Consider the following 510,810-nt stretch of genomic DNA (forward strand, 5'->3'; position numbering starts at 1 on the left):
TTTACCCTGCACAGAAATAAAATAACCCACCCAAATCTAACTCTCTCTGCAAATGTTATATCTGCTGCAGTGCACATGGTTTTGCCCAATTGCTATAAAAAAAATCCTGCTGCAATCAACTTGGAATTACCCCCCATGCCCAGTATTTAAATGAAGCTGGATCTTTCAAATCTTTCAAATCTTTCATGAGACATTGTTCAGTGTGTATGCACATAATCGTTCATGGGAAATCTTTCATCTATCATATCTTTAATCTTTTAAATCTTTCAAATCTACAAGTGTGTAGGGCCCATTACATGTGTTATATACAGGGTGTAGCTACCATAGGTGCAGGCAGTGCAGCTGCTATGGGGCCAGAGCTGAGAGGAGCCACCTTCCCTGTCACAGTTACATGTGTTATATACGGGGTGTAGCTACCATAGGTGCAGGCAGTGCAGCTGCTATGGGGCCAGAGCTGAGAGGAGCCACCTTCCCTGTCACAGTTACATGTGTTATATACGGGGTGTAGCTACCATAGGTGCAGGCAGTGCAGCTGCTATGGGGCCCAGAGCTGAGAGGGGTCACCTTCCCTGTCACAGTTACATGTGTTATATACAGGGTGTAGCTACCATAGGTGCAGGGAGTGCAGCTGCTATGGGGCCAGAGCTGAGAGGGGCCAACTTCCCTGTCGCAGTTACATGTGTTATATACAGGGCGTAGCTACCATAGGTGCAGGGAGTGCAGTTGCTATGGGGCCCAGAGCTGAGAGGGGTCACCTTCCCTGTCACAGTTACATGTGTAATATACAGGGTGTAGCTACCATAGGTGCAGGGAGTGCAGCTGCTATGGGGCCCAGAGCTGAGAGGGGCCACCTTCCCTGTCACAGTTACATGTGTTATATACAGGGTGTAGCTACCATAGGTGCAGGGAGTGCAGCTGCTATGGGGCCCAGAGCTGAGAGGGGCCACCTTCCCTGTCACAGTTACATGTGTTATATACAGGGTGTAGCTACCATAGGTGCAGGGAGTGCAGCTGCTATGGGGCCAGAGCTGAGAGGGGCCACCTTTCCTGTCACAGTTACATGTGTTATATACAGGGTGTAGCTACCATAGGTGCAGGGAGTGCAGCTGCTATGGGGCCAGAGCTGAGAGGAGCCACCTTTCCTGTCACAGTTACATGTGTTATATACAGGGGTGTAGCTACCATAGGTGCAGGGAGTGCAGCTGCTATGGGGCCCAGAGCTGAGAGGGACCACCTTCCCTGTCACAGTTACATGTGTTATATACAGGGTGTAGCTACCATAGGTGCAGGGAGTACAGCTGCTATGGGGGCCAGAGCTGAGAGGGGTCACCTTCCCTGTCACGGTTAGATGTGTTATATACAGGGTGTAGCTACCATAGGTGCAGGGGGTGCAGCTGCTATGGGGCCCAGAGCTGAGAGGGACCACCTTCCCTGTCACAGTTACATGTGTTATATACAGGGTGTAGCTACCATAGGTGCAGGGAGTGCAGCTGCTATGGGGCCAGAGCTGAGAGGGGCCACCTTCCCTGTCACAGTTACATGTGTTATATACAGGGTGTAGCTACCATAGGTGCAGGGAGTGCAGCTGCTATGGGGCCAGAGCTGAGAGGGGCCACCTTCCCTGTCACAGTTACATGTGTTATATACAGGGTGTAGCTACCATAGGTGCAGGGAGTGCAGCTGCTATGGTGCCAGAGCTGAGAGGGGCCACCTTCCCTGTCACAGTTACATGTGTTATATACAGGGTGTAGCTACCATAGGTGCAGGGAGTACAGCTGCTATGGGGGCCAGAGCTGAGAGGGGTCACCTTCCCTGTCACGGTTAGATGTGTTATATACAGGGTGTAGCTACCATAGGTGCAGGGGGTGCAGCTGCTATGGGGCCCAGAGCTGAGAGGGACCACCTTCCCTGTCACAGTTACATGTGTTATATACAGGGTGTAGCTACCATAGGTGCAGGGAGTGCAGCTGCTATGGGGCCAGAGCTGAGAGGGGCCACCTTCCCTGTCACAGTTACATGTGTTATATACAGGGTGTAGCTACCATAGGTGCAGGGAGTGCAGCTGCTATGGGGCCAGAGCTGAGAGGGGCCACCTTCCCTGTCACAGTTACATGTGTTATATACAGGGTGTAGCTACCATAGGTGCAGGGAGTGCAGCTGCTATGGGGCCAGAGCTGAGAGGAGCCACCTTCCCTGTCACAGTTACATGTGTTATATACAGGGTGTAGCTACCATAGGTGCAGGGAGAGCAGCTGCTATGGGGCCAGAGCTGAGAGGGGCCACCATCCCTGTCACTGTTACATGTGTTATATACAGGGTGTAGCTACCATAGGTGCAGGGAGTGCAGCTGCTATGGGGCCAGAGCTGAGAGGAGCCACCTTTCCTGTCACAGTTACATGTGTTATATACAGGGGTGTAGCTACCATAGGTGCAGGGAGTGCAGCTGCTATGGGGCCCAGAGCTGAGAGGGACCACCTTCCCTGTCACAGTTACATGTGTTATATACAGGGTGTAGCTACCATAGGTGCAGGGAGTGCAGCTGCTATGGGGCCAGAGCTGAGAGGGGCCACCTTCCCTGTCACAGTTACATGTGTTATATACAGGGTGTAGCTACCATATGTGCAGGGAGAGCAGCTGCTATGGGGCCAGAACTGAGAGGGGCCACCTTTCCTGTCACAGTTACATGTGTAATATACAGGGTGTAGCTACCATAGGTGCAGGGAGTACAGATGCTATGGGGCCAGAGCTGAGAGGGGCCACCATCCCTGTCACTGTTACATGTGTTATATACAGGGTGTAGCTACCATAGGTGCAGGGAGTGCAGCTGCTATGGGGCCCAGAGCTGAGAGGGGCCACCTTCCCTGTCACAGTTACATGTGTTATATACAGGGTGTAGCTACCATAGGTGCAGGGAGTGCAGCTGCTATGGTGCCAGAGCTGAGAGGGGCCACCATCCCTGTCACTGTTACATGTGTTATATACAGGGTGTAGCTACCATAGGTGCAGGGAGAGCAGCTGCTATGGGGCCAGAGCTGAGAGGGGCCACCATCCCTGTCACTGTTACATGTGTTATATACAGGGTGTAGCTACCATAGGTGCAGGGAGTGCAGCTGCTATGGGGCCAGAGCTGAGAGGAGCCACCTTTCCTGTCACAGTTACATGTGTTATATACAGGGGTGTAGCTACCATAGGTGCAGGGAGTGCAGCTGCTATGGGGCCCAGAGCTGAGAGGGACCACCTTCCCTGTCACAGTTACATGTGTTATATACAGGGTGTAGCTACCATAGGTGCAGGGAGTGCAGCTGCTATGGGGCCAGAGCTGAGAGGGGCCACCTTCCCTGTCACAGTTACATGTGTTATATACAGGGTGTAGCTACCATATGTGCAGGGAGAGCAGCTGCTATGGGGCCAGAACTGAGAGGGGCCACCTTTCCTGTCACAGTTACATGTGTAATATACAGGGTGTAGCTACCATAGGTGCAGGGAGTACAGATGCTATGTGGCCAGAGCTGAGAGGGGCCACCATCCCTGTCACTGTTACATGTGTTATATACAGGGTGTAGCTACCATAGGTGCAGGGAGTGCAGCTGCTATGGGGCCCAGAGCTGAGAGGGGCCACCTTCCCTGTCACAGTTACATGTGTTATATACAGGGTGTAGCTACCATAGGTGCAGGGAGTGCAGCTGCTATGGTGCCAGAGCTGAGAGGGGCCACCTTCCCTGTCACAGTTACATGTGTTATATACAGGGTGTAGCTACCATAGGTGCAGGGAGTACAGCTGCTATGGGGGCCAGAGCTGAGAGGGGCCACCTTCCCTGTCACAGTTACATGTGTTATATACAGGGTGTAGCTACCATAGGTGCAGGGAGTGCAGCTGCTATGGGGGCCAGAGCTGAGAGGGGTCACCTTCCCTGTCACGGTTAGATGTGTTATATACAGGGTGTAGCTACCATAGGTGCAGGGGGTGCAGCTGCTATGGGGCCCAGAGCTGAGAGGGACCACCTTCCCTGTCACAGTTACATGTGTTATATACAGGGTGTAGCTACCATAGGTGCAGGGAGTGCAGCTGCTATGGGGCCAGAGCTGAGAGGGGCCACCTTCCCTGTCACAGTTACATGTGTTATATACAGGGTGTAGCTACCATAGGTGCAGGGAGTGCAGCTGCTATGGGGCCAGAGCTGAGAGGGGCCACCTTCCCTGTCACAGTTACATGTGTTATATACAGGGTGTAGCTACCATAGGTGCAGGGAGTGCAGCTGCTATGGGGCCAGAGCTGAGAGGAGCCACCTTCCCTGTCACAGTTACATGTGTTATATACAGGGTGTAGCTACCATAGGTGCAGGGAGAGCAGCTGCTATGGGGCCAGAGCTGAGAGGGGCCACCATCCCTGTCACTGTTACATGTGTTATATACAGGGTGTAGCTACCATAGGTGCAGGGAGTGCAGCTGCTATGGGGCCAGAGCTGAGAGGAGCCACCTTTCCTGTCACAGTTACATGTGTTATATACAGGGGTGTAGCTACCATAGGTGCAGGGAGTGCAGCTGCTATGGGGCCCAGAGCTGAGAGGGACCACCTTCCCTGTCACAGTTACATGTGTTATATACAGGGTGTAGCTACCATAGGTGCAGGGAGTGCAGCTGCTATGGGGCCAGAGCTGAGAGGGGCCACCTTCCCTGTCACAGTTACATGTGTTATATACAGGGTGTAGCTACCATATGTGCAGGGAGAGCAGCTGCTATGGGGCCAGAACTGAGAGGGGCCACCTTTCCTGTCACAGTTACATGTGTAATATACAGGGTGTAGCTACCATAGGTGCAGGGAGTACAGATGCTATGGGGCCAGAGCTGAGAGGGGCCACCATCCCTGTCACTGTTACATGTGTTATATACAGGGTGTAGCTACCATAGGTGCAGGGAGTGCAGCTGCTATGGGGCCCAGAGCTGAGAGGGGCCACCTTCCCTGTCACAGTTACATGTGTTATATACAGGGTGTAGCTACCATAGGTGCAGGGAGTGCAGCTGCTATGGTGCCAGAGCTGAGAGGGGCCACCATCCCTGTCACTGTTACATGTGTTATATACAGGGTGTAGCTACCATAGGTGCAGGGAGAGCAGCTGCTATGGGGCCAGAGCTGAGAGGGGCCACCATCCCTGTCACTGTTACATGTGTTATATACAGGGTGTAGCTACCATAGGTGCAGGGAGTGCAGCTGCTATGGGGCCAGAGCTGAGAGGAGCCACCTTTCCTGTCACAGTTACATGTGTTATATACAGGGGTGTAGCTACCATAGGTGCAGGGAGTGCAGCTGCTATGGGGCCCAGAGCTGAGAGGGACCACCTTCCCTGTCACAGTTACATGTGTTATATACAGGGTGTAGCTACCATAGGTGCAGGGAGTGCAGCTGCTATGGGGCCAGAGCTGAGAGGGGCCACCTTCCCTGTCACAGTTACATGTGTTATATACAGGGTGTAGCTACCATAGGTGCAGGGAGTGCAGCTGCTATGGGGCCAGAGCTGAGAGGGGCCACCTTCCCTGTCACAGTTACATGTGTTATATACAGGGTGTAGCTACCATAGGTGCAGGGAGTGCAGCTGCTATGGGGCCAGAGCTGAGAGGAGCCACCTTCCCTGTCACAGTTACATGTGTTATATACAGGGTGTAGCTACCATAGGTGCAGGGAGGGCAGCTGCTATGGGTCCAGAGTTGAGAGGAGCCACCTTCCCTGTCACAGTTACATGTGTTATATACAGGGTGTAGCTACCATAGGTGCAGGGAGTGCAGCTGCTATGGGGCCCAGAGATGAGAGGGGCCACCTTCCCTGTCACAGTTACATGTGTTATATACAGGGTGTAGCTACCATAGGTGCAGGGAGTGCAGCTGCTATGGGGCCAGAGCTGAGAGGGGCCACCTTCCCTGTCACAGTTACATGTGTTATATACAGGGTGTAGCTACCATAGGTGCAGGGAGTGCAGCTGCTATGGGGCCAGAGCTGAGAGGGGCCACCTTCCCTGTCACAGTTACATGTGTTATATACAGGGTGTAGCTACCATAGGTGCAGGGAGTGCAGCTGCTATGGGGCCAGAGCTGAGAGGAGCCACCTTCCCTGTCACAGTTACATGTGTTATATACAGGGTGTAGCTACCATAGGTGCAGGGAGTGCAGCTGCTATGGGGCCCAGAGATGAGAGGGGCCACCTTCCCTGTCACAGTTACATGTGTTATATGCAGGGTGTAGCTACCATAGGTGCAGGGAGTGCAGCTGCTATGGAGTCCAAAGCTGAGAGGAGCCACCTTCCCTGTCACAGTTACATGTGTTATATACATGGTGTAGCTACCATAGGTGCAGGGAGTGCAGCTGCTATGGGGCCAGAGCTGAGAGGGGCCACCTTCCCTGTCACAGTTACATGTGTTATATGCAGGGTGTAGCTACCATAGGTGCAGGGAGTGCAGCTGCTATGGAGTCCAAAGCTGAGAGGGGCCACCTTCCCTGTCACAGTTACATGTGTTATATACAGGGTGTAGCTACCATAGGTGCAGGGAGTGCAGCTGCTATGGGGCCAGAGCTGAGAGGGGCCACCTTCCCTGTCACAGTTACATGTGTTATATACAGGGTGTAGCTACCATAGGTGCAGGGAGTGCAGCTGCTATGGGGCCAGAGCTGAGAGGAGCCACCTTCCCTGTCACAGTTACATGTGTTATATACAGGGTGTAGCTACCATAGGTGCAGGGAGGGCAGCTGCTATGGGTCCAGAGCTGAGAGGAGCCACCTTCCCTGTCACCGTTACATGTGTTATATACAGGGTGTAGCTACCATAGGTGCAGGGAGTGCAGCTGCTATGGGGCCCAGAGATGAGAGGGGCCACCTTCCCTGTCACAGGTACATGTGTTATATACAGGGTATAGCTACCATAGGTGCAGGGAGTACAGATGCTATGGGGCCAGAGCTGAGAGGGGCCACCATCCCTGTCACTGTTACATGTGTTATATACAGGGTGTAGCTACCATAGGTGCAGGGAGTGCAGCTGCTATGGGGCCCAGAGCTGAGAGGGGCCACCTTCCCTGTCACAGTTACATGTGTTATATACAGGGTGTAGCTACCATAGGTGCAGGGAGTGCAGCTGCTATGGTGCCAGAGCTGAGAGGGGCCACCATCCCTGTCACTGTTACATGTGTTATATACAGGGTGTAGCTACCATAGGTGCAGGGAGAGCAGCTGCTATGGGGCCAGAGCTGAGAGGGGCCAACATCCCTGTCACTGTTACATGTGTTATATACAGGGTGTAGCTACCATAGGTGCAGGGAGTGCAGCTGCTATGGGGCCAGAGCTGAGAGGGGCCACCTTCCCTGTCACAGTTACATGTGTTATATACAGGGTGTAGCTACCATAGGTGCAGGGAGTGCAGCTGCTATGGGGCCAGAGCTGAGAGGGGCCACCTTCCCTGTCACAGTTACATGTGTTATATACAGGGTGTAGCTACCATAGGTGCAGGGAGTGCAGCTGCTATGTGGCCCAGAGCTGAGAGGAGCCACCTTCCCTGTCACAGTTACATGTGTTATATACAGGGTGTAGCTACCATAGGTGCAGGGAGTGCAGCTGCTATGTGGCCCAGAGCTGAGAGGGGCCACCTTCCCTGTCACAGTTACATGTGTTATATACAGGGTGTAGCTACCATAGGTGCAGGGAGTGCAGCTGCTATGGGGCCAGAGCTGAGAGGGGCCACCATCCCTGTCACTGTTACATGTGTTATATACAGGGTGTAGCTACCATAGGTGCAGGGAGTGCAGCTGCTATGGGGCCAGAGCTGAGAGGGGCCACCTTCCCTGTCACAGTTACATGTGTTATATACAGGGTGTAGCTACCATAGGTGCAGGGAGTGCAGCTGCTATGGGGCCAGAGCTGAGAGGAGCCACCTTCCCTGTCACAGTTACATGTGTTATATACAGGGTGTAGCTACCATAGGTGCAGGGAGGGCAGCTGCTATGGGTCCAGAGCTGAGAGGAGCCACCTTCCCTGTCACAGTTACATGTGTTATATACAGGGTGTAGCTACCATAGGTGCAGGGAGTGCAGCTGCTATGGGGCCCAGAGCTGAGAGGAGCCACCTTCCCTGTCACAGTTACATGTGTTATATACAGGGTGTAGTTACCATAGGTGCAGGGAGTGCAGCTGCTATGGGGCCCAGAGCTGAGAGGGGCCACCTTCCCTGTCACAGTTACATGTGTTATATACAGGGTGTAGCTACCATAGGTGCAGGGAGTGCAGCTGCTATGGGGCCAGAGCTGAGAGGGGCCACCTTCCCTGTCACAGTTACATGTGTTATATACAGGGTGTAGCTACCATAGGTGCAGGGAGTGCAGCTGCTATGGGGCCTAGAGCTGAGATGGGCCACCTTCCCTGTCACAGTTACATGTGTTATATACAGGGCGTAGCTACCATAGGTGCAGGGAGTGCAGCTGCTATGGTGCCAGAGCTGAGAGGGGCCACCTTCCCTGTCACAGATACATGTGTTATAATATATACAGAGTGTAGCTACCATAGGTGCAGGGAGTGCAGCTGCTATGGGGCCAGAGCTGAGAGGGGCTACCTTTCCTGTCACAGTTACATGTGTTATATACAGGGTGTAGCTACCATAGGTGCAGGGAGTGCAGCTGCTATGGGGCCCAGAGCTGAGAGGGGCCACCTTCCCTGTCACAGTTACATGTGTTATATACAGGGTGTAGCTACCATAGGTGCAGGGAGTGCAGTTGTTATGGGGCCCAGAGCTGAGAGGGGCCACCTTCCCTGTCACAGTTACATGTGTTATATACAGGGTGTAGTTACCATAGGTGCAGGGAGTGCAGCTGCTATGGGGCCAGAGCTGAGAGGGGCCACCTTCCCTGTCACGGTTAGATGTGTTATATACAGGGTGTAGCTACCATGGGTGCAGGCAGTGCAGTTGTTATGGGGCCCAGAGCTGAGAGGGGCCACCTTCCCTGTCACAGTTACATGTTATATACAGGGTGTAGCTACCATAGGTGCAGGGAGTGCAGCTGCTATGGGGCCAGAGCTGAGAGGGGCCACCTTCCCTGTCACAGTTACATGTGTTATATACAGGGTGTAGCAACCATAGGTGCAGGGAGTGCAGCTGTTATGGGGCCAGAGCTGAGAGGGGCCACCTTCCCTGTCACAGTTACATGTTATATACAGGGTGTAGCTGCCATAGGTGCAGGGAGTACAGCTGCTATGGGACCAGAGCTGAGAGGGGCCACCTTCCCTGTCACAGTTACATGTGTTATATACAGGGTGTAGCTACCATAGGTGCAGGGAGTGCAGCTGCTATGGGGCCAGAGCTGAGAGGAGCCACCTTCCCTGTCACAGTTACATGTGTTATATACAGGGTGTAGCTACCATAGGTGCAGGGGGTGCAGCTGCTATGGGGCCCAGAGCTGAGAGGGGCCACCTTCCCTGTCACAGTTACATGTGTTATATACAGGGTGTAGCTACCATAGGTGCAGGGAGTGCAGCTGCTATGGGGCCAGAGCTGAGAGGAGCCACCTTCCCTGTCACAGTTACATGTGTTATATACAGGGTGTAGCTACCATAGGTGCAGGGAGTGCAGCTGCTATGGGGCCAGAGCTGAGAGGGGGCACCTTCCCTGTCACAGGTACATGTGTTATATACAGGGTGTAGCTACCATAGGTGCAGGGAGTGCAGCTGCTATGGGGCCAGAGCTGAGAGGGGCCACCATTCCTGTCACTGTTACATGTGTTATATACAGGGTGTAGCTACCATAGGTGCAGGGAGTGCAGCTGCTATGGGGCCCTGAGCTGAGAGGAGCCACCTTCCCTGTCACAGTTACATGTGTTATATACAGGGTGTAGCTACCATAGGTGCAGGGAGTGCAGCTGCTATGGGGCCAGAGCTGAGAGGGGCCATCTTCCCTGTCACAGTTACATGTGTTATATACAGGGTGTAGCTACCATAGGTGCAGGGAGTGCAGCTGCTATGGGGCCAGAGCTGAGAGGGGCCATCTTCCCTGTCACAGGTACATGTGTTATATACAGGGTGTAGCTACCATAGGTGCAGGGAGTGCAGCTGCTATGGGGCCAGAGCTGAGAGGGGCCACCATCCCTGTCACTGTTACATGTGTTATATACAGGGTGTAGCTACCATAGGTGCAGGGAGTGCAGCTGCTATGGGGCCAGAGATGAGAGGGGTCATCTTCCCTGTCACAGGTACATGTGTTATATACAGGGTGTAGCTACCATAGGTGCAGGGAGTGCAGCTGCTATGGGGCCCAGAGCTGAGAGGAGCCACCTTCCCTGTCACAGTTACATGTGTTATATACAGGGTGTATCTACCATAGGTGCAGGGAGTGCAGCTGCTATGGGACCAGAGCTGAGAGGAGCCACCTTTCCTGTCACAGTTACATGTGTAATATACAGGGTGTAGCTACCATAGGTGCAGGGAGTACAGATGCTATGGGGCCAGAGCTGAGAGGGGTCATCTTCCCTGTCACAGGTACATGTGTTATATACAGGGTGTAGCTACCATAGGTGCAGGGAGTGCAGCTGCTATGGGGCCAGAGATGAGAGGGGTCATCTTCCCTGTCACAGGTACATGTGTTATATACAGGGTGTAGCTACCATAGGTGTAGGGAGTGCAGCTGCTATGGGGCCAGAGATGAGAGGGGTCATCTTCCCTGTCACAGGTACATGTGTTATATACAGGGTGTAGCTACCATAGGTGCAGGGAGTGCAGCTGCTATGGGGCCCAGAGCTGAGAGGAGCCACCTTCCCTGTCACAGTTACATGTGTTATGTACAGGGTGTATCTACTATAGGTGCAGGGAGTGCAGCTGCTATGGGGCCCAGAGCTGAGAGGGGCCACCTTCCCTGTCACAGGTACATGTGTTATATACAGGGTGTAGCTACCATAGGTGCAGGGAGTGCAGCTGCTATGGGGCCAGAGATGAGAGGGGTCATCTTCCCTGTCACAGGTACATGTGTTATATACAGGGTGTAGCTACCATAGGTGCAGGGAGAGCAGCTGCTATGGGGCCAGAGATGAGAGGGGTCATCTTCCCTGTCACAGGTACATGTGTTATATACAGGGTGTAGCTACCATAGGTGCAGGGAGTGCAGCTGCTATGGGGCCAGAGATGAGAGGGGTCATCTTCCCTGTCACAGGTACATGTGTTATATACAGGGTGTAGCTACCATAGGTGCAGGGAGTGCAGCTGCTATGGGGCCCAGAGCTGAGAGGGGCCACCTTCCCTGTCACAGTTACATGTTATATACAGGGTGTAGCTACCATAGGTGCAGGGAGTGCAGCTGCTATGGGGCCAGAGCTGAGAGGGGCCACCTTCCCTGTCACAGTTACATGTGTTATATACAGGGTGTATCTACCATAGGTGCAGGGAGTGCAGCTGTTATGGGGCCAGAGCTGAGAGGGGCCACCTTCCCTGTCACAGTTACATGTGTTATATACAGGGTGTATCTACCATAGGTGCAGGGAGTGCAGCTGCTATGGGGCCAGAGCTGAGAGGGGGCACCTTCCCTGTCACAGGTACATGTGTTATATACAGGGTGTAGCTACCATAGGTGCAGGGAGTGCAGCTGCTATGGGGCCAGAGCTGAGAGGGGCCACCATTCCTGTCACTGTTACATGTGTTATATACAGGGTGTAGCTACCATAGGTGCAGGGAGTGCAGCTGCTATGGGGCCAGAGCTGAGAGGGGCCATCTTCCCTGTCACAGTTACATGTGTTATATACAGGGTGTAGCTACCATAGGTGCAGGGAGTGCAGCTGCTATGGGGCCAGAGCTGAGAGGGGCCACCTTCCCTGTCACAGTTACATGTGTTATATACAGGGTGTAGCTACCATAGGTGCAGGGAGTGCAGCTGCTATGGGGCCAGAGCTGAGAGGGGCCACCTTCCCTGTCACAGTTACATGTGTTATATACAGGGTGTAGCTACCATAGGTGCAGGGAGTGCAGCTGCTATGGGGCCAGAGCTGAGAGGAGCCACCTTCCCTGTCACAGTTACATGTGTTATATACAGGGTGTAGCTACCATAGGTGCAGGGAGTGCAGCTGCTATGGGGCCAGAGCTGAGAGGGGCCACCTTCCCTGTCACAGTTACATGTGTTATATACAGGGTGTAGCTACCATAGGTGCAGGGAGGGCAGCTGCTATGGGTCCAGAGCTGAGAGGAGCCACCTTCCCTGTCACAGTTACATGTGTTATATACAGGGTGTAGCTACCATAGGTGCAGGGAGTGCAGCTGCTATGGGGCCCAGAGCTGAGAGGGGCCACCTTCCCTGTCACAGTTACATGTGTTATATACAGGGTGTAGCTACCATAGGTGCAGGGAGTGCAGCTGCTATGGGGCCAGAGCTGAGAGGGGCCACCTTTCCTGTCACAGTTACATGTGTTATATACAGGGTGTAGCTACCATAGGTGCAGGGAGTGCAGCTGTTATGGGGCCAGAGCTGAGGGGGGCCACCTTCCCTGTCACAGTTACATGTGTTATATACAGGGTGTAGCTACCATAGGTGCAGGGAGTGCAGCTGCTATGGGGCCAGAGCTGAGAGGGGCCACCTTTCCTGTCACAGTTACATGTGTTATATACAGGGTGTAGCTACCATAGGTGCAGGGAGTGCAGCTGTTATGGGGCCAGAGCTGAGAGGGGCCACCTTCCCTGTCACAGTTACATGTGTTATATACGGGGTGTAGCTACCATAGGTGCAGGGAGTGCAGCTGCTATGGGGCCAGAGCTGAGAGGGGTCACCTTCCCTGTCACGGTTAGATGTGTTATATACAGGGTGTAGCTACCATGGGTGCAGGCAGTGCAGTTGTTATGGGGCCCAGAGCTGAGAGGGGCCACCTTCCCTGTCACAGTTACATGTTATATACAGGGTGTAGCTACCATAGGTGCAGGGAGTGCAGCTGCTATGGGGCCAGAGCTGAGAGGGGCCACCTTCCCTGTCACAGTTACATGTGTTATATACAGGGTGTAGCTACCATAGGTGCAGGGAGTGCAGCTGCTATGGGGCCAGAGCTGAGAGGGGTCACCTTCCCTGTCACGGTTAGATGTGTTATATACAGGGTGTAGCTACCATGGGTGCAGGCAGTGCAGTTGTTATGGGGCCCAGAGCTGAGAGGGGCCACCTTCCCTGTCACAGTTACATGTTATATACAGGGTGTAGCTACCATAGGTGCAGGGAGTGCAGCTGCTATGGGGCCAGAGCTGAGAGGGGCCACCTTCCCTGTCACAGTTACATGTGTTATATACAGGGTGTAGCTACCATAGGTGCAGGGAGTGCAGCTGTTATGGGGCCAGAGCTGAGAGGGGCCACCTTCCCTGTCACAGTTACATGTTATATACAGGGTGTAGCTACCATAGGTGCAGGGAGTACAGCTGCTATGGGACCAGAGCTGAGAGGGGCCACCTTCCCTGTCACAGTTACATGTGTTATATACAGGGTGTAGCTACCATAGGTGCAGGGAGTGCAGCTGCTATGGGGCCAGAGCTGAGAGGAGCCACCTTCCCTGTCACAGTTACATGTGTTATATACAGGGTGTAGCTACCATAGGTGCAGGGAGTGCAGCTGCTATGGAGTCCAAAGCTGAGAGGGGCCACCTTCCCTGTCACAGTTACATGTGTTATATACAGGGTGTAGCTACCATAGGTGCAGGGTGTGCAGCTGCTATGGGGCCAGAGCTGAGAGGGGCCACCTTCCCTGTCACAGTTACATGTGTAATATACAGGGTGTAGCTACCATAGGTGCAGGGAGTGCAGCTGCTATGGTGCCAGAGCTGAGAGGGGCCACCATCCCTGTCACTGTTACATGTGTTATATACAGGGTGTAGCTACCATAGGTGCAGGGAGTGCAGCTGCTATGGGGCCAGAGCTGAGAGGGGCCATCTTCCCTGTCACAGTTACATGTGTTATATACAGGGTGTAGCTACCATAGGTGCAGGGAGTGCAGCTGCTATGGGGCCAGAGCTGAGAGGGGCCATCTTCCCTGTCACAGTTACATGTGTTATATACAGGGCGTAGCTAACATAGGTGCAGGGTGTGCAGCTGCTATGGGGCCAGAGCTGAGAGGAGCCACCTTCCCTGTCACAGTTACATGTGTTATATACAGGGTGTAGCTACCATAGGTGCAGGGAGTGCAGCTGCTATGGGGCCAGAGCTGAGAGGAGCCACCTTCCCTGTCACAGGTACATCTTATATATTCAGGGTGTAGCTACCATAAGTGCAGGAAGTGCAGCAGCTATGGGGCCCAGAGCTTAGAGGGGCCACCTTCCCTGTCACAGTTACATGTGTTATATACAGGGGTGTAGCTACCATAGGTGCAGGGTGTGCAGCTGCTATGGGGCCAGAGCTGAGAGGGGCCACCTTCCCTGTCACTGTTACATGTGTTATATACAGGGCGTAGCTACCATAGGTGCAGGGAGTGCAGCTGCTATGGGGCCAGAGCTGAGAGGGGCCACCTTTCCTGTCACAGTTACATGTGTTATATACAGGTGTAGCTACCATAGGTGCAAGGAGTACAGCTGCTATGGGGCCAGAGCTGAGAGGGGCCACCTTCCCTGTCACAGTTACATGTGTTATATACAGGGTGTAGTTACCATAGGTGCAGGGAATGCAGCTGCTATGGGGCCAGAGCTGAGAGGGGCCACCTTCCATGTCACAGTTACATGTGTTATATACAGGGTGTAGCTACCATAGGTGCAGGGAGTGCAGCTGCTATGGGGCCAGAGCTGGGAGGGGCCATCTTCCCTGTCACAGTTACATGTGTTATATACAGGATGTAGCTACCATAGGTGCGGGGAGTGCAGCTGCTATGGGGCCAGAGCTGAGAGGGGCCACCATCCCTGTCACTGTTACATGTGTTATATACAGGGTGTAGCTACCATAGGTGCAGGGAGTGCAGCTGCTATGGGGCCAGAGCTGAGAGGAGCCACCTTCCCTGTCACAGTTACATGTGTTATATACAGGGTGTAGCTACCATAGGTGCAGGGAGTGCAGCTGCTATGGGGCCAGAGCTGAGAGGAGCCACCTTCCCTGTCACAGTTACATGTGTTATATGCAGGGTGTAGCTACCATAGGTGCAGGGAGTGCAGCTGCTATGTGGCCAGAGCTGAGAGGGGCCACCTTCCCTGTCACAGTTACATGTGTTATATACAGGGTGTAGCTACCATAGGTGCAGGGAGTGCAGCTGCTATGGGGCCCAGAGCTGAGAGAGGCCACCTTCCCTGTCACAGTTACATGTGTTATATACATAGGTGCAGGGAGTGCAGCTGCTATGGGGCCAGAGCTGAGAGGGGCCACCTTCCCTGTCACAGTTACATGTGTTATATACAGGGTGTAGCTACCATAGGTGCAGGGAGTGCAGCTGCTATGGGGCCAGAGCTGAGAGGGGCCACCATTCCTGTCACTGTTACATGTGTTATATACAGGGTGTAGCTACCATAGGTGCAGGGAGTGCAGCTGCTATGGGGCCAGAGCTGAGAGGGGCCATCTTCCCTGTCACAGTTACATGTGTTATATACAGGGTGTAGCTACCATAGGTGCAGGGAGTGCAGCTGCTATGGGGCCAGAGCTGAGAGGGGCCACCTTCCCTGTCACAGTTACATGTGTAATATACAGGGTGTAGCTACCATAGGTGCAGGGAGTGCAGCTGCTATGGGGCCAGAGCTGAGAGGGGCCATCTTCCCTGTCACAGTTACATGTGTTATATACAGGGTGTAGCTACCATAGGTGCAGGGAGTGCAGCTGCTATGGGGCCCAGAGATGAGAGGGGCCACCTTCCCTGTCACAGTTACATGTGTTATATGCAGGGTGTAGCTACCATAGGTGCAGGGAGTGCAGCTGGTATGGGGCCCAGAGCTGAGAGGGGCCACCTTCCCTGTCACAGTTACATGTGTTATATACAGTGTGTAGCTACCATAGGTGCAGGGAGTGCAGCTGCTATGGGGCCCAGAGCTGAGAGGGGCCACCTTCCCTGTCACAGTTACATGTTATATACAGGGTGTAGCTACCATAGGTGCAGGGAGCGCAGCTGCTATGGGGCCAGAGCTGAGAGGGGCCACCTTCCCTGTCACAGTTACATGTGTTATATACAGGGTGTAGCTACCATAGGTGCAGGGAGTACAGATGCTATGGGGCCAGAGCTGAGAGGGGCCACCTTTCCTGTCACAGTTACATGTGTAATATACAGGGTGTAGCTACCATAGGTGCAGGGAGTACAGATGCTATGGGGCCAGAGCTGAGAGGAGCCACCTTTCCTGTCACAGTTACATGTGTTATATACAGGGTGTAGCTACCATAGGTGCAGGGAGTGCAGCTGTTATGGGTCCAGAGCTGAGAGGAGCCACCTTCCCTGTCACAGTTACATGTGTTATATACAGGGTGTAGCTACCATAGGTGCAGGGAGTGCAGCTGCTATGGGGCCAGAGCTGAGATGGGCCCACCTTCCCTGTCACAGTTACATGTGTTATATACAGGGTGTAGCTACCATAGGTGCAGGGAGTGCAGCTGCTATGGGGCCCAGAGATGAGAGGGGCCACCTTCCCTGTCACAGTTACATGTGTTATATGCAGGGTGTAGCTACCATAGGTGCAGGGAGTGCAGCTGCTATGGAGTCCAAAGCTGAGAGGAGCCACCTTCCCTGTCACAGTTACATGTGTTATATGCAGGGTGTAGCTACCATAGGTGCAGGGAGTGCAGCTGTTATGGGTCCAGAGCTGAGAGGAGCCACCTTCCCTGTCACAGTTACATGTGTTATATACAGGGTGTAGCTACCATAGGTGCAGAGAGTGCAGCTGCTATGGGGCCCAGAGCTGAGAGGGGCCCACCTTCCCTGTCACAGTTACATGTGTTATATACAGGGTGTAGCTACCATAGGTGCAGGGAGTGCAGCTGCTTTGGGGCCCAGAGCTGAGAGGGGCCCACCTTCCCTGTCACAGTTACATGTGTTATATACAGGGTGTAGCTACCATAGGTGCAGGGAGTGCAGCTGCTATGGTGCCAGAGCTGAGAGGGGCCACCTTCCCTGTCACAGTTACATGTGTTATATACAGGGCGTAGCTACCATAGGTGCAGGGAGTGCAGCTGCTATGGTGCCAGAGCTGAGAGGGGCCACCTTCCCTGTCACAGTTACATGTGTTATATACAGGGCGTAGCTACCATAGGTGCAGGGAGTGCAGCTGCTATGGTGCCAGAGCTGAGAGGGGCCACCTTCCCTGTCACAGTTACATGTGTTATATACAGGGTGTAGCTACCATAGGTGCAGGGAGTACAGCTTCTATGGGACCAGAGCTGAGAGGGGTCACCTTCCCTGTCACAGTTAAATGTATTATATACAGGGTGTAGCTACCATAGGTGCAGGCAGTGCAGCTGCTATGGGACCCAGAGCTGAGAGGGGTCATCTTCCCTGTCACAGTTACATGTGTTATATACAGGGTGTAGCTACCATAGGTGCAGGGAGTGCAGCTACTATGGGGCCAGAGCTGAGAGGGGCCACCTTCCCTGTCACAGTTACATGTGTTATATACAGGGTGTAGCTACAATAGGTGCAGGGAGTGCAGCTGCTATGGTGCCCAGAGTTGAGAGAGGCCACCTTCCCTGTCACAGTTACATGTGTTATATACAGGGCGTAGCTACCATAGGTGCAGGGAGTGCAGCTGCTATGGGGCCAGAGCTGAGAGGGGCCACCTTCCCTTTCACAGTTACATGTGTTATATACAGGCGTAGCTACCATAGGTGCAGGGAGTGCAGCTGCTATGGGGCCAGAGCTGAGAGGGGCCACCTTCCCTGTCACAGTTACATGTGTTATATACAGGGCGTAGCTACCATAGGTGCAGGGAGTGCAGCTGCTATGGTGCCAGAGCTGAGAGGGGCCACCTTCCCTGTCACAGTTACATGTGTTATATAGGGCGAGATGTACTAAAGCAAAAATGCGGTAAAACCCCCGAAAACGGGGGTTTTACCGCATTTTCATATTTACTAAGACCCTACCGCATCGTTTTCGGCGTCCAGGGTTTCGCCATCTCTGGATGGCGAAACCCTATAGAAGCCTATGGGCTTCTTTTCGCCGACCGCCGCAACCCGCCGACACCGTCGACCCCCGCCGCAGACGCCGACCCCCCTTCCCCCTGGCTTACCTTCCTCCAGGCTGCCCTGGACCCGGAAGGTAGTGTCCTCCTCCCCCTAGCAACGCAGCCGGACGTACTTCCGGCTGCAGGGGGGAGGAGGAGGTGCCGGGGGCAGCCTGCTGCTGCTTCCCGGCATCTAGCCAGTGTCTGGACCCCAAGGAGGTGACGGAGACCCCCCGCAGACCACCTAACAGGTATCGCGGGGGGCCTCCGTCACCGCATCGCGATGTTGATCGCATATGTTAGTACATACGCGATCAACATCGCTGCGGAAGCCGGCGAGGGGCGGCGATGTATGTTAATACATCCCGCCCATACAGGGTGTAGCTACCATAGGTGCAGGGTGTGCAGCTGCTATGGGGCCAGAGCTGAGAGGGGCCACCTTTCCTGTCACAGTTACATGTGTTATATACAGGGTGTAGCTACCATAGGTGCAGGGAGTGCAGCTGCTATGGGGCCCAGAGCTGAGAGGGGCCACCTTCCCTGTCACAGTTACATGTGTTATATACAGGGGTGTAGCTACCATGGGTGCAGGCAGTGCAGTTGTTATGGGGCCCAGAGCTGAGAGGGGCCACCTTCCCTGTCACAGTTACATGTTATATACAGGGTGTAGCTACCATAGGTGCAGGGAGTGCAGCTGCTATGGGGCCAGAGCTGAGAGGGGCCACCTTCCCTGTCACAGTTACATGTGTTATATACAGGGTGTAGCTACCATAGGTGCAGGGAGTGCAGCTGCTATGGGGCCAGAGCTGAGAGGGGTCACCTTCCCTGTCACGGTTAGATGTGTTATATACAGGGTGTAGCTACCATGGGTGCAGGCAGTGCAGTTGTTATGGGGCCCAGAGCTGAGAGTGGCCACCTTCCCTGTCACAGTTACATGTTATATACAGGGTGTAGCTACCATAGGTGCAGGGAGTGCAGCTGCTATGGGGCCAGAGCTGAGAGGGGCCACCTTCCCTGTCACAGTTACATGTGTTATATACAGGGTGTAGCTACCATAGGTGCAGGGAGTGCAGCTGCTATGTGGCCCAGAGCTGAGAGGGGCCACCTTCCCTGTCACAGTTACATGTGTTATATACAGGGTGTAGCTACCATAGGTGCAGGGAGTGCAGCTGTTATGGGGCCAGAGCTGAGAGGGGCCACCTTCCCTGTCACAGTTACATGTTATATACAGGGTGTAGCTACCATAGGTGCAGGGAGTACAGCTGCTATGGGACCAGAGCTAAGAGGGGCCACCTTCCCTGTCACAGGTACATGTGTTATATACAGGGTGTAGCTACCATAGGTGCAGGGAGTGCAGCTGCTATGGGGCCAGAGCTGAGAGGAGCCACCTTCCCTGTCACAGTTACATGTGTTATATACAGGGTGTAGCTACCATAGGTGCAGGGAGTACAGCTGCTATGGGGCCAGAGCTGAGAGGGGCCACCTTCCCTGTCACAGTTACATGTGTTATATACAGGGTGTAGTTACCATAGGTGCAGGGAGTGCAGCTGCTATGGGGCCCAGAGCTGAGAGGGGCCACCTTCCCTGTCACAGTTACATGTGTTATATACAGGGTGTAGCTACCATAGGTGCAGGGAGTACAGCTGCTATGGGGCCAGAGCTGAGAGGGGCCACCTTCCCTGTCACAGTTACATGTGTTATATACAGGGTGTAGTTACCATAGGTGCAGGGAGTGCAGCTGCTATGGTGCCAGAGCTGAGAGGGGCCACCTTCCCTGTCACAGTTACATGTGTTATATACAGGGTGTAGCTACCATAGGTGCAGGGAGTACAGCTTCTATGGGACCAGAGCTGAGAGGGGTCACCTTCCCTGTCACAGTTAAATGTATTATATACAGGGTGTAGCTACCATAGGTGCAGGCAGTGCAGCTGCTATGGGACCCAGAGCTGAGAGGGGTCATCTTCCCTGTCACAGTTACATGTGTTATATACAGGGTGTAGCTACCATAGGTGCAGGGAGTGCAGCTACTATGGGGCCAGAGCTGAGAGGGGCCACCTTCCCTGTCACAGTTACATGTGTTATATACAGGGTGTAGCTACAATAGGTGCAGGGAGTGCAGCTGCTATGGTGCCCAGAGTTGAGAGAGGCCACCTTCCCTGTCACAGTTACATGTGTTATATACAGGGCGTAGCTACCATAGGTGCAGGGAGTGCAGCTGCTATGGGGCCAGAGCTGAGAGGGGCCACCTTCCCTTTCACAGTTACATGTGTTATATACAGGCGTAGCTACCATAGGTGCAGGGAGTGCAGCTGCTATGGGGCCAGAGCTGAGAGGGGCCACCTTCCCTGTCACAGTTACATGTGTTATATACAGGGCGTAGCTACCATAGGTGCAGGGAGTGCAGCTGCTATGGTGCCAGAGCTGAGAGGGGCCACCTTCCCTGTCACAGTTACATGTGTTATATAGGGCGAGATGTACTAAAGCAAAAATGCGGTAAAACCCCCGAAAACGGGGGTTTTACCGCATTTTCATATTTACTAAGACCCTACCGCATCGTTTTCGGCGTCCAGGGTTTCGCCATCTCTGGATGGCGAAACCCTATAGAAGCCTATGGGCTTCTTTTCGCCGACCGCCGCAACCCGCCGACACCGTCGACCCCCGCCGCAGACGCCGACCCCCCTTCCCCCTGGCTTACCTTCCTCCAGGCTGCCCTGGACCCGGAAGGTAGTGTCCTCCTCCCCCTAGCAACGCAGCCGGACGTACTTCCGGCTGCAGGGGGGAGGAGGAGGTGCCGGGGGCAGCCTGCTGCTGCTTCCCGGCATCTAGCCAGTGTCTGGACCCCAAGGAGGTGACGGAGACCCCCCGCAGACCACCTAACAGGTATCGCGGGGGGCCTCCGTCACCGCATCGCGATGTTGATCGCATATGTTAGTACATACGCGATCAACATCGCTGCGGAAGCCGGCGAGGGGCGGCGATGTATGTTAATACATCCCGCCCATACAGGGTGTAGCTACCATAGGTGCAGGGTGTGCAGCTGCTATGGGGCCAGAGCTGAGAGGGGCCACCTTTCCTGTCACAGTTACATGTGTTATATACAGGGTGTAGCTACCATAGGTGCAGGGAGTGCAGCTGCTATGGGGCCCAGAGCTGAGAGGGGCCACCTTCCCTGTCACAGTTACATGTGTTATATACAGGGGTGTAGCTACCATGGGTGCAGGCAGTGCAGTTGTTATGGGGCCCAGAGCTGAGAGGGGCCACCTTCCCTGTCACAGTTACATGTTATATACAGGGTGTAGCTACCATAGGTGCAGGGAGTGCAGCTGCTATGGGGCCAGAGCTGAGAGGGGCCACCTTCCCTGTCACAGTTACATGTGTTATATACAGGGTGTAGCTACCATAGGTGCAGGGAGTGCAGCTGCTATGGGGCCAGAGCTGAGAGGGGTCACCTTCCCTGTCACGGTTAGATGTGTTATATACAGGGTGTAGCTACCATGGGTGCAGGCAGTGCAGTTGTTATGGGGCCCAGAGCTGAGAGTGGCCACCTTCCCTGTCACAGTTACATGTTATATACAGGGTGTAGCTACCATAGGTGCAGGGAGTGCAGCTGCTATGGGGCCAGAGCTGAGAGGGGCCACCTTCCCTGTCACAGTTACATGTGTTATATACAGGGTGTAGCTACCATAGGTGCAGGGAGTGCAGCTGCTATGTGGCCCAGAGCTGAGAGGGGCCACCTTCCCTGTCACAGTTACATGTGTTATATACAGGGTGTAGCTACCATAGGTGCAGGGAGTGCAGCTGTTATGGGGCCAGAGCTGAGAGGGGCCACCTTCCCTGTCACAGTTACATGTTATATACAGGGTGTAGCTACCATAGGTGCAGGGAGTACAGCTGCTATGGGACCAGAGCTAAGAGGGGCCACCTTCCCTGTCACAGGTACATGTGTTATATACAGGGTGTAGCTACCATAGGTGCAGGGAGTGCAGCTGCTATGGGGCCAGAGCTGAGAGGAGCCACCTTCCCTGTCACAGTTACATGTGTTATATACAGGGTGTAGCTACCATAGGTGCAGGGAGTACAGCTGCTATGGGGCCAGAGCTGAGAGGGGCCACCTTCCCTGTCACAGTTACATGTGTTATATACAGGGTGTAGTTACCATAGGTGCAGGGAGTGCAGCTGCTATGGGGCCCAGAGCTGAGAGGAGCCACCTTCCCTGTCACAGTTACATGTGTAATATACAGGGTGTAGCTACCATAGGTGCAGGGAGTGCAGCTGCTATGGGGCCAGAACTGAGAGGGGTCATCTTCCCTGTCACAGTTACATGTGTTATATACAGGGGTGTAGCTACCATAGGTGCAGGGAGTGCAGCTGCTATGGGACCCAGAGCTGAGAGGGGCCACCTTCCCTGTCACAGTTACATGTGTTATATACAGGGTGTAGTTACCATAGGTGCAGGGAGTGCAGCTGCTATGGGGCCCAGAGCTGAGAGGAGCCACCTTCCCTGTCACAGTTACATGTGTAATATACAGGGTGTAGCTACCATAGGTGCAGGGAGTGCAGCTGCTATGGGGCCAGAACTGAGAGGGGTCATCTTCCCTGTCACAGTTACATGTGTTATATACAGGGGTGTAGCTACCATAGGTGCAGGGAGTGCAGCTGCTATGGGACCCAGAGCTGAGAGGGGCCACCTTCCCTGTCACAGTTACATGTGTTATATACAGGGTGTAGCTACCATAGGTGCAGGGAGTGCAGCTGCTATGTGGCCCAGAGCTGAGAGGGGCCACCTTCCCTGTCACAGTTACATGTGTTATATACAGAGTGTAGCTACCATAGGTGCAGGGAGTGCAGCTGCTATGGGGCCCAGAGCTGAGAGGGGCCACCTTCCCTGTCACAGTTACATGTGTAATATACAGGGTGTAGCTACCATAGGTGCAGGGAGTGCAGCTGCTATGGGGCCAGAACTGAGAGGGGTCATCTTCCCTGTCACAGTTACATGTGTTATATACAGGGGTGTAGCTACCATAGGTGCAGGGAGTGCAGCTGCTATGGGACCCAGAGCTGAGAGGGGCCACCTTCCCTGTCACAGTTACATGTGTTATATACAGGGTGTATGTAGTGATACGCTACTAGTCATCCATCCTTAAATATATGTTTCTTTATATGCATAAGTAGCTATATTATTATAGCATGTTTATTTAGGGTATCAGATATATTTATATCAGTTATGGTGTCTGTACTTATATATAGCTGTAAATAAACTTCATTATATATGTCATAGACATTGAAATAATTGCAATAACCTTGGTAATATAGGGGGTATGATGTTTTAAAATGCCTCTGTAGAAAACAAAATGGTCCTGAGGTAACCTTCAGCTCAGGTGCTGAATTGAGATGAGGACGTATCTGATTGGATGGAGAGACACCTGAGGTAACATTAAGCACATGTTCTGACAGGTGGCTCTCGAGACGTCGGCGGGAAGAGGAGATCCTCGCGACCACCGGGAGGAGGATAAATAGCAGCGCTGCAGGACCAGTGGAACTTGGATTCGAGTGCCCAGCCATAGGAGCGGTTACTCCTCCGTTGCGCCGCTGACAGGATCCGTGGTAAAAGCGGACGTCAGTGGAAGGAGTGCCGCTGCTACTGGTGGTAGGGCACTGGATAGCGCTGATTCCCCCAGCTGTCACCGGAGAGGAGGAAGCTGAGATCGGGAAAAGGTGAAGTCCAGAAGCGGACCAACATCCGGCGGGGAAGAACGGAGCACAGCGTGACCAGATTGGGGAGCGCTCAGTAACTGAAGACCGCGTCAGCATCATCATAAGAGGCGGAGATCGTGTCACGGAAGCGGCCCCAGACTGACCATCCTCCGGCGGAGAGGAGTGACGCCCAGAGTGACAGGCCGGGGGAGAGCTTGACAGCTGAGAGCAGCGGCATCCCCAGAAGCGGAGGGAGATCAGCGGCTAAAGCAGCAGGACGGAGGTGAGCTATTACCCTCCCATAGCTGAATCCACCCACCTAGAGGGGCAGAGTATACTAAAGCAACCGCAACGGGAACGATCTCTGCAAATTAACCCCACTCCAGCTGCTGTAATTACCAAGCGTAAGCACCATGCTCTAACCAGCGCATCTACAAATCAAGGAGGGGTTAAACGATACGCCGGGAAGCATCTCTGCCTGCAACTGAGTGACATACGGGTGATTGACAGCACTTTCCCTCTGCTAGCTATTGACAGGAGTCAATAGTGAAAACGTCAAAGGTCTGTGAATAAATGCCCCTCACTTGTTCCTACACCACATAGTGAGACTTTTATAGGCATTATTACTCTGTCAGGACAATATACCCACAAGAATAGGATGATGTTGCACCTGTGACTGTTAAATGAGGATCATAAAGAGTAACATTACTCCAGGGTACATTTAGGACAGCATTTAACCATTAATACCTATTGTACTCCTACTAAAGTGCTGCAGAGAGATAGATATACTTACCAACAGAAGAATATAATATCTCAGTCGGTCAGTGTGTCACATCAGTATCATAACCAATTCTTTCACGAGACTATTGATTGAATACTCTGCATAACATTATATATAAGGAGTATAGTGGCACCTGTAGGATAGTTGTGGAATAACATTAACTATATTAACCAAAGGCAGAGTTTCAATGGATACAAAGTAGTAACATTATAACTGAAGGGAATACAAGAGGATACAAGTAAGCAGCTATAACCTATCTGGTTGTTACTATTCTGCAAACACAGTACAAAGATATCCCAGGAGATTACGTTACTTCTATTAGTGACTACAGTAATAGGAAAATATATATATATATATTTAAATACTCTACAACTACTTGGATTCAGAGAGGACTTTCTTCAATACTACCACCTATATATATGCATATATATAAAAATAGACTCAAAGGGACTATTATATAGAAATAGGATGTTATATTTAATTTGTGGTGATAATTTCTAATAAGATATAGAAATTAATGTGTCCTAACATTTTAAGCATGAAATATAATACTGATAGGTTAACCATTTAATATTACTTATATTATTACTTGAAGAAGAGTATTGAAGATTATATTGTTAATTGAGTATTGATAATTAATAGGATATATATATATATATGCTTAATGAATTGAGTGTATAAGTGTATATGGAGTGGGAGGCGACTATAATAGCTCTGAACAGTAATATTGAACTAAATATATTGCATTAAAATGAGTTAACCTGTTAGATACTATTGTCATAGATTATTATTTGATATATGCATAAATGGTTAGTATAAACTTACCTGGACCGACTGAAGAGCACCGGAGACATCGCTATGAGGTATTGACTATCATCATCTGTGGATTTAGAAAAGAATAAAAAGAGAAGACATAAGGTTTCCCAAACTAATCCTTTAAAATAGGTTAATAACTTATTTCAAAGTTTGGGTGGAGGCACTAGAGTGAAACTAAAATCCTAACTATACTCAGGGTTACATATTGGAGGCACTGGATTGAGATACGAACAGATAGGACAAATGGAGATCAGTGGAGAAGATATATACAGCTGGTGTAGAAGTAAGGGAATAGATGTACAGAAAAGTGTGAGTATTTTGGGAAATTTCGTTGATATTATAGAAGACGATATTATTAGTGAAGTAAAGAAAATGTATGGAATGAAACAACCACATATTGTAGATAAGTGGAAAGATGGTAGTGAGGAGATATGTGCTGTTTTAATAAGTAATGACAATCCGTTAGATGCAGCAGTAATCCCTGCGAACATATTAATAGAAAGAATTCCGGGTAGGAGATTACAAGTAAGGTGGCCAGTAGATACATATGCTGATGGAGGAGAGAAAGTCAACAGTAAAGAAGATATTCAAGTTGAAAGTATTAGCACAGGGTGTTTTCATAATACCAGTAATACCTCAGAAGAAACAACTAGGGGTGAAGAAAAAATAGATCCACAAGTTGAGAATGTAATGGATAAAGTGGTTAGTCATTTCGAACGATGGCATTATGAAGGGGGATATAGAAGATTAAGGATATTTTCTGGGGTGATTCCTGTTCCAACTGGAGAAGAGAGCTATGATGTATGGAGAGAGGCGGCAGTGCAACATTCCGAGGAGTGGAGGTGTCCAGAGCATATAAAGAAACAGAGAATAGTGGAAAGTTTAAGAGGACCAGCAATGGGAATCATTCATGCCACCAGGAGAAGTAATTCACAGGCTACCTTGAAGGATTATTTTGATGCTCTGGACTATTCGTTTGGCACCTTAGAGGACGTGGGAGATCTGTTGACTCGTTTAAATCAAACTTATCAAGAACCTACCGAAACCCTCACCAATTATATATATCGGCTGGACAAGATAATTTACAAACTATTAGATAAAGGAGGGATTAATCCTCCAGAAATTGATGCCATGCGACTCAAGTATATATTGAGAGGAGCGATGACCACCAATCCTGTAGCTCAAAGATTAAGGTGTAATATACCCCGTGATCCTCCACCTACGTTAGGAGAATTGATAAGGGATGTTAAATTGGAAGAAGTCCAAATTGAAAACCGAGAAAAAAATATCAAACGAGTCAAAGTTGTTGTTCCCATTCCTGAAGTTCCATCCGCTAATGAACAATTGCTCAAAGCTTTGGAAGAACAAAATAAGAAGTTAGAACAGTTAATTTCTTTACAGAATTCAGCCATGTCAAATTCTAGGACATCTCTGTCGGGTAGAGGGAGAGGTTTCAGTCGTAGACAAGATAATACTAGAAATCTCACTTGTTACCGATGTGGACAATTAGGGCATCGGTCGTTCGAATGTACACAGAGGGAAAGTAACAGAACAATGGCAAATAGTACGGAGTTGAGGTCATCATCTATGACGGAAAACGGGCAAGGGACGTCGATGAACCCCGCATCGACTCCCAGATTATAGATGTCTGCAGAATGGGGAGTACTCAGTGGTCCAACCTAATTCCCAGTGGAATCATTGGAAAAGCGCCCATGGTACCTGCTTTGATAAATGGGAAATTGTGTCAAGTATTATTAGATAGTGGATCACAAGTATCAATTATATTTGAAAGTTGGTACCGGCAACATCTTTCGGATGTACCACTTATGCCTTTTGATGGACTAATCATATGGGGGCTGAGCGATCAAAAATACCCTTATTTAGGGTATGTAACAACCCAGATTGAATTCATAGATGACAACACTAAGTACCGAACCCCGTTCCCTTTTTTGGCATTAGTGTGCCCAGACTCTCCATCAGAACAGGGAGCCGTATCCATCATAGTCGGGACAAATTCCTATCTGTTTAAAATGCTAGCCAAGTGGTGTATACAACAAGACACTGTAGAATCAAGACATGACGGGTCTAACAATGGTGTAACCTGTAGTAGTGATATAATAACCACTGATATCTATACAATAACAAGTTCAGTCAATGCTGCTAGCAAGATTGAAGACTGTTTTCAAGGAAGTGACATTTCTGTCAATGACAGAGATAACTTAATTGCTAAAATATTGTTAAGGAAATCTGTTTTTTCATTTGGCGAATGGGACTTGGGTACTGTTACAGAAGTGGAACATCGAATTCGATTACGGGATGATACCCCTTTCCGAGAGAGATCTAGGAGGTTAGCTCCTGCTGATTTTGAGGACGTGAGGCAACATTTAAAACATCTGCTGGAAAATCAGGTGATTGCTGAATCAGAGAGTCCTTACGCTTCCCCCATAGTGGTAGCCCGAAAGAAAAATGGTGACATTCGATTGTGCATAGACTATCGTACTCTAAATAATCGCACAATTGAGGATCAGTATACAGTACCCAAAGTGGAAGAAGCGTTGGATTGTCTTCAAGGGAGTAGATGGTTCTCGGTTCTGGATATGCGTTGTGGTTACTACCAGATTCCTATGCATCCCGATGACAGAGCTAAAACAGCTTTCTTGTGTCCAATTGGTTTCTTTGAATTTCTAAAAATGCCACAAGGTATAAAGGGGGCGCCTGCAACATTTCAAAGGACCATGGAGAAAATCATTGGAGACATGTGCTACCGTGAAGTTCTTGTTTACCTTGATGATGTCATTGTATTTGGACGGACTTTAGAGGAGCATAATAATAGATTGTTAAAAGTACTAGATCGATTACAGAAGAGGGGCCTGAAATTGTCCATAGACAAATGCCGGTTGTGTCAAACCACTGTTCGATATTTGGGTCATATTGTCAGTAGAGAAGGGATATCCACTGATCCAGACAAAATAGCAGCAGTACAAGAATGGCCTAGACCTTTGAATCTCAAGGATCTACGCTCTTTCCTGGGATTTAGTGGATACTACCGTCGGTTTGTACCGCAGTATTCAAAGGTATCACGACCATTAACCGACTTGACTAAGGGCTATCCACCTGCTGGCAGAGGTCGTCCTCCCTCTGGAAAGTATTTCAAACCGCAAGAAGAGTTTGGTGATAGATGGACCGATCAGTGTGAAGATGCTTTTCAGAGACTCAAGTATCTATTGACCCATTCACCTATTTTAGCCTATGCCAATCCTAACTTACCATACGAACTACATATTGACGCTTCCATGGAAGGACTTGGGGGAGTGTTGTATCAACACCAAAATCAACAGTTACGCCCTATAGCTTATATCAGTAGAGGATTATCCAGCAGTGAGAAGAATTATGCCGTACATAAATTGGAGTTCTTGGCCCTAAAGTGGGCGGTAGTGGAAAAATTCCATGATTATTTATATGGAGTAAAATTTACGGTACTCACGGATAATAATCCACTGATATACATCAACTCTACGGCCAAGTTAGATGCCACAGGACATCGCTGGCTAGCAGCCCTGTCTAATTATAATTTTAGTTTAAAATACAAGCCTGGTTCCCAAAATATCGATGCTGATGCTCTGTCTCGATTGCCGCATATTCCCACTAATAGCTCAAATGATGATTGGATTGAGTTACCGGCACCTGCTTTCCAAGGTCTTTGTCATCAGATTTCTAGTTTACAGCATTCTAACACTGGAGCTATTAGTGCATTAGGAGCTTCGGGAGCTGCTCTTCCTCTCATGTACTGTTGGATATCTAAAGCTGAAATGGGTGAACTGTCTGTAGTAACTCAAGATCAAATGAAACAAGCTCAATACCATGATCCCGATTTAGGAGCTATTATGCAATATTTACAAAATCCCAACACCAGCATAAGCTATTCAAACATGTCTAAAAAAATTAGGGTACTGTTTAAACAAAGAAACAGATTATTTTTAAAACAAGGGATACTATATCGAAGAACAAAGACTCCTGCTGGTACTTTTAAACGTCAATTAGTGCTGCCAGCCGTTTTTGTCCCTATAATTTTAAAAGCCCTTCATGACAATCATGGTCATTTAGGCTATGATAAGACCCAACATTTAGTAGCTGAACGGGTATATTGGCCCTACATGAATCAGGACATTGAGAAGCATTGTCATAATTGCCCCAATTGCATCCTACGGAAAACTTTACCACAGCAAGCAGCACCTTTGGGTCATTTACAAAGCTCTGGGCCTATGGATCTTATATGTATAGATTTCCTCTCCTTTGAAGGTCCTAATGGGCAAGATAGTAACATCCTTGTCATAACTGACCATTTTACCAGATATGCACAAGCATTTGTGACTTCCGATCAAAAATCATTAACTGTAGCTAAAACCCTGTGGGAAAGATTTTTTGTGCATTATGGATTACCTTCACGTATTCACTCAGATCAAGGGCCTGACTTTGAAAGTAGACTCATTAAAGAATTGTGTAGGTGCTGTGGAATAAGAAAATCTCATACTACACCATATCATCCCCAAGGAGATCCTCAGCCAGAAAGGTTTAACCGCACCCTTCTCAATATGCTTGGCACTTTGGATAATAAACAGAAACTACATTGGAAAAAGTACATCTGTCAACTGGTACACGCTTACAATTGTACAAAGAATGAGGCCACTGGGTACTCCCCATATTTGTTGATGTTTGGAAGAGAAGCCCGATTACCTATAGATATTAGTTTTGGCACCTCCCCCACCACTATTAAAGCACCATCTCATTCCAAATATGTGGACAATCTGCGAAAAGAACTTAATGAAGCTTATGAATTGGCTAGCAAGGCCAATCAACGACAAAATATTAAGAATAAATTGGCCTATGATAAAAAAGTAACAGAACATGTACTTTCCCCTGGTGACCGGGTTCTTCTTCGACGATTAGGTGTACCTAGACGGCAGAAAATTGCTAATCGATGGAAGGAGACCCCTTATCGAGTAATAAAGAAGTTGCCTGGAATACCAGTGTATCAGATTGTGCCTGAGAATGCTATGGGACCAGTGATGACCTATCACCGACAGCATTTATTACCCATCCAACTTGACTTGGTATTGACTCCGAATGAGGATAAAGAAGCTGATCTACCTGTGGGTGCCATTCCAGATAAACAACTACATAAACCTTCTATGAAAATACCAGCTGATAATTTAGAGACTGATGCCTGGGATTCTGACATAGGGTATTTTTATGAAATGAGGACTGAAGATCTCCAACAATCGCCTCCACTCCCCTCTACTCAGCTGGCCGTCGAAGATGGTGATTTGTTAACATGTGAAGAGGAGATAGTCTGTCCAGATAATGAGTTTGCACTGGACTATAAAACGGATATTGACCATCCTCTAACTCCCCTAAGAGACTCTTCCATAAATCCTTTACCTCAGAGGGTTCGTAGGCCACCTAAAATGTTAACCTACCAACAGTTAGGATGCCCTAGTATTATAGAAAGAACTGTTCATCCTAGCATCATTTATTCATGGCCGTACTTTGGATCTGTTAAAATGAGTCATGAAAGTATCTGATCACAGGTAGCTTACCTAAACCGAATATAACCGGTATAAATTCAAAAGTGGTGATCAGATTGAGTACTAGAATACTGAATGTTAATCTGATCTCCAGGGGGAGAATGTAGTGATACGCTACTAGTCATCCATCCTTAAATATATGTTTCTTTATATGCATAAGTAGCTATATTATTATAGCATGTTTATTTAGGGTATCAGATATATTTATATCAGTTATGGTGTCTGTACTTATATATAGCTGTAAATAAACTTCATTATATATGTCATAGACATTGAAATAATTGCAATAACCTTGGTAATATAGGGGGTATGATGTTTTAAAATGCCTCTGTAGAAAACAAAATGGTCCTGAGGTAACCTTCAGCTCAGGTGCTGAATTGAGATGAGGACGTATCTGATTGGATGGAGAGACACCTGAGGTAACATTAAGCACATGTTCTGACAGGTGGCTCTCGAGACGTCGGCGGGAAGAGGAGATCCTCGCGACCACCGGGAGGAGGATAAATAGCAGCGCTGCAGGACCAGTGGAACTTGGATTCGAGTGCCCAGCCATAGGAGCGGTTACTCCTCCGTTGCGCCGCTGACAGGATCCGTGGTAAAAGCGGACGTCAGTGGAAGGAGTGCCGCTGCTACTGGTGGTAGGGCACTGGATAGCGCTGATTCCCCCAGCTGTCACCGGAGAGGAGGAAGCTGAGATCGGGAAAAGGTGAAGTCCAGAAGCGGACCAACATCCGGCGGGGAAGAACGGAGCACAGCGTGACCAGATTGGGGAGCGCTCAGTAACTGAAGACCGCGTCAGCATCATCATAAGAGGCGGAGATCGTGTCACGGAAGCGGCCCCAGACTGACCATCCTCCGGCGGAGAGGAGTGACGCCCAGAGTGACAGGCCGGGGGAGAGCTTGACAGCTGAGAGCAGCGGCATCCCCAGAAGCGGAGGGAGATCAGCGGCTAAAGCAGCAGGACGGAGGTGAGCTATTACCCTCCCATAGCTGAATCCACCCACCTAGAGGGGCAGAGTATACTAAAGCAACCGCAACGGGAACGATCTCTGCAAATTAACCCCACTCCAGCTGCTGTAATTACCAAGCGTAAGCACCATGCTCTAACCAGCGCATCTACAAATCAAGGAGGGGTTAAACGATACGCCGGGAAGCATCTCTGCCTGCAACTGAGTGACATACGGGTGATTGACAGCACTTTCCCTCTGCTAGCTATTGACAGGAGTCAATAGTGAAAACGTCAAAGGTCTGTGAATAAATGCACCTCACTTGTTCCTACACCACATAGTGAGACTTTTATAGGCATTATTACTCTGTCAGGACAATATACCCACAAGAATAGGATGATGTTGCACCTGTGACTGTTAAATGAGGATCATAAAGAGTAACATTACTCCAGGGTACATTTAGGACAGCATTTAACCATTAATACCTATTGTACTCCTACTAAAGTGCTGCAGAGAGATAGATATACTTACCAACAGAAGAATATAATATCTCAGTCGGTCAGTGTGTCACATCAGTATCATAACCAATTCTTTCACGAGACTATTGATTGAATACTCTGCATAACATTATATATAAGGAGTATAGTGGCACCTGTAGGATAGTTGTGGAATAACATTAACTATATTAACCAAAGGCAGAGTTTCAATGGATACAAAGTAGTAACATTATAACTGAAGGGAATACAAGAGGATACAAGTAAGCAGCTATAACCTATCTGGTTGTTACTATTCTGCAAACACAGTACAAAGATATCCCAGGAGATTACGTTACTTCTATTAGTGACTACAGTAATAGGAAAATATATATATATATATATTTAAATACTCTACAACTACTTGGATTCAGAGAGGACTTTCTTCAATACTACCACCTATATATATGCATATATATAAAAATAGACTCAAAGGGACTATTATATAGAAATAGGATGTTATATTTAATTTGTGGTGATAATTTCTAATAGGATATAGAAATTAATGTGTCCTAACATTTTAAGCATGAAATATAATACTGATAGGTTAACCATTTAATATTACTTATATTATTACTTGAAGAAGAGTATTGAAGATTATATTGTTAATTGAGTATTGATAATTAATAGGATATATATATATATGCTTAATGAATTGAGTGTATAAGTGTATATGGAGTGGGAGGCGACTATAATAGCTCTGAACAGTAATATTGAACTAAATATATTGCATTAAAATGAGTTAACCTGTTAGATACTATTGTCATAGATTATTATTTGATATATGCATAAATGGTTAGTATAAACTTACCTGGACCGACTGAAGAACACCGGAGACATCGCTATGAGGTATTGACTATCATCATCTGTGGATTTAGAAAAGAATAAAAAGAGAAGACATAAGGTTTCCCAAACTAATCCTTTAAAATAGGTTAATAACTTATTTCAAAGTTTGGGTGGAGGCACTAGAGTGAAACTAAAATCCTAACTATACTCAGGGTTACATGTAGCTACCATAGGTGCAGGGAGTGCAGCTGCTATGTGGCCCAGAGCTGAGAGGGGCCACCTTCCCTGTCACAGTTACATGTGTTATATACAGAGTGTAGCTACCATAGGTGCAGGGAGTGCAGCTGCTATGGGGCCCAGAGCTGAGAGGGGCCACCTTCCCTGTCACAGTTACATGTGTTATATACAGGGTGTAGTTACCATAGGTGCAGGGAGTGCAGCTGCTATGTGGCCCAGAGCTGAGAGGGGCCACCTTCCCTGTCACAGTTACATGTGTTATATACAGAGTGTAGCTACCATAGGTGCATGGAGTGCAGCTGCTATGGGGCCCAGAGCTGAGAGGGGCCACCTTCCCTGTCACAGTTACATGTGTTATATACAGGGTGTAGTTACCATAGGTGCAGGGAGTGCAGCTGCTATGGGGCCCAGAGCTGAGAGGGGCCACCTTCCCTGTCACAGTTACATGTGTTATATACAGGGTGTAGCTACCATAGGTGCAGGGAGTGCAGCTGCTATGGGGCCAGAGCTGAGAGGGGCCACCTTCCCTGTCACAGTTACATGTGTTATATACAGGGTGTAGCTACCATAGGTGCAGGGAGTGCAGCTGCTATGGGGCCCAGAGCTGAGAGGAGCCACCTTCCCTGTCACAGTTACATGTGTTATATACAGGGTGTAGCTACCATAGGTGCAGGGAGTGCAGCTGCTATGGGGCCAGAACTGAGAGGGGTCATCTTCCCTGTCACAGTTACATGTGTTATATACAGGGTGTAGCTACCATAGGTGCAGGGAGTGCAGCTGCTATGGGGCCAGAGCTGAGAGGGGCCACCTTCCCTGTCACAGTTACATGTGTTATATACAGGGTGTAGCTACCATAGGTGCAGGGAGTGCAGCTGCTATGGGGCCCAGAGCTGATAGGGGCCACCTTCCCTGTCACAGTTACATGTGTAATATACAGGGTGTAGCTACCATAGGTGCAGGGAGTGCAGCTGCTATGGGACCCAGAGCTGAGAGGGGTCATCTTCCCTGTCACAGTTACATGTGTTATATACAGGGTGTAGCTACCATAGGTGCAGGGAGTGCAGCTGCTATGGGGCCAGAGCTGAGAGGGGCCACCTTCCCTGTCACAGTTACATGTGTTATATACAGGGTGTAGTTACCATAGGTGCAGGGAGTGCAGCTGCTATGGGGCCCAGAGCTGATAGGGGCCACCTTCCCTGTCACAGTTACATGTGTAATATACAGGGTGTAGCTACCATAGGTGCAGGGAGTGCAGCTGCTATGGGGCCAGAACTGAGAGGGGTCATCTTCCCTGTCACAGTTACATGTGTTATATACAGGGTGTAGCTACCATAGGTGCAGGGAGTGCAGCTGCTATGGGACCCAGAGCTGAGAGGGGTCATCTTCCCTGTCACAGTTACATGTGTTATATACAGGGTGTAGCTACCATAGGTGCAGGGAGTGCAGCTGCTATGGGGCCAGAGCTGAGAGGGGCCACCTTCCCTGTCACAGTTACATGTGTTATATACAGGGTGTAGTTACCATAGGTGCAGGGAGTGCAGCTGCTATGTGGCCCAGAGCTGAGAGGGGCCACCTTCCCTGTCACAGTTACATGTGTTATATACAGAGTGTAGCTACCATAGGTGCAGGGAGTGCAGCTGCTATGTGGCCCAGAGCTGAGAGGGGCCACCTTCCCTGTCACAGTTACATGTGTTATATACAGAGTGTAGCTACCATAGGTGCAGGGAGTGCAGCTGCTATGGGGCCCAGAGCTGAGAGGGGCCACCTTCCCTGTCACAGTTACATGTGTTATATACAGGGTGTAGCTACCATAGGTGCAGGGAGTGCAGCTGCTATGTGGCCCAGAGCTGAGAGGGGCCACCTTCCCTGTCACAGTTACATGTGTTATATACAGAGTGTAGCTACCATAGGTGCAGGGAGTGCAGCTGCTATGGGGCCCAGAGCTGAGAGGGGCCACCTTCCCTGTCACAGTTACATGTGTTATATACAGGGTGTAGTTACCATAGGTGCAGGGAGTGCAGCTGCTATGGGGCCCAGAGCTGAGAGGGGCCACCTTCCCTGTCACAGTTACATGTGTTATATACAGGGTGTAGCTACCATAGGTGCAGGGAGTGCAGCTGCTATGGGGCCAGAGCTGAGAGGGGCCACCTTCCCTGTCACAGTTACATGTGTTATATACAGGGTGTAGTTACCATAGGTGCAGGGAGTGCAGCTGCTATGTGGCCCAGAGCTGAGAGGGGCCACCTTCCCTGTCACAGTTACATGTGTTATATACAGAGTGTAGCTACCATAGGTGCAGGGAGTGCAGCTGCTATGTGGCCCAGAGCTGAGAGGGGCCACCTTCCCTGTCACAGTTACATGTGTTATATACAGAGTGTAGCTACCATAGGTGCAGGGAGTGCAGCTGCTATGGGGCCCAGAGCTGAGAGGGGCCACCTTCCCTGTCACAGTTACATGTGTTATATACAGGGTGTAGCTACCATAGGTGCAGGGAGTGCAGCTGCTATGTGGCCCAGAGCTGAGAGGGGCCACCTTCCCTGTCACAGTTACATGTGTTATATACAGAGTGTAGCTACCATAGGTGCAGGGAGTGCAGCTGCTATGGGGCCCAGAGCTGAGAGGGGCCACCTTCCCTGTCACAGTTACATGTGTTATATACAGGGTGTAGTTACCATAGGTGCAGGGAGTGCAGCTGCTATGGGGCCCAGAGCTGAGAGGGGCCACCTTCCCTGTCACAGTTACATGTGTTATATACAGGGTGTAGCTACCATAGGTGCAGGGAGTGCAGCTGCTATGGGGCCAGAGCTGAGAGGGGCCACCTTCCCTGTCACAGTTACATGTGTTATATACAGGGTGTAGCTACCATAGGTGCAGGGAGTGCAGCTGCTATGGGGCCCAGAGCTGAGAGGAGCCACCTTCCCTGTCACAGTTACATGTGTAATATACAGGGTGTAGCTACCATAGGTGCAGGGAGTGCAGCTGCTATGGGACCCAGAGCTGAGAGGGGCCACCATCCCTGTCACTGTTACATGTGTTATATACAGGGTGTAGCTACCATAGGTGCAGGGAGTGCAGCTGCTATGGGGCCAGAACTGAGAGGGGTCATCTTCCCTGTCACAGGTACATGTGTTATATACAGGATGTAGCTACCATAGGTGCAGGGAGTGCAGCTGCTATGGGGCCCTGAGCTGAGAGGAGCCACCTTCCCTGTCACAGTTACATGTGTTATGTACAGAGTGTAGCTACCATAGGTGCAGGGAGTGCAGCTGCTATGTGGCCCAGAGCTGAGAGGGGCCACCTTCCCTGTCACAGTTACATGTGTTATATACAGAGTGTAGCTACCATAGGTGCAGGGAGTGCAGCTGCTATGGGGCCCAGAGCTGAGAGGGGCCACCTTCCCTGTCACAGTTATATGTGTTATATACAGGGTGTAGCTACCATAGGTGCAGGCAGTGCAGCTGCTATGGGGCCAGAGCTGAGAGGGGCCATCTTCCCTGTCACAGGTACATGTGTTATATACAGGGTGTAGCTACCATAGGTGCAGGGAGTGCAGCTGCTATGTGGCCCAGAGCTGAGAGGGGCCACCTTCCCTGTCACAGTTACATGTGTTATATACAGAGTGTAGCTACCATAGGTGCAGGGAGTGCAGCTGCTATGGGGCCCAGAGCTGAGAGGGGCCACCTTCCCTGTCACAGTTACATGTGTTATATACAGGGTGTAGTTACCATAGGTGCAGGGAGTGCAGCTGCTATGTGGCCCAGAGCTGAGAGGAGCCACCTTCCCTGTCACAGTTACATGTGTTATATACAGGGTGTAGCTACCATAGGTGCAGGGAGTGCAGCTGCTATGGGGCCAGAGCTGAGAGGGGTCATCTTCCCTGTCACAGTTACATGTGTTATATACAGGGTGTAGCTACCATAGGTGCAGGGAGTGCAGCTGCTATGGGGCCAGAACTGAGAGGGGTCATCTTCCCTGTCACAGGTACATGTGTTATATACAGGGTGTAGCTACCATAGGTGCAGGCAGTGCAGCTGCTATGGGGCCAGAGCTGAGAGGGGCCACCTTCCCTGTCACAGGTACATGTGTTATATACAGGGTGTAGCTACCATAGGTGCAGGGAGTGCAGCTGCTATGGGGCCAGAACTGAGAGGGGTCATCTTCCCTGTCACAGGTACATGTGTTATATACAGGGTGTAGCTACCATAAGTGCAGGGAGTGCAGCTGCTATGGGGCCAGAGCTGAGAGGGGCCATCTTCCCTGTCACAGGTACATGTGTTATATACAGGGTGTAGCTACCATAGGTGCAGGCAGTGCAGCTGCTATGGGGCCAGAGCTGAGAGGGGCCACCTTCCCTGTCACAGTTACATGTGTTATATACAGGGTGTAGCTACCATAGGTGCAGGGAGTGCAGCTGCTATGGGCCCAGAGCTGAGAGGGGCCACCTTCCCTGTCACAGTTACATGTGTTATATACAGGGTGTAGCTACCATAGGTGCAGGGAGTGCAGCTGCTATGGGGCCCAGAGCTGAGAGAGGCCACCTTCCCTGTCACAGTTACATGTGTTATATACATAGGTGCAGGGAGTGCAGCTGCTATGGGGCCAGAGCTGAGAGGGGCCACCTTCCCTGTCACAGGTACATGTGTTATATACAGGGTGTAGCTACCATAGGTGCAGGGAGTGCAGCTGCTATGGGGCCAGAACTGAGAGGGGTCATCTTCCCTGTCACAGGTACATGTGTTATATACAGGGTGTAGCTACCATAAGTGCAGGGAGTGCAGCTGCTATGGGGCCAGAGCTGAGAGGGGCCACCTTCCCTGTCACAGTTACATGTGTTATATACAGGGGTGTAGCTACCATAGGGGCAGAGAGTGCAGCTGCTATGGGGCCAGAACTGAGAGGGGTCATCTTCCCTGTCACAGGTACATGTGTTATATACAGGGTGTAGCTACCATAGGTGCAGGCAGTGCAGCTGCTATGGGGCCAGAGCTGAGAGGGGCCACCTTCCCTGTCACAGTTACATGTGTTATATACAGGGTGTAGCTACCATAGGTGCAGGGAGTGCAGCTGCTATGGGCCCAGAGCTGAGAGGGGCCACCTTCCCTGTCACAGTTACATGTGTTATATACAGAGTGTAGCTACCATAGGTGCAGGGAGTGCAGCTGCTATGGGGCCCAGAGCTGAGAGGGGCCACCTTCCCTGTCACAGTTACATGTGTTATATACAGGGCGTAGCTACCATAGGTGCAGGGAGTACAGCTGCTATGGGGCCAGAGCTGAGAGGGGCCACCTTCCCTGTCACAGGTACATGTGTTATATACAGGGTGTAGCTACCATAGGTGCAGGGAGTGCAGCTGCTATGTCAAAATTACATGTGTTGTATACATTTATTGCCATTAGGTTATACATAGGGGCCCTTACAAACTTTTGCCTTGGAGTCTACATTATTTCTAGTTATGCCTCTGGACCTGCTCTTTGAAATGTGGTTTAAAATGAACTTGAAGGGCTTATAATACATAATGTGAGCTGGGGCACTGTAATGTGGCACAATATGAAGTGGAGGCACTATAGTGTGGTATAATTTGAACTGGATACACTGTGAAGCAGGTGTATTAAGCCTGGAAAAGTGATAAAACCGTGATAAGTGGAAGGTGATAACGCACCAGCCAATCATTACAATTTGAAAAATGAAAGTTAGAAGCTGATTGGCTGGTGCGTTATCACCTTCCACTTATCACTGCTTTATCACTTCTCCAGGCTTAGTACATCTGCCCGTTGAACATGTCTTAATGTGAATTGGGGGTACTTTGTTGCATAATGTTTATTGGCCACCGTACAATATAATGTAATGTGAACTAGGGCACTGTTATGGGGCATTATGTTTAAAAAATATTCTTATTGTAAAATTTTTCTTTTTTTACTCTATCTTATAAATTGGTCCTAAATATTATATGTTCCTCATTCAGTTGTAGTAGAAGAATGATTAATTTTGTATAACCCTCTAATGTCTTTATATATGCATTGCGGGTGACCCAGATTATTGTTTTTAAGTATACAGTATATATGAAACTTGTGTGAAACTTTGTTTAAATAATCTGCCCCTTCGGGGCAGCACCGTGTGAACTATGGTCAATAATGTGTGGCATAATCATGTGAACTGTGGTCAGTAATATGTGGCATGGCTATGTAAACTGGGCGGCTGCCCTTTAAAGGAAGGGGGAGCCGGCAGGAGGTAGTGAGCACGGGTAGCGGGAAGCTATGCTCTCACTACCTGTAGTTAAAAGCACTTGTACTCGGCGGTGGTTGCGGGAGCATGCGTTCACACTGTACCGCAAATAGAAGGGGTACATCTGTAATATTGTGAAATGTATGTCATAACCATGTGAACTGGGGACATCATATATTGCTCATCCTGATACTGGAGAACAGAAGTAATAGCTTCCTGTAAATACCTTATATTTTATGCTAGAATTTGTTGAAACACTTGAACCATTATGTCAAAACGCCCAAAGCCCTCTGGTGCACAAGGAAGAAAAAAAAGAAAAGAAGAGGAAGAAAAATGGAAAAAAGACAAAGGTAATCTAATTAAATGTTATAGGCTATGCAACTATACTATTGCATGTAATGTACTTTGTTCATATATACATCTCTTCTTTTTTCAGATGCACTTCTTAAATATTTAAGTAACCCCACTTCTACAAATCGGGGACCACCTGCAGACAACTCCTGCTTATCACAGCCCAGCAGTCCAGCATCAAGCCATCCTTTACCTACCTACTCAGCACAGCCCAGCACTTCAACCTCAAGTGACCCTGTCATTGATTCCTTAGCACAGCCCAGCACTTCAACCTCAAGTGATCCTGTCATTGATTCCTCAGCACAGCCCAGCACTTCAACATCAAGGGACCCTGCCTTAGCCTCCTCAGCACAGCCCAGCACTTCAACATCAAGTGCCCCTGTCATCGCATCCACAGCACTGCCCAGCACTTCAACATCAAGTGCCCCTGTCATCGCATCCACAGCACTGCCCAGCACTTCAACATCAAGTGTCTTTGTCATTGCATCCTCAGCACTGCCCAGCACTTCAACATCAAGTGCCCTTATCATTGCCTCCTCAGCACAGCCCAGCACTTCAACATCAAGTGCCCTTGTCATCGCCTCCTCAGCACTGTCCAGCACTTCAACATCAAGTGCCCCTGTCATTGCCTCCTCAGCACTGTCCAGCACTTCAACATCAAATGACTCTGCCTTAGCCTCCTCAGCACAGCCCAGAACTTCAACATCAAGTGCCCCCATCATCGCATCCTCAGCACTGTCCAGCACTTCAACATCAAGTGACTCTGCCTTAGCCTCCTCAGCACAGCACAGCACTTCAACATCAAGTGCCCTTATCATCACCTCCTCAGCACTGTCCAGCACTTCAACATCAAGTGCTGCCATCATCGCATCCTCAGCACTGTCCAGCACTTCAACATCAAGTGCCCCCATCATCGAATCCTCAGCACTGTCCAGCACTTCAACATCAAGTGCCGCCATCATCGCATCCTCAGCACTGTCCAGCACTTCAACATCAAGTGCCCCCATCATCGAATCCACAGCACTGTCCAGCACTTCAACATCAAGTGCCCCCATCATCGTATCCTCAGCACTGCGCAGCACTTCAACATCAAGTGCCCCCATCATCGCATCCTCAGCACTGCGCAGCACTTCAAAATCTAGTGCCCCTGTTATCGCCTCCCCAGCACTACCAAGCACTGTATCAAGCACACCTACTGCATCTGCTGGGCATTCCACTTCTGTTGTACCTCTACAGGCTGTTCCAATAGACCCTGCTGATTGGCCGTCTATCTTATCTGATAACGTAAGAACAGAGTTTGTCATCAGAGGACCGTATAAGATCAAAACAACTTTTACATTTACAAAACTAAAAGATGGAAGAAGATGTCAGCATCAGTATTTCAGCAGAGTCTGGGTCAATGGAGAAAAAATTAAAAGAAGTTGGCTAATGTACTCAAAAAAGAATGATAGTCTGTACTGTTTCTGCTGCAAACTGTTTTCTCAGAAAGATTTTAAGTTGATTAAAGAAGGTTTAAGTGACTGGAAAAATGCAGGCCAGTTGCTCAAGACCCATGAGGATAGCCAGGAGCACAATACAAACATGAAAACATGGAAGGAATTGGAGGTCCGCCTTGCCAAGGGGCAAACCATCGATAAACAAGAGATGGCACTCGCTGAAGCCGAGAGAAACAGGTGGCGTCAAGTTCTTACTAGATTAGTAGCAATAATTCAGTCATTAGCTGAAAGAAACATGGCTTTAAGGGGGTCTACAGACACATTGAACAAACCAGACAATGGTAATTTCCTGAAAGAGGTGGAGCTTTTGGCCAAATTTGACCCAGTAATGAATTTTCATGTTGAAAGGGTGCAAAGTGATACTGGCCGTCACATACATTATTTGGGAAAGAGAATCCAAAATGAATTGATAGACTCAATCAGTGCCAAAATACTTGACACGATGGTTGAAGAGATCAAAACATCAAAGTATTACTCCATCATTTTGGATTGTACCCCTGACCTAAGTCATAAGGAACAGCTCTCTGTTATTATAAGAATTGTGACACTGGATGAACCACCACAAATTAAAGAACATTTCATGGGTTTCCTTGTGGCAGAGGCGTCAACAGGAGAAAGTTTGTCATCTCTAATCCTAGAAAAGCTGGAGGATCTTAACATTCCCTTTCAGGACTGCAGAGGCCAATCTTATGACAACGGTGCTAACATGAAGGGAAAGAATAAAGGTGTTCAGGCTAGGCTGCTGCAGCAAAACTCAAGAGCCTTTTTTGTCCCATGTGGTGCCCACACTTTAAATCTGGTGGTAGCTGATGCTGCTAAGACCTCAGCAGATGCAGTTGGCTACTTTGGATATTTAATGAAAATATTCACCCTTTTCTCAGCATCTACGCATAGATGGGCTATCCTCCTAAAACACGTCAACACCACCCTGAAATCATGGTCCGACACCAGGTGGGAGAGCAGGATCAAAAGCATTGAGGCAGTAAGGTACCAGGCTGGGCAAGTCAGAGAGGCTCTTCTGGAGGTGAGGGAGACTACTACAGACCCTGTCGTGAAAGTCGAAGCCCAGTCTTTGGCTGAGGAGGTGGGATCATATCGGTTTTCTATTTGCACTGTGATATGGTATGACATTCTCAACAACATCCAGCATGTGAGTAAACTGATGCAGTCAACCTCGATGCAGCTAGATCTGGCTGTCAACTTGCTGCAGAAGACAAGAGATTCCCTCACCTGCTACAGAAACACAGGATTTTCTCATGCTCAGACAATTGCAAAGGAGATGTGTGAGGAGATGAATGTGGAGCCAGTGCTTAAACAAAAGAGGCTGAAAATAACTAAAAGGCACTTTAGTTATGAGGCTCCAGATGAGCCTATTGGTGATGTGCTGAGAAAAATGGAAACCACTTTTTTTAATGTCTTAGTGGATGCAACCCTCTGTTCACTTGATGAGAGATTCCAGACCTTGGTAGCAGTTAATGATAAATTTGGAGTGCTTGTAAACTTTCCCCATTTGACAAAAACATAGTTGTTAGAGCAGTGTCAAGCATTGAGCGCTGCTTTAACTCTTGATGGACAACCAGATATTGTTGGCACGGGACTTGCTGGAGAAATGCAAAATTTCCCACATTTTCCGTCACAAAATATGTCGAGTTTGGAACTCTTGACTTTTATGCAACAGAAAAAGGTGACAGAAATTTATCCCCATTTGTTGGTAGCACTTAGAATCTCTGCCACACTTCCTGTTACAGTGGCTGCTGCTGAACGTAGCTTCTCTAAGCTCAAGCTGATTAAAAACTATCTAAGATCGAGCATGGAGCAAGAACGTCTCAGTGGACTTGCCATTATAAGTATAAATCATGTAGTCTCACAACAAATCTCATATGATGACGTGATAGATGATTTTGCTGCAAGAAAAACAAGACGAGTATGTCTGTAAAACAACGTTACATGTAATCAGCATTATTTTACTAAAGTTTTGCACTACTTTTGTTTAATGTTTTGATGTTTGCACAATTATTTTATTAATATTGTATAGTTTTTTCGGAGGTATTTATATTGCTCTGTTTGGTTCCTTTATATTTATTCTTTTTGATTGATGTTTGCACAGTTCTTTTATTTATATTTTATAGTTCATTTGGAGGTATTTATATTGCTCTGATTGGTTCCTTTATATTTATACAGTTTGGGTATATTTTGTGTATTTAACATGTGTTTAACAATAAAAAAAAAAAAGCAATAAACCAAGTTATTTTTGGTGTTTGTGTATAAACACTAAGATTGTTGGTGGGATTATCTGCTAGGGGGCACCAACAAAATTTTTGCCTAGGGCATCAAATTGGCTAGGGCCGGCTCTGGAGAGACAGGCACTTGTGAGTTGTAATATAGAGGGATAGGGACATGTGTATGTTGTAATATAGAGGGACAGGGACTTGTGTGTTCTAATATAGCGGGACAGGGACTTGCGTGTGTTGTAATATAGAAGGACAGGGACTTGCGTGTTTTAATATAGCGGGACAAGTACTTGCGTGTGCTGTAATACAGAGGGACAGGGACTTGTGTCTTGTAATATAGCGGGACAGGGACTTGCGTGAGTTGTAATGTAGAGGGACATGGACTGTTGTACTATAGAGGGACAGGTACTTGCGTGTGTTGTAATATATAGGGACATGTACTTGGGTTTGGTAATATAAAGGGATAAGGATTTGTGTGTTTTCTAACACAGAGGGACAGGGACTTGTATGTTTTGTAGTATAGAGGGAAAGGGATCTGTGTGCGGTATAATATAGTATGAGTATGTAGTATGAGAGTGTGGACAGATAAAAAATTAAGGAAACTAAAAAGAGAAATTTGGAGAAAGTAAAGGACGAAGAGTAAAGATAATGAGAATAATATTACTATGATAAAATAAAGAAGAGACTATATAATAAGTGAAGTGGAACAAGAGTAAAGTGTAGGGCATGACAGAATGTACAAAGAAGAAAGAGGATAAAAGGTACAGATGAGACAGTGCGGTTCGGTATGATTTACCATCTGTATCCCGACATCGGCATCCTGAGCGGTAGAATGCCGGCAGGGGGTCGAGCAAAACGTAGCCCCTTGCAGGCTCGGGGGAAAGCTTCAATCACATCAGGTTCTATTCTCCCTCTATGGGTGTTGTGGAGACCCATAGAAGGGGAATGATCTACTTCACTGGTATACTGGCGGCAGTATGGTACCCCCCGCCGTCGGGATCCTGGCATCGGTATTGTGACAGTCGGGATATCGACGAGTTAACTGCATACCACAGAATGTAACAAAAATGTAGTGTAGGAGCATAAGGAATATAGCAGAACTAAGGATTCAAGTTCAGAATATGGGATACCTTGGATTAGTATAACTACACTGGTCAAAACAATAAATGTACCACCGTGGGCTTGCGTCGCTTGCCATACTTCGGGGCGGGGGCGGCTCGCTCCACTTTGCTTGCCACAGGTTACTGTTCCCATTAGATGTCCACGTGAATAGTGAAACTAATAGACCAGGGTTCCCATGTTCTGAACTTGAGCCAGACTAAGCAATGACCACTGATTAGGACAGTAAAGTACTGTATATATGGGGTCATTCCGAGTTGTTTGCTCGTTATTTTTTTCTCGCAACGGAGCGATTAGCCGCTAATGCGCATGCGCAATGTCCGCACTGCGACTGCGCCAAGTAAATTTGCTATGCAGTTAGGTATTTTACTCACGTTTTTTTCTTCGTTCTGGTGATCGTAATGTGATTGACAGGAAGTGGGTGTTTCTGGGCGGAAACAGGCCGTTCTATGGGAGTGTGCAAAAAACGCTACCGTTTCCGGGAAAAACGCGGGAGTGGCTGGAGAAACGGAAGAGTGTCTGGGTGAACGCTGGGTGTGTTTGTGACATCAAACCAGGAACTAAACGGACTGAACTGATCGCAGATGCCGAGTAAGTGTGGAGCTACTCAGAAACTGCTAAGAAGTGTCTATTCGCAATATTGAGAATCGTTCGTTCGCAATTTTGATAAGCTAAGATTCACTCCCAGTAGACGGCGGCTTAGCGTGTGCAATGCTGCTAAAAGCAGCTTGCGAGCGAACAACTCGGAATGAGGGCCCTAGTGAGAATAGACAAATGCCACCATGGAAGGGTTATGTAGTAGAATTAGCATAAATGTCAGAGGCCCAACTGCAGCAAAAGATGCAAGGACGGCTGTGTCAGGCTCTATGAAAAGTATCCCACCCCTTTCAACATACCCCACCCCTTCAACCGACCCCGCCTCCATTAGGGCTGCTTCCAGAAATTTCCCGGGCTGGTTTTCCATCCCAATGCGCCCCTGGCCTGAGCTGACGGGAGGCAGCCTCAGTTGTAGGGGCTGAGATGTAACGGAACCTGGGAGATTGTATCAGACCCCTAGACATGTAAGTAACATGTAGAATAACTGCCCGAAGGCGTGACCACGACAACCAGGATAAAAGTCAATGATGTTTATTATGACAAACTCCGCAACACAGCAGCAGTAAAGGAAACATAAAAGTCAACAGAGGATAAATACAATTCCTGGGTACTACAGGGTGGCAAGGGCCACAGGCACTGGTAGTGTGAGACAGTTCTTATAATCTTCTAGTTGGAAAGTCCTTACCAGGCCTGACTGTAGCAATGGAGAGAACCCAGGATCGTACCAGCTGGTGTTCCAGGAAAGGCTGGGCTGCTGAAGATAAAATGGCTGCTGTGGATACTGGCTGGAACCAGACTGTTGTTGGTACGGAGTGGATACTGGCTGGAACCAGTTAAATAATAAACGAACTTGAGAGCGATGAAATAATAATGAAGTTTGGAGTTTGAGAGCGGTGAAATAATAATACCGGTGGAGAGTGGTAAACTGCAGAAAGGACACCGGCCCTTTAAGAGAAGCTGTACACTGCTGGAAGCTGGGCTGGAAGCAGGTGATTGATAATGAAGTTTGGAGTTTGAGAGCGGTGAAATAATAATACCGGTGGAGAGTGGTAAACTGCAGAAAGGACACCGGCCCTTTAAGAGAAGCTGTACACTGCTGGAAGCTGGGCTGGAAGCAGGTGATTGTTGTAACTGGAAACAGGTGAGTCCAGAATGGATCGGAGAGTCAGGCTACACCGCAGATGGAATGCTGGTGCGGGTCTCTATAGCAGAAGTCTGGAGACAGGAGCTGGAACCTGGAAGACAACCACAGGAGAGAGACAAACTGGAACTAGGTTAGACAACCAAAGCACTGACGCCTTCCTTGCTCAGGCACAGCTTACTTATACCTGCAGCAAGGAAGGGGTTGGCTAGGCAATTATGCAAATCAACAATACAGACAGCAGATTGGTGGAAATGCTCAGATGACAAAATCCAAGATGGCTGCGCCCATGCAGACACTTGGAGGGAAGTTTGGTTTGTAATCCATGTGAGAATTGAAACAGTAATGGCAACGCCGGCCACAGGAGACAGGAGACGCCAGACTGACAAGCGCACATTTAACCACGCGGGCACAGCGGAGGCCGCGGCTGATGAAATCACCACTCTGACATTCTGCATGTGGAAACTCAGGAACAGCGGGATCCGGTCCTGGAACGCTGAGCCAGCCTTAGGAGGCATCTGAAGGGTAAGTAATGGCGTCCAGATACCCGGATCGTGACAGAGTATGAGAATTATAAAAATTATCATCATGACATAATGTAACACTTGATATAGCCACTTAGAAATACTAGCTCCCATCCATCCAAAAAGATCCCAATCAGCCGATTGGTTCATGTGTTCCTGTAAATCTTGTAGTAATTTAAGCTTCTGTTCAATGGGATTGTAATTATCAGAGATATTAAAACACATTCCTTAAATTGTTCCCATCCGCTACCTTCTCTGAGCAGTAACTAATCGATGGCTACTTGATATTGAATCATACCTTCTCTAATGTCTCTCAGTTCTTCATTAATGAGTCCTATAGATGTGCTTGTAGCCTTTATATTTTTAGCTAGTCCATAAAAGTAAAACTTCCTAGGTCTATCACAAGTCTATATAGTAAGCCAATATCAGTAAGGGTATTTTTTATAGTAAATTAATTGTAAATCATAGTATTTTAGCTCTATAACCACGAAATATAAATAGATACTTTTGGTAAATGTGTCTCCATTGATAAGTGATATATTTCTTCTTCTGCTCAAGTACATATTCATCAGTATCTTATCAAAACATAATTTTGTACATATTCCTAGTGTCATTATATCTTCATATGCCATGGTCAGTGTGGGGAACATACTATATGTTTATGTTATTTTCCTTAAGCCATTATGGCTAATGGTGTAGGGAAAGGTAAGAAAGAGAAGATTGTCTCTGTGTTGGCGCACTAAGATAGAGAGAAAATTATTAATTTGTATAAAATATAACGTTTAATGTTAATCATCCCCAATCGTAGTATATCAACTATCTCAGGTAATACCACCTAAACAATTCTAGGTCCAACACATTACTGTGGGATAGATCACAATATTGAGCAAGTTATTCGGAACCCACAATATGTCCTAAATCCCTTACAGTATGTCTGTAATCATTGTTATATAAGCTATAGTCGTATTAATGTACTGTAAGTCCAAACCCCTTGAGTAATGATCCCACAATCCCACACTTAATATATGAATTGACACAAGTAGTACCACCTATGCAGTTCTATGTTCAATAGAATATTGTGGGATGTGTCACAATATTACATTTACTGTTATATCTCTTCCCTTAGGATTGGATTATAATATATCATTAGTCCCTTGTGGTACACCTGTGGTAATTTTTTTATATATACCAAGGGGTGACAGTCACATTCATGTATGGTGTTTTACAGTATTGAGTGATTAATCCAGCCAAGGAGTTATCTATAGTCTCCTAATATTGGGGTATATTACCATTTCTCATTATGGGGTTTGATAGAGTTGATAATTAGCCATTATATTGGGTTATAATAATCAAATGCTTTAATATATGAAAAGCTGTGTTTAGGCAAGGTTTGGACATATTTCAGACTGATATATAGAATATTGGAACTATAAGTTAGTCACGCACACCATTGTTTGAAAGGGAAGTAGCTAGCGTCCTGTTCTCTCATGAGAAACAGAAATGCATCTAAATGTAGTTCTCAGAGGAAATTGAGAACAATAGATAGGCAGATGTGAAAGGGCGTAGTGGAACTAGGAATGTATGACGTTATTATGCTATACATTTACGGGAAATTATGTATTGAATGTTACAAAATGGAAGGGACGTAGCTTACGTTGAACCAATGTTTAGACTGTAACCCCTCCTTTTGGGGAAGAGATGTGGGCTGGCCAACTATGGCTGAATGTGAAATGTATGTATAAAAAGGCTTGCAGACCAAAATAAATCAGAATACTTGTGAGACAATATCCTGAGTGGTTGTTTCATTTAAGTGTTCTCCCAACGCGTTGGTCTCTGCTAAGAAGAGGTGACTTGATACTCGAAGGTAATTTTGGAAGTGACCAGACGGAGCTAATGAGCCTAGCTCCATCAGGTTCTCAACCTAATTGGCTGTCTGAACTGTTTAAATAAACAGCTCATAAGTCATTCTTAACGTATCATTTCATTTGTGGATGACTCAAATCGTGAGATAGTTTAAACATAAATGAAGTAGTAGAAGAACATATCATGTAAAAGCCTGTTATTGAAAGGTGGATTGAAAAGAACCTCACTCTAGAACAGGGGTGTCAAAGACAAGGCCCGCGGGCCAAATCCGGCCCGCCAGACCTTGTCTGATGGCCCGCAGTGCAGCCGCCATGAAACCCCCTTCTCCCGAGTGCCCAGCTCGGGAGGGGGCGGGGTTTCGCGGAATGACGCGATTGCATCGTGACGTCACGGCGCAAACGCGTCATTCAACGAAACCCCGTCGGAGGAGGGAGAAGGGAGCCGCGCAGACGAGGAGGGAGAGGCGGCTGAAGAGCGGCGAGAACCGCTTCAAATGTAAGTCAGCCCCTCTCCCTTCCGCTCTCTCTCCCTCCTTCCACCACCTGCCGCAAAGTGTAAAATGGGGACCTGTGCCTGCCGCAATGTGTAAAATGGGGACCTGTGCCTGCCACAATGTGTAAAATGGGGACCTGTGCCTGCCACAATGTGTAAAATGGGGACCTGTGCCTGCCACAATGTGTAAAATGGGGACCTGTGCCTGCCACAATGTGTAAAATGGGGACCTGTACCTGCCGCTATGTGTAAAATGGGGACCTGTGCCTGCCACAATGTGTAAAATGGGGACCTGTGCCTGCCACAATGTGTAAAATGGGGACCTGTGCCTGCCACAATGTGTAAAATGGGGACCTGTGCCTGCCGCTATGTGTAAAATGGGGACCTGTGCCTGCCACAATGTGTAAAATGGGGACCTGTGCCTGCCACAATGTGTAAAATGGGGACCTGTGCCTGCCACAATGTGTAAAATGGGGACCTGTACCTGCCGCTATGTGTAAAATGGGGACCTGTGCCTGCCACAATGTGTAAAATGGGGACCTGTGCCTGCCACAATGTGTAAAATGGGGACCTGTACCTGCCGCTATGTGTAAAATGGGGACCTGTGCCTGCCACAATGTGTAAAATGGGGACCTGTACCTGCCGCTATGTGTAAAATGGGGACCTGTGCCTGCCACAATGTGTAAAATGGGGACCTGTACCTGCCGCTATGTGTAAAATGGGGACCTGTGCCTGCCACAATGTGTAAAATGGGGACCTGTACCTGCCGCTATGTGTAAAATGGGGACCTGTGCCTGCCGCAATGTGTAAAATGGGGACCTGTGCCTGCCGCAATGTGTAAAATGGGGACCTGTGCCTGTCGCAATGTGTAAAATGGGGACCTGTGCACTATAAAAGGGGGCACATGGCTGGGCACTTTAAAAGGGGGCACATGGCTGGGCACTTTAAAAGGGGGCAGATGGCTGGGCACATATAATGCAGGTGGAGCTGTAAATTTTGGATAGACCTACAGATACAACCGGCCCTTTGATGGGGACCAAACTGCTGATGCGGCCCCCGATGAATTTGAGTTTGACACCCCTGCTCTAGAAGATTTCTTTATACATTGTTGCTTATCCAATTGTTACATACTCTGACATTGATTGTAGCTGATACGGCTTAAATCCTTCCCTTCACAGAGGGAGAGCAGGCTGCGGTGTAACACATTTGTTACAGTGTTGCTATGCAGTTCTCCTGTTGGCAGTACTGTAATGATGGGGTATATGTAATTGCGGTCGAATTGCCACAAATGTCGAAAAACAGGGCATTTTAAATTCGACAATGCAATATAGTACTTTTCGACAAAAAAACGGACATTTCAGATTCGACTTTTTGAAATTCGACAGTTGTCAAATTCGATATGTCTGCAGTGGTAAAAATGCGGCTTTTCGACAAAAGTATATTCAATTGAAGAATGTCGATTTGACAACAGTGCTTTTCGACAGTCATTTCGTCAATTTCATTCCGCCTCACTTTGCTGGCGGAATCTAATAAAAAATTTAAAAACATGTTTTTTTGGTTTGGTTTTTATTGCTAATAGCATATCTATTTATATTAGAAGGGATTATGTACCTGGTTTGTCTATTAGGAGCCACAAGTATTATTTATATATATTTTAAAAGAATATATATTTTTTAACTGACTAAAATAGAGAGAGCATGGTTTTTCCCCATGTGATATGTGTCCTTATGGCATGCTATATCACATGTGATCTTACTTATATTTCTGACACTATATAGTCATTAAATTCCGTGATATGGAATATTAATGAAGGAGGCACTAATACATATATTGGTTAGGTCTCATGCCAATTAATATGCATATAGACCAGCTAACACAGGTATATCACCAGGGCCGGCACAAGGGTATTGTGCGCCGTGGGCAGGCGATGGGGGCGTGGCTTCATACAGGGGGCGTTGTCACTTACGCCCCCTGTACAGTAGTAGCACCGATTAAATTATGTGCGGTGCGCGATGATGGCATTGCGCACCGCACAGCAAAGGTCCTCTCCATGAAGGGAAACTAGAAGCTTCGTGTCTAGTTCCCTTCGTGGAGAGGACCATTGCTGTGCGGTGCACGATGACGTCATCGCGCACCGCACAGTAAACGTCCTCTCCACGAAGGGAAACTAGACGCTACGCAACTAGTTCCCTTCACGGCGGGAGACAGCGGCAGCGGGGGGCAGACGGCACATCAGCAGCGGATCTTGCCATGGTGCGGCGCCCTCCGGACGGCGACGGTGCCCTCCGGAAGATGGTGACGGTGCCCTCCGGAAGGCGGCGCCCCGGGCAAAAGTCCTGCTTGCCCGTGGCAAGATCCGCTACTGTATATCACGCAGAGCTGTAACTAGACTTTTTGGTGCTCTGTGCCAGAGAGAGAATTGGTGCCCCCCCCCTTACATTTTTCCAATTGGGACATAAGGCGCATGACTCGTTGGAAAGGGGCATGACAATGCTATGACATCCTTTCCACATTATATATATAATAGACAGAGAAAGCTTGTTGTTATTTAGTTACAATACCCTTTATTAATTAACACATTTCAATATACTGCCATACCCAGGATTCAAACCTATAACCTGTTGAATTTGAATAAAACACCCTACTCATTGAGCTTTTTGATCCTGCATAAAAACTATGTACACTATACGAAGCTACTGTAAGATTCTAAAAACATAATCAGCATTGCAATTGAGCAGATCTATGTAGTGTGCAGCCACACATGCAATCTCTTGCAGCCACACACTGCATAGATCTGCTCAGCCGCAATGCTGATCATTTTTTCACAAAGTACAAGGTAAGCTTCAAATAGAATTCTCTAGCTTAGAATTATCTACCTTTCTATGCAAGGGCAGATAGCTCAATGAATAAACTGTCTGACTGCAGTGCCACAGGCAGTGGGTTTGAATTCCGGGTATGTCAGAATTTTGAAATGTAATAAAGGATAGTGTGACTGAATAACAAAGAAATCTGAAGTTGAGTTTATGTTGTTTAGGTGTTAGCGACAGAAGGCGACAAGGTAGGAGACAGGTGGGCTTCAAAAAGAGGGGAAGCTGCAAGTGAAAGTAATTAAAGCAGATAATTGACAAGTGCCACCAACAGCGCCCCCTAGCCTGCAGCGCTATGTGCGGTGCCCCCTCCGCACACACCTAGCTATGGCCCTGATATCACGTATTACATTGATTCAATTACACTCATATGTGAGACTCCGTATTTCTGAGAAAGCCTATCATAGGAAATGTTCTCAAGGAGCCATTAAATCACATATACGCTGTGCTGTGCTAGTTCCACCACATGAAGTTTACTATATATCGCGGATAACCTGTGCTAACCTATCTTCAAGTATTGTCTCACTTTACATTCCATAGATCAACTAGATTGGTTGTCATTCATTTGGATATTTCTGGTCGTATTGTTACACAATTCTTTACATCATTAGATTAAATGTAAACATTTTTCACAGTGAATTAAGCAGGCATATCAATGCCGCTTTGAAACGCCAACCGACGTGCATGTTTCACACCAGCTTCGTCAGGACAAACCCGATTGCCCTACCTAGAATGACTAAAAAGGAAAGGGGAGCCAATCACGGACGGGTGTGTGAGCATGTGATCGCGCATCACATCGTCGTCTCCAAGGCTCCTATTTACTTCTGCAGCGCTGATTGTCTCACACATGTCATGTGTCTAAAACGTCCAATCCTGGTAGATGATTCTCAGATCATAATAGATCCCGGGGATCAACATGAGTTAAATAAAAGGAGAAATTAAATAACACATTCAGCAGATGAGAATCTATACGTAATCGAATCTTAGAGAATTTGTACTACATAAACAGGGGATTTTTGGGGGTATAATTACATGTATTATTGAACGCTTAATTGCATATTATGATCTCTAGGATAATATCTCTCTTCATCATAAGATAAGTTAAGAGGGAAGGGGGATCATACATTGATAGAAATCCTAGACTGGTAATTCTGGTGTTGGGATTTATTAGCTAATGCTGAGCATGAATATATTAATGGTCCTGCGGTTTAATGCTTATATTATATGTGTATGAGTGATGGTGATTTGTTTAAGAATTATGTACGTGATCGGTGCAAAACAAAATATTGGTCAATGACCTTAGAGTGTATACATTTTTACGTGTTAATTAAATTAGTTATCAACATTTTGTGGTTATAATTATTATATAAATTAATGTGAATGTGCAGATGTGAGAAAAAAATAAACAAAGCATGTGAAATGAATGAAGTAAAAGCTATATAAAATAAACGTGCAGAAACGTGAAGGTGAAAATAATATTGCATATATATATATATATATATATATATATATATTTTATATTACAGTATTTAAACAGATTGTGAGGACTCTATGATTTTCCAATAAATTCCCTACACAAATGGATGAATTTATGATAAGGTATGTGAAAAAATCTTCCCTAAATTACCACATCTGGTGAATTGTATATTGCTGTATGCTCCTTCTATATAGATCTCATCTAAAGATTTGAGTCCTTCTTTATCAATATGGTTATTAATAGTATTTGTAACATATAAGACATATAAGTAAGATTTTGACCTCTGCAAGAAAAAAATCGAATGAACGTATGTCATCTACTAGATATGTATAGAATTAGACAGATATCTGCCGACATATAGTAAATTTGGTCCCACAGTACCCTCAATTGAATCCATAAATGTGTGGGCACATCGGGTAAGTGATCAATTTCTCAAATGAAGGAATCCCATGAGAGCTATCAATTAATAAAACGTATCATGGTGTGCGTCGAGATCTTAATTCCCCATCATTGAAAGGTAAGTGGCTATTGTTATATTTTATCTCTTAAATCTCAGGGTATCATCACTTGGATTTGTGAATAAATGAGTGTAACAGGTAAGTAGTCTATTTCTCAGAAGGGAGAATTCTGGGTACACAATGGGTCACAGGATGGTATGTATCAAAATCACATTTTTACCTAATGTATGTTCAATCTTCAAAAATAAGGTGACTATTATTTTCCTTTAGCCCTTTTGGATACTGGTATCCCATTAAGGATGCCATTGACCCTCAAACCTGAGAAGATCTCCATCTGTGTCCCCACCTCGGATGTTCATCTCAAAGTGTCTACTACCCAATGCCTAATGGTCTGTGTGGACTTATTTGAATGCTAGCCTCAAATAGGTTACATACTCATGTATTCCCTGCATAGGTGAATAAATTCTATGTTAAAGTATATCCAGGGCTCTTCCCTAAAACACCACATCTAATAATGACCATGTTACTATATACTCCTCCTATATGGATCAAATCTGAAGTTAGCAATACAGGTATTGATAATATGCATAAAATGTGGGACACATGTACAGGAATCTAGCCCCTACAATGGATTTATAAGTACAAATCATCCCCTAAATATATATGAAATAGACATATGTCTATTAATATATAATAATGAATGTGATCTCAAAATACCCTCAACTGAGTCCATGTATCTATATGGACACAACAAGTAAGTAATCAATTTCTCAAGAGAGAGAATCCTAGAAAGACAAAAAAAAAACAATACGTCATATGATGGTATATATCAGAATCATAGTTCCCCAATTATAAAAAAGATAGGTAGCTGTCATTTACATTTGATCTCTCAAATCCCAGGGGATCATCACTTGAACTTTTGAGTAGGTGGACGTATCCGACAGGTAATCATTTACTCAAAAGGGAAAACTCCTGGATACACACTGGATCTCATAATGGTATACAACAGGATCATGTTTTCTCCTGATGTACGTTCAATCTCACTAAAAAGGTAAGTAACTGACTTCCGGTTCCGGCTCCCATGTGATCGGGAGCCCGGCGTGAGAGCTCCGTTGCACCCCCGGCCAGCACAGCAAGCAGAGCCGCATTTGCGGACACAAACCCGGCGGTTTCCGCAGCCTTAGCAAGGGGAAGGTCTCCTCCACCATATGGAGAAGTTCCTCACCCCCTCAATGCCGGCAAAGCAGCAAAGATCCCGCTCTGAGCGGCGCCGAGCAGAATCCAACATGGCCGCCGCCCCGGACACGCAGGAAGGCTCGCAGCTAGAGGATGGGTCCAGGCCTGTCTCCCCAGACCTAGCAGCTCCAGTATCATATGAGGACGTTGTGAAAGCCATAAAGGTAACGATGGGGCCCCTCATGGACACACACGCTGCTAAGTTAACACAGGTGGCACAGGACATTAAGTCTCAGATGAAACAGCTGTCCCAGAGAGTATTAGCCACGGAGCAGAGACTGGGGGAAGTGTTTCAAGATGTGGCAGAATTAAAAACGAACGCAGACACCATGCAAAAATCTTATTACCAGGGTATGAATAAATTAGACAACCTGGAAAATAGATCGAGAAGGAATAATCTCAGAGTTATGGGCCTGGCAGAAACTCTTCGAGGGCCAGACTTATATCGGTTTCTCCAGGAATCTCTTCCGGAATTGCTGGGCATAAAGGATACATGTGCAGACATGGTAGTGGAGAGGGCCCATCGTCTCGGACCGCCCAGGACGGGTCAGAATGCGATGCCACGGGTAGTAATTTTCCGTTGTTTAAACTTCCTACATAAAGAAGCTATTTGGTCAGCGTCCAGGAAACACAGGACTCTAGCATGGGACGGAAGGGACATACATCTTTTCCAAGATTACTCTGCCGAAGTTTCCCGAGCCCGCAAAGATTTTTCCCAGATATGCTCACGTCTGGTCCAGGAGGGCAAGAAATTTGCACTGCTATACCCTGCGAGATTGCGGCTCTTTGAAGGGGACTCTTTCCGTGACTTTTCTAATGCGGCTGATGCAGCGGGATTCCTGTCGGAGGGAAGACGGTCAGGACAGTCCTCGTCTCCTGCCTCTCCACATTCTGCATTATAGGTCCCGGGCTGGGAGAGTCGAGCATTTATCGTTGAGAGGCCTGGTAGTCTCGGATGGGATTGCTACTATACCTTGGCAGGGAAAATGCTGCTCGAGTGACACTCATCTAGTCTAACATTGCTGATTATTTTCTTTTCCTTAATCTCAGTTCAGTTTTGTTACGTTAGGCTGAGTAGAAGCTGGAAGTCTCAATTCTTTGTATTAGCGGTTGATATTGACCGGGGGGTGCTAGGGGTTAGCACGCCATGATTGGTGGTAAAAGCACTGATTTATACATGGCTGGAAGCCTCTATTCCTTGAACGATGGAGGTGAGTTGTTGCCTCCTGTTCTGCTCTGCTTTTTTGTTGTTATGTGTTGTTATCCCTTATGTGTCTTGTCCAAACTCCCCTGTATGTTTGCTCAGGTAGTGTGGTGGATAGGGAAAGGGTGGCTGGTCCGCCTCTGCATTTATGCGCTTGTCTTTCTTTTCACAGCCCTATTTAGAATGTCTGCATGTCGTCTTTAAAAATTAGCACATGGAACGTGGGAGGTATTAATTGCCCGGCTAAGAGGAAAAAAATCCTTATGTACATGAACAAGCTCCGCACAGATATAGCGTTCCTGCAGGAAACGCACCTCCTCCCTTTAGAGATGGCTAAACTTAACACGCTTAGGTGGTCAGTGATGGCTTCGGCCCCATATTCATCAAAGGCGCGGGGAGTAGCCATATTAATTAGACAGTCTCTCTCCTATGATGTTCATTCTGTAAAGGTGGACCCGCAGGGTCGGTATATTATAGCAGATGTGACAGTTGAATGCACACGCCTATTGTTATGCAACATATATGCCCCGAATTCTCGCCCCAAGGGGTTTTTTCTCGAAATGCTGAACAAACTGTATGGTCATATAGATTCTAATATTGTGTGGGGGGGGGGATTTTAATGTGGTTGCATCTCAGGTTATGGATAGAAATGTGACCTCCGGTCGAGGGCTTAGCGACCCTAAGGTGGGAATAAATTTTGTGACCCGCCGGCTGCGGGTGGTGGATGTGTGGAGGGCGTGCTATCCACTGGAACGGGATTATACTTGCCTGTCGGCTGCATATGGCACGCTCTCCCGCATTGATTACTTGCTGCTGTCGGAGCATATGTTCCCTAAGGTTATGGATGCTGGGATTGAACCTATAAGTATTTCGGATCACGCCTTATGTTGGATTAAGTTAGCGGTGCAGGTGGACAAGGGCCCAGTACGTCAGTGGCGGTTCCCGGCACATTTGGCTAATTCACTGAAATTTCGCAACATGTTAGAGGCGGCGTGGCTAGACTATAAGAGTAATAACGCAAGCCATGAGTCCGAGAAACCTTTGATGTTTTGGCAGGCATCTAAGCCAGTCATGAGAGGGGTGATTATGTCATACTGTGCACACAGGGATAGGCAATTAGATGGTTCATACCTGGAGGCCCAGGGTAACTTAACGACCTCCTTCCAGAAGTTTAAGCATTCTCCCAGTCCAATTAATAGAGCTGATTATAATAACAAAAAGGCTGTGTTTGATAACATTTTGAACCACTTAGAGGCCAAGCACACTTTTTATAGGAATGTTTCTTTTCATAGATATGGTAATAAACCGGGGAAATTAATGTCCTTCTTACTGAAGGGGCGCCATGCTTCCTCGGTAATCAAATCCCTCCAAGCTGGGGATGGTACTAGAGTCAGGTCTAATGCCAAAATAACAGAGGTGCTGAATTCTTTTTACGCCCAATTATATTCCCAGCCTCCCAGTAATTTACCTAACAAAGAGGCATTTTGGGCTGAGACGAGCCTACCTCAGATGTCTGATAGTCAGGCCTCGTCCCTTATGGCACCCATCTCGGGGGAGGAGGTGGAGAGGGTGATTAAGGCACTGAAGACGGGAAAGGCACCTGGTCCAGATGGCCTTTCTAATGATTATTATAAAATACTATTGCCCCATATTCGGAACACACTGCTGGTATGTTTTAATGAGTTACTCTCCGGCAGGGCCCTGCCTGATTTTTTCAACTCAGCTTTCCTCAGGGTGTTGCCGAAGCCTGGTAGAGACCCGGAACTTCCAGAATCTTATAGGCCTATTTCCCTGCTCAATACGGACTATAAGCTGTTCACCAAGATTTTGGCTGACAGGTTGAAACTCATATTGCCCTCCATTATCCACCCAGATCAGTCGGGATTCATTTGGGGACGCCAGGCGGTGGTTAATATAAGAAAAGTCCTAACAGTAATGCAGAGACTACAATCCTCTTCACACACGGACACTAACGTCATTCTGTCACTTGACGCCGAAAAGGCGTTTGACATGGTGACGTGGGACCATTTATTTGATACCTTACACAGATTTGGAGCCCCGCCAGCCTTTGTAGAGGTGTTGGCCCACCAGTACACTGAGCCGGCCACGCAGGTACTAGGTAATGGCTATATTTCCTCCCCCTTCTACATCCAGAGAGGCACCCGACAGGGATGTCCTCTTTCCCCTTTACTGTTCGCCCTGGCCCTGGAGCCATGGTTGTTTCCCTACGTGGCGCGTCTTCCTTTAGAGGCATCTTGGTAGGGAAGCTGGAGGTTAAGATAGCGTTGTTCGCCGATGATATGTTGCTATTCATAGCAGACCCCAGCAGGTCGATAGGACCGATAGTCTCTATCATTGACAGCTTTGGATCCTTTGCGGGTTACAAGGTTAATATCTCCAAATCGGAACTTATGCCTCTATCGGGAGACGCGTCCCTCTTCACCAAACACCAGATATTGTCCCAGTTCCCTAGGACCCAGGGGACCCTTAAGTATTTGGGGATAAGGATACCCCCATCACTGGAGAAGCTATATACAGTTAACATTACCCCGACCCTGACGGCGATCCGAGCCCTCCTAGACGGGTGGGTTAATTTGCCCTTGTCCTTGCTGGGAAGAGCCACGGTCCTTAAAAGTGTAGTGTTCCCGAAACTTTCTTATATTCTACAGATGCTGCCATTACGCCCTAACAAAAACAGATTGTAGGTTAGTGAATTCCATGTTTTCAAAAATTTTATGGGGGGGAAGGAAACCAAGAATCTCCTATGCCAAACTTCAGATGCCAAGGGCTGAGGGGGGGCTAGGGATCCCAGACTTAGATACGTTTAGCAGAGCGGTGATGTTCCGCTATATTACAGACTGGTTATGGCAGCGTTCTTGTTTCACCAACTATACATTGGAAGAGGAATTGTTTGCCCCCTTCTCTCCTAGCACCCTCCTTCACACCCCAAGGCACAAGTTGCCGGCCTCGCTCAAGGCGAATATTATCCTCGCAGATACACACGGAGCATGGCATTATTCTAATTCAAAATTACATCGAAACTCAACCTCTTCCCGATACACAACTTTGTGGGGAAATCCCTGCTTTAGCCCGGGGCTGGAAAATGCCAACTTTAAACAGTGGAGGGAGAGGGGAATTTCCTCTATCAGAGACGTATTCGATCCGGGAGGGAAACATATGCTCTCCTTCGAGGATTTGAAATCTAAGTATGGTATAGCGAACTCAAACTTCTACATGTACCTGCAAGCTCGACATTTTGTTATCACTATGGCAGCCCCTATGACCTCACCAGACAAACAGGATCCCATAGCCACCCTCCTTACTATCACAAAGGCCTCGGCTTATCGTCTATCTTATTTTTATGACCACATAAGGTTGATACAAGCTGAGAAGCTATGGAAACGTACGGTTTCCACTTGGGAAGGGGATATACCGGACTTCCCGGCGCAACCAATTCTATTGAAATCGTGTCAGTATACATTTAAATACCTACACTCAGCTCAGCTGCAGGAAGTGTACTTTAAGTTACTACATAGGGCCTACATAGCCCCGGCCCAAAGAGCACATATGATCCCGGACGGGAACAGCGAATGTTTAAAATGTCACATAGCAAGGGCCTCCTTTTTTCACTGCTTTTGGACATGCAGCAAGATAGCCACGTTCTGGAATAAAGTCATTGGGTTCATCAACAGAATTTTCTCGTTGAGGGTTGTTAAGGACCCCGTAGCCTGTCTATGTAGCTGCTTTGAGGGCTGGGCACTGGGTCCGGATAGAAAGCGGGTCACACCCATCCTCACAGTCATACTTACGGTGGCTAATAAAGTTATACTGAATCATTGGACGAAAAAGTAATCTCCTTCGATGGGGGAACTAAAAAATGTACTTCTACGGGTTCTCTATTTTGAGAGACAAGCCACCTTACCAGACATTGAGAGGGGTGTTGCTCGCTTTTACTCGAAATGGGAGCCGTACATCAATAGTCTAGACATAGACACACAGGGTCATATTGAAAAGCTTTTTGAAAATACCTCTTGGGTCCTCCTCAAACACGTAGATGCTAACTTGTAGAGCTGGCAACTTGCAATATAAGGGCTGATGAGTGCATGGATGGAAGCTGTGTAGGTATGTAAGCCACACGCCTAAGGAGTGAAATGTATTGTCTTGTCTCCTTCCCCCTCTTCCCTTTGTATCTTTTTTCTGTTTCCCCTTATTGTTTTAAGATATTAATATGTGGATGACAACAGATTAAGGGTTATTAGCATAGACTACGCGATACTAAGCGATGCATGTTGCAAAGTACAGAGATGTCTAGAATACAGTCGATGTTGCAATATATGTATGTATGTATCTATCTTGGTCATTCATATTTTTCTTCCTGTTGAATCACCACTGTATGTAAAGATTTTATATTACAAAAATGAGAAAATAAAAACAGTTTTACAAAAAAAAAAAAAAAAAAGGTAAGTAACTGTTGTTTTCATTCAGACCTCTTGGATGTTGACATCCCATTAGAAATATAATTTGGCTCTCAAACCTAAGGAGATTGCTGTCTATATCCCCACCTCGAATATTCGTCTCAAAGTGTCTCATACCAAAGGCCTGAAGGCCCTTTGGGATCCCATTGTGATGTTGCAGAAAGTGGTTGTAGGGAAGAGGATAATTGGAATTCCATTTCCTTGGAATTCTAAATTTCTTACTGGTAGTAGCCCAAACCTCTTCCATAATTTCCTTCAGCTGTTCTGACCTAGGAAACTCAGTCCTGACTGTTTTGGGACATTTAAACACAGGTGACTTGGATTTTAACACAGGCTCTGCTGATTCTTGTAAGGCTAGAATGGCTTTCATTGCCTTAATTAACTCAGCTATGTCCACTGAGCTGAGACCTCCTTCCTCATCTTCGTATGCAGAACGACAGTGTAATGAGTCTTCATTCTCCAACGAATCCTCATCTGAAGCATGTGTAGACTGTGAAGATGTTGTTTCATGTCTATGTGCTTTACTTACCACTGTCCTTTTATCCTGTTTTTGTTGAGAGGCTGCTGCTTCCAGTGCTGGATGTGATAAACCTCAGGTGGAATGCTGCATGTAAGAGTTAATAGTGTAACCTATCCCTGGTACAGAAGTTGGAATTATCCACTCAGCTATACTGGATAATGTCTGTACAAAGGTAGCCCATGGTGGTTCAACTTGCACATGTGTCGTCCTTGGATTTTTCAAGAGACTTTGATAAAAGCTAAAACAATTTTTCTGAACCAGATCCTGAGAGGTTAACCCAGCTTTGACAAACATGATGAATATTGGTGCTGCTGTGAGTATATTTTCCTCACCCTTGCCGCTCTTAGACATGATAAATAATCAGACACTTGCACAGTGTACTACACAATTTGTGACTGTAATCACTTTAAATTTTGTTAGAGTGACATAAAATCCGACCCTACCCTGCTTTGCACAAGCATTGAAGATCGGAATAGACAGAAAAAACTGACAGAATTATAGTAAATTCAGCAGTCACAGGTTATACATTAGTATAATAATCAATATGAGCACATAATCAACTACAAATACATTTCAGGTATGTAGGAGAAACCTATTACTGAGATAGAGCATAGAGTGACTGGAACCGGAAGTGACGTTGGGCACGCACACATGAGGGCGCACACAAGGACGGAACAGCAAGGTGCTAGAGCCGCAATCCGGGGCAGCCAGAAGCCGGCAGCAAGGGGGAAGCCAGCAGCCAGGAGGAAGCAGCGGCCGGAGGGAGCCAGCAGCCGGTGGGGAAGGGAGCCTGCAGCCGGGGAGAACAACTTTTGTGCACAGATCAGTGGAGTAGATAAGTATTAACTTTCCCTATTAGCTTTTTCCACTGTGTTGTATAACTGATTGTCTTCATTTGTCCATTACTGCATTTTATTGTTGAGTCCCTGTCTTTGTACTAAATGTGTCCTTATCCTTTCCATTTATTTATATATTTATTTATTGTCCCTTATTCCTTTATGTTAGTTATTGTTCCTTATATATTCCTTATATATTGATTGTCCCCCTCTTTTTGATTTTCTGAAGGTAACAGGGAGTTACCACTAATTAAAAAATGGGGTTGGCCGAGATTGGGAATCTCTCTCAATGCATGCCGTGCATGATGTCTGCGCACCTGACACAACAGTCCAAGTGCGGGTACATCTGTGCGAGATATGAGCGTACGGCCGCCCTGGAAGCCCAGGTAACTGATCTAGAGCGGACCGTTACGCGACTAAGAAGCATTCACAATCTCGAGCAAAGTTTAGATAGAATGGTGGAGGAGTTGCAGGGGGATCACTGGTAGATGAGGAAGATCAGGTAGACCGCTGGGTCACAGTTAGAAGGAAGAAGAGGTGGAGGGGAAGACAGGACATCTCCGTCTGCCAAAACTGCCAATACATTCACCTGATTGAATGAAGATTCTGAAGACGGAAGTGAGGAAATGATGGAACCGGAGGAGACAGTTTCCTCTAGCAACCAGAGGAGCGGTCCCTCCAGTGCAGATGGGAAAAAGATAGTGAGGTACCTAGTCAGATTGTGGTTGTAGGGGATTCTATTATCAGGAAGATAGGGCAATCTGCTACCGGGACCGTGATCGCTGTACAGTCTGTTGTCTTCCGGGTGCTCGGGTGTGGCACATCATGGACCGCGTAGATTGTTGGGAGGGGCTGGTAAAGACCCAGCGTTCTTGGTGCATGTTGGCACCAATGACAAAGTTAGTGGTAGGTGGGATGTCCTTCAGAGAGACTATAGGGACGTAGGCAAGAAACTTAAGGCAAGGACATCTAGGGTAATATTCTCTGAAATATTACCAGTGACATGCGCTAGCCCAGGGAGGCAGAGGGAGATTAGGGAGGTAAATGTGAGACTTAGAGACTGGTGTAAGAAGGAGGGATTTATGTTCCTGGAACACTGGGCGGACTTCTCAGTCAGGTGCCATCTTTGTCACAATGGATTGCAACTGAATGAGGAGGGAGCTGCGGTGCTGGGGGGCAGGATGGTTAGAAGTTTGGAGGAGCTTTTAAACTAGGAGCCTGGGGAGAGGGTTTAGTTAGAAGCTGTGGGTTAATCAGGAAGAGCAGTAAGGATGGGGGTAGTGAACAATTGGGCGGTGGAGAAGTAGGGAGCATAAGGTCAGATGGCAAGGGTATTTGCATGGGTATTGACACCGGAAATATTGACACAGGTATTGCCAAGATATTCCCAATTTATTACCTAATGACGAATATGGCTTAGCAACACAGTATATAGAAAATAATGTGCTTAGCATCAGGGAGGGGGGATTAGAAAGTCTTAATAGGTCAGATAGAGATAGTAGTGAGGAAGGCTGTATTAAGCACGATGGGGGTGGAAAGGGAGGGAGTAGAATAACAGTCAGTAAGGGTAAGTGTAGAAAGACACTTGTAAATATAGATAAGATACCACTAAAACAAACGGGCAATGGAGAGGCTAAGCTAAGATGTATGCTTGTGAACGCAAGAAGCCTATCGGGTAAAATGGGGGAATTGGAATGGCTTGTATCAAAGTCTCAGTATGATACTATAGGTATTACGGAAACATGGTGGGACGACTCTCACGACTGGGTTGCGAATTTGGAGGGATATTCTCTTTTCAGGAGGGATAGGGCTACCAAAAGGTGAGGAGGGGTATGTCTCTTTGTTACACCATCTCTAAAACCAAACTTAATAGAGGGTATTTTCGGGGAGGCTGGAGATAACATGGAGTTTCTATGGGGTGAGATCACAAGTGGGGGCATAGAGGCGAAGAAACTGGTCATTGGCATGTGCTACAAGTAACCAGATATTAGTGTACGCGATGAGGAACAACTCTTACACCAAATTGAAAAAGCTGCGGGAATGGGGGACATCCTAGTGTTAGGGGATTTTAACTATCCTGATATAAATTGGAGTAACGATTCATGGGTAAAAACTAGGAGTAGCAGGTTCTTAAATACATTAAAGGATCAATACTTGACTCAATTAGTCAAGGACCCAACTAGTGGTGAAACTATTCTGGACCTAGTTATTACCAATAATGTGGACATTATATCAAACACTAAAGTTGGGGAGACCTTGGGAAACAGTGACCACTATATGATCACATTCGACATCAGTTTCAAGAAACATAGCTATAAGGGAACAACTAAAACATTTAACTTTAGAAAAGCTAATTTCAATATGCTGAGACAGGCAGTAAACGAGACTGACTGGGAAGTTTTGTTTCATGGTAAAGACACAACGGTAATGTGGGATGCTTTAAAAGGGTTGCTTGACAGCAATTTCCGCAAATTCATTCCCATGAGCATATTCACAAATGTATTCCCATGAGCAGTAAACACAGGAGTACTAAATACAAACCAATGTGGCTTAATAAGGGGGTCAAAGCAGCAATGGCTAAAAAGAGGCGTGCTTTCAAAACATTTCAATCTAATGGAGGAGTCATTCCAGCATTACAAGCAATAAAAAAATGCAAAAAAGTAATAATCGCAGCAAAAATTGTAAACGAAAAGCAAATCGCTATAGAGTAAAAGCAATCCTAAAACGTTTTATAAATACATAAACAGTAAAAGGTTAAAGAAGGAGAACGTAGGCCCATTAAAAGATGAATTGGGAGCTTTGATAAACGATGATAAAATAAAAGCGGAAATACTGAACAATTTTTTTCCTCAGTATTCACTAAGGAGGATCAGTCGGAGAAAGTAGTGCATAAAGATAGTGAAGGTAATGACTCTTGGCTGGATACTTGTGTCCTTGAGAGACTAAGCAAAATTAAGATTAATAAATCACCAGGCCCAGATGGTTTTCATCCGAGGGTTATTACAGAGCTTAGGTCATAGCTAGCAAAACCCCTATTCTTGATTTTCCACAGTTCAATCAGATCAGGCAAGGTACCTAAGGATTGGCGCATAGCGGAGGTAGTGCCTTTATTTAAAAAGGGAGCTAAAAATAATCCTGGTAATTATAGACCAGTTATCTTAACCTCTATAGTGGGCAAATTATTGGAAAGTATTTTGAGGGATAGCATAGAGGATTATCTGCAGGTTAATAAGATTATTAGCAAAAGTCAGCCTGGGTTTGTAAGGCACAGATCATGTAAAACTAACTTAATTAGTTTCTACGAGGAAGTGAGTGAGAATCTTGATCAGGGAAAAGCAGTGGATGTGGTGTATTTAGATTTTGAAAAGGCCTTTGAAACAGTGCCTCACAGGAGACTGATCATCAAATTAAGGGAACTTGGTCTAGGATATACTATTTGTACATGGATAGGTAATTGTCTGGATAACATGGCACAATGAGTAGGGGTCATCAGGATGTTCTCCAGCTCGGCACTAGTAGTCAGCAGAATACCACAAGGGTCCGTACTTGGCCCACTACTGTTCAATATATTTATCAACAATCTAGGAATAGTCCTGGAAAGCACAGTGTCAATCTTTGTGGATGATACTAAGCTGTATAAGGTAATTAATTCAGATAGCGATGTGGAGTCTCTACAAAATAACTTATTTAAACTTGAAGCCTGGGCGTCTAAATGGGGAATGAGGTTCAATATAGAAAAATGCAAACTGATGCATTTTGGGACAAAAACACAATATTGTGTTCAATTTTGGGCACCATATTATAAAAAAGATAAGAGAACTAGAAAGGGTTCAAAGGCGGGCTACTAAATTGATTAAAGGGTTAGAGTCTATGGAGTATGCAGCGACTAAGAGGTGACATTAATATCTTCAAATATGTAAAGGGTCAGCACAAGGAGCTAGCAGCGGATTCGTGTATTAAAATAACTCTGTATAGGACACGTGGGCTCTCGCTGAGGCTAGAGGAGAGAAAATTTCATATACAACGTAGGAAAGGGTTCTTCACGGTAAGGGCAATAAAAATTTGGAACATCCTGCTGGAGAAGATAGTAATGGCAGACTCTGTAAATGCATTTAAAAACCGATTAGACAAATTTCTAACTGGAAAGAGTATCCAGGGTTATAGCGTTTACCACAGTGACATTAAACTGAGAGTGGTAAGAATCATTGTTGCCAATTGGTACTAAGCATTACATCAGCAGGTACATTATAATATGATCAGCTGATCACAGAATACAGGTTGAACCCGACGGGCATTTTGCCTCTTTTCAACCTCACTAATTATGTAACTATGTAACTATTACCTTATATAGGAGTTTAACCGTTTTCAGATGCATAGCAAAAGAAACAGTAATAATTATTAGACTCGTATGCATCCGGCACTTATCCAACTATTCATACTCAAAAGGTAGATAGAGACTTAGTGCTGTGTTACCCGGCTCAGTAGAGTGGGATACAGGGAGACTCACCTCGCTTCCAGGACCGATCAATACGTTAGCAAACGCTGAGTGGATCCAGATGCTAATAGTGTACACACTCGCCTCGTGAACCTACAGTGAACACAGACGCCCAAGAGAACACTGCCGCACCAGTCACACAGCCGCCTATGCTGCCACTGGGTCCTTTTAGATACACAGTGTCTCAGACGGAAGCCGGAAAACCATTCATGGCAGGAGACTCTGAGGAAACTGGTCATGAACCAGGGGAGGGGCAGCCGGGGGAGAGTCTGACTCTCCACTGCTGACATCAATCCCAGGGATCGTGGCCTCATACTACCTCTGGAGCCTATGATCCCAAAGGCCTAGTACTATGATCATAGGCCTAGCCTATGATCCTGAAGGCCTAGCTACCACCCTAGGTGGCAGCCACCTCAGTGACTGTTTGGTAGTCACCTCCAAAACAGTGCAGCTGTGTCCATGTTCCCCCTCTAAGCAGAACTGATGCCATACCTTCTCCCCATGCTTCGGCCACAGCCGGGTAACTTCTTCTGGACTTGCTAGTATATCCGACACAGACTCCCGCCAAAAAGTCACTGTACACGTGGGTAAGCATCGTCACGACTCGGCGGGGAATTGTTGGAGCGACTCTTTCTAAGGTGCGTGTAAGATGCTTTTTAGAGAGATCACTCAAGAAAAAGACTATAAAAATAAAATAAGAATGCTTATAGCTGCTAAAAACCAGAAGCCCTCTTGACCATAGTCTCGCTCCTGCCACACCAAACAAAAAACTGATTTGCCTGAGCCAGGAGGTGGAGATATATGGATGGGCCCACTGCATGCTGGGAGGCCAAAAGCGTTGACCATTTGGTGCAAATCTGCTGTCGCATCATCATATTCCAATGTTATTCTGTGGATAACCTGTGGACCCTGCAGGAGAAACAACTGTTGCAGCAGCTGGGAGTTATGTAAATGAGGAGCTGGTGCAGCTGGTTAATAAGCTGGAGGAAATCACAGGATCTATACAGCAGCTGCAGCAAATAAAGAGTCAAAAGTTATCATAATGCTGATTCCATGGACCTGTGTGAGGTTGGCCAGGATGCTGATGCAATGAGTTCCAGCTTAGATGTGGAGAGGTGGCTCTGTAGGAGAAGGTAGATCTGAGGACGGGTAACAAAGTTCCAGATGTGGCAGCTTCTAGGTACACTTTGTGGATCTGGTGGTGGCTGTGGTCTCTCAGGGTCTGGTCTAGGATTGGCCATCATCCATTGATGATCAGGAATCATTGATTGTCTATACCCGATATATAGTTTTACCATCAAAGGCAGACAGCCAGGTAGTTACCCGCCATCGATAGTAGCTGTGAAGATACTGGGTTCCAAATCACTCAGGCACAGTGGTAGATGAAAATCCAACAGTGGTTTATTGAACAGAATGGGTTATAAACAGCTCAGCACACCTCTGTAATCCAATTCCACATGACAATTCCCACCACAAACTCCTGACAGAACATTTCTTCTTAGTCAAGGAGCATAGAATCTCTTTCAGCTCTCTGGTTAGCTCTACTTGTATCCCCCAGAAGCTTGATATTACATGGGGTGTGTGTGACTTCTTTGTCTAAGGATCTTACAGCATTGGAATACAATACATATTCTAATCAAGGTGATTACATCAGCCAGAGAGCAACCATGTCTGGTCAGCTCAATGTTGGACAATAGGGAGTAAATAAAAATGGACAATGGTACCTTATATGACTCAACCTTTGAGTGTCCACTGTGGTGGTAGTAAATAATAGAAAACTAGGTCTAACATGAATACATTATCCAAAGGGTAACAGATAACATAACACAATTGCATATATTAACAATATTAAGGTTGATTTAAACACAATATTGGGTGAGCAGTAATGGACATGTTATGGAGAATGAGGAAACAAATGAATTGAATGTATAGGGATATGGGGATAAAAAGTACATATTTGACATGAGAAATGAGGCATAGCTATATTGTCACAGACCTCTCATTTCCTCACAGTAACCATGGGCCAGATGTTATTTCCCATCATTTACAGACTTCTGCCGCTGCACCGAGATGCTAGGCTGTCAGCCAGTAGCCCTGCACCGCTCCGGCTCTTACATATAGTGTGCTGTTCCGGCTGGAAATGGGATGTCCCATCCATCTAACTGACATGACAGGCTCAGCTGTCAGTCATGCAGCCCCACTACACCCACTCTCTCCGTACTCATACATACATGCCTTTCTGGGAGTGTCTCATCCTGGTTGTCAGTGAGACAGTGTCTCTGGCACAGCTGTGTAATCATGATGTGAGTGTGTGTGTTGAATAGTGAGTACTGCTAGCAGCAAGTCTTACAGCTTAACTGCAGTGTATCAGTGCGGTGGGGGTGGGGGAAGGGGGTTGCTAAACCAATGAGTCAAGGAATGGAGTAGTTGGATGGGACTCACACAGCAGGTGGTGAAAAGCTTAAAAAGGAGGAGTGGTTGGAAGGGGAAGGAACTGGTAGGTTCAGAAGGGATTAGTGAGGGTAAGGACTCTCAAGGGAAATTGGAGTGGGATCCCACAGGTACCAAACTGGGTAAAGAGCAGCTTTTAGGAAGGAAATTGGTGAGCCAGACCCTGTGGTTGACCCTTCTCTGCCTCATGTGGGGTGGATCCTTGGACTCTCCAGTTCCTCAGGAGGCTGTGGATTCTTCTTGCCCACTACCTGGTGGTTCTGTGGTCATCTCAGGCCATGAACCTCCCAGATGCCAGGCCTCCAGATAAACATGAAATGGTCATGGAGGTGGTCCTGGGCTCTGTGGAGGAGGTGGAACAAGCAAAGGAAAGTTGTGTCCCTTCTGAAGGGGCAATGGTGGACATTGTGAATGGTGAAGGGAAGGTTTTTGTGGGCGAAGAGTGAGTTATGCCATATATACCAGAAGCATGGGTCCTCAGCCTATATGATGTGCCACCAATGTTTTAAGCAGGATAAAGGATGATTGTTTTTTATTTCTGCAGTAGACTAGAATAAGACCAGACAGTCCCACTTCCATTATACCACCTGAAGGTGACGGTCAGTGACCATCGTGCCATCACTTACCTGTATTCTTACACGAAACAGAATGATGGAAAACTTACACGGTTTCTTTACATCTTCTGGGGTCCACACCGAGATTAGACATTATGGCGTAATTACTCAGACGGGAATATAAAACAGAATAAAAAATAAAAGCTATAATGCAATAATTAGATGCAGACAAAAGCTTTTATTATGAAATACAGGGAAGTATCCGCACCATATAGATGTAACATACAACAAACCACCGCAGATGGAACCCGGGTGACTCTAATGCACATGATAATGTACAGGGTATATATGGATAGGATCTTGTATCTGAAAACACTCCTTATCAAGATGAGTGTCTGCAACAAGTTAGGCAAACTAGAAGAAGTGAAAACACGTTCCAATGGCCGCCATATTGTCGTGCAGCAATACAGATTGTGGAAACTGGTATTAGACATTCACATTTACACAAAGCACAAGATACAAAATAAACAGCAGAAAAAAGACCTAAGCATTTGGGATGTATTATTTAGGAAGTAAATATACAGATGGGTCCTCCGTTATCTTGGCTGACTGAGGCGTTAGTCGCGATCAGGCATACGCAGCATACCTGGGCGCAAGGAGGCGCGCCTAGTCGTAGGAAGGCACACAGAGCGTTTGGCGTTACCTTTGAGTGTAATACCTAAGATCATCCACCAAATGTCGCTTTTTAAAATCACCAATTCACAAGCGTGTGGTCTCCATTAAAATACAATACTGAACTACAGCGTAAGAACTACTTTACTGGTGTGTCTCATTACGCTACATTATGTCATACAGTCTATAACAGTATATACAGTACAGACGCACATAGTACAGCTTATACAGATGCAAACAAACAAGTTACAGATACAGTATGGTCTGTTGATGTTTGGGATATGTGAGCGTCCAAATCCCATAGTATTAAGTATAATGGAGAGAAATAAAAGCTCCTCCCTAAGTTCCTGGATGCCAAATCACTGTCCTTAGTATCTCTGTACAGTTTTTTCTATTAGAGTACTAATTAGCACGAACAGCTTATAATGTACAACACAGATTCTCACAACACAGATTCTCTAATGCCGACGATCTACAGTACTGTGTTGCTCGAACAGTTAGTTGCGTCAGAATACACTAATTTATATTTACTGGTATGTCTATAGGTGCTCATTACCGCTGTGTATTTTAAATAGCAAATGAGTCACTCCTGCAGATTTAAACCTGTGTGCACCCTTCCGTTGAATGTCTTACAATGGATTACACAGAAAAAAATAATAATAAAGTGAATATCACGGGAACACAAAAAAAACCCTGACATTTTGGGAATCAAACCTGGGACTCTCAGTGTGGCAGACGGGAGCCTTCATCGCTAGCCCACAACACTGCATGGAAGATTCTCAAGTTCATGTGTAAAAGTACTGCAAAGAGCGATTACTTCACATTGGTGTTTGTTTATGCCATTAGGGGACTCGGATGCTTATTTTGTGCATTTTACTGTAGTCAATTTGCTACATTATTCCTTTCACACATTAGTTGCGTCTGCTTACACAAGTGTTTTAACATGTTCGTTTGCATCTGAATAAACTATTTTTCTTTTTTATTCTGTCCGTCTGACCATTGGTCACCATCTGTGTGTACACTATGCAGTACAGGACTGTATATTAACATTACAGTCGTCACTGACCATTTGCCAGAGCTTGTACTGTAGATCAATCCGCTGCTATTCAAACTAAAGTACCGGATTAGTGAAGCATTAGCCACCCAGTGGTGGAGATGTGTATTGCATGCTGAGTATCCAGTCATGCCTCAACGCGCCTGTCTGTGATTAAACTCAGGAACCTAAGCTATCGCCTAGGTGTGACTAAACCTCCGTCTAGGTGCAGAAACAGTCAAGATAACAGAGGACCCATCTGTAAGTACATTAATGAAAAGCGTAACAGTCATCAGTCTGCTTGTGAAGGTCTCTAGAGTGGAGGCCTCTTGGACTGTGCAAGGCAGTGAGTTCCATGGTCAGGGCTGCAAAACTAAAAGTTTGACCCTTATGAATTACAGGAGATTTTTGGTACTGCTGGTAACAGTCCTTTATCTGTAGAAGCAAGCAAGCAGGGCAGTAAAGAGGCAGAAGCTGCTTCTAGTACCTTGGACCATGTAATGTTGGGCTGGGAAAGTCACTTAGCCAATTATGAAACAGATTTGTCATCTTACAGGCAGCCGGTGAAGGGAGTAGAGAATGGGTGTTATGCGGCAGGAACGGGCTGGTTAGGTAACAGCTTGGCTGCTGCATTCTGTACTAGCTGCAAGCTCTGTCATTCTTTTGCTGGGTGACCCAGGTAGATGGCATTGCAGTAGTCTATGAACTTCTGAGGGAATCAAGTGCTTGATTCTGGCTATGGTCCACAGATGGAAGAATGAGGATTTGTATGTGTCGGATACCTGATGTCTGTGTCAGCCACATACCAGGACAACACAAAGATTCATCACATATTCAGTATTTTCAATTCTGAACACCAAAGCATAAATCCAGATGGTTGGTAAAGCTGTAGTCTTGTCTTTTGTTGGTGAGCTTCTATTATGTTTCACAAAGACTGAGTCACAGCCAACTGGCATTATCCACCCCTGGCGCTCAGCTAGACCATTTAGGATTGGTATTAGGTTCTCAGTACATGGAGTAAAAAGCAGGTCATCTGCATAGCAGTGGTAGACCAGGCCATGATGTCTGATTATATCACCCAGTGGTAGCATGTATAGTCAGGTCCATAAATATTGGGACATCAACACAATTCTCATATTTTGGGCTCTATACACCATCACAATGGATTTGAAATGAAACAAACAAGATGTGCTTTAACTGCAGACTTTTCGCTTTAATTTGAGGGTATTTACATCCAAATCAGGTGAACAGTATAGGAATTACAACGGTTTCTATGTGTGCCTCCCACTTTTTAAGGGACCAAAAGTAATGGGACAATCGACTCAAAAGCTATTTCAAGGACAGGAGTGGGCTATTCCCTCATTATTTCATCATCAGTTAAGCAGGTAAAAGGTCAGGAGTAGATTCCAGCTGTGACATTTGCATTTCTAATCTGATCCAAAGAGCTGCCACTATCAGTAAAGCAAGCCATCATTAGGCTAAACAATCAAAACAAACACATCAGAGAGATAGCAAAAACATTAGGTGTGGCCAAATCAACTGTTTTGAACATTCTTAAGAAAGAACACACCGGAGAGCTCAGCAACACCAAAGGGACCCGGAAGACCACGGAAAACAACTGTGGCGGATGACAGAATTATTTCCCTGGTGAAGAAAAACCCCATCACAACAGTTGCCCAGATCAAAAGCACTCTCCAGAAGATAGGTCTATGGTGGTCATTCCCAGTTGTTCGCTCGGTAATTTTTTTCGCATTGCAGCGATTTTCCGCTTATTGCGCATGCGTAATGTTCACACTGCGACTGCGCCAAGTAAATTTGCTATGCAGTTAGGTATTTTACTCACGGCATTACGAGGTTATTTCTTCGTTCTGGTGATCGTAATGTGATTGACAGGAAGTGGATGTTTCTGGGCGGAAACTGGACGTTTTATGGGTGTGTGTGAAAAAACGCTACCGTTTCTGGGAAAAACGCCGGAGTGGCTGGAGAAACGGAGGAGTGTCTGGGCGAACGCTGGGTGTGTTTGTGACGTCAAACCAGGAACGACAAGCACTGAACTGATCGCACTGGCAGAGTAAGTCTCGAGCTACTCAGAAACTGCACAGAGAAGTCTTTTTGCAATATTGTGAATCTTTCGTTCGCAATTTTAAGAAGCTAAGATTCACTCCCAGTAGGCGGCGGCTTAGTGTGTGCAATGCTGCTAAAAGCAGCTTGCGAGCGAACAACTCAGGATGAGGGCCTTTATGTGTCAAAGTCAACAATCAAGAGAAGACTTCACAAGAGTGAATATAGAGGGTTTACCACAAGATGTAAACCATTGGTGAGCCACAAAAACAGGAATACCAGATTAGAGTTTGCAAACAACATCTAAAAATAAGATTTTACTTACCGGTAAATCTATTTCTCGTAGTCCGTAGTAAGGACCATGGGGAATAGACGGGCTCCGCAAGAGACAGGGCACTCTAAGAAAGAATTAGGACTACTGGTGTGCACTGGCTCCTCCCTCTATGCCCCTCCTCCAGACCTCAGTTAAGGAAACTGTGCCCGGAAGAGCTGACTTTACAAGGAAAGGATTTTGGAATCCAGGATAAGACTCATACCAGCCACACCAATCACACCGTATAACTCGTGATAAGCTTACCCAGTTAACAGTATGAGCAAACAGAGCACCAGATAAACTTGATGCAACCATAAAATAACCCTTATATAAGCAATAACTATATACAAGTATTGCAGAAGAAGTCCGCGCTTGGGACGGGCACCCAGCATCCACTACGGACTACGAGAAATAGATTTACCGGTAAGTAAAATCTTATTTTCTCTAACGTCCTAGTGGATGCTGGGGACTCCGTAAGGACCATGGGGATTATACCAAAGCTCCCAAACAGGCGGGAGAGTGCGGATGACTCTGCAGCACCGAATGAGCAACACAAGGTCCTCCTCAGCCAGGGTAACAAACTTGTAGAACTTTGCAAAAGTGTTTGAACCCGACCAAGTAGCTGCTCGGCAAAGCTGTAATGCAGAGACCCCTCGGGCAGCCGCCCAAGAAGAGCCCACCTTCCTTGTGGAATGGGCCTTTACTGATTTTGGACGCGGCAATCCAGCCGCAGAATGAGCCTGCTGAATCGTGTTACCGATCCAGCAAGCAATAGTTTGCTTTGAAGCAGGAGCACCCAGCTTGTTGGATGCATACAGGATAAACAGCGACTCAGTTTTCCTGACTCTAGCCGTTCTGGCTACATAAACCTTCAAAGCCCTGACTACATCTAATAACTCGGAATCCTTCAAGTCACGAGTAGTCACAGGCACCACAATAGGTTGGTTCATATGAAAAGATGACACTACTTTTGGCAGCAATTTCGGACGAGTCCGCAATTCTGCCCTGTCCATATGGAAAACCAGATAGGGGCTTTTATGTGATAAAGCCGCCAATTCTGACACACGCCTAGCTGAAGCCAAGGCCAACAGCATAACCACCTTCCACGTGAGAAATTTTAACTCCACGGTTTTAAGTGGCTCAAACCAGTGTGATTTCAGGAAACTAAACACCACAAGATCCCAAGGTGCCACTGGAGGCACAAACGGGTTGAATATGCAGCACTCCCTTTACAAAAGTCTGAACTTCAGGAAGAGAAGCCAGTTCTTTCTAAAAGAAAATAGATAGGGCCGAAATCTGGACCTTTATGGACTCCAATTTTAGGCCCAAAGTCACTCACAACTGTAGAAAGTGAAGGAAACGGCCCAGCTGGAATTCCTCTGTAGGAGTATTCCTGGCCTCACACCAAGCAACATATTTTCGCCATATACAGTGATAATGTTTAGCCGTCACGTCCTTCCTAACCTTTATTAGCGTAGGAATAACCTCATCCGGAATCCCTTTTTTCTGCTAGGATCCGGCGTTCAACCGCCATGCCATCAAACGCAGCCTGGAACAGACAGGGCCCCTGTTGCAACAGATCCTGTCTGAGAGGCAGAGGCCATGGGTCCTTACCAAATCCTTCTTGGCCAATCCAGAGCAATAAGTATTGTTCTCACTCCTCTTTTCCTTACAATTCTCTGCACCTTGGGTATGAGAGGAAGAGGAGGAAACACATAAACCGACTGGAACACCCACGGTGTCACTAGTGCGTCTACAGCTATCGCCTGAGAGTCTCTTGACCTGGCACAATATCTCTGTAGCGTTTTGTTGTGGCGGGATGCCATCATGCCCACCTGTGGCAGTTCCCACTGCCTTGCAATCTGCGTGAAGACTTCTTGATGAAATCCCCACTCTCCCGGGTGGAGGTCGTGCCAGCTGAGGAAGTCTGCTTCCCAGTCGTCCACTCCCGGAATGAACACTGTGCTCTTACGTGATTCTCCGCCCAGCGAAGAATTCTGGTGGCCTCCGCCATCACCACTATGCTCCCTGTGCCACCTTGGCGGTTTACATGAGCCACTGCTGTGATGTTGTCTGACTGAATCAGCACCGTTTTTTCGCGAAGCAAGTTCTCCGCTTGACTTAGGGCATTGCATATGGCCCTTAATTCCAGGATATTTACGTTAAGGCAAGTTTCCTGACTTGACCTCCGCCCTTGGAAATTGTTTTACTTGTGTGACTGTCCCCCACCCTCAGTGGCTTGCATTCGTGGTCACCCGGACCCAGTCCTGAATGCCGAATCTGCGACCTTCGAGAAGATGAGCACTCTGCAGCCACCACAGGAGAGACACCCTGGCACTGGGGGATAGGGTAATTAACCGATGCATCTGAAGATGTGATCCAGACCACTCGTCCAGTAAGTCCCATTGGAAGGTCCTCGCATGGAACCTGCCTAAGGGAATGGCCTCGTATGATGCCACCATCCTTCCCAGGACTCGAGTGCAGTGATGCACTGACACCAGTTTTGGTTTCAATAGATTCCTGACCAGTGTCATTAGCTCCTGAGCTCTCTCTATCGGGAGATAAACCCTTTTCTGGTCTGGGTCTAGGATCATGCCTAGAAGAGGCAGATGAGCTGTAGGAACCAACTGCAACTCTGGAATACATAGAATCCAGCCGTGTTGCCGTTACACTTCCAGAGAAAGTGATACGCTATTCAGCAACTGCTCTCTCAATCTCGCTCTTATGAGGAGATCGACCAAGAATGTGATAATAGTGACACCTTGCGTCCGCAGGAGCACCATCATTTCCGCCATTACCTTGGTGAAAATTCTCGGGGCCTTGGAGAGACCAACCGGCCACGTCAGAAATTGGTAATGACAATTCCGTACCGCAATTGAGGTACGCCTGATGAGGTGGATAAATGGGGACACGAAGGTATGCATCCTTTATGTCCAGAGACACCATAAAATCCCCCCCTTCCGGGCTTGCGATGACCGCTCTGAGCGATTCCATCTTGAACTTGAACCTTTCCAGGTATATGTTCAGGGATTTTAAATTCAATATGGGTCTGACCGAACCTTCCGGTTTCGTGACTACAACATGGTCGAATAATAAACACCCTCCTTGTTGAAGGAAGGGAACCTTGACCACCACCTGTTGAAGATACTACTTGTGAATTGCAGTTAACCCTGTTTCCCTCTCGCAGGGGGAAGCCGGCAGGGCCGTCAGTGAGGGGGCATCTTCTCAATGTCCAGCTTGTATCCCGGAGACACAATATCTATTGCCCAGGGATCTAATAGGGAGTGAACCCACTTGTGGCTGAACTTACGAAAGTGTGCCCCCACCGGGCCTAGCTCCGCCTGTGGAGCTCCAGCGACATGCGGTGGATTTTTGTAGAGGCCGGGGAGGACTTCTGTTCCTGGGACCTAGCTGTGTTGTGCAGCTTCTTTCCTCTGCCCCCGCTTCTGGCAAGAAAGGATGCACCTCGGACTTTCTTGTTTCTTTTTTCGGAAGGCTGCATTTGATAATGACTTGCTTTCCTAGGCTGTGCAGGAATATAAGGCAAAACATCAGAATTACCAGCTATAGCGGTGGAGACCAGGTCCGAGAACCCTTCTCCACACAATCCTCAGCATTCTATATGCCTCTTATGTCGGCATCCTCTGTCCATTGCATATTCTACAGGACACGTCAAGTAGAAATCGACATAGCTTTGACTCTAGGACCCAGTATACACATGTCTCTTTTGGCATATTATATATATATATATATATATATATATATATATTTAAACAGAAAGTAGTCGCGCAATCCAACAAATAAAGTCTTTGAAGTATATGTCAGTCCATATGTATCACTGCAGTAATCCTCCTTCAGGAGTAAACCCGTACTCCTCAGCACATGCGGAAAAGAGAATAATGGAGGGCGTAATGGTGAGTATAAAATCACAAGTAGTTTACTGGCATCATAATCACTCACGTACATTCAAAGTATAAAATAACCAGCGCGAAGTCGATCATCAGTGTAGACTCCGGATACCCACACCGATGAACCCCGTCGCTCTCCAGATACCAACAGCTGCTAAATCCTTCTAGCCCCACGGACTCAATTCACGGACCACACGCGCCGACAATTCAAACGCTGGATCCAAGTACCTCGTCCTGCTGGCCACGTCCAACGCGTTTTGTCACAAGACTTCGTCAGGGGGTGTGGCTAACAACGGTGTCCCATACAATTTATAGCACAGCAGTATAATTGATCTTGAGCAGCACAAATAGTTAAAATACATCTGCACGTTGAAAAATTAACATATCTCTCTATATATATATATATATATATATCTCTCTCTCTCTATATATATCTATATATATATATCTCTCTCTCTATATATATCTATATATATATATCTCTCTCTCTCTATATATATCTATATATATATCTCTCTCTCTCTATATATATCTATATATATATATCTCTCTCTCTCTCTCTATATATATATATGTACATATATATATATATATATATATATATATATATATATATATATATATATATATATACATATATGTACATACTAGGGTCTCAATTAATCCACGCCGCCACAGCGATATAAACCCATGCCGACCCAACCGCCGTTCGGAGTAGTTTACCAGAATGTGTACGCTATCTGCAGGATCCCTGAGAATAGCTGTTACGTCAGGGTTACCTTTTGGGCAAACGTGACACCCTAGGGGAAGATTCCCATCATATCCTGGCCCTAGTGGGGAAAGGATACTGCCTGAGAATGCTTTGTGGGAAGCTGCAGCTTCTTGTCTGGAGATTCCCGCTCTTTTTCCTCATGAGGAGGGAAATTTACCTCAGCTTTCTTCCCCTTAAACATGTGTACCCTTGTGTCAGGGACAGATGAGTCATCAGTGATATGCAAATCATCTTTTATTATAATAATCATATATTGAATACTTTTCTGCCATTTTGGCTGTAACTTTGCATTATCGTAGTCGACACTGGAGTCACACTCAGTGTTGACATCTGTGTCTATTATTCTGGATAGTGAGCATTGTGAGACTCTGAAGGTTTCTGCTCCATAGGGACAGACATGGGTAGATTTCCTGTCTGTTCTCTAATCTTTTGTGCAATAAATTCACCTTAGCACTTAATTACACATATCCAAACAGGTGTCGGCGTTGTCGACGGAGACACCCTCTCACACACATTTGCTCCATCTCCTCCTTATGGGAGCCTTTTACCTCAGACATGTCGACACACATGTGCCGACAAACCACACACACAGGGGGTGCTCTATTTGAAGACAGTTCCCCCATAAGGCCCTTTGGAGAGACAGAGAGAGAGTATGTCAGCACACACCCCAGCGCTATATGTCCCAGGAATCACACAGTAACTTAGTGTTAACCCAGTAGCTGCTGTATACTGTTTTTGCACCAAATTTATGTGCCCCCCTCTCTTTTTACCCTCTTCTACCGTGCAGGGGAGAGCCTGGGGAGCTTCTCTCAGCGGATCTGTGGAAATAAAATGGCGCTGGTTAGTGCTGAGGAAGAAGCCCCGCCCCCTCAGCGGCGGGCTTCTGTCCTGCGATTTTGTGTAAATACTGGCGGGGGCTCATGCATATATACAGTGCCCAGCTGTATATATGCCCTATTTTGCCAGGAGGTACTCAATTGCTGCCCAGGGCGCCCCCCCCCTGCGCCCTGCACCCTACAGTGACCGGAGTCTGTGGGTGTAATGTGGGAGCAATGGCGCACAGCTGCAGCGCTGTGCGCTACCTCATGTGAAGACAGGAGTCTTCTGTCGCCTACTTTGACGTCTTCTTGCTTCACCCGCCGGCTTCTGTCTTCTGGCTCTGCGAGGGGGGCGGCGGCGTGGCTCCGGGAACGGACGACCTAGGTTAAGTTTCTGTGTTCGATCCCTCTGGAGCTAATGGTGTCCAGTACCCTAAGAAGCGCAACCTAGCCACAGTTAGTAGGTTTGCTTCACTCCCCTCAGTCCCACGTAGCAGAGAGTCTGTTGCCAGCAAAAGCTCTCTGAAAATTAAAAACCTAACAAAATACTTTCTTATTAGCAAACTCAGGAGAGCTCACTAAAATGCACCCTGCTCTGTCCGGGCACAGATTCTAACTGAGGTCTGGAGGAAGGGCACAGAGGGAGGAGCCAGTGCACACCAGTAGGCCTAATTCTTTCTTAGAGTGCCCTGTCTCCTGCGGAGCCCGTCTATTCCCCATGGTCCTTACGGAGTCCCCAGCATCCACTAGGACGTTAGAGAAAATAAGATTTTACTCACCGGTAAATCTATTTCTCGTAGTCCATAGTGGATGCTGGGACTCCGTAAGGACCATGGGGAATAGCGGCTCCGCAGGAGAATGGGCAAACCTGAAGAAAGCTTTAGGACTACCTGGTGTGCACTGGCTCCTCCCTCTATGACCCTCCTCCAGACCTCAGTTAGGATACTTTGCCCGGAAGAGCTGACACAATAAGGAAGGATTTTGAATCCCGGGTAAGACTCATACCAGCCACACCAATCACACCGTATAACTCATGATACTATACCCAGTTAACAGTATGAAATATAATAGCCTCTCAACAGATGGCTCAACAATAACCCTTTAGTTAAACAATAACTATATACAAGTATTGCAGACAATCCGCGCTTGGGATGGGCGCCCAGCATCCACTACGGACTACGAGAAATAGATTTACCGGTGAGTAAAATCTTTTTTTCTCTGACGTCCTAAGTGGATGCTGGGACTCCGTAAGGACCATGGGGATTATACCAAAGCTCCCAAACGGGCGGGAGAGTGCGGATGACTCTGCAGCACCGAATGAGCGAACTCTAGGTCCTCCTCAGCCAGGGTATCAAACTTGTAGAATTTTGCAAATGTGTTTGAACCCGACTAAGTAGCTGCTCGGCAAAGTTGTAAAGCCGAGACCCCTCGGGCAGCCGCCCAAGAAGAGCCCACCTTCCTCGTGGAATGGGCCTTCACTGATTTTGGATGCGGCAGTCCAGCCACAGAATGTGCAAGCTGAATTGTGCTACAGATCCAGCGAGCAATAGTCTGCTTTGAAGCAGGAGCACCCAGCTTGTTGGGTGCATACAGGATAAATAGCGAGTCAGTTTTCCTGACACTAGCTGTCCTGGAAACATAAATTTTCAGGGCCCTGACTACATCCAACAACTTGGAATCCTCCAAGTCCTTAGTAGCCGCAGGCACTACAATAGGTTGGTTCAAATGAAAAGCTGATACCACCTTATGGAGAAACTGGGGACGAGTCCTCAATTCTGCCCTATCCATATGGAAAATCAGATAAGGGCTTTTACATGACAAAGCCGCCAATTCTGATACACGCCTGGCCGAAGCCAAGGCCAACAGCATGACCACTTTCCACGTGAGATATTTAAAATCCACGGTTTTAAGTGGCTCAAACCAATGTGACTTTAGGAAATCCAACACCACGTTGTGATCCCAAGGTGCCACTGGAGGCACAAAAGGGGGCTGAATATGCAGCACTCCCTTAACAAACGTCTGAACTTCAGGCAGTGAAGCCAATTCTTTCTGGAAGAAAATCGACAGAGCCGATATCTGGACCTTAATGGAACCCAATTTTAGGCCCATAGTCACCCCTGACTGTAGGAAGTGCAGAAAACGGCCCAGCTGAAATTCCTCCGTTGGGGCCTTCCTGGCCTCACACCACGCAACATATGTTCGCCATATGCGGTGATAATGGTTTGCGGTCACTTCTTTCCTAGCTTTAATCAGCATAGGGATAACTTCCTCCGGAATGCCCTTTTCTTTTAGGATCCGGTGTTCAACCGCCATGCCGTCAAACGCAGCCGCGGTAAGTCTTGGAACAGACAGGGCCCCTGCTGCAGCAGGTCCTGTCTGAGCGGCAGAGGCCATGGGTCCTCTGAGATCAGTTCTTGAAGTTCCGGGTACCAAGCTCTTCTTGGCCAATCCGGAACCACGAGTATAGTTCTTACTCCTCTTTTTCTTATTATCCTCAGTACCTTGGGTATGAGAGGAAGAGGAGGGAACACATAAACCGACTAATACACCCACGGTGTCACTAGAGCATCCACAGCTATTGCCCGAGGGTCTCTCGACCTGGCGCAATATCTTTCTAGCTTTTTGTTTAGGTGGGACGCCATCATGTCCACCTGTGGCCGTTCCCAACGGTTTACAATCAGCTGGAAGACTTCTGGATGAAGTCCCCACTCTCCCGGGTGGAGGTCGTGCCTGCTGAGGAAGTCTGCTACCCAGTTGTCCACTCCCGGAATGAACACTGCTGACAGTGCTAACATGTGATTTTCCGCCCATCGGAGAATCCTTGTGGCTTCTGCCATTGCCATCCTGCTTCTTGTGCCGCCCTGTCGGTTTACATGGGCGACTGCCGTGATGTTGTCTGACTGAATCAGTACCGGCTGGTTTTGAAGCAGGGGTCTTACCTGACTTATGGCATTGTAAATGGCCCTCAGTTCCAGAATATTTATGTGTAGGGAAGTCTCCTGGCTTGACCATAGTCCCCTGGAAGTTTCTTCCCTGTGTGACTGCCCCCTAGCCTCGAAGGCTGGCATCCGTGGTCACCAGGACCCAGTCTTGTATGCCGAATCTGCGGCCCTCTTGAAGATGAGCACTCTGCAGCCACCACAGCAGAGACACCCTGGTCCTTGGAGACAGGGTTATTAGCCGATGCATCTGAAGATGCGATCCGGACCACTTGTCCAACAGGTCCCACTGAAAAGTCCTTACATGGAACCTGCCGAATGGAATTGCTTCGTAGGAAGCTACCATTTTTCCCAGGACTCGCGTGCAGTGATGCACCGACACCCGTTTTGGTTTTAGGAGGCCTCTGACTAGAGATGACAGCTCCTTGACTTTCTCCTCCGGGAGAAACACTTTTTTCTGTTCTGTGTCCAGAACCATCCCCAGGAACAGTAGACATGTCGTAGGGACCAGCTGTGACTTTGGAATATTTAGAATCCAACCGTGCTGTTGTAGCACCTCCCGAGATAGTGCTACCCCGACCTGGACCTCGCCTTTATCAGGAGATAGTCCAAGTACGGGATAATTAAAACTCCCTTTTTTCGAAGGAGTATCATAATTTCGGCCATTACCTTGGTAAATACCCTCGGTGCCGTGGACAGACCGAAGGGCAACGTCTGGAATTGGTAATGACAATCCTGTACCACAAATCTGAGGTACTCCTGGTGAGGATGGTAAATGGGGACATGCAGGTAAGCATCCTTGATGTCCAGGGATACCATGTAATCCCCCTCGTCCAGGCTTGAAATAACCGCCCTGAGCGATTCCATCTTGAACTTGAATCTTTTATAGAAGTGTTCAAGGATTTCAAATTTAAAATGGGTCTCACCGAACCATCCGGTTTCGGTACCACAAACATTGTGGAATAGTAACCCCGACCTTGTTGAAGGAGGGGCACCTTGACCATCACCTGCTAGGAATACAGCTTGTGAATTGCCTCTAGCACAGCCTCCCTGTCTGAGGGAGTTGTTGGCAAGGCAGATTTGAGGAAACTGCGAGGGGAAGACGTCTCGAATTCCAGTAAGTACCCCTGAGACACCACTTGAAGAATCCAGGGATCCACCCGTGAGCAAGCCCACTGATTGCTGAAGTTCTTGAGACGGGCCCCCACCGTACCTGGCTCCGCCTGTGGAGCCCCAGCGTCATGCGGTGGACTTAGAGGAAGCGGGGGAGGACTTTTGTTCCTTGGAACTGGCTGTATGCTGCAGCTTTTTCCCTCTACCTCTGCCTCTGGGCAGAAAGGACGCGCCTTTAACCCGCTTGCCTTTTTGGGGCCGAAAGGACTGTACCTGATAATACGGTGCTTTCTTTGGCTGTGAGGGAACATGGGGTAAAAAAGCTGACTTCCCAGCTGTCGCTGTGGAAACGAGGTCCGAGAGACCATCCCCAAACAACTCCTCACCTTTATAAGGCAAAACTTCCATGTGCCTTTTAGAATCTGCATCCCCTGTCCACTGCCGAGTCCATAACCCTCTCCTGGCAGAAATGGACATTGCACTTATTTTAGATGCCAGCCGGCAAATATCCCTATGTGCATCTCTCATGTATAAGACTGCGTCTTTTATATGCTCTATGGTTAGCAATACAGTGTCCCTGTCAAGGGTATCTATATTTTCCGACAGGGTATCTGACCACGCAGCTGCAGCACTGCACATCCATGCTGAAGCAATAGCTGGTCTCCGTATAATACCTGAGTGTGTATATACAGACTTCAGGATAGCCTCCTGCTTCCTATCAGCAGGCTCCTTTAGGGCGGCCGTATCCGGAGACGGTAGTGCCACCTTCTTTGACAGGCGTGTGAGCGCTTTATCCACCCTAGGGGATGTTTCCCAACGTGACCTATCCTCTGGCGGGAAAGGGTACGCCATTAGTAACCTTTTAGAAATTACTAGTTTCTTATCGGGGGAAGCCCACGCTTCTTCACACTCTTCATTTAATTCCTCAGAAGGGGGAAAAACCACTGGCAGTTTTTTCTCCCCAAACATAATACCCTTTTTTGTGGTACCTGGGGTAATATCAGCAATGTGCAACACATTTTTCATTGCCTCAATCGTGTAACGTGTGGCCCTATTGGAAGTTACATTAGTCTCATAGTCGTCGACACTGGATTCAGTATCCGTGTCGACATCTGTGTCTGCCATCTGAGGTAGCGGGCGTTTTAGAGCCCCTGATGGCTTTTGAGACAGCTGAGCAGGCACGAGCTGAGAAGGCGGCTGTCCCACATCTGCTATGTCGTCAAACCTTTTATGTAAGGAGTTGACACTTTCACGTACTTCCTTCCATAAGTCCATCCATTCAGGTGTCAGCCCCGCAGGGGGTGACATCACATTTATCGGCATCTGCTCCACCTCCACATAAGCCTCCTCATCAAACATGTCGACACAGCCGTACCGACACACCGCGCACACACACAGGGAATGCTCTGACTGAGGACAGGACCCCACAAAGCCCTTTGGGGAGACAGAGAGAGAGAGTATGCCAGCACACACCAGAGCGCTATATATACACAGGGATTAGCTCTGTAACAGAGATTTTCCCAATAGCTGCTTGTATACACAATATTGCGCCTAAATTTAGTGCCCCCCCTCTCTTTTTTACCCTATGTAGTCTGGAAACTGCAGGGGAGAGCCTGGGAGCGATCCTTCAAGCGGAGCGGTGAGGGAAAATTGCGCCAGTGTGCTGAGGGAAGATAGCCCCGCCCCTTTTTCTGCAGACTTCTCACGCTTTTTTGTAGGTATATCTGGCAGGGGATTTTACACATATATAGTCTCTATGACCGGATGACCGAGGCTGGGCCTGTGTTCGATCCCTCTGGAGCTAATGGTGTCCAGTAGCCTAAGAAGCCCAAGCTAGCTGCAAGCAGGTAGGTTCGCTTCTTCTCCCCTTAGTCCCTCGTAGCAGTGAGTCTGTTGCCAGCAGATCTCACTGAAAATAAGAAACCTAAAATAAACTTTCTTTTTCTAGGAGCTCAGGAGAGCCCCTAGTGTGCATCCAGCTCGGCCGGGCACAAGATTCTAACTGAGGTCTGGAGGAGGGTCATAGAGGGAGGAGCCAGTGCACACCAGGTAGTCCTAAAGCTTTCTTTAGTTGTGCCCAGTCTCCTGCGGAGCCGCCCCATGGTCCTTACGGAGTCCCAGCATTCACTTAGGACGTCAGTGTAAAAGCCTTTACAGTTCTGGAACAACATCCTATGAACAGATGAGACAAAGATCAACTTGTACCAGAGTGATGGGAAGAAAAGAGTATGGAGAAGGAAAGGAACTGCTCATGATCCAAAACATACCAGCTCATCAGTGAAGCATGGTGGTGGTAGTGTCATGGTGTGGGCATGTATGGATGCCAATGGAACTGGTTCCCTTGTATTTATTGATGTGACTGCTGATAAAAGCAGCAGGATGAATGCTGAAGTGTTTTGGGCAATTTTATCTGCTCATATTCAGTCAAATGCTTCGGAACTCACTGGAAGGCGCTTCACAGTGCCGATGGACAATGACCCGACGCATACTGCGAAAGCAACCAAAGCGTTTAAGGCAAATAAGTGGAATGTTATGCAATGGCCAAGTCAATCACCTGACCTGAATCCGATTGAGCATGCATTTTACTTGATGAAGACAAAACATAAGGGAAAATGCCCCAAGAACAAGCAGGAACTGAAGACATTTGCAGTAGAGGACTGGCAGAGCATCACCAGGGATGAAACCCAGCGTCTGGTGATGTCTATGCGTTCCAGACTTCAGGCTGTTATTGACAAAAGGATTTGCAACAAAGTATTAAAAAGTAAAAGTTTGATTTAGTCTGTACCATGACTTTTGGTCCCTTAAAAAGTGGGAGGCACATATAAAAAACATTTTAATTCATACACTGTTCACCTGATTTGTATGTAAATACCCTCAAATTAAAGCGGAAAGTCTGCAGTTAAAGCACATCTTGTTCGTTTCATTTCAAATCAATTGTGATGGTGTATAGAGCCCAAAATATGAGAATTGTGTCGATGTCTCAATATATATGGACCAGACTGTATATTGCATGAAGCATAGGAGATAGGATTGACCCTTGAGGAACATTGCATGACAGTGATAATTATACTCCAGAAGATTTCAATGGTTCCGTACTTGGGTAATGTCTAATATGTTCAACAAGGGCGGATTTATTTCTCACAGCATGAAAATGGCTTCTCACCTGTGTGACTTTTCTGATGTGTAACAAAAGCTGACTTCTGTGCAAAACATTTCCCACACTCAGAACAGGAAAACGGCTTCTCACCTGTGTGACTTCTCTGATGTCTAACAAGATTTGATTTCAATGTAAAACATTTCCCACACTCAGAACAGGAATACGGCTTCTCACCTGTGTGACTTCTCTGATGTTTAACAAGATTTGATTTCAATGTAAAACATTTCCCACACTCAGAACAGGAATACGGCTTCTCACCTGTGTGACTTCTCTGATGTGTAACAAAAGCTGACTTCTGTGCAAAACATTTCCCACACTCAGAACAGGAAAACGGCTTCTCACCTGTGTGACTTCTCTGATGTCTAACAAGATTTGATTTCAATGTAAAACATTTCCCACACTCAGAACAGGAATACGGCTTCTCACCTGTGTGACTTCTCTGATGTTTAACAAGATTTGATTTCAATGTAAAACATTTCCCACACTCAGAACAGGAATACGGCTTCTCACCTGTGTGACTTCTCTGATGTGTAACAAAAGCTGACTTCTGTGCAAAACATTTCCCACACTCAGAACAGGAATACGGCTTCTCACCTGTGTGACTTTTCTGATGTGTAACAAGATTTGATTTCGATGTAGAACATTTCCCACACTCAGAACAGGAATACGGCTTCTCACCTGTGTGACTTCTCTGATGTTTAAAAAGATCCGATTTCTGTGCAAAACATTTCCCACACTCAGAACAGGAAAACAGCTTCTCACCTGTGTGACTTCTCTGATGTGTAACAATATATGATTTCGATGTAAAACATTTCCCACACTCAGAACAGGAATACGGCTTCTCACCTGTGTGACTTCTCTGATGTCTAACAAGATGTGATTTAGATAAAAAACATTTCCCACACTCAGAACATGGAAATGGCCTCTCACCTGCCTTAGCTGACTGATGAGTAATAAGGTTTGTGTTCTGTGTAAAACATTTGGCATCTGTAGAACAGGGAAACTCTTTATCTACTCTCAGAGCTGTAATAGATGCACCAATATCAGAGTGATCAGAAGAACATTTCCCAGGATCAGGGGGATCAGCTGATAGAGCTGGATGTATAATTGGGGTAATGGAGTTATCTCCTAGAGAATCCTGTCTACTGTCATCTGTTATTTCACAATCCAGGGATAACATTAGATGTACTTCTGAGATATTCCTGCTTGTGGATCCATCTGCTGGAAATAAAATACATTAATATATAAAATGAGCAGACAAGACCCAGGATGTTACAGGATACAATATATAATTCTATAACTGCCATTTTCTTTTACCTGTAATCATTGCTTTTATGTTTATTACAGAAACAAAAAAGATAGGATGCTTAGACTGGAGCTTGATCAACACTGAAGGCTCAAGTGGGATTACTAGAGGTGACATGGACGCTCATGGGGGATTATTAGAGGTGACATGGACGCTCATTTGGGATTACTAAGGGTGACATGGACGCTCATTTGGGATTACTAGAGGTGACATGGATGCTCATGTGGGATTACTAGAGGTGACATGGGCGATCATGTGGAATTACTAGAGGTGACATGGGCGATCATGTGGAATTACTACAGGTGACATGGGCGCTCATGTGGGATTACTAGAGGTGACAAGGACGTTCAAGTGGAATTACTAGAGGTGACACGGACACTCATGTGGGATTAATAGAGGTGACACGGACACTCATGTGGGATTACTAGAGGTGACATGGATGCTCACGAGGGATTAGTAGAGGTGACATGGACGCTCATGTGGGATTACTAGAGGTGACATGGACGCTCATGTGGGATTACTAGAGGTGACATGGACGCTCATGTGGAATTACTAGAGGTGACACGGACGCCCATGTGAGATTACTAGAGGTGACATGGACGCTCATGTGGGATTACTAGAGGTGACATGGACACTGCTATAATAAATCACCAAAGAGAAAGCGCTGTCCTGTTTGCGCACCAATAAATAATATATAACCTTTATTAAGTACAGTAAAGTATGTAAGATAAATCGTTGAAATATTAAACACAAAGTTAAGTGTATAAAGAGCTGAATAAAGTAATAAAAAAACATTGGGTTTTAATTGGATGTTAATTGATACAATGCCGGTAATCTGGGGGGGGGGGGGGGGTGGGGGGGGGGAGCTGCAGGCTTAAATGCATCGGTCATTACGTGAACTAATGCTCCACTGTTTATTATTGTTAGTTAATATAGTGAGTAGAGAGCCCCCGTGATTTTATTTAAACAATGTGGTCGCATACTGTGTTGCACCCCAAATCTAGGAACGGCGAGTGCTGTGGATTAGTTTATTATGGTGTACATGCAATTGCGGTCGAATTCCGGCCGGAATTCGACCGTTTTTTAATTCAGCACAATCTGACAGTCACACACCCTCCAGCGGGGACCCGAATTCGACATATTCAATAAAAAACGGATTCGACAGTCCCGCTGTCGAAAAACGGACCAATTGACGATAATGTGCATCCTGGATTCGAATTCATGGACGGCACAAAAGTGTTTAAAAAACCCTAATAAAAAAAATCAGTGGCGTCCCCCCTCCTAAGCATAACCAGCCTCGGGCTCTTTAAGCCAGTCGTGGTTGTAAAAATACGGGGATGGGGGGGGGGAATTACAGGGGATCCCCCGTATTTTTCACACCAGCACCGGACTCCACTAGCTAGAGAGATAATGCCACAGCCGGGGGACACTTTTATACCGGTCCCTGCGGCCGTGGCATTAAATCCCCAACTAGTCACCACTGGCCGGGGTACCCTGGAGGAGTGGGGACCCCTTAAATCAAGGGGTCCCCCCCTCCAGCCACCCAAGGGCCAGGGGTGAAGCGGGTTGGAGGCTGATAGCCAAGTGTCAAAAAAAATAATATTGTTATTTGTAGCAGAACTACAAGTCCCAGCAAGCCTCACACGCAAGCTGGTACTTGGAGAACCACAAGTACCAGCATGTGGGGGAAAAGCGGGCCCGCTGGTACCTGTAGTTCTACTACAAAAAAAATACCCAAATAAAAACAGGACACACACACAAAAAAAAAAAATATTGTTTTAAAAAAATATATTAAATAAAACTTGTGGCTCCTAAATAGACAAACCAAGTAGATAATCCCTTCTAATATAAACAGACATGCTATTAGCAATAAAAAAAAAAACACAAAAAAAATAAAAATTTACTCACCGGTAATTCTATTTCTCGTAGTCCGTAGTGGATGCTGGGAACTCCGTAAGGACCATGGGGAATAGCGGGCTCCGAAGGAGGCTGGGCACTCTAGAAAGATCTTAGACTACCTGGTGTGCACTGGCTCCTCCCACTATGACCCTCCTCCAAGCCTCAGTTAGGTACTGTGCCCGGACGAGCGTACACAATAAGGAAGGATTTTGAATCCCGGGTAAGACTCATACCAGCCACACCAATCACACCGTATAACTCGTGATATTATACCCAGTTAACAGTATGAAACAACTGAGCCTCTCAACAGATGGCTCAACAATAACCCGATTTAGTTAACAATAACTATGTACAAGTATTGCAGATAAACCGCACTTGGGATGGGCGCCCAGCATCCACTACGGACTACGAGAAATAGAATTACCGGTGAGTAAATTCTTATTTTCTCTGACGTCCTAGTGGATGCTGGGAACTCCGTAAGGACCATGGGGATTATACCAAAGCTCCCAAACGGGCGGGAGAGTGCGGATGACTCTGCAGCACCGAATGAGAGAACTCCAGGTCCTCCTCAGCCAGGGTATCAAATTTATAGAATTTTGCAAACGTGTTTGCCCCTGACCAAGTAGCAGCTCGGCAAAGTTGTAAAGCCGAGACCCCTCGGGCAGCCGCCCAAGATGAGCCCACCTTCCTTGTGGAATGGGCATTGACAGATTTGGCTGTGGCAGGCCTGCCACAGAATGTGCAAGTTGAATTGTACTGCAAATCCAACGAGCAATAGTCTGCTTAGAAGCAGGAGCACCCAGCTTGTTGGGTGCATATAGGATAAACAGCGAGTCAGATTTTCTGACTCCAGCCGTCCTGGAAACATATATTTTCAGGGCCCTGACCACGTCTAACAACTTGGAGTCCTCCAAGTCTCTAGTAGCCGCAGGCACCACAATAGGTTGGTTCAGGTGAAACGCTGACACCACCTTAGGAAGAAACTGGGGACGAGTCCTCAATTCTGCCCTATCCATATGGAAAATTAGATAAGGACTTTTACAAGCCAAAGCCGCCAATTCTGATACACGCCTGGCAGAAGCCAAAGCCAATAACATGACCACCTTCCACGTGAGATATTTCAGATCCACGGTTTTTAGTGGTTCAAACCAATGTGATTTTAAGAAACTCAACACTACGTTGAGATCCCAAGGTGCCACCGGGGGCACAAACGGGGGCTGAATATGCAGCACTCCTTTTACAAATGTCTGAACTTCAGGTACTGAAGCTAGTTCTTTTTGAAAGAAAATCGACAGAGCCGAGATCTGTACCTTAATGGAGCCCAGTTTTAGGCCCATATTCACTCCTGCTTGCAGGAAATTCAGAAATCGACCTAGTTGAAATTCCTCTGTTGGGGCCTTTTCGGCCTCACACCATGCAACATATTTTCGCCATATGCGGTGATAATGATTTGCTGTAACCTCTTTCCTAGCTTTAATAAGCGTAGGAATGACTGCCTCCGGAATGCCCTTTTCCTTCAGGATCCGGCGTTCAACCGCCATGCCGTCAAACGCAGCCGCGGTAAGTCTTGGAACAGACAGGGCCCCTGCTGTAGCAGGTCTTGTCTTAGTGGTAGAGGCCACGGGTCCTCCGAGATCATCTCTTGAAGTTCCGGGTACCATGCTCTTCTTGGTCAATCCGGAACCACGAGAATTGTGTTTACCCCTCGTCTTCTTATTATTCTCAATATCTTTGGTATGAGAGGCAGCGGAGGAAACACATACACTGACTGGTACACCCACGGCGTTACCAGAGCGTCTACAGCTATCGCTTGAGGATCCCTTGACCTGGCGCAATACCTGTCTAGCTTTTTGTTTAGACGGGACGCCATCATGTCCACCTGTGGACGACCCCAGTGATGAACAATCAATTGGAAGACTTCTGGTGTCACTAGAGCATCCACAGCTATTGCCCGAGTGTCTCTCGACCTGGCGCAATATCTTTCTAGCTTTTTGTTTAGGTGGGACGCCATCATGTCCACCTGTGGCCGTTCCCAACGGTTTACAATCAGCTGGAAGACTTCTGGATGAAGTCCCCACTCTCCCGGGTGGAGGTCGTGTCTGCTGAGAAAGTCTGCTTCCCAGTTGTCCACCCCCGGAATGAACACTGCTGACAGTGCTAGTACATGATTTTCCGCCCATCGGAGAATCCTTGTGGCTTCTGCCATTGCCATCCTGCTTCTTGTGCCGCCCTGTCGATTCACATGGGCGACCGCCGTGATGTTGTCTGACTGGATCAGCACCGGCTGGTTTAGAAGCAGGAATTTTGCTTGACTTAGGGCATTGTAGATGGCCCTTAGTTCCAGAATATTTATGTGAAGGGAAGTCTCCTGACTTGACCATAGTCCTTGGAAATTTCTTCCCCGGGTGACTGCCCCCCAGCCTCAAAGGCTGGCATCCGTGGTCACCAGGACCCAGTCCTGTATGCCAAACCTGCGGCCCTCCAGGAGATGAGCACTCTGCAGCCACCACAGAAGAGAAACCCTGGTTCTGGAAGACAGGGTTATCAAGCGATGCATCTGAAGATGCGATCCGGACCACTTGTCCAACAGGTCCCATTGAAAAATTCTGGCATGGAACCTGCCGAATGGAATTGCTTCGTAAGAAGCTACCATTTTTCCCAGGACTCGCGTGCAGTGATGCACCGATACCTGTTTCGGTTTCAGGAGGTCCCTGACTAGAACAGACAACTCCCTGGCTTTCTCCTCCGGGAGAAACACTTTTTTCTGGACCGTGTCCAGAATCATCCCCAGGAACATTAGACGTGTCGTCGGCATCAGCTGCGACTTTGGGATATTCAGAATCCAGCCGTGCTGGTTTAGCACTTCCTGAGATAGTGCCACTCCCACCAACAACTGTTCCTTGGACCGTGCCTTTATTAGGAGATCGTCCAAGTACGGGATAATTAAAACTCCCTTTTTTCGAAGGAGTATCATCATTTCCGCTATAACCTTGGTAAATATCCTTAGTGCCGTGGAGAGTCCAAACGGCAGCGTCTGGAATTGGTAATGGCAATCCTGTACCACAAATCTGAGGTACTCCTGGTGAGGATGGTAGATGGGGACATGCAGGTAAGCATCCTTGATGTCCAGAGAAACCATGTAGTCCCCCTCGTCCAGGCTTGCAATAACCGCCCTGTGCGATTCCATCTTGAACTTGAATTTTTTTATGTACATGTTCAAGGATTTCAAATTTAAAATGGGTCTCACCGAACCGTCCGGTTTCGGCACCACAAAAAGTGTGGAATAGTAATCCCGGCCTTGTTGAAGTAGGGGTACCTTGATTATCACCTGCTGAGAATACAGCTTGTGAATTGCCGCTAGCACCGTCTCCCTGTCTGAGGAAGCAATCGGCAAGGCAGATTTTAGGAACCGGTGGGGTGGAGCCGTCTCGAATTCCAGCATGTATCCCTGCGATACTACTTGAAGGATCCAGGGATCCACCTGTGAGCGAGCCCACTGATCGCTAAAATTTCTGAGGCGGGCCCCCACCGTACCTGGCTCCACCTGTGGAGCCCCACCGTCATGCGGCGGACTTGGAAGAGAAAGCAGGGGAGGACTTTTGTTCCTGGGAACCTGCTGTCTGTTGCAGCCTTTTTCCCCTACCTCTGCCTCTAGACAGAAAAGACCCTCCTTTTCCACGCTTGCTTTTCTGGGTCCGAAAGGACTGAACCTGATAAAATGGCGCCTTCTTAGGCTGCGAGGGAACATGGGGTAAAAATGCTGACTTCCCAGACGTTGCTGTGGAAACTAGGTTGGAGAGACCATCCCCAAATAATTCCTCCCCTTTATAAGGCAAAACTTCCATGTGCCTCATGGAATCTGCATCTCCCGTCCACTGACGAGTCCATAAGCATCTCCTAGCAGAGATAGACAATGCACTTACTTTAGATGCCAGCCGGCAAATTTCACTCTGTGCATCTCTCATATATAAGACTGAATCTTTTATATGGTCAATTGTTAACAGAATAGTGTCTCTGTCTAGTGTGTCAATATTTTCCGACAGGGAGTCTGACCACGCAGCTGCAGCACTGCACATCCACGCTGACGCAATAGCTGGTCTCAGTATAATGCCTGAGTGTGTATATACAGACTTCAGGATTGCCTCCTGCTTTCTATCAGCAGGTTCCTTAAGGGCGGCCGTATTCTGAGACGGTAGTGCCACCTTTTTTGACAAACGTGTGAGCGCTTTATCCACCCTAGGGGGTGTTTCCCAACGTGACCTATCCTCTGGCGGGAAAGGGAACGCCATTAGTACCTTCTTAGGAATTGTCAAAGTCAGAAAAATATCTATGCACACTGCCATATTTGCACCTCATACAGGTCCGCGCTGCGCATGAGTACGCTCTCCCGTGAGTGCGCATACTCACAGTCGCGGGCACCCGCAGGCGCACGGTATGCGCATTTACGGTAGAGTTTATGTGATCGTAGCGTGCGACTCGATCGTTACATATTTTCATTAATAATGTATTTTGTAGATCATGGTCCCTTTGATAGATTCTGAGAGTTTAGTTAATATAGCATGTTCCTGGACAGAGAGATCCCTCTTTGTATTGTGCAAAGGGTCTAACAGGGGTCATACAGTGGTGTTTGGTACCCATCGGAAGAGTATTTAAATAGCAATATTCCGGTGTTGGTTTGGAGCGGATTAATCGCTCGTGCGAATAGTTATGGACATAAGAAGTTTATGTCCATTTACTATTATTTGTTCTTACTTAGTCATGCGGCGGGAAACCCAGTATCCCACCCACCTGAACAGTTGGAAGTAGCCACAGCCCACCTGTATGAATCAACCTATGACCTTTTGTTATAATGCGAAGCCGAATTCCTGTGTCCAATGAACAATGAGATTGTAGGGACCATTGAATTGTATTGTGTGTGGGGCATAAATAGGCAGGCCGACCATATCCAGTTCACTCTCTTCAACGGTTCTCATTGCTGATAATCGGGAGCTGGATATCGAGGCGCATGCGATCGTTTCCCCTTGTGCGTAAGTGTTTCTCCGCAATCATATTGATCTTCTTGTTATTGTGAGCCATTTCTCTCTCTCTCTCTCTCTTCTCCTCTTTCTCTCTTATTTTCCCTTAAATAGTAATTGTATTGTATTGTATTTCCTGTGTAGTTATCTGGTTAGTTAGTCTATGTTATATTGTAGTGTATGATTTGTATTTGTATTAATTCTTTTGCAAGTATATCATTCATAATATATATATTAGGCGTTGGACCCTGAGCACGGTATCTGTGTATTTCTTATAGTGTTAAGTATTCTCAGAGCGTCGGTGACGCTCGAACAGCTTTAAAGGTAATAAGGTTATACTGTGTTGCATTTACACTCTATCATTACACTAAGGTTTTACTGCACAATACACTGTTTATGGTTTAGATACAAAGGTTTAACATTGTGAGCGTCAGCGCCGCTGGTGATCTCCTCGTGGTCCCGAGCGTCCGCTACGCTATAGCGAATCATTACGTTAGTCGGCAGCCAATAGCGTGCCTGTCTGTGATCTCTTGGCCGTGAGCGAACGTGACGCTTGAGCGTCTCGACTACGGCTAAGCGATTGTTACGCAACGTGCGTACCCTTACGGTACTTCATACGTAGATAGCGTACAGTGTTCTGAGACCTCATAAAGGGTATTATATAAGATAAATATTTAGCTTTATCAGAATTACCAATTTTTTATCAGGGAAAAGCCACGCTTCTTCACACACCTCATTTAATTCATCTGATGGGGGAAAAACTACGGGTAGTTTTTTCTCCCCAAACATAATACGCTTTTTAGTGGTACCTGGATGTAAATCAGAAATGTTTAACACCTCTTTCATTGCCTCAATCATGCAGTGAATGGCCTTGACAGGCATTAGATTTGACTCATCGTCGTCGACACTGGTGTCAGTATTCATGTCGACATCTGCATCTGCAAACTGAGGTAGTGGGCGTTTTAGAGCCCCTGACGACCCCTGAGACACCTGGACAGGCACGAGCTGAGATCCCGGCTGTCCCACATTTGGCATGTCGTCAAATTTCTTATGTAAAGAATCTATACGTGCACTCATCTCTTTCCATAAGCTCATCCACTCGGGTGTCTGCCCCGCAGGGGGTGACATCCCTTCTAAATGCATCTGCTCCGCCTCCACCTCATTATCCTCATCAAACATGTCGACACAGCCGTACCGACACACCCCACACACACAGGGAATGCTCAAAAGAGGACAGGACCCACAAAAAGCCCTTTGGAGGGACAGAGTAAGAGTATGCCAGCACACACCAGAGCGCTATATATATATATATATACAGGGACTAACTGAGTTATGTCCCTAATAGCTGCTTTTCAATATAACATAATATATATACTGCCAAATTTAATGCCCCCCCCTCTCTTTTCCCTCTTACTGTTACTGTAGATTGCAGGGAAGAGCCAGGGAGCTTCCTTCCAGCGGAGCTGTGAGGGAAAAATGGCGCCAGTGTGCTGAGGAGATAGGCTCCGCCCCTTTTTCGCGGCCTATTCTCCCGCTTTTTATGGAATTCTGGCAGGGGTATTTACCTCATATATAGCCCCTGGGGCTATATATTGAGGTATTTTAGCCAGCCAAGGTGTTTTTATTGCTGCCTCAGGGCGCCCCCCCCAGCGCCCTGCACCCTCAGTGACCGCAGTGTGAAGTGTGTATGAGGAGCAATGGCGCACAGCTGCAGTGCTGTGCGCTACCTTGGTGAAGACTGAGTCTTCATGCCGCCGATTTTCTGGACCATCTTCTTGCTTCTGGCTCTGTAAGGGGGCTGGCGGCGCGGCTCTGGGACCGGACTCCATGGCTGGGCCTGCGGTCGATCCCTCTGGATCTAATGGTGTCCAGTAGCCTAAGAAGCCCAATCCGGCTGCAAGCAGGCGAGTTCGCTTCTTCTCCCCTTAGTCCCTCGCTGCAGTGAGCCTGTTGCCAGCAGGTCTCACTGAAAATAAAAAAATCTAAGACTATTACTTTCTAAGAGCTCAGGAGAGCCCCTAGTGTGCATCAAACCTCGGCCGGGCACGAAATCTAACTGAGGCTTGGAGGAGGGTCATAGTGGGAGGAGCCAGTGCACACCAGGTAGTCTAAGATCTTTCTAGAGTGCCCAGCCTCCTTCGGAGCCCGCTATTCCCCATGGTCCTTACGGAGTTCCCAGCATCCACTAGGACGTCAGAGAAAAAACATGTTTGATATTTGAAGATAACAAGACTTATGGTCGACTTACCAGGGTTAACTTTTTCTTTGAGAAAAAAAAGGTACTACCACCTATACGCGCTATCCAATACAATACATAAATGATAGTGAATGATGTACAAACAATGTAATATCAATGATGAATATCCCAAATGATGTGAAAAATAAGATTTTATACCTACCGGTAAATCTTTTTCTCCTAGTCCGTAGAGGATGCTGGGGACTCCGTAAGGACCATGGGGTATAGATGGGCTCCGCAGGAGACATGGGCACTATAAAGAACTTTAGAAGGGGTGTGCACTGGCTCCTCCCTCTATGCCCCTCCTCCAGCCTCAGTTAGAGAAACTGTGCCCAGAGGAGACGGACAGTACGAGGAAAGGATTTTGTTAATCCAACGGCAAGATTCATACCAGCCCACACCATCCACACCATATAACTAGGGACATATGAAACAGTTAACAGTATGAAACAACACAGCATCAGACTGAGACTGATGAAAACTGTAACATAACCCTTATGTAAGCAATAACTATATACAAGTCTTGCAGAAGTAGCCCGCACTTGGGACGGGCACCCAGCATCCTCTATGGACTAGGAGAAAAAGATTTACTGGTAGGTTTAAAATCTTATTTTCTCTTACGTCCTAGAGCAGGCATTCACAACCATGGTCCTCAAGGCACACCAACAGTGCAGGTTTTAGTGATATCCAGGCTTCAGCACAGGTGACTTAATTAGTAGCTCAGTCATTTTGATTTAACCATCTGTGCTGTAGCCTGGATATCACTAAAACCTGCACTGTTGGTGTGCCTTGAGGACCGTGGTTGGGAATGCCTGCCCTAGAGGATGCTGGGGACTCCATAAGGACCATGGGGATTATACCAAAGCTCCCAAACGGGCGGGAGAGTGCGGATGACTCTGCAACACCGAATGAGCAAACAGGAGGTCCTCCTCAGCCAGAGTATCAAACTTGTAGAACTTTGCAAAGGTGTTTGAACCCGACCAAGTAGCAGCTCGGCACAATCGCAATGCCGAGACCCCTCGGGCAGCCGCCCAAGAAGAGCCCACCTTCCTAGTGGAATGGGCCTTAATCGATTTTGGTAACGGCAATCCAGCCATTGAATGATCCTGCTGAATTATGTTACAGATCCAGCGAGCAATAGACTGCTTTGAAGCAGGAGCGCCAACCTTGTTGGCAGCATACAGGACAAACAGTGCTTCTGTTTTTCTGACCCTAGCCTTTCTGGCTATGTAAATTTTCAAAGCCCTGACCACATCAAGGGACTCTGAATCCTCCAAGTCTCGTGTAGCCACCGGCACCACAATAGGTTGGTTCATATGAAAAGATGAAACCACCTTAGGCAAGAACTGAGGACGGGTCCGCAATTCCGCTCTATCCATATGGAAAACCAGATAGGGGCTTTTATGAGACAAAGCCGCCAATTCCGACACTCGCCTAGCCGAAGCCAAGGCTAACAACATGACCACTTTCCAAGTGAGATATTTTAATTCCACTGCTTGAAGTGGTTCAAGCCAGTGCGACTTAAGGAAACTCAACACCACGTTAAGGTCCAAGGCGCCACCAGAGGTACAAAAGGAGGCTGAATATGCAGCACTCCCTTCACAAAAGTCTGTACTTCTGGGAGAGAAACTAATTCCTTCTGAAAGAAAATGGATAGTACCGAAATCTGAACCTTAATGGAGCCTAATATTAGGCCCAAATTCACTCCAGTTTGTAGGAAGTGAAGGAAACGGCCCAGATGGAATTCTTCCGTAGGAGCATTCCTGGCCTCACACCAAGAAACATACTTTCGCCATATACGGTGATAATGTTTAGCTGTCACGTCCTTCCTAGCCTTTATCAGAGTAGGAATGACCTCATCCGGAATGCCCTTTTCCGCTAGGATCCGGCGTCCAACCGGCGTGCCATAAAACGCAGCCGTGGTAAGTCTTGGAACAGACAGGGCCCCTGTTGTAACAGGTCCTGTCTTAGAGGAAGAGGCCACGGATCTTCTGTGAGCATTTCCTGCAGATCCGGATACCAGGCCCTTCGCGGCCAATCTGGAACAATGAGAACAATTCTTATTATTCTCAACTCCTTGGGGGTGAGAGGAAAAGGAGGAAACACATAGACCGACTGGAACACCCACGGTGTCAGTAGGGCGTCCACTGCCCCCGCCTGAGGGTCTGTACCTCTGTAGTTTTTTGTTTAGGCGGGACGCCATCATATCTATCTGGGGCAGGCCCCACTTACTTGCAATCTGTGCAAAGACTTCCTGATGAAGTCCCCACTCTCCTGTATGTAGATCGTGTCTGCTGAGGAAGTCTGCTTCCCAGTTGTCCACTCCCGGAATGAACACTGCTGACAGTGCGCCTACATGATTTTCCGCCCAGCGAAGAATCCTGGTGTTTTCCGCCATTGCCACTTTGCTCCTTGTGCCGCCTTGGTGGTTTACATGAGCTACTGCGGTGATGTTGTCTGACTGGATCAGAACCGGTAGGTCGCGAAGCAAAGTCTCCGCTTGACGAAGGGCATTGTAAATGGCCCTCAGTTCCAGGACGTTGACGTGAAGACCAGTTTCTTGACTTGACCAAAGACCTTGGAAGTTTCTTCCCTGTGTGACTGCTCCCCAACCTCGGAGGCTCGCGTCCATGGTCACCAGAACCCAGTCCTGAATGCCAAATCTGCGACCCTCTAGAAGGTAAGCACTCTGCAGCCACCACAGGAGAGTTACCCTGGCCCTGGGGGACAGGGTGATCAACTGATGAATCTGTAGATGTGACCCGGACCACTTGTCCAGTAGGTCCCATTGGAAGGTCCTCGCATGGAACCTGCTGAAAGGAATGGCCTCGCAAGATGCCACCATCTTTCCCAGGACTCGAGTGCAGTGATGCACTGACACGTGTTTTGGCTTCAATAGGTCCCTGACCAGAGTCATGAGTTCCTAGGCCTTCTCTATCGGAAGATAAACCCTTTTCTGGTCCGTATCCAGAATCATGCCTAAGAAGGTCAAACGAGTCGTAGGAACCAACTGTGACTTCGGGATATTGAGAATCCAGCCGTGTTGCTGTAACACTTTCAGTGAAAGTGACACGCTGTTCAACAACTACTCTCGTTATCTCACTTTTATGAGGAGATCGTCCAAGTGCGGGATAATTGTGACACCCTGCTTGCGCAGGAGCACCATCATTTCCGCCATTACCTTGGTGAAAATCCTTGGGGCCGTGGAAAGCCTGAAAGGCAACGTCTGAAATTGGTAATGACAATCTTGTACCGCAAATCTCAGGTACGCCTGATGAGGTGGATATATGGGAACATGAAGGTATGCATCCTTTATGTCCAGGGATACCATAAAATCCCCCCTTCTAGGCTGGCGATGACCGCTCTGAGCGATTCCATCTTGAACTTGAACCTTTTCAAGTATAGGTTCAGGGATTTTAAATTTAAAATGGGTCTGACCGAACTGTCCGGTTTCGGGACTACAAATAGGGTTGAGTAATACCCCCTCCCTTGTTGAAGCAGGGGAACCTTGACCACCACCTGCTGAAGACACAATTTTTTAATTGCATTTAAGACTATCTCCCTTTCTGGGGGAGAAGCTGGTAGGGCCGATTTGAAAAACCGGCGAGGAGGCGCCTCTTCGAACTCCAGCTTGTAACCCTGGGAAACAATCTCTATTGCCCAGGGATCCACCTGTGAGTGAACCCAGATGTGGCTGAAAAGTCGAAGTACTTTGCATCATTGTAGTCGACCCTGGAGTCACAATCCGTGTTGGTATTAGTGTCTACTATTTGGGATAGTGGGTGCTTTTGAGACCCCGAAGGTCCCTGCGACATAGAGGCAGGCAGGGGTTGACTCCCTGCATGTTCCCTGGCTTCAGCTTTGTCCAACCTTTTGTGCAATAAATTCACATTAACACTTAAAACATTCCACATATCCATCCAGTCTGGTGTCAGCGTTGTCGACGGAGACACCACACTCATTTGCTTCACCTCCTCCCTAGGAGAGCCTACTACCTCAGACATGCCAACACACGCGTACCGACACACCACTCAGGGAATCCTCTTATCTGAAGACAGTTCCCCCACAAGGCCCTTTGGAGAGACAGAGAGTATGCCAGCACACACCCAGCGCTAATGACCCAGGAAAAAACACACTATATGTTTACCCAGATAGCGCTGTAATATCTATTTTGCGCCAAATTATGTGCCCCCCCCCTTCTTTAAAACCCTCTTTCACCGTGATTAAGCAGGGGAGAGTCCGGGGAGCTTCCTCTCAGTGATGTGCTGTGGAGAAAATGGCGCTGGTGAGTGCTGAGGAACAAGCTCCGCCCCCTCAGCGGTGGGCTTCGGTCTCGCGTAAAAATTCAAAACATGGCGGGGGATCTCTTATATACAGTGCCCTGCCTGTATATAAGGTTATTGCCACCTTTGGAGGTCCATATTGCTGCCCAGGGCGCCCCCCCTGCGCCCTGCACCCTTACAGTGACTGCCGTGTGTGTGTGCTGTGTGGGAGCAATGGCGCACAGCGCTACCGCTGTACGTTACCTCAGTGAAGATCTGAAGTCTTCTGACGCCTTTGAAGTCTTCTTTCTTAACATACTCACCCGACTTCAATCTTCCGGCTCTGCAAGGAGGACGGCGGCGCAGCTCTGGGACGAACTGCGGGGTGAGACCTGGGTTCCGTTCCCTCTGGAGCTAATGGTGTCCAGTAGCCTAAGGAACAGAGCCTAACATTAAAGTAGGTCTGCTTCTCTCCCCTCAGTCCCTCGCTGCAGGGAGTCTGTCGCCAGCAGGCTCCCTGAAAATAAAAAACCGAACAAATACTTTATTTTTCAGGAAAACCCAGGAGAGCTCCCTGTAATGCACCCAGTCTCCTCTGGGCACAGTAATAAACTGAGGCTGGAGGAGGGGCATAGAGGGAGGAGCCAGTGCACACCCATACCTAAAGTTCTTTATTAGTGCCCATGTCTCATGCGGAGCCCGTCTATCCCCATGGTCCTTACGGTGTCCCCAGCATCCTCTAGGACGTAAGAGATATATATATATATATATATATATATATAAGGACATCTTTTTCTGAGGTCTACAGGATCAACAGTCCTCGCATTGGGGTGTAGGTGGTAGGAGTTGACTGGGCAACACACAGTTAAGCTTTTAGCTCCCATGATGCACCAGTCCTCCTCCTCATATACCCCGCCTCTGGCCTAGGGAAGCCAGTTTTGTTAACAAGCCAAAAGGCAGGAGCAGGATTTCAGGAGAAAAGGAAGACTTGAACATACAAGACATACTATCTTGCAGAGTAGAAAAAAATCAAAAAGGGGGGAAAAAATAGGATTTTAATTACCTAGCGGTAAATCCTTTTCTCGTAGTCCGTAGAGGATACTTGGGTCCACATTAGTTCCATAGGGTATAGACGGGTCCACTAGGAGCCATGGGCACTTTAAGAAATTAATAGTGTGGGCTGGCTCCTCCCTCTATCAGACTCAGCCTAGAAACTGTGCCCGAGGAGACGGACATACTTTAAGAGAAGGATTTAACTGAACAGTAGTGAGATTCGAACTAGCACACGCAACCAAGAGGAAAGCCATGCTAACCAAACTTGAAAAGGTACAGCAATGGCTGAACCAAGAATAATACTTAACCAAGTAACAGTGCAGAAAAATGAAGCACTGGGCGGGCGCCCAGTATCCTCTACGCACTTCGAGAAAAGGATTTACCGGTAGGTAATTAAAATCCTATTTTCTCTTACATCCTAGAGGATACTGGGGTCCATTTAGTACCATGGGGATGCACGAAAGCTCCCAAAACGGGTGGGAGAGTGCTGAGGTTCCTGAAGAACTGATTGATCAAACTGAAGGTCCTCAGCGGTCAAAGTATCGAACTTGTAGAACTTAGCAAACGTGTGCGACCCTGACCAAGTAGCCGCTCGTCAAAGCTGTAAAGCCGAGACACCCCGGGCAGCTGCCCAGGAAGAACCCACCAACCGAGTAGAGTGGGCCTGAACCGATTTCGGAACCGGCAAGCCTGCCATAGAATAAGCATGCTGGATAGTAAGCCTGATCCAGCCAGCAATAGACTGCTTAGAAGCAGGGCACCCAATTTTATTGGGTTCATGGAAAACAAACTGCGAAAACAAACAGCGAGTCAGTCTGTGACCAGCCGTCCGCTTCACATAAATTTTCAAAGCCCTCACAACATCTAAGGACTTTGAAGAAGCAGAAGTGTTGGTAATCACCGAAATCACAATAGGTTGGTTGATGTGAAATGCAGACACCACCTTAGGAAACAACTGCTGATGAGTTCTGAGCTCAGTGCGATCCTCATGTAAAATGAAGTAGGGGCTCTTGTGAGGCAATGCCGCCAGTTCCGACACGCGCCTGGCCAAAGCCAGGGCCAACAGTGTAACTGTCTGCCACGTATGAAACTTAACGTCCACTGCCTGTAAAGGCTCAAACCAATCCGATTGGAGGAACTGCAACACCACGTTGAGATCCGAAGGTGTCATAGGAGGCACAAAGGGCGGTTGGATGTGCAGAACACCCTTCAAAAAAGTCTGAATCTCAGGAAGAGACGCCAATTGCTTCTGAAAGAAAATGGACAAGGCCGAAATCTGGACTTTCAAGGAGCCCAAACGGAGGCCCACATCCACTCCTGCCTGCAGAAAAAGGAGAAACTGTCCCAGCTTAAATTCCGTCGCAGGAATTTTCCTGTTCTCACACCAAGATCCTTATTTCTTCCAAATACACTTGGATCAAGGTTGGAATAACCTTATCCAGAATCCCTTTCTGGGCTAGAATTTGACGCTCAACCTCCATGCTGTCAAATTTAGCCGCGGTAAGTCTTGATAGACGAACGGCCCCTGTTGCAGAAGATCCTCTCGAAGAGGAAGAGGCCACAGGTCCTCCAGGAGCAACTCCAGTAGATCCGCGTATCAGGCCCTTCTTGGCCAGTCCAGAGCAATGAGAAATGCTTGAACCTTTTCCCTTTTTATTCTTTTGAGAATCCTTGGGATTAACGGAAGTGGTGAAAACACGTAGACCATCTGGTAGAGCCACGGAGTCACCAGAGATTCCGCCTGCACTGCTTGCGGGTCTCTCGACCTGGAACAATATGGCTTGAGCTTCTTGTTGAGACGAGAGGCCCTCATGTCGATTTGGGGAAGTCCCGACGTGCCAGGGACTCAAACACCTGCGGGTGAAGGTCCCACTCTCCTGGATGGACGTCGTGTCTACCGAGGGAGTTCGCTTCCCAGTTGTCCACTCCCGGAATGAAGATTGCCAACAACGCCACCGCATGTCTTTATGCCCAGAGGAGAATCCTTTTTACCTCCAAAATTGCAGCTCTGCTTTTCGTTCCGCCTTGTCGGGTTATGTACGCTACTGCCGTCACATTGTCCGACTGAACTTGTATGGCCTGATCTTGAAGAAGATGGGATGCCTGTAGAAGGGCGTTGTATATGGCTCTGAGTTCCAGAATGTTGATCGGAAGAATAGATTCTTGACTTGACCATTTTCCTTGGAACTGTTCCCCTTGGGTGACTGCTCCCCAACTGAGGCTTGCGTCTGTGGGTAGCAGAATCCAATTTTGAATCCCGAACCTTCGGCCTTCGGTTAGGTGAGAAGTCTGAAGCCACCACAGAAGAGAAATCCTGGCTCTTGGCGACAGACGTATCCTCTGGTGCATGTGGAGATGCGACCTGGACCATTTGTCCAACAGATCCAGCTGGAAGGGCCTTGCATGAAACATTCCATATTGCAGAGATCAGTAAGAGGCCACCATTTTCCCCAAGAGGCGAATGCACAGGTGCACCAAAATTCGGGTCGGCTTTAGAACGTCCCGTACCATCAACTGGATCACCAATGCCTTTTCCATTGGGAGGAATACACTCCGCGCCTCCGTATCCAGTATCATTCCCAGGAACTAAAGCCTCCGTGTTGGTTCCAGGTGAGATTTAGGCAGGCTTAGAATCCACCCGTGATCCTGGAGTAACATCGTTGAGAGGGCAATGCTGTGTAACAACTTCTCCCTGGACGGTGCTTTGATTAGTAGGTCATCAAGGTACGGTATTATGTTCACTCCCCGCAAGCGGAGGAGCAACATCAACTCTGCTATTACCTTGGTTAACACCCGTGGCGCCGTGCAGAGTCCAAATGGCAGTGCCTGGAACTGGTAGTGGCATTCCTGTAACGCAAACCTGAGATAAGCCTGATGAGGCGGCCAAGTCGGGACATGAAGGTACACATCCTTGATGTCCAGAGACATCCGGAAATCCCCATCCTCCAGACCTGAGATCACCGCTCTTACAGACTCCATCTTCAATTTAAACACCTTTATATATGGGTTCAGAGACTTGAGGTTTAAAATAGGTCATACCAAACCGTCTGGTTTCGACACTACAAACAGTTTGGAATCATAACCCTTATTTTGTAGGTGAGGTGGAACTGGAACAATGGCCTGAGCCTGTACCAGTTGTTGAATTGCTGCCTGTAAGGTCAAGGTTGCTTCTGGAGAAGCTGGTAAACCGGATTTGAAGAATCTGGGAGGTGGGAGTTCTTGAAATTCCAGTCTTTATCCCTGTGCGATAAGATATTTCACCTAGGTATCTAGGCATGACGTTGCCCAGATGTGACTGAAATAACGTATCCGGGCTCCCACCTGCCTGTCTTCTAGGCAGTGTGGTCCACTGTGATGCTGAAGGCTTTGAGGAACCAGAACCAGAGGTCTGTTCCTGAGAACCTGCCGCTACGGCTATTCTGGGTTTACCTTTACCGCCTCTGAAGGCTGTAGAAGAATCCTTGGACTTGTTTTTAAATTTAGCTGTCCGAAAGGACTGCAAAGTCAGAGCAGAGGGTCGCTGCAGAAGGAAGGTATGTAGACTTACCCGCAGTGGCCTTAAATATCCAAGTATCTAGTTCATCTCCAAACAGAGCTTCGCCCGTGAATGGTAGGCTCTCCACGCCTTTTCTGGAATCCGCATCCGCAGTCCACTAGTGTAGCCACAAGCCCCTGCGTGCTGACACTACCATGGCAGTGGTGCATGCATTGAGTAAACCAATTTCTTTTATGGCCTCCACCATAAAGTTGGCAGCATCTTGGATGTGCTGTAGGAGTTAATGTCATCCCTGGTTAGTGAATCTAAATCTTCAATTAGATCATCAGACCATCTTGCAATTGCCCTAGTGATCCATGCACAAGCAATATTGGGTCTCTGGGCTACCCCAGCCGACAAGTATATAGATTTGAGAGTGGTCTCACTTACAGTCAGCCGCGTCCTTTAAGGACACCGCCCCGGGAACCTGTAAGACTATCTTTCACAACAACCTGGGCACAGATGCGTCCACTATCGGCGGGTTTTCCCATTTTTTTTCTATCCTCCAAAGTAAAGGGGAAGGAAGAAATTAACCTTTTTGGGATCTGAAATTTCACCCAAGCTTCTTCAAAGAGGACATTTGACTCATTTGAAGCCAGAAAAGTAGCTGAGGATTTTTTTTTTGTATTAAAGTAAGATTTCTCAATTACTTCCTCTGCCCTGACAGGAATATGTAAGACAGTTCTAACCGCCTCTATGAGGGCCTGGATACCCTGTGCCAGGACAGCACACCCCTCCACTGGCATCCATATCATCCGGATCCGGATCAGGATCAGTGTCACCCTGCATGAGTTTGGCCAGAGTACGCTTTTGTGGGCAAATGGCGAGGGATTGAGACGCAGGTATGGGAGCTGAATCTTTGTTGATCAGGTCATCCATAGACTGCCTTAAGAATTGTGCCTCCCTTTCATTATGAGATAGCTTAGTGCAAATATTAGAAATCATCCCTTTAATGGAAGCCAACCACGGGGGTTCAGCCCCACTAGCTTGAGAGGGAGCACTATCTTGGGTGCAGGGTAGTGAGTCCTCAGGGGATGAGAGACATTCTGCAGTACAAGAGACACAGTCCATGGACATGATTGTGAAAGGGACACACACACACACCAGGTGAAACACAGTATATGTAGGCAGGGTCCTCAGAAATCAGAGCCAGCCACACAGCGCCCCTTTAGCAAAGTTAAACTGAGCTGGGTCACAATAACAAGCACTTTAGTAGAGTTTTATAAATTTCCACCCCCCCCCCCCCCCCCCCCCTCTTCACTCAGACTCCCTGGTACCACTGAGGAGACCTGGAGTCCTTGTGGAGGAGCAGCGCTTCCCTGTGAATGCTTCCTGTATGAGCTGCAGAGGGAAAATGGTGCTGGAGAGCTGTAGGATCCGCTCTGGGTGAAGCCCCGCCCCCTGTAATGGCGACAGCTTCCCGCATTTTTTATACTGGCCTAAGGAACTAAATGTCTAACCAAGTGATTAAAATCCCTGTTAGCACAGTGTGGCCAGTGTGGACATTATAGGAGTCTCAGTGCGGCCCTTAAAGGGGGACCCGCCGCAGCGTGTGTCCTTCTGAGCCTCCCTGGAGCATAGCCTGCATGCAGAGCTGCACTCCTACCCTTGTGCTGCCATTCCCACCGGCGACCCACTAACCGGGACGCCCGCGCTGTACTCACCACTCTTCTGTCTTCAGGCTCTGTTAGGGGTGGCGGTGTGCTGCGGGAGGGTATGCTGTGCCGTGGTGTGGCTTGCGAATGGCTCCCTCAGGAGCTCAGTGTCCTGACAGCTGAGAAACGGGACCATTAACTCTCTAGGAATTTGGGCCGTTCTCCCCCCTAAGTGCCACGAAGAAGTCAGGCTGCTGCCTAAACAGACCTGACTGATAATAACAGACATTAAATTAAAAAAAATGGAAATCTCTTCAGGAGCTCTCCAAAGCGTGACCGGCTCCTCCAGGCACATTTTCTAAACTGAGTCTGGTAGGAGGGGCATAGAGGGAGGAGCCAGCCCACACTATTAATTTCTTAAAATGCCCATGGCTCCTAGTGGACCCATCTATACCCCCATGGTACTAATGTGGACCCCAGCATCCTCTAGGATGTAAGAGAAAAGTATTTCCCCAAGACAGGTATGTCTTGGTGGGCGCCCTCTGGATCCTATGGACCTTAAAGAAAAAGAGTTCACCATGATAAGTCTAACATAACTCTTCTTTTCTTCATCAGGATCCTTAGCGATCCACAGTCCTTACATAGGGGATGTCCTAAAGCAGTTTCCCCTAAGGGTGGGGACGCTCCTGAGTAGACAGGAGAATCCAACGTCCTAAGGAAGCTTCCTGAGAGGTAAAGGTATCAAAAGGCATAAAAACCTCAGGAACGTGTTAATAGAAGACAACGTAGCTGCCTTGCAGAGTTGATCAGCAGTAGCACCTCAGAGAGCCACCCATGAGGGACCTGCTGAACGTATCGAATGAGCAGAGACTGGAACAGGAAGATCAGCTCGAATGTAAGCCTCTGCAATAGTCATGCAAAGCCACCTGGACAGCGTTTGTTTACTAGCTGGCCAGCCTTGCTTATAGAATCCATACAGGACAGATAGAGAATCCGTTTTCCTGATCACTCTGGTACTTTCCACATAAATCCTTAGTGCACGAACCGCATCCAATAAGGCCTCACCAATAACAGGACTAAAAGGCTGGAACCAATATCTCTGTATTTAGATGAAACTTGGACACCATCTTAGGAAGGTGTCCCACCTTGGTCCGGAGAACTGCCCTATCTTGATGGAAGGTCAGAAACGAAGGAGGACAGGAAAGCACTCCTAAATCAGACCCCCTTCTCGTAGAGGCAATAGCCAGGAGATATAACACCTTTACAGCCAGCCACTTAAGGTCCACTGACTCTAAAGGCTCAAATGGGGAAGTCTTAAGAGCTTGCAGGACTAGGGATATATCCCAGGAGCCACTGGATGTACAAAGGGAGGCTGGATATGGAGTATTCCTTGAAAAAAGGCACGCCCATCTTGTAGTGGAGCGATCTGTCATTGAAACCACACTGATCGTGCAGAAACGTGTACTTTCAGGAATGCTAGGCAAAGACCAAGGTCTAACCCTGCTTGTGGAAAGGCCAGTACCCTGGAGACCCTAAAAAGGTAGGAGGGTCATAGCGCCTAGGCGCACACCACTGAAAATCAGCGTGCCAAATCTGGTAATAGATGTGGGTTGAAGACACAGATTTTCTATATCACTGCATCCGAGAACCCATTCGCTCTAAAAACTGATGACTCGAGAGCAAAGCCGTCAAAGACAGTGGAGCCAGGTTCCAATGCAGACAGGGACCCCGAGACAACAGGTCTGCTCGCTGTGGCAGTAGGAATGGCATGTCTATGGATAGATTTTGGAGATCGGCGAACCAATGGTGCCTGGGCCATACAGAGTAATCAGTATAATGGGGCCTCCTTCCTGTTTAAACTTGCGAAGAAATCTGGGTAACAGCGATACTGGAGAAAACAGGTATCTCTGAAGGAAGGTCCACCGTACTGCTAAAATGTCCACGAAAGCTGCCTGCGGATCTTTGGTCCTGGATCTATAGATTTGGACCTTGTGATTGTGACGCGAGTCCATCAGGTCTACATCCGGCAGACCCCATCTGTTTACCAGGTTCTGGAACACTTCAGGGTGCAGAGACCATTCGCCGCTGTGGACATCCTGCCGACTGAGGAAGTCTGCTCCCCAGTTGAGGATTCCTGGCAGAAACACAGCCGAGATGGCCGGAAGGCGAGTTTCGGCCCACTGGAGCATGCGCTCCACCACTGCCATAGCCAGATGGCTGTGAGTGCCCCCCTGGTGGTTTAGATAGGCAACTGCAGTGGCATTGTCGGACTAAATCTGAACAGGCCTGCCTTGGAGGAGATCCTGAGCCTGAACGAAAGCTCTGTAGACTGCCCGAAGTTCTAGGACATTGATTGGCAAGCAACTTTCGTCTGGAGACCACCGACCCGGAAAGACATGAGGACCACCCAATCCAGAATCCATAAAAGGACATCCTTTGTCCAAGTGTGACATCTCTAGCCACCAGGTGAGAGACAGATGTACCTCCAGAGATAGTACCATCTTCTCAGCCCTGATCCAACGATACGGCCTGTTCCACCTGGAAAGGATCATATGTTGTAGGGGCCTGGAGTGAAACTGAGCATACTCCACCATATCGAAGGTGGAGACCAAGGACCCCAGAACCTGCATTGCGGAATGTATGGACACCCGGAGATTGTGCAGTAAGTTGTGGACCATTGACTGCAGTTTGGTAACTTTGTCCACTGGCAGGAAGAGCCTCTGTTCCCACAAATCCAGGAGAGCCCCTAGATGCAACATCTGTTGTGAAGGGACAAGGAAGGGCTTTTGCCAATTGATCAGCCACCCGTGGGTCTGTAGAAAGGCAATGGTTATTTGAAGATAGCAGTGCAAAACTTCCTCAGATTGTGCCAGGAGCAACAAGTCGTCCAAATATGGGAGCACACTGATCCCTTGACGACGCAGCTGAGCACCAATCACCGCCATTAGCTTGGTAAATACCCATGGAGCCGTAGCCAGCCCAAAGGGTAGTGCCTGAAACTGGTAATACTGTGGCAGAACAGCAAAGCGGAGGAATCTCTGATGAGTAGGTTCTATAGGAACATGTAGGTAGGCATCCTGAGTATCCAGGGATACCATAAAGTCCCCTGGCTCTGACATCAGAGCAATAGACCGTATTGTTTAAATACAGAATCTGGGCACCCGCAAAAACTTGTTAAGAGATTTCAGACTGAGGATATGCAGATAGGTCCCATTGGGTTACTGAATCAGGAAAAGGGGGTAGTGAAAACCCTTCCTCTGTTGTTCTTGAGAAACAGGGATAATAACCCCTACGTTCAGTAAAAAATTAACAGCTCCTTGGAGCGCCATGGCTGCGCCTTGATCCAATGGAGTCGTCGTGCAAAAAAACTGCTGGGGTGGCGGTCTCACAAATGAGAGGGGATACCCGTGAGGTCACTTCTCGCACCCAGGCGTCTATAGTTGACTGGAGCTATGAGACTGCGAATCGCAGAAGTATGCCTGCCACCCTGGGGTCCCACAGGAGTAGGCCCGCCTCGTCAGGTGGAGGGCTTATCCCTCTGCTTGGGGTTCGGGGAATCTGGCCATCCAGGTTTACTTAGTCTGTGACTTAGCTGCCTTGCTGGAGACAACCTACCATGGAAAAGCCTGCCCTTTCACTTTGCCTTAAAACCGAAAATTCCAAAAGAAAGACATCCCAGCCTTGGGGTTAGATGCTGACGGCAAAAAAGCAGATTTAGAAGCGGACAGTGTAGACACAATATTATCCAATTCTGCACCAAACAGAATGTTTCCAGCGAAAGGCAGAACTTCCAACGCCCTTTTAGACTCTGAATCCGCCATCCAGGAGTGTAGCCAGAGTACACAGCGAGCTACCACTGAAGTAGTTGAGGCCCTGGAAGCCAACAGACTCGTATCCCAGGATGCCTCTTCTATATATCGGGCTGATTTCTTGAGGTTAGCAATAAGAGACAGCTGGTCTATGGAACCATCTAACTTCAGACTGTCCTCTAGTGCATCAGCACAATTAATGTGGAGGAGTGCACCAGGCGTGCCACGTGAACATCCACACGAGGGGGAATTTCCCATTTAGCACACTCTCCTTGTGGTAAAGGGTAACGAGATGCTCTTAGGCACCAGGACCTTCTTACTAGGAGCATTCCAAGCTTCCTGAAGGAGTTCAGCATGATACTCAGTGAGGGAACTCAGCCTTAACCACCTTCTGACGCTTAAAGATGATCCTCCTCACCCGACAAAGAGCCAGAGAGAGAGAGGTGTCCAACTCTTCCTCTGAGGACTCCAGAGTCTAACCACTGTGTAGACTGTAAGGATAACAGATAACAGAGAGAGAGAGAGAGAGAGAGAGAGAGAGAAAGAGAGAGGTGTCCAACTCTTCCTCTGAGGACTCCAGAGTCTGGCCACTGTGTAGACTGTAAGGATAACACAGAGAGAGAGAGAGGTGTCCAACTCTTCCTCTGAGGACTCCAGAGTCTGGCCACTGTGTAGACTGTAAGGATAACACAGAGAGAGAGAGAGGTGTCCAACTCTTCCTCTAAGGACTCCAGAGTCTGGCCACTGTGTAGACTGTAAGGATAACACAGAGAGAGAGAGAGAGGGGTGTCCAACTCTTCCTCTGAGGACTGCAGAGTCTGACCACTGTGTAGACTGTAAGGATAACAGAGAGAGAGAGGTGTCCAACTCTTCCTCTGAGGACTCCAGAGTCTGACCACTGTCTAGACTGTAAGGATAACAGAGAGCGCTTATGTGCCATACTCATCTGAGGACGGTCTGCTGCAGCAACTGCTGAGAGGTGGCCGACGTGTGGTCTGAGTAGGTCAATAAGTTCATCCATGGAGAATACCCCGGGGAATGCAATGCATGGGGCAATTGCTGCAGAAACCCCACATTAGGCAGCAAAGCAGGAGGCACCAATCGCTCCACCTGTGCAAAAGAAGCCACCCAGGGTGGTTCCTGCACAGGGCCTGTTTGGAGCAGCCGTTGTAGGTTTGGCACATAGCATTTATCACAAATGTTCCTGCAAAAGGTCCTGTGGAGATAATGCTGCCGCACAGGCCTTACATGGAACCAGCACAGGTGCATTATCCTCTTTCTTACACTTTGGAAGACCAGAAGCTAAGCACACACAATGTCCAGCTCTAGCAACTGCAGATGTGACGGCCTCCACAAATCACAAAGTCATTGTGAGGAACCACAGCCCGGAACACCTGCACTCACATGTAAGGGATAGCTACAATGCAGTCACACAGCCCGGAACACCTGCACTCACATGTAAGGGATAGATACAATGCAGTCACACAGCCCGGAACACCTGTACTCACATGTAAGGGATAGATACAAAGCAGTCACACAGCCCGGAACACCTGCACTCACATGTAAGGGACAGATACAATGCAGCCACACAGCCCGGAACACCTGCACTCACATGTAAGGGATAGATACAATGCAGTCACACAGCCCGGAACACCTGTACTCACATGTAAGGGATAGATACAATGCAGTCACACAGCCCGGAACACCTGCACTCACATGTAAGGGACAGATATAATGCAGTCACACAGCCCGGAACACCTGTACTCACATGTAAGGGATAGATACAATGCAGTCACACAGCCCGGAACACCTGTACTCACATGTAAGGGATAGATACAATGCAGTCACACAGCCCGGAACACCTGCACTCACATGTAAGGGATAGGTACAATGCAGTCACACAGCCCGGAACACCTGTACTCATATGTAAGGGATAGATACAATGCAGTCACACAGCCCGGAACACCTGCAGTCACATGTAAGGGATAGATACAATGCAGTCACACAGCTCGGAACACCCGCACTCACATGTAAGGGACAGATACAATGCAGTCACACAGCCCGGAACACCTGCACTCACATGTAAGGGATAGATACAATGCAGTCACACAGCCCGGAACACCTGCACTCACATGTAAGGGGCAGATACAATGCAGTCACACAGCCCGGAACACCTGCACTCACATGTAAGGGATAGATACAATGCAGTCACACAGCCCGGAACACCTGTACTCACATGTAAGGGACAGATACAATGCAGTCACACAGCCCGGAACACCTGTACTCACAAGTAAGGGACAGATACAATGCAGTCACACAGCCCGGAACACCTGTACTCACATGTAACGGACAGATACAATGCAGTCACACAGCCCGGAACACCTGCACTCACATGTAAGGGACAGATACAATGCAGTCACACAGCCCGGAACACCTGCACTCACATGTAAGGGATAGATACAATGCAGTCACACAGCTCGGAACACCCGCACTCACATGTAAGGGACAGATACAATGCAGTCACACAGCCCGGAACACCTGCACTCACATGTAAGGGATAGATACAATGCAGTCACACAGCCCGGAACACCTGCACTCACATGTAAGGGGCAGATACAATGCAGTCACACAGCCCGGAACACCTGCACTCACATGTAAGGGATAGATACAATGCAGTCACACAGCCCGGAACACCTGCACTCACATGTAAGGGATAGATACAATGCAGTCACACAGCCCGGAACACCTGCACTCACATGTAAGGGACAGATACAATGCAGTCACACAGCCCGGAACACCTGTACTCACATGTAAGGGATAGATACAATGCAGTCACACAGCCCGGAACACCTGCACTCACATGTAAGGGATAGATACAATGCAGTCACACAGCCCGGAACACCTGCACTCACATGTAAGGGATAGATACAATGCAGTCACACAGCCCGGAACACTGTACTCACATGTAAGGGACAGATACAATGCAGTCACACAGCCCGGAACACTGTACTCACATGTAAGGGACAGATACAATGCAGTCACACAGCCCGGAACACCTGTACTCACATGTAAGGGATAGATACAATGCAGTCACACAGCCCGGAACACCTGCACTCACATGTAAATGATAGATACAATGCAGTCACACAGCCCGGAACACCTGCACTCACATGTAAGGGACAGATACAATGCAGTCACACAGCCCGGAACACCTGCACTCACATGTAAGGGATAGATACAATGCAGTCACACAGCCCGGAACACCTGCACTCACATGTAAGGGATAGATACAATGCAGTCACACAGCCCGGAACACCTGTACTCACATGTAAGGGATAGATACAATGCAGTCACACAGCCCGGAACACCTGTACTCACATGTAAGGGACAGATCCAATGCAGTCACACAGCCCGGAACACCTGCAGTCACATATAAGGGACAGATACAATGCAGTCACACAGCCCGGAACACCTGCACTCACATGTAAGGGATAGATACAATGCAGTCACACAGCCCGGAACACTGTACTCACATGTAAGGGACAGATACAATGCAGTCACACACCTGTACTCACATGTAAGGGATAGATACAAAGCAGTCACACAGCCCGGAACACCTGCACTCACATGTAAGGGATAGACACAATGCAGTCACACAGCCCGGAACACCTGCACTCACATGTAAGGGATAGATACAATGCAGTCACACAGCCCGGAACACCTGTACTCACATGTAAGGGATAGATACAATGCAGTCACACAGCCCGGAACACCTGCACTCACATGTAAGGGATAGATACAATGCAGTCACACGGCCCGGAACACCTGCACTCACATGTAAGGGATAGATACAATGCAGTCACACAGCCCGGAACACCCGCACTCACATGTAAGGGATAGATACAATGCAGTCACACAGCCCGGAACACCTGTACTCACATGTAAGGGATAGATACAATGCAGTCACACAGCCCGGAACACCTGCACTCACATGTAAGGGACAGATACAATGCAGTCACACAGCCCGGAACACCTGTACTCACATGTAAGGGATAGATACAATGCAGTCACACAGCCCGGAACACCTGCACTCACATGTAAGGGGCAGATACAATGCAGTCACACAGCCCGGAACACCTGTACTCACATGTAAGGGATAGATACAATGCAGTCACACAGCCCGGAACACCTGCACTCACATGTAAGGGACAGATACAATGCAGTCACACAGCCCGGAACACCTGCACTCACATGTAAGGGACAGATACAATGCAGTCACACAGCCCGGAACACCTGCACTCACATGTAAGGGACAGATACAATGCAGTCACACAGCCCGGAACACCTGCACTTACATGTAAGGGACAGATACAATGCAGTCACACAGCCCGGAACACCTGTACTCACATGTAAGGGATAGATACAATGCAGTCACACAGCCCGGAACACCTGCACTCACATGTAAGGGACAGATACAATGCAGTCACACAGCCCGGAACACCTGCACTTACATGTAAGGGACAGATACAATGCAGTCACACAGCCCGGAACACCTGTACTCACATGTAAGGGATAGATACAATGCAGTCACACAGCCCGGAACACCTGCACTCACATGTAAGGGATAGATACAATGCAGTCACACAGCCCGGAACACCTGCACTCACATGTAAGGGACAGATACAATGCAGTCACACAGCCCGGAACACCTGTACTCACATGTAAGGGATAGATACAATGCAGTCACACAGCCCGGAACACCTGTACTCACATGTAAGGGATAGATACAATGCAGTCACACAGCCCGGAACACCTGCAGTCACATGTAAGGGACAGATACAATGCAGTCACACACCTGTACTCACATGTAAGGGACAGATACAATGCAGTCACACAGCCCGGAACACCTGCACTCACATGTAAGGGATAGATACAATGCAGTCACACAGCCCGGAACACCTGTACTCACATGTAAGGGGCAGATACAATGCAGTCACACAGCCCGGAACACCTGCACTCACATGTAAGGGATAGATACAATGCAGTCACACAGCCCGGAACATCTGCACTCAAATGTAAGGGGTAGATACAATGCAGTCACACAGCCCGGAACACCTGTACTCACATGTAAGGGATAGATACAATGCAGTCACACAGCCCGGAACACCTGCACTCACATGTAAGGGATAGATACAATGCAGTCACACAGCCCGGAACACCTGCACTCACATGTAAGGGGCAGATACAATGCAGTCACACAGCCCGGAACACCTGCACTCACATGTAAGGGATAGATACAATGCAGTCACACAGCCCGGAACATCTGCACTCAAATGTAAGGGGTAGATACAATGCAGTCACACAGCCCGGAACACCTGTACTCACATGTAAGGGATATATACAATGCAGTCACACAGCCCGGAACACCTGCACTCACATGTAAGGGACAGATACAATGCAGTCACACAGCCCGGAACACCTGCACTCACATGTAAGGGACAGATACAATGCAGTCACACAGCCCGGAACACCTGTACTCACATGTAAGGGATAGATACAATGCAGTCACACAGCCCGGAACACCTGCACTCACATGTAAGGGATAGATACAATGCAGTCACACAGCCCGGAACACCTGCACTCACATGTAAGGGATAGATACAATGCAGTCACACAGCCCGGAACACCTGCACTCACATGTAAGGGACAGATACAATGCAGTCACACAGCCCGGAACACCTGTACTCACATGTAAGGGATAGATACAATGCAGTCACACAGCCCGGAACACCTGCACTCACATGTAAGGGATAGATACAATGCAGTCACACAGCCCGGAACACCTGCACTCACATGTAAGGGATAGATACAATGCAGTCACACAGCCCGGAACACTGTACTCACATGTAAGGGACAGATACAATGCAGTCACACAGCCCGGAACACTGTACTCACATGTAAGGGACAGATACAATGCAGTCACACAGCCCGGAACACCTGCACTCACATGTAAGAAACAGATACATTGCAGTCACACAGCCCGGAACACCTGCACTCACATGTAAGGGATAGATACAATGCAGTCACACAGCCCGGAACACCTGTACTCACATGTAAGGGATAGATACAATACAGTCACACAGCCCGGAACACCTGTACTCACATGTAAGGGATAGATACAATGCAGTCACACAGCCCGGAACACCTGCAGTCACATATAAGGGACAGATACAATGCAGTCACACAGCCCGGAACACCTGCACTCACATGTAAGGGATAGATACAATGCAGTCACACAGCCCGGAACACTGTACTCACATGTAAGGGACAGATACAATGCAGTCACACAGCCCGGAACACCTGCACTCACATGTAAGGGACAGATACAATGCAGTCACACAGCCCGGAACACCTGTACTCACATGTAAGGGATAGATACAATGCAGTCACACACCTGTACTCACATACATGTAAGGGATAGATACAAAGCAGTCACACAGCCCGGAACACCTGCACTCACATGTAAGGGATAGACACAATGCAGTCACACAGCCCGGAACACCTGCACTCACATGTAAGGGATAGATACAATGCAGTCACACAGCCCGGAACACCTGTACTCACATGTAAGGGATAGATACAATGCAGTCACACAGCCCGGAACACCTGCACTCACATGTAAGGGATAGATACAATGCAGTCACACGGCCCGGAACACCAGCACTCACATGTAAGGGATAGATACAATGCAGTCACACGGCCCGGAACACCTGCACTCACATGTAAGGGATAGATACAATGCAGTCACACGGCCCGGAACACCCGCACTCACATGTAAGGGATAGATACAATGCAGTCACACAGCCCGGAACACCTGTACTCACATGTAAGGGATAGATACAATGCAGTCACACAGCCCGGAACACCTGCACTCACATGTAAGGGACAGATACAATGCAGTCACACAGCCCGGAACACCTGTACTCACATGTAAGGGATAGATACAATGCAGTCACACAGCCCGGAACACCTGCACTCACATGTAAGGGGCAGATACAATGCAGTCACACAGCCCGGAACACCTGCACTCACATGTAAGGGACAGATACAATGCAGTCACACAGCCCGGAACACCTGCACTCACATGTAAGGGACAGATACAATGCAGTCACACAGCCCGGAACACCTGCACTTACATGTAAGGGACAGATACAATGCAGTCACACAGCCCGGAACACCTGTACTCACATGTAAGGGATAGATACAATGCAGTCACACAGCCCGGAACACCTGCACTCACATGTAAGGGACAGATACAATGCAGTCACACAGCCCGGAACACCTGCACTTACATGTAAGGGACAGATACAATGCAGTCACACAGCCCGGAACACCTGTACTCACATGTAAGGGATAGATACAATGCAGTCACACAGCCCGGAACACCTGCACTCACATGTAAGGGACAGATACAATGCAGTCACACAGCCCGGAACACCTGTACTCACATGTAAGGGATAGATACAATGCAGTCACACAGCCCGGAACACCTGTACTCACATGTAAGGGATAGATACAATGCAGTCACACAGCCTGGAACACCTGCACTCACATGTAAGGGGCAGATACAATGCAGTCACACAGCCCGGAACACCTGTACTCACATGTAAGGGATAGATACAATGCAGTCACACAGCCCGGAACACCTGTACTCACATGTAAGGGATAGATACCATGCAGTCACACAGCCCGGAACACCTGTACACACATGTAAGGGATAGATACCATGCAGTCACACAGCCCGGAACACTGTACTCACATGTAAGGGATAGATACCATGCAGTCACACAGCCCGGAACACCTGCACTCACATGTAAGGGACAGATACAATGCAGTCACACAGCCCGGAACACCTGCACTCACATGTAAGGGATAGATACAATGCAGTCACAGAGCCCGGAACACCTGTACTCACATGTAAGGGATAGATACAATGCAGTCACACAGCCCGGAACACCTGTACTCACATGTAAGGGATAGATACCATGCAGTCACACAGCCCGGAACACCTGTACTCACATGTAAGGGATAGATACAATGCAGTCACACAGCCCGGAACACCTGCACTCACATGTAAGGGATATATACAATGCAGTCACACAGCCTGGAACACCTGTACTCACATGTAAGGGATAGATACAATGCAGTCACACAGCCCGGAACACCTGCACTCACATGTAAGGGATAGATACAATGCAGTCACACGGCCCGGAACACCTGTACTCACATGTAAGGGATAGATACAATGCAGTCACACAGCCCGGAACACCTGCACTCACATGTAAGGGATAGATACAATGCAGTCACACAGCCCGGAACACCTGCACTCACATGTAAGGGATATATACAATGCAGTCACACAGCCTGGAACACCTGTACTCACATGTAAGGGATAGATACAATGCAGTCACACAGCCCGGAACACCTGCACTCACATGTAAGGGATAGATACAATGCAGTCACACGGCCCGGAACACCTGTACTCACATGTAAGGGATAGATACAATGCAGTCACACAGCCCGGAACACCTGCACTCACATGTAAGGGATAGATACAATGCAGTCACACAGCCCGGAACACCTGCACTCACATGTAAGGGATATATACAATGCAGTCACACAGCCTGGAACACCTGTACTCACATGTAAGGGATAGATACAATGCAGTCACACAGCCCGGAACACCTGCACTCACATGTAAGGGATAGATACAATGCAGTCACACAGCCCGGAACACCTGCACTCACATGTAAGGGATAGATACAATGCAGTCACACAGCCCGGAACACCTGCACTCACATGTAAGGGACAGATACAATGCAGTCACACAGCAGAGCTAGCACCAGTCACACACAATGTAAGTACATAACAATTACAATGGGCACTGACGTCATCTCCTCGCACCACAGTGGTAGGTAGGACTAGTGCATGTATAACCTGGCCACCTCTGGAGACAGAACCCAGCATTCCCAGAGCCTGGCATCACACTCATTCCCATTGGAATGTCACTCAGAGACTCTTATAAGGGAAGCATGTGGGGGAGGGGCAGCCGAGAGGGAAACCCAGCTGTGGAATCTGGCTCTGGGAGAGGACATACCTCCCCTGGCTGACATCACCCACCAGGTACCCTGGCCTCCATTATCCTATATATATGTATTATATGCATGCCCTGGTGGTCTAGTGTAACCCGTAGCAGCAGCCAGGGATCACATCAGAGCCTGCGGAAGCACGGACTGCATGTATTGTGGGTCCCACGAGCCGGAGAATGCCTTACCTGTCCTCCGGGTGCAGTCCGGGGCACTGGACGCTGTACTAGCGCGGCGATCAGGAAGTAACCACGCCGGAATCATCAGTCTCTTAGCCTCACTGACGTTGCGGCACCAGCGGGGGATTGTTGGAGCAGCAGCGGCGGTGCTCAGAGAGACTCCCAGCGCTGCTCATTCATTCCTCTCCGCTGTGTGACCGGTGCTCCGGCTTCTACCAGCACCATCACTAAAACTGCCCACTGGCCAGGGGCGGGGTACATGGGGAGGAGGTCCAGGGCATCCTGGGAAATAAAAGCTTAACTGTGTGATGCCCGGTCGACTCCTACCACCTACACCCCGATGTAAGGACTGTGGATCACTATGGACCCTACTATGGACAATACACAGAGCTTGCACGGGACCTGTTTTTGGTTAGATCAACACAGAGGACTCGTGGACACTCGCTCAGGTTAGAGGAGAGGAGATTCCGCACAATACGGCGTAAAGGCTTTTTCACGGTAAGGACAATACGTGTTTGGAATTCCCTGCCCGAGGGAGTTGTAATGGCGGAATCTGTCAACACCTTTAAGAATGGGTTAGATAAATATTCCTACTGGATAAGGATATCCAGGGGTATGGTGCATAGTCATACATTATAGTTACTATAAAAAGGGATAAAATGCAACGGCTGACAGCAGCATCAGTCAGAAATTTTAGTCAAATCATCATGCATAGGACACCACAAATAGGTTGAACTCGATGGACAATTGTCTTTTTTCAACATCAGATACTATGTTACTATGACAGAGGAGGGTGTAGGATAAGAGATTGCTGTAGTGACTGAGCAATGAGAATATGTGACTTCTGTAATAAGCGTTTATTACTCACCTGTGCTGATATCTGTAGGGATTTCCTCCTCCTTACACTGCTGATCACCCCTCACATACGTCTCTTCTTCTCCCTCTATATCTTCTGCCTTTATATCAGTCACATATGTCTCTTCTTCTCCCTCTATATCTTCTGCCTTTATATCAGTCACATACGTCTCTTCTTCTCCCTCTGTATCTTCTGCCTTTATATCAGTCAGACAGTCATCCTAAATAGCCAACAAAACAATATACATTAATAATGTCTGATTTCTGATAGTGTAATATCAGTGTATAAAACACACAGCTTCTCTACAGATCATATAGTTACAGTCACTTTAGTATATTGGGGAGACCCTAAATCCCACCTACCTGATCCTCCTGTGGGATCCTGTGATTCTCCTCTGTACAGTCCTGGGAATACGGAGGACGGGGACATCTCTCTGGGGTATCTCTGTTACTGGGCCCATCTGTAGGAGACACACAGTGACTGAGTACAGTGTATATATGTGATTATCAGATGATGTGTGTATATAGGGGGCCCCATACCTGCTCACCCCTGTACAATACATGACAGTCTCCTCTTACCCAGTGATGTGAGGGGCCGGTGATTCTCCATCATCACGTCCTTGTACAGACCCCTGTGTTCCTCTATATACTCCCCCTCCTGCATGGAGACATAGACAGTGACATCCTGACACCTTATAGGAACCTGACACACACAATGATACAGTCATCACCCAGACACATCCCCTGGTGTTACTGTATAATGTCCCATTCCCAGCAGTCTCCTCTCCAGTCATCACCCAGACACATCCCCTGGTGTTACTGTATAATGTCCCATTCCCAGCAGTCTCCTCTCCAGTCATCACCCAGACACATCCCCCTGGTGTTACTGTATAATGCCCTATTCCCAGCAGTCACCTCTCCAGTCATCACCCAGACACATCCCCTGGTGTTACTGTATAATGCCCCATTCCCAGCAGTCACCTCTCCAGTCATCACCCAGACACATTCCCTGGTGTTACTGTATAATGTCTCATTCCCAGCAGTCACCTCTCCAGTCATCACCCAGACACGTCCCCTGGTGTTACTGTATAATGCCCCATTCCCAGCAGTCACCTCTCCAGTCATCACCCAGACACGTCCCCTGGTGTTACTGTATAAAGCCCCATTCCCAGCAGTCTCCTCTCCAGTCATCACCCAGACACATTCCCTGGTGTTACTGTATAATGACCCATTCCTGGCAGTCACCTTTCCAGTCATCACCCAGACACATTCCCTGGTGTTACTGTATAATGACCCATTCCCAGCAGTCACCTCTCCAGTCATCACCCAGACACGTTCCCTGGTGCACCTGTATAATGTCCCATTCCCGGCAGTCACCTCTCCAGTCATCACCCAGACACGTCCCCTGGTGTTACTGTATAATGCCCCATTCCCAGCAGTCACCTCTCCAGTCATCACCCAGACACATTCCCTGGTGTTACTGTATAATGACCCATTCCCAGCAGTCACCTCTCCAGTCATCACCCAGACACATTCCCTGGTGTTACTGTATAATGACCCATTCCCAGCATTCACCTCTCCAGTCATCACCGAGACACGTCCCCTGGTGTTACTGTATAATGTCCCATTCCCAGCAGTCACCTCTCTAGTCATCACCCAGACACGTCCCCTGGTGTTACTGTATAATGCCCCATTCCCAGCAGTCACCTCTCCAATCATCACCCAGACACGTCCCCTGGCATTACTGTATAATGTCCCATTCCGAGCAGTCACCTCTCCAGTCATCACCCAGACACCTTCCCCTGGTGTTACTGTATAATGTCCCATTTCCAGCAGTCACCTCTCCAGTCATCACCCAGACACGTTCCCTGGTGTTACTGTATAATGTCCCATTCCCAGCAGTCACCTCTCCAGTCATCACCCAGACACGTCCCCTGGTGCACCTGTATAATGTCCCATTCCCGGCAGTCACCTTTCCAGTCATCACCCAGACACATTCCCTGGTGTTACTGTATAATGACCCATTCCCAGCAGTCACCTCTCCAGTCATCACCCAGACACATTCCCTGGTGTTACTGTATAATTACCCATTCCCAGCATTCACCTCTCCAGTCATCACCCAGACACGTCCCCTGGTATTACTGTATAATGTCCCATTCCGAGCAGTCACCTCTCCAGTCATCACCCAGACACGTCCCCTGGTGTTACTGTATAATGTCTCAATCCCAGCAGTCACCTCTCCAGTCATCACCCAGACACATCCCCCGGTATTACTGTTTAATGCCCCATTCCCAGCAGTCACCTCTCCAGTCAGCAGCTGAATGATCTTGTTGGAGAGTTCCAGGATCTTCTGGTTATTGTACCTCATGTATCAGTGACTGAGGTGGAGGCACCGTGATGGGGCTCTGGGTCCTGCTCAGTCCTACACACAATGCGATGGCTGCTGGGTGTCTCACACTCACCGGATGTCTTCTTCACTACTTTGTTAACCTGCAAAATGGAGAAGACATCAATATCAATGTAAATGCTCCGAGATCCCTCACCTCTCCAGTCATGTCCCTGTATTATTACTATAGATATAAGTGACGTCACTGTGACACCCACAGATCCACTCACCTCCCCAGTCACGTCCCTGTATTATTACTGTAGATATTAGTGATGTCACTGTGACACTCCCAGATCCCCTCACCTCCCCAGTCATGTCCCTGTATTATTACAATGGATATAAGTGATGTCACTGTGACACTCCCAGATCCCTTCACCTTCCTAGTCATGTCCCTGTATTATTACTATAGAGATAAGCGATGTCACAGTGACATTCCCAGGAGTATGATATACATTTGCTTCATACTGCTCCAATTATCATCTGTTACACATGCCAGGGATATTATGGTCTCTGCTTTAATATAATCTAGAATTTTAGCAATATTTTCAATCCCAACAATTACATAATAAAATTAACAATAGTAATAATAATAATACCAGGACTCCACAAGCTGCTGTCCCTGTATAATAATAACCGTACAAAAAAAAAATGCCCCCCCCCCCCCCCCCCCCCTGTACAGCACTAATAACAACAACAGGACACCCCATTCTGCTCTCCTTTACAGTAATAATAAAATGACATCACAGGATGCTCCCCCTGTATAATAACAACAACAGGACACTACAGGCCGCTCCCTCTGTATAATAATAATAACAGGACACCACTGGCTGCTCTCCGTGTATAATAACAGGACACCCCATTCTGCTCTCCTTTATAGTAATAATACAAATAAGAATTTACTTACCGATAATTCTATTTCTCGTAGTCCGTAGTGGATGCTGGGGACTCCGTCAGGACCATGGGGATAGCGGCTCCGCAGGAGACAGGGCACAAAATTAAAAGTTTGACCACTAGGTGGTGTGCACTGGCTCCTCCCCCTATGACCCTCCTCCAAGCCTCAGTTAGGATACTGTGCCCGGACGAGCGTACACAATAAGGAAGGATTTTGAATCCCGGGTAAGACTCATACCAGCCACACTGTACAACTTGTGATCTGTACCCAGTTAACAGCATGATAACAGAGGAGCCGCTGAAAAGATGGCTTCCAACAATAATAACCCGATTTTTGTAACCATAACTATGTACAAGTATTGCAGACCATCCGCACTTGGGACGGGCGCCCAGCATCCACTACGGACTACGAGAAATAGAATTATTGGTAAGTAAATTCTTATTTTCTCTGACGTCCTAAGTGGATGCTGGGGACTCCGTCAGGACCATGGGGATTATACCAAAGCTCCCAAACGGGCGGGAGAGTGCGGATGACTCTGCAGCACCGAATGAGAGAACTCCAGGTCCTCCTTAGCCAGGGTGTCAAATTTGTAGAATTTTACAAACGTGTTCTCCCCTGACCACGTAGCTGCTCGGCAGAGTTGTAATGCCGAGACCCCTCGGGCAGCCGCCCAAGATGAGCCCACCTTCCTTGTGGAGAGGGCATTTACAGATTTTGGCTGTGGCAGGCCTGCCACAGAATGCGCAAGTTGAATTGTGCTACAAATCCAACGAGCAATCGCCTGCTTAGACGCAGGAGCACCCAGCTTGTTGGGTGCATACAGTATAAACAGCGAGTCAGACTTTCTGACTCCAGCCGTCCTTGAAATATATATTTTTAGGGCTCTGACAACGTCTAGCAACTTGGAGTCCTCCAAATCGCTAGAAGCCGCAAGCACCACAATAGGTTGGTTCAGGTGAAACGCTGATACCACCTTAGGGAGAAACTGAGGACGCGTCCGCAGTTCTGCCCTGTCCGAATGGAAAATCAGATATGGGCTTTTGTACGATAAAGCCGCCAACTCTGACACTCTCCTGGCCGAAGCCAGGGCCAGTAGCATGGTCACTTTCCATGTAAGATATTTCAAATCCACCGATTTGAGTGGCTCAAACCAATGGGATTTGAGGAATTCCAAAACTACATTGAGATCCCACGGTGCCACTGGAGGCACAACCGGGGGCTGTATATGTAGTACTCCTTTGACAAAAGTTTGGACTTCAGGAACTGAAGCCAATTCTTTCTGGAAGAAAATCGACAGGGCCGAAATTTGAACCTTAATGGACCCCAATTTGAGGCCCATAGACAATCCTGTTTGCAGGAAATGTAGGAATCGACCCAGTTGAAATTCCTCCGTCGGGGCCCTCCTGGCCTCACACCACGCAACATATTTTCTCCAAATGCGGTGATAATGCTGTGCGGTCACTTCCTTCCTGGCTTTAATCAGGGTAGGGATGACTTCTTCCGGAATGCCTTTTTCCTTCAGGATCCGGCGTTCAACCGCCATGCCGTCAAACGCAGCTGCGGTAAGTCTTGGAATAGACAAGGTCCCTGCTGAAGCAGGTCCCTTCTTAGAGGTAGGGGCCACGGATCTTCCGTGAGCATCTCCTGAAGTTCCGGGTACCAAGTCCTTCTTGGCCAATCCGGAGCCACGAGTATCGTTCTTACTCCCCTTTGCCGTATAATTCTCAGTACCTTGGGTATGAGAGGCAGAGGAGGGAACACATACACTGACTGGTACACCCATGGTGTTACCAGGGCGTCCACAGCTATTGCCCGAGGATCTCTTGACCTGGCGCAATACCTGTCCAGTTTTTTGTTGAGGCGGGACGCCATCATGTCCACCATTGGTTTTTCCCAACGGATCACAAGCATGTGGAAGACTTCTGGATGAAGTCCCCACTCTCCCGGGTGAAGGTCGTGTCTGCTGAGGAAGTCTGCTTCCCAGTTGTCCACTCCCGGAATGAACACTGCTGACAGTGCTATCACATGATTTTCCGCCCAGCGAAGAATCCTTGCAGCTTCTGCCATTGCCCCCCTGCTTCTTGAGCCGCCCTGTCTGTTTTACGTGGGCGACTGCCGTGATGTTGTCCGACTGGATCAACACCGGCTGACCCTGAAGCAGAGGTTTTGCCAGGCTTAGAGCATTGTAAATTGCTCTTAGCTCCAGTATATTTATGTGAAGAGACGTCTCCAGGCTTGACCACACGCCCTGGAAGTTTCTTCCCTGTGTGACTGCTCCCCAGCCTCTCAGACTGGCATCCGTGGTCACCAGGACCCAGTCCTGTATGCCGAATCTGCGGCCCTCTAACAGATGAGCACTCTGCAACCACCACAGAAGAGACACCTCTGTCCTCGGAGACAGGGTTATCCGCTGATGCATCTGCAGATGCGATCCGGACCATTTGTCCAGCAGATCCCACTGAAAAATTTGTGCGTGGAATCTGCCGAATGGAATCGCTTCGTAAGAAGCCACCATTTTTCCCAGGACTCTTGTGCATTGATGCACAGACACTTTTCCTGGTTTTAGGAGGTTCCTGACAAGTTCGGATAACTCCCTGGCTTTCTCCTCCGGAAGAAACACCTTTTTCTGAACAGTGTCCAGAATCATCCCTAGGAACAGCAGACGTGTCGTCGGGCTCAGCTGGGATTTTGGAAAATTTAGAATCCACCCGTGCTGTTGCAGCACTACTTGGGTTAGTGCTACACTGACCTCTAGCTGTTCTCTGGACCTTGCCCTTATCAGGAGATCGTCCAAGTAAGGGATAAATAAGACGCCTTTTCTTCGAAGAAGAATCATCATTTTGGCCATTACCTTGGTAAAGACCCGGGGTGCCGTGGACAATCCAAACGGCAGCGTCTGAAACTGATAATGACAGTTTTGTACCACGAACCTGAGGTACCCTTGGTGTGAAGGGCAGATTGGGACATGGAGGTAAACATCCTTGATGTCCAAGAACACCATAAAGTCCCCTTCTTCCAGATTCGCTATCACTGCTCTGAGTGACTCCATCTTGAACTTTTGTATGTACATGTTCAAAGACTTCAGATTTAGAATAGGTCTTACCGAGCCGTCTGGCTTCGGTACCACAAACAGCGTGGAATAATACCCCTTTCCTTGTTGTAGGAGGGGTACCTTGACTATCACCTGCTGAGAATACAGCTTGTGAATGGCTTCCAATACCGTCGCCCTGTCGGAAGGAGACGTTGGTAAAGCAGACTTCAGGAACCGGCGAGGGGGAGACGTCTCGAATTCCAACCTGTAACCCTGAGATACTACCTGCAGGATCCAGGGGTCCACTTGCGAGTGAGCCCACTGCGCGCTGAAATTCTTGAGGCGACCCCCCACCGCACCTGAGTCCGCTTGTAAGGCCCCAGCGTCATGCTGAGGACTTTGCAGAAGCGGGGGAGGGCTTCTGCTCCTGGGAGGGAGCTGCTTGCTGCAGTCTCTTACCCTTTCCTTTGCCTCGGGGCAGATATGAATGTCCTTTTGCCCGCTTGTTCTTATGGGAACGAAAGGACTGCGGCTGAAAAGACGGTGTCTTTTTCTGCTGGGAGGTGACCTGAGGTAAAAAGGTGGATTTTCCGGCTGTTGCCGTGGCCACCAAGTCCGATAGACCGACCCCAAATAACTCCTCCCCTTTATACGGCAATACTTCCATATGCCGCTTGGAATCCGCATCACCTGACCACTGTCGCGTCCATAAACTTCTTCTGGCAGAGATGGACAGCGCACTTACCCTTGATGCCAGAGTGCAAATATCCCTCTGTGCATCTCGCATATAAAGAAATGCATCCTATAGTCAATAAAATACTGTCCCTATCCAGGCAGTGATCGCGCTAAGCCGGAAAAAAAGTGGGTCCCAGGGACCCCTCACTTTTAAAAATTGGGGTCCTACCGGTCCTTTTCTGGGTCCCATTGAAGTGAAGGTTCATATTAATCTCATTAACGATTCAAACATGAAAACAGAGACTTGATTTGGACACTACACAAGTGTAGCAGGAGGGGGGAAGTGACAAAGCCGCTGGGCTGTGTAGCATACAGACACTGCACCAGAGCTGTAACTAGACATTTTGGCGCCCTTGTGGCAGAAAGTGAATTGGTGCTCCCGGCCCTACACTGTAAAGAACAGATAATGCGCGCCGAAGGCGCGCCGCAAAAATTTAGGGGCGTGGCCACATAATAGTGCCAATTGACAATGCCAAATACTTTTGTCGTACTTATAAACCTTTTATGAAGTCTAAGAACACTGTACGCTGTTTGCTTAAGAAGTACCGTAATGGTACGCTAGTTGCGTAGCGATCGCTCAGCCGTAGGCGAGACGCTCAAGCGTCGCTTTCGCTCACGGCCCAGAGATCACAGACTGACACGCTATTGGTTACAGACTAACGTAATGATTCGCTGTAGCGTAGCGTACGCTCGAGACCACGAGGAGGTCACCAGCGGTGCAGACGCTCACAGCACAATACCTTTATGGCTAAACCTTTTAACAATGAAATGCGCTATATACCTTAATGTGAATACAGGGTGTAAGTGCAACCTTGTGTTACCTGACTGACTACAAAGCTGTTTGAGCGTCTCCGACGCTCAAGTGAACACTTAACACTATAGAAAATACACAGCAACTGGTTTAGGGTCCAAAGCCTATTATCTGTATTATATCTAATATACTTGTAAAAGAGTAACACAGTACAAATGATACACTACAATATAACAAAGACTTCCTAACCAATTAACTAACTAAGGGATAAAATACAATACTATCCTGATCTAATACAATACAATACTAGTCTAGGGGAGATATGGGAGAAAAGAGAAAGGAGAGAGAGAGAGAGAGAGAGAGAGAGAGACACGGAGAGAGATGAGAGAAATTGGCTCACAGAAAGACAATGATTACGGAGAGAAACTTACGCACAAGGGGAAACGATCGCATGCGCCTCGATATCCAGCTCCCGATTATCAGCAAGAAAACCGTTGATGAGAGTGAAGTTGGATATGGTCGGCCTGCCTATTTATGCCCCACACACAATGCAATCTCCTAGTCCCTACAATCCTACAGTTCATTGGACACAGGAATTCGGCTTCGTACTGTAACCAAAGGTCATAGGTTGATTCATACAGGTGGGCTGTGACGATCTCAAACAGCTCAGGTGGGTGGGAAACTGGGTTTCCCGCCGCATACCTGAGTATGGGTAAATAATAGAAATGGACATAAACTTCTTATGTCCATAACTATTCGCACGAGCGATTAATACGCTCCAAACCAACACCGGAATATTGCTAATTAAATACTCTTCCGATGGGTACCAAACACTGCTGTATGACTCCTGTTAGACCCTTCGTACAATACAAAGAGGGATTCCTCCGCACAGGGACATTCTATCTAAACCAAACTTTCAGAAACTATTAAAGGGACCATGATCTATAAACTACATTAATTATGAAAATGTGTAACGAATGAGTCGCACGCTACGACTACATACTCTTTACCGTAAATACGCATACCGCGTGCAGCGAGTGCACGCAACAGCGGGTATGCGCCTTCACGGGAGAGCGCACGCATGCGCAGCGTGTACCAGAGTGAGGTGCAAATATGGCAGTGTGCATAGAGACATTTTTCTGACTTTGACACAATTCACATTACACCACACCGTAGTGCCGCTTATGCACTTTGCGCCGGGTACAGCACGTTACACACTTTGCGCCGGGTACAGCACGTTACACACTTTGCGCCGGGTACAGCACGTTACACACTTTGCGCCGAGTACAGCACGTTACACACTTTGCGCCGGGTACAGCACGTTACACACTTTGCGCCGGGTACAGCAAGTTACACACTTTGCGCCGGGTACAGCACGTTACACACTTTGCGCCGGGTACAGCACGTTACACACTTTGCGCCGGGTACAGCACGTTACACACTTTGCACCGGGTACAGCACGTTACACACTTTGCACCGGGTACAGCACGTTACACACTTTGCACCGGGTACAGCACGTTACACACTTTGCACCGGGTACAGCACGTTACACACTTTGCACCGGGTACAGCACGTTATACACTTTGCGCCGGGTACAGCAAGTTACACACTTTGCGCCGGGTACAGCACGTTACACACTTTGCGCCGGGTACAGCACGTTACACACTTTGCACCGGGTACAGCACGTTACACACTTTGCACCGGGTACAGCACTTTATACACTTTGCACCGGGTACAGCACGTTATACACTTTGCACCGGGTACAGCACGTTATACACTTTGCACCGGGTACAGCACTTTATACACTTTGCACCGGGTACAGCACTTTATACACTTTGCACCGGGTACAGCACTTTATACACTTTGCACCGGGTACAGCACTTTATACACTTTGCACCGGGTACAGCACTTTATACACTTTGCACCGGGTACAGCACGTTACACACTTTGCAGCCACCACCTCAGACCCCCCCAGACACAGCGATCATGGGTGTCAGCGAGGGAAGGTGGTATCCACAGTAATTGTGCGGAAAAGGGTGGGGGAGGGGAATTGTGCAGGAAGGGGGTGCTCAGTCATTGCAGGTGTCACTGGAGGGGGTGTCCTGCCTGTAACTCACAACACCATATTCGCTTATCCAGCCTGTAGCAATGGCCCCCAGCAGCCGCATCTTACCAGCGCCGCATCACCCTCCCTCCCTCCCTCCCTATGTAATGAGCCAGGCGAGGAGCGGACAGAGCAGCAGAGTAGCCGCTGCCCCGCTCACTGTCCCGTCTGCCAGGCTGTGTGGACATTGCCTCCCACTCGCAGCGTCGGCCCCGTATCCCGCAGCAGCGCACAGACAGGGAGGAGGACGGATCACACACTGACGGCACATTGCCGTGCAGCGCAGCGCGTCCTCACATTTAAATTCTAACCTGGAGTCCGCCCTGCAGCCGGCACAGAGAGCGCTGCTAAATCCCGTCTCAGCCCCAGCATTCGACTGCTGTCACCCGGACTCGGAGCCGCCCCAAGGAGGAGGAATCAAGCTGCAGAGCGGGAAAAGAAGTCAGGACGGAGGCTGCCGCAGTGATTGGTTGAGAGGAAACACTGCCAGCAGTGATTGGTTGGGGACTCTGCTGGCTATGACTGGTCGAAGAGACGCGACGTGAAGCTGCCTGCAGTGATTGGTAGGGGAGCCACAGCGCGTCCCGCAGGACCCCCTCATAATTCAAAACTGAGTCCCCCACTGCCTATAACGCGTAAAATCCTGGCAGGGGTAAATACATCCATATAGCCCAGGGGCTATATGTGATGTATTTTTAGCCAGTATAGGTAATCTCATTGCTGCCCAGGGTGCCCCCCCCCCCAGCGCCCTGCACCCTCAGTGACCGCGGTGTGAAGTGTGCTCAGAGCAATGACGCACAGCTGCAGTGCTGTGCGCTACCTTAAGAAGACTGGCAAGTCTTCAGCCGCCGATTTCTGGACCTCTTCTTTCTTCAGCATCTGCAAGGGGGCCGGCGGCGCGGCTTCGGTGACCCATCCAGGCTGTACCTGTGATCGTCCCTCTGGAGCTAGTGTCCAGTAGCCTAAGAAGCCAATCCATCCTGCACGCAGGTGAGTTCACTTCTTCTCCCCTAAGTCCCTCGTTGCAGTGATCCTGTTGCCAGCAGGACTCACTGAAAATAAAAAACCTAACAAACTTTTATTCTAAGCAGCTCTTTAGGAGAGCCACCTAGATTGCACCCTTCTCGGCCGGGCACAAAAACCTAACTGAGGCTTGGAGGAGGGTCATAGGGGGAGGAGCCAGTGCACACCACCTAGTGGTCAAACTTTTAATTTTGTGCCCTGTCTCCTGCGGAGCCGCTACCCCCATGGTCCAGACGGAGTCCCCAGCATCCACTTAGGACGTCAGAGAAATTACATTACAGGATGCTAACCCTGTATAATAATAACAACAACAGGACACTACAGGCAGCTCCCTCTGTATAATAATAATAATAACAGGACACCACTGGCTGCTCTCCGTGTATAATAACAGGACACCCCATTCTGCTCTCCTTTATAGTAATAATAAAATGACATCACAGGATGCTAACCCTGTATAATAATAACACCAGGACACTACAGGCCGCTCCCTCTGTATAATAATAATAATAACAGGACACCACTGGCTGCTCTCCGTGTATAATAACAGGACACCCCATTCTGCTCTCCTTTATAGTAATAATAAAATGACATTACAGGATGCTAACCCTGTATAATAATAACACCAGGACACTACAGGCCGCTCCCTCTGTATAACAATAATAATAACAGGACACCACTGCTGCTCCCCGTGTATAATAACAGGACACCACAGGCTGCTCCCCGTGTATAATAATATCAACAGAACACCACAGGCTGCTCCCCCTGTATAAAAATAATAACAACAGGACACTGCAGGCCGCTCCCCCTGTATAATAATAATAACAACAACAACAACAACAACAACAGGACACCACAGACTGTTCCTCCTATATAATAACAACAACAACAACAAGACACAACAGATAGCTCACCCTGTATAATAATAATAGTAACGGGACACCACAGGCAGCTCCATCTGTATAATATTAATAACAGTACACCACAGGCCACTATCCCTGTAAAATAATAACAACAACAGTACAGCACAGGCTGCTCCCCCTGTAAAACAATAACAGGACACCACAGACTGCTCCTCCTGTATAATAATAATAACAGGACACCACAGACCGCTCCCCTTGTAAAACAATAATAACAGGACACCACAGGCTGCTCCCCCTGTACAATATTAACAGGACACCACAGGCTGCTCCCCCTGTACAACAATAGTAACAGGACACAACAGGGTGCTACCCCTGTAAAATAATAACAACCGGACACCAGAGGCTACTCCCCGTGTATAATAATATTAACAGAACATCACAGGCTATTCCTCCTGTATAAAAATAATACCAGGACACCACAGGCTGCTCCCCTTGTATAAAAATAATACCAGGACACCACAGGCGGCTCCCCCTGTATTATAATAATAATAATAATAACAGGGCACCACATGCTGCTCCACCTGTATAATAATAATAATAATAACAGGACACCACAGGATGCTCCCCCTGTATAGTAACAGGGCACCACATGCTGCTCCACCTGTATAATAATAATAATAACAGGGCACCACATGCTGCTCCACCTGTATTATAATAATAATAATAATAATAATAACAGGACACCACAGGATGCTCCCCCTGTATAATAACAGGACACCACAGGCTGCTCCCCCTGTATAATAACAGGACACCACAGGCTGCTCCCCCTGTATCATACTTGCCTACCTGACCCTCTCCATGAGGGAGAAAATGCTCTGTTCCTGGACTTTCCTGGTAATGTATGATTGCCATCACCTGTGGTGAAACACCTTTCTTATCAATTACCCAGCTCACCACAGGTGATGGCAATCATACATTACCAGGAAAGTCCAGGAACAGAGCATTTTCTCCCTCATGGAGAGGGTCAGGTAGGCAAGTATGCCCTGTATAGTAAGACGCCATTACCTGATCTCTACGGACACTGAGGCTTCCTTTGTGTGGAATGGAATGCAGTGACCGGAAGTAAGGTGGACCGCACAGGCCGGAAGTAGGGAATGATAGGCACAGGCTGCTTCCTAGCGTCTGGCCCCTCCCATCCCACGCCCCGCCCTCAGCTCCGCCTTCTGTAAGGACTATTACCATACATGTCCACAGTGCGGGAGGCCGGCGGCCATTTTCCTGTAGACCAGTCCGGCAGCAGCAATAGGTTCCCTGGTTGTGTAGTGACGTCAGGAGCGGCGGCCATTTTCCCCTGGTCTGAGCTCCGCCTTCCTTCTATCATTCCCACAAGGCAGCAGGAGCACAGAGCAGCCATTGCTGTGTCTGGCAGCAGGTAATGATATTATTATTATTATTCTATAGGCTGAGCAGCTCTGGTGTCAGGTTCTGTACTACAGGGGGAGCAGCCTCTGGTGCCTTGTTATAGTGCAGCTGGAGCAGCCTCTGGTGCTGCATTATCCCTGTACAGGTGGCTGACACTCTAGTGTCTTATTACCGTAATACAGGTGGCGCAGAGCCCGCCGTTACCGTAATACAGGTGGCGCAGACCCCGCCGTTACCGTAATACAGGTGGCGCAGACCCCGCCGTTACCGTAATACAGGCGTCACAGACCCCGCCGTTACCGTAATACAGGTGGCGCAGACCCCGCCGTTACCGTAATACAGGTGGCGCAGACCCCGCCGTTACCGTAATACAGGTGGCGCAGACCCCGCCGTTACCGTAATACAGGTGGCGCAGACCCCGCCGTTACCGTAATACAGGTGGCGCAGACCCTGTCGTTACCGTAATACAGGTGGCGCAGACCCCGCCGTTACCGTAATACAGGCGTCACAGACCCAGCCGTTACCGTAATACAGGTGGCGCAGACCCCGCCGTTACCGTAATACAGGTGGTGCAGACCCCACCGTTTCCGTAATACAGGTGGCGCAGACCCCGCCATTACCGTAATACAGGTGGAGCAGACCCCGCCTTTACCGTAATACAAGTGGCGCAGACCCCGCCGTTACCGTAATAAAGGTGGCGCAGACCCCGCCGTTACCGTAATACAGGTGGCGCAGACCCCGCCGTTACCGTAATACAGGTGGCGCAGACCCCGCCGTTACCGTAATACAGGCGTTACAGACCCCGCCATTACCGTAATACAGGTGGCGCAGACCCAGCCGTTACCGTAGTACAGGTGGCGCAGACCCCGCCGATACCGTAATACAGGAGGGCGCAGACCCCACCGTTACCGTAATACAGGTGGCGCAGACCCCGCCGTTACCGTAACACAGGTGGCGCAGACCCCGCCGTTACCGTAATACAGGTGGCGCAGCCCCCGCCGTTACCGTAATACAGGTGGCGCAGACCCCGCCGTTACCGTAATACAGGCATCACAGACCCAGCCATTACCGTAATACATGTGGCGCAGACCCCACCGTTACTGTAGTACAGGTGGCGCAGACTCCGGCGTTACCGTAATACAGGTGGCGCAGACCCCGCCGTTACCGTAATACAGGTGGCGCAGACCCCGCCGTTACCGTAATACAGGTGGCGCAGACCCCGCCGTTACCGTAATACAGGCGTCACAGACCCCGCCGTTACCGTAATACATGTGGCGCAGACCCCACCGTTACTGTAATACAGGTGGCGCAGACCCCGCCGTTACCGTAATACAGGTGGCGCAGACCCCACCGTTACCGTAATACAGCGGTAGCATCCTGTGCTGTTATAGTATACAGGAGGAGCGGCCTGTGTTGTCATAATATACAGGGGTATCATCCTGTGCTGTCCTAGTATACAGGTGGAGCGGCCTGTGTTGTCATAATATACAGGGGTAGCATCCTGTGCTGTCATAATATACAGAGGGAGCAGCCTGTGGTGTCCTGTTATTATTATTATAATACAGAGGGAGCAGCCTGTGGTGTGCTGTTGTTATTATTATTATTATTATTATTATACAGGGAGAGCAGCCCGTGGTGTTCTGTTGTTATTATTATTATTAAACTGGGGGAGCAGCCTGTGCTGTCCAGTTATTATTATTAGTATTATTATAATACAGGAGGAGTAGCCTGTGGCATCCAGTTATTATTATTATTATTATTATTATTATACAGGAGGAGCAGCCTGTGGTGTCCTGTTGTTATTTTTATACAGGGGGAGTGGCCTGTAGTGTCATGTTATTATTATACAGATGGAGCGGCCTGTGGTGTCCTGTTATTATTATTATACAGGAGGAGCAGCCTGTGGTGTCCTGTTGTTATTATACAGAGGGAGCGGGCTGTGGTGTCCTGTTGTTATTATTATTATTATTATACAGGAGGAGCAGCCTGTGGTGTCCTGTTGTTATTATACAGAGGGAGCGGGCTGTGGTGTCCTGTTATTATTATTATACAGGGGGAGCAGCCTGTTGTATACTATTATGATTGTTTCTCTAGCATCCATAAGGGATATTGGCGTAATCTAGTACGATGGGGTATAGATGGGATCCAAAGGAGCCGGTGCACTTTAAATCTCTTCCACTGTGTGTGCTGGCTCCTCCCCTCTATGCCCCTCCCACAGGCAGTGTAGAAAATAGTGCCCTCAGGAGAGGATGCCACTCTGGGGATCCAGAGAGTTTTCTTTAGTTTCTTTTCAATCTTTGTTATTTTCTGTATACTGTATACCGGAGATGGGTAACAGTATACCTGAACCGTGGGAGTTAGGAGGGGGGGGGTGCGGTCATCGGCCTTGCGAGGTGTCAGAGCCGCTTCCCCGCTGCAGGATCACCGTCCTGAGAGGTTGTTGTACAGGAGGCACTGCGCCTTAGCGGTCACAATCGCCGCACACCCCTAATAGTAGCCTGAAGGTGACGAATGTGGTGATTACAAACCGCGGCCCCACTAGGGGGGTCCCCCGGTTCATGGTGCTGCAAACACGCAGGGGTGTCATATGGGACCCTCCTGGGGCAGACCCACTATAGCCGCCTGTGTACACTGGCAAGCAGTAGTGAAAACAGGTATTTATATTATGTTTCTCTTATGTCCTAGAGAATGCTGGGGTTCCATTTAGTACCATGGGGTATAGACGGGTCCTTTGGGAGCCATGGGCACTTTAAGAGTTTAATAGTGTGGGCTGGCCCCTCCCTCTGCCCCTCCTACCCGACTCAGTTTAGAAAATGTGCCCGGAGGAGCCGGTCACAGCTAGGGGAGCTCCTAGGAGTTTTCTTAGGTGTTTATTTTCTAGAGTTAGTTAGGTTACAGGCAGGCTGCTGGTAACAGTCTCTCTGCTTCGTGGGACTTAGGGGGGGGGGGGGGGTAGGAACCAACTTCCTGAAGAGTTAATGGTTCTCTATCTCCGCTGACAGGACACTGAGCTCCTGAGGGTGCTGATCGCAAGCCCACGAGGCGACCGCTCACTTCCACAGCACGGCCGCCACCCCCTAACAGAGCCAGAAGAAAGAAGAGTGGTGATTATAACGGAAACGGGTCGCCGCGAGAATGGCGGCACAAGGGTGGGAACGCAGCTCTGACAGGCTGTTCTCCGGAAGGCTCAGCGGACACACGGTGTTAGGCGCAGTGAGGGGCGTCCTGGGCCAGCGCAATACCCTACACTGGTCAAAATAGCTTTCAAGGTCTAATCCACTGTTTGCTGCAGAAATATCTCAGACCAGTATAATCTCTAAGTGCGGGAAGACGCGCCATTACAGGGGGCGGAGCTTCTCCTCATAGCGGATCCAGCACTCACCAGCGTCATTTTCTCCCTGCAGATGATAGGAACAGAACGCTGCCCTCCACATAAATCCAGCATACCTCTGCGGTACCAGGGTGTTATAGACAGGGAAGAGGGGGGGGGGTGATTATAGTACTGAGTACCCTATTAAGGGTAGTTAGTTAGCGCCGGGCTTTTATCATAATAACTGCCTACAGGGGCGCTGTGTGGCTGGCTCCTTATACTCTGTGACTCTCTGAAGGTACTCTGGGGGAAACTGTGTCTGACATTTTCCTGTCTCTGTGTGTAAATATGTATATCTCACATAATCATATCTAGGGACTGAGTCTTGTGCTGCAGAATGTATCTTCTACCGGGGAGTCTATACTATCCTCAAAACTGTACTGATCAGGCTTCTGGGGCAGAACCCCAGGGATGGCCTCAGCAAGGTGTACTATACCGTATTTTTATACACATATATCCCATACTGGGAAGGAGCCACAGTTTTGAGAACTCTGGGGATTCAAATCTCACAGCTGCACCTCTCACCCCAACTCTGTACCCTAGAAAGCGTAGTCTTGCCCAAATAATGCATATGAGGGGTGTAACATATGATTGAGGCTATTAGGGATGAGGAATCTTATTAAAATAAGAATTTACTCACCGGTAATTCTATTTCTCGTAGTCCATAGTGGATGCTGGGAACTCCGTAAGGACCATGGGGAATAGACGGGCTCCGCAGGAGACTGGGCACTCTAAAGAAAAGATTAGGTACTATCTGGTGTGCACTGGCTCCTCCCTCTATGCCCCTCCTCCAGACCTCAGTTAGGGAAACTGTGCCCGGAAGAGCTGACATTACTAGGAAAGGATTTGGAATCCACTGTAAGACTCATACCAGCCACAACAATCACACCGTACAACTCGTGATACTATACCCAGTTAACAGTATGAATAACAACTGAGCCTCACTGAACAGATGGCTCATAACAATAACCCTTTAGTTAAGCAATAACTATATACACGTATTGCAGAAAGTCCGCACTTGGGACGGGCGCCCAGCATCCACTACGGACTATGAAAAATAGAATTACCGGTGAGTACATTTTTATTTTCTCTGACGTCCTAGTGGATGCTGGGAACTCCGTAAGGACCATGGGGATTATACCAAAGCTCCCAAACGGGCGGGAGAGTGCGGATGACTCTGCAGCACCGAATGAGCAAACACAAGGTCCTCCTCAGCCAGTGTATCAAACTTGTAGAACTTTGCAAAGATGTTTGAACCCGACCAAGTAGCCGCTCGGCAAAGCTGTAAAGCCGAGACCCCTCAGGCAACCGCCCAAGAAGAGCCCACCTTCCTTGTGGAATGGGCTTTTACTGATTTTGAATGCGGCAATCCAGCCGCAGAATGAGCCAGCTGAATCGTGCTACAGATCCAGCGAGCAAAAGTTTGCTTTGAAGCAGGAGCACCCAGCTTGTTGGGTGCATGCAGGATAAACAGCGAGTCAGTTTTCCTGACTCCAGCTGTCCTGGCTACATAGATTTTCAAAGCCCTGACTACATCAAGTAACTTGGAGTCCTCCAAGTCCTGAGTAGCAGCAGGCACCACAATAGGTTGGTTCAAATGAAACGATGATACCACCTTTGGGAGAAATTGGGGACGAGTCCTCAATTCTGCCCTGTCCATATGGAAGATCAGTTAGGGGCTTTTACATGACAAAGCCGCCAATTCTGACACACGCCTAGCTGACGCTAAGGCCAACAGCATGACCACCTTCCACGTGAGATACTTTAGCTCCACGGTCTTAAGTGGCTCAAACCAGTGGGATTTCGGGAAATTCAACACAACGTTAAGATCCCAAGGTGCCAATGGACGCACAAAAGGGGGCTGAATGTGCAGCACTCCCTTAACAAACGTCTGAACTTCAGGCAGTGAAGCCAGTTCTTCTTGAAAGAAAATGGATAGGGCCGAAATCTGGACCTTTATGGACCTCAATTTTAGGCCCATAGTCACCCCTGACTGTAGGAAGTGCAGAAATCGACCCAGCTGAAATTCCTCCGTTGGGGCCTTCCTGGCCTCACAGCAAGCAACATATTTTCTCCATATACAGTGATAATGCTTTGCTGTCACATCCTTCCTAGCTCTTATCAGCGTAGGAATTACTTCATCCGGAATGCCTTTTTCCGTTAGGATCCGGTGTTCAACCACCATGCCGTCAAACGCAGCCGCGGTAAGTCTTGGAACAGACAGGGCCCCTGTTGCAACAGGTCCTGTCTGAGAGGCAGAGGCCATGGGTCCTCTGTGATTATCTCTTGTAGTTCTGGGTACCAAGTCCTTCTTGGCCAATCCGGAACGTTGAGTATTGTTCTTTCTCCTCTCTTTCTTACTATTCTCAGTACCTTGGGTATGCGAGGAAGAGGAGGAAACACATATACCGACTGATACACCCACGGTGTCACTAGGGCGTCCACAGCTATCGCCTGAGGGTCCCTTGACCTGGCGCAATATCTTTTTAGCTTTTTGTTAAGGCGGGACGCCATCATGTCCACCTGTGGCAGTTCCCATCGCTTTGCAATCTGTGTGAAGACTTCTTGATGAAGTCCCCACTCTCCCGGGTGGAGGTCGTGTCTGCTGAAGAAGTCTGCTTCCCAGTTGTCCACTCCCGGAATGAACACTGCTGACAGTGTTTGCACGTGATTCTCCGCCCAACGAAGAATCTTTGTGGCTTCCGCCATTGCCATCCTGCTTCTTGTGCTGCCCTGGCGGTTTACATGGGCGACCGCCATGATGTTGTCTGACTGAATCAGCACTGGTTGGTTTCGAAGCAGGGGCTCTATATTTATGTGTAGAGAAGTCTCCAGACTTGACCACAGCCCTTGGAAGTTTCTTCCCTGAGTGACTGCCCCCCATCCTCGGAGGCTTGCATCCGTGGTCACCAGGACCCAGTCCTGTATGCCGAACCTGCGGCCCTCGAGAAGGTGAGCACTCTGCAGCCACCACAGAAGAGACACCCTGGCCCTTGGGGACAGGGTGATCAGCCGATGCATCTGAAGATGTGATCCGGACCACTTGTCCAACAGATCCCACTGAAAGATCCTCGCATGGAACCTGCCGAAGGGAATGGCTTCGTATGAAGCCACCATCTTTCCCAGGACACGCGTGCAGTGATGCACCGATACCTGTTTTGGTTTCAGGAGGTCCCTGACCAGAGATGCTAATTCCTTGGCCTTCTCCACCGGGAGAAACACCTTCTTCTGTTCTGTGTCCAGAATCATGCCCAGGAAAAGCAGACGCATCGTAGGAATCAGCTGCGACTTTGGAACATTCAGAATCCAGCCGTGCTGTTGCAACACTTCCTGAGAGAGTGCTACGCTGATCAACAACTGCTCTCTGAACCTCGCCTTTATGAGGAGATCGTCCAAGTACGGGATAACTATAACTCCCTTCTTCCGAAGGAGTATCATCATTTCGGACATTACCTTGGTAAATATCCTCGGTGCCGTGGACAGGCCAAACGGCAACGTCTGGAACTGGTAATGACAGTCCTGTACCACAAACCTGAGGTACTCCTGGTGAGGTGGGTAAATGGGGACATGCAAGTAAGCATCCTTGATGTCCAGAGACACCATAAAATCCCCCTCTTCCAGGCTTGCAATAACCGCTCTGAGTGATTCCATTTTCAACTTGAATTTCTTTATATAAGTGTTCAAGGATTCAAAATTCAGAATGGGTCTCACCGAACCGTCCGGTTTCGGTACCACAAACATTGTGGAATAGTAACCCCTTCCCTGTTGAAGGAGGGGGACCCTGATTATCACTTGCTGGAGGTACAGCTTGTGAATTGTCGCCAGTACTACCTCCCTTTCCATGGGGGAAGCTGGCAAGGCTGATTTGAGGTAACGGCGGGGGGGAGTCACTTCGAATTCCAGCTTGTATCTCTGAAATACAATTTGTACAGCCCAGAGTTCCACCTCTGAGCGAATCCACTGGTTGCTGAAGTTTCGGAGATGCGCCCCCACCGCACCTGGCTCTGCCTGTGGAGCCCCAACGTCATGCGGTGGACTTAGTGGAAGCAGGGGAGGACTTTTGTTCCTGGGAACTGGCTGCATGGTGCAGCTTCTTTCCTCTACCCCTGCCTCTGGCAAGAAAGGATGCGCCTCTGACCCTCTTGCCTTTCTGAGAACGAAAGGACTGCATTTGATAATACGGTGCTTTCTTAGGCTGTGAGGAAACCTGAGGCAAGAAAGTCGACTTTCCAGCTATCGCTGTGGATACAAGGTCCGAGAGACCGTCCCCAAACAACTCCTCACCCTTATGAGGCAAAACCTCCATGTGTTTTTTAGAATCGGCATCTCCTGTCCATTGCCGAGTCCATAAGACCCTCCTGGCAGAAAAGGACATTGCATTAATTCTAGAGCCCAGCAGGCAAATGTCCCTCTGGGCATCCCGCATATATAAGACAACGTATTTTTATATGGCCCAGGGTTAGCAAAACAGTATCCCTGTCGAGGGAATCTATGTCGTCTGACAGAGTATCTGTCCATGCTGCTACAGCACTACACATCCAGGCTGAAGCAATAGCAGGTCTCAGTAGAGTACCAGAGTGCGTATACACTGACTTCAGGATAGCTTCCTGCTTTCTATCCGCAGGCTCCTTTAGGGCGGCCGTATCCTGAGACGGCAGGGCCACCTTTTTAGATAAGCGTGTCAGCGCCTTCTCCACCCTAGGGGATGTTTCCCAACGTAACCTGTCCGTTGGCGGGAAAGGGTACGCCATCAGTAACCTCTTAGAAATCACTACTTTCTTATCAGGGGAACTCCACGCTTTTTCACATAATTCATTTAATTCATCAGATGGGGGAAAAGTCACTGGCTGCTTTTTCTCCCCAAACATATAAACCCTCTTGGTAGTAACAGGGTTAACCTCAGAAATGTGTAATACATCTTTCATTGCAATAATGATGTATCGGATGGCCTTGGTCATTTTAGACTGTAAATGTGTCTCATCATCGTCTACACTGGAGTCGGACTCCGTGTCGACATCTGTGTCAACCATCTGAGATAGAGGGCGTTTATGAGCCCCTGACGGTTTCTGAGTCACCTGGGCAGGCGCGGGCTGAGACCCCGGCTGTCCCAAGGCTGCTGCGTCATCGAACCTTTTATGTAAGGAGTTGACACTGTCGGTTAAGACCTTCCACATATCCATCCAATCGGGTGTCGACCCCGACGGGTGCGACACAACACTTATCTGCCCTTGCTCCGCCTCCACGTAATCCTCCTCATCAAACATGTCGACACAGTCGTACCGACACACCGTGCACACACAGGGAATGCTCAGACTGAGGACAGGACCCCACAAAGTCCTTTGGGGAGACAGAGAGAGAGTATGCCAGCACACACCACAGAGCTATATAACACAGGGATTTTCACTTATAATAAGTGATTACCCAATAGCTGCCTTATATGTCTTATTTGCGCCTAAATTTATGTGCCCCCCTCTCTTTTTTACCCTTCTTGTACCTGGATACTGCAGGGGAGAGCCTAGGGAGCTGCTTCCAGCGGAGCTGTGAAAAGAAAATGGTGCTGGTTGCTGAGGAAGAAGGCCCCGCCCCCTCAGTGGCGGGCTTCTGTCCCGCTTTCTGTGTAAAAAAATTACGGGGGTTTTTACATATATACAGTGCCAGACTGTATATATGTATTTTTATTGGCAAAAGGTACTTCAATTGCTGCCCAGGGCGCCCCCTCCCCCCCCCAGCGCCCTGCACCCTACAGTGACCGGAGTGTGTAAGTGTGCTGGGAGCAATGGCGCACAGCTGCGGTGCTGTGTGCTACCTTAAATGAAGACAGGAGTCTTCTGCCGCCGATTTCGTCGTCTTCAAGCTTCTGTTCTTCTGACTCTGCAAGGGGGACGGCGGCGCGGCTCCGGGAACGGACGATCGAGATCAGGCCCTGTGTTCGATCCCTCTGGAGCTAATGGTGTCCAGTAGCCTAAGAAGCCCAAGCTGGCTGCAAGCAGGCAGGTTCGCTTCTTCTCCCCTTAGTCCCTCGTAGCAGTGAGCCTGTTGCCAGCAGGTCTCACTGAAAATAAAAAACCTAAACTAACTTTCTTTCTAAGAAGCTCAGGAGAGCCCCCTAGTTTGCACCCAGCTCGGCCGGGCACAAAAATCTAACTGAGGCTTGGAGGAGGGTCATAGGGGGAAGAGCCAGTGCACACCAGGTAGTCCTAAAGCTTTCTATTTGTGCCCAGTCTCCTGCAGAGCCGCTATTCCCCATGGTCCTTACGGAGTCCCCAGCATCCACTAGGACGTCAGAGAAATACTATGAAGATTGGATTTGAGTATAACATACACTGAAAGAGTGTGGGGAGGAGACTGGTCAGACCTCTGGGCTGGTAACAGTGACATGTGAGGGTAGAGCAGGAGTATAATATGGGCTGATGGCGCCTGATGTATGAGATACACCAGAGTGTGGGGAGGAGACTGGTCAAATCTCTGGGCTGGTAACACACAGTGACATGATGTGAGGGGAAGAGCAGGAGTATAATAGGGGCTGATGGCTCCTGATGTATGAGATACACCAGAGAGTGTGGGGAGGAGACTGGTCAGATCTCTGGGCTGGTAACATACAGTGACATGATGTGAGGAGGAGAGCAGGAGTGTAATAGGGGCTGATGGCTCCTGATGTATGAGATACACCAGAGAGTGTGGGGAGGAGACTGGTCAGATCTCTGGGCTGGTAACACACAGTGACATGATGTGAGGGGGGAGCAGGAGTATAATAGGGGCTGATGGCTCCTGATGTATGAGATACACCAGAGAGTGTGGGGAGGAGACTGGTCAGACCTCTGGGCTGGTAACACAGTGACATGATGTGAGGGGGGAGCAGGAGTATAATAGGGGCTGATGGCGCCTGATGTATGAGATATACCAGAGAGTGTGGGGAGGAGACTGGTCAGATCTCTGGGCTGGTAACACACAGTGACATGATGTGAGGGGAGAGCAGGAGTATAATAGGTGCTGATGGCTCCTGATGTATGAGATACACCAGAGAGAGTGGGGAGGAGACTGGTCAGATCTCTGGGCTGGTAACACACAGTGACATGATGTGAGGGGGAGAGCAGGAGTATAATAGGGGCTGATGGCTCCTGATGTATGAGATACACCAGAGTGTGGGGAGGAGACTGGTCAAATCTCTGGGCTGGTAACACACAGTGACATGATGTGAGGGGAAGAGCAGGAGTATAATAGGGGCTGATGGCTCCTGATGTATGAGATACACCAGAGAGTGTGGGGAGGAGACTGGTCAGATCTCTGGGCTGGTAACACACAGTGACATGATGTGAGGGGGAGAGCAGGAGTATAATAGGGGCTGATGGCTCCTGATGTATGAGATACACCAGAGCGTGTGGGGAGGAGACTGGTCAGATCTCTGGGCTGGTAACACACAGTGACATGATGTGAGGGGGAGAGCAGGAGTATAATAGGGGCTGATGTCTCCTGATGTATGAGATACACCAGAGAGTGTGGGGAGGAGACTGGTCAGATCTCTGGGCTGGTAACACACAGTGACATGATGTGAGGGGGAGAGCAGGAGTATAATAGGGGCTGATGGCTCCTGATGTATGAGATACACCAGAGAGAGTGTGGGGAGGAGACTGGTCAGATCTCTGGGCTGGTAACACAGTGACATGATGTGAGGAAGAGAGCAGGAGTATAATAGGGGCTGATGTCTCCTGATGTATGAGATACACCAGAGAGTGTGGGGAGGAGACTGGTCAGATCTCTGGGCTGGTAACACACAGTGACATGATGTGAGGGGAGAGCAGGAGTATAATAGGGGCTGATGTCTCCTTATGTATGAGATACACCAGAGAGTGTGGGGAGGAGACTGGTCAGATCTCTGGGCTGGTAACACACAGTGACATGATGTGAGGGGAGAGCAGGAGTATAATAGGGGCTGATGTCTCCTGATGTACGAGATACACCAGAGAGTGTTGGGAGGAGACTGGTCAGATCTCTGGGCTGGTAACACACAGTGACATGATGTGAGGTGGGGAGCAGGAGTATAATAGGGGCTGATGGCTCCTGATGTATTAGATACACCAGACAGTGTGGGGAGGACACTGGTCAGATCTCTGGGCTGGTAACACACAGTGACATGACTGGCGGGCTTCTGTCCCGCTTTCTGTGTAAAAAAATTACGGGGGTTTTTACATATATACAGTGCCAGACTGTATATATGTATTTTTATTGGCAAAAGGTACTTCAATTGCTGCCCAGGGCGCCCCCCCCCCCCCCCCCCGCGCCCTGCACCCTACAGTGACCGGAGTGTGTAAGTGTGCTGGGAGCAATGGCGCACAGCTGCGGTGCTGTGTGCTACCTTAAATGAAGACAGGAGTCTTCTGCCGCCGATTTCATCGTCTTCAAGCTTCTGTTCTTCTGGCTCTGCAAGGGGGACGGCGGCGCGGCTCCGGGAACGGACGATCGAGATCAGGCCCTGTGTTCGATCCCTCTGGAGCTAATGGTGTCCAGTAGCCTAAGAAGCACAAGCTAGCTGCAAGCAGGTAGGTTTGCTTCTCTCCCCTCAGTCCCTCGTAGCAGTGAGTCTGTTGCCATCAGAAGCTCACTGAAAATAAAAAACCTAATAAATACTTTCTTTACTAGTAAGCTCAGGAGAGCCCACTAGGAGCACCCAGCTCTGGCCGGGCACAGATTCTAACTGAGGTCTGGAGGAGGGGCATAGATGTAGGAGCCAGGGCACACCAGATAGTACCTAATCTTTTCTTTAGAGTGCCCAGTCTCCTGTGGAGCCCGTCTATTCCCCATGATGCTTACGGAGTTCCCAGCATCCACTAGGACCTCAGAGAAAAATAATTTGACTGTCGAATTGTCAAATGTCGAAACGGATCCAACGTTTTTTTGTCAAAACGTGTTGAATTGTCGAATCCAATTCGACATTGTTTTTTCGTCGAAAGAGCCCCGGTTTCGATAACACGAAGGATTCGACACCAATTGATTACACCCGTATTTCACATCCCTAAAGAGTGTCTAAATTGTCAAAGAGGGTTGTGTTACCTATCCATAAGGTACAACCTCCATAAGGGATTGGGCTGATCGCAGATTGAGACTACACTCTAATACTGTACATACAGGCGTAACTCAGTAACTTGGTCAGGCTCCTTACTTGATGATTTAGGTTCTAGGTATGACTGTGACATTTCCTTGTTTCTATGTCACATACAGGATTCTACAGACTTCTCGGCTGGTGGCCGTGACGGAGTTTGGTCTGCATGACGCAGGGTCTTCTGTCCTGGCAGCTTAGACATGCAGGGGACGGGGGCGACACCAATGGACTGCGGATACAGAGTAAGGTACGGCGAGTCTGTCCTTCACAGGTGAGACCCTGGTGGGGACGTGCTGGATACCTAACTATCCCAGCTGACTGTAGGTAAGTCGACATGTCTTCCTTCAGTACTAACCAGAATATTGTATCCTCCGCATACACTGCAATACATTCGAACCACAAGGGTTACACATAAATCCAAGGGTTCCTCCACTTCCTTTAGAGGACATTGGGGAAAATCCAGAAAACCTGCACCGCCAGGTTCCCAGGGACAGATTCGGGTTCTGCCTTCTCAAAGCCTTCGGTTTGATGGTGGACCTCGCTGCCTGGGGATCAGACAGGTGGGGGAAGTGGTTTCACTCAAACATCCCGGTGATATCATGCCTAGGCCGCTAGAATGAGTTAGGTTGCCAAGGGGGCGGACTAGAGTTTCTAGTTTTCCCGCCTCACGGATTCTTCGGCTCGGGATTACTAGCTTCTCAGGCGAAGGGTACGATACTGCTGGTAGCTATTCAAACATTTGCGTTATCCGGTTCCACCTCATATCCTATACTGGCTCAACTAGGACTCTAAACTTCAGCAAAGCCAACTTTGACATGATGAAGGAAGCATTGAGGGACATTGAATGGGAAATTCTGTTTCAAGGAAAAAATAGGATTTTAATTCCTACAGGTAAATCCTTTTCTCTTAGTCCGTAGAGGATGCTGGGGACATTCAAAGAACCATAGAACCATGGGGTATAGACGGGATCCGCAGGAGACATGGGCACTTTAAGACTTTTAAGGGGCGTGAACTGGCTCCTCCCTCTATATCCCTCCTCCAGACCTCAGTTATTGGAACTGTGCCCAGGGTGGCTGCAGACCTCTCACCTACTAGAGGGCCGCAGGTTCGGGATTCAGAATTGGATCCTCCTAACCACGGATGCAAGTCTCAGAGGTTGGTGAGCAGTCACCCAAGGGGAAAACTTCCAAGGAAAGTGGTCAAGTCTGGAATCCATCCTCCCAATAAACATTCTGGAACTAAGGGCTGTGTACAACGGTCTTCTACAAGCGGCACATCTTCTGAAAGATCAGGCCATTCAGGTTCAGTCGGACAATGTAACGACTGTGGCCTACATAAACCAACAAGGCGGAACGAAGAGCAGAGCTGCAATGTCAGAGGTAACAAGAAAAGCACGAAGTGGCGCTGTCAGCGATCTTCATCCAGGAGAGTGGGGCCTCCACCCAGAGGTGTTCGCAGAGGTGACAAGTCTTTGAGGCATACCTCAAATAGACAAAATGGCCTCCCGCCTCAATAAGAAGCTAGGGAGGTACTGTTCCGGGTCGAGAGACCCACAAGCAGTGGCAGTGGACGCCCTGGTAACTCCGTGGGTGTTCCAGTCAGTGTATGTGTTCCCTCCACTTCCACTCAACCGAAGGATTCTCAAACTAATCAAAAGAACAAGAGTTCAGGCGATCCTCATTGCTCTGGACTGGCCAAGAAGGACTTGGTACGTGGATCTTCTGGAGTTACTGCTGGAAGATCCAAGGCCTCTTCCTCTTTGAGAGGACCTTCTGCAACGGGGGCGGTTTGCTTATCAAGACTTACCGCGGCTACGTTTGACGGCATAGAAATTGAACGCCAGATCTTAGCTCGGAAGGGCATTCCGAACAAGGTTATTCCTACCCTGAAACAGGCTAGGAAAAGAGTAACGTCTAAACATTACCATCGAATTTGCAAAAAGTACATGTCTTGGTGTGAATCCAAGTAGTTTTCTACGGTGGAGTTTCAACTAGGGCGTTTTCTCCTCTTTCTGCAAGCAGGTGTGGATGTGGGCCTGCGTTTGGGCTACATTAAAGTCCAGATTTCGGCTTTGTCCATTTTCTTCCAGAAACAATTGGCTGTCCTCCCTGAAGTTCAGACTTTCTTAAAAGGGGTTCTGCTCATCCAGCCTTCCTTTGTGCCTCCTACGGCACCTTGGGATCTTAATGTGGTGTTGCAGTTCCTTCAGTCGGATTGGTTCGAACCTTTACAGGAGGTTGAAGTCAAATTTCTCACTTGGAAGGCAGTCACACTTTTGGCATTGGCATCTGCTAGACGTGTGTCGGAATTGGGGGCATTGTCCTGCAAGAGCCCCTACTTGATTTTTCAGGAAGATAGAGCTGAGCTCAGGATGCGTCAGCAATTTCTGCCGAAGGCTGTGTCGGCTTTTCATATCAACCAACCTATTGTGGTGCCAGTGTATACTGACTCCTCAATTACTTAAAAATCCTTGGATGTTGTGAGGGCTTTGAAGATTTATGTGAAGAGAACTTCTCGTCACAGAAAGTCGGACGCTCTGTTTGTCTTGTATGATCCCAACAAGATTGAGTGTTCTGCTTGTAAGCAGACGATTTCTCGCTGGATCAGGTTTACTATCCAGTATGCTTATTCTATGGCAGGCTTACAGTGTCCAAAATCTGTTAAGTCCCACTCTACTCGTAAAGTGGGTTCTTCCTGGGCGGCTGCCCGGGGTGTCTCGGCTTAACAACTTTGCAGAGCAGCTACTTGTTCTGGGTCGAACACGTTTACTAAGTTCTACAGTTTCGATACTTTGGCCTCTGGGGAACTAAAGTTTGGTCAAGCGGTTCTGGGAGCTTTGGTACATCCCCATGGTACTAATATGGACCCCAGCATCTTCTAGGACGTAAGAGAAAATAGGATTTTAATTACCTACCGATAAATCCTTTTCTCGTAGTCTGTAGAGGATCCTGTGCTTCGTATTGGTTCAGTATTGTTGGTTCAGCCGTTGCTGACTTGTTTTAAGCTGGTTAGCTTGGTTTTTCTGTTGTTATGTGTGAGCTGGTGTGAATCTCACCACTGCCACCACTATATATATTTCCTTCTCTCAAAGTATGTCCGTCTCCTCGGGCACAGTTTCTAGACTGGGTCTGGTAGGAGGGGCCTAGAGGAAGGAGCCAGCCCACACCAATCTTAAAGTGTCCATGGCTCCCAAGGGACCCATCTATAACCCATGGTACTAATGTGGACCCCAGCATCCTCTACAGACTAAGAGAAAAGGATTTACCGGTAGGTAATTAAAATCCCATTATTACTATTATTAATTTTATTATATGTAGTTGTGGGGATTGAAAATATTGCTCACATTCTAGGATATATTAAAGCAGAGACCAAAATATCCATGGCATGTGTAACAGATGATAATTGGAGCAGAATGAAGCAAATCTATATCACACTCCTGGGAGTGTCACTGTGACGTCACTTATATCTATAATAATAATATAGGGACATGACTGGGAAGGTTAGGGGATCTGGGTGTGTCACAGTGGCATCACGTATATTTATAGTCATAGTCCAGGGACATAACTGGGGAGGTGAGGGGATCTGGGAGTGTCACAGTGACATCACATATCTATAGTCATAGTACAGGGACATGACTGGGGAGGTGAGGGGATCTGGGAGTATTTCCAGTGATATTGATGTCTCCCCCATTTCGCAGGATTACACAGTAGTAAGGAAGACATCCAGTGAGTGTGAGACACCCAGCAGCCGTCCCTATGTGTCAGTAGGACTGAGAAGGACACAGAGCCCCATTACGGTGCCTCCATCTCACTCACTGATGAGAGACACAGTGACAAGAAGATCCTGGAACTCACCAACAAGATCATTCAGCTGCTGACTGGAGAGGTAACTGCTGGGAATGGGGCATTATACAATAACACCGGGGGACGTGTCCAGGTAATGACTAGAGAGGTGACTTCTGGGAATTGAGAATTATTTAGTAACACCAGGGGATGTGTCCGGGTGATGACTGGAGAGGTGACTGCCGGGAATGGGACATTATACAGTAACACCAGGTGACGTATCTGGGTGATGACCGGAGAGGTGACTGCTGGGAATGGGGCATTATACAGTAACATCGGGGATGTGTCTGGGTGATGACTAGAGAGGGGACTGCTGGGAATGGGACATTATACAGTAACACCAGGGGATGTGTCTGGGTGATGACTGGGGAGGTGACTGCTGGGAGTGGGACATTATACAGTAACACCAGGGGATGTGTCTGGGTGATGACTGGAGAGGTGACTGCTGGGAATGGGACATTATACAGTAACACCAGGGGATGTGTCTGGGTGATGACTGGAGAGGTGACTGCTGGGAATGGAGCATTATACAGTAACACCAGGGGACGTGTCTGGGTGATGACTGGAGAGGTGACTGCTGGGAATGGGGCATTATACAGTAACACCGGAGGACGTGTCTGGGTGATGACTGGAGAGGTGAGTGCTGGGAATGGGACATTATACAGTAACACCAGGGGATGTGTCTGGGTGATGACTGGAGAGGTGACTGCCGGGAATGGGGCATTATACAGTAACACCAGGGGATGTGTCTGGGTGATGACTGTATCACTGTGTGTGTCAGGTTCCTATAAGGTGCCAGGATGTCGCTGTCTATGTCTCCATGCAGGAGGGGGAGTATATAGAGGAACACAGGGGTCTGTACAACGACGTGATAATGGAGAATCACCCGCCCACATCACTGGGTAAGAGTAGACTGTCATGTAATGTACAGGGGAGAGCAGGTATGGGGGCCCCCTATATACACACATCATCTGATAATCGCATATATACACTGTACTCAGTCACTGTGTGTCTCCTACAGATGGGCCCAGTAACAGAGATACCCCAGAGAGATGTCCCCGTCCTCTGTATTCCCAGGACTGTACAGAGGAGAATCACAGGATCCCACAGGAGGATCAGGTAGGTGGGATTTAGGGTCTCCCCAATATACCAAAGTGACTGTCACTATATGATATGTAGAGAAGCTGTGTGATTATACACTGATATTATACTGTTTCACCTCAGTCTAATCTGACTGTATGCAAATGTCATTATAGTGTTTCTTGTTTTTTTTTTAAGGTACAACGTCTGTTTGATATTAAAACAGAAGATATAGAGGGAGAAGAAGAGACGTATGTGACTGATATAAAGGCAGAAGATATAGAGGGAGAAGAAGAGACGTATGTGACTGATATAAAGGCAGAAGATATAGAGGGAGAAGAAGAGACGTATGTGACTGATATAAAGGCAGAAGATATAGAGGGAGAAGAAGAGACGTATGTGACTGATATAAAGGCAGAAGATATAGAGGGAGAAGAAGAGACGTATGTGACTGATATAAAGGCAGAAGATATAGAGGGAGAAGAAGAGACATATGTGACTGATATGAAGGCAGAAGATATAGAGGGAGAAGAAGAGACGTATGTGACTGATATGAAGAAAAAAGATATAGAGGGAGAAGAAGAGACGTATGTGACTGATATGAAGGCAGAATATACAGAGGGAGAAGAACAGATGTATGTGACTGATATAAAGGCAGAAGATATAGAGGGAGAAGAAGAGACGTATGTGACTGATATAAAGGCAGAAGATATAGAGGGAGAAGAAGACACGTATGTGAGGGGTGATCAGCAGTGTAAGGAGGAGGAGATCCCTACAGATATCAGCACAGGTGAGTAATAAACACTTATTACAGAAGTCACATATTCTCCTTGCTCAGTCACTACAGCAATCTCTTATCCTACACCCTCCTCCGCCATCAGCCCTGTTCTCAGTTGGGTGTTTCTAACACAAGGCTATCCATGACAAATATCACATGTAGAGAGTTATTACACACAACACTATAATGTTATTAAAAGTAACAAGCATAAGTTTATTATTAGTGATTATATATAAATGTGTATATATGTATGTATGTATATAATATAATTAGTATTGTTTTTTGTGGAGTGCCTAATTTATATGCATTTTGTTAGATGATGCAGGTATGAAACATTTTCTGCTATACAGTAGACCTGAGATCACCAAATACAATTCGTATAAGATTCAGAAATAAAATTAAATTTGAATCTAGAACTTCAAGTAAAATAGATTAAGAGCTTATCACAAGTACATATCTGTATAATCATAAGACAAGCGTTTTGCACTTGTTGTCACCCTTGCATGGGCGGACTTGTTCTTATCCACTCCAATTCACGCAATACAAATTGCGTACACCAACGCGTTTTGTCAATAGTGACTTCTTCAGGGGTGTTTTCTGTTAAAGGCTTTATCCTCAAATATCAATTGTGTAGATTTTAAATAATTGTGTAACCTTCAGACGGTGATTGTGGACTTGTTCATGATGAACACATTCCTAATTACTTGTGAATAATAGTTCCTGCTCTGTGCAGTTCTGAGGTTATGACTTTAGGGAATGTAATGGCCAGATCCAATATTGCTCAATTTAAGGTCTCCCAGTAGCCTTACTACATACATAAATGTGTCATTACTATTTTAACTAACAATAATAAACAGTGGAGTTTTAGTTCATGTATTGCTCAGTGCATTTAAGCCTGCAGCCCCCGACAAGGGACCCCACTATACTGCAGGTCCTACTCTATGGCTCAAAATAATTACCATACAAACAGCTATCGCATTAGTGTTAGACTTTAGGTATGCTCTCAGCGGCGGAACAGTGGCTGAAAGGCTTGGATTGGTTTTCAGAGCATCAGTCTGACGTGCCTCCACATCTCACGTGGCCTTCCAATTCACCAGATCTGGGACTGCTTGGCTGGGTCCGGCATTGTACTGTTGGTGCAGGTCCTGATGCGTTTGGAACGATTGGTGGTTGCTAGGCGCCCTAAATGCCTGTGGTCCCGATTTGTCATGATCTACTTTCACGACCACTGTTCTGCCGCTGAGATTCTTGGTGTCCAGGCTTCTTCCGCTGTAGATGGATACTACTCACTGTCTACAAGGGATCACCAACAAACAAAAGCCGGTCTCGGGCAAAACCAATGGCTCCCTTTTGCCAGTTGCATCACGTGCACGACCCATGGTTCCATCTGAAAAAGACACAATGTCTCAACAATTTTGCATTGTATCAATACCTCAGACATTTACAATGATCATCCAGTAGTTTTAGTGTCACCATCTACACGCTTGTGCACGTCCCGTGTCATTAATATACCCGGTGGAACTGCCCATGTCGCCATCCGTCGCTCACTTCAGTACATCAAAGTGACGTCATCTGACACATGCTATGTACGGGGACATGGAGAGAACCTCGTCCACGTGACCTATAGTAACCAATGGGGACAAAAGTATCAAGTAACCTGCCAACAAAACAGTGTAACAACACCGATCAATTTCTATCCTCTTAGATAGATATATATGTTCCTGTGGCAGGATCCACAGGTTATCCACAGGATAACATTGGGATATGATGACGTGACAGCGGATTTGCAACAAACGGTCAAAGCTTTCGGCCTCCCAGTATGCAACGGGCCTGTCCATATATCCCCGCCTCCTGGCTCAGGCAAATCAGTTTTTCTCCGGCTGGTTCCACAGGTTATCCACAGGATAACATTGGGATATGCTGGAGCGACAGCGGAAATAGCACCAAACAGTCACAAGCTTTCCGGCCTCCCAGGATGCATCAGGGCTCTTGCATATAATCCCGCCCACTGACTCAGTCAAATCAGTTTTTTGTTTGTTGCGGCAGGAGCCGAACCATGGTCACAGGGCTGCTGTTATGTCAGCCCTAAGCTTTTATTATTTTATTTTTATAGTCTGTTTTGAGTGATCTTTCTTAACAGCGTCTTAAACGCATACTAGAAGGAGTCGCTCCAACAACTCCCCACCGGGTCGCAACAATGCTTACCTTCGCGGTACAGTGCTGTCTCGGCGGGCGTCTGTGACTGATGTTCTATCAGGTCCAGCAGATGTTACCAGGCTGTGGCCGGAGCATGGGGAGAAGGTAGGGCATCGGTTTCTTTTTATTAGGGGTTTCCAGACACAGCCGCACTGTATTAGAGGAGACTACAAATAGTGGCTGATGCGCCACCACTCTTAAGTGCAACAGCGCTACGCTTTAGGGACTATAGGCGCCAGGACTAGGTTGAGGCTGCGATCCCTAGAGTTTATGTCAACAAGGGGAGTCAGGCGCTCTCCTGGTCGCCCCTCCCCCCAGTTCATGACCAGTTTCCGTGCGTCTCCCGTCCATGAACTGATGGCCTCACTTCCATCTCAGACGCTACCACGAGGGTACTCGGTCGCAGCTTGGGCCGCTGCGGTTGTGTACACTAGAGTTTCCGCCAAGACCGGGTCACAGACAGGAGCGTCTGCATACACTTATCACTTATCGTTCACTGAGCGTCTGTGTCCGTTATTGAGCGTCTGTGTCTCTCATCAGTTACCGGAGCGGTAGTGTACACTAGCAGCATCTGAATCTACTCAGCGTCTTTCAAGCGTATTGATAGATCATGGAAGTGGGGTGAGTCTCCCTGTATCCCACTCTACTGAGTAAGGGTTATACAGTACTAAAATTCCTTTTACTTGTTAGTATGAATTGTTAATTTTGGTACATATTGCATATGAGGCCTGTACAGTACTGTTGTTTTCTACAAAAATGTCTGAAAAACTTGTTAAAACATAAATACAGTAATTGTACTCCTACTTGTAAAGTAATTGTTTGTGGTTGATTATATTCTCATATGACAATGTTTAATATATAACATGTGACTGACTTCTAGTATGATTGCTGACTTTTATATGTTGTCAGTTTTATTCTGAACCTCAATTCAGGTGCACGGTTGTGGTCAGATTGATTTCACTTCTATATGTGTGTGTGTGTGTGTGTGTTTGATTCTCAGTCACAAATTGTGTAGTTGGTAAACACTGAAAAATTGACTATGTCTGTGAGCGGCAAAAGTGACGAGGATAATTTATCAGGCACTCCTACATCCTTAACATGTTTATCTTGTAAAATGGTGATTTTAGATGGAATGGAACAGTTTATTACTTATGATGGGTTATGTACAAACTGTTATGCATATCAGCAAAGTAAAAAGCAGACTCCGGTTCAACAACCAGTAGAACCACCATGGAGTATGTTCGCGCAAACCTTGTCTGCAATATTGTACAGATTAACTTCTGCAGTTCCACCCCAGGGAATAGGTTACACTATTAACCCATACATGCAGCTCCCTCCTTATGGTTTGGTTCCAGTAGCTTCTACAAGTAGCCAGGCTGTTAGGACCAGGGTAGATACATCCATGTTACAGACTACACAAGATGATACAACAGATGAGGATACAGTGTATTCTAATACCCCATATGATGATCAGTCGGAGGGTTTTAGCTCAGAGGATATAGCTGAGCTTATTGATGCAATGAAGGCTATTCTCTCTTTGGAGGAATCAGCCAAGACAGTGTCAAAATCTATAGCACCTGTGTTTAAATGAACAAAGACAGTTAGGACTGAATTTCCAGTATCAGAAGATCTGACGGAAATGATGGAAGAATCTTGGGATACGCCTGGTAAAAAATATAAGATTCCGGAAAAATCGGATTCTTATTATCCTTTTACAGCTGCGGATTGTTCAAAAAGAGAAGTTCCTCCTAAAGTAGATGCACATGTAGTGCGACTTGTGCGTAACTCTGTTTTACCATTGCCGTCCACTTCACTGACTGATGTTACAGATAGAAGAATAGATGGTTTATTGAAAAATATTTTTTTCTCTCTCGGGGGCTGTAGTAAGGCCAGCTATGGCTTCAGCCTGGATGACGAGAGCGATGGTAGAATGGGCGGAGAAACTAGAAAAAGGCCTCTCCCCTTCCACAGGGGAGGCGGAATCTCTTATAGTCCGTATAAAACAAGCTGCGCAATATTTGGAAGAAGCAGCACTTGATATGGGTACAATTGCTTCTAAAGCATCAGCCTTGACAGTAGCTGCTCGCAGAGCAGTTTGGCTACGTACTTGGAAAGCGGATGCAGAATCCAAGAAGGTTCTGGAAGCTCTGCCTTTCGCTGGTGATATTCTGTTTGGAAAACAATTGACAGATATTCTAGAATCGGAAGCTGAATCCAAGAAGGTCAGATTTCCGGTTAGTTATAACCCTAAGACTAGGGGTTAGAAATTTCGGCCATTTCGATGGCAAGGCAGAGCAAAAGGGAAAGAGGAACCTAAGCAGCCCCAGTTCAATAAGTCAACTAGGGGTAGGAAGCAGTGGGCCAATAGACGACTGGCTTCCAAGCCAGAACAGAAGCCATCAGTCTGAGGGTACTGGCCTCCAGCTGGAGGATTCCAGGGTTGGGGGCTGACTCCTTCAATTTGCACATATATATGGCAGCAGTCGACGACAGATGCTTAGGTGCAGAAGGTGGTATCTCTCGGTTATGGTTTCCCCTTCAAGAGGCAGCCTCCTCAAAGGTTTTTTTGCACCAGTCCGTCTCGATAGATTCGAAGGCAGTGCCCTGCAGGAAGCGGTTCAGAAACTGCTTCAGTCTGGTGTAATTATCCCAGTACCCCCGACACAATGGGGACAGGGGTTTTACTCCAATCTATTTTTGATGCAGAAGCCAAATGGGTCATTCCGACCCATTCTCAATCTCAAAATGTTAAACAAATACATTTGGTTTCCAAGGTTCCACATGGAGACATTATGCTCCATAGTTTTGGCCATGGAACCGGGAGATTACATGGTATCTCTGGATATACAGGATGCTTACCTACATGTGCCTATAGCACAGTCTCATCAGTGTTACCTCCGGTTTGCCATCCTCCAGCAACATTTTCAGTTCCAGGCTTTGCCCTTCGGGCTAGCAACAGCCCCCAGGGTGTTAACCAAAATTATGGTGGTTATGGCAGCTTATCTCCTCAAGCAGGGGATAAGAATATTTCCATACCTTGACAATCTTTTAATCCTGGCACAATCTCAGGAATTACTTTTGAGCCATCTTCAACAGACAATAGTTTGTCTACAAAGACACGGGTGGCTCATAAACTGGGAAAAGTCGTCTGAGTCCGTCACAACGGATGGTTCATTTGGGGGCCATATTGGATTCAGGTCTACAGAGAATTTTGTTACCATGGAAAAAGATATCGAAGGTGCAAGTAATGACTCTGGAGTTGCTACAGTCAGACTATATCAGTCCATGCAGCAATGTGACTGATGAGTCTGATGGTGTCTACCTTCGACATGGTGGAATATGCACAATTCCACTCCAGACCTCTACAGCATCTCATTCTGACCCGATGGAACGGAAGACATCAGACAATAAAAAGACAGATGATTAATATTCCAGTAGACGTAAGAAGGTCTCTAGCTTGGTGGCTACAGACAGACCATCTAAGCAAGGGGAGACCTTTTTTGGGTAACGGATTGGCAAATCCTGACAACAGATGCCAGTCTTCAGGGCTGGGGAGCGGTGTTCGAAAGCCTCTGGTTCCAGGGAAAATGGACCATAAGGGAAAGTCGCCTGCCAATAAATCTGTTGGAAATAAGGGCCATATACATTGCTCTAGTTCAGGCAAAGGACAGTCTGCAAGGAAGACCAGTCCAGATCCGTTCAGACAATGCTACAGCAGTAGCATACCTCAATCATCAGGGAGGAACTCACAGCAAAAGATCGATGGAGGAAGTAACTCACATACTAAGGTGGGCAGAACTCCATCTCCCAGCATTGTCAGCAGTGTTTGTTCCAGGAGTGCTGAACTGGGAAGCGGATTTTCTCAGTCGACAACCATTCAGGAAACCGAATGGGCATTACACCCAGAAGTGTTTCAGACCATAGTAAACAGATGGGGGTTGCCAGAGATAGATCTCATGGCATCCCATCTGAACAACAAAGTTCCGATATACGGATCAAAAACAAAGGATTCCGGAGCAATCCTTGTAGATGCACTGTCAGTGAATTGGGAGTTTTGTCTTGCATATCTGTTTCCTCCAGTCTCCCTGTTACCCAGGGTAGTGAGGAAAATAAAGCAAGCAAAGGGAGCCATAATTGTAATAGCTTGGCCCAGAAGGCATTGGTACACAGATCTGCTAAGGATGTCCGTGGAAGCTCCAATACTGCTCCCTCAACGTCCAGATCTACTAATGCAGGGTCCTTATCACAGTCATCTGGATTGTCTGTCTTTGACGGCGTGGCTGTTGAGACCTCTATCTTAGAAGCAAGAGGATTTTCAAAACAAGTAATTCAAACTATGCTTAGAGCAAGAAAACCTTTTTCAGCTCGTATTTATCATCGAATATGGCAAGCCTATACTCATTGATGTAGCGAAAGAAGTTTGGATCCAAGATCTTTTAAAGTATCCAGGATTTTGGATGGCTTCCTTGAGAGTTCAGGTATCAGCATTAACTTTATGGTTTCAGAAAAAGATTGCTGACTTACAGGATGTGCGTACTTTTTTTCAGGGAGTGATACACATTCAACCACCTTTTGTTCCTCCTGCAATTCCCTGGGATTTGAATCTGGTTCTTAAAATCCTTCAGGGACCTCCGTTTGAACCTCTTAAGAGAGCAGATCTTAAATGGTTGACGGCTAAAGTTCTCTTTCTACTGACAATGGCATCAGCTAGAAGAGTGTCAGATTTAGGAGCACTATTGTGTAAGTCTCCTTTTCTGATTTTTTTTCCAGATAAAGCAGTTCTCAGAACTAGATCTGGTTATCTTCCGAAGGTGGTCTCAAAATTGAACCTTAACGAAGAGATTGTAGTCCCGGCTTTTCAGGTATCGGGACTTTCTGCGGGAGAAGCGTCGCTGGACGTGGTCCGTGCGTTAAGAATCTACGTGGATCGTACTAGTGCCATTAGAAAGACAGATTCTCTCTTCATTCTCTACGGATTTCACAGAAGAGGATGGCCTGCTAGTAAACAGACGCTGGCAAGATGGCTCCGAATGGTAATTTCAGAAGCTTATTCTCGTGCTGATCTCCCTGTTCCGGCTAATGTCTCTGCACACTACACATAAGGTAGGTCCTTCTTGGGCGGCACAACATGGGGCTTCAGCAGAACAGATTTGTAAGGCAACCACATGGTCTTCCATTAACACTTTCATTAGACATTACGCATTGGATACTTTTGCCTCTCATGACGCTAAATTCGGACGAAAGGTTCTCCTGTCTAATCAGGAGCGTACCCACCACTAAAAATGGCTTTGGGAATCTCAATGTTATCCTATGCATAACCTGTGGACCCAGCCGGAGAAGTAGACGTTATGGTAAGAACTTACCGTTGATAACGTGATTTCTCCTATGTCCACAGGAATCCCACCCTGACGCACCTGATTTGAGGATCTTTACAATCACTAAACCTCTTCCCTCTTGTATGGAAGGGTGTGCATGTGTGTTCTTATCGCCTGAACAGGGTTCTACATGATGTTCCTGCCTAAATTGCTGTGGAAACAACTTATTTGACTGAGTCAGTGGGCGGGATTATATGCAAGAGCCCCAATGCATCCTGGGAGGCCAGAAAGCTTGTGACTGTTTGGTGCCATTTCCGCTGTCGCTTCGGCATATCCCAATGTTATCCTGTGGATACCTGTGGACATAGGAGAAATCACTTTATCAACGGTAAGTTCTTAGCATAACGTCTATTTTGTTTGGTGCGGCAGGAGCCATAAGTTTTCTTATTTTATTTTTATAGTATTACTAATTTTTTTGAGTGATCTTTCTAAAAAAGCATCTTATACGCACCATAGAGTCGCTCCAACAACTCCCCGCCGGATGGCGACAACGCTTACCCACGTGTACAAGTGAGGCAGGCACAGGTTCTGGTAAACCTTCATGGGCTACTTTGCACAGACATTATCCAATGTAGCTATTCCCTATTAACTTATACATGCAAAATTCATTCTGAGGTTTATACACCTAGGGAATTGTCAGCCTCTCAAAACAGCAGGCTGAAAGGCTGGTGGTAAGTAAATCACATAGACATGATACAACATCTTCACAGTCTACACATGTTTTAGATGAGGATTCGTTGGAGGATGAGGACTCATTGCACTTCGGAAGGTCTGGACATACCTGACATACCTGAGCTAATTAGTTCTATGTAAGCCATTCCATCTTTAGAAAAGGCAGCGGAGCCTGTGTTAAAAACTATAAAAACTAAGACAACTGTGTTTAAACATCCCAAAACAGCTGATGGAAATTTTGGGTTACGCCCAGTAGGAAGTTAGAATTCCAAGAAATGGAATTCCAATTATCCTCGTCCAGTTGGGGACTGTTTAAAAAAAAAAAAAAAAAAGAGGTGGCTTCCAAAGTAGATTCGCAGGTCTTAGATTGGTCCGAAAATCTACATTACTTTTGTTTTCAACATCAATAAAAGATGTCACGGGGGTGTGGTCTGACTGGAAAAGCAGCAGAAAGCAGGATAAAGGAGCACCTGCTTATATAGGTCCTTTCTGCCTTTTACAGCTGTCATACGGGTTCTTCCAGGCCCTTTCTTGCCCCTCTGTGTGTTTTGACACCCCGGTGTGTAGGTTGCGGCCTACACCCGGATCCGAAGCTGCGGACTGAAGTTGTGCAGTGATCCCACCACAGACTGGACCTCAGCGAGGTAGCGCTGCTACTCACCATGGGTTGTGCGCCCTGTCCACTCTTGTGCCTAGCCGTGCTGTTGGAGCCGCGGGGAGAGGCTGACTGGGGATCAGCGGTGACCGCGGCGGGAAACACTGAGCGGAGCTGCTCTCCTGGCATCTGATGCGGCGCATACTACGGGGATTGGTGGCCGCAGCAGGGACGCGTCAGGTTAGTCAGCTCACCCGCCTGCAGCCTGCTTTCTCCTACTGTCCGGCCGTTGAAGCCCTGAGTCGTGGCAGCGGGGAATACATGGAGCGCTTGCCTGTCATCACTCCAGCAGTGTCCGGGCATCTCCCCCTCTCCTCCTAACCCATGGTGCTATGGGGGAATCTGGCGGAGCTGTGAATTATAGAGGACATACACGTGGGGTTCCTACGCAGCCAGATACTCTACCCTGTGCCACTGTATCCTAGTACCCCCTCCTCTCCTGCCTTATTACTGACCTGGTTCACCCACCCAGTTTTTTTTTATTTGGACTTCCCTGCCAGAAGTGGTCATCTTGAAAACTGGCAATATAACCACATGCCCTCCTGAAAACAACCGCTTCTCTGGGAGCTACAGACACTGCCAGCCCATGATCAGTGCCCTTCACTACAGTCTCTGTGATTTCCGGCAGGGACTTCTGCCGCTGCGGCAATACCTGGGCAGTAAGTGGTCACCTGAGCTGCTTTTATTATTATTATTGCCTGGCCCCCACTCCTGCTCTGTCGACTCCCTCTGGTGGCAGACTGTGCTGACTACATCCTCCGTACTGTTTGCTGCTGGGGGTTTTTTTCCTCCTGCTCCGCTCAATCACCGTAAGATCCAATTAGAGCTCTTGGGGCATCAGTATAGCTACGGCGTAACAGTCCATGTGTCCAGGACAGTAGCAGGCTCCAGTTGCCGGCTCCTATAAATTACTTTACCGCTCAAGGATGGCATCTTCTTGCTATTACCCATAAACAACTGACCTCACAATGTTTCTGTAACCGATGGCCACTGGGGTCTATGCTCACTGATGTCTCCCTATTTCCACACTTCAATACTTCTGCTATGTCGCTACTGGCCTCCTGATCTTGTTCTCTTATCTCCGTAATGTTATGCTGAAGAATGGGCAGAACTGGAAAATCATCTCATAAGAAAGCTAAACCTCGTCCTCAACAGGAATCCTCTCAAACTGACTTGAAACCTTTTCTTCTTCCTAATCAACTAACATTGAGCCCCAGTCCTGATCATTCAGAATCTTCTCCCATCCCGTCTTCTCCTCCAAGTCCTCCCATGATGGCTTAAATCCATTGTTTAAACTGGTTGTTTAAACCGATGGCAAGCCAGGTGGGATCTCTTCTTCTCTCGGTTCTCCTTTAAACTCTTTAACCGCCCAGGAACCTTATATCAAAGAGCAGATGAACTTTCTCGTTCTTTTCAAACGGATGATTAACTCAACTCCTCTGAGAAACCGTTTATTCTGAATCCAGCTTCATTTGCTTCAACTCGTACTGTTCCTCTACCTCTTCCAGGGAGAACTTTTGTAGCACAAAAATTTTGCAGGAAATTGCTTAAGTGGGCTCATTCTTCATTTTTATGGGTCATGCCGGTGGTCTTAAGACTCTCAAGTTCATTCAGCGATTCTACCGGTGGCCTCATCTTAAAACGGATGTCTTTGAATTTGTAGCAGCCTGTTCGAAGTGTGTTCAACATAAAAGTCCACAAGCATCTCACTCAGGTCTTCTTCATCCACTTCCAACACCTCAAAAGCCTTGGACTCACATCTCTATGGATTTCATAACCGATTTGCCAGTCTCCACAGGAAATAACACCATTTGGGTCATTGTGGAATGGTTTTCGAAAATGGCTCACTTCATACCCCTCACCAGTCTTCCCTCTGCTCCTCAGCTATCCCTCCTCAGCTATCCAAATAGTTTTTCTCATAGATTTTTCATTTGCATGGCCTTCCACAGGAAATAGTTTCTGATCAGGGTCCTCAATTCGTCGCCAAGCTCTGGAAAGCTCTCAGCTCTGTCCTAGGAATCAAGTTGAACTTCTCTTCAGCCTACCATCCCCAGACTGACAGACAGACTGAAAGAGTCGACCAAGATCTGGAAACTTTCTTACGGATGTTCATGTCCCCTGCTCAGGAAGACTGGATAGATTACCTCCCATTTGCTGAGTTTGCATACTATAACCTATATCATGCTTCTACCAATTCCACTCCTTTCTTCATTAACTATAGTTTTCATCCATGAGTTCCTTCCTTCTAATCTCTAACATCTCTTGAGGTTCCTGCTGGTGAATCCACTCTTCATCAGTTCACTAAGATTTGGAGACAAATTCATAAGGCGCTACTAAAGACTTCCCAGAAATAAAATACCTGCGCTGATCGGAAACGTAGGGCTGTTCCTAGTCTCAAAGTAGGAGATCGTGTTTGGATATCCACCAGAAACCTCAGACTCAAAGTTCCTACAAAAAGTTTGCTCCAAGATTCATCGGTCCGTATCCTATTAAGAGTGTTGAATCCTGTTTCTTACAATTAAGCAATTAAGGTGAAACTGCCTTCCTATTTGAAAATTCCCAATGCCTTTCACATTTCTCTGCTAAAGTCTCCTATACTAAATCATTTTCGGGCAGCTTTCCCTTAACCTCCTAAGGTTCAAGCTGCTCAAAATGAGGAATTCGAGGTTCATAAGTTTCTTGACTTCCGCAAGAGTTAGGGTCATCTCCAGTGTCTCATAGATTGGAGGGGATATGGTCCGGAGGAAAGATATTGGGTGGCTGCAGAGGATGGTCATGCTCCAAGACTGAGTTGTGCCTTTCATGCCAAGAATCCCACTAAGCAGCGTGGGTGTTCGGAGACCACCCTAAAAAGGGGGGTACTGTGAGCATCTGTAGTCTTACCACCGGTTCTGGTCCCTGCGGCCTTCCTCTTAGCTGGCTGGTGTCGCTGCAATGGATAGGAACTACAGCAGCAAGGTCCTCCGGTGTGGCTGCCGGGTGTCTGGTGTCCAGGGTCCGGGTCCTGGGGTGCGGAGCATGGCAGCCGGAGGTGTCTGTTTCCAAGTGTCCTGTTGCTGGAGTGCAGCGTCTGGGAGGCTGAGGCCAGAGGTAGTGGCTGTGTGCTGGTTCCACATGTGTCCTCTGTGCAGGGAGCCATCATGTTGGAGACCAATCCAAGACAATAGGTATCCTATTTCACGTCCAGCCAATCCGGTACAGGCTTCACTTATAAAAAGGGGTTGATGCTTAGCTATGTTGCCTGTGCTTCAAGTTACTTGCTGCTGTAAGGTGCCCTGAACTCTGTGCTCCCAGGTTAACCCCTGGTATCCTAGTTCTGTTGTTTCCACCTAGTGGTCAGTTCTGTTATTGCAGTCCTTTGCTCCCAGTCCACCTGCTCTTATGATTTAACCACTGGGCCCTCTATCTGGTAGAGGGTCTCCATTTGCTGATGGTGCTCACAGTGATCCTCTCTTCAGCATTGTTTAAAAATCACAAGTAATCTCCATTCCATGTTCTTCAGCATTGTTTACAAATCACAAGTCACTTCTTCATTCAGTATTCTTCAGCATTGTTTTCAAGTCATGAACCTTTCGTCTTTCATAATTCACTCAGACTCCTCTCCTAGTCGTTGTGTATGATTGAGGTCTCAAAACTGAATTCCTCTTTCTTCAGTGTATCATTCTCGGTCATTGACCTCATTGCCTACAGCTTCAATCCATGAGTAAGAACTACATTCAGCCACCTTGTTTCCTTCCTTTGCCGATAGCTGCTCCCTCAGTCAATTATCAGTCGTCAGATCCCCAACTCAAGCCAAGTGTGACATGGAAGAAGGGGAATTCCTGGTTTCTCTGGATATTAAGGATGCGTATCTTCACAACCCAATATGGCCACCTCTTCAGGCTTACCTCAGGTTTGCACTGCAGGACAGTCACTACCAGGTCCAGGCCTTGCCTTTCGGTCTCTCAACGGCATTGAGGGTGTTATCAGGGGTGATGGCAGAGATGTTGCTACAACTCCGCAAGCAGGACGTGAACATCGTTCTATACTTGGATGATCTCCTCATAATGGCTATATTCAGAGCACCGTTGATGGAAAAGATCAGCCTTCCAACACTCACGGATCATGGGTGGATTCTCAATCTGCAGAAATCCCACCTAGAACCTACGCAGAGGCTTCAGTTCCTGGTAATGATAGTGGACACGGTGTCTCAGAAGGTGTTCCTTCCTATGGACAAGGCAAAGATAATTCAGATGATGGTACGTTCCATTTTGAAGCTGGACAAAATCTCAGTACATCTTTGCATACGCTTACTGGGAAAGATTATGGCCTCCTACGATGAAATTCGGTACAGAAGATTTCATGCATAACCATTCTAGCTGGATCTGCTGAACAAATGGTCTGGATCACATCTGCACATGCGCCAGATGATATGCCTTTCACCAAATGCCAGGATTTCCCTCTTATTGTGGTTGCTGATCTTCCTCCTGGAGGGTCGACACTTCGGAATTCAGAATTGGATTCTGTTGACAATGGATGCAAGCCTCCATGGTTGGGGTGCAGTGACCCTAAGGGCTCAGTTCCAATGAAGGTGGTCTGATCAAGAGGCTTCCCTTCCGATAAAAGTTTTAGAACTCAGGGCGATTTACAATGCCCTCCTGCTGACCTCTTTATATCCTTCAGTATCAAGCCATACAGGTATGGTCGGAAAATGCACTAACTTTGGCGTACATAAACCAACAAGGAGGTCCAAACAGCAGAGCTGCAATGAGGGAGGTGTCACAGATACTCCTCTGGGTGGAGCGGAATCCCAAGGCCATTTCTGCCATATTAATTCTGGGAGTAGACAATTGGTGAGCAGACTTCCTCAGTAGACACTATCTGCACCTGGGGGAATGGGGCCTCTACCCGCAAGTGTTTCAGCAGATATTTCATCGGTGGGGCTACCCGCAAATCGACTTGTTGGTTTCTCAGCTCACCAAGAAGCTTCTGCATTACTGTTCTGGGATCCACATTTTGCAGCAGTGGACACTCTGGTGACACCGTGGATTTACTAGTTGGTGTACTTGTTCCCTCCAGTTCCTCTAATTCCAAGAGTTCTCAAAGGACTTAAAGGGACAGGGTTCAGGCAATTCTGATTGCCCCAGACTGGCCCCGCAGGGCCTGGTATGTATACATTCTAGCCTTATTACTCGTAGGCCCCTGGCCTCTGCCAATTCAGGATGATAGTCTTACGCAAGAGCCGTTCGTCTATCCAGACTTACCACGGCTACGTTTGATGCAATGGAAGTATATTGTGAGGATTTTCGCCAGGAAAGAGATTCCGAGGCAAGGTTATCTCGACTATGCTCCAAGCCGGCCAGATGGTCGCATCGAAACATTACCATCACATATGGAAGAAATGTCTCTCTTGGTGTGAGGGTCAACAGTATTCTGCTGTGGATTTTCATCTGAGACATTTCTTGCACTTCCTGCAGGCTGTTGTGGATGTGGGCCTACGTTTAGGCTCCATAAAAGTTCAATTTTCAGCATTGTCTTTTTCTTCCTGGAAACAATTGGCTGTTCTCCCAGTGGTCCAGATGTTCTTGACAGGTGTTCTTCATATTCGACCACCCTTTGTGCCTCCCACAGTGCCGTGAGTTCTCAATTTGGTTCTGGCCTTTCTCCAGTCAGTTTGCTTGAACCTTTCCACAAGGTGGACATGGAGTATTTGACATGGCAGGCTATCATGTTGTTGGCCTTGGCCTCAGTGAGGATTGTTTTGGAATTAGGGGCCTTATCATGTAAGAGTCCTTATCTGGTGTTTCATGAGGATAGAGTGGTGCTTAAAACTCGCTAGACATTCTTGCCTAAGGTGGTGTCGGCATTTCATATCAATTGGCCGATGGTGGTTCTGGTTGTCACTGACACGTCTGTTACACCAATGTCCTTAGACGTGTTTCGGGCTTTGGAGATTTATGTCAGCTCTTTTCAGAAAATCAGACTCGCTTTTTGTTCTCTATGATGCCTCAAAGATTGGTTGTCCTGCTTCAAAGCAGTCTATTGTGTGTTGGATCAGGCTTACGATCCAACAGGCTCACTCTTCGGTGGCTTTGCCGCTGCCGAGGTCTGTTCAGGCCCACTCCACACGGTCAGTGGGTTCTTCTTAGGTGGCTGCCCGGTGGTGTCTCGGCTTTGCAGTTATGCTGGACAGCTACTTGGTTGGGTTCGAACATGCTGTAAAGTTTTAAAGGTTTAATACCTTTGCTATTGAGCACCTTCAGTTTGGTCAATCAATTTTGATGGGGTCTCAGCACTCTCCCACCCGGTTTGGAGTTTTGGAACTTCCCCATGGTACGAAGACCATCCCAGTATCCTATTGGACATTAGTGAAAATAGGATTTTAATACCTACCAGTAAATCCTTTTCTCAAAGTCCATAGGGGATACTGGGCGCCCGCTTCTGTGCTTTGATATTTTACAGCAAGAGTTGTTCTTGTGTGTTGTAGTTTGGGTCTGCTTTTGCTGTCCCTATTTTCAAGTTGTGGTTAGTGTTGCTATCCTCTTGTTATGTTATGTGCTGGTTCGTTCTCACCACTTTCTTGTCTCTCTTCCTCCTTTCAAAGTATGTCCGTGTCCTCGGGTAAAGTTTTGCTAGACTGAGTCTACAGGAGGGGCATAGTGGGGAGGAGCCAGTACACGCTGAAGTTTTAAAGTGCCAGGCTCCAGTGGACCCCATCTATACCCCATGGTACTAAGACAATCCCAGTATCCCCTACGGACTACGAGAAAAGGATTTACTGTTAGGTATTAAAATACTTTTTTTTCAGAATAGCAGGGCCATCCTCGGTTGAAGGTATTGCTGCGAAGACGCTGTGTCCCATTACAATAACCTTAGTAGGAAATACCCATTTGTATTGTACATTTCCTTGGGTGGAATAGACGCCTTTTGGCCAGCGTCACTGGAGAAATATCTGGAAATATCTGCAAATTATCCAGGCACTCAGCTGTGGATGAGGAAGGCAAAGCAGCCTGTAGAATGAGTTCTTTAATATGAAAAAAGTGGACCCTTGTCAGTGTCCCTCTGTGCTTGGATAGGGGTCTGTTTGGAATTTAGGAGTCTATGGATCCTATCAATAAGAAGGTCAGCGGCAGAAGTCTTTGGTAAAAGTTTCTGAAAAGAGGACCGTGGCATTATCATAAAGCTCAGCTTCATAATATGAAAAAAGTGGACCCTTGTCAGAGTCCATCAGTGCTTGGATAGGGGCCTGTTTGGACTTTGGGAATCTATGGATCCTATCTATGGATCCTATCAATAAGAAGGTCAGCGGCAGAAGCCTTTGGTAAAAGTTTGTAACTCAATCTGGAACGCCCATTATTCTGATATTATTTCTCCAAGACCTGTCTTCTAAATCAATGACTTTATCACGAATAGAGACCATGGCCAGTATTTACTAAAAATCCGAGTTTGTCCGATTTGTGTTTGTTCCCAATCCGGGAATTCACTAAGCACAAATCTCGGCAGTGTTTGGACTATTCGTAATGGTTTGAATGACAACGTTCAGAAATACGAATGAATAGACCATCGGTCAAACGTGGCTGTTATTTCATAGAATACGGGAATTCACTATTCATTCGTATTTGGGTGTTAGTCTCTGAGGGCTCAAGTGCGTGTCTATTTTTTTCCAAATCATTAAAAAAAAGCAGCAAAAAAATAGACCTGCTTTTTCCAGTCAAATATGGGAAAGGGTGTGTTTAGTGTAAAAACAGAAAAAAAATTGCGTAGGGTCCCCCTCTTAAGCATAACCAGCCTCGGGCTCTTTGAGCCGGTCCTGGTTGACAACATATGTGGAAAAAAATGACAGGAGGGCTGATAGCCAAGTGTAAAATAAAAGAATATTGTTTTTTGCACAAGAACTACAAGTCCCTGCAAGCCTCCCCCGCAAGCTGGTACTTGGAGAACCACAAGTACCAGCATGCGGGGGTTAAACGGGCCCGCTAGTACCTATAGTTCTTCTGCAAAAAAAATACCCAAATAAAAACAGGACACACACACCTTGAAAGTACAACTTTATTACATACATTCCGACACAAACATACTTACCTATGTTCACATGCCGACTCGGCCCATGTCTCGATGGAGATTCCAGGGTACCTGAAAATAAAATTATACTCCCCTAAATCCTGTGTGTCGTGTCCTTTTGTAATAATCCAGGTACTTGGCAAAACAAAAAAACGGAAACCCGACCACGCACTGAAAGGGGTCCCATGTTTACACATGGGACCCCTTTCCCCGACTGCCAGGACCCCCCCTGATTCCTGTCAAAGAGGGTCCCTTCAGCCAATCAGGGAGCGCCACGTCGTTGCACTCTCCTGATTGGCTGTGTGCTCCTGTAGTGTCTGTGAGGCAGCACACGGCAGAGAAACAATGTAGTGCCTATGCGCTCCATTGTATCCAATGGTGGGAACTTTGCGGTCAGCGGTGAGGTTACTTTCGGTCAACCGCTGACCGCAAAGTTCCCACATAATATCTCTGCCGTGTACTGCCTCACAGACACTACAGGAGCACACAGCTAATCAGGAGACTGCCACGACACACTGTCAAAGTCGAAAAATATCATAATGCATATGTCTTGTACTAACCCCATGCACATGCCCGCTGCTCGTGCACTCAGTCCGCCGTACGTGCACATATCCGCAATTTGCGTAAGATCGCTCCGGCGCATGATATGAGTATTTACGGCGGAGTTTGTGAGCGTGTAGCTTGTTATTAGAACACAGCATATCTAACCCAAATAGGTTATTTTGTAGATATGGTTCCCCTAGACCATGTCAGCGAGTATTATTAGTTTAAACAGTTCCTGGACAGAGAGATTCACCTTTGCATGATAGGAAGGGTCAGATAAAGGTTGGAAGGTGATGTCTAGTGTCCAGCTGTGGGGTATTTTGAGGGTAACATTCCGGTGTTAGTTAGAGAAAGATCGCTTGCTCCTGTGTATAGTTATGTACAAAAGTAGATTAACTGTAATTACTGTAAATTACATATGCGGCGGGAATCCAGAGGATACCACCCACAAGAGCAGTTGGAAGAGACATCGCCTACCTTTTCAAATCCACCTATGACCTTTGCTGTAATGTGGAGACATATCTCTGTGTCCAATGAACAATGAGATTACAGTGACCATTATATTGTGTATGCATGTTGTGTATAAAAGGACCATTGTTGCCTGGCCGGTCAGAAGACTCTGAACGCTCTCTACCTGATGAGCGGAGGACCGAGTTCGGGTTGCGCTTGCGAATACTCTCACGTACGTACATTCTCTGTAGCCATTATTCTGTTTAGATTTATTTGTTAGTCTGTAGTGTATAACTTGTATTGTTTTACTTTTTTTGGAATCAATCCTCGGAGACCTTAGAACCCTGTGGTTTCAACAACAAACGGTGTTGTGTTTTCACTTTCCTGCCTGGGCTTTAAAGTAGATTAACCTGTTTAAGGTGTATCAGCATTGTTAAGGTGTACGCACTGCGTGTACTTTATACCGCCAGCGCTACTTAAGGTTTAAAGGTATTACATCGTTGCAGTACTTTGCTGCTAAGGTTTAAAGTATAAGCATATCATTACATTGTATCATTAACAAGGTTTAAAGGTTATCAATTGTGTGTGCGCTCGCTGTGTGTACTCCATACACTCAGCGCAGCGTCCGTACGCCAAGTGCGTACCACGTGCAGGACTCTGTACACAAATAGCGTACAAAGTGCGTAGCACATGCACATAGTCTAGCAGCCATAGCGGCTCAACGGTAATAGTGTACAAAGGGGTATAGCTTTGCGGTCTAAGATAATACCGGCATTATCAACACACACACACACACACATAGGAAAATGTCAGACACAGTTTCCCCCAGAGTACCTTCAGAGAGTCACAGAGTATAAGGAGCCAGCCACACAGCTCCCCTGTATGCAGTTATTATGATAAAAGCCTGGCGCTGACTAACCTTAATAGGGAGGACAGCGCTCCCCGTCAGTGTCCTAGTTCCTATGATCTGCAGGGAGAAAATGGCGCTGGTGAGTGCTGAATCCGTTCTGAGAGGAAGCCCCGCCCCTTGTAATGGCGCCCGGCTTCCCGCACTAATTGTTTATACTGGCCTGAGGATTTTAATGCTAACAGGAGCACCCTTAGGAGCTCAGTGTCCTGTCAGCGGAGTAGGGAACCATTAACTCTTCAGGAAGTTGGTTCCTATTCCCAACCCCCCCTAAGTCCCACGAGGCAGGGAGTCTGTTGCCAGCAGCCTTCCTGTAACCTAACTCTAGAAAATAAAAAAACTAAGAAAACTCCTAGGAGCTCCCCTAGCTGTGACCGGCTCCTCCGGGCACATTTTCTAAACTGAGTCTGGTAGGAGGGGCATAGAGGGACGGGCCAGCCCACACTATTAAACTCTTAAAATGCCAGTGGCTCCCAAAGGGCCTGTCTATACCCCAAATGTACCCCAGCATTCTCTAGGAAGTAAGAGAAAGTAGATTATAACCTAGCAGATGATGATGATGATTACAGGGTATTATATGGTGTATTGCATGTAAAATATCCTTGTTCCACACCTACTCTGCTGTAGCAATATACCTTATATAAGGGCGAGTAACACATGTACAGGCTTACCAGCATATGAGCACACACATAAAGGAATGCTACCTTACCAATGCTTCCAGAAGTAACGTTAGGAGACATTTCTCTGATCCATCAGCTCATATAAATGATGTTATTGTTCATCTAGAATCTCCAATTCATACGATATGTTCCCCATCCATTGTTTTACATTGGTGCTGACACAGGACTTGGCGAGTGACTTCATCTCCATTTATACTTCATGGTTAGTTACCAGTACAAGACAGAGATATATCTAAGTCGTATTATAATATTACATTTGTTATTGTGAGTGTTCTCATGAGGGTGGACACAATGATAGTCTGAGACATAATATTATAAAGCCTTCATTAGAAGTTATGTTTTATTATACACACACTTTTATAATTAAGTGTCCCAGAGAGTCGTCTTCTCCTATTGTTGACAAGATTAATATTGTTCCAGAAAATTTCACATTTCCATAATGTATTTTATTTCCAGCAGATGGACACACAAGCAGGAATATCTCAGAAGGACATCTAATGTTATCCCCGGATTGTGACATAAAAGATAATGACAGTAGACAGGATTCTCCAGGAGCTAATCCCATTACCCCAATTATACATCCAGCTCTATCAGCTGATCCCCCTGATCCTGGGGAATGTTCGCCTGATCACTCTGATATTGGTGCATCTGTTACAGCTCTGAGAGTAGATTCAGTGTTTCCCTGTTCTATAGATGCCAAATGTTTTACACAGAACACAAAGCCTATTAACCCACACACAGGTAAGGCAGGTGAGAGGCCACTGATATGTCTGGAGTGTGAGAAGTGTTTTACATACAAATCAGATCTTGTTATACATCAGAGAAGTCACACAGGTGAGAAGGCATTTCCATGTTCTGAGTGTGGGAAATGTTTTGCACGGAAATCACGTTTTGTTAGACATCAGAGAAGTCACACAGGTGAGAAGCCGTTTCCATGTTCTGAGTGTGGGAAATGTTTTGCACAGAAATCAGATCTTGTTAAACATCAGAGAAGTCACACAGGTGAGAAGCCATTTCCATGTTCTGAGTGTGGGAAATGTTTTACACGGAAATCAGATATTGTTATACATCACAGAACTCACACAGGTGAGAGGCCATTTCCATGTTCTGAGTGTGGGAAATGTTTTACACAGAAATCATATCTTGTTATACATCAGCGTACTCACACAGGTGAGAAGCCATTTCCGTGTTCTGAGTGTGGGATATGTTTTGCACACATATCAAATCTTGTTATACATGAGAGAAGTCACACACGTGAGAAGCCATTTTCTTGCTCTGAGTGCAGGAAAAGTTTTACCTGGAAATCCCTACTTGTTATACATCAGAGAAGTCACACAGGTGAAAAGCCTTTTCCATGTTCTGAGTGTGGGAAATGTTTTGCAAACAAATCAGATCTTGTTAAACATCAGAGAAGTCACACAGGTGAGAAGCCATTTCCATGTTCTGAGTGTGGGAAATGTTTTGCACAAAAATCAGATCTTGTTAAACATAACAGAAGTCACACAGGTGAGAAGCCATTTCCATGTTCTGAGTGTGGGAAATGTTTTACACGAAAATCACATCTTGTTGGACATCAGCGAAGTCACACAGGTGAGAGGCCATTTCTATACTCCAAGAAATAAATCATCTCTTTTTGCACACAATAGACATCACTCAGGTGAGGAACCATTTTAATCTTCTGGAGTATACTTATCATTGCCATGCGTTGTTCTTCAAGGTTCTTATCCTATCTCCTATGCTTTTTGCAATATACATGCTACCGCAGGGTGAAATAATCAGCTGTCATGCCCTCATCTACCACTGCTATGCAGATGACCTGTCTCTTGCTCCAGGTACTGAGAACCTAGTACCAATCCTAAATGGTTGTCTAGCTGAGCTCCAGGTGTGGGTGATGCCAGTTGGCTGTGACTCAGTCCTGGTGAAACAGGTCTTTATGGTAGAATCTCACCAACAAAGGGCAGAGCTACAGCTCAGCTTTGCAAACCAACCAGAATTACGCTTGGGGGTTCAGAGTTACAAAATGCTGATCATGGGGGTGATTCCGAGTTGTTTGCTTGCTAGCTGATTGTAGCAGCATTGCACACGCTAGGCCGCCGCCCTCTGCGAGTGTATCTTCGTTTAACAGAATTGTGAACGAAAGATTAGCAGAATAGCGAATAGAAAATTCTTAGCAGTTTCTAAATAGCTCCAGATTTACTCCTACACTGCGATCAGCTCAGGCCGTTTCGTTCCTGGTTTGATGTCACAAACACGCCCTGCGTTCGGCCAGCCACTCCCCCTTTTCTCCAGACACTCCCGCGTTTTATCCTGGCACGCCTGCGTTTTCTGCACACTTCCAGTAAACGATAATTTTTCGGCCAGAAACACCCACTTCCTGTCACTCCCACTCCGATCACTTCAACTATGGAAATTCTTCGTTCTGCCGTGAGTAAATCTACAAAGTTTTGATCTAATATACTTAGCGCTCTGCATACCATGCGCATGCGCATTTTCGCATTAATCGCTCCGTTGTGAAAATCAGCAACGAGCGAACAACACGGAAATTACCCCCCATATGCGAAATCTTGGTGTCCTGGATGGTGTTGTCACACTTAGACATTAGGTATCAGCCACAATCATTTCCTCATCTGAGGAACATAGCCAGACTCCAGCACTTATTTCCCTCAGAAGATCTACCTACCGTCATACATGTACTTGTATCATCATGCATAGACTACTGCAATGTCCTCTACCTGGGTCTCCAAGCAATAGAATTGCACCGGTTGTAGCTTGTACAGAATGCAGCAGCCAGGCTGTTACCTAACCAGCCCGTTCCTGTCACATAACACCCATTCTCTGCTCCCTTCACCGGCTGCCTGTAAGATGGTGACTCTATTACATAATCTTACTGACTCTCCCAGCCCTACATGACCAGGGTCCATGGTACCAGAAGCAGCTTCTGCCTCCTTACTGCCCTGCTTTCTTACTTCCATCTGCAGATGAAGGACTGTTACCAGCAGTACCAAGAATCCCCAAGCAGTGCTGAGATGTCAGCGGGGAGACAGGGTGGTGGCACTAGTGCTGTAGTAGGGGCTTCCAGAGGCAGTGTCTATGGGTAATATTGTCCCCAAGCAGTGCTGAGGTGTCAGAGGGTAGACGGGGTAGTTGCAGTAGTGGGGGAGGACAGGGTGGGTGGCAGTAGTGTGGGGAGACAGGGCGGGTGGCAGTAGCGGAAAGAGAGGGTGGATGGTCACAGTGCAGTATCAGGGGCTGCTGGAGGCAGTAAAGAGGTGTATGATTCCTGCACAGAACCAGTTGATAATTAGACTTATTGATGATTATGCTTCCTTATTTCTAATTAATCCCTTGTATGTGTTACTGTTATTTGCTGTGTCAGCCTTTATGTGTGTTCTGTGTAATAATCCTGAAAGTAGTGCTGCTACCGATCTCATATCATTTGTAGTAACTTGGAATAGATGAGATATGAGGTGCACTCTGGAAGCTTATAGGGGGTTAATCAGAGATGAACGCAGATGTGACATCACGCAGCCCCCGGAAAATGGTCCCGGCCCACCCGCATTCACCCCTCAGGTATGCGACCACAATGTGTCTCTGCGGCCTCTACACGTGCATTTTGTCACCACCGGCAAACTTCTGCGGGCCACTATTGCGGTTGGGTCTGAATGACACCCATAGTGTTTTGGATCTCCTGATATGCATCTGTTTTACTTACCTGCAATACTATAATGTAACTTGAATTGTTGCTGTGCTTTAAGGATATTTTATCCATGTTGTGCAGAGTAAAGTATTTTTTAAGTTTAAAATATGTGTATTAAAGACATGAAATAAAGTTGTTTAAAAACAAAAGATTTCCATTGAGTCTTTTTATGTGTCTGTGTATTATCTTATTCCCAGATAATTGTCGCTATGGTGACAGAAACAATTTCCTGTTAATGTGTCACTTGTATTGTTACTTTTGTGTCCAGCGAGTGGGCTCGGAAATATTATCCTTTTCCTCGCAGCCCCAGTTGCTGGAGAAAATAAAGGAGGAGCTGTTGGCGGGTCACGTTCCGCTTGAGCTGACAATTTTCTCACCAGCAGGTCTTTCAACCTCTGCAGACTTGTGTCCGGAAAGAGAGATACAACGTAGGCTTTAAACCTAGGATCGAGCACAGTGACCAAAATGTAGTGCTCTGATTTCAACAGATTGACCACCCTTGAATCACAGCAAAGCGAATGAGGGGCTCCATCCACAAGTATTTCCAGGGAAGACGTTAAGTCTGAGGGACTATGCACAGGCCCAAATGATAATTGTTTTATGATCCTTCTATGTATGAACCAACCGATAGAGGGAATAATCCGAAAGTGTTAATACCAAAGATTAGCTAATCTGGTTGGAGGTGCGCCATTAAGCAAATTGCAATGACTGGTTAGGTGGTTTAGAAAAAACACTAGTGGGTTTATATCTAAAGAAGCCTTAATGTGTGGTGCACTCCTTTTTCTTTATGTTTAATGAATAAATGAAAACATAACTTTAATTATTTTTATTTAAGATAGATTTTTCAGTAGGCATGACATAAGGCAATTGATTGTCAGCCTGGAATGACAAAAAATTAATGAAAGATATCAAATAATTTATATACCAGCACTACCTATGTATGGGTATATGGGTAGAGCAATAACTGATATAAGCAAGTGAAATATAAAAGGGATTTAAACACAGGTTTTATTTATCAAATTTATGAGATCCTTTCACGACGGGGTTGTGATCTCAGAAAAAAACCTGTTTTAAAGCTGCTCCCTGCAGAGCGTTACTACTGCATACAACCTAAGTGCTCCCTGCAGAGCGTTACTACTGCATACATCCTAAGTGATCCCTGCAGAGCGTTACTACTGCATAAAACCTAAGTGCTCCCTACAGAGCGTTACTACTGCATACAACCTAAGTGCTCTCTGCAGAGCGTTACTACTGCATACAACCTAAGTGCTCCCTGCAGAGTGTCACTACTGCATACAACCTAAGTGCTCCCTGCAGAGCGTTACTACTTCATACAACCTAAGTGCTCCCTGCAGAGCATTACTAATGCATGCAACCGAAGTGCTCCCTGCAGAGCGTTACTACTGCATACTACCTAAGTGCTCCCTGCAGAGCGTTACTACTACATACTACCTAAGTGCTCCCTGCAGAGCGTTACCACTGCATACTACCTAAGTGCTCCCTGCAGAGCGTTACTACTGCATACAACCTAAGTGCTCCCTGCAGAGCGTTACTACTGCATACAACTTGAGGGCTCGTTACTACTGCATACTACCTAAGTGCTCCCTGCAGAGCGTTACTACTGCATACAACCTAAGTGCTCCCTGCAGAGTGTTACTACTGCATACAACCTAAGTGCTCCCTGCAGAGCGTTACTACTGCATACAACTTAAGGGCTCGTTACTACTGCATACTACCTAAGTGCTCCTTGCAGAGCGTTACTACTGCATACAACCTAAGTGCTCCCTGCAGAGCGTTACTACAACATACACCCTAAGTGCTCCCTGCAGAGCGTTACTACTGCATACAACCTAAGTGCTCTCTGCAGAGCGTTACTACTGCTTACAATCTAAGTGCTTCCTGCAGAGCGTTACTACTGCATACAACCTAAGTGCTCCCTGCAGAGCATTACTACTGCATACAACCTAAGTCCTCCCTGCAGAGCGTTACTACTGCATACAACCTAAGTGCTCCCTGCAGAGTGTTACTACTCCGTGCAACCTAAGTGCTCCCTGCAGAGCGTTACTACTGCATAGAACCTAAGTGCTCCCTGCAGAGCGTTACCACTGCATACAACCTAAGTGCTCCCTGCAGAGCGTTACCACTGCATACAACCTAAGTGCTCCCTGCAGAGTGTTACCACTGCATACAACCTAAGTGCTCCCTGCAGAGCGTTACTACTGCATACAACCTAAGTACTCCTTGCAGAGCGTTACTACTGCATACAACCTAAGTGGCCTTTTCTGGTAACCACTATGTCTTACAATGACCAGTACAAGACACCTTACGCCCTTCAAGGTTTGTCACCAACCAATGCCTGTCGGTGACCTTTCCAGTTTCGGAGGAGCTGGATGCGCTCATAACGGCGGCTTGAAACATCCGGATGCAAAATTTCAGGTATCAGGAAAAATGTCTTCCTATCATTTTCCCGCAGATAACAGGAAGCGTTATGAGACCTCTCCGATTGTAGATCCTTCGGTGTCTCGTCTAAGAAGACGGTTCTGCCGGTTCCTGGAGCGACTTCGCTGAAGGAAGTGTTGGATAGGAAGTTGGAATCCACCTTGAAGACTATTTACTCGGCGGCGGGGGTATTACATCGCCCGGCGCAGGTAGGTTGTTGGGTCAACAAGGCAATGGAAGCTTGGGCAGAAAAATTGTCCTCTGGACTTCGTGATGATTTGCCAGTGGATCAACTTATTCTGTTGGCAGAACACATTCGCGAATCAGCCCTTTATCTTTGCGAGGCTTCCAAGGACATCTGTATTCTCGGAGCTAGGATTTCCGCTTTAGCAATTTCGGTCCGCAGAGCTCTCTGGCTGCGGCAATGGCAGGTGGATACAGAGTCCAAAAGGGCAGCAGATGCATTGCCCTTTACAGGAGAGGTCCTGTTCGGTAAGGATCTGGATGCCTGGATTTCTCAAGTCAACTTATCTTCCTTCTGCTGCTCGAGCCTCTCACGGGCCCTATAGGGGTCCCTCCTTTCAATCCTTTCGTGCCCCTTCTAGGTTTCGAGGGCAGGGGAGGAGCTTCCGTCGCCATGGCCATAGAGGTAGAGGCAGAGGTTCCACAGCCTCAACCCAGTCAGAGGTTAAGTCCTCCACCGCTACCACCGCATGACGGGCTTCCATCCCACCTGGGAGACCACAGGGTGGGAGCTCATCTGTGGGATTTCAGGGAGGCCTGGGTACAATCCTGTGCAGATGCTTGGATCAGGGATCTCATCATTTGCGGTTACAAGCTCGATTTTCAAGCCCGACCGCCTCAGCGTTTCTTCACCATGGGTTTACCAGTTTCTGATGACAGAAGAGTTGCCTTGCAGGCAACAGTCCAGAAGCTTCTATCCGCAAAGGTACTGATCCATGTTCCTTCTCATCATCGGAAATAGGGCTATCACTCAAGCCAATCCTGAACTTGAAGGATCTCAATCCATGTTTGAGGATATTCAAGTTCAAGATGGAGTCCCTCCAGTCTGTTATTGCGGGGTTGGTGTGAAACGAGTTTCTGGCATCCTTAGATATCAAGGATGCATACTTACATGTTCCCATTTGGCCTCCTCATCAGGCTTTTCTCCGGTTCGCGATACAGGATGCTCATTTCCAGTTCCAGGCCCTTCCATTCGGTCTCTCTTCTGCTCCCAGAGTATTCACAAAGGTCATGGCGGTCATAATGGCACTACTTCGGAAGCAGGGTGTGATGATTGTCCCCTATCTGGACGATCTACCTATAAAGGCACGCTCTACAGGCCTGTTACTTCAGAATAGCCGGATAACTGATGAAGAAAAATCAGGAATGAGGTAATAAGGATGTGAGTCACTTGTTGTTATAAGTTATACGTTTGGCAAAATCACATTTATGAAAGACGCTGCTACGCTGTCTATTGGAGACTCTTTTTGTGGCCACAAAAGAGCAGCCCGGGCTTTAAATTGGGAGAAATAAGATAGAGTTGTTGAAAAACGGGAAGTGACTTGTCAAATTGTAATGATGGTACCGCAGTGAATTGTATGCTTAGCATTTATGGGCGACCGTGCGTCCAGTTTATTTCAAAGTGGAGTGACATCACACAGAATGAGGCAATACCATTTCCTATTACGGGAAGATTTGTGGAAAAAAGAAATGTGTAACTGGACTGCAGATAATGTTAAGACTAACCTCTGTATTAACACATGTACTGACATTGCAAACTCACATAACAATCCTCCACCATACAATAATATCACATCATTACCAGCATCACTATACCCTGTGAAAGAATTACAGTCACTACAAAATGCACCTAATGATATTTCAACTATTGAGGATGACACAACTCTTATCCAGTTTGCTGTTTCTCAAAATACACTTTCTCACGTTCCAGAGGCGTCTCATATTCCACAGCCACCAGCTTCTGGCACTTCTCCAGCAGCACAGGGCGCGCTGAGCTCAGCCCCCCCTCCACTCACTGGCAGCACGCAGCAACCACACAGTTCACCCACTACATATAGCTATGCCCACGCAAGCCCACAACAAGAACAGCATAGGAAATCAACACAGGATGTAGACACATTACATGACAATATCCAGCAACTGGCATCTATAATATCAAGTGACTCTTCTGTTTCACATCTTTCTGCTTCTTCCCCTGATTTCTATCAGCTTCCAATACCTAAGCTTTCCATTGCTACTCCACCGGTGGCCTCTCCTGTATATATAAGTGGTAATCAGGCATGTCTTAATGTCACCAGTACACCTCAGCAAATTGTACAGTCAATTAGAACACTCAGACAGGGACCAAGGTTTAATTACAGAATACTAAATAACACAGGACAGCGGGTATTTCATCGCACAGGGAAACAAGAAGTAATTGACACTGACACTCAAGATCAGCTTGCAGCATACACCATACAGGTACCCACAGATCAGAACTTATGGAAACTAATACTGATACTATAGCATTGAACCCTATGCGTACAATAAAATTACCAGGTAGAGCAGAAGTGAAAGGTGAAAGAGATACCATTGTTAAAACACAAACAAACTATAGCAGCGCTAATAATTAATCAACACATGGGATTGAGTGAAAAGTATATATAGCAATTTAATATAATGGCAATTTCTGCCTAATAAAACAAAGGTGCACAGTTATTATACTGCAGTAGTTAAAAAGCTTGGGTCTCATTTAAGAATGCCTTTGATAAGCAGTCCGTTCCTATTACATGAACTGGATAAGCAGATAAACAATTGTGAAATAAAGACTGACTGCGCAGTCTGACCTTCCAACTTTACCCGTGCCGCTAGAGGTGAAGTCCCTTGGGAATAATTGTGGTATTTGTACATCCAAACGGGTTTCCTCAGTATGATGCGGTGTCCTCTTAATAAAGGCAGTAAGTAGCGGGATGTTGAAGAGTTATTTCTTCCGTGTATCTGCAACAGTGGATGTCCAGTTCTGGTCCGGATATAGGCAATGAAATGGCAGATGATGACTGAAGGGAATTTAACCCTATTTGTGCCTCCTCGATTTAACCATCTCTGGTACCAGTGAAAGCAGTTCTTAACCCCATACAGACAGCACACGAGTCAGTGGTTAAGAATTACTCTGCTTTATTATAAGGAACAAAGGTTTATAAAGGCAACGTACATGGGTGTAACTGACATGTTGTTACACTCTTATTGGCTCGTTAGTAGTTACCAGGCAGAATAGAAAAAGCTTGTGCATCAGGCGGTTTTCAATATATGGGTTTTCTACAAAGTCTTAAACCTCTAGTAGAGTTATTAATCACAAACAGAAATAGAGATAACAGTTTTGGCCTGGAATGCAACCCTCCCCTGAGAGGGAGTCACAGACAGGCCTTGAATTGTATGAACAGATAAAGGTACCCTGTACAAAGTGGTACGTATATCTATTCAAACCCATAACAGTTCATATAACATATTTAACCCTTCTATCCCCTCTTAGAATCATATATTTATATAACATGATTCTTTTCATAGAGCTTTTTATTTCTATATTCAGTTTGGTATTGCTTATAGGCTGCAGTGGAGTTAGGAGGGATTGTAAGGACGGCTTCATACATAAGCGATGTTTTCAATACCTTTTGTGGCGAGTTTTCTGCAGCAGGGTATAATGCAAAAGAAAACAACACAAAAAATTGCTATCACAATCAATATGTAGATTCCTAGTTGAACAAGACCCTGTTTCCAATTTTCAAACCAACCAAAGTATTGGCTCCATGGGTTATCAATACCTGAATTCCTTTTTAGCTCTATGGATAAATCATCTAGTTTTTTTATGGCTAAGGTAACTTTACCATTAGGGCCTGTATTGTCAGGTATATAGGTACAACACCCTTCTACCTTACTAATGTAAACACAAGTACCACCTTTTTTGCTAGTATCATATCAAGGGCCATTTGGTTTTGGAATGTCATCTGGGAAGTGGCTTCTAGTTGCTCAGAAAGACCCTTAAGAGCATCTTTTGTGTCATTTACAAATCTCTGCTGATTATAGTAGATACAATTAATCCATGCAACATTTTTATTAGCAGTTATTATAGGGATTAAGGATTCAAATCTTGCAGCTACTTCATCTCTAGCTTTGAATTTGTCTGGCACCCCTCTTGGGACCCCTATTGCATCAATATATACATGTGGATCAAAAACTACCTCCTGGGAGTTCCCTCTTCCTTCTATTGGGGGAAACAACAGGAGGGGATATTTGTTCATCATCTGGAAGAATGTGGAGGGGCATAATTATTTTGGCAAAGGCGCATTTCCCTTTCCATGCAGTGTCTAATTTAGTTCTTAGCTTCATATCTCCACAGATGTAATAAATGTCACCTAAAGGCTTAGTTTGATTAACTAAGACGGTAGTTCTTTTTTCTGTACAGTACCCTGGAGGAAAGATTTTTAAATCCTTCCCTGAGGTAGTGTTTGATATATAGCAGGTGTAATTACCTGGGTATATGGTTATTGTGTTACCAGGGTTGGGGTTTTTTGAGAGTAAGGGGTATTCCTTTTTCCATGTTTCACAATCACTGTCATTGGTTTTTGTATCATTGTAGAGACTAAAAAGAAAACAGCTTTCTTGAGATAGTGGGATATTTAAAGGGACCGTGCCTAAATGAGGTCTAGATTTACCACATACATAACAATTGCTCACATTATGCTTCTTTATATTATATCTCATCCATTCCAACCCAAAAATTAATATCAGAAAATCCAGTCTCAATGGCCATAGTGTCTTCAAATGTGGGGCTATCTATGGCTATTATATCCTTGAATGTAGTTATGTGAGGCATGATGGGGTTGGGCCGTGGTTTGTTAGATTTGAGCAGGGCGTACATGTCTTTTAGGTGAAATGTTTGTATTTTGACTATAATGTCCACTTCCCCATCATTAAGGACTTGTTATTTTTATCCTTCTTGCTTAAAGCCTCACTGGGTTTGTGACCCCAATCAATACCAATGTTCCATCCCACGGCTCCCCAATGATCACAGTTCTTTCCCCAATTCTTGCTGGTAACACAAACATAAACAATTTCTGTTCCTATACCTTATCTATTTGCTCTAATTTTCCACATATAGTTTGAAAGAAAATCTTTATATTCTACAGTATATGTGGCCACATGAGTGCTGGATGAATTATACCATAGGGAGGTTTGTCCATTCGTTTGTGTAATATCTACTTCAGTTCTGGATATGGGTGTCTGATAGGCAAGTATAAGTAGGGTAATCAGAGTCCATATTTGAGTAGAATTCTGGGTTTGTTTTGTCAGCAAAAGGGTCCTCTTCTCCATGTTGGAGGTCAGGGCTGTCTGCCCCCGTTAGTACCTCTCTGGAATCTCCCTCACGGTCTGGTCTGGGTACCTTCTTTACTCGGGATGGATGAATCCAGGTGGGCCCCTCTTCGGTAAGGACAGCCGTCCTGGTCACTGCCACAACTTCCGTCTCTGGACCATAGGTGAAATCTCCTGGACCTTTATTCCTCGGGAGCACTTTCACAACGACTTTGTCTCCGACTTGAAAAGGATGTGTCGGTTCCTGTGGATTAAAAGGATTTTTACAAACAACCTTGTGTTCAATTTCATCTAGTTTCGTTATAAGGGACCTAACATATTCTTCCTTTATAAGTTCTAAATCACCTTCCTGTACTATTAATGGTTTCTTAGCCCAAGGTGTAGGGAAGGGCCTACCCATAAGTATTTCAAAGGGTGAATAACCTAGGGTCTTCATTCTGATTTCTGCTAGGATAATGGGAAGGACCTGTTTCCATTTGTGGAAGGTACCTCCTGTGGCCTTCCTAAGTTTGTCCTACCCCATGGTAGTGAACAATGAACAAAGGGGCACTTGTTTGGGGTATACAAGGTTTCCCCTCTTTGCAGATTAATCCTAATTTGGGATTTTTCTGCAATACAGGATATATCCAGTCATCCAAATCCTTGTTGGAGGCTGTGGCCTGTAGTTCCGTGATAAGATATTGATTATTAATGGCAGGGGGGGGGTCATGACAGTCATATGGGACTGGGCAATGGGTTGTAGAGCTGCTTCTTTGGCAGTTCTGTCAGCAAGGGCATTTCCTTCTGATATGTCGTCCTTGCCACCAGTATGGGCCCTACAGTGCAAAATTGCAATGTCAGAGGGCAGTGTGGTGGCATGGAGGAGGTTTGTTTTGGTACATTTGGCAGGCTCTGGTAAGGGCTATGAGCTCTGCAGCCTGTGCCGATTGGTAAGGTATGGGCTTTGCTTCAAGAATGTCATTGGGCAGGCGCACAACGGCATAACCTGCTTGGTATGTGGAGTCATTTGGTCTGCTACAGGAGCCATCAACAAAGACATTATCTGAACCGGGTATTGGCACAGGGGACATGTCTAATCTCGGGGAGGTCTCTGATTCTATTGATGCTGAGCAATCATGGTCGTCAGGTATGTCATCTTGGGGACCCTTTTGTCCTAGGCGTGCATTAAGAATGGGTGCTGGGCCTGATGACGTGTTTGCATATTTGATGATGAGGGATGGGTTGCTTTGTAATAGGACTGCATACCCACTAAGGCGTTGGGCTGACATATGCTGTGTATGCAAGCCGTTAAGTATTGCTACTGCATCATGTGTTGTGTGTAGAATTGTTGTGTGACCTAAGGTGAGTGTAGTTGCCATCTCAGCCACCATTGCACAAGCTGCCAGTGCTCTGAGGCAGGCAGGCAGGCATACCTTGGACCGACACAGGAATACCACAGGGCGCAGTTTGCCTCCATGTAAGTTAGTACCCCCGCCATGGTTTACAGTTGTCCCTTGCATATAAATGAAACGGCAGTACAGTTTGGGAGGCTCAGTGCCGGACTTTTTACCAACATACATTTTAGACTTTCATATGCAGTTAACATTTCTTGTGACCATTGAATCTGTTTAGGTTTGTTATTGAGAGTGGCTTGTCTCAAGATATTGTCATATTAGGAACAATCAGATATCCACTGTCTGCAATAATTAATCATGCCCAGAAAGTTTCCTTCTGAGTAGTTGGGGTGACCAGGCCCAATACAGACTGAATGCGTTGTGGACTGATTTTCCTTTCTCCCTCTGTGAGTACAAAACCCAGATAATCAACATGCTTTTTACACCATTGCATTTTTGCTTTTGACACTTTGTGTCCACATTCACAGAGCCAGTTTAACAGTTTGACTACAGAGAAGCAGATCATCTGCATGCTGTAGCAGGACAGGACCATAGGGGGGGTGCCAGGGAGCCAATGTGGCTTGGAGTACAATGCTATACACAACAGGTGAATAAACATACCTGTGGTAATCTGCACCATGTTAACTGCTTGCCCTCAAAAGAAAAAGCAAAAAGTAACTGTGTCTGGGGGGTCCACTGGTATGCTGAAAAATGCATTTTTTTAAATTAATCACTGAAAAAAAATGCAGCATCTACAGGGATGGCTGAGAGGAGTGAGTTTACATCAGGTACAATTGGTGCAATGGGAACAATTAGCTGATTAATTGCTCTAAGATCTTGCACAAACCTTATAGTCCCATCTACTTTTGCTACAGGGTTAACTGGTGTGCAGTATGGGGATACTACATGTCTAAGAATGCCTTGCTCTAAAAATTGCTGTACCATAGGTCTAAGACCTTCTATTTTTTCTTTTAGGATTCATGGTACTGGTCCCTACACAGGACACTGGTGGTGGCTTCACTGTCCTTCCAGTGACCAGTGAGCTGCATGAAAGTCGGGACACTCTCCTCCGGGCCCCGTCAGCGGGGCTGTCCCTGTCAGTCAATTTGGAACCTTGGGGCGTCTCTGGGAGTATTGTTAGTGTGGGCAGGTTCAGGCAGCAGTGGTTGTTTAAGTATGCTAAGGGTTAAGGACAGTCCCTAGCCCAATGTCCATCCTTGCCGCAATTAAAGCAGGATGTATGTCATCTGCTCGGAGGTGCAGGGGGACCCCTATTCTATGGGATGTCCCGCTGGGGGTGAGGGTTCCTGTACTGACAGATTTCCTCATTTCAAAACAACCTGCTGCTTTTTTTTTTTTTTCATATAAATGTTTTTCAAAATCTTTAAAATTATCAGAAATCCAACTGGAAACACTCTGTTTTACAGTTAATGACACTGTTGGCAACAAGTTGTTTATAAATGTAGAAATTAGTAAGTTGTCGGTATTAACTAGGGTGAGACCTGCCTCCTCTGACCAACACTTTTAAATCACTTCCAGAATTCAGTCACATTCTCACTAGGTTTCTGTTTGCAAGCTACTGCTGCTGCTGGGACAGACGAGGGGAGGGGAGGGGGGTATGCAGTCTCTTTACTCTGGTCTGATCTCATATTATCAACAAGTAACTAACGTGTCTAAACTGAATTAATAACAATCTTTATCATAAAAAAACCAAAACATAGATTGTTCCAAACACAGTATCGTATAATGCGTGTACACCATACTTGCCCACCCACGCAATATATTTCTAAAAGAATTCACAAATAATAGGGAAGGGGAACAAGTCTATGTATGCATTCGGCTGATCTGATCATAAATCATTGGTAACATGTGGGATTACACATTCCTACATAAACTACCAGAGACAGAACAGAGAAGATTGTTATTATTATTTATATGGCGCCACAAGGGTTCCGCAGCGCCCAATTACAGAGTACATAAGCAAATAATCATCTAGGAAAACAGCAACTTACAGTTGGCTACAATATAGGACAAGTACAGGGTAAATAAACATAGCTACATCAGCAGATGACACTGGAATAAGTATCAGGTGGCAGAAAGCTGCTGGATTTGGTGCAGCTGAAGATTATTAAAGTAAGAAAGGATAAGCACATGAGGGAGGAGGGTGAGTACAAAAGATAAGGAATAACAGCACAACTTGTGATACCAAATGTACGTACACTTACTACCCGTACAATTAATATCTCTGCAATCGTGGACAATGTTATTTGTTACAAATCAACTTTCAAATGTACTTAAAATCACTGTAAACAACAATGTCCTCTGACACTCAGCGCCCGTGCACTTACCACCCGTTCACTGAGTGTCCTTAATAGAAAAAATTACAATATAAGTACTTATAAGACAAACATACAAACATTTAGGTGATCAAATCGAGGAGGCGTTGTTATTTGGACTTCTCGTCCATCTTATGGTATCCCAGATACCTTTGCTTTTTAAAGATTTCGTGGACCCCTGGTCCTGGTATCCCTGATACCTGTATATGGCGCCCGGCGCCTTTAAGAAAACAAGTTTCTTTTCTGCCAAGTCCCCGACTTGGATTGTATTTTTGGTCACGTGTTCCCGGAACACGGAATGAGTTCATATCTAGTAGTAATCGCAATCCCTGAACGGAAAAGACAGACAATAAAATTCTCTATCTTACCGGGCAGGGGACGATCACCTAGATCCCGGACCTAGCCCCCAGCCGAAGGGAATTTAACCCTTTTTGTGCCTCCTCGATTTAACCATCTCTGGTACCAGTGAAAGCAGTTCTTAACCCCATACAGACAGCACACGAGTCAGTGGTTAAGAATTACTCTGCTTTATTATAAGGAACAAAGGTTTATAAAGGCAACGTACATGGGTGTAACTGACATGTTGTTACACTCTTATTGGCTCGTTAGTAGTTACCAGGCAGAATAGAAAAAGCTTGTGCATCAGGCGGTTTTCCATATATTGGTTTTCTACAAAGTCTTAAACCTCTAGTAGAGTTATTAATCACAAACAGAAATAGAGATAACAGTTTTGGCCTGGAATGCAACCCTCCCCTGAGAGGGAGTCACAGACAGGCCTTGAATTGTATGAACAGATAAAGGTACCCTGTACAAAGTGGTACGTATATCTATTCAAACCCATAACAGTTCATATAACATATTTAACCCTTCAATGACCCAATAGAGTGGTTCTGACGCGTTTCACTGTACAACCTACAGCTTTTTCAAAGAGCAGAAGTGAAAGGTGAAAGAGATACCATTGTTAGCCTGGCTGTGCCAGCCTCCTCAGTGGAGGTCAGTTACCCATTATCAAAACCTGAGTTGTTAAGTATAAAAGCTGGATTCCCCGACCCAAGAAAGAACTCTAATGCCACTTGTAGGTACCTCTCACAGGAGTATTATGTACATAAGTTTACTTGCAGGGATCTAGAGCAGATATTATATACATGTTTACCGGAAGACTTAGCGCAATTCCTTGCTACAAGCATTGATCTTGCCACAAATGATTTCAGCGACCCAACTAAGGCCAAAATAGATGCACTAAATACTAGACTGCGGGAATTATACCCACCAGTCCCCAAATGGGACGACTTGTTTACAGTCAGACAGGCAGATAATGAAACAGTGGATGAGTATTTTGACAGATTTAAGTTAATGGTGCCCACATTTACTGCAGGTGAAGTGATAGTTAAACCAAATGAGGCTTCCACCATGCTGGTCAAATGTTTTGTTGAAGGTCTAAAACCTGCAGTAATGACAGCTCTCAAAACCACTAAATTAGCATGGAGAACCTCCCCAATAACCACTGTAGTGGGGGAAGAAAGAGCGCATGAACTTAATCTTGACAAACCCGCCCCAGTCCTTGTTGTAGATCACATTCCTCCTGCACAAATTCAGCAACAGACAAATATATCCAACCCACAGACAGTTCAAAACACTCAGGGGCAACTTACACAAAGCCATTGGGACCCCAGACAGCCAAGGCATAGCCAGCAGAATAGAAACTCATGGCAGGGATCGCAGGGAGGTAAGTACACACCTAGAAACATAGGTCCGGTATACCAGGGCCCCAGACACCCAGACCTAATGGCATGCTTTGCATGCGGTAAGTACGGCCATAGAGCTAGATATTGCAGGAGTCAGGTGATCTCACAGCACAGATTATACCCACATGGAAATGTGGGGACACCCAGCTGCCCCACACAGACTCCTTACCACCAGTATGATAACCAAGGACCCCATGTGAGCAATCAGGGCGGCACACACAATCAGGTGTCACGCTGGCAGCGGCAATCATACTGAAGCCATCCAGTGTCTTCATTATGCAGCGTGCAATGCCAACACATTGAGGAACCCACGGTTACTGTGCATGGAAATAATGAACCTGTTTCTTTTTTACTAGACACTGGAGCGGCTAAGTCACTACTTACCACTGCACTACCTTCACAGACGCTTTCAGGGCACACGGTCCCAGCGGTCGGAGTCTCAGGACAATTACAGCACTTACCAATACTAGCTGATAGTAATATACAGATAGGATCATTGAATGATACACACGCTTTCTTACTAGCATCCAACGCACCAGCAAACTTGCTGGGCTGTGACCTACTATGTAAACTCAAAGGCACCATTTACTGCACAGCGGATGGTATTTACTTAGACATTCCCAAATCACTAGAAAGCAATGCACAAGTGCTGTCAGACACACCAGTCCCACTCCTGTCATTGCACCTTGAGCAAACCAACTCCCATATGCGTGAAGACATCCTGCAAGCAGTTCCCAGCTCCTTATGGGCACAGTATAAGGATGAGGTAGGCTTACTTCAAGATGTGGACCCTATTATGGTAAAGCTGCAGCCAGGGAAGTCCCCACCATGCATCACGCAGTACCCGCTGAAACCGGGAGTGGAGGAAGGGGCATACCCATCCATCCGCTCACTTCTGGATCAGGGGGTCTTGCGCAAATGCGTCAGTGCTGCAAATTCTCCGATCTTTCCAATATGGAAACCGGGCCCCGCACAAACTTACTGTATCGTGCAGGACTTGCGCGTGCTTAATGCAGTCATACAAGAATGCCACCCTGTGGTGCCCAACCCCACTATGATACTTACACAGGTCCCACCAGATGTAGAGTTTTTCACAGTTATTGACCTATGCTCAGATTTTTTCTCCATTCCATTACTTACAGACTGTCAGTACCTGTTTGCGTTTACATTTAAGGGTCCACAGCATACCTGGACTCATATGCCCCAGGGGCTATGGGATACTCCTACTTATTTTAGCCAAGCCCTCCATGATAAATTGCAGAATTGGTCCCCAACACATAACTCAGTGCTTATTCAATATGTTGATGATTTGTTATTGTGTTCACAGACAGAGGAGGAATCGTGGGAAGACTCAGTGTCCCTGTTGACTTTCCTCACCTCCATGGGGTTGAAAGCCAGCAAAGCCAAACAGCAGCTGTCCCAGCAGAAAGTGCAGTACCTAGGTCACTGCCTCTCCCAAGGACAGCACCATCTCCTACCATCATGCATCCAGGCCATACAGAATATGCCTCTGCCACTCACCCAAAAGCAAATACGCACCTTTCTAGGGATGACCTCTTTCTGTAGACACTGGAGCGGCTAAGTCACTACTTACCACTGCACTACCTTCACAGATGCTTTCAGGGCACACGGTCCCAGCGGTCAGAGTCTCAGGACAATTACAGCACTTACCAATACTAGCTGATAGTAATATACAGATAGGACCATTGAATGATACACACACTTTCTTACTAGCATCCAATGCACCAGCAAACTTGCTGGGCTGTGACCTACTATGTAAACTCAAAGGCACCATTTACTGCACAGCGGATGGTATTTACTTAGACATTCCCAAATCACTAGAAAGCAATGCACAAGTGCTGTCAGACACACCAGTCCCACTCCTGTCATTGCACCTTGAGCAAACCAACTCCCATATGCGTGAAGACATCCTGCAAGCAGTTCCCAGCTCCTTATGGGCACAGTATAAGGATGAGGTAGGCTTACTTCAAGATGTGGACCCTATTATGGTAAAGCTGCAGCCAGGGAAGTCCCCACCATGCATCACGCAGTACCCGCTGAAACCGGGAGTGGAGGAAGGGGCATACCCATCCATCCGCTCACTTCTGGATCAGGGGGTCTTGCGCAAATGCGTCAGTGCTGCAAATTCTCCGATCTTTCCAATATGGAAACCGGGCCCCGCACAAACTTACTGTATCGTGCAGGACTTGCGCGTGCTTAATGCAGTCATACAAGAATGCCACCCTGTGGTGCCCAACCCCACTATGATACTTACACAGGTCCCACCAGATGTAGAGTTTTTCACAGTTATTGACCTATGCTCAGATTTTTTCTCCATTCCATTACTTACAGACTGTCAGTACCTGTTTGCGTTTACATTTAAGGGTCCACAGCATACCTGGACTCATATGCCCCAGGGGCTATGGGATACTCCTACTTATTTTAGCCAAGCCCTCCATGATAAATTGCAGAATTGGTCCCCAACACATAACTCAGTGCTTATTCAATATGTTGATGATTTGTTATTGTGTTCACAGACAGAGGAGGAATCGTGGGAAGACTCAGTGTCCCTGTTGACTTTCCTCACCTCCATGGGGTTGAAAGCCAGCAAAGCCAAACAGCAGCTGTCCCAGCAGAAAGTGCAGTACCTAGGTCACTGCCTCTCCCAAGGACAGCACCATCTCCTACCATCATGCATCCAGGCCATACAGAATATGCCTCTGCCACTCACCCAAAAGCAAATACGCACCTTTCTAGGGATGACCTCTTTCTGTAGACACTGGATACCAGGATATGCTGCTATAGCACTACCTCTCCAGGAACTGGTAGCCATAAAAAAGCCTGATCCTGTCATACATGATGACACCACACTACTAGTGTTTCATCAGTTGAAGGAAGCCCTCACTGCCACCCCAGCCCTAGGCTTCCCATGTTACACTAAACCATTGTTTCTCTTTTGTACAGAGCTCGACGGCTGTGCTGCTGGAGTACTAACTCAGAAAAATAGGGACTGTCACTGCCCAGTGGGATATTACAGCACACAGCTGGATACAGTAGATAGGGGTGTGGTTCCTTTTGTCGACAATGTTTAGGTCGACCACTATAGGTCAACAGTCACTAGGTTGACATGGATGGAAGGTCGACAGGGTTTCTAGGTCAACATGTGCTAGGTCGACAGGTCTAAATGTCGACATGAGGATTTAAAAAAAAATTGTGTCGTTTTCTTCGGAAAGTGACCGGGATCCCAAATTAGTGCACCGCGCCCCCTCGCATGGCTCGCTCCGCTCGCCATGCTTCTGGCATGGTGCCTTCGCTCCGCTACCGCTTCGCTCGGCACACTTTACCGTTCCAATCATAGTCCACGTGGATCATTAAGTATGAAAAAATATATATATATATAAAAAAAAAACATGTCGACCTTTATACCTGTCGACCTAGCACATGTCAAACTAGAAACCCTGTCGACCTTCCATCCATGTCGACCTAGTGACTGTTGACCTATAGTGGTCGACCTAGACACTGTGGATCTTCAGATTGGATCCCGTAGCTAGGGGGCTGCCGCAATACTTGTGCGCGGTGGCTGCAGCAGCTACACTTGTTGACAAGACAGCAGACATAGTTCTAGCACACACTCTACCTGAATGTCCCGCACGCAGTTGCAGCTTTACTAAACGGTTCCACCACAAAACACATCACAGCTTCCAGGATAACCAAATGGGAACTCGCGCTTCTTATGCCCCCTAACATAATATTGCAGCGCTGCACAACTTTGAATCCAGCAAATTTCTTCCCAGGTGTGACTGGACAGTCACAAAGTGGGGAGAAGATAGATGATCATGATTGTGAAAAGCTGACCCAGACTTTATGCCCTCCAAGACTAGATATGAGACACTGAGATACAGAATGCAGACCTGAACCTGTATGTTGATGGTAGCTGCCTCTGCCAGAATGACATGGGCATTCTGACATCTGGATACACCATAGTGGACGATACACGTCATTGAAGCACTCCCGATTCCACCACCCCACTCTGCTCCAAAAGTAGAACTCATAGCATTGGGAAGGGCATGTTACTTGGCACGAAACAGAATTGTTAACATTTATTCAGGAAGTGAGCAAGGCCGACGTACGGGCGAAAAGCGTCTTCCATCCCGCTCACCTGCCCTGCTGTCTGCCAACATGGACTGATCCTCCTGCCACCTCTTACAGCCTACTCGTCTGAGCCATCTTCTGTCCCGCTCGTCTGCCCTGCTGTCTACCGAAACGGACTGATCTTCCTGCCGTCTTCCGCAGCCGACCTGTTTGAGCCATCTTCTGTCCCGCTCACCTGCCCTACTGTCTGCCTAAACGGACTGATTCTCTTGCCGTCTTCCGCAGCCGACTCCTCCGAGCCGTTCCACAGGGTCATACTCTCCAGGGAAACAGGAATCTGCATTGCGCTACACAGCATTAGAGTGACTCCCAAACCTCTCAGTCTGTCCCCTTATGAGGTGTTATTCGGAAAACATCCCAACCTGATGATAGGCCCAGAAGAAAGCCACTCCACTCTACATGATCTAACCACAAAATATGTCCTAGACTTGCATGAACAATTCAAACAGATACACAAGGGACTAATTCTCTCTAAAGCTGCTAATCAAAGTGACTTGAAATGCCATGATGTGAAACCAGGAGAATTTGTGATGGTTAGAAATTTCTTACGCTCTGGTTCATTTGTAGACAGGTGGGAGGGCCCATACCAAGTACTGTTGACCATGCCCACGGCTATAAAGGTGGCAGAGAAATCGGCTTGGATACATGCATTGCAAGAAAGTGACTGAGGACGGAAAGAGCAAAGAGTCCCAGAAAAGCCCACCAGAGGAAGAAGCTGCAGAAACATTGAACTTGCAGGCTCTTTTTGAGGAACCCCAGTAACCAGAGACTAAGAGATAAAATGGCCTGGTTTGGTAAGATGTATGTTGAAAATGATATGGGACAATCCGTGTTGCTAAACCCCAACCAGGTGCAGAAAAGATTCAGAATGGCTACCGAAATTGGAGTATTGGTTCTAAGCCTGGGAGTAATAATATGGATGGGGGATTGTTGACTTACTACTTACTAACTAGGATGACTGAGGGTCCAAGGCAGGGGCAGTCTGATGGGGTGCATGAGGTGGCTTCCCCAGAGGGTATGTTTCTGATGACCTTTGAGGAAGTAATACATCCCTATCCTAGTCATGTACCTCTCATCACACCCCTAGACACAAGAAACAAAAGAAAAGAGGAAAAACAAGAGTACCCAAACAGATGTCAACAGCTACCCCTGATAGCCAGATGTATTTGTAAATATTACGGACGAAACCTTGAACAAAGATGGATAGATTGGTGCCACGATGATCCACTGCTTTTTGGAGGTACACGCACAGTCAGGGCCCCCATAGAACAGACCGAGTGCCACAAGATGGTAAATGTGTATAGATGTATCTGTGTACACTGTGGGAGAATCCCCCAGAATGATTGTATAGTATGGTGTTATGAAGGTGAGGAGAGGAATCAGACACAACACTCAGACACACACCATACACTCCATGATCAGGAATGGCTCCCCGTGGAAAGGGAAAATAAGAATAAAAACACAAAGACAGATGAAAGCCCCTATGAGGGCCCAGTGAGAAAAGCTAGGGTATATGAGAGGAACACCTTTGTAGAACTGGCCCCAGCGGCCGCCCATAGTAATGCTTTCTGTGTAGTACCACCCAAACATGTGGGAGAAGCTTATAAGACCTGCTTTATATGCATTCCAATAACAATAGAAGAAATGCAGAAGATAGAATTGCTACCAGGAAAAATATCACCTTTATAGACATTAACATGGAAACATTAGGGACCAACAACCCAGGAAGATAAAATCGGGCAGTATCTCACCACCAGGTATAAGCTGGAGATACAGCCTAGTATATCTGAAAAGAACTGTTGGGATATTGTTGGTAAGCCACAGTTTAAGTCTTTAGGGGTTACCCCAAAATGCACTTGGTAACAATAAGCAGCCCTGGGATTGACATATACATGCCCAGGGGCTTATTATTAGTATGTGGGGATATTGCATATTCTTATTACCCAGCAGATCACATGGGTATTTGTTATTTGGGCAGACTCACCTTTGTAGCAGCTCACACAAACATAACTACTTTGGACTCTCACAGTAAAGAAAAAAGGTCTTTAGATCCTGATTGCCGATCAGACTTACCATTACTCAGCAAGGCACAATACTCAGCATTAGCCTTTTCACTCATAGGAGTCCCAGGACTCAGCCTGTATAACACAAGGGTGATAAATAGCATAGCTTGTGGATTGGCTAAAACCATAAATGCCACCAGTACGGCTATTGCTCTTATAAATGAAGAACTCAGAGAAGTAAGAGATGGTATGATACAAATAGAGTAGCCACTGACTACCTGTTACTTAAAGCAGGAAGTGGTTGTGAACAATTTAAAGGAATGTGTTGTTTTATCATCGCAGATAATTATAATCCCATTGAACAAAAGGTTAAGTTATTGCAGGATATACAAGAACATATGGCCCAATCGGCTGATTGGGACCCCTTCGGATAGATGGGAGCCGGAATCTCAAAATGGCTTTACCACATACTACACTTCAGATGGATGGGAGCTTTACCACATACTACACTATGCTATGATAATAATACTTATAATTTGTATAAGTTATGTAACAATCAAATGCCTGCCTGTCCTTGGACGATCGTGTGGGAGAGTACTCACACGGCCTGAAAGGAAGCCAAGAACCAAGCTTATGGTAATGACTCCCATTACCTACACTGCAGTAGCCACACACAGTGAATCAGTAGTATTATCACACACAGTAATATAGTAGTATTATCACACACAGTGAATCAGTAGTATTATCACACATAGTAATATAGTAGTATTATCACACACAGTGAATCAGTAGTATTATCACACATAGTGAATCAGTAGTATTATCACACACAGTCAGATTATCAGAAATATACCCTAATAGGTGCTTACACGCTCATGCTTCATATATGTACACTTAGTAAGAAGGAGCCTCCACCTATAGCCAGGTTGAAGAAGAAAAGAACACATTCTGTCGCTACCTCTTTCATTTCTCTTATCTGTCCAAGTTTTCTGGAGGGTTGAGACTTTTCACATCGATACTCAATGGACTCGTGCCGGCGATTGCATCCAGAGAACGGGTTTTCCTTTTCCTATCTCATATCTCACACTCATTTGAAAATTAATTTTAATATAATGAATATTTGATTTACTATATGTTGTGTTTAGAGATTAAACAAAAGACAGGAATGATGGAGGAAAAATCAAATATACATCTGTATTGCCTCAGAAATTGTGCTTTCAGACTTATAGGCCCTACACACTGGCCGATTTTCACTCCCCCCGTTACTGCCCCCCTGCCGCCGGGTCGCTCGTCGGACGTATCCGCCGTCCGGCAGCTCGGCGGCGGGTCGGCCAGTGTGTAGGGCCCCTTATAGTTATATATCTGTAATTGGCACTTTAATTCCCATAATGCTCAGTCTTTCTTACAGTGGAGTTTTCTGTCATCCTTTGTCCTAGCTTGTGACTAAGACTGTACGTGTCTAAATAGAGAGCCTTGTATTTAGATAACCAGAACTTAATAACATTTTATGGGGTTTGATAAATAAATATCAGATGAACCTTCGGCTCTGAAAAGAGCACCATGACATAGGAACAGGAATAACCTCTTTGCTGACGAAGCTTATTGAGCGACTCTATTGAAGACTCATGGAACCAGTCTGCCATCTTCAGAAGATCAGCCATTTCATCTAGCCCAGCTGACCATATTTGAGATTTCCTGTTGGTGACCAACAACCAATCTATAATCCCCTTGTTATCTGATTACACGCCCCTTTGATTAATGAATGATGAATTATTGTATAATTCTGTACTATATATGTAAGCCTGAAATCCCCTGAAGGGACGGACATCATTGATGAAGTCTGTGTAGGGTCACGTCTCTCTGCGCAGAAAAATATAGGCGTGGCCTCTTCTTTGATAATAAATTCTATATGCTGAATATTATCACAATGGAGACTCCCCAATTCCTCTAAAATAATTAGGCATTAACATAGTGATTGACATTAAGTGGGTGTTTCTGGGTGTCAACTGACCGTTTTCATGGAGTGTTCAAAAAAATGCAGGCGTGCCAGGAAAAACGCAGGCGTGGCTGGCTGAACGCAGGGCGTGTTTGTGATGTCACATCAGGAACAGAACAGTCTGAAGTGATCACAAGCGCTGAGAAGGTCTGGAGCTACTCTGAAACTGCGCCAAATTATTATGCAGCCGCTCTGCGATCCTTTCGTTCGCACTTCTGCTAATCTAAAATACACTTCCAGTGGGAGGCGGCTTAGCGTTTGCACGGCTGCTTAAAACTGCTAGCGAGCGAACAACTCGGAATGACCCCCACAGTTCTCTGTACTGGACGATACTCTTTTTTTACATTTATAATTAATTTTTTTTTCTAACTTTTTTTTTTTAGCTGTTTGAAAAATAGTTGTTGCCCTTACCCTAGTCTCTTCCTCCAAGTGACCTGTATTGAGGTCATTAGTACCACAGCGTTGGTTTCTTGACCTCATTGTACCGGACTTCTGATCATTGTGATCTATGCACTTCTTATGTTCCTTATAAAAGCACTGTTCAGAAATCTGCACTTTATCTTCTCTCCCCAATGTATGGTGGCAGCGCTGATATTCTGTGGGATACGCCTGATTCCCCTACTGGTTACTGTTGGTATAGTCCTTGCTACAAAGGCTCTTGTTCTCCTGATAGAGTCACTGAATCCAGACCAGAATTGGTGATTTTCTTCTGTTTTTTATATATAAAGTTTTTTTTACTTGCATTGTGTTTTTCTTGTTTAATTAATGGTTGTTAATGCAAATGTCATTTTGTGTAACATATTTTTGAAAAAATCAGAGGGTCAGCGAGACATTGTATCATTTACTATTTGCTGCTAATGCCCCAAAAACAACCGGACCTCCCAAATGTAAGTAGAAGGAACTGAAGCAGGTATCTCCCATACCTTCATACATGGACATTTCCAGGTAAGGGTCAGGTAAGTTTTTTTTTTTTAAAACAAGAACCCTAATTCACCTACAAGTTGTCAAAGTCAAATTGCACATTTTGATATTTAGAATACACTATGGAATTTACCAATGGATGCGTCTACGATGCATGCGTCAAATACGAATGCTAATGGCTAATACGGTAGGGGGCGCGAATGCCCGTAACGGCAAGTTACTGTGCGCATTACGGTATAAGATGCATTTGTTAATAAATATACTGTAACAAAATAGCTAATATTTCTTACATACACTCAAATGTATTACAGCCAGAAATACAAATTCCTATAGTGTGTAACATACAGTATCAGATTGCTCTGTCCAAACAGCCATTGTTTCCATGGAAGATAGACCTTGGACTGTGTGAATGTGTAAATACCGTTGTTTGCCCCAATTGCTAACACGAACAATTGCGTCTTGGTCCCGTGTTGCTCTAACAAACAAGAAGCCAGATACGAAACAATAGCTAAAGATATGCAGATTCTAGATTGTGTGCTTAACACACATTCATGCACACCAGAATCCTGTGTATATATATTCAATAATATACAGACCAGATATTGATACTTGTATTAAGAGTGATATGTCATATGTATTATGTATTCTGGCTTTATGGTTTACACAGCACTGACCTGTCCCCTACACAATGAGTTATACATAGCCTTTACACAACTGGTTAACTGTGTGTATATATATATATATATATATATAGGTATTGTTCCATTGAATATTAAGGACACCGTGTATGTATACCGTGTGTGGGATGAAATTGTTCAGGGTCACATAAGTAATAATTCGGTGGTTGTGAGGATATTGTCACATATTACGGCAAAAAGTTATTAGCAATACCAGATTCATGTATATTACTGTATGATACTGTGGTCGGTTTGAACTGGTCTTTAGCTGGGAGCCCAGAAGTAAACTGTAATCACATCACAAGATTAGGTGTCGCTCAGTGTTCCAGCTGACCAATGACCCACGGTGTACTGAATATGTCCCACCCCTGGACCAATGGAAGATCTTACATTCCCCATTGTACTGTTATTGGAGCATTGTATAAAAGGACGCACCTGGGCCAGGTTTCAGTCACCTTTCTCAGAGGTCATCTTGTAAGACGACTGAGGCCTGGAATCCGGTGGCGCAGCGTATGTATGAAGGTAACTTACTATTGTATTGGTATAGTTGTATTGCTAATTGTACTCGCATTTATTTCCCGTCTGTTGTATATTATTGTACGTATTACTGTATCTTTGAATTGTATTGTGTTGCTACAGTGTAGCATTGTTATCCCTTTGTGTCCGCTAGGGACTAATATATATGGTTATTGGGTTGGACCTCTAATCCTAATTTACCCCTCTGTCTCCACTAAGTTATTTTGTTAATCTGGCGAAGCGTCAGGGACACTTCCGACAATATACTAAGGTCTAAGTGTGTGTTATATTGCTGGAGCCATATATATTCACCAAGGTGTTACAAGAGCATCACACCGCTCAAAAGGTGCGCTAAGTGGTGCTACACATATCATAACATTGAGGAAACTGCGCAACTGATTTATTGTCCATCGGTTTACTTTAAAAACAGTTTATCACAAAGTAAAAGAAAAAAACAGAATAGTTGAATAGACATAATTTATTTAAAACCAACAAATGATAAAATTAATTACACAGAGACCACCCCTTCCCCCCATAATATCATCCCACTATTCAAATGAGCTGTCAAAATCGGACACAGCCAAAATTACACCGGAAATCTTTTGTTTTTAAACAACTTTTTTTCATATCTTTAATACACATATTTTTGTCTATATTTTAAACTTAAAAAATACTTTACCCTACACAACAGCCTATGGGGGTCATTCAGACTCTTCCGCAATAGCGTCTCCGAGCAGTTTACCCGGTGCTGGCAAAATACACATGCACAGCGGCCACACAGACACACATTGTGGTTGCATCCCTGAGGGGTGAACGCGGGCGGGCCGGGACCATTTCCCTGGGGGGGTGGGGGTGGGGGGATTGGGCTGTGTGATGTCACATCTGCGATCATCTCTGATTAACCCCCTATAAGCTTCCAGGGTGCACCTCATATCTCATCTTTTCCAAGTTACTACAAATGATATGAGATCGGTGGCAGCACTACTTTACTACATAAAGGGTGACATAGCAAATAACAGTAACACATACAAGGAATTAATTAGAAATAAGCATAATAATCATTAGGTCTAATTATCAACTGATTCTGTGTGGGACACATACACCTCTTTACTGTCTCCAGCAGCCCCTGGTACTGCACTGTGACCACCCGCCCCATCTCCCCCCACTATTGCCATCCACCCCGTGTCTACCCCACTACTGCCACCCACCCTGTCTCCCTCCTCAGCCCTGCTTGGGGATGTTTACCCACATAGACATTGCCTCCAGCAGCTCCTACTACTGCCCCTGCCCTGTCTCCCTCCTCAGCCCTGCTTGGGGACAATATTACCCACTTAGACACTGCCTCCAGCAGCCCCCCGCTACTGCACTACTGCCACCCACCCTGTCTCCCCGACATCTAAACACTGCTTGGGAATTTATGGTACTGCTAACAGTCCATCAACAGATGGAAGAAACCCAGGCAGTACGGAGGCAGCAGCTGCTTCTGGTATCATGGTCATGCAAGGCTGGGACTCAGTAAGATTACTTAATAGTGGGTCTAAATTCAGTAAGGATAGCAGATGCTGCTAATTAGCAATCCTTTTCCTAGCATGCTAGAGGCCGCCCATCGCAAGGCCACCCAGCATGCTGACCACCGCCTCCCCCCTTGATGAAGCAGAAATTGCGAGTGCCTCACAATTTCTGCTTTATCGTAGAAATTAGTGAAGCCTCCTGCTGCCGCTGCTTGCGCAGGAGGCCCGCTGCATTCTTCTTGATCACGGCGGCTGCATGTGATGTCACACAGCCGTGATCATGCCCGTTTGTCCACCTCTGCCCTCCGTTCACGCCACACTGCCCCCGCACCGATCCGTCTCTTCCCTGAAAATGGAACATTGCCCGCCCACCCCCGTGACTGCCTCTGCCTGACAGGCAATCACATTTTCTGCGTCCCCTCTGCAGAAAATGCAGATGCATGCACGGGATGGGCGCAGTGGATGCATCCGCAACTTTTTCTCAATAATTCCGTTTGGATCACACATTGCGATCAAACCTGAATTAGGCCCTGAGTCACCATCTTACAGGCAGCCAGTGAAGGGAGCATAAAATGGGTGTTATGTGGCAGGAACGGGCTGGTTAGGTAACAGCCTGGCTGCTGCATTCTCTACAAGCTACAAGCTCTGTAATTCTTTTGCTGGGAGACCTAGGTAGAGGACATTGCAGTAGTCTGCGTGATGATACAAGTACATGTATGACTGTAGGTAGATCTTCTGAGGGAAATAAGTGCTGGAGTCTGGCTATGTTCCTCAGATGAGGATCTGATTGTGGCTGATACCTGATGTCTAAGTGTCACTTAACCATCCAGGACACCAAGATTCTGCAAAGGATCAGCATTTTGTAACTCTAAACCCCCAAGTGTAAGTCTGGTTGGTTTGCAAAGCTGAGCTGTAGCCCTGCCCTTTGTTGGTGAGCTTCTACCATAAGGACATGTTTCACCAGGACTGAGTCACAGCCAACTGGCATCACCCACACCTGGAGCTCAGCTAGACAACCATTTAGGATTGGTACTGGGTTCTCAGTATCTGGAGCAAAAGACAGATCATCTGCATAGCAGTGGTAGATGAAGGCATGACATCTGATTATTTCACCATGCAGTAGCATGTATATTGCAAAAAGCATAGAAGATAGGATAAGAACCTTGAAGAACAACGCATGGCAATGATGAGTATACTCCAGAAGATTAAAATGGCTTCTCACCTGTGTGTCTTCTCTGGTGTGTAACAAATTGTGATTTGTGTGTAAAACATTTCCCACACTCAGAACATGGAAATGGCTTCTCACCTGTGTGACTTCTGTGATGTATAACAAGAGCTGAGTTGTGTGCAAAACATTTCCCACACTCAGAACATGGAAATGGCTTCTCACCTGTGTGACTTCTATGATGTACACCAAGAGCTGATTTGTCTGCAAAACCTTTCCCACACTCAGAGCATGGAAATGGATTCTCACCTGTGTGACTTCTCTGGTGTGTAACAAATTGTGATTTGTGTGTAAAACATTTCCCACACTCAGAACATGGAAATGGCTTCTCACCTGTGTGACTTCTGTGATGTATAACAAGAGCTGAGTTGTGTGCAAAACATTTCCCACACTCAGAACATGGAAATGGCTTCTCACCTGTGTGATTTCTATGATGTACAACAAGAGCTGATTTGTGTGCAAAACCTTTCCCACACTCAGAGCATGGAAATTGATTCTCACCTGTGTGACTTTGCTGATGTGTAACAAGATGTGATTTCTGTCTAAAACATTTCCCACACTCAGAGCAAGAAAATGGCTTCTCACCTGTGTGACTTCTATGATGTATAACAAGAGCTGATTTGAGCGAAAAACATTTCCCACACTCAGAGCAAGAAAATGGCTTCTCACCTGTGTGACTTTTCTCATGTATAAAAAGATCTTTTTTGTGTGAAAAACATTTCCCACACTCAGGACATGGAAATGGCTTCTCACCTGTGTGACTTCTCTGATGTGTAACAAGTTCTGATTTCTGAGTATAACTTTTCGTGCACTCAGAGCAAGAAAAAGGCTTCTCACCTGTGTGATTTCTCTGATGAATAACAAGATGTGATTTGTGTGCAAAACATTTTCCACACTCAGAACATGGAAATGGCCTCGCACCTGTGTGACTTCGCTGATGTCTAACAATATCTGATTTCCGGCCAAAACATTTCCCACACTCAGAGCAAGAAAATGGCTTCTCACCTGTGTGACTTCTGTGATGTATAACAAGTTGTGATTTCCGGGCAAAACATTTCCCACACTCAGAGCAAGGAATTGGCTTCTCACCTGTGTGACTTCTGTTATGACTAACAAGATCCGATTTTTGTGCAAAACATTTACCACACTCAGGACATGGAAATGGCTTCTCACCTGTGTGACTTCTCTGATGTATAACAAGTTGTGATTTCCGGGCAAAACATTTCCCACACTCAGAGCAAGAAATTGGATTCTCACCTGTGTGACTTCTGTTATGACTAACCAGATCTGAGTTTTGTGCAAAACATTTACCACACTCAGGACATGGAAATGGCTTCTCACCTGTGTGACTTCTCTGATGTCTAGCAAGTTGTGATTTCTGTGCAAAATATTTCCCACACTCAGAACATGGAAATGGTGATGTACCTGTGTGACTTCTCTTATGTGCATCAAGAGTTGATTTGTATGTAAAACAGTTCCCACACTCAGAACAGGAATATGGTTTCTCACCTGTATGTATTCTCTTATGTATTACAAGTTGTGATTTATATGTAAAACATTTCCCACACTCAGAACATGGAAATGTATTTTCACCTGTGTGACTTCGCAGATGTGTAACAAGTTGTGATTTCCAGGTAAAACATTTCCCGCACTCAGAACATGAAAATGGCTTCTCACCTGTGTGCCTTCTCTGATGTGTAACAAGACCTGATTTGTATGTAAAACATTTTCCATACTCAGAACATGGAAATTGCTTCTCACCTGCCTTAGCAGGCTGATGGGTAATAAGCTTTGTATTCTCTGTAACACATTTGGCATCTATAGAACAGGGAAATATTGTATCTACTGTCAGAGCTGTAACAGATGCACCAATATCAGAGTGATCAGGAGAACATTTCCCAGGATCAGAGGGATCAGCTGATAGAGCTGGATGTATAATTGGGGTAATGGGAGTAGCTCCTGGAGAATCCTGTCTACTGTCATCTTTTATGTCACAATCCGGGGATAACATTAGATGTCCTTCTGAGATATTCCTGTTTGTGTGTCCATCTGCTGGAAATAAAATACATTATGGAAATGTGAAATTTTCTGTAACAATATTAATCTTGTAAACAATAGGAGAAGACGACTTTCTGGGACACTTAATAGTAAATGTGTGTATTAAAACATAACTTTTAATGAAGGCTTTATAATAATGTATCCTAACATTACTCCTGGAAGCATTGGTAAGGTAGCATTCCTTTATGTGTGTGCTCATACGCTGGTAAGCCTGTACATGTGTTACTCACCCTTATATAAGGTATATTGCTACAGCAGAGTAGGTGTGGAACAAGGTATTTTACATGCAATACACCATATAATACCCTGTAATCATCATCATCAACTAGGTTATAATCCACTGTAACACCCCCATCTGCAGTGTCTTACCTCTGTTCTCTCACTAGTAATAAGGATGATGTGTGTACGGTAAGTATGATACAGAGAATTACATATCAGGATCTATACAGCTGCCGCCATACTTCTGCTTCTCATACGTGTGCTACTGGCAGCAGTGAACATCTGAGTGAGAGTACAGGGAAGACAGCAGAGTCTGATGAGAAAGAGATTGGATCTGCCTTTGCAGGGATGTACCACACTTGTTAGTATATAAAATAATAAATAAGAGGGGCCTGAGTCCATCCAGACGTGCTTTCTGGAGTTCTCCTCACTAAGTGGCTTATCTACCCTCCTTGATAGCTCTCAGCCACCGGCTGGGACCAAGACCCAATCTATTAAGTACCCCACTCCTCCTGCCCTAAAGCCGCTCACTCTGCTCAGTCCGGCACCGTTCACTGCTGCAGCCTAGTGACACAGCTGAAGCCATGGGCTGTATTCTGGGGCTAAGTGCGCCCAGTCTTTCTTGCACGCTCCGCGCTTTTGCCTCAGGTGGGAGCACTGGCTCTTGCTACTGCAGGGGGCAGAATGGGCTGCGCACAGTCACTGGAGCCCCTTGGAAAGTGAGGTGATCAAGCACTCTTGCTCCATTGCCCTTTCTCTGAATTCCACTAGCCGATCTGCTTAGGTATCCGTGTCGCCCCCCCAGGGATGTTGGACCTTCGGCCCTGCTAGGTATGAAACATGGCTGCTGCTAGTAGAGAGGGTGGGGCTTGTGGGTCTCACCGGTTCTGTACATAGGTCCACTGGTAGGCCACCCTCTTTGATGCCAACGCCCTTAGCACTCTCTACCTCCACCAAGCTCACGAGTGCCGCCCTCATGATGCTTCTGGACGTGTTGAAAAAGGATATCCACACCCTTCTCCTGATACACGATCTCCAGATCATCCTTAGACATTCCGCTGAAGTCCGCCATCTTGTGCGTTCTCCTGCGCTGCAGTTACTCCTCTCCTAACTCGGCTTCTCCAATCAGGTGACTGAAAAGCCACCTAAGATTATCCCACCGCTATGCCAGCAATTTCTGTGACCGGACGGTTCTGTATGAAAGCCCTCGCATCTTGCCCCAGTCACGGAATGGATGTTTAGGTCACACGGGATCTGGCCACTTAGGAGATTCCCACTTACCATCAGTAACCACCTATTACTGACTCCACCCACTGCGCAGTGGGTGGGTACTACGCTGCCACCAGATTCTTTGTTGCCATGGAGTCTGGAACCATGGTACTGCTCTGTATGCGTCGACACGCTGTCTTACCACACCTGCATGGTGTTGACAAATCACTACTAGTCACTGGACTAGGCCTCCACACGGTAGCTGGTGGGAGGCGGATCTTGGAGATGCTGAGTGGACCCTAGACAGCCGTAAAACTGAACTATGTTTGGCATAGCACTGCAGGTCACAAGATGAAGCGGTCGTCTTGAGGCAGATGTTTATTCACTCAAACAGTCTTAAAAAAGACTCTTCCCTATTGCTAGGGGCAACAGCAATACAGCAAAATGTTTACAGCAGAGTGAAAATGGTATAATACCTCTGGAGGCTCACAGGCCTCCTCTTTTTTTCTTACTCCAATACACATACCACAGGGGGTAAGTCCACCGTGCTGTTCTCAACCAATCATTGTTTACCCATGTGATGTGCATGCCTTGGCCACATGCACAGCTAACATTGTCCTCTGTGGACGGTGGGGAGTAGTCACTCTCCTTTGACCGTCCCATCCCGGAGGGTTGTTATCCGCCCTGGTGACGTTCAGTCTAGGCAGGGGGAAGCTTTCTCATCTAAACTACTTCCATGAATCTGCCCGGGTTCACCATCTCCAGCCTAAACTTGGGCTCCAGAGATGGGAGGCCTAGATCCCCGGTTAGGGTTTCCTGCCCACCGAGGGTGATCCCTATGGAGCTCCAGAAAACCATTCAGCTTGTTTTAAAGCTGAGCTGCTCCTCTCTCTCCCCATGATACTTCCATGTGGGAGGCTAGAGAGGAAGGCATTCCATTTTTGGGGAAAAGTACTGGAGGAATCCATCTGCCGGCACAGTAATGGATTCCCCCCCTCCTGGGACACACAACCAAGTAAGTGCATTTCACTTTAAATACAATTCAAGTACACTATACACATTGTTGCTTAAATATACACTGAGCCAGTGCCCTGCACAGGCTCCAAATACCCAGGCACTGCAGTGCCTCACCATACTATTATATATATATATATATATACACACATACATACACACACATATATATACACATACATATATACACACATACACACACATATATATACACATACATATATACACACATACACACACATATATATACACATACATATATACACACATATATATACACATACATATATACACACACACACACACACGCACACGCGCACACATATACACACACACACACACACACACACACACACACACACACACACAGTGTTCGCAAATGTATTTTACCCAGATCAGAGGACGGGGACTCACTTTTCTAAAACGTGTGGGTCCCCGAAAGACGCGCTGCACTGCTGCCAATTCCTGGCTCTCAATTGACTGCACTTCCTGCCTGTAAAAGAGGAGGTGGAGCCTTACCACTACCAGTCCTCTGGTGGTGCCTCCCCCTCCTGGTCACATGCAGCCGCGGATTCACACGGGGGCCGGGCAGAGAGTGAAGACGACTCTACGGCTGCTCTACGCTGTGCTGCGGGCAGGAGGTGAGCGCCGGTGACAGCATAAGTGCTGTGGGGTAGGGTAAGTAGCCTAGGAGCGGGTGGCTGAACTTGGTGGTGGCTTTCATTGCATGCCTTGTGTGTCTTCTGGGAGTGTCATGGGCTTGTAGACCGACCTCAGTGGTTGTTTCAGGCGTCCACTACAGTAAGTTTCCCTGATATTCCCAGCGCCATTCACAACTAGACCAAGCTAAGGATCTATGAGTATATAACATGAATCTAATGTGCAGGCACTGCTGCTACCTGTGGTGCACCCGCTACTTCTGGGATCATCCTGTCAAGCTGCCTAAAACGTCTGCTTCGGTCAAAAGCATTTATACAAGTGATCTGAGCCAGGGCTTCATCATATAAGCCTAGAAATGAAAAACCACACCGGCATCCTAAATCGCAGCACTGCCTACGTCTAACCCTCCCACACACAGCCTAACCCTAACCTCCCCCCAGCACTGCCGACACCTAACCCCCCCCACACACAGCCTAACCCTTACCTCCCCCCAGCAGTGCCAAAACCTAACCCCCTTACCCACAGCCTAACCCTAACCTTCCCCCAGCAGTGCCTAAACCTAACCCCCCTTACCCACAGCCTAACCCTAACCTCCCCCCAGCAGTGCCTAAACCTAACCCCCCTTACCTACAGCCGAACCCTAACCTCCCCCCAGCAGTGCCTAACCCTATCCCCCCCTTACCTACAGCCTAACCCTAACCTCCCCCCAGCAGTGCCTAAACCTAACCCCCCCTTACCCACAGCCTAAACCTAACCCCCATTACCCACCACCTAACCCTAACCTCCCCCCAGCAGTGCCTAAACCTACCCCCCCTTACCCACAGCCTAAACCTAACCTACCCTCCTTAGTGCCTAACCCTAACGTCCCCCCAACAGTGCCTAACCCTAACCCCCTTTCCCACAGCCTAACCCTAACCTCCCCCCAGCATTGCCTAAACCTAACCCCCCCTTACCCACAGCTTAAACCTAACCCACCCTCCTTAGTGCCTAACCCTAACCTCCCCCCAACAGTGCCTAAACCTAACCCCCTTACCTACAGCCTAACCCTAACCTCCCCCCAGCAGTGCCTAAACCTAACCCCCTTACCTACAGCCTAACCCTAACCTCCCCCCAGCAGTGCCTAAACCTAACCCTCCTTACCCACAGCCTAACCCTAACCTCCCCCCAGCAGTGCCTAACCCTATCCCCCCCTTACCTACAGCCTAACCCTAACCTCCCCCCAGCAGTGCCTAACCCTATCCCCCCCTTACCTACAGCCTAACCCTAACCTCCCCCCAGCAGTGCCTAACCCTATCCCCCCCTTACCTACAGCCTAACCCTAACCTCCCCCCAGCAGTGCCTAAACCTAACCCCCCCTTACCCACAGCCTAAACCTAACCCCCATTACCCACCACCTAACCCCAACCTCCCCACAGCAGTGCCTAAACCTACCCCCCCTTACCCACAGCCTAAACCTAACCTACCCTCCTTAGTGCCTAACCCTAACGTCCCCCCAACAGTGCCTAACCCTAACCCCCTTTCCCACAGCCTAACCCTAACCTCCCCCCAGCATTGCCTAAACCTAACCCCCCCTTACCCACAGCCTAAACCTAACCCACCCTCCTTAGTGCCTAACCCTAACCTCCCCCCAACAGTGCCTAAACCTAACCCCCTTACCTACAGCCTAACCCTAACCTCCGCCCAGCAGTGCCTAAACCTAACCCCCTTACCCACAGCCTAACCCTAATTTCCCCCAGCAGTGCCTAAACCTAACCCCCCCTTACCCACAGCTTAACCCTAACCTTCCCCAGCAGTGCCTAAACCTAACCCCCCTTACCCACAGCCTAACCCCCCCTTACCCACAGCCTAAATCTAACCCGCCCCCTTAGTGCCTAACCCTATCCCCCCTCACTGCAGCCTAACCCTAACCTCCCCCACCCCATACCCTATACCGCCCCCCTGGGTGTGCCTAAACCTATCCCCCCTCCCGCACGCTAAACTTGTGGCGGCGGGATCCTGATCTCCTCGGGATGCCGGCATCGGTATTCTGGCGGCTGGCGGATATATATTAGCTTTGTAAGTGTGCGATCGCTTGTGCGGCGGAGCGTTGCAAAAAATTTTTGTGCAGTTTCTAAGTTTCTAAGATCATTTCTGTCTTTTTGGAGCCGGAATTGACGTCAGACACCCGCCCTGCAAACGCCTGGACACGCCTGCGTTTTCCCAAACACACCCAGAAAACGGTCAGTTGCCACCCACAAATGCCCTCTTCCTGTCAATCACCTTGCGACCAGCGTTGCGAATGGATTATTATTGTATTAATATATATATATATATATAATATAATGTATAATAATATAATATATATATATATATATATATAATGTATAATGTATTATTTACTAATGTGTTTAGAAGCATTTATTGTCCTGTTTTTTTAATCATATAAGTGCTCTACCTGCTGCAATGTGTATAACGTGCTCTACCTGCTGCAATGTGTATAACGTGCTCTACCTGCTGCAATGTGTATTACGCGCTCTACCTGGTGCAACGTGTATAACGTGCTCTACCTGGCGCAATGTGTATAACGTGCTCTACCTGCTGCAATGTGTATAACGTGCTCTACATGCTGCAATGTGTATAACGTGCTCTACATGCTGCAATGTGTATAACGCACTCTACCTGGTGCAATGTGTATAACGCGCTCTACCTGGCGCAATGTGTATTACGCGCTCTACCTGGCGCAATGTGTATTACGCACTCTACCTGCTGCAATGTGTATAACGTGCTCTACCTGCTGGAATGTGTATAACGTGCTCTACCTGCTGGAATGTGTATAACGTGCTCTAACTGCTGCAATGTGTGTAACGTGCTCTACCTGGCGCAATGTGTATAACGTGCTCTACCTGGTGCAATGTGTATAACGTGCTCTACCTGCTGCAATGTGTATAACGTGCTCTACCTGCTGCAATGTGTATAACGTGCTCTATCTGGTGCAATGTGTATAACGTGCTCTACCTGCTGCAATGTGTATAACGTGCTCTGCCTGGTGCAATGTGTATAGCGTGCTCTACCTGGTGCAATGTGTATAGCGTGCTCTACCTGCTGCAATGTGTATAACGTGCTTTACCTGCTGCAATGTGTATAACGCACTCTACCTGCTGCAATGTGTATAACGTGCTCTACCTGCTGCAATGTGTATAACGTGCTCTACCTGGTGCAATGTGTATAACGCGCTCTACCTGGTGCAATGTGTATAACGTGCTCTACCTGCTGCAATGTGTATAACGTGCTCTACCTGCTGCAATGTGTATAACGTGCTCTACCTGCTGCAATGTGTGTAACGTGCTCTACCTGCTGCAATGTGTGTAACGTGCTCTACCTGGCGCAATGTGTATAACGTGCTCTACCTGGTGCAATGTGTATAACGTGCTCTACCTGCTGCAATGTGTATGACGTGCTCTACCTGCTGCAATGTGTATAACGTGCTCTACCTGGTGCAATGTGTATAACGTGCTCTATCTGGTGCAATGTGTATAACGTGCTCTACCTGCTGCAATGTGTGTGACGTGCTCTACCTGCTGCAATGTGTATAACGTGCTCTACCTGCTGCAATGTGTATAACGTGCTCTACCTGCTGCAATGTGTATAACGTGCTCTACCTGCTGCAATGTGTATAACGTGCTCTACCTGGTGCAATGTGTATAACGCGCTCTACCTGGTGCAATGTGTATAACGTGCTCTACCTGGTGCAATGTGTATAACGTGCTCTACCTGCTGCAATGTGTATAACGTGCTCTACCTGGTGCAATGTGTATAACGTGCTCTACCTGCTGCAATGTGTATAACGTGCTCTACCTGCCGCAATGTGTATAACGCGCTCTACCTGGTGCAATGTGTATAACGTGCTCTACCTGCTGCAATGTGTATAACGTGCTCTACCTGCTGCAATGTGTATAACGTGCTCTACCTGGCGCAATGTGTATAACGTGCTCTACCTGGTGCAATGTGTATAACGTGCTCTACCTGCTGCAATGTGTATGACGTGCTCTACCTGCTGCAATGTGTATAACGTGCTCTACCTGGTGCAATGTGTATAACGTGCTCTATCTGGTGCAATGTGTATAACGTGCTCTACCTGGTGCAATGTGTATAACGTGCTCTACCTGCTGCAATGTGTATGACGTGCTCTACCTGCTGCAATGTGTATAACGTGCTCTACCTGGTGCAATGTGTATAACGTGCTCTATCTGGTGCAATGTGTATAACGTGCTCTACCTGCTGCAATGTGTGTGACGTGCTCTACCTGCTGCAATGTGTATAACGTGCTCTACCTGCTGCAATGTGTATAACGCGCTCTACCTGATGCAATGTGTATAACGTGCTCTACCTGCTGCAATGTGTATAACGTGCTCTACCTGGCGCAATGTGTATAACGTGCTCTACCTGGCGCAATGTGTATAACGTGCTCTACCTGCTGCAATGTGTATAACGCGCTCTACCCGGTGCAAGGTGTATAACGTGCTCTACCTGCTGCAATGTGTATAACGTGCTGTACCTGCTGCAATGTGTATAACGTGCTCTACCTGGTGCAATGTGTATAACGTGCTCTACCTGCTGCAATGTGTATGACGTGCTCTACCTGCTGCAATGTGTATAACGTGCTCTACCTGGTGCAATGTGTATAACGTGCTCTATCTGGTGCAATGTGTATAACGTGCTCTACCTGCTGCAATGTGTGTGACGTGCTCTACCTGCTGCAATGTGTATAACGTGCTCTACCTGCTGCAATGTGTATAACGTGCTCTACCTGGTGCAATGTGTATAACGTGCTCTACCTGCTGCAATGTGTATAACGTGCTCTACCTGCTGCAATGTGTAGAATGTGCTCTACCTGCTGCAATGTGTATAACGTGCTCTACCTGGTGCAATGTGTATAACGTGCTCTACCTGCTGCAATGTGTATTACGTGCTCTACCTGGTGCAATGTGTATAACATGCTCTACCTGCTGCAATGTGTATAACGTGCTCTACCTGCTGCAATGTGTATAACGTGCTCTACCTGCTGCAATGTGTATAACGTCCTCTACCTGCTGTAATGTGTATAACGTGCTCTACCTGCTGCAATGTGTATAACGTGCTCTACCTGCTGCAATGTGTAGAATGTGCTCTACCTGCTGCAATGTGTATTACGTGCTCTACCTGGTGCAATGTGTATAACGTGCTCTAACTGCTGCAATGTGTATAACGTGCTCTACCTGCTGCAATGTGTATAACGCACTCTACCTGGTGCAATGTGTGTAACGCGCTCTACCTGCTGCAATGTGTATAACGTGCTCTACCTGCTGCAATGTGTATAACGTGCTCTACCTGCTGCAATGTGTATAACGTGCTCTACCTGCTGCAATGTGTATAACGTGCTCTACCTGCTGCAATGTGTATAACGTGCTCTACCTGCTGCAATGTGTATAACGTGCTCTACCTGCTGCAATGTGTATAACGTGCTCTACCTGCTGCAATGTGTATAACGTGCTCTACCTGCTGCAATGTGTATAACGTGCTCTACCTGCTGCAATGTGTAGAATGTGCTCTACCTGCTGCAATGTGTATAACGTGCTCTACCTGCTGCAATGTGTATAACGTGCTCTACCTGCTGCAATGTGTGTAACGTGCTCTACCTGCTGCAATGTGTGTAACGTGCTCTACCTGCTGCAATGTGTATAACGTGCTCTACCTGCTGCAATGTGTATAACGTGCTCTACCTGCTGCAATGTGTATAACGTGCTCTACCTGCTGCAATGTGTATAACGTGCTCTACCTGCTGCAATGTGTATAACGTGCTCTACCTGCTGCAATGTGTGTAACGTGCTCTACCTGCTGCAATGTGTATAACGTGCTCTACCTGCTGCAATGTGTATAACGTGCTCTACCTGCTGCAATGTGTGTAACGTGCTCTACCTGCTGCAATGTGTGTAACGTGCTCTACCTGCTGCAATGTGTATAACGTGCTCTACCTGCTGCAATGTGTATAACGTGCTCTACCTGGTGCAATGTGTATAACGTGCTCTACCTGCTGCAATGTGTATAACGCACTCTACCTGGTGCAATGTGTGTAACGCGCTCTACCTGCTGCAATGTGTATAACGTGCTCTACCTGCTGCAATGTGTATAACGCACTCCACCTGGTGCAATGTGTATAACGTGCTCCACCTGCTGCAATGTGTATAACGTGCTCCACCTGCTGCAATGTGTATAATGTGCACTACCTGCTGCAATGTGTATAACGTGCTCTGCCTGCTGCAATGTGTATAACGTGCTCTACCTGCTGCAATGTGTATAACGTGCTCTGCCTGCTGCAATGTGTATAACGTGCTCTACCTGCTGCAATGTGTATAACGTGCTCCACCTGCTGCAATGTGTATAATGTGCACTACCTGCTGCAATGTGTATAACGTGCTCTACCTGGTGCATTGTGTATAACGTACTCTACCTGGTGCATTGTGTATAACGTGCTCTACCTGCTGCAATGTGTATAACGTGCTCTACCTGCTGCAATGTGTATAACGTGCTCTACCTGCTGCAATGTGTATAACATGCTCTACCTGGTGCAATGTGTATAACGTGCTCTACCTGCTGCAATGTGTGTAACGTGCTCTACCTGCTGCAATGTGTATAACGTGCTCTACCTGCTGCAATGTGTATAACGTGCTCTACCTGCTGCAATGTGTATAACGTGCTCTACCTGCTGCAATGTGTATAACGTGCTCTACCTGCTGCAATGTGTAGAATGTGCTCTACCTGCTGCAATGTGTATAACGTGCTCTACCTGCTGCAATGTGTATAACGTGCTCTACCTGCTGCAATGTGTGTAACGTGCTCTACCTGCTGCAATGTGTGTAACGTGCTCTACCTGCTGCAATGTGTGTAACGTGCTCTACCTGCTGCAATGTGTATAACGTGCTCTACCTGCTGCAATGTGTATAACGTGCTCTACCTGCTGCAATGTGTATAACGTGCTCTACCTGCTGCAATGTGTATAACGTGCTCTACCTGCTGCAATGTGTATAACGTGCTCTACCTGCTGCAATGTGTATAACGTGCTCTACCTGCTGCAATGTGTATAACGTGCTCTACCTGCTGCAATGTGTGTAACGTGCTCTACCTGCTGCAATGTGTGTAACGTGCTCTACCTGCTGCAATGTGTGTAACGTGCTCTACCTGCTGCAATGTGTGTAACGTGCTCTACCTGCTGCAATGTGTGTAACGCGCTCTACCTGCTGCAATGTGTATAACGTGCTCTACCTGCTGCAATGCGTATAACGTGCTCTACCTGGTGCAATGTGTATAACGTGCTCTACCTGCTGCAATGTGTATTACGTGCTCTACCTGGTGCAATGTGTATAACATGCTCTACCTGCTGCAATGTGTATAACGTGCTCTACCTGCTGCAATGTGTATAACGTGCTCTACCTGCTGCAATGTGTGTAACGTGCTCTACCTGCTGCAATGTGTGTAACGTGCTCTACCTGCTGCAATGTGTATAACGTGCTCTACCTGCTGCAATGTGTATAACGTGCTCTACCTGCTGCAATGTGTATAACGTGCTCTACCTGCTGCAATGTGTGTAACGTGCTCTACCTGCTGCAATGTGTGTAACGTGCTCTACCTGCTGCAATGCGTGTAACGTGCTCTACCTGCTGCAATGTGTATAACGTGCTCTACCTGCTGCAATGTGTATAACGTGCTCTACCTGCTGCAATGTGTATAACGTGCTCTACCTGCTGCAATGTGTATAATGTGCTCTACCTGCTGCAATGTGTATAACGTGCTCTACCTGCCGCAATGTGTATAACGTGCTCTACCTGCTGCAATGTGTATAACGTGCTCTACCTGCTGCAATGTGTATAACGTGCTCTACCTGCTGCAATGTGTATAACGTGCTCTACCTGCTGCAATGTGTATAATGTGCTCTACCTGGTGCAATGTGTATAGCGTGCTCTACCTGGTGCAATGTGTATAGCGTGCTCTACCTGCTGCAATGTGTATAACGTGCTTTACCTGCTGCAATGTGTATAATGCACTCTACCTGATGCAATGTGTATAACACGCTCTCCCTGGTGCAATGTGTATAACGTGCTCTACCTGCTGCAATGTGTATAACGTGCTCTACATGCTGCAATGTGTATAACGTGCTCTACCTGGTGCAATGTGTATAACGTGCTCTACCTGGCGCAATGTGTATAACGCGCTCTACCTGCTGCAATGTGTATAATGTGCTCTACCTGCTGCAATGTGTATAACGTGCTCTACCTGGCGCAATGTGTATAACATTCTCTACCTGGCGCAATGTGTATAATGTGCTCAACCTGGTGCAATGTGTATAATGAGCTCTACCTGATGCAATGTGTATAACGTGCTCTACCTGATGCAATGTGTATAACGTGCTCTACCTGGTGCAATGTGTATAGCGTGCTCTACCTGCTGCAATGTGTATAACGTGCTTTACCTGCTGCAATGTGTATAATGCACTCTACCTGATGCAATGTGTATAACACGCTCTCCCTGGTGCAATGTGTATAACGTGCTCTACCTGGCGCAATGTGTATAACATTCTCTACCTGGCGCAATGTGTATAATGTGCTCAACCTGGTGCAATGTGTATAATGAGCTCTACCTGATGCAATGTGTATAACGTGCTCTACCTGATGCAATGTGTATAACGTGCTCTACCTGGCGCAATATGTATAACGTGCTCTACCTGGTGCAATGTGTATAACGTGCTCTACCTGGCGCAATGTGTAGAACGCGCTCTACCTGGCGCAATGTTTATAACATGCTCTACCTGGTGCAATGTGTATAATGCACTCTACCTGGCGCTGTGTGTATAATGTGCTCTACCTGGTGCAATGTGTATAATGAGCTATACCTGGTGCAATGTGTATAATGAGCTATACCTGGTGCAATGTGTATACATACCATGCTCTACCTGGCGCAATGTGTATAATGAGCTATACCTGGTGCAATGTGTATAATGAGCTATACCTGGTGCAATGTGTATAACGTGCTCTACCTGGCGCTATGTGTATAATGTGCTCTACCTGGCGCAATGTGTATAACGTGCTCTACCTGCTGCAATGTGTATAACGTGCTCTACCTGCTGCAATGTGTATAAAGTGCTCTACCTGCTGCAATGTGTATAACGTGCTCTACCTGGCGCAATGTGTATAACGTGCTCTACCTGCTGCAATGTGTATAACGTGCTCTACCTGCTGCAATGTGTATAACGTGCTCTACCTGCTGCAATGTGTATAACGTGCTCTACCTGCTGCAATGTGTATAACGTGCTCTACCTGCTGCAATGTGTATAACGCGCTCTACCTGCTGCAATGTGTATAACGTGCTCTACCTGCTGCAATGTGTATAACGTGCTCTACCTGCTGCAATGTGTATAACGTGCTCTACCTGCTGCAATGTGTATAACGTTCTCTACCTGCTGCAATGTGTATAACGTGCTCTACCTGGTGCAATGTGTATAACGCGCTCTACCTGCTGCAGTGTGTATAACGTGCTCTACCTGCTGCAATGTGTATAACGTGCTCTACCTGCTGCAATGTGTATAAAGTGCTCTACCTGCTGCAATGTGTATAACGTGCTCTACCTGGCGCAATGTGTATAACGTGCTCTACCTGCTGCAATGTGTATAACATGCTCTACCTGGTGCAATGTGTATAACGTGCTCTACCTGCTGCAATGTGTATTACGTGCTCTACCTGGTGCAATGTGTATAACGTGCTCTACCTGCTGCAATGTGTATAACGTGCTCTACCTGCTGCAATGTGTATAACGTGCTCTACCTGCTGCAATGTGTATAACGTCCTCTACCTGCTGCAATGTGTATAACGTGCTCTACCTGCTGCAATGTGTATAACGTGCTCTACCTGCTGCAATGTGTATAACGTGCTCTACCTGCTGCAATGTGTATAATGTGCTCTACCTGCTGCAATGTGTATAACGTGGTCTACCTGCTGCAATGTGTATAACGTGCTCTACCTGCTGCAATGTGTATAACGTGCTCTACCTGCTGCAATGTGTGTAACGTGCTCTACCTGCTGCAATGTGTATAACGTGCTCTACCTGCTGCAGTGTGTATAACGTGCTCTACCTGGCGCAATGTGTATAACATGCTCTACCTGCTGGAATGTGTATAACGTGCTCTACCTGGCGCAATGTGTATAACATTCTCTACCTGGCGCAATGTGTATAATGTGCTCAACCTGGTGCAATGTGTATAATGAGCTCTACCTGATGCAATGTGTATAACGTGCTCTACCTGGCGCAATATGTATAACGTGCTCTACCTGGCGCATTGTGTATAACGTGCTCTACCTGGGGCAAAATATGTATAACGTGCTCTACCTGGCGCAATGTGTAGAACGTGCTCTACCTGGCGCAATGTTTATAACATGCTCTACCTGGCGCTGTGTGTATAATGTGCTCTACCTGGTGCAATGTGTATAATGAGCTATACCTGGTGCAATCTGTATAACGTGCTGTACCTGGCGCTATGTGTATAATGTGCTCTACCTGGCGCAATGTGTATAATGTGCTCTACCTGCTGCAATGTGTATAACGTGCTCTACCTGCTGCAATGTGTATAACGTGCTCTACCCGGTGCAATGTGTATAACGTGCTCTACCTGGTGCAATGTGTATAACGTGCTCTACCTGGTTCAATGTGTATAATGTGCTCTACCTGCTGCAATGTGTATAACGTGCTCTACCTGGTGCAATGTGTATAACGTGCTCTGCCTGCTGCAATGTGTATAATGTGCTCTACCTGGTGCAATGTGTATAACGCGCTCTACCTGCTGCAATGTGTATAACGTGCTCTACCTGCTGCAATGTGTATAACGTGCTCTACCTGGATCAATGTGTATAATGTGCTCTACCTGGCGCAATGTGTATAACGTGCTCTGCCTGGCGCAATGTGTATAAGCAGCACTACTGAGTGGTGCAATGTGAATTGGTACTATGATGTGGCCACGCCCCTTCTCAACGAAGTTATTCCCCTAAATTTTTACTGCACGCGCTCCGCGCACACTGACTTTGCTTTTCGCTATGGGAAGGGGAGCACCAATTCACTTTCTGACAAAATATTTAGTTACATGTCTGGTGCAGAGTGTCCGGTATAGCTACACAGCCCAGCAGCACTGTCACACCCCCCCTCCCCCTTGCAGCACTGTCACCCCTCCTCCCCCTTGCAGCACTTTTGTAGTGTTCAAATCAAGTCTGAGTTTTTATATTTAAATCATTAATAAGAACCTTAATTCCGTTGGAAACCAGAAAAGGACAGGTAGGACCCCAACTTTCAAAAGTGAGGGGTCAATGAGACCCACTTTTTTGGGGGCTCATCGCGATCACTCCCTGGAGCGCTGAGGTGCCCGGACCCCAGCGCCCTACTACTACCCGCCGCATAGGGAGCCGGTTAGCCTGGACCCCGTGAGCAGCGCACATCCCTGCAGCCATACGGTCAAGCTGCTCCCACAACAGCTCAGTGGGGTTGAGATCTGGTGACTGCACTGGCCACTCCATTACAGACAGAATACCAGCTGCCGGCTTCTTCCATAAATAGGTCTTGTATAATTTGGAGGTGTGCTTTGGGTCATTGTCCTCTTGTAGGAAAAAATTGGCTCCAATCAAGCGCTGTCCACAGGGTATGGCATGGCGTTGCAAAATGGAGTGATAGCCTTCCTTATTCACAATCCCTTTTACCTTGTTCAAATCTCCCACATTACCAGCACCAAAGCAGCCCCAGACCATCACATTACCTCCACCATGCTTGACCGATGGCATCAGGCACTCTTCCAGCATCTTTTCACTTGTTCTGAGTCTCACAAATGTTCTTCTGTGTGATCCAAACACCTCAAATTTTGATTCATCTGTCCATAACACTTTTTCCTCTGTCCAATGTCTGTGTTCTTTTGCCCATATTAATCTTTTCCTTTTATTGGCGTTTTCTTTGCCACTCTGCCTAGAAGGCCAGCATCCCGGAGTCACCTCTTCACTGTAGACATTGACACTAGTGTTTTGCGGGTACCATTTAATGAAGCTGCCAGCTAGGACCTGTGAGGCATCTGCTGCCAGTTAGGACCTGTGCGGCGTCTATTTATCAAACTAGAGACTCTAATGTACTTGTCTTCTTGCTCAGTTGTGCACCGGGGCCTCCCACTTCTCTTTCTACTCTGGTTAGAGCCTGTTTGTGCTGTTCCCTGAAGGGAGTACACACCGTTGTAGGAAATGTTCAGTTTCTCAGCAAGTTCTCGCATGGAATAGCCTTCATTTCTAAGAACAAGAATAGACTGTTGAGTTTCACATGAAAGGTCTCCTTTTCTTGCCACTTTCAGAGTATAATCGAACCCACAAATGTAATGCTCCAGACACTCAACTAACTCAAAGACAGCCCAGTGTTATAGCTTCTCTAACGAGCAAACCCATTTTCAGCTGTGCTAACATAACTGCACAAGGGTTTTCTAATCATCCATTAGTCTTCTACCACGATTAGCAAACACAATGTACCATTAGAACACTGGAGTGATGGTTGCTGGAAATGGGCCTCTATACAACTCTGTAGATATTCCATTAAAAACCAGACGTTTGCAGCTAGTACAATCATTTACCATATCAACAATGTATAGTGTATTTCTGATTAATTTAATGTTATCTTCATTGAAAAAAACAGTGCTTTTCCTTAAAAAATAAATGTCTAAGTGACCCCAAACTTTTGAACGGTAGTGTATGATCTGGTGCATCTGAAGATGTGAACCGGACCACTAGCTCAGGAGATCCAATGAAATGTTCTGGCATGGAACCTTCCGTACTGGATACCCTTGTATGAGGCTAACATCTTTCCCAACAATCTTATGCAAAGATGGATGGAGATCTGATTCAGTCGTATAACTGCTCGGACCATATCCTGGAGCGTCCTTGCCTTATCCTCTGGGAGGAACACTTTCTGAGCCACTGTATCCAGAAACATTCCCAGGAACAGGAGCCACTGAGTAGGCTCCTGTTCCTGGGAATGTTCCTCAGAAGTAGGGACTTCTGTAAATTGAAGATCAACCCATGATGTGACAGAAGCTGAATAGTGCGGTCTATGTTGAGCAATAGAAGCTCCCTGGATCTCACCTTTATCAAGAGCTCGTCTAGGTAAGGGACAATATTGATCCCCTGGACTCGGAGCTGGAACATCATCTCCGTCATCACCTTTGTGAAGACCCTTGGAGCTGTGGCCAGGCCGAAAGGTAGCACCTGGAACTAGTAGTGATCATTCTAGCAGGGCAAACCGTAGGTAAGCCTGGTGAGGCGGTCAAATCGAGATATGGAGATAAGCATCCTTTATATCAAACAAAACCATGAACTCCTGTTCTTCCAGACCCGCAATCATTGCTCACAAGGATTCCATTGTGAACTTGAAAACCTTTAGTGAAGGATTCAAGGATTTTAGATTCAAAATAGGCTTTAACGAAACCGTCCGGTTTTGGTACCACAAACAGGATGGAGTAGTAACCCAATCCCTGATGTTGTAGTGGCACTGGAACAATCACTTGGGACTGGGCCAACTTTAATATGGCCTGTTGCAGCGTTACTCGTGTATCCTGCAAAACTAGTAAACTTGATTAGAAAAATCGTTGGGGAGCAGCACTGCTGAACTGCAGCTTGTAGCCAAGAAATTAGGTCCTTTACCCAGGCATCCTGGCAGGAGCTTTCCCAGATGCGGCTGAAGTGACGCATGTCAGTGTCCGGAGCCTTACCTCCGGCGCGGTCTCATGGGTGTTGCGATCCCGGTGGTTGGCGCAGTTGCGGCGGCACGGAGCTGCTTGCAGTGGGTCCTTGGGCGCATGTGCGGCTTCCGGAGGTCAGGGGCCGGTGACCCGGATGCTGCGGCGGGTAGTTGCTGCAGCAGAGCCCTCTGGTGGTGAATCTGTCTCAGGAAGTCAAGGCCGGAGCTGGGTTAGCTTAAGTGCTGCAGCTGAGAATGTCCCCAGTGCTGGGGGTGGCCATGTTGGAGACCTGAGATTTACCAATGAAATCCACACTCTGTATCCAGCCAATCCAGTGTAGTCTTCCCTTATAAAAGGGAGACTGGCTCAGGGAGAGAGTGCCAGTGCTTCGAGTTACTTTCCTGTGAAAGTTGCTACAGCTCTGTGATCCCAGGCTGCTCCTGGTTCCCTGGTTCCCATCATCTGTCCATGACCTATCACTGCTGCAGTCCTGTCGCTTAACCCGGCGCCACTCGTGGAGGCGCTCACGGGGCTCCCGGTCGTAAAGGGGCTTCGGGTTCTAAACGTTGGTTCCTACGAGCGTCTCGCAAGCTCAAGCCACAGTCTTTGCTTCTTCCAGATTTGAGTTTTCAGCCTCGCTTTCCAAGCCCAAGCTACACTCTTAATTTCTTCAAAGTCAGAGTTTCTCAGCCTCATCTACCAGTCACAAGCCACAGTCTTTCAGTTCTTCAAAAACCCAGTCTCCTTCAGCCTTGTCTACCAACCACAAACCACAGTCTTTCAGTTCCGCAATACCGGTGATCTTCAGCTCCATTCCTCACCTCCGTGTCTTTCAATTCCTCAAGTATCGGTGTACAGTTGTTTCTTCATTAAAAACACAGTTATCCTTCTACAGAGTTCTCATTCTTTTTATGCCCTCCAGCCAATTCTAACACCCACTAGGCCTCCACTTCATGAGGAAGAACTACATTCAACCTACTCGTCTACTTCCTACACAGTCAGCTGTCCTCCCAGCCCAAGCTCGATTGTTGGAACCCCCAATCCCCGCCAACGCAGTCGAGATCACACCCCGAGATTCCCTCAGGGTTGGGGGGGGGGGGGGGGGGCACCATCATGCCAAGGCCCTAGTGGAAGCTGAACTGGTGCTTTGTTACCGAGAACCTGCGGCGGCTGGTTTTCTTGTTTTGCCTCTGGTGCCTCTCACTCATTTGAGGTGCCAACGGCTCTTGATCTGAACCTGGCAGTCCGAAAGGACTGGGTAAGACCTCCCGGGGTGGGAACGCCTAGCCAGTGGGGCCCCAGAGGGAGAAACGTGGATTTACCCACAGTAACCTTTGAAATCCATGTATCCAACTCAACCCCGAATAGCCACTCCCCTGAGAAAGGAAGAGACTCCACACTCTGCGCTTGGAATCTGCGTCCGCTATCCACTGACGCAGCCACAAAGTTCTGCGCGCCGACACTGCCATGGCAGTAGTCCTAGTGTTAATAGCACCTATTCCCTTGAGAGAGTCACACAGGAGGCGTGCAGTGTCCTGAATGTGCTTTATGAGAGTCACCAGGGACGTATATCTCCAGCAAGGCTTCCTTGAATTTGACTCGCCCATGTATGAATGGCATGTGTCATCCGGCAACCCGCTATCACAGGTCTTTGTGATACACCAGCTGCTGTGTAAATAGACTTTAATGTAGTCTCTATTTTCCTATCCCCAGGGTCCTTTAATGCAGAGGAGCCAGGGACTGGTAATAGCACTTTCTTTGATAGGCGAGAGACTGATAAGTCTACTGCCGGGGGCTCTCCCCAGTGTTTCCTACCATCAGGAGCAAATGGGAAAGTGTGCAGAAACCGATTTGTCACCTGGTATTTTTTATCAGGATTTTTCCAGGTTAACTTAAACATGTCATCTAGTTCCTTAGAATCGGGGAAAGTGACACTAGTTTCTTTTTCTGTGCTAAGAAAAACGACCGCTGTACGGCAGCGTCTTCCAAAGGGACTTTTATCACATCCCTGATAGCAAGTATAAGGGGCTCAATACCCTGTGCAGAAGGTAAATCCTCTTAATAGGATCCCATTCCTCCCCCTCCTCCTGTACCTCGTCCTCAGATTCTGAGAGTAAATCGTGCAGCCCACAACTATATGGACCTGAGCTAGGGGGGGGGGGGGGGGACGACGGACTGTTTATTATCGGCCTTTGCAGCTAGGTCTGCTACAGCCTGCTGATTATTAGCAGTGAGCTGGGATGACATGTCTGCCATCACGGTTTTTATGTCACTGAGCCAAGATGGCTCCTGACCCTCCCCCCAAGTCTCCTCACTAACTTGGGAGGACTGGCTGCATTGTTCACATGAGTGGGAACCAGCCGCAGAGGGAGAGAATCACAGATAAGTATATTAAATAGCAAGCCTGCCCAGACTGGTATGTGAAAAGGACACACAGAGAGAGAGGAACGGCACACCCAAAGCCTGTCAGACCCATTGAGACTGCAGGCTGTTTATCACAGTATAACACAGGAGTCTTGTCCTTTTTAGGACACTATAGTGTGTATAATAGCGGCTCTCCCCTTATTTACACCGCTGTACCAGTTTCCTGTGTATCACAAGTGTCTGGAGGGGCTGTGTGTCCTTGCTGCTGCAGCTGTAAGCAGAGGAAGGTGCCAAAACGCCGCTGCACCCGCTTTAGGTAGCTCCGCCCCCTGTAACGGCATTGGAGCTCTATAGATATTTATACTGGCAGTGTCTCCTAACAGGTGTAAAACGTAACATGAATGCCTGTTTCCACCACCGCTGCCACTGTACACAGGGGGGCTATAGCGGATCCCTCCGTAGAGCGTCCGTATGCCGCCCCTGTAATCGCGCCGCACCAAGAGCCGGGGACCCCCTTGTGGGTCCCCTGGTTTGTACTCGCCACTCTTCTGACCTCCCGCCATTGTTAGGGGTGTGCGGCGTGCTGCGATTGCATTTGGAAGAAATTTAAAGTGCATCAGCTCCTTTGGACCCCATCTATACCCCATTGCAATAAGTCCCCAGTATCCCTTATGCATGTTAGAGAAAAAATAAATAAAGAGTAGTTTAAATATAGACCGGCGTGTGCTAATAGAGACACTCTCAGGGCATGTTATACCATAGACAGAGGTACTGCTAGCGACACACAGTGACATGATGTGAGGGGGAGAGCAGGAGTATAATAGGGGCTGATGGCTCCTGATGTATGAGATACACCAGAGAGTGTGGGGAGGAGACTGGTCAGATCTCTGGGCTGGTAACACAGTGACATGATATGAGGGGGAGAGCAGGAGTATAATAGGGGCTGATGGCTCCTGATGTATGAGATACACCAGAGAGAGTGGGGAGGAGACTGGTCAGATCTCTGGGCTGGTAACACACAGTGACATGATGTGAGGGGGAGAGCAGGAGTATAATAGGGGCTGATGGCTACTGATGTATGAGATACACCAGAGAGTGTGGGGAGGAGACTGGTCAGATCTCTGGGCTGGTAACACACAGTGACATGATATGAGGGGAGAGCAGGAGTATAATAGGGGCTGATGTCTCCTGATGTATGAGATACACCAGAGAGAGTGTGGGGAGGAGACTGGTCAGATCTCTGGGCTGGTAACACACAGTGACATGATGTGAGGGGAGAGCAGGAGTATAATAGGGGCTGATGGCTCCTGATGTATGAGATACACCATAGAGTGTGGGGAGGAGACTGGTCAGATCTCTGGGCTGGTAGCCCACAGTGACATGATGTGTGGGGGAGAGCAGGAGTATAACAGGGGCAGATGTCTCCTGACTCCACCACTGGGCAGATACATTTCCCTCATTAGTCTGTACTGAGCAAGGAGAATATGTGACTCTTTTCTGTAATAAGTGTTTATTACTCACCTGTGCTAATATGTGTAGGGATCTCCTCCTCCTTACACTGCTGATCACCCCTCACATACGTATCTTCTTCTCCCTCTATATCTTCTGCCTTCATATCAGTCACATACGTCTCTTCTTCTCCCTCTGTATCTTCTACCTTTATATCAGTCACATACGTCTCTTCTTCTCTCCTTATATCTTCTGCCTTCATATCAGTCACATACGTCTCTTCTTCTCCCTCTGTATCTTCTACCTTTATATCAGTCACATACGTCTCTTCTTCTCTCCTTATATCTTCTGCCTTCATATCAGTCACATACGTCTCTTCTTCTCCCTCTGTATCGTCTGCCTTTATATCAGTCACATACGTCTCTTCTTCTCCCTCTATATCTTCTACCTTTATACGAGAAAGACGTTCTACCTAAATAACCCAAAAAATACAATGGCATTTGCATATTGTTTGATTAAATTGAGGTGAAACAGTATAATATCAGTGTATAAGACACACAGCTCCTCTACACATCAAATAGTGACAGTCACTTTGGTATATTGGATGAGACCCTAAATCCCACCTACCTGATCCTCCTGTGGGATCCTGTGATTCTCCTCTGTACAGTCCTGGGAATACAGAGGACGGGGACATCTCTCTGGGGTATCTCTGTTACTGGGCCCATCTGTAGGAGACACACAGTGACTGAGTACAGTGTATATATGTGATTATCAGATGATGTGTGTATATAGGGGTCCCCCATACCTGCTCTCCCCTGTACAATACATGACAGTCTCCTCTTACCCAGTGATGTGAGGGGCCGGTGATTCTCCATCATCACGTCCTTGTACAGACCCGTGTTCCTCTATATACTCCCCCTCCTGCATGGAGACATAGACAGTGACATCCTGACACCTTATAGGAACCTGACACACACAGTGATACAGTCATCACCCAGACACTTCCCCTGGTGTTACTGTATAATGTCCCATTCCCAGCAGTCACCTCTCCAGTCATCACACAGACACGTCCCCCGGAGTTACTGTATAATGTCCCATTCCCAGCAGTCACCTCTCCAGTCATCACACAGACACGTCCCCTGGTGTTACTGTATAATGCCCCATTCCCGGCAGTCACCTCTCCAGTCATCACTCAGACACATCCCCCGGTGTTACTGTATAATGTCCCATTCCCAGCAATCACCTCTCCAGTCATCACCCAGACACATCCCCCGGTGTTACTGTATAATGTCCCATTCCCAGTAGTCACCTCTCCAGTCATCACCCAGACACATCCCCCGGTGTTGCTGTATAATGCCCCATTCCCAGCAGTCACCTCTCCAGTCATCACCCAGACACATCCCCCGGTGTTACTGTATAATGTCCCATTCCCAGCAGTCACCTCTCCAGTCACCACCCAGACACGTCCCCTGGTGTTACTGTATAATGTCCTATTCCCAGCAGTCACCTCTCCAGTCATCACTCAGACACGTCCCCTGGTGTTACTCTATAATGCCCCATTCCCAGCAGTCACCTCTCCAGTCATCACCCAGACACATCCCCTGGTGTTACTGTATAATGTCCCATTCCCAGCAGTCACCACTCCAGTCATCACCCAGACACATCCCCTGGTGTTACTGTATAATGTCCCATTCCCAGCAGTCACCCCTCCAGTCATCACCTAGACACATCCCCTGGTGTTACTGTATAATGTCCCATTCCCAGCAGTCACCTCTCCAGTCATCACCCAGACACATCCCCTGGTGTTACTGTATAATGTCCCCTTCCCAGCAGTCACTTCTCCAGTCATCACCCAGACACGTCCCCTGGAGTTACTGTATAATGCCCCATTCCCAGCAGTCACCTCTCCAGTCATCACCCAGACACATCCCCGGTGCTACTGTACTCCCAAGTCTCCTCAGACCCCAGTCATGTCCCTGTATTATTACTATAGATAAAATTAAGATTATTGTGACGCTCCCAGATCCCCTCACCTCCCCAGTCATGTCTCTGTATTATTACTATAGATAGAAGTGACGTTATTGTGATGCTCCCAGATCCCCTCACCTCCCCAGTCATGTCCCTGCACTATTACTGTAGTACCCTAGTGATCTGAAGGCCTTTGGACACTATGAGGGGGCAAATCAATTAATGAATGTGTAGCTCTATAAGGTAATAGAGATGCTGCCAACTGATGTATACCATATATGTGATAATAACTTGGATCTTTCTAGTGATCCAATAATGTATAGTGTTTATGCATGTTATTATTCTGTGCCTGCTGAAGGTGAGGGGACTCTGGTAAGCGTGTAGTGCGCGGGGGGAGATCATGGAGAAGCTTCCAGAGGTCCCGTGTGCTGAGAGAGGTGGCTGGGCGCGTGTAGCGGCGGTTTTGTTGGTGGACTGACAAAGGGGAGAGAAAAAGGCTGGCGGCTGAGACGAGGGAGCTTACAGGAAGGCGGTTCCCTGCGAGTGAGAGAGCCCCTGTGGGGGAAAGGAATTGGATGTCTCCCGCTGCGGGTGAGAAGCGCTGTGTTAATTTCCCCTGGTGGACGCCGAGCAGGGACGTCCCGGTGGCTGGTTGTCACGGAGAGTGCTGGGGGGCGGAGCGCTGGTGGGGCAGGCTAGTACATGGGAGGAGACCGCAGTGCAGGCAGCAGATACCAGGAGTCCAGCAGTAGCAGACAGTGTCCCCCCCCAGAGGCAGAGCTGTGCCCCTCATCCCATCCAACCCGCGGGAAGAGCCCGCTTGTTGGAGGAGGCGGAGTCGGGGGGAGGTCCAGACCGGGCACACTATCATTGTAAGTGCAGGATGCCCCCATATAAATCCTGCTAATCTGCATACTCCCCTATCATCCTTTAACTATTAAAGTACCACACCAGTAGCACAGGGACCAGCAGCATCGGTGGATCTGAGGAGTATAAATAGCACCTCTAGAGACTCCATATCCATTAGATAATGACCAGGCGGGTAGCAGTCATAGAGTGCGGTGGTGTATAATGATGAAAGCAGCTAGGAGAGGGCGCAGGGTCACCTAAACTTGGAAATGGTACACTGGGGAGACTAAGCACCCCTCACCTATCAGAGACAGGTCCCAATAACCGGGACTTCTGTATGTTCTGGAGCCACCCCCATGGATCTACAGTGGGGCTATGCTTATACTGGGACAGGTAACACAGATCATCACCCCACTATATGTAACGAGTAGACCACGGGTGTCAGGGATTCCAGGGTGGAGAGCTCCACGTACTACCTTCCTGTTTCAGGTTGTCTGGGAGCGCTACAATTAGATCTTCCATGGAAACCATGATATTCATTGCCGTGAAGTAGGGATTGCTCAACAATCGTGAGGACAATTGCTCCAAGTGGATACCCATATAACCCAGAGTACTTCTTATATACAGACACGAAAGGGCCCCAACCGTGCACGATTATAGTAAGAGAACCCGGGTGGTTTTTCAAACGCAGCCCCACAACTTTCTTGTGGAGTCGTATGTTCTGTATTGTATGCATTACCTTATGTATAGGTGGGGTATATTATTATGTATAGGTGGGGTATATTATTATGTATAGGTGGGGTATATTATTATGTATAGGTGGGGTATATTATTATGTATAGGTGAGGTATATTATTATGTATAGGTGGAGTATATTATTATGTATAGGTGGGGTATATTATTATGTATAGGTGGGGTATATTATTATGTATAGGTGGGGTATATTATTATGTATAGGTGGGGTATATTATTATGTATAGGTGGGGTATATTATTATGTATAGGTGGGGTATATTAGTAGAATGGTTCATGGTTTGAGTATTATATGATATAACTGTATAAGGTGGCCTATAACTTCTTACATATAAAACTAGTATACTTACGGGTGGAACTGTCTCCGTATCTGTGGAAGAGCCTGAAATCACAAAGGAAAGGTACGATAGGTAAATGTGCATCTATCTGGTTACATCACATACTAATGTTATAGGCGACCACTACAGGGGTAGGGTATTTCTTAAGCAATTAGAGTATTGGGCTCTAAATAGCTTTGGTGGAGGCACGTTGCACATATACACTGTACCCCCAGGTAAAAGAGGGGTTACATTACTATAGATATGTGATGTCACTGTGACGCTCCCAGTTCCCCTCACCTCACCAGTCATGTCCCTGTATTATTACTATAGATATGTGATGTCACTGTGACATTCCCAGTTCCCCTCACCTCACCAGTCATGTCCCTGTATTATTACTATAGATATAAGTGACGTCACTGTGACACTCCCAGTTCCCCTCACCTCCCCAGTCATGCCCCTGTATTATTACTATAGATATAAGTGATGTCACTGTGACGCTCCCAGTTCCCCTCACCTCACCAGTCATGTCCCTGTATTATTACTATGGATATAAGTGATGTCAATGTGACACTCCCAGTTCCCTCACCTCCCCAGTCATGTCCCTGTATTATTACTATAGATATAAGTGATGTCACAGTGACACTCCCAGATTCCCTCACCTGCCCAGTCATGTCCCTGTATTATTACTATAGATATAAGTGATGTCACAGTGACACTCCCAGGAGTCTGATATACATTTGCTTCATACTGAGCAATATTTTCAATCCTCACAATTACATATAATAAAATTAATAATAATAATAATAATAATAATGACACTAAAGGCTGCACCCCAGTATAAAAATAATAACAGATGTCTTTAAAAGCAGGACACATCAGACCATTCCTCCTGTATTGTAGGACATCACCACCACTCCCAACACATAATAATAATACCAGGACACCACAAGCTGGTGTCCCTGTATAATAATAACTGTACACAAAAACCTGCTCCACCTGTATAACACTAATAATAACAGGACACCACAGGCTGCTCCTCCTGTATAACAATAATAATAATAACAGGACACCACAGGCTGCTCCTCCTGTAAAATAATAAAAACAGGACACCACATGCTGCTCCCCCTGTATAATAATAATAGGACACCACAGGCTGCTCCCCCTGTGTAATAATAATAATAATAATAATAATAATAATAATAATAACAACAACAACAGGACACCACAGGCCGCTCACTCTGTATAATAATAACAGGACACCATAGGCTGCTCCCACTGTATAATAATAACAACAACAGGACAACACAGGCTGCTCCCCCTGTATAGTATTAATAACAGAACACCACGGGCTGCTCCCCTGTATAATAATAACAGGACACCACAGGCTGCTCCCCCTGTATTATAATAATATCTGGACACCACATGCTGCTCCCCCTGTATAGTAAGACGCCATTACCTGATTTCCAAGGACACTGGGAGGCTGCAGCAGTCGATGAAAACTCACTTCCTGCATGTGGAACGCACAGTCCGGAAGTCAGGTGGAACGCACAGGCAGGAAGTAGGGCATGATTGGCAAAAGCTGCTTACAGGTTACTGGCCCCTCCCCTCGTACACCACTCCCACAGCCCCGCCCTCTGTTATTACTATTACAATACATGTCCTCAGTGCTGGAGGCCGGCGGCCATTTTCTTGTAGACCAGTCCGGCATCAGCAATAGATCTACCATCAGCAATAGGTTCCCTGTCCGTGTAGTGACGTCAGGAGCGGCGGCCATTTTCCCCTGGTCTGAGCTCCGCCTTCCTTCTATCATTCCCACAAGGCAGCAGGAGCAGAGAGCAGCCATTGCTGTGTCTGGCAGCAGGTAATGATATTATTATTATTATTCTATAGGCTGAGCAGCTCTGGTGTCAGGTTCTGTACTACAGGGGGAGCAGCCTCTGGTGCCTTGTTGTAGTGCAGCTGGAGCAGCCTCTGGTGCTGCATTATCCCTGTACAGGTGGCTGACACTCTAGTGTCCTATTACTGTAATACAGGTGGCGCAGACCCCGCCGTTACTGTAATCAGTAGCGGATCTTGCCACGGGCAAGCAGGACTTTTGCCCGGGGCGCCGCCTTCCGGAGGGCGCAGGGCGCCCTCCGGAGGGCGCCGCACCAGGGCAAGATCCGCTGCCCCCGCTGTCCCCCTGCTGCCGCTGTCCGCCGGGAAGGGAAACTAGACGCGTACGCGTCTAGTTTCCCTTCGTAGAGAGGTCCTTTACTGTGCGGTGCGCGATGACGTCATCGCGCACCGCACAGCCAAGGTCCTCTCCACGAAGGGAACTAGACGCTACGCGTCTAGTTTCCCTTCGTGGAGAGGACCTTTGATGTGCGGTGCGCGATGATGTCATCGCGCACCGCGCATCATTCCAGTCTGTGCAGGGGGCGTAAATGACCACGCCCCCTGTACGAAGCCACGCCCCCTGATGCCGCCCGGGGCGCCAGGCGACCCGGAACCGGCCCTGACTGTAATACAGGTGGAGCAGACCCCGCCGTTACTGTAATACAGGTGGGGCAGACCCCGCCGTTACCATAATACAGGTGGCGCAGACCCCACTGTTACCGTAATACAGGTGTATCAGACCCCGCCGTTACTGTAATACAGGTGGAGCAGACCCCGCCGTTACCGTAATACAGGTGTATCAGACCCCGCCGTTACCATAATACAGGTGTGTCAGACCCCGCCGTTACTGTAATACAGGTGGAGCAGACCCCGCCGCTACCGTTATTCTATACATAAAATGGCATTGTACTATACAGTGGAGCGCTATGTGTTGTACTACTCTACGGGGGGAACGACCTGTGGCATCCTCCGATACAGGGGTAGTGGATTATGACATCCTACTACACAGGGGGAGCAGCCTGTGTTGCCCTTTTATACAGGGGTAAGTGCCTGTGGTGTCTTGTTACTATTATTATATAGGGTGAGCGGCATGTAATGTCTTTCTATACAGAAGGAGTGGCATGTGTTGTCATAATATACAGGGGTAGCATCGTGAGCTGTCATAGTATACAGCGGGAGCAGCCTATGTTGTCATAGTATACAGGGGAAGCAGCCTGTGTTGTCTTAGTATACAGGTAGAGCGGCCTGTGTTGTCATAATATACAAGGGTAGGATCCTGTGCTGTCATAATATACAGGGGGAGTGGCCTGTGTTGTCATAATATACAGGGGTAGCATCCTGTGTTGCCATAGTATACAGGGGGAGCAGCCTGTGTTGTCTTAGTATACAGGTAGAGCGGCCTGTGTTGTCATAATATACAAGGGTAGGATCCTGTGCTGTCATAATATACAGGGGGAGCGGCCTGTGTTGTCATAATATACAGGGGGAGTGGCCTGTGTTGTCATAATATACAGGGGGAGTGGCCTGTGTTATCATAATATACAGGGGTAGCATCCTGTGTTGCCATAGTATACAGGGGGAGCAGCCTGTGTTGCCTTAGTATACAGGTAGAGCGGCCTGTGTTGTCATAATATACAAGGGTAGGATCCTGTGCTGTCATAATATACAGGGGGAGCGGCCTGTGTTGTCATAATATACAGGGGGAGTGGCCTGTGTTGTCATAATATACAGGGGGAGTGGCCTGTGTTGTCATAATATACAGGGGTAGCATCCTGTGTTGCCATAATATACAGGGTTAGCATCCTGTGATGTCATAGAATACAGGAGGAGCAGCCTATGTTGTCATAATATACAGGGATAGCATCCTGTGCTGTCATAGTATACAGGAGGAGTGGCCTGTGTTGTCATAATATACAGGGGTAGCATCCTGTGCTGTCATACTATACAGGAGGAGCGGCCTGTGTTGTCATAAAATACAGGGGGTAGCATCCTGTGCTGTTATAGTATACAATGGTAGCATCCTGTGCTGTCATAATATACAGGGGTAGCATCCTGTGTTGTCATAATATACAGAGGGAGTGTCCTGTGTTGTCATAATATACAGGGGTAGCATCCTGTGCTGTCATAGTATACAGGGGTAGCGGCCTGTGCTGTTATAGTATACAATGGTAGCATCCTGTGCTGTCATAATATACAGGGGTAGCATCCTGTGTTGTCATAATATACAGGGGGAGTGTCCTGTGTTGTCATAATATACAGGGGGAGCATCCTGTGCTGTCATATTATACAGGGGTAGCGGCCTGTGTTGTTATATACAGGGTTAGCATCCTGTGTTGTCATTGTATAGAGGGAGAGTGGCCTGTGTTGTCATAATATACAGGGGGAGTGGCCTGTGTTGTCATAATATACAGGGGAGTGGCCTGTGTTGTCATAATATACAGGGGTAGCATCCTGTGTTGCCATAATATACAGGGTTAGCATCCTGTGATGTCATAGTATACAGGAGGAGCGGCCCGTGTTGTCATAATATACAGGGGTAGCATCCTGTGCTGTCATACTATACAGGAGGAGCGGCCTGTGTTGTCATAAAATACAGGGGGTAGCATCCTGTGCTGTTATAGTATACAATGGTAGCATCCTGTGCTGTCATAATATACAGGGGTAGCATCCTGTGCTGTTATAGTATACAATGGTAGCATCCTGTGCTGTCATAATATACAGGGGTAGCATCCTGTGCTGTCATAGTATACAGGGGTAGCGGCCTGTGTTGTTATATACAGTGGTAGCGGCCTGTGTTGTTATCGTATTGCGGGAGAGTGGCCTGTGTTGTCATAATATACAGGGGTAGCAGATTATACTGTCATAGTATACAGGGGAGCAGCCTGTGCTGTTATAGTATACAGGGGGTAGCATCCTGTGCTGTCATAGTATACAGGGGGAGCAGCCTGTGTTGTCATAATATACAGGGGTAGCATCCTGTGCTGTCATAGTATACAGGAGGAGCGGCCTGTGTTGTCATAATATACAGGGTTAGCATCCTATGTTGTCATAGTATACAGGGGGAGCTGCCTGTGTTGTCATAATATACAGGGGGAGTGGCCTGTGTTGTCTTAGTATACAGGGGAGCAGCCTGTGTTGTCATAATATACAGGAGAAGCGGCCTGTGTTGTCATAAAATACAGGGGGTAGCATACTGTGCTGTTATAGTATACTGGAGGAGCGGCCTGTGTTGTCATAATATACAGGGGTAACATCCTGTGCTGTCATGGTATACAGGGGGAGCGACCTGTAGTGTCATAATAGACAGGGGGATTGGCCTGTATTGTCATAATATACAGGGGGAGTGGCCTGTATTGTCATAGTATACAGGGGTAGCATCCTGTGCTGTTATAGTATACAGGAGAAGCGGCCTGTGTTGGCATAATATACAGGGGTAGCATCCTGTGCTGTCATAGTATACAGGAGGAGCGGCCTGTGTTGTCATAATATACAAGGGTAGGATCCTGTGCTGTCATAATATACAGGGTGAGCGGCCTGTGTTGTCATAATATACAGGGGGAGTGGCCTGTGTTGTCATAATATACAGGGGGAGTGGCCTGTGTTGTCATAATATACAGGGGGAGTGGCCTGTGTTGTCATAATATACAGAGGTAGCATCCTGTGTTGCCATAATATACAGGGTTAGCATCCTGTGATGTCATAGTATACAGGAGGAGCAGCCTATGTTGTCATAATATACAGGGGTAGCATCCTGTGCTGTCATAGTATACAGGAGGAGCGGCCCGTGTTGTCATAATATACAGGGGTAGCATCCTATGCTGTCATAGTATACAGGAGGAGCGGCCTGTGTTGTCATAAAATACAGGGGGTAGCATCCTGTGCTGTTATAGTATACAGGAGGAGCGGCCTGTGTTGTCATAATATACATTGGTAGCATCCTGTGCTGTCATTGTATACAGGAGGAGCGGCCAGTGTTGTCATAATATACAGGGGTAGCATCCTGTGCTGTCATAGTATACAGGAGGAGCGGCCTGTGTTGTCATAAAATACAGGGGGTAGCATCCTGTGCTGTTATAGTATACAATGGTAGCATCCTGTGCTGTCATAATATACAGGGGTAGCATCCTGTGTTGTCATAATATACAGGGGGAGTGTCCTGTGTTGTCATAATATACAGGGGGAGCATCCTGTGCTGTCATAGTATACAGGGGTAGCGGCCTGTGTTGTTATATACAGGGTTAGCATCCTGTGTTGTCATTGTATAGAGGGAGAGTGGCCTGTGTTCTCATAATATACAGGGGTAGCATCCTGTGCTGTCATAGTATACAGGGGTAGCGGCCTGTGTTGTTATATACAGTGGTAGCGGCCTGTGTTGTCATCGTATTGAGGGAGAGTGGCCTGTGTTGTCATAATATACAGGGGTAGCAGATTATACTGTCATAGTATACAGGGGAGCAGCCTGTGCTGTTATAGTATACAGGGGGTAGCATCCTGTGCTGTCATAGTATACAGGGGTAGCGGCCTGTGTTGTTATATACAGTGGTAGCGGCCTGTGTTGTCATCGTATTGAGGGAGAGTGGCCTGTGTTGTCATAATATACAGGGGTAGCAGATTATACTGTCATAGTATACAGGGGAGCAGCCTGTGCTGTTATAGTATACAGGGGGTAGCATCCTGTGCTGTCATAGTATACAGGGGGAGCAGCCTGTGTTGTCATAATATAGAGGGGTAGCATCCTGTGCTGTCATAGTATACAGGAGGAGCGGCCTGTGTTGTCATAATATACAGGGGTAGCATCCTGTGCTGTCATAGTATACAGGAGGAGCGGCCTGTGTTGTCATAAAATACAGGGGGTAGCATCCTGTGCTGTTATAGTATACAATGGTAGCATCCTGTGCTGTCATAGTATACAGGAGGAGCGGCCTGTGTTGTCATAATATACAGGGGTAGCATCCTGTGCTGTTATAGTATACAGGGGAGCGGCCAGTGTTGTCATAATATACAGGGGTAGCATCCTGTGCTGTCATTGTATACAGGAGGAGCGGCCAGTGTTGTCATAATATACAGGGGTAGCATCCTGTGCTGTCATAGTATACAGGAGGAGCGGCCTGTGTTGTCATAAAATACAGGGGGTAGCATCCTGTGCTGTTATAGTATACAATGGTAGCATCCTGTGCTGTCATAATATACAGGGGTAGCATCCTGTGTTGTCATAATATACAGGGGGAGTGTCCTGTGTTGTCATAATATACAGGGGGAGCATCCTGTGCTGTCATGTGTTGTTATATACAGGGTTAGCATCCTGTGTTGTCATTGTATAGAGGGAGAGTGGCCTGTGTTGTCATAATATACAGGGGTAGCATCCTGTGCTGTCATAGTATACAGGGGGAGCGGCCTGTGTTCTCATAATATACAGGGGTAGCATCCTGTGCTGTCATAGTATACAGGGGTAGCGGCCTGTGTTGTTATATACAGTGGTAGCGGCCTGTGTTGTCATCGTATTGAGGGAGAGTGGCCTGTGTTGTCATAATATACAGGGGTAGCAGATTATACTGTCATAGTATACAGGGGAGCAGCCTGTGCTGTTATAGTATACAGGGGGTAGCATCCTGCGCTGTCATAGTATACAGGGGGAGCAGCCTGTGTTGTCATAATATAGAGGGGTAGCATCCTGTGTTGTCATAGTATACAGGGGGAGCAGCCTGTGTTGTCATAATATAGAGGGGTAGCATCCTGTGCTGTCATAGTATACAGTAGGAGCGGCCTGTGTTGGCATAATATACAGGGTTAGCATCCTATGTTGTCATAGTATACAGGGGGAGCTGCCTGTGTTGTCATAATATACAGGAGGAGCGGCCTGTGTTGTCATAAAATACAGGGGGTAGCATACTGTGCTGTTATAGTATACAGGAGGAGCGGCCTGTGTTGTCATAATATACAGGGGTAACATCCTGTGCTGTCATAGTATACAGGGGGAGCGACCTGTAGTGTCATAATATACAGGGGGATTGGCCTGTATTGTCATAATATACAGGGGGAGCGGCCTGTGTTGTCAGAATATACAGGGGTAGCATCAGTGGTCAAAGTGGAAATTTTGAAGTGGGGGTATGCAAAAGTCAAGGACTCAATCATGCGCGTGCGCTCCAGAAAAGGGGGCGTGGTCACTTAAAAGGGGGCATGTTTAGTGTAGTAGAACCCCTTATACTATCTAGTACTGGTGCCTCTTTCACATTATAGCACACTAAATAAGCGGGAAGTCGGCACCAACCCCCACAGATACATCGCCCCCGTATGTGTGTATACTGCCCCCCTATGTGTGTATACCGCCCCCCTATGTGTGTATACCGCCCCCCTATGTGTGTATACCGCCCCCCTATGTGTGTATACCACCCTCCTATGTGTGTATACCGCCCCCCTATGTGTATATACCGCCCCCTATGTGTGTATACCTCCCCCCTATGTGTGTATACCGCCCCCTATGTGTGTATACCTCCCCGTATGTGTGTATACCGCCCCCTATGTGTGTATACCGCCCCCCTATGTGTGTATACCGCCCCCTATGTGTGTATACCGCCCCCCTATGTGTATATACCGCCCCCTATGTGTGTATACCTCCCTCCTATGTGTGTATACCGCCCCCCTATGTGTGTATACCGCCCTCCTATGTGTGTATACCGCCCCCCTATGTGTGTATACCGCCCCCTATGTGTGTATACCTCCCCCTATGTGTGTATACCGCCCCACTATGTGTATATACCGCCCCCTATGTGTGTATACCTCCCCCTATGTGTGTATACCTCCCCCTATGTGTGTATACCGCCCCACTATGTGTATATACTGCCCCCTATGTGTGTATACCTCCCCCTATGTGTGTATACCTCCCCCTATGTGTGTATACCGCCCCCTATGTGTGTATACCTCCCCCTATGTGTGTATACCGCCCCCTATGTGTGTATACCGCCCCCTATGTGTGTGTACTGCCCCTATGTGTGTATACATCCCCCTATGTCTGTATACCGCCCCCTATGTGTGTATACCGCCCCCTATGTGTGTGTTCTGCCCCCATATGTGTGTATACCACCCTCCTATGTGTGTATACCGCCCCCATATGTGTGTATACCACCCTCCTATGTGTGTATACCGCCCTCCTATGTGTGTATACCGCAACTCTATGTGTATACCGCACCTCTATGTGTGTATACCGTCCCCCTATGTGTGTATACCGCACCACTATGTGTGTATACCTCCCCCTATGTGTATATACCTCCCCCTATGTGTGTATACCTCCCCCTATGTGTGTATACCGCCCCCTATGTGTGTATACCGCCCCCTATGTGTGTGTACTGCCCCTATGTGTGTATACTGCCCCCTATGTGTGTATACCGCCCCCTATGTCTGTATACCGCCCCCTATGTGTAACAACCTTGTATCACCAGTGACATCAGTGTGTGCAGTGCTGTGTGTGTATGACACTGGTAATATACTCTCCATGCACCACACACTGCAGCACATACACCCTGCCCGGCAGGAGAGGGGGCGGCGGCCATTACCTGGAGAAGGAGGCGGCAGCAGAGGAGACCGGGGGCGGAGCTCTGTGTATTGGAAGGGGCTGTTTCCGGGTCACCATCTGCATAGCGCATGGGATTATGGGTAGGGACAGCCACAGTCACTAAGCAACCAGGAGCAGCCCCGCCCAGTCTCCCGACACAGGCCGCAGATACTCATCATCCAGCCCCTCCCATTCTACCCGCCATTGATTTGAGCGTCCCGTCACTTATCATGGCGTGTTGGGAGGGAGAGGGGGCTGGACTACGAGCAATGAGCGGGAGAAAGGTGACTGAGTGACTGGACCCTGCGACCAATAGCTAGAGACAGGGGCGGTGCTGGCTGAGTGACGGGATGCTGCAGCCTATGAGAGAGTGGGCTGGGCTGGTGGCTGATCCCATGCGCTGTGCAGGAGGCAGCTGTGGGTGGGGACTGGGCTGCTACCAATAGTAGGGATAGGGGGGCGGGGACAGTGCTGCGGCGTATTGGAGGAAGAGGGGGCGGGGCTGTGACGTATGGGAGGAAGAGGGGGCGGGGCTGCGGCGTATGGGAGGGTGAGGGTAGTGATGGGAAATCTAGTTCACTCAGGAGATTAGTTCATGTAGTTCATCCTGTCACTCACTGACTCTGAGACTGAGAGGAGTGATTGGATGTAGAACTAGTCTAGACTATTACACATAGAGGAGGGATTTCTAACACTAGCTCATTGTAGGAGTAAATGATCAGATAGGTGTAATATGTCAGATTGTTTTATATGTAAGAAAAGCAATAAGTTATATAGCAACCTTATAGTGACATACGTATCTCTGCCATATTACTCCCATTGGTGGTACTCCTTTTTACTTCATAATAGGCAAGTGACCCAAATCCAGAGTAACCTCATAAGTCACTTTTTCCGCTTTTGAAATACAATAATTAAAAGAAAAAAGTCCCTTTGCCGCAATGTAACAGACCTTAGAGAGAGAGAAAGTGGAGATGTTGTAAAGTAACCAATCAGCTTCTGTCATTTATCTTCAACAGTATATAAAGTGACAGAAGCTGATTGGTTGCTAGGGGCAACTGCTCCACTTTATGTTACTTGAAGGTTCATAGTACATATCCCCCTGTGTCTTGTGTGGAGTAATCTGACCCTACAGGGACTCAGCACTGTGTCTGTAGCTGATTGGGAGTGTAGCTTGTCACCTAATATACTGGGGGAATGAATCATGGCTATATACAGCTCAGCATCAGCTCCATACAATGCATATGCCTGAGCACAGCAGTGCCACACATGGTAGCTTAGAGGTACTGCACTGACTCGTATGGCTGTATGAGTCAGAGATCTGATCAGTGATCTGTAATGAACTACTTGCAAGGAGAGTGACTCGCGAGTCATCAGGACAATGCAGCTCAGCATCAGCTCCATACAATGCATATGCCTGAGCACAGCAGTGCCACACATGGTAGCTTAGAGGTACTTCACTGACTGGTATGGCTGTATGAGTCAGAGATCTGATCAGTGATCTGTAATGAACTACTGAACTACTTGCAAGGAGAGTGACTCATAAGTCGTCAGGACAATGTAACTCAATCAGCTCCACAGAGTGAGTCCACTCCATGTCTGATCACAGCAGTGCCCCCTGTGGCAGCAGAGATGTACTGACTCATGAGTATTGCTGAGTGAGAGCTGAATAACAACAGTGCTGCTGCAGCTGCACCTACACAACACCCAGCAGAAGGTTTAGCACAGCAGTATGCACAGAAGCCAGTAGTACCAGAAGTAGCAGCAAGTGTTTGGACATCTGGACTAATAGGACAGTGATTATATCACAGAAAGGTGAGCAGCATGACCACACATGTCACTCACAGACACACATAGACTTTGGCTAGGCAATGCAGATGCTATTTGTTTAGGGTGTGGTATTGAAAGTCGACGGTGTCTAGGTCGACCACTATTGGTCGACAGTAACTAGGTCGACAGGGTGTCTAGGTCGACAGGGTCTTTAGGTCGACATGTTCTAGGTCTGCAGATCAAAAGGTCGACATGAGTTTTGAATGTTATTTTTGTGTCGTTTTGTTCCCTCGGCACAGATTACCGTTCCAATCGTAGTCCACATTGATCGTTAAGTATGAAAAGGTTAACAAAAAAAGAAAAAAATTGTGAAAACCTCATGTCGACCTAAAAACCCTGTCGACCTAGACACCCTGTCGACCTAGTCACTGTCGACCAATACTGTCGACTTTCAGCCGGATCCCATCTTTTTATTAGATCTGTATTGCTGGGCTGTGTTGTACTTTTACCTTTTACAGCATCAGATTCAGGAAGTGAAAATCCAGTGAGTGAATGAGACAGTGAGAAGCCTAATGCAGCTGCTGGCTCTATTCTGTCTGTGTCTGACTCCTCCTTCCTGATGAACTAATCTTTTCCAAAGCTGTGACCTGAACGAACTAGTTCACTTTGAAGATTAGTTCATTTTGACCTAATCATTCATGAACTACCCATCACTAGAGAGGGAGAGAGGGCGGAGCTGGGTCTAACAGTGACTGGAGCTGCGGCCTATGGGCAGCGAGTGGGCTGGGCAGCTCCTGGTTGCTGAGTTGCCGTGGTAGTCACTACCCATAATCCCATGCGCTATGCTGACGATGGCTCGGAAATACCGCCCCACCCACTTCCGGTACATCTTCCTCCATCCAGGGTGTGACCTCCTGCCCCCTCATCCTCCAGGTAATGTCCACTAATCCCACCTGTACCCTGTCCCAACCTCTCCTAATACCCCCTCTCCTGCCCCCAACCTCTCCTAATACCCCCTCTCCTGCCCTCAATCTCTCCCAATCGCCCCTCTCCTGCCCCAAGCCTCTCCTAATACCGCTTCTCCTGCCCCAACCTCTCCAAATACCCCCTCTCCTGCCCCATCCTCTCCTAATACCCCCTCTCCGGCCCCAAGCCTCTCCTAATACCCCCTCTCCTGCCTCAACCTCTCCTAATACCCCTTCTCCTGCACCCAACCTTTCCTAATACCCAATCTCCTGCACCCAACCTCTCCTAATACCCAATCTCCTGCCCCTACATTCTCCTAATACTCCCTCTCCTGCCCCCATCCTCTCCTAATACCCCCTCTCCTCTCCTAGTACCCCTCTCCAGTCCCCAACCGCTCCTAATACCCAATCTCCTGCCCCTACATTCTCCTAATACCCCCTCTCCTGTCCCCAACCTCTCCTAATACCCCCTCTCCTGCCCCCAACTTCTCCTGCCCCAATCTATCCCAATCCCCCCTCTCCTGCCCCAAGCCTCTCCTAATACCCCCTCTCCTGCCCCAACTTCACCTAATACCCCCTCTACTGCCCCAACCTCTCCTAATACCCCGTCTCCTGCACCCAACCTCTCCTAATACACCATCTCATGCCCCTATCCTCTCCTAATACCCCCTCTCCTGCCCCCATCCTCTCCTGCCCCTATCCTCTCCTAATACCCCATCTCCTGTCCCTATCCTCTCCTAATACCCCCTCTCCTGCCCCTATCCTCTCTTAATACCCCCTCTACTGTCCCCAACCTCTCCTAATACCCAATCTCCTGCCCCTACATTCTCCTAATACCCCCTCTCCTGCCCGAAACCTCACCTAATACCCCCTCACCTGCCTCCAACCTCTCCTAATACCCCCTCTCCTGCCACCAACTTCTCCTAATACCCCCTCTCCTTCCCCCAACTTCTCATAATACCCCCTCTTCTGCCCCCATCCTCTCCTAATACCCCCTCTTCTGCCCCATCCTCTCCTAATACCCCCTCTCCTGCCCCCAACCTCTCCTAATATCCCCTCTCCTGCCCCCAACCTCTCCTAATATCCCCTCTCCTGCCCCCAAGCTCTCCTTATACCCAATCTCCTGCTCCCAAACTCTCCTAATACCCAATCTCCTGCCCCTACATTCTCCTAATACCCCCTCTTCTGCTCCCAACCTTTCCTAATACCCCCTCTCCTGCCCCTACATTCTCCTAATACCTCCTCTCCTGCCCCCAACCTCTACTGCCCCAACCTCTCCTAATATCCCCCTCCTGCCCCTGACACTCTCCTAATACCCCCTCTCCTGCTCCTATCCTCTCATGATGCCCCCTTATATGCTGCCCCTTAGAATTCTCCTAATGTCACCTCACCTGCTGCCCCTGACATTCTCCTAACGCCCCCTCACCTGCTGCACCTGACATTCTCCTAATGCCCCCTCACCTGCTGCCTCTGACATTCTCCTAATGCCCCCTCACCTGCTGCTCCTCCACTTTCTACTAATGCCCCCCTCCTGCTGCCTCTGACATTCTCCTAATGCCCCCTCACCTGCTGCCCCTGACATTCTCCTGATGCTCCCTCATTTGCCACCCCCTGTCTGTCACCTGGTGCCCCTGGCATTCTCCTAATGCCCCCTCACCTGGTGCCCCTGGCATTCTCCAAATGCCCCCTCACCTGGTGCCCCTGGCATTCTCCAAATGCCTCCTCACCTGGTGCCCCTGGCATTCTCCAAATGCCCCCTCACCTGGTGCCCCTGGCATTCTCCTAATGCCCCCTCACCTGCTGCCCTCGGCATTCTCCTTATGCCCCCTCATCTGCTGTCCGTCTGTCATCTGCTGCCCCTGACATTCTCCTAATGCCATCTCGCCTGCTTGCCCTGTCTATCACCTGGTGCCCCTGACATTCTTTTAATACCCCCCCTCTGACATTCTCCTAATGTCCCCTCACCTGCTGCCCCATATCTGTCCCTGCTGCCTTTCTGACCTGCCGCTCCCTGTCATTCTCCTGTTGCCCCTTCACCTATCTCCTGCCACACCCCAGTCTTCTGCCACCAAAGCCATTTCTAGGGCTAGGCGATTTGTGCAATCGCACGGGGCGAATGCGGCTGCGGTCACTTTGAGACAGTATTCCATGTCTGGTTTCCGCATGGAATAATGTTGAAAGTGTCCCACCCAAAATGGCCACCGCCTCAGAGGAGACACTTCTGACGGTAGCTAGAGGAGATGGCAACTATTTTTGGAGGGACATTTAAAAGACTGGCAGACGCGAACAGCATCCCCACCTGTCTCTACTGCCGCTCTCATCCACTAGATAATGGCTGCCGCTTCCCTTCCCCACCTGTCTCTCCTGCCGTCACCCTCCTCCATTTCCTGCCGCTCTCATCCTCCAGGTGATGGCTGCTGTATCCCATCTCACCCTGCAACCCCCCTTACCTGTGGCCCACTGCCACCACTTTCTGCTGCCCCCTACCTGTCCCTTCCCAGTCTCCAGCCGCTCCCCACCTGTCTACTCACCTGCTCCTTTCCTCACCTGCTGACCATTGTCTCCTACCCCCCCCCCCACACACACATGCAGCCCCCTGCCTGTCATTACCCTGTCTCTAATGCAACCCCTCCTCACCTACCGGATCCCCCCATCCTACCACCTCACCTGCTGCCACCTGTCTTCTACAACCACCCTTTCCTGCTATCACCAGTCTGTTTCCCACTGACCCTACACCTGCCATCCCGTCTGCCCCTGCTGCCCCCTCACCTTCCGACAGCCTGTCCCCTGCTGCCCTCCTTCTTGAGGTGAAGGGATCTGGGAGCGTCACAGTGACATCACTTATATCTATAGTAATAATACAGGGACATGACTGGGGAGGTAAGGAGATCTAGGAGTGTATGCAATGATATTTGGTGTCTCCCGCATTTCACAGGAATACACAGTAGTGAAGAAGACGCCCAGCTATCCCCACGTGTCAGGAGGACATAGGAGGACCCAGAGCCCCATCCCGGTGCCTCCACCTCACTCACTGATACATGAGGGAGACAGAGGGAGAGAGTGGCAGGAGACTGACTAAGAAGTAATGTTCTGTCAGGAGCTCCAGGAGGGAATTGTCGTGTAGAATTGGATCACAGAAGTGTGCTGAACTGTGTTATAACCTATTCTGTTAATAAACCACTGTTGGTTTTTCATCTACCACCGTGACTGAGTGATTTTGAACCCAATATCCTCACATTTGGTGGCAGCAGTGGGATCACTCAAGACACCAGCAGAAAGGAATAAACCACAGCAGGCAATGGATTCTGCCCCGCTATGCTACCGATACAGCAAGAAGGATCAACTACAGGACCTCTGTCGAACAAGACGGATTGAGTTTAATGCATCGGACACCAGAGCAGTCTTAATGGCAAAGCTAGCTGAATGGGACCAAGAACACCCTGGGCAGGAGGATGATGAGGACTCCATCCCAGAGCAGGCCGAGGGTCAAGGAACCACTGGAACCGCTACAACAGGCCCTGCACTGGTCGTTGGAAGTACAGATCAGTTGCGGGAGTTGCTGGCAGCACTAGGGCAAGGAGCATCAGTACTGGGAGCCGCATTGGGGGCGCAGACCGGTATAACCGCCCCGGCAGTGGCGGTAAGGCAGACCTCCCGGCTGAGGTATAATGAGGTCCCACCTTTTGATGAGGTCAGTTCGGATATTGATACTCATTTGCAGATGTTTGAATCTGTTATGATAATGCATGGAATTGAGGCAACAGAGTGGCCTCGATATTTGGTACCCAGTCTGAGAGGGCGGGCACTGGAGGCATTCCATGCCCTGAGTCCAGAGCAGATCCTGGTATATGAGGAGGTACGGAGTGTGCTGCTTGCCAGATATGCGGTGACCGCTGAATCGTATCGCATAAAGTTCCGGTCTATGGCGCGGAAAGGAGATGTCTCATTTATAGAGTTCAATAACTTGCTGCGGAGGAACTGTGATAAGTGGCTGGCTGTGAAGAATGCCCTTACTGTAGCAGACATTAAAAATGCTTTTATTTTGGAGCAGCTGCTAAACAAGATGCCTCCAGAGATCAGGGAGTGGGTGGCAGACCGGAACCCTACCACTCCGGAAAAAGCAGCACACCTAGCAGATGAGTTCACAGCTAACAGGCCTCGGTGGAGAGGTGCCAATACAGAGGAGAGGACAACCCTCTGACGGCCCCAGCAGGATCGTGATCTACCATTGCTCCCCCACCGGCCGGCCCCAATAAATACCCCAGCTTCCCTAGCCAGAAATTCAAGGTCTCGGGGACCAGCGTCACCTGCAAGCCGACGCTGCTACAACTGTGACCAGGTGGGGCATTTACTTCGTGACTGTACACGGGTAAGACGGCCATTCCCAGGTACCCAATCTGCCATGTCGCGGGTGGCTGTGTGCCACGAATCATTTGGAACGGGCTAGGTGGACTACTTTCCTGATGCGCCAGAGGCGGAGGAAGTAGCATACCAAGTAGAGGTGGTAGCAGCTATTGGGAAATCCACCCCGGATAATATGAAGACCCACCTACAACCTGTAAAAGTTAATGGGAAGGAGCTGCAAGGGTTGAGAGACTCTGGAGCTTCTATCACCCTTATACGGCCAGAATTAATTCCCCCCTGCCAGATACTGAAGAAAAGGAAAGTCAAAATTTCCATGGCAGGAGGGCAGATCACTGTAATACCTATGGCAAGGGTACACCTGGACTGGGGCCTGGACTCTGGAGAGGTAAATGTGGGACTTTTGGATGGATTACCCACTCACGTCATTCTGGGCAACGATCTGAGTGCTGGATTGGCTAGTTACTTTGTGGGAGCTATCACCCGAAGCCAAGCACAGGCATTGGAGACAGTGCATGAGGACCCTCTCATGCCAGCACCAGGAGTCCCTGTGGAAGTGACAGCCACAAACCGTGAACCGTTGGCGGTAAGTAACCCTGTCCCGGACTTGCCTGACTGTGATGAGAATCTGGGGGAAGTAGATAGGATAGCCTTTAGGGAAGCCCAACGGACCGACCCCTCCCTAGCTAGCCTCCGCAGGGCAGCGGGACGAACAGATTGGGGCCTCAGGAGGATCGCATTATGTGGGAGGAGGGGAGACTGTACCGGGTGCCAGCAAAAGCAGACCCATTAGAGCCCGGGGTCCTAAGAAAACAGTTGATTGTTCCACAGCAGTACCGTGCCCGGTTGCTGGCCCTTGCCCATGACATTCCCTTAGCAGGCCACTTAGGGGTTCGGAAAACCCGTGCCCGGCTGCTGCGACATTTCTTCTGGTCTGGGGTTAACCAGCAGGTAAAACAGTATAGAGAGTCATGTGAGGTCTGCCAACGCCTCGGGGGACCCCCACGCCGGGTTCCCCTACAACCCATGCCTGTCATAAGTGAGCCATTTAAGAGAGTGGCCATGGACATTGTGGGGCCTTTTAAGAAACCGAGCCGAACAGGAAAGAGATACATACTGACTGTAGTTGATTACGCGACTAGATACCCTGAGGCAGTGGCACTGGCATCCATAGATGCTGAACATATCGCCCAGGCTCTCATGGATATTTTTAGTCGCGTAGGATTTCCCCAAGAAGTAGTTACTGATCAGGGTACGCAATTTCAAGGGGAATTGCTGCAGACAGTATGGGACAACTTTGGGGTCCATCCCTTACGCACCACCCCTTATCACCCCCAGACTAATGGTCTCTGTGAGAGATTCAATTCGACCCTAAAGCAGTTGCTGCGGGCATTTGCTGAATCGGAGGGGGGAGACTGGGAGAAGTCCTTGCAACAGCTATTATTCGCGTACCGCGAAGTGCCGCAGGATTCAACCAGATTCTCTCCTTTTGAGTTACTATATGCCCGAAGGGTAAGGGGACCACTTGACCTAGTCAGGGAAAGCTGGGAAGGGTCATTTCAGGAACCTGAGGTTCCCATCTTGGAATATGTAGTCCAAATGAAGGAGAAACTGCACAGGCTGATGCAGCTTGCGCATGACCACACCCTGGGCGCGCAGGAAAGACAGTGCCGGTACTATAACCAACGAGCGCAGGACAGGGAACTAGAGGTTGGACAGAAAGTGATGGTGCTAGTACCTGCCCGAAAGCATAAGTTACAGGCGACCTGGGCAGGGCCTTATACTGTAGTGGATCGGCAGGGACGGGTAGATTACATTATTGCCCTAGACCAAACAGGGAAGCGGGTGGGTACCTACCACATAAATAGGTTAAAGAAATATGTCACCAGGGAGATAGGGGCGGTGGCAATCTGTTGCCCACCTATGGATGACCCAGAGACTGACCCCATCCCTGATATTCTAGCAGCCACCAAGAGGGACCTAGGAGTGGAGGCAGTGCCCATAGGCTCGCAATTAACAGAAACCCAGGCCCTACAGATGAGGGAGGTATTGGAGGTAGAGAGGCCACAATTCACAAGCAGGCCAGGGCGCACTCATGTAGTGTCCCATCATGTCAACACCGGGGAGGCTCGGCCCACTAGGCAACCCGCTTATCGGGTGAACCCCAGGGTGATTGATATGATCAAAAGGGAGGTCGATGAAATGCTGGCGCTTGGTGTTATTATACCGTCCCATAGTCCCTGGGCCGCCAGCGTAGTCCTAGTGCCCAAGAAAGATGGCAGTACCCACTTCTGCGTGGACTATAGGAGGCTGAACGAGGTGACAGTGACAGACGCATACCCCATGCCCCGGGTAGATGAGCTGTTAGACAGGTTGGGAATGGCACGCTATGTATCCACTCTGGATCTTAGCAAAGGATACTGGCAGATACCCCTTACCAGGGAGGCACAGGAGAGGTCTGCATTCAGCACCCCATTTGGGCTCTTTGAATTTACTGCCATGCCCTTTGGGATGAAGAATGCCCCAGCCACCTTTCAGCGTACCATAGATCACCTACTGACAGGGTGTCAGGACTTTGCCCAGGCATACCTTGATGACATAGCCATTTTTAGTCAGACATGGGAGGAGCATCTGCAGCATGTGGCCCTGGTGTTGGCACGGATCAGCAAGGCAGGGTTAACAATCAGACCTGACAAATGTCAGATGGGGATGGCAGAGGTGTTGTACCTCGGGCATAGGGTTGGCGGAGGCCATATTCGTCCAGAGCCAGCTAAAATTGAGGCCATCCTGAAATGGCCTCGGCCCACTAACCAAAAGCAGGTGCGGGCCTTCCTTGGAACAGCAGGGTACTACCGTAAATTTGTGCCCCAGTACAGCACCATTGCCAAACCCCTGACTGACCTAACAACAAAAAAATACACCCGACAAATTGACTGGAGCCCAGAGTGTGAGCAGGCTTTTTCCCAGCTGAAGGACATTTTGTCCCAATCCCCAGTGTTAGCAGCCCCCGACTTCCGCCGGCGGTTCATTGTGCAAACAGATGCCTCGGGTTGTGGAATAGGAGCTGTGTTGAGCCAAGTAGGGGAGGATGGTTGTGAACACCCAGTTGCCTTTCTCTCCCGAAAACTTGTGGACCGTGAGATAGCCTATGCCACTATTGAAAAGGAATGCCTGGCCATAGTCTGGGCACTCAAGAAATTGCAGGCATATGTGTACGGGCATGAGTTCTCAGTGGTAACAGACCACAGTCCCCTTAGTTGGTTACAGCGCACTGCCGGAGACAATGGACGACTGCTGAGATGGAGCTTAGCCCTACAACTATACAATTTCACTATCTCTCACAAAAAGGGCAGAGATCACGGGAACGCAGATGGCTTCTCCCGTCAGCAGGAACCAGACCCAGCACCGAGCAAGCCCAGGAAATCCCTCGCTACAAATACCCAGGGTACAGGAGAATACCATTACTCTCAGCAAGCTTAAGCCACCCAGGACACCGGGCTTGGAAGTAGAGGGAGGAAATGTGACAACACAGCCGGCGCGTTGTGTCGCACAGTGGTAAAAGACACGCAGCTACTTCCCTAGCCCTGGTCTGACCCATGGACTACACTGATTGTTGATCTGTATTTGGCTATGTATTAGGCAATATTGTATTATATTGTATGGTTATTGTTACAAGGGTACAGTTATGTTTTCGATGTATATATATGAATGTATTGGTTATTGGGTTATAGTTTGTCAAATAATGTTCCCCCCATATGACTGCGCAGATAACCTGTGTGTTTGCTGTTGTGTAGATACAGCCAGTCTCAGATGTCAGGCCATACACCCCCCTCATTCTTCCCCACACAATGGATTCCAGGCCACACAATCAGATTAAGCAAGGTTACTTTAATTAACATCTATTGTGGCCTAGGGGACATGCCTGGACATGTGAAAATAGGGTTGCTCTGAAACTGTCTGGGGGTGTCGCCTTATTGTAGGAAAGACAAAGGTCTTATAATAGCAAAGAGGGGACGTGAGACAGAGGGAGAGAGTGGCAGGAGACTGACTAAGAAGTAATGTTCTGTCAGGAGCTCCAGGAGGGAATTGTCGTGTAGAATTGGATCACAGAAGTGTGCTGAACTGTGTTATAACCTATTCTGTTAATAAACCACTGTTGGTTTTTCATCTACCACCGTGACTGAGTGATTTTGAACCCAATATCCTCACAGAGACAATGACCAGAAGATCCTGGAACTCACCAACAAGATCATTCACCTGCTGACTGGAGAGGTGACTGCTGGGAATGGGACATTATACAGTAACACCAGGGGACGTGTCTGGGTGATGACTGGAGAGGTGACTGCTGGGAATGGGACATTATACAGTAACACCAGGGGATGTGTCTGGGTGATGACTGGAGAGGTGACTGCTGGGAATGGGACATTATACAGTAACACCAGGGGATGTGTCTGGGTGATGACTGGAGGGGTGACTGCTGGGAATGGGGCATTGTACAGTAACACCAGGGGACGTGTCTGGGTGATGACTGGAGAGATGACTGCTGGGTATGGGGCATTATACAGTAACACCAGGGGATGTGTCTGGTGATGACTGGAGAGGTGACTGCTGGGAATGGGGCATTATACAGTAACACCAGGGGATGTGTCTGGGTGATGACTGGAGAGGTGACTGCTGGGAATGGGACATTATACAGTAACACCAGGGGATGTGTCTGGGTGATGACTGGAGAGGTGACTGCTGGGAATGGGGCATTATACAGTAACACCAAGGGATGTGTCTGGGTGATGACTGGAGAGGTGACTGCTGGGAATGGGATATTATACAGTAACACCAAGGGACGTGTCTGGGTGATGACTGGAGAGGTGACTGCTGGGAATGGGACATTATACAGTAACACCAGGGGACGTGTCTGGGTGATGACTGGAGAGGTGACTGCTGGGAATGGGACATTATACAGTAACACCAGGGGATGTGTCTGGGTGATGACTGGAGAGATGACTGCTGGGAATGTGACATTATACAGTAACACCAGGGGATGTGTCCGGGTGATGACTGGAGAGGTTGACTGCTGGGAATGGGACATTATACAGTAACACCAGGGGATGTGTCTGGGTGATGACTGGAGAGGTGACTGCTGGGAATGGGGCATTATACAGTAACACCAGGGGATGTGTCTGGGTGATGACTGGAGAGGTGACTGCTGGGAATGGGGCATTATACAGTGGATGTGTCTGGGTGATGACTGGAGAGGTGACTGCTGGGAATGGGACATTATACAGTAACACCAGGGGATGTGTCTGGGTGATGACTGGAGAGGTGACTGCTGGGAGTAGGACATTATACAGTAACACCAGGGGATGTGTCTGTGTGATGACTGGAGAGGTGACTGCTGGGAATGGGGCATTATACAGTAACACCAGGGGATGTGTCTGGGTGATGACTGTATCACTGTGTCAGGTTCCTATAAGGTGTCAGGATGTCACTGTCTATGTCTCCATGCAGGAGGGGGAGTATATAGAGGAACACAGGGGGTCTGTACAAGGACGTGATGATGGAGAATCACCGGCCCCTCACATCACTGGGTAAGAGGAGACTGTCATGTATTGTACAGGGGAGAGCAGGTATGGGGGCCCCTATATACACACATCATCTGATAATCACATATATACACTGTACTCAGTCACTGTGTGTCTCCTACAGATGGGCCCAGTTACAGAGATACCCCAGAGAGATGTCCCCGTCCTCTGTATTCCCAGGATTGTACAGAGGAGAATCACAGGATACCACAGGAGGATCAGGTAGGTGGGATTTAGGGTCTCCCCCATATACCAAAGTGACTGTCACTATATGATCTGTAGAGGAGCTGTGTGTGTCTTATACACTGATATGATACTGTTTCACCTCAGTCTAATCTGACTGTATGCAAATGTCATTATAGTCTGTGTTTTTTTGTTTTTCTCTGACGTCCTAGTGGATGCTGGGACTTCCGTAAGGACCATGGGGAATAGCGGCTCCGCAGGAGACTGGGCACAAAGTAAAAGCTTTAGGACTAGCTGGTGTGCACTGGCTCCTCCCCCTATGACCCTCCTCCAAGCCCCAGTTAAGATTTTGTGCCCGGCCGAGAAGGGTGCAATCTAGGTGGCTCTCCTGAGCTGCTTAGAAGTAAAAGTATACTTAGGTTTTTTATTTTCAGTGAGTCCTGCTGGCAACAGGCTCACTGCAGCGCGGGACTAAGGGGAGAAGAAGTGAACTCACCTGCGTGCAGAGTGGATTGGGCTTCTTGGCTACTGGACATTAGCTCCAGAGGGACGATCACAGGTTCAGCCTGGATGGGTCCCGAAGCCGCGCCGCCGCCCCCTTATAGAGCCAGAAGAGCGAAGAGGTCCGGAGAAAGCGGCAGCAGAAGACGTTCCTGTCTTCAAATAAGGTAGCGCACAGCACCGCAGCTGTGCGCCATTGCTCTCTGCACACTTCACACTCTGGTCACTGAGGGTGCAGGGCGCTGGGGGGGGAGCGCCCTGAGACGCAATAAAACACTGAAAAAACCTTATATGGCTAAAGAAATACATCACATATAGCTCCTGGGCTATATGGATGCATTTAACCCCTGCCAGTTTTTCGGAAAAAAGCGGGAGAAAAGGCCGCCGAGAAGGGGGCGGAGCCTATCTCCTCAGCACACAAGCGCCATTTTCCCTCACAGCTCCTCTGGAAGGACGGCTCCCTGACTCTCCCCTGCAGTCCTACACTACGGTAACAGGGTAAAACGAGAGGGGGGCACTATTTGGCAAAATAATAATATAAGCAGTTATTTAAGGGAGTAACACTTATATAAGGTTATCCCTATACATATATAGCGCTCTGGTGTGTGCTGGCAAACTCTCCCTCTGTCTCCCCAAAGGGCTCGTGGGGTCCTGTCCTCTATCAGAGCATTCCCTGTGTGTGTGCTGGGTGTCGGTACGATTGTGTCGACATGTATGAGGAGGAAAATGATGTGGAAGCAGAGCAATTGCCTGTGTTAGTGATGTCACCCCCTAGGGAGTCGACACCTGACTGGATGGTCGTGTTTAAAGAATTACGTGACAGTGTCAGCACTTTGCAAAAAACTGTTGACGACATGAGACAGCCGGCAAATCAATTAGTGCCAGTCCAGGCGTCTCAGACACCGTCAGGGGCGCTAAAACGCCCACTACCTCAGGTGGTCGACACAGACCCAGACACGGATACTGAATCCAGTGTCGACGGTGAGGAGACAAACGTAATGTCCAGTAGGGCCACACGTTACATGATCACGGCAATGAAGGAGGCCTTGAACATTTCTGACACTACAAGTACCACAAAAAAGGGTATTATGTGGGGTGTGAAAAAACTGCCTGGGGTTTTTCCTGAGTCAGATGAATTAAATATTGGCACTATATCCTTTCCCGCCAGAGGTTAGGGAGCGTTGGGAAACACCCCCTAGGGTAGATAAGGCGCTCACACGCTTATCAAAACAAGTGGCGTTACCGTCTCCAGATACGGCCGCCCTCAAGGAACCAGCTGATAGAAGGCTGGAAAATATCCTAAAAGGTATATACACACATACTGGTGTTATACTGCGACCAGCGATTGCCTCAGCCTGGATGTGCAGTGCTGGGGTGGCTTGGTCAGATTCCCTGACTGAAAATATTGATACCCTGGATAGGGACAGTATATTATTAACTATAGAGCATTTGAAAGATGCATTACTATATATGCGAGATGCACAGAGGGATATTTGCACCCTGGCACCCTGGAGTAAGTGCGATGTCCATTTCTGCCAGAAGAGGGTTATGGACGCGACAGTGGTCAGGGGATGCGGATTCCAAACGACATATGGAAGTATTGCCGTATAAAGGGGAGGAGTTATTTGGGGTCGGTCTATCGGACCTGGTGGCCACGGCAACAGCTGGAAAATCCACCTTTTTACCCCAGGTCACCTCTCAGCAGAAGAAGACACCGTCTTTTCAAGCTCAGTCCTTTCGTTCCCATAAGGGCAAGCGGGCAAAAGGCCACTCTTTTTTGCCCAAGGGCAGAGGAAGAGGGAAAAGACTGCACCAGGCAGCCCCTTCCCAGGAGCAGAAGCCCTCCCCCGCTTCTGCCAAAGCTTCAGCATGACGCTGGGGCTTTACAAGCGGACTCAGGCACGGTGGGGGCCCGTCTCAAAAATTTCAACGCGCAGTGGGCTCACTCGCAAGTGGACCCCTGGATCCTGCAGGTAGTATCTCAGGGGTACAAATTGGAATTCGAGACATCTTCCCCTCGCCGGTTCCTGAAGTCTGCTCTACCAACGTCTCCCTCCGACAGGGAGGCTGTTTTGGAAGCTATTCACAAGCTGTATTCTCAGCAGGTGATAATCAAGGTACCCCTCCTACAACACGGAAAGGGGTATTATTCCACACTGTTTGTGGTACCGAAGCCGGACGGCTCGGTGAGACCAATTTTAAATCTAAAATCCTTGAACACTTACATAAAAAGGTTCAAATTCAAGATGGAGTCACTCAGAGCAGTGATAGCGAACTTGGAAGAAGGGGACTATATGGTGTCTCTGGACATCAAAGATGCTTATCTTCATGTCCCAATCTTCCCTTCTCACCAAGGGTACCTCAGGTTTGTGGTACAGAACTGTCATTATCAGTTTCAGACGCTGCCGTTTGGATTGTCCACGGCACCCCGGGTCTTTACCAAGGTAATGGCCGAAATGATGATTCTCCTTCGAAGAGAAGGCGTCTTAATTATCCCTTACTTGGACGATCTCCTGATAAGGGCAAGGTCAAGGGAACAGTTAGAGGTCGGAGTAGCACTATCTCAGGTAGTGCTACGTCAGCACGGGTGGATTCTAAATATCCCAAAATCACAGCTGATTCCAACAACACGTCTACTGTTCCTAGGGATGATTCTGGACACAGTCCAGAAAAAAATGTTTCTCTAACGTCCTAAGTGGATGCTGGGACTCCGTAAGGACCATGGGGAATAGCGGCTCCGCAGGAGACAGGGCACAAAATAAAAGCTTAAGGATCAGGTGGTGTGCACTGGCTCCTCCCCCTATGACCCTCCTCCAAGCCTCAGTTAGATTTTTGTGCCCGGCCGAGAAGGGTGCAATCTAGGTGGCTCTCCTGAGCTGCTTAGAATAAAAGTTTATTTAGGTTTTTTTTATTTTCAGTGAGTCCTGCTGGCAACAGGCTCACTGCATCGTGGGACTAAGGGGAGAAGAAGCGAACTCACCTGAGTGCAGAGTGGATTGGGCTTCTTAGGCTACTGGACATTAGCTCCAGAGGGACGATCACAGGTACAGCCTGGATGGGTCACCAGAGCCGCGCCGCCGTCCCCCTTACAGAGCCAGAAGAGACGAAGAGGTCCGGTGAAATCGGCGGCAGAAGACATCCTGTCTTCAGACTAAGGTAGCGCACAGCACCGCAGCTGTGCGCCATTGCTCTCAGCACACTTCACACTCCGGTCACTGAGGGTGCAGGGCGCTGGGGGGGGAGCGCCCTGAGACGCAATATAACAGTATTATACCTTAGGTGGCTAAAGGAATACATCACATATAGCTCCTGGGCTATATGGATGTATTTTATCCCCTGCCATTTTACACAGAAAAAGCGGGAGATAAGGACGTCGTGAAGGGGCGGAGCCTATCTCCTCAGCACACTGGCGCCATTTTCCCTCACAGCTCCGCTGGAAGGACGGCTCCCTGACTCTCCCCTGCAGTCCTGCTTCTGAATCAGGGTAAAAAAGAGAAGGGGGGGCATTTTGGCAGCAGATAACAATATAAAACAGCAGCTATAAGGGTTTAACACTTATATAAAGTTATCCCTGTATATATATAGCGCTGGGTGTGTGCTGGCAGACTCTCCCTCTGTCTCTCCAAAGGGCTAAGTGGGGTCCTGTCCTCTATCAGAGCATTCCCGGTGTGTGTGCTGTGTGTCGGTACGCGTGTGTCGACATGTATGAGGAGGAAAATGAGGTGGAGGCGGAGCAGTTGCCTGTGTTGGTGATGTCACCCCCTAGGGAGTCGACACCTGACTGGATGATTGTGTTTAAGCAATTAAGTGATAATGTCAGCAATTTGCAAAAAACTGTTGACGACATGAGAAAGCCGGCAAATCAATTAGTGCCTGTTCAGGCGTCTCAGACACCGTTAGGGGCCTTAAAACGGCCGTTACCTCAGTGGGTCGACACAGACCCTGACACAGATACTGAGTCTAGTGTCGACGGTGACGAGACAAACGTAATGTCCAGTAGGGCCACACGTTACATGATCACGGCAATGAAAGAGGCATTGAACCTTTCTGACACTACAAGTACCACAAAGACGGGTATTATGTGGGGTGTGAAAAAACTGCCAATAGTTTTTCCTGAGTCAGATGAAATAAATGAGGTGTGTGATAAAGCTTGGGTTTCCCCCGATAAAAAACAGCTAATTTCTAATAAATTATTAGCACTATACCCTTTCCCGCCAGAGGTTAGGGCGCGGTGGGAAACACCCCCTAGGGTAGATAAGGCGCTCACACGTTTATCTAAACAAGTAGCGTTGCCGTCCCCTGATACGGCCACCCTCAAAGAACCAGCTGATAGGAGGCTGGAAAATATCCTAAAAAGTATATACACACATACTGGTGTTATACTGCGACCAGCAATCGCATCAGCCTGGATGTGCAGTGCTGGAGTCGCATGGACGGATTCCCTGACGGAGAATATTGATACCCTGGATAGGGACAATATTCTGTTAACTATAGAACATTTAAAGGATGCATTGCTATATATGCGTGATGCGCAGAGGGATATTTGTACCCTGGCATCAAGAGTAAGCGCAATGTCCATCTCTGCCAGAAGAGCATTATGGACGCGACAGTGGTCAGGGGATGCAGATTCCAAACGGCACATGGAAGTATTGCCGTATAAGGGGGAGGAGTTATTTGGGGCTGGTCTATCGGACCTGGTGGCCACGGCAACGGCTGGAAAATCCACCTTTTTACCCCAGGTTACTTCACATCAGCAGAAAAAGACACAGTCTTTTCAAACTCAGTCCTTTCGTTCCCATAAGTACAAGCGAGCAAAAGGCCACTCTTTTCTGCCCAAGGGCAGAGGAAGAGGAAAAAGACTGCACCATGCAGCCGCTTCCCAGGAGCAGAAGCCCTTCCCTGCTTCTGCCAAGTCTTCAGCATGACGCTGGGGCTTTACAAGCAGACTCAGTCATGGTGGGGGCCCGTCTCAAGAATTTCAACGCGCAGTGGGCTCACTCGCAAGTGGATCCCTGGATTCTACAGGTAGTATCACAGGGGTACAAACTGGAATTCGAGGCGTTTCCTCCTCATCGGTTCCTGAAGTCTGCTTTACCAAAGTCTCCCTCCGACAGGGAGGCAGTTCTGGAAGCCATTCACAAGCTGTATTCCCAGCAGGTGATAATCAAGGTACCCCTCTTACAACAGGGAAAGGGGTACTATTCCACACTATTTGTGGTACCGAAGCCGGACGGCTCGGTGAGACCAATCTTAAATCTAAAATCTTTGAACACTTACATAAAAAGGTTCAAATTCAAGATGGAGTCACTCAGAGCAGTGATAGCGAACCTGGAAGAAGGGGACTATATGGTGTCTCTGGACATCAAGGATGCTTATCTCCACGTCCCAATATACCCTTCTCACCAAGGGTACCTCAGGTTTGTAGTACAAAACTGTCATTATCAGTTTCAGACGCTGCCGTTTGGATTGTCCACGGCGCCTCGGGTCTTTACCAAGGTAATGGCCGAAATGATGATTCTTCTACGAAGAAAAGGCATCTTAATTATCCCTTACTTGGACGATCTCCTGATAAGGGCAAGAACCAGGGAACAGTTAGAAGTCGGAGTGGCACTATCTCAGGTAGTACTACGTCAGCACGGGTGGATTCTAAATATTCCAAAATCGCAGCTGATTCCAACGACACGTCTACTGTTCCTAGGAATGATTCTGGACACAGTCCAGAAGAAGGTGTTTCTCCCGGAGGAGAAGGCCAGGGAGTTATCCGAGCTAGTCAGGAACCTCCTAAAACCAGGACAGGTCTCAGTACATCAGTGCACGAGGGTCCTGGGGAAAATGGTGGCTTCTTACGAAGCAATTCCATTCGGAAGATTCCATGCAAGAACGTTTCAATGGGATCTACTAGACAAATGGTCCGGATCGCATCTTCAGATGCATCAGCGGATAACCCTGTCGACAAGGACAAGGGTGTCTCTCCTGTGGTGGCTGCAGAGTGCTCATCTACTAGAGGGGCGCAGATTTGGCATTCAGGATTGGATCCTGGTAACCACGGATGCCAGCCTGAGAGGCTGGGAAGCAGTCACACAGGGAAGGAATTTCCAGGGCTTGTGGTCAAGCATGGAAAAGTCTCTTCATATAAACATTCTGGAACTAAGGGCCATTTACAATGCCTTAAGTCAAGCAAAACCTCTGCTTCAGGGTCAGGCGGTGTTGATCCAATCAGACAACATCACGTCAGTCGCCCACGTAAACAGACAGGGCGGCACGAGAAGCAGGAGGGCAATGGCAGAAGCTGCAAGGATTCTTCGCTGGGCGGAAAATCATGTGATAGCACTGTCAGCAGTGTTCATTCCGGGAGTGGACAACTGGGAAGCAGACTTCCTCAGCAGACACGACCTTCACCCGGGAGAGTGGGGGCTTCACCCGGAAGTCTTCCACCTGATTGTAAACCGTTGGGAAAAACCAAAGGTGGACATGATGGCGTCACGTCTAAACAAAAAACTGGACAAATATTGCGCCAGGTCAAGGGACCCTCAGGCAATAGCAGTGGACGCTCTGGTAACGCCGTGGGTGTACCAGTCAGTGTATGTGTTCCCTCCTCTGCCTCTCATACCAAAAGTATTGAGAATCATAAGGAGAGGAGTAAGAACTATACTCGTGGTTCCGGATTGGCCAAGAAGGACTTGGTACCCGGAACTTCAAGAGATGCTCACGGACGAACCGTGGCCTCTACCTCTAAGAAAGGACCTGCTACTGCAGGGGCCTTGTCTGTTCCAAGACTTACCGCGGCTGCGTTTGACGGCATGGCGGTTGAACGCCGGATCCTAAAGGAAAAGGGCATTCCAGAAGAAGTCATCCCTACCCTGGTCAAAGCCAGGAAGGAAGTAACCGCAAAACATTATCACCGTATTTGGTGAAAATATGTTGCGTGGTGTGAGGCCAAGAAGGCCCCTACAGAGGAATTTCAACTGGGTCGTTTCCTGCATTTCCTGCAAACAGGACTGTCTATGGGCCTAAAATTAGGTTCCATTAAGGTTCAAATTTCGGCCTTGTCGATTTTCTTCCAGAAAGAACTGGCTTCAGTACCTGAAGTTCAGACATTTGTGAAAGGGGTGCTGCACATACAGCCTCCTTTTGTGCCTCCAGTGGCACCTTGGGATCTCAATGTTGTGTTGAGTTTTCTAAAATCACATTGGTTTGAACCACTTTCCACGATAGACTTAAAATATCTCACGTGGAAGGTGTCGATGCTGTTAGCCTTGGCTTCAGCAAGGCGTGTGTCAGAATTGGCGGCTTTATCATGTAAAAGCCCTTACTTAATTTTTCATTCTGACAGGGCGGAATTGAGGACTCGTCCTCAATTTCTACCTAAGGTGGTTTCTGCATTTCACATGAACCAACCTATTGTGGTACCTGCGGCTACTAGGGACTTAGAGGACTCTAAGTTGCTTGACGTTGTCAGGGCCTTGAAAATATATGTTTCCAGGACGGCTGGAGTCAGAAAATCTGACTCGCTGTTTATCCTGTATGCACCCAACAAGCTGGGTGCTCCTGCTTCAAAGCAGACGATTGCTCGTCGGATTTGTAGTACAATTCAGCTTGCACATTCTGTGGCAGGATTGCCACAGCCAAAATCAGTAAAAGCCCATTCCACAAGGAAAGTGGGCTCATCTTGGGCGGCTGCCCGAGGGGTCTCGGCTTTACAACTTTGCCGAGCAGCTACTTGGTCAGGGGCAAACACGTTTGCTAAATTCTACAAATTTGATACCCTGGCTGAGGAGGACCTGGAGTTCTCTCATTCGGTGCTGCAGAGTCATCCGCACTCTCCCGCCCGTTTGGGAGCTTTGGTATAATCCCCATGGTCCTTACGGAGTCCCAGCATCCACTTAGGACGTTAGAGAAAATAAGATTTTACTTACCGATAAATCTATTTCTCATAGTCCGTAGTGGATGCTGGGCGCCCATCCCTAGTGCGGATTGTCTGCAATACTTGTATATAGTTATTGTTACAAAAAAATTCGGGTTATTATTGTTGAGCCATCTTTTCAGAGGCTCCTTTACATTTATCATACTGTTAACTGGGTTCAGATCACGAGTTGTACGGTGTGATTGGTGTGGCTGGTATGAGTCTTACCCGGGATTCAATATCCTTCCTTATTATGTACGCTCGTCCGGGCACAGTATCCTAACGGAGGCTTGGAGGAGGGTCATAGGGGGAGGAGCCAGTGCACACCACCTGATCCTTAAGCTTTTATTTTGTGCCCTGTCTCCTGCGGAGCCGCTATTCCCCATGGTCCTTACGGAGTCCCAGCATCCACTACGGACTATGAGAAATAGATTTATCGGTAAGTAAAATCTTATTTTCTCCCGGAGTAGAAGGCCAGGGAGTTATCCGAGCTAGTCCGGAACCTCCTAAAACCAGGCCAGGTGTCAGTGCATCAATGCACGAGAGTCCTGGGAAAAATGGTGGCTTCGTACGAAGCGATTCCATTCGGAAGATTCCATGCAAGAACTTTTCAGTGGGATCTGCTGGACAAATGGTCTGGATCGCATCTTCAGATGCATCAGCGGATAACCCTATCTCCAAGGACAAGGGTGTCTCTCCTGTGGTGGTTACAGAGTGCTCATCTTCTAGAGGGCCGCAGATTCGGCATTCAGGATTGGATGCTGGTGACCACGGATGCCAGCCTGAAAGGCTGGGGAGCAGTCACACAAGGAAGAAATTTCCAGGGCTTGTGGTCAAGCATGGAAACGTCTCTTCACATAAATATCCTGGAACTAAGGGCCATTTACAATGCCCTGAGTCAAGCAAGGCCTCTGCTTCAGGGTCAACCGGTATTGATCCAGTCGGACAACATCACGGCTGTCGCCCACGTAAACAGACAGGGCGGCACAAGAAGCAGGAGGGCAATGGCAGAAGCTGCAAGGATTCTCCGCTGGGCGGAAAATCATGTGATAGCACTGTCAGCAGTGTTCATTCCGGGAGTGGACAACTGGGAAGCAGACTTCCTCAGCAGACACGACCTCCACCCGGGGGAGTGGGGACTTCACCCAGAAGTCTTCCAAGTGATTGTAAACTGTTGGGAAGAACCAAAGGTAGACATGATGGCGTCCCGTCTCAACAAAAAACTGGACAGATATTGCGCCAGGTCAAGGGACCCTCAGGCAATAGCGGTGGACGCTCTGGTAACACCGTGGGTGTACCAGTCGGTGTATGTGTTCCCTCCTCTGCCTCTCATACCCAAAGTACTGAGAATCATAAGAAGGAGAGGAGTAAGAACTATACTCGTGGCTCCGGATTGGCCAAGAAGAACTTGGTACCCGGAACTGCAAGAGATGCTCACGGAGGAACCGTGGCCTCTACCTCTAAGAAAGGACCTGCTTCAGCAGGGACCTTGTCTGTTCCAAGACTTACCGCGGCTGCGTTTGACGGCATGGCGGTTGAACGCCGGATCCTGAAGGAAAAAGGCATTCCAGATGAAGTCATCCCTACCCTGATCAAAGCCAGGAAGGATGTAACTGCAAAACATTATCACCGCATTTGGCGGAAGTATGTTGCGTGGTGTGAGGCCAAGAAGGCCCCTACGGAGGAATTTCAACTGGGTCGGTTCCTACATTTCCTGCAAGCAGGACTGTCTATGGGCCTAAAATTGTGATCCATTAAGGTTCAGATTTCGGCCCTGTCGATCTTCTTCCAGAAAGAACTGGTTTCAGTGCCTGAAGTTCAGACGTTTGTCAAGGGGGTACTGCATATACAGCCTCCTTTTGTGCCTCCAGTGGCACCTTGGGATCTCAATGTAGTTTTGGGGTTCCTAAAATCACATTGGTTTGAGCCACTCACCACTGTGGACTTTAAATATCTCACATGGAAAGTGGTAATGCTGTTAGCCCTGGCTTCAGCCAGGCGTGTCTCAGAATTGGCGGCTTTATCCTATAAAAGCCCTTACCTAATTTTTAATTCAGACAGGGCAGAATTGAGGACTCGTCCTCAATTTCTCCCTAAGGTGGTTTCAGCGTTTCACATGAACCAGCCTATTGTGGTACCTGCGGCTACTAGGGACTTGGAGGACTCCAAGTTACTAGACGTAGTCAGGGCCCTGAAAATATATGTTTCCAGGACGGCTGGAGTCAGAAAATCTGACTCGCTGTTTATCCTGTATGCATCCAACAAGTTGGGTGCTCCTGCTTCGAAGCAGTCGATTGCTCGTTGGATTTGTAATACAATTCAGCTTGCACATTCTGTGGCAGGTCTGCCACAGCCGAAATCTGTTAAAGCCCATTCCACAAGGAAGGTGGGCTCATCTTGGGCGGCTGCCCGAGGGGTCTCGGCTTTACAACTTTGCCGAGCAGCTACTTGGTCAGGGGCAAACACGTTTGCAAAATTTTACAAATTCGATACCCTGGCTGAGGAGGACCTGGAGTTCTCTCATTCGGTGCTGCAGAGTCATCCGCACTCTCCCGCCCGTTTGGGAGCTTTGGTATAATCCCCATGGTCCTTACGGAAGTCCCAGCATCCACTAGGACGTCAGAGAAAATAAGAATTTACTTACCGATAATTCTATTTCTCGTAGTCCGTAGTGGATGCTGGGCGCCCATCCCAAGTGCGAATTGTCTGCAATACTTGTATATAGTTATTGTTACAAAAAATCGGGTTGTTTATTGTTGTGAGCCATCTTTTTAGAGGCTCCTAAGTTTATCATACTGTTAACTGGGTTTCATATCACAAGTTATACGGTGTGATTGGTGTGGCTGGTATGAGTCTTACCCGGGATTCAAAATCCTTCCTTATTATGTACGCTCGTCCGGGCACAGTATCCTAACTGAGGCTTGGAGGAGGGTCATAGGGGGAGGAGCCAGTGCACACCAGCTAGTCCTAAAGCTTTTACTTTGTGCCCAGTCTCCTGCGGAGCCGCTATTCCCCATGGTCCTTACGGAAGTCCCAGCATCCACTACGGACTACGAAAAATAGAATTATCGGTCAGTAAATTCTTATTTTTTTTTCTCTTGTGTCCTAGAGGATGCTTGGGTCCATATTAGTACCATGGGGTATAGACGGGTCCACCAGGAGCCATTGGCACTTTAAGAGTTTGAGAGTGTGGGCTGGCTCCCCCCTCTATGCCCCACCTACCAGACTCAGTTTAGAAAATGTGCCCGGAGGAGCCGGTCACAGCTAGGGGAGGGAGCTCTCCTGAATTCTCTTAGGAAAAGTGTATTTTCTTTATTTCAGCGTTTATTTTTTTACAGGGAGGCTGCTGGTGACAGCCTCCTTGCAGGCGAGGGACTGAGAGGGGAGGAGTAGTGTCCGCCCTGCATGGTCCTGCCCCTGCTGACTGGACGTTGAGCTCCAGCGGGGTCTGATCACGTCCCGCTGCAGGGGAGCGCTCGCTGTGTGTGGGTTGGCTCCAATCTCTGTCTCTCTGCCATTCTTGGGGGGAAACTCTGTCTTCCAGTACCCTGTGTGTATGTGGGGTGTTTGAGGGTGTGTGACAACATGTCCAGGGACACTGTTTCATATGCTGCAGAGGATTTGTCTTCCCAGGAAGATCCCATGCCATGTAATCAGGATTGCACTGTTTTAGCACAGATCCCAGCTAGAGAGCCAGAATGGTTAGCCTCTCTGAGGAGGACTATTTCCCAGATTTCTGATAGGGTTGCTAGGACTGAGCATGCCATTCAGGTCCTCCAGTCCTCTATGGTGGTGTGGTCTGATTCTGCCTCCTCGGGGTCCCCTGCGGTTCATTCTCACTAACGTGCGCTGGCAATTATGCAGGATGACACGGACACCGACTCTGACGCTGCAGACGGTGACGGGGATGTGTTGAGGAGGACGGCATCACTTGCCAAGCGGGTGCAGGTGATGATTGAGGCTGTTAGGGATGTTGTACACATTTCAGACACAGTTCCGGAACAGGTGGAGGAGGCCTCCTTCACAGATAATAAGAAGCCCCCCCTCACCTTCCCGGCATCCAAGGAATTGAATGCTATCTTTGAAAAGGCATGGAAAACTCCGGAAAAGAAATTCCAGATTCCCAAGAGGGTCTTGGTGGCTTTTCCCTTCCCAGAGGAAGATAGAAAGAGATGGGAGTCCCCACCGATGGTAGACGCCTCTGTCTCCAGGCTGTCCAAACAGGTGGTATTACCGGTCCCGGGATCTACCGCGTTAAAGGACCCGGCAGATCGCAAAGGTGGATGCTACACGAAAATCCATTTACACGGCTTCAGGGGCCATATTGCGGCCTACTATGGCCTGTGCTTGGATTGCTAAAGCTATTGCCAGGTGGTCAATCACTCTACAGGAGGAGTCATCTACCCTGGACAAAGGTGACGTTGTTTTATTTTTACGTAATATTCAGGATTCTGCAGGGTTCCTGGTGGATTCCATGAAAGACCTGAGTTCCATGGCTGCGTGGATCTCCTCCATGTCCGTCTCGGCTCGCAGGGGTCTCTGGCTGCGCAACTGGTCTGCTGACGCGGAATCCAGGAAGTGTGTGGAGAGCCTACCATACAAAGGTCAGGCTCTCTTTGGGGAGGCGCTGGATGCGTGGATTACCACGGCTACCGCGGGTAAGTCTCCTTTTCTCCCCTCAGTTGCACCGGCTACGAAGAAACCTTTCTCGTATGTCCTAGAGCAGGCATTCCCAACCACGGTCCTCAAGGCACACCAACAGTGCAGGTTTTAGTGATATCCAGGCTACAGCACAGATGGTTAAATCAAAATAACTGAGCTACTAATTAAGTCACTTGTGCTGAAGCCTGGATATCACTAAAACCTGCACTGTTGGTGTGCCTCGAGGACCGTGGTTGGGAATGCCTGTCCTAGAGGATGCTGGGGTCAGCAAAAGAACCATGGGGTGTAGACAGGATCCGCAGGAGACATGGGCACTCTAAGACTTTTAAGGGGCGTGACCTGGCTCCTCCCTCTGTATCCCTCTCCAGACTCAGTTTAGAATTGTGCCCAGTGAGACTGGATGCACTCCAGGGGAGCTCTACTGAGTTTCTCTGAAAAGACTTATGTTAGGTTTTTATGTTCAGGGAGGACTGCTGGCAACAGGCTCCCTGCTTCGTGGGACCTAGGGGAGAGAAGCAGAATCTCTTCCGTATAAGGGTGGTGTGTTTGGTGACGGCCTCACTGATTTAGACTCTACGGCTACCGCGGGTAAGTCGTCCTTTTTACCTAATGTTCCTGCGCAACAACAAAAAACACACCACTATTAAATGCAGTCCTTTCGGACCAATAAATACAGGAGAGGCCGAGTTTCCTCCTTCCTTGCTACTAGAGGTAGGGAAAGAGGTAAACGAGCACCCGCCTCATCGAGTTCCCAGGAGCAGAAGTCCTCCCTGGCTTCTGCCAAATCCACCGCATGATGCTGGGACTCCCATAAGGGAGCCCGCACCGGTGGGGGCACGTCTAAAGCTCTTCAGTCAGTTCTGGGTTCGCTCAGGCCTGGACCCGTGGGTTTTACAAATAGTGTCCCAAGGGTTCAAACTAGAGTTTCAAGACTTCCCCCTCGCCGTTTTTTTTTTTTTTCAAATCGGCCTTACCAGCTTCTCTTCTAGACAGGGAGGTGGTCTGCGGCGCGATACAAAAGTTGTATCAAAACCAGGCTGTGATCCCGGTTCCCCTGTCACAACAGGGAGAAGGCTTTTATTCAAGCCTATTCGTGGTCCTGAAGCCGGACGGTTCGGTCAGACCGATCCTAAACCTAAAATCTCAAAATTTCTACCTGAAGAAATTCAAGATGGAGTCTCTCCGAGTGGTGATCTCCAGTCTGGAGGAAGGGGATTTTATGGTGTCGTTGGACATAAAGGATGCCTACTTGCATGTTCCCATTTATCCTCCACATCAGGCTTACCTGAGGTTTGCAATTCAGGATTGTCATTACCAATTCCAGCCGTTGCCGTTTGGTCTGTCCACGGCTCCGAGGATTTTCACCAAGGTGATGGCGGAAATTATGTTTCTCCTCCGCAAGCAAGGAGTCACAATTATCCCGTACTTGGACGATCTCCTGATAAAAGCGAGATCAAGGGATCAGTTGGTACAGAACATTGCACTATCCCTGACAGTGCTTCAACAACATGGTTGAAGCACAGTTAATTTCCGACAACTTGGTTGGCGTTTTTGGGAATGATACTGGACACAGACCTGCAGAGTTTTTCTTCCAGTGGAAAAGGCTCTGGAGATTCAGGGTCTGGTCAAACTCATACTGAAACCAGCAACAGTCTCCATCCATCAATGCATTTGGTTGCTGGGGAAGATGGTTGCGGCCTACGAGGCCATTCGATTTGATAGGTTCCATGCCAGAGTTTTTCAGTGGGACCTGTTGGACAAGTGGTCCGGATCCCACTTCAACATGCACCGGAGGATAATCCTGTCTTCCAAGACCAGAATCTCACTCCTGTGGTGGCTGCACAGCTCTCACCTCCTAGAGGGGCGCAGGTTCGGGATCCAGGACTGGATCCTAGTGACCACGGATGCAAGTCTCCGAGGTTGGGGGGCAGTCACATAAGGGGAAAACTTCCAAGGAAAATGGTGAAGTCAAGAAACTTGTCTCCACATCAACGTTCTGGAGTTAAGAGCCATTTACAACGGCCTTCTACAAGCGGAACGTCTTCTTCGCACTCTGCCTGTACTGATCCAATCGGACAATGTCACAGCAGTAGCATACATAAACCGCCAGGGCAGAACAAAAAGCAGAGCGGCGATGGCAGAAGCCACAAAGATTCTCCGCTGGGCGGAAAAGCATACAAGCGCTCTATCAGCGATATTCATTCCAGGAGTGGACAGCTGGGAAGCAGACTTCCTCAGCAGACACTGTCTCCATCCAGGAGAGTGGGGCCTCCATCAAAAGGTCTTCACAGAAGTGACAAGTCTTTGGGGGGTTCCCCATATAGACATGATGGCGTCTCGTCTCAACTAGAAGCTTCAGAGGTATTGGTCCAGGGACCCTCAAGCAACAACAGTGGATGCACTGGTGACACCGTGGGTGTTTCAGTCGGTGTATGTATTCCCTCCACTTCCTCTCATTCCAAAAGTTCTAAAGATCTTGTGAAGAACAAAAGTTTGAGCAGTCCTCGTGGTCTCAGACTGGCCAAGGAGGATTTGGTACCCGGATCTTCGGGCATTACTCGTAGAAGATCCCTGGCCTCTTCCTCTCCGCGAGGACCTGTTGCAGCAAGGGCCGTGCGTGTATCATGACTTACAGCGGCTACGTTTGACGGCATGACGGTTGAACGCCTGATCCTAGCTCGCAAGGGTATTCCCAGCGAGGTTATTCCCACTCTTATTCAGGCCAGAAAAGGAGTTACGTCGAAACATTACCACCGTATTTGGAGAAAATATGTTTCTTGGTGTGAATCCAAGAAGGCTCCTCGGGGGAATTTCAGCAGGGGCGTTTTTTCCATTTTCTGCAAGCAGGTGTGGATGCGGGCCTAAAATTGGGCTCAATTTAAGGTTCAGATTTCAGCCTTATCGGTTTTCTTTCAAAAACAATTGGCCTCCCTTCCGGAAGTTCAGACTTTCGTGAAGGGTGTGTTACAAATCCAACCTCCATTTGTGGCACCATGGGACCTTAATGTGGTGTTGTAGTTCCTTCAATCACATTGGTTTGAACCCTTAGGGAAGGTGGAGTTGAAATTCCTCACTTGGAAAGTGGTCATCCTGTTGGCCTTGGCATCCGCAAGGCGGGTGTCTGAGTTAGCGGCCTTGTCTCAAAAGAGCCCTTATTTGATCTTTCATGAAGATAGAGCAGAGTTGAAAACTCGTCAACATTTTCTGCCGAAAGTGGTTTCATCTTTCCACATGAACCAACCGATTGTGGTGCCAGTGGCTACTGACTCTTTGGTTGAATCAAAGTCTCTGGATGTGGTCAGAGCTTTGAAAATGTATGTCGCCAGAACTGCTCCGATTAGGAAAACAGAGGCTCTGTTTGTCCTGTATGCTCCCAACAAGATTGGGTGTCCTACTTCCAAGCAGGCTATTGCACGCTGGATCTATAATACGATTCAGCAGGCTCATTCCACGGCAGGATTGCTGTTACCAAAATCGGTGAAGGCCCACTCTACTAGGAAGGTGGGTTCGTCCTGGGCGGCTGCCCGGGGAGTCTCGGCATTGCAACTTTGCCGAGCTGCTACTTGGTCGCCTGTCCCAGTGCGTACTGTATCTGCGGTATTCGTTGTGGTTACACACTAGTTGTGTTTCACTTCTGTTCAGCATGATGCTGAATTTTGTTCATGTCCGTTGACGTGTTCAGTTGAATGTCATGTTGTACGGCATGCTTAAGGCGTGAGCTGGTATGATGCTCACCATGGTTTAATAATTCTTTTCCTCGAAATCTCCGTCTCTCTGGGCACAGTTCCTATACTGAGTCTGGAGGAGGGATATAGAGGGAGGAGCCAGGTCACGCCCCTTAAAAGTCTTAAAGTGCCCATGTCTCCTGCGGATCCCGTCTATACCCCATGGTTCTTTTGATGACCTCAGCATCGTCTACGGACTAAGAGAAAAGGATTTACTGGTAGGTATCAAAATCCTATTTTTTCATCTACCACGTCACAGTCCTTTTGGCCTGCGAGGCCTAGAAAGAATAAGCCTTCGAACACCTTCTTCAGAGGTGGTCGTGCCAAAGGAAAGAAACCAGGTTCCCAGACCCAGAAGCCCGCTTCTGATATCCCTAGGTCCCCCGCATGACGGTGGACAGCTAGGCCTGGAGGAAGGTCAGGTGGGGGCTAGACTCTGGCCGTTCAGCCACGTCTGGGTGTCATCTGGCCTGGACCCCAGGGTCCTGGATATAGTGTCCAGGGGGTACAGACTGGAGTTTCAAGATCCCCCGCCTCACCTTTTATTCAGGTTGGGTTTGCCAGCCCTGCTGGCAGACAGGACAATTCTTTTGGAGGCCATCAGAAAATTGGTGGTGTCAGAGGTCCTTGTTCCTGTCCCACTTCAGCAGTGGAACAAGGGTTATTATTTGAACCTTTTTGTGGTACCGAAACCGGATGGTTCGGTATGGCCTATTCTAAACTTAAAATCTTTGAACCCTTATCTCAGGGAGTTCAAATTCAAGATGGCATCTGAGAGCTGTCATCTCAGGACTGTCGGAGGGGGAGTTCCTGGTGTCCCTGGACATCAAGGATGCTTACCTCCACATTCCCATTTGTACGCCGCATCGAGCATATCTCAGGTTTGCGCTGATGGACGATCATTATCAGTTCCAGGCGCTACCGTTTGGCCTCTCCACAGCACTGAGGATCTTCATCAAGGTGAGAGCGGAGATGATGGTTCTCCTCCGCAAACAGGGGGTGAACATAATTCCATATCTGGACGATCTCCTGATCAAGGCGTTGTCCAGGGTGAGGTTGTTGCGTTACATCGCGCTCAGGAGGCACGGTTGGATCCTAAACCTTCCAAAGTCTCATCTGGAGCCGACAAAGAGGCTGTCTTTCCTGGGAATGATCCTCGACACGGAAGTGCAGAGGGTATTTCTGCCGGTGGATTAAGCGTTGGTGATTCAAGCAATGATCTGGGAGGTCCTAAAGCCTACCCGGGTATCTGTTTATCAATGCATACACCTTCTGGGGAAGATGGTTGCTGCCTACGAGGCTCTGCAGTACGGCAGGTTTCATGCTCGACTCTTTCAGCTGGACCTATTGGACCAGTGGTCGGGCTCTCACCTACACATGCACAAGAGGATACGCCTGTCTCCGAAAGCCAGGATTTCACTCCTCTGGTGGCTGCAACTTCCGCACCTTCTGGAAGGGAGAAGGTTCGGAATTCAAGACTGGATCCTTTTAAGCACAGATGCAAGTCTAAGAGGTTGGGGAGCAGTCGCTCTGGGGGAAACCTTTCAGGGACGATGGTCGGATCAAGAGTCACTTCTCCCAATAAACATCCTGGAACTCAGGGCCGTTTACAACGCCCTTCTGCAAGCAGCACACCTTTTACGGGATCGGGCTGTTCAGGTGCAGTCGGACAATGTGACCACAGTGGCCTACATAAACCGACAAGGCGGAATGAAGAGCAGCGCTGCCATGTCAGAGGTGTCAAAAATCCTCATCTGGGCAAAAAGGCACGCGGTGGCGATATCGGCAATCTTTATTCCGGGCGTAGACAACTGGGAAGCAGACTTCCTCAGCAGACACGATCTCCATCCAGGGGAGTGGGGCCTCCATCCGAAGGTGTTCAAGGAGGTAACCGGTTGGTGGGGGGTTCCCCACATATACATGATGGCCTCTTGCCTCAACAAGAAGCTTCGGAGGTACTGTTCCAGGTCAAGAGACCGACGGGCAGTGGTGGTGGACGCACTGGTAACACCGTGGGTGTTTAAGTCAGTGTATGTTTTCCCTCCACTTCCTCTGATACCAAAGGTTTTTCAGTTTCGTGAGAAGAACAAAGGTTGAGGCTATCCTCATTGCTCTGGACTGGCCAAGGAGGACTTGGTACGCGGATCTGCTGGATCTTCTGCTGGCCTTTACCTCTTCGGGAGGATCTGCTTCTGCAGGGGCCGTTCGCTTATCAAGACTTACCACGGCTACGTTTGACTGCATGGCAGTTGAACGCCAGATCTTAGCTCGGAAAGGTATCCCGAGTGAGGTCATTCCTACCCTGATACAGGCCAGGAAGGGGGTAACGTCTAAACATTACCATCGCATTTGGAAGAAATATATTTCTTGGTGTGAGGCCAAGAAGTTTCCGGCGGTGGAGTTTTAACTTGGACGTTTTCTCCTTTTCCTGCAAGCAGGGGTGGATATGGGACTGAGCCTGGGCTCCATCAAGGTCCAGATCTCTGCTTTGTCCATCTTCTTCCAAAAACAATTGGCTGTTCTTCCTGAGGTTCAAACCTTTTTGAAAGGGGTTCTGCACATCCAGCATCCCTTTGTGGCCCCTACTGCTCCATGGGATCTTGATGTGGTGTGGCAGTTCCTGCAATCTGCTTGGTTTGAGCCTCTACAGGAGGCTGACCTCAAGTTTCTCACATGGAAGGCGGTCACCTTGTTGGCCTTGGCTTCTGCACAACTCGTGTCGGAATTGGGGGCTTTATCTTGTAAAAGCCCCTATCTGATCTTCCATGAAGACAGGGCGGAACTTAGGACTCATGCACAGTTCCACCAAAGGTTGTGTCGGCTTTCCACATCAACCAACCTATTGTGGTGCCAGTGGCTACTGACTCAATTACTTCAAAGGCCTTGGATGTAGGGAGGACTTTGAAGATTTACGTGAAGAGGACGGCTCGTCATAGGAAAAGTGACTCTCTGTTTGTCCTCTATGATCCCAAAAAAATTTGATTTCCTGCTGGATCAGGTTCACTATCCAGTATGCTTATTCCACGGCAGGATTGCCGTGTCCGAGATCTGTAAAGGCCCACTCTACTCGTAAAGTGGGCTCTTCCTGGGCGGCTGCCCGGGGTGTCTCGGCGGTACAACTCTGCCAAGCAGCTACTTGGTCTGGGTCGAACACGTTTTGCCAAGTTTTACAAGTCCGATACTTTGGCCTCTGATGACCTCAAGTTTGGTCAAGCAGTGTTGCAAGAGCCTCCGCTCTCCCTCCCGTACTGGGAGCTTTGGTACATCCCCATGCTACTATTATGGACCCCAGCATCCTCTAGGACGTAAGAGAAAATAGGATTTTGGTTACCTACCGGTAAATCCTTTTTTCGTAGTCCGTAGAAGATGCTGGGCATTGGTTTTATGGTTCAGTGTTACCTGGTTCCTAGGTAAATTCTGCGTTGTTTATTATTTCAGCTGTTGCTGAAGTTGTTCCGGCATGTTGTCCGGATTATCCTGTTTGTGTGAGCTGGTATAAATCTCACCACTATCTGTGTAATGCCTTCTCTCTAAGTATGTTGTCTCCTCGGGCACAGTTTCTAGACTGAGTCTGGTAGGAGGGGCATAGAGGGAGGAACCAGCCCACACTCTTAAACTCGTAAAGTGCCAATGGCTCCTGGTGGACCCATCTATACCCCTTGGTACTAATATGGACCCCAGCATCCTCTATGGACTACGAGAAAAGGATTTACCGGTAGGTAACCAAAATCCTATTTTTTTAGGTAGAACATATGTCTAATATTAAAACAGAAGATACAGAGGGAGAAGAAGAGACGTATGTGACTGTTATAAAAAAAGAAGATATAGACGGAGAAGAGGAGACATATGTGACTGATATAAAGGCAGAAGATACAGAGGGAGAAAAAGAGACAAATGTGACCGATATAAAGGCAGAAGATATAGAGGGAGAAGAAGAGACATATGTGACTGATATGAAGGAAGAAGATATAGAGGGAGAAGAAGAGACGTATGTGAGGGGTAATCAGCAGTGTAAGGAGGAGGAGATCCCTACAGATATCAGCACAGGTGAGTAATAAACACTTATTACAGAAGTCAAATATTCTCATTGCTGTCACTACAGCAATCTCTTATCCTACACCCTCCTCCGCCATCAGCCCTGTTCTCAGTTGGGTGTTTCTAACACAAGGCTATCCATGACAACTATCACATGTAGAGAGTTATTACACACAGCACTATAATGTTATTAAAAGTAACAAGCAGAAGTTTATTAGTGATTATATATAAATGTGTATATACGTATGTATATAATATAATTAGTATTGTTTTTTGTGGAGTGCCTAATTTATATGCATTTTGTTAGATGATGCAGGTATGAAATATATCCTGCTATACAGTAGACCTGAGCTCACCAAATACAATTCGTATAAGATTTAGAAATTAAATTAAATTTGAATCTAGAACTTCAAGTAAAACAGATTAAAAGCTTATCACAAGTACATATCTGTACAATCATAAGACAAGCATTTTGCACTTGTTGTCACCCTTGCATGGGCGGGCTTGTTCTTATCCACTCCAATTCACTCTAAATCCAAATTGCGTGTCACCCAATGCGTTTTGTCAATAGTGACTTCTTCAGGGGTGTTTTCTGTTAAAGGCTTTATCCTCAAATATCAATTGTGCAGACTTGAAATAATTGTGTAACCTTCAGACGGTAATTGTGGACTTGTTCATGATGAACACATTCCTAATTACTTGTGAATAATAGTTCCTGCTCTGTGCAGTTCTGAGGTTATGACTTTAGGGAATGTAATGGTCAGATCAAATATTGCTCAATCTAAGGTCTCCCGGTAGCCTTACTACATACATTAATGTGTCTTGCACTCACTATTTTAACTAATAATAATAAACAGTGGAGTTTTAGTTCATGTATTGCTCAATGCATTTAAGCCTGCAGCCCCTGACAAGGGACCCCACTATACTGCAGGTCCTACTCTATTGCTCAAAATAATTACCATAAAAACAGCTATCACATTAGTGTAAAACTTTAGGTTTGCTCTCAGCATCGGAACATTTGCCGAAAGGCTCGGATTGGTTTTCAGATCATCAGCTGACGTGCCACCATATCTCACGTGGCCCTCCAATTCACCAGATCTGGGACTGTGGGACTGTTTGGCTGGGTCCGGCATTGTACTGTTGGTGCAGTTCCTGATGCGTTTGGAACGATTGGTGGTTGCTAGACGCCCTAAATGCCTTTGGTCCCGATTTGTCATGATCTACTTTTGCCCACTGTTCCACAGCTGAGATTCTTGGTGTCCATGCTTCTTCCACTGTAGATGGATACTACTCACTGTCTACAAGGGATCACCAACAAACAAATGCCGGTCTCTGACAAAACCAATGGCTCCCTTATGCCAGTCGTATCACGTGCATGACCTATGGTCCCATCTGAAAAAGAAACAATATCTCAACAAATTTGCATTGTATCAATACCTCAGACATTCACAATGATCATCCAGTAGTTTTAGTGTCACCATCTACACACATGTGCACGTACCGTGTCGTTGTACTTATATATATTTTGGTAAAGCGGCACTCCTCAAGAAGACCTGAAGTTGATATTAAAGAATCAATAGCTGGTGCCCTCCAAACCAGGCTGCATCAGTTGGTGTAACGTAATGTGGAATCCATACAAGGAGGCACTCAGAATAAATAGACTAGGCAGTTTAGTGTACCAACGTTTCAATGCTCTATTCGCGGCATTTTCGTTAGGGTGCAGAACACAAGAGACATACAACCACTCACCTAATATACCCGGTGGAACCGTCCATGTCGCCATCCGTTGCGCGCTCCAGCACATCAAAGTGACGTCATCTGACGCACGCTACGTCCGGGGACACGGAGAGAACCTCGTCCACGTGACCAATAGTAACCAATGAGGAGAAAAGTATCAAGTAACCTGCCAACAAAACAGTGTAACAACACCGATCAAATTCTATCCTCTTAGATATATATATCTTTCTCCGGCAGGGACCACAGGTTATCCATAGGATAACATTGGGATATGATGACGTGACAGCGGATTTGCAACAAACTGTCAAAGCTTTCAGCCTCCCAGCATGCAACGGGCCTGTCCATATATCCCCGCCTCCTGGCTCAGGCAAATCGGCTTTTTGTTTGGTGCGGCAGGAGCCGGACCATGGTCAGAGGGCTGATGTTTAGCAGCCATAAGTTTTCTTATTTTATTTTTATATGAGTGATCTTTCTAAAAAACATCTTATACGCACCTCAGAGTCGCTCCAACAACTCCCCGCCGGGTCGCGACAACGCTTTCCCATGTGTACAGTGAGGCAGGCACAGGTTCTGGTAAACCTTCATGGGCTACTTTGCACAGACATTATCCAATGTAGCTGAACAGTTTATACCAGCTCCTATACCAGTGATAGGTTTCCCTATTATCCCTTACATGCAACGTTCATTCTGAGGTTTATACACCTAGGGAATTGTCAGCCTCTCAAAAAAGCAGCCTGAAAGGCTGGTGGTAAGTAAATCACATAGACATGATACAACATCTTCACAGTCTACACATGTTTTAGATGAGGATTCGTTGCAGGATGAGGACTCATTGCACTTCAGAAGGTCTCAGCTCAGTGGACATATCATCTGAGCTAATTAGTTCTATGTAAGCCATTCTATCCTTAGAAGAGGCAGCAGAGCCTGTGTTAAAAAACTAAGGCAACTGTGTTTAAACATCCCAAAACAGCTGATGGAAATTTTGGGTTTACGCCCAGTAGGAAGTTAGAATTCCAGGAAATGGAATTCCAATTATCCTCGTCCAGCTGGGGACTGATGAAAAAAAAAAAAAAGGGAGATGGCTCCCAAAGTAGATTTGCAGGTCTTAGATTGGTGCGAAAATCTACATTACTTTTGTTTTCAACATCAATAAATGATGTCACGGGGTGTGGCCTGACTGGAAAGGCAGCAGGAAGCAGGATAAAGTACTCCTGCTTATATAGGTCCTTTCTGCCTTTTACAGCTGTTCTACGGGCTCTTTCGGTCCCTTTCTTGCCGCTCTGTGTGTTTTGTAGGTTGCGGAGCCGGGGAGCCATTCATTTGGCTTTTGCAGGTTGCAACCTACCCCCGGATCCAAAGCCGCGGACTGAAGTTATGCAGTGATCCCACCGCGGACTGGAACTCAGCGAGGTAGCGCTGCTACTCACTGAGGGCTGTGCGCCCTGTACACTCTTGTGCCTAGCCGTGCTGTTGAAGCCGTGTGGAGAGGCTGACTGGGGATCAGCGGTGACCGCGGTGGGAGACACGGAGTGGAGCTGCTCTCCCGGCGTCTGATGCGGTGCATACTACGGGGATTGGTGGCCTCAGCAGGGACGCGTCAGGTTAGTCAGCTCACCTGCCCGCAGCCTGCCTTCTCCTACTGTCCGGCCGTTGAAGCCCTGAGTCGTGGCAGCGGGGAATACATGGAGCGATTGCCTGTCATCACTCCAGCAGTGCTACGGGGGAATCTGGCGGAGCTTTGAATTATAGAGAACATACACGTGGCGTTCCTATGCATCCAGATACGCTACCCTGCGCTACTGCATCCTAGTACCCTCTCCTCTCCTGCCTTATTACTGACCTGGTTCACCCGCCATAGCCGGACAGTTTCTTCTGATTTGGGCTTCCCTGCCAGAAGTGGCCATCTTGAAAACTGGAAGTATAGCCACATGCCCTCCTGAAACCAGCCGCTTCTCTGGGAGCTACAGACACTGACAGCCCATGATCAGTGCCCTTCACTACAGCCTCAGTGATTTCCGGCAGGGACTTCTGCCGCTGCGGCCCTACCTGGGCAGTAAGTGGTCGCCTGAACTGCTATTATTATTATTATTATTGCCTGACCTCCACTCCTGCTCTGTTGACTCCCTCTAGTGGCAGACTGTGCTGACTACATCCTCCATACTGTTTGACTTCTTCAATACTTCTGCTATGGCCTCCTGACCTTGTTCTCTAATCTCCGTAATGTTATGCTGATGAATGGGCAGAACTGGAAAATCATCTCATAAGAAAGCTAAACCCATTGTTTAAACCCATGGCTAGCCAGGTGGGCTCTCTTCTTCTCTCGGTTCTCCTTCAAACTCTTTAACCGCCCAGGAACCTTATATCGAAGAGCAGATGCACTATCTCGTTATTTTCAAATGAATGATTCACTCAACTCCTCTGAGAAACAATTTATTCTGAATCCGGCTTCATTTGCTCCAGCTCGTACTGTTCGGGCTGTAACACACTGGCCGGTTTCTCCCGGATGGCAAAAAGCCGGACAAACTTTGTCCGGCTTTTTGCCATCCGGGAGAAACCGGCAGAGTCTGTCACACAGGACGGCTTTGAGCCGTGTGTAATGCTGTGCACATGTGCAGCATTAGACACGGCTTGGGAAAAAGGCGTTGTGTGTGAAAGCTCCCCTTCACACACACACGGATCACTGACTGCAAAGACGGCCCGGCAGCCGGACCTTCCAGGGGATAGTTCCGGCTGCAACCCCGCAGCCAGGCCGGGGCCGTGCAGTGTGAAGGGACCCTACCCCTCACACTGTTAATTACAATGCCGGCACGGGAAAAAGCCATCCGGCTTTTTCCCGGCCGGCAAAAGCCGGCTCGTGTGTTTTAGCCCTTCCTCTACCTCCTCCGGGGAGAACTTTAGTAGCACCAAAATTTTGCAGGAAATTGCTTACGTGGGCTCATTCTTCATCTTTCATGCGTCATGCCAGTGGTCTTAAGACTCTCGGGTTCATTCAGCGATTCTACTGGTAGCCTCATCTTAAAACGGATGTCTTTGAATTTGTAGCAGCCTTTTCCAAGTGTGTTCAACATAAAAGTCCACGAACATCTACCTCGGGTCTTCTTCATCCACTTCCAATACCTCTAAAGCCTTGGACTCACATCTCTATGGATTTCATAACCGATTTGCCAGTCTCCATAGGGCACAACACCATTTGGGTCATTTGTGGAATGATTTTCGAAGATGGCTCACTTCATACCCCTCACCGGTCTTCCCTCTGCTCCTCAGCTATCCAAATTGTTTTTCTCATAGAATTTTCATTTGCATGGCCTTCCACAGGAAATAGTTTCTGATCAGGGTCCTCAATTCGTCACCAAGTTCTGGAAAGCTCTCAGCTCTGTTCTAGGAATCAAGTTGAACTTCTCTTCAGCCTACCATCCCCAGACTGACTGACAGACTGAGAGAGTCGACCAAGATCTGGAAACTTTCTTATGGATGTTCATGTCCCCTGCTCAGGAAGACTGGATGGATTACCTCCCATTTGCTGAGTTTGCATACAATAACCTATATCATTCTTCTACCAATTCCACTCCTTTCTTCATTAACTATAGTTTTCATCCACAAATTCCTTCCTTGTAATCTCTCCCACCTCTTGAGGTTCCTGCTGCTGAATCTGCTCTTCGTCGGTTCACTAAGATTTGGAGACAAATTTATAAGGCACTACTTAAGACTTCCCAGAAATAAAAGACTTATGCTGATCGGAAACGTAGGGCTGTTCCTAGTCTCAAAGTGGGAGATCGTGTTTGGATATCCACCAGAGACCTCAGACTCAATGTTCCTACCAAAAAGTTTGCTCCAAGATTCATCGGTCTGTATCCTATTAAAAGAGTGTTGAATCCTGTTTCTTACAAGGTGAAACTGCCTCCCTATTTTAAAATTCCCAATGCCTTCCACATTTCTCTGCTAAAGCCTCTTGTACTAAATCTTTTTCGGGCAGCTTTCCCTTAACCTCCCAGGGTTAAAGCTGCTCAAAATGAGGAACTCGAGGTCCATAAGTTTCTTGACTTCCGCAAGAGGTATGGTCGTGTCCAGTATCTCATAGATTGGAGAGGATATGGTCCAGAGGAAAGATATTGGGTGGCTGCAGAGGATGGTCATGCTCCAAGACTGAGTTGTGCCTTTCATTCCAAGAATCCCAGTAAGCAGCGTGGGTGTTCGGAGACCACCCTAAAATGGGGGGTACTGTCAGCATCCGGAATCTTACCACTGGTTCTGGTCCCTGCGGCCTTCCTCTTAGCTGGCTGGTGTCGCTGCGATGGATAGGCACTACAGCAGCAAGGTCCTCTGGTGCGGCTGCCGGGTGTCTGGAGGCCAGGGTCCGGGTCCTAGGGAGTGGAGCATGGCAGCCGGAGGTGTCTGTTTCCAAGTGTCCTGTTGCTGGAGTGCTGCGTCTGGGAGGCTGAGGCCAGAGGTAGTGGCTTTGTGCTGGTTTCACATGTGTCCTCTGTGCAGGGAGCCACCATGTTGGAGACCAATCCTAGTCAATAGGTATCCCAGTTCGAGTCCAGCCAATCCGGTACAGGCTTCCCTTATAAAAAGGGGTTGATGCTTAGCTATGTTGCCAGTACTTCAAGTTACTTGCTGCTGTAAGGTGCCCTGCGCTCTGGCTCCCAGGTTAACCCCTGGTATCCTGGTTCTGTTATGTCCGCCTGTTGGTCAGTTCTGTTATTGCAGTCCTTTGCTCCCAGTCCACCTACTCTTGCGATTTAACCGCTGGGTCCTCTATCTGGTAGAGGGTCTCCGTTTGCTAATGGTGCTCACAGCGATACGCTCTTCGTCAGTGTTTAAAAATCACAAGTCATCTCTTCATTCCATGTTCTTCAGCATAATTTACAAATCACAAGTCACTTCATTCAGTATTTTTCAGCGTCGGTTACAAGTCATGAACCTTTCGTCTTTCAGAATTCACTCAGACTTCTCTCCTAGTCATCGTGTATGACTGAGGTCTCATTAAAACTGAATTCCTCTTTCTTCAGTGTATCGTTCTCGGTCATTGTCCTCATTGCCTACCCCTCTACATCTTCGGGCCTAAGTGTTCAATCCATGAATAAGAACTACATTCAGCCACCTCGTTTCCTTCCTTTGCCGATAGCTGCTCCCTCAGTCAATTATCAGTCATCAGATCCCCAACTCAGGCCAAGCGTGACATGGAAGAAGGGGAATTCCTGGTTTCTCTGGATATTAAGGATGCGTATCTTCACATCCCAATATGGCTGCCTCTTCAGGCTTACCTCAGGTTTGCACTGCAGCACAGTCACTACCAGGCCTTGCCTTTTGGTCTCTCAACTGCACTGAGGGTATTATCAGGGGTGATGGCAGAGATGTTGCTACAACTCCACAAGCAGGAAGTGAACATCATTCCATACTTGGACGATCTCCTCATAATGGCTATATTCAGAGCACAGTTGATGGAAAAGATCAGCCTTCCAACACGACTACTCACAGATCATGGGTGGATTCTCAATCTGCAGAAATCCCACCTAGAACCTATGCAGAGGCTTCAGTTCCTGGTAATGATACTGGACACGATGTCTCAGAAGGTGTTCCTTCCTATGGACAAGGCAAAGATAATTCAGACGATGGTACGTTCCATTTTGAAGCTGAACAAAATCTCGGTACATCTTTGCATACGCTTACTGGGAAAGATGATGGCCTCCTACGACACAATTCAGTACGGAAGATTCCATGCATGACCATTCCAGCTGGATCTGCTGGACAAATGGTCTGGGTCACATCTACACATGCGCCAGATGATATGCCTTTCACCAAACGCCAGGATTTCCCTCTTATGGTGGTTACTGATCTCCCTCCTGGAGGGTCGACACTTCAGAATTCAGGATTGGATTCTGTTGACAACGGATGCAAGCCTCCATTGTTGGGGTACAGTGACCCTAGGGGCTCGGTTCCAATGAAGGTGGTCTGATCAAGAGGCTTCCCTTCCGATAAATGTTTTGGAACTCAGGGTGATTTACAATGCCCTTTTGCTGACCTCTATGTCCTACAGTATCAGGCCATACAGGTATTGTCAGAAAACGCACCAACTGTGATGTACATAAACCAACAAGGAGGTCCAAACAGCAGAGCTGCAATGAGGGAGGTGTCACAGATACTCCTCTGGGTGGAGCGGAATCCCAAGGCCATTTCCGCCGTATTAATTCCGTGAGTAGACAATTGGGGAGCAGACTTCCTTAGTAGACACGATCTGCACCTGGGGAAATGGGTTCTCTACCCGCAAGTGTTACAGCAGATATTTCATTGGTGGGGCTGCCTGCAAATCGACTTGTTGGTTTCTCAGCTCACCAAGAAGCTCCTGCGCTACTGTTCTGGGACGAGGGATCCACAGGCCGTAGCAGTGGATGCTCTGGCGACACCGTGGATTTACCGGTTGGTGTACTTGTTTCCTCCAGTTCCTCTAATTCCATGAGTTCTCAAAGGATTTAAAGGGGCAAGGTTCAGGCAATTCTGATTGCCCCATACTGGCCCTGCAGGGCCTGGTATGTAGACATTCTAGCCTTATTACTCGTAGGCCCCTAGCCTCTGCCACTTCAGGATGATCGTCTTACACAAGGGCCGTTCGTATATCCAGACTTACCACGTTTACGTTTGATGCAATGGAAGTATATTGGGAGGATTTTTGCCAGGAAAGAGATTCCGGGCAAGGTTATCTCGACTGTGCTCCAAGCTGGCCAGATGGTCGCATTGAAACATAACCATCGCATATGGAAGATATGTGTCTCTTGGTGTGAGGGTCAACAGTATTCTGCTGTGGATTTTCATCTGGGACATTTCTTGCACTTCCTGCAGGCTGTTGTGGATGTGGGCCTACATTTAGGCTCCATAAAAGTTCAAATCTCAGACTTATCTTTTTCTACCAGGGAACAATTGGCTGTTTTCCCAGTGGTCCAGATGTTCTTGACAGGTGTCCTTTATATTCGACCACCCTTTGTGCCTCCCACAGCGCCGTGAGTTCTCAATTTGGTTCTGGCCTTTCTCCAATTGGTTTGATTGAACCTTTCCACAAGGTGGACATGGAGTATTTGACATGGCAGGCTATCATGTTGTTGGCCTTGGCCTCGGTGAGGCGTGTTTTGGAATTAGGAGCCTTATCCTGTAAGAGTCCTTCTCTGGTGTTTCATGAGGATAGAGCTGTGCTCAAAACTCGCTAGACATTCTTGCCTAAGGTGCTGTCAGCATTTCATATTAATTGGCCGATGGTGGTTCTGGTTGTCACTGGCACGTCTGTTACACCAATGTCCTTGGACGTGGTTTGGGCTTTGGAGATTTATGTCAAGAGGCCAGCTCGTCTCAAAATCAGACTCGCTTTTTGTTCTTTATGATGCTTCAAAGATTGGTTGTCCTCCTTCGATGCAGTCTATTGCATGTTGGATCAGGCTTACGATCCAACAGGCTCACTCTTCAGCGGCTTTGCTGCTGCCTAGGTCTGTTCAGGCCCACTCCACACGGTCAGTGGGTTCTTCCTAGGTGGCTGCCCGGGATGTCTCGGCTTTGCAGTTATGCTGGGCAGCTACTTGGTTGGGTTTGAATGCTCTGTTAAGTTTTAAAGGTTCAACACCTTGGCAACTAAGGACTTTCAGTTTGGTCAATCACTTTTGATTGGGTCTCGGCACTCTCCCACCCGGTTTGGAGTTTTGGAACTTCCCCATGGTACTAAGACCAACCCAGTATCCCCTTGGACATTAGAGAAAATAGGATTTTAATACCTACTGGTAAACCCTTTTTTTCATAGTCCATAGGGGATACTGGGCACCCGCCTCTGTGCTTTGATATTTTCCAGCAAGAGTTGTTCTTGTGTGTTGTAGTTTGGGTCTGCTTTTGCTGTCCTTATGTTCAAGTTATGTTTAGTGTTGCTATCCTCTTGTTATGTTGTGTGCTGGTTCGTTCTCTCACCACTTTCTTGTCTCTTTTCCTCCTTTCAAAGTATGTCCGTCTCCTCGGGCACAGTTTTCCTAGACTGAGTCTACAGGAGGGGCTTAGAAGGGGGGAGCCAGCACACTCTCTGAAGAAGTTTTAAAGTGCCAGGCTCCAATGAACCCCATCTATACCCCATGGTACTAAGACCATCCCAGTATCCCCTACAGACTACGAGAAAAGGATTTACCGGTAGGTATTAATATCCTATGTTTTCAGTATAGCAGGGCCATCCTCGGTTGAAAGTATCACTGCGAAGGTGCCGTTTCGCATTACAATAACCTTAGTAGGAAATACCCATTTGTATTGTACATTTCCTTGGGTGGAATAGATGCCTTTTGGCCAGCGTCACAGGAGAAATATCTGGAAATATCTGCAGATTATCCAGGCACTCAGCTGTGGATGAGGAAAGCAAAGCAGCCTAGTGAATGCATTCTTTAATATGAAAAAACGAGATTTATGGTAAGAACTTACCTTTGTTAAATCTCTTTCTGCGAGGTACACTGGGCTCCACAAGGATTGGACAATGGAGTGTAGAGTAGGATCTTGATCTGAAGCACCAACAGGCTCAAAGCTTGACTGTTCCCAAGATGCACAGCGCCGCCTCCTCTATAACCCCGCCCCTCCACACAGGAGCTCAGTTTTCAGTTAACCAGCCCAATGCAGTAGCAGGATAAGAGACGACAACAGTTAGTAGCCACATACACCACACTCTCACGACAGGAGAAGTGTCAGCGGCTAATGCCATACCAACCCAAAGAAGCTAAGTGTGTCAGGGTGGGCGCCTTGTGGAGCCCAGTGTACCTCGCAGAGAGATTTAACAAAGGTAAGTTCTTACCATAAATCTCGTTTTCTGCTGCGGGGTACACTGGGATTGGACAATGGGGATGTCCTAAAGCAGTTCCTTATGGGAGGGGATGCACTGTAGCGGGCACAAGAACCCGGCATCCAAAGGAGGCATCCTGGGAAGCGGCAGTATCGAAGGCATAGAACCTTATGAACGTGTTCACCGAGGACTACGTAGCCGCCTTGCACAATTGTTCAAGGATCGCACCACGGCGGGCCGCCCAAGAGGGTCCCACAGACCGAGTAGAATGGGCAGTAATGTGAGCAGGAGCTGACAGACCAGCCTTCACATAAGCATGTGCAATCACCATTCTAATCCATCTGGGCAAAGTCTGCTTGTGAGCAGGTCAGCCACGTTTGTGAAATCCAAACAATACAAAGAATCAGATTTCCTAATGGAAGCAGTTCTCTTCACATAGATACGGAGAGCCAGTACCACATCCAAAGACCGCTCTTTGGGAGACAAGTCAGGAGAGACAAGGGCAGGAACCACAATCTCCTGATTAAGGTGAAACGAAGAAACCACCTTAGGTAAATATCCGGGACGAGTCCTAAGGACCGCCCGGTCACTGTGAAATATCAGATGAGGTGAGCTACAAGACAAAGCACCCAAATCTGACACCCTTCTAGCTGAGGCAATAGCCAGCAGAAACACCACCTTAAGGGAAAGCCACTTAAGATCAGCTGAACCAAGAGGCTCAAATGGAGGTTCTTTTGCATGCCTCCAAAACCACCAACAAGTCCCAAGGAGCCACAGGCGAGACATAGGGAGGTTGGATACGCAACACACCCTGAGTAAATCTATGAACATCAGGCAAAGTTGCAATCTTTCTCTTAAACCACACTGACAAGGCAAAAATATGAACCTTTAGGGAGGCCAGCCACAAGCCTAAGTCTAGGCCTTGCTGAAGGAAAGCAAAAAGCTTTGCTGTACTAAATTTGGAAGCGTCATGATTGTTAGATGCGCACCAAACAAAGTAAGAATGCCAGACCCTATGGTAAATCCGAGCAGAAGCCGGTTTCCGGGCCCGCAACATAGTTTTAATGACCGCATCAGAAAACCCTTTAGCCCTCAAGATGGAAGCTTCAAGAGCCACGCCGTCAAAGACAGCCGGGCCAGGTCCTGGTAGACACATGGGCCCTGAACGAGGAGGTCTGGGTGTTGTGGAAGTAGTATTGGAAGCTCTGACGAGAGGCCCTGTAGGTCTGAGAACCAATGTCGTCTGGGCCTCGCTGGAGCTATGAGAAGCAGGATTCCTGCTTGAACTTCCGAATCACTCTGGGCAGAAGTGACACTGGAGAGAACACGTACGGTAGCCAAAACTTCCATGGCACCGCCAGCGCATCCACAAATGCTGCTTGAGGATCCCTTGTCCTTGCTCCGAAGACCGGAACCTTGTGATTGTGTTGAGACGCCATCGGATCCACGTCTGGAAGGCCCCACCTTTCCACTAGGAGTTGAAACACTTCTGGATGGAGGCCCCACTCTCCGGCGTGTACGTCCTGACGACTGAGAGTCCGCTTCCCAATTCAGGACTCCCGGAATGAATATTGCCGGTAGATGGCGTTTCGCCCATTGAAGAATCCGTGATACTTCCTTCATTGCCATGTGGCTTCGAGTGCCGCCTTGATGATTTATGTATGCCACTGTGTGGTGGCGTTGTCCAACTGTATCTGAACAGGACGGTTCTGTATCAAGTGCTGGGCTAGGTTTAACGAGTTGAAGACCGCCCGCAATTCCAGAATGTTGATCGGGAGGAGAGACTTCTCCTTTGTCCACCGTCCCTGAAGGGAGTGTTGCTCCAACACCGCACCCCAACCCCTCAGACTGGCCTCCGGTTGTCAACAGTACCCAGTTGGGTATCCAGAAGGGACGGCCCCTGCCCAGTTGTTGGTCCTGGAGCCACCAGTACAGCGACAGACGGACCTCCGGAGTTGAGGAGATCATGTGAGATCTGATTCGGTGAGGCAGGCCGTCCCACTTGGCCAGAATCAGCCTCTGGAGGGGGCGAGAATGAAATTGAGCATACTCCACCATGTCGAATGCTGACACCATGAGGCCCAACACCTGCATTGCCGAATGAATCGACACTTGCGGACGAGAGAGGAAGCAACGAATCCTGTCCTGAAGTTTCAGGACCTTCTCCTGAGACAAGAACAACCGCTGGATGTGAGTGTCCAATAGCGCTCACAGATGCACTGAGCAGGGATCAGGGAGGATTTCTTCTAGTTGATGAGCCACCCGTGGGCTTGTAGAAACCGGATCGTCAAATCTAGGTGACGTAGGAGAATGTCTGGGGAATTTGCCAGGATCAACAGGTCATCTAGATACGGTAGGATCCTGACCCCTTGACGATGGAGTACCGCCGTCATGGCCGCCATAACCTTGGTGAAGACTCGTGGAGCCGTTGTTGAACCAAAGGGTAATGCCCGAAACTGGTAGTGAAGGTTGCCAACCGCAAACCTCGGGTATTGTTGATGTGACTCCAAGGCCAGAACTATAGAGCAAAGTGTTTCCATACGGAACTTGGAGACTCTCACAAACTTGTTCAGGGCCTTGAGGTTGAGAATGGGCCGGGAGGACCCATTCGGTTTCGGAACTAGGAATAGCGGAGAATAGTACCCCTGACCTCTCTGAGCAAGAGGCACCTGTACTACGACTCCTGAGTCCAGGAGGGTCTGTACCACCGAATGTAGGGTCTTTGCCTTTACTTGGTCCGAAGGGACGTCTGTCAAGCAAAATCGATGAGGGGGACGGTTTTTGAAGGCTATGGCGTAACCGTGAGTAACGACTTCCCGTACCCAGGCATCTGAAGTGGTCCTCAACCACTCCCTGGTATACCCTAGAAGCCAGCCCCCCACCCTGGTAATCCCCAGAGGGAGGCCTGCCCCGTCATGCGGCAGGCTTATCAGTCTTGGAAGCTGGCTGACGGCAGCCCAGGCTTTTTTGGGCTTTGGCTTACCGGGTTTGGAAGTGCGGGCCTGCTTGTGGTACGCCTGACCTTTTGCTTTACCTGAAGGACGGAAGGGACGATAGGAAGTACTCTTAGCCTTCGGTACAGAAAGAGCAGTATTGGGCAGACACGCAGTTTTTGGCAGTAGCCAAATCAGCCACTATCTTGTGTAAGTCCTCTCCGAATAGGATATCTCCCTTGAAAGGGAGTACCTGCAGGGTTTTTCTAGAATCCAGATCCACAGACCAGGATCTCAGCCACAAATCCGTCGCGCCAGGACAGACGTAGTAGAAATCTTGGCTGCCAGAATGCCGACATCAGAAGCCGCCTCTTTAATATACAGAGAAGCTGTGACAATATACGACAAGCATTGTCTAGCATGGTCAGAAGAGATTTCAGCTTCCAACTCCTGGGCCCACGCAATAATAGCTTCTGCAGCCCATGTTGCTGCAATAGTGGGCTGCTGTGCAGCACCCGTGAGGGTGTTAATCGCTTTTAGACAACCCTCCACACGTTTGTCTGTAGGCTCCTTAAGAGACGTGATGGTAGTGACCGGTAGAGCTGAGGAGACCACCATCCGCGTCACATGTGAGTCCACTGGAGGAGGGTTCTCCCAATTTTTAGTCCGCTCTTGAGCGAGGGAATAGCGAGCAAGAAGCTTCTTGTGAGGTACAAACTTCTTTCCTGGGTTCTCCCAGGATTCCTGACGTATATCAACCAGGTGATCAGAGTGAGGTAAAACTTGTTTAACCACCTTCTGACGCTTGAATCTATCTGGTTTCTTAGGAGGGCCAGATGGCTCGAGATCATCTGTAATCTGTAAAATTACTCTAATGGCCTCCAAGAGATCAGGAACATCCACTTGTGAGCCAGTATAACAAGCAGTATTATCAGAATCTGTGGGGTCTGTGTTAACGCCATCTTCATCAGACGAGGTGTCAGGGACAGCAGTGGATTGTGAGGGAGTAATGGCCCGCTTAGAGGACACTTTTGTCTTAGGCGGGCGAGGGACAGACTTAGTAGTCAGTGACTGGTTCAATTTCTGTAACTGCGTGGACAAGGTATCTGCCCACGGAGAATTAGCTGCAGGGACTATATATGGTTTTACCGGCATAGGACCCATAGGGGGCATTAGTTTAGTAACTAGCATAGACTGCAATGTTTAGAATGTAGCCCACGGCGGGTCATTGTGTACCACCGTTGCCATAGTACCACTTACCTATGTTCACACGAGGCTCAGTCCACTTCTCCCTGTAGAATCCTATGGGTGCCTGTGAAAAAATGTATACTCACATAATCCAGTGTAGCTTCTGTTCTTTGTATGATCCACGTACTTGGCAAAACAAAAAAACAGAAACCCAACCACGCACTGAAAGGGGTCCCATGTTTACACATGGGACCCCTTTCCCCGTCTGCCAGGACCCCCCCTGACTCCTGTCAAAGAGGGTCCCTTCAGCCAATCAGGAAGCACCACGTCGGGGCACTCTCCAGATTGGCTGTGTGCTCCTGTAGTGTCTGTGAGGCTGCACACGGCAGAGATACAATGTAGCGCCTATGCGCTCTATTGTATCCAATGCTGGGAACTTTGCGGTCAGCGGTGAGGTTACTTTCGGTCAACCACTGACCGCAAAATTCCAACCATTGGATACAATGGAGCGCATAGGCGATACATTGTATCTCTGCCGTGTGCAGCCTCACTGACACTACAACTACATGTACCACCAGCGGGAGAAAGCGGCCCAAACGGCCCGCAAGCAATTTAGCAAAGAGTTTAATGTCGCAATTGAGGAGGGAAATAGGTCGGTAGCTCGAGCACTGGGTGGGGTCCTTACCCTCTTTTGGGATTACAGTTATATGTGCTTCCAAGGTCTGCGGAGAAAAGCCTTTCTCGGCAGAGAGGGAATTGCACGCCTTCAAGAAGAGGGGCAACAGGGATTGTGTAAAGGCTTTATCCGACTGGGAAACCATCCGGGCCCGGACTCTTCCCAGTTGGTGTAGCTGCCAAGGCTGTTTCCAGCTCTTCTATGGTAAAAGGTTGTTCCAGAGCATCAAGGTCTGACTCAGGAAGTTTTTGGAAATTCAACTTCCGCCAGGTATCTCTGTATCAATACCCTCAGATCAGAGGCAGCCTGAGGGGTTTGATCCTTTCTAAGATTATAGACGGACTCCTAATAATTTTGGAAGGAATGAGCAATCTGAGGCAGTGTATATGCAGCACGTCCCCCCGGCTCATGGACAGAGCGATTCACAAAAAAATAGACCACTCAGAGACTAACACCCAGATACGAATGAATAGTGAATCCCCGTGTTGTATGAAATATCAGCCGCGTTTGACTGATGGTCTATTCATTCGTAATTCATAACTTTGCCAATCAAACAATTAAGAATAGACCAGACACTGCCGAGATTTGTGCTTAGTGAATTCCCGGATTGAGACTTTGAAGAAAAAAAAACACAAATCGGGCAAACTCGGATTATTAGTAAATACTGGCCCAGGTCTTCCTGAAGGGTGTCATGTGCTGAAATCAGGTCTTTGTGAGACGCAACAATCTCTTTCATCTCAGTCTGTACGAGTGCCAATCTCACTGATATCAGACCTCAAAGCTTGAATATTAGAGTTCAGTTCTGAGATTATTTCAGTCCTTAAATGTAGATAACATAGAATGTATAGAGCATAGAGTAACAGGACCATCTAGAGTGTCTTAAGATGTCTTCAGCCATTACAGCTGGGCTGTGCATCTGACAAGAAGTAGCAGATGATGATGTAGCAGTCTCAGAAGGACCACCTGAATTCGAGGTACCAAAGAGATGGACAGGCGGGGCCGATTTGTTACCTATTAACCTTTTTTGGAGGCATGGTAAGCCGGCTACAAAGAGACTGACCTCTCAGAGATAGGAAAATACAAACGATCTATATATAAAAGGAGCAGTAGTACGCTGTCAGGAGGTTACATCAAGATGACTCCATTCAAAATGACATTCTTAGTCGGGGTGATGGGGGTATCCGAGCTAAAATTTCAAGTAAACATGATGTAATGCAACTCAAATAACACAGTAATGACCGAGAAATTACACTAGAAATGCTTCAATTTAGGTTAGTGACCCTGGTCGGTCCAGCCGTCAGGACACTTATTTATATTAAACCTTATTGAAGGCAGAAGACAAAGCATGCGATGGCCGGGCACCGGGATCCAAAATGGCAGCCATCTCACTTCCCAATTTCACCACTTGGCTCCGGTGACTGTGGGCATCCCGTTCTGTCCCCAGCAGTATTGGGAGCTACGCACCTGTGTTATCTAGAGAGCAAGTGCTCCCGTCTGAGCCAAAAGCGCCTTCAAGTCAGGTATCCGGAGCGTGCAGGAAAGACTGAGCGCACATAGTCCCAGAATACAGCCCATGGCTTCATAGGCGTCACTAGGCTGCGGCAGTGAACAGTGCTGTGAGTGAGCGGAGCGAGCGGCTGTAGGGCAGGAGGAGTGGGGGACTTAATAAATAGGGTCTTGGTCCCAGCGGCGGCTGAGAGCTATCAGGTAGGGTAGATAAGAAGCCACTTAGTAATGAAAGCTCCAGAAAGCACGTCTGGATGGACCACACACCTCTTATTTATTATTTTATATACTAACAGGGGTGACAGGTGTGGTACATCCCTGCAAAGGCAGATCCAATCTCTTTCTCATCAGACTCTGCTGTCTTCCCTGCACTCTCACTCAGATGTTCACTGCTGCCAGTAGCACACGTATGAGAAGCAGAAGTATGGCGGCAGCTGTATAGATCCTGATATGTAATTCTCTATATCATACTTACCGTATACACATCATCCTTATTACTATTGAGAGAATAGAGGTAAGACACTGATGATGGGGATGTAATAATAGGATTTTAATTACCTACCGGTAAATCCTTTTCTCGTAGTCTGTAGAGAATGCTGGGGTCCATTTAGTATCATGGGGTATAGACGGGTCCATTGGGAGCCACTGGCACTTTAAGAGTTTAATAGTGTGGGCTAGTTTCCCTCTATGCCCCTCCTACCAGACTCAGTCTAGAAACTGTGCCCGAGGAGATGGACATACTTCGAGAGAAGGAAATACACAGATAGTGGTGAGATTCACACCAGCTCACACAAAACAAAAAGGAAAGCCAAACTAACCAACTTGGAACAATTCAGCAACGGCTAAACCAACAATGCTGAACCAAGTAACACTGCAGTAATACGAAGCACAGGGCAGGCGCCCAGCATCCTCTACGGACTACGAGAAAAGGATTTACCGGTAGGTAATTAAAATCCTATTTTCTCTTACATCCTAGAGGATGCTGGGGTCCATTTAGTACCATGGAGATGTACCAAAGCTCCCAATACAGGAGGGAGAGTGCTGAGGTACCTGCAGAACTGATTGACCAAACTTGAAGTCCTCAGAGGCCGAAGTATAGAACTTGTAAAACTTAGCAAATGTGTTTGACCCTGACCAAGTAGCTGCTCAGCAAAGCTGAATAGCCGAAACACCCTGGGCAGCTGCCCAGGAAGAACCCACTTTACGGGTAGAGTGGGCCTGAACAGATTTTGGAATTGGCAATCCTGCTATGTAATAAGCATGCTGGATAGTAAGCCTGATCCAGTGTGAAATTGTCTGCTTAGAAGCAGGACACCCAATCTTGTTGGGATGATAAAGTACAAATAGTGCGTCCGACTTCCTGTGATGAGTTCTCTTCACATAGATTTTCAAAGCCCGCACAACATCCAAGGACTTTGAGGTAATTGAGGTGTCAGTAGCCACTGGCACCACAATAGGTTGGTTGATATGAAAAGCCGAAACAGCCTTAGGGAGAAATTGCTGACGCGTTCTGAGCTCAGCTCTATCCTCATGGAAAATCAAGTAGCGGCTCTTGTGCGACAATGCCCCCAATTCTGACAAACTTCTGGCAGAAGCCGGGGCCAACAACATGACCGCCTTCCAAGTAAGAAACTTTACATCCACCTCCTGTAAATGTTCGAACCAATCTGATTGCAGGAACTGCAGCACCACATTAAGATCCCAAGGTGCCATAGGAGGCACAAAGGGTGGTTGGATGTGCAGAACTCCTTTCAAGAAAGTCTGAACCTCAGGGATAGCAGACAATTGTTTCTGGAAGAAAATAGACAATGCCGAAATCTGGACCTTGATGGAGCCCAAGCGTAGGCCAACATCCACACCTGCTTGCAGAAAGAGGAGGAAATGTCCCAGTTGAAACGCCACTGTAGGAAACTTCTTGGATTCACACCAAGACACATACTTTTTCCAAATTCGATGGTAATGCTTAGACATTACCCCCTTCCTAGCTTGGATCAGAGTAGGAATAACCTTATTTGGAATGCCGTTCCGAGCTAAGATCTGGCATTCAACCTCCATGTCATCAAACGCAGCCGCGGTAAGTCTTGATAGGCAAACGGCCCCTACAGTAGAAGGTCCTTGCGAAGAGGAAGAGGCCTCGGATCCTCCAGCAGTAATGCCAGAAGATTTGCGTACCTAGCACGCCTTGACCAGGCCAGAGCAATGAGGATCGCTGGAACTCTTGATCTTTTTATTAGTTTGAGAATCCTTGGGATGAGTGGAAGTGGAGGGAACACATACAATGACTGTAAGACACCCCGGGGTGTCAAAAGGGCGTTTACCGCCACTGCCTGTCAGTGTCGTGACCTGGAACAGTACCTCCGAAGCTTCTTGTTGAGGCGAGAGGCCATCATGTCTATCTGAGATACACCCCATCGATGTGTTACCTCTGTGAATACCTCCGGGTGGATGCCCCATTCTCCTGTATGTAGATCATGTCTGCTGAGGAAGTCCACTTCCCAGTTGTCCACTCCCGTAATGAAGATCGCCGACAGCGCCAGCACGTGTCTTTCTGACCAGAGGAGGATTCTTGTTACCTCTGACATTGCAGCCCTGCTCTTCGTTCCACCCTGCCTGTTTATGTAGGACACCGCTGTGACGTTGTCCGACTAAACCTGAATGGCTCGATATTGCAGAAGATGAGCTTCATGTAGAAGGCCATTGTATATGGCCCTTTGTTCCAGAATGTTTATTGGAAGGACAGATTCCTGGCCTGACCACTTTCCTTGGAAGTTTTCCCCCTGGGTGACTATTCCCCAACCTTTGATGCTTGCATCCATGGTTAGAAGAATCCAATTCTGAATCCCAAACCTGCGGCCCTCAAGCAGGTGAGAATTTTGCAGCCACCAGAGTACTGAAATTCTGGCTTTCGGCGACAGGCATATCCGCTGGTGCATGTGAAGATGTGATCCCGACCACTTGTCCAGGAGATCCAGCTGGAAGAACCGTGCATGGAATCTTCCGTATTGTAGAGCCTTGTAGGAGGCTACCATCTTCCCCAGAAGGCGAATGCGCTGATGAACCGTTACCCGGGGAGGTTTCAAGACATCACGGACCATTGATTGGATCACCAACGCTTTCTCCACCGGTAGAAACAACCTCTGCACTTCTGTGTCGAGTATCATCCCCAGGAAGGGCAGTCTCCTTGTCTGTTCCGAATGTGACGTTGGAAGGTTCAGGATCCACCCATGATCCCAGAGTAGTTGAGTTGAGAGCGCAATACTCTGCAACAGCTTCTCCTTGGAAGATGCCTCTATCAGCAGTTCATCCAGATATGGAATTATGTTCATTCCCTGTTTGCTTAGGAGGAGCATTATCTCTGCCATGACCATGGTGAACACCCTCGGTGCTGTGGAGAGGCCAAGTGACAACATCTGGAACTAGTAGTGACAGTCCTGTAGTGCAAACCGTAGATAGGCCTGGTGAGGTGGCCAGATCAGAATGTGAAGGTATGCATCCTTGATATCCAGGGATACTTGGAATTCCCCCTGTTCCAGACCTGAGATCACCGCTCTCAGAGACTCCATCTTGAATTGGAAAACCCTCAAGTAGGGGTTCAACGTCTTCTTCAGGTTCAATATAGGCCTTACCGAACCGTCCGGTTTTGGTACCACAAACAGGATTGAGTAATAACCCTTGGTTTTTGGGTGAGGTGGAACTGGAACAATGACATTTGTTTGTACCAATTTTTGAATGGCTTCCTGAAGGATAGCACTTTCTGTCAGCGAAGCTGGTAAGCATGATTTGAAGAATCTGTGAGGTGGGAGTTCCTGAAACTCCAGTCTGTACCCCTGGTTAACAATATCCTTCACCCAAGGGTCTAGGCATGATGACGCCCAGACGTGACTGAAATCTTTTAGTCTCGCTCCCACCTGCCTGATGTCCAGGCTGATAGGTCCATCGTCATGCTGAATATTTGGAGGAAGCAGAACCTGGTTTCTGTTCCTGGGAACCTGTTGGTGCAGGTTTTTGGGATCTTCCCTGACCTCCTCTAAAGAACGTGTGAGGGGGTTTGGATTTTTTAAATTTTGCAGTCTAAAAGGACTGCAGTGTAGGATAAGATTTCCTAGCTGGGGCTGCTGCGGAGGCAAGAAATGTCGACTTACCCGCAGTCGCCGTGGAAATCCACGCATCCAATGCATCCCCAAATAGTGCCTGACCTGTAAATGGCAGGTTCTCCACACTTTTCTTGGATTCTGCATCCGCAGTCCATTGGCATAGCCAGAGTCCTCTGCGTGCCGAGACAGCCATGGAAGTAGCAGGCCATGAAGCCTGCAGAATCCTGTATGTGACGTAAAAACAAGTCAGTGTCACTCCTATCCATAGTATCTAAGTCCTCTAGTAATGTGCCTGACCACTTTACTATGGCTTTAGAAATCCACGCACAAGCAATAGTGGGCCTTAAAGCCATGCCTGTAGCAGTGTATAGTGATTTGAGCGTAGTCTCAATCTTGCGGTCAGCCAGCTCATTTAAGGCGGTTGAACCAGGGACAGGTAAAACCACCTTTGTAGACAGCCTAGATACAGAAGCGTCTACAATAGGTGGGTTTTCCCACTTTTCTATTCTCTTCAGGGAAAGGGAAAGCAATGAGAATTTTTAGGGATCTGGAATTTTTTCTCTGGGTTTTCCCAGGATTTTTCAAACAAGGAGTTTAACTCCTTAGAAGCAGGGAAGGTAAGCGAGGGCTATTCACTGTAAAATAAGATTCCTCTACTTGTTCTGGACCTTCTCAGAAATATGCAAAACATCCCTAATGGCTTCAATCATTAGCTGCACCCCTTTAGCAATGGATGCATCCCCCACTGCATATCCCCATCACCGTCCCCTGTATCAGAGTCGGTATCAGTGTCAGCTTGCATTATCTGGGCAAGTGTACATTTTTTGGGGTATGTAGGTGGGTTTTAGATGAAGTAGTGGGAGCTGAATATTTCAAACACTCCACAGATTGTCTCAAAAACTGCGTCTCTTATTATGTGACATCCATGTTTAAATCTGGGATATCATTCCCCTTAAAGAATCCACCCATGGGGGTTCGGATTCAGAAGGCTGAGACAACACATTGCAGTCCTGAGTACATGGAATAGACTCCTCAGGAGAAGATACACACTCTGCAGCACAGGACACAGAGTCCTTAGACATGGTAATGTGGATATACACACTTACACACACCGGAAAATGTCGGACACAGTTTCCCCCAGAGTACCTTCAGAGAGTCACAGAGTATAAGGAGCCAGCCACACAGCGCCCCTGTAGGTAGTTATGATAAAAGCCCGGTGCTGACTAACCTTAATAAAGAGGGCAGCGCTCCCTGTCAGTGTCCTATTTATTATGATCTGCAGGGAGAAAATGGCGCTGGTGAGTGCTGGATCCGCTCTGAGAGGAAGCTCCGCCCCTTGTAATGTCGAGCGGCTTCCCGCACTAATTGTTTTTACTGGCCTGAGGATTTTAGTGCTAACAGGGCGAGTAGCCCCTGTTAGCTGCGTGACCAGTGTAGGGTTTATCCGTGCTGGCTCAGGACGCCCCTCAAAGCACCTACACTGTATGTTGCTGAGCCTTTCCGGAGCACAGCCTTTCAGAGCTGCGCTCCCACCCTTGTGCCGCCATACCCTGCCGCTAACCGGGATGCCGGCGCTATACTCGCCACTTTTCTTCTGGCTTTGTTAGGGGGTGGCGGCCGTGTTGCAGGAGTGAGCAGTCGCCTCATGGGCTTGTGATCCGCACCCTCAGGAGCTCAGTGTCCTGTCAGCGGAGTAGAGAACCATTGACTCTTTAGGAAGTTGGTTCCTATTCCCGACATCCCCACCCCCAAGTCCCACGAAGCAGGGAGGCTGTTGCCAGCAGCCTTCCTGTAACCTAACTCTAGAAAATAAAAATAAAAACTAGGAAACCCCCTTGGAGCTCCCCTAGCTGTGACCGACTCCTCTGGGCACATTTTCTAAACTGAGTCTGGTAGGAGGGGCATAGAGGGAAGGGCCAGCCCACACTATTAAACTCTTAAAGTGCCAGTGGCTCCCAAAGGACCCGTCTATACCCCATGGTACTAAATGGACCCCAGCATCCTCTAGGACATAAGAGAAAGTAGATTATAGCCTAGCAGATGATGATTACAGGGTATCATATGGTGTATTGCATGTAAAGTACCTTGTTTCACACCTACTCTGCTGTAGCAATATACCTTATATAAGGGTGAGTAACACTTGTACAGGCTTACCAGCGTATGAGCACACACATATAGGAATGCTACCTTACCAATGCTTCCAGGAGTAACGTTAGGAGACATTTCTCTGATCCATCAGCTCATATGACTGATGTTATTGTTCATCTAGAATCTCCAGTTCATACGATATGTTCCCCATCCATTGTTTTACATTGGTGCTGACATAGGACTTGGCGAGTGACTACATCTCCATTTATACTTCATGGTTAGTTACCAGTACAAGAGAGATGTATCTGAGTCTTATTATAATACATTTGTTATTGTGAGTGTTCTCAGGAGGGTGGATACAATGATCATCTGAGACAATATTATAAAGCCTTCATTAAAAGTTGTTTTATTATACACACCCATTTACAATTAATTGTCCCAGAGAGTTGTCTCCTATTCTTTGCAAGATTAATATTGTTACAGAAAAGTCACATTTCCATAATGTATTTTATTTCCAGCAGATGGACACACAAGCAGGAATATCTCAGAAGGATATCTAATGTTATCCCTGGATTGTGAAATAAAAGATGACAGTAGACAAGAATCTCCAGGAGATAACCCCATTACCCCAATTATACATCCAGCTCTATCAGCTGGTCCCCCTGATCCTGCAAAATGTTCTCCTGATCACTCTGATATTGGTGTATCTGGTACAGCTCTGAGAGTAGATACAGAGTTTCCATGTGCTATAGATGCCAAATGTTTTACACAGAACACAAAGCCTATTAACCCACAGACCGGTAAGGCAGGTGAGAGGCCATTTCTATGTTCTGTGTGTGGGAAATGTTTTGCATACAAATCAGTTCTTATTAGACATCAGAAAAGTCACACAGGTGAGAAGCCATTTCCATGTCCTGAGTGTGGGAAATGTTTTGCACGGAAATCAGATCTTCCTATACATCACAGAAGTCACACAGATGAGAAGCCATTTCCATGTTCTGAGTGTGGGAAATGTTTCACACAGAAATCAGTTCTTGTTACACATCAGAGAAGTCACACAGGTGAGAAGCCATTTCCATGTTCTGAGTGTGGGAAATGTTTTGCATACAAATTAGTTCTTATTAGACATCAGAGAAGTCACACAGGTGAGAAACCGTATTCCTGTTCTGAGTGTGGGAAATGTTTTTCATCGAAATCAGATCTTGTTAGTCATCAGAGAATTCACACAGGTGAGAAGCCATATTCCTGTTCTGAGTGTGGTAAATGTTTCGCACAGAAATCAGCTCTTGTTTCACATCAGAGAAGTCACACAGGTGAGAAGCCATATTCCTGTTCTGAGTGTGGGAAATGTTTTGCACAGAAATCAGCTCTTGTTACACATCAGACAAGTCACACAGGTGAGAAGCCGTATTCCTGTTCTGAGTGTGGGAAATGTTTCGCACAGAAATCAGCTCTTGTTACACATCAGACAAGTCACACAGGTGAGAAGCCGTATTCCTGTTCTGAGTGTGGGAAATGTTTTATCCAGAAATTACATCTTATTAAACATGAGAGAAGTCACACAGGCGAGAAGCCATTTTCTTGCTATGAGTGTGGGAAATGTTTTATCCAGAAATCACATCTTATTAAACATGAGAGAAGTCACACAGGCGAGAAGCCATTTTCTTGCTATGAGTGTGGGAAATGTTTTACCTGGAAATCACAATTTGTTACACATCAGCGAAGTCACACAGGTGAGAGGCCATTTCCATGTTCTGAGTGTGGGAAATGTTTTATCCAGAAATCACATCTTATTAAACATGAGAGAAGTCACACACGCGAGAAGCCATTTTCTGGCTATGAGTGTGGGAAATGTTTTATCCAGAAATCACATCTTATTAAGCATGAGAGAAGTCACACAGGCGAGAAGCCATTTTCTTGCTATGAGTGTGGGAAATGTTTTACCTGGAAATCACAACTTGTTACACATCAGCGAAGTCACACAGGTGAGAGACCATTTCCATGTTCTGAGTGTGGGAAATGTTTTGCACACAAATCAGATCTTATTAAACATGAGAGAAGTCACACAGGTGAGAAGCCATTTTCTTGCTATGAGTGTGGGAAATGTTTTACCTGGAAATCACAACTTGTTACACATGAGCGAAGTCACACAGGTGAGAAGCCATTTTCTTGCTCAGAATGTGGGAAATGTTTTACACGGAAATTAGATCTTTTTACACATCAGAGAAGTCACACAGGTGAGAAGCCATTTTTTGCTCAGAATGTGGGAAATGTTTTACACGGAAATTAGATCTTTTTACACATCAGAGAATACCAGAAAAGAAGAGGAAAATACTCTCGTTTTTTGGGGGCACTCATTGAAAAATATTGCATAAAATCTAACTTTTATTAATTACCATTAAAAGCTGTTGCCACCAACCAGGACTGGGACAAAAACATACACACACAAATACAAAAATGACAAAACAATAGAAAACAACAAAAAAATGACAAAAAAACACACACCTAGGTTTGCGTGTGGTATGAACACGCCATGGGGAGATATGTCTGACGCAGTCAGGGCCAATATGATAAATACTGACACTAGCTCCTGCAACAGTTAGCCTTAACAGTCCCCTAACAGAAGGAGACAAATAGTAAGCTGGTATAGTCGGCTAACACAGGAAACAGAAACACTGTAGATAGATTTACCATCAATACTTCAGTCTCTCGTAATAAATGCAACTGGCATAGAGTAAATAAGTAACAATGATGGTTTAGTGTGTGTTCAAACTTCATAGTAAGTGCAGTCTCCCCATAGATTGCATGTCATTGGTTCTTATAAAGAGGTAGTAGCGAAATAATCATAGTATTTATTCAGGATCTAGGATATAAATATCCATAATATAAACAAAAAATAATAATAATCTTGTAAATGTTACAGTGCAAATACTGTTAATATTCTCAGTGCAGGAAACCGGTAAGCCTTATATTAGTAAATAATTTCTTGGTATCGAGTATCCACTATAAATAACACCCTGATCTGTATCTCAGGTACAGGCAGGATATTACTAATTGAAGTTGTCTGGGCAGATGTATCTAGTATGCCTCAAAAACAAGCTGTAGCAAAAAAAAAATATATATATATATATATCACTATTGCTCTTCATATATATCCATCATTTCAATATGCAGGAATCAATGTAACCAGGGTAAATATCCAATCTATCCTCTGACACGTGTCACATTGGTGAGTTAGAGAGGTGAAGAGCAAATGAGCTGCTGCAGATTGCAGAAAAGGGGAAGAAAAAGGCACTCCTATCATAGATGTAGTGGGGTGGCTACTGTTCACTGTGTGACATGCATTAATACAGTGAATGAGCGTGTCCCATCTGCACCTAAGGGTTAGAAACAGGTAGAATGCTTCTGCTTTTGAAAATATCACCCACGGGCACCCTGATGTAACAGCGCAGGATGTCCTCTGAGTTCTCCTTGCGACAATGAGAGAGCATTGAAAAAAGGGAGATTTAAAGATACATGTTATCAGTAAGATGAAATAAAGAGCACCAATCCCCTTATGAGTGTATGCTGCTTCCTTGCATGTGTAAACACATTGATGCAAGGTGAGCGGTACCGCTTTTTTGCCTATAGTGCCTGGAAGAAAGTAGTTTGGTAACAGTGCTGGGACCCTAATGGTAGTAACGGTCCTGATGCCGCAGGGTATTGCAGGATCCGTTACCCACCATGTGGAGCCGCCGGCTGTCACTCGAATGGAAAGGTACCTAAGATTGCGAGTGGATATCAGGGTATGTGGTTCCAGCTCTGGCTGCACTGCACTGAGTCTCCTCAGACAGCTGTTTCGCTTTCTGGCTTCCTCAGTGAGACACCCTGTAACCGGGTGTTGGAGTTGTTTATAACTAGGTAATGTCCAATCAGGAGCAAAGGTGTGTGGCTATCAATTAAGCCTGTGCTGGTGCCTGATGAGACCTGGTGTGTGCATTACGTCCAGGTGTCAATATTAGTCTCCCATTCCCTATCAATTGGGAACAAAATTCTCAAAAGACATACTAATTATTCAATCCATTAGTATCCAAAAATGCCTCTTGTAAAAGTATAAATAGACAATGGCAATAACATGAAAATGGTACAATACAACAGTAAGTTATAAGGCGGTGAAAAAGTATATGTAAATATATAAGATTGGAAAAAGGAATTTTTTTAAAAAGATTTCCCTAAGAGAGTATATGAAATAATAAAATAAAAAATAAATATAAAATAGTAATAAAATACACTGCTGATGTAATAATGTTAAAAATGTGGAACACTATAAGAGAAATCAGGGATATATTTGTATATAAATAAAATATCTCGAATGGCCCTTATATAATATAAAAATAATTATACAGGCCCCGTCAGATACAGAAATGATGGGATAAAAATATATAGACCTTTTGTCAATGTGATTGTAAACTATGCATTTTATGAGCATTAATCATCCACAGCCGTGGCACCCTAACAACACAAATAAAAGTATCGAGAGAATGGATAGAAAACTTAAATATGTAAAAAGATTGTGAAAAATATGTGGTGTATATGTTGAGGCCCACTGCGCGTGAGGAAGATACTAACATGGGCAAAATATAATACCAGAGAGAGTGAGATATTGTATGTGTATTAAAACTATATAGTAAATATTTTGACCAGATTACACTATTGTTTGTGAATTAAAACTATATGGTAAAAAGTTATACAGAGTTACACACTAAATGAATGTTGGAGATTGGGAGAGATAAGTGTAGTTAGGTGTTGACAGGAAAAGAGTTGACCTAAAATGACTAAACACACATAACGTATGTCTATAAAAAGACATTATAGTTTATCATCTCGTTCAAGCCATGAGGGCTCACTGTGTTTAATCTGTACGTCCACTTGCTTTCCTTCCGGAGTAGTTCTTTACTAAAATCTCCACCATGTGTTCCATGTCTGACACGTTCCAGGTCAAAGGCCTGTAATCCTTGTGTTTGTCCCTCATGGTATCTCATGAAATGTCTAGCCACTGACGTGAGTTTTTTATGCTTGGCTAGATCCGAAGCGGCATTCCTAATGTTGCCCACATGCTCTAAGATTCTTTGTTTAAGTACGCGGGTTGTCATACCTACGTACCTTAAATTACAGCTACATTCCAGACAGTATACCACTCCCATGGTGTCACAGTTGATAAACTGTTCCAGTTTGATATTGTTGTCAAATCTATCCCTTATCTGATCCTTTCTGATGATAAGAGTACAGGCCTTACATTTACCACAAGGGTATGTACCTTTCAGTGGGGTCTTACAAGGCGGATTCCTGACAAAGTGGCTTTTTACCAGTTTGTCCTTTAAGCTACTGGCCCTTCTCCAGCTAAAGGAGGGTCTAACTCCCAGAACTTTCTGCAGGTCCTCATCCATAAGTAAGACCTTCCAATGTCTCTGGACCAGTGTCTGTAATTCTCTCCATTCCTGACAGAAATTGGTAACGTATCTCACTACCGTAGATTCAGTCTTCTTTTCATCTTGTGGGAAGATAAGGGTTTCTCTCTCAATCCGGGATGCATGATACTTTGCCGATTTGATAAGTTTGTTGCTATAGCCCCTTTCCCGGAGTCTGACTGTTAGTTCTTTACTTTTGTCCAGATATGTTTGTTTGGTAGAACAGTTTCTCCTGAGTCTAAGAAACTCACCCTTAGGTAAGTTCTTAATTGTAGGGGGAAAGTGGGCACTGCTCTTATGTAGGAGACTGTTCGTCGCTGTACTTTTCCTAAATAGCTCTTTCTGGAGATATCCCTGTAAGTTCACACTGAGATATAGATCCAGAAAGGTTGCTTCTTGTTTGCTGATAGCATGGGTAAGCTTCAGATTAAGATAATTGTTGAGTTTGTCTATGAATCTCAGTAAATCCTCTTAGATTAAAGAAGAACTTAAATCCTATGAACAAGGTATTATTGAACGTAAAAAAGAAAAATTTCCGAGGGACAAACGTGACTTTACCACCAAAAACATTTTCAAGTGGAACCGGTTAGCCCGCTCAGGAGAACGGACATTCCAGAGAGACTACAGTTCATCTGAAGTGGAATCATCTGAAACAGACGAACCTCTATCCCTACAGCCAAGACCTACAGCAGCTTTTTTAGGAGAAAGCTCGGGGAGCAGGGGAAAGTACTGGAATCAAGGAAAAGGAAGATACGGTGGGGGAGGAAAAAGAGGAAAACACACCAATTCCTGGGACTCACCCATACCTCAGAGGCAATCCTCCAGGACATGCAAACCAAAGTAATCGACTCAACTATATTACATTAATTATATTAGAGCATGTGGGCAACATTAGGAATGCCGCTTCGGATCTAGCCAAGCATAAAAAACTCACGTCAGTGGCTAGACATTTCATGAGATACCATGAGGGACAAACACAAGGATTACAGGCCTTTGGCCTGGAACGTGTCAGACATGGAACACGTGGTGGAGATTTGAGTAAAGAACTACTCCGGAAGGAAAGCAAGTGGACGTACAGATTAAACACAGTGAGCCCTCATGGCTTGAGCGAGATGATAAACTATAACGTCTTTTTATAGACATACGTTATGTGTGTTTAGTCATTTTAGGTCGACTCTTTTCCTGTCAACACCTAACTACACTTATCTCTCCCAATCTCCAACATTTAGTGTGTAACCCTGTATAACTATTTACCATATAGTTTTAATTCACAAACAATAGTGTAATCTGGTAAAAATATTTACTGTATAGTTTTAATACACATACAATATCTCACTCTCTCTGGTATTATATTTTGCCCATGTTAGTATCTTCCTCACGCGCAGTGGGCCTCAACATATACACCACATATTTTTCACAATCTTTTTACATATTATTTGAGTTTTCTATCCATTCTTTCGATACTTTTATTTGTGTTGTTAGGGTGCCACGGCTGTGGATGATTTAATGCTCATAAAATGCATAGTTTACAGTCACATTGACAAAAGGTCTATATATTTTTATCCCATCATTTCTGTATCTGACGGGGCCTGTATAATTATTTTTATATTATATAAGGGCCATTCGAGATATTTTATTTATATACAAATATATCCCTGATTTCTCTTATAGTGTTCCGCATTTTCAACATTATTACATCAGCAGTGTATTTTATTACTATTTTATATTTATTTTTTATTTTATTATTTCATATACTCTCTTAGGGAAATCTTTTTAAAAGAATTCCTTTTTCCAATCTTATATATTTACATATACTTTTTCACCGCCTTATAACTTACTGTTGTATTGTAACATTTTCATGTTATTGCCATTGTCTATTTATACTTTTACAAGAAGCATTTTTGGATACTAATGGATTGAATAATTAGTATGTCTTTTGAGAATTTTGTTCCCAATTGATAGGGAATGGGAGACTAATATTGACACCTGGACGTAATGCACACACCAGGTCTCATCAGGCACCAGCACAGGCTTAATTGATAGCCACACACCTTTGCTCCTGATTGGACATTACCTAGTTATAAACAACTCCAACACCCGGTTACAGGGTGTCTCACTGAGGAAGCCAGAAAGCGAAACAGCTGTCTGAGGAGACTCAGTGCAGTGCAGCCAGAGCTGGAACCACACACCCTGATATCCACGCGCAATCTTAGGTACCTTTCCATTCAAGTGTCAGCCGGTGGGTCCACATGGTGGGTAACGGATCCTGCAATAGCCTGCGGCATCAGGACCGTTACTACCATTATGGTCCCAGCACTGTTACCAAACTACTTTCTTCCAGGCACTATAGGCAAAAAAGCGGTACCGCTCACCTTGCATCAATGTATTTACACATGCAAGGAAGCAGCATACACTCATAAGGGGATTGGTGCTCTTTATTTCATCTTACTGATAACATGTATCTTTAAATCTCCCTTTTTTCAATGCTCTCTCATTGTCGCAAGGAGAACTCAGAGGACATCCTGCGCTGTTACATCAGGGTGCCCGTGGGTGATATTTTCAAAAGCAGAAGCATTCTACCTGTTTCTAACCCTTAGGTGCAGATGGGACACGCTCATTCACTGTATTAATGCATGTCACACAGTGAACAGTAGCCACCCCACTACATCTATGATAGGAGTGCCTTTTTCTTCCCCTTTTCTGCAATCTGCAGCAGCTCATTTGCTCTTCACCTCTCTAACTCACCAATGTGACACGTGTCAGAGGATAGATTGGATATTTACCCTGGTTACATTGATTCCTGCATATTGAAATGAGGGATATATATGAAGAACAATAGTGATATATATATATATATATTTTTTTTTTTTTGCTACAGCTTGTTTTTGAGGCATACTAGATACATCTGCCCAGACAACTTCAATTAGTAATATCCTGCCTGTACCTGAGATACAGATCAGGGTGTTATTTATAGTGGATACTCGATACCAAGAAATTATTTACTAATATAAGGCTTACCGGTTTCCTGCACTGAGAATATTAACAGTATTTGCACTGTAACATTTACAAGATTATTATTATTTTTTGTTTATATTATGGATATTTATATCCTAGATCCAGAATAAATACTATGATTATTTCGCTACTACCTCTTTATAAGAACCAATGACATGCAATCTATGGGGAGACTGCACTTACTATGAAGTTTGAACACACACTAAACCATCATTGTTACTTATTTACTCTATGCCAGTAGCATTTATTACGAGAGACTGAAGTATTGATGGTAAATCTATCTACAGTGTTTCTGTTTCCTGTGTTAGCCGACTATACCAGCTTACTATTTGTCTCCTTCTGTTAGGGGACTGTTAAGGCTAACTGTTGCAGGAGCTAGTGTCAGTATTTATCATATTGGCCCTGACTGCGTCAGACATATCTTCCCATGGCGTGTTCATACCACACGCAAACCTAGGTGTGTTTTTTTTTGTCATTTTTTTGTTGTTTTCTATTGTTTTGTCATTTTTGTATTTGTGTGTGTATGTTTTTGTCCCAGTCCTGGTTGGTGGCAACAGCTTTTAATGGCAATTAATAAAAGTTAGATTTTATGCAATATTTTTCAATGAGTGCCCCCAAAAAACGAGAGTATTTTCCTCTTCTTTTCTGGTATTCTCTGATGTGTAAAAAGATCTAATTTCCGTGTAAAACATTTCCCACATTCTGAGCAAAAAATGGCTTCTCACCTGTGTGACTTCTCTGATGTGTAAAAAGATCTAATTTCCGTGTAAAACATTTCCCACATTCTGAGCAAGAAAATGGCTTCTCACCTCTGTGACTTCGCTCATGTGTAACAAGTTGTGATTTCCAGGTAAAACATTTCCCACACTCATAGCAAGAAAATGGCTTCTCACCTGTGTGACTTCTCTCATGTTTAATAAGATCTGATTTGTGTGCAAAACATTTCCCACACTCAGAACATGGAAATGGTCTCTCACCTGTGTGACTTCGCTGATGTGTAACAAGTTGTGATTTCCAGGTAAAACATTTCCCACACTCATAGCAAGAAAATGGCTTCTCGCCTGTGTGACTTCTCTCATGCTTAATAAGATGTGATTTCTGGATAAAACATTTCCCACACTCATAGCAAGAAAATGGCTTCTCGCGTGTGTGACTTCTCTCATGTTTAATAAGATGTGATTTCTGGATAAAACATTTCCCACACTCAGAACATGGAAATGGCCTCTCACCTGTGTGACTTCGCTGATGTGTAACAAATTGTGATTTCCAGGTAAAACATTTCCCACACTCATAGCAAGAAAATGGCTTCTCGCCTGTGTGACTTCTCTCATGTTTAATAAGATGTGATTTCTGGATAAAACATTTCCCACACTCATAGCAAGAAAATGGCTTCTCGCCTGTGTGACTTCTCTCATGTTTAATAAGATGTAATTTCTGGATAAAACATTTCCCACACTCAGAACAGGAATACGGCTTCTCACCTGTGTGACTTGTCTGATGTGTAACAAGAGCTGATTTCTGTGCGAAACATTTCCCACACTCAGAACAGGAATACGGCTTCTCACCTGTGTGACTTGTCTGATGTGTAACAAGAGCTGATTTCTGTGCAAAACATTTCCCACACTCAGAACAGGAATACGGCTTCTCACCTGTGTGACTTGTCTGATGTGTAACAAGAGCTGATTTCTGTGCGAAACATTTCCCACACTCAGAACAGGAATATGGCTTCTCACCTGTGTGACTTCTCTGATGTGAAACAAGAGCTGATTTCTGTGCGAAACATTTACCACACTCAGAACAGGAATATGGCTTCTCACCTGTGTGAATTCTCTGATGACTAACAAGATCTGATTTCGATGAAAAACATTTCCCACACTCAGAACAGGAATACGGTTTCTCACCTGTGTGACTTCTCTGATGTCTAATAAGAACTAATTTGTATGCAAAACATTTCCCACACTCAGAACATGGAAATGGCTTCTCACCTGTGTGACTTCTCTGATGTGTAACAAGAACTGATTTCTGTGTGAAACATTTCCCACACTCAGAACATGGAAATGGCTTCTCATCTGTGTGACTTCTGTGATGTATAGGAAGATCTGATTTCCGTGCAAAACATTTCCCACACTCAGGACATGGAAATGGCTTCTCACCTGTGTGACTTTTCTGATGTCTAATAAGAACTGATTTGTATGCAAAACATTTCCCACACACAGAACATAGAAATGGCCTCTCACCTGCCTTACCGGTCTGTGGGTTAATAGGCTTTGTGTTCTGTGTAAAACATTTGGCATCTATAGCACATGGAAACTCTGTATCTACTCTCAGAGCTGTACCAGATACACCAATATCAGAGTGATCAGGAGAACATTTTGCAGGATCAGGGGGACCAGCTGATAGAGCTGGATGTATAATTGGGGTAATGGGGTTATCTCCTGGAGATTCTTGTCTACTGTCATCTTTTATTTCACAATCCAGGGATAACATTAGATGTCCTTCTGAGATATTCCTGCTTGTGTGTCCATCTGCTGGAAATAAAATACATTATGGAAATGTGACTTTTCTGTAACAATATTAATCTTGCAAAGAATAGGAGACAACTCTCTGGGACAATTAATTGTAAATGGGTGTGTATAATAAAACAACTTTTAATGAAGGCTTTATAATATTGTCTCAGATGATCATTGTGTCCACCCTTCTGAGAACACTCACAATAACAAATGTAATATAATAAGACTCAGATACATCTCTCTTGTACTGGTAACTAAACATGAAGTATATATGGAGATGTAGTCACTCGCCAAGTCCTATGTCAGCACCAATGTAAAACAATGGATGGGGAACATATCGTATGAATTGGAGATTCTAGATGAACAATAACATCAGTCATATGAGCTGATGGATCAGAGAAATGTCTCCTAACGTTACTCCTGGAAGCATTGGTAAGGTAGCATTCCTTTATGTGTGTGCTCATACGCTGGTAAGCCTGTACATGCGTTACTCACTCTTATATAAGCTATATTGCTACAGCATAGTAGGTGTGAAACAAGGTACTTTACATGCAATACACCATATGATACCCTGTAATCATCATCTGCTAGGCTATAATCTACTTTCTCTTATGTCCTAGAGGATGCTGGGGTCCATTTAGTACCATGGGGTATAGACGGGTCCTTTGGGAGCCACTGGCACTTTAAGAGTTTAATAGTGTGGGCTGGCCCTTCCCTCTATGCCCCTCCTACCAGACTCAGTTTAGAAAATGTGCCCAGAGGAGTCGGTCACAGCTAGGGGAGCTCCAAGGGGGTTTCCTAGTTTTTATTTTTATTTTCTAGAGTTAGGTTACAGGAAGGCTGCTGGCAACAGCCTCCCTGCTTCGTGGGACTTGGGGGTGGGGATGTCGGGAATAGGAACCAACTTCCTGAAGAGTCAATGGTTCTCTACTCCGCTGACAGGACACTGAGCTCCTGAGGGTGCGGATCACAAGCCCATGAGGCGACTGCTCACTCCTGCAACACGGCCGCCACCCCCTAACAAAGCCAGAAGAAAAGTGGCGAGTATAGCGCCAGCATCCCGGTTAGCGGCAGGGTATGGCGGCACAAGGGTGGGAGCGCAGCTCTGAAAGGCTGTGCTCCGGAAAGGCTCAGCAACATACAGTGTAGGTGCTTTGAGGGGCGTCCTGAGCCAGCACGGATAAACCCTACACTGGTCACGCAGCTAACAGGGGCTACTCGCCCTGTTAGCACTAAAATCCTTAGGCCAGTAAAAACAATTAGTGCGGGAAGCCGCTCGACATTACAAGGGGCGGGGCTTCCTCTCAGAGCGGATCCAGCACTCACCAGCGCCATTTTCTCCCTGCAGATCATAAGAAATAGGACACTGACAGGGAGCGCTGCCCTCTTTATTAAGGTTAGTCAGCACCGGGCTTTTATCATAACTACCTACAGGGGCGCTGTGTGGCTGGCTCCTTATACTCTGTGACTCTCTGAAGGTACTCTGGGGGAAACTGTGTCCGACATTTTCCGGTGTGTGTAAGTGTGTATATCCACATTACCATGTCTAAGGACTCTGTGTCCTGTGCTGCAGAGTGTGTATCTTCTCCTGAGGAGTCTATTCCATGTACTCAGGACTGCAATGTGTTGTCTCAGCCTTCTGAATCCGAACCCCCATGGGTGGATTCTTTAAGGGGAATGATATCCCAGATTTAAACATGGATGTCACATAATAAGAGACGCAGTTTTTGAGACAATCTGTGGAGTGTTTGAAATATTCAGCTCCCACTACTTCATCTAAAACCCACCTACATACCCCAAAAAATGTACACTTGCCCAGATAATGCAAGCTGACACTGATACTGACTCTGATACAGGGGACGGTGATGGGGATATGCAGTGGGGGATGCATCCATTGCTAAAGGGGTGCAGCTAATGATTGAAGCCATTAGGGATGTTTTGCATATTTCTGAGAAGGTCCAGAACAAGTAGAGGAATCTTATTTTACAGTGAATAGTCCTCGCTTACCTTCCCTGCTTCTAAGGAGTTAAACTCCTTGTTTGAAAAATCCTGGGAAAACCCAGAGAAAAAATTCCAGATCCCTAAAAATTCTCATTGCTTTCCCTTTCCCTGAAGAGAATAGAAAAGTGGGAAAACCCACCTATTGTAGACGCTTCTGTATCTAGGCTGTCTACAAAGGTGGTTTTACCTGTCCCTGGTTCAACCGCCTTAAAGGAGCCGGCTGACCGCAAGATTGAGACTACGCTCAAATCACTATACACTGCTACAGGCATGGCTTTAAGGCCCACTATTGCTTGTGCGTGTATTTCTAAAGCCATAGTAAAGTGGTCAGGCACCTTACTAGAGGACTTAGATACTATGGATAGGAGTGACACTGACTTGTTTTTACGTCACATACAGGATTCTGCAGGCTTCATGGCCTGCTACTTCCATGGCTGTCTCGGCACGCAGAGGACTCTGGCTATGCCAATGGACTGCGGATGCAGAATCCAAGAAAAGTGTGGAGAACCTGCCATTTACAGGTCATGCACTATTTGGGGATGCACTGGATGCGTGGATTTCCACGGCGACTGCGGGTAAGTCGACATTTCTTGCCTCCGCAGCAGCCCCAGCTAGGAAATCTTATCCTACACTGCAGTCCTTTTAGACTGCAAAATGTAAAAAATCCAAACCCCCTCACACGTTCTTTAGAGGAGGTCAGGGAAGATCCCAAAAATCTGCACCAACAGGTTCCCAGGAACAGAAACCAGGTTCTGCTTCCTCCAAATATTCAGCATGACGATGGACCTATCAGCCTGGACATCAGGCAGGTGGGAGCGAGACTAAAAGATTTCAGTCACGTCTGGGCGTCATCATGCCTAGACCCCTGGGTGAAGGATATTGTTAACCAGGGGTACAGACTGGAGTTTCAGGTACTCCCACCTCACAGATTCCTCAAATCATGCTTACCAGCTTCGCTGACAGAAAGTGCTATCCTTCAGGAAGCCATTCAAAAATTGGTACAAACAAATGTCATTGTTCCAGTTCCACCTCACCCAAAAACCAAGGGTGTTTGTGGTACCAAAACCGGACGGTTCGGTAAGGCCTATATTGAACCTGAAGAAGACGTTGAACCCCTACTTGAGGGTTTTCCAATTCAAGATGGAGTCTCTGAGAGCGGTGATCTCAGGTCTGGAACAGGGGGAATTCCAAGTATCCCTGGATATCAAGGATGCGTACCTTCACATTCTGATCTGGCCACCTCACCAGGCCTATCTACGGTTTGCACTACAGGACTGTCACTACTAGTTCCAGATGTTGTCACTTGGCCTCTCCACAGCACCGAGGGTGTTCACCATGGTCATGGCAGAGATAATGCTCCTCCTAAGCAAACGGAATGAACATAATTCCATATCTGGATGAACTGCTGATAGAGGCATCTTCCAAGGAGAAGCTGTTGCAGAGTATTGCGCTCTCAACTCAACTACTCTGGGATCATGGGTGGATCCTGAACCTTCCAACGTCACATTCGGAACAGACAAGGAGACTGCCCTTCCTGGGGATGATACTCGACACAGAAGTGAAGAGGTTGTTTCTACCGGTGGAGAAAGCGTTGGTGATCCAATCAATGGTCCGTGATGTCTTGAAACCTCCCCGGGTAACGGTTCATCAGCGCATTCGCCTTCTGGGGAAGATGGTAGCCTCCTACAAGGCTCTACAATACGGAAGATTCCATGCACGGTTCTTCCAGCTGGATCTCCTGGACAAGTGGTCGGGATCACATCTTCACATGCACCAGCGGATATGCCTGTCGCCGAAAGCCAGAATTTCAGTACTCTGGTGGCTGCAAACTTCTCACCTGCTTGAGGGCCGCAGGTTTGGGATTCAGAATTGGATTCTTCTAACCATGGATGCAAGCATCAAAGGTTGGGGAATAGTCACCCAGGGGGAAAACTTCCAAGGAAAGTGGTCAGGCCAGGAATCTGTCCTTCCAATAAACATTCTGGAACAAAGGGCCATATACAATGGCCTTCTACATGAAGCTCATCTTCTGCAATATCGAGCCATTCAGGTTTAGTCGGACAACGTCACAGCGGTGTCCTACATAAACAGGCAGGGTGGAACGAAGAGCAGGGCTGCAATGTCAGAGGTAACAAGAATCCTCCTCTGGTCAGAAAGACACGTGCTGGCGCTGTCGGCGATCTTCATTACGGGAGTGGACAACTGGGAAGTGGACTTCCTCAGCAGACATGATCTACATACAGGAGAATGGGGCATCCACCCGGAGGTATTCACAGAGGTAACACATCGATGGGGTGTATCTCAGATAGACATGATGGCCTCTCGCCTCAACAAGAAGCTTCGGAGGTACTGTTCCAGGTCACGACACTGACAGGCAGTGGCGGTAAACGCCCTTTTGACACCCCGGGGTGTCTTACAGTCATTGTATGTGTTCCCTCCACTTCCACTCATCCCAAGGATTCTCAAACTAATAAAAAGATCAAGAGTTCCAGCGATCCTCATTGCTCTGGCCTGGTCAAGGCGTGCTAGGTACGCAAATCTTCTGGCATTACTGCTGGAGGATCCGAGGCCTCTTCCTCTTCGCAAGGACCTTCTACTGTAGGGGCCGCTTGCCTATCAAGACTTACCGCGGCTGCGTTTGATGACATGGAGGTTGAATGCCAGATCTTAGCTCGGAACGGCATTCCAAATAAGGTTATTCCTACTCTGATCCAAGCTAGGAAGGGGGTAATGTCTAAGCATTACCATCGAATTTGGAAAAAGTATGTGTCTTGGTGTGAATCCAAGAAGTTTCCTACAGTGGCGTTTCAACTGGGACATTTCCTCCTCTTTCTGCAAGCAGGTGTGGATGTTGGCCTACGCTTGGGCTCCATCAAGGTCCAGATTTCGGCATTGTCTATTTTCTTCCAGAAACAATTGTCTGCTATCCCTGAGGTTCAGACTTTCTTGAAAGGAGTTCTGCACATCCAACCACCCTTTGTGCCTCCTATGGCACCTTGGGATCTTAATGTGGTGCTGCAGTTCCTGCAATCAGATTGGTTCGAACATTTACAGGAGGTGGATGTAAAGTTTCTTACTTGGAAGGCGGTCATGTTGTTGGCCTTGGCTTCTGCCAGAAGTTTGTCAGAATTGGGGGCATTGTCGCACAAGAGCCGCTACTTGATTTTCCATGAGGATAGAGCTGAGCTCAGAACGCGTCAGCAATTTCTCCCTAAGGCTGTTTCGGCTTTTCATATCAACCAACCTATTGTGGTGCCAGTGGCTACTGACACCTCAATTACCTCAAAGTCCTTGGATGTTGTGCGGGCTTTGAAAATCTATGTGAAGAGAACTCATCACAGGAAGTCGGACGCACTATTTGTACTTTATCATCCCAACAAGATTGGGTGTCCTGCTTCTAAGCAGACAATTTCACACTGGATCAGGCTTACTATCCAGCATGCTTATTACATAGCAGGATTGCCAATTCCAAAATCTGTTCAGGCCCACTCTACCCGTAAAGTGGGTTCTTCCTGGGCAGCTGCCCAGGGTGTTTCGGCTATTCAGCTTTGCTGAGCAGCTACTTGGTCAGGGTCAAACACATTTGCTAAGTTTTACAAGTTCTATACTTCGGCCTCTGAGGACTTCAAGTTTGGTCAATCAGTTCTGCAGGTACCTCAGCACTCTCCCTCCTGTATTGGGAGCTTTGGTACATCTCCATGGTACTAAATGGACCCCAGCATCCTCTAGGATGTAAGAGAAAATAGGATTTTAATTACCTACCGGTAAATCCTTTTCTCGTAGTCCGTAGAGGATGCTGGGCGCCTGCCCTGTGCTTCGTATTACTGCAGTGTTACTTGGTTCAGCATTGTTGGTTTAGCCGTTGCTGAATTGTTCCAAGTTGGTTAGTTTGGCTTTCCTTTTTGTTTTGTGTGAGCTGGTGTGAATCTCACCACTATCTGTGTATTTCCTTCTCTCGAAGTATGTCCATCTCCTCGGGCACAGTTTCTAGACTGAGTCTGGTAGGAGGGGCATAGAGGGAAACTAGCCCACACTATTAAACTCTTAAAGTGCCAGTGGCTCCCAAAGGACCCGTCTATACCCCATGATACTAAATGGACCCCAGCATTCTCTACAGACTACGAGAAAAGGATTTACCGGTAGGTAATTAAAATCCTATTTTTACATCCCCATCATCAGTGTCTTACCTCTATATTCTCAATAGTAATAAGGATCATGTGTGTACGGTAAGTATGATACAGAGAATTACATATCAGAATCTATACAGCTACCGCCATACTTCTGCTTCTCATACATGTGCTACTGGCAGCAGTGAACATCTGAGTGAGAGTGCAGGGAAGACAGCAGAGTCTGATGAGAAAGAGATTGGATCTGCCTTTGCAGGTATGTACCACATCTGTCACCCCTGTTATTATATAAAATAATAAATAAGAGGAGCGTGGTCCATCCAGACGTGCTTTCTGGAGCTCTCCTCACTAAGTGGCTTCTTATCTACCCTACCTAATAGCTCTCAGCCGCCGCTGGAACCAAGACCCTATTTATTAAGTCCCCCACTCCTCCTGCCCTACAGCCGCTCGCTCCGCTCACTCACAGCACTGTTCACTGCCGCAGCCTAGTGACGCCTATGAAGCCATGGGCTGTATTCTGGGACTATGTGCGCTCAGTCTTTCCTGCACGCTCCGGATACCTGACTTGAAGGCGCTTTTGGCTCAGACGGGAGAACTTGCTCTCTAGATAACACAGGTGCGTAGCTCCCAATACTGCTGGGGACAGAACGGGATGCCCACAGTCACCGGAGCCAAGTGGTGAAATTGGGAAGTGAGATGGCTGCCATTTTGGATCCTGGTGCCCGGCCATCGCATGCTTTGTCTTCTGCCTTCAATAAGGTTTAATATAAATAAGTGTCCTGACGGCTGGACCGACCAGGGTCACTAACCTAAATTGAAGCATTTCTAGTGTAATTTCTCGGTCATTACTGTGTTATTTGAGTTGCATTACATCATGTTTACTTGAAATTTTGGCTCGGATACCCCCGTCACCCCGACTAAGAATGTCATATTGAACTGAGTCATCTTGATGTAACCTCCTGACAGCGTATTACTGCTCCTTTTATTTATAGATCGTTTGTATTTTCCTATCTCTGAGAGGTCAGTCTCTTTGTAGCCGGCTTACCATGCCTCCAAAAAAGGTTAATAGGTAACAAATCGGCCCCACCTGTCCATCTCTTTGGTACCTCGAATTCAGGTGGTCCTTCTGAGACCGCTACAACATCATCTGCTTCTTCTTGTCAGACGCACAGCCCGGCTGTAATGGCTGAAGACGTCTTAAGATACTCTAGATGGTCCTGTTACTCTACGCTCTATACATTCTATGTTATCTGCATTTAAGGACTGAAATAACCTCAGAACTTAACTCTAATATTCAAGCTTTGAGGTCCAGTATCAGTGAGATTGGCACTCGTACAGACTAAGATGAAAGAGATTGTTGCATCTCACAAAGATCTGATTTCAGCACATGACACCCTTCAGGAAGACATGGGCCAGTATTTACTAATAATCCGAGTTTGCCCAATTTGTGTTTTTTTTTCTTCAAAGTCTCAATCCGGGATTCACTAAGTGTTATGAGCCACGGCTGTGGCTCATTCCTGTTTTGCATTTTGGTTCTGTATTTTATGTTATACTTCTGTTTATGTTCCCCGTGGGTGTCATGGGGTGCTCGGAGCTCACCCTTAAGGAGGGGATACTGTTATGAACCACAGGTAATGGTTCATTCCTATTTATGTTTATAAAGTTGTCTTGCATGCCAGGATTTCCCGTTGCTCTGTTTTATAATACTCTTGTCTGCTGCCGCTGGTGAGTCTATGTAATTGCAGCCTGTTCCCATGTGTTCAGCCTCACCTGGCTGCTAATTGCATCTGGTCAGGTTGGAATCATGCAACAAGGCAGCTGCATGTGATTATTAATTAGGTCTCCCTGTTATATGCTGGCTGAGGGCAGTTCGCAGATGCTGGTGATAGCTTCCTGTTTGCCTGATTCTGCTGCAGAGAGAGTTCCCAGTCCCGGTCTGTTCGTTTGTTCCTGTTCTCAGTGATCCTGTACTCGGAAGTTACCATCTGTTCCTGGAGTCTGACCGAGCACCTTTAACATCTGGTGGTGTTCGTGAGTCGCGGCGCAGCCGTGTGTTGCGGCTTGTCCGCTACAGTTTATTATTTTGTTTCTATTGTGTTCTGGAGCTTTGCGGAGGATTCCGCTTCCACAAGATCCACTCTGGTGTCCAGCGGTGCCGGATAGGAGTGTCGGATCAGTGGATCTTTGGTTGTCCTTTTCCCTGGCGGCTAGTCCGCACATACCTTTTGATTTAGTTAAGTTAGCTTGTAACCCCTGGCTTGGTTGCTTAGTCAGAGGGCCCCTTGTTATCACCCTGTCTCGGACTTCCCCTTGTCTCCCATTAAGACCTGCGGGGGCATCGGGGTTGGGCAGACATAATCCGCCCTTCGAACGCGGCTGCCATGGGCTCAAGCAACCATAGTCTCGCAGGGGATTTCTGATAACACGGGCGAGACAACGGAGTTAGGGCGCCAGGGGTTACTAGGCTCTCCAGCTCCCACAACCAGCATATTGTTCCTGTACTCAGATCCCTGCCATAAGATCTTCTCCGGTCTGGAGTACAGGAATCATAACATTATCACCAGCCCTACCACAAAAAAGAAATAAAACACTTTTTTTCTTTTTTGGCCCAGTCCGGTGTTTTGAGATCCAGTCCGGTGTTTAGAGATCCAGTCCGGTGTTTAGAGATCCAGTCCGGTGTTTAGAGATCCAGTCCGGTGTTTAGAGATCCAGTCCGGTGTTTTAAAAAAAATAAAAAAAAATTTCCAGCCTTGTCTAGTCTTGCCTTGTCTAGTCTTGCCTTGTCTAGTCTTGCCTTGTCTAGTCTTGCCTTGTCTAGTTTTAAATCCTCCTATGTCAACTATGCAAGCCCTGCAGGCATCTCTCTCAGCCCTGAACTCTGCTGTCAGTGCTCTGAAACCTGAGCGACTAGCAGTTTTGCAGCAATCTTTGAAGCAACTGCAAAACCTTCTGACTAAAATCTTGCTCCTCTTGCCAGAAGTCGTTGAGAGTACATCTATCTCTAAAGAGACTCTTGTTCACAGTATGGTGACAAGAGAATCCTCTGGTTTAATTGAAGAGAAAAGGTTTAAAAGTTTTCTGCGGCCCGAGCTCTCAGAAGAGGAGCGTCTGCGTCGCAGAAACTTAAACTTGTGCCTATATTGTGGGGGTTTAGGCCACTATCTGCAGACCTGTGAGTTGCGCAAGCCAAAGTGTGGTGACGAGTCTTGCCCTCTGGCCAAGTTGAGTCAGGATACAAGACCTACTCCTGTCCCTACTGTGGCAGAGGTACTTGTCACACAACCCACACTAAAAAACTCTCTGTCCTATAATTGGGGTCCTTGGGCAAGGGAGCCCCGGTATAGATTCCGGAATCAAAAGAGAATGTTTCTTTCCTCTCTTGAGGTTCCTGTTGAAGCAGAGTTGCAAGCTCCTGGAGTGGTGCCCGTAGCCCAGGGTCCTGGAGTGGTGCCCGTAGCCCAGGGTCCTGGAGTGGTGCCCGTAGCCCAGGGTCCTGGAGTGGTGCCCGTAGCCCAGGGTCCTGGAGTGGTGCCCGTAGCCCAGGGTCCTGGAGTGGTGCCCGTAGCCCAGGGTCCTGGAGTGGTGCCCGATGCCCAGAGTGCTGGTGCGGTACCCGATACCCAGAGTGCTGGTGCGGTACCCGATGCCCAAGCTTATAGAGGGACATCAAATATTGTAGTTCAGGTGTCCATACCAGAAGGGGTCTCAGAAGCTGTTACCCCAGGTAGGGAATTGAAAAGCGCAATCCCAGAAAGGGTATCTAAAACCATAGTTCTTGAAGGGAACTCGAGAAGCAAAACCCCAGAAGGGATCTTTGAAGTAATATCCCCAAGTGGGGTCTCGAGAGACGCAGCCCCAAAGAAGGGTCTAGAAGTCGCTTCCCCAGGAAAGAACTTAAGAAGCATAGCATTAGTGGAGGATCTGAACGTTATTGCTTCAGCAAAAGTCCCGGAAGTCATAGTCCCGGGAGAACTTTCGATAATTATCGACTCAGAGAGGGAGGCCGATGGCCCGATCCCAGTCAGGGAGGCCAACGGCCCGGTCCCAGTAAAAGAATCCGAGGTGCTGACCCCAGCGGGGTTCCCGGAGGCCACTGCCCCAGCGGGGTTCCCGGAGGCCACTGCCCCAGCGGGGTTCCCGGAGGCCACTGCCCCAGCGGGGTTCCCGGAGGCCACTGCCCCAGCGGGGTTCCCGGAGGCCACTGCCCCAGGTGGGGTTCAGGAAGTCACTGCCCCGGGTGGGGTTCAGAAAGTCACTGCCCCGGGTGGGGTTCAGAAAGTCACTGCCCCGGGTGGGGTTCAGAAAGTCACTGCCCCGGGTGGGGTTCAGAAAGTCACTACCCCGGGTGGGGTTCAGAAAGTCACTGCCCCGTGTGGGGTTCAGAAAGTCACTGCCCCGGGTGGGGTTCAGAGAGTCTCAGCCTCAAGTAAGGGCAATAGTGACCAGGTACTAGCAAAGCACTTCAGTCAGTTAGATGGGAAGGAAACAGATCCTGACTCTGATATCTCAACATCCATAATCTTTGATGGGGACTTAGCCCAATTTCTGGCGCTTTACAAACACTATTACATTATTATGTTGTCTAGACCATTTCTGGGCATCACTCCAGAGAACCTTGTGCTCTATCTTATTTATTCTTTTAAAGGAGAGCCTTTTGAGTGGGTGACCAGCCTAATGAAAGCTGAAGATCCCATTCTTCAGGATCCCCCAGCATTCAGTGATGCAATTATTAAAAGATATGGTCCCAAAGAAATTGGTTCAGGTTCCTCTAAGTCACCCGTCTTGTCTGCTGAGATTCCACCAAATACTGTAAACTCGGCACAAGAGTCCCAGCCCGTTGTTTTGACTGCAGGATGTGCTTTTCTGACTTCTTCTTCTTCTAATAATAGTACTTTGCCAGAAAGTTCAGCTCCCAAGGGTAAGAAACCTGTCTCTGATTTGAACGCAGCCTTGTTGGGTGGTACCATCAGTTCAGACAATGTTTGGGGAATTACCTTGGTCAGACCTAAAGAGCTTTGTAAAAAGAAGAAGAAGAAAAAGAAATAATTTTTGACTCTTGTCTTGATAAAAAAAAAAAATATTTTTTTTCCTTATCTTGTGTCCAGTGGCCACCGTCAGGGGGAGGGCACTGTTACAAGCCGTGGTTGCAGCTTGTTTCTGTTTTTGTGTCTGTTTGACCAATGTGTCAGGTTTTTTTTTTTGTATCCCTTGTTCTGGATAGTCTGAATTTTGGGGTCTTTTGACCCCTCCTCAAGAGGGGGGTAATGTTATGAGCCACGGCTGTGGCTCATTCCTGTTTTGCATTTTGGTTCTGTATTTTATGTTATACTTCTGTTTATGTTCCCCGTGGGTGTCATGGGGTGCTCGGAGCTCACCCTTAAGGAGGGGATACTGTTATGAACCACAGGTAGTGGTTCATTCCTATTTATGTTTATAAAGTTGTCTTGCATGCCAGGATTTCCCGTTGCTCTGTTTTATAATACTCTTGTCTGCTGCCGCTGGTGAGTCTATGTAATTGCAGCCTGTTCCCATGTGTTCAGCCTCACCTGGCTGCTTGCATCTGGTCAGGTTGGAATCATGCAACAAGGCAGCTGCATGTGATTATTAATTAGGTCTCCCTGTTATATGCTGGCTGAGGGCAGTTCGCAGATGCTGGTGATAGCTTCCTGTTTGCCTGATTCTGCTGCAGAGAGAGTTCCCAGTCCCGGTCTGTTCGTTTGTTCCTGTTCTCAGTGATCCTGTACTCGGAAGTTACCATCTGTTCCTGGAGTCTGACCGAGCACTTTTAACATCTGGTGGTGTTCGTGAGTCGCGGCGCAGCCGTGTGTTGCGGCTTGTCCGCTACAGTTTATTATTTTGTTTATATTGTGTTCTGGAGCTTTGCGGAGGATTCCGCTTCCACAAGATCCACTCTGGTGTCCAGCGGTGCCGGATAGGAGTGTCGGATCAGTGGATCTTTGGTTGTCCTTTTCCCTGGCGGCTAGTCCGCACATACCTTTTGATTTAGTTAAGTTAGCTTGTAACCCCTGGCTTGGTTGCTTAGTCAGAGGGCCCCTTGTTATCACCCTGTCTCGGACTTCCCCTTGTCTCCCATTAAGACCTGCGGGGGCATCGGGGTTGGGCAGACATAATCCGCCCTTCGAACGCGGCTGCCATGGGCTCAAGCAACCATAGTCTCGCAGGGGATTTCTGATAACACGGGCGAGACAACGGAGTTAGGGCGCCAGGGGTTACTAGGCTCTCCAGCTCCCACAACCAGCATATTGTTCCTGTACTCAGATCCCTGCCATAAGATCTTCTCCGGTCTGGAGTACAGGAATCATAACACTAAGCACAAATCTCGGCAGTGTCTGGTCTATTCGTAATTGTTTGATTGGCAAAGTTATGAATTACGAATGAATAGACCATCAGTCAAACGCGGCTGTTATTTCATACAATACGGGTATTCACTATTCATTCGTATCTGGGTGTTAGTCTCTGAGGGCTCAAGTGCGGGTCTATTTTTTTGTGAATCGCTCTGTCCATGAGCCGGGGGGACGTGCTGCATATACACTGCCTCAGATTGCTCATTCCTTCCAAAATTATTAGGAGTCCCTCTATAATCTTAGAAAGGATCAAACCCCTCAGGCTGCCTCTGATCTGAGGGTATTGGTACAGAGATACCTGGCGGAAGTTGAATTTCCAAATCTTCCTGAGTCAGACCTGGATGCTCTGGAACAACCCTTTACCATAGAAGAGCTGGAAACAGCCTTGGCGGCTACACCAACTGGGAAGAGTCCGGGCCCGGATGGTTTCCCAGTCGGATACTATAAAGCCTTTAAACAATCCCTGTTGCCCCTCTTCTTGAAGGCGTGCAATTCCATCTCTGCCGAGAAAGGCTTTTCTCCGCAGACCTTGGAAGCACATATAACTGTAATCCCAAAAGAGGGTAAGGACCCCACCCAGTGCTCGAGCTACCGACCTATTTCCCTCCTCAATTGCGACATTAAACTCTTTGCTAAATTGCTTGCGGGCCGTTTGGGCCGCTTTCTCCCGCTGGTGGTACATGTAGTTGTAGTGTCAGTGAGGCTGCACACGGCAGAGATACAATGTATCGCCTATGCGCTCCATAGGCGATACATTGTATCCACTTTCAGCTGGAAGCTGAAATCTCTTCTGACCATGCTAGACAATGCTCGTCGTATATTGTCACAGCTTCTCTGTATATTAAAGAGGCGGCTTCTGATGTCGGCATTCTGGCAGCCAAGATTTCTACTACGTCTGTCCTGGCGCGCTGGATTTGTGGCTGAGATCCTGGTCTGTGGATCTGTATTCTAGAAAAACCCTGCAGGTACTCCCTTTCAAGGGAGATATCCTATTCGGAGAGGACTTACACAAGATAGTGGCTGATTTGGCTACTGCCAAAAACTGCGTGTCTGCCTAATACTGCTCTTTCTGTACCGAAGGCTAAGAGTACTTCCTATCGTCCCTTCCGTCCTTCAGGTAAAGCAAAAGGTCAGGCCTACCACAAGCAGGCCCGCACTTCCAAACCCGGTAAGCCAAAGCCCAAAAGAGCCTGGGCTGCCCGTCAGCCAGCTTCCAAGACTGATAAGCCTGCCGCATGACGGGGCAGGCCTCCCTCTGGGGATTACCAGGGTGGGGGGCTGGCTTCTAGGGTATACCAGGACCACTTCAGATGCCTGGGTACGGGAAGTCGTTACTCACGGTTACGCCATAGCCTTCAAAAACCGTCCTCCTCATCGATTTTGCCTGACAGACGTCCCTTCGGACCAAGTAAAGGCAAAGACCCTACATTCGGTGGTACAGACCCTCCTGGACTCAGGAGTCATAGTACAGGTGCCTCTTGCTCAGAGAGGTCAGAGGTACTATTCTCCGTTATTCCTAGTTCCGAAACCGAATGGGTCCTCCCGGCCCATTCTCAACCTCAAGGCCCTGAACAAGTTTGTGAGAGTCTCCAAGTTTCGTATGGAAACACTTTGCTCTATAGTTCTGGCCTTGGAGTCACATCAACAATACCCAAGGTTTGCGGTTGGCAACCTCCAGTACCAGTTTCGGGCATTACCCTTTGGTTCAACAACGGCTCCACGAGTCTTCAGCAAGGTTATGGCGGCCATGACGGCGGTACTCCATCGTCAAGGGGTCAGGACCCTACCGTATCTAGATGACCTGTTGATCCTGGCAAATTCCCCAGACATTCTCCTACGTCACCTAGATTTGACGATCCGGTTTCTACAAGCCCACGGGTGGCTCATCAACTAGAAGAAATCCTCCCTGATCCCTGCTCAGTGCATCTGTGAGCGCTATTGGACACTCACATCCAGCGGTTGTTCTTGTCTCAGGAGAAGTTCCTGAAACTTCAGGACAGGATTTGTTGCTTCCTCTCTCGTCCGCAAGTGTCGATTCATTCGGCAATGCAGGTGTTGGGCCTCATGGTGTCAGCATTCGACATGGTGGAGTATGCTCAATTTCATTCTCGCCCCCACCAGAGGCTGATTCTGGCCAAGTGGGACGGCCTGCCTCACCGGATTAGATCTCACATGATCTCCTCAACTCCGGAGGTCCGTCTGTCGCTGTACTGGTGGCTCCAGGACCAACAACTGGGCAGGGGCCGTCCCTTCTGGATACCCAACTGGGTACTGTTGACAACGGAGGCCAGTCTGAGGGGTTGGGGCACGGTGTTGGAGCAACACTCCCTTCAGGGACGGTGGACAAAGGAGGAGTCTCTCCTCCCGATCAACATTCTGGAATTGCGGGCGGTCTTCAACTCGTTGAACCTAGCCCAGCACTTGATACAGAACCGTCCTGTTCAGATACAGTTGGACAACGCCACCACACAGTGGCATACATAAATCATCAAGGCGGCACTCGAAGCCACATGGCAATGAAGGAAGTATCACGGATTCTTCAATGGGCGAAACGCCATCTACCAGCAATATTCATTCCGGGAGTCCTGAATTGGGAAGCGGACTCTCAGTCGTCAGGACGTACACGCCGGAGAGTGGGGCCTCCATCCAGAAGTGTTTCAACTCCTAGTGGAAAGGTGGGGCCTTCCAGACGTGGATCCGATGGCGTCTCAACACAATCACAAGGTTCCGGTCTTCGGAGCAAGGACAAGGGATCCTCAAGCAGCATTTGTGGATGCGCTGGCGGTGCCATGGAAGTTTCGGCTACCGTACGTGTTCTCTCCAGTGTCACTTCTGCCCAGAGTGATTCGGAAGTTCAAGCAGGAATCCTGCTTCTCATAGCTCCAGCGTGGCCCAGACGACATTGGTTCTCAGACCTACAGGGCCTCTCGTCAGAGCTTCCAATACTACTTCCACAACACCCAGACCTCCTCGTTCAGGGCCCATGTGTCTACCAGGACCTGGCCCCGCTGTCTTTGACGGCGTGGCTCTTGAAGCTTCCATCTTGAGGGCTAAAGGGTTTTCTGATGCGGTCATTAAAACTATGTTGCGGGCCCGGAAACCGGCTTCTGCTCGGATTTACCATAGGGTCTGGCATTCTTACTTTGTTTGGTGCGCATCTAACAATCATGACGCTTCCAAATTTAGTACAGCACAGCTTTTTGCTTTCCTTCAGCAAGGCCTAGACTTAGGCTTGTGGCTGGCCTCCCTAAAGGTTCATATTTTTGCCTTGTCGGTGTGGTTTCAGAGAAAGATTGCAACTTTGCCTGATGTTCATAGATTTACTCAGGGTGTGTTGCGTATCCAACCTCCCTATGTCTCGCCTGTGGCTCCTTGGGACTTGTTGGTGGTTTTGGAGGCATGCAAAAGAACCTCCATTTGAGCCTCTTGGTTCAGCTGATCTTAAGTGGCTTTCCCTTAAGGTGGTGTTTCTGCTGGCTATTGCCTCAGCTAGAAGGGTGTCAGATTTGGGTGCTTTGTCTTGTAGCTCACCTCATCTGATATTTCACCGTGACCGGGCGGTCCTTAGGACTCATCCCGGATATTTACCTAAGGTGGTTTCTTCGTTTCACCTTAATCAGGAGATTGTGGTTCCTGCCCTTGTCTCTCCTGACTTGTCTCCCAAAGAGCGGTCTTTGGATGTGGTACGGGCTCTCCGTATCTATGTGAAGAGAACTGATTCCATTAGGAAATCTGATTCTTTGTATTGTTTGGATTTCACAAACGTGGCTGGCCTGCTCACAAGCAGACTTTGCCCAGATGGATTAGAATGGTGATTGCACATGCTTATGTGAAGGCTGGTCTATCAGCTCCTGCTCACATTACTGCCCATTCTACTCGGTCTGTGGGACCCTCTTGGGCGGCCCGCCGTGGTGCGATACTTGAACAATTGTGCAAGGCGGCTACGTAGTCCTCGTTAACACGTTCATAAGGTTCTATGCCTTCGATACTGCCGCTTCCCAGGATGCCTCCTTTGGATGTCAGGTTCTTGTGCCCGCTACAGTGCGTCCCCTCCCATAAGGAACTGCTTTAGGACATCCCCATTGTCCAATCCCAGTGTACCCCGCAGCAGAAAACGAGATTTATGGTAAGAACTTACCTTTGTTAAATCTCTCTGCGAGGTACACTGGGCTCCACAAGGCGCCCACCCTGACGCACTTAGCTTCTTTGGGTTGGTATGGCATTAGCCGCTGACACTTCTCCTGTCGTGAGAGTGTGGTGTATGTGGCTACTAACTGTTGTCATCTCTTTTCCTGCTACTGCATTGGGCTGGTTAACTGAAAACTGAGCTCCTGTGCGGAGGGGCGGGGTTATAGAGGAGGCGGCGCTGTGCATCTTGGGAACAGTCAAGCTTTGAGCCTGTTGGTGCTTCAGATCAAGATCCTACTCTACACTCCATTGTCCAATCCTTGTGGATCCCAGTGTACCTCGCAGAAAGAGATTTAACAAAGATAAGTTCTTACCATAAATCTCGTTTTTTCATATTAAAGAATGCATTCACTAGGCTGCTTTGCTTTCCTCATCCACAGCTGAGTGCCTGTATAATCTGCAGATATTTCCAGATATTTCTCCTGTGACGCTGGCCAAAAGGCGTCTATTCCACCCAAGGAAATGTACAATACAAATGGGTATTTCCTACTAAGGTTATTGTAATGCGAAACGGCGCCTTCGCAGTGATACCTTCAACCGAGGATGGCCCTGCTATACTGAAAACATAGGATTTTAATACCTACCGCTAAATCCTTTTCTCGTAGTCTGTAGGGGATACTGGCATGGTCTTAGTACCATGGGGTATAGATGGGGTTCATTGGAGCCTGGCACTTTAAAACTTCTTCAGAGAGTGTGCTGGCTCCCCCCTTCTAAGCCCCTCCTGTAGACTCAGTCTAGGAAAACTGTGCCCGAGGAGACGGACATACTTTGAAAGGAGGAAAAGAGACAAGAAAGTGGTGAGAGAACGAACCAGCACATAACATAACAAGAGGATAGCAACACTAAACACAACTTGAAAATAGGGACAGCAAAAGCAGACCAAAAATACAACACACAAGAACAACTCTTGCTGGAAAATATCAAAGCACAGAGGCGGGTGCCCAGTATCCCCTATGGACTATGAAAAAAAGGGTTTACCGGTAGGTATTAAAATCCTATTTTCTCTAATGTCCAAGGGGATACTGGGTTGGTCTTAGTACCATGAGGAAGTTCCAAAACTCCAAATCGGGTGGGAGAGTGCCGAGACCCAATCAAAACTGATTGACCAAACTGAAAGTCCTCAGTTGCCAAGGTGTTGAACCTTTAAAACTTAACAGAGCATTCAAACCCAACCAAGTAGCTGCCCAGCATAACTGCAAAGCCGAGACACCGCGGGCAGCCACCTAGGAAGAACCCATTGACCGTGTGGAGTGTGCCTGAACAGTCGCTGAAGAGTGAGCCTGTTGGATCGTAAGCCTGATCCAACATGCAATAGACTGCTTCGAAGGAGGACAACCAATCTTTGAAGCATCATAGAGAACAAAAAGCAAGTCTGATTTTGAGACAAGCTGGCCTCTTGACATAAATCTCCAAAGCCCAAACCACGTCCAAGGACATTGGTGTAACAGACGTGCCAGTGACAACCAGAACCACCATCGGCCAATTAATATGAAATGCTGACAGCACCTTAGGCAAGAATGTCTAGCGAGTTTTGAGCACAGCTCTATCCTCATGAAACACCAGAGAAGGACTCTTACAGGATAAGGCCCCTAATTCCAAAACACGCCTCACCGAGGTCAAGGCCAACAACATGATAGCCTGCCATGTCAAATACTCCATGTCCACCTTGTGGAAGGTTAAATCAAACCGATTGGAGAAAAGCCAGAACCAAATTGAGAACTCACGGCGCTGTGGGAGGCACAAAGGGTGGTCGAATATAAAGGACACCTGTCAAGAACATCTGGACCACTGGGAGAACAGCCAATTGTTCCCTGGTAGAAAAAGATAAGTCTGAGATTTGAACTTTTATGTAGCCTAAATGTAGGCCCACATCCACAACAGCCTGCAGGAAGTGCAAGAAATGTCCCAGATGAAAATCCACAGCAGAATACTGTTGACCCTCACACCAAGAGACACATTTCTTCCATATGCGATGGTTATGTTTCAATGCGACCATCTGGCCAGCTTGGAGCACAGTCGAGATAACCTTGCCCGGAATCTCTTTCCTGGCAAAAATCCTCCCAATATACTTCCATTGCATCAAACGTAGCCGTGGTAAGTCTGGATAGACTAACGGCCCTTGTGTAAGACGATCATCCTGAAGTGGCAGAGGCCAGGGGCATACGAGTAATAAGGCTAGAATGTCTACATACCAGGCCCTGCAGGGCCAGTATGGGGCAATCAGAATTGCCTGAACCCTGCCCCTTTAAATCCTTTGAGAACTCTTGGAATTAGAGGAACTGGAGGAAACAAGTACACCAACCGGTAAATCCACGGTGTCGCCAGAGCATCCACTGCTACGGCCTGTGGATCCCTCATCCCAGAACAGTAGCGCAGGAGCTTCTTGGTGAGCTGAGAAACCAACAAGTCGATTTGCAGGCAGCCCCACCAATGAAATATCTGCTGTAACACTTGCGGGTAGAGGCCCCATTTCCCCAGGTGCAGATCGTGTCTACTAAGGAAGTCTGCTCCCCAATTGTCTACTCACTGAATTAATACGGCGGAAATGGCCTTGGGATTCCGCTCCACCCAGAGGAGTATCTGTGACACCTCCCTCATTGCAGCTCTGCTGTTTGGACCTCCTTGTTGGTTTATGTACACCACGTTGGTGCGTTTTCTGACAATACCTGTATGGCCTGATACTGTAGGACATAGAGGTCAGCAAAAGGGCATTGTAAATCACCCTGAGTTCCAAAACATTTATCGGAAGGGAAGCCTCTTGATCAGACCACCTTCATTGGAACCGAGCCCCTAGGGTCACTGCACCCCAACAATGGAGGCTTGCATCCGTTGTCAACAGAATCCAATCCTGAATTCCGAAGTGTCGACCCTCCAGAGGGAGATCAGCAACCACCATAAGAGGGAAATCCTGGCCTTTGGTGAAAGGCATATCATCTGGCGCATGTGTAGATGTGACCCAGACCATTTGTCCAGCAGATCCAGCTGGAATGGTCATGCATGGAATCTTCCGTACTGAATTACGTCGTAGGAGGCCATCATCTTTCCCAGTAAGCGTATGCAAAGATGTACCGAGATTTTGTTAAGCTTCAAAATGGAACGTACCATCGTCTGAATTATCTTTGCCTTGTCCATAGGAAGGAACACCTTCTGAGAAACCGTGTCCAGTATCATTACCAGGAACTGAAGCCTCTGCATAGGTTCTAGGTGGGATTTCTGCAGATTGAGAATCCACCCATGATCCGTGAGTAGTCGTGTTGGAAGGCTGATCTTTTCCATCAACTGTACTCTGAATATAGCCATTATGAGGAGATTGTCCAAGTATCGAATGATGTTCACTTCCTGCTTGTGGAGTTGTAGCAACATCTCTGCCATCACCCCTGATAATACCCTCAGTGCAGTTGAGAGACCAAAAGGCAAGGCCTGGTAGTGACTGTGCTGCAGTGCAAACATGAGGTAAACCTGAAGAGGCAGCCATATTGGGATGTGAAGATACGCATCCTTAATATCCAAAGAAACCAGGAATTCTCCTTCTTCCATGTCACGCTTGGCCTGAGTTGGGGATCTGATGACTGATAATTGACTGAGGGAGCAGCTATTGGCAAAGGAAGGAAACGAGGTGGCTGAATGTAGTTCTTATTCATGGATTGAACACTTAGGCCCGAAGATGTAGAGGGGTAGGCAATGAGGACAATGACCGAGAACGATACACTGAAGAAAGAGGAATTCAGTTTTAATGAGACCTCAATCATACACAATGACTAGGAGAGAAGTCTGAGTGAATTCTGAAAGACGAAAGGTTCATGACTTGTAACCGACGCTGAAAAATACTGAATGAAGTGACTTGTGATTTGTAAATTATGCTGAAGAACATGGAATGAAGAGATGACTCGTGATTTTTAAACACTGACGAAGAGCGTATCGATGTGAGCACCATCAGCAAACGGAGACCCTCTACCAGATAGAGGACCCAGTGGTTAAATCGCAAGAGTAGGTGGACTGGGAGCAAAGGACTGCAATAACAGAACTGACCAACAGGCGGACACAACAGAACTAGGATACCAGGGGTTCACCTGGGAGTGCAGAGCGCAGGGCACCTTACAGCAGCAAGTAACTTGAAGTACTGGCAACATAGCTAAGCATCAACCCCTTTTTATAAGGGAAGCCTGTACCGGATTGGCTGGACGCGAACTGGGATACCTATTGACTTAGATTGGTCTCCAATGTGGTGGCTCCCTGCACAGAGGACACATGTAAAACCAGCACAAAGCCACGACCTCTGGCCTCAGCCTCCCAGATGCAGCACTCCAGCAACAGGACACTTGGAAACAGACACCTCCGGCTGCCATGCTCCGCTCCCCAGGACCCGGACCCTGGCCTCCAGACACCCGGCAGCCGCACCAGAGGACCTTGCTGCTGTAGTGCCTATCCATCGCAACGACACCAGCCAGCTAAGAGGAAGGCCGCAGGGACCAGAACCAGTGGTAAGATTCCGGATGCTGACAGTACCCCCCTTTTTAGGGTGGTCTCCGAACACCCACGCTGCTTAGTGGGATTCTTGGAATGAAAGGCACAACTCAGTCTTGGAGCATGAACATCCTCTGCAGCCACCCAAGATCTTTCCTCCGGAACATATCCTCTCCAATCTATGAGATACTGGACACGACCATACCTCTTGCGGAAGTCAAGAAACTTATGAACCTCGAATTCCTCATTTTGAGCAGCTTTAACCCTGGGAGGTTAGGGGAAAGCTGCCCGAAAAAGATTTAGTACAAGAGGCTTTAGCATAGAAATGTGGAAGGCATTGGGGATTTTAAAATAGGGAGGCAGTTTCACCTTGTAAGAAACAGGATTCAACACTCTTTTCATAGGATACGGACCGATGAATCTTGGAGCAAACTTTTTGGTAGGAACTTTGAGTCTGAGGTTTCTGGTGGATATCCAAACACGATTTCCCACTTTGAGACTAGGAACAGCCCTACGTTTCCGATCAGCATAGGTCTTTTATTTCTGGGAAGTCTTAAGTAGTGCCTTATAAATTTGTCTCCAAATCTTAGTGAACCGACGAAGAGCAGATTCAGCAGGAGGAACCTCAAGAGGTGGGAGAGATTACAAGGAAGGAACTTGTGGATGAAAACTATAATTAATGAAGAAAGGAGTGGAATTGGTAGAAGAATGATATAGGTTATTGTATGCAAACTCAGCAAATGGGAGGTAATCCATCCAGTCTTCCTGAGCAGGGGACATGAACATCCATAAGAAAGTTTCCAGATCTTGGTCGACTCTCTCAGTCTGTCAGTCAGTCTGGGGATGGTAGGCTGAAGAGAAGTTCAACTTGATTCCTAGAACAGAGCTGAGAGCTTTCCAGAACTTGGCAAGGAATTGAGGACCCCGATCAGAAACTATTTCCTGTGGAAGGCCATGCAAATGAAAAATCTATGAGAAAAACAATTTGGATAGCTGAGGAGCAGAGGGAAGACCGGTGAGGGGTATGAAGTGAGCCTTCTTCGAAAATCATTCCACAAATGACCCAAATGGTGTTGTGCCCTATGGAGACTGGCAAATCAGTTATGAAATCCATAGAGATGTGAGTCCAAGGCTTTAGAGGTATTGGAAGTGGATGAAGAAGACCCGAGGTAGATGTTCGTGGACTTTTATGTTGAACACACTTGGAAAAGGCTGCTACAAATTCAAAGACATCCGTTTTAAGATGAGGCTACCAGTAGAATCGCTGAATGAACCCGAGAGTCTTAAGACCACTGGCATGACGCATGAAAGATGAAGAATGAGCCCACGTAAGCAATTTCCTGCAAAATTTTGGTGCTACAAAAGTTCTCCCCGGAGGAGGTAGAGGAAGGGCTAAAACACACGAGCCGGCTTTTGCCGGCCGGGAAAAAGCCGGATGGCTTTTTCCTGTGCCGGCATTGTAATTAACAGTGTGAGGGGTAGGGTCCCTTCACACTGCACGGCCCCGGCCTGGCTGCTGGGTTGCAGCCGGAACTATCCACTGGAAGGTCCGGCTGCCGGGCCGTCTTTGCAGTCAGTGAACCGTGTGTGTGTGAAGGGGAGCTTTCACACACAACGCCTTTTTCCCAAGCCGTGTCTAATGCTGCACATGCGCACAGCATTACACACGGTTCAAAGCCGTCCTGTGTGACAGACTCTGCCGGTTTCTCCCGGATGGCAAAAAGCCGGACAAAGTTTGTCCGGCTATTTGCCAGCCGTGGGAAACCGGCCAGTGTGTTACAGCCCGAACAGTACGAGCTGGAGCAAATGAAGCCGGATTCAGAATAAATTGTTTCTCAGAGGAGTTGAGTGAATCATTCATTTGAAAATAACGAGATAGTGCATCTGCTCTTCGATATAAGGTTCCTGGGCGGTTAAAGAGCTTGAAGGAGAACCGAGAGAAGAAGAGAGCCCACCTGGCTAGCCATGGGTTTAAACAACGAGTTTAAACAATGGGTTTAGCTTTCTTATGAGATGATTTTCCAGTTCTGACCATTCATCAGCATAACATTATGGAGATTAGAGAACAAGGTCAGGAGGCCATAGCAGAAGTATTGAAGAAGTCAAACAGTATGGAGGATGTAGTCAGCACAGTCTGCCACTAGAGGGAGTCAACAGAGCAGGAGTGGAGGCCAGGCAATAATAATAATAATAATAATAATAATAAAAGCAGTTCAGGCGACCACTTACTGCCCAGGTAGGGCCGCAGCGGCAGAAGTTCCTGCCGGAAATCACTGAGGCTGTAGTGAAGGGCACTGATCATGGACTGTCAGTGTCTGTAGCTCCCAGAGAAGCGGCTGGTTTCAGGAGGGCATGTGGCTATACTTCCAGTTTTCAAGATGGCCACTTCTGGCAGGGAAGCCCAAATCAGAAGAAACTGGCCGGCTATGATGGGTGAACCAGGTCAGTAATAAGGCAGGAGAGGGTACTAGGATGCAGTAGCGCAGGGTAGCGTATCTGGATGCATATGAACCCCACGTGTATGTTCTCTATAATTCAAAGCTCAGCCAGATTCCCCCGTAGCACCATGGGTTAGGAGGAGAGGGGAGATGCCAGGACACTGCTGGAGTGATGACAGGCAAGCACTCCATGTATTCCCCGCTGCCACGACTCAGGGCTTCAACGGCGGACAGTAGGAGAAGGCAGGCTGCGGGCAGGTGAGCTGACTAAACTGACGCGTCCCTGCTGAGGCCACCAATCCCCGTAGTATGCACCGCATCAGATGCCGGGAGAGCAGCTCCGCTCCGTGTCTCCCACCGCGGTCACCGCTGATCCCCAGTCAGCCTCTCCACACGGCTTCAACAGCACGGCTAGGCACAAGAGTGGACAGGGCGCACAGCCCTCAGTGAGTAGCAGCGCTACCTCGCTGAGGTCCGGTCCGCGGTGGGATCACTGCATAACTTCAGTCCGCGGCTTCGGATCCGGGGGTAGGCTGCAACCTGCAAAAGCCAAATGAATGGCTCCCCGGCTCCGCAACCTACAAAACACACAGAGGGGCAAGAAAGGGCCCTAAAGAGCCCGTAGAACAGCTGTAAAAGGCAGAAAGGACCTATATAAGCAGGAGGACTTTATCCTGCTTCCTGCTGCCTTTCCAGTCAGGCCACACAACCAGTGACATCATTTATTGATGTTGAAAACAAAAGTAATGTAGATTTTCGCACCAATCTAAGACCTGCGAATCTACTTTGGGAGCCATCTCCCTTTTTTTTTTTTTTTTTTAAACAGTCCCCAGCTGGACGAGGATAATTGCAATTCCATTTCTTGGAATTCTAATTTCCTACTGGGCGTAACCCAAAATTTCCATCAGCTGTTTTGGGATGTTTAAACACAGTTGCCTTAGTTTTTTAACACAGGCTCTGCTGCCTCTTCTGAGGATAGAATGGCTTACATAGCACTAATTAGCTCAGATATGTCCACTATGCTGAGACCTTCTGAAGTGCAATGAGTCCTCATCCTCCAACGAATCCTCATCTAAAACATGTGTAGACTGTGAAGATGTTGTATCATGTCTATGTGATTTACGTACCACTAGCGTTTCAGCCTGCTTTTTTGAGAGGCTGACAATTCCCTAGGTGTATAAACCTCAGAATGAATGTTGCATGTAAGGGTTAATAGTGAAACCTATCACGGTATAGGAGCTGGTATAAACTGTTCAGCTACATTGGATAATGTCTGTGCAAAGTAGCCCATGAAGGTTTACCAGAACCTGTGCCTGCCTCACTGTACACATGGGAAAGCGTTGTCGCGACCCGGCGGGGAGTTGTTGGAGCGACTCTAAGGTGAGTATAAGATGTTTTTTAGAAAGATCACTCATATAAAAATAAAATAAGAAAACTTATGGCTGCTAAACATCAGCCCTCTGACCATGGTCCGGCTCCTGCCGCACCAAACAAAAAGCCGATTTGCCTGAGCCAGGAGGCGGGGATATATGGACAGGCCCGTTGCATGCTGGGAGGCTGAAAGCTTTGACAGTTTGTTGCAAATCCGCTGTCACGTCATCATATCCCAATGTTATCCTATGGATAACCTGTGGTCCCTGCCGGAGAAAGATATATATATCTAAGAGGATAGAATTTGATCGGTGTTGTTACACTGTTTTGTTGGCAGGTTACTTGATACTTTTCTCCTCATTGGTTACTATTGGTCACGTGGACGAGGTTCTCTCCGTGTCCCCGGACGTAGCGTGCGTCAGATGACGTCACTTTGATGTGCTGGAGCGTGCAACGGATGGCGACATGGACGGTTCCACCGGGTATATTAGGTAAGTGGTTGTATGTCTCTTGTGTTCTGCACCCTAACGAAAATGCTGCTTGGTTCAAATTTCTGGTCCATTTCTTCACTTTATCATTTTCGTAGTACTATTATTCTTTTATATGAATTTTTGTCCAATAATTGTTTTTTATAAACATATTGTTTTTTAGAAACATATATATTTTTCATCATTTTAGACTGAAGATTTTATGTACACTTTTTCATTTACCTCTGTTATGTATTCATATATATTTATATATTTATATATAATTTATTATATGATTATTATGGATCTATCATGTCTGAACACATATAACTGCATTGTTTGTCCATGTTAAATAGCAATGTGCCGGAGGGCTGTGGCGCCTTGCCACATATTAATGCTGCTGATTACAAATCTAGTCACGGCCCGCACTGTTTACATATGCTAATTAGCCACGTGTGGGGAGGCTGTGCCGTCACTACACAGACCTCTGCAGCCCTTCACATTCATTACATTCGGCGATACGTCACTTCCGGCGGAAGTGACGCCACCGCCGGAAGCCAGGCGCCGAACAGCGCTGTTTGTAAACAAGCCAGTGGGGCTTGTTTAATTGATAAGAACAGACTGAAAATACAGTCTGTTTCAAGTTGAAATGACTATTAGGCTTATATGCATTAACCTAAACAGTGCAGCACTGACTTTATAAAATATACTTGCACTTCCGGTTTCGTAGCTGACGAAAACCGGAAGTGATTTGCATAATGAACCTCTAATTGTTGTGGGTATAAAAAGGACCTCATCACAATACACTCTGATCTCCTGATGAAGCCCTGAGCTGGGCGAAACGCGTTGAGACACTGAACGACTGACCTGCCGACCAACCTTTGCCGACATCTATGTCCTTTATAAGCTAAGCAATTTATTACTTTTTTAAAAAAAAAATTTTTTTTTTAAATTTCTGTATATCAAATAAAAAAATATATATTTTTCAACAAAAAATACTGATTAGAACGTTATTATACCACCCAAAAAGGTGTCCAGATGGCCATCACCCTCTGATGAGGACGAACACCTGTATTTATATCTGATATGCCTACAACCTTCTTCTGTTTGGTACGCATATAATATTATGTGAGACATACAAATATATTGACCAAAACTGTTGAAAAATTACTACGTTATATAGCGATTTTCTGTCTCCTAAATTCTATATAGAGCCCAACGGAGGTATGGAATAGAAGACTTTGGGGACTGATAGGCACTAAGTCAAGCCGTAATCCGGTACGCAACACTATTACTTGCGTGTGACAAAAAACTAACCTAAGGATACTACACCACAATAGGTTGGTTCATGTGAAATGCAGAAACCACCTTAGGTAGAAATTGAGGACGAGTCCTCAATTCCGCCCTGTCAGAATGAAAAATTAAATAAGGGCTTTTACATGATAAAGCCGCCAATTCTGACACACGCCTGGCTGAAGCCAAGGCTAACAGCATCGACACCTTCCACGTGAGATATTTTAAGTCTACCGTGGAAAGTGGTTCAAACCAATGTGATTTTAGAAAACTCAACACAACATTGAGATCCCAAGGTGCCACTGGAGGCACAAAAGGAGGCTGTATGTGCAGCACCCCTTTCACAAATGTCTGAACTTCAGGTACTGAAGCCAGTTCTTTCTGGAAGAAAATCGACAAGGCCGAAATTTGAACCTTAATGGACCCTAATTTTAGGCCCATAGACAGTCCTGTTTGCAGGAAATGCAGGAAACGACCCAGTTGAAATTCCTCTGTAGGGGCCTTCTTGGCCTCACACCACGCAACACATTTACGCCAAATGCGGTGATAATGTTTTGCGGTTACTTCCTTTCTGGCTTTGACCAGGGTAGGGATGACTTCTTCTGGAATGCCCTTTTCCTTTAGGATCCGGCGTTCAACCGCCATGCCGTCAAACGCAGCCGCGGTAAGTCTTGGAACAGACAAGGCCCCTGCAGTAGCAGGTCCTTTCTTAGAGGTAGAGGCCACGGTTCGTCCGTGAGCATCTCTTGAAGTTCCGGGTACCAAGTCCTTCTTGGCCAATCCGGAACCACGAGTATAGTTCTTACTCCTCTCCTTCTTATGATTCTCAATACTTTTGGTATGAGAGGCAGAGGAGGGAACACATACACTGACTGGTACACCCACGGCGTTACCAGAGCGTCCACTGCTATTGCCTGAGGGTCCCTTGACCTGGCGCAATATCTGTCCAGTTTTTTGTTTAGACGTGACGCCATCATGTCCACCTTTGGTTTTTCCCAACGGTTTACAATCAGGTGGAAAACTTCCGGGTGAAGTCCCCACTCTCCCGGGTGAAGGTCGTGTCTGCTGAGGAAGTCTGCTTCCCAGTTGTCCACTCCCGGAATGAACACTGCTGACAGTGCTATCACATGATTTTCCGCCCAGCGAAGAATCCTTGCAGCTTCTGCCATTGCCCTCCTGCTTCTCGTGCCGCCCTGTCTGTTTACGTGGGCGACTGACGTGATGTTGTCCGATTGGATCAACACCGCCTGACCCTGAAGCAGAGGTTTTGCTTGACTTAAGGCATTGTAAATGGCCCTTAGTTCCAGAATGTTTATATGAAGAGATGTTTCCATGCTTGACCACAAGCCCTGGAAATTCCTTCCCTGTGTGACTGCTCCCCAGCCTCTCAGGCTGGCATCCGTGGTTACCAGGATCCAATCCTGAATGCCAAATCTGCGGCCCTCTAGTAGATGAGCACTCTGCAGCCACCACAGGAGAGACACCCTTGTCCTTGGCGACAGGGTTATCCGCTAATGCATCTGAAGATGCGATCCGGACCATTTGTCCAGTAGATCCCACTGAAACGTTCTTGCATGGAATCTTCCGAATGGAATTGCTTCGTAAGAAGCCACCATTTTTCCCAGGACCCTCGTGCACTGATGTACTGAGACCTGTCCTGGTTTTAGGAGGTTTCTGACTAGCTCGGATAACTCCCTGGCCTTCTCCTCCGGGAGAAACACCTTCTTCTGGACTGTGTCCAGAATCATTCCTAGGAACAGTAGACGTGTCGTTGGAATCAGCTGCGATTTTGGAATATTTAGAATCCACCCGTGCTGACGTAGCACTACCTGAGATAGTGCCACTCCGACTTCTAACTGTTCCCTGGTTCTTGCCCTTATCAGGAGATCGTCCGAGTAAGGGATAATTAAGATGCCTTTTCTTCGTAGAAGAATCATCATTTCGGCCATTACCTTGGTAAAGACCCGAGGCGCCGTGGACAATCCAAACGGCAGCGTCTGAAACTGATAATGACAGTTTTGTACTACAAACCTGAGGTACCCTTGGTGAGAAGGGTATATTGGGACGTGGAGATAAGCATCCTTGATGTCCAGAGACACCATATAGTCCCCTTCTTCCAGGTTCGCTATCACTGCCCTGAGTGACTCCATCTTGAATTTGAACCTTTTTATGTAAGTGTTCAAAGATTTTAGATTTAAGATTGTTCTCACCGAGCCGCCCGGCTTCGGTACCACAAACAGCGTGGAATAATACCCCTTTCCCTGTTGTAAGAGGGGTACCTTGATTATCACCTGCTGGGAATACAGCTTGTGAATGGCTTCCAGAACTGCCTCCCTGTCGGAGGGAGACTTTGGTAAAGCAGACTTCAGGAACCGACGAGGAGGAAACGCCTCGAATTCCAGTTTGTACCCCTGCGATACTACCTGTAGAATCCAGGGATCCACTTGCGAGTGAGCCCACTGCGCGTTGAAATTCTTGAGACGGGCCCCCACCATGTCTGAGTCTGCTTGTAAAGCCCCAGCGTCATGCTGAAGACTTGGCAGAAGCAGGGGAGGGCTTCTGCTCCTGGGAAGCGGCTGCATGGTGCCGTCTTTTTCCTCTTCCTCTGCCCTTGGGCAGAAAGGAGTGGCCTTTTGCTCTCTTGTACTTATGGGAACGAAAGGACTGAGTTTGAAAAGACTGTGTCTTTTTCTGCTGATGTGAAGTAACCTGGGGTAAAAAGGTGGATTTTCCAGCCGTTGCCGTGGCCACCAGGTCCGATAGACCAGCCCCAAATAACTCCTCCCCCTTCTACGGCAATACTTCCATGTGCCGTTTAGAATCTGCATCCCCTGACCACTGTCGCGTCCATAATGCTCTTCTGGCAGAGATGGACATTGCACTTACTCTTGATGCCAGGGTACAAATATCCCTCTGTGCATCACGCATATATAGCAATGCATCCTTTAAATGTTCTATAGTTAACAAAATATTGTCCCTATCCAGGGTATCAATATTCTCAGTCAGGGAATCCGCCCATGCGACTCCAGCACTGCACATCCAGGCTGATGCGATTGCTGGTCGCAGTATAACACCAGTATGTGTGTATATACTTTTTAGGATATTTTCCAGCCTCCTATCAGCTGGTTCTTTGAGGGTGGCCGTATCAGGGGACGGTAACGCTACTTGTTTAGATAAACGTGTGAGCGCCTTATCTACCCTAGGGGGTGTTTCCCACCGCGCCCTAACCTCTGGCGGGAAAGGGTATAGTGCTAATAATTTATTAGAAATTAGCTGTTTTTTATCGGGGGAAACCCACGCTTTATCACACACCTCATTTATTTCATCTGACTCAGGAAAAAATATTGGCAGTTTTTTCACACCCCACATAATACCCTTCTTTGTGGTACTTGTAGTGTCAGAAAGGTTCAATGCCTCTTTCATTGCCGTGATCATGTAACGTGTGGCCCTACTGGACATTACGTTTGTCTCGTCACCGTCGACACTAGACTCAGTATCTGTGTCTGGATCTGTGTCGACCCACTGAGGTAACGGCCGTTTTAGGGCCCCTGACGGTGTCTGAGACGCCTGAACAGGCACTAATTGATTTGCCGGCTGTCTCATGTCGTCAACAGTTTTTTGCAAATTGCTGACATTATCACTTAATTGCTTAAACACAATCATCCAGTCAGGTGTCGACTCCCTAGGGGGTGACATCACTAACACAGGCAACTGCTCCGCCTCCACCTCATTTTCCTCCTCATACATGTCGACACACGCGTACCGACACACAGCACACACACCGGGAATGCTCTGATAGAGGACAGGACCCCACTTAGCCCTTTGGAGAGACAGAGGGAGAGTCTGCCAGCACACACCCAGCGCTATATATATATATACAGGGATAACCTTATATAAGTGTTAATCCCTTATAGCTGCTGTTTTATATTGTTATCTGCTGCCAAAATGCCCCCCCTTCTCTTTTTTACCCTGATTCAGAAGCAGGACTGCAGGGGAGAGTCAGGGAGCTGTCCTTTCAGCGGAGCTGTGAGGGAAAATGGCGCCAGTGTGCTGAGGAGATAGGCTCCGCCCCTTCACGACGTCCTTATCTCCCGCTTTTTCTGTGTAAAATGGCAGGGGATAAAATACATCCATATAGCCCAGGAGCTATATGTGATGTATTCCTTTAGCCACCTAAGGTATATTTCTGTTATATTGCGTCTCAGGGCGCTCCCCCCCCAGCGCCCTGCACCCTCAGTGACCGGAGTGTGAAGTGTGCTGAGAGCAATGGTGCACAGCTGCGGTGCTGTGTGCTACCTTAGTCTGAAGACAGGATGTCTTCTGCCGCCGATTTCACCGGACCTCTTCGTCTCTTCTGGCTCTGTAAGGGGGACGGCGGCGCGGCTCCAGTGACCCATCCAGGCTGTACCTGTGATCGTCCCTCTGGAGCTAATGTCCAGTAGCCTAAGAAGCCCAATCCACTCTGCACGCAGGTGAGTTCGCTTCTTCTCCCCTTAGTCCCACGATGCAGTGAGCCTGTTGCCAGCAGGACTCACTGAAAATAAAAAAACCGAAACTAAACTTTTATTCTAAGCAGCTCAGGAGAGCCACCTAGATTGCACCCTTCTCGGCCGGGCACAAAAATCTAACTGAGGCTTGGAGGAGGGTCATAGGGGGAGGAGCCAGTGCACACCACCTGATCCTTAAGCTTTTATTTTGTGCCCTGTCTCCTGCGGAGCCGCTATTCCCCATGGTCCTTACGGAGTCCCAGCATCCACTAGGACGTCAGAGAAAAGTGTTTATTACTCACCTGTGCTGATATCTGTAGGGATCTCCTCCTCCTTACACTGCTGATTACCCCTCACATACGTGTCTTCTTCTCCCTCTGTATCTTCTTCCTTCATATCAGTCACATATGTCTCTTCTTCTCCCTCTATATCTTCTGCCTTTATATCGGTCACATTTGTCTCTTCTTCTCCCTCTATATCTTCTGTCTTTATATCAGTCACATACGTCTCCTCTTCTCCCTCTATATCTTCTGCCTTTATATCAGTCACATATGTCTCCTCTTCTCCGTCTATATCTTCTTCTTTTATAACAGTCACATACGTCTCTTCTTCTCCCTCTGTATCTTCTGTTTTAATATTAGACAGATGTTCTACCTAAAAAAATAGGATTTTGGTTACCTACCGGAAAATCCTTTTCTCGTAGTCCATAGAGGATGCTGGGGTCCACATTAGTACCAAGGGGTATAGACGGGTCCACCAGGAGCCATTGGCACTTTACGAGTTTAAGAGTGTGGGCTGGCTCCTCCCTCTATGCCCCTCCTACCAGACTCACTCTAGAAACTGTGCCCGAGGAGACAACATACTTAGAGAGAAGGCATTACACAGATAGTGGTGAGATTTATACCAGCTCACACAAACAGGATAATGCGGACAACATGCCGGAACAACTTCAGCAACAGCTGAAATAATAAACAACGCAGAATTTACCTAGGAACCAGGTAACACTGAACCATAAAACCAATGCCCAGCATCTTCTACGGACTACGAGAAAAGGATTTACCGTTAGGTAACCAAAATCCTATTTTCTCTTACGTCCTAGAGGATGCTGGGGTCCATAATAGTAGCATGGGGATGTACCAAAGCTCCCAGTACGGGAGGGAGAGCGGAGGCTCTTGCAACACTGCTTGACCAAACTTGAGGTCATCAGAGGCCAAAGTATCGGACTTGTAAAACTTGGCAAAACGTGTTCGACCCAGACCAAGTAGCTGCTTGGCAGAGTTGTACCGCCGAGACACCCCGGGCAGCCGCCCAGGAAGAGCCCACTTTACGAGTAGAGTGGGCCTTTACAGATCTCGGACACAGCAATCCTGCCGTGGGATAAGCATACTGGATAGTGAACCTGATCCAGCAGGAAATCAAATTTTTTTTGGATCATAGAGGACAAACAGAGAGTCACTTTTCCTATGACGAGCCGTCCTCTTCACGTAAATCTTCAAAGTCCTCCCTACATCCAAGGCCTTTGAAGTAATTGAGTCAGTAGCCACTGGCACCACAATAGGTTGGTTGATGTGGAAAGCCGACACAACCTTTGGTGGAACTGTGCATGAGTCCTAAGTTCCGCCCTGTCTTCATGGAAGATCAGATAGGGGCTTTTACAAGATAAAGCCCCCAATTCCGACACGAGTTGTGCAGAAGCCAAGGCCAACAAGGTGACCGCCTTCCATGTGAGAAACTTGAGGTCAGCCTCCTGTAGAGGCTCAAACCAAGCAGATTGCAGGAACTGCCACACCACATCAAGATCCCATGGAGCCGTAGGGGCCACAAAGGGATGCTGGATGTGCAGAACCCCTTTCAAAAAGGTCTGAACCTCAGGAAGAACAGCCAATTGTTTTTGGAAGAAGATGGACAAAGCAGAGATCTGGACCTTGATGGAGCCCAGGCTCAGTCCCATATCCACCCCTGCTTGCAGGAAAAGGAGAAAACGTCCAAGTCAAAACTCCACCGCTGGAAACTTCTTGGCCTCACACCAAGAAATATATTTCTTCCAAATGCGATGGTAATGTTTAGACGTTACCGCCTCCCTGGCCTGTATCAGGGTAGGAATGACCTCACTCGGGATACCTTTCTGAGCTAAGATCTGGCGTTCAACTGCCATGCAGTCAAACGTAGCCGCGGTAAGTCTTGATAAGCGAACGGCCCCTGCAGAAGCAGATCCTCCCGAAGAGGTAAAGGCCAGCAGAAGATCCAGCAGATCCGCGTACCAAGCCCTCCTTGGCCAGTCCAGAGCAATGAGGATAGCCTCAACCTTTGTTCTTCTCACGAAACTGAAGAACCTTTGGTATCAGAGGAAGTGGAGGGAAAACATACACTGACTTAAACACCCACGGTGTTACCAGTGCGTCCACCACCACTGCCTGTCGGTCTCTTGACCTGGAACAGTACCTCCAAAGCTTCTTGTTGAGGCGTGAGGCCATCATGTATATGTGGGGAACCCCCCACCAACCGGTTACCTCCTCGAACACCTTCGGATGGAGGCCCCACTCCCCTGGATGGAGATCGTGTCTGCTGAGGAAGTCTGCTTCCCAGTTGTCTACGCCCGGAATGAAGATTGCCGATATCGCCACCGCGTGCCTTTTTGCCCAGATGAGGATTTTTGACACCTCTGACATGGCAGCGCTGCTCTTCATTCCACCTTGTCGGTTTATGTAGGCCACTGTGGTCACATTGTCCGACTGCACCTGAACAGCCCGATCCCGTAAAAGGTGTGCTGCTTGCAGAAGGGCGTTGTAAACGGCCCTGAGTTCCAGGATGTTTATTGGGAGAAGTGACTCTTGATCCGACCATCGTCCCTGAAAGGTTTCCCCCAGAGCAACTGCTCCCCAACCTCTTAGACTTGCATCTGTGGTTAAAAGGATCCAGTCTTGAATTCCGAACCTTCTCCCTTCCAGAAGGTGCGGAAGTTGCAGCCACCAGAGGAGTGAAATCCTGGCTTTCGGAGACAGGCGTATCCTCTTGTGCATGTGTAGGTGAGAGCCCGACCACTGGTCCAATAGGTCCAGCTGAAAGAGTCGAGCATGAAACCTGCCGTACTGCAGAGCCTTGTAGGCAGCAACCATCTTCCCCAGAAGGTGTATGCATTGATGAACAGATACCCGGGTAGGCTTTAGGACCTCCCAGATCATTGCTTGAATCACCAACGCTTAATCCACCGGCAGAAATACCCTCTGCACTTCCGTGTCGAGGATCATTCCCAGGAAAGACAGCCTCTTTGTCGGCTCCAGATGAGACTTTGGAAGGTTTAGGATCAAACCGTGCCTCCTGAGCGCGATGTAACGCAACAACCTCACCCTGGACAACGCCTTGATCAGGAGATCGTCCAGATATGGAATTATGTTCACCCCCTGTTTGCGGAGGAGAACCATCATCTCCGCTATCACCTTGATGAAGATCCTCAGTGCTGTGGAGAGGCCAAACGGTAGCGCCTGGAACTGATAATGATCGTCCATCAGCGCAAACCTGAGATATGCTTGATGCGGCGTACAAATGGGAATGTGGAGGTAAGCATCCTTGATGTCCAGGGACACCAGGAACTCCCCCTCCGACAGTCCTGAGATGACAGCTCTCAGATGCCATCTTGAATTTGAACTCCCTGAGATAAGGGTTCAAAGATTTTAAGTTTAGAATAGGCCGTACCGAACCATCCGGTTTCGGTACCACAAAAAGGTTCAAATAATAACCCTTGTTCCACTGCTGAAGTGGGACAGGAACAAGGACCTCTGACACCACCAATTTTCTGATGGCCTCCAAAAGAATTGTCCTGTCTGCCAGCAGGGCTGGCAAACCCAACCTGAAGAAAAGGTGAGGCGGGGGATCTTGAAACTCCAGTCTGTACCCCCTGGACACTATATCCAGGACCCTGGGGTCCAGGCCAGATGATACCCAGACGTGGCTGAACTGCCAGAGTCTAGCCCCCACCTGACCTTCCTCCAGGCATAGCTGTCCACCGTCATGCGGGGACCTAGGGATATCAGAAGCGGGCTTCTGGGTCTGGGAACCTGCGGGAGCAGGTTTCTTTCCTTTGGCACGACCACCTCTGAAGAAGGTGTTCGAAGGCTTATTCTTTCTAGGCCTCGCAGGCCAAAAGGACTGTGACGTGGTAGATGAAAAAATAGGATTTTGATGCCTACCGGTAAATCCTTTTCTCTTAGTCCGTAGACGATGCTGAGGTCATCAAAAGAACCATGGGGTATAGAAGGGATCCGCAGGAGACATGGGCACTTTAAGACTTTTAAGGGGTGTGACCTGGCTCCTCCCTCTATATCCCTCCTCCAGACTCAGTATAGGAACTGTGCCCAAAGAGACGGAGATTTCGAGGAAAAGAATTATTAAACCATGGTGAGCATCATACCAGCTCACGCCTTAAGCATGCCGTACAACATGACATTCAACTGAACAGGTCAACGGACATGAACAAAATTCAGCAACATGCTGAACAGAAGTGAAACACAACTAGTGTGTAACCACAACGAATACCGCAGATACAGTACGCACTGGGACAGGCGACCAAGTAGCAGCTCGGCAAAGTTGCAATGCCGAGACTCCCCGGGCAGCCGCCCAGGACGAACCCACCTTCCTAGTAGAGTGGGCCTTCACCGATTTTGGTAACAGCAATCCTGCCGTGGAATGAGCCTGCTGAATCGTATTATAGATCCAGCGTGCAATAGCCTGCTTGGAAGTAGGACACCCAATCTTGTTGGGAGCATACAGGACAAACAGAGCCTCTGTTTTCCTAATCGGAGCAGTTCTGGCGACATACATTTTCAAAGCTCTGACCACATCCAGAGACTTTGATTCAACCAAAGAGTCAGTAGCCACTGGCACCACAATCGGTTGGTTCATGTGGAAAGATGAAACCACTTTTGGCAGAAAATGTTGACGAGTTTTCAACTCTGCTCTATCTTCATGAAAGATCAAATAAGGGCTCTTTTGAGACAAGGCCGCTAACTCAGACACCCGCCTTGTGGATGCCAAGGCCAACAGGATGACCACTTTCCAAGTGATGAATTTCAATTCCACCTTCCCCAAGGGTTCAAACCAACGTGATTGAAGGAACTGCAACACCACATTAAGGTCCCATGGTGCCACAAATGGAGGTTGGATGTGTAACACACCCTTCACGAAAGTCTGAACTTCCGGAAGGGAGGCCAATTGTTTTTGAAAGAAAACCGATAAGGCTGAAATCTGAACTTTAAATCGAGCCCAATTTTAGGCCCGCATCCACACCTGCTTGCAGAAAATGGAAAAAAACGCCCCTGCTGAAATTCCTCCGTAGGAGCCTTCTTGGATTCACACCAAGAAACATACTTTCTCCAAATACGGTGGTAATGTTTCAACGTAACTCCTTTTCTGGCCTGAATAAGAGTGGGAATAACCTCGCTGGGAATACCCTTGCGAGCTAGGATCAGGCGTTCAACCGCCATGCTGTCAAACGTAGCCGCTGTAAGTCATGATACACGCACGGCCCTTGCTGCAACAGGTCCTCGCGGAGAGGAAGAGGCCAGGGATCTTCTACGAGTAATGCCCGAAGATCCGGGTACCAAATCCTCCTTGGCCAGTCTGGGACCACGAGGACTGCTCGAACTTTTGTTCTTTAGAACTTTTGGAATGAGAGGAAGTGGAGGGAATACATACACCGACTGAAACACCCACGGTGTCACCAGTGCATCCACTGCTGTTGCTTGAGGGTCCCTGGACCAATACCTCTGAAGCTTCTAGTTGAGACGAGACGCCATCATGTCTATACGGGGAACCCCCCAAAGACTTGTCACTTCTGTGAAGACCTTTTGATGGAGGCCCCACTCTCCTGGATGGAGATAGTGTCTGCTGAGGAAGTCTGCTTCCCAGCTGTCCACTCCTGGAATGAATATCGCTGATAGAGCGCTTGTATGCTTTTCTGCCCAGCGGAGAATCTTTGTGGCTTCTGCCATCGCTGCTCTGCTTTTTGTTCTGCCCTGGCGGTTTATGTATGCTACTGCTGTGACATTGTCCGATTTGATCAGTACGGGCAGAGTGCGAAGAAGACGTTCCGCTTGTAGAAGGCCGTTGTAAATGGCTCTTAATTCCAGAACATTGATGTGGAGTCAAGTTTCCTGACTTGACCATTTTCCTTGGAAGTTTTCCCCTTATGTGACTGCCCCCCAACCTCGGAGACTTGCATCCGTGGTCACTAGGATCCAGTCCTGGATCCCAAACCTGCGCCCCTCTAGGAGGTGAGAGCTGTGCAGCCACCACAGGAGTGAGATTCTGGTCTTGGAAGACAGGATTATCCTCCGGTGCATGTGGAAGTGGGATCCGGACCACTTGTCCAACAGGTCCCACTGAAAAACTCTGGCATGGAACCTGTCAAATCGAATGGCCTCGTAGGCCGCAACCATCTTCCCCAGCAACCAAATGCATTGATGGATGGAGACTGTTGCTGGTTTCAGTATGAGTTTGACCAGACCCTGAATCTCCAGAGCCTTTTCCACTGGAAGAAAAACTCTGCAGGTCTGTGTCCAGTATCATTCCCAAAAACGCCAACCAAGTTGTCGGAAATTAACTGTGCTTCAACCATGTTGTTGAAGCACTGTCAGGGATAGTGCAATGTTCTGTACCAACTGATCCCTTGATCTCGCTTTTATCAGGAGATCGTCCAAGTACGGGATAATTGTGACTCCTTGCTTGCGGAGGAGAAACATAATTTCCGCCATCACCTTGGTGAAAATCCTCGGAGCCGTGGACAGACCAAACGGCAACGGCTGGAATTGGTAATGACAATCCTGAATTGCAAACCTCAGGTAAGCCTGATGTGGAGGATAAATGGGAACATGCAAGTAGGCATCCTTTATGTCCAACGACACCATAAAATCCCCTTCCTCCAGACTGGAGATCACCACTCGGAGAGACTCCATCTTGAATTTCTTCAGGTAGAAATTGAGAGATTTTAGGTTTAGGATCGGTCTGACCGAACCGTCCGGCTTCAGGACCACGAATAGGCTTGAATAAAAGCCTTCTCCCTGTTGTGACAGGGGAACCGGGATCACAACCTGGTTTTGATACAACTTTTGTATCGCGCCGCAGACCACCTCCCTGTCTAGAAGAGAAGCTGGTAAGGCCGATTTGAAAAAAAAAAAAACGGCGAGGGAGAAGTCTTGAAACTCTAGTTTGAACCCTTGGGACACTATTTGTAAAACCCACGGGTCCAGGCCTGAGCGAAACCAGAACTGACTGAAGAGCTTTAGACGTGCCCCCACCAGTGCGGGCTCCCTTATGGGAGTCCCAGCATCATGCGGTGGATTTGGCAGAAGCCAGGGAGGACTTCTGCTCCTGGGAACTCGATGAGGCGGGTGCTCGTTTACCTCTTTCCCTACCTCTAGTAGCAAGGAAGGAGGAACCTCGGCCTCTCCTGTATTTATTGGGCCGAAAGGACTGCATTTAATAGTGGTGTGTTTTTTTTTGTTGCGCAGGAACATTAGGTAAAAAGGACGACTTACCCGCGGTAGCCGTAGAGTCTAAATCAGTGAGGCCGTCACCAAACACACCACCCTTATACGGAAGAGATTCTGCTTCTCTCCCCTAGGTCCCACGAAGCAGGGAGCCTGTTGCCAGCAGTCCTCCCTGAACATAAAAACCTAACATAAGTCTTTTCAGAGAAACTCAGTAGAGCTCCCCTGGAGTGCATCCAGTCTCACTGGGCACAATTCTAAACTGAGTCTGGAGAGGGATACAGAGGGAGAAGCCAGGCCACGCCCCTTAAAAGTCTTAAAGTGCCCATGTCTCCTGCGGATCCCGTCTACAACCCATGGTTCTTTTGCTGACCCCAGCATCCTCTAGGACAGGCATTCCCAACCACGGTCCTCGAGGTACACCAACAGTGCAGGTTTTAGTGATATCCAGGCTTCAGCACAAGTGACTTAATTAGTAGCTCAGTTATTTTGATTTAACCATCTGTGCTGTAGCCTGGATATCACTAAAACCTGCACTGTTGGTGTGCCTTGAGGACCGTGGTTGGGAATGCCTGCTCTAGGACATACGAGAAAGGTTTCTTCGTAGCCGGTGCAACTGAGGGGAGAAAAGGAGACTTACCCCGCGGTAGCCGTGGTAATCCACGCATCCAGCGCCTCCCCAAAGAGAGCCTGACCTTTGTATGGTAGGCTCTCCACACACTTCCTGGATTCCGCGTCCGCAGACCAGTTGCGCAGCCAGAGACCCCTGCGAGCCGAGACGGACATGGAGGAGATCCACGCAGCCATGGAACTCAGGTCTTTCATGGAATCCACCAGGAACCCTGCAGAATCCTGAATATTACGTAAAAATAAAACAACGTCACCTTTGTCCAGCGTAGATGACTCCTCCTGTAGAGTGATTGACCACCTGGCAATAGCTTTAGCAATCCAAGCACAGGCCATAGTAGGCCGCAATATGGCCCCTGAAGCCGTGTAAATGGATTTTCGTGTAGCATCCACCTTTGCGATCTGCCGGGTCCTTTAACGCGGTAGATCCCGGGACCGGTAATACCACCTGTTTGGACAGCCTGGAGACAGAGGCGTCGACCATCGGTGGGGACTCCCATCTCTTTCTATCTTCCTCTGGGAAGGAAAAAGCCACCAAGACCCTCTTGGGAATCTGGAATTTCTTTTCCGGAGTTTTCCATGCCTTTTCAAAGATAGCATTCAATTCCTTGGATGCCGGGAAGGTGAGGGGGGGCTTCTTATTATCTGTGAAGAAGGCCTCCTCCACCTGTTCCGGAACTGTGTCTGAAATGTGTACAACATCCCTAACAGCCTCAATCATCACCTGCACCCGCTTGGCAAGTGATGCCGTCCCCCTCAATACATCCCCGTCACCGTCTGCAGCGTCAGAGACGGTGTCCGTGTCATCCTGCATAATTGCCAGCGCACGTTTGTGAGAATGAACCGCAGGGGACCCCGAGGAGGCAGAATCAGACCACACCACCATAGAGGACTGGAGGACCTGAATGGCATGCTCAGTCCTAGCAACCCTATCAGAAATCTGGGAAATAGTCCTCCTCAGAGAGGCTAACCATTCCGGCTCTCTAGCTGGGATCTGCGCTAAAACAGTGCAATCCTGATTACATGGCATGGGATCTTCCTGGGAAGACAAATCCTCTGCAGCATATGAGACAGTGTCCCTGGACATGTTGTCACACACCCTCAAACACCCCACATACACACAGGGTACTGGAAGACAGAGTTTCCCCCCAAGAATGGCAGAGAGACACAGAGATTGGAGCCCACCCACACACAGCGCTATTACAGGTATAAGGAGACCCCAAACCAGCGCTGACTGTGCCCCTTAATAGGAGAGACAGCCTATAATACAGCCTCCCCCCCTTCTACAGCCCCCTGGTACCGTACAGATAGCTGGAGTCATTCAGGAGAGACCTGGCATCCACTGGCAGGAAAATGGCGCTGAACGCTGCTGGGTCCGCTCTGAGGAGAAGCTCCGCCCCCTCAATGGCGCTGTCTTCCCGCTCAATGAAGATTATACTGGCCGGAGGGATTTATGCTGGCCTGGATCCACAGACCCCCGACAGGCTGCTTGTGGTCAGTGTAGGGTCCGAAGCTGGCCCAGGGCTTCACAGCAGTACCGCTGAGCCTTCCAGGAGCGCAGTTACCCTCTAGCCGCCCTCTTCACACTGACCCCCCGCTTGCAAGGGGGGACAGTGACTCACTCGTCATCTTCAGTTCCCTGAGGGTGTGGCAGCTGGCTGCCAGGGAGAGCGCTCCCCTGCAGCGGGACGTGATCAGACCCCGCTGGAGCTCAACGTCCAGTCAGCAGGGGCAGGACCATGCAGGGCGGACACTACTCCTCCCCTCTCAGTCCCTCGCCTGCAAGGAGACTGTCACCAGCAGCCTCCCTGTAAAAAAATAAACTCTGAAATAAAGAAAATACACTTTTCCTAAGAGAACTCAGGAGAGCTCCCTCCCCTAGCTGTGACCGGCTCCTCCGGGCACATTTTCTAAACTGAGTCTGGTAGGTGGGGCATAGAGGGAGGAGCCAGCCCACACTCTCAAACTCTTAAAGTGCCAATGGCTCCTGGTGGACCCGTCTATACCCCATGGTACTAATATGGACCCAAGCATCCTCTAGGACACAAGAGAAAAAAAAACAAAAAAAATAAGATTTTACTTACCGATAAATCTATTTCTCATAGTCCGTAGTGGATGCTGGGACTCCGTAAGGACCATGGGGAATAGTGGCTCCGCAGGAGACAGGGCACAAAATAAAAGCTTAAGGATCAGGTGGTGTGCACTGGCTCCTCCCCCTATGACCCTCCTCCAAGCCTCAGTTAGGATACTGTGCCCGGACGAGCGTACATAATAAGGAAGGATATTGAATCCCGGGTAAGACTCATACCAGCCACACCAATCACACCGTACAACTCGTGATCTGAACCCAGTTAACAGTATGATAAATGCAAAGGAGCCTCTGAAAAGATGGCTCAACAATAATAACCCAAATTTTTTTGTAACAATAACTATATACAAGTATTGCAGACAATCCGCACTAGGGATGGGCGCCCAGCATCCACTACGGACTATGAGAAATAGATTTATCGGTAAGTAAATTCTTATTTTCTCTAACGTCCTAAGTGGATGCTGGGACTCCGTAAGGACCATGGGGATTATACCAAAGCTCCCAAACGGGCGGGAGAGTGCGGATGACTCTGCAGCACCGAATGAGAGAACTCCAGGTCCTCCTCAGCCAGGGTATCAAATTTGTAGAATTTAGCAAACGTGTTTGCCCCTGACCAAGTAGCTGCTCGGCAAAGTTGTAAAGCCGAGACCCCTCGGGCAGCCGCCCAAGATGAGCCCACTTTCCTTGTGGAATGGGCTTTTACTGATTTTGGCTGTGGCAATCCTGCCACGGAATGTGCAAGCTGAATTGTACTACAAATCCAACAAGCAATCGTCTGCTTAGAAGCAGGAGCACCCAGCTTGTTGGGTGCATACAGGATAAACAGCGAGTCAGATTTTCTGACTCCAGTCGTCCTGGAAACATATATTTTCAAGGCCCTGACAACGTCAAGCAACTTAGAGTCCTCTAAGTCCCTAGTAGCCGCAGGTACCACAATAGGTTGGTTCATGTGAAATGCAGAAACCACCTTAGGTAGAAATTGAGGACGAGTCCTCAATTCTGCCCTGTCAGAATGAAAAATTAAGTAAGGGCTTTTACATGATAAAGCCGCCAATTCTGACACACGCCTGGCTGAAGCCAAGGCTAACAGCATCGACACCTTCCACGTGAGATATTTTAAGTCTATTGTTCAAACCAATGTGATTTTAGAAAACTCAACACAACATTGAGATCCCAAGGTGCCACTGGAGGCACAAAAGGAGGCTGTATGTGCAGCACCCCTTTCACAAATGTCTGAACTTCAGGTACTGAAGCCAGTTCTTTCTGGAAGAAAATCGACAAAGGCCGAAATTTGAACCTTAATGGAACCTAATTTTAGGCCCATAGACAGTCCTGTTTGCAGGAAATGCAGGAAACGACCCAGTTGAAATTCCTCTGTAGGGGCCTTCTTGGCCTCACACCACGCAACATATTTACGCCAAATACGGTGATAATGTTTTGCGGTTACTTCCTTCCTGGCTTTGACCAGGGTAGGGATGACTTCTTCTGGAATGCCCTTTTCCTTTAGGATCCGGCGTTCAACCGCCATGCCGTCAAACGCAGCCGCGGTAAGTCTTGGAACAGACAAGGCCCCTGCAGTAGCAGGTCCTTTCTGAGAGGTAGAGGCCACGGTTCGTCCGTGAGCATTTCTTGAAGTTCCGGGTACCAAGTCCTTCTTGGCCAATCCGGAACCACGAGTATAGTTCTTACTCCTCTCCTTCTTATGATTCTCAATACTTTTGGTATGAGAGGCAGAGGAGGGAACACATACACTGACTGGTACACCCACGGCGTTACCAGAGCGTCCACTGCTATTGCCTGAGGGTCCCTTGACCTGGCGCAATATTTGTCCAGTTTTTTGTTTAGACGTGACGCCATCATGTCCACCTTTGGTTTTTCCCAACGGTTTACAATCAGGTGGAAGACTTCCGGGTGAAGTCCCCACTCTCCCGGGTGAAGGTCGTGTCTGCTGAGGAAGTCTGCTTCCCAGTTATCCACTCCCGGAATGAACAATGCTGACAGTGCTATCACATGATTTTCCGCCCAGCGAAGAATCCTTGCAGCTTCTGCCATTGCCCTCCTGCTTCTCGTGCCGCCCTGTCTGTTTACGTGGGCGACTGACGTGATGTTGTCCGATTGGATCAACACCGCCTGACCCTGAAGCAGAGGTTTTGCTTGACTTAAGGCATTGTAAATGGCCCTTAGTTCCAGAATGTTTATATGAAGAGACGTTTCCATGCTTGACCACAAGCCCTGGAAATTCCTTCCCTGTGTGACTGCTCCCCAGCCTCTCAGGCTGGCATCCGTGGTTACCAGGATCCAATCCTGAATGCCAAATCTGCGCCCCTCTAGTAGATGAGCACTCTGCAGCCACCACAGGAGAGACACCCTTGTCCTTGTCGACAGGGTTATCCGCTGATGCATCTGAAGATGCGATCCGGACCATTTGTCTAGTAGATCCCATTGAAACGTTCTTGCATGGAATCTTCCAAATGGAATCGCTTCGTAAGAAGCCACCATTTTCCCCAGGACCCTCGTGCACTGATGTACTGAGACCTGTCCTGGTTTCAGGAGGTTCCTGACTAGCTCGGATAACTCCCTGGCCTTCTCCTCCGGGAGAAACACCTTCTTCTGGACCGTGTCCAGAACCATTCCTAGGAACAGTAGACGTGTCGTTGGAATCACCTGCGATTTTGGAATATTTAGAATCCACCCGTGCTGACGTAGTACTACCTGAGATAGTGCCACTCCGACTTCTAACTGTTCCCTGGTTCTTGCCCTTATCAGGAGATCGTCCAAGTAAGGGATAATTAAGATGCCTTTTCTTCGTAGAAGAATCATCATTTCGGCCATTACCTTGGTAAAGACCAGAGGCGCCGTGGACAATCCAAACGGCAGCGTCTGAAACTGATAATGACAGTTTTGTACTACAAACCTGAGGTACCCTTGGTGAGAAGGGTATATTGGGACGTGGAGATAAGCATCCTTGATGTCCAGAGACACCATATAGTCCCCTTCTTCCAGGTTCGCTATCACTGCTCTGAGTGACTCCATCTTGAATTTGAACCTTTTTATGTAAGTGTTCAAAGATTTTAGATTTAAGATTGGTCTCACCGAGCCGTCCGGCTTCGGTACCACAAACAGCGTAGAATAATACCCCTTTCCCTGTTGTAAGAGGGGTACCTTGATTATCACCTGCTGGGAATACAGCTTGTGAATGGCTTCCAGAACTGCCTCCCTGTCGGAGGGAGACTTTGGTAAAGCAGACTTCAGGAACCGATGAGGAGGAAACGCCTCGAATTCCAGTTTGTACCCCTGTGATACTACCTGTAGAATCCAGGGATCCACTTGCGAGTGAGCCCACTGCGCGTTGAAATTCTTGAGACGGGCCCCCACCGTGTCTGAGTCTGCTTGTAAAGCCCCAGCGTCATGCTGAAGACTTGGCAGAAGCAGGGGAGGGCTTCTGCTCCTGGGAAGCGGCTGCATGGTGCAGCCTTTTTCCTCTTCCTCTGCCCTTGGGCAGAAAAGAGTGGCCTTTTGCTCGCTTGTACTTATGGGAACGAAAGGACTGAGTTTGAAAAGACTGTGTCTTTTTCTGCTGATGTGAAGTAACCTGGGGTAAAAAGGTGGATTTTCCAGCCGTTGCCGTGGCCACCAGGTCCGTTAGACCAGCCCCAAATAACTCATCCCCCTTATACGGCAATACTTCCATGTGCCGTTTGGAATCTGCATCCCCTGACCACTGTCGCGTCCATAATGCTCTTCTGGCAGAGATGGACATTGCGCTTACTCTTGATGCCAGGGTACAAATATCCCTCTGCGCATCACGCATATATAGCAATGCATCCTTTAAATGTTCTATAGTTAACAAAATATTGTCCCTATCCAGGGTATCAATATTCTCCGTCAGGGAATCCGTCCATGCGACTCCAGCACTGCACATCCAGGCTGAGGCGATTGCTGGTCGCAGTATAACACCAGTATGTGTGTATATACTTCTTAGGATATTTTCCAGCCTCCTATCAGCTGGTTCTTTGAGGGTGGCCGTATCAGGGGACGGCAACGCTACTTGTTTAGATAAACGTGTAAGCGCCTTATCTACCCTAGGGGGTGTTTCCCACCGCGCCCTAACCTCTGGCGGGAAAGGGTATAGTGCTAATAATTTATTAGAAATTAGCTGTTTTTTATCGGGGGAAACCCACGCTTTATCACACACCTCATTTATTTCATCTGACTCAGGAAAAACTATTGGCAGTTTTTTCACACCCCACATAATACCCGTCTTTGTGGTACTTGTAGTGTCAGAAAGGTTCAATGCCTCTTTCATTGCCGTGATCATGTAACGTGTGGCCCTACTGGACATTACGTTTGTCTCGTCACCGTCGACACTAGATTCAGTATCTGTGTCTGGATCTGTGTCGACCCACTGAGGTAACGGCCGTTTTAGGGCCCCTGACGGTGTCTGAGACGCCTGAACAGGCACTAATTGATTTGCCTGCTTTCTCATGTCGTCAACAGTTTTTTGCAAATTGCTGACATTATCACTTAATTGCTTAAACACAATCATCCAGTCAGGTGTCGACTCCCTAGGGGGTGACATCACTAACACAGGCAACTGCTCCGCCTCCACCTCATTTTCCTCCTCATACATGTCGACACACGCGTACCGACACACAGCACACACACCGGGAATGCTCTGATAGAGGACAGGACCCCACTTAGCCCTTTGGAGAGACAGAGGGAGAGTCTGCCAGCACACACCCAGCGCTATATATATACAGGGATAACCTTATATAAGTGTTAAACCCTTATAGCTGCTGTTTTATATTGTTATCTGCTGCCAAAATGCCCCCCCTTCTCTTTTTTACCCTGATTCAGAAGCAGGACTGCAGGGGAGAGTCAGGGAGCCGTCCTTCCAGCGGAGCTGTGAGGGAAAATGGCGCCAGTGTGCTGAGGAGATAGGCTCCGCCCCTTCACGACGTCCTTATCTCCCGCTTTTTCTGTGTAAAATGGCAGGGGATAAAATACATCCATATAGCCCAGGAGCTATATGTGATGTATTCCTTTAGCCACCTAAGGTATATTTATGTTATATTGCGTCTCAGGGCGCTCCCCCCCCAGCGCCCTGCACCCTCAGTGACCGGAGTGTGAAGTGTGCTGAGAGCAATGGCGCACAGCTGCGGTGCTGTGCGCTACCTTAGTCTGAAGACAGGATGTCTTCTGCCGCCGATTTCACCGGACCTCTTCGTCTCTTCTGGCTCTGTAAGGGGGACGGCGGCGCGGCTCCGGTGACCCATCCAGGCTGTACCTGTGATCGTCCCTCTGGAGCTAATGTCCAGTAGCCTAAGAAGCCCAATCCACTCTGCACGCAGGTGAGTTCGCTTCTTCTCCCCTTAGTCCCACGATGCAGTGAGCCTGTTGCCAGCAGGACTCACTGAAAATAAAAAAACCTAAATAAACTTTTATTCTAAGCAGCTCAGGAGAGCCACCTAGATTGCACCCTTCTCGGCCGGGCACAAAAATCTAACTGAGGCTTGGAGGAGGGTCATAGGGGGAGGAGCCAGTGCACACCACCTGATCCTTAAGCTTTTATTTTGTGCCCTGTCTCCTGCGGAGCCGCTATTCCCCATGGTCCTTACGGAGTCCCAGCATCCACTTAGGACGTTAGAGAAACACAGACTATAATGACATTTGCATACAGTCAGATTAAACTGAGGTGAAACAGTATAATATCAGTGTATAAGACACACAGCTCCGCTACAGATCATATAGTGACAGTCACTTTGGTATATTGGGGAGACCCTAAATCCCACCTATCTGATCCTCCTGTGGGATCCTGTGATTCTCCTCTGTACAATCCTGGGAATACAGAGGACAGGGACATCTCTCTGGGGTATCTCTGTTACTGGGCCCATCTGTAGGAGACACACAGTGACTGAGTACAGTGTATATATGTGATTATCAGGTGATGTGTGTATATAGGTACCCCCATACCTGCTCTCCCCTGTACAATACATGACAGTCTCCTCTTACCCAGTGATGTGAGGGGCCGGTGATTCTCCATCATCACGTCCTTGTACAGACCCCTGTGTTCCTCTATATACTCCCCCTCCTGCATGGAGACATAGACAGTGACATCCTGACACCTTATAGGAACCTGACACACACAGTGATAGTCATCACCCAGACACGTCCCCTGGTGTTACTGTATAATGTCCCAATCCTTGCAGTCACCTCTCCAGTCATCACCCAGACACATCCCCTGGTGTTACTGTATAATGTCCCATTCCCAGCAGTCACCTCTCCAGTCATCACCCAGACACGTACCATGGTGTTACTGTATAATGCCCCATTCCCAGCAGTCACCTCTCCAGTCATCACCCAGACACATCCCCTGGTGTTACTGTATAATGTCCCATTCCCAGCAGTCACCTCTCCAGTCATCACCCAGACACATCCCCTGGTGTTACTGTATAATGCCCCATTCCCAGCAGTCACCTCTCCAGTCATCACCCAGACACATCCCCTGGTGTTACTGTATAATGTCCCATTCCCAGCAGTCACCTCTCCAGTCATCACCCAGACACATCCCCTGGTGTTACTGTATAATGTCCCATTCCCAGCAGTCACCTCTCCAGTCATCACCCAGACACATCCCCTGGTGTTACTGTATAATGTCCCAATCCCAGCAGTCACCTCTCCAGTCATCACCCAGACACATCCTCTGGTGTTACTGTATAATACCCCATTCCCAGCAGGCACCTCTCCAGTCATCACCCAGACACATCTCCTGGTGTTACTGTATAATGTCCCATTCCCAGCAGTCACCTCTCCAGTCATCACCCAGACACATCCCCTGGTGTTACTGTATAATGTCCCATTCCCAGCAGTTACCTCTCCAGTCATCACCCAGACACGTCCCCCGGTGTTACTGTATAATGTCCCATTCCCAGCAGTCACCTCTCCAGTCATCACCCAGACACGTCCCCCGGTGTTACTGTATAATGTCCCATTCCCAGCAGTCACCTCTCTAGTCATCACCCAGACACCTCCCCTGGTGTTACTGTATAATGCCCCATTCCCAGCAATCACCTCTCCAGTCATCACCCAGACACATCCCCTGGTGTTACTGTATAATGTCCCATTCCCAGCAGTCACCTCTCCAGTCATCACCCAGACACATCCCCTTGTGTTACTGTATAATGTCCCATTCCCAGCAGTCACCTCTCCAGTCATCACCCAGACACATCCCCCGGTGTTACTGTATAATGTCCCATTCCCAGCAGTCACCTCTCCAGTCATCACCCAGACACATCCCCCGGTGTTACTGTATAATGTCCCATTCCCAGCAGTCTCCTCTCCAGTCATCACCCAGACACGTCCCCTGGTGTTACTGTATAATGTCCCATTCCCAGCAGTCACCTCTCCTGTCATCACCCAGACACATCCCCTGGTGTTACTGTATAATGCCCCATTCCCAGCAGTCACCTCTCCAGTCATCACCCAGACACATCCCCTGGTGTTACTGTATAATGTCCCATTCCCAGCAGTCACCTCTCCAGTCATCACCCAGACACATCCCCTGGTGTTACTGTATAATGCCCCATTCCCAGCAGTCACCTCTCCAGTCATTACCCAGACACGTCCCCTGGTGTTACTGTATAATGTCCCATTCCCAGCAGTCACCTCTCCAGTCATCACCCAGACACGTCCCCTGGTGTTACTGTATAATGTCCCATTCCCAGCAGTCACCTCTCCAGTCATCACCCAGACACGTCCCCTGGTGTTACTGTATAATGTCCCATTCCCAGCAGTCACCTCTCCAGTCATCACCCAGACACATCCCCTTGTGTTACTGTATAATGTCCCATTCCCAGCAGTCACCTCTCCAGTCATCACCCAGACACATCCCCCGGTGTTACTGTATAATGTCCCATTCCCAGCAGTCACCTCTCCAGTCATCACCCAGACACATCCCCTTGTGTTACTGTATAATGTCCCATTCCCAGCAGTCACCTCTCCAGTCATCACCCAGACACATCCCCCGGTGTTACTGTATAATGTCCCATTCCCAGCAGTCACCTCTCCAGTCATCACCCAGACACGTCCCTTGGTGTTACTGTATAATGTCCCATTCCCAGCAGTCACCTCTCCAGTCATCACCCAGACACATCCCCTGGTGTTACTGTATAATGCCCCATTCCCAGCAGTCACCTCTCCAGTCATCACCCAGACACATCCCCTGGTGTTACTGTATAATGTCCCATTCCCAGCAGTCACCTCTCCAGTCATCACCCAGACACATCCCCTGGTGTTACTGTATAATGCCCCATTCCCAGCAGTCACCTCTCCAGTCATCACCCAGACACGTCCCCTGATGTTACTGTATAATGTCCCATTCCCAGCAGTCACCTCTCCAGTCATCACCCAGACACATCCCCTGGTGTTACTGTATAATGTCCCATTCCCAGCAGTCACCTCTCCAGTCATCACCCAGACACGTCCCATGGTGTTACTGTACAATGCCCCATTCCCAGCAGTCACCCCTCCAGTCATCACCCAGACACATCCCCTGGTGTTACTGTATAATGTCCCATTCCCAGCAGTCACCTCTCCAGTCATCACCCAGACACATCCCCTGGTGTTACTGTATAATGTCCCATTCCCAGCAGTCACCTCTCCAGTCATCACCCAGACACATCCCCTGGTGTTACTGTATAATGTCCCATTCCCAGCAGTCACCTCTCCAGTCAGCAGCTGAATGATCTTGTTGGTGAGTTCCAGGATCTTCTGGTCATTGTCTCCCTCATGTATCAGTGAGTGAGGTGAAGGCACCGGGATGGGGCTCTGGGTCCTCCTATGTCCTCCTGACACGTGGGGATAGCTGGGCGTCTTCTTCACTACTGTGTATTCCTGTGAAATGCGGGAGACACCAAATATCATTGCATACACTCCTAGATCTCCTCACCTCCCCAGTCATGTCCCTGTATTATTACTATAGATATAAGTGATGTCACTGTGACACTCCTAGATCTCCTCACCTCCCCAGTCATGTCCCTGTATTATTACTATAGATATAAGTGATGTCACTGTGACGCTCCCAGATCCCCTCACCTCAAGAAGGAGGGCAGCAGGAGACAGGCTGTCGGAAGGTGAGGGGGCAGCAGGGGCAGACGGGATGGCAGGTGTAGGGTCAGTGGGAAACAGACTGGTGATAGCAGGAAAGGGTGGTTGGAGAAGACAGGTGGCAGCAGGTGAGGTGGTAGGATGGGGGGATCCGGTAGGTGAGGAGGGGTTGCAGTAGAGATGGGGTAATGAAAGGCAGGGGGCTGCCTGTGTGTGTGGGGGGGGGGGGTAGGAGACAATGGTCAGCAGGTGAGGAAAGGAGCAGGTGAGGGGGTCAACAGTAGACAGGTGGGGAGCGGCTGGAGACTGGGAAGGGACAGGTAGGGGGCAGCAGAAAGTGGTGGCAGTGGGCCACAGGTAAGGGGGGTTGCAGGGTGAGATGGGATACGGCAGCCATCACTTGGAGGATGAGAGCGGCAGGAAATGGAGGAGAGTGACGGCAGGAGAGACAGGTGGGGAAGGGAAGCGGCAGCCATTATCTAGAGGATGAGAGCGGCAGTAGAGACAGGTGGGGATGCTGTTCGCGTCTGCCAGTCTTTTAAATGTCCCTCCAAAAATGGTTGCCATCTCCTCTAGCTACCGTCAGAAGTGTCTCCTCTGAGGCGGTGGCCATTTTGGGTGGGACACTTTCAACATTATTCCATGCGGAAACCAGACATGGAATACTGTCTCAAAGTGACCGCAGCCGCATTCGCCCCGTGCGATTGCACAAATCGCCTAGCCCTAGAAATGGCTTTGGTGGCAGAAGACTGGGGTGTGGCAGGAGATAGGTGAAGGGGCAACAGGAGAATGACAGGGAGCGGCAGGTCAGAAAGGCAGCAGGGACAGATATGGGGCAGCAGGTGAGGGGACATTAGGAGAATGTCAGAGGAAGCATGAGGGGGGGGGGGGTATTAGGAGAATGTCAGGGGCACCAGGTGATAGACAGGGCAAGCAGGCGAGATGGCATTAGGAGAATGTCAGAGGCATTAGGAGAATGTCAGGGGCAGCAGATGACAGACGGACAGCAGGTGAGGGGGCATAAGGAGAATGCCGAGGGCAGCAGGTGAGGGGGCATTAGGAGAATGCCAGGGGCACCAGGTGAGGGGGCATTTGGAGAATGCCAGGGGCACCAGGTGAGGGTGCATTAGGAGAATGCCATGGGCACCAGGTGACAGACAGGGGGTGGCAAATGAGGGAGCATCAGGAGAATGTCAGGGGCAGCAGGTGAGGGGGCATTAGGAGAATGTCAGAGGCAGCAGGAGGGGGGCATTAGTAGAAAGTGGAGGAGCAGCAGGTGAGGGGGCATTAGGAGAATGTCAGAGGCAGCAGGTGAGGGGGCATTAGGAGAATGTCAGGGGCAGCAGGTGAGGTGGCGTTAGGAGAATGTCAGGGGCAGCAGGTGAGGTGACATTAGGAGAATGTCAGAGGCATTAGGAGAATGTCAGGGGCAGCAGATGACAGACGGACAGCAGATGAGGGGGCATAAGGAGAATGCCGAGGGCAGCAGGTGAGGGGGCATTAGGAGAATGCCAGGGGCACCAGGTGACAGACAGGGGGTGGCAAATGAGAGAGCATCAGGAGAATGTCAGGGGCAGCAGGTGAGGGGGCATTAGGAGAATGTCAGAGGCAGCAGGAGGGGGGCATTAGTAGAAAGTAGAGGAGCAGCAGGTGAGGGGGCATTAGGAGAATGTCAAAGGCAGCAGGTGAGGGGGCATTAGGAGAATGTCAGGGGCAGCAGGTGAGGGGGCGTTAGGAGAATGTCAGGGACAGCAGGTGAGGTGACATTAGGAGAATTCTAAGGGGCAGCATATAAGGGGGCATCATGAGAGGATAGGAGCAGGAGAGGGGGTATTAGGAGAGTGTCAGGGGCAGGAGGGGGATATTAGGAGAGGTTGGGGCAGGAGAGGTTGGGGGCAGTAGAGGAGGTATTAGGAGAATGTAGGGGCAGGAGAGGGGGTATTAGGAAAGGTTGGGAGCAGAAGAGGGGGTATTAGGAGAATGTAGGGGCAGGAGATTGGGTATTAGGAGAGTTTGGGAGCAGGAGATTGGGTATTAGGAGAGCTTGGGGGCAGGAGAGGGGATATTAGGAGAGGTTGGGGGCAGGAGAGGGGATATTAGGAGAGGTTGGGGGCAGGAGAGGGGGTATTAGGAGAGGATGGGGGCAGAAGAGGGGGTATTATGAGAAGTTGGGGGAAGGAGAGGGGGTATTAGGAGAAGTTGGTGGCAGGAGAGGGGGTATTAGGAGAGGTTGGAGGCAGGTGAGGGGGTATTAGGTGAGGTTGGGGGCAGGAGAGGGGGTATTAGGAGAATGTAGGGGCAGGAGATTGGGTATTAGGAGAGGTTGGGGACAGTAGAGGGGGTATTAAGAGAGGATAGGGGCAGGAGAGGGGGTATTAGGAGAGAAGAGGGACAGGAGATGGGGTATTAGGAGAGGATAGGGGCAGGAGAGGATAGGGGCTGGAGAGGGGGTATTAGGAGAGGATAGGGTCATGAGATGGTGTATTAGGAGAGGTTGGGTGCAGGAGACGGGGTATTAGGAGAGGTTGGGGCAGTAGAGGGGGTATTAGGTGAAGTTGGGGCAGGAGAGGGGGTATTAGGAGAGGATGGGGCAGGAGAGGAGGTATTAGGAGAGGCTTGGGGCACGAGAGGGGGGATTGGGAGAGATTGGGGCAGGAGAAGTTGGGGGCAGGAGAGGGGGTATTAGGAGAGGTTGGGGACAGGAGAGGGGGTATTAGGAGAATGTAGGGGCAGGAGATTGGGTATTAGGAGCAGTTGGGGACTGGAGAGGGGTACTAGGAGAGGAGAGGGGGTATTAGGAGAGGATGGGGGCAGGAGAGGGAGTATTAGGAGAATGTAGGGGCAGGAGATTGGGTATTAGGAGAGGTTGGGTGCAGGAGATTGGGTATTAGGAAAGGTTGGGTGCAGGAGAAGGGGTATTAGGAGGGGTTGAGGCAGGAGAGGGGGTATTAGGAGAGGCTTGGGGCCGGAGAGGGGGTATTAGGAGAGGATGGGGCAGGAGAGGGGGTATTAGGAGAGGTTGGGGCAGGAGAAGCGGTATTAGGAGAGGCTTGGGGCAGGAGAGGGGCGATTGGGAGAGATTGGGTGCAGGAGAGGGGGTATTAGGAGAGGTTGGGTGCAGGAGAGGGGGTATTAGGAGAGGTTGGGACAGGGTACAGGTGGGATTAGTGGACATTACCTGGAGGATGAGGGGGCAGGAGGTCACACCCTGGATGGAGGAATATGTACCGGAAGTGGGTGGGGCGGTATTTCCGAGTCATCGTCAGCATAGCGCATGGGATTATGGGTAGTGACTACCACGGCAACTCAGCAACCAGGAGCTGCCCCGCCCACTTGCTGCCCATAGGCCGCAGCTCCAGTCACTGTTAGACCCAGCTCCGCCCTCTCTCCCTCTCTAGTGATGGGTAGTTCATGAATGATTAGTTCAAAATGAACTAATCTTCAAAGTGAACTAGTTTGTTCAGGTCAAAGCTTTGGCAAAGATTAGTTCATCAGGAAGGAGGAGTCAGACACAGACAGAATAGAGCCAGCAGCTGCATTAGGCTTCTCACTGTCTCATTCACTTCACTGGAATTTCACTTCCTGAATCTGAAGCTGTAAAATGAAAGATAAAAGTACAACACAGCCCAGCAATACAGATCTAATAAAAAGATGGGATCCGGACTGAAAGTCGACAGTAACTAGGTCGACAATGGCTAGGTCGACCACTATTGGTCGACAGTGACTAGGTCGACAGGGTTTTAAACAATGTACAGAATGCAGATATGCGCACCCTGGGGTATTTCAGGATATTAGTATATTCTATCCAGAACGTTAAATATTCAAATGTTCAAAACCTTCCTTTAAAGTCGAACAGAGTTGTTCCTTTTTCCTTGTATCAGGAAGCGTGTTTTTCTCACACAGATCCCTCCAGTCTTCCCAGGCAGTCTGCAGCACTGCTGTGTTGGAGCGCTGGTTTGAAAAAAAGACTTTTTGATAGGTCGACAGGGTTTTTAGGTCGACATGAGGTTTTCACAATTTTTTTCTTTTTTTGTTAACCTATTCATACTTAACGATCCATGTGGACTACGATTGGAACGGTAATCTGTGCCGAGCGAACAAAACGACGCAAAAATAACATTCAAAACTCATGTCGACCTTTTGATCTGCAGACCTAGAACATGTCGACCTAAAGACCCTGTCGACCAATAGTGGTCGACCTAGACACTGTCGACTTTCAATACCACACCCTAAACAAATAGCATCTGCGCTGCCTAGCCAAAGTCTATGTGTGTCTGTAAGTGACATGTGTGGTCATGCTGCTCACCTTTCTGTGATACAATCACTGTCCTATTAGTCCAGATATCCGAACACTTGCTGCCACTTCTGGCACTACTGGCTTCTGTGCATACTGCTGTGCTAAACCTTCTGCTGGGTGTTGTGTAGGTGCAGCTGCAGCAGCACTGTTGTTATTCAGCTCTCACTCAGCAATACTCATGAGTCAGTACATCTCTGCTGCCACAGGGGGCACTGCTGTGCTCAGACATGGAGTGGACTCACTCTGTGGAGCTGATACTGAGCTGCATTGTCCTGACGACTCCTTGCAAGTAGTTCATTACAGATCACTGATCAGATCTCTGACTCATACAGCCATACGAGTCAGTGCAGTACCTCTAAGCTACCATGTGTGGCACTGCTGTGCTCAGGCATATGCATTGTATGGAGCTGATACTGAGCTGCATATAGCCATGATTCATCCCCCCAGTATATTAGGTAACAAGCTACACTCCCAATCAGCTACAGACACAGCGCTGAGTCCCTGTAGGGTCAGATTACTCCACACAAGACACAGGGGGATATGTACTATGAACCTTCAAGTAACATAAAGTGGAGCAGTTGCCCCTAGCAACCAATCAGCTTCTGTCACTTTATATACTGTTGAAGATAAATGACAGAAGCTGATTGGTTACTTTACAACATCTCCACTTTCTCTCTCTCTAAGGTCTGTTACATTGCGGCAAAGGGACTTTTTTTCTTTTAATTATTGTATTTCAAAAGCGGAAAAAGTGACTTATGAGGTTACTCTGGATTTGGGTCACTTGCATATTATGAAGTAAAAAGGAGTACCACCAATGGGAGTAATATGGCAGAGATACGTGTGTCACTATAAGGTTGTTATATAACTTATTGCTTTTCTTACATATAAAACAATCTGACATATTACACCTATCTGATCATTTACTCCTACAATGAGCTAGTGTTAGAAATACCTCCTCTATGTGTAATAGTCTAGACTAGTTCTACATCCAATCACTCCTCTCAGTCTCAGAGTCAGTGAGTGACAGGATGAACTACATGAACTAATCTCCTGAGTGAACTAGATTTCCCATCACTGCCCTCGCCCTCCCATACGCCGCAGCCCCGCCCCCTCTTCCTCCCATACGTCACAGCCCCGCCCCCTCTTCCTCCCATACGCCGCAGCACTGTCCCCGCCCCCCTATCCCTCCTATTGGCAGCAGCCCAGTCCCCGCCCACAGCTGCCTCCTGCACAGCGCATGGGATCAGCCACCAGCCCGGCCCACTCTCTCATAGGCTGCAGCATCCCGTCACTCAGCCAGCACCGCCCCTGTCACTAGCTATTGGTCGCAGGGTCCAGTAACTCAGTCACCTTTCTCCCGCTCATTGCTCGCAGTCCAGCCCCCTCTCCCTCCCAACACGTCATGATGAGTGACGGGACGCTCAAATCAATGGCGGGTAGAATGGGAGGGGCTGGAAGATGAATATCTGCGGCCTGTGTCGGGAGACTGGGCGGGGCTGCTCCTGGTTGCTTAGTGACTGTGGCTGTCCCTACCCATAATCCCATGCGCTATGCAGATGGTGACCCGGAAACAGTGCCCCGCCCCTTCCAATACACAGAGCTCCACCCCCGGTCTCCTCCAGGTAATGGCCACCGCCCCCTCTCCTGCCGGGCAGGGTGTATGTGCTGCAGTGTGTGGTGCATGGAGAGTATATTACCCGTGTCATACACACACACAGCGCTGCACACACTGATGTCACTGGTGATACAAGGTTGTTACACATAGGGGGCGGTATACAGACATAGGGGGCGGTATACACACATAGGGGGATGTATACACACATAGGGGGCAGTATACACACATAGGAGCAGTACACACACATAGGGGGCGGTATACACACATAGGGGGCGGTATACACACATAGGGGGAGGTATACACACATAGGGGGAGGTATACACACATAGGGGGCGGTATATACACATAAGGGGCGGTATATACACATAGGGGGAGGTATACACACATAGTGGGACAGTATACACATAGAGGTGCGGTATACACACATAGGAGGGCGGTATACACACATAGGGGGGCGGTATACACACATAGGGGGGCGGTATACACACATAGGGGGGCAGTATACACACATAGGGGGGCGGTATACACACATAGGGGGGCGATGTATCTGTGGGGGTTGGTGCCGACTTCCCGCTTATTTAGTGTGCTATAATGTGAATTTCACCTTGTACTGTGTGCTATAATGTGAAAGAGGCACCAGTACTAGATAGTATAAGGGGTTCTACTACACTAAACATGCCCCCTTTTAAGTGACCACGCCCCCTTTTCTGGAGCGCACGCGCATGATTGAGTCCTTGACTTTTGCATACCCCCACTTCAAAATTTCCACTTTGACCACTGATGCTACCCCTGTATATTATGACAACACAGGCCGCTCCTCCTGTATACTATGACAGCGCAGGATGCTACCCCTGTATATTATGCCAACACAGGCCGCTTCTCCTGTATACTATAACAGCACAGGATGCTACCCCTGTACACTATAACAATATAGGCCACTCCCCCTGTATATTATGACAATACAGGCCACTCCCCCTGTATATTATGACAATACAGGCCAATCCCCCTGTATATTATGACACTACAGGTCGCTCCCCCTGTATACTATGACAGCACAGGATGTTACCCCTGTATATTATGACAACACAGGCCGCTCCTCCTGTATACTATAACAGCACAGTATGCTACCCCCTGTATTTTATGACAACACAGGCCGCTCCTCCTGTATATTATGACAACACAGGCTGCTCCCCTGTATACTAAGACAACACAGGCCACTCCCCCTGTATATTATGACAACACAGGCAGCTCCCCCTGTATACTATGACAACATAGGATGCTACCCCTGTATATTATGCCAACACAGGCCGCTCCGCCTGTATATTATGACAACACAGGCAGCTCCCCCTGTATACTATGACAGCACAGGATGCTACCCCTCTATATTATGACAACATAGGCTGCTCCCCCTGTATACTATGACAGCACAGGATGCTACCCCTGTGTACTATGACATCACAGGATGCTACCCCTGTATACTATGACAGCACAGGATGCTCCCACTGTATACTATGACAGCACAGGATGCTACCCCTGTATATTATGACAACACAGGCCACTCCCCCTGTATACTATGACAACACAGGATGCTACCCCTGTATATTATGACAACACAGGCCACTCTCCCTCAATACGATGTCAACACAGGCCGCTACGACTGTATATAACAACACAGGCCGCTACCCCTGTATACTATGACAACACAGGATGCTACCCCTGTATACTATGACAACACAGGATGCTCCCCCTGTATATTATGACAACACAGGATGCTACCCCTGTATATTATGACAACACAGGATGCTAACCCTGTATATTATGACAACACAGGCCACTCTCCCTCAATACGATGTCAACACAGGCCGCTACAACTGTATATAACAACACAGGCCGCTACCCCTGTATACTATGACAACACAGGATGCTACCCCTGTATACTATGAGAACACAGGCTGCTCCCCCTGTATATTATGACAACACAGGCCACTCTCCCTCTATACAATGACAACACAGGATGCTAACCCTGTATATAACAACACAGGCCGCTACCCCTGTATACTATGACAACACAGGATGCTCCCCCTGTATATTATGACAACACAGGACACTCCCCCTGTATATTATGACAACATAGGCTGCTCCCCCTGTATACTATGACAGCACAGGATGCTACCCCCTGTATACTATAACAGCACAGGCTGCTCCCCTGTATACTATGACAGTATAATCTGCTACCCCTGTATATTATGACAACACAGGCCACTCTCCCTCAATACGATGACAACACAGGCCGCTACCACTGTATATAACAACACAGGCCGCTACCCCTGTATACTATGACAGCACAGGATGCTACCCCTGTATATTATGAGAACACAGGACACTCCCTCTGTATATTATGACAACACAGGATGCTACCCCTGTATATTATGACAGCACAGGATGCTACCATTGTATACTATAACAGCACAGGATGCTACCCCCTGTATTTTATGACAACACAGGCCGCTCCTCCTGTATAGTATGACAGCACAGGATGCTACCCCTGTATATTATGACAACACGGGCCGCTCCTCCTGTATACTATGACAGCACAGGATGCTACCCTGTATATTATGACAACACAGGCCGCTCCTCCTGTATACTATGACAGCACAGGATGCTACCCCTGTATATTATGACAACATAGGCTGCTCCTCCTGTATACTATGACATCACAGGATGCTAACCCTGTATATTATGGCAACACAGGATGCTACCCCTGTATATTATGACAACACAGGCCACTCCCCTGTATATTATGACAACACAGGCCACTCCCCCTGTATATTATGACAACACAGGCCACTCTCCCTCTATACAATGACAACACAGGATGCTAACCCTGTATATAACAACACAGGCCGCTACCCCTGTATACTATGACAGCACAGGATGCTCCCCCTGTATATTATGACAACACAGGACACTCCCCCTGTATATTATGACAACACAGGATGCTACCCCTGTATATTATGACAACACAGGACACTCCCCCTGTATATTATGACAGCACAGGATGCTACCCCTGTATATTATGACAACACGGGCCGCTCCTCCTGTATACAATGACAGCACAGGATGCCACCAATGTATACTATAACAGCACAGGATGTTCCCCCTGTATATTATGACAACACAGGACACTCCCCCTGTATATTATGACAGCACAGGATGCAACCACTGTATATTATGACAATACAGGCCGCTCCCCCTGTATACTATGACAACACAGGATGCTACCCCCTGTATTTTATGACAACACAGGCTGCTCCCCCTGTATATTATGACAACACAGGATGCTACCCCTGTATACTATAACAGCACAGGATGCTACCCCCTGTATTTTATGAAAACACAGGCCGCTCCTCCTGTATAGTATGACAGCACAGGATGCTACCCCTGTATATTATGACAACACGGGCCGCTCCTCCTGTATACAATGACAGCACAGGATGCTACCCCCTGTATTTTATGACAACACAGGCCGCTCCTCCTGTATAGTATGACAGCACAGGATGCTACCCCTGTATATTATGACAACACGGGCCGCTCCTCCTGTATACTATGACAGCATAGGATGCTACCCTGTATATTATGACAACACGGGCCGCTCCTCCTGTATACTATGACAGCACAGGATGCTACCGCTGTATATTATGACAACATAGGCTGCTCCTCCTGTATACTATGACATCACAGGATGCTAACCCTGTATATTATGGCAACACAGGATGCTACCTCTGTATATTATGACAACACAGGCCACTCCCCCTGTATATTATGACAACACAGGCCACTCCCCCTGTATATTATGACAACACAGGCCACTCCCCCTGTATATTATGACAACACAGGCCGCTCCCCCTGTATATTAAGACAGCACAGGATCCTACCCTTGTATATTATGACAACACAGGCCGCTCCTCCTGTATACTATGACAGCACAGGATGCAACCACTGTATATTATGACAACACAGGCCGCTTCTCCTGTATACTATAACAGCACAGGATGCTACCCCTGTATACTATGACAATACAGGCCACTCCCCCTGTATATTATGACAATACAGGCCAATCCCCCTGTCTATTATGACACTACAGGTCGCTCCCCCTGTATACCATGACAGCACAGGATGTTACCCCTGTATATTATGACAACACAGGCTTCTCCCCCTGTATACTATAACAGCACAGGCTGCTCCCCTGTATACTATGACAGTATAATCTGCTACCCCTGTATATTATGACAACACAGGCCACTCTCCCTCAATACGATGACAACACAGGCCGCTACCACTGTATATAACAACACAGGCCGCTACCCCTGTATACTATGACAGCACGGGATGCTCCCCCTGTATATTATGACAACACAGGACACTCCCCCTGTATATTATGACAACACAGGATGCTACCCCTGTATATTATGACAGCACAGGATGCTACCATTGTATACTATAACAGCACAGGATGCTACCCCTGTATATTATGACAACACAGGCCACTCTCCCTCAATACGATGACAACACAGGCCGCTACCACTGTATATAACAACACAGGCCGCTACCCCTGTATACTATGACAGCACAGGATGCTACCCCTGTATATTATGAGAACACAGGACACTCCCCCTGTATACTATGACAGCACAGGATGCTACCCCTGTATATTATGACAACACAGGATGCTACCCCTGTATATTATGACAGCACAGGATGCTACCATTGTATACTATAACAGCACAGGATGCTACCCCCTGTATTTTATGACAACACAGGCCGCTCCTCCTGTATAGTATGACAGCACAGGATGCTACCCCTGTATATTATGACAACACGGGCCGCTCCTCCTGTATACTATGACAGCACAGGATGCTACCCCTGTATATTATGACAACACAGGCCGCTCCCCCTGTATACTATGACAACACAGGCCGCTACCCCTGTATATTATGACAACATAGGCTGCTCCTCCTGTATACTATGACATCACAGGATGCTAACCCTGTATATTATGGCAACACAGGATGCTACCCCTGTATATTATGACAACACAGGCCACTCCCCCTGTATATTATGACAACACAGGCCACTCCCCCTGTATATTATGACAACACAGGCCACTCCCCCTGTATATTATGACAATACAGGCCGCTCCCCCTGTATATTAAGACAGCACAGGATCCTACCCTTGTATATTATGACAACACAGGCCGCTCCTCCTGTATACTATGACAGCACAGGATGCAACCACTGTATATTATGACAACACAGGCCGCTTCTCCTGTATACTATAACAGCACAGGATGCTACCCCTGTATACTATGACAATACAGGCCACTCCCCCTGTATATTATGACAATACAGGCCAATCCCCCTGTCTATTATGACACTACAGGTCGCTCCCCCTGTATACCATGACAGCACAGGATGTTACCCCTGTATATTATGACAACACAGGCTTCTCCCCCTGTATACTATAACAGCACAGGCTGCTCCCCTGTATACTATGACAGTATAATCTGCTACCCCTGTATATTATGACAACACAGGCCACTCTCCCTCAATACGATGACAACACAGGCCGCTACCACTGTATATAACAACACAGGCCGCTATCCCTGTATACTATGACAGCACGGGATGCTCCCCCTGTATATTATGACAACACAGGACACTCCCCCTGTATATTATGACAACACAGGATGCTACCCCTGTATATTATGACAGCACAGGATGCTACCATTGTATACTATAACAGCACAGGATGCTACCCCTGTATATTATGACAACACAGGCCACTCTCCCTCATTACGATGACAACACAGGCCGCTACCACTGTATATAACAACACAGGCCGCTACCCCTGTATACTATGACAGCACAGGATGCTACCCCTGTATATTATGAGAACACAGGACACTCCCCCTGTATACTATGACAGCACAGGATGCTACCCCTGTATATTATGACAACACAGGATGCTACCCCTGTATATTATGATAGCACAGGATGCTACCATTGTATACTATAACAGCACAGGATGCTACCCCCTGTATTTTATGACAACACAGGCCGCTCCTCCTGTATAGTATGACAGCACAGGATGCTACCCCTGTATATTATGACAACACGGGCCGCTCCTCCTGTATACTATGACAGCACAGGATGCTACCCCTGTATATTATGACAACACAGGCCGCTCCCCCTGTATACTATGACAACACAGGCCGCTACCCCTGTATATTATGACAACATAGGCTGCTCCTCCTGTATACTATGACATCACAGGATGCTAACCCTGTATATTATGGCAACACAGGATGCTACCCCTGTATATTATGACAACACAGGCCACTCCCCCTGTATATTATGACAACACAGGCCACTCTCCCTCTATACAATGACAACACAGGATGCTAACCCTGTATATAACAACACAGGCCGCTACCCCTGTATAATATGACAGCACAGGATGCTCCCCCTGTATATTATGACAACACAGGACACTCCCCCTGTATATTATGACAACACAGGATGCTACCCCTGTATACTATGACAGCACAGGATGCTACCATTGTATACTATAACAGCACAGGATGCTACCCCCTGTATTTTATGACAACACAGGCCGCTCCTCCTGTATAGTATGACAGCACAGGATGCTACCCCTGTATATTATGACAACACAGGACGCTCCTCCTGTATACTATGACAGCACAGGATGCTATCCCTGTATATTATGACAACATAGGCTGCTCCTCCTGTATTCTATGACATCACAGGATGCTAACCCTGTATATTATGGCAACACAGGATGCTACCCCTGTATATTATGACAACACAAGCCACTCCCCCTGTATATTATGACAACACAGGCCACTCCCCCTGTATATTATGACAACACAGGCCGCTCCCCCTGTATATTATGACAGCACAGGATCCTACCCTTGTATATTATGACAACACAGGCCGCTCTACCTGTATACTAAGACAACACAGGCTGCTCCCCCTGTATACTATGGCAACACAGGATGCTACCCCTGTATATTATGACAACACAGGCCACTCCCCCTGTATATTATGACAACACAGGCCGCTCCCCCTGTATATTATGACAGCACAGGATCCTACCCTTGTATATTATGACAACACAGGCCGCTCTACCTGTATACTAAGATAACACAGGCTGCTCCCCCTGTATACTATGGCAACACAGGATGCTACCCCTGTATATTATGACAACACAGGCCACTCCCCCTGTATATTATGACAGCACAGGATCCTACCCTTGTATATTATGACAACACAGGACGCTCTACCTGTATACTAAGACAACACAGGCTGCTTCCCCTGTATACTATGACAACATAGGCTGCTCCCGCTGTATACTATGACAGCTCACGATGCTACCCCTGTATATTATGACAACACATGCCACTCCTTCTGTATAGAAAGACATTACATGCCGCTCACCCTATATAATAATAGTAACAAGACACCACAGGCACTTACCCCTGTATAAAAGGGCAACACAGGCTGCTCCCCCTGTGTAGTAGGATGTCATAATCCACTACCCCTGTATCGGAGGATGCCCCAGGTCGCTCCCCCTGTAGTGTAGTACAACACATAGCGCTCCACTGTATAGTACAATGCCATTATATGTATAGAATAACGGTAGCGGCGGGGTCTGCTCCACCTGTATTACAGTAACGGCGGGGTCTGATACACCTGTATTACGGTAACGGCGGGGTCTGATACACCTGTATTACGGTAACGGCGGGGTCTGCTCCACCTGTATTACAGTAACGGCGGGGTCTGCTCCACCTGTATTACAGTAACGGCGGGGTCTGCGCCACCTGTATTACGGTAATAGGACACTATAGTGTCAGCCACCTGTACAGGGATAATGCAGCACCAGAGGCTGCTCCAGCTGCACTATAACAAGGCACCAGAGGCTGCTCCCCCTGTAGTACAGAACCTGACACCAGAGCTGCTCAGCCTATAGAATAATAATAATAATATCATTACCTGCTGCCAGACACAGCAATGGCTGCTCTCTGCTCCTGCTGCCTTGTGGGAATGATAGAAGGAAGGCGGAGCTCAGACCAGTGGAAAATGGCCGCCGCTCCTGACGTCACTACACGGCCAGGGAACCTATTGCTGCTGCCGGAGTGGTCTACAAGAAAATGGCCGCCGGCCCCTGGCACTGAGGACATGTATTCTAATTGTTATTACAGAGGGCGGGGCTGTGGGAGTGGTGTACGAGGGGAGGGGCCAGTAACCTGTAAGCAGCTTTTGCCAATCATGCCCTACTTCCTGCCTGTGCGTTCCACCTGACTTCCGGACTGTGCGTTCCACATGCAGGAAGTGAGTTTTCATCGACTGCTGCAGCCTCCCAGTGTCCGTGGAAATCAGGTAATGGCGTCTTACTATACAGGAGGAGCAGCATGTGGTGTCCAGATATTATTATAATACAGGGGGAGCAGCCTGTGGTGTCCTGTTATTATTATACAGGGGAGCAGCCCGTGGTGTTCTGTTATTAATACTATACAGGGGGAGCAGCCTGTGTTGTCCTGTTGTTGTTATTATTATACAGTGGGAGCAGCCTATGGTGTCCTGTTATTATTATACAGAGTGAGCGGCCTGTGGTGTCCTGTTGTTGTTATTATTATTATTATTATTATTATTATTATTATACAGGGGGAGCAGCCTGTGGTGTCCTATTATTATTATACAGGGGGAGCAGCATGTGGTGTCCTGTTTTTATTATTTTACAGGAGGAGCAGCCTGTGGTGTCCTGTTATTATTATTATTGTTATACAGGAGGAGCAGCCTGTGGTGTCCTGTTATTATTAGTGTTATACAGGTGGAGCAGGTTTTTGTGTACAGTTATTATTATACAGGGACACCAGCTTGTGGTGTCCTGGTATTATTATTATGTGTTGGGAGTGGTGGTGATGTCCTACAATACAGGAGGAATGGTCTGAGGTGTCCTGCTTTTAAAGACATCTGTTATTATTTTTATACTGGGGTGCAGCCTTTAGTGTCATTATTATTATTATTATTAATTTTATTATATGTAATTGTGAGGATTGAAAATATTGCTCAGTATGAAGCAAATGTATATCAGACTCCTGGGAGTGTCATTGTGACATCACATATATCTATAGTAATAATACAGGGACATGACTGGGCAGGTGAGGGAATCTGGGAGTGTCACTGTGACATCACTTATATCTATAGTAATAATACAGGGTCATGACTGGGGAGGTGAGGGAACTGGGAGTGTCACATTGACATCACTTATATCTATAGTAATAATACAGGGACATGACTGGTGAGGTGAGGGGAACTGGGAGCGTCACAGTGACATCACTTATATCTATAGTAATAATACAGGGGCATGACTGGGGAGGTGAGGGGAACTGGGAATGTCACAGTGACATCACATATCTATAGTAATAATACAGGGACATGACTGGTGAGGTGAGGGGAACTGGGAATGTCACAGTGACATCACATATCTATAGTAATAATACAGGGACATGACTGGTGAGGTGAGGGGAACTGGGAGCGTCACAGTGACATCACTTATTTCTATAGTAATAATACAGGGACATGACTGGTGAGGTGAGGGGAACTGACAGTGTCACAGTGACATCACATATCTATAGTAATAATACAGGAACATGACTGGGGAGGTGAGGGGAACTGGGAGTGTCACAGTGACATCACATATCTATAGTAATGTAACCCCTCTTTTACCTGGGGGTACAGTGTATATGTGCAACGTGCCTCCACCAAAGCTATTTAGAGCCCCATACTCTAATTGCTTAAGAAATACCCTACCCCTGTAGTGGTCGCCTATAACATTAGTATGTGATGTAACCAGATAGGACTATGCACATTTACCTATCGTACCTTTCCTTTGTGATTTCAGGCTCTTCCACAGATACGGAGACAGTTCCACCGGTAAGTATACTAGTTTTATATGTAAGAAGTTATAGGCCACCCTATACAGTTATATCATATAATACTCAAACCATGAACCGTTCTAATAATATAACCCACCTATACATAATAACATACCCCACCTATACATAATAATATACCCTACCTATACATAATAATATACCCCACCTATACATAATAATATACCCCACCTATACATAATAATATACCCCACCTATACATAATAATATAACCCACCTATACATAATAACATACCCCACCTATACATAATAATATACCCCACCTATACATAATAATATACCCCACCTATACATAATAATATACCCCACCTATACATAATAATATACCCCACCTATACATAATAATATACCCCACCTATACATAATAATATACTCCACCTATACATAATAATATACCCCACCTATACATAATAATATACTCCACCTATACATAATAGTATACCCCACCTATACATAATAATATACCCCACCTATACATAATAATATACTCCACCTATACATAGTAATATACCCCACCTATACATAATAATATAACCCACCTATACATAATAACATACCCCACCTATACATAATAATATACCCCACCTATACATAATAATATACCTCACCTATACATAATAATATACCCCACCTATACATAATAATATACCCCGCCTATACATAATAATATCCCCCACCTATACATAATAATATACCTCACCTATACATAATAATATACCCCACCTATACATAATAATATACCCCACCTATACATAATAATATACCCCACCTATACATAATAATATACCCCACCTATACATAATAATATACCTCACCTATACATAATAATATACCCCACCTATACATAATAATATACCCCGCCTATACATAATAATATCCCCCACCTATACATAATAATATACCTCACCTATACATAATAATATACCCCACCTATACATAATAATATACCCCACCTATACATAATAATATACCCCACCTATACATAATAATATACCCCACCTATACATAATAATATACCCCTCCTATACATAATAATATACACCACCTATACATAATAATATACCCCACCTATACATAATAATATACCCCACCTATACATAATAATATACCCCACCTATACATAAGGTAATGCATGCAATACATAAAATACGATTCCACAAGAAAGTTGTGGGGCTGCGTTTGAAAAACCACCCGGGTTCTCTTACTATAATCGTGCACGGTTGCGGCCCTTTCGTGTCTGTGTATAAGAAGTCCTCTGGGTTGTATGGGTCTCCACTTGGAGCAATTGTCCTCACGATTGTTGAGCAATCCCTACTTCACGGCAATGAATAGCATGGTTTCCATGGAAGATCTAATTGTAGCGCTCCTAGACAACCTGAAACAGAAAGGTAGTACGTAGAGCTCTCCACCCTGGAATCCCTGACACCCGTGGTCTACTCGTTACATATAGTGGGGTGATGATCTGTGTTACCTGTCCCAGTATAAGCATAGCCCCACTGTAGATCCGTGGGGGTGGCTCCAGAACATACAGAAGTCCCTGTTATTGGGACCTGTCTCTGATAGGTGAGGGGTGCTTAGTCTCCCTAGTGTATCATTTCCAAGTTTAGGTGACCCTGCGCCCTCTCCGAGCTGCTTTCATCATTATACACCACCGCACTCTATGACTGCTACCCGGCTGGTCATTATCTAATGGATATGGAGTCTCTAGAGGTGATATTTATACTCCTCAGATCCACCGATGCTGCTGGTCCCTGTGCTACTGTGCTGGGGGCTGGTACTTTAATAGTTAAAGGATGATAGGGGAGTATGCAGATTAGCAGGATTTATATGGGGGCATCCTGCACTTACAATGATAGTGTGCCCGGTCTGGACCTCCCCCCGACTCCTCCACCAACAACCGGGCTCTCCCTGCGGGTTGGATGGGATGAGGGACTCGGCTCTGCCTCGGGGGGGAAACTGTCTGCTACTGCTGGACTCCTGGTAGCTGCTGCCCGCACTGCGGTCTCCTTCCATGTACTAGCCTGCCCCGCCAGCGCTCCGCCTCCCAGCACTCTCCATGACAACCAGGCACCGGGACGTCCCTACTCGGCGTCCACCAGGGGAAATTAACACAGCGCTTCTCACCCGCAGCGGGAGACATCCAATTCCTTTCCCCCACAGGGGCTCTCTCACTCGCAGGGAACCGCCTTCCTGTAAGCTCCCTTGTCTCAGCCGCCAGCCTTTTTCTCTCCCCTTTGTCAGTCCACCAACAAAACCGCCGCTACACGCGCCCCGCCACCCCTCTCAGCACACGGGACCTCTGGAAGCTTCTCCACGATCTCCACTGCGCGCTTACCAGAGTCCCCTCACCTTCAGCAGGCACAGAATAATAACATGCATAAACACTATACATTATTGGATCACTAGAAAGATCCAAGTTATTATCACATATATGGTATACATCAGTTGGCAGCATCTCTATTACCTTATAGATCTACACATTCATTCATTGATTTGCCCCCTCATAGTGTCCCAAGGCCTTCAGATCACTAGGGTACTACATTAATAATACAGGGACATGACTGGGGAGGTGAGGGGATCTGGGAGCGTCACAATAACGTCACTTCTATCTATAGTAATAATACAGGGACATGACTGAGGAGGTGAGGGGATCTGGGAGCGTCACAATAACGTCACTTATATCTATAGTAATAATACAGGGACATGACTGGGGAGATGAGGGGATCTGGGAGCGTCACAATAACGTCACTTATATCTATAGTAATAATACAGGGACATGACTGGGGTCTGAGGAGACTTGGGAGTACAGTAGCACCGGGGATGTGTCTGGGTGATGACTGGAGAGGTGACTGCTGGGAATGGGGCATTATACAGTAACTCCAGGGGACGTGTCTGGGTGATGACTGGAGAGGTGACTGCTGGGAAGGGGACATTATACAGTAACACATGGGGATGTGTCTGGGTGATGACTGGAGGGGTGACTGCTGGGAATGGGACATTATACAGTAACACCAGGGGATGTGTCTGGGTGATGACTGGAGTGGTGACTGCTGGGAATGGGGCATTATACAGTAACACCAGGGAACGTGTCTGGGTGATGACTGGAGAGGTGACTGCTGGGAATTGCACATTATACAGTAACACCGGGGGATGTGTCTGGGTGATGACTGGAGAGGTGACTGCTGGGAATGGGACATTATACAGTAACACCAGGGGATGTGTCTGTGTGATGACTGGAGAGGTGACCGCTGGGAATGGGGCATTATACAGTAACACCAGGGGATGTGTCTGGGTGATGACTGGAGAGGTGACTGCTAGGAATGGGACATTATAAAGTAACACCAGGGGATGTGTCTGGGTGATGACTGGAGAGGTGACTGCTGGGAATGGGACATTATACAGTAACACCAGGGGATGTGTCTAGGTGATGACTGGAGGGGTGACTGCTGGGAATGGGACATTATACAGTAACACCAGGGGATGTGTCTGGGTGATGACTGGAGTGGTGACTGCTGGGAATGGCACATTATACAGTAACACCAGGGGATGTGTCTGGGTGATGACTGGAGAGGTGACTGCTGGGAATGGGGCATTATACAGTAACACCAGGGGACGTGTCTGAGTGATGACTGGAGAGGTGACTGCTGGGAATAGGACATTATACAGTAACACCAGGGGACGTGTCTGGGTGGTGACTGGAGAGGTGACTGCTGGGAATGGGACATTATACAGTAACACCAGGGGACGTGTCTGAGTGATGACTGGAGAGGTGACTGCCGGGAATGGGGCATTATACAGTAACACCGGGGGACGTGTCTGTGTGATGACTGGAGAGGTGACTGCTGGGAATGGGGCATTATACAGTAACACCGGGGGACGTGTCTGGGTGATGACTGGAGAGGTGACTGCTGGAAATGGGACATTATACAGTAACACCTGGGGACGTGTCTGGGTTATGACTGTATCACTGTGTGTGTTAGGTTTCTATAAGGTATCAGGATGTCACTGTCTATGTCTCCATGCAGGAGGAGGAGTATATAGAGGAACACAGGGGTCTGTACAAGGACGTGATGATGGAGAATACCGGCCCCTCACATCACTGGGTAAGAGGAGACTGTCATGTATTGTACAGGGGAGAGCAGGTATGGGGGCCCCTATATACACACATCATCTGATAATCACATATATACACTGTACTCAGTCACTGTGTGTCTCCTACAGATGGGCCCAGTAACAGAGATACCGCAGAGAGATGTCCCCGTCCTCTGTATTCCCAGGATTGTACAGGGGAGAATCACAGGATCCCACAAGAGGATCAGGTAGGTGGGATTTAGGGTCTCATCCAATATACCAAAGTGACTGTCACTATTTGATGTGTAGAGGAGCTGTGTGTCTTATACACTGATATTATACTGTTTCACCTCAATTTAATCAAACAGTATGCAAATGCCATTGTATTTTTTGGGTTATTTAGGTAGAACGTCTTTCTCGTATAAAGGTAGAAGATACAGAGGGAGTAGAAGAGACGTATGTGACTGATATAAAGGCAGAAGATATACAGGGAGAAGAAGAGACGTATGTGACTGATATAAAGGCAGAAGATATAGAGGGAGAAAAAGAGACGTATGTGACTGATATAAAGGCAGAAGATATAGAGGGAGAAGAAGAGACGTATGTGACTGATATAAAGGCAGAAGATATAGAGGGAGAAGAAGAGACGTATGTGACTGATATGAAGGCAGAAGATATAGAGGGAGAAGAAGAGACGTATGTGACTGATATAAAGGCAGAAGATATAGAGGGAGAAGAAGATACGTATGTGAGGGGTGATCAGCAGTGTAAGGAGGAGGAGATCCCTACAGATATCAGCACAGGTGAGTAATAAACACTTATTACAGAAAAGAGTCACATATTCTCCTTGCTCAGTACAGACTAATGAGGGAAATGTATCTGCCCAGTGGTGGAGTCAGGAGACATCTGCCCCTATTATACTCCTGCTCTCCCCCACACATCATGTCACTGTGTGTTACCAGCCCAGAGATCTGAAAAGTCTCCTCCCCACACTCTCTGGTGTATCTCATACATCAGGAGCCATCAGCTCCTATTATACTCCTGCTCTCCCCTCACATCATGCCACTGTGTGTCACCAGCCCAGAGATCTGACCAGTCTACTCCCCACACTCTCTGGTGTATCTCATACATCAGGAGCCATCAGCCCCTATTATACTCCTGCTCTCCTCCTCACATCATGTCACTGTGTGTTACCAGCCCAAAGATCTGACCAGTCTCCTCCCCACACTCTCTGGTGTATCTCATACATCAGGAGCCATCAGCCCCTATTATACTCCTGCTCTCCCCTCACATCATGTCACTGTGTGTCACCAGCCCAGAGATCTGACCAGTCTACTCCCCACACTCTCTGGTGTATCTCATACATCAGGAGCCATCAGCCCCTATTATACTCCTGCTCTCCCCCTCACATCATGTCACTGTGTGTTACCAGCCCAGAGATCTGACCAGTCTCCTCCCCACACTCTATGGTGTATCTCATACATCAGGAGCCATCAGCCCCTATTATACTCCTGCTCTCCCCCTCACATCATGTCACTGTGTGTTACCAGCCCAGAGATCTGACCAGTCTCCTCCCCACACTCTCTGGTATATCTCATACATCAGGAGCCATCAGCCCCTATTATACTCCTGCTCTCCCCCTCACATCATGTCACTGTGTGTTACCAGCCCAGAGATCTGACCAGTCTCCTCCCCACACTCTCTGGTATATCTCATACATCAGGAGCCATCAGCCCCTATTATACTCCTGCTCTCCCCGTCACATCATGTCACTGTGTTACCAGCCCAGAGATCTGACCAGTCTCCTCCCCTCACTCTCTGGTGTATCTCATACATCAGGAGCCATCAGCCCCTATTATACTCCTGCTCTCCCCCTCACATCATGTCACTGTGTGTCGCTAGCAGTACCTCTGTCTATGGTATTACATGCCCTGAGAGTTTCTCTATTAGCACACGCCGGTCTATATTTAAACTACTCTTTATTTATTTTTTCTCTAACTTACATAAGGGATACTGGGGACTTATTACAATGGGGTATAGATGGGGTCCAAAGGAGCTGATGCACTTTAAATTTCTTCCAAATGCAATCGCAGCACGCCGCACACCCCTAACAATGGCGGGAGGTCAGAAGAGTGGCGAGTACAAACCAGGGGACCCACAAGGGGGTCCCCGGCTCTTGGTGCGGCGCGATTACAGGGGCGGCATACGGACGCTCTACGGAGGGATCCGCTATAGCCCCCCTGTGTACACTGGCAGCGGTGGTGGAAACAGGCATTCATGTTCCATTTTACACCTGTTAGGAGACATTGCCAGTATAAATATCTATAGAGCTCCAATGCCGTTACAGGGGGCGGAGCTTCCTTAGAGCGGGAGCAGCGGCGTTTTGGCGCCTTCCTCTGCTTACAGCTGCAGCAGCAAGGACACACAGCTCCTGCAGACACTTGTGATACACAGGAAACTGGTACAGCGGTGTAAATAAGGGGAGAGCCGCTATTATACACACTATAGTGTCCTAAAAAGTACAAGACTCCTGTGTTATACTGTGATAAACAGCCTGCAGTCTCACTGAGTCTGACAGGCTTTGGGTGTGCCGTTCCTCTCTCTCTGTGTGTCCTTTTCACATACCAGTCTGGGCAGGCTTGCTATTTAATATACTTATCTGTGATTCTCTCCCTCTGCGGCTGGTTCCCACTCATGTGAACAATGCAGCCAGTCCTCCCAAGTTAGTGAGGAGACTTGGGGGGAGGGTCAGGAGCCATCTTGGCTCAGTGACATAAAAACCATGATGGCAGACATGTCATCCCAGCTCACTGCTAATAATCAGCAGGCTGTAGCAGACCTAGCTGCAAAGGCCGATAATAAACAGTCCGTCCCGTCCCGTCCCCCCCCCCCAGCTCAGGTCCATATAGTTGTGGGCTGCACGATTTACTCTCAGAATCTGAGGACGAGGTACAGGAGGAGGGGGAGGAATGGGATCCTATTAAGAGGATTTACCTTCTGCACAGGGTATTGAGCCCCTTATACTTGCTATCAGGGATGTGATAAAAGTCCCTTTGGAAGACGCTGCCGTACAGCGGTCGTTTTTCTTAGCACAGAAAAAGAAACTAGTGTCACTTTCCCCGATTCTAAGGAACTAGATGACATGTTTAAGTTAACCTGGAAAAATCCTGATAAAAAATACCAGGTGACAAATCGGTTTCTGCACACTTTCCCATTTGCTCCTGATGGTAGGAAACACTGGGGAGAGCCCCCGGCAGTAGACTTATCAGTCTCTCGCCTATCAAAGAAAGTGCTATTACCAGTCCCTGGCTCCTCTGCATTAAAGGACCCTGGGGATAGGAAAATAGAGACTACATTAAAGTCTATTTACACAGCAGCTGGTGTATCACAAAGACCTGTGATAGCGGGTTGCTGGATGACACATGCCATTCATACATGGGCGAGTCACATTCAAGAAAGCCTTGTGGGAGATACGTCGCTGGTGACTCCTATAAAGCACATTCAGGACACTGCACGCCTCCTGTGTGACTCTCTCAAGGGGATAGGCGCTATTAACGCTAGGACTACTGCCATGGCAGTGTCGGCACGCAGAACTTTGTGGCTGCGTCAGTGGATAGCGGACGCAGATTCCAAGCGCAGAGTGTGGAGTCTCTTCCTTTCTCAGGGGAGTGGCTATTCGGGGTTGAGTTGGATACATAGATTTCAAAGGTTACTGTGGGTAAATCCACGTTTCTCCCCTCTGGGGCCCCACTGGCTAGGCGTTCCCACCCCGGGAGGTCTTACCCAGTCCTTTCGGACTGCCAGGTTCAGACCAAGAGCCGTTGGCACCTCAAATGAGTGAGAGGCACCAGAGGCAAAACAAGAAAACCAGCCGCCGCAGGTTCTCGGTAACAAAGCACCAGTTCAGCCTCCACTAGGGCCTTGGCATGATGGTGCCCCCCCAACCCTGAGGGGATCTCGGGGTGTGATCTCGACTGCGTTGGCGGGGATTGGGGGTTCCAACAATCGAGCTTGGGCTGGGAGGACAGCTGACTGTGTAGGAAGTAGACGAGGAGGTTGAATGTAGTTCTTCCTCATGAAGTGGAGGCCTAGTGGGTGTTAGAGTTGGCTGGGGGGCATAAAAAGAATGAGAACTCTGTAGAAGGATAACTGTGTTTTTAATGAAGAAACAACTGTACACCGATACTTGAGGAATTGAAAGACACGGAATAATGAACTGAAGTCTATGATTAAACGAGGGGAGGAATGGAGCTGAAGATCACCGGTATTGCGGAACTGAAAAACTGTGGTTTGTGGTTGGTAGACAAGGCTGAAGGAGACTGGGTTTTTGAAGAACTGAAAGACTGTGGCTTGTGACTGGTAGATGAGGCTGAGAAACTCTGACTTTGAAGAAGCAAAGACTGTGGCTTGAGCTTGCGAGACGCTCGTAGGAACCAACGTTTAGAACCCGAAGCCCCTTTACGACCGGGAGCCCCGTGAGCGCCTCCACGAGTGGCGCCGGGTTAAGCGACAGGACTGCAGCAGTGATAGGTCATGGACAGATGATGGGAACCAGGGAACCAGGAGCAGCCTGGGATCACAGAGCTGTAGCAACTTTCACAGGAAAGTAACTTGAAGCACTGGCACTCTCTCCCTGAGCCAGTCTCCCTTTTATAAGGGAAGACTACACTGGATTGGCTGGATACAGAGTGTGGATTTCATTGGCAGATCTCAGGTCTCCAACATGGCCACCCCCAGCACTGGGGACATTCTCAGCTGCAGCACTTAAGATAACCCAGCTCCGGCCTTGACTTCCTGAGACAGATTCACCACCAGAGGGCTCTGCTGCAGCAACTACCCGCCGCAGCATCCGGGTCACCGGCCCCTGACCTCCGGAAGCCGCACATGCGCCCAAGGACCCACTGCAAGCAGCTCCGTGCCGCCGCAACTGCGCCAACCACCCGGATCGCAACACCCATGAGACCGCGCCGGAGGTAAGGCTCCGGACACTGACATGCGTCACTTCAGCCGCATCTGGGAAAGCTCCTGCCAGGATGCCTGGGTAAAGGACCTAATTTCTTGGCTACAAGCTGCAGTTCAGCAGTGCTGCTCCCCAACGATTTTTCTAATCAAGTTTACTAGTTTTGCAGGATACACGAGTAACGCTGCAACAGGCCATACTAAAGTTGGCCCAGTCCCAAGTCATTGTTCCAGTGCCACTACAATATCAGGGATTGGGTTACTACTCCATCCTGTTTGTGGTACCAAAACCGGACGGTTTCGTTAAAGCCTATTTTGAATCTAAAATCCTTGAATCCTTCACTAAAGGTTTTCGAGTTCACAATGGAATCCTTGTGAGCAATGATTGCGGGTCTGGAAGAACAGGAGTTCATGGTTTTGTTTGATATAAAGGATGCTTATCTCCATATCTCGATTTGACCGCCTCACCAGGCTTACCTACGGTTTGCCCTGCTTGAATGATCACTACCCGTTCCAGGCGCTACCCTTCGGCCTGGCCACAGCTCCAAGGGTCTTCACAAACGTGATGACGGAGATGATGTTCCAGCTCCGAGTCCAGGGGATCAATATTGTCCCTTACCTAGACGAGCTCTTGATAAAGGTGAGATCCAGGGAGCTTCTATTGCTCAATATAGGCCGCACTATTCAGCTTCTGTCACATCATGGGTTGATCTTCAATTTACAGAAGTCCCTACTTCTGAGGAACATTCCCAGGAACAGGAGCCTACTCAGTGGCTCCTGTTCCTGGGAATGTTTCTGGATACAGTGGCTCAGAAAGTGTTCCTCCCAGAGGACAAGGCAAGGACGCTCCAGGATATGGTCCGAGCAGTTATACGACTGAATCAGATCTCCATCCATCTTTGCATAAGATTGTTGGGAAAGATGTTAGCCTCATACGAGGCGATCCAGTATGGAAGGTTCCATGCCAGAACATTTCAATTAGATCTCCTGAGCTAGTGGTCCGGTTCACATCTTCAGATGCACCAGATCATACACTACCGTTCAAATGTTTGGGGTCACTTAGACATTTATTTATTTTTAAGGAAAAGCACTGCTTTTTTCAATGAAGATAACATTAAATTAATCAGAAATACACTCTATACATTGTTGATATGGTAAATGACTGTACTAGCTGCAAACGTATGGTTTTTAATGGAATATCTACAGAGGTGTCTAGGGGCCCATTTCCAGCAACCATCACTCCAGTGTTCTAATGGTACATTGTGTTTGCTAATCACGGTAGAAGACTAATGGATGATTATAAAACCCTTGTGCAGTTATGTTAGCACAGCTGAAAATGGCTTTGCTCGTTAGAGAAGCTATAACACTGGGCTATCTTTGAGTTAGTTGAGTGTCTGGAGCATCACATTTGTGGGTTCGATTATACTCTGAAAGTGGCAAGAAAAGGAGACCTTTCATGTGAAACTTAACAGTCTATTCTTGTTCTTAGAAATGAAGGCTATTCCATGCGAGAACTTGCTGAGAAACTGAACATTTCCTACAACGGTGTGTACTACTCCCTTCAGAGAACAGCACAAACAGGCTCTAACCAGAGTAGAAAGAGAAGTGGGAGGCCCCGGTGCACAACTGAGCAAGAAGACAAGTACATTAGAGTCTCTAGTTTGATAAATAGATGCCTCACAGGTCCTAACTGGCAGCAGATGCCTCACAGGTCCTAGCTGGCAGCTTCATTAAATGGTACCCGCAAAACACTAGTGTCAATGTCTACAGTGAAGAGGTGACTCCGGGATGCTGGCCTTCTAGGCAGAGTGGCAAAGAAAACGCTAATAAAAGGAAAAGATTAATATGGGCAAAAGAACACAGACATTGGACAGAGGAAAAAGTGTTATGGACAGATGAATCGAAGTTTGAGGTGTTTGGATCACACAGAAGAACATTTGTGAGACGCAGAACAAGTGAAAAGATGCTGGAAGAGTGCCTGATGCCATCGGTCAAGCATGGTGGAGGTAATGTGATGGTCTGGGGCTGCTTTGGTGCTGGTAATGTGGGAGATTTGAACAAGGTAAAAGGGATTGTGAATAAGGAAGGCTATCACTCCATTTTGCAACGCCATGCCATACCCTGTGGACAGCGCTTGACTGGAGCCAATTTTTTCCTACAAGAGGACAATGACCCAAAGCACACCTCCAAATTATACAAGACCTATTTATGGAAGAAGCCGGCAGCTGGTATTCTGTCTGTAATGGAGTGGCCAGTGCAGTCACCAGATCTCAACCCCACTGAGCTGTTGTGGGAGCAGCTTGACCGTATGGCTGCAGGGATGTGCGCTGCTCACGGGGTCCAGGCTAACCGGCTCCCTATGCGGCGGGTAGTAGTAGGGCGCTGGGGTCCGGGAGCTATGCTCCCGGCACCTCAGCGCTCCAGGGAGTGATCGCGATGAGCCCCCAAAAAAGTGGGTCCCAGTGACCCCTCACTTTTAAAAGTTGGGGTCCTACCTGTCCTTTTCTGGTTTCCAACGGAATTAAGGTTCTTATTAATGATTTAAATATAAAAACTCAGACTTGATTTGAACACTACAAAAGTGCTGCAAGGGGTAGGAGGGGTGACAGTGCTGCAAGGGGGGGGGGGTGACAGTGCTGCTGGGCTGTGTAGCTATACCGGACACTCTGCACCAGACATGTAACTAAATATTTTGTCAGAAAGTGAATTGGTGCTCCCCCTCCCATTGCGAAAAGCAAAGTCAGTGTGCGCGGAGCGCGTGCAGTAAAAAATTAGGGGAATGACTTCGTTGAGAAGGGGCGTGGCCACATCATAGTACCAATTCACATTGCACCACTCAGTAGTGCTGCTTATACACATTGCGCCAGGTAGAGCACGTTATACACATTGCGCCAGGTAGAGCACATTATACACATTGCAGCAGGTAGAGCATGTTATACACATTGCAGCAGGTAGAGCACGTTATACACATTGCACCAGGTAGAGCACGTTATACACATTGCAGCAGGTAGAGCACGTTATACACATTGCAGCAGGTAGAGCACGTTATACACATTGCAGCAGGTAGAGCACGTTATACACATTGCAGCAGGTAGAGCACGTTATACACATTGCACCAGGTAGAGCACGTTATACACATTGCAGCAGGTAGAGCACGTTATACACATTGCAGCAGGTAGAGCACGTTATACACATTGCAGCAGGTAGAGCACGTTATACACATTGCAGCAGGTAGAGCACGTTATACACATTGCACCAGGTAGAGCACGTTATACACATTGCAGCAGGTAGAGCACGTTACACACATTGCAGCAGGTAGAGCACGTTATACACATTGCAGCAGGTAGAGCACGTTATACACATTGCAGCAGGTAGAGCACGTTATACACATTGCAGCAGGTAGAGCACGTTATACACATTGCAGCAGGTAGAGCTCATTATACACATTGCACCAGGTAGAGCACGTTATACACATTGCAGCAGGTAGAGCACGTTATACACATTGCAGCAGGTAGAGCACGTTATACACATTGCACCGGGTAGAGCACGTTATACACATTGCACCAGGTATAGCTCATTATACACATTGCACCAGGTAGAGCACATTATACACATTGCAGCAGGTAGAGCTCGTTATACACATTGCACCAGGTATAGCTCATTATACACATTGCACCAGGTAGAGCACGTTATACACATTGCAGCAGGTAGAGCACGTTATACACATTGCACCAGGTAGAGCACGTTATACACATTGCAGCAGGTAGAGCTCATTATACACATTGCACCAGGTATAGCTTATTATACACATTGCACCAGGTAGAGCACATTATACACATTGCAGCAGGTAGAGCACGTTATACACATTGCAGCAGGTAGAGCGCGTTATACACATTGCACCAGGTAGAGCATGTTATACACATTGCAGCAGGTAGAGCACGTTATACACATTGCAGCAGGTAGAGCACGTTATACACATTGCAGCAGGTAGAGCACGTTATACACATTGCAGCAGGTAGAGCACGTTATACACATTGCAGCAGGTAGAGCACGTTATACACATTGCAGCAGGTAGAGCACGTTATACACATTGCAGCAGGTAGAGAACGTTACACACATTGCAGCAGGTAGAGCATGTTATACACATTGCAGCAGGTAGAGCGAGTTATACACATTGCAGCAGGTAGAGCACGTTATACACATTGCAGCAGGTAGAGCACGTTATACACATTGCAGCAGGTAGAGCACGTTATACACATTGCACCAGGTAGAGCACGTTATACACATTGCACCAGGTAGAGCACATTATACACATTGCAGCAGGTAGAGCACGTTATACACATTGCAGCAGGTAGAGCACGTTATACACATTGCAGCAGGTAGAGCACATTATACACATTGAACCAGGTAGAGCACGTTATACACATTGCACCAGGTAGAGCACGTTCTACACATTGCACCGGGTAGAGCACGTTCTACACATTGCAGCAGGTAGAGCACGTTATACACATTGCAGCAGGTAGAGCACATTATACACATTGCGCCAGGTAGAGCACATTATACACAAAGCGCCAGGTACAGCACGTTATACACATTGCACCAGGTATAGCTCATTATACACATTGCACCAGGTATAGCTCATTATACACATTGCGCCAGGTAGAGCATGGTATACACATTGCACCAGGTAGAGCACATTATACACATAGCGCCAGGTACAGCACGTTATACAGATTGCACCAGGTATAGCTCATTATACACATTGCACCAGGTAGAGCACATTATACACACAGCACCAGGTAGAGTGCATTATACACATTGCACCAGGTAGAGCATGTTATAAACATTGCGCCAGGTAGAGCGCGTTCTACACATTGCGCCAGGTAGAGCACGTTATACATATTTTGCCCCAGGTAGAGCACGTTATACACAATGCGCCAGGTAGAGCACGTTATACATATTGCGCCAGGTAGAGCACGTTATACACATTGCATCAGGTAGAGCTCATTATACACATTGCACCAGGTTGAGCACATTATACACATTGTGCCAGGTAGAGAATGTTATACACATTGCGCCAGGTAGAGCACGTTATACACATTGCACCAGGGAGAGCGTGTTATACACATTGCATCAGGTAGAGCACGTTATACACATTGCACCAGGTAGAGCACGTTCTACACATTGCACCAGGTAGAGCACGTTATACACATTGCAGCAGGTAGAGCACATTATACACATTGCGCCAGGTAGAGCACATTATACACAGCGCCAGGTACAGCACGTTATACACATTGCACCAGGTATAGCTCATTATACACATTGCAGCAGGTATAGCTCATTATACACATTGCGCCAGGTAGAGCATGGTATACACATTGCACCAGGTAGAGCACATTATACACATTGCGCCAGGTAGAGCACATTATACACATAGCGCCAGGTACAGCACGTTATACAGATTGCACCAGGTATAGCTCATTATACACATTGCACCAGGTAGAGCACATTATACACACAGCGCCAGGTAGAGTGCATTATACACATTGCACCAGGTAGAGCATGTTATAAACATTGCGCCAGGTAGAGCACGTTATACATATTTTGCCCCAGGTAGAGCACGTTATACACAATGCGCCAGGTAGAGCACGTTATACATATTGCGCCAGGTAGAGCACGTTATACACATTGCATCAGGTAGAGCTCATTATACACATTGCACCAGGTTGAGCACATTATACACATTGTGCCAGGTAGAGAATGTTATACACATTGCGCCAGGTAGAGCACGTTATACACATTGCACCAGGGAGAGCGTGTTATACACATTGCATCAGGTAGAGTGCATTATACACATTGCAGCAGGTAAAGCACGTTATACACATTGCAGCAGGTAGAGCGCGTTATACACATTGCACCAGGTAGAGTACGCTATACACATTGCACCAGGTAGAGCACGTTATACACATTGCAGCAGGTAGAGCACGTTATACACATTGCAGCAGGTAAAGCACGTTATACACATTGCACCAGGTAGAGCACGTTACACACATTGCAGCAGGTAGAGCACGTTATACACATTGCAGCAGGTAGAGCACGTTATACACATTGCAGCAGGTAGAGCACGTTATACACATTGCAGCAGGTAGAGCACGTTATACACATTGCAGCAGGTAGAGCACGTTATACACATTGCAGCAGGTAGAGCACGTTATACACATTGCAGCAGGTAGAGCACGTTATACACATTGCAGCAGGTAGAGCACATTATACACATTGCAGCAGGTAGAGCACGTTATACACATTGCAGCAGGTAGAGCACGTTATACACATTGCGCCAGGTAGAGCACGTTATACACATTGCACCAGGTAGAGCGCGTAATACACATTTCAGCAGGTAGAGCACGTTATACACATTGCAGCAGGTAGAGCGCGTTATACACATTGCACCAGGTAGAGCACGTTATACACATTGCAGCAGGTAGAGCACGTTATACACATTGCAGCAGGTAGAGCACGTTATACACATTGCGCCAGGCAGAGCACGTTATACACACTGCACCAGGTAGAGCACGTTATACACATTGCAGCAGGTAGAGCACGTTATACACATTGCAGCAGGTAGAGCACGTTATACACATTGCAGCAGGTAGAGCACGTTATACACATTGCAGCAGGTAGAGCACGTTATACACATTGCACCAGGTAGAGCACGTTATACACATTGCAGCAGGTAGAGCACGTTATACACATTGCAGCAGGTAGAGCACGTTATACACATTGCAGCAGGTAGAGCACGTTATACACATTGCAGCAGGTAGAGCGCGTTATACACATTGCACCAGGTAGAGCACATTATACACATTGCAGCAGGTAGAGCACGTTATACACATTGCAGCAGGTAGAGCACGTTATACACATTGCGCCAGGTAGAGCACGTTATACACATTGCACCAGGTAGAGCGCGTAATACACATTTCAGCAGGTAGAGCACGTTATACACATTGCAGCAGGTAGAGCGCGTTATACACATTGCACCAGGTAGAGCACGTTATACACATTGCAGCAGGTAGAGCACGTTATACACATTGCGCCAGGTAGAGCACGTTATACACATTGCACCAGGTAGAGCGCGTAATACACATTTCAGCAGGTAGAGCACGTTATACACATTGCAGCAGGTAGAGCGCGTTATACACATTGCGCCAGGTAGAGCACGTTATACACATTGCACCAGGTAGAGCGCGTAATACACATTTCAGCAGGTAGAGCACGTTATACACATTGCAGCAGGTAGAGCGCGTTATACACATTGCACCAGGTAGAGCACGTTATACACAATGCAGCAGGTAGAGCACGTTATACACATTGCAGCAGGTAGAGCGCGTTATACACATTGCAGCAGGTAGAGTACGTTATACACATTGCAGCAGGTAGAGCACATTATACACATTGCGCCAGGTAGAGCACGTTATACACATTGCAGCAGGTAGAGCACGTTATACACATTGCAGCAGGTAGAGCACGTTATACACATTGCAGCAGGTAGAGCACGTTATACACATTGCAGCAGGTAGAGCACGTTATACACATTGCAGCAGGTAGAGCACGTTATACACATTGCGCCAGGTAGAACACGTTATACACATTGCAGCAGGTAGAGCACGTTATACACATTGCAGCAGGCAGAACATTTATATGATTAAAAAAACAGGAGAATAAATGATTCTAAACACATTAGTAAATAATACATTTAATATATGTAATGGGTTTATGGTGCTGCTATAATAGAAGCCCCAGACTGGATTTAGGGGTCATTCCGAGTTGATCGCTCGCTGCAGTTTTTCGCAGCACAGTGAACAGATTACTACTGCGCATGAGTATGCACCACAATGCTCAGGTGGATCGCACGGTACAAAGCGAATCGTTGCTGAGCGATGGATTTAACGAAGAATCCATTTGCAACGCTGGTCGCAAGGTGATTGACAGGAAGAGGGCATTTGTGGGTGGCAACTGACCGTTTTCTGGGTGTGTTTGGGAAAACGCAGGCGTGTCCAGGCGTTTGCAGGGCGGGTGTCTGATGTCAATTCCGGCTCCAAAAAGACAGAAATGATCTTAGAAACTTAGAAACTGCACAAAATGTTTTTGCAACGCTCCCTCGCACAAGCGATCGCACACTGCAAAGTGAATATACGCTCCCCTATAGGCGGCGACTATCTGATCGCTGCGCTGCAAAAAATAGCTAGCGAGCGATCAACTCGGAATGAGGGCCTTAGACGCTACAAAAGTGTTGCAGGGGGAGCGAGAGGGTGACAATGCTGCTGGGCTGTAATACCGACGCCAGAATCCTGACAGCCGCCAGAATACCGATGCCGGCATCCCGAGGAGATCAGGATCCCGCCGCCACAGGTTTAGCGTGCGGGAGGGGGATAGGTTTAGGCACACCCAGGGGGGCGGTATAGGGTATGGGGTGGGGGAGGTTAGGGTTAGGCTGCAGTGAGGGGGGATAGGGTTAGGCACTAAGGGGGAGGGTTAGATTTAGGCTGTGGGTAAGGGGGGTTAGGTTTAGGCACTTCTTGGGGGGTTAGTTCTGCAGAGAGGGGTGATAGGGTTAGGGTTAGGCTGTGTGTAAGGGGTTAGGCACTGCTGGGGGGATAGGGTTAGGCTGTGGGTAAGGGGGTTAGGTTTAGGCTGTGGGTAAGGGGGTTAGGTTTAGGCAGTGCTGGGGGCAGGTTAGGGTTAGGCTGTGGGTAAGGGGGGTTAGGGTTAGGCACTGCTGGGGGGAGGTTAGGGTTAGGCTGTGGGTAAGGGGGGTTAGGTTTAGGCACTGCTGGGGGGATAGGGTTAGGCTGTGGGTAAGGTGGTTAGGTTTAGGCTGTGGGTAAGGGGGGGTTAGGGTTAGGCTGTGGGTAAGGGGGGTTAGGTTTAGGCACTGCTGGGGGAAGGTTAGGGTTAGGCTGTGGGTAAGGGGGGTTAGGTTTAGGCACTGCTGGGGGGAGATTAGGGTTAGGCTGTGGGTAAGGGGAGGTTAGGTTTAGGCACTGCTGGGGGGAGGTTAGGGTTAGGATGTGGGTAAGGGGGGTTAGGTTTAGGCACTGCTGGGGGGAGGTTAGGCTGTGGGTAAGGGGGGTTAGGTTTAGGCACTGCTGGGGGGAGGTTAGGGTTAGGATGTGGGTAAGGGGGGTTAGGTTTAGGCACTGCTGGGGGGAGGTTAGGCTGTGGGTAAGGGGGGTTAGGTTTAGGCACTGCTGGGGGGAGGTTAGGGTTAGGCTGTGGGTAAGGAGGTTAGGTTTAGGCACTGCTGGGGGGAGGTTAGGGTTAGGCTGTGAGTGGGAGGGTTAGGTGTCGGCAGTGCTGCGATTGGGATGCCGGTGTGGTTTCTAATTTCTAGCCTTATATGATGTAGCCCGGGCTCAGATCACTTCTATAAATGCTTTTGACGGAAGCAGACGTTTTAGGCAGCTTGACAGGATGATCCCAGAAGTAACGGGTGTACCACAGGTACCAGCAGTGCCTGCACAGTAGATTCATGTTATATTCTCATAGATCCTTAGCTTGGTCTAGTTGTGAATGGCGCTGGGAATATCAGGGAAACTTACTGTAGTGGATGCCTGAAACAACCACTGAGGTCGGGCTACAAGCCCATGACACTCCCAGAAGACACACAAGGCATGCAATGAAAGCCACCACCCAAGTTCAGCCACCCGCTCCTAGGCTACTTACCCTACCCCACAGCACTTATGCTGTCACCGGCGCTCACCTCCTGCCCGCAGCACAGCGTAGAGCAGCCGTAGAGCCGTCTTCACTCTCTGCCCGGCCCCCGTGTGAATCCGCGGCTGCATGTGACCAGGAGGGGAGGCACCGCCAGAGGACTGGTAGTGGTAAGGCTCCACCTCCTCTTTTACAGGCAGGAAGTGCAGTCAATTGAGAGCCAGGAATTGGCAGCAGTGCAGCGCGTCTTTCGGGGACCCACACGTTTTAGAAAAGTGAGTCCCCATCCTCTGATCTGGGCAAAATACATTTGCGAACACTGTGTGTGTGTATATATGTATGTGTATATATATGTGTGTGTATATATATATATATATATATATATATAATAGTATGGTGAGGCACTGCAGTGCCTGGGTATTTGGAGCCTGTGCAGGGCACTGGCTCAGTGTATATTTAAGCAACAATGTGTATAGTTGATAAAGCTGAATTCTTTTATCGTATAAACAACCCTTTATGAGGTCTAAGAACACTGTACGCTGTTTACTTAAGAAGTACCGTAAGGGTACGCTAGTTGCGTAACGATCGCTCAGCCGTAGGCGAGACGCTCAAGCGTCACGCTCGCTCACGGCCCAGAGATCACAGGCAGGCACGCTATTGGCTGTGACTAACGTAATGATTCGCTATGGCGTAGCGGACGCTCGAGACCACGAGGAGATCACCAGCGGCGCAGACGCTCACAACGCTATACCTTTATATCTATACCTTTAACAATGAGATACACAGTATACCTTTATGTAGAGACAATGTGTAAGTGCAACCTGGTGTAACCTGATTAACTACAAAGCTGCTTGAGCGTCACCGACGCTCTGTGAACACTTAACACTATGAGAAAATACACAGATACTTGTTTAGGGTCCAAAGCCTATTATATGTATTATAACTAATATACTTGCAAAAAGGAATCACAGTACAAATGATACACTACAATATAACAGAGACTTCCTAACCAAATAACTATACAAGAAATACAATACAATACAATACTAATCAAGGGAAAATACGAGAGAAAGAGAAGAGAGGGAGAGAGAGAGATATGAGAGAAATGGCTCACAGTAAGACAATATGATTACGGAGAGAAACTTACGCACAAGGGGAAACGATCGCAAGCGCCTCTGGACATCCAGCTTCCCGATTATCAGCAATGAGAACCGTTTGAAGAGAAGTGTAAGCTGGATGCCACAGGCCCGTCTTTTATGCTCCACACACAATGCAATCTAATGGTCTCTACAATCTTATCGTCCATTGGACACAGGAATTCGGCTTCGCATTATAACAAAAGGTCATAGGTTGATTCATACAGGTGGGCTGTGACGATTTCAAACAGCTCAGGTGGGTGGGACACTGCGTTTCCCGCCGCATACCTGAGTAAGAGTAAATAATAGTAATGGACATAAACTTCTTATGTCCATAACTATTCGTACGAGCGATTAATACGCTCCAAACCAACACCGGAATATTGCTATTTAAATACTCTTCCGATGGGTACCAAACACTACTGTATGACTCCTGTTAGACCCTTCCTACTATGCAAAGAGGGATTCCTCCGTTCAGGGACATTCTATATTAACCAAACTTCCAGAATCTATCAAAGGGACCATGATCTATAAACTACGTTAATTGTGAAAATATGTAACGATTGGGTCGCACGCTACGACTACATACTCTTTACCGTAAATACGCATACTGAGTGCGAGCGGGTGCACGCAACAGCGGGTATGCACTATCACGGGAAAGCGCACGCATGCGCAGCGCGGACCAGTGTGAGGTGCAAATATGGCAGTGTGTATAGGGATATTTTTCTGACTTTGACAGTCCACCCTTTGGCAGTCAATAACTGCCACCTTCTAAAACATTTCAAAAGGAGAAAAATATATGTCAGGGGTTAATTCATTTCTATGGTTGGGTAAGGGAGGAGAGAGGAGAAGGTGTGAAGAGGGTATAACCTAGTGAGATAGCAGAAGCATGTGTGTATGAGTCCATGTTTGGGGGGTCATGTATCATCGTGCCGTACGTGTTGTAAATCAAGCTTCGAGGTATTGCGAAGTATACATTTGAATTCCTTCTTATCCCGTATCAAGGGTCTGTGGATGGGCTGTCAAACTCTACCGAGCTCATTTTGGCTTTTAGTTGTAACAAAATGGGGACGCACATTTTAGTTGATGATACATGAATGGGGGAAGTATGTGGTTGCTGATATCTGTGCCTGTATTCCCTATCGACTATGTGTGTCATTACCTGAGGGTTGTAGAGATGAAGATAAAGAACACTTATGGAAAATGCAATGATATTCTATGTCAGGTAAATGTACATCTGTCGTTGAAGTTTTGTTCGGTATCAGTTGAAAGTCGTCTTCTTTGCGCTGTTTTGCTCGTTAGGCATGAGCAATAAGCTTTGTCAATGCCATCAGATTTACAAAAAATGTTGGGCTAGCGTAAGTTTAAGAATACTAGGGAAACTGGGGATCCATGGCAAAGTTCATCAAATGTCCATTTCTCAAGTGGTCAAAACTCCTTCTTTGGTCCATCCGTTGTCTGTATAGCGTCTCGTCAACTTCCTCGTCCAAGGGGGTCTTTTTATCTTGGAGAAAAGCAGAAAAACAGGTGAAAGAAACGGACCGTATAATCGCATTTTCATCACATCATGGTTTCTATCATTGGGTCATAAATCAAATCCAGGTTAATTACGGTTTCTTCACTCCTCAAGCTCATCACTCTTGTACTTTGTTTGCACCTCATTAAAGCCTGCCCGCATCTAAATATCAATCCAATAGATATAACAACACCTAAGATACATAGGAGAAATTTCCCAACATCCATTATGACTCCTTGAGCCCAGTCTCCCAAACCGGAGAACCAATTTCGCGGGTTCAACCATGACACCCAACCAGTCAGCTCATTACCTACAGCAGCAAGAGTGAGATTGTGTTTTCGGCGAAATTCCCACTTTAATTGGAGAATATCGTCCATCTTTTGGTCTATGACCTCTACCGGATCCTCGGTGCTATTTGTGATATACGTGCAACACTTCACGCCGTACTGCGTTGCCAATGTAACGCAATATCCGCCTGTTACTGCTGTAAGATAATTAAGAACCATTCTATGCTGTACCAGTTCTGTTTTATAAGCTTGGAGTTCTCTTCCAGTGTATCTAAACGTGTCATCATACATTTCAGTGATATTATCTAACAAATTGGCGAGTGCGGAAATGTATCTATAATTCATCACTCCTCGAGCGGTACGAGTGAAATCTAATGCCACCAGAACCTGAATCCCGGTGGATTCATGGATCAGATCAGAGGCCGGATGCTCTAACCTTTCTGACAGTTGTCTTTTAACCCGGTGCTTGTAATGAGTGTGAGTATAAGGAGCTTGGGCACCACGGTGTATGTCTTTCATTTTGTCGTGTGTTACAGTCATCACTTCAGGCAATACTTTTCCAATATAACACAATCCTTCAGAGTTTGGGGCAAGCCACTTGTACGCCTTTCTCCCGCATATGAAATATGCATCATCGGGGAGAACATATGGGACGGAATATGTCATTACCATGTTACACATTTTCCATGTGAACTCTCCTAACCCTAATTCTCCCATCTGTTTAGTACACGTATCAGTTTGTACGATATGTGCACAGTATCCTGGTGATACTTCTCCAACTCTCGTAATCCTATTTCCTAAGGTATACCTATACCGGAAAGATTTTCCTCTACTGGCTATGTGGCGTACAAGCTCTGTATCTGTAGGCATTCTATCTGCTCTATGCGAAAAGGTCATGGTTTGGTTGCTCCATGACACTTCCCAATTTCCCGGCTTTCGGGGATTGGAGATGTTAAAACATAATAGGGACCTATCCACATGGTATTGGTGGAGCTTCAAACTAGGAGGGCTGGAGATATTAAACCTCCGGTCCACCAGTCTCCCACCCTTTAACTCAAGTACCTCCCCTAACGTTAAAGGAAATGGTACTAGCCCTGATTTGCTATGACCCTGAGGTACTTGAGAGCATACCCAACAATCTGTTTTATTTAACACGTTACCCACTAAGGAGTGATGGTCACTCAATGGATGCCGGTCCATATGGATATTAAAACTGGATTGGCACTTCTTTATGCATCCATCTTCAACCATTGTCACAGAGCCTACAGATACAGTTTTCTTTTTGAACTAACAATCCTTCAAAGAAAATGTTTACAGATAACATGGTTGTTCGATCGTGCCCGGTACTCGCCTTTGCTTGGTGATTGGGTTGCTATTGGAAATTTACACCTCCGTCTCAGTCATCAGGACCTTTCTGGATCCTTTCTCGACCTCACTGGTACTCTCACTGAAACAGACTGCTCTGGTCAACATCATGGTTAACAGGAAAATCCATATCACAGTCTCTTGGGGCAAGTCCATCTTACAGGAGGAGAAAAGAAGAAATTTGTAAAGGGGGTATAAGAAAACAGTTTGAGGGGGAGAGAACTTGTTACGATAATAAGTTCTCTCGTCTTGTTGTTCTTCTTGTTCTGCTGTCCTCTCAAAGGTGCTGTCTCTCAGTCTTCCAAACGAACATTCTGGTGATGCAATATTCCTTCCCAACCGATGATCTTTCTGTAAGGAGCAAAAATCTGGCATTACCATTGGTCCAACTGAGGGGTGACATAGCATCTTTAAACCATGAAAACATGAGTGGGAAGAGAGAGACAACAAAAAAAAACAAAAGAGATAGAGAACAATTCATGTGCATATATACATTACATAACTCGACAATAACCATCAATAAGAAAAGAGAAACAAAACATTTTTAAACATTGTCAACATTAAGAAAACATTGTTAGCATTAGAAAAACATTGTCAGACTTATTAGGCTGTCATATCTATGTGTCTAATGGTCTCCTTGAGCAGTCCCTCCCCACCAGCACCTGCATTACTCCACTGTCTGTATCTGGCCAGAAATACATTGTGGCGGAGGTCATGCTGGGGTTTGGTAGACTTCTGCAAGGACCAAGTGGATATGCAATGTGTGAATTCTTACCAATACTCGTCAGAGATGGGGATAGAGAGAGAGAGAAAAAAAAACATTTCACAGATACATTTACAACGTTTCACCTGGTCATTCCTGTGTCTTTCAGTGAATGACCTCCCAATTTATTAACCGTTACCTCAGGCTTACCATCAGTCCTAATGTTCACCTTTCCTGACTACATATCATGAGTGTGGACCAAAATTCTTCCTGTCGGATCTCTGATTATAATTTGGTGTGTCCTTACTTTGCTCATTTCTTGGTCTAGGGGGTCTAACTTTATGTGGGCTGTTACAGTTGCTAGCATAATGCCCTTCTCTTCTACAATGATAACAAATCCTGGGCTTCCTCCACGTGTCAATGACCTGAGGTTTTGGTTGATACGCTCGGATGCTCATCATCATCAACCGTTTCCCCTGTACTTCCCTGATTCCTTGGATTTCATGATTATGGTGTTGTCTTTCTCTTGAGCTACAATCTCTTGCAAAGTGTCCCTTTTTATGACAATTGTAACAGACTTCCATATCTGGATTTCTCGCAGGGGTGTGGGGCTTTTGTTGGGGTGGTCTTGTGGTTAGGGCCTGTATATTTGCTGCCATTAACTTATCTCTTAGTGACTCTCTGTATCTGGTGATATTCTGATCATGATTAATGACGGCCTCTCTTAGTGCGGCCACCGAGATATCTCTCCAGTTTGGGTTGGTGGTCTGTACCCTTGTTTTTAATTCATCCTTTAAACCATTCATTAATACCTTAACCGCTATTCCTTTATGTTGTGCATTTGTCTTGATGTCTGCGATCCCAGTGTTTCTAGCCATTATTTGCAGTGCTCGATTGAAATAATTAGAAACATTTTCCCTTTCGTTTTGCCTTATGGAGAAAATTTCATTCCACTTGACAGCGGCTGGGAAATATATTCCTAACTGTCGGTTAATCTGCCTAATACATTCCTGATTGTGTTCCTCCATACAAGGTACCTCCGTGTCTAATTTACAATCAGCAATGAATTTTGCAGGGTCAACACTGGAGGGCAAACATGCCCTCAGCACTGTCCGCCACTCTTTGTTGGTGGGTTCTGTGGCGTTTCCTAGTTCTTTAATAAACCTTTGACATTTGGCTAGATTTTTCCTAGGATCAGGAAATTCAGACATAATTGATCTCAATTCGGTCCGGGACCAGAGACAGCGCATTGCACTGTCCTTGACGGGAATGATTCCCTGATCGTCAGTCTTCCCATTGGGGACTGAGATCACCCTGGCCAGATCGAGCTCAACTACATCATCTTGTGTTGGTCTTACATTTTGGGGTACATCTGTTTGTGCGTGATATGAAACATTGTACGTACCTGTGGACACGACCTCACCTGACCCTCCGTTAGGGGGTTCGATTATGGCCTTTACCAATTTGGTCGCGTCCACCTGGATGTCTTGTAGGATGGCTTCCGGAAGAGGTGCCGACATTGTTCTGGCCTCACTTTCATGAGTGTATTCCTGGGGGAAGTTTGACATGGGGTGCAACTTGCATAGGTTAATAGTTGTACATTCAACAGTATTACAATAATCATTGTTACATTTATTACACTTATTCTTATAATTTATACTACAGTTGCTAAGAGCGTTTTTATTGTTCAACCTTGTGCTTTTCTCCGCAACCACAATCCTCCCTGCTGCCATGTCTCTCCCCTCAAGATAAGAGTCAGAAAAGTCAATTGAATCTCTTTGTAATTCACCTTCCTGTTGCCATAACTGCAAATAATCATAATGTTTACTTCGTCTCTTTGTTGGTTCAATGAGACATATCCTCCTCCTTAAATTTTGTAACACTTTTGGGCTAAAGCTGCCTATATTTGGGAACTTCTCCCCATCATGTACAGTCATTCTTTCCCATTCATCACATAAAACTTCTGTGTGACTTCCATGTTTCTCACACATTATGTACCTGGCCGATCCTACTGGACGGTCTTCTGAATCAACCCGAACCGAGGTTGATCGCCCCCTACCTGAACAACTGGCCCCCATAATCTGCAGGTGTTGCTTACTACTCCTTTGATCTTTATATCAAGGTCTTCAGCGAACCCTTACAGACAAACCAAGATGTCCTGGGCAGGCTGGCGGTGGCGGTTTACCAAGTGCCCCACTCACTTCTCGCCCACGTTGGCCAGTACTGCAATCACTGTATCCAGAGCTGCGGTACCCAACTCAGGGCCCCTGTGAACCTTTATTTACTGGGGCGCGTTCCCCAGCAAGTATCGGTTGTTGGATAGTTCCTGAGTGACCAGCGAACTTCCCTTCCAAAAATAAAAAATTACACAAATCACGTCAGAATGTACAAATAGCGTTTATGACCTTTGTACGAAAATGGTACCGGTCAGGTTTACTAATGCACACAATTACGTGCGGTACAATCGTTCAGTACATAAGCAACTAATCTTATGTACGGAGCGACCAACGGAAACGAAAATTTCGGCTGCGAATTCCTTCAGCCAGAGCTTGTATGGCCTATATGGGTTCTGCACCAACCCCCGGGGTTGTGCCTCTTACCTCTATAGCGGACTTCCTTGTCTATTGTACTTGTTGCCTTATGACCTCCTGGTCTGTTACCTTATGACCTCCTGGTCTGTTACCTTGTGGTCCGCTATACTCTAATGCTCAAATATTATTTTTAACCAAGGATGCCTCCCTAGCCACCGTATATGTCACTTACACGTATGTTCCTGACGAGTACCCGACTTTCCTTGTGGTTCCACCTTAAAGTTATATAAACTAATGTATAATACAAACAAAACCACTCACTCACCACATGTACACTTTTGTTTCTATTTCTATTTCTGCGCAGAAATTTTTTCTTTAGACCAGCTGTGTTACCAATTAGGAGCAGGATCTGTTAATTTAAATTTCGTATCCAAAAAATAGATTTGCGTTATTTCTCGCCTGTTGCGCTATTTACCGCGTTGCGTTACTTATCGCTTTGCGTGTCTTATCGCTCTTGCGTTAAAAATCAACTTATCGTGACTTGAGCTACGTGGGCGTAACCGGACGCTACGCTGCGTAATGTACGCTGCGTGCCTCGGCCTTTGGATTGCGTACGCAAGTCTCAGTTAGGGACACGTGTACGCAAAGCAAAGATCCACCGTAACACAATTTATACTTTTATCAATGTAGATGATCCCTGATCATCTACCGCACACCACACTGACTTCGCCTTATCTCCCAGGCAAACTGTGTGTTGGTCTATACTTTAACTATTACCTCTATTCTTAAACTATGAAATAACAGCAAATCTCTTTTAGCACTTTTCTATCAACTATAAAACTGGCAAACAGGATAGTGATATACGAAAATTTTAAATGAAAAGGAAATACAGATGTATACGTGCGTGTATACGCAAGACAGAAGAAAAATACAGTTTTAAAAGACACAAGCGTTTTGTTCTTACCTCCGGTTCCCGGATTCCTTCAGCACTCTTTATCTAAGCGAAGCAGACGCTTATCCCGTCAGCACTGCGAGACAACCTCCCGCCCTTTGCTGAGGGATAATGTCTGCTGATCTACCTAGTGCAGATATGTGAAGGACTGGACGGCCCCCAATTGATAAAGCTGAATTCTTTTATCGTATAAACAACCCTTTATGAGGTCTAAGAACACTGTACGCTGTTTACTTAAGAAGTACCGTAAGGGTACGCTAGTTGCCTAACGATCGCTCAGCCGTAGGCGAGACGCTCAAGCGTCACGTTCGCTCACGGCCCAGAGATCACAGGCAGGCACGCTATTGGCTGTGACTAACGTAATGATTCGCTATGGCGTAGCGGACGCTCGAGACCACGAGGAGATCACCAGCGGCGCAGACGCTCACAACGCTATACCTTTATATCTATACCTTTAACAATGAGATACACAGTATACCTTTATGTAGAGACAATGTGTAAGTGCAACCTGGTGTAACCTGATTAACTACAAAGCTGCTTGAGCATCACCGACGCTCTGTGAACACTTAACACTATGAGAAAATACACAGATACTTGTTTAGGGTCCAAAGCCTATTATATGTATTATAACTAATATACTTGCAAAAAGGAATCACAGTACAAATGATACACTACAATATAACAGAGACTTCCTAACCAAATAACTATACAAGAAATACAATACAATACAATACTAATCAAGGGAAAATACGAGAGAAAGAGAAGAGAGGGAGAGAGAGAGATATGAGAGAAATGGCTCACAGTAAGACAATATGATTACGGAGAGAAACTTACGCACAAGGGGAAACGATCGCAAGCGCCTCTGGACATCCAGCTTCCCGATTATCAGCAATGAGAACCGTTTGAAGAGAAGTGTAAGCTGGATGCCACAGGCCCGTCTTTTATGCTCCACACACAATGCAATCTAATGGTCTCTACAATCTTATCGTCCATTGGACACAGGAATTCGGCTTCGCATTATAACAAAAGGTCATAGGTTGATTCATACAGGTGGGCTGTGACAATTTCAAACAGCTCAGGTGGGTGGGACACTGCGTTTCCCGCCGCATACCTGAGTAAGAGTAAATAATAGTAATGGACATAAACTTCTTATGTCCATAACTATTCGTACGAGCGATTAATACGCTCCAAACCAACACCGGAATATTGCTATTTAAATACTCTTCCGATGGGTACCAAACACTACTGTATGACTCCTGTTAGACCCTTCCTACTATGCAAAGAGGGATTCCTCCGTTCAGGGACATTCTATATTAACCAAACTTCCAGAATCTATCAAAGGGACCATGATCTATAAACTACGTTAATTGTGAAAATATGTAACGATTGGGTCGCACGCTACGACTACATACTCTTTACCGTAAATACGCATACTGAGTGCGAGCGGGTGCACGCAACAGCGGGTATGCGCTATCACGGGAAAGCGCACGCATGCGCAGCGCGGACCAGTGTGAGGTGCAAATATGGCAGTGTGTATAGGGATATTTTTCTGACTTTGACATAGTGTACTTGAATTGTATTTAAAGTGAAATGCACTTACTTGGTTGTGTGTCCCAGGAGGGGGGGAATCCATTACTGTGCCGGCAGATGGATTCCTCCAGTACTTTTCCCCAAAAATGGAATGCCTTCCTCTCTAGCCTCCCACATGGAAGTATCATGGGGAGAGAGAGGAGCAGCTCAGCTTTAAAACAAGCTGAATGGTTTTCTGGAGCTCCATAGGGATCACCCTCGGTGGGCAGGAAACCCTAACCGGGGATCTAGGCCTCCCATCTCTGGAGCCCAAGTTTAGGCTGGAGATGGTGAGCTGGGAACCCGGGCAGATTCATGGAAGTAGTTTAGATGAGAAAGCTTCCCCCTGCCTAGACTGAACGTCACCAGGGCGGATAACAACCCTCCAGGATGGGACGGTCAAAGGAGAGTGACTACTCCCCACCGTCCACAGAGGACAATGTTAGCTGTGCATGTGGCCAAGGCATGCACATCACATGGGTAAACAATGATTGGTTGAGAACAGCACGGTGGACTTACCCCCTGTGGTATGTGTATTGGAGTAAGAAAAAAAGAGGAGGCCTGTGAGCCTCCAGAGGTATTATACCATTTTCACTCTGCTGTAAACATTTTGCTGTATTGTTGTTGCCCCTAGCAATAGGGAAGAGTCTTTTTTAAGACTGTTTGAGTGAATAAACATCTGCCTCAAGACGACCGCTTCATCTTGTGACCTGCAGTGCTATGCCAAACATAGTTCAGTTTTACGGCTGTCCAGGGTCCAGTCAGCATCTCCAAGATCCGCCTCCCACCAGCTACCGTGTGGAGGCCTAGTCCAGTGACTAGTAGTGCTTTGTCAACACTATGCAGGTGTGGTAAGACAGCGTGTCGACGCATACAGAGCAGTACCATGGTTCCAGACTCCATGGCAACAAAGAATCTGGTGGCAGCGTAGTACCCACCCACTGCGCAGTGGGTCGAGTCAGTAATAGGTGGTTACTGATGGTAAGTGGGAATCTCCTAAGTGGCCAGATCCCGTGTGACCTAAACATCCATTCCGTGACTGGGGCAGGATGCGAGGGCTTTCATACAGAACCGTCCGGTCACAGAAATTGCTGGCATAGCGGTGGGATAATCTTAGGTGGCTTTTCAGTCACCTGATTGGAGAAGCCGAGTTAGGAGAGGAGTAACTGCAGCGCAGGAGAACGCACAAGATGGCGGACTTCAGCGGAATGTCTAAGGATGATCTGGAGATCGTGTATCAGGAGAAGGGTGTGGATATCCTTTATCAACACGTCCAGAAGCATCATGAGGGCGGCACTCGTGAGCTTGGTGGAGGTAGAGAGTGCTAAGGGCGTTGGCATCAAAGAGGGCGGCCTACCAGTGGACCTTTGTACAGAACCGGTGAGACCCACAAGCCCCACCCTCTCTACTAGCAGCAGCCATGTTTCATACCTAGCAGGGCCGAAGGTCCAACATCCCTGGGGGGGTGACACGGATACCTAAGCAGATCGGCTAGTGGAATTCGGAGAAAGGGCAATGGAGCAAGAGTGCTTGATCATCACCTCACTTTCCAAGGGGCTCCAGTGACTGTGCGCAGCCCATTCTGCCCCCTGCAGTAGCAAGAGCCAGTGCTCCCACCTGAGGCAAAAGCGCGGAGCGTGCAAGAAAGACTGGGCGCACTTAGCCCCAGAATACAGCCCATGGCTTCAGCTGTGTCACTAGGCTGCAGCAGTGAACAGTGCCCGGACTGAGCAGAGTGAGCGGCTTTAGGGCAGGAGGAGTGGGGTACTTAATAGATTGGGTCTTGGTCCCAGCCGGTGGCTGAGAGCTATCAAGGAGGGTAGATAAGCCACTTAGTGAGGAGAACTCCAGAAAGCACGTCTGGATGGACTCAGGCCCCTCTTATTTATTTTTTTATATACTAACAAGTGTGGTACATCCCTGCAAAGGCAGATCCAATCTCTTTCTCATCAGACTCTGCTGTTTTCCCTGTACTCTCACTCAGATGTTCACTGCTGCCAGTAGCACACGTATGAGAAGCAGAAGTATGGTGACAGCTGTATAGATTCTGATATGTAATTCTCTATATCATACTTACCGTACACACATCATCCTTATTACAAGTGAGAGAATAGAGGTAAGACACTGAAGATGGGGGTGTTACAGTGGATTATAACCTAGTAGATGATGATTACAGGGTATTATATGGTATATTGCATGTAAAATACCTTGTTCCACACCTACTCTGCTGTAGCAATATACCTTATATAAGGGTGAGTAACACATGTACAGGCTTACCAGCGTATGAGCACACACATAAAGGAATGCTGCCTTACCAATGCTTCCAGGAGTAACGTTAGGAGACATTATTATAAAGCCTTCATTAAAAGTTATGTTTTAATACACACATTTACTATTAAGTGTCCCAGAAAGTCGTCTTCTCCTATTGTTTACAAGATTAATATTGTTACAGAAAATTTCACATTTCCATAATGTGTTTTATTTCCAGCAGATGGACACACAAGCAGGAATATCTCAGAAGGACATCTAATGTTATCCCCGGATTGTGACATAAAAGATAATGACAGTAGACAGGATTCTCCAGGAGATAACCCCATTACCCCAATTATACATCCAGCTCTATCAGCTGGTCCCTCTGATCCTGGGGAATGTTCTCCTGATCACTCTGATATTGGTGCATCTGTTACAGCTCTGAGAGTAGATACAGTGTTTCCCTGGTCTATAGATACCAAATGTTTTACACAGAACACAAACCTTATTACCCATCAGCCAGCTAAGGCAGGTGAGAGGCCACTGATATGTTCTGAGTGTGGGAAATGTTTTACATACAAATCAGGTCTTGTTACACATGAGAGAATACATACAGGTGAGAAACCATATTCCTGTTCTGAGTGTGGGAAATGTTTTACCCAGAAATCACAACTTATTACACATCAGCGAAGTCACACATGTGAAAGGCCATTTCCATGTCCTGAGTGTGGGAAATGTTTTGCACATAAATCAGATCTTGTTAGTCATAACAGAAATCACACAGGTGAGAAGCCATTTTCATGTTCTGAGTGTGGGAAATGTTTTACCTGGAAATCACAACTTGTTACACATCTGCGAAGTCACACAGGTGAAAATCCATTTCCATGTTCTGAGTGTGAGAAATGTTTTACATATAAATCACAACTTGTAATACATAAGAGAATACATACAGGTGAGAAACCATATTCCTGTTCTGAGTGTGGGAACTGTTTTACATACAAATCAACTCTTGATGCACATAAGAGAAGTCACACAGGTACATCACCATTTCCATGTTCTGAGTGTGGGAAATATTTTGCACAGAAATCACAACTTGCTAGACATCAGAGAAGTCACACAGGTGAGAAGCCATTTCCATGTCCTGAGTGTGGTAAATGTTTTGCACAAAATTCAGATCTTGTTAGTCATAACAGAAGTCACACAGGCGAGAATCCAATTTCTTGCTCTGAGTGTGGGAAATGTTTTGCCTGGAAATCACAACTTGTTAAACATCAGAGAAGTCACACAGGTGAGAAGCCTTTTCCATGTCCTGAGTGTGGGAAATGTTTTGCAAACAAATCAGATCTTGTTAAACATAAGAGAAGTCACACAGGTGAGAAGCCATTTCCATGTACTGAGTGTGGTAAATGTTTTGCACAAAAATCAGATCTTGTTAGTCATGACAGAAGTCACACAGGTGAGAATCCAATTTCCTGCTCTGAGTGTGGGAAATGTTTTGCCCGGAAATCACAACTTGTTATACATCACAGAAGTCACACAGGTGAGAAGCCATTTTCTTGCTCTGAGTGTGGGAAATGTTTTGCCCGGAAATCAGATATTGTTAGACATCAGCGAAGTCACACAGGTGCGAGGCCATTTCCATGTTCTGACTGTGGAAAATGTTTTGCACACAAATCACATCTTGTTATTCATCAGAGAAATCACACAGGTGAGAAGCCTTTTTCTTGCTCTGAGTGCACGAAAAGTTATACTCAGAAATCAGAACTTGTTACACATCAGAGAAGTCACACAGGTGAGAAGCCATTTCCATGTCCTGAGTGTGGGAAATGTTTTGCACACAAAAGAGATCTTTTTAAACATGAGAAAAGTCACACAGGTGAGAAGCCATTTTCTTGCTCTGAGTGTGGGAAATGTTTTGCACTCAAATCAGCTCTTGTTATACATCACAGAAGTCACACAGGTGAGAAGCCATTTTCTTGCTCTGAGTGTGGGAAATGTTTTACACAGAAATCACATCTTGTTACACATCAGCAAAGTCACACAGGTGATAATCCATTTCCATGCTCTGAGTGTGGGAAATGTTTTGCACTCAAATCAGCTCTTGTTATACATCACAGAAGTCACACAGGTGAGAAGCCATTTTCTTGCTCTGAGTGTGGGACATGTTTTACACAGAAATCACATCTTGTTAGACATCAGCAAAGTCACACAGGTGAGAATCCATTTCCATGCTCTGAGTGTGGGAAAGGTTTTGCACACAAATCAGCTCTTGTTGTACATCACAGAAGTCACACAGGTGAGAAGCCATTTCCATGTTCTGAGTGTGGGAAATGTTTTACACACAAATCACAATTTGTTACACACCAGAGAAGACACACAGGTGAGAAGCAATTTTAATCTTCTGGAGTATACTCATCATTGCCATGCGTTGTTCTTCAAGGTTCTTATCGTATCTCCTATGCTTTTTGCAATATACATGCTACTGCATGGTGAAATAATCAGATGTCATGTCCTCATCTACCACTGCTATGCAGATGATCTGTCTTTTGCTCCAGACACTGAGAACCCAGTCCCAATCCTAAATGGTTGTCTAGCTGAGCTCCAGGTGTGGGTGATGCCAGTTGGCTGTGACTCAGTCCTGGTGAAACAGGTCCATATGGTAGAAGCTCACCAACAAAGGACAGGGCTACAGCTCAGCTTTGCAAACCAACCAGACTTACACTTGGGGGTTCAGAGTTACAAAATTCTGATCCTGTGCAGAATCTTGGTGTCCTGGATTGTGGAGTGACACTTAGACATCAGGTATCAGCCACAATCAGATCCTTATCTGAGGAACATAGCCAGACTCCATCACTTATTTCCCTCAGAAGATCTACCTACAGTCATACATGTACTTGTATCATCACGCACAGACTACTGCAATGTCCTCTACCTGGGTCTCCCAGCAAAATAATTACTGAGCTTGTAGCTTGTACAGAATGCAGCAGCCAGGTTGTTACCTAACCAGCCCGTTCCTGCCACATAACACCCATTCTCTGCTCCCTTCACTGGCTGCCTGTAAGATGATGACTCGGGGCCTAATTCAGGTTTGATCGCAGTGTGTGATCCAAACGGAATTATTGAAAAATTGCGGGCGCATCCACTGCGCCCATCCCGTGCATGCACCTGCATTTTCTGCAGAGGGGACGCAGAAAATGTGATTGCCTGTCAGGCAGAGGCAGTCACGGGGGTGGGCGGGCAATGCTCCATTTCCAGGGAGGAAACGGAGCGGTGCGGGGGCAGTGTGGCGCGAACGGAGGACAGACGGGCATGATCACGGCTGTGTGACATCACATGCAGCCGCCATGATCAAGAAAAATGCAGCGGGCCTCCTGCGCAAGCAGCGGCAGCAGCGGGCCTCCTGCGCAAGCAGCGGCAGCAGGAGGCTTCACTAATTTCTACGATAAAGCAGAAATTGTGAGGCAATCGCAATTTCTGCTTCATCAAGGGGGTAGGCGGTGGTCAGCATGCTGGGTGGCCTTGCGATGGGTGGCCCCTAGCACGCTAGGAAAAGGATTGCTAATTAGCAGCATCTGCTATCCTTACTGAATTTAGACCCTCTATTAAGTAATCTTACTGAGTCCCAGCCTTGCATGACCATAATACCAGAAGCAGCTGCTGCCTCCGTACTGCCCGGGTTTCTTCCATCTGTTGATGGACTGTTAGCAGTACCATAAATTCCCAAGCAGTGCTAAGATGTCAGGGGAAACAGGGTGGGTGGCAGTAGTGCAGTAGCGGGGGCTACTGGAGGCAATGTCTATGTGGGTAATATTGTCCCCAAGCAGGGCTGAGGAGGGAGACAGGGCAGGGGGCAGAAGTAGGAGCTGCTGGAGGCAATGTCTATGAGGTTAAACGTCCCCAAGCAGGGCTGAGGAGGGAGACAGGGTGGGTGGCAGTAGTGGGAGCTGCTGGAGGCAATGTCTATGTGGGTAAATGTCCCCAAGCAGGGCTGAGGAGGGAGACAGGGCAGCGGGCAGTAGTAGGAGCTGTTGGATGCAATGTGTATGTGGGTAAACGTCCCCAAGCAGGGCTGAGGAGGGAGACAGGGTGGGTGGCAGTAGTGGGAGCTGCTGGAGGCAATGTCTATGTGGGTAAACATCTGCAAGCAGGGCTGAGGTGTCAGAGCGGGGAGACAGGGCAGGTGGCAGTAGTAGGGGAGACACGGGTGGATGGCAATAGTGGGGGGAGATGGGACGGGCGGCAGTAGTAGGGGAGACAGGGCAGGTGGCAGTAGTAGGGGAGACACGGGTGGATGTCAGTAGTGGGGGGAGACAGGGTGGGTGGCAGTAGTGGGGAGAGGACAGGGTGCGTGGCAGTAGTGGGGGAGACATGGGGTGGATGGCAATAGTGGGGGGAGATGGGGCGGGTGGTCACAGTGCAGTACCAGGGGCTGCTGGAGGCAGTAAAGAGGTGTATGTGTTCCACACAGAATCAGTTGATAATTAGACTTAATGATGATTATGCTTCCTTATTTCTAATGAATCCCTTGTATGTGTTACTGTTATTTGCTGTGTCAGCCTTTATGTGTGTTCTGTGTAATAATCCTGAAAGTAGTGCTGCTACCGATCTCATATCATTTGTAGTAACTTGGAAAAGATGAGATATGAGGTGCACTCTGGAAGCTTATAGGGGGTTAATCAGAGATGAACGCAGATGTGACATCACGCAACCCCCCCCCCCTCCTGGAAAATGGCCCCGGCCCACCCGCGTTCACCCCTCAGGGATGCGACCACAATGTGTGTGTCTGCACGGCTGCTGTGCATGTGCATTTTGCCACCACCGGGTAAACTGCTGCGGGCCACTATTGCGGATGGGTCTGAATGACCCCCATAGGCTGTTGTGCAGAGTAAAGTATTTTTTAAGTTTAAAATACAGACAAAAATATGTGTATTAAAGATATGAAATAAAGTTGTTTAAAAGCAAAATATTTCTGGTGCAATTTTGGCTATGTCCGATTTTGACAGCGCATTTGAATAGTGGGATGATATTACGGGGGGAAGGGGGGGGTCTCTGTGTAATTAAATAGTTTTATCATTTGTTGGTTTTAATTAAATTTTGTCTGTTCAACTGTTCTGGTTTTTTTTACTCTGATAAACTGTTTTTAAAGTAAACTGATGGACAATAGGTCAGTTGCGCAGTTTCCTCAATGTTACGCTGTTTACACTTTATTCCTAGCTACGGGCGTACCTATGCGTAGCGCCACTTAGCGTACCTTTTGAGCGTTGATGCACTCATAATACTTTGGTGAATATATATGGCTACAGCAATATAACACACTTAGACCTTAGTATAGTGTTGGAAGTGTCCCTGACGCTTCGCCAGATTAACAAAATAACAGACGAGACAGATGGGTAAGTTTGGAGTAAAGGTCCAATCCAATAACCATATATATTAGTCCCTAGCGGACACAAAGGGATAACTATGCTACACTGTAGCAACACAATACAATTCAAGGATACAGTAATACGTGCAATAATATACAACAGACGGGAAATAAATGCAAGTACAATTAGCAATACAACTATACCAATACAATAGGATCAGTTACCGTCATACATACGCTGCGCCACCGGATTCCAGGCCTCCGTCGCCTTACAAGATGACCTCTGAGAAAGGTGACTGAAACCTGGCCCAGGTGCGTCCTTTATACAATGTTCCACTAATAGTACAATAGGGAATGTAAGATCTTCCATTGGTCCAGGGGCGGGACATATTCAGTACACTGTGTGTCATTGGTCAGCTGGAACACTGAGCGACACCTAATCTTGTGATGTGATTACAGGTTACTTCTGGGCTCCCACCTAAAGACCAGTTCAAACCGACCACAGTATCATACAGTAATATACATGAATCCGGTATTGCTAATAACTTGTTGAGGTAATATGTGACAATATCCTCGCAACCACCGAATTATTACTTATGTGACCCTGAACAATTTCATCCCACACACGGTATCCATACACGGTGTCCTTAATATTTAATGGAACAATACATATATACATATATATACCTTGGGTCTTATATACGTGAATGTGATCGTCAGCTCAACGACACATCCACTTATAGGAGACTGACTAGGGACCCAACTCGAGAGTTTAAAAAAGAATTGGACCAGTATTTACAGGATGTTTGTGAACAGGGCCTTATTTCTTCTGAAGTTAAGAAAGCATTGTGTGTAGAATATCCGAAAGTGCCCCTTTTTTACACTGTGCCTAAGATACATAAGTCACTCGTAGACCTACCTGGCCGACCTATAGTGTCGGCCAGGGGCTCTTTATATCATTCAGTATCAATATTTTTGGATGCATTTTAAATCCATGCATCCAAGCTACACCGTCTTATTTAAAAGACACAACTACTCTCTTGATACAAATGCAAGAATTGGGTGACTTACCTGAGCACATGTTGATGTGTAGTGCTGATGTCACTAGCCTCTACACCTGCATCTACTACTAAATGAGAACCGTTTAAATACGGGCCCCGACCTAGGAGTTTTTTTTGAAGTTGTTACATTTGGTTTTGAGTCGGAATTACTTTGTCTTTAATGGAGGATTCTTTTTACAAATAGCATGCTGTGCGATGGGGTCGGCAGTGGCCCGATCGTACGCCTGCGCCTTCATGCACTATGTTGAAAAACAAATGTTTTATCTTAACACAACTGTTATGTCGCAGGTAGTTTATTACAAACGCTATATTGATGACCTGGTGTTTTGGCAAGGCTCTAGGGAAGATCTGGTCCAACTATGGGAAAAACATAAACAGAACATGTAGTGAAGTTCACCACAACATTGGATGAGTTTACAATACATTTTTTAGAAGTATCCATCACCCGTAGTGACAAAGGGGTATCTACCTCCATTTACATCAAACCCACCGATCGGAATACATTACTTAGTCATCAAATGTTTCATCCTTTGGCTCTCAAGACAGGACTCCCCTACTCGCAATTTCTGCGGGTTAGAAGAATTACCTCAGACCCGGCAGAAACCATAGTGGCATTGGATAACATGTTGAGTAAATTTGCCCAGCGTGGATATCCAATGAAAGCATTACAGGCGTCAAAGACACGGGTTCTTAATATGCCACGGGAGCAGGCTCTCACACCCAAAATTAGAAATAGGGTTTCGGGGGTTAAAAAACTAACCTGGGTCAATAAATATACGACAGCAAGTAAACGGGTGGTTAAGAAAGCAAAACAAATGTGGCCAATCATACAGACTGATCAGGCATTGTCCACATTAGCAGAAACTCGTCTCATGTCTTGCCACACACGTGGCAAAAATCTAGGGGATTATGTTATGAAACTTGATGTTTCTAACCTTACTAAGATTAGTCAGTCCTATTTTCTGTGACAAAAACAGGGATGTTTTAAATGTCTAGGGTGTGCTACCTGTAATACTCTTATTACAGGAGCAACATTTCACCACCCACATAGTGGTCAAAAAATTAAAATCCGGCACAGACTTCCCTGCACAACTACACATGTAATATACCTTTAAACTTGTCCTTGTGGTCTTGCCTATGTGGGCAAGACTATTCTTCAATTTAGGGAGAGGATGGCCCTTCATCGCAGTGCCATTAAAAAGGCCCATGAAAAGAACCAAAGTGATCAACCATTTGCAAGGCCCTGCTTAGAGGGCAAACATGGAGTTGCCTTAATTAGGGCGATTCTAATAGACCATGGCCCTCATTCCGAGTTGATCGCTCGCAAGGCGATTTTAGCAGAGTTACACACGCTAAGCCGCCGCCTACTGGGAGTGAATCTAAACTTCTTAAATGTGCGACCGATGTATGCGCAATATTGCGATCACAAACGAGTTAGCAGTTTCTGAGTAGCTTCAGACTTACTCTGCCTGTGCGATCAGTTCAGTGCTTTTCGTTCCTGGCTGACGTCATAAACACACCCAGCGTTCGCCCAGGCACTCCCACCGTTTCTCCGGCCACTCCTGCGTTTTTTCCGGAAACGGTAGCGTTTCCAGCCACACGCCCCTAAAACGCCGTGCTTCCGCCCAGTAACACCCATTTCCTGTCAATCACAATGCGAACGTCGGAGCGATGAAAATGCTGTGAGTAAACTTACTTTCTCCATAGTAAAGTTACTTGGCGCAGTCGCAGTGCGAACATTGCGCATGCGCACTAAGAGAATTCTCACTGCGATGCGATGAAAATCTCCGAGCGAACAACTCGGAATGAGGGCCCATGTACCTAAATCCCTCAGGGGCAGTAACAGGAACAGGGTGCTGTTACAAAAAGAATCCAGATGGATTTATACCCTGGGTACTATTTCCCCTAGGGGGTTAAATGAAATTTAGGGTTACAATGCTTTCTTTAGAGCCAGCTCCCTATATGATTCATTCCATACTTTAAAAATTGGAGTTTTGAGAACAATGTTAGCTAACACACATAGATTACCAAAAGACACATTAATATGAGGGAAGTTCACATATATAACTCTGGACCCATAATCACTGTTAAATGGCATTTCTTAACTTGTGTTTTTAATTCACATTAGTTAATAGATATCACTGTATGTCTGTTTCATTGTTAATAAAGCTTATTTCTCTGACATCCTAGTGGATGCTGGGGACTCTGTAAGGACCATGGGGAATAGACAGGCTCCGCAAGAGACTGGGCACTCTAAAGAAAGATTTAGGACTATCTGGTGTGCACTGGCTCCTCCCCCTATGACCCTCCTCCAAGCCTCAGTTAGATTTCTGTGCCCGGCCGAGCTGGATGCACACTAGGGGCTCTCCTGAGCTCCTAGGAAGAAAGTATATGTTAGGTTTTTTATTTTCAGTGAGACCTGCTGGCAACAAGCTCACTGCATCGAGGGACTAAGGGGAGAAGAAGCGAAGTAGCTCCAGAGGGATCGAACACAGGACCCGACCTCGTCGTCCGTTCCCGGAGCCGCGCCGTCGTCCCCCTTACAGAGCCAGAAGCAAGAAGGTCCGGAAAATCGGCGGCTGAAGACTTCTGTCTTCTCTAAGGTACTGCAGCCGTGCGCCATTGCTCCTCATGCACACCACACACTGCGGTCACTGATGGGTGCAGGGCGCTGGGGGGGGGTCACCCTGAGCAGCAATATTAACACCTTGGCTGGTGAACTGGCACCATATATAGCCCCAGGGGCTATATAGGTGTTTATTAACCCCTGACAGAACTTTTACAATAGCGGGAGAAAGCCCGCCGAAAAAGGGGCGGAGCCATCTCCCTCAGCACACTGGCGCCATTTTTCCCCTCACAGCTCCGCTGGAAGGAAGCTCCCTGGCTCTCCCCTGCGGTCCTGCACTACAGAAAAGGGTAAAAAAGAGGGGGGGCACAAATTAGGTGCAGTATAAATATATTATGCAGCTATAAGGGGAAAACACGTTTTTATAGGTAATATCCCTGTGATATATAGCGCTCTGGTGTGTGCTGGCAAAAGGGCTTTGTGGGGTCCTGTCCTCTGTAAGAGCATTCCCTGTGTGTCTGCTGTGTGTCGGTACTGCTGTGTCGACATGTATGAGGAGGAAAATGATGTGGAGGCGAAGCAAATGCCTGTGAATGTGATGTCACCCCTGCGGGGTCGACACCTGTGTGGTTGGACTTATGGAAGGAATTGCGTGAAAGTGTCAACTCCTTACACAAAAGGTTTGACGACATAGGACAGCTGGCTACACTACACAGCTTGTGCCTGTTCCAGCGTCTCAAATGTCATCAGGGGCTTTAAAACGCCCGCTACCTCAGGTGACAGATACAGACGTCGACACGGATACCGACTCCAGTGTCGACGATGATGAGACTAGTGTACCCTCCAATAGGTCCACCAGTTACATGATTGAGGCAATGAAAAATGTTTTGCACATTTCTGATAATACCCCAGGTACCACAAAAAAGGGTATTATGTTTGGTGAGAAAAAACTACCTGTAGTTTTTCCTGCATCTGAGGAATTAAATGAGGTGTGTGAGGAAGCATGGACTTCCCCCGATAAGAAATTGATCATTTCAAAACGTCACGTTGGTAAACACCCCCTAGGGTAGATAAGGCGCTGACACGCTTATCAAAGAAGGTGGCACTACCGTCTCCGGATACGGCCACCCTGAAGGAACCTGCTGATAGGAAGCTACCCTAAAAGCTATTTACACACACACAGGCATTATATTGCGACCAGCGATTGCATCAGCTTGGATGTACAGTGCTGCTGCTGCGTGGTCAGATTCCCTGTCGGATAATATTGATACCATGGATAGGGACAATATTTTGCTGACGATTGAGCATATAAAAGATGCAGTCTTATACATGCGTGATGCACAGAGGGATATTTGCCGGCTGGCATCAAAAATAAGCGCTATGTCCATTGCCGCCAGAAGGGGGTTATGGACTCGGCAATGGTCAGGTGATGCAGACTCAAAGCGGCACATGAAAGTTTTACCCTATAAAGGGGTGGAACTTTTTGGGGAGGGCCTTTCAGACCTCGTTTCCACAGCTACTGCTGGGAAATCGACCTTTTTGCCACAGGCTACCCCACAGCAAAAGTAAGCACCGTATTATCAGGTACAGTCCTTTCGGCCAAAGAAAAATAAGAGGGTTAGAGGCTCATCCTTTCTGCCAAGGGGCAGAGGTAAGGGGAAAAAGCTGCAGCACACAGCTAGTTCCCAAGAGCAGAAGTCCTCCCCTGCGTCCGGTAAGTCCACAGCATGACGCTGGGGCTGCTCAGGCGGAACCGGGAACGTTGGGGGCCCGTCTCAGGAATTTCAGCGCACAGGGGGCTCTCTCACAGGTGGATCCCTGGGTCCTTCAAGTAGTATCTCAGGGATACAGGCTGGAATTCGAGACGTCTCCCACCCCCCCGCCGTTTCCTAAAATCTGCCCTACCGGCAACTCCCTCTGCCAGGGAGGCAGTGTTGGTGGCTATTCAGAAACTATATTCACAGCAAGTGATTGTCAAAGTACCCCTCCTTCAACAAGGACAAGGTTACTATTCCACAATGTTTGTGGTACCGAAACCAGATGGTTCGGTGAGACCCATCTTAAATTTAAAATCCTTGAACACTTATCTCAGAAGGTTCAAGTTCAAGATGGAATCGCTCAGGGCGGTTATTGCGAGCCTGGAGGAGGGGGATTACATGGTCTCCCTGGACATCAAGGATGTGTACCTGCATGTCCCCATTTACCCTCCGCACCAGGAGTACCTGGTACAGGACTGTCACTATCAGTTCCAGACGCTGCCGTTTGGGTTATCCACGGCACCAAGGGTCTTTACCAAGGTAATGGCCGAAATGATGATACTCCTTCGCAAGAAGGGAGTTTTAATTATCCCGTACTTGGACGATCTCCTGATAAAGGCGAGGTCCAAAGAACAGTTGGTAGTGGGGGTAGCACTTTCTCGGGAAGTGCTACAACAGCACGGCTGGATTCTCTATATTCCAAAGTCACAGCTGGTCCCGACGACACGTCTTCTGTTCCTGGGAATGATTCTGGACACAGACCAGAAAAGAGTGTTTCTTCCAGTGGAAAAAGCAGAGGAGTTGTCATCTCTAGTCAGAGACATCCTAAAACCAGGAAAAGTGTTGGTACATCAATGCACACGAGTGTGGTAGCTTCATACGAAGCAATTCCATTCGGAAGGTTCCACGCAAGGACATTCCAGTGGGACCTGTTGGACAAATGGTCCGGGTCCCATCTCCAGATGCAACAACGGATAACCCTATCGTCAAGAACCAGGGTGTCGCTGCTGTGGTGGCTGCAGAGGGCTCATCTACTAGAGGGCCGCAGATTCGGAATACAGGACTGGGTCCTGGTGACCACGGATGCCAGCCTTCGGGGCTGGGGTGCAGTCACAAAGGGAAGAAATTTCCAAGGACTGTGGTCAGATCAGGAGAATTCTCTTCACATAAATATCCTGGAGCTAAGGGCCATTTACAATGCCCTAAGCCAGGCAAGGCCCCTGCTTCAGAACCAGCCGGTACTGATCCAGTCAGACAACATCACGGCGGTCGCCCATGTAAACAGGCAGGGCGACACAAGAAGCAGAATGGCGATGGCAGAAGCCACAAGGATTCTCTGATGGGCAGAGAATCATGTGTTAGCACTGACAGCAGTGTTCATTCCGGGAGTGGACAACTGGGAAGCAGACTTCCTCAGCAGGCACGACCTCCACCCGGGAGAATGGGGACTTCATCCAGAAGTCTTCCAAATGCTGGTAAACTGTTGGGAAAGACCACAGGTGGACATGATGGCATCCCGCCTCTACAAAAAGCTAAAAAGATATTGCGCCAGGTCAAGGGACCCTCAGGCGATAGCTGTGGACGCTCTAGTGACACCGTGGGTGTACCAGTCGGTTTATGTGTTTCCTCCTCTACCGCTCATACCCAAGGTACTGAGAATAATAAGAAGGCGAGGAGTGAAAACAATACTCGTGGTTCCGGATTGGCCAAGAAGAGCTTGGTACCCGAAACTTCAAGAGATGCTTGCAGAGGACCCTTGGCCTCTGCCGCTCAGACAAGACCTGCTGCAGCAGGGACCCTGTCTGTTCCAAGACTTACCGCGGCTACGTTTGACGGCATGGCGGTTGAACACCGGATCCTAAAGGAAAAGGGTATTCCGGAGGAAGTCATCCCTACCCTGATCAAAGCCAGGAAGGATGTCACCGCAAGACATTATCACCGCATTTGGCGGAAATATGTTGCTTGGTGTGTGGCCATGAAGGCCCCGACGGAGGAATTTCAACTGGGTCGATTCCTGCACTTCCTGCAAGCAGGAGTGATGTTGGGCCTCAAATTGGGGTCCATCAATGTCCAGATTTCGGCTCTGTCGATTTTCTTCCAGAAAGAACTGGCTTCATTGCCTGAAGTTCAGACCTTTGTCAAAGGAGTTCTGCATATTCAGCCTCCTTTTGTGCCCCCGGTGGCACCTTGGGATCTCAATGTGGTTTTGGAATTCCTGAAATCACATTGGTTCGAACCACTTAAGACTGTGGATTTAAAATATCTCACGTGGAAAGTGGTCATGCTGTTGGCCCTGGCTTCGGCCAGGCGGGTTTCAGAATTGGCGGCTTTGTCTTGTAAAAGCCCTTATCTGATTTTCCATATGGATAGGGCAGAATTGAGGACTCGTCCTCAGTTTCTCCCGAAGGTGGTCTCAGTTTTTCACTTGAACCAACCTATTGTGGTGCCTGCGGCTACTAGGGACTTCCAAGTTGCTGGACGTAGTCAGGGCCCTGAAAATGTACGTTTCCAGGATGGCTGGAGTCAGAATAACTGACTCGCTGTTTATCCTGTATGCACCCAACAAGATGGGTGCTCCTGCTTCTAAGCAGTCTATTGCGCGCTGGATTTGTAGCACTATTCAGCTGGCGCATTCTGCGGTGGGATTACTGCAGCCTAAATCAATAAAAGCCCATTCCACAAGGAAGGTGGGCTCATCTTGGGCGGCTGCCCGAGGGGTCTCGGCTTTACAACTTTGCAGAGTAGCTACTTGGTCAGGGGCAAACACGTTTGCAAAATTCTACAAATTTGATACCCTGGCTGAGGAGGACCTGGAGTTCTCTCATTCGGTGCTGCAGAGTCATCCGCACTCTCCCGCCCGTTTGGGAGCTTTGGTATAACCCCCATGGTCCTTACGGAGTCCCCAGCATCCACTAGGACGTCAGGGAAAATAAGAATTTACTCACCGGTAATTCTATTTCTCGTAGTCCGTAGTGGATGCTGGGCGCCCATCCCAAGTGCGGATTGTCTGCAATACTTGTACATAGTTATTGTTACAAAACTCGGGTTGTTATTGCGAACCATCTTTTCAGAGGCTCCATTGTTATCATACTGTTAACCGTGGTTCCGATCACGTGTTATATGGTGTGATTGGTGTGGCTGGTATGAGTCTTACTCGGGATTCAAAATCCTTCCTTATTGTGTCAGCTCTTCCGGGCACAGTTCCTAACTGAGGCTTGGAGGAGGGTCATAGGGGAGGAGCCAGTGAACACCAGATAGTCCTAAATCTTTCTTTAGAGTGCCCAGTGTCCTGCGGAGCCCGTCTATTCCCCATGGTCCTTACGGAGTCCCCAGCATCCACTACGGACTACGAGAAATAGATTTACCGGTGAGTAAAATCTTATTTTTTCTCTGATTTAGTCACCATATCTCTCCTTTATCTCTGCTGGTGCAATACATAACCACTGCTGTGGGTCAAAACAGTACCCTCTCCTGAAGGGTGGACTCCAGACTCTCCATATAAGCCAAGGGCAACAGAAACAGGAGTACAACATAAAATACATAACCACTGCCGTGGCTCATAACAGTACCCTCTCCTGAAGGGTGGACTCTGGACTCTCCATATAAGCCAAGGGGAACAGAAACAGGAGTACACCATAAAATACATAACCACTGCCGTGGGTCATAACAGTACCCTCTCCTGAAGGGTGGACTCCGAACACTCCATATAAGCCAAGGGGAACAGAAACAGGAGTACAACATAAAATACATAACCACTGCCGTGGGTCATAACAGTACCCTCTCCTGAAGGGTGGACTCCGGATACCCCATATAAGCCAAGGGGAACAGAAACAGGAGTACAACATAAAATACATAACCACTGCCGTGGCTCATAACAGTACCCTCTCCTGAAGGGTGGACTCCGGACTCTCCATATAAGCCAAGGGGAACAGAAACAGGAGTACAACATAAAATACATAACCACTGCTTGTGGGTCATAACAGTACCCTCTCCTGAAGGGTGGACTCCGGACTCTCCATATAAGCCAAGGGGAACAGAAACAGGAGTACAACATAAAATACATAACCACTGCCGTGGCTCATAACAGTACCCTCTCCTGAAGGGTGGACTCCGGACTCTCCATATAAGCCAAGGGGAACAGAAACAGGAGTATAACATAAAATACATAACCACTGCTGTGGGTCAAAACAGTACCCTCTCCTGAAGGGTGGACTCCGGACACTCCATATAAGCCAAGGGGAACAGAAACAGGAGTACAACATAAAATACATAACCACTGCCGTGGGTCATAACAGTACCCTCTCCTGAAGGGTGGACTCCGGACACTCCATATAAGCCAAGAAGAACAGAAACAGGAGCACAACATAAAATACATAACCACTGCCGTGGGTCATAACAGTACCCTCTCCTGAAGGGTGGACTCTGGACACCCCATATAAGCCAAGGGGAACAGAAACAGGAGTACAACATAAAATACATAACCACTGCCGTGGGTCATTACAGTACCCTCTCCTGAAGGGTGGACTCCGGACTCTCCATATAAGCCAAGGGGAACAGAAACAGGAGCACAACATAAAATACATAACCACTGCTGTGGGTCATAACAGTACCCTCTCCTGAAGGGTGGACTCCGGACTCTCCATATAAGCCAAGGGGAACAGAAACAGGAGTACATCATAAAATACATAACCACTGCTTGTGGGTCATAACAGTACCCTCTCCTGAAGGGTGGACTCCGGACACTCCATATAAGCCAAGGGGAACAGAAACAGGAGTACAACATAAAATACATAACCACTGCCGTGGGTCATAACAGTACCCTCTCCTGAAGGGTGGACTCTGGACACCCCATATAAGCCAAGGGGAACAGAAACAGGAGTACAACATAAAATACATAACCACTGCCGTGGGTCATAACAGTACCCTCTCCTGAAGGGTGGACTCCGGACACTCCATATAAGCCAAGGAGAACAGAAACAGGAGCACAACATAAAATACATAACCACTGCCGTGGGTCATAACAGTACCCTCTCCTGAAGGGTGGACTCTGGACACCCCATATAAGCCAAGGGGAACAGAAACAGGAGTACAACATAAAATACATAACCACTGCCGTGGCTCATAACAGTACCCTCTCCTGAAGGGTGGACTCCGGACTCTCCATATAAGCCAAGGGGAACAGAAACAGGAGCACAACATAAAATACATAACCACTGCTGTGGGTCATAACAGTACCCTCTCCTGAAGGGTGGACTCCGGACTCTCCATATAAGCCAAGGGGAACAGAAACAGGAGTACATCATAAAATACATAACCACTGCTTGTGGGTCATAACAGTACCCTCTCCTGAAGGGTGGACTCCGGACACTCCATATAAGCCAAGGGGAACAGAAACAGGAGTACAACATAAAATACATAACCACTGCCGTGGGTCATAACAGTACCCTCTCCTGAAGGGTGGACTCCGGACTCTCCATATAAGCCAAGGGGAACAGAAACAGGAGTACAACATAAAATACATAACCACTGCCGTGGGTCATAACAGTACCCTCTCCTGAAGGGTGGACTCCGGACTCTCCATATAAGCCAAGGGGAACAGAAACAGGAGTACAACATAAAATACATAACCACTGCCGTGGGTCATAACAGTACCCTCTCCTGAAGGGTGGACTCCGGACACTCCATATAAGCCAAGGGGAACAGAAACAGGAGTACAACATAAAATACATAATCACTGCCGTGGGTCATAACAGTACCCTCTCCTGAAGGGTGGACTCCGGACTCTCCATATAAGCCAAGGGGAACAGAAACAGGAGTACAACATAAAATACATAACCACTGCCGTGGGTCATAACAGTACCCTCTCCTGAAGGGTGGACTCCGGACACTCCATATAAGCCAAGGGGAACAGAAACAGGAGTACAACATAAAATACATAACCACTGCCGTGGGTCATAACAGTACCGTCTCCTGAAGGGTGGACTCCGGACACTCCATATAAGCCAAGGGGAACAGAAACAGGAGCACAACATAAAATACATAACCACTGCCGTGGGTCATAACAGTACCCTCTCCTGAAGGGTGGACTCCGGACACACCATATAAGCCAAGGGGAACAGAAACAGGAGTACAACATAAAATACATAACCACTGCTGTGGGTCATAACAGTACCCTCTCCTGAAGGGTGGACTCCGGACACTCTATATAAGCCAAGGGGAACAGAAACAGGAGTACAACATAAAATACATAACCACTGCCGGGGGTCATAACAGTACCCTCTCCTGAAGGGTGGACTCTGGACACTCCATACAAGCCAAGGGGAACAGAAACAGGAGTACAATATAAAATACATAACCACTGCTGTGGGTCATAACAGTACCCTCTCCTGAAGGGTGGACTCCGGACACTCCATATAAGCCAAGGGGAACAGAAACAGGAGTACAACATAAAATACATAACCACTGCCGTGGGTCATAACAGTACCCTCTCCTGAAGGGTGGACTCCGGACACTCTATATAAGCCAAGGGGAACAGAAACAGGAGTACAACATAAAATACATAACCACTGCCGTGGGTCATAACAGTACCCTCTCCTGAAGGGTGGACTCCGGACTCTCCATATAAGCCAAGGGGAACAGAAACAGGAGTACAACATAAAATACATAACCACTGCCGTGGGTCATAACAGTACCCTCTCCTGAAGGGTGGACTCCGGACTCTCCATATAAGCCAAGGGGAACAGAAACAGGAGTACAACATAAAATACATAACCACTGCCGTGGGTCATAACAGTACCCTCTCCTGAAGGGTGGACTCCGGACACTCCATATAAGCCAAGGAGAACAGAAACAGGAGTACAACATAAAATACATAACCACTGCTGTGGGTCATAACAGTACCCTCTCCTGAAGGGTGGACTCCGGACTCTCCATATAAGCCAAGGGGAACAGAAACAGGAGTACAACATAAAATACATAACCACTGCCGTGGGTCATAACAGTACCCTCTCCTGAAGGGTGGACTCCGAACACTCCATATAAGCCAAGGGGAACAGAAACAGGAGTACAACATAAAATACATAACCACTGCCGTGGGTCATAACAGTACCCTCTCCTGAAGGGTGGACTCCGGACTCTCCATATAAGCCAAGGGGAACAGAAACAGGAGTACAACATAAAATACATAACCACTGCTGTGGGTCATAACAGTACCCTCTCCTGAAGGGTGGACTCCGGACACTCCATATAAGCCAAGGGGAATAGAAACAGGAGTACAACATAAAATACATAACCACTGCCGTGGGTCATAACAGTACCCTCTCCTGAAGGGTGGACTCCGGACACACCATATAAGCCAAGGGGAACAGAGACAGGAGTACAACATAAAATACATAACCACTGCCGTGGGTCATAACAGTACCCTCTCCTGAAGGGTGGACTCCGGACACTCTATATAAGCCAAGGGGAACAGAAACAGGAGTACAACATAAAATACATAACCACTGCCGGGGGTCATAACAGTACCCTCTCCTGAAGGGTGGACTCCGGACACACCATATAAGCCAAGGGGAACAGAAACAGGAGTACAACATAAAATACATAACCACTGCTGTGGGTCATAACAGTACCCTCTCCTGAAGGGTGGACTCTGGACACTCCATACAAGCCAAGGGGAACAGAAACAGGAGTACAATATAAAATACATAACCACTGCTGTGGGTCATAACAGTACACTCTCCTGAAGGGTGGACTCCGGACTCTCCATATAAGCCAAGGGGAACAGAAACAGGAGTACAACATAAAATACATAACCACTGCTGTGGGTCATAACAGTACCCTCTCCTGAAGGGTGGACTCCGGACACTCCATATAAGCCAAGGGGAACAGAAACAGGAGTACAACATAAAATACATAACCACTGCCGTGGGTCATAACAGTACCCTCTCCTGAAGGGTGGACTCCGGACTCTCCATATAAGCCAAGGGGAACAGAAACAGGAGTACAACATAAAATACATAACCACTGCCGTGGGTCATAACAGTACCCTCTCCTGAAGGGTGGACTCCGGACTCTCCATATAAGCCAAGGGGAACAGAAACAGGAGTACAACATAAAATACATAACCACTGCCGTGGGTCATAACAGTACCCTCTCCTGAAGGGTGGACTCCGGACACTCCATATAAGCCAAGGAGAACAGAAACAGGAGTACAACATAAAATACATAACCACTGCTGTGGGTCATAACAGTACCCTCTCCTGAAGGGTGGACTCCGGACTCTCCATATAAGCCAAGGGGAACAGAAACAGGAGTACAACATAAAATACATAACCACTGCTGTGGGTCATAACAGTACCCTCTCCTGAAGGGTGGACTCCGGACTCTCCATATAAGCTAAGGGGAACAGAAACAGGAGTACAACATAAAATACATAACCACTGCCGTGGGTCATAACAGTACCCTCTCCTGAAGGGTGGACTCCGGACACACCATATAAGCCAAGGGGAACAGAAACAGGAGTACAACATAAAATACATAACCACTGCCGTGGGTCATAACAGTACCCTCTCCTGAATGGTGGACTCCGGACACTCTATATAAGCCAAGGGGAACAGAAACAGGAGTACAACATAAAATACATAACCACTGCCGGGGGTCATAACAGTACCCTCTCCTGAAGGGTGGACTCCGGACACACCATATAAGCCAAGGGGAACAGAAACAGGAGTACAACATAAAATACATAACCACTGCCGTGGGTCATAACAGTACCCTCTCCTGAAGGGTGGACTCCGGACACTCTATATAAGCCAAGGGGAACAGAAACAGGAGTACAACATAAAATACATAACCACTGCCGGGGGTCATAACAGTACCCTCTCCTGAAGGGTGGACTCCGGACACTCTATATAAGCCAAGGGGAACAGAAACAGGAGTACAACATAAAATACATAACCACTGCCGGGGGTCATAACAGTACCCTCTCCTGAAGGGTGGACTCTGGACACTCCATACAAGCCAAGGGGAACAGAAACAGGAGTACAATATAAAATACATAACCACTGCTGTGGGTCATAACAGTACCCTCTCCTGAAGGGTGGACTCCGGACACTCCATATAAGCCAAGGGGAACAGAAACAGGAATACATCATAAAATACATAACCACTGCTGTGGGTCATAACAGTACCCTCTCCTGAAGGGTGGACTCCGGACTCTCCATATAAGCCAAGTTGAACAGAAACAGGAGCACAACATAAAATACATAACCACTGCTGTGGGTCATAACAGTACCCTCTCCTGAAGGGTGGACTCCGGACTCTCCATATAAGCCAAGGGGAACAGAAACAGGAGTACATCATAAAATACATAACCACTGCTTGTGGGTCATAACAGTACCCTCTCCTGAAGGGTGGACTCCAGACACTCCATATAAGCCAAGGGGAACAGAAACAGGAGTACAACATAAAATACATAACCACTGCCGTGGGTCATAACAGTACCCTCTCCTGAAAGGTGGACTCCGGACTCTCCATATAAGCCAAGGGGAACAGAAACAGGAGTACAACATAAAATACATAACCACTGCCGTGGGTCATAACAGTACCCTCTCCTGAAGGGTGGACTCCGGACTCTCCATATAAGCCAAGGGGAACAGAAACAGGAGTACAACATAAAATACATAACCACTGCCGTGGGTCATAACAGTACCCTCTCCTGAAGGGTGGACTCCGGACACTCCATATAAGCCAAGGGGAACAGAAACAGGAGTACAACATAAAATACATAACCACTGCCGTGGGTCATAACAGTACCGTCTCCTGAAGGGTGGACTCCGGACACTCCATATAAGCCAAGGGGAACAGAAACAGGAGCACAACATAAAATACATAACCACTGCCGTGGGTCATAACAGTACCCTCTCCTGAAGGGTGGACTCCGGACACACCATATAAGCCAAGGGGAACAGAAACAGGAGTACAACATAAAATACATAACCACTGCTGTGGGTCATAACAGTACCCTCTCCTGAAGGGTGGACTCCGGACACTCTATATAAGCCAAGGGGAACAGAAACAGGAGTACAACATAAAATACATAACCACTGCCGGGGGTCATAACAGTACCCTCTCCTGAAGGGTGGACTCCGGACACACCATATAAGCCAAGGGGAACAGAAACAGGAGTACAACATAAAATACATAACCACTGCCGTGGGTCATAACAGTACCCTCTCCTGAAGGGTGGACTCCGGACACACCATATAAGCCAAGGGGAACAGAAACAGGAGTACAACATAAAATACATAACCACTGCCGTGGGTCATAACAGTACCCTCTCCTGAAGGGTGGACTCCGGACACACCATATAAGCCAAGGGGAACAGAAACAGGAGTACAACATAAAATACATAACCACTGCCGTGGGTCATAACAGTACCCTCTCCTGAAGGGTGGACTCCGGACACTCCATATAAGCCAAGGAGAACAGAAACAGGAGTACAACATAAAATACATAACCACTGCTGTGGGTCATAACAGTACCCTCTCCTGAAGGGTGGACTCCGGACTCTCCATATAAGCCAAGGGGAACAGAAACAGGAGTACAATATAAAATACATAACCACTGCTGTGGGTCATAACAGTACCCTCTCCTGAAGGGTGGACTCTGGACACTCCATACAAGCCAAGGGGAACAGAAACAGGAGTACAATATAAAATACATAACCACTGCTGTGGGTCATAACAGTACCCTCTCCTGAAGGGTGGACTCCGGACACTCCATATAAGCCAAGGGGAACAGAAACAGGAGTACAACATAAAATACATAACCACTGCCGTGGGTCATAACAGTACCCTCTCCTGAAGGGTGGACTCCGGACTCTCCATATAAGCCAAGGGGAACAGAAACAGGAGTACAACATAAAATACATAACCACTGCCGTGGGTCATAACAGTACCCTCTCCTGAAGGGTGGACTCCGGACTCTCCATATAAGCCAAGGGGAACAGAAACAGGAGTACAACATAAAATACATAACCACTGCCGTGGGTCATAACAGTACCCTCTCCTGAAGGGTGGACTCCGGACACTCCATATAAGCCAAGGAGAACAGAAACAGGAGTACAACATAAAATACATAACCACTGCTGTGGGTCATAACAGTACCCTCTCCTGAAGGGTGGACTCCGGACTCTCCATATAAGCCAAGGGGAACAGAAACAGGAGTACAACATAAAATACATAACCACTGCTGTGGGTCATAACAGTACCCTCTCCTGAAGGGTGGACTCCGAACACTCCATATAAGCCAAGGGGAACAGAAACAGGAGTACAACATAAAATACATAACCACTGCCGTGGGTCATAACAGTACCCTCTCCTGAAGGGTGGACTCCGGACTCTCCATATAAGCCAAGGGGAACAGAAACAGGAGTACAACATAAAATACATAACCACTGCCGGGGGTCATAACAGTACCCTCTCCTGAAGGGTGGACTCTGGACACTCCATACAAGCCAAGGGGAACAGAAACAGGAGTACAATATAAAATACATAACCACTGCTGTGGGTCATAACAGTACCCTCTCCTGAAGGGTGGACTCCGGACACTCCATATAAGCCAAGGGGAAGCGAAACAGGAGTACATCATAAAATACATAACCACTGCTGTGGGTCATAACAGTACCCTCTCCTGAAGGGTGGACTCCGGACTCTCCATATAAGCCAAGGGGAACAGAAACAGGAGTACAACATAAAATACATAACCACTGCTGTGGGTCAAAACAGTACCCTCTCCTGAAGGGTGGACTCCGGACTCTCCATATAAGCCAAGGGGAACAGAAACAGGAGTACAACATAAAATACATAACCACTGCCGTGGGTCATAACAGTACCCTCTCCTGAAGGGTGGACTCCGGACTCTCCATATAAGCCAAGGGGAACAGAAACAGGAGTACAACATAAAATACATAACCACTGCCGTGGGTCATAACAGTACCCTCTCCTGAAGGGTGGACTCCGGACTCTCCATATAAGCCATGGGGAACAGAAACAGGAGTACAACATAAAATACATAACCACTGCTGTGGGTCATAACAGTACCCTCTCCTGAAGGGTGGACTCCGGACTCTCCATATAAGCCAAGGGGAACAGAAACATGAGTACAACATAAAATACATAATCACTGCCGGGGGTCATAACAGTACCCTCTCCTGAAGGGTGGACTCTGGACACTCCATACAAGCCAAGGGGAACAGAAACAGGAGTACAATATAAAATACATAACCACTGCTGTGGGTCATAACAGTACCCTCTCCTGAACGGTGGACTCCGGACTCTCCATATAAGCCAAGGGGAACAGAAACAGGAGTACAACATAAAATACATAACCACTGCCGGGGGTCATAACAGTACCCTCTCCTGAAGGGTGGACTCTGGACACTCCATACAAGCCAAGGGGAACAGAAACAGGAGTACAATATAAAATACATAACCACTGCTGTGGGTCATAACAGTACCCTCTCCTGAAGGGTGGACTCCGGACTCTCCATATAAGCCAAGGGGAACAGAAACAGGAGTACAACATAAAATACATAACCACTGCTGTGGGTCATAACAGTACCCTCTCCTGAAGGGTGGACTCCGGACTCTCCATATAAGCCAAGGGGAACAGAAACAGGAGTACAACATAAAATACATAACCACTGCTGTGGGTCATAACAGTACCCTCTCCTGAAGGGTGGACTCCGGACTCTCCATATAAGCCAAGGGGAACAGAAACAGGAGTACAACATAAAATACATAACCACTGCTGTGGGTCATAACAGTACCCTCTCCTGAAGGGTGGACTCCGGACACTCTATATAAGCCAAGGGGAACAGAAACAGGAGTACAACATAAAATACATAACCACTGCCGTGGGTCATAACAGTACCCTCTCCTGAAGGGTGGACTCCGGACACTCCATATAAGCCAAGGAGAACAGAAACAGGAGTACAACATAAAATACATAACCACTGCTGTGGGTCATAACAGTACCCTCTCCTGAAGGGTGGACTCCGGACTCTCCATATAAGCCAAGGGGAACAGAAACAGGAGTACAATATAAAATACATAACCACTGCTGTGGGTCATAACAGTACCCTCTCCTGAAGGGTGGACTCTGGACACTCCATACAAGCCAAGGGGAACAGAAACAGGAGTACAATATAAAATACATAACCACTGCTGTGGGTCATAACAGTACCCTCTCCTGAAGGGTGGACTCCGGACACTCCATATAAGCCAAGGGGAACAGAAACAGGAGTACAACATAAAATACATAACCACTGCCGTGGGTCATAACAGTACCCTCTCCAGAAGGGTGGACTCCGGACTCTCCATATAAGCCAAGGGGAACAGAAACAGGAGTACAACATAAAATACATAACCACTGCCGTGGGTCATAACAGTACCCTCTCCTGAAGGGTGGACTCCGGACTCTCCATATAAGCCAAGGGGAACAGAAACAGGAGTACAACATAAAATACATAACCACTGCCGTGGGTCATAACAGTACCCTCTCCTGAAGGGTGGACTCCGGACACTCCATATAAGCCAAGGAGAACAGAAACAGGAGTACAACATAAAATACATAACCACTGCTGTGGGTCATAACAGTACCCTCTCCTGAAGGGTGGACTCCGGACTCTCCATATAAGCCAAGGGGAACAGAAACAGGAGTACAACATAAAATACATAACCACTGCTGTGGGTCATAACAGTACCCTCTCCTGAAGGGTGGACTCCGAACACTCCATATAAGCCAAGGGGAACAGAAACAGGAGTACAACATAAAATACATAACCACTGCCGTGGGTCATAACAGTACCCTCTCCTGAATGGTGGACTCCGGACACTCTATATAAGCCAAGGGGAACAGAAACAGGAGTACAACATAAAATACATAACCACTGCCGGGGGTCATAACAGTACCCTCTCCTGAAGGGTGGACTCCGGACACACCATATAAGCCAAGGGGAACAGAAACAGGAGTACAACATAAAATACATAACCACTGCCGTGGGTCATAACAGTACCCTCTCCTGAAGGGTGGACTCCGGACACTCTATATAAGCCAAGGGGAACAGAAACAGGAGTACAACATAAAATACATAACCACTGCCGGGGGTCATAACAGTACCCTCTCCTGAAGGGTGGACTCCGGACACTCTATATAAGCCAAGGGGAACAGAAACAGGAGTACAACATAAAATACATAACCACTGCCGGGGGTCATAACAGTACCCTCTCCTGAAGGGTGGACTCTGGACACTCCATACAAGCCAAGGGGAACAGAAACAGGAGTACAATATAAAATACATAACCACTGCTGTGGGTCATAACAGTACCCTCTCCTGAAGGGTGGACTCCGGACACTCCATATAAGCCAAGGGGAACAGAAACAGGAATACATCATAAAATACATAACCACTGCTGTGGGTCATAACAGTACCCTCTCCTGAAGGGTGGACTCCGGACTCTCCATATAAGCCAAGTTGAACAGAAACAGGAGCACAACATAAAATACATAACCACTGCTGTGGGTCATAACAGTACCCTCTCCTGAAGGGTGGACTCCGGACTCTCCATATAAGCCAAGGGGAACAGAAACAGGAGTACATCATAAAATACATAACCACTGCTTGTGGGTCATAACAGTACCCTCTCCTGAAGGGTGGACTCCAGACACTCCATATAAGCCAAGGGGAACAGAAACAGGAGTACAACATAAAATACATAACCACTGCCGTGGGTCATAACAGTACCCTCTCCTGAAAGGTGGACTCCGGACTCTCCATATAAGCCAAGGGGAACAGAAACAGGAGTACAACATAAAATACATAACCACTGCCGTGGGTCATAACAGTACCCTCTCCTGAAGGGTGGACTCCGGACTCTCCATATAAGCCAAGGGGAACAGAAACAGGAGTACAACATAAAATACATAACCACTGCCGTGGGTCATAACAGTACCCTCTCCTGAAGGGTGGACTCCGGACACTCCATATAAGCCAAGGGGAACAGAAACAGGAGTACAACATAAAATACATAACCACTGCCGTGGGTCATAACAGTACCGTCTCCTGAAGGGTGGACTCCGGACACTCCATATAAGCCAAGGGGAACAGAAACAGGAGCACAACATAAAATACATAACCACTGCCGTGGGTCATAACAGTACCCTCTCCTGAAGGGTGGACTCCGGACACACCATATAAGCCAAGGGGAACAGAAACAGGAGTACAACATAAAATACATAACCACTGCTGTGGGTCATAACAGTACCCTCTCCTGAAGGGTGGACTCCGGACACTCTATATAAGCCAAGGGGAACAGAAACAGGAGTACAACATAAAATACATAACCACTGCCGGGGGTCATAACAGTACCCTCTCCTGAAGGGTGGACTCCGGACACACCATATAAGCCAAGGGGAACAGAAACAGGAGTACAACATAAAATACATAACCACTGCCGTGGGTCATAACAGTACCCTCTCCTGAAGGGTGGACTCCGGACACACCATATAAGCCAAGGGGAACAGAAACAGGAGTACAACATAAAATACATAACCACTGCCGTGGGTCATAACAGTACCCTCTCCTGAAGGGTGGACTCCGGACACACCATATAAGCCAAGGGGAACAGAAACAGGAGTACAACATAAAATACATAACCACTGCCGTGGGTCATAACAGTACCCTCTCCTGAAGGGTGGACTCCGGACACTCCATATAAGCCAAGGAGAACAGAAACAGGAGTACAACATAAAATACATAACCACTGCTGTGGGTCATAACAGTACCCTCTCCTGAAGGGTGGACTCCGGACTCTCCATATAAGCCAAGGGGAACAGAAACAGGAGTACAATATAAAATACATAACCACTGCTGTGGGTCATAACAGTACCCTCTCCTGAAGGGTGGACTCTGGACACTCCATACAAGCCAAGGGGAACAGAAACAGGAGTACAATATAAAATACATAACCACTGCTGTGGGTCATAACAGTACCCTCTCCTGAAGGGTGGACTCCGGACACTCCATATAAGCCAAGGGGAACAGAAACAGGAGTACAACATAAAATACATAACCACTGCCGTGGGTCATAACAGTACCCTCTCCTGAAGGGTGGACTCCGGACTCTCCATATAAGCCAAGGGGAACAGAAACAGGAGTACAACATAAAATACATAACCACTGCCGTGGGTCATAACAGTACCCTCTCCTGAAGGGTGGACTCCGGACTCTCCATATAAGCCAAGGGGAACAGAAACAGGAGTACAACATAAAATACATAACCACTGCCGTGGGTCATAACAGTACCCTCTCCTGAAGGGTGGACTCCGGACACTCCATATAAGCCAAGGAGAACAGAAACAGGAGTACAACATAAAATACATAACCACTGCTGTGGGTCATAACAGTACCCTCTCCTGAAGGGTGGACTCCGGACTCTCCATATAAGCCAAGGGGAACAGAAACAGGAGTACAACATAAAATACATAACCACTGCTGTGGGTCATAACAGTACCCTCTCCTGAAGGGTGGACTCCGAACACTCCATATAAGCCAAGGGGAACAGAAACAGGAGTACAACATAAAATACATAACCACTGCCGTGGGTCATAACAGTACCCTCTCCTGAAGGGTGGACTCCGGACTCTCCATATAAGCCAAGGGGAACAGAAACAGGAGTACAACATAAAATACATAACCACTGCCGGGGGTCATAACAGTACCCTCTCCTGAAGGGTGGACTCTGGACACTCCATACAAGCCAAGGGGAACAGAAACAGGAGTACAATATAAAATACATAACCACTGCTGTGGGTCATAACAGTACCCTCTCCTGAAGGGTGGACTCCGGACACTCCATATAAGCCAAGGGGAAGCGAAACAGGAGTACATCATAAAATACATAACCACTGCTGTGGGTCATAACAGTACCCTCTCCTGAAGGGTGGACTCCGGACTCTCCATATAAGCCAAGGGGAACAGAAACAGGAGTACAACATAAAATACATAACCACTGCTGTGGGTCAAAACAGTACCCTCTCCTGAAGGGTGGACTCCGGACTCTCCATATAAGCCAAGGGGAACAGAAACAGGAGTACAACATAAAATACATAACCACTGCCGTGGGTCATAACAGTACCCTCTCCTGAAGGGTGGACTCCGGACTCTCCATATAAGCCAAGGGGAACAGAAACAGGAGTACAACATAAAATACATAACCACTGCCGTGGGTCATAACAGTACCCTCTCCTGAAGGGTGGACTCCGGACTCTCCATATAAGCCATGGGGAACAGAAACAGGAGTACAACATAAAATACATAACCACTGCTGTGGGTCATAACAGTACCCTCTCCTGAAGGGTGGACTCCGGACTCTCCATATAAGCCAAGGGGAACAGAAACATGAGTACAACATAAAATACATAATCACTGCCGGGGGTCATAACAGTACCCTCTCCTGAAGGGTGGACTCTGGACACTCCATACAAGCCAAGGGGAACAGAAACAGGAGTACAATATAAAATACATAACCACTGCTGTGGGTCATAACAGTACCCTCTCCTGAACGGTGGACTCCGGACTCTCCATATAAGCCAAGGGGAACAGAAACAGGAGTACAACATAAAATACATAACCACTGCCGGGGGTCATAACAGTACCCTCTCCTGAAGGGTGGACTCTGGACACTCCATACAAGCCAAGGGGAACAGAAACAGGAGTACAATATAAAATACATAACCACTGCTGTGGGTCATAACAGTACCCTCTCCTGAAGGGTGGACTCCGGACTCTCCATATAAGCCAAGGGGAACAGAAACAGGAGTACAACATAAAATACATAACCACTGCTGTGGGTCATAACAGTACCCTCTCCTGAAGGGTGGACTCCGGACTCTCCATATAAGCCAAGGGGAACAGAAACAGGAGTACAACATAAAATACATAACCACTGCTGTGGGTCATAACAGTACCCTCTCCTGAAGGGTGGACTCCGGACTCTCCATATAAGCCAAGGGGAACAGAAACAGGAGTACAACATAAAATACATAACCACTGCTGTGGGTCATAACAGTACCCTCTCCTGAAGGGTGGACTCCGGACACTCTATATAAGCCAAGGGGAACAGAAACAGGAGTACAACATAAAATACATAACCACTGCCGTGGGTCATAACAGTACCCTCTCCTGAAGGGTGGACTCCGGACACTCCATATAAGCCAAGGAGAACAGAAACAGGAGTACAACATAAAATACATAACCACTGCTGTGGGTCATAACAGTACCCTCTCCTGAAGGGTGGACTCCGGACTCTCCATATAAGCCAAGGGGAACAGAAACAGGAGTACAATATAAAATACATAACCACTGCTGTGGGTCATAACAGTACCCTCTCCTGAAGGGTGGACTCTGGACACTCCATACAAGCCAAGGGGAACAGAAACAGGAGTACAATATAAAATACATAACCACTGCTGTGGGTCATAACAGTACCCTCTCCTGAAGGGTGGACTCCGGACACTCCATATAAGCCAAGGGGAACAGAAACAGGAGTACAACATAAAATACATAACCACTGCCGTGGGTCATAACAGTACCCTCTCCAGAAGGGTGGACTCCGGACTCTCCATATAAGCCAAGGGGAACAGAAACAGGAGTACAACATAAAATACATAACCACTGCCGTGGGTCATAACAGTACCCTCTCCTGAAGGGTGGACTCCGGACTCTCCATATAAGCCAAGGGGAACAGAAACAGGAGTACAACATAAAATACATAACCACTGCCGTGGGTCATAACAGTACCCTCTCCTGAAGGGTGGACTCCGGACACTCCATATAAGCCAAGGAGAACAGAAACAGGAGTACAACATAAAATACATAACCACTGCTGTGGGTCATAACAGTACCCTCTCCTGAAGGGTGGACTCCGGACTCTCCATATAAGCCAAGGGGAACAGAAACAGGAGTACAACATAAAATACATAACCACTGCTGTGGGTCATAACAGTACCCTCTCCTGAAGGGTGGACTCCGAACACTCCATATAAGCCAAGGGGAACAGAAACAGGAGTACAACATAAAATACATAACCACTGCCGTGGGTCATAACAGTACCCTCTCCTGAAGGGTGGACTCCGGACTCTCCATATAAGCCAAGGGGAACAGAAACAGGAGTACAACATAAAATACATAACCACTGCCGGGGGTCATAACAGTACCCTCTCCTGAAGGGTGGACTCTGGACACTCCATACAAGCCAAGGGGAACAGAAACAGGAGTACAATATAAAATACATAACCACTGCTGTGGGTCATAACAGTACCCTCTCCTGAAGGGTGGACTCCGGACACTCCATATAAGCCAAGGGGAACAGAAACAGGAGTACATCATAAAATACATAACCACTGCTGTGGGTCATAACAGTACCCTCTCCTGAAGGGTGGACTCCGGACTCTCCATATAAGCCAAGGGGAACAGAAACAGGAGTACAACATAAAATACATAACCACTGCTGTGGGTCAAAACAGTACCCTCTCCTGAAGGGTGGACTCCGGACTCTCCATATAAGCCAAGGGGAACAGAAACAGGAGTACAACATAAAATACATAACCACTGCCGTGGGTCATAACAGTACCCTCTCCTGAAGGGTGGACTCCGGACTCTCCATATAAGCCAAGGGGAACAGAAACAGGAGTACAACATAAAATACATAACCACTGCCGTGGGTCATAACAGTACCCTCTCCTGAAGGGTGGACTCCGGACTCTCCATATAAGCCATGGGGAACAGAAACAGGAGTACAACATAAAATACATAACCACTGCTGTGGGTCATAACAGTACCCTCTCCTGAAGGGTGGACTCCGGACTCTCCATATAAGCCAAGGGGAACAGAAACATGAGTACAACATAAAATACATAATCACTGCCGGGGGTCATAACAGTACCCTCTCCTGAAGGGTGGACTCTGGACACTCCATACAAGCCAAGGGGAACAGAAACAGGAGTACAATATAAAATACATAACCACTGCTGTGGGTCATAACAGTACCCTCTCCTGAACGGTGGACTCCGGACTCTCCATATAAGCCAAGGGGAACAGAAACAGGAGTACAACATAAAATACATAACCACTGCCGGGGGTCATAACAGTACCCTCTCCTGAAGGGTGGACTCTGGACACTCCATACAAGCCAAGGGGAACAGAAACAGGAGTACAATATAAAATACATAACCACTGCTGTGGGTCATAACAGTACCCTCTCCTGAAGGGTTGACTCCGGACTCTCCATATAAGCCAAGGGGAACAGAAACAGGAGTACAACATAAAATACATAACCACTGCTGTGGGTCATAACAGTACCCTCTCCTGAAGGGTGGACTCCGGACTCTCCATATAAGCCAAGGGGAACAGAAACAGGAGTACAACATAAAATACATAACCACTGCTGTGGGTCATAACAGTACCCTCTCCTGAAGGGTGGACTCCGGACTCTCCATATAAGCCAAGGGGAACAGAAACAGGAGTACAACATAAAATACATAACCACTGCTGTGGGTCATAACAGTACCCTCTCCTGAAGGGTGGACTCCGGACACTCTATATAAGCCAAGGGGAACAGAAACAGGAGTACAACATAAAATACATAACCACTGCCGGGGGTCATAACAGTACCCTCTCCTGAAGGGTGGACTCTGGACACTCCATACAAGCCAAGGGGAACAGAAACAGGAGTACAATATAAAATACATAACCACTGCTGTGGGTCATAACAGTACCCTCTCCTGAAGGGTGGACTCCGGACACTCCATATAAGCCAAGGGGAACAGAAACAGGAGTACAACATAAAATACATAACCACTGCCGTGGGTCATAACAGTACCCTCTCCTGAAGGGTGGACTCCGGACACTCTATATAAGCCAAGGGGAACAGAAACAGGAGTACAACATAAAATACATAACCACTGCCGTGGGTCATAACAGTACCCTCTCCTGAAGGGTGGACTCCGGACTCTCCATATAAGCCAAGGGGAACAGAAACAGGAGTACAACATAAAATACATAACCACTGCCGTGGGTCATAACAGTACCCTCTCCTGAAGGGTGGACTCCGGACTCTCCATATAAGCCAAGGGGAACAGAAACAGGAGTACAACATAAAATACATAACCACTGCCGTGGGTCATAACAGTACCCTCTCCTGAAGGGTGGACTCCGGACACTCCATATAAGCCAAGGAGAACAGAAACAGGAGTACAACATAAAATACATAACCACTGCTGTGGGTCATAACAGTACCCTCTCCTGAAGGGTGGACTCCGGACTCTCCATATAAGCCAAGGGGAACAGAAACAGGAGTACAACATAAAATACATAACCACTGCCGTGGGTCATAACAGTACCCTCTCCTGAAGGGTGGACTCCGAACACTCCATATAAGCCAAGGGGAACAGAAACAGGAGTACAACATAAAATACATAACCACTGCCGTGGGTCATAACAGTACCCTCTCCTGAAGGGTGGACTCCGGACTCTCCATATAAGCCAAGGGGAACAGAAACAGGAGTACAACATAAAATACATAACCACTGCTGTGGGTCATAACAGTACCCTCTCCTGAAGGGTGGACTCCGGACACTCCATATAAGCCAAGGGGAATAGAAACAGGAGTACAACATAAAATACATAACCACTGCCGTGGGTCATAACAGTACCCTCTCCTGAAGGGTGGACTCCGGACACACCATATAAGCCAAGGGGAACAGAGACAGGAGTACAACATAAAATACATAACCACTGCCGTGGGTCATAACAGTACCCTCTCCTGAAGGGTGGACTCCGGACACTCTATATAAGCCAAGGGGAACAGAAACAGGAGTACAACATAAAATACATAACCACTGCCGGGGGTCATAACAGTACCCTCTCCTGAAGGGTGGACTCCGGACACACCATATAAGCCAAGGGGAACAGAAACAGGAGTACAACATACAATACATAACCACTGCTGTGGGTCATAACAGTACCCTCTCCTGAAGGGTGGACTCTGGACACTCCATACAAGCCAAGGGGAACAGAAACAGGAGTACAATATAAAATACATAACCACTGCTGTGGGTCATAACAGTACCCTCTCCTGAAGGGTGGACTCCGGACTCTCCATATAAGCCAAGGGGAACAGAAACAGGAGTACAACATAAAATACATAACCACTGCTGTGGGTCATAACAGTACCCTCTCCTGAAGGGTGGACTCCGGACACTCCATATAAGCCAAGGGGAACAGAAACAGGAGTACAACATAAAATACATAACCACTGCCGTGGGTCATAACAGTACCCTCTCCTGAAGGGTGGACTCCGGACTCTCCATATAAGCCAAGGGGAACAGAAACAGGAGTACAACATAAAATACATAACCACTGCCGTGGGTCATAACAGTACCCTCTCCTGAAGGGTGGACTCCGGACTCTCCATATAAGCCAAGGGGAACAGAAACAGGAGTACAACATAAAATACATAACCACTGCCGTGGGTCATAACAGTACCCTCTCCTGAAGGGTGGACTCCGGACACTCCATATAAGCCAAGGAGAACAGAAACAGGAGTACAACATAAAATACATAACCACTGCTGTGGGTCATAACAGTACCCTCTCCTGAAGGGTGGACTCCGGACTCTCCATATAAGCCAAGGGGAACAGAAACAGGAGTACAACATAAAATACATAACCACTGCTGTGGGTCATAACAGTACCCTCTCCTGAAGGGTGGACTCCGGACTCTCCATATAAGCCAAGGGGAACAGAAACAGGAGTACAACATAAAATACATAACCACTGCCGTGGGTCATAACAGTACCCTCTCCTGAAGGGTGGACTCCGGACACACCATATAAGCCAAGGGGAACAGAAACAGGAGTACAACATAAAATACATAACCACTGCCGTGGGTCATAACAGTACCCTCTCCTGAATGGTGGACTCCGGACACTCTATATAAGCCAAGGGGAACAGAAACAGGAGTACAACATAAAATACATAACCACTGCCGGGGGTCATAACAGTACCCTCTCCTGAAGGGTGGACTCCGGACACACCATATAAGCCAAGGGGAACAGAAACAGGAGTACAACATAAAATACATAACCACTGCCGTGGGTCATAACAGTACCCTCTCCTGAAGGGTGGACTCCGGACACTCTATATAAGCCAAGGGGAACAGAAACAGGAGTACAACATAAAATACATAACCACTGCCGGGGGTCATAACAGTACCCTCTCCTGAAGGGTGGACTCCGGACACTCTATATAAGCCAAGGGGAACAGAAACAGGAGTACAACATAAAATACATAACCACTGCCGGGGGTCATAACAGTACCCTCTCCTGAAGGGTGGACTCTGGACACTCCATACAAGCCAAGGGGAACAGAAACAGGAGTACAATATAAAATACATAACCACTGCTGTGGGTCATAACAGTACCCTCTCCTGAAGGGTGGACTCCGGACACTCCATATAAGCCAAGGGGAACAGAAACAGGAATACATCATAAAATACATAACCACTGCTGTGGGTCATAACAGTACCCTCTCCTGAAGGGTGGACTCCGGACTCTCCATATAAGCCAAGGGGAACAGAAACAGGAGCACAACATAAAATACATAACCACTGCTGTGGGTCATAACAGTACCCTCTCCTGAAGGGTGGACTCCGGACTCTCCATATAAGCCAAGGGGAACAGAAACAGGAGTACATCATAAAATACATAACCACTGCTTGTGGGTCATAACAGTACCCTCTCCTGAAGGGTGGACTCCGGACACTCCATATAAGCCAAGGGGAACAGAAACAGGAGTACAACATAAAATACATAACCACTGCCGTGGGTCATAACAGTACCCTCTCCTGAAGGGTGGACTCCGGACTCTCCATATAAGCCAAGGGGAACAGAAACAGGAGTACAACATAAAATACATAACCACTGCCGTGGGTCATAACAGTACCCTCTCCTGAAGGGTGGACTCCGGACTCTCCATATAAGCCAAGGGGAACAGAAACAGGAGTACAACATAAAATACATAACCACTGCCGTGGGTCATAACAGTACCCTCTCCTGAAGGGTGGACTCCGGACACTCCATATAAGCCAAGGGGAACAGAAACAGGAGTACAACATAAAATACATAACCACTGCCGTGGGTCATAACAGTACCGTCTCCTGAAGGGTGGACTCCGGACACTCCATATAAGCCAAGGGGAACAGAAACAGGAGCACAACATAAAATACATAACCACTGCCGTGGGTCATAACAGTACCCTCTCCTGAAGGGTGGACTCCGGACACACCATATAAGCCAAGGGGAACAGAAACAGGAGTACAACATAAAATACATAACCACTGCTGTGGGTCATAACAGTACCCTCTCCTGAAGGGTGGACTCCGGACACTCTATATAAGCCAAGGGGAACAGAAACAGGAGTACAACATAAAATACATAACCACTGCCGGGGGTCATAACAGTACCCTCTCCTGAAGGGTGGACTCCGGACACACCATATAAGCCAAGGGGAACAGAAACAGGAGTACAACATAAAATACATAACCACTGCCGTGGGTCATAACAGTACCCTCTCCTGAAGGGTGGACTCCGGACACACCATATAAGCCAAGGGGAACAGAAACAGGAGTACAACATAAAATACATAACCACTGCCGTGGGTCATAACAGTACCCTCTCCTGAAGGGTGGACTCCGGACACACCATATAAGCCAAGGGGAACAGAAACAGGAGTACAACATAAAATACATAACCACTGCCGTGGGTCATAACAGTACCCTCTCCTGAAGGGTGGACTCCGGACACTCCATATAAGCCAAGGAGAACAGAAACAGGAGTACAACATAAAATACATAACCACTGCTGTGGGTCATAACAGTACCCTCTCCTGAAGGGTGGACTCCGGACTCTCCATATAAGCCAAGGGGAACAGAAACAGGAGTACAATATAAAATACATAACCACTGCTGTGGGTCATAACAGTACCCTCTCCTGAAGGGTGGACTCTGGACACTCCATACAAGCCAAGGGGAACAGAAACAGGAGTACAATATAAAATACATAACCACTGCTGTGGGTCATAACAGTACCCTCTCCTGAAGGGTGGACTCCGGACACTCCATATAAGCCAAGGGGAACAGAAACAGGAGTACAACATAAAATACATAACCACTGCCGTGGGTCATAACAGTACCCTCTCCTGAAGGGTGGACTCCGGACTCTCCATATAAGCCAAGGGGAACAGAAACAGGAGTACAACATAAAATACATAACCACTGCCGTGGGTCATAACAGTACCCTCTCCTGAAGGGTGGACTCCGGACTCTCCATATAAGCCAAGGGGAACAGAAACAGGAGTACAACATAAAATACATAACCACTGCCGTGGGTCATAACAGTACCCTTTCCTGAAGGGTGGACTCCGGACTCTCCATATAAGCCAAGGGGAACAGAAACAGGAGTACAACATAAAATACATAACCACTGCTGTGGGTCATAACAGTACCCTCTCCTGAAGGGTGGACTCCGAACACTCCATATAAGCCAAGGGGAACAGAAACAGGAGTACAACATAAAATACATAACCACTGCCGTGGGTCATAACAGTACCCTCTCCTGAAGGGTGGACTCCGGACTCTCCATATAAGCCAAGGGGAACAGAAACAGGAGTACAACATAAAATACATAACCACTGCCGTGGGTCATAACAGTACCCTCTCCTGAAGGGTGGACTCCGGACACACCATATAAGCCAAGGGGAACAGAAACAGGAGTACAACATAAAATACATAACCACTGCCGTGGGTCATAACAGTACCCTCTCCTGAAGGGTGGACTCCGGACACTCTATATAAGCCAAGGGGAACAGAAACAGGAGTACAACATAAAATACATAACCACTGCCGGGGGTCATAACAGTACCCTCTCCTGAAGGGTGGACTCCGGACACACCATATAAGCCAAGGGGAACAGAAACAGGAGTACAACATAAAATACATAACCACTGCTGTGGGTCATAACAGTACCCTCTCCTGAAGGGTGGACTCTGGACACTCCATACAAGCCAAGGGGAACAGAAACAGGAGTACAACATAAAATACATAACCACTGCTGTGGGTCATAACAGTACCCTCTCCTGAAGGGTGGACTCCGGACACTCCATATAAGCCAAGGGGAACAGAAACAGGAGTACAACATAAAATACATAACCACTGCCGTGGGTCATAACAGTACCCTCTCCTGAAGGGTGGACTCCGGACTCTCCATATAAGCCAAGGGGAACAGAAACAGGAGTACAACATAAAATACATAACCACTGCCGTGGGTCATAACAGTACCCTCTCCTGAAGGGTGGACTCCGGACTCTCCATATAAGCCAAGGGGAACAGAAACAGGAGTACAACATAAAATACATAACCACTGCCGTGGGTCATAACAGTACCCTCTCCTGAAGGGTGGACTCCGGACACTCCATATAAGCCAAGGAGAACAGAAACAGGAGTACAACATAAAATACATAACCACTGCTTGTAGGTCATAACAGTACCCTCTCCTGAAGGGTGGACTCCGGACTCTCCATATAAGCCAAGGGGAACAGAAACAGGAGTACAACATAAAATACATAACCACTGCTGTGGGTCATAACAGTACCCTCTCCTGAAGGGTGGACTCCGGACTCTCCATATAAGCCAAGGGGAACAGAAACAGGAGTACAACATAAAATACATAACCACTGCCGTGGGTCATAACAGTACCCTCTCCTGAAGGGTGGACTCCGGACACACCATATAAGCCAAGGGGAACAGAAACAGGAGTACAATATAAAATACATAACCACTGCCGTGGGTCATAACAGTACCCTTTCCTGAAGGGTGGACTCCGGACACTCTATATAAGCCAAGGGGAACAGAAACAGGAGTACAACATAAAATACATAACCACTGCCGGGGGTCATAACAGTACCCTCTCCTGAAGGGTGGACTCCGGACACACCATATAAGCCAAGGGGAACAGAAACAGGAGTACAACATAAAATACATAACCACTGCCGTGGGTCATAACAGTACCCTCTCCTGAAGGGTGGACTCCGGACTCTCCATATAAGCCAAGGGGAACAGAAACAGGAGTACAACATAAAATACATAACCACTGCCGTGGGTCATAACAGTACCCTCTCCTGAAGGGTGGACTCCGGACACTCCATATAAGCCAAGGAGAACAGAAACAGGAGTACAACATAAAATACATAACCACTGCTGTGGGTCATAACAGTACCCTCTCCTGAAGGGTGGACTCCGGACTCTCCATATAAGCCAAGGGGAACAGAAACAGGAGTACAACATAAAATACATAACCACTGCTGTGGGTCATAACAGTACCCTCTCCTGAAGGGTGGACTCCGAACACTCCATATAAGCCAAGGGGAACAGAAACAGGAGTACAACATAAAATACATAACCACTGCCGTGGGTCATAACAGTACCCTCTCCTGAAGGGTGGACTCCGGACTCTCCATATAAGCCAAGGGGAACAGAAACAGGAGTACAACATAAAATACATAACCACTGCCGTGGGTCATAACAGTACCCTCTCCTGAAGGGTGGACTCCGGACACACCATATAAGCCAAGGGGAACAGAAACAGGAGTACAACATAAAATACATAACCACTGCCGTGGGTCATAACAGTACCCTCTCCTGAAGGGTGGACTCCGGACACTCTATATAAGCCAAGGGGAACAGAAACAGGAGTACAACATAAAATACATAACCACTGCCGGGGGTCATAACAGTACCCTCTCCTGAAGGGTGGACTCCGGACACACCATATAAGCCAAGGGGAACAGAAACAGGAGTACAACATAAAATACATAACCACTGCTGTGGGTCATAACAGTACCCTCTCCTGAAGGGTGGACTCCGGACTCTCCATATAAGCCAAGGGGAACAGAAACAGGAGTACAACATAAAATACATAACCACTGCCGGGGGTCATAACAGTACCCTCTCCTGAAGGGTGGACTCCGGACACTCTATATAAGCCAAGGGGAACAGAAACAGGAGTACAACATAAAATACATAACCACTGCCGGGGGTCATAACAGTACCCTCTCCTGAAGGGTGGACTCCGGACACTCTATATAAGCCAAGGGGAACAGAAACAGGAGTACAACATAAAATACATAACCACTGCCGGGGGTCATAACAGTACCCTCTCCTGAAGGGTGGACTCTGGACACTCCATACAAGCCAAGGGGAACAGAAACAGGAGTACAATATAAAATACATAACCACTGCTGTGGGTCATAACAGTACCCTCTCCTGAAGGGTGGACTCCGGACACTCCATATAAGCCAAGGGGAACAGAAACAGGAGTACATCATAAAATACATAACCACTGCTGTGGGTCATAACAGTACCCTCTCCTGAAGGGTGGACTCCGGACTCTCCATATAAGCCAAGGGGAACAGAAACAGGAGTACAACATAAAATACATAACCACTGCTGTGGGTCAAAACAGTACCCTCTTCTGAAGGGTGGACTCCGGACTCTCCATATAAGCCAAGGGGAACAGAAACAGGAGTACAACATAAAATACATAACCACTGCCGTGGGTCATAACAGTACCCTCTCCTGAAGGGTGGACTCCGGACTCTCCATATAAGCCAAGGGGAACAGAAACAGGAGTACAACATAAAATACATAACCACTGCCGTGGGTCATAACAGTACCCTCTCCTGAAGGGTGGACTCCGGACTCTCCATATAAGCCATGGGGAACAGAAACAGGAGTACAACATAAAATACATAACCACTGCTGTGGGTCATAACAGTACCCTCTCCTGAAGGGTGGACTCCGGACTCTCCATATAAGCCAAGGGGAACAGAAACATGAGTACAACATAAAATACATAATCACTGCCGGGGGTCATAACAGTACCCTCTCCTGAAGGGTGGACTCTGGACACTCCATACAAGCCAAGGGGAACAGAAACAGGAGTACAATATAAAATACATAACCACTGCTGTGGGTCATAACAGTACCCTCTCCTGAACGGTGGACTCCGGACTCTCCATATAAGCCAAGGGGAACAGAAACAGGAGTACAACATAAAATACATAACCACTGCCGGGGGTCATAACAGTACCCTCTCCTGAAGGGTGGACTCTGGACACTCCATACAAGCCAAGGGGAACAGAAACAGGAGTACAATATAAAATACATAACCACTGCTGTGGGTCATAACAGTACCCTCTCCTGAAGGGTGGACTCCGGACTCTCCATATAAGCCAAGGGGAACAGAAACAGGAGTACAACATAAAATACATAACCACTGCTGTGGGTCATAACAGTACCCTCTCCTGAAGGGTGGACTCCGGACTCTCCATATAAGCCAAGGGGAACAGAAACAGGAGTACAACATAAAATACATAACCACTGCTGTGGGTCATAACAGTACCCTCTCCTGAAGGGTGGACTCCGGACTCTCCATATAAGCCAAGGGGAACAGAAACAGGAGTACAACATAAAATACATAACCACTGCTGTGGGTCATAACTGTACCCTCTCCTGAAGGGTGGACTCCGGACACTCCATATAAGCCAAGGGGAACAGAAACATGAGTACAACATAAAATACATAACCACTGCCGGGGGTCATAACAGTACCCTCTCCTGAAGGGTGGACTCTGGACACTCCATACAAGCCAAGGGGAACAGAAACAGGAGTACAATATAAAATACATAACCACTGCTGTGGGTCATAACAGAACCCTCTCCTGAAGGGTGGACTCCGGACTCTCCATATAAGCCAAGGGGAACAGAAACAGGAGTACAACATAAAATACATAACCACTGCCGGGGGTCATAACAGTACCCTCTCCTGAAGGGTGGACTCTGGACACTCCATACAAGCCAAGGGGAACAGAAACAGGAGTACAATATAAAATACATAACCACTGCTGTGGGTCAAAACAGTACCCTCTCCTGAAGGGTGGACTCCGGACTCTCCATATAAGCCAAGGGGAACAGAAACAGGAGTACAACATAAAATACATAACCACTGCCGTGGGTCATAACAGTACCCTCTCCTGAAGGGTGGACTCCGGACTCTCCATATAAGCCAAGGGGAACAGAAACAGGAGTACAACATAAAATACATAACCACTGCTGTGGGTCATAACAGTACCCTCTCCTGAAGGGTGGACTCCGGACTCTCCATATAAGCCAAGGGGAACAGAAACATGAGTACAACATAAAATACATAACCACTGCCGGGGGTCATAACAGTACCCTCTCCTGAAGGGTGGACTCCGGACACTCCATACAAGCCAAGGGGAACAGAAACAGGAGTACAATATAAAATACATAACCACTGCTGTGGGTCATAACAGTACCCTCTCCTGAACGGTGGACTCCGGACTCTCCATATAAGCCAAGGGGAACAGAAACAGGAGTACAACATAAAATACATAACCACTGCCGGGGGTCATAACAGTACCCTCTCCTGAAGGGTGGACTCTGGACACTCCATACAAGCCAAGGGGAACAGAAACAGGAGTACAATATAAAATACATACCAACTGCTGTGGGTCATAACAGTACCCTCTCCTGAAGGGTGGACTCCGGACTCTCCATATAAGCCAAGGGGAACAGAAACAGGAGTACAACATAAAATACATAACCACTGCTGTGGGTCATAACAGTACCCTCTCCTGAAGGGTGGACTCCGGACTCTCCATATAAGCCAAGGGGAACAGAAACAGGAGTACAACATAAAATACATAACCACTGCTGTGGGTCATAACAGTACCCTCTCCTGAAGGGTGGACTCCGGACTCTCCATATAAGCCAAGGGGAACAGAAACAGGAGTACAACATAAAATACATAACCACTGCTGTGGGTCATAACAGTACCCTCTCCTGAAGGGTGGACTCCGGACACTCCATATAAGCCAAGGGGAACAGAAACATGAGTACAACATAAAATACATAACCACTGCCGGGGGTCATAACAGTACCCTCTCCTGAAGGGTGGACTCTGGACACTCCATACAAGCCAAGGGGAACAGAAACAGGAGTACAATATAAAATACATAACCACTGCTGTGGGTCATAACAGTACCCTCTCCTGAAGGGTGGACTCCGGACTCTCCATATAAGCCAAGGGGAACAGAAACAGGAGTACAACATAAAATACATAACCACTGCCGGGGGTCATAACAGTACCCTCTCCTGAAGGGTGGACTCTGGACACTCCATACAAGCCAAGGGGAACAGAAACAGGAGTACAATATAAAATACATAACCACTGCTGTGGGTCATAACAGTACCCTCTCCTGAAGGGTGGACTCCGGACACTCCATATAAGCCAAGGGGAACAGAAACAGGAGTACAACATAAAATACATAACCACTGCCGGGGGTTATAACAGTACCCTCTCCTGAAGGGTGGACTCTGGACACTCCATACAAGCCAAGGGGAACAGAAACAGGAGTACAACATAAAATACATAACCACTGCTGTGGGTCATAACAGTACCCTCTCCTGAAGGGTGGACTCCGGACTCTCCATATAAGCCAAGGGGAACAGAAACAGGAGTACAACATAAAATACATAACCACTGCCGGGGGTCATAACAGTACCCTCTCCTGAAGGGTGGACTCTGGACACTCCATACAAGCCAAGGGGAACAGAAACAGGAGTACAATATAAAATACATAACCACTGCTGTGGGTCAAAACAGTACCCTCTCCTGAAGGGTGGACTCCGGACTCTCCATATAAGCCAAGGGGAACAGAAACAGGAGTACAACATAAAATACATAACCACTGCCGTGGGTCATAACAGTACCCTCTCCTGAAGGGTGGACTCCGGACTCTCCATATAAGCCAAGGGGAACAGAAACAGGAGTACAACATAAAATACATAACCACTGCCGTGGGTCATAACAGTACCCTCTCCTGAAGGGTGGACTCCGGACTCTCCATATAAGCCAAGGGGAACAGAAACAGGAGTACAACATAAAATACATAACCACTGCTGTGGGTCATAACAGTACCCTCTCCTGAAGGGTGGACTCCGGACTCTCCATATAAGCCAAGGGGAACAGAAACATGAGTACAACATAAAATACATAACCACTGCCGGGGGTCATAACAGTACCCTCTCCTGAAGGGTGGACTCTGGACACTCCATACAAGCCAAGGGGAACAGAAACAGGAGTACAATATAAAATACATAACCACTGCTGTGGGTCATAACAGTACCCTCTCCTGAACGGTGGACTCCGGACTCTCCATATAAGCCAAGGGGAACAGAAACAGGAGTACAACATAAAATACATAACCACTGCCGGGGGTCATAACAGTACCCTCTCCTGAAGGGTGGACTCTGGACACTCCATACAAGCCAAGGGGAACAGAAACAGGAGTACAATATAAAATACATACCAACTGCTGTGGGTCATAACAGTACCCTCTCCTGAAGGGTGGACTCCGGACTCTCCATATAAGCCAAGGGGAACAGAAACAGGAGTACAACATAAAATACATAACCACTGCTGTGGGTCATAACAGTACCCTCTCCTGAAGGGTGGACTCCGGACTCTCCATATAAGCCAAGGGGAACAGAAACAGGAGTACAACATAAAATACATAACCACTGCTGTGGGTCATAACAGTACCCTCTCCTGAAGGGTGGACTCCGGACTCTCCATATAAGCCAAGGGGAACAGAAACAGGAGTACAACATAAAATACATAACCACTGCTGTGGGTCATAACAGTACCCTCTCCTGAAGGGTGGACTCCGGACACTCCATATAAGCCAAGGGGAACAGAAACATGAGTACAACATAAAATACATAACCACTGCCGGGGGTCATAACAGTACCCTCTCCTGAAGGGTGGACTCTGGACACTCCATACAAGCCAAGGGGAACAGAAACAGGAGTACAATATAAAATACATAACCACTGCTGTGGGTCATAACAGTACCCTCTCCTGAAGGGTGGACTCCGGACTCTCCATATAAGCCAAGGGGAACAGAAACAGGAGTACAACATAAAATACATAACCACTGCCGGGGGTCATAACAGTACCCTCTCCTGAAGGGTGGACTCTGGACACTCCATACAAGCCAAGGGGAACAGAAACAGGAGTACAATATAAAATACATAACCACTGCTGTGGGTCATAACAGTACCCTCTCCTGAAGGGTGGACTCCGGACACTCCATATAAGCCAAGGGGAACAGAAACAGGAGTACAACATAAAATACATAACCACTGCTGTGGGTCAAACAGTACCCTCTCCTGAAGGGTGGACTCCGGACTCTCCATATAAGCCAAGGGGAACAGAAACAGGATTACAACATAAAATACATAACCACTGCTGTGGGTCATAACAGTACCCTCTCCTGAAGGGTGGACTCCGGACACTCCATATAAGCCAAGGGGAACAGAAACAGGAGTACAACATAAAATACATAACCACTGCCGTGGGTCATAACAGTTTGATTGTGAACAAAATGTCCCATTATGGGACTGGTGGGTATAGGTCACGCAGCTTAGCATTAAGTGCATCTATCTTTCCTTTAGTTGGGTCACCATAATCATTTGCAGAGAGATTAATACTGGTTGTGAGGGATTCTGCTAAATCCTCAGGTAAACAAGTATACAATATCTGTTCTAGATCCCTGCAAGTAAACTTATGTACATAATACTCCTGTGGGAGGCACCTTCAAGTGGCATTTGAATCTTTCCTCGGGTCTGGGAATCCAACTTTTACACTTAACAGATCAGTTTTTGATAGTGTGTAACTGACCTCAACTGAGGAAGCTGGAACAGCCGGGATTACAACGGTATCTCCTTCACCTTTCACTTCTGGCCTCCCTGGAAATTTCATTGTGCGCATAGTATTCAGTGCTCTGGTCTCACTGTCAGTATCTATGATGGCTTGGTCTGTAGGCACTTGTATGGTGTACGCTGCAAGCTGATCTTGTCTGCCTCAATGATTTCTCTTGTCCCTATGCGATGGAATACACGCTGTCCTGTTATTTAGTATTCTGTAATTAAACCTGGGTCCATCTCTAAGTGTTCTTATGGACTGTGCAATATGTCCTGTATACTGGTGACATTGAGACATGCTTGATTACCACTTATATATACAGGAGAGGTCACTGGTGGAGTAGCAAAGGAAAGCTTAGGTAGCAGAAGCTGATAGAAATCAGGGGAGTTAGCAGATGGATGGGAGACAGGAGAAGCAGAAGAGTCATCAGAGATTATAGACAAGGTGTAAGATTTTCCTGTAATATGTCAATGTCATGTTCTGTGTCACCATCTTGTTCTCGGTGTGGGCTTCTTTGGTCAGAGCCATGTGCCGTAGGTGGACTATGTGTTGTGTACTTGTGGATATTACAGGAGGGCAGAGCCCTGGGCGTCCTGTGCTGGTGGTGGTATGTACGAAGGCTGTACAGCAGGAGGAACTGCACTGTGATAAGCTGGAAACTGGATGAATGCTGCGTCATCCTCTAGGCTGGATATGTCATTAGGTGTATTCTGTAGTGACTAATTCTCTTACTGGATATAGAGATGCTGGTGATGCTGTGATATTGTTGTATGGTGGAGGATTACTGTGAGGGTTTGGTGTCAGTACATGTGTCAATACAGAGGTTAATCTTAATGTTATCTGCAGTCCAGTTACACATTTCCTTTTTCCATAAATCTAAAACCTGCAAATGTTTAATGCGCTCATTAGGTTTTATAACTGACTTTACCCGTTTCTCAAGGCATTGAAGCACTACGGGGTCAAAACTGCCCGTGTTAGGAAATGGTACAGTCTCATCCTGTGTGATGTCATTCCACTTAGACACACACTGGACACACGGTTCTCCATAAAGGCTGAACATACAAGTAACAGCAGTACTGTCCTTACTCTCTGAAGAGTCACTTCCCATTTTTCAACAACACAGTATATTATTCCTCCCAATTTGTCGCCTGGACTGCTCTCTGTGGCCACAAAGAGTCTCAAATAGACAGCGTGTGAGCGTCTTTCAGAAATTTGTGATGCCAAACTATACGTTATATCAACAAGTGACTCACTTCTCTATTCCCTTATTCCTTCACAGGGAATACTAATCCGTAACTAAAACAACATCAAAATCCAAAACTAAACTCACTTTTCTATTCAAGCCGGCATAAATACTACAATATCTTATCTATGTACTTTAGACTATGAAATAACATAATAATACAGCGGCATCAGTTAGGATGAGGCAATTTCCCTTTATCTCAATGGTATACGCATACTATGCAGTACTATCAGTGCCTTGATAAACAGTGCAGAGAGATGAAAGAAAAAATAAGATTTTACTCACCGGTAAATCTATTTCTCGTAGTCCGTAGTGGATGCTGTTGACTCCGTAAGGACCATGGGGAATAGCGGCTCCGCAGGAGACTGGGCACATCTAAGAAAGCTTTAGGACTACCTGGTGTGCACTGGCTCCTCCCCCTATGACCCTCCTCCAAGCCTCAGTTAGGATACTGTGCCCGGAAGAGCTGACACAATAGGGAAGGATTTTGAATCCCGGGTAAGACTCATACCAGCCCCACCAATCACACCGTACAACTCGTGATACTATACCCAGTCAACAGTATGAACATAACAGAGCCTCTCAACAGATGGCTCAACAATAACCCTTTTAGATAACAATAACTATATACAAGTATTGCAGACAATCCGCACTTGGGATGGGCGCCCAGCATCCACTACGGACTACGAGAAATAGATTTACCGGTGAGTAAAATCTTATTTTCTCTGACGTCCTAAGTGGATGCTGGGGAATCCGTAAGGACCATGGGGATTATACCAAAGCTCCCAAACGGGGGGGGGGGGGGGGGGAGAGTGCGGATGACCCTGCAGCACCGAATGAGAGAACTCCAGGTCCTCCTCAGCCAGGGTATCAAATTTGTAGAATTTTGCAAACGTGTTTACCCCTGACCAAGTAGCAGCTCGGCAAAGTTGCAAAGCCGAGACCCCTCGGGCAGCCACCCAAGATGAGCCCACCTTCCGTGTGGAATGGGCCTTTACAGATTTAGGATGCGGCAGTCCCGCCGCGGAATGCGCCAGCTGAATTGTGCTACAAATCCAACGAGCAATAGTCTGCTTAGAAGCAGGAGCACCCATCTTGTTGGGTGCATAAAGGATAAATAGCGAGTCAGTTTTCCTGACTCCAGCTGTCCTGGAAACATAAACCTTCAGGGCCCTGACTACGTCCAGTAACTTGGAATCCTCCAAGTCCCTAGTAGCCGCAGGCACCACAATAGGTTAGCTCAAGTAAAAAGCTGACACCACCTTAGGGAGAAACTGAGGACGAGTCCTCAATTCTGCCCTATCAATATGGAAAATCAAATAAGGGCTTTTACATGACAAAGCCGCCAATTCTGATACACGCCTGGCCGAAGCCAAGGCCAATAACATGACCACTTTCCACGTGAGATATTTTAGATCCACGGTTTTCAGTGGTTCAAACAAATGTGATTTTAGGAAACTCAACACCACGTTGAGATCACAAGGTGCCACTGGAGGCACAAAGGGGGCCTGAATATGCAGCACTCCTTTTACAAATGTCTGAACTTCAGGTAGTGAAGCTAGTTCCTTCTGGAAGAAAATCGACAGAGCCGAGATCTGTACCTTAATGGAGCCTAATTTTAGGCCCATAGTCACTCCTGCCTGTAGGAAGTGTAGAAATCGACCCAGTTGAAATTCCTCTGTTGGGGCCTTTCTGGCCTCACACCAAGCCACATATTTTCGCCATATGCGGTGATAATGCTTAGCAGTTACATCTTTCCTGGCTTTAATCAGCGTAGGGATGACTTCTTCCGGAATGCCCTTTTCCTTTAGGATCCGGCGTTCAACCACCATGTCGTCGAACGCAGCCGCGGTAAGTCTTGGAACAGACAGGGCCCCTGCTGCAGCAGGTCCTGTCTGAGCGGCAGAGGCCATGTGTCCTCTGAAATTAACTCCTGAAGTTCCGGGTACCAAGACCTTCTTGGCCAATCCGGAACAACGAGTATCGTTCTTACTCCTCTTTTCCTTATTATCCTCAGCACCTTGGGTATGAGAGGAAGAGGAGGGAACACATAAACCGACCGGTACACCCACGGAGTCACTAGAGCGTCCACCGCTATCGCCTGAGGGTCCCTTGACCTGGCGCAATATTTTTCTAGTTTTTTGTTGAGGCGGGACGCCATCATGTCCACCTGTGGTCTGGTCTTTCCCAACGGTTTACCAGCATTTGGAAGACTTCTGGATGAAGTCCCCACTCTCCCGGGTGGAGGTCGTGCCTGCTGAGGAAGTCTGCTTCCCAGTTGTCCACTCCTGGAATGAACACTGCTGTCAGTGCTAACACGTGATTTTCCGCCCATCAGAGAATCCTTGTGGCTTCTGCCATCGCCGCCCTGTCGGTTTACATGGGCGACCGCCGTGATGTTGTCTGACTGGATCAGAACCGGTTGGTTTTGAAGCAGGGCCTTTGCCTGACTCAGGGCATTGTAAATGGCCCTCAATTCCAGAACATTTATGTGTAGGGAAGTCTCGTGACTTGTCCAAAGTCCTTGGAAGTTTCTTCCCAATGTGACTGCCCCCCAGCCTCGAAGGCTGGCATCCGTGGTCACCAGGACCCAGTTCTGTATGCCGAATCTGCGGCCCTCCACGAGATGAGCACTCTGCAGCCACCACAAGAGAGACACCCTGGTCCTTGGGGACAGGGTTATCAGTCGATGCATTTGAAGATGCGATCTGGACCATTGGTCCAAGAGGTCCCACTGAAAAATTCTGGCATGGAACCTGCCGAATGGGATCGCTTCGTAGGAAGCTACCATCTTTCCCAGGATGGTCCAAGAGGTCCCACTGAAAAATTCTGGCATGGAACCTGCCGAATGGGATCGCTTCGTAGGAAGCTACCATCTTTCCCAGGACTCGTGTGCAGTGATGTACCGACACCTGTTTCGGTTTTAGGAGGCCTTTGACCAGAGATGACAGCTCCTTGGCTTTTTCCTCTGGGAGAAACACTTTTTTCTGGACTGTGTCCAGAATCAGTCCCAGGAACAGTAGGTGTGTCGCAGGAACCAGCTGTGACTTTGGAATATTCAGAATCCAACCATGCTGGTGTAGCACCTCCTGAGATAGTGCTACGCCCACTAACAACTGCTCTCTGGATCTCGCTTTTATCAGGAGATCATCCAAGTATGGGATAATTGAAACTCCCTTTTTTCGAAGAAGTATCATCATTTCGGCCATTACCTTGGTAAATATCCTCGGTGCTGTGGACAGGCCGAACGGCGTCTGGAATTGGTAATGACAATCCTGTACCACAAATCTGAGGTACTCCTGGTGAGGATGGTAAATGGGGACATGTAGGTAAGCATCCTTGATGTCCAGAGATACCATGTAGGGTGGTCTTCTGTATACCGGCGGTCGGGCTCCCGGCGCTCAGTATACCGGCGCCGGGAGCCCGACCGCCGGCATACCGACACTTATTTTCCCTCGTGGGGGTCCACGACCCCCATAGAGGGAGAATAAAATAGTGTGGCGCGCGCCACCGTGCCCGTAGCGTGGCAAGCGCAGCGAGCCCGCAAGGGGCTCATTTGTGCTCGCCACACTGTCGGTCAGCCGGAGGTCGGGCTCCCGGCGCCGGTATGCTGGTCGCCGGGAGCCCGACCGCCGGCCAGCCGTAGTGAACCCACCATGTAATCTCCCTCTTCCAGGCTTGCAATCACCGCCCTGAGCGATTCCATCTTGAACCTGAATTTTTTTAGATATGTGTTCAAGGATTTTAAATTTAAAATGGGTCTCACCGAACCATCCGGTTTTGGTACCACAAACATTGTGGAATAGTAACCCCGTCCTTGTTGAAGGAGGGGCACTTTGACTATCACCTGCTGGAAATACAGCTTGTGAATTGCCTCTAGCACTGCCTCCCTGTCTGCGGGAGTCATTGGTAAGGCAGATTTGAGGAAACAGCGGGGGAATAATGTCTCGAATTCCAGCTTGTACCCCTGAGATACCACTTGAAGAATCCAGGGATCTACTTGTGAGCGAGCCCACTGATTGCTGAAATGTTTGAGACGGGCCCCCACCGTACCTGTCACCGCCTGTTGAGCCCCAGCGTCATGCGGTGGACTTAGCTGATGAAGCGGGGGAGGACTTGTGTTCCTGGGAACTGGCTGTATGCTGCAGCTTTTTCCCTCTACCTCTGCCTCTGGGCAGAAAGGACGCGCCTCTACCTCGCCTGTTCTTTTGGGGACGAAAGGACTGCACTTGATAATACGGTGATTTCTTTGGTTGTGAGGGGACATGTGGTAAGAAAACTGACTTCCCAGCCATTGCTGTGGACACTAGGTCCGAAAGACCATCCCCAAACAACTCCTCACCCTTATAAGGCAAAACTTCCATGTGCCTTTTAGAATCTGCATCTCCTGTCCACTGCCTGGTCCATAACCCTCTTCTGGCAGAAATGGACAGCGCACTGATTTGAGATGCCAGCCGGCAAATATCCCTCTGTGCATCTCTTATGTAAAAGACCGCGTCTTTAATATGCTCTATGTTAAGCAATATAGGGGGTAATTCCAAGTTGATTGCAGCAAGAAATTTTTTAGCAGTTGGGAAAAACCATGTGTACTGCAGGGGAGGCAGATATAACATGTGCAGAAAGAGTTAGATTTGGGTGGGTTATTTTATTTCTGTGCGGGGTAAATACTGGCTGCTTTATTTTTACACTGCAAATTAGATTGCAGATTGAACACACCACACCCAAATCTAACTCTCTCTGCACATATTATATCTGCCTCCACTGCAGTGCACATGGTTTTGCCCAGTTGCTATCAAAAATCCTGCTGCGATCAACTTGGAATTACCCCCATAGTGTCCCTGTCTAGGGTGTCAATGTTTCCGACCACGCCGCTGCAGCACTGCACATCCAGGCTGAAGCAATAGCCGGTCTCAGTATAACACCAGTGTGTGTATATATAGCCTTCAGGAGAGCCTCCTGCTTTCTATCAGCAGGTTCCTTTAGGGCGGCCGTATCCGGAGACGGTAGTGCCACCTTTTTTGACAAACGTGTGAGCGCTTTATCCACCCTAGGGGGTGTCTCCCAATGTGACCTATCCTCTGGCGGGAAAAGGTACGCCATTAGTAATCTTTTCGAAATCATCAATTTTCTATCGAGGGAAGCCCATGCTACCTCACACACATCATTTAATTCTTCAGAAGGGGGAAAAACTACTAGAAGTTTTTTCTCCCCAAACATAATACCCTTTTTTGTGGTACCTGGGGTTACATCAGAAATGTGTAAAACATGTTTCATTGCCTCAATCATATAACGAGTGGCCCTAGTGGACATTACATTTGCGTCATCGTCATCGACACTGGTATCAGTATCCGTGTCGACATCTGTGTCTGCCATCTGAGGTAATGGGCGCTTTAAAGCCCCGGATGGCCTTTGAGACGCCTGGGCAGGCACGAGCTGACAAGCCGGCTGTCCCACATTTGGCATGTCATCACATTTTTTATGTAAGGAGTCGACTCTTTCGCGTAATTCCTTCCACTAGTCCATCCACTCAGGTGTCTGCCCCGCAGGGGGTGACAACACATTTATAGGCACCTGCTCCTCCTCCACATCAGCCTCCTCATCAAACATGTCGACACAGCCGTACCGACACACCGCACACACACAGGGAATGCTCTGATAGAAGACATGACCCTACAAAGCCCTTTGGGGAGACAGAGGGAGAGTATGCCAGCACACACCAGAGCGCTATATAATACAGGGATTAACTAAATTATATCCCCTTATAGCTGCTGTACACTTATATTGTGCCTAAATTTGTGCCCCCCCTCTCTTTTTACCCTTTCTGTAGTGTAGTCTGCAGGGGAGAGCCAGGGAGCTTCCTTCCAGCGGAGCTGTGAGGGAGAAATGGCGCCAGTGTGCTGAGGGAGATAGCTCCGCCCCCTTTTCGGCTGACTTTTCTCCCGCTATTTTCTGTATTCTGGCAGGGGTATTTATCACATATATAGCCTCTGGGGCTATATATTGTGATATTTTTGCCAGCCAAGGTGTATTTATTGCTGCTCAGGGCCCCCCCCCCCCTAGCGCCCTGCACCCTCAGTGACCGCAGTGTGAAATGTGTAATGAGTAGCAATGGCGCACAGCTGCAGTGCTGTGCGCTACCTTGGAGAAGACTGATGTCTTCAGCCGCCGATTTCCCGGACTCTTCTTGCTTCTGGCTCTGTAAGGGGGCCGGCGGCGCGGCTCCGGGACCGAACATCAATGGACGGTTCCATGCGGTCGATCACTCTGGAGCTAATGGTGTCCAGTAGCCTAAGAAGCCCAAACTACCCACAGTTAGGTAGGTTCGCTTCTTCTCCCCTTAGTCCCTCGGTGCAGTGAGCCTGTTGCCAGAAGGTCTCACTGTAAAATAAAAAACCTAAACTATTACTTTCTTTCTAGGAGCTCAGGAGAGCCCCTAGTGTGCATCCAGCTCGAGCCGGGCACAGGATTCTAACTGAGGTCTGGAGGAGGGTCATAGGGGGAGGAGCCAGTGCACACCAGGTAGTCCTAAAGCTTTCTTAGATGTGCCCAGTCTCCTGCGGAGCCGCTATTCCCCATGGTCCTTACGGAGTCCCCAGCATCCACTTAGGACGTCAGAGAAAAATCATTTAAAAGACATAACAGTACCGTAATGTGTTACTTAGTTATGTATGAATATGGGCCCTCATTCCGAGTCGTTCGCTCGGTAAATTTTTTTGCATCGCAGTGAATTTCCGCTTAGTGCGCATGCGCAATATCCGCACAGCGACTGCGCCAAGTAAATTTGCTATGAAGATAGTATTTTTACGCACGGCTTTTTCTTCGCTCCGGCGATCGTAGTGTGATTGACAGGAAATGGGTGTTACTGGGCGGAAACAGGCCGTTTTAAGGGCGTGTGGGAAAAAACGCTACAGTTTCCGGAAAAAACGCAGGAGTGGCTGGAGAAACGGGGGAGTGTCTGGGCGAACGCTGGGAGTGTTTGTGACGTCAGACCAGGAACGACAAGCACTGAACTGATCGCAGATGCCGAGTAAGTCTGAAGCAACTCTGAAACTGCTAAGAAGTTTGTAATCGCAATATTGTGAATCTTTCGTTCGCAATTTTAAGAAGCTAAGATTCACTCCCAGTAGGCGGCGACTTAGTGTGAGCAAAGCTGCTGAATGCAGCTTGCTAGCGAACAACTCGGAATGAGGGCCATGGATCGCAAGAACTCACAAACTGTTCCGAGTTCAGTATAACCAGCGTCCCAGTAGCCACAGAATATTCTGACCAGAGGCAGCAGAGCAAGGGTACAGGTATTATATATAAAAAAAAAGACTTGACCACAGACCTTGGAAATTTCTTCCCTGTATGACTGCACCCCAACCTCAGAGGCTTGCGTCCGTGGTCACCAGGACCCAGTCCTGAATCCCAAATCTGCGGCCCTTGAGAAGGTGAGCGCTCTGTAGCCACCACAGGAATGACACCCTGGCCCTGGGGGATAGGGTGATTAACCAATGCATCTGAAGATGTGATCCGGACCACTTGTCCAGTAAGTCCCATTGAAAAGTCCTTACGTGGAACCTGCTAAAGGGAATGGCCTCGTATGATGCCACCATCATTCCCAGGACTCGAGTGCAGTGATGCACTGACACCTGTTTTGGTTTTAATAGGTTCCTGACCGGTGTCATGAGTTCCTGAGCTTTCTCCATCGGGATAAACCCTTTTCTGGTCTGTGTCCAGAATCATGCCCAGGAAAGGCAGACAAGTCGTAGGAACCAACTGCGACTTTGGAATATTTAGAATCCAGCCGTGTTGCCGTAACACTTCCACTTTCATGTGTCCATTTCTTTACTGTAAGCAGAATCCTGAGGTTATGAAATGTTTTGTTATTGGAAACTTATGATTATGTGGCTGTATATTTTTATTGTTTTTAGAATAGTATGGATACTACTATTTTGAATGGTGGAGGGTAGTAATGGCCGCTGAATGCATTTTTTACAGCTTCATGTAGTCATCCATCCGTATTTGGGAAAGGGTTACCATGCTGCCCACACTTAAAATGGTGCCCAAACACTTTCCGGAGGGAGAAAGAGATGGTGTTACACTCTCACTAATCCCCGGCTATCCGCAACGTCACTTCCCGCGGAACCGGAAGTGACGTCGCGTACCCCCACAGGTGAAACGGACTGGCCGCTACCTCACTTCCGGCGGAACCGGAAGTCACGCCATGCATTCCAGGAGTTGGAACGCATGGCGTTTTATATCTTTCTGAGTTATGTTTAGCCTTGGAAACCAACACCAGGTTAACTATTATTAGTGAGGAGAATAATCCTTTCATTATATGTAGGAACATTGATCCACTGTTTGTTTTATGAAATTCGCTTGTAAACCCCGCCCATTGTAAACAGGAAATGGGTGTGGTTTAGGTTATCTTTAAATACCTGGTTCTCCATACACTCTATACACCTTGATAAAGACCATACCGGTTGAAACGCGTTGGTGTTTCCTGCGGCCCAGAACTCCGTGAAGGTAAAAGCTTAATAGGGGAAGCTTCTTTATCATCCCTATATGCCTATTACTATGCCTTCCACCGAAGGTTACTTATACCCCTTTCACACTGCAGCTTGTACCCGGTATTTTGCCGTTTTAACTGGCTTCCTAAACGGGTCAAGCTGCGATGTGAAAGGGTCCCCATCAATTTACCGTTTTCAAAATACAGGTATTTTGAAACTGTAAAAAAGAAGGGTCCTACCCGTTTCAGTCCCATTTCACTGTGCAGTGTGAAAGGGTCTGAAACAGTATTTGCAAGCCCCAGCAGGTCATAGGCTGTCTCCATGTGTGATGTCAGCAGCCACAACCAGGAAACAGCTTGGAAAACACAGGAGACACATGTGAGAGTGGCTTTATAAACTTTTAGACTGCAAAGCCATTATAAAATTTCTAATTGGAGGGATGAAGAGGTGAGGGAGCTGCTTTAGGATCAGAGGGGATGAGGAAATCTGCTGCCAAATTACTGGGACAGTCAAGGATACCCTCATATATAAAAACATAGCAAAAATGCTTCAAGCTGCTGGGTTCCATCGTACGACTATCCAAATTATTAATAATTAATTAATTAATAATTATTAATAATGTGTGGGCCAGAAAAGTCCATTTATAATGACAACCACTGTTTTCTATGGGTGAAACGGGTTCAGTGTGAAAGGTACCAAAACGGTAATGAAATGGTAATTTACTGGTTACAACATGAGATGTGAAGGGGGTTTAACTGCTCAGACCCATTTTAAGAACCGTTTCAAATACCATTTCAAAAGCAGGTTTTGCGATGTGAAAGCAGCATTAGGGTACGCTTGCTAAGTCTTTTAATTGTAAACGTGTTCAAATAAACTTTTATAAGTCTGCACTATGCCTCCCCATCATTTGTCTTTCATGTACCATTGCTTGAGGACAGAGACAAAGAATTGAAAAACGGTGGGGCTGACTGAATTCAAGTTTTATCACGTTTACTTTTTGGTTGGAGGACCCAGGACGAGACCAGATAAGAGAATTTACATTTGACTGTTAAAATTCATTTTATTGGGACATTGCTTCAAACTATCGGCCTGATCTTCTATATTCAAAGGAAATCAGTAAAAGGACTGACTGTAGTATCTTTGAACATTAACTGTCTCTGAAATTGACCTACTGAGACTTTCTTTCGGATCCATTTTGAACGCTAAACCTAGATGGGTTTTTTCATTCACTGACATCTAACAGAGGCCCTCATTCCGAGTTGTTCGCTCGGTATTTTTCATCGCATCGCAGTGAAATTCCGCTTAGTGCGCATGCGCAATTTTCACACTGCGCCAAGTATCTTTGCTATGAAGGTAGTATTTTTACTCACGGCTTTTTCATCGCTCCGGCGATCGTAATGTGATTGACAGGAAATGGGTGTTACTGGGCGGAAACACAGCGTTTTATGGGCGTGTGGATGAAAACGCTACCGTTTCCGGAAAAAACGCAGGAGTGGCCGGAGAAACGGTGGGAGTGGTTGGGCGAACGCTGGGTGTGTTTGTGACGTCAAACCAGGAACGACAAGCACTGAACTGATCGCAGATGCCGAGTAAGTGTGGAGCTACTCTAAAACTGCTAAGAAGTTTGTGATCGCAATATTGCGAATACTTCGGTCGCAATTTTAAGAAGCTAAGATTCACTCCCAGTAGGCGTCGGCTTAGCGTGTGTAACTCTGCTAAAATCGCCTTGCGACCGATCAACTCGGAATGAGGGCCAGAGTGTCTTATACCCTTGATCAGTGCGCAGGAATTTTGTTTTTTGTGTTTATATTGTGTTTTAGTGATTGGTGTGAGTCACGTTTAATTTCTGCAGCCAGACTTTAAGCAAGGAGCGCAGGTGATTATTTATTCAATGTTACTTATACATTTCCCCTTCTGTATATGTAATGTATGGTGTAACTAGATCTGACTCCTGTCATTCTCACCGGTAATAATGATACTTATACATTTCCCCTTCTGTATATGTAACGTATGGTGTAACTAGATCTGACTCCTGTCATTCTCACCAGTAATAATGTTACTTATACATTTCCCCTTCTGTATATGGAACATATGGTGTAACTAGATCTGACTCCTGTCACTCTCACCAGTAATAATGTTACTTATACATTTCCCCTTCTGTATATGTAATGTATGGTGTAACTAGATCTGACTCCTGTCATTCTCACCAGTAATAATGTTACTTATACATTTCCCCTTCTGTATATGTAACGTATGGTGTAACTAGATCTGACTCCTGTCATTCTCACCAGTAATAATGTTACTTATACATTTCCCCTTCTGTATATGTAGCGTATGGTGTAACTAGATCTGACTTCTGTCATTGTCACCAGTAATAATGTTACTTATACATTTCCCCTTCTGTATATGGAACGTATGGTGTAACTAGATCTGACTCCTGTCATTCTCACCAGTAATAATGTTACTTATACATTTCCCCTTCTGTATATGTAACGTATGGTGTAACTAGATCTGACTCCTGTCATTATCACCAGTAATAATGTTACTTATACATTTCCCCTCTGTATATGTAACGTATGGTGTAACTAGATCTGACTCCTGTCATTCTCACCAGTAATAATGTTACTTATACATTTCCCCTTCTGTATATGTAACGTATGGTGTAACTAGATCTGACTCCTGTCATTATCACCAGTAATAATGTTACTTATACATTTCCCCTTCTGTATATGTAACGTATGGTGTAACTAGATATGACTCCTGTCATTCTCACCAGTAATAATGTTACTTATACATTTCCCCTTCTTTATGTGGAACGTATGGTGTAACTAGATCTGACTCCTGTCATTCTCACCAGTAATAATGTTACTTATACATTTCCCCTTCTGTATATGTAACGCATGGTGTAACTAGATCTGACTTCTGTCATTCTCACCAGTAATAATGTTACTTATACATTTCCCCTTCTGTATATGTAACGTATGGTGTAAATAGATCTGACTCTTGTCATTCTTACTGGTAATAATGTTACTTATACATTTCCCCTTCTGTATATGTAACGTATGGTGTAATTAGATCTGACTCCCGTCATTCTCACCAGTAATAATGTTACTTATACATTTCCCCTTCTGTATATGTAACGTATGGTGTAACTAGATCTGACTCCTGTCATTCTCACCAGTAGTAATGTTACTTATACATTTCCCCTTCTATATATGTAACATATGGTGTAACTAGATCTGACTCCTGTCATTCTCACCAGTAATAATGTTACTTTATTCATTTCCCCTTCTGTATATGTAACGTATGGTGTGACTAGATCTGACTCGTCATTCTCACCAGTAATAATGTTACTTATACATTTCCCCTTCTGTATATGGAATGTATGGTGTAACTAGATCTGACTCCTGTCATTCTCACCAGTAATAATGTTATTTATACATTTCCCCTTCTGTATATGTAACGTATGGTGTAACTAGATCTGACTCCTGTCATTCTCACCAGTAATAATGTTACTTATACATTTCCCCTTCTGTATATGTAACGTATGGTGTAACTAGATCTGACTCCTGTCATTCTCACCAGTAATAATGTTTCTTATACATTTCCCCTTCTGTATATAGAACGTATGGTGTAACTAGATCTGACTACTGTCATTCTCACCAGTAATAATGTTACTTATACATTTCCCCTTCTGTATATGTAATGTATGGTGTAACTAGATCTGACTCCTGTCATTCTCACCAGTAATAATGTTACTTATACATTTCCCCTTCTGTATATGTAACGTATGGTGTAACTAGATCTGACTCCTGTCATTCTCACCAGTAATAATGTTACTTATACATTTCCCCTTCTGTATATGTAACGTATGGTGTAACTAGATCTGACTCCTGTCATTCTCACCAGTAATAATGTTACTTATACATTTCCCCTTCTGTATATGGAACGTATGGTGTAACTAGATCTGACTCCTGTCATTCTCACCAGTAATAATGTTACTTATACATTTTCCCTTCTGTATATATAAAGTATGGTGTAACTAGATCTGACTCCTGTCACTCTCACCAGTAATAATGTTACTTATACATTTCCCCTTCTGTATATGTAACGTATGGTGTAACAAGATCTGACTTCTATCATTCCCACCAGTAATAATGTTACTTATACATTTCCTCTTCTGTATATGGAACTTAAGGTGTAACTAGATCTGACTCCTGTCATTCTCACCTGTAATAATGTTACTTATATAATTCCCCTTCTGTATATGGAACGTATGGTGTAACTAGATCTGACTCCTGTCATTCTCACCTGTAATAATGTTACTTATACATTTCCCCTTCTGTATATGGAACGTATGGTGTAACTAGATCTGACTCCTGTCATTCTCACCAGTAATAATGTTACTTATACATTTCCCCTTCTGTATATGTAACGTATGGTGTAACTAGATCTGACTCCTGTCATTCTCACCAGTAATAATGTTACTTATACATTTCCCCTTCTGTATATGTAACGTATGGTGTAACTAGATCTGACTCCTGTCATTCACACCAGTAATAATGTTACTTATACATTTCCTTTTCTGTATATGTAATGTATGGTGTAACTAGATCTGACTTCTGTCATTCTCACCAGTAATAATGTTACTTATACATTTCCTTTTCTGTATATGTAATGTATGGTGTAACTAGATCTGACTTCTGTCATTCTCACAGGTAATAATGTTACTTATACATTTCCTCTTCTGTATATGTAACGTATGGTGTAACTAGATCTGACTTCTGTCATTCTCACCGGTAATAATCTTACTTATACATTTCCCCTTCTGTATATGTAACGTATGGTGTAACTGGATCTGACTCCTGTCATTCTCACCGGTAATAATGTTACTTATACATTTCCTTTTCTGTATATGTAATGTATGGTGTAACTAGATCTGACTTCTGTCATTCTCACAGGTAATAATGTTACTTATACATTTCCTCTTCTGGATATGTAACGTATGGTGTAACTAGATCTGACTTCTGTCATTCTCATCGGTAATAATCTTACTTATACATTTCCCCTTCTGTATATGTAACGTATGGTGTAACTGGATCTGACTCCCGTCATTGTCACCGGTAATAATGTTACTTATATATTTCCCCTTCTGTATATGGAACGTATGGTGTAAGTAGATCTGACTCGTCATTCTCACCAGTAATAATGTTACTTATACATTGCCCCTTCTGTATATGGAAAGTATGGTGTAACTAGATCTGACTCCTGGCATTCTCACCAGTAATAATGTAATTTATACATTTTCCCTTCTGTATATGTAACGTATGGTGTAACTAGATCTGACTCCTGTCATTCTCACCAGTAATAATGTTACTTATACATTTCCCCTTCTGTATATGGAACGTATGGTGTAACTAGATCTGACTCCTGTCATTCTCACTAGTAATAATGTTACTTATACATTTCCCTTTTTGTATATGGAACGTATGGTGTAACTAGATATGACTCCTGTCATTCTCCTCAGTAATAATGTTACTTATACAGCACTTTCCTACAAATAGCACTCACAGAACTTTATATTCACATTTACACAGAGCACAAGATACACAATAAGTAGAACAGAATAAAGACCTCAGCATGTGGGATGTATTATTTTAGAAATTAAGGAACATTAATGAAACGCGTGAGTCACAATCATCAGTCTGCTTGTGGTCTCCAGAGTGGAGGTCTCTTGGACTGTGCGAGGCAGCAAGTTCCATGGTCAGGGCTACAATGCTAAAAGATCATCCTCAAGTGAATTAATGGAGATTCTTGGTGCTGCTGGTTAGGTCCTTTATCTGTAGCTGGAAGTAACCAGGGCAGTAAGGAGGCAGAAGTTGCTTCTGGTACCATGGACCCTGGTCATGTAGGGCTGGGAGAGTCAGTAAGATTATGTAATACAGTCCCCATGTTACAGGCAGCCGGTGGAAGGAGCAGAGAAAGGGTGTTATGTGGCGGAACGGGATGGTTAGGTACAAGCTACAAGCGGTGCAATTCTTTTGCTGGGAGACCCAGGTAGAGGGTATGGCAGTAGTCTATGCGTGATGATACAAGTGCATGTATGACTTCAGGTAGATCTTCGAATAGAATCAGGTATTTGATTTTGGATATGGTCCACTGATGAAAGAGCGAGGATTCGAATATGGCTGATACCTGTTGTTTGTGTCAGACACAATCCAAGACAATGCCAAGACTCCGCCCATGACCAGCATTTTGTAACTGAACCCCAAAAGCGTAACTTCAGTTGGTTGGTGAAGTTGTAGTCTTGACCTTTGTTTGTGAGCTTCTACCATAAAGACCTCTGTTACTCAAGGACTGAGTCACAGGGGCAGATGTATTAAGCCTGGAGAAGTGATAAACCAGTGATAAAAGTAATGTGATAACACACCAGCCAATCAGCTCCAAAATTTAAATTTACGGTTAGGAGCTGATTGGCTGGTGCGTTATCACCTTGCATTTATCACTTCTCCAGGCTTAATACATCTGCCCCACAGACAACTACCATCACCCAAACCTGTAGCTCAGCTAAACAGACACTTAGGATTAGTACTGGGTTTCCGAGTACACAGAGAAAAAGACAGGTCATCTGCACAGCAGTGGTAGACAAGAGCATGACGTCTTATTGTTTCACCCAGTGGCAGCAAAAAGCATAGGACATAGAATAAGAACCTTGAGGAACATTGCATGGCAATGGTGATGAGAATAAACAGGATCCTCACCTGTGTGATGTCTATTGTGTGAAACAGAGCTGATTTACTTCTCAAACTCAGAGCATGGATATGACCTCTCACTTGTGTGACTTCTCTGATGTGTAACAAGATTTGATTTCAGTGTAAAACATTTTCCACACTCAGAACATGGAAATGGTTTCTCACCTGTGTGACTTCTCTGATGTGTAATCAGATTTGATTGCTGTGTAAACCATTTCCGACACTCAGAACATGAAAATGGTTTCTCACCTGTGTGACTTCTCTGATGTGTAACAAGTTTTGATTTATGTGCAAAACATTTCCCACACTCAGAACATGGAAATGGTTTCTCACCTGTGTGACTTCTCTGATGTGTAACATGTTCTGATTTCAGTGTAAAACATTTCCCACATTCAGAACATGAAAATGGTTTCTCACTTGTGTGACTTTTCTGATGTATAACAAGATTTGATTGCTGTGTAAAACATTTTCCACAATCAGAACATGAAAATGGTTTCTCACCTGTGTGACTTCTCTGATGTGTAACAAGATGTGATTTATGTGCAAAACATTTCCCACATTCAGAACATGAAAATGGCTTCTCACCTGTGTGACTTCTCCGATGTGCAACAAGATCTGATTTATGTGCATAACATTTCGCACACTCAGAACATGAAAATGGTTTTTCACCTGTGTGACTTCTCCGATGTGTAACAAGATCTGATTTATGTGCATAACATTTTGCACACTCAGAACATGAAAATGGTTTTTCACCTGTGTGACTTCTCCGATGTGTAACAAGATCTGATTTATGTGCAAAACATTTTGCACACTCAGAACATGGAAATGGTTTCTCACCTGTGTGACATCTCTGATGTTTAACAAGATGTGATTTCAGTGTAAAACATTTCCCACACTCAGAACATGGAAATGGTTTCTCACCTGAGTGACTTATCCGATGTGTAACAAGATCTGATTTATGTGCAAAACATTTCCCACACTCAGAACATGGAAATGGCCTCTCACCTTTGTGACTTCGCTGATGTATAACAAGAACTGATTTGTATGTAAAACATTTCCCACACTCAGAACATGGAAATGGTTTCTCACCTGTGTGACTTCTCTGATGTGTAACAAGACTTGATTTGTGTGCAAAACATTTCCCACACTCAGAACATGGAAATAGATTCTCACCTGTGTGACTTCTTTGATGTATAACAAGATGTGATTTCTGGATAAAACATTTCTCGCACTCAGAGCAAGAAAATGGCCTCTCACCTGTGTGACATCTCTGATGTTTAACAAGATGTGATTTCAGTGTAAAACATTTCCCACACTCAGAACATGGAAATGGTTTCTCACCTGTGTGACTTCTCTGATGTGTAACAAGACTTGATTTGTGTGCAAAACATTTCCCACACTCAGAACATGGAAATAGATTCTCACCTGTGTGACTTCTTTGATGTATAACAAGATGTGATTTCTGGATAAAACATTTCTCGCACTCAGAGCAAGAAAATGGCCTCTCACCTGTGTGACTTCTCAACATTTTGCACACTCAGAACATGGAAATGGTTTCTCACCTGTGTGACATCTCTGATGTTTAACAAGATGTGATTTCAGTGTAAAACATTTCCCACACTCAGAACATGGAAATGGTTTCTCACCTGAGTGACTTATCCGATGTGTAACAAGATCTGATTTATGTGCAAAACATTTCCCACACTCAGAACATGGAAATGGCCTCTCACCTTTGTGACTTCGCTGATGTATAACAAGAGCTGATTTGTATGTAAAACATTTCCCACACTCAGAACATGGAAATGGTTTCTCACCTGTGTGACTTCTCTGATGTGTAACAAGACTTGATTTGTGTGCAAAACATTTCCCACACTCAGAACATGGAAATAGATTCTCACCTGTGTGACTTCTTTGATGTATAACAAGATGTGATTTCTGGATAAAACATTTCTCGCACTCAGAGCAAGAAAATGGCCTCTCACCTGTGTGACATCTCTGATGTTTAACAAGATGTGATTTCAGTGTAAAACATTTCCCACACTCAGAACATGGAAATGGTTTCTCACCTGTGTGACTTCTCTGATGTGTAACAAGACTTGATTTGTGTGCAAAACATTTCCCACACTCAGAACATGGAAATAGATTCTCACCTGTGTGACTTCTTTGATGTATAACAAGATGTGATTTCTGGATAAAACATTTCTCGCACTCAGAGCAAGAAAATGGCCTCTCACCTGTGTGACGTCTCTGATGTATAACAAGAGCTGATTTGTATGTAAAACATTTCCCACACTCAGAACATGAAAATGGTTTCTCACCTGTGTGACATCTCTGATGTGTAACAAGATCTGATTTATGTGCAAAACATTTCCCACACTCAGAACATGGAAATGGCCTCTCACCTGTGTGGCTGCTCTGATGTCTAAGAAGATACGATTTGTATGTAAAACATTTCCCACACTCGGAACATAGAAATGGACTCTCACCTGCCTTACCTGTCTGTGGGTTAAGAGCCTTTGTGTTCTGTGTAAAACATTTGGCATCTATAGAACAGGGAAACGCTGTGTCTACTGTCAGAGCTGTAACAGATGCACCAATATCAGAGTGATCAGGAGAACATTTCCCAGGATCAGGGGGATCAGCTGATAGAGCTGGATGTATAATTAGGATAATGGGGTTAGTTCCTGGAGAATCCTGTCTACTGTCATTATCTTTTATTTCACAATCCGGGGATAACATTAGATGTCCTTCTGAGATGTTCCTGCTTGTGTGTCCATCTGCTGGAAGTAAAATACATTATGCACAAATAAACTTGAATTAAACAAATTAAATATTGTAGTTTATGTTCAAAAATGGCAAATTACTATAAATGAGTAGAGAAGACCCAGGATATTACATGGTACATTATATAATTCTGTAACTGACATTAACTAGTACTATAGTTCTGGCATTGCTTTTATGTTTAATTAAAAATACTAGGAAGCTTGGACTGGAGTATAATAAACACTCAAAGACTGTGGGGAGGAGACTGGTCAAATTTCTGGGCGGGTGACACACAGTGACATGATGTGAGGGGGAGAGCAGGAGTATAATAGGGGCTGATGGCTCCTGGTGTATGAGATACACCAGAGAGTGTGGGGAGGAGACTGGTCAGATCTCTGGGCTGGTAACACACAGTGACATGATGTGAGGGGGAGAGCAGGAGTATAATAGGGGCTGATGGCTCCTGATGTATGAGATACACCAGAGAGTGTGGGGAGGAGACTGGTCAGATCTCTGGGCTGGTAACACACAGTGACATGATGTGAGGGGGAGAGCAGGAGTATAATAGGGGCTGATGGCTACTGATGTATGAGATACACCAGAGAGTGTGGGGAGGAGACTGGTCAGATCTCTGGGCTGGTAACACACAGTGACATGATGTGAGGGGGAGACCAGGAGTATAATAGGGGCTGATGGCTCCTGGTGTATGAGATACACCAGAGAGTGTGGGGAGGAGACTGGTCAGATCTCTGGGCTGGTAACACGCAGTGACATGATGTGAGGAGAAGAGCAGGAGTATAATAGGGGCTGATGGTTACTGATGTATGAGATACACCAGAGAGTGTGGGGAGGAGACTGGTCAGATATCTGGGCTGGTAACACACAGTGACATGATGTGAGGGGGAGAGCAGGAGTATAATAGGGGCTGATGGCTCCGGATGTATGAGATACACCAGAGAGTGTGGGGAGGAGACTGGTCAGATATCTGGGCGGGTGACATACAGTGACATGATGTGAGGAGGAGAGCAGGAGTATAATAGGGGCTGATGGCTCCTGATGTATGAGATACACCAGAGAGAGTGGGGAGGAGATTGGTCAGATCTCTGGGCTGGTAACACACAGTGTCATGATGAGGGTAGAGCAGGAGTATAATGGGGGCTGATGGATCCTGATGTATGAGATACACCATAGAGTGTGGGGAGGAGACTGGTCAGATCTCTGGGCTGGTAACACAGTGATATGATGTGAGGGGGAGAGGAGTATAATAGGGGCTGATGGGCAGATACATTTTCCTCATTAGTATGTACTGACAGAGGAGGGTGTAGGATAAGAGATTGCTGTAGTGACTGAGAAAGGAGACTATGTGACTCTTTTCTGTAATAAGTGTTTATTACTCACCTGTGCTGATATCTGTAGGGATTTCCTCCTCCTTACACTGCTGATCACCCCTCACATACGTCTCTTCTTCTCCCTCTTTATCTTCTGCCTTCATATCAGTCACATACGTCTCTTCTTCTCCCTCAATATCTTCTGTCTTTATATCAGTCACATACGTCTCTTCTTCTCCCTCTATATCTTCTGCCTTTATATCAGTCACATACGTCTCTTCTTCTTTCTCTATATCTTCTGCCTTTATATCAGTCACATACGTCTCTTCTTCTCCCTCTGTATCTTCTGCCTTTATATCAGTCACATACGTCTCTTCTTCTCCCTCTGTATCTTCTGCCTTTATATCAGTCACATACGTCTCTTCTTCTCTCCTTTTATCTTCTGCCTTTATATCAGTCACATACATCTCTTCTTCTCCCTCTATATCTTCTGCCTTCATATCAGTCACATATGTCTCTTCTTCTCTCTTTATATCTTCTGTCTTTATATCAGTCACATACGTCTCTTCTTCTTCCTCTATATCTTCTGCCTTTATATCAGTCACATACATTTCTTCTTCTCCCTCTATATCTTCTGCCTTCATATATGACAGATCTTCTACCTATATAACCCCAAAAAACAATATATAATGACACTTACATAGAGTCAAATGAAGCGGAGGTGAAATAGTATAACACACACATAGCTTTTTTACAGATCTTATAGCAGGGATGGGAAACCTTTTGCCCTTCAGCTGTTAATGAACTACACATACCATCATGCCCTGCATCAGTTTTGCAATTTGGTTATGCTAAATGTTATGATTCCCGTACTCCAGACCAGAGGAGATCTTATGGCAGAGGTCTGAGTACTGGGAAGATATGCTGGTTGTGGGAGCAGGTGAGCCTAGTAACCCCTGGCGCCCTAACTCCGTTATCTCGCCCGTGTTATCAGAAATCCCTTGCGAGACTATGGTTGCTTGAGCCCATGGCAGCCGCGTTCGAAGGGCGGATTATGTCTGCCCAACCCCGATGCCCCCGCAGGTCTTAATGGGAGACAAAGGGAAATCCGAGACAGGGTGATAACAAGGGGCCCTCTGACTAAGCAACCAGGCCAGGGGTTACAAGCTAACTAACTTAAACCAAAGGTATGTGCGGACTAGCCGCCAGGGAAAAGGACAACCAAAGATCCCCTGATCCGTTACTCCTATCCAACACCGCTGGATACCAGAGTGGATCTGTGGGAGCGGAATCCTCCGCAAAAGCTCCAGAACACAAATAAACTAAATAATAAACAGTAGCGGACAAGCCGCAACACACGGCTGAGCCGCGACTCACGAACACCACAGGATGTTAAAGGTGCTCGGTCAGACTCCAGGAATAGATGACAAACTTCCGAGTACAGGATCTCTGAGGACAGGAACAACCGGATTGAGCAGGACTGGAAACTCTCTGTAGCAGACACAGGCAAACAGGAAGCTATCACCGGCGTCTGTAGGAAGTCCTGAGGGTGCCTTTATTCAGGAACCCTCCAATCAAGATCCAGACAGGGTAATCTATTTGACATGCCGTGCAGCTTGTATGCTGCACGGCCAGCACATAATCAGGTAATCAAAACAGACCCAGCAACGGGGAACGCGGCTGAACGTGGCGTCCCCGTTGCTAAGGTCAGGGCGGCTCAGTGCGCCCGGCGTCTAGCGTTGCTAGGGAGCCGGCGGCTGAACGCGCACGGCGTCCCTGGTTGCTAGGCGCCGGGCCGCACCGCCGAGCGGACCCCGGCGCCTAACACTAAAACTGTTGCAGAGCATGCTGGGATGTTCTCCATCCCTGTCATACAGAGACAGTCACTTTGGTATATAGGTGAGACCCTAAATCCCACCTACCTGATCCTCCTGTGGGGCCCTGTGAGTCTCCTCTGTACAATACTGGGAATACAGAGGACGGGGACATCTCTCTGGGGTATCTCTGTTACTGGGTCCATCTGTAGGAGACACACAGTGACTGAGTACAGTGTATATATGTGATTATCAGCTGATGTGTGTATATAGGGGCCCCCCATACCTGCTCTCCCCTGTACAATATATGACAGTCTCCTCTTACCCAGTGATGTGAGGGGCCGGTGATTCTCCATCATCACGTCCTTGTACAGACCACTGTGTTCCTCTATATACTCCCCCCTCCTGCATGGAGACATAGACAGTGACATCCTGACACCTTATAGGAACCAGACACACACAGTGATACAGTCATCACCCAGTCACATCCCCTGGTATTACTGTATAATGTCCCATACCCAGCAGTCACCTCTCCAGTCATCACTCAGACACATCCCCCGGAGTTACTGTATAATGTCCCATTCCCAGCAGTCACCTTTCCAGTCGTCACTCAGACACATCCCCTGATGTTACTGTATAATGGCACATTCCCGGCAGTCACCTCTCCAGTCATCACCCAGACACGTCCCCCGGGGTTACTGTATAATGTCCCATTCCCGGCATCCACCTCTCCAGTCATCACCCAGACACGTCCCCCGGTGTTACTGTATAATGTCCCATTCCCGGCAGCCACCTCTCCAGTCATCACCCAGACACATCCCCTGGTGTTACTGTATAATGTCCCATTCCCAGCAGTCACCTCTCCAGTCATCACCCAGACACATTCCCTGGTGTTACTGTATAATGCCCCATTCTCACCAGTCACCTTTCCAGTCATCACCCAGACACATCCCCTGGTGTTACTGTATAATGTCCCATTCCCAGCAGTCACCTCTCCAGTCATCACCCAGACACGTCCCCTGGTGTTACTGTATAATGTCCCATTCCCAGCAGTCACCTCTCCAGTCATCACCCAGACACATTCCTGGTGTTACTGTATAATGTCCCATTCCTGGCAGTCACCTCTCCAGTCACCACCCAGACACGTCCCCTGGTGTTACTGTATAATGTCCCATTCCCAGCAGTCACCTCTCCAGTCATCACACAGACACATCCCCTGGTGTTACTGTATAATACCCCATTCCCAGCAGTCACCTCTCCAGTCATCACCCAGACACGTCCCCTGGTGTTACTGTATAACGCCCCATTCCCAGCAGTCACCTCTCCAGTCATCACCCAGACACATCCCTGATGTTACTGTATAATTTCCCATTCCCAGCAGTCACCTCTCCAGTCATCACCGACACATCCCCTGGTGTTACTGTATAATGTCCCATTCCCAGCAGTCACCTCTCCAGTCATCTCCCAGACACGTCCCCTGGTGTTATTGTATAATACCCCATTCCCAGCAGTCACCTCTCCAGTCATCACCCAGACACGTCCCCTGGTGTTACTGTATAATGCCCCATTCCCAGCAGTCACCTCTCCAGTCATCACACAGACACGTCCGCTGGTGTTATTGTATAATACCCCATTCCCAGCAGTCACCTCTCCAGTCAGCAGCTGAATGATCTTGTTGGTGATTTCCAGGATCTTCTGGTCATTGTGTCTCTCATGCATCTGCGAGTAAGGAGGAGGCACTGTGATGGGGCTCTGAGTCCTGCTCAGTCCTCCTGACACAAGTGGACAGCTGATGGATGTCTTACACTCACTGGATGTCTTCACTACTGTGTAATCCTGTGTAATGAGGGAAACATCAAATACCAATGTATATACTCCCAGATCCCCCTCACCTCCCCAGTCATGTCCCAGTATTATTACTATAGATATAAGTGACATCACTGTTACACTCCCAGACCCCGTCACCTCCACAGTCATGTCCTTGTATTATTTCTAAATATATATGTGACATCACTGTGCCGCTCTCAGATCCCCTCAGCTCCCCAGTCATGTCCCTGTGTTATTACTATAGATATAAGTGGTCACTGTTACACTCCCAGACCCCCTCACCTCCCCAGTCATGTCCCAGTATTATTACTATAGATATAAGTGATGGATGTCACTGTGACGCTCCCAGATCCCCTCACCTCCCAGTCATGTCCCTCTATTATTACTATAGATATAAGTGGTCACTGTTACACTCCCAGATCCCCTCACCTCCCCAGTCATGTCCCAGTATTATTACTATAGATATAAGTGATGTCACTGTGACGCTCGCAGATCCCCTTACCTCTCCAGTCATGTCCCGGTATTATTACTATAGATATAAGTGATGTCACTTTGACGCTCCCAGATCCCCTTACCTCTCCAGTCATGTCCCTGTATTATTACTATAGATATGTGACGTTACTATCACACTCCGAGATCCCCTCACTTCCTCAGTCATTTCCCTGTATAATTCAAAAAAAGGGAAAATGACCCGAGGGTAACTGTCTCCAGGCGCTGATTGGGTAGGTTCACCACAGCAGCTAAACCAAAGAGATGGTAAGTATCTGTTTGTCTCTCTCTATCTATCTATTCTGTCTGTTGCAATGTGTAAAAAGGGGACGCTGTCTGCTATAATGTGTAAAAAGGGGACGCTGTCTGCTGTAATGTGTAAAAAGGGGGACGCTGTCGGCTGTAATGTGTAAAAAGAGGTACGCTGTCTGCTGTAATGTGTAAAAAGAGGGACACTGTCTGCCGTAATGTGTAAAAAGGGCTCTACATGGTGTAGTGGCGCTAATGTGCAGCGTAATTTGAATAATGGAGACTACTGTGCACCGTAGTATGAATTGGTATTATTTTGTGGCCATGCCCCTTCCCCATGAAGCCACGCCTGTATATATTTTCCCCCCGCACCTACTGTGCGTACTGCCCCTATCTTGTATTGGGGGGAGGGGGGCGCCAGTGCTCTTTCTTGTACTCAGTACTAAAAGGCCTAGTTACGGCACTGTGAAGAGGGAGCATACAAAGTAACGGTACAGTACTTTTTATTCCAGTTATGCAACGTATACAAATAGAAGAAAAAAACATATTGGAAATGATGTGGTAAAATCACACACAAAACTAAAAATAACAACACAAATTGCAGTTAATGTTATTTCATTTTTAGAGGGCAACACTACAAAACAACACTAACTAGAGGAGTCACCTTAAAGTGTTCTATACACACACTAACTGCATTCTATATAACAGACACATACTGTAGCTACAGGTCCCACCTAGGCCACTCCCACTAATCACACACAGTAGAAATGTGCAGAGTATGCTACATGCAGTACTGTACACACCAGATGACAGTCAGTGCAGCTCCTGATGTGCCAGTGGCTATTCGAGGGCATTGATTTATCACTTTGTCCAACACTTATTTACAGTAATCCATTTAATTTATCAAAACAACAAGTATGATATGCCTATGGGAGGGCCACACACAATTGCAGATTAGTAGTGTGCAGCATTAATAGACCTAGAGCAGCAGGAATGGTGTACTGCAGTGCAGAGCCAAACTCCTGCGGTTTCCCTGTGCAGAGTTCCCAGCCAGCAGTATCACACAGAGACTGCTGCATGCTGTGCACAGGGGTGTGCTGCCAGTGCCGATGAGCCTTGTCCTCTGCACCAGTGTAGGGCGGCAGGCAGGCTCAGGTTACCCATGAGAGAAGGGTAGATCAGCTGTGTGATAACAGTGCAGATCATACTCACTGTATACAGTATAGAGTATATAGAGCTGAGGCACAGAAAAGGGATGTTACAGGACCTTACCGAGCCAGAGCACTGGAGGATTAGGAGCATGAAGGCAGCGGCAGTGCTGAGTGCTCTGTCAGAAGTGAGCTGTCTGTACTTCCTGGTCAGGTCCTGGATAGGTCAGCTGATCATCATTGAGGCAGATGTAGTAGCCGTCTCCCGCGGTCTGTTTTCTCTGTGAGATTATTGGCCACGGCAGAGCCCCGCCCCCCTGCACTAGGCAGTCCTTACTATCACAGGGAAGGCTGATGCTGTGTCTTCCTGGAGCACCGCAACACACGTGAGTCTAGATTATAAAAATGATTTGACGAATACAAAGATTATACCTACAAGTTAGAAATATTTACTTTGTACTGTCCAGATGATTTTTATAATAAAAACTTTGTATCTGTTGTATGACAGAAGAGGCACTGCCTCCCCTGACAGCACGTCCCTGGAACTTGGATGTGCAGAACACCTTTCAAGAACATCTGGACTTCAAGGAGAGAAGCCAATTGTTTCTGAAAGAAAATAGACATGGCCCAAATCTGGACTCTTATGGAGCCTAGGCGTAGGCCCACATCCACTTCCAATTGCAGAAAAAGCAGGAAATGTCCCAGATGAAATTCCCCCGTAGAATATTGTCTGCTCTCCTCCAGAAACGTTGGTAATGTTTACCCCTTTCTAGCTTGGATCATAGTCGGAATAACCTTGTCAGGAATCCCTCTCCTGGCTAGAATCAGCCGTTCAACTTCCATGCCCTTAAATGTAGCCGTGGTAAGTCTTGATAGACGAACGGGCCCTGTTGTAGAAGATCCTCGCGAAGAGGTAAAGGCCACGGATCTTCGAGGAGCATCTCGAGATGATCCACATACCAGGCCCTTCATGGACAGTCAGGAGCAATGAGGATTGCTTGAACCTTTTCCCTTTTTATTCTGTTTAGAATGGTTGGGATCAGAGGAAGTGGAGGAAACACGTACACTAGATGGTAGACCCACGGAGTTCCCAGAGCGTCTACCGCCACTGCTTGTGGATCTCTCAACCTGGAACAATTCCGCTTGAGTTTATTGTTGAGTCGAGTTATCGGTGAATATCCCCACCGACGTGTCAACCACTGGAACAACTCCAGGCGAAGGCCCCATTCCCCCGGGTCCATATCGTATCTGCTGAGGAAGTCTGTTTCCCAGTTGTCCACTCCCAGGATAAAGACCGCCGACAATACCATTGCATGTTTTTCCGCCCAGAGGAGAATTATTGACACCTCTGACATTGCGGCTCTGCCCTGTTGGTTTATGTACGTCAATGCCGTCACATTGTCCGACTGGACCTGAATAGCCTGATTCTGAAAAAGAAATACAGCGTTGTATATATCCCTGAGTTCCAGGATGTTTATTGGAAGGATGACTTCCTGACTTGACCACCTTCCCTGAAACTGTACCTCCTGGGTGACTGCGCCCCAACCTTTAAGGCTTGCTTTTGTGGTTAGCAGTATCCAATTCTGAATCCCAAACCTGCGGCTCTCAACAAGGTGAGCAGTCTGTAGCCACCACAGGAGGGAGATCCTGGCTTTTGGGGACAGAAGAATCCCCTGGTGCATGTGAAGATGTGATCCGAACCATTTGTCCAACAAATCCAGCTGGAAGGGTCTCACATGAAACCTCCCATACTGAATTGCTTCGTAAGAAGCCAGCATTTTCCCCAGAAGGCGTATGCAGAGATGCACTGCGATTCAAGTCAGCTTCAAGACAGCCCGAACCATCGACTGGATTACAATTGCCTTTTCCAAGGGGAGGAATACTTTCTGAGATTCTGTGTCCAGTATCATTCTAGGAACTGAAGCCTCTGCATTGGTTCTAGGTGAGATTTTGGAAAATTCAGAATCCACCCATTAGCCAGAAGTAGTCTGGTCGAGAGGGCAATGCTCTCCAACAGTTGTTCCCTGGACACTGCCTTTATCAGAAGATCGTCCAGGTACGGAATTATGTTCCCTCCTTGTTTGCGGAGTAGTAACATCATCTATGCAATCACTTTGGTGAACACCCTTGGTGCCGTGGAGAGAACTGATAGTGACAGTCCTGCAGTGCAAATCGAAGATAAAGTCTGGTGAATCGGCCAGATCGGAATGTGAAAGTACGCATCCTTGATATCCAGAGCCACTAGGAATTCCCCCTCCTCCAGACCTGAGATCACCGATCTCAGAGACTCCATCTTGAATTTGAGCACCCATAAGTATGGGTTCAATGACTTGAGATTCAGAATCAGTGTTACTGAACTGTCCGGCTTCGAAACTACAAACAAGCTGGAATAGTAACCCTTGTTTTGTAGATGAGGTAGAACTGGAACAATGACTTGGGTCTGTAACAGTTTTTGAATGGCGTCCTGTAAGGTTATTCTTGCACCTTGTGAATCTGGTAAACCTGATTTGAAGAATCTGTGAAGTGGGAGCTCCTGGAACTCCAGTCTGTAGCCCTGGGATATAAGGTCTAAGACCCAGGGATCCTGGCACTATCTTGTCCTGATGTGGCTGAAAAATTTTAGCCATGCTCCCACCAGACAGACTTCCAGGCATTGCGGTTCACGGTCATGCGGAAGGTTTTGAGGAAGCAGAGCCTGAACTCTGTTCCTGCGACCCTGAAGTAGCAAGTTTCCGTGGTTTACCTCTAGCACGTCTGGCGGCGGCAGAAGAACCTCTGGCCTTGCCCCTATACTTGGCCGTCCGAAAGGACTGTAGGTTGGGTGTAGGGTGGCCAATCCCGGGATCGGCATCGGCGGGATCCCGGGATTTGAGGCCAAAAATGCTGGGATTTGAATCCCGGGATTGGAGCCTTCATTCCCGGGATTCACTTGCGCATGCGCACTACTAATTCCTGACCGGGCAGCGCCGCTGAGCACTAGCGCTCGGCTCAGCCTCAGCCTCACTTTACATCACTTTATTCCCTGAAGCAGAGTGCCAGGCTGTATGTACCATAAGATATATATATATATATATATATATATATTTATTATACATACACAGTACAATCCCGGGATCCCGGGAATCCCGGGATTGAGCATTTTTCAATCCCGATCCCCGGGATTGGAAAAACGGCCCGGGATTGGCCTCCCTAGTTGGGTGCTGAAGAGGTCTTCCTAGCTGGGGGAGCTGCAGAAGGAAGGTATGTGTACTTACCCACAGTAGCTTTGGAGATCCATTTCATCTCCAAATAAGGACTTGCCTGTGAAAGGTAGGCCTTCCACGCCTTTCCTGGAGTCCACTGGCGTAGCCATAAACCCCTGTGTACCGACACTGCCATAGCTGTAGTGCATGCATTAAGCAGGTCTATCTCTTTTATAGCTTCCACCATAAAGTTTGCAGAGTCCTGTATATGTTGCAGGAGCAAAATAATCTCCCCTTGAGGCAAGGTATCTAACCCATCAATTATGTTACCTGACCATTTAGCAATGGCTTGCGTAATCCACCCACATGCTATAGTGGGTCTCTGGGCCACCACTGCAGCTGTATACAAAGATTTAAGTGTAGTCTCAAATTTGCAATCAGACGTTTCTTAGGGAGGCTGCACCCAGGACAGGCAATACAATTTTTCACGAGAGCTTGGAGACCGATGCATCTACTATTGGTGGATTTTCCCATATTTTCCTATCCTCAGGAGGAAAAGGAAAAGATGATAACAACCGTTTAGGGATTTACCCATGGTTCTTCAAACAGGGTATTTGACACAGGAAAAGTGGCTGAGGATTTCTTCTTTATATTAAAATGAGATTCCTCAATCTCATCCGTCACCTTATCAGGGATATTCAGAACTTCTCTGATAGCTTCTATGAGAGCCTCTATTCCCTGCGACAGAGTACCCTCCCCCATCTCTGAGTCCACCTCACCCTCCTCCATGTCCGATCCCTCATCATCAGAGGCAGACTGCAGGATATGGACCAAAGTACGTTTTTGCGGAAAATGGCAGGGGACTGAGACGCTGATTTGAGTACTGAGTCTCTTTTCAGAAACTCAGACATGGATTGTCTTAATTGTAACATTTGATTGTCTTAAGTATTGTGTCTCTTTCTCGTTCCGAGCGGGTGATTCAGACCTGATCGTAGATGTGCTAAATTTTTAGCACAACTACGACCAGCTTCTCTGACATGCGAGGGAATGCACAGCACAGGGCTAGTCCGCCCAGCATGTCAGGCCCTACCCCGTTGTACAAGCAGAAAAGCATCGCACAGCGGCCATGCTTTTGTACTGTAAAAGTAGCTCTCAGCCAGCGCAGTTCTCGCGCACTGGCTGGGAGTTACTCATCGCTGCTTGGGTCGCAGCGGTTGCGTGTGACATCACACAGCTGACACTGCCCGCCCACGGCACGATCCGGGCACGCCTGCGTTGCACGGACCGCACCCCCTAAATGGCGGCTAAATGCCTCTGGCCCGCACAGCGACCGCCTCTGCCTGTCAGTCGCTGGGCAGTTCAGGCCTGATCGCTGCTGTGTCAACATGCACATCACCGATCAGGTCTGAATTAGCCCCCGAGATAACTTAGTATAAATGGAAGAAATCATTCCCCTAATGGAGTCCAGCCATGCGGGTTCAGCCCCACTAGCCTGGGAAGGGATACTACACTGAGTGCACACTAGTGACCCCCTGGGGAAGAGGAACGCTGTTCCTTACATGAAACACACTCTTTGCCTGACATACTGTATAGTGACAGCATACACACACACACACACACACACACACACACACACACACACACACACACACACACACACAAACAGGAAAAGGTTAAATGCACAATTAACCCACAAAGAGCCCTTCCAGGGAGACACAGAGATTATGGAACCAGCACACGGCGCCCTTATCTCTGATGTCAAGCTTAGCCGGGTCGCAGACTAATAACCTAGATTAAGGACTTCGTACACTAATAATCGCTCTCCCCTGCTATGACCCCCGGGTACCGCTGAAGTAATCTGGAGTCTCTCCAGAGGAGCTGCGCTTCTCTGTCAGTCAGCGTCTGTATAGCTGCAGTAGGGAAAATGGTGCCTGTGAGCTGCTGGATCCGCTCATGCTGAAGCCCCACCCCTTCAATGGCACGCGGTCTTCCTGTTCTTCTTTATACTGGCTGTATGTCTTATGTGCATAAAATGGATACCAACTCCTTTTATGTCTTTGTTGCCAGTCTAGGTACTGTGTCCGCTGCTCAGCCATAATGGCCGGCGAACCACTAACTAGGACGCAGGCTTAGTACTCACCACTCTTCATTCTTCTGGCTCTGTTAGGGGTGGCGTCATGCAGCGGGAATGTACGCTCATCGTGGTGGGGCTTGCAAATAGTTCCCTCAGGAGCTAGTGTCCTGTCAGCGGGGAACGGGACCATTAACCCTGAGAGAGGTTGGGCCATTAACCCCCCTAAATCCCACGAAGCAGGCAGGCTGGTGCCAACCAGTCCTGCCTGAAAATAAACTCAGAAACTAAATGTAGAAAACTCTTCAGGAGCTTCCAGAGATGTGACCGTCTCCTTCGGGCACATTTTCTAAACTGAGTCTGGTAGGAGGAGCATAGAGGGAGGAGCCAGCGCACACTATCATTTTCTTAAAGTGCCCAAGGCTCCTAGTGAACCCGTCTATACCCCATGGTACTAATGTGGATCCCACTATCCTCTAGGACGTGAGAGAAATCAGTTCCGCTATTACGTCTGTGAAGACCCTCGGGACTGTCGAGAGGTCAAAGGGCAGTGCCTGGATCCGACACTGAGAGTTCTTTGGGACAAACCGTAGGAGTACCTGATGTGTAGGTCAGATTGGGAAGTGGAGCTATGCGTTCTTAAAATCAAATGACACCAAGAACTAAGACTCTTCCAAGGCCGCGATTACCACCGTTAGTGAATCCTCTTGAATCCGTAGACTATTAGGTATGGATTCAGGGAATTCAGTTGCAGGATGTGACTGACCGAGTTGTCCGTCATTAGGGACCACCAATAAATTTGAGAAGAACAGTTCCTTTGATGTGTTGGAACTGGAACAATGACTTCTGCTTCCAGGAGCCTGTGAATAGCCGCTTGCAGAGTTACCTGTTTTTCTGGGGAAGCTGCCAACCTGAGTGGAAAATTCTGAGAGGAGGAGTATCGAGCTCTAGTTTGTAACCCCCCCCCAGATCAGGTCCCTGACCGAGGCATCTCAGCAGGTGCCTTCCCAGATGTGACTGAAAATTCTGGGACACGCTCCCACCTTGGGATCCCTGAGAATAGGGGAGGGAGTCCTGCTGCAGGTTCTGATGGGTAGTAGTGGCTCCCCGACATCTATGACCTCTGGCACCTCTGCGTTTGAGGCTCCCCTGGCTCTACCTCTAAACCCTGTAAGCTGAAAAGGACCAGTGTATGTGCTCTTGGAGGTGGGACTGCAGAAGGGAGATAAGCAGACTTACCTACCATGACCTGTGATAGCCACTTATTCAATTTTGATCCAAACAGGGCATCTCCTGTGTATGGAAAGCCTGCTCCACCTCGCTTTGACTCTGCATCCGCTGTCCATTGATAGTCACAAAATCCTATGCACCGAAAATGCTTTCGAGGATCACCTGGAGTGAGCAGTCCTACATTCCTGGAAGCCTCAGAGATAGACTGCTGATTTTTATGTATAAGCATTTCTTTAAGGAAGAGAGTTCCTGGGATCAAAAGTACGATCGGCTTTGATAACTGGGTAACCGAAGGATCCACTGTTAGTGGATTTTTCCCTAGTTCCCTACTGTCAAAAGGAAAAGGAAAAGAAAGTAGAATTGTCCTAGGGATTTGAACTTCTTATCCGACTTTGAACTGTGGCTATCTAGTTCCAGTGATACCAGAAAGGTCACACAGGGACTCTCTTGTCTACCAAATAGGAAGGCTGCTGCAGCTCACCTTTCTTCTTGGGTAATTGTGAGACTCCCATCACAGTCTCTAGTAGAGATTCAAGCCCTTGTGAGGAAGATTCAATCTGTTTTCTCCTCAGCTTCCACAAATGTGCCTCTCTCTAGAGGTGGCATATCACCACGATTTTAGTACTGCAGGGAGTGACCGTTCTTTTGTTACCCTGTCCATGACTAAAAACCAAAACTCTTTGCCGCATTCTGCTCCCAGATAGGCTCAGGGGTGTGTAATGTGTGCGAATGAAGGATTTCCCTATCTCTCCTGGCAGCTGCCAATTCTGAGGATAGGTCAGCCATAAATCCTGTTAAAGCCGACACCCAAATCGGTATGGTCTCCTGAGTTGTGATGGCTGGCTGTGAAGCAGACTGCTGCCGACACTGCTCAGTCTGATGATATATCTGCATTGGCTGGCTGTGAAGCAGACTGCTGCCGACACTGCTCAATTTGATGATATATCTGCAGTGACTGTGAAGCAGACTGCTGCCGACACTGCTCAGACTGATGATATATCTGCAGTGGCTGGCTGTGAAACCGACTCCTGCCGACACTGCTCAGTCTGATGATATATCTGCAGTGACTGTGAAGCAGACTGCCGCCGACACTGCTCAGTCGGTTGATATATCTGCAGTGGCTGACTGTGAAGCAGATTGCTGCCGACACTGCTCAGTCGGTTGATATATCTGCAGTGGCTGACTGTGAAGCAGATTGCTGACAACACTGCTCAGTCTGGATTCCACAGGGAATAACATTGGGGTGCAGGTAAAAGAGATGACAACAGTTAGTAGCCACAGACACCACATTCTCACGACAGGAGAAAGTACCAGCAGCTAATGCCATACAAACCCAAAGAAGCTAAGTGCGTCAGGGTGGGTGCCTTGTGGAATCCAGTGTACCTCGCAGAAAGAGATTAAACAAAGGTAAGTTCTTACTATAAACATCCTTTTCTGCAGCGGGGTACACTGAATAACACAGGGAATAACATTGGGGATGTCCTAAAGCAGTTCCTCATGGGAGGGGATGCACTGTAGTGAGCACAAGAACCCGGCGTCCAAAGGAAGCATCCTGGGAGGCAGAATATAAAAGGCATAGAACCTAATGAACATGTTCACTGAGGACCACGTAGGCGCTTTGCACAATTGTTCGAGGGACGTTCCACGGCGGGCCGTCCAAGAAGGTCCAACAGACCGAGTAGAATGGGCCTTGATAGTAGAAGGAGCTGGAAGTCCAATCTGTAAATAAGCTTGTGCAATCACCATACTAATCAATCTGGCCAAGGTCTGCTTATTCGCAGGCCAGCCATGTTTGTGAAAACCAAAAAGAACAAAGAGAGAATCAGATCTCCAAAGGTAGCGGTTCTCTTCACATAGATACGGAGAACCCATACCACATCCAAAGACCGCTTTTTGGAGGACAAATCAGGAGAGATAAAGGCCGGAACCACAATATCTTGGTTAAAGTGGAAAGATGACACCACCTTAGGTAGATAACCAGGGCGTGTTCTTAGAACCGCACGGTCACGGTGAAAAATCAGGAAGGGAGACCTACAGGATAAGGCACCCAAGTCTGAAACCCATCTAGCAGAGGCAATAGCCAGCAAAAACAAGACCTTAAGTGTAAGCCATTTAAGGTCCACAGGCTCAAGAGGTTCAAACGGAGACTCTTGTAGGGCATCCAGAACAACCAACAAATCCCAAGGAACCACAGGAGGAACATAGGGAGGTTGAATCCGTAAAACACCCTGAGTGAAGGTATGAACGTCAGGCACAGTCGCAATTTTTTCTCTGAAACCACACCGACAAGGCTGAGACATGAACCTTGAGGGAGGCCAGACAAAGGCCTGATTCCAGGCCCTGTTGCAGAAATGCCAAAAGGTTGGCAGTACTGAACTTGTATGCATCAAAATTCTTAGCCGCGCACAGGGTGAAGAATTCCAGACTCTATAATAAATCCAAGCCGAAGCCGGTTTACAGGCTTTCAACATCATTTGAATGACCGCCTCAGAAAAACCTTTGGCCCTCAGAACTGAAGCTTCAAGAGCCACGCCGTCAAAGCCAGTCGGGCCAAATTCTGGTAGAGACAGGGGCCCTGAATGAGGTGGTCTGGGCGTTGCGGAAGCAGAAGAGGATGCTCTATCGAGAGACCCTGTAGGTCTAAGAACCAATGCCGTCTGGGCCACGCTGGAGCGATCAGAAGTAGTATTCCTTCTTCTTGCTTGAACTTCCTTATCACCCTGGGCAGAAGTGACACCGGAGGGAACACGTACGGCAGCCGAAAGTTCCATGGAATTGCCAGTGCATCCATGAACGCTGCTTGAAGATCCCTTGTTCTTGCACCGAAAACCGGAACCTTGTGATTGTGTCGAGACACCATCAGGTCTACATATGGTAGGCCCCACTTGTACACTAGGAGTTGAAATACTTCTGACTGAAGGGCTCCACTCTCCGGTGTGTACATCCTGACGACTGAGGACGTCCGCTTCCCAGTTGAGGACCCAGGAATGAACACTGCCAATATGGCTGGCAGATGGCGTTCCACCCATTGAAGAATCTTTGACACTTCCATCATTGCCATGTGGCTTCGCATGCTGCCTTGATGATTTATGTAAACCACTGTGGTGGCATTGTCCGACCTTACTTGAACAGGCCTGTTCTGTAACAGAGGCAGGGCCAGTATCAAAGCATCTCTAGAATATTTATGTGAAGAAGAGATTCCTCCCTGTTCCACCGACCCTGAAGAGAGTGTTGCTATAACACCGCGCCCCAACCCCGCAGACTGGCATTCATCTTTAGAAGGACCCAGTTGGAGATCCAGAAGGGATGACCCCTGCTCAATTGTTGGTCCTGTAGCCACCAGCTCAGTGGCAGATAAAGTTCCGGAATCAAGGAGATCGTGTTAGATCTGATCCGGTGAGGCAGGCCATCCCACTTGACCAGGATTAGCTTCTGCAGAGGACGAGAGTGAAATTGAGCGTACTCTACCATGTCGAAAGCCAACTCCACGATGCCAAGTACTTGCATCGCCGAGTGTACCAACACTCACGGACAAGAAAGGAAGTATCTTATCTTGTCCTGAAGCTGCAGGACCTTCTCTTGGGACAAGAACAACCGTTGGTTGTGTGTGTCCAACAATGCCCCCAGGTGCACCATGCTCTGAGCAGGCACCAGGGAGGATTTCTTCCAGTTGATGAGCCACCCATGTTCTTGTAGGAATTGGACCGTCAGTTCCAGATGATGGAGGAGAACCTCTGGGGAGTTTGCCAGGATCAACAAGTCGTCCAGATACGGCAGGATCCCGATACCCTGACAGCGGAGCAGAGCCGTCATAACCGCCATGACCATGGTGAAGATTCGCGGAGCCGTGGTCAGTCCAGAAGGTAAGGCCTGGAATTGATAATGTAGGTTGCCAATAGAAAACCGCAGGTATTGCTGATGTGACATGGCAATAGGTATATGTAGGTAAGCATCCTGTATGTCCAGGGATACCATATAGTCCATGGGCTCCAAGGCCAGAACAATAGAGCGAAGAGTTTCCATACGGAACTTAGATACCTAAATTTGTTCAAAGACTTGAGGTTGAGAATGGGCTGGGAGGAACCATTCTGTTTCGGAACTAGGAACAATGTTGAATAATACCCCCTGCCTCTCTGAGCCAGAGGCACGGGCACTATCACTCCTGTGTCCAGGAGGGATTGTACCACCAAATGGAGAGTTTTTGCTTTCACCGGATCCGAAGGTATATTTGTCTAGGAAAACTGGCGAGGGGACGTTTCTTGAAAGAGATGGCGTATCCATGAGCGATGACTTCCCTTACCCAGGAGTCCTAAGTGGTCTGTAACCATACCTGGGCAAACCATAGTAGTCGGCCTCCCACCCTGGGATCCCCCAAGGGGAGGCCCGCCCCGTCATGCAGCAGGCTTATCTGGTTTGGAAGCAGGCTGATGGGAAGCCCAGGAACGTTTAGGTTTGGGCTTAGAGGTTTTGGAAGTGCGTGCCTGTTTCGGGTACGCCTGACCCTTTTCTTTACTTGGAGGTCGAAAGGAAAGAAAGATGGTACTTTTAGCCTTCGGAACCAAAGGATTAGTACGACGCAGACAAGCAGTTTTAGCAGACGCTAAGTCAGCAACAATCTTGTTCAGATCTTCCCCAAAAAGGATGTCTCCTTTAAAAGGGATAACCTCCAAGGTATTTTTAGAGTCCAGATCCACAGACCAGGACCACAACCACAGAATCTGGCGAGCCATAATGACCGTAGTAGATGTTTTGGCTGCCAGGACACCGGCATCAGAGGCCACCTCCTGAATATAATGAGAGGCTGTGATAATATATGAAAGACACTGTCTGACAATATCAGAAAAATTAGAAGGTAGCTCCACTTCAACTTCTTGAATCCAGGCTTTAATAGCCTTCGCAGCCCAAGAAGCCGCTACAGTAGGTCTATGCACAGCACCCACAAGAGTGCAAATAGACTTTAAGCAACCCTCCATGCACTTATCCGTCGGTTCCTTCAGAGAGGTGACAGAAGTGACAGGCAGAATAGATAACACCACCAGACGCGCCACTTGTGAATCCACCGGCGGCGGTGTTTCCCAATTTTTACTTAACTCTGCAGCTGTCACGATCCGGGTTATTAGCCCCCATTATTTACCTGCTAAGTGCCTTCTGAGACTGGCCCGGCGTTCCAGGCCCGGATTCCACCTGCACTGTCTGCGGGCAGCGCGCTGCATATCTGTATCTCAAGGTGCTCCTCGGGTGATCGCAGCAGCTCTGACATGGCAACATTACACAAAACATCCATCTGTTTAAAGTATGGCGTCTCCTGCCCTCTGCGGCCTCCGCCGCCATTACTGCCGATTCTCACACATTAAATACAAACAGACTTTCCCTCCAGTTTCAGACATTGGGCGCAGCCATGTTTGTTTTGCATCACATGTTGTTTTCAGCCTATCCACTGCAGTCTGGGCTCTGTGTAATTATCCAGCCAATCCCTGCTCACCAGCTGGTATAAATATCCTGCTCCAGGGCTGGATACTCGTCAGTGCTTTGGTTGTCAATCCTGCATACATGCCTGTCCTGTTTGGTGAATTCTCAGCTTGACTTTCCAGGGATTCCAGCTCCTGTGATTCAGCTTCTCCAAGAGACCGGCACCAATCACCATCCTGCGGTGCAGCCTGACTCCTGCAGTGTTCCAGCTCTGATTCCTGGCTTTCTACTGCGGTCCTGACATTGGCTTCCAGCGTTGGTTCTATTCTGCCTCCAGCTTCCAGCGGTGTCCTGGTATCATTATGGCTGCCATTATCTACAGCATCGCTCACTAGCTTCTGTGGTAAAGTGTCACTGGCTTCCAGCTTCCAGCGCGTCACTCACATCACCCTCAGCTTCCAGCACTGATTGGTGTTACCATCTGAATCCAGCGGTGCTTCACGTCATCTCCAGCGGTATTCATATATCACTCTGCATATTATTCCACACAACATCGAACCACAGTATCCATCGATGCTCACCATCGAACTGTTGCTCCAGTGGTGAGTTCAGCACATCTTTCCTCACACCTGGTCCGTCCGGTAGTCTCTGGCAATCCTATCTACATCTCTTCAGCCTCAGTGTATCAGCGCCTGTCCCAGTCTCCTGTCTACCACCTACTGGGCGGTACTTGTCGTTCCTCATTACAGCGGTTAGCTGTGGCCACAGACTTTCTAACTCCGGATTTTGGCAAGGACTTTACCATCTTGTTCTGCATAGCCACAGTCGCAAATACCAGCTGCACTCCCAGGAACTGTACTGCATTTCATTCTGCACTCACTGTTGAAGATATCTCATTGCCAGGAGTTATACTGTGTCCAATAAACTGACTGTTATAATTTTACTCCGTTGTTGTGGTCACGCCTTCGGGTTCATGGTGTTCTAATCATCCTGTATGTCTAGGAACCTAATCTCACCTCCACGGTTCACCTACATGCCAGCCCTTACATCTGAGGGTTCATGGTGTTCTAATCATCCAGTATGTCTAGGAACCTAATCTCACCTCCACGGTTCACCTATATGCCAACCCCTACATCTGAGGCTCCCCTCAGTCAGCCTCATCCCTCAGTTGTGACAGCAGCGAGGGGATAATGAGTATTTTCTTAGACAGGGAGAATTTCTTTCCTGGAGACTCCCAGGATTCCTGACGTATGTCAACTAAATGGTCAGAATGGGGCAAAACTAATTTAGTGGCCTTCTGACATTTGAACTTATCGGGTTTCTTAGACGTATGCGGAGATTCAGATTCATCATCAATCTGAAGAATCAGTTTGATAGCCTCCAAGAGGTCAGGAACATCCACCTGTGTAATAGATTCCACATAAGAAGAACCTGCATCAGTGTCTGAGGGGTCAGTGTATACGGATGAAGTACCCGAAACATGCGTGGATTGTGTGGAAGTAATGGCCCGTTTAGATGACCCTTTGGTCCTAGGAGGGTGAGGGTTAGGTTTTTATTTAACCAAAGACTGATTTAATTGCTGTAACTGAGTTGACAGAGTATCTGCCCATGGCGGACTAACTGCAGGGACAATATGTGGCTGCAATAGCACAGGAGGTCCCACAGGGGGCTTAAGTCTCGTTACTAGCGTAATCAGTAATTAGAAAAAGCAGACCAGGGTGGGTCTCCGTGTGCCCCCAGTGCTGCAGGATGACTGGGGGGTATAGAACCCCCAATACCTGAACCCTCAGCTGCAACGTTTTCCTCCTAGCAATCCGTAGCATCAGCTTAAGGACATCCCACCTACCACTAACTTTGTCGTTGGTGCCAACGTGCACCAAGACCGCTGGGTCGTTCCCGACCCCTCCCAACAATCTTTCTACCCGGTCTGCAATGTGCCATACCCGAGCACCCAGGAGAGAACAGACTGTACGAGGGTCCCGGTCCCGGTAGCAGATTGCCCTATCCTGTGAAACACTGACGCACTTAGCCCCCCTCAGGGTACAGAATATAGTGATAGCAATATGTGTGAGATACACAGAATAGGAACCACACAGCAGCTATAGGCACACACAGTCACATGTACAATGCAGGAATTATTACAAACAATAATAAAACTGCACTGGACTAGCAATACTAAGTAAAGCTACAAATATTGTATTAAATGACCTTCAGGCTGTGTGTGTATAAGGTGTATATGAAACATACATGCATTCTGTGCTTAGACTTAGCTCCCATCACCATAATATCTCGTTATGGTATGCAATTATTCCAAAATACGGAAAAATCCCATATCCAAAATACCTCTGGTCCCAAGCAGTTTGGATAAGGGATACTCAACCTGTATAACAATGCACAGTAACCACTGGGTGTATATCACAGGATACTTGTATTAAATATCCCTGAATGTATGCACTGTCTAAAGGACATGTAGAATACTTAGTGTCCAGTAAATGGACAGCGCTGATGAGACAGGCGGCTTTACAGAGGTGACATCGCCCAGCAGTCCCAGAATCAGCGCAGCTCTGTGTAATGGCGCCCAAACGCTGACAGGGAGTGGGGGAGAGAGAGAGAGATGCAGCTCCGGGGCGGGAACATTTACTGTTAATTGCACCTGGGGAAGGGGCTACAGGTCAGAGCCTTATCCCCTTGCTGGACTTCACCACCGGGTACTGCGGGGCCTATACTAAACGGATTTAGTAAATCTGACCTGTGCCTCTTGCCCTGGTGGATATAGTGGGGTCCCTGCACGGCCACAGTGTCCACACCAGCAGCGCGGACTGTCTCCGGAGACTGCGCTGGATCGTGATTTCGGCGGGTCCAGCCTCAGGGACCCTCTTACCTCCTCCCGATGATGCGGCCACGCGATCCAGGAGAGCAACGGCGGTATGTGTACCTGATGGGACCGGAGCACCTCCGCTGTAAGTACCCGGCAACCAGGGCACAGGAGTATACAGCGCCGCTGGGGGAGGTGAGGGAGCCGCAGCACGGAAGGTCAGCATGACATATAGCACCAAGTGCCTGTGCTGCGGCCCTTGAAGTCTTCTTTCTTCTTAGAAAGCTCTTTTCAGGGCTGCCTAGCGCAGCCCCCCCTGTTACCTGCCTGCACTGCAGGCACCAACTTACAGACTGTGCTCCAGTGCCTGGAGGCGGGGTTATAGAGGAGGCAGCGCTATGCATCCTGGGAACAGTCAAAGCTTTAGCCTGTTGGTGCCTCAGATCAAGATCCAACTCTACACCCCAATGTTATTCCCTGTGGAATACCAGTGTACCCCGCTGCAGAAAGGGAAGATCTTTAATAGCCTCGCTCATAAAATTTGCAGCATCCTGTATATGTTGGAGCAGAGTAATGACCAGAGAGTATAAACTCAATAACCATATCAGACCACTTGACTACCGCCCTGGAAATCCACCCCTGGGGTGTTGTGCTGCACCTGCTGCTGTATAAATTGCATTGAGCATGGTCTCATTGTTATGGTCAGCCGGCTCGTTCAGGTATATAGCCCCTGGATACCGACTGACGGGAGGAGGGGGGGGGGGGGGTGTTCCATAACTTCTTGTCCTCAGCTGGGAGGGGAAACGTAGTTAAAAACCTCTGAGGAATTTTACATTTCTTAGTGAAACCACTAGAGGGGGCCGAGAAGCCTTCTTGGTATCTGTCTCTCTCTTTTAGCTATCGAAAAAATCTCGCCGTGTGTACACACCATTAGCCCCATGAAGCAGGTGGTCTGTCTGCCAACCAGAGCTACCTGATAATAACAAAGTACAATAAAAATAAAGGAAACTCTCTGGAGCTCCAGAGAAAATAACCTGGTTCCTTGGGCACATTTTTCTAAACTGAATCTGGTGGGAGGGGCAAAGAGGGGAGGAGCCAGCACACACATACACACTAAAAGTTTTTAAGTGCCAGGCTAGAGTGCACAGGTTCTCAAACTCGGTCCTCAGGACCCCACACAGTGCATGTCTCCTCACAGAATCACAAGTGACATACTTAACTCCACCTGTGGACCTTTTAAAATGTGTCAGTGATTAATTAATACACCTGTGCACCTGCTGGGTTACCTGCAAAACATGCACTGCGTGGGGTCCTGAGGACCGAGTTTGAGAACCACTGCTATAGTGGAACCGATCTATACCCCATGGTACTAAAGTAATAGACCCCAGTATCCACTAGGATGTAAGAGAAAAGCTTTTCAGGGCTGCCCAGTGCTGTCCTCCTGTTCGGTGACCTGCTACTGCAGGCACCAACTCGAAACTGAGATGATCCCCCTGTATACTATGACAGCACAAGCCACTCCACCTGTATATAATGACAACACAGACCGCTCCCCCTGTATATTATAACAAAACAGTCCGCTCCTCCTGTATACTGTGACAGCACAGGATGCTACCCCTGTATATTATACTGTATATTATGACACACAGGCCACTCCCCCCTGTATATTATAACACTGGCCACTCCCTCTGTATATTATGACAACACAGGCCACTCCATCTGTATATAATGACAACACAGGTCGCTCCCCCTGTATATTATAACAAAACAGTACACTCCCCCTGTATACTGTGACAACACAGGATGCTACCCCTGTATATTATAACAAAACAGTACACTCCCCCTGTATACTGTGACAGCACAGGATGCTACCTGTGTATATTATACTGTATATTATGACACACAGGCCACTCCCCCCTGTATATTATAACACTGGCCACTCCCTCTGTATATTATGACAACACAGGCCACTCCATCTGTATATAATGACAACACAGGTCGCTCCCCCTGTATATTATAACAAAACAGTACACTCCCCCTGTATACTGTGACAACACAGGATGCTACCCCTGTATATTATATTATACTGTATGTAACACTTGGTTATAACTATAAGTTAGAAATTATAAAGTGTATGTATATAGGTGTTTATAAACTGTGTATATCATAATAAATGTTTAATATATCCCTCCCCTAAAGTGATAGTAGACTGTGTGGCTAGAGAGAGTTAGTAGCAGCCCTGAATTGGTTAAATACAGCACTGACTGAGTTAAATGCTGCTTTGAACTTTCTAGAGTGTCCACGAGCTGCAGGAGAGTTTTTTTCTAAAAGAGTTCACGAGCAAGGAGCGGGATACATCCGGGAACTGTGTGAATCTCTATAAATAGCTTGACCTTTTGCTCTGAGGGGAGAGGAGTGAGAGACTGTCAGTGTGAGCAGCGTCTGCAGCAGGACTTTACCTCAGGTCTGCACAGACTATGCCTCTGTCTGCTCCATGTCCCTGCTGCAGGGGGATGGAAGGAGTGTAGCCCGACTGCCAGGATCCTGTTCTCTGATCCACCCCTCTGATGTCACTGCTGACAGAGGGGAGCCCCAGCATTACTGAGCTTCTTACTAATAAGAAGGGGCCTGTTCATGAGGAGAGGAAGGGGCCGCCCAGTGTGACCATATAAGGGTATGTGCCTGATCAGCTGTATCTCCCTGAGAGAGCCTGCCAGAGACAGAGGGACCATAGAGGTAATACAAAAGCACTTCTAATGTACAGCAGAACAGTGACCTGTCATAGGTACTAGCAAACAGCAAAGTATTGATTAAAAGCAGTTTATTAGCACATGCTATTGTGCTTGGATAACATCATAAACAGTCTCCTCAGCATGTCATTAATGCAGATCTATTGCTGTTTCTCACACTAAAGCCATCCTTGTAAGATCTACTATAATCTGCTGGGAGACAGGGAGACACTGCCAGGGACCAGCTCTCCTCCAGCTGCACCTAGTAACACTGCCAGGGACCAGCTCACCTCCAGCTGCACCTAGTAACACTGCCAGGGACCAGCTCTCCTCCAGCTGCACCTAGTAACACTGCCAGGGACCAGCTCTCCTCCAGCTGCACCTAGTAACACTGCCAGGGACCAGCTCACCTCCAGCTGCACCTAGTAACACTGCCAGGGACCAGCTCACCTCCAGCTGCACCTAGTAACACTGCCAGGGACCAGCTCACCTCCAGCTGCACCTAGTAACACTGCCAGGGACCAGCTCACCTCCAGCTGCACCTAGTAACACTGCCAGGTACCAGCTCACCTCCAGCTGCACCTAGTAACACTGCCAGGGACCAGCTCACCTCCAGCTGCACCTAGTAACACTGCCAGGGACCAGCTCACCTCCAGCTGCACCTAGTAACACTGCCAGGGACCAGCTCACCTCCAGCTGCACCTAGTAACACTGCCAGGGACCAGCTCTCCTCCAGCTGCACCTAGTAACACTGCCAGGGACCAGCTCTCCTCCAGCTGCACCTAGTAACACTGCCAGGGACCAGCTCACCTCCAGCTGCACCTAGTAACACTGCCAGGGACCAGCTCACCTCCAGCTGCACCCAGTAACACTGCCAGGGACCAGCTCTCCTCCAGCTGCACCTAGTAACACTGCCAGGGACCAGCTCTCCTCCAGCTGCACCTAGTAACACTGCCAGGGACCAGCTCACCTCCAGCTACACATAGTAACACTGCCAGGGAACAACTCTCCTCCAGCTGCACCTAGTAACACTGCCAGGGACCAGCTCTCCTCCAGCTGCACCCAGTAACACTGCCAGGGACCAGCTCTCCTCCAGCTGCACCTAGTAACACTGCCAGGGACCAGCTCACCTCCAGCTGCACCTAGTAACACTGCCAGGGACCAGCTCTCCTCCAGCTGCACCTAGTAACACTGCCAGGGACCAGCTCTCCTCCAGCTGCACCTAGTAACACTGCCAGGGACCAGCTCACCTCCAGCTGCACCTAGTAACACTGACAGGGACCAGCTCACCTCCAGCTGCACCTAGTAACACTGACAGGGACCAGCTCACCTCCAGCTGCACCTAGTAACACTGCCAGGGACCAGCTCACCTCCAGCTGCACCTAGTAACACTGCCAGGGACCAGCTCACCTCCAGCTGCACCTAGTAACACTGCCAGGGACCAGCTCTCCTCCAGCTGCACCTAGTAACACTGCCAGGGACCAGCTCACCTCCAGCTGCACCCAGTAACACTGCCAGGGACCAGCTCACCTCCAGCTGCACCCAGTAACACTGCCAGGGACCAGCTCACCTCCAGCTGCACCTAGTAACACTGCCAGGGACCAGCTCACCTCCAGCTGCACCCAGTAACACTGCCAGGGACCAGCTCACCTCCAGCTGCACCTAGTAACACTGCCAGGGACCAGCTCACCTCCAGCTGCACCTAGTAACACTGCCAGGGACCAGCTCACCTCCAGCTGCACCTAGTAACACTGCCAGGGACCAGCTCTCCTCCAGCTGCACCTAGTAACACTGCCAGGGACCAGCTCTCCTCCAGCTGCACCCAGTAACACTGCCAGGGACCAGCTCTCCTCCAGCTGCACCCAGTAACACTGCCAGGGACCAGCTCTCCTCCAGCTGCACCCAGTAACACTGCCAGGGACCAGCTCACCTCCAGCTGCACCTAGTAACACTGCCAGGGACCAGCTCTCCTCCAGCTGCACCCAGTAACACTGCCAGGGACCAGCTCACCTCCAGCTGCACCTAGTAACACTGCCAGGGACCAGCTCTACTCCAGCTTCACCTAGTAACACTGCCAGGGACCAGCTCTCCTCCAGCTGCACCTAGTAACACTGCCAGGGACCAGCTCTCCTCCAGCTGCACCTAGTAACACTGCCAGGGACCAGCTCACCTCCAGCTGCACCTAGTAACACTGCCAGGGACCAGCTCTCCTCCAGCTGCACCTAGTAACACTGCCAGGGACCAGCTCTCCTCCAGCTGCACCTAGTAACACTGCCAGGGACCAGCTCTCCTCCAGCTGCACCCAGTAACACTGCCAGGGACCAGCTCTCCTCCAGCTGCACCTAGTAACACTGCCAGGGACCAGCTCACCTCCAGCTGCACCTAGTAACACTGCCAGGGACCAGCTCTCCTCCAGCTGCACCTAGTAACACTGCCAGGGACCAGCTCTCCTCCAGCTGCACCCAGTAACACTGCCAGGGACCAGCTCACCTCCAGCTGCACCTAGTAACACTGCCAGGGACCAGCTCTCCTCCAGCTGCACCTAGTAACACTGCCAGGGACCAGCTCTCCTCCAGCTGCACCCAGTAACACTGCCAGGGACCAGCTCACCTCCAGCTGCACCTAGTAACACTGCCAGGGACCAGCTCTCCTCCAGCTGCACCCAGTAACACTGCCAGGGACCAGCTCACCTCCAGCTGCACCTAGTAACACTGCCAGGGACCAGCTCTACTCCAGCTTCACCTAGTAACACTGCCAGGGACCAGCTCTCCTCCAGCTGCACCTAGTAACACTGCCAGGGACCAGCTCTCCTCCAGCTGCACCTAGTAACACTGCCAGGGACCAGCTCACCTCCAGCTGCACCTAGTAACACTGCCAGGGACCAGCTCTCCTCCAGCTGCACCTAGTAACACTGCCAGGGACCAGCTCTCCTCCAGCTGCACCTAGTAACACTGCCAGGGACCAGCTCTCCTCCAGCTGCACCCAGTAACACTGCCAGGGACCAGCTCTCCTCCAGCTGCACCTAGTAACACTGCCAGGGACCAGCTCACCTCCAGCTGCACCTAGTAACACTGCCAGGGACCAGCTCTCCTCCAGCTGCACCTAGTAACACTGCCAGGGACCAGCTCTCCTCCAGCTGCACCTAGTAACACTGCCAGGGACCAGCTCACCTCCAGCTGCACCTAGTAACACTGCCAGGGACCAGCTCTCCTCCAGCTGCACCCAGTAACACTGCCAGGGACCAGCTCACCTCCAGCTGCACCTAGTAACACTGCCAGGGACCAGCTCACCTCCAGCTGCACCTAGTAACACTGCCAGGGACCAGCTCTCCTCCAGCTGCACCCAGTAACACTGCCAGGGACCAGCTCACCTCCAGCTGCACCTAGTAACACTGCCAGGGACCAGCTCACCTCCAGCTGCACCTAGTAACACTGCCAGGGACCAGCTCTCCTCCAGCTGCACCTAGTAACACTGCCAGGGACCAGCTCTCCTCCAGCTGCACCTAGTAACACTGCCAGGGACCAGCTCTCCTCCAGCTGCACCCAGTAACACTGCCAGGGACCAGCTCTCCTCCAGCTGCATCTAGTAACACTGCCAGGGACCAGCTCACCTCCAGCTGCACCTAGTAACACTGCCAGGGACCAGCTCTCCTCCAGCTGCACCTAGTAACACTGCCAGGGACCAGCTCTCCTCCAGCTGCACCTAGTAACACTGCCAGGGACCAGCTCACCTCCAGCTGCACCCAGTAACACTGCCAGGGACCAGCTCTCCTCCAGCTGCACCCAGTAACACTGCCAGGGACCAGCTCACCTCCAGCTGCACCCAGTAACACTGCCAGGGACCAGCTCACCTCCAGCTGCACCTAGTAACACTGCCAGGGACCAGCTCTCCTCCAGCTGCACCCAGTAACACTGCCAGGGACCAGCTCACCTCCAGCTGCACCTAGTAACACTGCCAGGGACCAGCTCACCTCCAGCTGCACCTAGTAACACTGCCAGGGACCAGCTCACCTCCAGCTGCACCTAGTAACACTGCCAGGGACCAGCTCACCTCCAGCTGCACCTAGTAACACTGCCAGGGACCAGCTCACCTCCAGCTGCACCTAGTAACACTGCCAGGGACCAGCTCTCCTCCAGCTGCACCCAGTAACACTGCCAGGGACCAGCTCACCTCCAGCTGCACCCAGTAACACTGCCAGGGACCAGCTCTCCTCCAGCTGCACCTAGTAACACTGCCAGGGACCAGCTCTCCTCCAGCTGCACCTAGTAACACTGCCAGGGACCAGCTCACCTCCAGCTGCACCTAGTAACACTGCCAGGGACCAGCTCACCTCCAGCTGCACCTAGTAACACTGCCAGGGACCAGCTCACCTCCAGCTGCACCTAGTAACACTGCCAAGGACCAGCTCACCTCCAGCTGCACCTAGTAACACTGCCAGGGACCAGCTCTCCTCCAGCTGCACCTAGTAACACTGCCAGGGACCAGCTCTCCTCCAGCTGCACCTAGTAACACTGCCAGGGACCAGCTCACCTCCAGCTGTACCTAGTAACACTGCCAGGGACCAGCTCTCCTCCAGCTGCACCTAGTAACACTGCCAGGGACCAGCTCACCTCCAGCTGCACCTAGTAACACTGCCAGGGACCAGCTCACCTCCAGCTGCACCTAGTAACACTGCCAGGGACCAGCTCACCTCCAGCTGCACCTAGTAACACTGCCAGGGACCAGCTCACCTCCAGCTGCACCTAGTAACACTGCCAGGGACCAGCTCACCTCCAGCTGCACCTAGTAACACTGCCAGGGACCAGCTCACCTCCAGCTGCACCTAGTAACACTGCCAGGGACCAGCTCACCTCCAGCTGCACCTAGTAACACTGCCAGGGACCAGCTCACCTCCAGCTGCACCTAGTAACACTGCCAGGGACCAGCTCACCTCCAGCTGCACCTAGTAACACTGCCAGGGACCAGCTCTCCTCCAGCTGCACCTAGTAACACTGCCAGGGACCAGCTCTCCTCCAGCTGCACCTAGTAACACTGCCAGGGACCAGCTCACCTCCAGCTGCACCTAGTAACACTGCCAGGGACCAGCTCACCTCCAGCTGCACCTAGTAACACTGCCAGGGACCAGCTCACCTCCAGCTGCACCTAGTAACACTGCCAGGGACCAGCTCTCCTCCAGCTGCACCTAGTAACACTGCCAGGGACCAGCTCTCCTCCAGCTGCACCTAGTAACACTGCCAGGGACCAGCTCACCTCCAGCTACACATAGTAACACTGCCAGGGAACAACTCTCCTCCAGCTGCACCTAGTAACACTGCCAGGGACCAGCTCTCCTCCAGCTGGCTGCACCTAGTAACACTGCCAGGGACCAGCTCACCTCCAGCTGCACCTAGTAACACTGCCAGGGACCAGCTCACCTCCAGCTGCACCTAGTAACACTGCCAGGGACCAGCTCACCTCCAGCTGCACCTAGTAACACTGCCAGGGACCAGCTCACCTCCAGCTGCACCTAGTAACACTGCCAGGGACCAGCTCACCTCCAGCTGCACCTAGTAACACTGCCAGGGACCAGCTCACCTCCAGCTGCACCTAGTAACACTGCCAGGGACCAGCTCTCCTCCAGCTGCACCTAGTAACACTGCCAGGGACCAGCTCACCTCCAGCTGCACCCAGTAACACTGCCAGGGACCAGCTCACCTCCAGCTGCACCCAGTAACACTGCCAGGGACCAGCTCTCCTCCAGCTGCACCTAGTAACACTGCCAGGGACCAGCTCACCTCCAGCTGCACCTAGTAACACTGCCAGGGACCAGCTCTCCTCCAGCTGCACCTAGTAACACTGCCAGGGACCAGCTCTCCTCCAGCTGCACCTAGTAACACTGCCAGGGACCAGCTCACCTCCAGCTGCACCCAGTAACACTGCCAGGGACCAGCTCTCCTCCAGCTGCACCTAGTAACACTGCCAGGGACCAGCTCACCTCCAGCTGCACCCAGTAACACTGCCAGGGACCAGCTCTCCTCCAGCTGCACCTAGTAACACTGCCAGGGACCAGCTCTCCTCCAGCTGCACCTAGTAACACTGCCAGGGACCAGCTCACCTCCAGCTGCACCTAGTAACACTGCCAGGGACCAGCTCTCCTCCAGCTGCACCTAGTAACACTGCCAGGGACCAGCTCTCCTCCAGCTGCACCTAGTAACACTGCCAGGGACCAGCTCTCCTCCAGCTGCACCTAGTAACACTGCCAGGGACCAGCTCTCCTCCAGCTGCACCTAGTAACACTGCCAGGGACCAGCTCACCTCCAGCTGCACCTAGTAACACTGCCAGGGACCAGCTCACCTCCAGCTGCACCTAGTAACACTGCCAGGGACCAGCTCTCCTCCAGCTGCACCTAGTAACACTGCCAGGGACCAGCTCACCTCCAGCTGCACCTAGTAACACTGCCAGGGACCAGCTCTCCTCCAGCTGCACCTAGTAACACTGCCAGGGACCAGCTCTCCTCCAGCTGCACCTAGTAACACTGCCAGGGACCAGCTCACCTCCAGCTGCACCTAGTAACACTGCCAGGGACCAGCTCTCCTCCAGCTGCACCTAGTAACACTGCCAGGGACCAGCTCACCTCCAGCTGCACCTAGTAACACTGCCAGGGACCAGCTCTCCTCCAGCTGCACCCAGTAACACTGCCAGGGACCAGCTCACCTCCAGCTGCACCTAGTAACACTGCCAGGGACCAGCTCACCTCCAGCTGCACCTAGTAACACTGCCAGGGACCAGCTCACCTCCAGCTGCACCTAGTAACACTGCCAGGGACCAGCTCTCCTCCAGCTTCACCTAGTAACACTGCCAGGGACCAGCTCTCCTCCAGCTGCACCTAGTAACACTGCCAGGGACCAGCTCTCCTCCAGCTGCACCCAGTAACACTGCCAGGGACCAGCTCACCTCCAGCTGCACCCAGTAACACTGCCAGGGACCAGCTCTCCTCCAGCTGCACCTAGTAACACTGCCAGGGACCAGCTCACCTCCAGCTGTACCTAGTAACACTGCCAGGGACCAGCTCTCCTCCAGCTGCACCTAGTAACACTGCCAGGGACCAGCTCACCTCCAGCTGTACCTAGTAACACTGCCAGGGACCAGCTCTCCTCCAGCTGCACCTAGTAACACTGCCAGGGACCAGCTCTCCTCCAGCTGCACCTAGTAACACTGCCAGGGACCAGCTCACCTCCAGCAGCACCTAGTAACACTGCCAGGGACCAGCTCACCTCCAGCTGCACCTAGTAACACTGCCAGGGACCAGCTCACCTCCAGCTGCACCTAGTAACACTGCCAGGGACCAGCTCACCTCCAGCTGCACCTAGTAACACTGCCAGGGACCAGCTCTCCTCCAGCTGCACCTAGTAACACTGCCAGGGACCAGCTCTCCTCCAGCTGCACCTAGTAACACTGCCAGGGACCAGCTCACCTCCAGCTGTACCTAGTAACACTGCCAGGGACCAGCTCTCCTCCAGCTGCACCTAGTAACACTGCCAGGGACCAGCTCACCTCCAGCTGCACCTAGTAACACTGCCAGGGACCAGCTCTCCTCCAGCTGCACCCAGTAACACTGCCAGGGACCAGCTCACCTCCAGCTGTACCTAGTAACACTGCCAGGGACCAGCTCACCTCCAGCTGCACCTAGTAACACTGCCAGGGACCAGCTCACCTCCAGCTGCACCTAGTAACACTGCCAGGGACCAGCTCACCTCCAGCTGCACCTAGTAACACTGCCAGGGACCAGCTCACCTCCAGCTGCACCTAGTAACACTGCCAGGGACCAGCTCACCTCCAGCTGCACCTAGTAACACTGCCAGGGACCAGCTCACCTCCAGCTGCACCTAGTAACACTGCCAGGGACCAGCTCACCTCCAGCTGCACCTAGTAACACTGCCAGGGACCAGCTCACCTCCAGCTGCACCTAGTGACACTGCCAGGGACCAGCTCACCTCCAGCTGCACCTAGTAACACTGCCAGGGACCAGCTCTCCTCCAGCTGCACCTAGTGACACTGCCAGGGACCAGCTCACCTCCAGCTGCACCCAGTAACACTGCCAGGGACCAGCTCACCTCCAGCTGCACCCAGTAACACTGCCAGGGACCAGCTCTCCTCCAGCTGCACCCAGTAACACTGCCAGGGACCAGCTCACCTCCAGCTGCACCCAGTAACACTGCCAGGGACCAGCTCTCCTCCAGCTGCACCTAGTAACACTGCCAGGGACCAGCTCTCCTCCAGCTGCACCTAGTAACACTGCCAGGGACCAGCTCACCTCCAGCTGCACCCAGTAACACTGCCAGGGACCAGCTCTCCTCCAGCTGCACCTAGTAACACTGCCAGGGACCAGCTCACCTCCAGCTGCACCTAGTAACACTGCCAGGGACCAGCTCTCCTCCAGCTGCACCTAGTAACACTGCCAGGGACCAGCTCTCCTCCAGCTGCACCTAGTAACACTGCCAGGGACCAGCTCTCCTCCAGCTGCACCTAGTAACACTGCCAGGGACCAGCTCACCTCCAGCTGCACCTAGTAACACTGCCAGGGACCAGCTCTCCTCCAGCTGCACCTAGTAACACTGCCAGGGACCAGCTCTCCTCCAGCTGCACCTAGTAACACTGCCAGGGACCAGCTCACCCTCCAGCTGCACCTAGTAACACTGCCAGGGACCAGCTCTCCTCCAGCTGCACCTAGTAACACTGCCAGGGACCAGCTCACCTCCAGCTGCACCCAGTAACACTGCCAGGGACCAGCTCACCTCCAGCTGTACCTAGTAACACTGCCAGGGACCAGCTCTCCTCCAGCTACACCTAGTAACACTGCCAGGGACCAGCTCTCCTCCAGCTGCACCCAGTAACACTGCCAGGGACCAGCTCTCCTCCAGCTGCACCCAGTAACACTGCCAGGGACCAGCTCTCCTCCAGCTGCACCCAGTAACACTGCCAGGGACCAGCTCACCTCCAGCTGCACCTAGTAACACTGCCAGGGACCAGCTCTCCTCCAGTTGCACCTAGTAACACTGCCAGGGACCAGCTCTCCTCCAGCTGCACCTAGTAACACTGCCAGGTACCAGCTCTCCTCCAGCTGCACCTAGTAACACTGCCAGGGACCAGCTCACCTCCAGCTGCCACCTAGTAACACTGCCAGGGACCAGCTCTCCTCCAGCTGCACCTAGTAACACTGCCAGGGACCAGCTCTCCTCCAGCTGCACCTAGTAACACTGCCAGGGACCAGCTCTCCTCCAGCTGCACCTAGTAACACTGCCAGGGACCAGCTCACCTCCAGCTGCACCTAGTAACACTGCCAGGGACCAGCTCTCCTCCAGCTGCACCTAGTAACACTGACAGGGACCAGCTCTCCTCCAGCTGCACCTAGTAACACTTGCCAGGGACCAGCTCACCTCCAGCTGTACCTAGTAACACTGCCAGGGGACCAGCTCACCTCCAGCTGCACCCAGTAACACTGCCAGGGACCAGCTCACCTCCAGCTGCACCTAGTAACACTGCCAGGGACCAGCTCTCCTCCAGCTGCACCTAGTAACACTGACAGGGACCAGCTCTCCTCCAGCTGCACCTAGTAACACTTGCCAGGGACCAGCTCACCTCCAGCTGTACCTAGTAACACTGCCAGGGACCAGCTCACCTCCAGCTGCACCCAGTAACACTGCCAGGGACCAGCTCACCTCCAGCTGCACCTAGTAACACTGCCAGGGACCAGCTCACCTCCAGCTGCACCTAGTAACACTGCCAGGGACCAGCTCTCCTCCAGCTGCACCTAGTAACACTGCCAGGGACCAGCTCACCTCCAGCTGTACCTAGTAACACTGACAGGGACCAGCTCTCCTCCAGCTGCACCTAGTAACACTGCCAGGGACCAGCTCTCCTCCAGCTGCACCCAGTAACACTGCCAGGGACCAGCTCACCTCCAGCTGCACCCAGTAACACTGCCAGGGACCAGCTCTCCTCCAGCTGCACCTAGTAACACTGCCAGGGACCAGCTCTCCTCCAGCTGCACCTAGTAACACTGCCAGGGACCAGCTCTCCTCCAGCTGCACCCAGTAACACTGCCAGGGACCAGCTCACCTCCAGCTGCACCCAGTAACACTGCCAGGGACCAGCTCTCCTCCAGCTGCACCTAGTAACACTGCCAGGGACCAGCTCACCTCCAGCTGCACCTAGTAACACTGCCAGGGACCAGCTCACCTCCAGCTGCACCTAGTAACACTGCCAGGGACCAGCTCTCCTCCAGCTGCACCTAGTAACACTGCCAGGGACCAGCTCACCTCCAGCTGCACCCAGTAACACTGCCAGGGACCAGCTCACCTCCAGCTGCACCTAGTAACACTGCCAGGGACCAGCTCACCTCCAGCTGCACCTAGTAACACTGCCAGGGACCAGCTCACCTCCAGCTGCACCCAGTAACACTGCCAGGGACCAGCTCACCTCCAGCTGTACCTAGTAACACTGCCAGGGACCAGCTCACCTCCAGCTGCACCTAGTAACACTGCCAGGGACCAGCTCACCTCCAGCTGCACCCAGTAACACTGCCAGGGACCAGCTCACCTCCAGCTGCACCTAGTAACACTGCCAGGGACCAGCTCTCCTCCAGCTGCACCTAGTAACACTGCCAGGGACCAGCTCTCCTCCAGCTGCACCTAGTAACACTGCCAGGGACCAGCTCACCTCCAGCTGCACCTAGTAACACTGCCAGGGACCAGCTCTCCTCCAGCTGCACCTAGTAACACTGCCAGGGACCAGCTCACCTCCAGCTGCACCTAGTAACACTGCCAGGGACCAGCTCTCCTCCAGCTGCACCTAGTAACACTGCCAGGTACCAGCTCTCCTCCAGCTGCACCTAGTAACACTGCCAGGGACCAGCTCTCCTCCAGCTGCACCTAGTAACACTGCCAGGGACCAGCTCACCTCCAGCTGCACCTAGTAACACTGCCAGGGACCAGCTCACCTCCAGCTGCACCCAGTAACACTGCCAGGGACCAGCTCACCTCCAGCTGTACCTAGTAACACTGACAGGGACCAGCTCTCCTTCAGCTGCACCTAGTAACACTGCCAGGGACCAGCTCACCTCCAGCTGCACCTAGTAACACTGCCAGGGACCAGCTCACCTCCAGCTGCACCTAGTAACACTGCCAGGGACCAGCTCTCCTCCAGCTGCACCTAGTAACACTGCCAGGGACCAGCTCACCTCCAGCTGTACCTAGTAACACTGACAGGGACCAGCTCTCCTCCAGCTGCACCTAGTAACACTGCCAGGGACCAGCTCACCTCCAGCTGCACCTAGTAACACTGACAGGGACCAGCTCTCCTCCAGCTGCACCTAGTAACACTGCCAGGGACCAGCTCTCCTCCAGCTGCACCTAGTAACACTGCCAGGGACCAGCTCACCTCCAGCTGTACCTAGTAACACTGACAGGGACCAGCTCTCCTCCAGCTGCACCTAGTAACACTGCCAGGGACCAGCTCACCTCCAGCTGCACCTAGTAACACTGCCAGGGACCAGCTCACCTCCAGCTGCACCTAGTAACACTGCCAGGGACCAGCTCTCCTCCAGCTGCACCTAGTAACACTGCCAGGGACCAGCTCTCCTCCAGCTGCACCTAGTAACACTGCCAGGGACCAGCTCACCTCCAGCTGCACCTAGTAACACTGCCAGGGACCAGCTCACCTCCAGCTGCACCTAGTAACACTGCCAGGGACCAGCTCACCTCCAGCTGCACCCAGTAACACTGCCAGGGACCAGCTCACCTCCAGCTGCACCCAGTAACACTGCCAGGGACCAGCTCTCCTCCAGCTGCACCTAGTAACACTGCCAGGGACCAGCTCTCCTCCAGCTGCACCCAGTAACACTACCAGGGACCAGCTCACCTCCAGCTGCACCCAGTAACACTGCCAGGGACCAGCTCACCTCCAGCTGCACCTAGTAACACTGCCAGGGACCAGCTCTCCTCCAGCTTCACCTAGTAACACTGCCAGGGACCAGCTCTCCTCCAGCTGCACCTAGTAACACTGCCAGGGACCAGCTCTCCTCCAGCTGCACCCAGTAACACTGCCAGGGACCAGCTCACCTCCAGCTGCACCCAGTAACACTGCCAGGGACCAGCTCTCCTCCAGCTGCACCTAGTAACACTGCCAGGGACCAGCTCTCCTCCAGCTGCACCTAGTAACACTGCCAGGGACCAGCTCTCCTCCAGCTGCACCTAGTAACACTGCCAGGGACCAGCTCTCCTCCAGCTGCACCCAGTAACACTGCCAGGGACCAGCTCACCTCCAGCTGCACCCAGTAACACTGCCAGGGACCAGCTCTCCTCCAGCTGCACCTAGTAACACTGCCAGGGACCAGCTCTCCTCCAGCTGCACCTAGTAACACTGCCAGGGACCAGCTCTCCTCCAGCTGCACCCAGTAACACTGCCAGGGACCAGCTCACCTCCAGCTGCACCCAGTAACACTGCCAGGGACCAGCTCTCCTCCAGCTGCACCTAGTAACACTGCCAGGGACCAGCTCACCTCCAGCTGCACCTAGTAACACTGCCAGGGACCAGCTCACCTCCAGCTGCACCTAGTAACACTGCCAGGGACCAGCTCTCCTCCAGCTGCACCTAGTAACACTGCCAGGGACCAGCTCACCTCCAGCTGCACCCAGTAACACTGCCAGGGACCAGCTCACCTCCAGCTGTACCTAGTAACACTGCCAGGGACCAGCTCACCTCCAGCTGCACCTAGTAACACTGCCAGGGACCAGCTCTCCTCCAGCTGTACCTAGTAACACTGCCAGGGACCAGCTCTCCTCCAGCTGCACCTAGTAACACTGCCAGGGACCAGCTCACCTCCAGCTGCACCTAGTAACACTGCCAGGGACCAGCTCACCTCCAGCTGCACCCAGTAACACTGCCAGGGACCAGCTCACCTCCAGCTGTACCTAGTAACACTGCCAGGGACCAGCTCACCTCCAGCTGCACCTAGTAACACTGCCAGGGACCAGCTCACCTCCAGCTGCACCCAGTAACACTGCCAGGGACCAGCTCACCTCCAGCTGCACCTAGTAACACTGCCAGGGACCAGCTCTCCTCCAGCTGCACCTAGTAACACTGCCAGGGACCAGCTCTCCTCCAGCTGCACCTAGTAACACTGCCAGGGACCAGCTCACCTCCAGCTGCACCTAGTAACACTGCCAGGGACCAGCTCTCCTCCAGCTGCACCCAGTAACACTGCCAGGGACCAGCTCACCTCCAGCTGCACCTAGTAACACTGCCAGGGACCAGCTCTCCTCCAGCTGCACCTAGTAACACTGCCAGGTACCAGCTCTCCTCCAGCTGCACCTAGTAACACTGCCAGGGACCAGCTCTCCTCCAGCTGCACCTAGTAACACTGCCAGGGACCAGCTCTCCTCCAGCTGCACCTAGTAACACTGCCAGGGACCAGCTCTCCTCCAGCTGCACCTAGTAACACTGCCAGGGACCAGCTCTCCTCCAGCTGCACCTAGTAACACTGCCAGGGACCAGCTCTCCTCCAGCTGCACCTAGTAACACTGCAGACTGCATGACAGGAGGGATGAGCACATAACATATAGTATTCCAAGCAGCTGCAAAATAGAGAAGTAATACTGAGCAGACGTCTTCTTATTTACTATTGTAAAGCAGAGCGGCAGAGTTTCCAGCAGGAAGTCCAGTGAATTACTATATACAGTATCTAGTTGCATTTGCAGCCTCTCTGGATGTTATATTCCATGGGATCATATGAACTCTACTGTGCAGTACGTCAAAGCATAACCATATTGCAGTAATACGCTAACTATACAATATCTGCACAAAAACTGTTCAGTCATAAGTCTCAATAAAGAAGCTATACGTACGCAATTGCATCAGTCACGGTAAAAGTAAACTAGAGGAGGATTACAGCTTATGTGCACCACCATTCTTGAAGCAACTTTGTGACACTAAAAGCATATGCAAATTTCAAGGGGCTTATACTGCAGTATAAGAAGTTACTCAGTAGTTTGTAATCAAAACGCTGAATGTCATTATTCTATACGCAGAATGTCTTTTTAAGAAATGGAGAGTTAGAGCATGTTATAATTTGCTAGGATAAAATTTGCTTGCAAAAGTAGATTAAAAGGAAATATACATAAGGTATAGATGTGTGTAACTTCATAAATCTTCTAAGGATTTATATTTAGCCTACAGAGACCCTGACATAATTAGTGTGCGCACTGGGGGGAGGAAAGTTATATTGTGTGTTGATAACCTATTGCTTATCACCTTATCGGAAAATCATCCTGTGAAGAGTTCCTGCAAAATAAAGAACTGTTATCTTATTTCCGAAATGTTTTCATTAATTAATAGATATCTTAATGATGATAATATTTGCATATTTTGGTTGTAATGATCCATTTAGTTTGGGATTAACTGTTAATGCATAGGGCTTACCCAAGCAAGCCCCATGAGATACCTCTAACAACGTAGCTTGGGTGGAGGCACAAATTATTTCACTTAACCTACCTAGACGAGACCTAAGGTAGGTTACATGTATATTATGACACACAGGCCACTCCCCCCTGTATATTATAACACTGGCCACTCCCTCTGTATATTATGACAACACAGGCCACTCCACCTGTATATAATGACAACACAGGTCGCTCCCCCTGTATATTATAACAAAACAGTCCGCTCCCCCTGTATACTGTGACAGCACAGGATGCTACCCATGTATATTATGACAGCACAGGAAGCTACCCCTGTATATCATGAAAACACAGGCCACTCCTCCTGTATATTATGACAGCACTGGCCACTCCCCCTGTATATTATAACACTGGCCGCTCCATCTGTATATTATACTATATATCATGAAAACACAGGCCACTCCTCCTGTATATTATGACAGCACAGGCCACTCCCCTTGTATATTATAACACTGGCCGCTCCCTCTGTTTATTATGACAACTCAGGCCACTCTACCTGTATATTATGACAACACAGGCCACTCTCCCTGTATATTATGACAACACAGGCTGATCCCCCTGTATACTATGACAGCCCAGGATGCTATCCCTGTATATTATGACAACTCAGACCACTCTCCCTGTATATTATGACAACACAGGCCGCTCCCAATTATTATGACAACACAGGCCGCTCCTCCTGTATATTATGACAACAGAGGATGTTACCCCTGTATATTATAACAACTCAGACCACTCCTCCTGTATACTATGACAGCACAGGATGCTACCCCTGTATATTATGACAACACAGGCCGCTCCCCCTGTATACTATGACAGCACAGGCCCCTCCACCTGTATATTATGACAGCACAGGTCGCTCCCCCTGTATATTATAACAAAACAGTCCGCTCCCCATGTATATTATAACAAAACAGTCCGCTCCCCCTGTATACTGTGACAGCACAGGATGCTACCCATGTATATTATGACAGCACAGGAAGCTACCCCTGTATATCATGAAAACACAGGCCACTCCTCCTGTATATTATGACAGCACAGGCCACTCCCCCCTGTATATTATAACACTGGCCACTCCCTCTGTATATTATGACAACACAGGCCACTCCATCTGTATATAATGACAACACAGGTCGCTCCCCCCTGTATATTATAACAAAACAGTACACTCCCCCTGTATACTGTGACAACACAGGATGCTACCCCTGTATATTATAACAAAACAGTACACTCCCCCTGTATACTGTGACAGCACAGGATGCTACCTGTGTATATTATACTGTATATTATGACACACAGGCCACTCCCCCCTGTATATTATAACACTGGCCACTCCCTCTGTATATTATGACAACACAGGCCACTCCATCTGTATATAATGACAACACAGGTCGCTCCCCCTGTATATTATAACAAAACAGTACACTCCCCCTGTATACTGTGACAACACAGGATGCTACCCCTGTATATTATATTATACTGTATGTAACACTTGGTTATAACTATAAGTTAGAAATTATAAAGTGTATGTATATAGGTGTTTATAAACTGTGTATATCATAATAAATGTTTAATATATCCCTCCCCTAAAGTGATAGTAGACTGTGTGGCTAGAGAGAGTTAGTAGCAGCCCTGAATTGGTTAAATACAGCACTGACTGAGTTAAATGCTGCTTTGAACTTTCTAGAGTGTCCACGAGCTGCAGGAGAGTTTTTTTCTAAAAGAGTTCACGAGCAAGGAGCGGGATACATCCGGGAACTGTGTGAATCTCTATAAATAGCTTGACCTTTTGCTCTGAGGGGAGAGGAGTGAGAGACTGTCAGTGTGAGCAGCGTCTGCAGCAGGACTTTACCTCAGGTCTGCACAGACTATGCCTCTGTCTGCTCCATGTCCCTGCTGCAGGGGGATGGAAGGAGTGTAGCCCGACTGCCAGGATCCTGTTCTCTGATCCACCCCTCTGATGTCACTGCTGACAGAGGGGAGCCCCAGCATTACTGAGCTTCTTACTAATAAGAAGGGGCCTGTTCATGAGGAGAGGAAGGGGCCGCCCAGTGTGACCATATAAGGGTATGTGCCTGATCAGCTGTATCTCCCTGAGAGAGCCTGCCAGAGACAGAGGGACCATAGAGGTAATACAAAAGCACTTCTAATGTACAGCAGAACAGTGACCTGTCATAGGTACTAGCAAACAGCAAAGTATTGATTAAAAGCAGTTTATTAGCACATGCTATTGTGCTTGGATAACATCATAAACAGTCTCCTCAGCATGTCATTAATGCAGATCTATTGCAGTTTCTCACACTAAAGCCATCCTTGTAAGATCTACTATAATCTGCTGGGAGACAGGGAGACACTGCCAGGGACCAGCTCTCCTCCAGCTGCACCTAGTAACACTGCCAGGGACCAGCTCACCTCCAGCTGCACCTAGTAACACTGCCAGGGACCAGCTCACCTCCAGCTGCACCTAGTAACACTGCCAGGGACCAGCTCACCTCCAGCTGCACCTAGTAACACTGCCAGGGACCAGCTCACCTCCAGCTGCACCTAGTAACACTGCCAGGTACCAGCTCACCTCCAGCTGCACCTAGTAACACTGCCAGGGACCAGCTCACCTCCAGCTGCACCTAGTAACACTGCCAGGGACCAGCTCACCTCCAGCTGCACCTAGTAACACTGCCAGGGACCAGCTCACCTCCAGCTGCACCTAGTAACACTGCCAGGGACCAGCTCTCCTCCAGCTGCACCTAGTAACACTGCCAGGGACCAGCTCTCCTCCAGCTGCACCTAGTAACACTGCCAGGGACCAGCTCACCTCCAGCTGCACCTAGTAACACTGCCAGGGACCAGCTCACCTCCAGCTGCACCCAGTAACACTGCCAGGGACCAGCTCTCCTCCAGCTGCACCTAGTAACACTGCCAGGGACCAGCTCTCCTCCAGCTGCACCTAGTAACACTGCCAGGGACCAGCTCACCTCCAGCTACACATAGTAACACTGCCAGGGAACAACTCTCCTCCAGCTGCACCTAGTAACACTGCCAGGGACCAGCTCTCCTCCAGCTGCACCCAGTAACACTGCCAGGGACCAGCTCTCCTCCAGCTGCACCTAGTAACACTGCCAGGGACCAGCTCACCTCCAGCTGCACCTAGTAACACTGCCAGGGACCAGCTCTCCTCCAGCTGCACCTAGTAACACTGCCAGGGACCAGCTCTCCTCCAGCTGCACCTAGTAACACTGCCAGGGACCAGCTCACCTCCAGCTGCACCTAGTAACACTGACAGGGACCAGCTCACCTCCAGCTGCACCTAGTAACACTGCCAGGGACCAGCTCACCTCCAGCTGCACCTAGTAACACTGCCAGGGACCAGCTCACCTCCAGCTGCACCTAGTAACACTGCCAGGGACCAGCTCTCCTCCAGCTGCACCTAGTAACACTGCCAGGGACCAGCTCACCTCCAGCTGCACCCAGTAACACTGCCAGGGACCAGCTCACCTCCAGCTGCACCCAGTAACACTGCCAGGGACCAGCTCACCTCCAGCTGCACCTAGTAACACTGCCAGGGACCAGCTCACCTCCAGCTGCACCCAGTAACACTGCCAGGGACCAGCTCACCTCCAGCTGCACCTAGTAACACTGCCAGGGACCAGCTCACCTCCAGCTGCACCTAGTAACACTGCCAGGGACCAGCTCACCTCCAGCTGCACCTAGTAACACTGCCAGGGACCAGCTCTCCTCCAGCTGCACCTAGTAACACTGCCAGGGACCAGCTCTCCTCCAGCTGCACCCAGTAACACTGCCAGGGACCAGCTCTCCTCCAGCTGCACCCAGTAACACTGCCAGGGACCAGCTCTCCTCCAGCTGCACCCAGTAACACTGCCAGGGACCAGCTCACCTCCAGCTGCACCTAGTAACACTGCCAGGGACCAGCTCTCCTCCAGCTGCACCCAGTAACACTGCCAGGGACCAGCTCACCTCCAGCTGCACCTAGTAACACTGCCAGGGACCAGCTCTACTCCAGCTTCACCTAGTAACACTGCCAGGGACCAGCTCTCCTCCAGCTGCACCTAGTAACACTGCCAGGGACCAGCTCTCCTCCAGCTGCACCTAGTAACACTGCCAGGGACCAGCTCACCTCCAGCTGCACCTAGTAACACTGCCAGGGACCAGCTCTCCTCCAGCTGCACCTAGTAACACTGCCAGGGACCAGCTCTCCTCCAGCTGCACCTAGTAACACTGCCAGGGACCAG

General features: G+C 47.8%; 6 protein-coding genes and 2 long non-coding RNA genes across 12 annotated transcripts; 5 read left to right on the plus strand and 3 right to left on the minus strand.

Moving 5' to 3' along the window:
- The first annotated feature begins 25,619 nt into the window (after positions 1-25,619).
- On the plus strand, positions 25,620-27,020 carry LOC134983514 (paraneoplastic antigen Ma1 homolog). Its single transcript, XM_063949172.1, has one exon. It carries the CDS (start codon positions 25,620-25,622, stop codon positions 27,018-27,020), a length of 1,401 nt encoding a protein of 466 aa, XP_063805242.1.
- Positions 27,021-86,700: 59,680 nt separating this feature from the next.
- LOC134983515 (uncharacterized) lies at positions 86,701-338,165 on the minus strand. The gene is made up of 7 exons (XM_063949173.1): positions 337,815-338,165; positions 304,479-306,326; positions 300,226-301,256; positions 225,952-226,048; positions 225,401-225,796; positions 202,681-204,651; positions 86,701-87,705 (listed from the first exon to the last, which is right to left on the minus strand). Exons 1-7 carry the CDS (start codon positions 337,906-337,908, stop codon positions 86,834-86,836), a joined length of 6,309 nt encoding a protein of 2,102 aa, XP_063805243.1. The 5' UTR covers positions 337,909-338,165; the 3' UTR covers positions 86,701-86,833.
- Positions 122,130-134,665, minus strand: LOC134983542 (uncharacterized). The gene is made up of 4 exons (XR_010191661.1): positions 134,597-134,665; positions 124,052-124,239; positions 122,329-122,407; positions 122,130-122,210 (listed from the first exon to the last, which is right to left on the minus strand). It is a non-coding gene; the product is annotated as an uncharacterized LOC134983542 (long non-coding RNA).
- LOC134983544 (uncharacterized) lies at positions 134,895-152,635 on the plus strand. Of its 3 annotated transcripts, none has more exons than XR_010191662.1 (5): positions 134,895-134,963; positions 151,118-151,305; positions 152,089-152,164; positions 152,284-152,381; positions 152,541-152,635. It is a non-coding gene; the product is annotated as an uncharacterized LOC134983544 (long non-coding RNA). The 3 variants fall into 3 exon arrangements; XR_010191664.1 differs by lacking the exon at positions 134,895-134,963 and adding an exon at positions 147,543-147,667; XR_010191663.1 differs by lacking the exon at positions 134,895-134,963 and adding an exon at positions 147,677-147,744.
- Positions 173,101-176,452, plus strand: LOC134983538 (gastrula zinc finger protein XlCGF17.1-like). The gene has a single exon (XM_063949195.1). The coding sequence runs from the start codon at positions 173,136-173,138 to the stop codon at positions 174,258-174,260; it is 1,125 nt and encodes a 374-aa protein (XP_063805265.1). The 5' UTR covers positions 173,101-173,135; the 3' UTR covers positions 174,261-176,452.
- LOC134983537 (gastrula zinc finger protein XlCGF57.1-like) lies at positions 295,861-297,660 on the plus strand. The gene has a single exon (XM_063949194.1). The coding sequence runs from the start codon at positions 295,899-295,901 to the stop codon at positions 297,627-297,629; it is 1,731 nt and encodes a 576-aa protein (XP_063805264.1). The 5' UTR covers positions 295,861-295,898; the 3' UTR covers positions 297,630-297,660.
- A 64,591-nt stretch (positions 338,166-402,756) lies between the features above and the next one.
- LOC134983517 (oocyte zinc finger protein XlCOF6-like) lies at positions 402,757-408,085 on the plus strand. The gene is made up of 2 exons (XM_063949174.1): positions 402,757-402,887; positions 404,296-408,085. The coding sequence occupies exons 1-2, from the start codon at positions 402,757-402,759 to the stop codon at positions 406,211-406,213; spliced, it is 2,049 nt and encodes a 682-aa protein (XP_063805244.1). The 3' UTR covers positions 406,214-408,085.
- Positions 408,086-464,900: 56,815 nt separating this feature from the next.
- LOC134983532 (zinc finger protein 585A-like) lies at positions 464,901-491,997 on the minus strand. Of its 3 annotated transcripts, none has more exons than XM_063949188.1 (7): positions 491,798-491,997; positions 472,566-472,754; positions 471,244-471,323; positions 471,023-471,124; positions 469,175-469,762; positions 466,576-467,790; positions 464,901-466,522 (listed from the first exon to the last, which is right to left on the minus strand). In XM_063949188.1, the coding sequence occupies exons 3-7, from the start codon at positions 471,275-471,277 to the stop codon at positions 465,057-465,059; spliced, it is 3,405 nt and encodes a 1,134-aa protein (XP_063805258.1). In that variant the 5' UTR covers positions 471,278-471,323; positions 472,566-472,754; positions 491,798-491,997; the 3' UTR covers positions 464,901-465,056. The 3 variants fall into 3 exon arrangements, with proteins under 3 accessions (XP_063805258.1, XP_063805257.1, XP_063805259.1); XM_063949187.1 differs by having other exon boundaries at positions 466,576-467,793; XM_063949189.1 differs by lacking the exon at positions 471,244-471,323 and having other exon boundaries at positions 466,576-467,793.
- Between the last annotated feature and the right edge of the window lie 18,813 nt (positions 491,998-510,810).

The sequence above is a fragment of the Pseudophryne corroboree genome (assembly GCF_028390025.1).
Source record: "Pseudophryne corroboree isolate aPseCor3 chromosome 3 unlocalized genomic scaffold, aPseCor3.hap2 SUPER_3_unloc_17, whole genome shotgun sequence".
In the NCBI taxonomy this organism is placed as follows: Eukaryota; Metazoa; Chordata; class Amphibia; order Anura; family Myobatrachidae; genus Pseudophryne; species Pseudophryne corroboree.

Coding starts and splice junctions, on each gene's coding strand:
- LOC134983514 (XM_063949172.1), top strand. CDS start 25,620: ATGGAGATCAGTGGAGAAGATATATACAGCTGGTGTAGAAGTAAGGGA.
- LOC134983538 (XM_063949195.1), top strand. CDS start 173,136: ATGTTATCCCCGGATTGTGACATAAAAGATAATGACAGTAGACAGGAT.
- LOC134983537 (XM_063949194.1), top strand. CDS start 295,899: ATGTTATCCCTGGATTGTGAAATAAAAGATGACAGTAGACAAGAATCT.
- LOC134983515 (XM_063949173.1), bottom strand. CDS start 337,908: ATGAAGGAAGAAGATACAGAGGGAGAAGAAGACACGTATGTGAGGGGT. Junction 226,049..300,225: donor GGACGTACAGATTAAACACA/GTGAGCCCTCAT, acceptor CCTACAGATGGG/CCCAGTAACAGAGATACCCC. Junction 204,652..225,400: donor CCCTACACATATTAGCACAG/GTGAGTAATAAA, acceptor TTTTATTTCCAG/CAGATGGACACACAAACAGG.
- LOC134983517 (XM_063949174.1), top strand. CDS start 402,757: ATGGCGGACTTCAGCGGAATGTCTAAGGATGATCTGGAGATCGTGTAT. Junction 402,888..404,295: donor GAGCTTGGTGGAGGTAGAGA/GTGCTAAGGGCG, acceptor GTCTATAGATAC/CAAATGTTTTACACAGAACA.
- LOC134983532 (XM_063949187.1), bottom strand. CDS start 471,277: ATGATGGAGAATCACCGGCCCCTCACATCACTGG. Junction 471,125..471,243: donor CCGGCCCCTCACATCACTGG/GTAAGAGGAGAC, acceptor TGTCTCCTACAG/ATGGACCCAGTAACAGAGAT. Junction 467,794..469,174: donor CCCTACAGATATCAGCACAG/GTGAGTAATAAA, acceptor TTTTACTTCCAG/CAGATGGACACACAAGCAGG.